The sequence below is a fragment of the Cygnus atratus genome, chromosome 11 (genome assembly GCF_013377495.2).
Source record: "Cygnus atratus isolate AKBS03 ecotype Queensland, Australia chromosome 11, CAtr_DNAZoo_HiC_assembly, whole genome shotgun sequence".
Lineage (NCBI taxonomy): Eukaryota > Metazoa > Chordata > Aves > Anseriformes > Anatidae > Cygnus > Cygnus atratus.
The window spans coordinates 1,998,338-2,575,053 of NC_066372.1; the positions used below are offsets into that span (position 1 = coordinate 1,998,338).

The 576,716-nt window shown below is 43.8% G+C and overlaps 8 protein-coding genes, 1 long non-coding RNA gene and 1 other non-coding gene across 29 annotated transcripts; 2 read left to right on the forward strand and 8 right to left on the reverse strand.

Annotated features, from left to right (window-relative positions):
• Positions 1-7,058: 7,058 nt before the first annotated feature.
• MAPK6 (mitogen-activated protein kinase 6) lies at positions 7,059-76,614 on the forward strand. Of its 5 annotated transcripts, none has more exons than XM_035554244.1 (7): positions 7,059-7,215; positions 7,660-7,764; positions 66,813-68,020; positions 68,792-68,936; positions 72,548-72,712; positions 73,426-73,627; positions 74,253-76,614. In XM_035554244.1, the coding sequence occupies exons 3-7, from the start codon at positions 67,466-67,468 to the stop codon at positions 75,349-75,351; spliced, it is 2,166 nt and encodes a 721-aa protein (XP_035410137.1). In that variant the 5' UTR covers positions 7,059-7,215; positions 7,660-7,764; positions 66,813-67,465; the 3' UTR covers positions 75,352-76,614. The 5 variants fall into 5 exon arrangements, with proteins under 5 accessions (XP_035410137.1, XP_035410135.1, XP_035410133.1 ...); XM_035554242.1 differs by having other exon boundaries at positions 7,139-7,215; positions 7,471-7,764; XM_035554240.2 differs by lacking the exons at positions 7,059-7,215; positions 7,660-7,764 and adding an exon at positions 61,559-61,717.
• Positions 76,615-97,619: 21,005 nt separating this feature from the next.
• On the reverse strand, positions 97,620-103,142 carry LOC118251718 (uncharacterized). Of its 2 annotated transcripts, none has more exons than XR_007708745.1 (3): positions 100,797-103,142; positions 99,760-99,982; positions 97,620-98,746 (listed from the first exon to the last, which is right to left on the reverse strand). It is a non-coding gene; the product is annotated as an uncharacterized LOC118251718 (transcript). The 2 variants fall into 2 exon arrangements; XR_004779923.2 differs by having other exon boundaries at positions 99,760-100,264; positions 100,797-102,079.
• Positions 103,143-108,597: 5,455 nt separating this feature from the next.
• On the reverse strand, positions 108,598-111,792 carry BCL2L10 (BCL2 like 10). Its single transcript, XM_035554247.2, has 2 exons — positions 111,323-111,792; positions 108,598-109,774 (listed from the first exon to the last, which is right to left on the reverse strand). The coding sequence occupies exons 1-2, from the start codon at positions 111,722-111,724 to the stop codon at positions 109,643-109,645; spliced, it is 534 nt and encodes a 177-aa protein (XP_035410140.1). The 5' UTR covers positions 111,725-111,792; the 3' UTR covers positions 108,598-109,642.
• A 2,416-nt stretch (positions 111,793-114,208) lies between these two features.
• GNB5 (G protein subunit beta 5) lies at positions 114,209-138,080 on the reverse strand. 2 transcript variants are annotated; one of them, XR_007708746.1, is made up of 12 exons: positions 137,775-138,080; positions 133,660-133,796; positions 130,304-130,345; positions 129,594-129,670; positions 127,998-128,130; positions 123,851-123,994; positions 120,619-120,710; positions 120,433-120,481; positions 117,763-117,859; positions 116,544-116,710; positions 115,682-116,199; positions 114,230-114,805 (listed from the first exon to the last, which is right to left on the reverse strand). XR_007708746.1 is itself a non-coding variant. In XM_035554250.2 (11 exons), the coding sequence occupies exons 1-11, from the start codon at positions 137,884-137,886 to the stop codon at positions 116,188-116,190; spliced, it is 1,062 nt and encodes a 353-aa protein (XP_035410143.1). In that variant the 5' UTR covers positions 137,887-138,080; the 3' UTR covers positions 114,209-116,187. The 2 variants fall into 2 exon arrangements, 1 of the variants encoding a protein (XP_035410143.1); XM_035554250.2 differs by having other exon boundaries at positions 114,209-116,199.
• LOC118251721 (uncharacterized) lies at positions 137,710-147,026 on the forward strand. Of its 4 annotated transcripts, XR_004779925.2 has the most exons (6): positions 137,722-137,854; positions 138,793-138,989; positions 139,885-140,093; positions 140,978-141,047; positions 145,651-145,725; positions 146,445-147,026. It is a non-coding gene; the product is annotated as an uncharacterized LOC118251721 (long non-coding RNA). The 4 variants fall into 4 exon arrangements; XR_004779927.2 differs by lacking the exon at positions 140,978-141,047 and having other exon boundaries at positions 137,710-137,854; positions 138,853-138,989; positions 146,445-147,023; XR_004779924.2 differs by lacking the exon at positions 140,978-141,047 and having other exon boundaries at positions 146,445-147,023.
• Positions 147,027-147,582: 556 nt separating this feature from the next.
• On the reverse strand, positions 147,583-180,820 carry MYO5C (myosin VC). The gene is given in 41 exon segments (XM_035554249.2): positions 147,583-147,791; positions 148,050-148,130; positions 148,642-148,816; positions 149,779-150,061; positions 150,484-150,634; positions 151,908-151,997; positions 153,162-153,316; positions 154,023-154,121; positions 154,842-154,929; positions 155,185-155,350; positions 155,569-155,620; positions 156,363-156,495; positions 157,621-157,801; positions 158,181-158,261; positions 158,358-158,421; positions 159,245-159,338; positions 159,928-160,108; positions 161,314-161,377; positions 161,989-162,082; positions 162,303-162,467; positions 163,097-163,243; positions 163,606-163,771; positions 164,987-165,198; positions 166,480-166,591; positions 166,688-166,774; positions 168,152-168,249; positions 168,599-168,733; positions 169,627-169,710; positions 170,351-170,476; positions 171,202-171,342; positions 171,577-171,658; positions 172,153-172,418; positions 173,011-173,117; positions 173,650-173,757; positions 174,316-174,397; positions 175,334-175,477; positions 175,978-176,134; positions 176,555-176,699; positions 176,947-177,112; positions 177,801-177,911; positions 180,690-180,820. Coding segments are annotated over 41 exon segments (5,253 nt in total). The 5' UTR covers positions 180,717-180,820; the 3' UTR covers positions 147,583-147,638.
• A 1,443-nt stretch (positions 180,821-182,263) lies between these two features.
• Positions 182,264-286,031, reverse strand: MYO5A (myosin VA). 8 transcript variants are annotated; one of them, XM_035553823.2, is made up of 41 exons: positions 285,819-286,031; positions 265,271-265,381; positions 263,622-263,793; positions 256,664-256,808; positions 240,335-240,491; positions 236,184-236,327; positions 234,884-234,965; positions 233,268-233,375; positions 232,646-232,752; positions 230,823-231,088; positions 230,109-230,190; positions 226,942-227,082; positions 226,077-226,202; positions 223,557-223,640; positions 219,988-220,149; positions 219,615-219,712; positions 218,854-218,940; positions 218,646-218,754; positions 217,267-217,478; positions 216,167-216,323; positions 212,322-212,561; positions 211,556-211,804; positions 210,337-210,430; positions 209,798-209,946; positions 208,936-209,049; positions 207,019-207,165; positions 206,176-206,229; positions 205,287-205,514; positions 202,613-202,713; positions 201,979-202,059; positions 199,855-200,053; positions 198,157-198,231; positions 196,063-196,156; positions 194,356-194,502; positions 193,820-193,974; positions 191,521-191,610; positions 190,642-190,792; positions 189,519-189,801; positions 188,522-188,696; positions 187,301-187,381; positions 182,264-185,650 (listed from the first exon to the last, which is right to left on the reverse strand). In XM_035553823.2, exons 1-41 carry the CDS (start codon positions 285,843-285,845, stop codon positions 185,498-185,500), a joined length of 5,637 nt encoding a protein of 1,878 aa, XP_035409716.1. In that variant the 5' UTR covers positions 285,846-286,031; the 3' UTR covers positions 182,264-185,497. The 8 variants fall into 8 exon arrangements, with proteins under 8 accessions (XP_035409716.1, XP_035409718.1, XP_035409720.1 ...); XM_035553825.2 differs by having other exon boundaries at positions 207,019-207,162; positions 285,819-285,969; XM_035553827.2 differs by lacking the exon at positions 198,157-198,231 and having other exon boundaries at positions 285,819-285,972.
• A 6,519-nt stretch (positions 286,032-292,550) lies between these two features.
• Positions 292,551-301,950, reverse strand: ARPP19 (cAMP regulated phosphoprotein 19). Its single transcript, XM_035553836.2, has 3 exons — positions 301,686-301,950; positions 296,817-296,939; positions 292,551-293,480 (listed from the first exon to the last, which is right to left on the reverse strand). The coding sequence occupies exons 1-3, from the start codon at positions 301,728-301,730 to the stop codon at positions 293,310-293,312; spliced, it is 339 nt and encodes a 112-aa protein (XP_035409729.1). The 5' UTR covers positions 301,731-301,950; the 3' UTR covers positions 292,551-293,309.
• A 3,025-nt stretch (positions 301,951-304,975) lies between these two features.
• On the reverse strand, positions 304,976-351,867 carry ATOSA (atos homolog A). 4 transcript variants are annotated; one of them, XM_035553903.2, is made up of 13 exons: positions 351,297-351,683; positions 331,638-331,730; positions 321,285-321,469; positions 320,294-320,496; positions 319,516-319,641; positions 317,464-319,315; positions 316,844-316,960; positions 315,757-315,836; positions 314,478-314,586; positions 313,473-313,631; positions 311,318-311,386; positions 310,236-310,435; positions 304,976-305,577 (listed from the first exon to the last, which is right to left on the reverse strand). In XM_035553903.2, exons 4-13 carry the CDS (start codon positions 320,461-320,463, stop codon positions 305,424-305,426), a joined length of 3,036 nt encoding a protein of 1,011 aa, XP_035409796.1. In that variant the 5' UTR covers positions 320,464-320,496; positions 321,285-321,469; positions 331,638-331,730; positions 351,297-351,683; the 3' UTR covers positions 304,976-305,423. The 4 variants fall into 4 exon arrangements, with proteins under 4 accessions (XP_035409796.1, XP_035409795.1, XP_035409794.1 ...); XM_035553902.2 differs by lacking the exons at positions 331,638-331,730; positions 351,297-351,683 and adding exons at positions 337,765-337,802; positions 338,213-338,616; XM_035553901.2 differs by lacking the exon at positions 331,638-331,730 and having other exon boundaries at positions 351,297-351,867.
• Positions 351,868-376,399: 24,532 nt separating this feature from the next.
• ONECUT1 (one cut homeobox 1) lies at positions 376,400-390,804 on the reverse strand. Its single transcript, XM_035554041.1, has 2 exons — positions 389,724-390,804; positions 376,400-376,692 (listed from the first exon to the last, which is right to left on the reverse strand). Exons 1-2 carry the CDS (start codon positions 390,802-390,804, stop codon positions 376,400-376,402), a joined length of 1,374 nt encoding a protein of 457 aa, XP_035409934.1.
• Between the last annotated feature and the right edge of the window lie 185,912 nt (positions 390,805-576,716).

Genomic DNA, 576,716 nt, shown 5'->3' on the forward strand with positions numbered 1-576,716 from the left:
CCAGAAGGTTATGTTCTTATCCTCAGTTGCAATTTACTTCCAAGATGTTACTTTGATCAGGATTTTATTTTTCTTTTTTAATAGCCAAACATCTTTCTCTCATGATAATGTACTATATCTGTACCGGGCAGAAAGGAATGATGTGAATTTGGGCAGTGCCAGGCATTTCATTGTCACAGCCGAGGGTCTTCATGGCATGAAAATAAGGTGAAATCTGGTATGTTCTCCACCATCAACTTCAGCAGAAAGTGCAGCACCTATCAAGAACTGTGAGTCCTGACATTCATTCTGCAAAAAGCAATGACACTAAAATGACATACCGAATAGGTTAGTCATTGGTAATTTAACTCAGCAATAGCAAGGGGAAACTAGCTTGAAAACGAGAAGGTCATGTTGAGTTGCTTCTCTAGTTTCCCAAGCTAAGATTCACTCTGTGTCCCTGAAAGACCTAGGTAAAGCTAAAATTAAGTCACTCAGATAAATATTTATAGTAGATATGTTCGAATATAATTCTCAAGGGGTCCACTTGCTCTCTCTGTGCTCTGAAATGTACTAAAGGGGAAATAATAGCACTATAAATACAGTCTTGTTTAGCTAGGTCATTACCTTAGAGCTGTTTATCATAGTTCTCTAGGAACTAGAGTTGCAACAATGAAAATACTATCAGGGAACTGAAAAACCCATACAGGGTGATCACTTTGGAAATGATACTTTGATACTTTGGTTGTGATACTTGAGTTACATAACGGTCCATCATTACAGCAGCAATCAGGTTTAAAGCCCTTGTATGTGCAAGTCATGACAGTAGCTAGTGCAGCATTCATACAGGCCGATCAGACTGTTTTGGTGCAGATTTCTTTGGACAAACCTTGGCAATAAGCTCTTTTTTTTGTTGTTGTTGTTTTGCTTGTATGTTTTCACTGTATTTATTTTTCCCTACATTGGAAAATAGAACAGTGCACAAGAATTTGAGGATTCAGACAAAAATAACATAATTTTGTTATTTTTCAACTCATGGAAATCCAAGACAATTTATTTACACATCTTCCAAAGTATTTAATATATTGGACACTGTACAAACAGACAAAAATGCCACTTTTTGTAGAAAATTATTTTATTTGGTTTTGCTCTTGCCCTTGTAGGAACAAAACTTAGTGACTTATGACTCTGTTTCCCCTGTAACTGGCTGTTCCAATTTCAATAATAAAGTACATGGAGTTTGCAAGAGTTGAAAATTGTTTATACAGAAAGTAAAAGGATCAAAGTCATAAATTTATGATCCCCAGTTTCTGTGGGAAAACTTGAAGGTTAATGTGCTGCTCCTTTGACCAAGCAGTTCTTGGGATGTGAAAGCCTTACCAGGAATTTTGAGTTTTGCATTTGGTGTGAACATTTCCCAAGGAAGTCAGGAATAGGGGATGCATCCTGCTCTGGGCTGTGCGAGCCTTTCTGTTTGCGTGTTGGGAAACTCTGTGTCCAAAGCAGTCAGGAGGGAGTTGTGCAAAAGGATTCTTGTATTATTTTCCGATAGCGAAGCCAGCATTCACGCAGGGACTCTTTATCCATCCTCTTCCCTGTCTGGTAATTTGAGCCCGTGTTATCTCATTAATGTCACTTACTCCATACTGGTTAGACCACAGCAACCTTGCCTGTTGAATTCTTCTTTTTAGGTAGCTCTGAAATTAAGTTTCTGTACCACAGCAGCCAGTGTCACAGTTTTGAATGAGCAAGCCTTGTTTGTCCTTCCCATGACACCAATACAGACAAAAACCTAGCCAGCTAGTCCATGCATAGTGTTTTACTCTGCAGACAGTACATGGAGTGTATTTAGGGTCGTGACTATATTTAGCATGTTTTTCTGAAACACCTGACAGCCAAAAGGTCCAGACTATGGGGCCTTTGGCTTCTGAGCATCAACAGCAAGTTGAAGCTGTGCCACTGAAATTTTCTTCTGTGTAATCGGTCTTTGGTCTGCGTAAACAGCAAGGAATTGCTTCTGTTTGGATTTGTCATTGTCCTGCTGCTGCTTTTCAGCTGTTACTTTTCTGTGACAACAGGAGCTCGGAATAACAAAAGCTTTCCTTTGCTGCAAACAGTGTAGTAACACTGATGTGGAAGACGCAAGTGGACAAAGTATGCTGTGAATGGTGTCCTGGCCTGTGATTCCTGGGGTCTTCAACCAGGTGTTGCAGCGTATCTGAATATGCATAAACTGGTGACTCGCAGCCACATGGAGAAGTACCCTGTAGCAGTGACAAATCTACTTGCTTTGACCCAGCAAAAGAGATCTTGCACTACGTTTTTTCTGAGTTTTTCTTCTTGTTTCTTTCCCAAGTGTCCAGTATCTTTTGTCTCTTGGGCTGTTACCTGGTTGCAATGGGTTGACTGGCCATAGTATGCAACTACAGACACCTACAGGATTTGTCCATGGCATGCTTACTGGCACAGGATCCAGGGCCTGACTCAACAAGGTGGTTGTTGTTGTTGTTGTTGTTGTCCTCAGAGTCTTGAGTGCTTCTTTCTATGTTCTTCATTCGAGGAACTAGCCAGGACAAGGAAGAGCAGAAAGTGTTTCAGTACAAAGAGCACTGAACTGTGTGAACACAAACCCAGCCTCTATGAGAAATGTGCTTAGAGTAACTTCACAGTCCCAGCACACACAAAGTCATTTCTCTATGGTAAAACATATTTGGCACAAGCATCATGCAGTTTCATCATTTGTCTTCACACCTGAGTTCCTACACTCTTTTTTTTTCCTTTCACCTTTGTTTCAGATCATTCTCTTGTGGTTACGTACTGCTGTGCTGAATGGGAGGCTGTGGTCACTGCCTCCCCAAACACCTGCTGAGCTCTGGAAATTTTATCACCGAACAGTCAGCGTCGTGTGGTGGGACTGGATTATACTCAAAGTTCTCTTAATTTCTCTATTTTTTCCAGGTGGATAGTTTGAAAATAACCTTGCTTAAACACACCTCCCACAGAAGTCTTTAAGAGTCTGGCAGATGCTAGAGATTAAATAAGTTGTTTCCTAATAGTTTCTATCAGCATCTGAAAAACAAGAACAAAAACAAACAAACAAAAAAAACACCAAGCCCAACAACAAAAAGCGCTACTGTTCTTCGCTGAGATTTCAGCTTTGTGCCTGAAGACTCCATTTATCTGATCATGTGCAATAAGACTGACTTTCATGCGATTTCCTTCTAATGTCAAGCCATAAAACAGCCTGGAGTCTGATACCAGCAGACCTTACCCAGCACTGTCTGCAGCAAATAGTGATTTCTTGCAAATAATTAAATCCCTGGGGAGCATCAATAGCTGGCTGCCTAACAGCGCATTTAGATAAGAAGGAGGAACTGTAGGTGATGCAGGAGAATTACTTTGAAGAATATGCTGTCTCTCTAAAGCATTTTCTACTGAGGGCAGATGTCTATCAAATCTGCCTCTCACCAATTAAATCTAGGGCTGAAGTTGCTGCTACTGTAGAGCTTCAAGAGGTCCAGCGGTCCAGCCCTTCGTGAGCACACCGGCTTGTTGCCCCAGTCTTCCTCTGGACTTGTGCAGGCCGAGGCTGTGATCAGGCACGTCCCAAAGTACCACAGACCTGGCATGCTCTTCGTGCTCCTGGCTGCCTTTGTTAACTGTGTGTGCAAGGGCACGAGCTGGCGTCAAAGCTTTCTTAGCAGGTGCAACCCGTTCCCGTTCCCATCCCCACGTGCTGAAAGCCCCCTGGCATGGTGCTTAACAATCTCTTCTGAGACACACACTCGTGCTTGGCCCTCACACGGGGAGCAGAAGCTTACTGCATGGACCTTGAGACCGCAGTAGGAGCTGGGGGTGCTTCTCCCTTCTTTCTGTACACCAACCTGTTCCGTCTCAGAGGAGCTAAACACTTGCAGCTTCTGCCACAGTTAATGGGAGCTGTGATAAGAGCTTAGCAATCATGGAAATCAAGACTTCAATTGTACTCCTGAGAAAGAAGGGAGATGTCTTATCCTGTTACAAACCTTTAAAAGCCTTGGTAGTGCAGTGGAAGTGGTATGTAATAGCAGGAATTCATTTGTTAATAAATTTTCCCTTGCTTGTCCCATCACTAATTCAGCACAATTCCAGTGCTGTAAGGTGGCCAGTGTTCAATGTTTCAGTTTTTGGGTCTTAAAAAGAGCTTCCTAGCTCATTTCAGTAAAGATGTGATAACAGATGTACCTGTTTATAAGCTTGACTTAGCAGCTTGTTTCCTTTTGGAGTATATGCGATACATAAAGAATAGCAGCCGAGATATTTTTAGGGCAGTGAGTTCAAAGAAAATATATAGGAAAGAGGGCTTGACTATATAAAACACCAATAAGCAACAGTTTTGCACTGGCAGGGAGAAGAAGAATGTTTTAATGGATTTCCCAGGTTACTGAGGAAATCCCAAACAACACCTTGCTGTTCCTTATATCTGGAAGGCAGAGGGCTCTGCTGTTCTTCAGCCTCACCTGGCTCCCGGTGGCAGGGCTGGTGCTGGCAGCCGCTGCAGTCTGCTGTGCCATGGCAGTGTCCAGAACCTGTCCCGCTGACCACGGCCCTGTCCAGTGCTCAGCACCTCTTCGTCAGCCTCAGGCTCTGATGCTGTCAAGAGCAAACAGCTGCACCAGGTAACCTCAGGCTCGCTGGGGCAGCAGGGGACATGTCCGCATCTTGGATGCTTCAGTTCTTGGCCCAGCATCCTAGTACAAATCTCTCTTCGGTGGCAGTTGACTGCACACAGCTGGGAATGGAGCTGAGGGAGATGCAGACCCAGGAATAGCGTTTTCTGTGGGAGGGACCAGAAGGATATTTAAAGAGTAATGCTGCTCTGCAGTGCTGCAGCCAGGTCTGCTAGAGCTCATCTATCAGAGCCCAGGTCAGGTTGCTCTCTCACAGCTTGCTGCTGCGCTTTCTGTTCTTGAATTTTCCTGTAATGTGCTTCTCCTGCCTATTTTTGGTTTCTTCATAGCCTCTGCCACAATACTACTGCAGCCTGACTGTTTGCCACAGGGGGTCTCCTCACCTAAACAGCGCTGCCTTTGGAGGCGTTATGGAAGTTGTCTGCGGTGCTTTATCTGCAGTGTGAACAACGGCTGGCCTTTCTGCTCTGTTTCTCGGTGCATGATTGACCAGAAGTGGCTTATAATTAAGCTGTAAGACAAGACAAGGCATGTGTTCCTGGATAACTGAAACGTGATTCAGGTGCTGGTGGCTGAGGCAAAAGGACAAAGGGACTCACTCCAGTGTAACCATTACCTGCCCTGATGCTCATTGCCAGAGCAGGCACTGTTATAATAATATAGGCAGTAGTATAATAATAATGCTCAGAGCTGAGTACTTTGCACGTTCCATCTTCAAAGCAAACATTAACTAACTCATTGGCATGACCTCCCACTGGGGGAGGCAAGATCAGGGAGAGAGTTTTAAAAGCAGACTGGGTCCTCAGGGGAGAATTAAGAGGTAAGATAGGTAATGTTTTATCACACCCCCGTTTTAGCACAGTGTAAGTGCCCAAAATGAAGCATGTGAGTTGGATAAATTCATTCCTTGCACATTACCAAGGCAGGGACGATAGGACCACCATTCCAGAAGGCCCAGCTGTCCCCTGGATGCCACGCTATTTCCCAGCTCTGCGATGCCGCTTTTATGGGCTGTTACTGCAGAGGTGTTTATATGCATCCAGGCGATGTTTTATGGTATGCATCTAGAAAAATCACAATATAAACATGCCTGTTCACAAAATGAGACTTCTACCTGGCAGTTTACGAGGATTTTGTAGCTTTTCTGACTTAGTAAATCTCACTACTTTCCTTAATGAGAAATACCTCAAGTCTCCTGAGGGTAGGACTAGTGTTCTTGGTAGAGAATATTCAGTTTTTTATGGTTAAGTCTTTTGGAAGAAAAGAGATGGTGCTGTACCTGAGTAACTCACTGCATCTCACCTGCTTTTTAGACTCTCCCGAAAATCAGAAGTTAAAAGTGTACTCAGAAATTTCAGAAGTGATGTTTCAGGGCTCTTTTTGTTAGCTTGTTCTAAGTCTTGCTCTTAGAAACTAGGGTGGGTTAGGAGGTTGGCTGTGTTTTCACTTGTTGGCCAGAGCTACGTGTGGAGGGATGTCTCCAAAAAGTCTCTCTATAGGGTAGTACCCTTATAGGGAGGAAATATGCCATTATCCTGATGCTAGGGAAGTTTTGCAGAAGTCACCTCTGGTTAGAGAAAAGGAAAGGTAGTGAGGAGAGGTGTACGAGGGAGCTGGTGTTGCGCAGCTCTCAGGGGGTTTTGGTGCTGCTAAGTTGCTGTTTCTGCACTATTATTACTGAGTATGTGTCGTTAAGCATCGAAGAGATGGCTCCTACAGACAAATCAAATTGAATTACATGAAGGCCCCTATCATGTCCGACACTTAGCTAGCCCTTTGTCCTAGGCTCTTTATGGAGGGGGATGGCAGCAGCCTCCCACGTCCCCTGTGGTCAGAACTGTGGTTAGAAGGAAATGCCAGGAAGATTTGTCCATGCTGTCATAGAAAGTCTGGAGCCTGTAATCCTGGAGTAGATCCAAAACCTCCTGTATTTTGTGCACAAGTCCATCCTCGGAAGGGCTTGCTGTTTCCTGATGCTCCTGGAAAAATGTCCCCTGCATGATATAACCAGAAGTCATTAACTTTCGCTAGGCTTTATCCAGACATCAATTTACTACCAGTACTCATGAGTGAGCACTGGGAACGGATGAGGTGGTTGATGTGCCAAATTCTTCCGCGGGGCTTTTCAAGCCAGAGTTGGAATGGCATTCCCTGCTTAGGCAACATTATTGAGGGAAGAGCGGGAAGACAGAATGCAGCAGTCTGGCTCGGCTTTCTTTCATTTGCATGTATTTTCTGGACAAATTTTCCTACTCTGACTCAACATTAGTAAATGTTGAGTTTTGTCTCCCAGTGTGTAATTGTTCTCTGCTGATAGAGGAGGAAGAAGGCTGTCGTCATATACAGTTGGTGAAATGGCCTCTGACATTTCTGTTAACTTGTTTAAACAAATAGTCTTGAAACCAGTTGAAGAGGGCAGTGCACAGAGGTTAACTCTGTGAGTGCTAGTAAGTAGTGTCTGGTGTTCTGCTTACTCAAGGAGGTGTAGATATACTTTCACAGAGCTTGAGCTCCAGGCAGCAGATGTTTTTTTTTAATTGTTTAGTAAGATGTAACTCTGTCACAGGTAAGTTAGTGTGGATGAATCGTCTGATAGTCTTGCTCTTTAGCTGAATGTAATGAAAATATTCTATTTGCCTATCCAGATTTTCCAGTATTTTTGTGAGTGTGGTATCACCTGTGAAATTGGTAAGGTTACCCCCCAATATTCTTTTCTGTTTAAGTGGGCTATGATACAGAGCTATTATGAGCAGACAAAAATTACCAAAGAAGCCTGTGGCAGTGTTCAATAGCGGTATGTTTGTGTCCTTTGTTACTGCAGGCATAGTCTGCTTATTCCCAACAAACTCATGGCATCCTCTGGTTAATCCCTTGGACTACATACATTTTAGTCTCATCTTAACGCGTCTCAGAGGGTGAAAGAAGTGTCATCTGCAAAAAAAGCAGCTGAAAATCTGGAGGGATTTTATGAATTGTTTTCTGCCATGTTTGTTTCACGGACCCATTTCAGCTTATCTGAGAGATCTGCTGCTGCTTCTCCAGGACCACATACAGATGGGATATGAAATGTGCTCCATTTGAAGTCCTCTGTTTTCCAGGCTCCCAGAACAATGTGGTGAGTTTCCAAATGACTGGCAAAAGATTTCAAAGTGAAATAATGCCTAGGCTTGTTCTGTGCCTGACATCCAACCCACCGGTTCTCACTCCTGGCATCTCAGACGTTTTGTGAAATTCAGAGGCCTGTACTGTACCCTGTGTGTAACAGGTTTGCCGAGGGCTTTTGGAAAGTCCCTGACAAAGACCTTCCTTGGTGTACTGAGATACAGCAGTCTTTTAAGGATTGAGGTTAGCTAAATTGTGATAAGCTGCCGGAAAAGATTTTGGGGTTCTGTTGAGCTCAGGGGAAAACACTTCAATCCACAAATCATACCTCGCTGAAGGAGTTTTTGTTCTGCCTAATTGGTCGAATGGCGGTTCATCTGTGTTTTCAGTTCTGTTCAGTGCTTAGGAAAAACACTGGCCTGTCTGAACCCCGGGAAAGGTTGTGGAGAGGCTGACAATAGGAAAGACCTCCTTCCTTGGCAGGTGGAGCCACCAGAATCCTGTTTGTGAACCTTGGATGACAGTGGCTATGTGGCATGCTCACGAGGTCTTGGATGGGCTGTAGTCAGCCTGTGGGCCTTACAGAGCTCTCGCTTGCATTTTTGCAAGCATTTAGTAATCCTCTGTGCCCACAGGATCAATTTACGTGAGGTGTTCAACAGTCAGTATGCTTTGCTCCTTTCGGAATCTGTCTCTTTGATTCCTTTCCAATGCCCATCTGCATAACTGGAGAATCTCTCCAAGAATCTCCTTGTTGTGTTACCATTATTTTTAGTGCTAAATTACACTTTCTTCTCTGCCAGTTTAGAAATCCTTCCCAGAATGCAGGCATCCTTGTTCTTGCATTTTTTTTTTCCTTCATGTAAACATGACCAGCAAGCTTTTTAGCTGACAAGCTTAACTTGTGTGGCTTCAGATGACCTTGACATCAGAAGGAATTTCTTGTATTGCTGATGGTCTTGCATGGAAATGCTTTACAAACTTAGTTATTCAGACATTTGAGATTGAAAGAAATCCTGATAGTGGAGCCTTCATAAACACGATTTGGATGAATTGACTTTTCTGTGGGACATTGCCGTGGTGGGAGCACAGAGCACACTGCATGCCTGGGCTGCTGTTTGTGATCCAGGCAAATGCAGCCAAGCAGCCACTAAGATGCCTCCCCCCATTGCTCACACACCGCTTTTAATCTAACAGGAATACACAGCTTGCTTAAAGCCAGGTTAGCAATTAGTGTTGATTAGAGAAGATTTCCCACAAGTGCAAGAACTGTGGATCCTCGCGCTGGCCCTATGGCCAGGAGCAGCTCCTTGCAGTGCTCAGCAAAGCATGCCTGCAGGGACCTCCTCATCCTGCCCAGCGGTGCACCTGAGATAGCCCTTCGATGAGCATGGGGCAGGAGCAGTGCTCGTGTGCCAGCCTCTGCCTGCAGCGTGTCGTGCAGACATGGAAGCTGATCGTGTTCAGCCACCTGAGCACACTTCTGAGGTCCAAACCTCAGCTGGTGTGAATAGGCTTCGGTTCCTCACACGTGGCTTTCTGTTCCTGGCGTGACCTCTGTGACAGGGAAGGGAGAGCCAGCCTCAGAAAGCTGGCTGACAGCTGACAATCCGCCCTGCGCACTGCTGGTGAATATCAACCTCTCTGAAGCAATGTGAGTCCCGTGGAGAATTAAATGCGGAAAAGCTGTCCATCAGGAGCTGGTAAGCCTGCTCCTCACAGGTTACACGAGGAGATGCGCTCCTGTCAAGGCAGTTCTCGTGCCTGCTGGGGACAGGAGTTGTGGCAGTGTGCAGGAGCTCAAAAAGCCCCGGCTGCAGCTGGGACAGCTGGTGTGGCAGTGTAGCTGCAGGCTCCCTCCCAGCCCTCACAACAGGAGCAAGGCAGCAGAGCTTCGGGGACAGAGCGCCCGCTTCTAATTGAGAGGAACATGGTGTTGTAAATCCCAGTTTTGTGTCTCTTCAGGTGAAACTGCTCTGTAGAAAATTATTTTTTCTGAGGCTTGACCTGCAAACAGCTTTGCAGCAGTGTAGCTGAAACTTTTAAACAAATAGAGCACAAAATCCTCTCTGGACACTTATCTACTGGGAAGTGGTGTCCTGCTTGGCTGGGGCTGGGAGGGGCTCAGGCATGGGTCATGGACAAATGCCTCCTTCCAGCTCCTGCCGCCCCAACAGAGCCACCTGCTTTTACAGAGGCCTCCTCAGAGTCAGCCCTGGGGGTGCCCAGCCTCCTCTGGTAGGAATGGATTGGTTCGGGACCTGCTGCTTGTATGCTTAAACACACAGCCTCTGTACAGCTGGACTTGTAAAGTCTCCAGCAATTGGTTTCCTGTAAATATTGCTAGTCTAACTAACAAAGACCAATGCTTTACAAGCGTTTCACAGCCCCCTAATAATACCACAGCTCGAAGGGCAACAGCTTAGAGGCCTGTTCTGTGACAACAGGTTTTGAAATTTGTGCTTTAATGTCTTGTTTCCGGTCACCGGAGTGAGGTTTCCCGCTTAGTGCTGTAGGAACAATCACGGCTTGTATTTGATCCGCGCTTCAAAGCGAGCATTGTGCTGCCACAATGTAAGGTCCTGTTTGTGCACAAGGGCCCGTTCAGGCCTGGCACCGGCGGGGACAATGCCGGCATTGACCTCCAGCCGGAGCGTGGTCACTGCTCGGCGCAAGCCACATCTGCAGCATGGGGGTGAGGCTCTCCGACAAAACTGTGGAGGGTGGGTGACCCAGAAGGGGTAGGTCTTTGGTGAATGAGCTCAAATGTCACCCTTAATCTCAGAAAAGTTAGCAATTAACATATGTGATCACTTCCTGATTTTTTCTGTTTTTTGTTGTTGTTTGTTCAAATTCAGTTTGGTGCATGTCTTTTTTTCGTTGTCCTTGGGACTCAGCACATGTTTGGAGCTGCGCTCTTGCCACAGGAGTGGTCACTGGTTTCAGCAGAGGGCCTTGTGGAAGAGACTTCATGACTCTGTGTCTTGGTTTCCCTTTCTGTAGAAAATTAGCAATGCCTCCCTCACTGTTGCGCTGAATCGGTTTTGTAGATCATGACGTGCTTCGAGGTGGCAGTTTGTAAGGGCAAGCTGTCATTGTGGGATGCAGTCACGTGAAGCTCTTAAGAAAGGGAAGAAAAGGGAAATTAGTTAATCTCTGATTTCTCCATTGTGAAGGATCTTTTTGGATAGTATGTCAAATCAAGAAGTTTGCACTGAGATTAGAGCAGTCTTTGGTCCCAGACATTACTAAAGCTCCTTCTTTTACAGTTACAGCCCCATCTGAAGCTCTGCAAAATGCAGCAAGCTACTTCCAACGTGTCCGAGCAGGCACAAGATGAAAAAAAGACGAGTATTCTTGTAAGTCAGCAAATGTCAAGTCTGGCAGTTAGTATGCAGGCATACCTCTGTGCTGGTTAGTGCAGGTAGGCTACTACTCTAGTTCATGTGGACAACGTGGTGTTCATCACAGGTGGCGAGAATTGGCCTGAGTAGCTACATTAATACATACACACTTCGCCCCTGGTAAAATCCCCTGTTGCTGCAGTAAATTTGTACTGTAACCCCAGCAGCTGTGCTTTATTGAGAGGTTTCTGCAGTGTAAGTGAGCTCTAGTGCATCATGTCCTGTAAAAAATTGCTGTTTTGAGATTGCTGCTCTCGTAGTTGTTGCCTTTGCATCCAGTTATGTTGGTGCTTGTGAATATTCTCTAGCCACCTGATTTGATCGCTCTGTTCTCTTCTGGTAGCTGTTTTTACTTTTTCTAATTTTAAGCGTTTTTAAGCAGATACCTAAAGTGAGTAGACATATTATTTGGAGGTAATTTTGAGAAGTAAGAGCACCAAATAAGGCAGTTTATGACTCTTGTCCTAGCCAGCCAAACGTTATTCTACTTAGTCTTCACAGCCATTGCTGGATCCAGCCCTGCACTCCCACCCGACTGCAGTTACTGTACAAACTCATTGTTCCCAGCTAATTGCTTGTGCCTGTAACAAAGTCGACTTTCTTTAAACTGCAACACAACGTGACACCTAGCATCACGTTGCCTTCTGCCTCATTCTTCTGTGGCATGTAGCAACCTGATACAGCTACGACCAAGATAAATGCACAAGGCTGCTAAGTCAGCGCAACTCCCCTGTGTTTTAACAGAGCATTGAACAGAAAAATGCTAATGTGATGTGATCTCGCCCCAACCTTCACTGTTTGGTTAACAAGACTGAGCTCAGTGCACCTGGTCTTCTTCCCTGCCTTCAGACAAGCTAAGCTGTATTGATCACTTTATAAAGAACTAGCACAGTGCCGTGTGGTAAGCTTTCTGTAGGGTTGGAAGCGCAGGAGAAAAAGCAGTCTAAATGGTTATCTCAGGAAGTCTTCGCCTTATTTTAAACTGGGCTGACCAAGTCCTTTTGCAGGCAGCTTGTTTTGGCTTTCTACCTTACTCCTTTAATTTGTCATTCCCAGGCTTTCTTGGTTTCTCCTCTGGTTCCCCATGGCAACAGCTGCTCAGTGGTGAGGCTGTCTTTGGACTTTCAAGTCTTAACATCTCCAAGTCATCCTTGAGCAACTTTTCCCTCTGGTTGCTTTCACTGCCCTCCTGGTCTCTTGCTTGACCGCAGCATGTCAGGATATAAATTAATGTCCCGTTGTCCGGCACTTTCCTTAGGCTCTGGCGATGGATATGCAATATGAAAGCAGCTGGAGGATTTAGAGAACCTCCCAGTGCAAGTCTTACCCCACCACAGCACTATGTCTCAACTCAGCAGTGCCCTGTCAGTGTTCAAGCCTGCTCTGGCATGTGCAGGTGAAATTAAAGCATTTTCATTGGAAGTCCTAGGTTGCTGTTTGTTGTTTTTTTTTGTGTGTGTGTGTTTTGTTTTGAAGGATTATAACACAGGATCATGACATGGTTGCAATATGATTTGTTCTTCTCCACAGCAGAATAACTGCTGCTGTAAGTCCCTGCAGGTTATTGTTTCCCTTGCAGGGAAAATAAATTGCAGGGAAAATAACTTGCAGATGGGCCCACAGTCTTTTGAGATCCATTTGCATCTCAGAGCTCATCAGTAGTTGGTATTTGTTCAAGTGAAAGAGGGAGTGCTTCTTCCTCGCTCAGGTCCCTTTTGTGTGTCTGTATGCAAATTTCTCATAAAAGAAATTCTGGGGAGTCCCGGGCATGTGACTCATGGTGACTCACAACAAATTTTTCATTTTGGTATTGTTTTCGTTTTAGGCTGGGGTTGTGGGGTTTTTCCTCTTTGTTTTTAAAAGCAGAAGTAAATTTGTCCTATTTTCTGTGAAATGACAGCGTGTGTAGTAGTGCAAGTTTCTTCTTTTCGTAAGAAACTTGTTCCAGCTTCTTTGTAATAAGGATGAACTTGGATGTACAGAAGAATATTTCATCAGCTGAAATGAAATTGATTGGACAAGGTTCACAATATTCTCATAGTAAATATGAGTAACAAATAACCTTAACCTTGTGAACGAATTTGAAAGAGCAAGAAGAAACCTGTGTGTCTGCAGTGCTCCTGGCCACCCCGCAAACAGTCCTGGCTTGTCAGGTCTGGGCAGCACTTTTCTTTCCAGCCTCTCCAACATCACCTGAGTCCATGGCTTCAGCTCCCAAATGTACTGAGTCTGGTTTTACTGAGGTTTTCAGTCAACCACATGCTACCTGCCCAGCTGGAAGTGTCTGATCTTAGGATGTGCTGAGCTGGGGTTTGGTGTTGCTGGTGCTCTCAAATACTGGGAGACTAATATTAGATTCCTCACTCTGTATTCTGGTATGTGCATATGCTACTACTAAGGATTTAATCTGTGTTGGATTCATTTTCAAGTGGTTCAAAATCTCCCATGAAAGTTGATTTGAAGACAAAAAAAAAAATAAAAAAGAAAAGAGTTCTTTAGAGGGACAAGTAACTTGTTAATTTAAAGTATTTAGCAAGGAACCAAGATAGGAGGGTGCTAATCCTGTTTGATGTCAGTTTGTTGTGTCATTTTATGTAAATTGAATTTCTGAAATCTCTATTTCCTCCTGTTAAGACGGGAACATTACTGCTGCTGTGGCTCAAGAGAAACATTGGCATTGTCCATTGTTGTGGTTTAACCCAGTCGGCAGCTAAACACCACACAGCCGTTCGCTCACCCTCCCCCCTCACTCTCTGGGATGGGGGAGAGAAATGGGAAAGTGAAGCCTGTGGGTTGAGATAAAGACAGTTTATTAAGACAGGAAAATAATAATAATAATGATAATAGTACTATTAATAATAATGTGTATGAAACAAGTGATGCACAATGCAATTGCTCACCACCCGTTGACCGATGCCCAGCCTATCCCCGAGCAGCCGGCCCCCCCCTCCACCCCGGCTAGCCACCCCTATATATTGTTTAGCATGACGTCAGATGGTATGGAATACCCCTTTGGCCACTTTGGGTCAGCTGTCCTGGGTCTGTCCCCTCCCAGCTCCTGCTGCACCCCTAGCCTGCCCGCTGGCAGGACAGAGCGAGAAGCTGAAAAGTCCTTGGCTTGGTGTAAGCACTGCTCTGCAACAATTAAAACATCAGCATGTTATCAGCGCTCTTCTCATCCTAATCCAAAATATAGCAGCCTACCAGCTACTAGGAGGGAAATTAACTCTATCCTAGCTGAAACCAGGACTGCCATTGAGAAGGTCATAGGAAAGTTTGTCCTGTATGACGCAGCAGTTGATCCCCTTACCTAACACACAACACCACACGAAAATCAGGGCAAGTCAGTGGAAAGGATTTGTTGGGTGTTGTTTATGCATGTATAGTGTATGCTTGAGGAAGAGAAAACCAGAAAAGTGGCAGAGAATGACCAAATCATTTAGGTTGGAAAAGACCTCTAAGATCATCTAGTCGAAGAGTTAACCTAGCACTGCCAAGTCTACCAAAACGAGCAGAAAAGTAATCACAGCTGTAGTAGAAGTTCAAAGGGTTATTCTGGAGTGACCATCCCACTAAAGCTATTTCTGACTAACTAGTCATATTGATGTATTCCAGGTTGAGTGTTTTTTGTTTTTGTTTAGCTTCATGTGTTAGCAAATATATTTTTCCTCTAGAACAGCAGTCTCTTTACCATTAATCCAAAATAATGATTTGACTTTTATAGTATATAAAATTGTGTTATTCCATAATTTGAATCAAATTTCCCAAAGAAAAAGACTGTCTTGGGTTAATTGGTAACTCCCAGAAAAAAAATGTTGGAGCAAAGAAGCTGGCTGTTTCTATCAAGTTCCTTTTACACCTAAGGAAACAGGATTTTATATGTTCCTTACAAATAAATTTAAAAAGGGAATAAAGATGTAATTCTTTCTCACACAAATGAAACTGTGTGGGTTCCAACACGTGTTCAGCTCCAGGCAGAAAAGTGCTGTCCATCTAAGAGACATTGGTACAGAGCTAAACAGGCACGGAGGTTGAAGCACACGTACTTCTAAGTGTGACGGAAAGTCCTGGGAGGTCTTTGCTTCTTAACCTGTCCCTGATCTTCACTGGGCAGTGACTAGCAGGGGCTCCTGAGCTGTGGGATGGTGGCGGGAGGAGCCTGGGCTGGGTGCAGGGCTGCTGGGTGACCTGGAGCCCTCGTGGGAGGCAGCAAGAGGACTTAGAGGCTGGTGGCTTTGCCTTTGGGCCACGCTGGGCCTCAGCCCACGCTGTCCTGCAGGAGTGTGGAATTCTTATCAGTTTCACTTGTGCCCCATTTTAGTAGGCACTGTACTTAAACCTATTGTGCTTGGGAGTAAGTGTGGATGGAAGGGTTATCAAACAGAGGGAGACAGACACTTAGAGACAGTCCAAGGAAGAGGATGGTGGATTTCCATGTTTGTTCCGGCATAGCATGGTCAGGACCTGGAGTGATGCTTATTAATCTGCTGCTTATTAATGTAATTTCTAAACTTACTCTGCTCTCAGTTAATGGATCCCATTGGATTGATGAGCCCGGATTCCATAGAATAAAATTGTACATGTATTAATTGTATGAAAGACAACAAGCATGAAATAGGACAGTTCCATAAATAAGTTAATTGGAATAAGTCATTTGTAGTAATGTTCATCTCTGCTCAAATGCAAAAGACTTCTAAGAATTAGTAAGATCATTTTCAATAATAGTTGACAAATGGTGGAGTCTTCAGTCCCCAGCTTGAGCTATCACAGATTTTATAGATAATTATTCATGGATATGGTCTGCCAGAACAAAAAATGTTCCTATTGCACTCTGTTTGTTCTGGAAGTTATAATAATTCCAGATTGGTTATGTTATGGCTGTTGACAGCTGCAGAGGATCCTTTTTCTCTCTGTCCCTACAGGGATGATCTTTAGACAGCATTGAAAATCATCTACTGACAATGCTAATCTGTGTAACCTGAAACAAAGGAGAACACAAATACAAAGCAGGCAGGATCTCCTGCTTCTTGCAGAAATGCATTGTGAGGTTTGAAAATACCCTGAATCTTTTCTCTCCACTAAAATAAATAGATAAATAAATAACGGATGGCCAAATAACTGATTCAGAAGTTGTGTTCTCTAACAGTGGAAGTCTATGCCTTGGTGCGAAAACTCAAATCCTGTCTAATTAGTTTGCTAGCTAGACCTGGTGGTGGCTTTTTTTTTTTATTCTGTTTATATGACATTTTTTAAATAGCCCTTGGGGAGCTGATCTACTTTGACTAGAGCTGTGTATTATCAACCAAACTGCCAACTCAACTTTGGTACTTGATCGTGGATGGTCAGGACTGAAGCTGGAATAAACTGTAGAGATTTTGTCTTCTCTCACTGCTGGTTCCCATGTGCTGAAGTGAATAACTCCTGTAAAGAGAATTATCTTGGGGCAAATACTACACTCAATAGCTACAGCTGGCATCATGTTCCCCTCAGCACAGCTTTGGCCACAGGACAAAGGGAGTTGCAGTGCATGATATCCTTGATCTGTGCAACACAAAGACTATGAATAATCTGAACTATGAATTCGTACCGCTTCCTCATTTGGAAGTGTGAGACATGAAATCAATTTGTAACTGCCTCTGCTGTGGAACTTATGTACGAAATGTGTCTCTTGCAGTGTGCTTCATGAGCCTTACCTGGTGAAGAGTAGGGGAGCTGAAAGACAAGAGATGCAGCAACTGATGGCAAGCGCTGCAGTTGGATAAAGCTCTCGTTTCTTGCTGCTGCTTCTTCTGGAGGCATGTAGACTAAAATAGGAAGGACTGTGACTTTTCTGTGGTTTGCACTGTAACTTTTCTATCTGATGCAAGAGGAGGCTATTTGAAGATGGGTATAAAAATGTTGGTGGGTGGGATCTGGGACAATGGCTAGCAGTGAAGGGGCTTCTTGTGCTTGGTGGGTGTGTGGGAGGACAGTGAAGTGGCATCAAATTTAAAGCTGCTTTTGATCCCTTATAATGATTTTTCATAATGTTAGACATTTAGTGGTTTTCTTTTTTTAAACTCTTTTTTTGGGCTTTGAAATATCATAGTGTTTTAGAGTCCAGCTGTGTAACTGGGTATATACAACAGTGATTTCTTCAGGAATTTCTTCAGATCTTTAGGGATGCCTCCTTGACAACATAATAATATATGAGAGTCCATCTTGGATGCAGACTGTGGTAATTAGCTTGTTTTGGTATAAAGTTGTTTTAAAAGTTCTTTGAAGCTATGCCAGCTGACAGGGCCCTTCAACTCCGCTAGGGCAATGCAAGATGTGGAGAACTGCAGGTTACTTTTATTGATGTTAGTCTTTAAAACTATGTATGGCAAATGTTGCAGGCAGCAGAAATCCAGCTGGATTCTGTGGGTTTAAAGACTTTATCAAGAAGTGCTGTGTAAACACTGCATTTTTGTCAAAATGTTCCAGATCAGTCCTCCTTCCAGACAGAAATATGGAGTGAATAAGCTAAGCAACAATGGTCTAAATAAAAGAAATGATAAAATTTACTTGTGTAGTCAATGTGATGTTGATTAAGTTTTACCTAAATCACAAATTGATAGGCTCTGTTTGTATTTTCTTTTGACTGTGCTACTGCTCCTGTGATGATCAAAAAAGCTGGATTATTTCCAAAAGCATACAGCTCTGAGAGGCTTGGAATGTTTACTTGAAGTTTATTTTTAAAGAATTCTAAAAGGGTGCTACTCAGAAGATACTTCACATAGGAAAAAATATACTTGGAAAAGGCAGTGAAGAGGCGATTGGGAGTCAAATATAGTAAAACAGTCCAGGAATAAGATTCTTGAATTATTGGATGCATTTGTCTGTGTGCATGCTTCGGAGAATCTTTCAGACAGGACTTCAAGATGTAAGTTCCTTTCTTGTAGCAATGCAAGTCTTCTCTAACACTTCGGATATATTTCCTTTATTCATTATTTCTAACATATGGCTTTCATTACTATGCGTGCTTTCTCCTTGTAAGTAACACTTCATATGCATTCAAGATTATATCTTTAAATGAAAATACAACATCCCATGTTTGTCCTTAAGGACAAGCGGCTATAGCACAACATATTATTTACCTCTCTGGGACTGAGGCAACAAAGCTGTAGGAGAGCTTTGATGTTCAGAACTGACTACAGTTGAATGAAAGTAGTTTTTAAAACTGCTTCTTTCTTGTCTTTTATTATGTTTATCTTTATTTACATTATGTTTCCGTAGAAGAGTCTGACTTTTATAGTTGGTTTTAATCTCCTCAAAATGTTGTAGAAGCACCTACCATCTCTTTCTCACATTAGTGACTTTAAAAGCTGTGTTACTTTTTAGCATCTCTATCAGCCACTAGCTGAGCTGGTATGTAGATCTTCACCCAAATGCCACTAAGATTACAATGAGAGATTGCTGTAGCTGTTCTTCATTACATTTGACAACTTCACGAACCCAGGGAGCCTACAACTTGTATGGGATCAGCTCGTGGAGGAAAAAAACCTGCCAAGGCAGACAGTGTTCTCACAGACAGACAAAAGTGTTCTGAAGGGTCTTAAGACAATGTGTGGTTTTTGGTTGAAAGTAAAAAGCTGTAATTGTCCAATTCCATCTGTATTTAGCAGTACTGTTGGATTTCTGAGTGCTGCTAAACTTTCTCACAACTTTCACACTTGTCATTCTTCCCAGTATCTCATGATGGCTTGCAGTCTTGGCCCGTTTCACTAATTTTGTCAAAACATTCCCACAAATGCAAAGAAAGCTATGAAATCATGTTATTCAATGTCTGCTGGGCATTTCTCAGTCAGACCCAATAACAGGAAACCACCCCAGCTCTAAAGGATGAGCTGTAGAAGGGTGGTGTTGTATAAAAAGAGGCTGAACCTAGCCAGAGCCCTGTGTCTGCCTCCCACCTTTGTTCTGGGGGAGTGCAAAGTGCCCAGTGGATGTCAAGGTGGATCACGCACATCCAAGCTGTTGAGATACTGGTTCCTCCCTACATCCCTTCTCTCCCCCTTCGGGAATGATACTTCAGTGCTCCACAAACAGCTTTACTGTAATTTGTCTAACGCGCACAGCCAGGAAGGGTGCCTGTTGCCTACGTGTTTCAGTAACTTGCAGGAACAGCAGCGTATAGCATTTGCTGGTCTCAGTGTTGCTGCTGCAGCTCCCTTAGTTGGATCCACATTCAGCATTACCAGAGGCGTCCTTTTATATGGAATATCATTGGCTAGGATGCAGCAATGAGGAGAAAGTGAGCTGTTTCTCTTGTGCTTGTTTATGGGAATACACTGTCAGTCCTTCCTGCCCACAGTGGTAGGGTGTGGAGTGGGGCCTGCCCGTGCCCCGCTGGTGAAGCAGTGCTGGCAGTGTACAGTCTTCTCTTGGCTTGAGACAATTTCAGAGCTAGTTATGGAGGGGAGTTTTAAGAGCACGTCAGCAGTGTCTGGTATTGATATAAATCTATTTTTCTTGTGGTTCTAGCAAGTTGGGAAGTTGGACGTTTTGGACATTTGTTTGGATTCCTGGATGTCTGGAAATGCAGGATATGCAAGTGCTTACCTGGGGTTCAGTGTTTCCTGGCAACTTTGGACTTCTTGTACCTTTCTTGTAGAGATAGGCTATGCATTGATGCTAAATCTGATGCATTTGGTATGTCAGGCATTGTGCACTGCTACGTCTGTACAAGTGTATTCTCAAAAGGCGAGGTACATCCTAAACACACTGGGACTTTGAGGTAAACTATGCCTCAAGGAGACACTAAGAGTGAGCCGCAGGTGCCTTACTGTCTGTGCCAAAGAGTATTGGATATAGGCAGGGTGAAAATGGAGGCTTTGACTAGTTCCATGGATAGTGCTCTTCTGCTGTGTACCTTGGTGTGTAGCCCAATCCTGGCTTTGTGCACCATCTCCAAGGGAATGATGAAACCTGCTGCTGAATTTCTTGTAATTTCAGAAAGAGTATTACAGAGTCCTCATCCCATTCTCCTGATCTTTCCTTGGTGTCCTGTACCAGCAGCCATCAGAAAAAAGGTTAGGCTAGTTTGACAGTCTGATTCAGTCTGACCTGCTATGGCTGTGAGTGCTGTTAAGATCCTCGGCTTTCTTCCTGTGCTGGCAGTCCTCACTCGTTGGCATTGCCACACCTGACAGCTTGAAGGATTTGACTTTTTTCTTTAATGTGAACCTCATGCTGCAGAAGCTAAGGGGTGCAAGTGGCCCCACAAAGTAAATGGGGCTCATGAGGACTTCTGGGAGCAGCGAGCAGCAAGAGCAAGAATTTGCCTTCATAGTAGCATAGCTCACCGGGGAGAGACGATGCTTATTTTTGGTATTCAGGTCTCAACGTCTGCTGCTGTAGGAGGTATTCTGAAATTACAGTTTGGTGCCTTTGGGCTTTAGGGAAAAAAATGTGATGTTTTTCAGTGCATTTCTCTTGATACCTTTTTGTTACGCTGCTGCTGCTGCCTCCCATCAGGTAAAAGGCATCTGTTTGGTGCTGGGCATGTGCTGCAGTTCCTGCTCTCCCTGCCGTGCTGCTTCGGTGCAGGCTGTTCCTGCCCTGCTCCGCCACCTGGGTTCTGAACAGAGCTCCAGAGCTGTTTGCTGGCTCTTCACCCATTTCACAGTGGAAAATTCTTCCATGAGCGTTAGTTACAGGAAGCGAATTAACATCTCCTTTAAATGGTCTGGCCTTGTGGGGAGGAAACAGGTCATTTTGTGAAGCACACTGTTTACTGGAAAGTGAATGGACTGTCTCCAAAATATATACTTAACCCAAAGGAAGAAAAATACCTGAGGTGTTTCAGTTTCTATGTCAATATTCAAATGTTATGTAGTTCATAGCTAGTAAAAATGTGCATTTTATCTGGGCTAAAAGTGTCCTACCCTGTACCAAGAAATTGGTAAAACCAAGTTTTAGATTTCTTTAAGTAAAAAAAAAAATAAAATCTGGGTGTGTATGGCTTGCCAAGTTTCATTTTACTGTAATGTTTTATAGCCTTGTTATAATCCCCTGTAAACAGTAGTTTATGCTTGGAGCATGAAACAAATGTAGTGTCTCCAAGTGATACTGATAAATTTTATACTTGTTTTACTCAGTGATTATAATGCAGCAGCTACTTAAAGGCTGGAGCATGATCTTGTTCTTACGCAGGGCTGGTTTCATGATGTCTTCATTTATAATTACAGTTTCTGCCAGCGTCTCTTTGGTTTATCAGTCTTTTTGGTCAGACCTCAGACTGAAGGGAAAGTGCCTCATTCCTTAAGAAAGGAACAGTGAGTAAGAGTGTTTACATGGATTCAGTGCAAGATTAGCACTGTTTTGGCTTTAGATTATCTAGATCAGACGGTGTCCTGTAACATGACACTTTCATTCAAATTCAAAACATCTTAATTTGGCAAAAACAAAATGCAGCCACACACAGTATTTAATGAGGAACTAAGGCCAATTTTTCCCATGGCATGGATTCTACACAATTGGTAGGGAAGGCAATGACGAGCAAACTTGCAGATGTGTGTGTCGTGTGGCTCTTGGCAGTTCTTTTAGGGAAGCTCTGCCTGGTCGTGGGTGCAGCAAGTAGTACAGAAAGGCTTAACATTCATTACATGGGTGCTTGTTGCTTCATACTGATTAAGTATCTTCTTTTGATGTGTGAAATAAAACAGAAAAAAAGCAGCAAAAACCTCTAGGTACAGAGTCCAAACACCATGAAAGCAAGCAGGAATATTTGGACTTCTCTAAAGGTTAGTAGCTGGTGCAACACCCTAGGGACATCCATCCAACGTTTCATGGTCACCATTTCACACTGTGTCAGAACACAGGATTCTGCATGTGTCTGTGCATCTGAATCAGCTCTGTACTCTCTGTCAGATTTGGCATAGTCAGTTATATGACTCTAACGTTTCCAACAAGTAGGTGTTTGCATAGCGGATACAAGCCTTCGTTTTCAATCCAAAAACATTGATCAGTCTGCTCCAGAGGTCAAATCCTCAAACAGTTTGGTAATTCTAGCATCACCATCTTCATGTGATTCCAGTGCAACCTGGTTAGCAGTTTCAGGTTAGGACTTTTACTTGAAAGTACAGCCAGGGCTATGGCAAACTCCTCTGAACTGTTTTGTTAAGCAAACTCTCATATCTCTAGACTTTGCTTGACAATTGCAAAATGGTTAGCCAGTTAATATTTATCCTATTGTTACTAAAACTCACAATTCAGTATGTCTTACTTCAGAGAGCAGTAGATATGTCAGTAGTAACTACGAGCTGTTTCTTGAGTTACAGTCTCTGAAGCTAAATTAAAAGCAACTGTGGCTTGAGCTAAATGGCCAAAAGGCATATTTTCAAAGGCAGACAATCACTTAAAGATGCAGCTAAATTCAGTTCCTATCACCTATCTATTTGCATGGGAATTTCACTCCTAATTCACTATGGAACTTAGTGAGTCCCAGGGGATGTCTACCCACCTTAAACAAGTAAATAATGTCTGGGGAAAGTCCTACTTGAAATCTCCCAGCTGATAACTGCTTCAGTCTAGTATCACCTGTGGATGATGTGCATAGTGGCGCAAACCAGTTCCTGTGTGGAGACTGCAACACTCTCCCCATGAACATGCAAACAGACAAACAAAATCCAAACAGTGGATTCCAGAGAAAAACAACTGTAGAGCTGTTCCACCAGCTGCAGGTTTTACTATGTTTAGAGATTTTTTTTGGTGCTCTGAGTTAAGATGCCTCAAAGGGCAAGATTTGTGTCAAGCTGTCTGCAAAAAAAGTGAAAGGAAGCCCAGGCCACAATGCAAAGAAGGGAAAGATGGTTTTAATTTGTCTGCCCTGGCTCTGGATCATAATGCAAGAGAAGACCCACAGCTGGTGTCTGCCTACTTTCAATTCACAGAATCACAGAATCATCTAGGTTGGAAGAGACCTCCAAGATCACTGACTCCAACCTCTGACCTAACACTAACAAGTCCTCCACTAAACCATATCACTAAGCTCTAATTTCTTGCAAGCTGTGCTGCCCCTTGTAACTCATAAAGCATCATGGCCATCTCCACGGTCTTCTGGACCATGCATGGTGCCTGTGTGCTGCTGGGACGTGCTGGCTGGGGCTGGTAAGGCATTCCTTCCTCCGCTTTTTTTGTTAGGTAGGTCTACATCATCCAGCATCGCTCTCCTGAAGTGCAGTAGCGTGCTCTTGAGGGGACTGCCAGGGGATGAAAAGCTCTGGATTGCCAGAGTGGCTTCAGTATAAAATCGTCTGGTATCCTTGTCACAAAGATTTCTAATTTCTTATTGCAAAAAAGGAGCAACTTTGGTCCGGTTTGGAGTAAGTTGCAGTGAGAAGCAAAACATCTCTGAATCCAGCAGATTAGGCTTTTTTCATCATACTGTCTCAAAACGTGTGTGACCTTGCTGTCAGTGGGAAGAAGGCTGGCCCTGGCATCCCAGGCGCAAAGTGACCCCATGCAGCTAAACATGGAGGAAAATACTTTTCCTCTTTGTGTTCCTCGTGCTTCACCAGCCATCTTCATCTCTACGTCTGTCAGCGTAATTGCTCAGAGCCTATCAAGCACTGCATTTGCCAGTAATGTAACCAAAGTCACAAATGGCCACCTCCTAAATGCTCCCAGCCTCTCGCTCCCCATCTTCCTGCTCAGACCTTCTTCAAGTCAGGAGGCACAAACGTACCTTTGCCCAGAAGCCCATTTGCAGTTCTCCCAGGTGTTTCCTCTGCTGCACACACCCCTCTCGGTGGTACCCCTGGGAGGGAGAAAGCTTTTCTCCAGTACCACTGCCCACCCACAATCTGCACCCCAGTTGGGAGAGGTGATGCAGCACGGTCGGCTGTGTGGTTCCTGCACTGAACAACTGGAAAAAATGACTCGCTTAATGGGATGCAGACTCATGAGCTGAATCAGCCTCAGCAGGGTTTTTGTTGTTTCAACTGTTTCTTGTATTGAAAGCTCTGCTCTGTGGCCATCTGCAAAGGCTGGCCGTGTACCAGCGGTGTGGAACCCGTGCTGGTGGTTGGTGCTAATGGGGAGCAAACCCTGCTGCCTCCTGCGAGGGGAGCTGGGGTTGGCTGAGCCTCGACCCTCGCTCCGGGGCAGCTGGGTGCAGTCTAGGGGAGATGTGCACCTCCGCTGCCCCTGCCAGCAAATGGTGTTTTTCTGTGGAGAAGAGAGAGACAGCAAGAGGGTGGCAGCTGTGTCAACCCACACTGTCTGCTTTGTCTGTTATGGCTTTGCCTATCGAATATGTGCAGGATCTGGTGCCTCAAGGTATCACTTCCAGCTACAGCCATCACTGCCCTTTATCTGGTGTGAGAACTGCACTGGGGCTGTGCTCTCCAGGGGCCTTCAGTAATGGGCAGCTTTTAAAGGGAGATGGGTTTTCAACATTCTCTTCCCCTACCATGAGGAAACAGCACAGAGAAATGGTGCTATAATCATGGAGCACCCCATGCACTTGCCTGCCCGAGTCCCCTGCTGCTTTTGCCTTGCCTTGATGTAGTGAAACTGGACGTTCACCCCACACAGGCTGCACGGGGACTTGGGGTACAGGGACAGCTGACACAGGTTAGCAGCAGAGCAGCTGGTAAGACCCGGACAAGGCAATCTCCTGCCTTGTTCGGCAGAGATGCAGCTACAGCTGAAATTCTGGGTTTTGCACGTTGTAGTTCGAGAAAGAGGTGGGCCATACTAGAGAAGAGCAGCAAAAGTAATAGTGGCACAGAAACGGGCAGAGTCAGCAGCAGGAGGGACCGACACAAGGCAGGAGCAGCTGGGAGCTGGGACTCTTGGCTTTCTGCTGCCGCTCCCACTGCTGCAGGAAATGCGCTCTGCAGGGTTTGCACACCGCGCTGATTTCCTTAACACCTGCGCAGTGGGAACAGCAGTTCCCTCCATGCATGAATGTCTTTATAGCGCTTGGGGGCCCCGTGGGAAAGAACACTTCAAATGTCAGGTATTAAAGCTGTAGAAGGAGGTCTGCAGCAGAAGAAATAATGGCTGGTTGCTTTTATCCCGGCAATCTGCTTGTTTCTGAAATACTCAAGTGAAATAGAGGTGGAAGGGAGCTCAGCCAAGCATTGCACTCAAACAGCAGCTTGTGTTTATGGTAGAAGACTGTAGATGGGGAGTGCGCACACATGAAGGGTGTGTGCGTGTGTGTGTGTGCCTGTGCACGCATGTGCCCGAGCTGATGGCACTCGGTGCACACACAGCAGATGCTCCCTGCATGTGCAGCCGCACAAGCCTTGTGGCTGAATCCTGAGAGCAAATGGAGAGCAGCCGGTGTTTTGTCTTGTGACTGTATCAGTGTGGCTGCTGGCATTTTTCAGCGTGTTTAAAGCGTGGCAGAGGGGTAGTAATGTATACAGGAACAATCTGGTTTTGCTGTCTGCAGGCTCCTGCCCTGAGCTCCTTGGGGCCAGGAGATTTTATTTTTTTCTCTTGTGCGGGTCTCACGGATGGTAGAAATAAGGCCCAAAGTGGTGAGATGGCTTGCCTTTAATCTCCCCAGGCCTCCTCAGCCACAGGCACAGGCAGTTTTATCAGCTTGAGACTGCGTCATGAGTCTCAAGGTGCTTGGTAGCTTTGCAAAGAGACAGCATTTCAGAGAAACTTCAGTATTTTTTAAAGGGAGATGGGGTAGGGGGGATTTTCCTAGCCCTTGCACTTGCAGAAGGAAGTTGAAAATGTGAAAGAATATAACAAAGCTGGAAGCCAAAGAAAAATTCCTTGTTGTTCTTTAAAACTGTGACCACCTCTGGGATGGGGTGGCTACTAGTAGAAAGAGGACCCCATACAGAGCATGGTAATCCCTTTCTCAGGCTGAGCACTGGTTTTGAGTTCTGAGCAGTGCAAAGTTTGGTACTGGTACCGCTGTCTTTCAAAAATCACCTAAATCAGAGCATTCCACTCCCAGGCATTGTGCTTGTCTAATGAATAGCAGGGAGATGGCTGCTGGAACAGGAGCCTTCCTTAGGCTTGTCTGGCAAACCAGTAAGGTGCATCAGTCCCCTGGTAGGCTGCCCCAGGGCAGGGAGACGTGCTGGGAGGAGAAGGATGGTGCTGGGACAGGTCAGGAAGCACAGAATGGCCCCTCTTTGTCCCATGGTAGTCCCCAGCAGTTCAAATGAGCAGGAGCACGCTTGCAGGAAGGTTCGGGGGTCTCAGTGCAGTTGCCATGAGGTGAGACACAGCTTGCTGACGCCTTTGCTCTCTCTGCCTTTCCCTGGGCACTTGGGGTTGGCTCCAGCTCCCACCAAAGTCCCTGAAAGGTGGCCTCAAGGCGGCTGCATTGAGTCCTTCCATTCTCTTCAGGAGAGGATGTGAACTCCTCAAGTCTGAGGGAACACTGGGGTTTACGCATTGTGCCAGTGCCTCCGTTTTGTACATTTGCAGCATTTTATAAATAGCAGAAAATATGGCAGTTTTCAGCATGTTTTTCTAAATCCCCAGTGACTCACCCTGCACCACAGCATCTTTTCCCATTAAGGCTGTCCATAATTTCTAGCCTTGCCCGTGACCTGGCTGGAGTCAGGCTTCTCTGAGTGCTGCAGGGCATCTTGGAAGGATGCTTCAGCACAGATCTGCTTCTGCTCAGATCTGATCTGTGGAGGAGCTGAGAGCTCTCTGTGCAGCTCACTCATTGAAATGCAAACCTCATCACAGTACAGCTTGTGTCTGCCAGCATCCCCTTTGACAAACTGATAATCCATGATAATAGAGAATTTTATCTCCATTCTTAAACATCACCAGGCATGATTATTAGTGTCTTCCTATTGCACAATAAACAACACGGAGCCCTCAGCTTTTCTGAAAGCAAGAGGCATGCAAGTTACATCTGCACTGTGGGTGAGCCGTGCATTTGCCGCTTCTGCAATTGGCCAACAAACCCCTCCAGATTTCTGAGGCCAGACTGTTGCTGCTGGCAGCTTATCTCTTTACTCAACGCTAGAGCAGACTCTTGGGGTGAAAAGCTGGGCCTGTTGAAATCAGTGACAAAGTCCTGCTCATTTCATTTGAGTTGGGATTTCATGTTTGATCTCTTCATTTCTGAGTGGGCAGGAGAGCCTTTTTATGGAGCACAGAACATGGAGACAGTCAGCTTCTGGTCACACAGAGGGCGTGCGAGTGGCTGGGTACCGCAGCGCTGCCCTGCCCTGAGCTGGGGCAGGCAGGAGCCGTAGGACTCAGCCTGTCCGTGCCCCTGCTTGAGCACAGAGCGTGCCAACCTGAACGCAGCACCCGGTTCTCACCGTCAGAACTCAAACACATCTCAACAACATATCCTGAAGAATTCTGGTTGGTGGGCAGGCCAGTAACTGTTTTTTATTTCAGTCTCTTGGTAACTTTCATGTGACCCCCACCATCTGATGAGGCAAAGAGTGCTGCTAGAATCAAATTCATAATTCTCTTTGCCAAGCATGAACTTTTCCAAATCAAGGCAGCTTTGATTTGTTCACTGGTATGTGGGTGGAATGCTGCTCTTGCATATTATAAAAATACAAGGGGCCATGTCACCTTCCCAATGGCTGCAGTGGGCTGTGATACAGCTGAGATCGTCCACAACAGTCTCTTAAAAATACAGTGGCTGTTGCACAGTCATATAAATGCTTATGGTCAATTTTGAATCAGGAAAAGCCCTAGAAGCAGCAGTTCAAAGAAGGTTTCTGACCAAATATAGAGAAAATAGCTGGTATGCTTGATCTAGTTTGGAGCAAAACCATATATAACCTTAAACACTGTTGTTCATCATGATGCAATAATGGCACGTGCGTTGCAAGGCATAGTGACAAGTACAGTCATGATTCCCAGGCAATATGCTGTACTGCCCACTGGCCTCTCCTGCTTCTGTGAACAGAGCAAACTCATAGGGCCAGCTGCTCCAGAGGGCAAAGACCCCGTGCCTCGCCTGTAACACTGCGGCAGAATTGGCTTTCCTTTCACAGTTCCTGAAACCTGCCCTGATTTGCTTTTACTGTCTAAAAAGCAGTTACACAATCCTTTATCTCATCTGCTATTTTCTGCTGAAGACCTCAACTGTACCCGTTTTTCATTTTTTGGGGGGAGGGAGGTGCGTTTTTTTTTGGTCTTTTTTTTTTTTTGGTGGTGGTGTTGGTGCTTTGTTTTTGTTTTTTTTTTTTTCCTCTTAAGAATCCCTTTATTTCCTAGACACTTTGATGTGCATGGCCCCTTGTTCTTAGGACAACACCTTGATCACAGAGCGCCTTGGAGATAAGTCTGGTTGTGTTGTTTCAAGTTATTTCCTCTTTCTCTTTTTATGGTAAACATTGGTAGAGCTCCACTGAAACACTGGCTGAACCTCTAGCCCAGTACGTGCTTTTGCTTTTGGAGAAATCCTAAAATGTCTTTTCCTGTGCTCCTGAAATGCCAACAGTAAAATCCCAAATAAGGTGGAGGTAACAGGAATTCAGCTGTGAGCGTGCTGGTAGCAATGTGGGGTTTTCTCGTTTTGCCCTGCCTGCCGCCCCAGTGCCTACATGCCTGTACTGAGCCTCGCTACAGCTGACGTGTGCTTGAGTCATTGCTCAGATCCGCTTCTGGCACAGCCTTTGTCAGCCTTAATCAAATAAAGAAAAAAGAGGAGTAGGGGACAGAGGCTGACTTCTCTGCAGCCAAGACATTACCAGTCTCTAGACGAGAGGCAGGCGTTTTGTGACAGCACCCTAACAGTTGTGGAGTGCGGGCAGGGGCTGTGCTCTGCTGTGGGGCTGGTGCTGCCAGGGGGGCTGCAGTGTGGGGAGGGGAAGGTGGGCTGGCTGTGTGTATGTGTGTGTGTGTGCGTGCATGCCAGCAGCCCAGGCTCTGCCAGTTACTGTTACCCTGCTCCGTTTGGCTTCCCCTCTGCTGTCACAAAGGTGACCCCTTCCTTCCTCTTTTGTACCAGGGTGGGTGTGCAAGGGGTCTGCTCCACACAGCCCATGGTGCATGCAGATGTCTGTATGCAGGTGCTTCCCCTTAGTTTCCCATTCCAGCATGGCTTTGGGGTTGAACTCCAGCTCTGGCAAGGGGTCTGTCACTGCTGCCCTTGTTTTGGTAAATCAAACAGCACAGCTTGAGCCTTCCATTTTCTTCCCCCGCCTGTTTCCCCTCCCTTCCTTTCTGCTGTCATATGGTGCTCGCAGGGCTCTGTTCACCCTGGTCAGACACTTGCTTCCCATTCAGTGTGTTCTCTTGTTTGCCTTCTGTTTTCACAGCAATAACAAAAAGCCAAGAATTGCCATCGCTCCCCCTCCTGCCCTCATCCCTTCTCCACACCCTGGGCACTGTGCAGATAAGGGGTAATATCCATAAGCCTCCCTGAAGAGCCTTGGTGAGGTGCTCCTGCCTGAACATCTGCTGGGAGCCGCGGGAGATGTGTGCCCTCCTCCTCCCCACCTGCCTGGCCACATGCTGGGTCACCGTGCCACATGGCAGCGGAGATGCATGGCTCAGGCCTCAAGTTCAAACCTTACTGTCACTTCTGCCTGAACGGCGCCAGCCCCGCTGCATGAGGGAGACGAGGCTGCAGTTGGTGTTGGGCAAGCAATGAAAGTACGGGCTGGGGAAGCAGGAAGAGGGAAATTACTCTTAAAATCACAGGCACAATTACAGCAATTGTTCTGGAGATCAGGCTGATGCGGTGTGGGGGCATCCATGAAGCAGAGAGGGGGCACGGCAGGCTTTGCTCCTACTGCCCGCTTCCCGTCTGGAGAGAAAGAGGTCTGGAGAGAGATGCTGTGGGCATGGGGCTTCTCCCCGAGCTGAGAGGTCACCACAAGGGAGCTACAGGGTTGCTGCCCTACAGAATGTGGCACCCCTGGTTTATGTTTCCTACTTCTTATTTTTCTATCATTAACATAAACGATGCCCCTGCAGTCATGCTGCAGTTTGGGCAGGTAGCAGGAGGGTTCCCAGCCAGGCCAGGCTTCTGGGCCCCCTGCTCTCTTTGTCATAGGCCTTGTCCATTCACCCCCATTTAGCTATGGCCAGGGGAGTTGAACTTGAGTTGGCAGAAATCCGGATGAGCTCAGCCAGTGAAACCTGTGGCTTTTTCTGCCTCCAACTGGGAATTTGCCCAGGCGTTGTCTTGGCAGTCAGGGGCAGGCTCCTGATACAGATAAGACTTTGGCTATGAATCAAAATGCAGGAAAGAGTGAATTATATGCAAAATGGTCGATAGCTCCTCCATAGTACAGCGTGTTCAGCAAGGGGGTTGGCAGGCTCTGCTCTCGTGTCCCCAGCCCCTGCTCCGGGCAGAAAGCAGGCTGGTTCCTGCTGGGCCAGTCAGGCAGGGGGGCCTCTGCTGCGCTCCTCAGGCCCAGGAACTCCTGCCCTTGACCCTGGCCTCTCAGGGTGCTGGGGTGCAGGGGAAACACGGGAGCAGCTGCAGACCTCCGTAGGCCACAAGCAATGAAAATAGAGGATCAGGCTGCTCAGGCTCTGCTCTGGGACCCAGGGCAGCAGCACACAAGCAGGCAGGCAGAAAGTGGCCCTCAGGTTGGGCCACGGCCTGGGCTGGAGCCCAGCGCTGTGCTCAGGGACCATGTCAGGGTTCTGGTGACACGAGGATAAAACCCGAGATCCTGCTGCACTGCCAGGCACAGGCAGAGAGAGACCTGGGAACAAGCTCAGCAGAAGGCCTCGTTTTGAGGCCATGGATTTTTTTCTTGGCAAAACAGATGCTGGAAGCTGTGATACACCAGCCCTCATCCCCTTGTGGCCCGATGCTGTTCACACAAACTCATCTGGACTGTGGCTGAAAACGAAGTGTTTTTTTGCTCTTAGCGGTGCTTACAAGGCCCTGGCGTCCATAGCAATATGTGTCTGCCAGGTGAGAAACCCAAGTAGCAAATTCCCCACGTTGGATCACAGGAAAATCTCGGGTTTCTTTTTTTGTGGGAATCATGGAGAAGTGCACTTGCTGCCCTTTCATCTTTCACAACAGCCTGTGCTGAACTGCTATCGTTCTGGAGGAGCAGGGCTGGACAGGACTCTCCAGAGATGGTTTCTGCTCTCCTGCTCAGCCAGAGGCATTGGTGTTGAGCAACCCTGGGTGCTCCCAGCCCCAGCACGCTGCCTGCACATGTGCTGGTGCCAAGCCGTGGCAGAGCCCTGCTGCCAGCCGCATCCTGGCCAGGCAATCCCTCTGAGTGGCAGCAGGGTGGAAATGTCAAACCCAGCCACTGCACCAGCACCAAAGCAACCAAATGCTTCATCTGGAGCTGGGGCTGATGCCAACATTTGCCAGAGTGGTGCTAGGCACAGCTTCAGCTGCAAGTGGGAGCTCCCTTTGCAGTGAAATATGTGCATTCATGCATGTCTGTGTGTGCACTTGCATGCCCAAGACATCAAATTGGATAATTTATATTTGGCTTACCACTTATTTTTATGCATTTAAACATTGCCAGCTGTGTTAATTATAACTGCATCACACTGAATGCTTCTGTTCTCTCTCTGACTTGTTATTTCTCCCAGTGGTTGTTCTGTCTACTTCATGAGTGACACAATGCAGTTTCTTTCACACAAGCAGTCTCAAGTAGGAAATTGTACCGTAGAATATACATTTTTTAGCATTTCTTAATTTGGACTGGCAGGATCCTGGGTTTGTTAAAGCAGAAAGAGAACTCATAGCTGGAATCGGCTAGCTACAGGGGCTGAGGTGAACGGAAGAGCAGGAAAGAAAAAGAAAAAAAAAGTATGTTATCATCTTTGGGAGATTTAAAAAACATATGCCTCCCCTCCAGTCCTCCAGACTATTGAGCTTTATCAGTTTTTACTGCAAACTACAAATGCTTTTTGTGTAATGACAGCTCTTTAATTAGAACTTGGAAGCAATAGCATCTGCTGATTATAGCATGGTCCAGCATGTTCATATTCCTCAGTTTTATTTCCAGCTCTGCAACTAAATTGCTGCATGCCTCAAGGCAAGTGACTTCACCTCTTAGTGTCATGACTTCCATGGATGGGATTAAAACCTCCGTTGGAGATCCCTGGACAGAATCTGCTATAATGGCACAGTCTTAGGTTACTTTTCCATGCTGTACATGTTTGGGAACCCATATATCAATGCAGCTGATGGGGGGTCTGGGATTTGTCTTGTCCATGTATACCCCTGTGAGATATTCCATATTTGAACAATGGAAATTTTATAGGCTTTAATTAACTGTCTGGGCAAGAAACAACAGCTTCACAGTAATGAGTCCTCACTTGCTTGGAATGCCATTTAATACACAATCTCTCCTCACCAGAGAGATATTAAGATCTGTCAATCCAGAGTGTATTGCTAGAGTGACAAAAATAGGGGAAAAGCCCTCTCAGTCTGAAAGCAGTGCTGAGTTCTGTTTGTAAAAGGATTTGTTTCCCCAGGGGTATATTATATACTAATGATTATGGAAAAAATGAAGCAGTGCAGTTCAGAAAAAGACATCGCAACTCATTCTGCTGTCTGCAATCTCTCCCCTCACCTCAGTTGTAATATGCAGGAAGATGACAGTGGTTGCTGTGATACCACTGCTTAAATCCTTCCTTTTGAGATTGCCAGTTTGAACACGAGGAGTAGAATATTTATCCTTACAGCCAAAGACAGCAGAGTTTTGTGCAGTCTCTGAAAAAGTCGCTGCAGTCCTTGTCATTAGGGATTTCAAATGAAGGCACAGAAAGATTTTTTTCTTTTTAAGTAGTTCCAGTCATTAGATCAAACTGGGGCAAAGTCAGAAGGTAAGTACCCAAGGAAAGGGAGGTCAGAGCAGTACTGAGAAATGGCAGAAAGGAGAGTAAATTAGTGTTATGTATGCTTATGGACAAGTGGTAGAGTAAATTGTAACAAGCAAGTTTTCATTTTCGTTCTCTTCTTGCTTTAAAAATGTTCCCCAAATCTGTGAGTACAGCACAGCAGAATGCCTGCAGATATTTTGCAATGCCGCAAAAGCTGACCTTAAAAGACACCAGAAATCTCATTGGGAGCTTTATCCGTTTGCAGTGGAAACATTAGGTCTTTAATAGTACGAATGTTTCAATAACTTTCTGGGATTTTTTCCACTTTGGCACAGCTGTTCCCTGACAGATTGCAAAAGAGAGGAATTCAGTAGTAACAGCTTGATCCGGCAGGATGCTAAAGCCTCTCTGTCCAGGGCCGCCTGCCCTCAGCCCCTACCGACACAGAGGATGCTGAGGGCGCTCGGTGTCTCGCAGGATTACTCAGCTTTTTGCAGTCTGGAGCCTTTCTTACCCACTTGGCCTTGCAAGTGACTCTTCTATTTCTGTTTCTGTGGAAATGAGCCAAAAACCGTGCCATTCTCTGAGGGGACTCATTAGCCTTTCTGTCTAGGAAAGGGCTTATTGTTGTCATGTGAATGCCAAAGAGCGATGATGCTCCTTGAAAATTTATGCCTGGATTTTTCCCTCATAGACAAGCATCTAGATGCTAGATTTAGTAACAGCAGCACCATAACTGAATTGTTTATCACGGTGTATTAAGGTTATGTAGAGGAAATGCCAAGGGAAACAGCTTCCCCCCATCTAAAATTAAGTGTATGCTCCAAATGGGTGGCAAATTTATTCTAACAGAGTTTAACCATTTGGGAAGGGGTGCTTTTTAAATCAATTAAACAGAAAGAAAAAAGTGGTATCTTTGCTGCAGCTGGCATGATCAGCACCAGTTAAACTCTGTGTTCAGACCTAAAATACCTACAGTTGCACAAACAGTCCCTGGGCTTTTCCCACTCAGTGCCAGTGGGGTCAGCGGCGAGGTTCTGGCCAGCTGCAGAGGGCCAGAGGGACAGCAGGCTGCTCTGGCCCTTACTGGTGCTCTCTGTCTTGTAGAGCAGTGTACTGCAGAATCCTCTCTTGTTCAAATAAAGGCAGAAAACATCTTCCCTCTTTTTACCCTTACCTTTCCTTCATTCCTTGGTGATTTCTCTCCTGCCGGCAATGACCAGATCCTTTTTAAAAGTAATACGGGCAAGTCCCCCAGACTGGGCTGCTGATTCATTGCCAGGTCAAAGTCAAAACAGCAGAGAAGCAAATCAAATGTGAGCTGGGCAGGACACTATTTAGTTAGTTTAGGGGCAAATCCTTGCTTTGGTAAACTGCTTGCTTTAATACAGCAGTGGTAGTTTGTGTAGAAGGATGTCCCTACTTCCCACCAAGCACCACCACGTCTGCCATACACTGGGAAGCGCTCAGCCCCATCTCACCTGCTGCTGAGAGTTTCATCTGAGCAGGGTGGTACTTTTCAGCCACAGGACTGGTAATTTTTTTAATTGTTCCCACTTGACTGCATGCAATCATCTGCCCTCCAAGGAGAAAATGGAAGGAAGGATGGTCACGAAGGTCATCTTAGAATTCCTCCTCTAGGTCTATTTCGAAAACTTCCTATTTGACCTGTGCTGAAATGCAGATGAGCATTTACCCAAACAGAGGCTGCTTTTTCTGCCCGTCGTCAACCTTTTGTCATTAATGAAAGAAATTAACATTGGGTTTCAGCTCATAGTATATACAAATAAATATATAACATAGCTGAATTACAGTCCGCTGTTGTATATGTGTATTTAAGCAGGCAATAATTATTATTATTCCCTTGAAGATTTTTAAAGCATAAAGCCATGTACCAGTAACTTCAAATATAAGCCTTACTTTGTTTTGTTTATTTTTAATTAATAGAAAGTTTGTCCATGATGAACTGCAAAGCCTGGCATTAAGCTGCTGTTCTGGCTGAATCAGAAAATACAGCCTACCTGCCACCTGCTCCGGAGCCGTGGGGTCAGAGCAGGCTCTGAGCTGCCACCATGCCCCTTACACCCCTTGGGAACTGCCGTCCTCATGGCTGGGGCTTCCTGCTGCCGAGCGGTGATTTCCTGCCTCTGTGAAGCAGAGCTGTTCTCCCCCTCCCCATACAAGTATGACCTCGTGTATTTATTTTGAAAGGCTGTATGCAAAAGTCTTCAGGGTTGCTCTGTATTGTAAGGAAAAATTAAAACCAAGTGAGCAGTTGCTTCTTTAAAAAAGAAAAAAGAAACAAAAGCAAAGCAAGTGATTTTGTGTTGTGTAGTGGGGTGCACTGGCTTCTGCATCTGCTGAGGATAATGGTTACAGAGTTTTACAGCATACCATGACTTATGGTTTCAATTTGTCCCTCAGGTCCCTAAGGCCAGGCCTGCATTAGCAGCTTGTGATAACAAGGAAATGCTGGTTAAAGGAAAGATTTCTTTTATGCCATTTCTGTATCATTAAAATCCCACTGCAGGCATATAATTAAATCAACACATTTTTCCCCATTTAGGTTATTTGACTTGCTGAACTGAGAGATGCTCTGCCAGGAAAAATACTCTTTGCTAGGAATGTTTGTCATTTCCACTGCATTGAGAAAACCTGGTTTTAGAGACAAAGCAGTTATGTCAAGGTTTTGTTTGTTTTGTTTTGTTTTAGCCTAGATTGTGTCTCCAGATCAGAGATTGGAAAGTATTTTGGAGAGCAGGTAGTTGCCAAACTGCCTGTCGCGGTCTGACTCTTGGGAACTAAAGTCCCATCGACTGCCAGTGTCATGCGTGACTGTGACCGCCTGTTCTCTGTCACCCAGGCAGCAGCCTCTGTCTTTCTGATGAAAAATGAATTCTGTTAGAGGCAGGTTATATATTCTTTCCTACAGAAAAACCAGCATCAAAACTGTGGGGAAGAAAGATATATTTCACTTACAGGTACTCTCTAAGTGAGTAGCATAACTGAGGTATAAAAGCAACTTTTTCAGTAGAGAAGGTAAGTGCTCTTTTGATTCTGGTTCAGCAAAATGTTTAAGCAAAACTTATCTCTGCTATAGATCTGACTGGTTAAAAAATAAAAGAGAGAACTGAAGTGTAGTAGCCAATTCTCCAGTGCTGATTTAAGGCTTTTCTTCCCTCTGTGGTTTTCTTCTGTCTGTGGTTTGTAGGAAAAAAAAAAAAAAGCCAGGAGAGCAGCTTCTGGCTGCTGTGGCAGCACTGAACTGTGGCCAAATGGTGCAAAGCACCCTTTTATCCAGGGAAGAGAGCAGCAGACCCAACACACAAGAGGGGAAAAGTTATTCCCAAATTTTCCAAGGCTTCCAATGGTGTTTGCCAAGCAAGGTTTAGAAACAGACCCTGCTGGCCACATTCAGGCTGCTGTGTTTTTGCAGCTGACGTGACCGGCCTGGGGACAGCATTGCAAGGGGCTGGGAGAGCTATTCCTGACTCCCCACATTGGGTCCAAGTGCCATTGTGTCCTACGTTTTTAGCATTGCTGAGCTTACAGCAGGTAAGGAGAACAGGCTGCTAAAAAGAGTAACACAATAGGTGCCCAGCTTGGATTACCGCATTTCCAGGAGGAGGCACAAAGTGGTGGCTGAGCACAGGCAGGCCACAAGGTGCTTGACCCAGAGCCCCCACCGAAGAGGGAGAAAGCAGGAGCCCATCAGGCACTGCATGGATGATGGAAACGTTGATGGTTCTTATTCCCACTGGGCAGCAAGCAGATGTGGTAATTTAGGCAAATAACCTTATTGTCACGTACGGGGATTTATGCCTACTGCTACCAGCAATTTTGACAGCTCAGAAATAGGCTGGGTTGTTAAGGCGATGGATGTTCAGGGATGCTGGGCTGTGCTAAGCAGGTTCTGCTGCTCTGAGAAGCAGGGTGAGACTTGTGACCTGCTCATTTTCTCCATGTTTCAGTTCTTCCTATGGAGCTGACAGGCTCTGGGTTGGGAGAGGCTCCGGGAGCCAGCTACTGTTTTCCTCCCCAGTCTGAACCTTGATTCTTTTCCCACAGAGATTTGAATTTTGAGCAAACCTGGGCTCAGGTAGTTATTTTGGGTGGAGATTCTGTAAAAGCCTGCGGTTTCAGCAGAGTTTTGCTTTGAGTATTGGGTGGAAGCCTACACTCCAAGCGAGGTTTGGGTGCTGCCAAGGAAGCTGCAAAGGCAGAAATGTTCACACAAACTTCTGAAAGTCAAAGTTTCAGATTTATTCAGCGCTAGAATACAGTCTTCTCAGTTCCCAAGGCATTAAGAGCATAATGCTGCCTCAGTGACAGCAGCAGCATGACCGGCCTACTTTGGAGGCAGCATGCTTCCTTCTGCTCCTCACCATTCTTCCATCCAAGCACTACTTCATGACAGTTTTACCTGAGGTGTTTCTGCATGAAAGGGTAGGAGCCTTGTTAGGATCCTGGTATTTCAGTCCCAGACTTCCCTCTGGAAGAAGTGGATGGCAAGCACGGACCTCTGCATTCCAGACCAGACAAACATGGGAACGGTGAGCCCTGTTCAGCAGGAATGATGGTTTAGCAGTAGCATGGCCTACTGCCATCCTGCTGCTTATCTGTAGAGCCCTGCAGACTTTGGGGTCCTTTCAGTTATACGTGTAAAATATAGTGGTTGAGCCTTAGGCACTTGACCTGCTTCTCTGTCTGTGGGCTTGTTGCTGGTTCCCGGCTAGTTACTGGTCCTGCTGTGTGGGTGATATCTGGTCTACTACGAAGCCTAGAGTTTGACAGGGCTGCATGCCGCTGAGCTCGATCTTTATTTAAATGCTAATCTGTCAGCGGGCCACAGATGTAGTTTTCTGTCCCTTCCCTCACTGGTCAGATGTCTTGGCTGCGTGCTGTGTTCCCAGAGGATTTTGATGTGTCCTGTGAAGGATGGGGATGTGGCTGTGCCCTTTATTTCATTACAAGTTCAATGTCTTTTGGAAGTGTCCATGCTGAGGTTCATGTGTAAGGAAAGAAGGGACCCAAATACACACGGTGGGCTCCTTTCCCCAAGGGGAGGCACAGCATCAGTCTCAATACTCAGTGCTCTGTTATAACTCTGTCCTGTAACGGGTTAAATGAAGAACCAAATATTAATACTACAAAACGGTGGGGGATGCTGCTGATATGAGATCCAAATTTGTGGCATTTTTTTAGTTGTCACTGTGAGTATCCTCCATCCCTAAAGCCTCCCCCCAAGTACACAAATGGAGCATCTAGAAGAAAAGAGCTCTGTAACTTCCCAAGATGAGGACAGAGACACTGCTCCGTTTGTCCTCATCCAGCATGCTCTCCATGCTGGAGCTGGAAGTCATTAGCTGGCATGTGTCCATCTAGTTTGGACTATGATCTAAGCTTATTATGGCAGTTTCCTCTGTAGATCTGTACAGTGCTGATTTCACTGCTGCACTGATGAAAGAATAGCTGTTTGGCAGCTTAAACACTACCTCTTTGCTTCCCATACACCCTTGTGATCCGCTCAGAAGATATGGGCTAGTGAGGCAGGACTGTAGGTACTTACAGTTCCCCACCTGTGCTGTGGGAAGGAAGCGTGTGCCTGTTTCAATGGGAAGTCATCTGGGATGCAGGAAACCTGCTCCGGAACAGGCAGTGCTGGAAGGCCCTGGAAGCATATATGAGTTATATGTAACTCAGAGCATTAGTAAGTATGTTTCTTGTCCCAAGGGACAAAATGAGGAAATGAGCCCCATTCATCTTTGCAATGAATGAGATTTTGTCTGAGCAAGTAGGGTAGGACTCAATATGTTGACTAACCTTTTGGCAAAAGCAGGGATTTAAATGAAAAAGTTTAATGCTATACCAACTCTGCTTGTAGTGAACTCAGTAGACTGAGACAATAGGTTTTAAAAGTAGAATATCAAAAGCAAATCTGCAACTAGGTGGTCCTGGACAGATTTAATTTAAGGATATCTAAACTGTTTATTCTTTTCCAGGGGTAAGGAGAGTCATGAATAAACCAATGTGTGTTTTGATTGACAGTTAATGGCTTCATTCAGCTCTGTCCCTTATCTCACCATGAGAAATCATTATTGAACAAAGCTCTATCCAGACTGGGTGTATAAATGTATTAAACCATTTCCATTTGAACCTGATATCCTGATCTGAAGTATTCTGTAAATATACAGGTACATTCCAGTAATGATAGCATCTGCCCCAAAAAGAAAGAAATACCACGTCATTTTGGCTATTTGTAATGATCACTAAGGGTAGCCACAGTTTCCCTGAGAATAGCTCCTGTTTCATTTTACTGCAAGAGCATTTATATAAAGGATTTTATGGCACTTTAAGCTGCCTGATCGTCATATACAGTACAATCTCTGTTGAATTCTTTCCCTTCCTTCTTTCTCTTTCCTCTATTCCCACTCCCTTTAACAGTTGTTCAAGAGCTTGAGCTCCTGGGAGAGGTTTTGCTGCCTTCACCAGTTTTTAACACTGTTCAAGATTTAACACTGTTCATTTACAGGGTCAAGACTAGACAGCTAAGGTGAGGATGTCACAGGAACATTTCCATGTTTGGGGTGGCGTATCTGTTGCTTTTAGACTCCGAATATAAATAAATGGTATAAATACTATCTCTTATGTGCAACCACTTATCTTCACAGAACATGTAGGACTGTTTAAAAATGGTTGCATCTGTGCTACGTGGTGACAGCTTCCTTCTAGCTGTAACCTTAAGGCTTAAATGTCTTCCTGTCCAAGTTGCTGAGATGATTTTTGCTGGGCCAAGGGAGGGCTGTGAGGGAGGCTGAGCAGGTAGAGCAGGTAGAGCGGGGAGACGGGTTTCACAAGCAATATCTAAGCCTGCTTTAGCATCTCTGTTGAAAGCATGAGAGCTGCCAGTGCTGAAGACCAAATAACAAGAGCCAGCCACAAGCTCTGGAAGCTCTGGGATACCAAAAGAGTATCCCGCCTGAGCTTCTCTCACAACTCCTTCGTGCTGAGCTGACAAAAGGCTGTGGACTTGCTGAGCGGTCTGCACCAGGCAGGCAGGGCAGTCCAGGCAGGAGGCAGTGTCAAGGCCTAGATGCCAAACTGACAGCATTATCAGCCATGGTGGTGGGAGATCCAGGCTGAGGCGTTTGGCCTGCCAGTAGCACCTCTCTCAGAGGCGCTATTTGGACACCAAAACTACAGAGGCCATGTGGCTTCTCCTTTGAATTTCTTCTGCTGAGTCTTGCAGACTGACAGTGGCCATTTCTCACTGAGCATGCAAATAGACGGCCCCAAACCTGAGTCTTGATTCTAGAAGCACGGGGCAGATTAGGGCCTTCTGTTACCTTGTGCCCAGCAGAGCTTGGCCAGGGCATGGGGTGTACTTTGTTCCCTGTATCCCTCAGGAGCTGCCCCGTGCTGCTGGGAGCCAAAGCACCCAAAAGAAACCAAGGCACAAAGGGGAGAAAGGGACCGGCCTGTGCCAGCCTGGCCAGCCCTGGTGACAGCTCAGGGCCTCCAGGGAGCTGTGGGCTCTGGGCTGTGAGAGCTTGTTCCTGTAAATTGACCTAATCTCTCCTTGACTGTTCTGGCTGTGCTGTGACTAATGTGTGCAGGTTGCAGTTAGAGGGCTGACGTCTGAGTAAGAGTGTTTTTTTGTTTGTTTGTTTGTTTTGGCTTTTTTTCTTTCTCCCAGTGAGGCACTGTCAAGTCTGGGCCAGCTACTAGGGATATAACAGCCTTTCTGCAGGAGGCCACACAGTCTACTTGCACTGACAGAGAAGGGGAGGTTTTTGTTTAGTTTTGTTTTTAATGAAAACCATTATCTTCTCTCTCTCTCTCTCTCTCTCTTTTCTGGGTTAGTGCTCTTTGTCAGGACATTAAACTGGTTTATTTTTTCCTTACCCATCCCTTTCCACAAAACACTCTTCTATAGTTGTCTCTTTTAACAACTTCTCTTGCTTGAGTGAAGCATCCTGATTACAAAAAAGCTCTGGGATGCTGGTTGAGGCTTGGCAAAGTCATGAAGCCCCCTGACATTGGCAACTGTTCAGGACAATCCCACCATGCATAAACCTCCTCCAGAGAAGAGGCAGGAAGGGAGATCTGGTGCTCAACTTGGTTTGTACCCCAAGAGCAGGGTCCTGAGTAAGGCTGCCCTTTCTGGTCTTGCTAACAAGGGTGAGCAGTGTGGTGTGGGCCTGTCAGCACAGCCCCGCTGCATATTATGACACGCGGAGGGAGAGAGAATTGCGGGTGTGGAGAACTGTGGGTGTAGAGAAACTATTCAGTGGAAGGGTGAGGTTGAAAGAAGAGGATAGGGAAGAGCCAGAGGCATAGGTGTTAATTAGGATACCGGTGAGGACACTGCTGTGAGGACGCTGCTGTGGCATCGTGTATGACCTTCTTCTGGGTGAACCCTCTCTGTTGGGGCTTTTGGAGTGAGGAAGGGTCTTCCAGAGCATCTCATCCTCTGACTCGCTCAGGAACTTACCACAAGGTCCTGCAGCTCCATGGAATGACAGCCCTGGTGTCACCAGTGTCACAGTTCCTGCACACCATCAATGGGTATGAGTTTGTGCCATGTATAGCCGCTAGCACAACCGAATGTGTAATGGCATTCAGGTATGTGCTGTCCATGTCACTCAATGACCTACCCAAAAAAGAGAATTCAGAATTAAAACTGGGCTGTGTTGTTTCCTCTCCTGTTTCTCATCCGTTCCTTGCCTATAGCAACAGAGGACATAAGTAATTCATGCTTCCAGAGTGGAAATGCTGACAGAAGACCTGGTAGAGTAAGTATCCTCAGATGAGGAAGACGTGGTCCTTATGTTATCTGTACCCTTTCTCTGTATATAAGGCCCGGTAGCAATGAGGAAAAAATGAAATTTGCATTTTCCCATCTGCTTCTTTAGATGTAGGTGCCACATAACTCAATATAGAACATCAAGGAGTTGTGCTGAAAAGGAGCTGGTCCGCAGCAAGGTCACTCATGGGTGAGGAAGCAGCAAAACACAGTCTGTGCCACCCTGGGCAAGGAAGGAGGTTAATGTTTCATGGTATCATCAGCTGAGCAGAGTAGCTCTGTCAGTGTTTCGCTTGGTAGAAATTATTTATTGACAAAGTGGAGTTCCAGACCATCCAAAGGAAAATTCCTTAGGAAACTGTTGGGATTTCTTCCAAGTTAAGAAGAGCTATTTGGATCATGAATTGAAAACTGACCCAGGGATGCACACTGCCATCAATCAGTTGTATTTAGGGAAGGAAAGATTAAAAAACTCTGAGGCAGAGCCAAGCACTTAAAAGGCAGAAGTCTTTGCATTGATTCCAGTGGTAAAAATGACAAGCCTTGTGATTATATGGACCGATTGCAGAGAAATGGTAAATATGAACAGGCCAAATACCAAGATCCTCGTTACAGAAAAGAGCCACTTGAGAGTACCTAAGGTCTGGCCTTTCATCAGGGAGATACAATTATTGAAGAAGCTCTCATTTCAGTCCTCAGTCATAGCTTTGTGCTCAGCATCCTCAGCAGCCTTTTTTTTTTTCTCATGTCAGCTTTCTTTTTGTTCCCGTGCCCAAAAAAAAAAAAAAAAAGACGAAACTACCTGCTCTATTTTTAATCCTATTTGTCTGTAGATAAGCTGCATGTTAGATGATTCATAGATCTTTATCACTTCGTAAAGTTTGGACTATAAAAAGCCTACCCCTCTTTTCTGACTGGTAAACAACTATGTAAGCCTTGCTGCTGTTAGTCAAAATCTAAGCACATACAGCACTTCTGAGATCATTTGTATGTTCCCTAATAATTAGGTTAATAATTAGGTTCCCATTGCAGACCCTGTGGCCTTTGCAGAACTAGTGCAGAATATGTCCCCTTGTGTGGCCTTCAGGAAGCATGACTGCCTGTTTTTGTCCAGAAAGACCAAGCCATGGAGCCCATCTGGTTAAGGAAAAGTTGGGCATGGGTGCACACTGCCAGTGGCTGGGCCCAGCAGTCTGCATCTGATGGTCATAATTTTAAAACCTAGTGCTGCTAATTAATATGGAATTTGCATATGATGAAGGTTGGTGCCAGCAGGGCTCTTCACACTGGTCCATCTGTTCTTAGGACAAGTGTGGTGGCCAGCCTTGCAGTGAGCTCTTCTATGTCTGTGAGTTGCTCAGTGGTTGTGGTAGGGCCCTGTTGTTTGGTTGTAAGAGGAATGAATGAGTGGTACGATGTCTCTTCAGTTAGGAGTTAGGCTACTTCTCTTGAAATGAAACTCACCAATGGAGCTAGTTGCCACTGACTGCTGTTTGAATTACCTTCTTTAGTTGGCGTGTCTTCTCCAAGGTGAGTGAAGTCTAGCCCAGATCCACAGGAGAGGAATTTCAGTGAAAAAGTGCATCAAGGGCATTTGAGAAATTAGTGCTAGCTTCTTTGGGCAGGATTTCCTTATTAACATACTGTTTTAAAAACAAAATAATTGTGTGAATTTGCCTTTTTTTTCTTTCTGTCTATGTAACTAAGAGCGTAGACTAGAATGGAGTGGAATTTTAGTAAACATTGGACAAAGCCTGAAAAAGCCTTGTCTTCAAAGGTACTTACTTGTCAACAGAAGCTGGAGCCTCTTTTGAACTAAAACTATGGAACTGGATTAAACTAGCAACTTCTTTGTGGCTGGAAGAACAGCAAATCCAAGCGTGGACTTCAGGGGCTCCTCAAACTTTGTACACAAATCTCGTTGCCACCTAGCCCAGCTGTAAGGTGGTGATTGCCATTAAAGACAGTGTACAAGCTGTTGCAATGTAGTATTTTATAGTACCTATTAAATCCATCAGCTGACCCAATCTGTACCTGAAAATTTTTATCTTCTATCACACATTCACCTCCAATTAACAATTCAGTGGTTGCAAAGAATGTTTAACCTTTGTCCACAATTTTTCTTCCAAATTAAAATCATACATTAGTCTTCTTTCCTTTTTAGCGTGTATTAATATGCTTTCTGCATTTACTTTTTTAAATGAAGGCTAAAAGGAAGGAGGAAATAGCAGTGAGACTGCTCTGGCTCGCTAACCTTTTCAGGCTACTGAATACCACTGGGAAAACTGGAAGCTGCTCTGTAGATTATTTTAGCAATTGTACACAAATACTTTTAAATCTGGACAACTGCTTGCACAAGGAAGGTTTTGGTTCTGAAATAGTATGTGTATGTATATAGTATAGAGGAGGTTGAGCAAGGAGCAAATCTGACTTATCTTAACTCATGTTTGGTACTACTAGCAGAAAGCAGCAAATATTTTGCATTCCAGTTTAATCTCAGTGTACCAGACCCAAACCCTTCACATAGAAAGAGAGGTTTGATGCTTCAGGGACTCTTCTGCTTCTGCCAGCATTTTTCCTCACCTCTTTTGTGGCCACTGACACAACTTAACATCCAAGCTGGTTGAAGACTGAGCCCTCCAATTGCTGAGAAACTAGTGAGGGTGCAACCGCGGGAGTGCAAATGGTCTTCAACCTCACGGTTACCAGATTGTACTGGTTAGGGCTGAAGCTAGAGGGTGACACAGAAGCTCAAGGAATTGGAGGATGACTTCTGCCTCTCAGTGTGATTGGGAACACGTGAGTCACAGCTGGGAGTACTAGTGGAGTAAGTGGCTAATTCTAGACTTGTGTATCTCTACCCTCCCTGCTCTGGAGCACCTATTCATGAGGCAGCAGTGCTGGTGGAGCTGGAAGGAGGGCTCTGCCAGGGAATAAGGCCAGTATGGCAGGTCTGTTCTCCCAGCACTCCCAAAATCTGAGGAGGAGGACCCAACATCTCCAGCGTTAGTGTAATTACTAATACACAGAAGAGGTTATCCTCCTGGGGACCCCTGTCATCTACTCTTGTGAGCAGTCTAGATCAATACTCCCTGTTTCTCGAATGTGCCTAGGGGTCTGATTCTGCTTTATGTACAAATCTTTGTGGCAATTTATGAAGACCAATTTTAAATGGTCACCCTACTGGGACACTGACAGCAGACCCAGAGAAGCTCTGAAGAGTGGTGTTTTCTGCAGTATGTTAAATCACAAATCCTGCTGCACAGGATGCAGCAAATAAAACCTCTCTACCGGTCAGCTAAAATTAATATCAATATTAACTCAGGAGGTTTGCAAAGTTGATCTTGCAGGATTAGGCTAATTAAATGAAGGGAGGAAATGTGTCTGCCTGAATAGGTGAAAATAGAAAATTTCTGATGAAGAATTTATCTTGGTGTGCTGGTAACTGATGTTACTGCATGAGTTTGGCATCTCTTAATAGTTCTACGTTGTGTACCTTGTATTTTCATGCTGAGCACTGAACTGAATGTTTCTCTGTGGGTTTGTTCTGTTACAAGCTATTTGTTATTTAGCATCACAGTCATTTCTGGAGTCCGCGTCTGTATTTCTGGTTAAATGGTTGCTTATTACCTTTATACATTTATATAGCCAACAATACAATGCTCAGCCAGGGGTGTCATAGTAACACACTTTCTTCTAACAAGGAGGAGTTATACTGAATTTAAAAAGAAACCCAACCCCTAGAAAACTAGCATGTGAGAGGTGGTGTTTATATTGAATTGCTGGATGAAATTGTGCAACCCTATACGCAACCAAGCATGGCCAGGTTGCCTCTCCTGCCAGAGATGCCACCCACATCTGTCTGGGTTATGCCTGCATCAGCTGTTTCCTCCAGCCCTGCACCCTGTGCTGAGCCTGCTGTTGCTGGGTGTTGCTCTCTGCCTCCTGCAGCTCCCCTAGGCTCCCTGCAGCTCTCAACACCCTCTCCTGCAGGCAGTTGCTCCTGCTCGGCCCCAGGTGCCACTGATTTCCTGAGCCTGCTTGTGCAAGAGACCCTGATGGACCGAGATCATGGCAAAAGCCTGGAGGTAAGTGAGTGTAGATTAAAGAGATGGTTTTTATCAACACGTCTGTAGATAAATGGCAAAGCACAGTAGCGATTCTGCAGTTCCCTGTGTCAGGCAAGGCTCCCATGGGCAGCTCTTTGCAGGAAGTGAAGAAGCTTTCTGGAAATACACTGAAATCCAAGAAGCAACACGTACGGACCTAGAGCACAGGTTCCCTGATCAATTTTTTCATTAGGCAATGATTTGTTCTGAGAGCAGAAACAGAATTTAGCTTTCAGAAGTAAAAGCAGTGTAATTTCTAGACTTACTCTAGGATGAGTTTGCCCACTTTTATTTAAGAGGTAATGAAAACAAACCTTCCCACTCTATAGCGCCTAATACTCTTTCTGTATTGGTGGCCTATTTTTCTTAAGGACAAGGAGGGACCATTGAGTCACTCATAATCTCATGCCCTCCTCCTCCTCTCATTTAAATATTAATATGATGAATTATTACTAGAGTAACAGCTGTGCACTACTCATATCACAGAAACATAACCTTCTCCTCCTCATCAGATCACGGCTATTCCTGACTAGCATTTTCTGGTCAACCTTCTCACTTGTTCTGTACTACTTTTTAAAAATCAGTTTGTTAGTTTTGGTGTGGTGTCACTAGGATAATTGTTTTGTTCTGTTCTTTCTGCTTAAATATTAATGATACTGAGGAAGTCAAAAGATAGCTTCAGTAATGGTAAGTTAAATGTCTGTGTGTATTCTCTTATGAGACTTGTTTGTTCAGAGAGAAAAGCATACAAAGGATTAAGAGCAAGTTAACTAACATTTAAAAACCTCTCTCTCTCTCTGAGAACTGCCAAAATAATATATTGTCTTTTATATAAATGAAAGCATTATATATTAGTCAGCTAATATCTCTAGATAATTAAGAGGAATAACTAACATTGTACTAAGAAGTACTAACACATTGCGTTCTCTGTAAAGTATTGTAAGAGTGACTGCTGATAAATTGTGAGACAAATCTGTAAAGAATGATGAAAATAAATATTCAGCATTAAACAAAGAAAAGAGGGGCTATGAAAGAAAGAGAAAACAGTATGAGTTAGCTCAGTAAGACTAGAAATACAGAGGTAAAGTATTCGCAGACAGATTTGAAAATGTTACTAAGTGTTAAGTTCTGTGGATAAAGGTCCTCCCCTGCTAAAGACCTTTTGACTGTTTCTTGTGTTTGTGCATGTGTGTACGTGTGGTTTAATAAACCCACACATTCTTTCTCTTTTAAAATGTCACTCCTTGCTGTGCTTTCATGGTGGCTGGTTTTGTTGGTTTCTGGACCGCTGCTCTGGAGAAATCAGTTTTCCCAGATTTTCCCATTTGCTTATACTTAGAACTGGATGAAATTTTTCCCAAATTTCCTTGAATTTTAATTCACTGCTCTTGTTACTTGGGAAGAAAAAATCTGAAATACTCTTACAAAGGTTTTAAAATGAAATGTCCATATTTTGATTTGAAAATTCTCATTTTAAAATGTTGATTAGCAACCAGTGTCCTCAAGTCAAACAAAATGCTTTCAATTTGAATAAATTATTGTTTTATTGATTTTCTTAAGTACCTCATGAATTTAATAGGGAACCTGAAAAAAGAATTGAGTGTGGCCCAACTTATAAACTGTGCCCTTCTTTTCCCACTCCTTAGGAAATTTGTAGAAACCCTGCTCCCCAGACAGCCTTAACAGTGACCAGAGGAAGGGAGGAGGGAGATTTTCTGCTGCCTGTGAACTTTTCCCATTCAAAATCAATGTCTAACCACATTTCTGGCTAGGGGAGGTGGTGAGAAGGAAGACTGAAAACAGAGGGCTGAAAAATGTCTTTCTACAATCACTGAGCTCTCTGATGTAACGTTAGAAGTTATGCTGTTACTTCTTGAATAACTTTTCCACCCCATGCTTTTTTTTCTGAACAAGTACTTCACTGGATACAAAGCACCCTAGCCTGACTGCTTGCAATTCCCGTTGTAGCCAGCAAGGGTAAGCTAATGGACTGGGACATGCTCATACCAGGCAGGATTTCACTGGCAGGTAGCTAAGTATGCTCTCTCTCTCTCTCTGTGTATATAGTTATACAGATACTTTTTCCTGTGTGCGTTCTGTTCCTCCTAAAGTTCATGGGAGTTGGAAATGATTTTTATTTTCTTTAACTTACAATTCACAGCATGGTGCTTTTTTTTTTCTTTTTTTTTTTTTTAATTCTTGTGATGTGAAGGTATTGCAAATTATTTGACAAATATGTTGCTTTAATAAGGAAAAAAAAACAAAACCTATATCTTATTAAACTTGGAGCGTATCTCTAGATAAGATCCCATTACAAAGAGTCCCTTCAGATGATTATCTGCCATGATTGCAAATGAACCTTGTAGCAATCTCGTAACAACCATGCTCATGGACGGAAGAGAAACCTGCTGTCAGAACTACAAATAATTTATGTAACACAATTTAAAGCTCTAACAAAATGTTCCCTTGTTAAGAGGATTGCTATACTTAATGTGTGAGATGGAAATACTTTCTGAAGGTCAGGAATGCATCGAAGATAGATTAGATCTCTGCAAAAGAAAAAAAATAGATTTTTAGCAGAAGTTTTTCCTCTGTCAGACATTCAACTTGGCATTCTCTGAAGCTTATATAAGCATAGCTTTGTTACTGCAAATGCTGTGTTTTCTCTGCAGAGGGAGAGGAGTGTCAGTGCTTCATCTCTGCACGTGGGAAAAGATAACTGAAGGTAGTCTGGGGGCAGCGACTGCTCTTTGCCACGACCAGCAGCATAAATAAAGATTTCTTTTAAAGAAGACACGGGTGGATTTGGGGACATATTTCCTAGGCTTCTGCCTGTGACAGCTCTCAGCGTTTTGCTGAAGGATCACAAGCAGCTTGTGTACCTCCTTCAGGTGAGATGCTGAAGCTGCAGTGGGTGCCCAGCTGCCAGCACCAGGTGAGCCCAGGCAAAGTCCTGCAGGGTGGCAGTGGTGTGGGATTGGGTGAGCTCACGGCTGTGCTGTGGCCCCAGCCTGTGCGAGCAGGAGCAGCAGGATGGAGCTGTCTCATTTCAGGATCTTTTGCTAACGCCCATAACTCGGTAAAGGTCCTAGGCCCAGGCCTGCCACTGAAGGACAGGGAGCTGGAACAGCCTCTGCTGGGCTCTGAGCTGTGCCTGTAATCCAGGCAAGGCATCAGGACACTGAGTTGTGCTCTTCAGCTCAGTGACCTGCTTGCTTATGCTCAGTCAGGAGTTAATGCTGTCTTCGTAAAACTGTCAAAGTGAGCCACAAAACCTGAATTTGACATGTTGGAAAACAGCTTTGTGAAATCTAGCTTTTCATAATAGGATTGAGGGGATGGGAGGGGAGTCTTGAAGTGCTTGTCATGTATGATAGCATGGAAATAAGAAGGAAGTACAGCCTTTGTAACCATTACAAAGGCAGGCTAATGTTTCCTGCCACTTCTCTTCCCATCCCCTGAGCTCCGTCACATCTGGTTTCAGTCTGTTCCTGCTGCCAGCCAAAAGCTGAGATTATGGAGAAGCTGACACTGGAGATTATTTCATAGAATCATGGAATAATTGTATTGAACAGAACATGATAGGACACATGGAATAGGGCCCTCCACAGCCGCAGTGGCGAACGCTCAATGCTCCTGTGCAGTCTTCCCTGTACCCCCAGCCACCTCTCACCAACACATGGAGAGCACACCAACAGTGCTCCTTCGGTCTCAGAAACTCTCTCCAACCCACCTTTTTTTAGCCCTAATGCGTCCCTGTGTAGGAAGGCCCTCGTACCACCACCTTTCTCAACATGGGTAGTGGCTTTCCAGCACCCGGGACACGTCAGGAAAAGGCCACCTGGAAGTGCAATGCAGCCTGTGTTGGGTGTCTGGGCAAGGTGGAGAAGAAGCTGTGTGTGCGTCTGTCCCTTTGCCCACAAAGAGAAGTGACGGGGAGCAGGTGCACGTGTGGGGAGCTGCTGTAGGGCAGCGGCATGACTAAGCAGAACATTGCACCTGCAGCCTCTTGCTGGTTCTGGTGAGGCTGGGGAGCTACCGTGTTAGGACTGCCTTGGTGCCCCCAGTGCTTGCTCTTTTTTGATAGACATGACTTTGCTGACTGCTAACTCTTTCTATGGAAAGGTTTTGTGCCAGGTATGTTTCCAAATTTGAACTTTGCTGGAAAATTTAGCTCAAATGCTTTGTCATTTTACAAGAACTGGTTTGGAGGAGAACACTGATTTTGTCTTACCTTTAAAGCAGGTGAACAAAAAGTCTTTAAAAGTCCCCTGCCTGTGCTACGACAGGAGCACACTCTTAAAATCTGGAATCAAAGATGCTTGTTTTATCTTTGTGGAAAATTGCCTGATGTCTTTGAACTGGATACCTTAGGTTTTGTAGACTGGATAGATGTGGTAGCAGATAAATTCCCCAAGCAGCCTGTCAGTACTGGGCGTGCTCCAGCCGAGCTAACTTCTGAACAGGAATTTTCTTGTGACTGCAATCCATGGACTGCTGCAGGCTGTGTTGGGTTTGGGCTCCTTAATTGAACATAAGCGGACCGTTCCTCCCATGCACAGCTTTTAATGGCTTCTGTTGGCTCAAGGTGAGAAGCTGGAGGCAGCTGCCTGGCTCACAAGCAGAAGAAAAAAGGACTGAATGGGTATGGAATTTTTACAGAATAGGCTGGGGAAAAAAACCTTGTAAAAATGAAATTTGAATTGGAAAGGAGAAAAGCAAATAGAACCTGGGAATTGACTGGGAGATGGGAGGAGACTGGGAGAAATTGGTTGAGTGGCTGAAAGGGAGTGAAGAGGCTGGCACGGAGGGTGTGCAAACTCAGCTTCTTGGGGATGTTCCAGTGGTGGGAAAATCCAACATTCTGGACAGAGTCTAGAATAATCTGCAAAAAGCTGAGAATTCAGAGCTTCTGGGATCTGCAAGTGGTAGAAGAAGTACCAATCACTTTGAAATGTTCTAGGAATCTCAAATTGTGCATCTGCTATTAAAGGCTACTGTGACCCTGATCTTTGTGACTCACTTCAGGGAAGCGGAAATGATAATATCCTGATAGCCGTGAAGATTGAAGAAACTAAATTAATGGGTATTTGCAGAGCCCTTAAATCCTGTAAAGTAAAAAATTCTTCTGTGGTTCTGTCCTCAGACCAGGACAATACGTGATGAATAAGACATAGGGCAGTACATGGATTTTATTTTTCTTGGTATCCAATTACTGCTAATCAGGTGAGCACTATCTGTCTTGTGCAACGAATGGAGCAGAGCACTGAGCACTTGCAAGAAGAAAAAGGAGTATCTGCTCGTGCAGTCAACCTGTGCCAGAGCAGATAGAGCTTTTTCTGATTACTGTGATTGTCAGGGTTGATATAGCTCCCTTGAAAGGTCAGAGAACTTTACTAGCTGACATTAAGGCCCATATTCCCATGTTCTCCTGCTATCTGAAACATTACAGCAATCAGGAAGATAATTTTTCTTGCTCCTCTGTGTAAAAAGGTTCAAAAGTTTCTGTTACTGCCCTGCTGTTTCATTTGATTTCAGCAGTTACTGCAGGTTCTTGGTTGAAATTTTCCAGCTTGACAATGGACTTGCCACTGATTTACCATTCCTCCTATCAATGATTACATCTGTGTTGTTTACTAACAAGTATCATTGGACCCAGGATGATAAACACTGGGTACATGGTAGTACTTTGATCGCAAATTGTACATATAGTCCTTGAATAATTTTTACTATGAGCAAATGAATTGCCTTAATTATTTAAATGGGGGTATTATCACAGACCATAATAATCTCATTTTTCTCAATTATTTAGATAGTCCATGCAGCTGTGGAAATACCAGCTTGGGTAATCTGTCACGAGAAAATAAATAGGCGACATCTTGAAACCTGTGCTGGGTTGAGGGGGAAAACAGCAAATGTGTATGTGTGCCAGAGGGGTTGAGATTCCTCAGTCCTCCTTGGGGTTGCTCTTGGAGCTGCATGGTTTGTGCAGCAGCAGTGAGACTCCTTGTCCAGCCCTGCCAGGATGGTTCAACTCCGATGGCAAGAGCTGAGACTTGTGTCCAACCTTGGCTTCTGGGATGACTTTTCCAGGAGTCTGTAGCTAGAGAGGCTGTCCGTCTTGGAGAAGTAAGCAACAAAGAAAAGCTTAGAAGTTTGTAGGCTGCAGTCTGTCCCTGTGGGCTGCTATTTCAAGGCACAGACTGCCAGGAAGAGTTTTCCCACTGTTGTCTGGTGGCTGAAGCCTAATTGTTCATTGCTTTGGGTGACCAAGTGGAATCCCCCACTGTGTAGCCTGACCTTGTCACAAATATTCTCCCACTACTGAGCACAAGTGAATGGACTTGCACACCTATCCTCCATGATAGTGGATGCAAGGGAACAGAAACTGGTCTTCCAGCTGGTTTGTGGCACCATGAGCTGCTGGGGACATCAGACATACAGACTATAATACAGCTCTTGCTGTCACCTAGTACAGTGTCACAGGGCACATATGTGATGACACCAAGGTCTGTTGAATTGCAGCAATCATGAGAACGAAGTATTGCAATTACAGCTGGTCCAAAGGTTGAAACTCTGCTTCTTTGAATCATCTCTCATGCTTTTGTTTTGGGAGTGTCTAGATTAAACAATAAGAAGAAATGTGAGATAATGGCTAGCAACTTTTCTGTTTACTAAAATAGGCTTATCAGTAATTGATTTTAACTAAGGATTAAATGCTTCTCCAGTGTTTGATAAAACGCAGAGAATGAGGGCAGAATATCTTTCCCTCGCCACTAAATACAGCTTTAGATGTACATGTTAAGTTTTGATTTTAACAGCCTTGGACCAAATGTAATTGAAATCTGTTTAGAGTTTTCAATGCTGGAGATAAGAGAATGCTGATACACTAGAAAGTGGAGGGTTTCTCTACCTTTTTTAATCTTTCTTAATTCCAGCTCACTTGCAAAGTCAATATTAATACTCAGATCATGAAAGGACCTGCAGGCATAATGATACAGCGAAATATTTACCTATACTAGATAACTTCCTCTATTCTGAGCTGGTTCTTGGTGACTTCTTAGCACTGGGTGTCCTGTGGAGGTATTTCTGAGAAGCAGTCTGTATTAGCTCTATACAAGAAAAGTGTGTCTTTGTGGAGCAGGCTCTTTAGCAGTTCAATGAATAGGCATGTGGACATGTTTTCTCAGAGGTCAAGAAACAAAAAAAGATATACATGTTTTCTTTTCCAAGCACAGAAAAGAACAAAGTCTGAGTTTAAAGTTACAGGTGTTCTTGTTTTGGTTTGCTTTGTTTTCATATGCTTGTGATCATTAAGGACAGTTGGATCTCCGGCACTGGCATTCGCACTGAGCTTTGCAAAGGCTGGCAGCCTTGGCCACCTTCTCTTTTACCCTCTCAATCTCTTTTTCTCTCGTGCACGCACACACAGTGTGTGAACACCCACTAACAAGTGGATTTGCTTTTACTTACTGGAATTTATACCCAGGCAGATGTATTCTGTTTCTGTTTGCACAGCCTTTAATGGAGAAGGTTTGGGATGGCCCAGTTTCGACACTGTTTGTCATACTTCTGATAGAGGTAATATTTCAGAAATAACAAAAAATCAGTCAAATTTAATGCCTCCAATGGAAAAAAAAATCAAGTTCTTCTTTAGAGTTGTATAAATTTAGAGCATTGGTAAAATCAGCTGCTCAGTACAAAAGCTTAAAAAATGCATCATGTATTCTTTACTCCTTTCATAGATAGGGAGAACAGATAGGTAACAAACAATGAGTAGAGACTCTCCACCTCTGAAAGCAGGAGGCCTCTGAGGTATGGCCACGAGAAGGGTCAAATACGTAATTCTTTGTTGAAGAAAAATACCTGCAAAAGTCTCAGGCTAGCATGCCTGATGCCGGGTCTGCAGGAGGAGCAGCGGCAGGTGGTTGTGATGATGCCTCTGGGCAGAGCTGTGTTATATACACACTCCTGCACTTGTAGTGCCTGGTGCAGAACGGAGACTGGTTCGTGGCCTCTTTGAGGCCAGCTCTGCTGGCCCTGCACGGTGCTCAGCTCCGGTGTGGGAACGTGGGGGTCTCAGACGTGGGAGGTGCGCTGTTTATCACTGCTGCTTGTAGTCTTCTGTGTACAGCACGCGGTTCAGTCATCGGTGGTGCGAAAGCGTGGCGAGGAGTGGGCTGTTTGCTGGTGCTAGGAAGAGGAGCGCCTTGGCAGGGAGGCGCTGGGGGGAAGGCTGCAGTTGCTGAGCTGCCGTTAAATCTGCTGAGAGCTCTGCCATGGACTTAAGAGAGCTGAGAGTTTGCCTCTATTCCAAATAAATGCTTTATTTGGGGATAAATCATTGGGCTTTACCTTCGTGGAGGCTGATAGGAGCAGAATGAGACAGGGAATTGCTTCTCTGTTCTGTGCTGCTATCGCAAAGAGGAACAGATAGTACTTGGGGTCAAATGAATAGATAAAGATTAACCTCCGAGCAGCTATTATTGGAGCCCATTTAAAGCAGTTTGAGTTGGAAGAGACTTTGCTGAAGCTGCTGGGAAATGCCGGGGTAAGAAGATGATCCCACTGTTTGGCACCAGTCAGAGTCTGGAGGATCTCCAGTGCGTGTGCTGGCACTAATAGCATGTAAGGAGGGGAAAGCTCCTCCTCGACAGTAAAAGACAAAGCAAGTTTAGACAATTCTGCTCAGTTTTTCCTCTTCAAAGGAAAAATTATTTTTCCTGTTTTTCATTGTAGTGTTGTTGTAAGCAAGTCTATTTTTTGCTTGAGCTGTAATGAGCCTAGAGATCTTGTGTTTCATAAGCCTGATACCCTCTGCTGTAAATGATGCTTCTGGGCATTATTATTTATTTTTTTTCTGTGTAGTAGTCAATGGTACAAGTCCCTCTTTCCTGAGCACTACAGACAGTTGCCCTCTGTGGAGTGGACTGAGATCTTGCATCATTTCCTGTCATCTGTCCAAAGCTATTTATAAAACGTCTGCTGATTCTGGCACACAGCAAAACCCAGTTTTCATGAGAAAGCAAATAGTTCAGAAATGTGTTCCTTCATAGCAAGTGTCTGAAAACTGGTGAGAAAATCTGAAATATCCTAGAAAATCATAATGAAAGTTAAGGTATAATGGGGCTGGAGAATGTGGGGAAATAAATAGTCCCATATAGTTATAGTGAAAACCTTTAGAAATAGATAATGCAATGTGTACTAAAAAAAGTTATGGAATATTAAGGTACAGAAGCTGGTTCCAGAGCTCTCTGTTATTAAAATAAAACCTTTGGGTTTTGATGTCTGAAGATGTAACAAAAGCAACTTAGGTCAGCTTTTGCAATGCTGAATATTTGCCATCTAATTTGACGGTAGATTTTCTATAACAAGTTCCCACACTTCTGATATCCACTGAAGGGAAAAAAAAAGACAAGAAGGTAATTAGCACTGCTGATGACACTTGGGTTTTCTCTCTCTCTGGCTTCAGGAGAGTGGCTGGGGTAGGAGTCTAACAGCGGCAGTAGGAGGCACTCAGAGGAGCAGCGTGCTTCCAAGTGGATATGCTGCTGCTGATAAGTGCTATTTTGGGAATGCTGAAAAAGAGTGTTGGCCACAGCCAACCCTGAGCAGCAGCACTCTCATCAGCTGCCCACCCGACTGCCTCGACCCTGCTGGCAGGCACAGTGCTTCTTGCCTGTTGATCTTTTCACCATCCAGTACGCTTTTACTTGTCAAACAGTTGCACCCATGAGCTTTGGGCATGGGCACTGCTGTGTGCAGGGCAAAGTGAATGGAAGGTGTCTCTGCCTGAGAGGTCATGAATTAGTTGCAAAGATACTATTTCTTCATGTGCCTCAAAATCCAGCTTGTTTTATCCCGTTTTCACTGAAGTACCACTATGACTCGGGTAGCCTAGGCTGGATTTGAGTCCACATCCCAGTCATGAAGGCCCCTGCAGGAGGTAAAGCTAAGCAGCAGTAGAGGTCTGAGACTCCTTCAGTACGATCAATTAGTACTGCTTTTCCAGTCCCCAGAGGTCTCCTGGCAGCACCAGGTCTCTTCTTGATTGCTGACAAAGATTTGCTCCTGGCTGTGCACCAGTCCATGTGCAGTTTATTGCAAAGCAATCTTTGGAAGTGTTTGAAATGTCTCAACTCACTCCCTGCACCTTCTTTCTCTCCTTATGAGCTTGCAGATAGCTTTTGTTGCTATTTGATATGTAAAAGTTGCGTAGCCTCAGGCTGAAAGAAGCATATCAACTGCTGCACATGTATTTGTATTGAGCTTTGCCCCTTGTAAATGTATTTCAAGAAGATTCTGGTGTTGGTGAAAATGTTAGCAAATGTTAGTGTGATTTTTTTTCTCTGTAAATGACGAGCACTGCAGCACCAGCTGTATTTACAATTGCACAGCAGAGGCTTTATCTCTGTAATGCAAGAGCAATTAAAATGCTGCAAAATGCTTCATGTAGGAAGGCTTACTGTTCTATAGGAATGAACAAGAATAGTTCTGCATGAACATATGTATAGTTAAATGCAGTATTTCTAGAATGAGATATAATTCTTCTACATAAATCCATCTTCAGACCTTTATAACTTCTGCTCAAGAGCTGGAGTATTTTCTAGTAGCTATCCAAAAATAAATGCATTTTGTTTTTGCAGAGATCACCCCACCCTGCTTCCAGGGCATCTCTCCACTCTGGAGTACCCAAGGTATTACAGATATTTAAATAACATCTGTACAGTAGTATGCTTCCTTACCATGACAGCAGCACTGCATCCGGTGCAATAACTAGCACAGAGAAGCCCTAGACAACTGCTTTGGTGCCACTTCTGCAAGCAGGCATGTTCTCTAAACTGCTTCTAAACTTGGGATGTTGGATGTGGGGCTCAGAGCAGTGCCTTAGTGCAGTCAGAAGAGGCAGAACTGAATGGGGGAGGACTGTCACACACAATTCCCTTGTACCTGAAATGCTGAAAAAAGACACCAACATTTGATGTTTCTTGTTTCCGCTTCATCCTATGCTTTGCCTTGTCGCAACAGTTCTGTTCTGCTTTCTGTAGAATATTTTTCAGCTGTAGATTCACCAGCTGACAGGATCTACAGCATCACTACAACACAACTCCTGTGTCCTGCGCTGGGAAGTTAGAAGAAATGCAGATCACTTGGAGCACCCAAGCATGAAAATGTTGGTACTAGTCATCCTTTAAAATGTCATTAAACCTAACACATGCTTTGGTTTCCTACGGCCTTCATTGCCTACCTTGGTAAATTTTTCTGTTTACTATTCTGTGCATACTGATAGCTACCTCTATGCAAGGTTAGATAACAAGGAATTTAAAAAAAATGCAGAGAAATCTGGGAGAGCTCTGGTGAATTTGCAAGTGAATTTCACACACTGAGGCTGCCACTTTCAGTGATGACCCAGCTACAAGGCAAATTTTCTAAGATTTCTTCATCTTCCAGTATTGCCAGGGCTTTGCCAACTTCTGCTTTAGGCAGCTGCTCTATCCATGTGCTAAATATTGGTGAAGACACAGAAAAAGTAGGCAACAGAATTGCCTGTCTTAATAAAAATGTGAGCTATTAAGAGGGGAGTCTGCATGCAGCTAAGCTGTACCGTAATGTCCTAGATTGCTGACGTCCTACCAACAGGGAAGAATGACTTGTTCTGTTTTAGTTTTCAATGACTTTTTTTTTTTCCTGCAGAATCACAGAATTTCCAAAGTATGTCACAGAACCCATTTATTTCCAACCTCAAAGTCAAACATTTTCTGTGAGTGACTTTCTTTCTCCACCTTCATTTGCCCTTTGTCCGTTGCTACCTTTGGTTTGGATTGGTCTCTTTGTTAATAGTCTGCTCTTTTCCATTTTTTCTATTGTTTCACACAGGGATGAAGATCTTAGGGTTTGCCTTTTTCCTTTCTTCTAAGTCCCCTAATGTTCTCATATCTTCTTTCCTGATCAAACTATAGATGGGTACAAAGCTTGCTCCAGCAAACTCAGTTCTACCAAGTGAGTACACGAGGTGATAGCATGCTGTCTGTGCAAGATAGTTTTGTCTATTGTCAAGCAGAGTTTAACTAAGAATTTTGACACAAAATTTTGGTAAAATATTTTAAGATGATGACTTTTGTGTGGTTAACTGCTAATAATGTTGGCATGAAGTTGACTTTAAAATCTATTGGGAAAGAATTAAAGTCCGCAAACCCAGAGTGTGTTCATTAGGAAAATGTGTTTGTGTAAAAAAAAAAACAAAAAACAAAAAACAAAACAAACAAACAAACAAAAAAAAACAAACACTGCATCCAGTATGGAAAGGTGCAGTCTGACCTATCCCAGGGAATGGAGGTGCCCAAGAAATGAAGCCACCTGAGCTGCTGGCTTGTCAGTGAAACCTGATGGTAACTGGACTTCTGTGCTGTATGCCAGCAGCATGAAACTAACCTGGCAGAGCAAGTGGTTTGTAAGGACTTTGCTTAGCACCTGCAGAGAACTACGCTACTTGGAGAAGGCAGCAGTTAAAGAAGACCCAAACAAACCATTACAAAAATCCTGGGAGCTGTGCCAGGAAAACCAAACCACATTTAGGGGCCTGGTCACCCTTGCAGAGTGCAGGTATGCAGGAATAGGCCAAGGAGGCAGCAGTAACCACGTTTCTCAAAGCCCTCCCCATTTTCTTTTGCTAAATTGGATTTTCTCTCCAATCCCATCCCCATGCCCATGCAAAATGCATCCTAGGCTATGGTAAGAAATGTGGTCAGCCCTTAAAACCATCTGCTGGCAGAGGCAGCTGTCCCTGCCTCCAGCAGGACGTATGGGTTGCAGTGCCAGCAGTTCCTCCAGTATCATGTGCTTTTGGACTCTCCCCATCTGTCCTGACAAATTTGGCTGCCTGGGAGCTGACCCCGCAGGACCTGCGGTGCATCAATCAGGTGTCACCAGAGACACCTTCATTGAGAGAGGAGTCTGCTCGGTGTGAGCTACAGGCTTAAGTTCAGCCTCTTCTGAAAATACCTGGGATCATCACAGAGTGCTGTATAGGCCCAGAAAACAGTGATTTCCCACAGCAAAGCTCTGTGAAGCAGTGAAACCGAGACAAAAGCTTGGAGCAGCCAAGTCACCTTGGGCAACCTTTTAAGTCTTGTCAAAATCTTTCTTCCCTTGCCAATTGTAATGGGTGTGGCTACTTAAAAAAATACTTCATTCCCTTTTATGCCACAAGTAATGATTCATACTTGGACTGAAATATTACACTGGAATTTGCTGTTTGATCTTTTTGAATTTGGGTCTAATAAATGACTCATTGTTTCAGTTCTAATTATTTTTTAATTGCTGGGCTTTATGGCCTTCTAAGACCAGTTCTTTTCTTACTCTGCATTTTACTGACAGTTAATATCTGCAAATGTTTTTGAATGGGATGGTATCATATATCATCTACGAGCTACACAACTGTGTTCATATGGAGAAATGGGGAAACAATTTGACACAGTAATTTACAACCTAATCAATAGGCTATAAGAAATCTGGGTATGGATTAGCAGTTTTGCTGGATTAGATAGCTATAAACTGCAATATGACACACAATTAAATTCTGAGCAACTCTTAAATCATGTGCATGATGATTCTGTAAGTAGTGAGGCTGAGAACAAGCACCATTCCTGTGCCAGTCCCTTGCAGCATGATTTTCCTCTAGACTGAAAGACCTCATTCACAAGCTCCTTGCACAGACTATGCTCTTCAAATGGCAGAGAATAATGTTGGGGGAAAAAAAGATCTTGGTTTATTAATTAGGATCCCAGAAAAACAGTGGTACATCTGGACTATGTGAGATTTATGAGTGAGCGTGTGTTACCTTTTTTTTCTTTTAGCTTTTTTTTTTTTTAGCTTTTTTTTTCTTACTGCAGTACCATAGGATCAGCTGAAATTTTTGTCTCTCATAAAGAAAATACGTTGTATGGGTGGAAGGATTCTTTAATTAAGTAAATAGCTCTGGCTTTTAGACATACAACCACTGCTGCTCCTGCCTTTTTTGAGTCCCAAATCTCTTCCTTTAATGCAAGTAAATTCTCCTTTGTGGCTTGGCTCTCATTGCTGTCCTAACATCACCTCTTCCAAATAAGCACTCTTGCAGTTTTTTTATAGACTGTATTTAAATACAGGCCTTCTGGAGCAGCCAGTGCTGCAATCTTCCAGCACTGTTCTGCTGGGTGGCCAGGAGCTGCAACTTCGTTTCTGACTTTTCTCCACTGTTGGCAGCATATTTGGGTGCCTATAAATTAGCAAATATTGCAATGTACAGTGACAGTTTGTCTGCTGACTCCTGTGTGTATGGTACTCGTACTGTACTGAATTATCAAATATCCCCTCTTCTCTTGCTCCCAGTAAGACTGGATGCAGCTGTTCAGGGAGCAAACGTCTTCATGCAGTTGAGCAGCAGTAGCAGTGCCAGCGGGGCTATGCTAGAGTTTTCCCTCCTGGTTTTCCCTGTGCAGATGAAGAGGGGTAACGCTGTAGGTTGAGGCCACAGCAAAGTGGTAGCAGGTTGTAGCTCATGTTGCTCCATGTTCCTGCTTGGTGGACAGCAAAGGTTGGGGCTGTCGATATTTTTTCTTTCTTTTCAACCCTTTCCCCCTACATTTCTGCCCTCATGCTCTTAAAAAAAATAATTCTGTAGAGCCCTTTATTTTAATTGGCTTGAAAGAGCCAGAGAGCAGGGCTGTGACCTGCGTTGGAGGGCCGAGGTGCCCGGGGACTGCCGTTGCAGACACATGCGTTGTCCTACAAGAGCTGTGACAAGAAGCTGCATTGCACCCACAGCAGACTTGCAGGCCTCTCGCAGCCTCATCTGTAGATCGCTATTTTCTTTTCAGGTTCAAATGCCTTGGGATTGTGCCCCAAGCCACCTCTTTGTCAGGCATCAGGCTATTGAAGTGCTAAGGAACTGGGTTTTTCTTTTCTTCCCTTTCTAACTTACTCCACAGAACAATGTCGATTCTGCCTGCATCCGTTACTGCTGGGAGACTTTTCTTACTGAGTTGGAGCAATATGGCAGCACATCTATTAAAATCAAAAACAAAAAGAAAACAAGTTCTGTGATTTGAAACTGAAAGGGTCAATTGGATGCTGCTGTCTGGATGGCAGCAGAGGGAGGCACAAAGCTCCAGTTCTGCTCCTCTTCCTCGCCCAGACTGCCACAGAACCTGTGCCTGCTGCTGCAGACGAGGGTTACCAGCAGAAAGCTGGCATCCCCGCTCCCTTCTCTGTGCCTGGGGTTTCTTTCGCTGTGCCTCGTTTCCACCACGGAGATGCTGAACCTACGAACCCGAGCCTTGCCCAGAGGTGCTTCCAGGGCTCGGGCCGAACACCTATCGCAAAAACCGAGGCGTGAGCCCAGGGCGGCTGCCGGCAGGGAGCAGAGCTCAACAGAAGGAGGGAGAGGCGACCGTAATCGACGCCCGGAGCATTAACGAAGCGTTGGTGGGACGCTCCTGATGTCTGCAGGCCTCCGGTGCGAGCGGAGCTGCAGCGTTCGGCTGGGGCACGCAGCACGGGGGACCGAGATCTTCTTCCCGAGGCGTTGGCCGAGCTCGGCGGGACCGAGACCTCCGCGCCGGGCTCGCCCCGCGGGCAGGGGGCAGGAAGCAGGAGGCCGGGCCCGGGCCTCGCCTCCCCCCGCGCCGGGACCTCTCGGGCCCGCCCCGCCGCCCGGCAACGGTCACGCCCCGCCCGGCGAGGCGGAGCCGGCGGCGGCCCGGCCCCTCCCTGCCCTCCGCGCCGGGTTACATGGCGGCGGCTGCGGCGGCGGCGGCGGCGACTGCGACGAGGCGGGCGGGCGCTGGGCGGGAGCCGGTGGCGGGGCCGCGGGGCCCGGCCGTGTGAGCAGCGCAGCCCCCGATGAGCCTGGGAAGGCCCGTGAGTGCGGCGGGGCGAGGCGAGGCGAGCGAGGGGGCGGCGGGGCAGGGCAGGGAGCGGGGCTCGGGCCGGGCCCCGCCGCACAAAGGCGCTTTGTTCCCTCCCGCCGGCCCCGCTGCGCTCCGCTCCCGGCCCCTCCGCAGTGCGGCGGCGGGCAGCGGGCGGGAGCTGCCCCCGGCTGGCGGCCGCCTCCCGGGGCTGGGCCGGGCTCGGCCGGGCTCGGCTCTGGGGCCGGGGGCAGCGGGCGGCGCCGCGCCCTGAAGGGCGTTTGAAGGTAGGGCCGCCGCGGCTCGGCACCGCTCGGCACCGCGCGGCCGGACGGGGCCTCCCGTGCCCGAGCGCGGCTGCTGGAGGGGGGCGGCTCGGGGGTCTGCCCCGGGCCCGGCCCGGCCCCGCCAGGCTCGTCCTGCGGCCGGCCGGCAGCCCGGGCACCTGGCGGAGCGCTGGGGACGGGTCGGAGGGGGGTGCTGCCGGGGGCCCTCAGGGCCGGCTTTGTGCTGCAAGTTAGTCGTGTCGGGGAGAAGGGACTGCGCTCGTCACGTCGTCGCGTGGCCGCTGCAAGTGTTGTCGTGAGCGCTGCTGCCAAGTTTTACATTTTTTATGTGTGTACGCCAAACATTGTGATAGCGTGGTGCGGTTAGAAAGCGGTTACAGGTCCCAGAAAGCACTGGCATGAAGCGAAGGTGGGCTCCAGGTGGGTAATAAGGATCGGAAAGCATGTGCTGTGCGTCCGGGATGGGAACTTTCATTCGGCCTTGCACTCAATCCTTGCTTTTAAGGTCACCGTCTCTGATTCACCCGTGACCGGTTAAAAACCGTCCGGTGGCACGGCACATGACAGCAGCTTGCCGAGGACCAGAGGGCCGCGCGGAGCTGGGGCTCAGTTTTCGGTATTCGTAACCAGCGGTGGTGGCTTCCATTGAACCGTCCTGAGGGAGGGCCGGACCGTTTCTGTTTATGTTGCAGGAGAAACTGAGCGGATTTTTTGTGCTTTTACAGATCCTTCGGAAGACTCATAAACTCATAGTAACATTTGTCAGCTGCCAGGATAGAGTTCCCTAAACAGCGTGGGGAGCAAGTAGGAGGCTGCAGCGAAGCGGCAGTGTCGTGGGTCGGGCAATGACTCACGCTGCCTACTGACTGCAACGTGGCTGGGCTGTAAAAAAAACTCCTGTGCCCCGTATTTTTATAGTCAAAGGGATAGCACTTAGCAGGTTGTATAATATGTCATTAGTCACTCTTAGTCTTTCTCTTGTGAGTAATGATTCGATCATTGTGTGGCCTGCATAATTGAATTAACTTGTATCTTTCCATCTTATTTGGATTTCGGAAAAAGTAAACGTTTCGTACTTGACTGTGTTTTAGTGTACATCCTGTTTCCTGAAAACTGTGATAAATCCACATGCAGAAGTTTAGCACGAATTCAGGCGGCTGCTTGCATAATACATGAAGCTAGTCATGTGTGTCGGTGTCTGCCAGCACTAGGTATAATTTCAAAGAGGACAGCCCTTCTGTGGGTCACTTCTGTTGCCCTCTGCCAGGAACTGATCCGTTTTAAAAGCATAGCTGTAAACCACTTAAGAAACTAATATCTTCTTGTTTCCCTCCTTAAACTTTGTGGGAGGAAGGAATAAAAGTACCATTAAAAAAAAAAGCGGTAGTTGTGGGAAGCTGACAGATAATCTAAGCAAAAACATCAGTGCCTGGGTGAATGGCCAATTCAGCACAAATCAGGGAGATTAAAAACCCATTTTTTATAATATAATCTATCATGTGTTTACAGGCCTTTAAAGCACGTTATGTAACTGAGGAAGGGTTTGTCAGGTTTTTTAATTTCTTGTTTATTTTCAGACAGGCAGTTGGACTGATAGCTATGACTGACGTTGAAGCTGAAAATGTATAAAGTTTATTTGTGTTGGTGTCATTCTTTGAAGTATGAGTGTGTTTGTTTTTTAAAAAAAAATCATTTTCCAAAGTTAAAAGGGACTATGAAATGCAAAGAAGAAAAGATTTTTACTTCGAGCTTATTTTGGCTTGAAAAAATACCTTGATCCATTCTAGTAAATTATCCTTTAAGTAATTATGGTTTTAATCTGAACAAAAGAAAGTTTAGGGTTAACTTTTTATTTTCCATCCCTCCTGTCCACTTCTGGTCCACAGAGCAATTTGTCTGAAGTGTCTGTTTGCTATTAACTCTGGATGGGGAAACAAGTCCGGCCACTTCACCAGCCCCAAATCAAGCAGGGCTGTGAGAGCTGCTGAAGGAAAGGTTTAGTCTGCAGGGTTTGAAGGGCTGTGGTAGGTGAGCTGCCTAACTTTCAGGTGAGAGGTATATCTTTAATGCTGTCTGTGCAAGATGAGATGATAGGAAGCGTAGTTAACGTGCTGGGTTAGTTCAGAAACGTATTTTTTTGGTTTAGACAAGGGTCTGCATGAACCTGTTGCACACTTGTTGTGTTTTCAGTCACAGTAAGTGAAAGATCGCTCCCAAATTACTGAATCTTAATTTCAGTTGTTCTAATAATGGGACATTTCCACTAGGACAATTTTGAATTGTCCTCACCCCTCTTGCCTGAGGTAGTGTATCTGTCTAGGACTCTCGTTTGGCACGCTTTTTGTGGCTTTGGGATTAAGCCACTTGCTCCTAGTTGCGTGGGAAGTTTGTAGCAGGGTAGGGTCAAACCGAAGGCTGCTATAGATTATGTTATCAGCAGTTATTTTTCCCAATCAGAATGATTTAGCTAAGAAATCATTACATTCCTTCTGAAAATGTCTTAACTTGTGGTTATCTAGTGGAAGGGCATAGTAGAAGGCGATGATTAAAAATGCATCGTTTCAGGGATTCGGAACAAGAAATCAGGACTCCCGCCTCAGGAAGTGGGACCTGACTCCATTTCCCTTGAGGGAGGCAGTAATGGCATCGCTGCTCTCCTGCTGCTCCTACTGCTGCTGCCATCGCTTCGTCACAGCGTTTGGGGGAACGGCTGAGCTGCGGTGAGGAGATGAGCAGATCTCGCTCCTTGCTGCTGATGAGTCAGTGGGACGTATTTGAGCCTGTTCCCGCGTTGTTTAGCGGAGCTAGCTGATGTAGAGGTTCCAGATGTGTCACACAACTGGTGCGAAGCGATGTAGCACTGCCACACATTGAAGACATCAGCAGTGTGAAACAATAGGCTTAATTAGGGGGGAGAATAAAACTGGTAGTAGATGGTCCTAAGGTTATAAAACACAACTTAGTGCAGGATGTTTGGACAGAGGCCTTGGACCTCCAGTTAGCACGAAATTTAAAGCATGTGTAAGTTTCAAAAAGGAATTTCTGTAACAATTTGGGGGGGAGGATTAAACAGAAAATGGTTTGGAGTGAAATAAACTAGTTTATAGGCAACAGCTCGATATGAGTGAGCCTGAAATTGGTGCATGTGAAGGAGAAAATGATTGTAGGTGTCTATGTAAAAAATAAAAATCAAGAGGCCAGACAGCAGAGGACAGCTTAACAGTTTGTGCAGAAGAACTGCATTTGGTGATTTTTATTTTTTTTAATACAATCCAGCAGAGGATGGCATGTTTCCTATGTTTCCTTTCCTTCCTCGCATGCTTTGTCACGCGGAGGTGCACGCCCGGGCACCGGGTGGCTGGGGCAGGAAGATGCAAGCCAGGTGGTGGCCTGGAGTGTCTGGGTGGTGGGCAGACCTGAGCCCTAGGAGTGGTGGTGGTTGGTGTGTTAAAGCAGTCTTAGTTGCTTCCCTGTGTGCCTTTTTTGTTATTATTTCTGCATGTGATTCTGATCAGTGAGTTAAGAGGACGTTATTTAGAAAATGTTAATAATTTATTGGTTGCTGTACTGCTAGGAGTGTGGCAGTGTGTAGCAACTTGTTTTGCTTGTTCCTGGCTGTTTCACTGAAATGTTAGCACAGTTTTCATCCATGTAATTAATGGGATAGCTTGGAGAACCTTTACGTTTATTCAGAGGGCTGGTTGAAGAGCTAAAATGTGTTAATTTAAGATTGAAGGTAGGACATCAAGTGATTCAGTGTCACTATAGTTCTTGTGGTCACATACAAGTGACTTGGACTGGAATTGGCCAAAACTTGCCATGCCGTGTAAGGTGCCCCTTTTGTTTCTTCTGCTTGTAGTGTCTTTGAGCTTTTGAAAGAAGTTATGAGGATATGCTGCAAAAATATAACATGGTCTCCTTGACCGCATTCTGCTGCTGCAGACAGGGAAACCTACTGAGAAAATTGCTGCTTTGGTTTTCATAAATAGTAATTGCATTCGTTAGGCTATTAAAAAAATTAATGATGTCTGAAAGTGCCCGTAGTACATCAGAGGATGAAACAGTTATAGAACATACTGGTTATTATGCGAAGTGTAGTCATTTATTTATTCTTCTGTAATCGAGATATTGTAACTGTGGAAATAATTGATAAATTAGTAACGTTCATCAAACGTGTAGGAAGTACCCCTGTGATTTCTGCAACAGTCAGTCTATAGAGGCAAAACTGTGCTTTGAGATATTAGTTAGCTATGACTTAAGCCTTATAAGTGGCACTGGATGCGTGCTATATATTCTTTAAGTTCAGCAAATCTTGGGAGTGCACAAACCTTACCCTTTTTTGTGAACGGCACCCCCTTATGTTTTATTACGCAAAATGGTTAAAAAAAAAAAAAAAAACATTTTTTTTTCTTTGAGTAAAAATTGAGTGGAAAGAATTATTTCAAAATTTGACTGAGGCGCAGGATATTGTTGTTGCTGTTGTTAGCTAACAGCTGCATTGGAGAATTCCAAGTTTTCTATGATATTCCCTTTATTAGAAGTCAACAGGATTTTTGATTTGTGAGCCTTGCATTCTCAATAGGTTATATGTAAAACTTTTACAGTATATATTTAGAAACAGCTGTCTGGTGGTTATTGTCAGTTTCCCTCCATGAGAAGTATGATAAGCATACATCATTTCTAGTAATTCAGCTTCTGCGGCAGTTTGTTATTTTGCAAATGGACACAAGTTGTGTATTTAAGGAGGAGAAATGAGAGAAGGAGGAGGAGTACGTCCTTCTGTATGTACTGGAATACTGATCTGTTTTGTCTTCTTTTCAGGTTGTCGCGGAGTAAGATGGATGGTAGCTTTGATTGTGATTGTGGTGAGCTGGAGCCACCTGATCATTAACAGAAGGCATCTTTTGTAAATCAAGAGCTGCCAGTTTCCTGTTTAACTAGACTGTAAACAAAGGAGAGGAAGAAGGAGGAAGAAGAAACATAGTGCTTACCAGCACCATAGAATGACGCTGCTCAGGACCAGTCCAACACTGAATGTATCTGCACTGTGAGGAGGAGGATGTTAATAGAAGCCTATTATGTGCATATTTATTCACATTTTTGTTAAATGTTAACCAGTTTAGCACAGTAGAGCTGAGTGCATAGTATGTCATTTCATTCCGTTTGAGTTTCTTGTGAGTGTTTTCTTTAATGTCTGCAGAAATGCTGCACCTTTCTTGAACTATGAATGCTGCAATCTTTCTATCTTATGCTCGGTTTGAGTTCTAGAGCTTACGGGCTCTAAATTCAAGGGGACACAACAGGCCTGGCTGGCTCATGATGAAAGAAGAGTGTCAAGAAACCATCTTGCAGTCAAAGCCACGTGCTTCTTCTCCCTTTCTGTAAGACCTTTCCTTCAGATACCAGTGGAAGTGTCTCCGCGTGTTTACAGAAGCTTAGTAGTTTGAGGAAAAAGAAACGTAAAGAAATATAAAATGGCAGAAAAATTTGAAAGTCTCATGAACATTCATGGTTTTGATCTGGGCTCTCGGTATATGGACTTAAAACCACTGGGCTGTGGTGGAAATGGCTTAGTTTTTTCTGCTGTCGACAATGACTGTGACAAAAGAGTGGCTGTCAAGAAAATTGTCCTTACAGATCCCCAGAGTGTTAAACATGCTCTACGTGAGATCAAAATTATTCGAAGACTTGACCATGATAACATTGTCAAAGTATTTGAAATTCTTGGTCCTAGTGGAAGCCAGTTAACAGATGACGTGGGCTCCCTTACAGAATTGAACTGTGTTTACATTGTCCAGGAATACATGGAGACAGATCTGGCTAATCTGCTAGAGCAAGGCCCTTTACTGGAAGATCATGCCAGACTTTTCATGTACCAGCTGCTACGTGGGCTCAAGTATATTCACTCTGCAAATGTTCTGCATAGAGATCTCAAACCAGCTAATCTTTTCATTAATACTGAAGACTTGGTGCTGAAGATTGGTGACTTTGGTCTTGCACGAATCATGGATCCTCATTATTCCCACAAGGTACGTGAAGAGTGGGAATATTTAAGTGATAAACTGACAACTGTACCTCCTTAAAATGGTATCTTTCTTCCTTCTTGCAGAATTAAATAAAATTGCCAGTCTTTGTCTAGGTACTTAGAGTAAAACATAGTCCATGGAAGGCTTCTTTAGCAGGTGGGATATCATTAGGGATCATACACGCAGTAGAAATGAAATGTTTGCAAATCAAATAAAACAGATCTCTGGATGACATCTTTTATCTCAGATAGGAACAATTTAGGATAACTGCAGCAGAAAAGAAAACTTTATTAGATGTATTCAGAAAAGCAGATTTCTTTTTAACAGTGAATACAGGACTTGAGGTTTTTAAGAGTAACATGAAGAGGCATAACTGTGGTAGCCTTAGATAAGCTTACAAATGGTGTACAAGTACACAAATTGTGTGGCTACTTCCTGGAATTTATTCAGAGATACTCTGTTCCTGGTTCAGATGCTGTTTCCTAAGAGAGTTCATTATTATCTCTGTGTTTATTTGGCAGCTGGGAATAAGAAAATTATCTGACTAATAAATAGTATCGTATTTGTCTGCTGCTGTTTATTCATAAAGACAGCACTGTTTTAAAGGGTAGGAAGTTTAGTAGGTAGTACGTGGTCTAGTGCTGACTCTGGGAGCATGAGACCAAAGTCTTGGAAGTATTGCATTGAAATATAAGGGGAGGAGGGGAAGGATCTAAAAACATACCTCTTAAAAATGTAAGTAAGCATTTTGTTCTGTTTGTTTATTTTTATTAGGGCCATCTTTCTGAAGGATTGGTTACTAAATGGTACAGATCACCCCGTCTTTTGCTTTCGCCTAACAACTACACTAAAGCCATTGACATGTGGGCTGCAGGTTGCATCTTTGCTGAAATGCTGACTGGGAAGACCCTCTTTGCAGGTGGGTACAATAAAAATGTGTGTGTATGTTTGTATTGTTAAAGGGAATGGTACTGCCTAATTCTGTTCCTAAAGAAAGATAGATTCTCGTGGCTAGTATCAGTTCTCACTGACTGTCAGGATACGCTGTATTATTAGGCAATTGTTGAAATAAACTACAAGTTGATGCATTTGTAAAACAGAAAATGTTTCAATATTTGTTACTCATACCAGTGTGTATTTAGATAAATACCAGAATTTGAGTACGCATTTATATGGTAAATTTGCCTGTAATTAAGCTAAATTTATTGAGTGCATAAGAAGTGTTCTAAATACATGTCGTAGTAAATTGCTAGACCAGGGAGTATTTGAGAGTTACGAGCAGTCCGAGTATCATATTCATAAAGATTTTTTGATGTAGTCAAATTAATCATGTCTTGCTTCTTTATATTTTAAATTATGAAAGAATAGGCCTTCCCCACCCCACCCCCCTTTTTTTTTTTTAGTCATCTACAGACTGTTTTGACCTGAGAAAAGTGCCAGCTTAAATATCAGATTTTCTTGTGTTTTAGTGGTATTAGCAGGACTTTAGGATTTTAAAATTCAGTGTGGCAAACCAGGGAAACATAATTTCCAAATTCTCATAAAGCAGGTATTTCTGTTAAAATGGTGGTATTTCTAGTAAAATAGGAAGCAATACTCTGGTCTCGTTGGGCGTGTATATGTTAGTGCTTTAGTGGGGATCAGAAGCATGTTTTTGAAGCAAATCTCTGGATAGCCATCCTGTACCACACTATTGCTTTAACTCAGTACACGAACTAGAGCCTTCTCAGACAAACTGAACCTGCCATTTGCACTGTCGGAGATCACACAACGTGCTCCACCTGCTGATGGGCATTCAGTCCACAGAGAGGATGAGCTAGTCTAGAGTAAACCCCTGTTTTGTGTGACCCCTGGGGGCTGTGCAGCAGCAGCTGTTTTATTACAGTTTGCTCTTGGATTTGCTCCTGTTGGCCCTAATTACTGAGGTAATATAGATAAAAACCATTAAGATCTGTGCTTGTAATTCAAAGTTCACATTTCTTTTAAATACATGTGGACTGAAACCGCACCTCTGCAGTAATTCTTCGCTTTATACATCAAGATAAAGAAATGAGAGCATTTTGTCATTAAGTACTCTTAATGGAATACTGTCACGCTGTAAAATAATAATTTTATAGAAATCATTGATTAATACGCAAAGAGGATTTTCTTAACTTGCAGTGAGTTGCTAACTCTTTGAGCTAATAACTCCTGGAGCAATGTCCTCTGCATTAACACTTGTCTTATCAGCCGAGCATTTAGATTCCATTGCATCAAGTGCTTCTGTTGGAAAAGAGTGAAACATGGGAGAAAGGCAGTGGGTTTCAGCATTTGGCATAGATGGATTGCAAATGCTACGTAATGACATGAGTAACACTTTCTGTTTTGTTTTTCCTCGAGTTATATCAGTATTTGCCAAAGCGTACAGCAATTTAGATTTTTTTTAACTTAATCTTAGCCAAAATCCTCAGTTTGTAGACCCATTTATGTACCCTAGCTGAATTATGTAGATACATAGGAAATATTTTTAGATCTGGATGTGTCCCTCTGATTAATTTAGCACTACCTTTTGTTTTCTGGTCTGAAGAAGAATGGATTTCTTAATGTCATACATTTGGAAAGCGAAAATGGTTGGAGATTTCAGTTAACCTGTCCTGAGACTCTGAATAAAATTATTTTGCAAATTTGTTTGGAGGGCTTGGTTTGGTCAATCTGTAACTTCCTTACTACGTCTGAGCCATCCCTTAAGAATCCTGCTTTCTGGAAAGCTGAAGGGAATGGGAAGAAAGAATGGAGATGAAAATCGCAGAATACCTGGGTGAGGGAGGGATGGAATATCAATGCAGAGGAATTCAGTAGCTATTTCAAATAACTCTGATTTTTTTTTTTCTTTTAAATAAATACTTTTAAATGTTAATTTCATTTATAGTGGACTGAAAAAATCTGATTAATTTTAGGATGAATAGGACATGAAATAATGATAGATTAGAATCCTATTTCGAACAAATTACAGACAGTGTAGCGTCTGATAGATTATATTAGTAATTTGCAATAGCCTGAAGCAGGCGGACAAAACAGCTTTTTCAATCCAGCAAATAAGTTAACATGAGGCAGTACTAATTCAGCTGGGGAATGTAGGTCTTCCTCATTTTCTCTTTAGTGACTTTGCCTCTGATTTTCTTTCTGTCATCTGACAGATACGTGGTAGGATTTCCAGTGCAGGCTGTCATGCAAACTGCTGAAGTGAACTGTTAGTGTGTAGATCTTGAGATGGTACAACCTGTTTCTGGCTCCATTTATTTGTGTTTGATGCCACATACAGTACTGCTGACTGCCTAGAGCTTCTTGCTAAAGGTGGGAAGCACTGGTGTGCAAACAGTCTTGCATAATTTCATCCACCGCTTGACTATCTGGGGTGCTGTGTGCCTCTTGGAGCTGAACAATAAATGGAAGTAGACAATGTATTTCTTGGTACTCCAGTTTGATTGACCACTGCTGCTGAAACAATGATGTCATTCATTACTCCCAAATTTGCCATCGTTATAGGCCCTTATAGTTCTTCAGCTTTATCTGAAGTTTTACTGGGTAAAAGTGTAGTGTAATTTAAATTATAATGCAGTACTATTTCTTTTTAGTAAGGTTACACTGCTTAAATAGCAAATAGTTTTTTGTCTTGCATGTGACAGTAATACAGGATTTCAGAGTAGAATATTGACACAAATGAGCGTGGTCTGTGAGATCTCCTGCTGAGCTAGACTGCAGCCCTTTTTATCAATAAGGGACCTATAATTCAAAGTTGGGTCAAATATTGAATGAATTAGGTGGATCACCTGAAAGGGGAGGGTTGCAGTGTATGGTATATAAGGAAAAAATAGGATATTGATAGGGCCACAAAGATGGTCTGAGGGCTGGAGCACCTCCAAGGAGACCTCATTGAGGCCTTTCAGTACTTAAAGGGGTCTTACAAAAAGAACGGAGGGGCTCTTTACTTGGGTAGATAATGATAGGGCAAGGGGGAGCGGTCTTAAACTAAAAGAGGATAGATTTAGATTAAACGTTAAGAAGAAATTTTTCACAGTAAGGGTGGTGAGGCACTGGCACAGGTTGCCCAGAGAAGCTGTGGGTGCCCCATCCCTGGAGGTGTTCAAGGCCCCGCAGGATGGGGTCTTGGCCAACCTGATCTAGTGGGTGTCATCCCTGTCCATGGCAGGGGGTTGGAGTTAGATGATCTTTAACGTCCCTTCCAACCCAAGCCATTCTGTGATGTGATTGATGAGGAGTACCTCATACTTGGTAAAAACATTCTTACAGAAACCTTGCGGTTACGTTGCTTTATCTGTGTGTAACAGTTCTGTAATTCTTCATGAACAGCATTTTTGAGAGCTTTTCATACTTACCACTCAAAGTTAGTACCACAGCTTTTCTTCTCTTGTAGAATCTTGTACAGAAAATATAGCTGCTCAGAGCGCAAAATTTTCCTGTGCCATTCATACACAGGGATGAAAATGTTTGAAGCTGAAATGACAGCTTGTATTTTCTCTTGATCTTTAGGTGCACATGAACTTGAACAGATGCAGTTGATTCTAGAATCAATTCCTGTTGTACATGAGGAGGACCGTCAGGAGCTTCTCAATGTAATTCCAGTTTACATTAGAAATGATATGACTGAGCCACACAAACCTTTAACTCAGTTGCTTCCAGGCATTAGTCCCGAAGGTAAGTTATTCTGAAAAAATATTTTCTATATTTCACAAATAATAAAATAGTGGTGAACAGCATAACAGTGTATGCCTATGACTGTTAAAAGCGAATTTAAATTAGAAGAATCCATACGTTCTCTGAAGATCTGAAGAAGAACTGTATTCTACTGTAATTTAAAAAAAAAATTATATATATATGATTGTGATAGCTATATGATCATCTTTGGAGTAGAATTACGCCTCCGTGCTGGACCTGTCTGCACTGAAAGACTGATTAAAATTGCTATATTTTGAGACACTGGCCTTCTAAATATAAGAGAACATTGGAATGGTGTCAGTTTAAAACAACTCTTTGAATTTTTTATTTTTTTTAAAGTCCCCAAAACAAACTGTTTTGAAACTTGGCTGCTGACAGCAGTGTTTCATGACACATGTTGGTGGATACTGTTTCAACTTGAAGCATTCTTTCTTGTAGTATTTTTTTTTCCTGTTTTAGGATAAATTATTGTAGATCCTAGATTTGATCTCTACTCTTCTGCATTTCCTATGGCTGCCAAATTTTTATTTTTTTGGGCCATTAAGTGTTAGTATGTGATATATCATGGGTGGCAAAATATACGTTTTAAGCAGGTGCACACTCCTAAAGCAAAGCATTGCGTTTTAATCTTTAATACTGGATGTCTGAAATGTTGTTTTTTCTCCTTTTAAATCATAACTTCTGTTGCACAGCACTGGACTTCCTGGAGCAAATTTTGACATTTAGTCCCATGGATCGATTGACAGCAGAAGAAGCTTTGTCCCATCCTTACATGAGCATTTATTCCTTTCCAACGGATGAGCCTATTTCAAGTCATCCTTTTCACATTGAAGATGAGGTAGATGATATTCTGCTGATGGATGAAAGTCACAGCCATATTTATAATTGGGAAAGGTAAATTTATTGCTTACTGTAGCATGTAATGTGACTTAACTGTTGTGTGTTTGAAGTCATGTTGCTTCTTGAGCATCCTTTCCTTTTCTACGTGTTTCTCAAGTTGACTTGAGAATCATTGGGTTTATGGCTCATAAGACTGATTAGGGTGTGCTGACACATTCCTGAGATGCACTTGGAAATCTAAAATCTAAAGCTTAATCTCTGTTACTACTTTTCTCTGCCCAAAATACTTGTCTTTAAAAAAAAAAAAAAAAATCAACATGAAGAGTGTTTTAAGTATGGATTGCTCTTTTTCAATGCTTAGTGCATATAGCAGTAAAGAGAATTACAGTAGTCGTATTTAAAGTCAGACTTTATGGAAGAGCTCTGTCAATGGGATGAGCTATTGTACGTAATTCTGGACTTACATCTTTAAGATATGCATATGAGGATTGCTTTATGCCACATTAAACTTAAAAAAATAAAAATAAAAATGGAAGAGGTACCTAATTTGAGGAAAAACTTAGGTTATTTTTATTGAATTACCATTATTCTGTAAGAGAATATCTGTAAGGACACTGTCTCTGTCTTGCGAGCTAGAAGACTGTTTTTAGTCGCTAATGCTTAGGAAATTGTTTTGCAGATACCATGAGAGTCAGTTTTCAGACCATGACTGGCCTATTCATAATAACTATGAAGCTGATGAAGTTCAGCGTGATCCAAGGGCTCTTTCTGATGTTACTGATGAGGAAGAAGTTCAAGTAGATCCTCGCAAATATTTGGATGGAGATCGTGAAAAGTATCTGGAGGATCCTGCTTTTGACACCCACTTCTCTACTGAACCTTGCTGGCAGTATTCAGATCACCATGAAAACAAATACTGTGATCTAGAATGTAGTCACACTTGTAATTACAAAATGAGGTCATCTTCATACCTAGATAATTTAGTTTGGCGAGACAGTGAAGTTAACCATTACTATGAGCCCAAGCTTATTATAGATCTTTCAAACTGGAAGGAACAGAGCAAAGAAAAGTCTGATAAGAAAGGCAAGTCTAAATGTGAAAAGAATGGATTGGTGAAAGCTCAGATAGCGCTTGAGGAAGCATCACAGCAACTTGTTGAAAAAGAAAGGGAGAAGAATCAAGGATTTGACTTTGATTCATTCATAGCAGAAACTATTCAGCTTAGTTTACAACACGAGTCTACTGATGTTGATAAATTAAATGACTTGAATAGCTCAGTATCTCAAATGGAGTTAAAAGGATTAATATCAAAGTCAGTAAGCAGAGAGAAGCAGGAGAAAGGAATGGCTAATTTGGCACAGTTAGAAGCTCTGTACCAAACTTCTTGGGACAGTCAGTTTGTAAGTAGTGGGGAGGAGTGCTTCCTCATAGACCAGTTTTGTTGTGAAGTAAGGAAAGATGAACACGTTGAGAAACAAAATACTTACACCAGTTATTTGGACAAATTTTTTAGTAAGAAAGAAGATGCTGAAATGCTAGAACCTGAGCCAGTAGAAGAGGGGAAGCCTGGGGAGAAGGAAAGAGAAGAGAGCTTTCTTAGTAACAGTGGAGAACTCCTCTTCAACAAACATCTTGAGGCGATAGGTATTCCTCAGTTTCATAGCCCTGTTGGTTCGCCACTGAAATCAATACAGGCCACGTTAACGCCTTCTGCTATGAAATCATCTCCCCAAATTCCCCACAAAACATACAGCAGCATTCTGAAACATCTAAATTAAAACACTCAGCAGACATTTCTTTTATATTCATGAGATGTGTTTGTCTTTTTTTATTACTAGTGTAAGTAATTTTTTTACTTGAATCAGATGGTGTAATTTTGGTATGGATTTCATTAGCTTTCTGTTTACCATTGTTTTTACAATCCAGAATTACTTTCTATACATAAGTTTTGTTTTTAAACTGGCATGTCGTTTGCACACAAAATTAAAGAATAGAGCAAAATAATGCAAAATGCAGGAGGTAACAAAAATGCACTAAACCAAGTAAAAAAAAAAAACATTCTCAGTAAAACAGTGTCCATGTTTTGCAGAAAAAGAATCTTGCCTTGAAATTTACACAGTGAGACTGTACATAATTGCATGAAAATATCTATTTTTCCCAAAACATTTTTTTCATTCATGCGTATTTTAGAGTTTTTCATACTGTACACATTTCTTAGACACATGATACCAGCAGCAACTGAAATGAATGCAGAATTTGGTACGCATGTGTTATCTACCTCAAGGTAACAGCAGTATGTGGCAAAACATTAACCACCCATAGTGCTTCTCATTATGCACTTCTATTTAGCCAGCATTATTGTAGTAGCTATTCTTATTGAAAATCATTCAATATTTATAAATGTTTTGGTATGCATTCTTTATAGTGAAGTGTTAATATGCAGCACTTTTATTTATTTTAGCAAATAAGTATATTTCTGTAATTATAGAAAGTCAACTTAATTTTTGAGTTACTTTTCAGATAAAAGTTTTTGTTTAGCACTATGGTTTTATTGCCTACATAGCTGGATATATATTAACATCGGCTTATTCTGAGGCTATCAATACATTTTTTTCTAGTTTTCATTTCAAGTAAAGCACTCACTGTGTATAGGAATTTGTAATTGGAGGTGCTTGATCTCTACAAAAGAAATTAGGAATTGCTTTATTATAAAATGCTCCTAGAAGTCTTAATTGTGTTCATTTAAAAAAAATTTTGTAATGTTAGTTGTGTGCATGGAAATAATTAAGGTACAACATTACTGTAGGTTAAAGTTCTATATGGTGAGACATTTTGTTTTTACTGTATGTTTTTACTGAATGATTCCTGCCCCCTTCCCGCTGCCCCTCAAAAGCAAGCATGAATAAAATTAGGTTAAATATAGCATGTAGCATCTCGGTCTTCTGAAAATTTGTTTTACCTTCTGATTTTTTGAAATACTGGATGTATCATTGGCTCCCCTGTTTAAAATGAAAGACAAATAAAAACATGGCCAGCAAAAATGACTGTTGTCCTTTGATGCTTTGATGTACAGTGAAAAACAAACAGCTTCCACTGTAAAAACAGCTAGCTGTGCTACAGAGGCAGGCCTGCTTGCCTCATACAAGGTACAAGGAGTTCAAGGAAGTCTGAGCTCGTATTCTATGTGAGAAGTGCTGCTGCTGGGGATGCAGAGCACAGCCTGGAGACTCTGCGAGTGTGCTTCTGTTCAGTGTGCACAGCCTGTACTTAAAATCCTGTGTAGTGGTATGTCTGTGAAAGTATGCATGTACCACAGTGCCAATAACCATATCTGTTCAAAAGACAATTGAATTCCAGACTATAAGTGAGCAGTAGTGTTTTACCAACTGCTCAGGCAGAATATTAAAGTGGAAAAACTGCTGCACAGGCATGCAAGCACCTTCATGTCACTGGCAAGCTAGAGTAAAGGTAATCCTACATGTCCCTCAGCCAAGAAACCCACTGGAGTGTTTTCATCTCAGGAGTGGGATGCGAGGGGATGTTCAGAAATGTGCAGACTGAGTCTGTGTTGCAGCATGCCTTAGAACAGCAGTATTACTTTCTTTTCCAGTTCCTCCCATCAGAGCCATTCCTGAGGTAGCTAATGAGCCATGCAATAAAGCTGTGTCTTCTGGCAAACTCCTATAACTTTTTCCGCAACAGTGCCTTAATTCTTCCATTTTTTTTCCATCTCTGCTTCTCTGGCAGGTAGTATGGCTACAACTGTTAAAACAGGGAGCATGGCAGAAAACAGTCACCTTGGGAGCTGGGGCGCAGTCTGCTTCAAGGGGCATGTTATGTGAGCGTTGGTGTAGTCACTTTGCTTTGTGTGCGTGGGGCTGGAGGGAGGAGGAAACACATCTGTTCTTTCTCCTAGGGGAGGGACTGCTTTGAATTGGTGTGGTAGTCAGCTTTTCTGAGATTGGATGAAAGGAGTGGGAGGAAAGTACTTAGAAACTGGAAATGAAATTCAGGCTAAAAACACATCCTGCGTAGAAGTGTATTTCAAAGAAAACAAACTCAACAGTACTTAAGAAGCTCATCATGGTGGAATGGAAGCATTTTACACAAGCAGCAGAGGGTCAGGTGTTGAGGCTAAGTCCAGTGTGGTACTTCACTGCCTCAAAGTTCTGGCTGTGCTGTGGGAGCAGCATGGGACAAATGGTGCTGGCCGCTGCGGGTGAAAGCCCTGCTCTAGGAGGGTGCGTGCCCTGGTGATTGGAGGGTACAGCCAGGCCATCGTGCTTATTAAGCAGAAGTAATCCCTCATGTGGGGAAGATTAAAGAAAGTGGAAGTGCTTTGCAAGGATCATGTAGAGTTAAATCTACTGCTAGAAAACAAGGATAATCCAAGCGTGGAGTTGGGTTCTTCATAGGCAAGCTGCAGGAGTCCTGTGGTGGGAGAAGAGTCACAAAGTGCAGGGCTTCGGGGAGCCTCCCCGTGGGTGGAAGATGGTTACTGTCCTGCACTCATCGGCTGTGCCCATCCCTGGAAGAAAAATAGGACAGTTACGTGCATAGTTCTTGGGCTGTGACCTAGCAACTGAATTGTCTTTAAAAACAAATTACGGAAAAGACTTAAATTATAAACCAGATAAAGGGATGACTGTTCAATGCCAAGGTGCTTGCCAAGTAAAATGGAACACCCTTATTTAACAAAAAAGCAAGTGAGAAATGAGGATGCTAGCCATCTTTTCAAAGTACCTTCTCTATGCAGTCTTTGATTAAAATCTAACTTCAGCTAGAAGAGATGTTGTTTACCATTATTTAAAGACCAGGGCAGAGCATATTAAATGTACTGTCATCACATGAGACCTAATAATTGGAAACCGGCACGACAATGCTGAACAGTTTGTTCTGATCAAGAGTTCTCAGTCACGGTCAGTTAACTCTCTCACAATTGTATTTAATTTTAATTAAATAAGATTTGCTATATATAATCTCATATGTTTATATAAGACAGCCCACGCTGCTGTTAGTGGTATGACTACAGCATGCATAGCACATCTTAGCTAGTCCTTGCAGTGAGCATAGCGGGGCTGGAGGCTACTCATCAGCTTCTTCAGACCAGCAGGGAGCTGGGGGCAGCCGGGCAGTCCGTAGTGCCACAGCTTCTCTGCCACTGGTCATCAAGGTAGCCAGCTGAAAATGAATTGGACATGCCTAAATAGGCAGCAATGAATCCACTCAGCACAGCTAAATTTGTATGCCTTGGTTTACTTTGTTTTCCTCTCACCTTGATGTTGTTTTTTTTCTTGTTTTCTGTGCTGTAGAAGTTCTTAGAACTGTGCCTGGTACATACATTTAAAGCCTTCCTAAATGCTCTCTTTGGCTTATTGCCTGGGGACATTAGTTTAAGGACATGTTTTTAATGCCTTTTTTTTTTTTTTTTTTTTTTTTTTTAATCCAGGTGGGTGGGAGCTTCCTGTTTGCAGGGAGTTTTTCTTCCATATGGGACTGCCACTGGTCTGGAGCTCCGTGTGTTCTGTCTGTCCCCTTCTAAACCCTGTAATAGTCAGAGCTGGCATCTTCTGCTAAATGTGGACTTGTCACCCCCAATTCTCTACAGGCGTACGTCCTACAAAGTGCTGAAAGAATTTTAGTTGGGTTCCCGAGAAAGCCAGTGACATGCTGTTGCACAGGTTATTTCTGGGTATTGGTACAGGGAAAAAAATGTCCCTGAAATAAATCTGCTCGCACAAATCTTCCCTTTATTTGCAAGTTGCTTTCTGCTGGTGAGATTTGGAAGTGCCTGTCAAGCTTTCACATAACTAAAACAATCAAACCTCCTTGTTCTTCAAAAGATGCAATCCTGAGCAACAGCCGGCCTGAACCAAGTCATTCCCTATCCCTTGAATTATTTCTGTGCTTACATAATCTTGTAAATTCTTTTTTGGTGTTCTGCCATTGTTTGCATCAGACTGGAGCTGAATGATCTGTGAAATAATGCTGTGGTGTATTTAGTAACAAGCAAACAATCAAGATCACCGCTGGTACCCTGCATTCTTACGCTTCCATTCAAGTGTCTCTATATTTATAATCGTTATCTGTTCACGCTGAGTGTTACTTGAGAACTCCTTAAACTATTGACTGGTGAAAAGTTCAGTGACTTCTTCTGACTGAGAATTAGCATTACTGATAACATAATTTGCATGCACCAAACAATGTGTGGAGGGAGCGCTACCCTGATAGTGCGTCTGCATGTGGTGATAACCGGGTATGGTGGTGTTCTGCAAATAGTTTTGTCAATAGTTGGCAGCAGTCGTTGCATAATGATTGTCTTTTCTCTGGAATTTGTCTATCACATCCTGACTGCAAAGCAGACCTTCTATAGTGAACTCTGATAATAAAATTCCCCTTGTAGTCTATGTGCTGTTCTACTGCAGCCAAAATTACTTTTAACCTTTATGTCACGCAGCCAGAATGTTATGTATGGTATGAAATAAGAAAGGATGCTGTTTGCAGTTGGGTGCTGGACAGGGAACTTATGACTTGTCCGGCTTCAGAGCCAAGCGATATGATTGCTTCTATGCCCCACTTGCTCTTCCCAACTCTGTTTCCCCTTTTGACAAAATGAAGGTACTTGCCTGTAAGGTGACTACGGTCAGGCCTTCGTGGCAATGTGGCTCAAGAACCTTTCAAGAGGCGTTTCTCATGCTGTTTCAGGTATGGCTGCTGCAACTTGGATCATGCTTTCCACTCAGCAGGCTGATGAAGGTGTCAGTCCCCAGCTCATTTGTACCCCCAGGACGCGCTGTGATGTGGTGGTGCTCCCTCTCTGTCGATTGCATCCTGGGCTCCAGCAGGGATGTTGGTGGCTTTAGTTGGTATCAGCTGGAGTCAAGGGCTATTGAACAAGAGTGTGGTTATATGGAGGAGACGTGGAGAAGGACTTCCTGTCTGCATTCTTGCATTTGAGTTAATCCACCCTTACTGTTAATATGCTCTGTTGATGTTTCTAGAGTATGGAGTCATTACTAAATTGGTGGTTGGGTTTTTTTGTTTGTTTGTTTGTTTTGTTTTTGTTTTTTACCAGTTTTGGGGTTTGTTTCCTAACTGGTAGAAGACTGACATGTTTTTCCTACTCTAAGATACACTTCCAAACTACTTGACCTTCAGCTACACCTTTGATTTTTTCCATATTTCTTATAACTTCAGATTTGCTTAGTATATTCTTCCAGCAATCATTTGTAGCTGGGTACAGTCCAAGACATGTGGGTGATCTCCTGCCTGCTTGGCTGAAGATCACTGGCCACTCTCAGAGGTGAGGCCTAATGAAATACAGGCTTTCCTCCATACGTGAATTTAGCCGTGTTCCTCCAGCCATACCCCAGGGCTCTGGTGCTGTGCAGTGGGGAGGACTTGTTGCCACACTGATCCCACCACGGCTGGTGCAAGGTGAGGATAAATCTGTTTGCTTTTCTCTGTCATATCAACTCGACATCATCTTTCCAAAAAGGTGTCTCTACACCACAAGTACTGCCAGTTTCAAGTTCCTGCTTGACAAGAGGGCTGATCATAAAACCCCTTCCAAACACACTTTTAGGTTGCGGCCAAGGAAAGTCATCAGCATCGGTGGTCCAGACCCAGACTCTGGCAATAAAGGACATTTTCTCTTTCCTTTTCTTGGGAATGCCATTCAGAGTGGATTAAAAGCTAAATCCTTGGTGTTACAAGCTGTATAAAGACAACATTTCCATTTCATGTTGTTCCCGATTTTTTTTCATTTTTAACCATTTAAAGCTGCAGACCTGTATAACTGAATGACAGAATTATTGTGGCTTCTGTGTTTGTTTGGATATAGATTTAAACAGCACAGCTCTTGAAATAGCTGCGTAATTAGCAAAGACATTTTTAAAGCCTATGATTAATAAAGCAGATGGGTTTGATTTTTATTTTGTATTATGGCTGCCTCTCAGATTTTTTTCTGCTAATACTACAGATTTTCTAAGCAAATATGGTGTTGACACTTACTGAGAGATTGTTACCTCTACACACAAAATTATATGGACACTTAACGCATGATATTGTGTTGATTTTTCACGCTTCGCCATTCAATCTTGTTTTATGCAGGCTGCACGCTTACAAACCTTGTTTTGCCCAGGCTGGAACTGCTCCTCTGTTGTGCAGCCTGTGCCTGCCGAGTGCCTCCTTCCCTCCCACCCCTCATCTGGGGGCTGTGGTCACAGCAGCAGAGCCCTGAGCTGCCCTGAGCTGCTCAGCCTCGCTCCACACTCAGCTGGGCGGGCTGAGGAGATAGCCAAGGGCCAAGGGGGTAGCCCTGTGCCAAGGAGGTAGCCCCAGGCTGAGGAGTTAGGCCATGGGACAGGCCTGAAGCCTCTGCTGGGCTGGGGCTGTGGAGGCCAGCAGCCCGCAGGCCGGGGCGCTGCCACCAGCCCAGCTCATCACTGGAGATGCTAGCGGGGAGCTTTCCAGCCTGCCTGCCAGAAATCACAGTGTGCATTGGCGTGGGCAGAAGGAAAAATACGGAAAGAAACAGGGAAGTTAAAATAACCGCGATGAAAACAGGATGTTGGAAAGCTGGGCACAGGGAGGCGAGTCAGCGCTGCCGGCCTGCCTGGGGAGCAGGGAGGCTTTCGAACCCATGCTGGTCTGGGGGAAGTGCTGCTCCTCAGACCTTTCCAGGCCCATGCCAGACCCCTGCGGCTCTGCTGGCAGCAGCTGGTGGGCCTGAAAACACGACTTACTGTGGCCATTTACGCAAATGTGCTCCCTCACCTTCTCTCTTTTTCATCAGATGACAGTCATAAACTATTGTTTACCACACACCAACCTGGCGTTGCATTTATTTAACTGATACGACCTCAAAGGCACGGCCCAGTAGCAAGATGACGCTCGGTTTCACGCTTGGGTGCCACCGGGGAGCTGTATTTCTTCTGAGCTGGTCTCGGGCTGCTTTCAGAGCTGTGATACACAGCTTCCTTTGAACGTAAGACAAAATAAAAACACAGCCACGTTTCTCTCTTGCTAACTGTCTCTGCCTTCAAATGGCTGCCAGCAGCGTGGATTTACTGCAGGGCTGTGGGGAAGCTCCTGCTGTTAGCAGCAGCTCGGCAGAGCCCTGGGCTGTGGTGGTGATGCTCCCGCAGCCCCACGCTGGCAGCCGGCTGAACCCCTGGCAGGCCCCTCGCCAGGGCAGGCCCCATGAGCGGCCCTCTGCTCTCTGTGGTAGCGCGTGGCGGCCTCACGAGAGGAAAGCAGGAGCTTTGTGTTGCTTGCAGCAGCAGGCCCGGTCTCCAGCACGCATAAACCATGCTCAGAAGCAACCGTGAGATCAGCCTTAACCCCATAGCTTAAGAGTTCATTGAGCCATTACAAAGTGCATACTAAAACCTCTGAGGCTACACCAAACTGGTTTGTTCTTGAAGGTAAAAGAAATGCTATTTTCCATGAGTCAAAGGTGTTATCCACTTATTTACCTCCCATGGTGTAATTTAATCTGTGAATTGCTAGTGCTGGTGCAGAGTCAGATGGGCACAGAACCGTGCTTTGGTGAGACCCACACGGTCGGATTAACCCCCTCGGCCATGGCTGACACGGAGCAGTTCCTCTGTAGCCACCGCCTCTCCTCCCAGAGCCCTGGTCCACTGGGTGGACCAGCACCTATGGTGGCCAGGTGCTCTGTAGCCTTCAGCAGAGGAATAAACTCAGCACTTTTCTGGCTCTGTCCAGCACCATGCAGGTCCTGCAGCGAATATGCTGTGGGCTTGGTTTCCCATTGAATGGCTGTTGCTTTTCTCATCAGCTTTTTGGATAGTTAAAGTCCTTAGGATGCCAGTGTCCCTAGTATTTCCCATAGGCTCAATTTCTCATCTTCTGTGCTCAAACCATGAGACAGATTTGCCCTCCACATCCATAAAGTTGTGCAAATACTGACAATTTTGTGTTTCATCTGTTCCAGACACATCACTTTTATGACAGGTGAGAAGCAATGGAAGGTGACGGACTGCCTACGATGGAATAACTAGCTGGAGCTGGAGGCCTCACTGCTGGGCACACAGGCAGTTGGATGCACACCTCACCTGCAGCTCCCACTGCAAGTCAGCCCCAGGGCATTATTTTTTCCCTCCAGATCACTTTTGCAGGATCCGATGTGAATTTTTGCTCCTTGCAGCCCACTTTCCAATTGCAGAGGCTCTCCTGGGTGCCTCCTCCACAACATCCGAGCCCACGGGCACCAGCAGCAGCAGATGGAGGAGCCCCTGCACTCATCGGCAGGGCAGAGACTGTCCAGTGGCAGCCCATAGACTGGTTCACATTAGTGCTAGTTTTAAATATTTCACTATAGAAATCTTTCCTGGCACCACACTAATCCAATTTACAGCGTCTGGCTCAAGCGAAGTATGACAAGAATTTGCTTAAGACATTTGATCTGGGGGGGGGGGGGGGGGGGGGGGGGGTCACACGTCCCGTGGGAGATGGTGCCACACAGCTGGGGAGCCATGGCCACTGCCTGCTGCTCGCAGGACGCAGGGCTCTGACACCTGGGAGGGAGACGGAAAGGAGACAGCACAAAATACAGGATGGTCCCTCCCCTGCTGGGTGATCCAGGGTCCCTGTGCCATTTACCCTTGCAGAACTCATGGCTTTGCCCAACAGAACAGTCTCAGGGATGGCCAGCTTCTGCAGCCACATGGGCGTAAAGCCAAAGCAGTGCAGCTGCCTGCTCTGCACTTATATGTGTATTTTATGACCACTGCCATCATCTTTCCTCTCTTCCCCACAAAGGGATGGCTTGGGGAATAGTTAATTCATTAGAAAATATTCTCATACCAACAGCAAGGTAAGTCGGCCCCTTCTTTCTGTATTGCTAAATGAAGGCTGCAGTCAGTGCCTTCTGAGCATGCTGCAGATCTGAGGACAGCACTGCTACCGCTGGGCAATGCCCATGACATTCCCAAAGGCAGCAGTGCCACATGCACCGGGACACTTGCCCAGCAGCACTGAACTGCCTTCTCAGCCGTACTGGCAAAACATCCAGAGAAAATCTCCAAATGAGAACAGTGCTGAGGGAGAGGGAAATTTCTATGCAGTGAAGTGTTCTGCTATTGTCAAGGTATTGTGGAGTGAGAGCAGAAAGGATTTCAAGACCAGCTGTAGACGGCACATTGAGGCTCTGATTACAAAATGTATCCTGAACACATCACGCGTTGAGCGCCCCCTCCCCCTGCCGAAACCTTAAGCCAAAGGATTTATCAGGCTCTTATGTAACATGCTTTTAGGGTTTCCAGTAGAAATAGGTGTTCTAAATATAAATGATTTGCAGATAAAATAGGCTTATATAAACCCCTTCTGCTTTATATAACCCTGCACTGGCGCCGCAGCCAATGCTTGCACCAGCTCAGAGCCCAGCAGCGCGAGCGGTGCTGGGAGCCCCCTGTGCTGGGCTGGTGCAGCTGCAGCCTCAGGCCCTCCGAGAGGAGGAATGAATAGAAATATGCAAGAAGAAGCTGGCTTGTGAAATGGCTCAGTTAATTAGTCCCTGAAGCTGCAGGGTGGCACTGAGGCTGACCGTCTGCTCTTGCAGGGTGGCCGTGGCAGCTGCTGAGAAGGGAGGAAACCTCCACAGATGGTGTCCTTCAGGTGCAAGTGTGTTCGTCCTCCAGGCAAAAACAGCTCGAGGGCACGTCGAAAGTTAGCACTCTCCTTCATGCCCACGCACGCAAAGGGATGTGTGTGCATATCTGTGGCATATATTTGTATCATATCGGAGCAAACCCTGCTGACTTCCTTCAGCTCTTGGTTTGTGGCATCGCCTCTGGCCACGGGCTGCTGCTGAGCAGCGGCTGTACCCCCTCACCGAGCCCCAGCCCCACCATGCCTGCCTCTCCAGCTCGGTGTCCCCTCCACCTCCCGGCACACTATTGAGCCCCTTATGCCACTCCTTTCCCTTCACGGCCAGCTTCTTCAGGAGATTTGTTGATAAAGCCTCTTTTCCTCTTGTCTGGCTCAGTAATGCACCAGAAGCCAAGACAGTGGCCATTAATAAGGCCAGCAACAATTAGCTTTGAAATATTGTCCTCTGAGCATACAACAGTGGTTGCTAAGTTACAACCTACACGTATGGGAAAGGGATGCAGTCAGCCCTTGCACAGGAGCCCCCAGTGCCTCGCACCAAACGTGTTCTGGGGAGGGGGACTGGTTGCTGAGTATTTTTAGCTACTGGCATGGGCGCAACACATGCATATAATTATGTATAAATATAGGGAGATATGCATAGATATACATACCTATCGTGTTTATACATACACATATATTTTCATATATACGAGAAACAAGAATGCATTTTTAAGCCATAGTGTATTTTTACAACAGAGCAATGTGATTTCTGTCTCTTTGCCATTAACATTTTCACTCAAATAACTTATTCAAATAACTTGCTTATTTATTCTCATCCCAAAGAAGCTCTTTTGACAACGTGGGAAGATGCTGTTTATTGGGAAGCGAGGACTGTCAGCAGCCTGTATTATTTCTGGTGGGACTGTCAGTTCTCCAAGCAACAGTACTTCATTTTTAATGCAGATCTGTTGGAAGACATTTGATCCATCCTGCTTTTGTCAGTCACGGAAGGCAAACTTGCCATAAAGAGATTGTATGTATGACCTTCGAAAGTGATTGCCGCCTGCTCCGGCTTGATCTGTGCTCCAAAGCCTGGTGTCAATAACAGCCTGTTTCTGTGGTGCACTGAAGGACAATGAGACGCAGTTTTGTCTGTGCTGCCCTGCCTTCTGCCAGGAGAGTCACCCTGCCGGTGTGCCAAGCCCTCCAGGCTGATGAGACTTGGGCACCTCCTGGATCCTGACCTGTAGCCATGCATCATTTGCTTCACCTTTGGAAATCATTTGTCATCTTTAGTGCAAGTCCTTCTGGACCCCAAAAGCTATCAAATAAAGCCATGCAACAGATTAAAACAAAGAAAAAAAAAAAAAAGGAAAAAAAAATCTACAAAGTGGTGCCAGTGTTTTATGGGGCTTATACAATAGAGCATGTATCGTACAGCTGCACCACTGCTCGCAAGGCCCCCTGCCGTGGCACAGTGGGGATGGGACTGGCACCAAGCACAGAGCTGCAGGGTGAAAGCAAAGAGGGCACAGACCAAACAGGATGGAATAGCCTGCTCCTAGGCACTTCAAAGCTGTTTTCAATGCAAGACTTCAACCTTGTAAAAATATCCCCCCAAATTAGGATTTTTGATAAATACTGATTTGCTGCCTCTGCCCGGGGAGGTGGCACAGCACGTTCGCTGCCTCCCGCCGCCCAGCTCCTCACGCAGCACAGCCCTGTGCTGTCAAGTGCCCAGACACAGCACATGTCAGCTCAGGTTTTACCTTACCCTTTGTCAATTTGTGTTCCTACGTTCTGTGTTTCACAACCAAAGGGCTTAGGGGCATTTCCCTCCTGGATGAACAGTTCTTCCTGATGCAATGCCGGGTCTGTTTGGAGCTGCTGGTACCTGGCACGCTGGGGCACTGGAGCAAAGAGCACAGCCCCAGTGACTCAGAAACAGACCTGGAGCCCTGCTAGCCTGCCTGTGGCCGCTGGGGTAGAGCCCACTGGCTTAAACTTGCCAGCCACATTCTAGTCCTCTGCAGCACAGCTTCGTGCATGTCCCGAGCTTAGCCAAAGAGGCTTAAGCACACCTTGCTCCTCTGCAGGAGGAGCACAGTGCTGGGGGGGGGGGTTGGGGTTGTCCTCTGCCAGGGGAGGGTCTGCCATCACCTCTGTGTGCCAGTGCCATCCTGGGGAATAGGGATGCATCTTGTGAGAATAATGGGACGGGAAACACATGCAAGTTACAAGTCCTACAACTGTAGTGGTACTAAACAATCCTATCACAACCAAGATGGATAGTTATAGGGGAAGAAACAGATGAAGTCCTGTGTACAATCATAGTGAAACCTTCTCTCCTCCCTAGTACGAGATAATTTGCCAAAAGCAAGTCAGGAGCAAAGGTGGTTTGCTCTTCATATAGTGAAGTCTCTGAAGCAAGGCACCAAATGACATTTTTACTGCTCATGTTTTCCCTGTCGAATCAAGTGCATCATGCAATATATGTAGTCACTTTACATCCCTGACTGTTTCACATCCCAGTGTGCAGTGGTACACCACTAGTCGCAGTTCCAGTGGTCTGCTCTCCCACAGAGTTCACCTTTCCAATTGCATACACATTTGCATTTGCTGTGCTGTGCTTGCAGCCAGCTAGGCAAACTGGTGATGGAAGTCTGCGTTTAATGTCTAAGACTGCAAGTGCAAAAGTCATTGTACTGGCAAAAGTACTGAGGTGAGTATTTTTGCCTGCACAAAATGAGCATCTGCCTGGGGGCCAGGCAGTGACTGGCTGCGAGAGGACAGTGGGCTTCTTTGGAGTGTACTACTGAATTCATGCTTGTAATAGGCTGACAGCAACATTTCTGAGACAGGAATTTCTGTGGAGAGCAAGGCAGCTGAAAACAAGATGATCCTTGTCAAAGGAGTGATCCTATCTGTTTTTGCAAGAACAATAACATACATTTTTCTGTTAGCATAACAGCATAAAGCACCAAGAGCAACAATTGGAAATTTGGCAAAATCTGGTTTTCAATGCTGAGAACATGCCAGCCCTCTGAGGCAATATGGTACAATTTCTGCAACTGAAAAACAGAAGACCAAGCTGTGCTATGCTCAGGTGCAGTGCCAGCATGGCAGCAAGCTGGCACTGTGTCCTTGTGCCTGCTGTCGGGCCGAGGGCCAGCAGCCTGACTGAGGAGCAAGGAGCTCAGGAGACAGGGCCTCAGCCCACAGGGATAGCCTCCTGCCCGCCATGTGGCACTGCCAGCAAACAGGAATGAAAATGGCAGGGAAAATCCCCAAGGAAAGAGCATTTTTCCAGCCAAGCCTGGCACAAACAAAAGGCTTGCAGGACTCCCTTTTCTCTCCAGCTAAGTCATGGTTCCCCACAGACTGCATAGCCATGCTGGGTATTTGGTGACAGCAACAGGCTGAAGCAAACCCCTAAACCTTACTCTCCCTCCTGAACTTTGGGAAGATTGTCCCGGAATTTGGTCGCAGATTTGTGCCTGACCTTTGTGTGTCTCAGCCATCACAAACACGCAGTTTAAATGCTTAAGTAATCTCTGATCTTTCAGGGTTAATGATCAGATGCAACTTTGAAGCCGATGAACTTGTGAACCAGGATGTGTTGGGAAAGGCAGAGGCACGCAACAATTAGCTGTTTCTCAGGAGGGTGTTAGCTGGTGGTCTCTCCACACTTGTATGGTGCTATGAAATCAGCAGCGGGCTGTGTTATATGGGTTTGCTGAGTTTTTTCAATTTGTTTCAGTTTGAAGGAGATCAGACTCAATTGTTTATTACAGTTTTTCTGCTCTTGACCCCTGCAGCTGCTCCCCAAAGCCGACTGGAGCCATGTGTGGGTATGCCCTGCCTGTGGGACTGCATCATTGAGGGGCAGCACTGCCATGCCCACCACTCCCTGCTCGGGTATGTGGCACCCTGCTCTTCCATTCTGCTCCGTGCCCCCTCTGTCTTCTCAAGCACAGCAAGTATTTCCCAAATGCCTTCAATTTTACAAGCCGTTAGGGTATTCTGTGGTATGAAAACATGAGCAGAGCAACTCTAATGGGATGCAAACTGGTTTTGTGTGAAAAGGCATTTCTAATGGAGATAGAACCCACCCGTTAAAGGTTGGATTACAACTGAATCTTTAAAATTTTCAAAAATTCTTTTTGAACTTCGTCACAGAGAACCCTGAACAGCGAGGGCAGTATCCTTAGGGTGGCGTTGAGCCCCCGTGACTGCTCGCCACATGGCACCGTGCGCATGGCAGGCAGAGCCCTTGCTCGGCCAGCGCTGCGGCGGTTTGGGAGGCTTCTTCCAGAAATAACAGCCCGTCCTTCAAAACTAAACCGAGCGCTCCCACCGGGGCCTCGGGCAGCCCGCACCTGCAGGCCGCCGGGCGCGGGACCGTGCCCGGAAAGCTACCGCCACGTCCCGGCCGCCTGCGGCGCTCCCTCAGAGGTGGGCTGGCGGGACGGCGGCGGGCGGGCAGCGGCAGGCGGCAGCGACGCCCGCTGGTGGGGCCTGGCAGCGACACCGGGCTGCTCGCCTGTGGACGCGTGGGGACGCGTGTGAGCCGCGGCTCCGTGCGGTGCGTGTCGCCTCTGGAGGCGAACCGGGCCCTGCCAGCCCGCACTGCAGCACCCATCAGGCAGGGCTCGGCCTCGTGCTTTCCCCGCTACAGTTTTTAGAGTGGCCGACATGCTCTTAGAGGGCAATTTAGGCTTCTTCAGCACGTCATGAAGCGCGCGGCTTTCTCTTCCACAACCAGTTTTGACCCTGTATCCGGGGTTTGCCTCTACCCCCCAGCCACCTTTGCCAGGCAGGACGCTGCTGGGTCTGTGCTGTGGCCAGGGAGAGGGAGCCGCAGCCACCCCAGGAGGCCGAGGGCCAGATCTCGGCCACCAGCATGGTATCCAGGCCCCGGGGCTGGCCCTGCCTGCAGCCAGGTCAGCGGGGTACGCTGCTGTCCCTGAGCTGGTGTAGCTGGCAGGCAGCGGTAGAAACAAGTGAGACAAAGCAGAAGGATCAGGCCCACGCCGAGGCTGGTGTCGTGCAGACACCTACCTGCAGGCCTGCGGCCACTGCACACACACCCTGAGAGGTCAGCGTCCATTCACCGGCCCTGATAACATATGAACTTCCAAGTGCAAAGCACAGCAGAGCACCAGGACTGGATGGACATCAGCAGCTGCGCTTCCTACAGCTGCAGCCTCCAGCACAGTCAGGGTTCTCTCCCTGTGTCTTGTGTCTGTGAAGTCTAAAGACTCCACTGTGAGTGGCTCATCGAGTTTAGAAACTGAGAAAGGGAAGACCCCACTACCCTGTTAAAATACTTACATCTCACAGTCAGCACTTAAAAACATTCAAATCGTCTTCATGATCTCAAACTTTCTTCGAGGAAGGGGTCAGGGAATTCTTTCTTCTTCACATGGGCTTTTAGCATTGACAAAGCACTTTCATGTCCTGATTTTCAGAGTCACTTGACCCTTGGTGCAAGAAGCACCATCTGATACTGCTGTATGACAGCACTCGATGTTGGGCATGCTGTGGCCTGGTGTGTCATGCGGCTGGCCCCTGACAAAAAGTCCTCATGTGTTTCCCATCTGCTGACTTCTCACCGCTGGGGGAAACCCGCTCCCCCTGAAAAGGACGGGCTTTCCCCAGGTGCAAAGTCATGCTGGTTCCCCATGGTAGCCACTGCCTGCCTTGCATAGCACTCAGCTCTGTAGTGTTTTGACTCACTTGTGGGTGCAGCACCTCATGCGAAACCCCGTCCCCCGCCTGCAGCTGCTGATGCTCACACAGTGCAAATGGTGCAATACCCGTGTTCGGTTCCCCCACGGCCAGCAGCACAGTGCTCCCCAAGGCTTTGCCGCAGCCTAAGTAGCCTCCTGTAGTCATTATTAAGCCCATTACACCAAACAGCAGCTTCACCCTGGGAAATGCCCAAAGCCTCACAGCTGGCTCCCCACTGCACCGCTGCTGCATGTACACCCACCTCCACCACACCACTGCTGTTGGGCCTGGCACAGGCACTGGCAGTGAGGACATAGTGGGTTCTCAGGGACACAGCATGGGGATGGGGCTGTAGGGAGGTTGGGATGGGTTCTGGCGGAACCTTTGATGTGAAGGAGCGTGGTGGCACACACAGCAGCTGCTCGAGAATAGATAAACACAGGGCCGCTGAAATGTTCAGGTTTATTGTAGTATATTTGCATAGGGAAAGGCCATGTCAGCCTTCGGCAAAAAGTCCTGTCATGGCCATCAGCTAACGAAGTGTGTGCGCCAGTTGCAATGGTTACAAAACACTTCTGCGGTCCAAGGCCAAGGACTCTGGAAAAAAAAATAAAAATCTGAAAGCAGCAAACTGAAGCATCTCTGAGCAATAACCATGTATCACACAGCAGTGCTCAGCAAACCGGACACGCTGGAGACACTGCATAGCTGTGCTGGTTTCACTCTGATCAGATGAGGACGAGGCTGGTTTTTTGCAATTTGTGATAACAGCATTTTGCAAGCATGATGAAAATGTGTGGTAAACCCCAGGCAAACTGTAGCAGCCTGTGCACACAAACCATGCAAAATCGCTTTTTAGCAGAGTCAGACAGATCTTTAACTCCGCTGTGGCTGCTGCAGTGCAACACAGACCCCACTGCAAGGTCTCCAGCTGGACATCACAAAGCTGCTGCTTGCCCTGTCCTATCCTTGCCTCGTGCTCCTGGTGTTTGTCTGCCAGGTTTACAGGCATTGTGGGGCCATCAGTCCTGTGGGATGATAGTGGGCTGGGGAAGGAACCCAAATCACACTGCCAAACCCTTCATAGCAGCAGAAAACCAATGCTCCAGATCCAAAACCCCACTGGTAGGACAAGAACCATCTATGTGCGCATTCAGTTCTTTTAACTCTCCCTTTGCAAGCACTGTGCTTGTTCCTAAAACACATGGCAGATCTAGAGGCAGGACGTCTGCGCTGCCACCAGGAGCCCGGGGCTCTAGCTGCGGAGGGGCTCAGCTGGGAGGAAGCAAATTTGTCAGTATTTTGAAAGAGTAGTCAGGAGGATGCGGGTAGTGAGAGGCGAGGAACCGTGACCTGAGGCTGGACACACTGACTGTGCAGCTCCCTCAAAAGCTCCCTTGGCTGGTGTCTTTCTGCCAGCTGAGGAAGCTTTGCAGAAAGCAGATCTTGTCACAGTGACTCACCAGGATGCCGATGTAGCACTCAGACACTCCAGCACGTTTCACTTGGCATTTAATTTTGACTGAGAACCAGAATAAGATAAAAAGTAACACAACACGCAATAACTGTGGCAATAACTGGCCTACTTGCAGGTCTGACAACTAATTCTAAGCTACAAACCAGCATCAAGCCAACACTTTGTAGCTGCCATGGGGCTGGACTCACAGTGAATGTCTGGCTGTTGCCATACAAAAATCCCAGCTAAAACTAAGGCCGGCTCCGGGCTGGGAGGAGGCACGGAGAAGCCCCAGGAGATGTGCTGTGCCAGGGACACAGACGGGCTCAGCAGGACATGCTCCTGCTCTGCTGTGGGGCCCTGGGGCTGGCAGGCACCAAGCATGGGAGTTGGTGGCAGGGAGAAATGTCCCCATGTGCTGCTCCGTTAAAGCCTCCCTCCTGAGTGGCATCGACCAACCCACACCAGAAACATCCTTTGGTGAGACAAGGGTAAAGCAAACTCGTCTAGGCAGCCTAAGGCATGGGCTGCTATAGCCTACTGCCCTCATGCAGCAGTTTTTTCTCTAGCTACAAGGTAAACCAACAGCTTTTTGAGTCCAAGTGCTGTTGACAGGTGGATGCCAAGCCCACCTGGAGGCTGCTCTCAAGGTTCAGAAATAAATGCTCTTGGACTTATTTTTGTGGTTGTTATCTCCTTGAGGAGTCGCTAGGACACGTTGGAGGCCTCAGATAAGATTAGGGCCAATTATGAAGGGAAGAAAGAGTTCACCTCACAGTATCTTTTTGGACAAACAGTCCAAGGCAAACAAGGTTTAGCAACCTCTCTGGGCTTGCACAGTTTAGGATCCCAATAACTCATCCTGATGCTGTAAAACTGACACGCAGGCAGGTCAGCTTTGTGGCCGGGCTGTGTCTTATCCGCCCTGACCACTTGCTTCTGCTGGCCAAACCCATCCAGGGGCCTTTTTTTTGCAGTGGGCCCAGGGATGAATGGAGGATGGCTCCATGGCTCCAGCTCTCCGCACAAGAAATATCTCCTGCCAGAGAGCTGCTATTCTGGGCATCCCTCCTGCTGCGCATTACGGCCATCACCGCTTGCTGGCCATGCACCTGGCGCCACTGAGGCGGTGCCAGGCTGGCAAGAAAAATGAGAGGAAGGTAAAATTCCTGTGCCCACACAAAAAGGTCTTTTTATAGTCCAGGGATGAGGTTTTGTACTCTGTCCCTATTTTCCACTCAGACAGTAAACAAGAAAACCAACCTGACCTGGCCCGAACAGCTAATTTGGGAGCACAGTGCAGCTGGGCCACTCTGCCGAGTGCACACACTAGCGGCCAGAGGGGAAGGTATGTGAGCACTGTGCTGAAGTTACCTGCATGGGGACGTGCCCACTTTGGGTTTGTGGAGCCCACCCTTGTGCCTTGACCTTCAGGTGGTGCTGAGGTGCTGTCTTCTGGTGTCTGTTGGCTGCTCAGCACACGGGGCTGGCTTCCAAGCTCTCTCAAGGGGTGCAGTCAGCTGGGGATACAGGGGCCATAGCTCCTGCAATTGTTCTGGCAGCAAAGCTTTGTCCCCTCAATGGCACTGCCCAAGATAAACCATGTCTTTGCTCTTAGTGAGGGGGGGGCATTGGAAATACTCCACAGCACCTGCAAGACAGGATAAAAGCAGAAGCAAGTGAGCAGGCAATGAGTGGAGGTGGCAGTGCGGTGATTTTGGGGGTGCCGCAGCGGGCACCAGGCTTGGGGCAGGCGTGGGCAGCAGTGGCCGGGATGCTGGGGAGCACCGCGGGGGCCTTGGTGGCAGCGTGATGCCTTTTGTCAGTCACATGGCTCAGGCGGCCGGGAGGAAGTGTTCTCAAGTGTCAAATGGGAAAGTTACATAACCGCTGTCCAGATCCTCCCAGCAGGGCCTAATTTCCCCCTCCAACATTAGGATGACTTCCCCATGTGCGGGTTGACAGCCGTGCCTGGGGCACACAGTGAGCCCTGTGGCTGGGGTCCCTACCGTTGGGGTGGGCTGGGGCAGCGCGTCTGGAGCAGCCCCCGGGGCCTGCCACCAGCGAGTCACGGATGCTCAGTGGGGTGGAAACACTTTCCAAAATCCATAGCCTGCGAGGCTAATTGCAGCAAGCAGCTTTGAAGCTGCTTTATTGAGAGCTCACATGCTGGTACCCAAAAGGCTGGACTCTGCAGAGCCTTGGGCCTTGCCCAGCCCACAGTAGCAGCAGCGAGGGATTCATCCTGCTGGGACTGCCACAACATCGCCTAAAATCAGGCCAGGGAGGCTTTGTGTTATGGCCTTCTCAAGGACTCTCTTCTTGGCCCACCCAAGCTATCAGGAAAGGAAAGAGGCTTTGTCAACATGACTGAAGTAAGGTTTCAGGTTGGCTTGGTTTTGATCTATTTCCAAAATGGACAGAGAAAGTAAATGACAAACCGAAATAGATGCCAGTTTGCAAGTGTACTGCATACAAATTTCTATTTGCCCAGTGCAAGGACATCCGTGAGAACCATGTCTGCAGGCCCCGAAGCAGCAGGAAGCAGCTCGGGTGCCCAGGCCCGCAGCTCGCACTCACAGGCACCTCACAAGGGGGCATGAATCACCAGCCTTCCCTCTAGGCCGTTAATCATGGCAGGATCAATAAAGGCCACATGCGTTTTTCATGTCTCAGCCATTAGCCTGACCTTGTGTGTATCTCTGTAGAGGGTAAAAAATAAAAGCATTGCAGATCAAAGCAATCAGCACTGAATTTACCCTAGCAATAGCACCCGATGGAGCTCGTTGATTTACAGCCGCTGAGATCACACAGAAGTTGTTTTGGCTGCTGAGAGCACTGTGAGGTTACAAAGCACTCATTGTCCCTGAGGAATTCAAGAAAGCGGGAGGTGGCCACTCTGAAAAGATATTCTTTAGCATTTGCTTACTTCCTTAAAAACATTGATGTCTTTCTCTTCCAGGAACGAGTGCATATGCCACTCTCAGAGGCAAATATATGAACCTTCTCCTGAGGCAAGCACACATGCCTGCATGCTGGGGGGCGGCACCCAGCGCTGCACCTCAGCATTGCCTCCTCCTGCAACACCTGCTCCCAGTGCATGAAGACAGTGCACAGTGAAGGCTGCTGGAGAACCAGCACTGCCAGCAGGAGCAGCCCCAGGCCCAGGAAGGCCCAAGGCCCTCGTCAGGGGCTGCCCAATAGCATGGCACAGCCAGTGCAGGCTGGAGACCCGAAGGCAGTGCTGCCGACCACTGGCTGTCACTATCAGGAGCCAGCTCTCTGGGTCAGCCTGCTCTGATTTTGCTTGGGATAGTCACGCCAGGAAACCGTAGGGCTGAGGAATGTCCCCGAGGAGCAGCCACAGGTCTGCTGGGGCCGCAGCCCTCAGGTGCTGCCAGACACGGGGAGCTGGAGTGGGCCTGCTGCTCTCCTGCCTGGGCCACTAGGGGTGCTCACCAGAGCGCCCTTCACCAGTGCCACTGTGGCACTTCTGTGTGCCACAGAAGTATTTGCTTGCTGGACAGAGCTCTTTATTAAGGGTTGTCTTATTTTTAATTTAAAATCATCTCTTGTTTACGCCACGCCAGCTTTGAGCCTTAAGATCATATCAGCTCCCAGCCATACACAAAGCCTCTTTCACCAACAGCCCTGGCAAAGCTGCTCGGCCCCCACTGGCAGGGTGCAGGCACCTCCTGCTGCAATACACAGCCCCGCCAGCCTCGCAGCCATCTCAGCCTGTCTGCCCACACCCCCCGGCCCTTCCCCACACAGGACAGACCCAGCAGATCTCTGGGCCGCCCCTGCCAGCAGCCTCGTTACACTGACCCCCAGAGCTGCCCCATGGCCGAGGGATGTCCCATCCCACCGCGGGGTGAAGCAGGAAGCCCCCCCAGCTCCTCTCTGGCTGTCATCGCACCACTCTTGACACCAGCGCACATTTTACTGGAAAACCTCCCCTCAGCACAGAAATAGCTGTGGCAGTGAGGCTGCGGTGAGGCTTGACAGAGAGGGCGCGTCACACCGCTTCCTCTGTGGCCACCGAGTTCTCCGAAGCAACCCACACTTGCAGCACGGCCACCTTGTCCCCCCGTGTCCCACCACCCTGCCTGGCACAGGGAGCACAGCACATTTGGGCAAGGACAGAGGTTTGGAGAGCGTGTCCATGACCTGCTGTGTTTTCCAGCCCTGGGTAGCTGCTCCCAGCACTGAACAGACAGACAGACTGCTGATCTCAGAATAACAAATGTAGGTGCAGGGCAGGGCTCTGCACGCATGCAAACCATGGGCAGCAACCTCCTCATTCAAATGCGGCAGTCAATGGCACACAGCTCCTGGCCGGGAGGACAAACACGGCCTGTCCTGTCACGTCCTGGCGGCTCTGCAGCAAGAAGCCAGCTCCAGCCTGAAGCCCCACACAGCCAGGGCTCAGCCACCTTTTCCCAACAGCCGCTGTGTCAGCACTGCAATGGGTCTGTGGGGATTTCTGGTGCTCCACAGCCATTGTCCCCCAGAAGTACAAATGCTCAAGATGCACTAGGAAAATTCCCCAGTGATGATGTGGGGGATTTTATTCAAGGGTGATTTGGGTTTAATTGTGCAGCTGGGCTTACTATAAACCTTTGGACTAGAGTATGTACCAAGTAACTCCACCTGTGTAGCTGATTGCATCAGGATATTGTTATAAAAAATGTTAGTTGGACATTTATAGTCAAACACACACATTTAATGTTGAACTGCAGCATGGGGCCAGCTGTGGGTGCCATAGAGCAGGATGAGCTCGCCCCTCCACCTGGTGCCATGTGGATGGTCCCAGGATGGGACGCCTTATATCTTGGGAACACGATACCAGTGACCTCTTCTTGCTTTCGGTAACCAGAGCCCAGCACAAGCAGCTACACATACAGTCAGACTGTTTGTAAGGCCCCAAGCAACTTAACATGACTGAGTCAGACTCCTCCATCCTTGTGTAGTTCCTTCTTACTCGCTGCATAAAGCAACAGAGTGCAGCTGCCCCATTGCCCTTTGCTTGTGGATGAGCTGCATCCATCTCCAAGCCCAGGAGCCAGCCCCTGGTCCCACCACCACCACGCTGCCCTGGGCACCAGACCCGTGCATGCTGCTTCTGGAGCCCACCATGCTGGAAACTGTCTCCTGCCCTGTCCAAGCAGCAAGCACAGTGCCTAGAGTGACACTAATCAAAACAGGCAAGGAAACTAAGTTGTTTTTTTTTCACACTGCTTTTTATTTTTTTCCTCTGCCTTTTAAAATTACAGATGAGAAAAATAAATATTGGAAGATTATCCTTTGTATCTCATGATCAGATCACAAGTTAGCATGTGACTACATGATGGAAAAACAAGTCTTTCCAGCAGATGTCAAATGTAGCTAGCAGGCTGCACTGACTGCTGTACCTTGATGTTTGCTGCCAAAGTCAATTCCTTGTGCATCTTTGAGGTAAAGAAACCTCATGATTCATCAGGATCTTATTCTAATTAAAGCAAACCGCTCAGATGACTTTCATTTTGGCTTTGCTTGTTTAGCAACTCTGAATGCAATATGTATGTAACAATAAATAGCAGCCCTCAGCCACTGTTTTGTAAACAGGCTCGAGCTCATGAATGGCAAGGGCAGGTTTTGGAGTCACCCTGTAAGTCATGTGCTCAGTGGATTGAGCAAAAAGCTTCCAGACGGCTTCGAGCAAAGGGACCAAGCAAACCAGAGCCCAGGTGCCACCGCTGCCAGCCAACATCCTGCAAGAAGGCTCACGATGTACGCTGCAGCGTGACTGAAAGCATGCAGGAGCACGGCTGGCACCACAGAGAGGAGCCACACCGCCATGGGGAGTGGGCAGGTGTCTCTCATAGAGAAAGGGGGGCCGATAACAAATGAGCTTCCTTCGTTCCCTCTTAAAGTCCTCCCTTGACACCAAGTCTCCCCCAGCCTGCAGGGACACTCCTGCCACTGTGCTCTCAGGAGAGCCACAGAGCTGTGCCTTTACGCTCGTGCTGAAGCTGAGCATTGCAAAGGCACAGCACGGAGCCAGAGAGAGGACGACAGTTTTAGGGGAAGATGTGAGCAGCCAAGGGAAGATGCCCCAGTTTTCCTCAGAGCTCCAAAACCTGCAGGAGATATGGGAAGGGGAGCAGCTGCCCCCTCCCAGCAGCTCCTCTCACCTTCCTTTGCCCATATCACTCAGTGCTTGGAACGGGAAACTCAGCAACTGTGCCCTGCTGTGCAGTGGGGCTTTGCCTGAGCCCGGTACGCTGTGATAAGCCGGTGACATTGCATCTCGCTCCAGCCGGCCTGCCGCAGCCTGCATCACATGATGGGTCAGCAGTTCATGGGAAGTCGCAGGCTGAAAGCTTGAAAAAAAAAAAAAAAAAACTTACTTCAGCCAGCTCCCTCCCCACAGGAAATAAAAGCTGGAGCTGAGCTCTAGCAATTTGGGTTTGACCAGACTTATCTTGTCTGAGGCCTGCAGTGGGTTTGCCTGACCGAGTTCCCAGCGCTGAAACCCTGCAGAGAAGGGACTCGGCCGAGGGCAGAATGACAGGGGAGGGAGAAAAATCTAATGTGTGCATCTGCCTGTGGTGGGGAGGAAAAGGGGGTCCTCGTGGAACAACCACCCTGCTGCAGGCTGGAGCAGCCCTGCTCTCCCCGTTCCTGGCTGGCGGCATGCAGGGCGAGCACGGTGCCCACCCTGGGCATCCTCTCCATGCGGGATGCAGGTGGGAGAGGCAGTGCAGCCTGTATTCCCATGCCACCGGGCTCAAGCCCATTGAGGCTGTCTGCCTGCATTTTGTGCATATTGCAGCATGGAGAGGGGTTTTTTTTCTCCTTTTGTCTAGGCATCACAGACAATTGTGCAGCTATTTTTAAAGCAGCTTTTCTTTTCCCTTACAGAGCAGCCTGAATGGCTTTCCCACCCGTGCACGGAAGCACGCTCAGCTTGGACGTCTTGTTTCATTGTGATGGGAAAGGTTATCAAGTACAAAACAAAAGTGAAATCATCCACTGACATTCCTGCGCCTAAAATAGCCGCACGCTCTCCAGTGCTGACGTTACTGGAAGGGGAGCGGAAGTCTCTGGACACAGGCTGTCCCACTCCAGGGCCAGCGTACTGACCTGGCGCCAGCTGACACCCAGGCTACCTCTGAGCTAATGTGAAATGAGGCATTCTTGCCACCAAAGATTAAAGGCCATACAGTGGGTAAGGTCTAAGGGCTGTCATAGCTTCCAAGCAGCAACACTCACAGGCAGCAGAGCCACCGCAGATAGAAACCCTAACCAGTGGACAGCTGAGCTGCCCCAGGTGAAACACAGCAGCAAGGCCTAGCTATCAGTTTGCTCGAGGCACCTCTGCCATTGGACCTACCTGTCTGGTGGCTTTCTCTTGCGTTCAGGCAGGCAGCAGCAACAAGCAGGGCAGGAGGCGCCCTGGCCTGGTGCTGCGGGCAGCATCGTCTCTGCGGGTTCATCTCTGTGAAGCAGCACTCTGCAGCGGCGCCATCACCATCAGCGAGGGAGAGGAGCGGAGGGGAGGACCTGTGGGGAAGCTCTGGCACCCAGCAGATGCTTCTCGCCATCCTGCTCACCGCCTGCAACCCAACACAGACCTGAGTGAGGCTGCAGGGCCAGCCCTGGGTGCTCTGCAGATGGAGAGGGCAGGGATGTGCAAGAGATGCATGCCACAGCTTTGGCGGGGACACGGGGACAGTGCCATTCAAAGGATGCTTCAGTGCTGGGCAGCCTTGGGATTCCCAGCCTGAGAGAGGCAGTTCATGCTCAGGGCAAGCGGGCTGAAGAGGTAAACTTCCTTCAGAGCTCAAAGACCTCATTTCTTAAATATCTTCCTATGAGAGGAGTGAGCAGCAGAAGTGCTGAAGCAGAAACCGAGGAATGTAAAAAACAGGGATAAATTACTTGCTCGAACACACAGTAAAACATTTACCAAAATTGTCCAAGGCCTTTTCAAAATAAGCAGAGTGCTCCACCGCCTGCCAAAACCCAGATTCCTTCCAGAGAAGATTTAAGACTCTTCTTCATTTGAATTTCAGTAATGAACTGATGATGCGAGTGCCTCCAGCTGCCAGCAGCTGTCTGGGCTGAGCCGCACCCTGGAGCCTCCCCGGGTGCGGAGCCGTCCCCGCACCCCGGCAGGGCTGCCGAGCGTCCCGCGGGCTGCTGCAGCGTGCGATGCACAAACAGACATGGCAGGAAATCAAAGGCAGCACTGTCTGTATGGATTCTGCTGGGGAAGGCCCAGCCTTCAGTGGCAGGCTCCAATGAGACTTTCCTGGCTTTGTTGAGTGCTATGGCTTTATCGCTGTTAAAACATGGTTTGTTTCTGTGACTTTTTCCCCCCTTCTTAAATGTCAACTTGAAAAGAAAAATTCGGGAAAGGTCACTTACCAGAGAGACTGGAACAACTCCAGCCACTTGGATAAACACAGTTAGGGGTCAGCTGCAATGAGAGGGGATTTAAAACAAGTTATTTACCTGGCTGAATAAGCGTTGTGTTTCTGAAGGAGGGTGAGACTTTAGGTACCTTGCACAAGGCAATTAATCTGCTTACCATCCCTCCATCTGCTACAGTGATCATTAACCCTTCAGAATACCCTGGGGGAGAAGACGCAGCACTCAGCATTCCGAATGCTGTGCTGTAAAGGGGCACAGACACCTGACGGAGACCCAGCCTTATGGCTGAGAGACTGCAGGCCACCCTGCACTGCTCACAGGCAGCTCTTTGCACCGCTTGCATTCAGCAAAAGGAATGTGCCAAAGACTCCCCCCCACTGAGGAGCTGCCCAGTACAAGTGATCCCAGGGGCAGACTGTGTGCTGTCCACCCACACACCTGGCAAACACCCTGCAAAGTAGCAAACAGCACCCGGAGCAGAGACCCCTTGCTCACCGCCACTGATCTCACAGCTGTAGGTTGGCACAGCCCATGCCCGCGTGAGGTGATGCATGTGCCAAACCAAGCCGAGGTACGTGGGGTAAGCAGACTTTCCACACCAAGGTCAGTGTCCGGTATGAAGGTGAGCTGTGCTGACCATCACTGTGCTTGCTCCTATGCAAAAGCTGGGCACTATGAATAACAGACTGGGCTGTGGGCAGAAAGAAACCTGACCGCCACCACTTCAGCAGGGATGCGACAGCTCCGTGTGCCTCAGCAGCCGGAAGGCCCTGCCCGGCCCAGCGCAGGCCCTGTGTGAGGGGGTGCTGGGCACGGCCCCGCGGAGCTGAGCAGCCCTCGGCTCTGCTCCCCCCAAGCCGCCTGGTGTCCACCCTGCCAGCCCTCTCTTGGCTGGTCCCCACACAAGGCACGGCCGCTGTGTTCACTCCTCAGTTGTTTTGCTAGGCCTCGCGCTACAAATGCGCTTGTGCAGCTCTTGGGCAGGAGCCGGGCCCCAGCTGCACACACACCACAGCTCCCTCAGTGCCACTGTGCCGCCCCACAGCTCTCCCCAGACTGATGGCAGGTCCCGTGAATAAAACAAGGTGCCTTCCTGGGCACGTGGAAAGGAGGGCCCTCGCACCCCTCTACATGCTTCCCAGACAGGGAAATGGCGTGAGGCAGCACGTTCCCAAACACTGCAGAGCATTCCCACCCGTTCCCCTCGAAAGAATTCATGTTTTTGTGGAATTAATAAAAAAAAAAAAAGCCCTCCGCATGCTTGCAGCAATATTTTGACTGTAAATAATCTAGGGAGCAAGGTCACATTCCCAGGCAGAAGCGCAGCAGGGGAAGGGTGGTGCGGGCGGTGTGGGAGGCCAGCAGCCCGTGCATACACCCAGTACAGGGCTCCAGAGAGCCTGGCTGGGGGACCAAGTGGGAAAAATAGAAAATTTGGGGCAGGGAGAACAAGCAGGGGTTGTGGAGGCAACATGTGAAATGATTGCACCTCTTCTTCACCAGCAGGCAGCTGTGTCCCCAGTGCTCACCCTCCTCCTGCCAAAGCCGTGCTCTGCTCTCAAGTGGCTTGCGGCTGCCACAGCTCCTCCGGGACAGGACGCGCCAGCCTCGGCCATCGCTGCTGCGCCAGCTCGGGGAGCACATGGCACAGGATGATAACGGGAGAGGGAGCGATGGGAAAGCACACACAGCGCTGGAACAAACTTAGAGCAGATGGCAGAACAAACAGCACCGGAATTTTTGTTTCACATAATCTTTTGCCCCATTTGCTCACACGCTTAACCTCTTCCTCCATAGAACGGACCTCCTCTTGGAAAAGGAGACCAGAAACACTGGAAGGCTTTCAGAGAGGCAGGTGTTTTTTTGCTCTGAGCGTCACCAAGGACAATACACAGATCCCAAAGGAGTTTGACTTTTTTTTCTTCCTTAAGACTCAGGCCAGTTTTGTGTTATTGCCCTTTTTAAAAAGATTTTACATGAAACCAACTTTTCTTTTTATTTTTAAAGGCCAGGGAAGTGTAATGCTGCTACAGTAGTCAGCTGCCTACATGAAGAGCAGTAAGAGTATGTCAAAGACACTGCGCTCCTTCACACCTCCAAACTACAGACGTGAGCATTTAGCCTTTACTTCCACTGAGCTGCTGCCACCCGTGGGAGAAGTGTCTATGCTGGGAATGCCAGCAGGATTATTGTGTATATATGTTCCTCAGGGCATGTAAGGGTTAGTAGGAGGGGAAAAATAAATAAATGAAGCCCTGCACATATTTTACAGACTTTTCAAATGCCGGAAAGCTAAGGGGTTTCTGTGGAGTCTTGGGACGGAAACCACTTACTGACTCGCTGACTCTGCAGGGCCAAGTTTCACCCACAGAAGGCAGTGACTATGCACAGCAATGCGCTCCCACATCAGAACACACCATACGGGGCCCACGGGTGCCACCTCATACTGGTCTGCACGAGGAGGCAGCTCTGTACAGCCTGGGGATCCCGCTGGGTGCAGCTGGACGCCTACGAGATCTCACTGTGCTTTGCTTGAAAATGCCACCAGCCAATTTTGGTATGAAATGCTCAAGCAATCGCATGACTTTCAAGCTCCAAGTATAATTAGGTTTAATACGTAAAACACTTGCCCATATCAAAGTGTCCACCACGCACATACCAGGGAACAAGCACTTGCCCTGCGTGTCAAACGCCAGCAGCTCTTGCCAGCCACTGCTCGTCACTACCATTTTATGAGGTTATTTTACATGAGACTGGTGGAGTTCCTTCTTACTCATGCAATATAGAAAGCCGTCTAACCCCCACCCATCTAGCACGGTTCCAGTACAACCACTCCTTCACGGTCTTGCTCCCAGCATGTGGGGCAGGGCTTGCTGCTCACATCCCCAACACCACAAGGGCACTGGGCATCTCATTAGAAGCTGAAGCACAGATTAGCTATCTGGAAAACAGCAGCAGCGACCCTTGTAAGCTGCTTTACCATCTAAGGTGGCAGTTTTAAACTGCAGGAGCAGGGACGCAGAAGGGTGAAGGTGACAACAGCTTACCAGCCAGGCTGCTTGGGACACACTGATTGCGGGCAGGGAGACATGGGGCAGGTGTGGCCACGCAGAGGTGGCAGCAGCGATCTGGCCAATGATGTATCCAGAACAAGCTTTTGCTGGCAGCTCCCAGCCAGCTTCTGGAGAAACAGGAGTCAACAGTACCTGCCCTGCATCACAGAGACACAGCTTTGTCTGTATTTTAGGAGTGTTCATAAAGCTTCATAATTAACACTTAGAAAATAATTAAAACAGTCGGGGATTCTTTTAAAGATGCTAACAGCTCCAAGTAAGAAACTGATCAGCTTGGCAGTTCAGTGCACTGAAGACAATGCTTTCCATCCAGCACTTTGAAGAAGCCAAGCACTTTTGCACTTTTAGCATGATGTATTGCAAATTAAAAGCACCAGCACGAGTTCACAACTTCGGTATCAGGCTGCAGTGCAGCAGCTCTGCAGACACCATGCCTGGTCCTCCCGGAGCAGCAATACAGCACTGTACTTCCATGGAGTTCAAGTGAACCAGGCCATCATTCCCCTGCTGACCCTGCTGGATACAAGCTGTATTTTAAAAAAGAGACAGTATCAAAAAGCTGTAAACAGGGCGTGGAGTTCCTGCTGTTACTCGCTATATGCTGATCTGTTCAGAAACAAACAAAAGAGCATGTTCAGTTAAACACAGGAACTCCCTAAAGTGAATTGTTGTCATAGGTCAGAACCATTAAACAGATTAAATCCAGAGGAGAGCAAAAACTTTCTGCAGCGTACACAGCGGCTCTCTGAAGACATGCTTTTCTAATTTCCTGTGTTGTGGTGCCTCTTCCTAGAGGAAATCATGGATTTTCATCTCCCTGATAGCATGATCCCTGGCTGAATTAAAGCTGCCATTTTAGTAGGTTTAATTCTAAACTACCAGCAATGTGCAATGCATGTCAGCTCTGACACAAAATGGGTGAATGTCCAGGAACTACAAGATTGCCAATTTGCTGGTATCAGTTACACGGTGATGTGCTAGAAACTTATCACAGGCTGTGTAGGAACAAATGACCTATTTGAAAATGAGACCTATTGACAAAGGAAGTCAGAGCCTGTCTTCCTCACCTAATTTGAATAAAGCAAATAGGCCAAGCCCAGGCAGAGAAAAATTTCAGTGAAACAACCTTGTGAGCTCAGCACAGAGCTGATTTTTCAGCTTCTCGTATTTGACTTCAGGTAAATCAGGATTTTTGTTTAAATCTGTTCTCACTTAAGAGCTTTAAAATAATTGTTAGAAGCCTGAGGTACCATTTTTAAGTTCTCTCAGTAGCAGCTGCATTTATGCAGGAACTGCACTATGACTCTTTTTAAACCCGAAAGCAAGTTGTTTCCCACTGTGCTTACTGTCCCCACGCTGCATCGCCTGCCTGCAAGGAATGCTGGGCTGGAGGCTTGTAAAGAGCGCTGCTGAAGAAACAGAAGTGAAACCCAGAAATTTGCTTTCATTATCCAAATTGAATGAGCATGAGAAGTGAAGAGAGATTATGTGAATAAATGCCACGTGCTCGACCTTTTTTCCTTCCACTGACTTTTTTTGCTGCCCTACAAGAAAGGAGTTTGCTTGCTACAGGGCCTGCCTGGGCTGGGAGAGCGCCCATGCAAGCAGAATTGTGCTGCGCCCTGCTGCAGCTTGTGTGGGCAGAGAAGGACACAGCACCAGCACTGACACCTTTAGCAAGACATGACAGACCAGATTTTTTGCATACCACAGCAAAGAAGCTTAAAAACTGACATATAACACCATTTTGGGACTCGCATTTTTTGAACTCCAACAAGTATCTCATTTTTTCTGAGTCAAAAGGAAAACACTAGCTATTTAAATGTTCTCGAGAAGCCCGATGGATAGATTTCTCTTTCTGTTAATGGGGAGGCAGCTGGGCTCCTTCAGCAGCACTACAGCTCTTGCCAATGTTTACAGTGAATGCCCCTTCACAAGGAAATTGTGCTGCGAGCAGGTGCAGCGCCAGCAGATAACGCCAACAGCTCCAGTAAGGCCATTGTGAATGCCAGCCTAAGTTGGGAATGCTGCCTGCTAAGCCTCTTGGTCCTGCAGAAGTTTCTGAATGTAGCAGAGCATGAAATGCTCAAAACCAATATCGGCCACCAGGCAATGACCACATAGCCCCAGGCCCAAAGACAGAGGCAAAGTGAAGGGATGGGATGCAAAGACCAGAGGCAAGAAGGGCTGGATGAGCACCCATGTGGGACTTCAGGGCTTGAGCTGGGCTCCCGACTTCCCAGGAGAGCAGCTCCGGGGCCCTTCCCTCTGCTCTCGCACGCTTTGCCAACCCGGGGAAGGGGACTGACGCTCCCACCACACCAGGCAGATGACCAGCCGAGCACAGCCCCTGCTTGTGTCCTGGTGCCCACCCAGCCCGGACGTCACATTCACCTGCCTCCCCTCCAGCACTCCGCAGCCACCCCCTGCTTGGTGCATCTGCAGGCCTGGCACAGCTGAGCCTCAACAGGACCACAGCGATTGCTGCGTGCTAATCGTTACATAGCACAAGGTCTGCTGGCAGCTGCCTGGAAAGTACACAAACACTGAAGGTCTGAAAGCTGCAGTTGGGATTACACACGGTGCTGGGTTTAACCACCACCTATTTTCCTTCTGTATTTAAAGACAGAAACAGTGGAGTCTTGCTTCCCTTTTCCAAGGCAAAAAAGAGGATGAGCAGCAGTTTTCAATTGAAATACAGTACTTCATTGAGACAAGCCATCAGACCGAAACTTTAAAAAAAAAAAAATAAAAAAAATGAGAAGGGTCAGGCAGACATTAGTTAGCCCGAATTGCCCTGAGCTCAATGCTGCTCCCACAAACAGGCCATGCTGTTCAATCCTCCACCCCAGTGCCCACAGCAGCAGAAAGCAGCTCCAGGACTGCAGGCTCTGGCTGCCAGGGGCCAGTCCCCTCCGCTCCCACAGCTCTCCCCATGCTGGCACAGGAGCGCTGCTCCAGCTGCCTGCACTGGGTCCTGCGATGCTGCCGTGGCCGGGAGGAGCTTGGGCTGCCAGCAGGCAGAAGCCCAGCTCAGGGCGCTGGGACCCCACGCAGCAGCACTATGCCCCCTGTCCCAGTCTGGCTTCTCAGCTCTCTGTGGGCTCTTCTAGCTCTTAGGAAACCCACCCCTTACATCCTTTGCCAAGGAAGAGCAACAAATGTTCTCTGAGCCGCACCTTTTACACCAGACTGATGTGACTTTATTCAAGGACACTTCCAGACTGTTTTCTTCTCTTTTCCAGAGAACACTGTAAAAGTGGAGCATAATATCCTCTCTGGCATCGCTTCTGTGTGGCCTGCCAGATCGGATTACATTGGAAATCAAGATACTGATATTTTCATCTTTGCTCTGCTTGATAATGGGGAGACACTGAGATCAGCAGCAGGACATTCCCTGCAATACTTGACCTCTGTTCAGAGCACTTCTTGCCCTGTTGCTCGCCTTGCTCTTCCGTGCATATCCCCCCAAGCACTCAGTGTTTTGGAAACTACCTTCATTTCCCAGCATTAGTCAGCTCACTCCCACTGTAGCCAGTTTCAAGCACTGCAACCCCCTCACTGCCAAAGAGGATCGGGGAAGACACCCGTGAGCATCGAGCTGCCTGTGTGTGACCTCAGAGAGGAACTGAGCACGCCGTGAGGTCTTAATCCTTTTGCTGAGGAGCCAAACCAGAGTTTAGAGAACTGGAAGTTAGAGAACAAGCAGACATTTGTTCAGAGTGAGCAGTGTGAGGGGGAGCACTGCGAGTTCCTTCCCGCCTCCATGGGACTTACCGTCTCTCAATGTTCCTTTTTGTTGTTCTCCCCTCACTTGTAACCGCTCAGCACAATGGGGCTCTATGTAACAGGGCTGCGGTGGCGGGCACAGGGCGGCTGCAGCAAGCAGCCCTCCTTCCCCCGGCCCTGGGACACCTCTGCCTGTCATGTCAGCCTGCGGGCAGAAGCAGGGTGCCTGCTGCAGGCTGCGGCCGTGCTGACTGGATGGCCAGGCAAGTTCTGCCAAGAGGAAGCCTGTCGCCCACCCAGCGCTCAGAAAGCAGCGCGCCCGCTAGGTGAGCCCAGAGGGCAGGCCTTCAGAAGGGCAGGGAGGCAAGCTGAACAAGCATCAGGCCCATCACAGCCACAGAAACAGGCAGCTTTGAGAACTGTCCTGCCAAAGGAGTGCAAGATGGATTTTAAGAAGAGTTAAACCCGACACCCTTCAAAAAAAAAAAAAAAGCTCACAGCTGCTCAGGTATTACTAATTTGAGAAAGGCTAAACTGAACCTGCTGTTGCTCAGTCAGCATCACATCAGGCAGAAGCTTCAGTTTCAGTAGGAAAAAAAAGTGCATATATGAAAGAGAAAGGCAGCAGCAACTCTCAGCTGAGAAGAAACAAGAGCTCTGTTACACTCTGCAAGTAGGAGCAGCTCCTGGATGAGCCTCCCTGCACCCTATGTTAGCAAACTTTGTAAAGGTTTGGCCTACAAAACCACAGGGTTATTTTGTTACAGTAATGAAGCTGCCGTTGGGACTAGATTTTCCTCCTAGGCAGCCTTACCCTAGTCTTGAGCTGCAAGACTCCTCTGCAACAGAGACTGGTATTCACGCTGCTCTAACACTGCCCAGCTCTTCTTGTTTCAAGTCCAAACACCAAGAAGGTGAATACAAACTGATGCATCCATGTGACACGTGCACATCCTGAGTACTGTCATCCATCCCACCAATTAAGAAGAAAGTTATTGTTCTTTAAAATAAAAATACTTAACATTTATTCACCATTTTAAGTCACCATAGTAAAATTGTACACGCTGTAAGTAACCCAGGAACGTTATTAAAAGCTACCAGAAACATAAGGCAATTTGTACAACCATTGAAAGAAATACACAGCATGTTGAAAATAGAGTGAAATATTACTCAAACAAGACAATGCTTGATACACATTAGAGTGAGAAGAACCAGCATTAAAAATGAAATTTTAAACAAAAATAAAGATGTCATGGCTACAAGTATTATACAGTGATAAATACTTCAAAAATATATTAAGATATATGGAAAATCTTGTTTTGTCAGGGAAATCCAGAGAAATTCCAGCCTCCACTGGATTTCACTATACCAATTAAGGTTTAATATTTAAATTCCTTTCAGTAAGAACGGGTACTGCAGCCATTACGGTCCTGTATCAATACGTATATTCTTGTAGTGTAATGAAATCAGCCTTATGTTATATTAAGCCATAATGCCTCTCACATCATGGGTACTAATTGCTCTAAATCAACCAATGAGTTGCCTTTCAGTAACAAGCGCCGGGCACCGCGTTTGAAGCCACAAACCATGTTATATCACAGTTGACATTAGCCCACGTTACAGTATTAATGGAAGACAAGTTCTGAGACTTGCCTCCATTTAAATAAGACGTCTTGAACAGAGGGTTTAGTTGCAAGTCCACCATAACTTTTTCCTAGCATAACATTGAGTACTCAGAAGTTACAGTACATGAACCGTGGTAATGTTTAGGTTAAACCTTCAAAAAGAAAGTCCAAGGGATGTTTGGAGGCAACAGGTTTTGAACACGAACAAATGGTCGTTTAGTACACATTTGTTTGTGATGTTACTGGGTATCAAGTGAAGCAGTCTATAGCCAAGGATTTGGTGCACCAGTTTTCCAAGACAGTTTAAAAATATAAACTTCTTCTTTGAGGGTCTGTTCTATAGAAAATAGAATGAGATCTGGTAAAATGTCAGTTTGAGAGTACTTTCCCACCGCAAGATCCGTCCATCAGCCTATCGCACCACCAAGAGAAAAGCTAATCCTGCTATTCCAAACCCTGCTGCTGCCATTATAGCATTGCTTATGGTACTGTTCTGGTCAGCTGGTTGAGAGCCATGCCTGCCGAAGAAGCGACAGAAGCCATCCTAGAAAAGCAAGAGAAAGGACATTGAGTTGGTTGGCTTAATAATCAGTTTTCTGTTTTTTTTTTTTTTTTTTTTTTTTTTTTTTTAAAAAAAAACACGTCTTTGAATACAGTTTGGTTCACAATCTGAGCACACTGCCTGTCAACTGCAGAAATTTCTATTTTAATCATGAAAGTCTAAGCCCTATTGTCTTCAGCATATGAAAACGCTTTGTGTGAGCTTTTGCAAAAAAAAAAAAAAAAAGAGAGCAATAGCTAGATGTGCTTGCATGCCTTGCTCAAAAGACAATTGCGAACTTCCTATCGAGATGTTCAGCATGTCACCATATTATTTTCACCCTTTTAAGCAAGTTTCTGATCACAGCTGCCAGTATTGTTCCCCCTAATTCAAGTTTCAGAAAGTATCTGAAACACAGGACATGGAAATTTCCACTTAAAGACAGGAGCCTGAAGCTTGTCCCATCTCGGTCAATGCATGACTCTGATTACATATTCTCTTGGAAGGGCCAAGTGGATGCTGCTCAGAGCTGACCTATGACAGAGCAAAGCTGGCAGCTGCTCTACCAGATCTTTATTTGTGATCATCAGAAGTGGCAGTAATACAACTCCAGATGGTCATGTTTGAACTCCGTTCAGCAGATGTCTATGTAAACAAGTTATACTCTCAATTTCTTCCGGAACTTTGTTCTTTACACTCTAATTTGTGCGAACAGGCAATGTGATTCTGCTAAATGACAGTTTGCATCACAACCAACCACCATATCGCTCCTAACGTTCAGATGGACGAGTGACCACTGGAAAACCAAGTTCATTTCGGTCTCTGGAAAAGTCAACGAGTCAATGGCTCATTCTCCCCCCTCCCTTTTATCTTTAGTGCTTATTTGTACTGGCATCAAATATTCCACTAGCACTGAAAGTAGGAAATCTAAAGTTCTCTGGGATAGCTGACAGCTTGCTTGAAAACGCAGGCGTAGCTGCTCAGATGCCTGAAGCACCATCCTTTCATAGATGTCTCAAGTGGTGGAAAAGCACTAGCTGCCGCGGCTTTACGTCGCAAGGCACGACGAGGCTACTGCCCACGCTTCCAGGAGACCCCAACCTCACCAGCTCTAGAACAAGCAGGGATGAGAGCCACGAGTCTTCATTCACAAGGATGTCCGGGGACACACACCGCTATTTGGCATTCATACTCGGAGACCTGCGCCAGCCTGTTCTCTAACGTCAGAGGCCGCAGCCCCGAGGAGGAGGCGCACCGTGCCCCCAGAGCTCAGCAGCACCACTCCGCTACCTGCGGCGGAGCTCAGAGGGGCCGCGCCGGCCGCCAGCAGCTCCAGAGCCCCCTGCGCACGCCGCCCACCTCAAGCCCCCAGCCCCGCGCCCACCGCCTCCCGCCGGGGTTACCCACAGCCCGCAGGCGGCCGTGCGGCCCCGGAGCCGAGCCCAGCGCTGCCCCCGGGGAGGCGACGGGCCCGAGCCCCCCCGGCCCCCCCGCGGCCGGGCACCCCCTCCGGCCGCAGCCCGCCCCGCCTCGCCGCCCGGCCCCGCTCACCCATCCGCCGTGCGCCCGCAGCCACTCGCCCCGCTCCTCGGCCAGGTAGGCGGCCAGCGCCTCGGCCAGGCGGCGCGGCCCGTCCCCGCAGCCGCGCTCGCCCAGCGCGGCCGCCAGCGTGCCGGCGAACACCACGAGCGCCAGCAGCCGGCCCCAGTTGAGGCCGCCGTCGGCCTCCAGCTGCGCCGCCACCCGCCGCAGCAGCGCCGCCGCCTCCCGCGGCTCGGCCCGGGCGAGCGGCGCGCAGGAGCGGAAGAAGGGCCGCTCGCAGCGCTCCAGCTCGGCCGCCGCCCGCCGCAGCGTGGCCGCCGTGGCGCTGGGCGGCAGCGCGGCGCCGCCGCCGCGGTGCTGGAAGTAGTCCTCCAGCAGCAGCGCCGTCTCCTCCTTCAGCGAGCCCGGCATGGCGGCGGCGGCCCCGGGCGGCTGCGGCCCCGCAGCAGCTGCCGCCGACTAAGAGGCGGGGCGGCCCCTCCGCCCCCGCCGCCGCCGCCGCCCGCACGGCCCGGCCCGGCCGCTCTGCCCCGCCCCGGCCCGCCCCGCCCCGGGGCACCGAGCCGCCGCGGGGCGCCCTGGCGGAGCGGCGGGAGCGTTTGCAGCCCGCGGAGGGCCGTCAGCTCCGCGCGTGGCCCCAGCCCCCGGTCTCTGCATCTAAGGAGCCGCGGGGTTCCGGGCGCTGTAGGATGAGTGCCTTTTGCACCCGCCGAGCAGACACGCCGATGGTTGAGTTTCGGCAGACGCGCGGGCAATGCTTAGGGTTTAGGATCTAATTTAGGCCTTCGTGGTGCAAAGGCTGGGCCCATCGCTGCTGCTGGCGTGAAGTAAAATGGCTGAGGACAGGACCAGCAGAGTGCTGGTGGCTGCGCAGCACCTGGGACCTGGGCTGCTACAGACCCCCTCCACATCCCCGCTGCACCCTTCAAGCTGTGAGTGCTGCTCACCGCTTAACAGATAATCCAAGCTCATAACTACGACCCCAAGATTTACAGCAGGGCCCGGAGCAGGTACTAACACAACCACGCTCACCTTGCTTTTGCCTCCTGGCTCTGTGCCAGCGTCCAGCTGAGGCAGGCCAGAGCACAGCGTGGCCAGCGCTGGGGAAAGGTGCTGCTGCAGCTGCCTGGGACTGGCTCGTGCCCTCGTCCTGCAGCAGCCTGGGTCACGCTCGTGTCACACAACAGGCTCCAGGTGCCCAACGCACCAGCACAGGATCGCTCACCTTCACCTATCTTGAATTACAGCTGTCTTGATTTTACACAAGTGATTATACAGCGATCCCTGATAAGCCATTAGCAAATCTAAAAATAGATAGTTGGAATCAATCCTGTTGCAATTTCTCAGATCATTATCAAGAATTGGCCTGCTCTCTTAGAGTCATTCCTAAGGCAAACTCGTAGTTTTACATCCCTATATTTGGCATTTTTGTTTTAACTGGAAAAATCTAGTCTGTGTCTATGTGCTGGAGCAGTAGCTGGAATGATCACGTAACTTTTCACCAGTGCCTTACACACATGCTTTTTAACTAGAGTTCTCCTTACAATTGTTAATCCCGGAGCCGGAATTTCCTATTGCATTCCTCACGGCAGGAGAGCAAGAGGGAGAGGTTGCTATTTCTCTAGCAATATCCTCTTCCACCCTTCCTGTTTGTACGACATTTTTGTTCAACAGGATGGAGCTGTCTGACAGTGACTGCCCAAACTGCAGCTTCCCTCGCACACCGTACTTTTCCCTTGGCTATGGCCAGCTGGCATAGCTTTTCAGGACTGCTTTGCCTTTACCTCCTGGCTCGGGCTGAGGTCATCGGAAAAGTAGGGCCGGTGCTGGGGTTCTGTGCTGTGACACTGCTACTTCACTTTTCCAAAGGAAAAGGCTTTTCCGAAGCCTCCCTGGCCGACCTTAGCAAGTCAGAGATACTTTGGATATTTTAGTGCCCTGTTCCTCTGTCTTCCGTTATCTGATGGGAAGTTCAGGCCTGTCCTGGTTCACAGCTTTCACTGTTACCACAAGAACAAAAAGGTGCTGAGTCCCTGCAGCCCTGCTTAGGAACCCACGGGTAGTGGTGCTGAAGTGATGCCCATGGGATTTCTCCCTGCAAGGACAGAAGTGCAAGATCCAGTGTCAGTCTCATCCTCACTGAAACTGGTGACAGTTTGGGCACTGATGTCACTTGGAGTAAGCTGGCTCAGCATTTTCCCCAGCCCCTCAGAGGAAAGGAAAGGAAATGAAACAATGTGCCTAAATTAAGGTGGTGCTTTTGTCAGTGTCTGAACTGAGCTCTTCCACCAACAGCCTTCGTGCTGACCACAAAACCTTCTTTAAAGAGGGGAGGACAGCTGATCCCAGCACAATTCTCCTCTACTGACAAGGCAGAAAGCTGAACTGCTGTATCTCAACATGAGCTGCAAACAGGATTTACCCAAACAGCAACAGCCTGGGGCCTCGACAGCATTTCAGTGCCCTGCGCTCGCTGGCGTCGCACTGTAATGCGAGGACAATCCCGTGCTCTCGCAAAACACATACTTTGCATTTTCCAGTACATTCCTGGGTATGGTCATTTCTGGAAAGAAAACATCACATGTTAGCTATGACCCTTCTGAGCAGGAAAACACAACCTGAATTCTGGCCTTCTGAATATAAAAGGAGCTCAGATGGAGGCTCAAGTATTTTCAAGGGCTATTCTCGCAGTTGTTGTGGCTTACCCTGGGTTTTACTAGAAGGTATTCCAAAAGCAATTGTCCGGTAGATCTGGATTTCACTCTAGATTTTTGCAGAACAAATGACCTAAGAAGCTGTATGCTGCAAAAAGTAAATGTCAAAAAACAGAAAACAACAGCTACCATTGCAAGTACCTGACTGATGGTAAAAATGACTATATATGTGTTCTCAGTACGTAAAATACAATTTATTGTATTTAGGCCATTCATAAGTATCAACACAATGTAGTATGTTTGGAACAAATATCTTACCAATAAATACTATCTAAACATTAATATTCATCTTTTGATCAAATGTGTACAGTGTGTTGACTCGATATTGCACAGTGAGCTATCTGTATATAACATTACAATTTCCATAGTGCATTCAGTTTGTTACAGGGATAGCTTGCCACAAATATTCCAAAGCATCAGAGCTTACTTTTCCAAGCAAAACCAACAGAAATTTCATTAGGGACTGAAGGCTGATACAAATGTCAGTGTTCTAATTTAACCAGTTATGGATTCATGGAACCTGATGTTTTTATGAACGAGGAGACCGTTTCTGGTACAATTATGTATATGTATATATATATTTAAAATCCTGTTTTAGAATAGAATGAGGATATTATCATCAAACTTACGTGAACAGCCAACTCCAGTGATTGCTTGTTTCATCTTGTTTCAATCTAAATATAAATCCTATCTTTGATCTTTTCGGAGATGCATCTTATCACTTGCATTTTGAAGGGCAGGCTGTGCAAACCCCCAGCATTACTCCAGCACTTCTCTCCTGTCAGTATAAACAAAGGTGACACGCTCTAGTCTCAATCGTTCTCAATGTAGGAATGCAGATATAATTTTCAAATGGTTCTATAATTAACTCTATCTCAGCTTTATCTGATTAAATCTTAATTCTACAGCATCAGCTCTGCATGGGGATAGTCCTGCCAGCAGCTTCCTGATGGGCCTGCACTCTGGTGAGCCCAGTATTAAATGCTCACAGGACTGTGTCTCTCAGCACGTCTTCACCAGCTTACTGTTTTTCATTCTCAAGTCCAGCTACTGCAAAACTGTCTCGCTTCAGTATGAGAGCTGTTAGAGTAAGGACTGTACAGTTTGGCTTGTAAGGTTTGGCCTGCATTTGCAAGGACTTATGCTGTTCTGATGTTGCAAAAGGATCTTTAAATGGAAATACACTGCCTTAAAGCACATTTAAGGCTATGTTACCCTGCAAAAGTGGTGTTAATGGCTCAAAATGCAAGCGAGAATCATGATCACAGAATGACTATGACTGACTTGGAAAAGATTTGACCATCAGTGTAACGGTGGTTAGAGCTTAGTGTGTAGTATCCCTCAGTGCTTAGCATGTAGCATCCTTTAAGTAAAAGAAAATTCACTCACCAAGTGATACAATTAAAAATTTCTAAGAAACTACTGGTTAAATATTACCTCATGATTATGTAAATCATGTTTATATTCCTCATATTTGCAGTTTATTGTATTGTATATATCTAGATTTTTTATATTCAGATAACAGAGATGAAATACTTATTTCTACCTAAAAAGACGGTAGGAAAAAACAGGGATTGAAAGGATTCTTTTTTTTGTACAAAAAATACATTTTTATGACAACAGCCAGCAACTTCACAGTAGGGCCTCTACTTACTACCAAGGTTCAGAGGTTCAGTCATCCATAAAGTATCCATGCCATCATAAAGTGTCAGAGTTGCTTTTCTTCCCACTTTTCAACACCAGAATTCAATGCACTACTATGGAATGCTTCCAAAGTCTTATGCTACACCCTGATAAAATCAGGAATCTTTTTTTTTTTTTTTCTTTAAAAAGGAATTCAAACCATGCAAATAAATACATAATGTGCACCGAAATACTCATTTCTATGATACAGATGACTTCAGAGAAAGGTCCCTTCATAATTAGCTAAACTAGTTCTAATAAAAGATAGTTTCAAAACAGAATTAAAACCATTTCATTTTACTACAAGTTGATGTTTGCTATATGTTCAAGCAGATTACGTGTTCTATCTAGCTGTGTTAATCTGTGGGTTCAGTGTCACTCTTCTGTAGTGTAGTGAATATCTGATTATTAGGGGGCCATTTTTATGGTGTTTTTGCAGTCCAGGTCTTCATTTGATTCTGCATACAGGATCTCACGTTAAGCCCAGATCTGCAGAAAGAAAATTGAACAATCATTTATTCAATTCGTTGACTGTTCCCTCAAATACTTTATTAAAATTTGGCAAGCAGTCAGATTAATGTCACAGAATATCAGCAGCAATGATATTATTTAACAAGCAAGTTCAAAATTCCCTCAACTTCAACAGTTCTTCTAGCCCTTTGTGGGGATTTTTTAATTTGAATTTTCTGTTCATGTTTTACACTGCAGGTTTTATATTCTCGTTAGTCCCTCTAGAGTCGATTTTCCTGTAATAACCCTTCCCCCCACCCTTCTTTTTTAAAAACAAACAAACAAACCAGCAAGCACCCAAGCCAGATGCTCCCAGTGCTTACTCGGAGAGTGTGGTCCCAGGACCCTGAGCAGAATGCTGTCCCGTCGGGAGACACCCGCAAGGTGCTGACACGATTTTCATGTCCAAACAGAATAGACACACGGGACCCTTTCAGCACATCCCAGACATTGATGGTGTAATCGTTATAACCTGCAAACAGCAGACGACCTACAAAGAGAATGAGATTTCAAAAAATAAACTCTTAAGTGGGTAACATGTCTTTACTCCAGCAAGGGTTTTCTGCAGGACACTGAATGCCCAGCGAGCAGCAAGCCAGCTTTCCCGTACTGACATACACAGCTGCCCTCTGCGTACAGTGAGCCCTGGCCACTGCTTCCGCCAGACTTGTGCTCCTGTTAGGCACACCTGCTTCACTGCTGAGTTGTCCTTACTAAATGCTGAACTATTTATAAAATGAGTTAGTCGAAAACATAGCTAAAGTTGAGCTAAGTTATATAGAATCTGCTCAGTCATTAGAGACGGGGGATCAGTCCAAACCACATCAGACTGAACAGCACTTCAGTGGCTTATCAAGGCTAATAATACTTTGCTTAAACTTTACTCAAGGAATTGAATACAAGTGGCTGAACAATTAGTAGACAATTTGGTAAGTAATTCATGGTCCCCAGTGGGACAAGCTGTGGTGCCTGTGACATGCACAGAGAGAGACATGTGCCTCTGCCCTGGGCGGAGGGCAGCTCGCCACCCGCTCGTCTCCACGCAGGCTGACTGGAGGAGCTCTGCGCCTGTGCTGAAGAAGGGGTGGGAGGCAGGAGAGGGAAGACTCAAGCTCACGTCTCTGCATCTGCATTGAGAAATGGTAATGGATCAGTCTTTGTGATCCTTAACGTACTTTTACTATCTATTGATCATTTATTATCCTTTTATAAACTATTTATGTAAGCACGCTTTATATCCGAGTTACACTTCATGTTTCCTTTGAAACGTTTTTAATCATTATTGTGAAGTTCTAGCCCAGCTGTAGTTAATAGCGAAATATTTGCATCTTCATTATAGCCAGAAAAATGCTTTTCATTGCTACAATGAAGCAATAGCCAGCTAGATAATTTAAAGAGTAATTCATTTATTTATTTATTTTACAGAGAATGATTTTGGTATTTAGTGCTGGTTTTGAAATGCTTTATCAAATTAAACTGACAAAATTTTACAGTCTGCCACAAATCCCAACACCACGATAACCTTTGAAATTCAGGTCTCACCACTGAGAGAGAAGTCCACACTGGATGCTCCAAAAATGATGCTCTCTTTGGAATAAATTGCTACTTCTCTGTCTGCACGAAGGTCATATAAACGACACTAGGATTAAAACAAAAACAACACGTGCCTCAGTAAAGCCTGGAGTCAATGGCTAGCTTTCATTGAAAAAATGAGAGTCGGAAGGACTGCAGCCTAGCAGGCATCACAGGAAATGGCTGCTTGGCTTCTTTCCTTTTGTTACTTTTGCCTGCTGTAACTGGGGCTCCTCTGGAGGTTAATGGGCAACACCACAAGGCAGTTTTGTATAAACTGAGCGAAGGACTTGCTTTTCCAAATCTTTTCTCTTAGCCTTCTTTCTGTCCTGCTATAAAGGGAGAAGTGGTGGGGTTCGGACCATGGATACCTACTGAAATTTCTCCCACTCTCAGCCTACTCTCTTGGTTCCCCACTGTGGTTTCCTACGTGTTAGGGTATCCTGCTGCTTACTGACTGGCTGTGCATGGGGGCACAGTTCCTAAGGACAACAGTTCAGCCATAACTGGAGCCTTGGAGACAGCTTCGGTAACACTGCCCACACAGCACGGTGCTCACGGCAGTCCCATGGCAGGGGGAACAGCCTAAATACTGCTCCTTGCTGTAAGACAGGACAGCAAGCAGCCTGGTCTGTGTGTCTGAAAAAAATGCATGAAAAAAACTTTAGTGAAATGCTACACTTTCCTACAGATCTTTGGTTTTCCTTTCTTATGGAAAATCCCCCATCACCTCAGCAATCTTGACTTCCTGTTTTTAGCTATTGCCAGCATACTTTGGCTTGATTAATGTGAAATAGTGCATAGACAGACCGGACTTCATTGCCATTCAGAATGGCAGCCTGTTAGCCCTGAAATCAAAATTTGAAACCAACTGAACTGAAAACCTTCCTTAATATGTTAAGCTTAAACAAACACTGGGCAGCTGGATTTGTTAATATTAATACTTTACTCATGGAAAACGGCTGATATGCAAGCCTGCACATAAAGGAGAGGCTGTTTCACTGGCAGGGCTGTGGGAAGCTGCAAGGTATGTGGAGCCCAGCTTTCCAGTGCTCCACACTGATGATTAATTCTATCAGACTGTCCCGATAGGGAGTCAGGGTCACCACAGGTGATAGCACTGCTGTGTGAGCATGCTTTTATGGCTTCCCTCCAGACAGTCAGAACTATGCGTTCCTCGAAATCCCTCAGTATACGCATCAGGTCAAAGTACCCAGTGGTGTACCAGTCCGAACACTGCAAACACCAGCCTCTTCACTTAAACAATGACATAGACAGAAACTGCCAAAACCTCTGCCAAAATTACAAAGGTGGAATTTCCCATTCTCCTACTCAGGTCAGGGGCATCAGGAGTAGCTAACAGAGAAAACAAAACAAAACAAAACAAAAACATCAAATGGGAGCCCACAGCCTGTGGTACTGGGCATAAAAAGAGAGCACTCTCATTGGAATTTAATGACGGACGATTTCTCCTTTTCACTCTCTCAGCATCTCAAATGCTCACAGTACTGCACCCAAATGTGCAGAGACTTACCACAGAGCTAGAGGTATACATTTATAATAGAAGCTTTTAAAACTATGCACACTCTTTCTGGAAGAGCCTTGGAGGGTCTCCACATCCACTGAAGAAAAAGAGAATGTTTCTATTGAGCTGAGACAGTTTGGGAGTAGTCTCAAAACACGCTCCTAGGGCACAGTACTTTAGAAAGGTTCATGGTCTTCACACAACTCAGTATGATGTTTGAATAAGCAGGAGAAGCAAGGTGCCAGGCGCCTCCTGAAGGTCTGCTCTTGAGTTACACTTACTGCCAGCTCAGCTCCTGCAGGGCTGTGATACAGGCAGAGAGCTTCGTCCCCCCTGGGGACCCACCAGCTGTAGTGAGACCCTGGCCATGCACATCAGTGGGGGCCTGAGGGCACCAGGAGGTAAGTGGCATCTTGCATGCAGTGTACTGAGCAACATTACCTGTCAATACATACAGTCAATATGTACTCTGCTAGCAGCTTGCTCATAGGTAAGATCCAGGAAGGGCTATTGTATCAGCGAGGATGACCTGGATGCGGTGACTCATTGCAGTGAAAAGCGACAGTGACTCAGGCTGTCAGGGAGAAGAACAGCCAGGGCCAACCTGGCGCTGAGCTCTCAGGATGCACAGAGCTGCTGAGGCCAGCTGGCTGCACCTGCCCAGAGCCGCACTAAGCCCTCGGCCGCTCCACTGCCTGGGATGTGCACGTCTGTGTTCAGGCTCTCTTCACGCCTTGCACTGCACCGCTCCTTCTGACAAGCTGCAGGGTTTATCTGGTTCCTCCCATACTGTGACCAACAACTATATGAAGCCAGATCTCTTCCAGTAAGACAACTAATTTTGTTCATGAAACTTCAAAACATAGAAAATAGAGTATTTGTACCTCATGTAGAAAACTTTGCAGAAGTGACGTACAAAGCATTACTAGATTTTTCCTATAGCACTATATCCAGTATTTAATATGTATTATAATAAAGCATTATTGTTTTTTCAATATTGGTGTCAAAGGCCCAGTTTAGCCACTTAGAGACTTCTGTGAATATTTTTCCTTTTAGGAAAATCTTACTTGGGAAGTAACAGAACTTCCCTAAATTATGTTGCTGAATTGACATACCGTAGCATCGTCTGAACCAGAGGCAAAAGCATCTCCACTTGGGTAATATCTGTGCATAAGTGGAAAAAAAAAAAAAAAAAAGACCAGAATACATTACATTATTATTTGGATGAGGCCAGGCTTCAAAAATAGAACCAGTGCACGGCTCAACATCGCAAATGTGTCCTCTCCCACAAACATACTGACCTGACACTGTTGATATCTGAATCATGGGTTTCAAATGACTGGATACACTGACCAGATCGCATATCCCAAACCATGGCTTTCTTGTCACATCCCTAACAAGACAAAAGAAATTTACTACGTAAGAGTAAACAACGGCATTCATCCCCTGTGTACCTGCTACACATTCACAGGGCTCTGAACATCACAGCTCCAATGGGAATCAACCAGCAAAGCAGCCCCAGAACCTGCCATACTGGTACACCAGAACCCGGTGCAGCTGCAGGTTGGAGGGCTAAGCCATGGAGGCTGACCATCAGCAGGTGCAGTGGTGCCACGGGGCACAGCAAGGGCACCTGGAGGGGGGACGTTGTGCTGACAGACCGGGGTGGTGCGCAGGCAGGCCCATGCTGCCCAGCACTCACAGCCCTGCTCTGCTCATGCTGCCCCTGTACCCGTGTCTGCAGTTCCCCCACGCCACGGAGCTCCATGACCGACTCATTCCCTTACCACTTTACATGCCTGATATAAAAAAATAACAACCAGCATTAAAAGTTTTATGCTAAATGCTTTTCATACACCAAAACTGAAATAAATGTCTCTTGCCCATCCTCCCATCCGAGTTAACTCCTGCCGTGGCTCAGCACCCACATGCTCAATGGCAGGACTGGAATGAGGAAAGCAGCATAATGGTGTTTCAGCTCACTGTCAAGCTCCAACCTGCCCAAGCTGTGCTTTGACGATTCAACTCTCAGGGCTTCCTGAGAGGTGCTCAGCACCTCGAACGCTTTGAGTGACGCACTCAGCCCATTTAGCCTGCAACGTCCTCAGTGCAGGGACCACCTCATGCCTGCAGGACCATGAGGCTGGTCCTGCTGTCAGCTGCAGTGTCTTGCTGCTGTCACAACAGTGGCAGCAGGAAAAAGAGCACGGACTTTTTTTAAGAGTGATGTGAGATTTTAATAAACATGACCCTACCTGGGGGAAGGCAGTAAGTAAGTAGGCTCAGCTCCAGGGAAGGCTCAGCCTCTCTGAGCAGGTCCCTGTTGCCACCATGCCGTGTGGGAAGCACAGAGGAGCCCAGGCAGCTGCTGCTCCTGCTGTGCTAGTGCATGCTGCTCATCAAACCATGCCACACATTATTTATTTTTAAGCAAATATAATTGCTAGTTAAATTAAACAGTCTCTTCATGATTCAAGTCTCTCTTTTTTTGAAACTGTCTCATGAAATGAAATCCCAGATTTTTACTAATGATGTCACTATTTAAAAGAAGCAATGTTCCTTAGTACCAACTTGTGGTTTCTGTGTAGGGGAAACCACACAGCAGAGAGAAAATTTTGGATTCAGCACATTTCCCCCTGAAGCCCAGCCACAGCCCAAGCCCAGCCCTTCACATTGCTTCCATGTGCACCATTCTTACTGACCTTTCTGGGTGTTTGGGGACAAGACCAATCTGACGAGCTGGTGCTTTGACTCCTAAGGTTTGAAGGAGAAACCAGAAACCACCTGTGGAGAGATGGCCCCCTGAGTGCTCTCCAACTCTCCCCAAGCAGCAGCGCTCCAAGGGTTCTGAGAACAACAGCCTGGGACTCAGCCCTGTGTTCAGCTAGATCTACAAGGCACGCTGTGATTTTTAAGTAGTTAAATGCAGTAGCTCCCAGTCTACATGCTGTTGCATTGGCACTGCTTATTTCAGCTCAAGATTACTGGATTGCATAGCTACAATACACAAGGAGTCTCTCCATGACACCGTAGCGTCAGGCTGCACTGCTTTGGCTGTACCTGCAGTGACTCAGTAGAAGACAGACCCTCACAGAAGTGGTGTTTTGCATTTGATGAGTTAACTGAGATGCTGTAAACACAGACATGCTCAAGCTGCTACACTAACACAAGTATGACATATTCTCTTAGCAGTACCATAGCTGCTTGCGATTCTTTGCCCTATAATAAGCTGAGCTGTTCCCAGGGAGAATCAATCTGTCCTTTCTGGGAAGTGAGCTCCGTGGCAGGAAAGCCCGGGAGGAGTAAACGCGCTCAGATGGAATTAGCTTTCAGTCACGCTTCAGAGCAGCTGTGCTAGCTAGCAGCAAGCAAACTGGGCCAACATGCTAGGCTTCGCTCCTGATGGGCCAGCCAACTTTGATAAAAAGAGCCATAACTGAGGAGGTCGAGGTTTATTGTGTAGGGATAGGACTGTGATTCCAAGCACAACAAGTGGAATCCCCTAATCAATGTGCCCCTCTGGCACAAGGGCCATTTCCACCAGCAAGCACAGGGCTTAGAAACCAGGTACCTTCAGCAAAGTTACTGGTAGCAACCTGCCTCCGATAAGAGTTCATCTCCCAGCTCCTAACAGATCTCACCTGCAAACTCGACTTCTGATGTGGGAAAGACCAGCACCACCTTGAACAGGAGCTGAGACCCTACCAGCTTATTTTTGGGCCTTGCCCGCCCTACTGTGTGACCATGGCTTGGCTGCCTGGGGACAGCCGTCCCACAGCAGCAGGACAAGATTTGGAAGATGTCCACAAAGTTTCAGATTCTGGTACTTTCCCAGAACCACTCCTGTGGCCCTGGTGAGGTTTGTGTGTTCTTCTGGGGCACGGTGGGGAGCAAGCAGCATTTGACTGACAGAGAAAAAAAAAGCCTCTGGCACCGCTGGAAAGCACGGGGGACTCAGCAACAGCTGAAGATGTGGCCACACCTCATCTCTTTGCACCAACTTGTTCAAGGGTCTAGCCAGTGCCCAAGCTACCCCCTGGTTTCTGGGGAGCGGTTGAGCAATGCAGTGGCATGTACGTTATTTACCGCCCTGCTCCGGTGCCATGGCACTCCCTGCCCAGCTCCACAGGGCTGGGCACGACGAAGGAGCCAAAGGCAGGAGGCTGTCTGCTGTGCCAGGCTCTCACCCACTGGGGCTCCCACCTCCGCCTGTGCTAGGAGCCCAGGCTCTAACCCCGAGCCCTTCCCTTCCCGGGAGAGGTGTTTTGATCTCGGGCTGGGTTGCTTTGGTGTGGGGTGGAATCTGCTAAGTAAGCAGAACTGCAGTCAAACTGGCGGGGTGGGTTTGACCCCACAGACAGAGGTTTAATTTGCTCCAGCTTGGGAAATGTGCTTGCAGTGAGAAGGTTGCACTGGGGCTCCCACTACATATTCCAACACTTCCTCAATAAGATGATCCTGAGCCTCCTGCTTTGCTGCTTTTTCCCTCCCATTTTCCTTAATTTTACATTATGATAGAAAGTTCCTGCTTACCCCTGAGACAAATGTATTTCCAGTTTCAGAAGGGGCCAGGTCCAGGCACAGGACGTCAGCTCCATGACCATGGAAACTCTGTAGAAGCTGCCCGCTCTCAACATCCCATAGAGCACAAGTGCCATCTCCACTTGCTGTCAAAATCTATGGGACATGGCAAGAAAAGTCACAACACAAAAATCAGCAGATGATCGCAAAGATGATTACAACGAAACTACTGTCATCCTGTACATACACCAAGGACAACTTTAATTTCATGAAATATTATACAATAAATCAAAGTCATAAAAGCAATGCCATTCTAAGCAGAGTTTGTGGTTTTTATTTTTTAAGCAAAGAAGTGAGAGTGGAGAGGAAAGGCATATTGACACAGCTATACCTACACAGTGTTCCAGTAATGCTCAGTTTGGTGCAGAAGGGTTTAAAAATGGATGCCACCAGGGATCTGCTGGCATTTCCAAATCCTCCAAATAGGAGGTAGAACTGGTATTCCTGTCTGCTCCTGTATTTCACCCTATCCATATTTAGGCTGCTGGAATTCAAACTGTGCGAAGAACTGTTGGAGTTAAGTATGCCTGTTTTAGTATACTTGTATACTTGTTTAACTCCTTAAGTTTTTTTTTTCTTTTTCTTTTTTTTTTATTTTTCCCCCTGCTTCAAATAGCCAGGTTAAGCCCAATGAGTTGGGTTTAAGACATGGATTTTTTGAAAGGGCAGTGAGCCTGTCTAGACAGTTTTTTGACAAGTTCATCACGTCTCACTTTTCCAAAACCATTTATGTGCAAAATGGCTTGAACATATACCGACCGAACATATCTCGTAGCTCCTCTCATCTGCTACAGCATTTGTAGAAAGCACATGTGATTGGTGCTTGCGATTGTGGCTAAATCCTGACGATGTTCAATTGTTCAAAATTTCCCCTTGGCACCCAAAGCTGTTATGCAATCACAAATTTTCTAGGTTGAATGGGTCCCTGTACACAGGCGTGGGAGAGACAAGGGTGACCACAGAACAACTCAAGATACTCTGATTCTGTAACCATACAAAGTCTTCGGCACAGATTATTCCCATGTTCAGTGGGGAAACGCAGGGGGATCCCAGTGGGTGGTTGGAAATTAAAAAGAAAATATTCTTCAAGAAGAAAATGATCACAAAATCATGAAACCATTCTCAGAGTTGCATAAAAGATGAACACTGATCATGTTTGACAGATGTTCCAAAAAACTCCTCCCAGAAACAGAGGTCTGCACAGCTGCAGAACAGCCCATTCTGAACCCTGCCACAGAACACATGAATATTCTGAGATGATAATAGCTGAAGAAGGTCCTGAATTTTCTTTCTGATCTGCTTTTGAGCCTGGATCAATGAATTTCTCTATTCTATTTGTACTGGGATAGAGGAGTGACGGTACTGCGGATGAGGAAATGAAGACTTTCAGCTCTGAGGATTTGCTCTTGTAATAGTATGGAAGAAAGACAAAGGGAACAGGAGCAGCTAAAGGTGTAAGGGAAAGGTCTGTTGACAGCCCAGGGCTCCAGCTAATGCTTAAAGCGAAATGTAATGGGCTCAAGTTCAGGGTATAGCTATAAAACAAACAAACAAACAAAACACAGAAGGGAATTAAAAATCTTTGCTTTTAGACTCTGACTTCCTCCATGAGGGGCTCTGGCAGCACTGGACAGGAATCCTCACCCAAAACGAAGAGGTGGTGCTTGCACATGGCACGGGCAGTGGGGACACGGCCCCAGCTCGCCATGAGCGCAGGCACTAGGGCTAGGAGCAGCCGTGAGGGCCTGCTCTCCCCTCTGCCACCTCCATGGGCCACATCCTGCTTCTCAGCTCTGCCACACCAGGAGTACGGCTGCCTGCCCCATGCACAACACTTGAGATCCCAAATAGCTGCTGCTATTAATACACATGGAGCATCGTCACGTGGGGAGCGTTATCGCACTGCAGAGCTGTGGATACCTAATTTAGGAAGCGAGGCTCCTCAGGCTCTCTGTGTAACTGAGGTGGGGGAGTCTCTCCCTGGCAAGACGTTGTGGGGCCACAGATAATTTCTGCAAGTCACCCAGCCTGGCAGCTCTGTGCTCGCCTTGGACTGGGATGGCAACATGGTGAGGAACACTGATGGGACCCCCCTCTTTCAGCACCTGTGCAGCCTGAGATTGGCTTTAATCAATAACCAAACAGCCCCAAATCTCCTCTCTCGCTGGATGCCCACAGACACACCAGGTCCTAAACTCCTTTTTTGCCATTCATTGGGAAAACTGAGCTCTAGTTCAAGAGGGCAGCCAAAGCAGAACAGGAGCACTCGTAGCACTAGCACGGGGTGCTGGGTGTCGTAGGGGCTCTGGGCTTGGGGAGGTTTCTGCCGTGCCCTAAAGCTGCTCCAGGACAGGTGATGCAGCAAGTCCCCAGGTGACAGCAGCCAGGAGAGCAGAGCTGCTCAGCGCACACTGGGCAGGGCTGGGAAAGCCCCTGCAGTGTGCCTGCTGCACAGTGCGCCCTCAGAGTTACAGAATAATTTTAATTCATATGCCATTATCTTAAAGGAGAAAAGAGAAGAAATCTGGGATTCTCTAGGTTGCCCTACATAACAGTGTTGTAACAGAAGCTTAGCCAACCCACTTGCTTGCATTTGTTTAAATAATAATACATAGTGCTATAAATGATCACTTAAAAACGTAAGCCTATCAATCACAAGAAAATTTCCTTTCAAAGTCTTCAGAAAAGTCTCTGAATATATAGTATAAGTATGAAGTATGAACATAAAGCATCTTAATCCACTGTGGTAGTATCTAACAACAGTAATATATTACGTTCAATAGCAATGTAGTTTGCTGTATTCAATACGGAGAAAAAAGGACCCAACTTTTCCTTCTATTTTTATTACAAAAAATACATAACTGTTTTTTCCTTTCATAGGATTTACATCATGATGCATGTAGGTATGGACAAGAAAACAGAATGTTGGTTTTGTATCTCAACAAAACCATTCCACTTAATTTAGGCTCTGCTCTAATTATGCAAGGCTCCTGCACAGTAAGGTCAGGGCTCAGCATGCCTGAGCCTGGGCAAGTCCATTGCTTGTTTCCATGGCAATAGACTTGAATTAGCACCTCAGAGTCATTAGAGAAACCACAGAATGGCAAATAACAACATACTTGGGGGCATCTCATGTCTTGAAATAGAAGCAATCAGAGCTGGTATTTGCTTCAGAAGAGCTCCAAATACCTGAAAGAAGGGAACGAGGTATTCCCTTTCCAGCAGCTCCGCTGACACAGAGTGCAATGAAAATGCTCCCTTCTGCCATTTATGTTGCTGCAGAGCTGCACTGAGCTAAACTTCAATTAAATTTGAAAAGCAGAGTGGACAAGGGGATTATCCTGGCTCCTTTCATCATCTTTCGTATTCCTAGAGAAATGGGTGAGATATTCACTACAGAGGAAGACTGGCCTGGCCTCAGATGATCTGCATTTTGTTCCTGGCTTTGCCATCAGCTCCCACTGTGACCTTAAGAAATCACTGGCCCTCTGTGCTCCAGCCCCAAAGCTGTGAGACAGGGTTAGCATCACTCCTTTCCCTTGAGAGAACACACTGTGGCTTGTATGGAAAAGGCTCACCCTTTGGGGCCATCCTCAAGTTCAAGTACGTCACTTGGTGTGAATAAAAATACTAAGAATTAAAGTAAAACTGGCTAGACATCCATTACAAAGCAGGTAAACAACACATACTTCACCAGCTGATGTAGCACACACCCAACCTAGTCCTACCCGAACTGTATTAAAAAAACCAAAACAAAACTATTTATATTAGTTGGAGCTCCTAAAAGCACAAGCCAGCACAGACCCAGTGAGCAGAGAACACCCAGGGTACCAGCAAGCTCCCTCTACAAAAGGGACAGGTCTTCGCGGGGCGCAAGCATGACAGCCTGGACACGGACTGTTACAGGCATTTCCTTGCAGAAGCTTTTGCAGCACATTCATTGCCCCAGCAAGAGTTTTCCAGCAGCCCCTGCATGAGGCAGGACCTGGCCCTGAGTGCTGAAATGCCCCTGGAGCAAGGAAGGTTGCTTGCATCAATACGAGTGCAGCCCATGTTAGGCTTTGCAGGACAGTGAGCAGCGGGGAGGGAATGCATTTACCTGCATGTCTGAGTTAGTGAAGCTGCAGGCAGACAGGTAGTTTGTGTGCATTGCAACCGATTTCTTCTTTGCAGCCATATTTTCATTTTTGTCAAATGTCAGAGGGTACACAGAACACTTGTTGTCCAGGCCACTAAAGGGTAATAATAGCAATAACAGAGAGAGAACTGGTTAAAACCGCAACAACAAAAGGCGAGTGGTGATAAGAAGGAAACCACCTGTCAGTGCTGCGCTGCCAAATTCTCACAAGTACCGGCTTCCCTGTATTGTGCTGTCCAGGATCTCCACACACAGGGAAGCCCCAGCTGCCTCACCAGGCTGGCTACGTTACAGCACTTGAACAGCTGAGGCTCAGTATTTTTTACCCTCATCTAGTTTATAAATGGCACTGAATGAAATCTCACGAAAGTATAAACTGGACGGTGACACAGTCACCTCAGGGTTATTTTTTTGAACAAAAACTGCCATTTTTCTGCTGACATCTGTCATTGTGAGTATTCATATTCAAAACACCATTATTTATGTACCTTAACTCCTATGGAAGATATAGCATAGCAAACGGCAGATGTGAAGACAGGTCTTTTAGAAGAGTTTGGAAAAAAGGCAACAGAAATACTGTCCTCTGTAGCTGGTGTGCCCTCCTGGACAGTTACACTAGTCAAGACGTGTCTCCCAGGCCAGATGTGCCCACCCTGACCCTTTTCTAAAGCTGTGGCAGATCGGCCATGCCCTGGTCCCAGATTCCTGGCACTCCGCCAGGTGCTGTTTTTGTGCCCTGTATTAAGTGCACAGCATTAATCAACAGTTCAACAGAAATACAAAACTAGGTAGTGCAATGCATATATGCACTCCCTGTCTCTCTTACAAGAGATTTCTTGCCATTTTTCGAGTTACTGAAAAAACATACAATTTCCAGACTCTTCCTCCGCACACATTTATGGAGTCTGTGTCTTCTTTCCACATTTGCGGACTCCACAGTAAAGTCTCCCTTTGTTTCTTTCTCTTGCCCCAAGCTTGTTTTGTCTGTCTGATCCACCCAGTCCATTTTTAAGAGATCTTTTGCCAACTTCTAATCTCTTTGTTTTCTCCCCTGCAAAAACTCATTTTTTTCAAACCTGAGCCCTCAGAAAAAAATTGGAGATGATTATCAAGGATGGGGTTACTTCCCTCCACTCCATCCTGGCAAGATCTACTCATGTGCTGGTAACCCTTAAAGACTAACCTTCTTCTCTACCTTTTAGAAAAAAGAGAGTAAAGTAAGCAGAGGGTTAAAAACTCTCTCCCTTAGAAGATATATCCAATACACACAACCAAACTGGAACAGAGAACACGCATGCATGCAGAATTCCTAACCCGTGATATAAATGCTGAAAGAGGATTATTTACCATGCTTATACAACAGATGTTGTTGCACTGAAGTCAGTGGTGATAAAATGTATGAGCCATAATGGGACTAGGATCAGAGGCACTGAATGTAATCCTCCCATCCACGATCAAGACATGCAAGCTTCTGACTGTCAGCATCCTTGAAGGCACCAGGAGACCACTGCAAACCAAGCCTCTCTGCATAAACAGCTGAGGAAACTGGGAACTTACCCACAAGCAATGGCACATCCAGATGGGGCGTATGCGCATGCCATCACCCAGGTACACGGCATCGTCACTGCGTGTTCCTGAAATACAGCATCTCTTTAAAACTCAGACACCGCCATTCCTCTAATCCAGCAGAGCAGCAGGTGGACAGCTACTCCATCCCTGACACTTCCCACCTTATTCATGAGCCCAGAGCATGTTTTATTGGGGTTACTTGGTGCTGTAAAAGGTCCCCAGTGTGGCACATGCAGGTGTACAAGCTCTTTTTTCTCAACTGTGTGCAGCAGGGTGAGAAAGGCAGCCTTGTCAGGGCTTGGAGAAGCAGCATGTGTGTTCACAGTGAACACCATATCCGAAGGATCCCCGACGCTCACACATGGCACCCATGGCACCTTGCACAGCTGTTACCCAGGGAGGACCTCCATTCTGCTGGCCTGGCTTTGCTCCCAGCACAGGGGCATCACATCACTGGATCGATATGCCCTGAAGACCACAATAAATACCAGTGCCCCGATGGGGACTTTGCTCAGAGACAGGTCAAGAGAGATGGTTTGTCCTGGGCTCCTTGCTTTGAGGTGCTGCTGGAGGTATGCAGGATATGCCATCATCCTCCTGCCTCCTGCTGCCTCCTGTAAGTCCTCCAGCCCGCCGGCTTATCCCACTGTTGTTTGCCCTACACACAGAAATCTGACCTTTGCTGAAGTTTCACCTACCTTGTTGGTAGTGAAGGAATCCCACACAATCACCTTCCCATCCTAAATGAAAGTGCACAGAGAGAGACAGCTGTTAGCTTACTTCCCAGACATAGAGAAAATTCTGCTGATCATTTCTATCCTGATTTGTTGTCTCATGCAATTTTTGTCTCCATTTTAACAACATTACAATGATTGCAGTGAAGCACCAAGGAGACACTTCTCCATAGTGCTAGTTATTTCTTCAAACAGAAGAACAGCATATTTCCTTCTAACTGAGTTGACTGAGGTTGGATTAAAAGACTGATTTTTTTTAAAAAAGGGCTTTCCCTAGTGTGTTTATGAGAACTTCTTTCACCTGCAGCACACACCACAAAAAGGACACTCTCAGGAAACCATTACTATTGAGCTTTCTATCTACATACTGCCATTTTAACCACTCTAAAAATGTCACATTAATTATTTACACTTTGATTCTCTTTGCTGGAATCACCATGAATGGTTAAAAAGCCCCTCACAGTAACTGAAGGTGGCCTGCAATGCAGATTGCCTATTTTTATCCCCCTAGTGAGACCCCTGACAGATTTCATGTAAGTCAGTGAACAGCTGTGAGATGCAGCAAGCTCACTCGCTGTTATACTGGGCTCATGATAAACCAGGGAATCTAGAAGGTAATCATATTATTACCTCCTACAGCTCATGAAACTGGTCTTGAGCAGGTTTTCAGACTGTTTCTCAAAATGCCCAAGTAAATGCAGTAGTTTTAGCAGGATGTTTGAGGTTTTCAAGGTTGCACCAATCATACAGACTGCAGAAGAAATTTTTGTGCAAAGAAATCTCTAGAAGAATCAACACTTCTTCCCTTCCCTTTTCCCAACTATTTTCTCTTAACGCTTAAACTGAAATCATTACTGAATATTGAATCTGTAAAGACCAAGGCAATAAAGTGTCCAATGGGTTCAGATGACTTCTATTTTCTTTTGTAGTAGGGAATACAGGGAAAACCTGTATATGACCACAGAAGAAATATTTTTGATATTAGCTATGACATGTGTAGCAATGCTCAGAAACTTGGATTTGTGCTCTCTGAACAAATATGTTGCCAATTAATTGCCTTAAGGGCATCTTGAAAACATTTCAGAATCACAGAATCGTCTAGGTTGGAAGAGACCTCCAAGATCACCCAGTCCAACCTCTTACCTAACACTAACAAGTCCTCCACTAAACCATATCACTAAGCTCAACATCTAAACGTCTCTTAAAGACCTCCAGGGATGGCGACTCAACCACTTCCCTGGGCAGCCCATTCCAATGCCTAACAACCCTTTCCGTAAAGAAGTTCTTCTTAATGTCCAACCTAAACCTCCCCTGACACAACTTTAGCCCATTCCCCCTCGTCCTGTCACCAGGCACGTGGGAGAATAGACCAACCCCCACCTCGCTACAGCCTCCTTTAAGGTACCTGTAGAGTGCGATAAGGTCGCCCCTGAGCCTCTTCTTCTCCAGGCTGAACAATCCCAGCTCCCTCAGCCGCTCCTCGTAAGACTTGTTCTCCAGACCCCTCACCAGCCTCGTCGCCCTTCTCTGGACTCTCTTGAGCACCTCGACGTCCTTCTTGTAGTGAGGGGCCCAAAACTGAACACAGTACTGGAGGTGTGGCCTCACCAGAGCCGAGTACAGGGGGACAATCACTTCCCTAGCCCTGCTGGCCACACTGCTTCTTATACAAGCCAGGATGCTGTTGGCCTTCTTGGCCACCTGAGCACACTGCTGGCTCATATTCAGCCGACTATCAACCAATACTCCCAGGTCCTTCTCTGCCAGGCAGCTTTCCAACCACTCATCTCCCAGCCTGTAGCTCTGCTTGGGGTTGTTGTGCCCCAGGTGCAGGTCCCAGCACTTGGCCTTGTTGAACTTCATACAGTTGACCTCAGCCCATCGGTCCAGCCTATCCAGATCCTCCTGCAGAGCCTTCCTACCCTCGAGCAGAGCAACACACGCACCTAACTTGGTGTCATCTGCAAACTTACTGAGGGTGCACTCGATCCCCTCATCCAGATCATTGATAAAGATATTAAAGAGGACTGGCCCCAGCATTGAGCCCTGGGGGACGCCACTAGTGAGCGGCCTCCAACTGGATTTGACTCCATTCACCACAACTCTTTGGGCCCAGCTACCCAGCCGGTTTTTAACCCAACGAAGCGTACGCCAGTCCAAGCCATGAGCAGCCAGTTTCTTGAGGAGAATGTTGTGGGAAACGGTGTCAAAAGCCTTACTGAAATCAAGGTAGACCACATCCACAGCCTTTCCCTCATCCACTAAGCGTGTCACTTTGTCATAGAAGGAGATCGGGTTCGTCAAGCAGGACCTGCCCTTCATAAACCCATGCTGACTGGGCCTGATCGCCTGGTTGCCCTGTAAGTGCTGCGTGATGACACTCAAGATAATCTGCTCCATGAGCTTCCCTGGCACTGATGCCAAACTAACAGGCCTATAGTTCCCCGGGTCTACCCTCCGACCTTTCTTGTAGATGGGTGTCACATTTGCTAGCCGCCAGTCGACTGGGACCTCCCCTGATAGTCAGGACTGCCGATAAATGATGGAAAGTGGCTTGGCCAGCTCCTCCGCCAGTTCCCTCAGTACCCTCAGGTGGATCCCATCCGGCCCCATTGACTTGCGCACATCCAAGTGCTGTAGCAGATCGCCAACCATTTCCTCGTGGATAGTGAGGGCCACATCCTGCTCCCCATCCCCTTCCACCAGCTCAGGGTACTGGGTATCCAGAGAACAACTGGTTTTGCCACTAAAGACTGAGGCAAAGAAGGCATTAAGCACCTCAGCCTTTTCCTCATCTCTTGTAACTAAGTTTCCCCCTGCATCCAGTAAAGGATGGAGATTCTCCTTAGTCCTCCTTTTTGTGTTGATGTATTTATAAAAACATTTTTTGTTATCTTTAACGGCAGTAGCCAGATTGAGCTCCAGATGAGCTGTGGCCCTTCTAATTTTGTCCCTGCGCAGCCTCGCAACATCCTTATAGTCCTCCTGAGTGGCCCGCCCTCTTTTCCAAAGATTATAAACCCTCTTTTTTCTCCTAAGCTCAAGCCACAACTCTCTGGTCAGCCAGGCCGGTCTTCTTCCGCGCCGGCTTGTCTTTGGGCACATGGGTACAGACCGCTCCTGAGCCATTAAGATTTCCTTCTTGAAGAGTGCCCAGCCTTCCTGGACTCCTCTGCTCTTCAGAACCACCTCCCAAGGAACTCTGCCAACCAATTTACACTATACAAAAGTGTCACCTGAAAAGAGTAGTATGCAGTACAGCCAGAAGATTTGTATTAGCACTCAACGGTATCTCTGAAAACATCTGCCCAACGGCATACCTGGGAAGAGCTCACAATTCTTCTTTTGTCTTTGCACCAGTCCATACAGAGAACTTTATTTCCATGGCCCTTCAGCGTCCTCCTGGTCTTCATCACAAACTGGCCCAGTGCCTCCACACGCTCTGCCACCTGGTGAACTGCAAACAGCTGATGGTTAGAGAACCTTGCACTGAAGCTCTGCCACAGAAAGCTTTTATGTTCGTGAGTAACGTCACTTGTAGGAATTAATCCAAGAAACATGAGTCTATGGTGCAGGCCAACAAAGTCTGCTTCAGGGTTGGCAGGTGGTAAAACCAAGGTGGGCGGTGTATGATAATATCCACCAGATAAAGATAGGTATGAATTCACTCAGGGCTTGAATTCCAGGGCTGTAGCAGCTGAAGCTCTTGCACATTATTACAGCTAAATATAACTGGAAAATCAATTACTCACCCCCTTCCTCCCTCTTATTGGGAAATCCTCAATCTGACTGAGGCTTGGAAGTGTGGACAGTCTCCAGCCTAACACATACCCTGAGGTACTCAGCAGAAGTGAAGATCGCTGCTGGGTCTTGGAGGAACAAATCATACAAAAGAAGGGGATAACCATCAAATCTCTGAAGTTTTCACAGTAAAACGCTTGTTCTGGACGTGAGACTCCCAGCTGCAGTCAGCCCTCAAGCACTGCAGCGTTGGTGCAGTGGGATACAGGTACCAGCCACTGGCACTGGAGGCTTCTCTGCGCTTCTGGTGGCCAAGGGAGCCCCGAGGGCCTGGCCACAACTCTGAATGAAACTCGGGAAACTCAACACTTGCTGTAAGTGTGCTAGCCGACTTCTCAACAGCATCTACAGACCTCAAAGACTCATTGGTGGATCAGCTTTTTCTTTTATGGGAGGGAGAAACAGAGAAGGCAGACAAGCAACTTTCCTGAGTAGCATCCTCAGGGGAAGAAGTCAGTTCTTCCATACCTCATTTAACAGCAGCACTTTCAGCTGACATTCTTAAAAACCCAACAGATTTGCATTTCCAATTGTGCAAATTCACTTTAATGTAAAAATCCAACCCACCACAGCTCATGCAACTAAGAGCTGTCTCACATAACCCTGATGCCTCATGCTGGGGTCATCTGCACAAGTCTGGGAGAAAGCATTATCTGTGAAAATCTATTTGCTCTGCTCCAAAGTTGTTCCTCCGGGGTGGGCTAAGTGGGCACGATGCATCTTGGCGCCCTGCAGAAGTTCTGACACACCTCACACGGAGCATTAGGGAGGGTGGGAGCTGCTTCAAGTCTCACAGCAGAGCAGGGGTCCTGGCACCAGAACTGAAAAATGATTCAGTCCTGAGAATAAGATCCAGCACTACCCTGTGTTGTTTGTTTGTCCATGCTGAAACCTAACGCGGTTGCTGTTTGCTAAGGGGGAAACGCCTAACTCACACCTTTTGAAATAAATGCAGAAGCTCACATGCTTTAATGAGCTGGCAGAAGAAATCCTAAGCTTTTTCAGTGCTGTGATAGAGGCTGAGCGTCATACTCCATGCGGCAGGTGACTGCTTGAGAGCAACACTGATGCTTTACCCTTGGTCACTTTTCTAGAGATGCTGCAAGAAAGTCTGTAGGCCTGGAAGGGCAGCGAGAGAGCAGACATCCTGAACTTTGAAATCATTCCCTGGCACAGGGTCAGGGGAGCAATTTCGGCCTAAGGCAGGGACTGATTTCTCGTGGTTTAGCTTTTCAAGGGCTGTCTTTCAAAACTACTAGCCCTGCAGGCTGTGCCGGAATAATGTTCTCACCTGAAATCTCTGCATGCCCAGTGTCACCCACCTAGGGGTCAAGTACTGTCCGCTGCTCCTGACAATCTGTCCATACCATCTCTAACGGGAGGCCAGAAACAAGTTTCTGAGAAAGTACCCCGTAAGCTCCCTGAGGAAAAGATGTGATTTTCCCCTGCTGATACCCACTCAAACCTGCTCAATGATCCAATCAGATGAGATGAAAACATAGAACGGGAGGTTATGATGGCAGCTGGAAAGACGCTTGTGTCCAGAACGTATCTGACAAAACAGATGTTTCACAGACAATAGGCAAAGTGTTTCCATTATGTCAACGCAGCTGAGTCTGTGGAATTGTCTGGTTTAGCTTTTAGATTCTCTGAGGATGCTTATCTCCAACCACAGCCATAATAACCCACCGCCCGCCTAGCAGGTTTTAGAGTCAGATAACTATTTTGAAGCATTCTCCAATATTGTTTCAAGGTAGTTGAAAGTTATGCACTCAGGCATATGCAGATCAGCTAAAGCCAGTAAGTAGCTCGAGTGGTTTTATGAAGGTCCAGATAAAACATACTGTTTTATAAAACTTATGATTTGGCCTGAACAGGAACAGTGGATTTGATGCAGAGACTATCAGGACTTTGATCTTTTCTGTGCTGTAGTCAGTTGGTCCTAATGGTATCTTCTGGCCTTAAAAATTTATGGATCACGTGAGCAGGACAAACTGTTTTATCTATACCTAAAGTTTTAAGTGATAGAATTGAATCCTTACAACTGTAATCCTGTGAATCAAATGGATGTTTGGTATTTCCTCTTTCTATCCACATTTTTGAGAGCTGCTGTTCAAAACCAGCTGAACAAATAAGGGCAATACTCGTTCAGCCCACTGCTTGTTTTGGGAACCATAGAAGGAAGGTCATGATCAGAGAAAAAAATATGAAAGATGCAATTTTAGATTAGAAAAAACAGAAGAGATACTTTATTCTGAAACTTGTAACCCTTGCAGAAATAGCTCTTGGGAATAATTTAAGCACAAAAAAACTCTGATATGGAGTTGATGATATAAAGTATCATGAGGGAGCAGTGTCCTGTGGGAGCATAAACCTTTTATCTTGGAAATCCTGCCATGGCTAAGCAAAAACTGCCTTCCTAAATGAGCTTACAGATTTTACAGATAACAAGAGAGATAAATATCCTATGACTAGTGATGTACCCATTTACATATCACTCCAATCATAAATAAAATTGGTTTCCTGTGCAAAAACAGATTTATGCACATGCTTAAAATATATGCTTATGGGGTCTGCCCCACCACTTCTGATACAGAAATTACACTGGATGAATTTGATGATTCACGGCAATGTTCCTGTAATGAGGCCATCTCCATCTGTCTAATGATTCCTGCTAGTAGGACAGACGTAATTTATGATTACCTAATTTAGATCAGAAAATGCTCTATTTACTCCAGAGGAAAAAAAAACTTTTAACTCTGCCATACCTGAAATTTAACAATGCCTGCCAGTCCCTCAGTCCTACAAAGCCACTAACACCTAAAGCACTGGATACAGACTCACGTTCCTTTCCTACACTTAGAGCATCACTTGGTGATCCTTGGGGGTCCCCTGCCAACTCAGGGTATTGTATGTATGTATGTATGTATGTAATCAGAATTTTAATAATCCATTAATATTTTTAATTAAATGAGCTATAAGACTTCAGTCATACACAATATAGTAATATAATACAGTAATTTAGATGTTTTTCTCAAAAAAAAAGAACCGCAATATATGTTATTTTACATAAAAATGTAACAAAACAAATAGCATCTCTGTACGTCAGAACAGACGTGTTTAGGAAACACCATGAAAAAGGTGAGCTTATTTTTCCCTGAGAGGTGGGAGGGGGGAGCGGCAGGGCTGCGACCTGCCCCTGCAACAGCCGTGGCCCTCCAGCCGCAGGGGCCAGGGAGCAGCTCGGAGCCCCGCCTCACGGCTCCTCAGGAGCAGGGGATGGCCGCAGGTTGTTCCCCTGGGGCATGGAGCGGGGGCGACGGAGCCCCCTTCCGAGCCCCTTTCACCTGGGGCGAAATCCCGGCCTCGGTGCATCAAGCACAGCTTCCGCCAGGCTGCGGTCAGGCTCGGTTCGTGCCTCCGAGGCGCGCAGCGGCACAACGCGAACCGGCCTCGGCTCGGCCGGGGGGATGGATGCCGCGGCCCCTTCCCCTCCCTCCCTCCCTCCCCGGGGCCCGGCGCGGAGGCCAGGCCGGGTCCCGCGGCGCCGGAGGCCCGGTGCAGGCCGGCCTGGCCCGGGGGCAGCGGCCCCCGCCGCCTCCTTCCCCCGCGGCCGCCCCCGGTCCCCGCTCACGCTCCACGTCGTGCAGCTTGGCCCGCTCCTCCTCCAGCTTGCCCTTCAGGCTCTCCGCCTCGGTTTTCAGCGACGCCAAGGTCTCGTTCTCGTGCAGCCCCTCGGTTGCCATCTTTGCGAGGGAAGCGGGGAGGGAGACGGGTGAGAGAGAGAGAGGGAGGGAGGGAGGAGTTCTTTTGCTCGCCGGGCTCTCGGGGATGCTGCCGAGGCTCCCGCTGCCTCAGCAACCCGGCTCCCGGCCCCTCCCCGGCCCTGCTGCGGACCGGCCGAGCCCAGCGCCCGCAGCCCCGGCGCGGCCCCGCCGGCCGCCGGGCGGGAGGCTGAGCCCGGCCTGGCCTCCTGCCCCCGCCGGCCTCCAGCAGTTGAGAGCGAGCTGTTGGGCATCCCCAGCCCTTGGCGCAGCCCCGGGGCTTCCTCGGCCCAGAAACACATGCCAAAAGGCTGTTTCTGCTAGGTGCCCAAACTTGTTTGGACCTGAAGTTTGCAGCCCCTGCGGAAGAAGGAGGAGAGAAAAAAAAAAAAACAACCAACAAAAAATAACCTAACCGGTCACCTCAGTGGCATTTTAAAATGCCAGACTGGGAAGACAGATCCTGTCAAGGCTTTGCAAAGCCCAGATCAGCTCCATCGTTCCCTTACAGCCCTAGGGGCAGGGGGGACTAGGAGACTTAGTCACAAGGTGCCAGCAGGATGGATGTCGCGATGTGAACCCGTCTCCTTATTATGCTTCAAATTCCTCATTTTTACCTTCCTCCCACCTTAAACCAACCCCCTGTTTACACTGCACACCGATACGCAAACTTGGGCCTTCCCAGCCACTGAAAAGGACCGATTTCCAAAACTCCAAAGGCAGCAAAGAACAGCTCCCTGTCTCAGCAGCTTCTGCTTGCAGGCAGAGAGGGAACGTGTGCAATGTGCACAGAGCGGCTCAGTTTCCAGAGAAAGAACAGCAGCAAACAACCTTGCAACTTTTTGTTCCCTGGGAGTTCCTTGAAAACGTCCTCTTCTTTCTTCACAGATTGTCCTTGATCCACACGGAATAACTTTGCTCACATTGACTCTCATTGTCTCCCTTTAGCCAGAAAATAGACAATCAAATGGCTATTGTTCAACCTGGAGATGTTCCAAGATTAGAAAGGGAGATAAGAAAATAAGTGTTTGCAGCTGTTGTTTAGACTCTGGGCACATCCTGGACACAGTACAGCCTCGGAGAAAGTAAGTCCTTTCCCACACGGGCTTAGCAGCAGTGTCACTGTCTGACCGGGACGCATGGGCAGACCTGTTGAGCTGTTCACTGTAAATCCGCAGGCTGAAGTCAGGCCTTGGTCTGGCTTTATGCTCAAGGTCTGTTTTACAGAAGCTGGGCCACTTCTCTCGAGAGTCAAATACAGTGAATGCATTTCCAGTCTTCCCCCTGTCCACAGAAGCTGGTGCAGCAACCCTACTAGTCTGATGGCCATGTAGGCAACTCTGGACTTACTTTGATCCAGTTACATTCAGTATCATAAAAGAAAAAGGAGGCAGTATAATCTGTGGAGTTCACATACTACTGGATATGCTTTCATTAGAAATAAAACTTAACCAGCAATCGCCTAAAAACCCTATGATAGTAAATGCCTTGTTAACACAATATTAGAATTTACTATGTTTAACCTGAAATGGCAGTTCAATCCACAGCAGCGGACAAAATATAGGTCCTCTTAGTTTGTGCTCTGATTTCAGATGAGTTTCAAAACACATCAGCACAGGCCAAAAGGCTGTGAAAACATCCTGTACAGGAGGTATGGTATGCGGAAAAGAGTAGTAAGTAACTGAACTCTGTAATGTTATGATCCATTAATTGTGCAGTAATGACTGGTACATGAAAGCGTTTGTTGCTGTTACTTTGTACTGATCACCGGCATTCCCTAGAAAGCCGATCACTTACAAACTGGCTACTATGTCCTCAGAGGCAGTGAGCTTTCATGTTGCCCAGAACAAGGACAGTTTGTTTTAAGACAGATTTTGACTCTGACTCTTCCCTATGGATCAAAGGCATGATGACCCTTGGCTTCAAATATTTTGAGGCTATTTTGAGGTAACCATTCTGAAAGTAGTCTGCCTTCTATAGAGCGTTACTCTGTGGAGCTGCTACAGAAGAATTCAATCACCAAGAATTGTGGCAAAAACAGTCGTTACCACAACTGCAAACCTACCTTCCATGTGTGGCAAATGCACCGCATTGTGGTGATGGGAATACATGCAAGAAAGCTGGTACTATTCCACGCTGGGGAACATGGAAGGTCTGACTGTGTCACACATTGTTGACTATCTCAAAAGGTAGGTATTTAAAAAAAAATATATATATATAATCATTCTTACTAACTCACCAACTTATCTTTCTTTAAATTGTAAACTAATGTACTAACACTTTTTTGGAGAAGACTAAAAAGCAAGCACATTGAATTTCTATTGATTAGCACCAATTCCAAAATGGACAAAACCCCACAGGAAAAAGATGTTTTAGCCCAAAAGGCAACTAAGGGAAGTAGGATGATCTCAACATTGTGAATCAGCAATTCCTGTTATCTCTCAACAGATACTGTTTGGAGGAAAATCAAAAAGACTGGTTATGAAAATGCATTTGTGCAGCTGAGTGCAATCTGCATCTGAAATTAAAAGATGCATGTGCAAATCAGGAAGTTGCAAAAGGCTCAGCTGATTGCACACCACATTATGCACAATCATACACAAACACCTGCACAAGAGCGGCTAGGACATATTGTGCATTTTGATTTAAACCAAAGCATCGCCACAGCTCTGAAAAATCAGTTACAAAAAGTAAAGGATACTACTTTCCTATCTATATGCATTCCATTACTACTGCAAAGAGCTCTCTGTGTTCCAGTTAGCTGTTTTTAATTCTCTTTTGCCAAATAAATATGAAGAAGCAAGCTGAAGTCAGATCAACCAGAAAGCCCAAGATCCTACTGCAGTGCTAATACAAAGCCTAACAGGCTGTTAGGTACTGAGGCAATTCTTTTTGAAGTCTCAGTCTGCTTCCACTTAGCAGCTGTTTCTTTTGGTAGGAGTCTAACTTCTATAGTGCAAATAATAAAGAGAAAGTTGCAGGAACTATAAGTAACAAACAGCCAGTTTCCTGAAACTTCAGTGTGCATTTAGCAAGTCATGCAAAAATTTACTAGATAAATTGCTATTTATAGGCTGCTGGCCAAGAAGGACCTGAACAAAGCAGCGGCTTCAAAAGTCAGGGGAAGCAAGTAAATAAGGAAGGTACCGTCTTTTGTCTTATATTCATTACATCTAAATTTCCTCCTAAACAATGTGACGTGATTATGATGTGTCAGTCAGTGAACTGTACACATTGCACCATCTATAATCACCAAATCAATTCTCTCATCTGTCTGTCTTATAATGTTTTCTAAACACAGTTAGTTAAACCTTTTGGTATTCCTGCAGAGATTATTTCATCTGACATTTAAATACAACAACCTACTGGACACTATTCAAGTTACGGTAGTGACCAGTTCTGGGGAAGAAGCAGTGAAGGAAGTCTTCTCCAAATGATATTACACAATGGTTCAGGAAGATGAAATAGAGTAACTCCAAGCTGGAGTATAATCAGGACAACGACATTCCTCAGTTTGCAAAAGCAGTTTTGGAGACCAGCTCCTCAGTGACCACATAGGTACCTTAGCTTTGTATCTCATCTAAAAAAATCCTGTGACTGCGCCAGGACAGTGCTTCCTGCTAGGAGAGTGGGTTGTCACCTCACCAGTAATTACTGAAGATCTCAATGCCTCCAACATCATTCCTTCTTCATGCAGGTATTATGACAGGCCCTGCTGATCTGGCTAGCACGTTTGCTCATCTCCCCCATTACCACCTTCTGTGGGGGTACACACACATGGTAACAGAAGAGCCTCTACTATTCTTTTCTCACTTTATCCTCATTGTAACTACCTCCAGCTCTGACAGATCCCCCACCGAAGTACTGCACATAGTGTATGAGAAAACCTGGTCTCAGTATGAAGTGTAGGCCATGAGGACAGCATTCCAGTTCTGTCTCAGTGAAGCTGAAACAGATCAGACGAACTGCAACTCCCCTCATCTCTGCTGAGTCAGTCCATCGCAATAGTTTTGTCTCTTTTGGAAGTTCTGTTAAAGGTAATGGGCAACACTCAATATTACAGGCTGAGCAGACTTGCATGCATATACCTCAGAGCAGAGTTTAGACAGGCACGTAACATTTGCTTAGCTAAGGAATGCAGTGCCCTAGGGCAAAAATCTCATGGCCACTTTCCAATCAAGAATCAAAAAACATATCCTTGAACCCGGGGGCCATGTCTGTTCCAGACTCAAGGAATAACATCAGGTGTCTGCAGAGGTGTTTATTTGGGTTAGAAGTAGCCGGCCTTCAGGCCTAGCAATGCTTATTTGCTGTCCCGAAAAAATCCAACAGAACAGACCATTAATATATCCAACTCCTATTCTTGCAGGCTTTTCACATTCCAGCTGATAAAATCAGTAACATACCATTTCCACACATAGTGAGCAGTAGCTGAGCTGTTCTGATTTGATGTAAACAGCCCTAAGGGGCTTCTCTTTGGAGCACTTGTCACATGGACCGAATACAACCGCTAAAAAGGTCTGGTCACACATCTTTGCAGTATGAGACAGCTGAAAGAGAGAAGAAAAAGAGTGTGTTCCAGTACAGTGCAAAGCTTCCTGCTACTGCTCTGGTAGCTAATGCAGCTTAGGCTGTATATAGACATCTACAGACTAGATAATCTCTCTCTGTGACTAATCTCTCAGGCTTCATGAACTGTCACTATATGCAAGACAGTTGTATGATCTGCAGATTGTATTTCTATGAAGAAAAATACAAGCAAAATATGTATTTTGTTATAATGTGCACTGATTGCACATCGATTAATGACAATGCAGATTTTTAATTTTCATTTAATGCCAGTAGACAGTAACTAGAAATGCATAGCAGCTGATCAGTGCAGATTTCTCACAAATATTTATTTTTTCACTCTATTATTAAATATTCAATATTATGTATTATTTTTAAAGCTGAAAGATGGCCTAGGATTCAGTCAGCAGTTTCAAAAACATTATGATCAATGTGCTGCTTGAGCAGAAAGTGATGCTTCAGCACACTGAAAGCTGTGTTATTATGAACCCCCTTTTTGTTCTCAAGCCAGGTTTCTTTAGGATCAAAGCACTATCAGCAATAGAGAATGAGAAACTCTTTGAGATTCAGAATAACAAACAACAATACCATCATAATGCCATTTTTCTCCTTACATTTTTCGTAGGGAAGATGTAGTATTTCCCATTCTCTCAATGTAAGCGTTTAACAGTATCTAGATGTTTAACAGGTTTTGACATAAACATAAATAATGAGCTTATGAGTTAGAAGAAGCTATTGTAAAGGAGATTTTATATGGAGCAAAATAAATTGAATGAACTATGCAGATTTCAGAATTTGGCCGGACATTATGTAAAAAACAAATCAAAGTTTATTCTATGCACCTCCATTTTGCTGCTTAGTCTTACATTTTTCCATGGACAACTTGAAAAATGAGATGATAAACCTGGAAATCTTGTCCTGCGAAGTCAATAGAAGTTTCTTCTGTTGTCTAAAGGAGTTGCATAACTTCATCCCAACATATGTGAGAAGAAATCTGCCCTAACATGAACTACAGCATTTTAATCATAAATTTGCATGGAGCTTTCAGCCAGCTATACGCAGTCAACGGGGTTTATAACCCATTTGCTGAAAACCAACAAATACGCCCTGACGTTTTTAATGCATTATTTTGCAAACAGTGAGCCCAAGACACCAAGCCACTATCCTTTCAATGAGCTTCCCTGTACTAGTCTATCTAATAGCTTTAAAGTGACTGTAACAGCAGGGATCAACTGTGCTAGATTCTTAAATCTCGATATTTAACAACTGAATAAATTCTTATTCAGAGATTCTTTGAATTCAAGATTCCCACTGAGGGCAATTCAGGTGACATAGATTTATGTACTTGATATGAAGTCTTAAGACATTACCCCAACAAGACTTTGGGAGGAAAACTTCCACTTCATAAGAAGTGTAAAATGAAAATATCACAGAAAAAAATGTCATCTTAGTTAAAATATCATTATTAGACCTAGAGACTTTAGACAATGATCTATTAGGCTTTGAATAAATACCTTGGGCGGAATTAATTTTAGATAAATTTTAGATAAAGCAAGAGAATTCACTGGAGTAACATACAGGGTGAATTATGCCTGATATCAGTGCTTTACTTTAGATGAGATTACGACACACAAATTTCACTGCAAGAGAAGCCAGCAAAACTTCCAAATAATTAAAAGTAGTATTATACATAAGATACTTTATATCTTTTTAAAATATGATACAAAACCATCACTGTTACAAAGACTTTAACCTTAAAAGATCTAAAAAGATTTCTTCCCATGCTGTAGCCTGAATTTTTGAACATTTTTAAAAAGATACAGTGGAAGTATAAAAATGGCAGCATGCTGAAACATTAACAAATATGCCACTTGTAGAGAAATTCTGCACAATGAATCTTGTTGGTAAATATGCAAAATTGCCTACCTTTTCAAACAACAATAACCCAGCGTTTCTCAAGACGAGTAAATAAGCCGTATGCAACTGCTAATGTAGAAAGGCAACCTCCCTATTATTAAGGCTACTTAAAGGGTATTTAAAGCTCAGCCTCTCTAGTTGCATCACCTCAGGTCAGTTCTGTACTGATGATTATGGTTTAGAGGCTTTATTTTAACTGCCCTCTTAGAATACAGAACAAACAATATACAGTGTTAGGCAAAATAGACCTTGCCTGCTCATTTCATATTGCAGCAATTTTTGGATAGTTTCCTAATGTTAAGCATACTACTGGGAAGGTGGCTGACTACTGCTTTTTCCACCTATCAAATTGACATTCTGACAAACGACAGTGACAATGTTAAATCTACTTCATATTCTTAAAGAAAATTCTAAGTCTAATACAAGTGGTGGCCATGCTTGTTCTTCCTTGGATATACTTTCATTGTTCACCCATTTTAAGACAGTAACTCGGAAATCAACAACATTAAAAATTTCTGCTTTACTGGATTCTTTAGCTGCAGGGATATTTATGAAATCACATCAGAAAAACTTTAAAAGTGCTGAAGTCACATCTGCTGTGACTCCACTGAAGTCACTGATATCATGCCATTAGATGTTTGCATTCAATAGTCAAGACAACATAAGGCAACGTGAGAAGAAAAAAATGGGAAATTAGATTTCAGTCCAACACAGGTTTGGGTAGAAGAAAACCATCCTAATTTTAATTTTTTATTTTTAACCCAAATATTATGGAAACACAGGAGGGAAAGGTATCACCTATGCTGTTGAGTCCAGCTGCCAGAAACTGCAGGAGTCACATGCCTAAACCCTCTCCATAAGCAGTTTCGGTGCTTTCCCACTGCAGTAAGGATCATCCAGTATTTTTCCAGTTGAATGCAATAGCTTTCTCCTTTACTATCATTCTAGGAAAGTTAACCTCAGTAATGCCTCTTTCAAGTATCTGCCCTTCATCACTAATACTGCTCCTTACATTTTGAAGAATTATAAAAACAGACAAAGTTTTGTATCTACGTATTGTTTAAAGGCATTAACGTCAACAAGCACACTAAGTTTCTGACAGCATACAGTAAATACTGATTATTTTAAACTTTATTTTAAAATATACTTTGTTCTTTGCATACACAGCGCTAACAGCATATTTCACACAAACCTCTCAAAATAATTTAGCACCAAATTGTCAGAACGATTTTCCTTTATCAAGAAATTTTTGTCATACAGACAATACATACCTTCCGATACTTCCGTGGGACGTAGATTTAAGAGCGGATTGGGATTTTACTCACACCGTACCAGGTAACAGACGTGCAGCTCCAGTAACTGTAAAAAAGGCTATACACAATTTATAGCAACTAAACTTGCTTGCTTTAAAATACTTATAGAAATTCACGTGGAGCCAGCAACAGCATAACCATTCTGATAGGAATATACACAATGTGTATATATAAATAATATATATTCATATGTATATTCAAATAATTCTTCACTGAAAACATAATTATTCCATCACTTGAAACACTACAGATTGATTTAAAAGCTAATTTTTATTTAACAGATAAGAATACTAATGTACCTATACATCTGTGACATTTTGTACAACTTTTATTGCTATTGAACAAAATACAAAAAAATTCCTTCATATATTTTTCATGCATCTCTGTGGATAGTACTATGAATATGTCACTGTTCACAGTAAATACCAAGGATGGGAAATAGCAAAAAACAGTCCTTCTTTATATTTACAGATTTTAAACACTATGTAATAATAATAATAATAATAATAAAATTGATTCTTCCTGTAATGTTTAAATTAACTAAAACAATTAGAAGTATTTCAAAGCTTTAGCATTCAATTTTCATAATTACATCTAATAACCTAGCTAGAAAACTAGCATAATTTACTGAGGAATTTCTAATGACTGTCAGGATTGTAGTAAGGTGAATGCTGGTTCTCCAGTTGTTCTGACAGGGTCTAGTATTAAATAAAGCTGTTATTCTTTGCATTCTGCCTACAGGAAGAAGGCTGAACAACGCAAAAAGAGGACTACTTCTAAGGATCCTGCAGTTTAAATGAAATATATTTATTTAATTTCAATGCCAGGAATTAAGCTTGGTTTATCAGTAAGACCAGATCACAATAGCTGCATTCACTCCTACTCAATGTCAGAATTGAGGGAGGGAAACAAGCAAAAAAGAATGGGAAAAAGATGTGTACATGTGTGCATACTCAGCATATGTTCTGAAAGACACTGCATTAGAGATGGACCCAAAACAGGAGATGAACTCTTTTCTTTCTTTTTTTTTTTTTTAAAAAAAACTTGTAATTTAAACCTAGATCACAATAGGAATTTTATGTCTGACTTTTCTACGCTAATGACTGATATGAAAATGCAGACGTGTCATTGCAGAGAACAAAACTAAAATCTGCCTTCAAAAAAAAAAAAAAAAAAAAAGCACCCAAATTCCCCCTAAAGAGCTAAAGAGCTGTCTGGTGTGCCTGAACAGTAATGTAAGCATTCGGCCTGAGTGAACCAAGCCAGCATGCCTACAAAAGACAATATATGTTTATTACAACAGCAATTCTCTTAGACTGGTTCAATGTAGCTATTTGTATTAATAAAATAAAATAAAATAAAATAAAAATTGTGGGAGGACCTTCTGTTCCATCCTTCTATAGTTTTCTTGTGAACTATTATGTGAGACTTATTTCATGGAATGAATAAAGGCCTAAAAAGCATAAAAGGCTGAAAGCTGCTGTAAAACAGATCCAGAATATCAAGACAATGAATAGAATTACCTTGGAAAAAAATCTCTTGTTACAGAAAGCAAAGGCAAGGAAAACTGTAAAGTAATAACATTTATCCCATGGTAGTTTTCCCCTATGACTCATGCTTTAGGGTTACTGACAAAGAACCAATGCAAAACTTGTCTCCTCATCAAGTGTGGTATAAGAAACTGCAGTCAGCTTTATGTCCAGCTGAAAACGTCATCATTGTAGGACTACAATGAAGAATGAAGTACAGTAAGAAAACAGAGAAAGAAACTGCAAGCTGAAATTATTCCTACTTTTTAAGTCTTGACTTTAGAACAAGGTTTTAACAGCTTAATTCACTGCAAGCTACCGTGCCATCCACCAGCTGGAGAAATGAACCATGAAAGTCTGCCTGTCTTTATTTAGTCTCTGAGAAAATACCAGCGCATTAGTTTTATTAAACCCTTGTGAGAAAGCCAAGTTTGAAGCTGCTGGGGACTTGTATCATTTCCAAGGCATGTGGAGAGGGAGTGAAAGGAAACGTCACTTGAAATAGATATTTGGTATCGAGCATCAACTGTGGAACGTCCTCACGATTGTTTAGCATAGCCTGAAATCATACCAGAAAGGGTAAGAAAATACTGTATTACAAATAAAACCCAAAACATTAACATTGTTTACTTCTCATTGCACATTTCCCTTTCAGGTAATATAAAGGAGACTTCTCTTGATCAACTCCAAATGTGTAGAAAATGAGCAACTTAGTCATAATTTGACGTAAGGGTCAAGTATAAATACGTAGCATCAAAACCAGTGTGTATGAAGTACTTCTAACTTTAATTTGAGAGGGAGTAGTTGTAGCACTTACCTGTACTTTACGAACAAATGATGGAGCCACTCTTTTCTCAAAATCATCTATTGGAGTGTATGAGTTGAGGATCTTAACTATCTGCTCAAATTACAAAAGACTATTTTAGTATGTCACAAGAAGCAAGCAGATGAAAAGAAGAATTAAATACCATCTTTATTGGTATTTAATTGAAGTTTCAGTAGGAATTTTACAACAGAGAGATAATTTTGACTGGTAACCTGATGATTTGTTACATAGATGATGACTGCTATGAATCATTTCCAAGGATGTCAGCAGGATCAAGAAGATGTAGAGAAAGCTAAACTGATTAAAGGAAACAACAAAAAGAGCCTCTGACAAAATAAAACAAAAATCCATTGTGGAATAAAAGATGAGATGGAACAAGGCAGACAGATATTCCTCACAGAAGCAGTTAAAATGCTAACAATCAGGAATATGGGGTTAAAAAATCCAATATAACAAGTGGTGACGTGGAATGATGAGGAATGCTACTTTTATCAAATGAAAGGTCAATAGCTCTTTGCAACAAATTATTTTAGATAGGCAAGATTCTGCAGTCAGTGCCAGAATAAAACAAATGGTTCATTACCTGCACAGTAGAAAGAGATGTGCAGTGTTCACATATTTCTTTGGCATCATCATCTGTGATCTTTTTGACCTGAAGGAGCCATGCTGCTTGAGCTAGAGGCTCTAAAGTTTCTTTGGCATTACTGCTTTGAAGATTCTTGTCTTTAAGCCATTCTTCCAAATAGCTGATATTACATCTGGGTTAAACCATGAACAAACAACAGAAACGTCAGGCTCCCTCTACCAATCAAGCTATATTAAAGACTTCTAAAATCTTTGTTTCTCTAATGCAATATTCATATTCATACAGTTTAAGTTAAAAAAAACACACAACAAAACATACCTGTAGATCATAAAAATCAGATAATTTTCTGATTTTTAATTTTATTTGCTTTAATTTATTTAATTTAATTTGCTGATTTTTAAGTTAAAAAAATAAAATATACAGGGGATTAATTTATTTTTTATTATTTCTTAAAGCTTGGACAATAGAAAGCAAATTATTAGTTTAGCCGTTTGTTACAGAAAAATACCAATACATACTGGCATTGGCAATTATATTATAGCACTATATATCTTTAAAATACTAATTTACAATGGAGCTTATACAGATTAGAACAATCTTTGCACATTACAGATCAGAGTTATAACTGAAGACCTAAAGCTTTCTTTTTTAACTTTTGAGAACCCTTAATGGCTCTGTCTCAGTGCTTTTCTCACTGCAGAGCATGAAAAAATCAAGTCTGCTTTTGTCTATTTGCCAGACAGGGGACACTGTACCTGTTTAGAATTAAAAATACTATTCATCATCATGAGCCCACAAGCATAGGAAGAATACTGAACATAGGACCACCTTTGAGCTTTAGACTGTCATTTTCTCTGTCTTTTCCTACATCAACATTTCCATGGATAGCATGATTTGTATTGTTTTAGGTTGAGAAAGCTTGGCTTTGCCTTTTAAGATCTATTTTTTTCAAAAAGAGTTTAAAAAACAAACAAACAAAACAAAACAAAAACAAACAAAATAAAAAACAATTGACTACTTCCAGCAGAATGGTCACATAATAATCTAATGACTTAATAATAAAGGACTAGGTTACATAAAAATGTTAAAAATTCATTCTCAATCAACTGCTTGCTGAAAGTTTACTGGCTTTACCTTATCTGCATTCCTTTTCTACAAGAGCACATGTCCTTGCGGAGGAAGAGACTATTGAGGGTGACAGCTCCAATCAGAAAGAAAAGCTGCTTCACCGCTTGCTTTAGAAGCTCAGAGTCCAAGCCATTCTGGCACATAGTACTATAAAAATAGCTGAGTTGTTGCAGGATAGAGGTCATTGTGTACGTATCTGTGTCATCTATACTAGAAGAACGTTTACGGAACCCTGTAGGTTTCAAGCCAGAAATTCCTTGGAGACTTTCATATTCCAGCATGCCTGGTACTGAAATACAATAAAAAACAACTGGTAAGACTAACACTCCTAAGGCTCCTTTCAGTTACATTAACTTAGTTCTTAAACTAAATATAACGTTAGGATATTTTAAAATTTAAATGATAGAAGAAAAATAAAATACTGACAAAGGACTCTGGAGCACAAAAATTTTGAAAAGCCTATTTGTTCTGCAGAAGGCTGGTCTGTTTCAAAGCATTATACCACACAAGGAAATTGTTCAGAGGAAAAAGTCTCTCCAAGCCCTGTGGGGATGTAACAGTGGAATTTATATGTGCAGAAGCACACATGCAGGTACACACGTATAAATGAAAGAAAGAAGAAGTCTGTCCCATCCCTTCCCTCCATGTATAATCTTTATTCATGTACTTCACAAGCTAGATTTAACTGTGTTTGGAGTTTTGCTGTCTTACCGATCATGGGTTGAATGTTGTTCTCCATTACAACAATGAACTGGTGATAGATACGAATGGCCAAATCACTAAGAATTTGTCTATATTCTGACAGATCAAAATGCTTCAAACAATTCTTATTCTGACGTGGGGTGTTAGACTTCATAAATTCCTACAATTAAGTTGTAGATATAATTATCAGAAATCACATAACATTATAAATTGGTATTATATTCCAATGTATGTATTAGAGTAATCCATTCTGTCTCTGGCCAAAATGGTCTCAGAATGAGTGAAAGCAACTGCTAACTGCAATGGATGCATCTAGCTCTGGGCTTCTTGCACTTATTGTTCCATTTAATGTTCATGCTTACTCTGTTCCAAAAGCATACTAAAGCCAAAGGAAAGGCATGCCTAGATTTCATTGGACTTTGCAGCAACTCCTAGATCACATACACAGAAATCAAACTATTTAATTAAAAAACAAAAACCAGTTGTTTAAATTCCTTTCGCAAAATGATTAAAAATGATAATTAACAATGTATGTTTTATTGCTGCAAAGGGATCTCATTTTTGGACTTTTCATCAGGAAAATTCTGTTTCAAGAAACGTAGGCTGAATCCTAACTTGTGTGAACTACAAACATAGATCAACACACTAAATTCTGGGTTCAGACCACACCCTACTGTTGGGATTAAACGACAAAAGATTGTTATTTATTAAATTTAAATGTTTTCAATTCTTCATTGCTCTTTAGATTTTATCGATATAGCCACAAGAGGGAGCACTGTTGTTTAGATAGTACACAGTTACTGTGGTTCCAAGGCTTTATGGCACCTATTGGCTTTAATCCTGATGTGCCTGTGCAATTTTGCTTCAGGCTATGTAAATTAATAAAACCTAGCAGTAAAATATAGTAAGAGTTTGCAATTTAAAACAATTTTGAATCACGGGATAAAATTTAGCTTAAACAAGCAAGTTAAATACAGGAAAAAAAAAGAGGTCTTTATTATATTGCTCCTTTCCAGAGAATTTCTTCAGTAATCTCATATTAGTAGCAGCAAGTGTTTGAAGTGGTCACAATTATAAAGCAACTAAACCCTTTCATATATATGCAGCTGGACATCTGAAGTCCAGCTCACATTAAACTCATGTATAGAGTTCCATTTACATAACAGTTTCCATGTTAGGAAATTAACTGACTTCAGCACTTTTATGTTTTTTTGGCTTCACTTGATCAGGTAATTCTACACTGTCTTATTATTTGTGTAAGATATATCACCACTGCAAAGCAATACAAATATTGCAATATTACAAATATCAAAATATCCTGAAGGAACAGTGATGACCTGGTGAATCTATTGATTATCTCTGTTTATTTTGCTTATTGAATTAAAGTCTGACAAAAGTAAAGTAATGAAATGATTTGATGAAATCACTCTTACCTCTTCCCCACTGTATTGCTTCAAACAGTTAAGAAAATAGTACGTATTGGAAAGCCAAAAGGACAACATTTCAAAATCTTCTGAATTTTCCTGAAAATGACAGAGCAATCTTATAATGGCATTGTCTTACTAAGTTAACTTAATTTCAAAGATGAAACTTAAGACTACTACAGAGTTGGCATAATAGCACGCATCTAAGGCAGAAGGAACATAATAGCATCTGTAACATGCTAACTGTACAAATCATTTTTTTTTTGGGTTAACATATATACAGAAAAAAAGACCCCTCTTTTATTTGTTAAAACATTGGTTAATTCTTATATGAGACACGCTAAATACATTAGTCTGAAGTAGTTTTACACATTTCTATGTGTAGTGAGATAGTGTACTGGAGGCCTTCCTGCAAAAGCGTGAACAATGCCTGTATATAGAAATGAAACTGAACTACATATAAACACAATTCTAACTACACATTTTCTTTTTGTTAGCCTAATATGCACAAGCATTTTCTTATGGATAAACTGCTGTATAATTTTTTGTGTGTGCGTGTGAACCAACCACAGGCATTCTTTACATAACAAATTCAACTGCATAAGCCATGGTCCATTCCTACCTGTGTTACAAAGCATGCCTGGTGTTTTACTACATTCTAAATCCACAATAAAGCATTCAAATAGCGGAATTTGTAACATAGATGAGACAACAGACGAATGATTCTTATTTATATCTTGGTTTTGTAAACTAGCTGGCAAAGTAACCTTAATCATTCAGGCACTAATGCTGAAGTACCAAATAACATGTCAAGAAAACATTACTCTAGTAGAACAGAAATACAAAACCTTCTGATTTTACAAATACAAAAAAAAAAAACTGATACCTGTCTACTGACAAATATACTAACCTTCATTTCTGTCCATCCAACTTTTACCTGTGCTGAAAGCACAGTTGCACTTAAAACCTAATTAACTACTCATTTTTAGATGTAAAATACTTAAAATGGTTTTGCCAACAAGTTTTTCAGATAAAGATGATCTCTGTCAGTACGTGTTACTGTGTTCAGCACAGTGGAACCTTACCTGGAGACTTTATATGCATACTACCACTAACAGGAAAAAAAGAGTGTCACTAATAATAGTTATTAATTATAGAAATACTAGCAAATGAAAGTGTCAGCATTTCTCGGGTATTGTGCATGCACCTCATAAACCTTACATAAAAATCAAAAAGTACAATACAGCCAAACAGAATTCCTACCTTAACAACTTGTTTGATGCCATCAATGGTTACATTTATGAAAGATTTCAGCATGTCAGCATCATTCAGATAATCTGCATACCTCACACACATGAATAGGATATGAGCTGGAAGGCCAGGTATCATATTAACTACAACTCCACGTGGCTTTAAATCTGCATAGAGGAGAGTGGTCAGGATTATTATATAAAAATAAAAAGATTTAAATTGTCATTCTGAAAAAGACAAGCTGAATTGCATGAAAACATTGTTGAGTTTACTATTAACTGCAAACTAATGCAAAAATCTGGTTTGTCAGTAAGACTGATATTGTGAAGTAACTCAGAAAAAGGGCAGAATTCCCCTACAAGAGAAATATGAAAGTAAAGTTCCCTTCAGTGAAAGGAATGATACAGAAAGGACAGATGAGATTAATACATCACATGTGGATATATGCCCAATGATTTACAAAACTTAGTAGATCACAGAATGGCTTGGGTTGGAAGGGACCTTAGAGATCAGAATGATGACCAGGAATAAAGTAAATTACTTCCTGTATGACTAGAAAGAAAGTAAACTCAAGTCCCTAGATTGCTCCTGAGATTTATAGCTTTATAAATGAACAGATACTAAGGAAGATGATAGAATAATTTAAGAGTCAGACAAATGATTGCAACACAGATAAAGCTCTTTGTATTTGAAATGACTGGCAGTAGAAAAAGAGCAACGTAGCATCCCCAAGTGGTTATAGTAGTAAGAGAGAGGGATAAAGCCATCTTTGAACATAAATGAAAACATCTTGTAGTTTTTGTTGTATTTTTCTACACTGACAATCACTGACTACTGATAAAATGTTACTTAAGTGAAGTGTTACTAAAATACCAAGGATCAGATTTTGAACAATCCTTTCTTCATCCTCTTTTTTGTACTCCATCATTCCAATGTACTCTTTGGACAAAGTTGGCACGTGAACTTCATTAACTGCCAAACATAAAGCACTGTTAACTGCAGATAAATGACTAAGTCATCATTCATATGTTAGAACAAACTACTGGAGAAAAGCAGTTTCTCTTTAATAGAGTACAGGCTCTGTTCACATTAATGTTTTTAGCTTACAGTTCCAAGCATTGAGTTAAATAACATTCATATTATTCATGTGAATAGTTTCACTGGATTCAGTGGAATCACTTACATGAATAAGGCAAATAAATAGCAGTGGCACATCTCTACTTTAGTTACTTCTGCATCCGTTTGAAGTGCATTCTACAGTGAAGAATTACTTGCTATGTAAGAATTTTGTACAAACTAACCTCATATCAGTAACCACCTGCCATCTGAAGACCTATGTGAGGAGATACTCATCTGATGCAAAACTAACATTCTGTTGTCTCAGAGACAGCTTGTGTGAGGATATGTATTAATTTTTGTTGACAGAACCTGATGCCTCTGAATTAAACTTTATCATATACTCTAGGTCTCATATGTGCCTATTATTTAGCTGGAAAAAAAAATACAGGAAGGGGCTTTTATAAAATTTCCGTTGATGGTTCCCTGGCACTTTTTCCTGAGGTTTTAAATTTCTAACTCCACCCCAAAGCCCTACTTTTTTTTTTTTCAGTTTTGTAAATCTACTTCCTCTACAACACACGCTGAACATCCAAAGCTACTACTACTACTAATAGTAATCACACAATATTTTACCTTTTTCAATAGTCTTGGTAAGAGTTTTGATCTGATCTTCCAATTTTTTTATTATTCTATCTTTCATGTCTAGTTTTTCTTCAAGATCCTGTAATAATCAAAGTCAGTGAGTTCAAAGAAATCACAATAAAGAAATGCTTTCTACTGCTACATGCTATTGCCACAATTAAAACCATTACAATGTATTTTTACTTGTATTCGGTGGAAGAAAAATGAAACTTTTCTACCTTTTTTCTCCCCAATGAACTGAGAAAGCATGCTGCCCATACCATACAATCATGATTTCTTTCTTTTTATCTTGCATTTCAGGTACAGTTTCTTAATGAGGATTTCATTTCCTCACCATGTTTTCCACAGTAAGTCGAGTCGTTTCTTGCTTTATCTTGCTTTTTACTTCATCATGGATTTCATCTTGCTTCAAACCGTTGCTCAGCCCTTCAATTTCTTGGGTTATGACATTCAATCTCTCTTTGGCTTTTATGTTTATTTCGTTCTGCGCCTCATTTGTTCTAGAAACAGACAGGAAACTTTGTCTTTTACTGTTCTTCTGTTAAAGCACAGTCATATCATACTTGCCCATTACCTATGAGCTGTATTCAAGGCTGCAAGGTGAATCTTATTTTGGAAGTGGTACTTCAATTTTAAGTGATTGTCAAGCCCAGCCTATAACACTTACATATCTTAAATTATTTAAAAAAAAAAAAAAAGGAAACATAAATCTATTTACCTCCTTAGTGTTCTGTCCCCTTCTGGCTCATGATGCAGCTGATTAGACATCTCTTTCATTTTTTTTCCAGCAATAATTAGCAACAAAACACCAAACACAAGAAAAACAAGATCACATTTACTTACTGTTCTGTACTAGTATTTAGTAAAATCTTTTCTTACACTCATAATTTTTTTTTTATAACAAAATTGAATATAATCACATAATGCAGAGAAACATTTGAGTATTCCACACAGAAGATTATATGTGATAGGGAATTTTGACATAATTAACTTCTTGCAGTTGACAGTCAAACAAACTGTAAATTTTTAAAAAATAAGTTGCCAAGGAAGACATTACACTTAGAGATACAGAACCCACAGCAACTTACGCTTTCCTAAATAGAGAAGTACTTTCAAACAAGCAAATTTAACATGAACATTTCTCTGTCTCCTACTCTGAATTTTTCAACACCCTCTGAATTTCACCTCATGGAGTACAACTTAACTTCCAAATCATCTTTACTTTCAGACTGTTTCCAAAGAGCATACTTTGCTTCATATATTCTTAGCCCTGCTGAGTACACTTGCATACATCCAAACCACAGAACTAAATGACATTAAAAAAGTTCAAAAATGAAAGTGCACATATTTGCATATATTTTTGTTTAATAACAGAGCTTCTATATAACAGAGCTATACACTTCTTTCATGGTGTTTTTTTTACATTTTACTGGCACTTAAGTAAGTAATCAGGCAATGAAGCAATACTGCTTCAGCTTTTACACATTCAAGTCTAGGAAATTCATTATGTACCTCTCAGCTATAAGACTGCTGACCACAATGGTATTTTACCTTTCAACTTTACAGTCTGTTCTTGGAGACGGTTTTCAAGATCTAATTTTTGATTTTCAAGTTCAGAAACTTGCTGTTTAAGGTCTGGAATCACCTTTTAGAGAAAAAGGACATTTGCGTATTTCAGCATGTTCATTTTGAAACATCTGTAATTGTACCTATGACATCAGAAGACCTTCAGCTGCAAATAGGTAAAGACTGGGAAGACACTGTGGGAGAGTACTTGCCTGACTTGCGTAACTTTTCTGGAGGCATCTGCTGCCAGCCACTCTTAAAAAATTAGGGAGCTAACTAAATATTTGCACTGACCCAATACTACTATTCTTATATTCTGTAGTTTAATGGAAATTACACAATTAACTTTCCTAGTTTGAATAACTTTGGAAAAAGATCAGTATGTTATCATTTTTAAGAAATAATGTTATAAGTTACTTTTTGTTGTGTTTTCAACTTTATGAAGTTTGTTTTGAAAATATTTCTAGAGCTATACTTCACTTAGCAGAAAAAGTGATACAGTATATATGGTCTTCTAGTATAATAGCACTTGATGTTAGATAGGTTTTTACACAGTACTAATAACCAGTTAAAATTCTGAAGTCCTGCCTGCAATGTATTAGCGACTTTATATGGTTAGCTGCCCCCTAGTGGAGAGTACCTCAAAACTGCATAAATCTAACCCCTCAGGCACCTGTTTTTTAATTGACAACCAAATCACAGAACTTTTCAAACTGAGAGACACAGACAGCTTTAAAGAGGCTTCAGATCAAAAGATGCTAGTTTCTACAATTTGACTACAGGGGGAGAAAAACATAACTAAATTCTAAATTTAAATGCCTCAAGTACAATAAAAATCTGAAGCTGGTTGTGGGTTGACCAAGTCAGAGTTTGTAAAACAGTATTTTGCCAATCTGCGATTAGAATTACCTAATCAGGTTTATGTAAAAAAAAAAAGGGGGGGGGGAGGGGTAGAAAAAAAGGCCTTTGTGAGACTGCCCCAACATGCTGTACACTTAGACAATAACTTTAGCTGCATTCTAACATGTTATCCTTGCATGCAGGGAAAAAGCCTGTATGGATGTGCAATCTTAGATGGCCACAACTGTTTGAACCTTGCGAATTCAAGGACATGACTTCACGATTTTGAGGGCTTTGTGACACAAACTCTTTTGGATTGAACTGCTAAGTAACAGTAAAATACTTTACTACACTTTGATCTTACCATGTTTTCTGAAGTTAGCCTGCTAACTTCGAGTCGAATACCATCATTTATGTCATTTTCCTCTCGAAATAATTTTTGTAGATGATTAATATCTTGGCTAAGATGTTCAACTTTGAAATTCAAACCTTCAATCTCCTTTTCATAGATTTCTTTCTGAGACTGGAAGTGACTTTCCAATACTCTATTTAAAAAAAAAAAAAAAAAGGAAAAATTGCTGATGTGGTAATGACCTCAATGCAATGGGTCAAGTTTCATACAAAGTGAAAAAAGCGTTCTACATGCAGATATGTCATTGCATCACCTGGGCATTAAAAGAGTTTGAAGGTATGTGCAACACCTCTAAGGAAACATTTCCCAGACTGAAAACATGCACACATTTCACCGACGTAGTAAACTAGTTAAAAGTGAGTTAAAGCTACTCAGTTAATCATATAACATAGTGTTTGTTAATTTATTAAACAGGTGTTCAGTATCACACTGCCAAATAAGTTACTCACTGATCTGCTTATCTTCTAGATCACAGCTTGGAGTTATGAAAAACATTGAAGAACTGGACTAACCTCGTAGCTTTTTTCAAGCCCTCATAAGCAAACCACAATTCTCCATCCTCATTTAAGTGTTCCAAATCCTCCGTAGACAGTCTAGAATACAAGGCAGTATTGTTAGTGTGCAGGTAAACAAAATGCATTCCTTATATATATATATATTTTTAAAAAGAGACCTCAGAACAAAATTACCTGCTTCTTACATCTTCAAAATCATAACTTTCCAGAAGCTGTTTTGTAACTTCTGACATCTTTTCTGGGAAAAAGAAAGTTTATCATATGAATAATTTCCTTCTCATATTTGCAATTAAGTTATCATTATAAAAATCAAACCAACCTCTTCCTGAATCTGTAAGGTTCTTTCCTGGTACTAAGTAAATATATCTTAATTACTACCAGAATATGATGAGGTATATAAGTGTACTAAGGTACACTACTAGCATTGGTTTTTGTTTCTTAAAACACATCAAACTTTCACTGTAAAGTTCCATCTTTCTGTTCTAAATCTAGATAACTGCTGCAGTTATACAGATTGTCTTCCTGTGCTAGCCTACTATGTTAAATGCTGCAGATACAGGTTTGCCCTGTAAGACATTCTTAGCATTGCACAAAGTGCACAACAGCAGTGATCTCATTAGTACCTTTTCTCAAAGAGACCCCAGTTCAGCAAGTTATTTAAAGTGTATGAGACAGTTATGAGACCTGAGCCTAACAACAGGCTGAATGAAGGCCAAATAAAGTATATTTGCATATTCTTGGGTCACTATGAGATACTTTAAAAATTCTAAGTAAAGTTTAAACTACTAGTATTGATTTTTAAACAAACAGAAGAAAAATTTGAAATCAGAGTTTCTTGGTACTCAATGATCACTTCGTAAAGCTCACATGGTTTTTGTTTTAACCCATGCAAGTAAAGCTGTGAATTGAATGAAAGCACTCTGGAATGAGAAAGAGATTTTTTTTTTTTTTAATTATTATTATTTTGTCAATACTAGCAAACAAAAAAAAAAATCAATTTAAACTGCCTTGGTTCACATCATGCTTGGGAAGTTCCCTGAATTATCTAATGTGTAGCTTACCCCTCATTTCCCGCTTCTGTGACTGGGCCTGCTTTTCAACATCCAATTTTTGTGTCTGCAGCAGTTCAATTTCCTTTTGCAACTCAGGTATTTTCTTAATCAGACACAAATTACAGAATGAGACAGAAAGTGAATGACAAGGGCTAAGTATCAGTTAAATCATAAAGATAATTATTAATATGAACAAGTTCATATGCTAGAAGCCTTAAAATGTGTTGTTTAAAGTGTCCGTTTCTTAGGCACCAGAGCAGAACAATAACATGATGCAGTCAAAAAGTATGTATTTTTGTCATGGAATTGACTCATAGGAAAAAAATGTGACTTCACACAAAAACTGTATTTTCACGGTCAGATTAGAAATTACATTTATGAAAAACAAACCTGAGAAACAAATCCCTTTTTGGGAAAAAGAAGAAAAAAAGATCCATACATTAAAATCTATATTCATGCACAATTAGTCATACTCTTGAAAACATGCACTTCTTTTTGTGAGCAATAACTTGTATTGAATACTACATGAAAACGATACAACATAGTTATTTATAAAATACATCTTATTAATTATTATTTGTTCAACAATGTTCTTGAGGACAAACAATGAAGATAATCTATAAAGAAGACATCTACATTGTCTACTTGCTTTATCCAGCAAAGACTCCAAAATTCATTGAGTCATACTTTACCTGTGCTTGTTTTGTAAGTTGCCCTACTTCTATTTTCAGGCCATCCTGAATGATAATTTCTTGCTGAACTTGTTGCTGTAGCCAAGATTTTTCTTCTTTGAGAACCTTAATTTCTCCCTTGAGCAATTCGATCTCCTTTTCATAATCTTGTTTCTGATTTTGGATTTTTTTTTCAAGTATCCTAAACAAGACAATGAAAGGATGTTTTTCTTTTCCTGCACTTAGAAGTGAAAGAGGGGACTGTGTTTTGCTTTTAATTTGAAGGGCATAATTCAGTCAAGAAAGCTTAAATGAACTATAATTGCTTGAAAATGCTACCCTACATCCTTAGAATGAACCTACAAAATGAATGATAATGTGATAAGAATGTCCCTGGATTTCCCTACATCCTATTCAGGTATTGGGACTGTATTCAAGACAGAACTGAACTTTTCCACTTAAAGGCTAATTCTCTAACTCTTTGCCTACTTGAGCAACTCTCTGCTACATTTACACAGGTACACTGAAGAAGGACATAGCAGCAGAAAGCCCCATGTCCTTCTCAGTAACACAACGGAAGAATCTTGGCATTTTTGCTGGCACCTGCTGGAATGGACTGGCTTCCAACATAATACTGTTAATGGGGAAAGCAGAAAAAACAGCAAAAAAGTTCTCTTATTATACTCTGAAGTCTTTTGTAACTGAAATCAGACTGAACTGAAGCAGAACACAGCTTCCAAGCCTCAGAAACAGATTCAGTGCACTCTTCAAATTTCAGAGGACAGCATTTCTTTGGTACCTATAGTTCTCTGTCATATATTGGTAAAGAGTTATTGTAAAACTCTTCCATAAAAACAGTAATAATTTTTTGATCTGAGAATGGCACGCTGTAAAGCAACAAACATACATTGCTAAAAATATTTTCAAACCTGAAAAGAGTATAGCAAAGGGGAAAAAAGTTTTTCCCCTATATTTTTAACCTAAAATATATACAACCCCTGCCTTTCCTTCACACTGAATCTTTCAGTTCTGTTGTTTAACAATTACTTCACAGGAAATCTGACTGGTATGGCCATCAGCTGCCTTTCTAAATCTATCTGAATACTGAGGATATCCAAAAACACCATCATTATCAAGGGCTCCTTTTAATTTTTGAAGATACATGAAGACAGGAAACTGCAAAAACAAGAAGTCTCAAGTCTGCAATATAATTTTCTGCATGTGACTGACCCACAATCATGTGCTCTTCTTCACCTAAGTACATAAAGAACTTCAGTACTAGCATTACTGTTCAAGAATACTAACAGATTCATAAGTGATGTGATTATATTTAAAGCAGGAAAAAGAAAGGCAGAGAAAGAGAAAAAATGGATGTTGTTTCAAAAAAATTGAATTCAGATTCCATACATTCTCTGACTTTCTTCTTTTTGTATATCATCGAAGAGTTGCTTCGTGAGGCCATCCATTTTCTCTGTCAAAAAATATTGCAGTATTTCAAAGACCTTCAGGCAATTAAGTACATTTATTAAAACAGTGTTATCACAATGAGAAGTTTTTTGTTTTAATAAGCAATCTTTAATATATTTTAAGCTGAAATTATCTAAAATGTCAAGAATTATCATAGTAAACTTGATATAATGCTACAGAATAATGCTACAGAATAAAACAGTTCTGAAGCACCAAAATTTTATTCCTCTAAAGTTTACTTAATTTCATGTGTTGCTTGAATCCTTCAAAGCTAAATTCTTAAAAACACTATATTAAAGGAATGAAGGACAAAGAGACACTTTGAAGGAATGCACATGCTATCTCCAAGATAGGAAATGCAGTAAGAGCAGAGCTTTTGCTACTCAAAGAACAAATGTAATTTAATTATTATACTAAAAGCATTTGCACTACGCATTCTAACGTAGCTTCAAAGAAGAGAAGATTAGAGCCAACTTTCAATTTTCTGTAAATTCAGCATTTTTATATATATATATACTTTTTTTTTTTTATTAGACCAAAAGTCATTTACATTTGCTGTAAAACTGACTTTACAACTTTCACCCGCTTCTTTAAACCTCCTGTTAATTATTGTACCTTTCATTTCCTCAGTTTTTTCTTGGAGCTTTATTTCTAAGGTCTCTTTTTGTTCTCGTAATTCTTTATTCTGATTTTCAAGTTTGAAGATTTTCTGTACACACAAAAAGTAAGCAAAAGATAGAATTAAGAAAGAAGAAGAAATAGGTCACAGAACGTCTTACATTTATAACAAGTACATAGGGACTTCATCCTTCCTCAACACCCCACAAAAATGGAACTTAGCAACACTCATAATCATGCATTTGATAAATCCAGCAATGAAAAATTTTTCAACTAAAATATAAGCACTAAAAAAAGTAAGGAAAATGTACCTGTTCACTGTCCTCTTTATATTTTTTCCCTTTCTCCTCATATGTTCTCTTTTGAGCAGTTAACTTTTCAAGCTCTAATTCAAGTTTCTGAATTGTATCCAAGTCATTCATATGAGTTGAAGCCAGATTGGTCAATCGTTCCAACAAGCCATGATTTTCTCTACTCTACGTTGAACAAGACAGGTTAAAATAAAACAAAAGAAATCACACTTGAAACTGTTTAATAGCATTGTCTCTTAGTATATTCCCCTAAAAAATTACTGCCAAAAATCAGCTCTGTACTTCAATAATCAAACTTCTTTTTGTGTAGAACTCTTCATGGCCCAAGAGAATTACTTTCAAGCAACTCGTTGGCAGTACAATCTATGCTTTGCCTCTCCTCAGCTATGGAGGAAGCGTCTGGCCTATTTCTGCTCATGATTCCAGGTCAATTCTGATTGTTTCAAACACAGATTGTTTCCACCAACTAGATTAAAGCTACTATCTTAAAGATAATTGGACTGGTTTGACTCAAAAATAAGCTGTGAAAGAAACATAATACAGGATTCCCCGAAGTTATTAAATATATTGATCCAGAGCAGTTATTAGATCATAATATTTAATCATAATTACAAGATTATAAGTAAAAATAACATATGACATGATATAAGGGATTATATCCCTTATAATATTCCCACTGTATTTCCATGTCTTGTAAAGAAAACTATGGATATCATAATTCACAGAAGTCTCTAGTCAACAAATAGATATGACAAATAGACAGTACAAATCATAAACTGACTGGTGTTCCTCACCTGTTCTTCTATCTTTTTCTGCAGTCGCTGAACTCTGTATGAAAGCTGGATATTTGATACAAACCGCCGAATATTCTGAAATCTGCGCCTGGCAAGCCATGCACGGGCATATTTCTGAAGGATCACAGCTTTGTGTTCTTCAAGCATCTTTAAAATAAAACATTAACATATGTCTGTAATTTTCTGTGGCTCAATCAGCATCAAGTAAAGTGTTCTGTGAATCTATATACATTTCTATGCTTCTGTCAGAGGTATCAAAACAATAAAATACTCAGACTGCACACACAGAAACCACTCTCAGTTCTTTAGAACTCTTAGTAGTTCAGAGATTATATCTAAGATACCGTGTATCGATACTTTTACAGAAAATGTGTAGAAAAAGAATACAAGATATGAGTACCAGACATGCAAAAGGTAAAGTAATAGGGATCACTGCCCTTGTCACCATCTTTCTTATAGAGCAGTAGCTGTTTCCAGCTACTGAAATAAGAATTTTTAATAGGCTGTACCTTCCGGTATTTTTTTCTTGCTAGAAATCCTCTTGTAAAAGCTTGAATTGTTACAGCAGCCACATGGATGAGCTGACAAAGTTTACGGACCAGGTAACCTCGGCAGTATTTCTGAATAATTATAGCTGCCCATGTTTGCTTCAGAGCTCTTGCAGTTATGGCTTGCCTTAATTCAAAAGACAATAAAGTTTACTTAGATCACATTAGATTTCTCATGCTCATTCGAGTCAGACAAATCACACAAAAATAGTTTGGTTGGCAGTGAATATCATGTAGAACTATTTACTTTCAGTGAAACACACAGATTTTAGTCTTACTTCCATGACAACAGTTGCAATGCAACTAGTTTATAATAACAAAAGCAAAGTTGTATCAACCAAGTACAAGATGGAGGTGCAATTGGGACCAAAACAATGAACGGTCCCCTAAAGGAGGTAGGTGTATTTACTGAGTATCATGTTCCATTTAGGTTGCTCCTGGAAGGAAAAGCTTACTATATGCGACCAGATCTCAACTCAAGTGCTGGAAGCCCATGGTCAATCCCAGCTCAGATTGCTGCTGGGTGCTAATTAAACCCTAAACTGAGGGAGAAGATTCCAAGAGCAACTTGAGAGTCTTGTATGTGAATTATTTTCTGGATTTCATGTGAGCTGATAGCTAGAAAGGCTGGGATGCCCTCCTTACAGGTCACATGCACAGAAAACACAACGTGCAGCTTACTAGAGCTCAGTAAACTCACATAGCACTGGCTTACTTCAGGGTGATAGTTTCTAGAAGAAGAAGATACTGAGAACAGGCATCCACCATCTAAAATACAGCTTTTTCTTCAATCAAAATGGAGCAGGGGGAGCAGCCCACAAACTTTCATGTCTTTTTTCACAAGCAATCTTCTGATGGTGTCTTTCTGAAAATTTCAAAGCCTAGATACAGCCATCTCCCTCCTCTATCTGCTTTTTGAATGACTTGTACTATTTCTTGGCTGCACAATGCCTCCTAATAATTTGTACAAACTAATTTGTAGATCCTTGGAAGCTGATTTTCCTTTCTGCTTCCTGATTTCTTCTCTGGCTCTAAAGCTAAGCAGTAACCCCAAGCCAGCTACTGGGTCACATATCACTAGTTAAAGACTAAGCTCCTCACAGGTAGACAAGCCTCTCAGGAATCTGGCAGACATTTGAAATCTGCTAAATTACCTTTCTTCTCATCAGCCAAACAATTTGAACTTTTTCAAGTTCGTAATTACAATAAAGAGGATAAAAATACAATCTGGATTATTCTTACATAAAAATTATACTTCCAACTTAGTGCTGGGTATGAGTTTGACCTTCTAGATCCCTTCAGGCATGCCCTAACAGCATGCTAATTTATCAGCCAAAAATACCGTACAGTCCGCTGTCCACGGAAATACTGCTGTATTGTAACAGCTGCTTGTTTTATGCGAAGGAATTTCTTCCGCTGCAGCCAGCCTCGAACACTCTTTTGGATCATGATGCATGCATGTCTCAGTTTATCTGATCGTAGCTTTTCTAAGTAAGCAACCTGTCCTGCTCTGAAGAAAATTTTTGTTCTCCCAAACTGATACTGGTTAGGATCCTGAAAAAGAAAACGATATATTAAATTTTTATTTTGTTATTGTAGACCAAACACTCTATTCCTTTTATAAATCGTCACTTTAACCAACCTATTCTGAAATGACATGATCTTGCCAAATAAGAATATCCCCTCTGCCTTCATTATATACAAGAGTATATGGCAGTGGGGAAAGTCAGAAAGCAGGAGAGAAACAGATTAAAAGGATCAGATTAAAAGGAGGGTCTGGACTTTTCATCAAGGTCTTGAAAGCAATGTCTTCATCCCTCTCAGAGGAATTCGGTTCCTTGGACTTACAGCTACCTTTGGGTGCATGTCTAGCCTTGAATCAGTGAGCTCTGAGAGCAAAAGCTCACGGAAGAAGCAGCTTTTATGCTCAGGCTCTCACTCTTGGACTCTGTTGGAGCTAGGCTGCAAGTACACTAGCGTTTGGTCTTGTACATCCCTGAGTTAGAACTCAGTTCTGACATACTGACTTGAATCACCGGCTTGACTTGGACCTGTCTCATCAATACAGACTTGTCTAAAAAACAGGACCTATGCAACTGTGCCTTGTCAGTGAAGCGATGGCCTCTGCCTATTCTTGGTGTTCCCCCAAACCCACAAATTATTGAACTGCAGCCACCTCTGAGATGGAAGGTAGTGAATAAATGCTAATATATATCTCTGTGTTGTAGAGTTATGACAGAAGAAAGGGAAAATATTCAAGGACATTCGAAACACAAAAAGCAGTCAGGTATTTCTAAAGCTGAGAGCAAGAGGACCCAGGGTTTTCAGTTCTTTCTTGGTGGGGAAAATAAAAAACACATTACAGTAAACTGAACGGTAAACACAACTTACTTAACCTGTTTACAAAGGCCTTGTCAAAGACCCTGTTGGGATAAAGTTTTGGTTTCAACACACAACATGCAAAATAGCACATTTTTAGAACAGTTCTTCAGTATGCTGTGTAACACCGTTGTGTGCATAAAATTCTAGTACTGGCAAACGTATACCATTTTACTATTTACTAACTTGCAGATATAGGTGGAGTATCTGTCATTTAACAAATGAAGATATTAAGCACAGAGAGATTACATCATCTGTCTATGGTCACACCATGACTCAGCATGACGATATGAGGTTATAGACTTGCAAGCCTATGTTCTACACACTAAATCAAGAAAGATAGTAATAACGTGTGTTATCATTCCTGTTTAAGTCTCTGTACTACACTTCGGAAAAGAGACCTTTAATTAACAATAGATGCTACAATACATAATGGAACAGTGCACACATACTGACCTGGATTAGCCGCTGCAAAACAATCTTGCAAATCTGCTTCTTATCATTTAAAGACAGTTCTTGCTGTGTCATAAGAATGCTGTAACGGCTGAAAAACTCAATGTAAGTCCACCTCGAAAATAAAAAGGTAGCAAAATACAATTCATTTTTTAAAAAAAGGTGTTTTTTTTTTTTTTTTTGACATACAGAGACCAACTGCTATTCCTACCTGGATGGATAGCTCTGTGCACTAATTCGAATAGTTTCCAAAACACCACATGCTCGCAGTTGCTGAGCCACCCTTTTTGAGTCAAACCTAAAAAAGCAAAGTTATGTTTTACTTTTTTGCTGAGCTTGACATAATAATGAAAACAATTCTACAGTTCTACTTGCTGGAATTCTATTTCTGCTCATAGGACACAGGGCTCCCTATTTTTTATATGGTGCCTTACTCCTTATCACATACAAAAAAAAAAAATATCTGGCTTTTCTTTTTGTTCCTCAAAAAGTTCCTATCAGCAAAAGGGAATGAATTGTGCTTAGGCAAAAAAAAAAAAATACACAGAAATAAATTCTCTCAGCAGTCTATTGCGAAGTAACTCTCTCTAGGTATTCTTTAGCACACCAAGAAATTTTACTTAAGAATATCTTGGTTTAAAATTTCTAACAAAAGGCACAGAAAGGCCCTTTCTGATTCTGGACCAGAGTTGTTAGGCCCACAAAGCACTAAGCTAGTGCCGATCCAGTACTAACAAAGAGATGCTTGTGGCTCACAGAAGACTGTGGCGTACTTTCATAAACTTACAGTATGTTCTTGTGGTCTAATTCAGACATGGTTTTACATTATCAAAGCTGTTCTCCCCCTCACTGCTATTGCACAAAACAATCAGGTCTCAGCACAGGGATAGTGAAACTATGACATTTGTTATGTTTTGCATGGAGAGATTTTGTCTGGCTCCAAGAAAATGAGCTAATACTAATAAAAATTTACTTAGAAACACACAGCAAAGTTTACCTCTTTCTCAGTTATGACAAAGGCGTATATTTCATTTGTCAGTATATTACCTTTCAGCTAAAAGCTCTATACCTGAAACTAAAGAGCTTCCACATGTCTGCCCACAAAACAAACCAATAGCTGCATCAAGGTCAACTCCTACTTATAGTTAGTGGTTATCAACTAGACACAGGAATTATGCAAACACAACTGTCTAGCATGCATGACCGTATTATAAGATTAAAATGAAACAAACCTTTGTTTGACTTTTCTGACTTCTAATTTTATAAATATTACTGTGGACAAAAGTGAAGCTCATAAAAAAATGGCAGTGGCTTTTATTCCCTAAATATGAATGGATACTAGTCCATACTACACAGAAATAAAAACAAGTATAAAAAATATCTATCAGTTTAAAAGGTAAGACAACTTTTCCCCCTAAATGTTATGACAAATACACAAACACTAATATCTAACTTGAAGATCTTCATCATAATAATTGTTAATATCTTATAAATTCTGTATTACTGAATTATTACTATTTTTGTGAGATTTTTTTTTATTTCAGTTATTTTGAAAATAAAAATATATTCTGTATGTGAAGTTGTTCAATAGCAACAATGCAGCTAATGTGAAACAGAAAAAAACTCAGTTAATTTTTAAGATAATACAACAACTCAACACCAATAACATACTTACTCAAAAGGCTGCTTCTCATCATTTGGCTTTATGCATCGTACATAATGAGGGGTGGTTGCGTTAAGTGTCTCCATAAGCAAAGACAAAGAACTCCGAAACTAGAAAATATCAGGCATAACAGTTTTGCCAGTAAAACATTTACAGCTAAGTAAAAGGTCAAATCTTATGGCTTTTAATTCTTTGTTAGGTTTTGTCCGGACACAGATTTTCTTAGGGTTTAGATATTAAAAACAAGAATCTTAACAGTCATATTGTTCCTAACGCTCTCCTATATATAAATTAAACTTACCTACTTATACCCAGACCTGGAGCACTGCACTGTTACTGGCTCTTGCTGAAAACCAGATACTCCCTTGTGAACAGTACAATACAATACCATATTCTCAGACTACCCAATACACTTTCCTGAAAGTATGAGCATCACAGAACTGTATGTTTACACAGTACCTTACTGCCAACAGTCATCCGGAGTTGCTTGTTAGGTGGCTTGAGAACAGGTCTTGCAGATTTGACGTTTATAGTTGAACTGAAAGGTGAAATGGACACTGGATTGTCTTGAAAAAAGTTTGCACACAGACGAAACTGAAAGTGTGATGAAAGAATCACAGGTAAATACTGTGGAACTGCAATAACATTTAAATAAAAATTACATTGACTATAGTGTAGAATGCAAAAGCCATCCGTCTTAATGCTTAGGCCAGGTATTGCAAGACTTTGAATTGATCTTTAAGCCACAAATAAACAACAATTGAAGAAACATTTGCAACAATCCTAAATCTATTATGAAGCGCTTAGACACTGCAAAGACAAAACTCAACAACTGTGAAGTAGGTCTGCAAATGCCACTTCAATATGATCAAACATGGACATAAATACAGATTTAAACATAAACCACTTAAGTTCTTCTTCTCATAATATTTAATTTAACTTAAGAATATGTTTTTTGTCAGATAAACTTAGCTTCTTAGCAATCCTACTGCCTGAAAGGGAATGGGCCTTCAAGCAGATGGGAAATGACAAGCCCATATAAGACATTTGATGCTTTCCCTGCCCTGGAATTCCTTTAATCTCTTCTGAAAAATAAACAAAAGCAGCTGTTATTGATAAGCCACCTATCAAAGCTACATATAAAGACTGTAGGGACAAAAAAAAAAAAAAAAAAAAGTCAAAAATGCTTCCAAAATGGAAGATATTTAAAAGAAACTAACATAAATTGCAAAGTAAATGTACATATATGAAGAAGTTGAATACCATGTTGAATATATTTAAATCTTGTATGTGATTTTGATGTTAAAAACACACACTTGAAGAATACGAATTAAAATTAGTATATAAACTGATTTATTCAACCTAAGGATAGGTATGTTTTTTTTAAGAATATCTTTTTATTGGAATAAATTTTTACGATCAGATTTGATTTAATTCCAATGCAATTAGGTACTCAGAAAATTAATCATTATCGATTGTTCACAAACCTTGCTCTCTTTCAAGATTTCCATCAATACTTCATATACTGTATCCCTGTTTTTTTCCAGAAATCCTTCACATTTATATTCTACCTGTGCAAAGGGATTAAATCATTAACTTCAGCCACAAACAAACAGTAAGCAAAACAGTTTTTATTCTCTAAACTGTGGTGGCCAACAGACCTTTATTAGTCCTGAATGTGACAGTTAAAAATATGCTTTCAGCAGCTACTCTATGGCAAGCATACGTACATACAGACTGCAAGCTTAGAAGCAGGACAAACTGTCAGAATGCACTATCAACTGCAATTTCCTTCTGACTTCATTAGGAATTACTTTCCTTCCCTTTTAATCATTACTTTATATGAAAAATATTTCTATTTTCAAATCAAAATACCAAAAAAGGAATACTGTATTTGAAATGTAAATAACTTTAACTAAGACTTGTTACAGACTGCAATCTTAACTATTTTATTTATATATTGCATTCTTTTTCTCCCTTTATATCTTTGTGATTTATTTTCATACTCTCAAAATCATGATTTTAAGCACTTATGTTTAAATGATGCTACAGGTAGTATTACCAATAAATAAATTATAAAACATACTGAAGGAGGATTATACAGACGTTTCAAAAAAGTGTGGTTAATATTTCCTTTATGAGATTGTTTCTTTTCTGATAGAGATACTTCTAGAAATAGGGTGAAATAAAACTGGCTTGTTTACAGCCTACCTTATCAGCAAAGTGTTGAATGATGAAAGATGTGTTTGACATCCTCGGCTTTTCAAAGAGTGCGTTTTTGTTGACAAAATTATTATATAGCTTTTGAAGCCAGTTTTCATCTGTTCCATGAGGCAACTGTAAAAATGAGAAGGGAGATTTCCTTAACAAAACTCTTGTGGACTCCACTGTTTTTTTAGAACAGCAAAACTGCTTACTATCAGTAAATGCTACCTAAATAATGTATCCTCAGTCAGTTAGGAGGCCTAATAGCAAGAAGGTTTTGTCTTTTCAGAATTGCCAGTGGAAAAAATCATAAGACTGAAGATGTAGGTGTGGTGCATTCAACAAGAATAGAAAGGAACAGAAAGGAAAGCGATATATATACATATTTGTATCAAAATTATTGACTTGGGGAATAACTGAATTCTAGAAACATCGACTGGAAGAGGACCTTGGAGACTGCGTAGAACAAATTCCTGCTCAAAGCAAGACTACCAGCACCACTACAACAGACTTTCAGATGAACCCAAATCCTGAAAGTATCCAAGGAAGGGGATCCCACTGCATCTCTGCTTAACCTGTTCTAGCAGTACACTGCCCATACAGTGAAGAAATCTAGTTGCTGAGTTAGCTTCTTGGTAAGAATTTAGCTCCTGGTTCTTAATTTATAAAACAGAAACAAACAAACAAGTGGCTTACAATTAAAATCACCAAATAGAGAGAAAATACTAATGTTTATTTCATAATGAAAATGCCTTTCCCACTTAAAAGGGAGAAAATAAAGATTTATACACAAGCTCAAATTGTAAAAATCTTTGTATTTTTATACGAGCTCATAAATACAAGAATTTTCAAATTACCAAGCACTCTTCATCCAAAAGTTCTAAAATACCCATTTTAGCTTCAATAAGGTCAATAACAGGCTGGTTGTCATAAAAGTCTATTAAAGTCCATGGGATATCTTCCTTCATATATTCTTCTTGTTCAAGTTTAAAGACATGCTAGATACATGAAAATTATGAAAACATATGGTTATAATTAAGGAAACAAATATAGGCAATATATGTATGGGCATGTGTGTGATCGCATACAGAACATGAAAATATTTATGTTTTGTAGTACAGTATTTGTCTGTCTTGTCAGAAGTTTTCATGTATATATACACATTTATGTATGTGTATATGTAATATAGAACTACACACAAAAAAAGAACTGTTAAATGAAAATGAACATACCAGGTTAAATTGCAGCTGTAGTTTTTCATTGGCATAATTGATGCAAAATTGTTCAAAACTGTTCACATCAAACGTTTCAAAGCTGAAACATCAAATAAGAAAAAATGATGCAATTGTATTGAAGAAAAAAAATCCCTTCACATTTAAATAGAAATCATAATATTCTTGTAAGACTTTGGACCTAATCTAATAATTCTAAGAAAATTAAATAGCCATAATAGTAACGATGCTGCTAAGACATTTCAAAATTTTCCTACAGGTTAATGTTACCAGACATGACAGAGCTAGAAAATCCAGAGTTAAACCTAAAGGTGTCATACCAAAAGTTAAATTTAACATCACTCACACATACACAAAACATATTTATAGTTGCAGAACACTCCTGCTACTCAGGATGCAAAAGAAATTACATGACTAAGAATTTTTAGTATAACAAAACCTTCCAGATTCATTAGCAACACAAATTAACAAGTGCCTCTTACCAACCTCACAGAAAAGGCACTAAGTTAATCAATAGCAGAGCATTGATCTTACTGAAGCTTAACTAATTCATTTTTTTTCTAGAGACATTCTTACCCGTAAATGTCCAAAACACCAATAAAAGTATGTTGTTTGCCAGTGAACTGCAAAGCTTGGTTAATTCTTTCCACAATAAAGTCAAATAAATGAGAATAGATCTTCTTTGCCAAAGCATCCCTTGCATTAACAGCTTGAGGTTTTGTCATTGGCTTTATTACAGTCTCTGAGGTAGTGATAATCTTCCGGTGGCACAACCACTGTGTCATTTTGTCAAAGTTTAAATCCAGAAGGTCACAGAATATATTGAGATGACTGTCTTCCGGCTTTAAAGATAAATAAATATTATTAGATTACATTTAATACCTTTAATGTTGTCTAGACAGTGAAATCCTAGCATAACTGGCATCAACCTGGGAGTTTTATTTTCTGTTCACTTAGTCTGGCAACATCTTAAGAGCTAAAGCAAGTAATAGTGGACAGAGCTCTGACATAGGAAAGAAAACCTTAGACTGGGTGAGATACATTGGATAAAGATGTTGAAAGAAAGTTACTTTAGTCTATGTTCAGATGTCCTTGATTTTTGACTTGTACTGGGACAAGTCTTTTTGACTTGTTGCTGGGACACATTCTGGGCAGCTTTGACAATGCTGTTCCCTTTATTCTGCAAACAGAATTCTTGCTTTTCTAACAGCTCTTGGGCAGAAACAGGATTCAGATAAACATTCACTTCGTATGCATACAAAGAGAGATAAATCTCTCAAGTTTAGTATACCAGATTTAATGCTGCTCTTGAGGCCCAAAATTTAGAAAAATATTGCTAAATGTCTTTTGGCAGAGAAAATAATAATAATCTCTTTGGCAGAGAAAATAATAATAAAAAAAAAATGCTGTTTTCTCAGTGAGCTACTTCCTTACATTGATGGATGATCTTTCATCTCCAACAGCTGTTATTTCCACATTGCCTAAGTGTAGGATCGCTGCCAGTGTTTTAAAAATATCCATTTGAAAATCTTCCTTCAGACCTAAAAAAACAATTCTTGATTATTTTAAAAATTCAAAAACAGAATTAATTAAAATAGTACAATGGTGCATTACTTGCTTTGTTGTGGAGCCAATAATTGTATAGCACCTTTGCAGACTACTGTGAAACCCCTTGATTCTGCCTACTTTCTGCCTGTCTGATGCAATGAGAGATTAGACAAACCCCTGTATTCCCACAACTGCCAGCTAGAGTCTCCTTTGGCTTTCACACAAGCCACATTAGGGATAAGGAAGCTTCTAATTCCACTTCCTTCACAACACATTAGCTTAAGGGCTAAGCAGACGCTCCAGCCCTTAGTGATTTTGATCATTTATAATGAACACTATTGGCTAACAGCCATTTGTTCTTGCCTAGCATTTTAAAATAGGCTGATGGTACAGTAGGCTTGCTATGAAGGAAACAATTTTGATAATTACTACTAACTTTTTGACATTTAAGAAACAATCCACCTTTCTCCATTTCAGAGAAAAACAAATTTTAAATGCATGTAGTAGATATTCCCAAGAAATTACCCAGTAAGGCAAATGTCTTCTGAGTCTCCACCATATTTGCTCTGTCATCAACTCCTTCAATAACTGTATTACCACCCATTCTTGTGTAGTTAAATTTTTCTGCACTTCCTAGAGATAAGAAGCAAAACTTGTAATGATGGAAAATTCAGGACTGGGAATAGCCAATTGTTAGACTTGTAACACTGTAAAATTTAAGATGCTATCACATGCAGTGAGCTGAAGGTACCCTTTTTCTGATGGAAATCCGTGTGCTTAACTCAATTTAGTTGGCACAAATCAGTATTGCTAGTGCCTAGCAATCTTAATAGGTGATCTAACAAACAAGAACAAAGGTAAGTAAACATATAACTAAGGCCTGGTTCTTCCAGGTGGCATTAAAGCTGCTCTGTGGATAAATGAATCAAGCATCCAAACTGTCATTATGGTATCTGCCACTACGGAATTAGAATAATATTTTCAAAGGCACTTTATCATGTAGTACTCAAATTACAACCAATTTGCTCAAGTTCAAGCAGGATTACTAGCTAAGTAACTTAAAAATGCAAGTCCTGTAATAAGTCTGTGAAATTTATGCTTTAAAGCACTTAACATCATAGCTTTTGAAAATTCATTCTTCAAAATACTGCATTGCAAAGGTGAAGAGTAGGTTATTTTCTTGAGACCTACCCAATTTAAGATGCTGAAATTCAGGTTGCATAGCAGATGCACACAACTGATAAAATATATGGTAATTTCTCTCATTCTCTGACTGTAAATGAAAGCAAGGAATACCATTACAGAACGAAAACCAACATAAAACAGAAAAACATTTGATATTCAGCTACTGTAAAGTGGTACTGATACTTGAAGGCTAAATTCCACTGCAACAGCATTTAGCAAAGGAATTGTCCATTATTAAAAAGTCACACTTTTGACTTCAGCAAGAGCTTTGAAAGTGATAAATACAGTATACTTCCTTTCCATTAACGATATGCTGAAGTGTTTTTTTTTTTTCCCCAAGGCTGTTACTATAATGATTTCTTCAACCTGAACAACCATCTACTAATAACAACTGTCAAATACTGAAAAGAGCAACTGTGTAGGAGTGCCAACTGAAACACTGAACTGTGGTAACTCAGAAAACTCTCTTTATATACCATTTTTCAGACAGCAGAAATATAGAACTATTTTTTTATAGTACTTAAAAAGTTACTACACTACTAAAACACTACTAAAACTTTGTAAAAAAAATAAAGCTTTGTAAAACTAAATACTTTCTTATTATAATGATCATATCTGGCACTGTAATGGGTCACGTGCAATAATCCCTGGCGTTGTAAGTTTTCAGCCAGTTTTTTTTACCCTACATATGCTTTTCCTTTCCAGATACAATTGGCATGTGACACTATTTGGACTGAAATTCACAGATTTCTCAAATACTTCTTGCACTTATCTTGGGGAATCATTCCTCAAATATGTTCTCCACTTAATATAAGGAAGAACCTGGAAAAAAATCAGTCCTGTGTTCTAAATGAGATTAGCTCCTCTGAAAAAAAAGGAAATCAAGTGCTTATTAGATGTACTACGCAGAATTTCACATAACTATCTTCTGTTTTCATATTTTCTATATGAAACTAGCAAAGTTAAAGGATAGCATATTAATGGCTACACTCGCTTTGACTCTTTTTAACTTTATTTTATGTACCTGAAAGACAACTCTAGATTTCTCAAGCAGGTATGTTCTCATGTTGGCTCCAATGATTCGGTAGCTCTGATCAAAACTGATTTCAGTGTATTTTCCAAATCGACTGCTATTGTCATTCCGTGTGGTTTTTGCATTGCCGACAGCCTACAAAAATGATAAACTTTCAGAATTTGTTTTACTAGCATCTTTCATAAGAATAAATTTCTCAAAATGTGACTCAACTTCAAGTTCCTAAATTCTTATTTGCTCAAGAATCAATTTCAGCATTCAACTGTGTTGAATGAAGAAGTAGAGAAATTACATTCTCCCACCATAGGGAACCTTAACCATTTTCTACTCTGATTAATAAAAGCAAACAACTTGTTCACTATTTTTCTCCTATCATCTAATTAACAGGATGTTAGATGTCAGATAAAACTTTTGCAAACTGGTACCTCCAAGAGGGCTGTTGGCAGGTGATGCAGAACCTTGGTGTTCCTGAAGCTGACCACCTTTTTCCATCGGGAACATTTAGAGGCTAAATTTCTAATTTAGATATCTAAGTCAGTCAGCTAAAATGCCCCCTAATGATTTCAAACAAAGACATTCAGCTGCTCTTGGAATTCTTTCCTTGACAGACTTGACAGATATTCTCTGAAATTTACCTCAGTTATTGGATTGGATGCCAATACTTTATCCTCCACATGTGCATTGCTGGTAGACTTACTCACAGTGGCAAAGTATCTCATAGTATATCTTGCAGACACAGTCTTTCCAGCTCCTGATTCTCCACTCACTATAATAGACTGATTCTTGTTATTTCTAAAACCAAGTAATTAGTTTAAATCAGACGTGTCTAAAATGCATGCATATATATCTAAAGATATATAAATAGATATAAGAATTATACATATGAAACAAATGTATGAAAACACAACCGTGGTGAATGCGTATCAGTTCCACCTTTCATCCATTCTCTTTCAACCCTCTTTGGTTGTAACATGACATCTCTAGGCTGATATCATTGCTACTCATGCAGCTAAAACAATGTTTTATCAAAAATGAAAATAGTTATGAGTTATATAAATTCCTCAGCTGGTTAAGTATTTACTCCTTCTCTAGTTACCCATACAAAAGTATTCATAATAGCCAAAGGTAAATACAGTTAATTCAAATTCCAATCAACACTGACTGCCACAAGACTTTAAGTGGTATTTATGGACGTTAAACAACATACTGAACCTTGCCATTTGCTTGTATGCTTCTTCTGCCACAGCAAATATATGAGGATCCATGTCCCCCATGTTTTGTCCACTATATGCATGGATAATAGCATCTCCATATATTGGCAACTGCTTATAGGGGTTTATTGCAACCAAAATTATTCCTATAACCAAGCATATAAAACAGAGATTAGTGCAATGAAAACTGGCAATGACAGTTAAACTGATTCAAGGTAGCAATGTTTTCTAAACTAGGTAAAATATCCTGATCAACAGACAAGTGAATATGCACACAAAAACTCCAATGAATTAGAAGACACTTGAGGGAAACATCACTCACATCATCCTGCAAACTAATCTGAGATTACTTTTTAAAGTTTTTTTTTAAACCTTGCATTTGACTTTGCTTACCACTATAGGTGTAGATAAGCTTAGACTCCACAAAACGAACTTTAAGATTGTGTAGAACAGCTGGTTCATGGAGATAACTAAGTGCAGTGAGATCATTTTCACCAACAAGTATGTCGGGATTTCGTAGAGGTGGCAAAGCAGCTGGATCAACAGGGTAATTAAGTTCCTGACAACAAAAATGACTTGAAATATCACAAAATAAACACATTATGTCTGTATAAATACAAATTGATCTATCTTTACACGAAGTTACAGGATTGATGGAGCACTGTCTGATTTTGTATTTAATCAATTCCATACATCTCACTGAACTTGAGTGACTAGAGCTCATGAAAATAAGATGGTGATCTTTTTTTCATTAAAAAGAAAGGTATATTATTTAATACTTTTCTTTACAGAATAGGAATGAAAAAATATGCAAATACTATTTTCAAAATATTACTTCAGTAAAGAACACTGATAACAAAATTAACAAATCTCAGATAAAGCAATAATTTTAGTGAAAAAAATGCAACAGCTACCTCTGTGAGAGATATACATGCCTTGCTCTTCTGATTTACTTCAATAATGAGTTTCACTGCTCAGTTCAAAAGTGATCTTTCTACATCAACATAAATCTCATAAACTAATGTGATACACACGGTAGAAGTGCATACATTTTGAGCTGTTACAGCTATTTACTGTACAGATTTCAAAATGTTAAAATTCTGGTCACTGCAGAATTATCATAATTCTGCAGAGTTATCATAAAGGAAAATATAGAAAATTCATTTAGACTTAGTGACGGCGAGTCCTATGTTTCTACATAAATGTATCTCAGCAAACCCCACGGTAATTAAGGCTTTTCTCCTTACAGTTCCATCTTCTAATTGCACATGGAGAAAACGGTCTCCAGCTTTGTAGTTTTTTGTGATTTCTGCAGACTGCCAAACTTCTTCATTATCAGGGATCCAAACCCTGTTGTACTACAACAGAAAAACAAGATAACAGTTGGCTTAGCTATTACCATAAAACAAGACTATAAAAAAGATAGTTTCAAAAAATCAAGTGCAACCTAAATGCTGAAGTGTATGCCAGGACTCTCTGGGATTATTCTTAGCTCTGACACTTTCATTGGGGTGTATTTTTGTGTTTTAGTGATTCTTTGAGGGAAAAAAAGAGAGAGACAACAGACAATCTCAGATACACTTGTTCTACTCCTGTTTAGCATAAAGTCTGCAGAACAGCACTTAGAGCAGTAACTGAACAATGGCCAGGCTGTTGCCAGGCTCTTCAAACCCTCTATAAATATAAAGAATAAGAATAAAACATGCTTACAGCACAGCCTTGACTCTTAGGAGAATTCAAATGAGCAAGCAAGTACCAGAGAAAGTATCTCATTCAGTAGAACTTAGACAATCACTTCCCTGAATTCAAATACAGGATACTGAATTTAGAAATTATTTTTGGCATAGGTACAAATATATACACAAGAAAGAGGCTACACAGTTACCTTTCTTCTAACAGGACCAAAATGTAACTTCCCAATAACATCCTCCCCTGTTCTAGGGTGAACTTCAAACACTACTGGCAGGTTGTTTTCTTTACAAGCGATCAGCTGCCTTAGCTGCAATCATTCCCAGTAAGGCCCTTTAGCTCTGTCTCAGGACGAAAACACCATTCTTGAAAGCACTTACTTCCAGTGGAAGCAGATAAATTTTAATTTCCTTATAAAATAATTACTTCTAGCCTTCTGCAGTGTGGTTATGTAAATGTAAATTATGTTGTACAAGCCATCCAGTTTTCCTATCTTGAAGTTAAAATGCTAAAATATTAGCAATATCTTTCAGTTCTCTGCCCAAGAACATATAGGGGATGTATAGTAGATGTCAAGGATAGTAGATGTCAAGGGGAAAAAAAAGTATGAAAATCACCAGTACATACTGTACTGAGTTTCTTGTGGGCCCTCTCTCCTCTCATTTGTGATTTAGTAACGTCAGAGGGCACAGAACCATTCAGTCCCTACTCTCACAAGCAACCATGTCATATAATCTTGTATCAGCATCTGCTTTGATAGCCATTTAATTCTCCTATCCTAGCTATACACATGGTCAGTTATACCAGCTTTGTGCTGTTTAAATAAGCCCATGACAGTTGCTGCAGCTTCTTACTTGAAAAAATTAACATTAGACAATGATTTCATGAGGTGTTAGTATGCCCCCAGATACCTCAGAGACTCTTAAACCTTTTCATTTTGTTGTTTCAGCTGTTACTTTTTGCAGAAATGACTTTTCCCTCTCTACTTTGGGTGAAGCCTTGGCAGCCCCAGCAGATCCTCAGAACAATGCGGCCTCCAGCCCAAGGACCCTCCTGAATGACTTCTGTGTCATTCCTGCACAACATTGATTTCCTGGCCTTTAAAAATACTTACATATCTGTTCACAGCTGTTAAATGGAATTCTTTATTTGCTGTTATTCTGTGAGTCAAGAATCTAACGACCAAATAACCTCAGAACATAGCACGTTCCCATGTGAGTGAGTGAACTACAGCAGGACATAGTCAAGAAAGGGACGGAAAAAGGCATGTGATTGAAACACTTATTCTTCAGAAAACGTCCCCGTGGTTCCAGGAGCCTCCATTGGCAAATGTACCCAGCCTACCACAGCTCGGTTTCTCCAAACCCTGCCTTACAAGTAAACACAAGGGACTGAGCTCATTTTCGTATCAAGTTACACCCACACTCTTTCCTCCCCGTCACCTGTGTAACTTTCCTCCCAATTTACAAAAATGCATGTTCTTCCAGCTGCTCAGCGCGGTTTTAGTACAACAAATGGACAAACAAAAACCACTGCAGCAAAAGGCCAAATCGAGTTTAGTATGGCATCTAGTTTTGTGACAGAAGAGACAGGTCTATAAGTCAGCAATATGCACATGGTTTTTGTTATTTAAGGCTCAGCAAACAGATTATACATCGCAATGCTGCGCTGACCACTGGAAAAGTGGGAAACATGCAAAAAAATACACCAGCTGCGTTCAGGAACAAGAATCTTTGTTTTAGTTCCCAAATCTGTCTAACACATTAAATACTTGCATAAAAACGAACACTCTGAAATTGAGTGACCAGGAAACTGCTGTTATACTTAAGAACTGCCCAAGACCAGGTCAGTGCATCTGAGCCCTACACCCACACAGCATTACAAGTCACAGAAAATAAGTGGTTTTCTAAAAGATATAGAAGAAGAAACACCATGTTTTCCCAAGGTGTCCTGGGGTTTTACAGTCTATCAGCTTTACTTCTCTATCGACACAGCCGGTTTGCAGCGCACGCCGGCCAGCCCCTCAGCCGGCGGGCAGGCACCGAGCCCTGGTCCCGCCCACGGCAACCGGCTGCGAGCCCCCGCTTTCCCTCGAAGCCGCGTTAAAGCCGAAATTGATTAATTCCCGTTTAAAAGCTGCTTATGTTATTTTTTTCTGTGTTGAATCACAACTTGATCTGCCTTCGTGGCGTACCCACACGAACATGACGCGTCAGGTCCCAAATCGTCGAACTTTCAGTCACACGGGGGAAATAACTTTTGATAGACACGCAGCTGTGAAACTCCGGGGAGCTTCGCAGTCGTGGCGTGGCCCGGCCCGGCCACCCTTTCCCCTTCCCCTTCCCCTTCCCCTTCCCCTTCCCCTGGCGGCGACAGTCCCCTCACATGGAGGCCTCGGCCCCCCGCGCAGCAGCCGTTGCCCCCCGTCATGGCGGCCGCGCACTCACCTGCGTGTAGAGCTCGGCCAGCGCCATGGGCGGCCCCGGTCCCGGCCCCGGCCCCGCCACCGGGCACAGACGCGCTGCGGCCGGTCCTGCCGGGGACAGGTGGCCGCAGCGCCACAGCCCGCCCCGGGCCGGATCCTGGCCCTGCCCCGGGCCGGGCGCGGTCCTGCCCCGGGGTGGAGAAGGCGGCTCCCCGCCGCCCGCAGCAGGACGTTTGCTTCAGGCGCTGCAAGCACCTGAGGTGCGCTCAGCACCTGAGGGCGCTCCCCGGAGCCGAGGAGGCCGGGGTAGCCCTCCCTGTGCCCCCTCCAGGACGGAGCGTCCGTGGTGTGGTCACTAACAGCTACTTGAGTTAGTGCTGAACAAGTTGGAGCGTTATTAAATACGTGTGTGGGTGTTGCAGGGGGGAAGCGTGGGGGAAGTTCACACGGCAGCTCTTTATTTGTGCAGGTATGTAAGTATAGTGGGGATGAGCAGTAGGCTCAACGATTACATACACGGGTGCAGGCCTTAAAGTGCTGCTAGGCAAAGCTAGCATCTTGGATACATCTTTAGGAATTAATAACAACAAATTGTCTAGAAGCGAGAAGGATCATGAGGGCAGCCATTCCTGACTAAGAAGAAAAGAATGGGAATACTAAGCACTTTGCTATAAAATACCATGAAGGAGTTTCTCTAACAAACTCAGAATATGATTAAAAAAAAAACACCCTCAGAAAACATTTCATAATCTTAGGGCACTAATAGGTACTACACTTAAATATTATTTATGAGAAAGAAGATTTGAATAAATATAGTACCTTGTTTTGGCAGCTAGAAATAGTTTCAGAGGTCCACCACTCCTCCCTTCCTGCCTGACACTGTAGAACTTTCATGGCACAATCAGATTGTAGTGAACTACAAATTTAATAATACTTGGTAAAATATTTGGTTAAAAATATCCTGTTATATCAAACAAAATATTTTCAAATATGCCCCAAAATTTATGACACACTGTCAATATGGGGATAGATGTTCATACATAGAGTCCTCAGATTTTAACTAGCTACCTTCACAGTCAATGTCAGCACAGAGCTTATAAATTCTAGCTGAGGTTAAGAACTTGTGATGTTTCTGGATTTCCATACAGGTGTTTTTGAATGCGGGGTCACCATTTGCAAAGAGATCCTAGATAGGGGCTAACACAGTGTAGTTCAATCAGTTATCTTGGGAAATGTACCCAAATCAATTCTTAATAAATACGCTCAAGTAGCCAAAGCAGGGAAAAGCGACAGAAATAATGAAGTGGGTCTTTAACAGCTCCTAGAGTTATTCCAGAAAAGAAGGAGAGGAAAGACTGTGTTTTTCAGCTACACAGAGCCTTGGCCGAGAAGATTGGCCCCTACATAAGGCTGCTACAATTCACCTAACAGTGGGTAACAGACAGAAAGCCTCCTCCAAGGGGAGGCTAAGGACAAAAGACAAGATAGTAAACTATTTAGTCCAAAGAAAGTCCAAAGCTCAGTCAAAAGTATGACAGCCAGATATCTAAGTATTCAAAACAAACAAACAAACAAACAAAACAGAAACAAAGAAAATCTTACAGCTGTGTTTTTATTTGGACATTTTCCAGTGATAGCTATTAGGCTACAGTTCTTATGATGCATACATTTACTAAGTACAACATCAGACACTACAACAGATCAGAGCTCAGGTCAATCTGACAATGTTTTGGTTTTCATCTATGTACTGTGGTGGTATTGAGTGAAAATCTATGTTTAAAGGCTTTTATTTACCAGATAAAGTATCAGCATCTTAAAAAAAATGTTTACTTATAGTACTCATACGGTATTTGAAATGTGTTCAGTTTAAATCACAAATTACACAGACCTTCAAATTGCAAATGCTGGTGTTTCCAAGTTGGGAACAAATGTTACCGGGTATCAATCTGCTTTGCAACATTAAAGTTGATCCTGCTTTTTTCCTGTGATAGGTAAAACAGATTAATTACATTTAACGGACTTAAGCACTTTCATGTTCCATCCCAGATTGAGAAGCAATGTTTTCCAAAATTTGAATAGAAGACTATGTCCTAAACGTCAGAATAAAATGGTCATTGGAATAAAAATACACCAAACTGAATGAGGTAATTGTGCAAAATCTCTAGAATAACTGTATATAATTCTAAGGGGTCTTTGACAAGTATTTTTCCAGCATCTGATAGAATCTATTATAGCAATAGATAATAAATTAAAATATAAAAGATATATCCACATTAAAAGAGCATAACCATGATTCAAAGGAAAAAAAAAGTTAAAATAATTCTGCATTATAATTCCATGGTTAAAGAGATATTAGTCCTAAGGTGAAAGATATATTATACACTGACACTAAAATTTTACTTCTGAAAAGTGCATGTAAAATACTGCCATGTAAAATATTAGATGAATTACCAATTACACATCTACTTCAACTTAAAAATATTTTCCTTTAAAACATGTCAAGCAGCATATACTTTTAACGTGATATAAAAGTAATACCAGTCAAACCACTGAGTTTAAGGATAATATCTATAAATTACTAAACACTACTTTTTTAAGGAAAAGAGATACAATAAGGCTTTTTACAGGTAAATGGACTTTAAAAATAAAGAAAAATACATTTAGGCATACATTTTAATACACTAATGCTTACATAGTGAACACACTTCCTGATCTACAGTATGAACATACTGTAATGCTATTTTTTTGTTTTTCAATAGGAGAAAAATTCTGTAGGTCAACATGTTCTCACTTATTTTCCTTCCTAACCATGTTCCTGAAAGTGAAGGCTTTCCCATTACATTCTCTCAAATACAGTACCCCTAAAAGTCTGAAAACTACTATACCCCACCATTCTTACATTATACCTTATTTGGAGCCACTCATAGTTTCAAAAATTAAGTAATATTAAAAAAAAAAAAAAAAGGTTTTGGTGTACCACGCACAGAAAGACAATCTAAATCATAAGTAAAGATCATTCAAAATATTTATGCAATGCAATATTAGGTTCTTGCAAGTGTCAGCATGGTCCATCAAATGTAATATGGGGCATACACATTTGAAAGTAAGACAACATGAGCATCTTAAAATGATACTTACAAAGTTTAGGTTGTCTTTATTATCAATTTTAGCAACCATATAAACAGTATCTCTACCTCTGAAGTAAAACACAACTGAAACATTTTTGTCTGCTTTACAGCAACATTTTTTTCTGTGAGTTTGCAAGCAAATAGATAAGTACCAAATAGTCTAATAGTGTACCTCTAGATTATTTCTCAGTATTTTTAAAGAAATTAATGTTAATGCTAAATTGCTAATTTTTATATTGTATAAAAAATATTGCACAATGTAACTGAGTAAAGCGTGTGACTTCTTTTTCCACATGTTATTTGAGCCATACATCACAAACTACATTTTAAAGATCAGAATTGGAACCTTAAGGAAGGCCCTTGCCCTTACGTTGCACATTGTGACACATGGATTCTATAAACCAGATGCAAGGCGTGTGAGACAGAAAAATCTTTCTGGTAAGATGTGTAATACCCAAAGTACCTCAGTTTCTCATTATGCGCTCTGGATCTCCAACCATTAAATCAGTATGCGTCATGGTTGAATGACAGCATCGTAGTCAAAACTTACTTAGCATTTTTGTAAGCCAATTTTTCTAAGAATATGAGTCTTGGGCTACTGCACAAATTTTCTGTTAAAGGTTTTCTTCTCAAATACATGTATGAAGGAATACTTTTTTATTTTTTAAACTTTTTTTTTTAAAGTGGCAACAATATACATTATACTGAAAATACACACATCCCTGGGGTCTACAAACAAAGAAAAACATTGGACAGACTACAAAATCTAAATAAATACAAAAATCACGACTGATTTCTTATAATTTGTTTCAAGATTTTGTATTCTTAGATAACTATTAAAAAAACAAAAACAACACAATAACTAAACATGTAATTTCCAGTGTGCTACTTGTGCTTAGTTACCATTTTCCTTTACAGGTGATATTTGATAACATTTGCAAAAATCCAGTTAGAATAACAGACTGCATTGGACTGTAAATAAGGTTGACAACAAAAAATGAAATACCTTATTTTTAGTGCCTAGTATGATACTGTCATACATTTAGAAGAGCACAATATGCAGCAGCAATTTAATATGCTTGGTAAACCACAGTACTAACAAATGAACACCTATGTTATAGCATATAGTAAGCTATACGACTTATCACTAGAATTTATGTCAAACTGACATAAATAAGGAAGTGGTTTAAGAAATCATTTTATATATTGCCAGTTTTTGCTTCTCCATTCCAGTTTTTACAAATTAAATGTAACAGGCTCCCAAGTAACTGTGTATGCTACTACAAAATGCCTTACTTCTGAGTTTTCCATGGTCAGGACTGTGACTGTCCCTATTGGTCCCTGCCTATGAGAAGGTTACATACGGAGTTTAATTTACACTATTTAAATATGTTACTAAAGATCTAAAAACGTCTCTAGACAGCTGAAGACACAATTTTTGTCCAAGACCGATTTCCATATTCTGGAAATCTATGAATCAGTAATGTCCTCATAAATGCAATGACTGAACACAAATGTACATCTTCCTATTAGCCTTCAATCTGTGGTGCTGCTGTGTAGTTTTCCAGCTACTTTTACTACAGATCTGGGCATATACAGACTGTTTGTTCAAAAATGTGTTTTCAGTAGCTCACTGTGTTTTAATGGGTAATGATATCAGGCAACCGATTCTCCATCTAACACTGACAGTACATCCTTGGGATCAGACACGTGATATGAAGCCCAACCCTAAGCTGGCTGGGATCTGGATGGTTTCTAACGCCAGAGAGGATGGATTAAATGGAAAAGTAACAGGAAAGATGTGTTTAGCATCCATGAGCAATTGAGGAGAGTCCTTCCTGTCTCGCAGACGCAGCTGCAAAGATAAGAAAGTGATTACATTAGCATTTAACCCCCTTCATTGACAATAATCATCTTGTGATAAGGTAGTCCTTCACCTGTGTTTACAGATACGTGAGTGCGGTAACTTGACCTGGAACGTTGCTAACAATTGTACCATTAAACTGCGGTTACTTTTGGTATTTTTAATTTTGCATATCTTCCCCTTATAATGTAATCTGAAAGTATTTAGAGTCCTTGCAACAGGAAGAAGTTAAGCACTATCTGGCAACCGGTAAGTAGAATTATAGTTTTATCTCAGTTCTACCTTCCCAGTCTCCCTTAGCCTGCTAACAATGTACCCAGATTTCAAACAAACCAGGAAGATCATCTTTGTTTCTTTTCTTTTGTTCTAATTGCTGATTTTCTTTGGAGTATTCAGAATATTTAATTTTTATTAAGATATATTAAATTAAAAGAGATAAATGAAGAACTTTGGAATGCTTATAGGCCTCAGTTTTCAAAGCAGTTGGAAACTCTCATGCAGACACAGGTCTGACAGAAGCAATTTAGAAATTTAGAAGCATTTAGAAAGCAAGAAAGAAGCATTCAGAAATGTTACCAATTGAGAAGTGGGCATCAAAACACGTTTAGAATCACTGAATATCCTGAGTTAGAAGGGACCCACAAGGATCACCGAGTCCAACTCCTGGCTCCACAAGGGACCACCCAAAAACCTGACCGTCTGCCTGAGAGCATTGTCCAAACGCTTCTTGAACTCTGGCAGGCTCAGTGCCATGACCACTGCCCTGGGGAGCCTGTCCCAGTGCCCGACCACCTTCTTGGTGAAGAACCTTTTCCTGACACCCAGCCTGACCCTCCCCTGTCCCAGCTCCATGCCGTTCCCTTGGGTCCTGTCACTGTCCCCAGAGAGCAGAGCTCAGCGCCTGCCCCTCTGCTCCTCTTGTGAGGAAGCTGCAGGCCGCCACGAGACCTCCCCTCAGTCTCCTCTGTTCTTGGCTCAACAAACCAAGGGACCTCAGCCACTCCTCATATATCTTCCCCTCTAGACCCTTCAAAATCTTCATAGCCCTCCTTCGGACACTCTCTAATAGTTGTATGTCCTTCTTATATTGTGGCACCCAAAACTGCACACACTACTCAAGGTGAGGCCTCACCAGCACAGAGCGGAACGGGACAATTCCTTCCCTTGACCGACTAGCAACGCTGTGCCTGATGCACCCCAGGGTACGGTTGGCCCTCCCCGCTGCCAGGGCACACTGCTGGCTCACGTTCAACTTGAATCCCCAATCCCCTTCTGCGTGGGCTGCTCTCCCAGCCTCTTGTCCCCTAGTCTGTTCATATAGCCAGGATTGCCCCCTCCCAGGGGCAGAATCTGGTGCAGTTTACATATAGAAAGACATATAACCACAAAAACCTCTCACCCTTCTGGAAAAGTCGTACATACTGAGAGAAACTAACATTTTCTTGCAAGTCTGGAGGCAGTAAATTGTGATTGCTTAAGATTTTCAGGCTGACATCACCTTTTCAGCATAGAAAAAATATGTCTAAAAAGCTTAATTTACTTCAGATTCCTCAGTGTGTTTCAGGATACGGCCTGTTTTGGCTCATTGAAGGGTTTATTACAGATAGCTACATGATTTTTAATGAAAAGATATAGCCATACCTGTATTGTACGGATAAATGATACCAAGACTCTCTCTTCAAATTCATTAACTGGAGTATACAAATTCAGTACTTTTACAATCTGTGAAGAACAACAATTCTTAGTTTCATTCTACTAATAAACCTGTGGGTTACAAATATATGGTTACTAGTATATATTTTTTTAATTATCTATTTTAAAAGGAAAATTCTTTTCAAGCTTTTTTTTTTTTCTTTATTGATTCACGCAGAATTTCATTATCTGCTTAATGCTATGTTATAAGCCTGCCTCCTTCAGAACATGTGTTCTCTGGAGGTGGAAACTCCAATTTTTACATTTGTGTGGAAAACACCCAACTATGGAAAAATCAGATTATAAATAGCTAATGGCGTTCCTACATACCCTGGAAACATGTTGCATTTCTCTCCCTAGTTTTTACTCTCTAATTATGACCTTCTGGAGCTTTCGCTCAAGAGAATCTTATGACTTCAGTGTTTTTCAAGAGTGAGCTATTTCTCTAAAAGCAAGACTATAGCCACTAGAAGAAAGAACTGCAAAAACAAGGACTTCAAATAATATGGATTAAACATCTAAAACTTTAAAAAATATATCTTTTTTTTACATTTTTCTACTTAAACAAAATTCTTTTTCAACAAAAATAAGACACCTGAAGTATGTGGAATTCTAAGTTCTTCCATTACAGAACTAAATTAGTGAATTAATAAATCAAAACAGCTGTATCAATGTAAAAGTGCTGACACCAGTGTGAAAGAAATGGAGAAATTTGTTCCTTCTCCTGACGGGAATGTTCATCCAAAGATGCTTGGATCCAGTTATATGCATGGAATGGATCCAGAGCTCATCAAACAGATAATTTCATCTTTTTGAAATTATCAAAAAGATAATTTCCTAGTATCTGCAAAGTTGCCTGGAGTACAGAGATGTCAGTGAAAAGTTTTCTGCAGACTAAGAGACTATCTGTAAGTACAACAAACTGCACGGTGCATTGAGTTTCTTCTCATTTAGTCAAAACTTATCTTGAACATCAGACCTCAAAAAAAGATCTGGTCCTTTTTTTTTTTTAACCCTTCCAATTTAATCTCTTTAGTTGTACTAACTCAAAACAAAGTCAGAGAAGTTTGATACATGTGTGACAGCAATGCAGGCAGCCCTAGCAAACACTGACAGAGCAGAGGAACTGCTCAAATGTGACAGCCAAAGAGACAATGAGAGTTTGGTTACCTGGGCAGTAGTCAATGCATTGCACATTGAACAAATGGCTTCTGCATCTTCATCTGTTTTCTTTTTTACTTGCAACAACTGTGCAGCCTGAATGAGGGGCTCCAGTGTTTCTTTAGCCCCGCTATTCATCAAATTTTTATCACGTAGCCATTCTTCAAGTTGACTCACGTTGTATCTGTACAAAGAGTTAAGAATACCAAGATATTAATGCTTAATTACTGCTAAATTGAAAGCATGTGCAATTTCTCTTTCATAGTGTTTGTTCTTTGTCTTCATATGCTTTTCCTTCACATCAGTGATTTCCCATGATCTTGTCTTCACACTATTTCCCTTTGATTAAGGCAGGAAATTTTGAGTTTCAAAACAGTTAGAAACTGTGGCCAAAGACTTTCACTTCCACCCTTCCCTGCTTTTGTTCCTATTAATCACAGAAATGTGACAAGTAAAGGCAAATGAAATTTTGGCAGAAATGTACAGTGATGCTTTTCGTGGTTCCCTGAGTGAGTGGAATGCCTTCGCTCAATTTCCTGGCACATGCCAGTAGAATGCATTGGGCAACTGATGCCAAATGTAGGAATAGTCTAAGATGGCTTTACAACAGGAAGCAGGAAATTACAGTATAGATGAACACAACAGGTATCCACTGAGCCACTAACATACAAAGAATGCAGCAGGCACAGTTGTCATTACTGCCTAAAAACTGAGAAAGCAAGTATCAACATTTCACCTTCAGTTCTGATTCCCACTGCACGACAAAATACTTTTGTTTTGCTTCTACCATGTTTCCTTGAAAGCTAGGTAGGGTTTAGCTCAGTCAAGCTCGTTTTAACCGAACCCCTCAAAATCAGTTTAACAGCATCCACAACTGTTTGCATGTGAAAGAAAAAAAATACTCATAGCATATCTGCTATTCTCTCAAAACGTATTCAGCAGTGTCAAGAACACATAAAGATTTTCAGCACTACATTCAAGAACAGTGTGACATAAGCTCTCCTACCTTATCTGCATTCCTTTGCTCCATGAGCACATGTCCTTGCGCAGAAGAAGATTATTAAGTGTTACAGCCCCGATGATGTAGAACATCTGCTTGACAACCTGTTTGATGAGCTCTGGATCCATTCCATGCTGACACATCACTGAATGGAAAGAATTCAGCTGCCGAATAATGGAGTCCAAAGTGTAGGTTCCTTCATCAGCAATGCTGGATGTTCTCTTCCGCAGCCCTGTTGGTTTCACCCCTGAGACACCTTGGATAGTCTCATGCTCCAGCATTCCTGAAACTGCATTTGATTGACAGCGTTAAGATAACAAATGCAAATTACTTACATGCAAGCATGCTATGCAAAACAGCAAAACTTAGTATTTACACAGAAAGAGCATGCTGGGCTTTCTGCCAACCACACTATCATGATTTCCAGCAATTTTCTTAGTGTCCTACTATGTTTTGCAAAATCTAAGCTTACAGGGTTTTACAAAGATTCCAGCATGTGTGTTTGAATGGAAGGTCTAACTGTAGCTCAACAAAATGCTTTTTTCCTCCACATGATCATATAAGCAGCAGTGTCAGCAAACCAAGTGATGTTCCATTCTTCTAAACGGTATGATCAGAAACCATAATGAAAATTTGTGAGAGAACTGTCTGACAGGAAAAATTAAATGTACTTCTAATAAATGCAAGCTTATATGAATGCAAGCTTCACCACTGCTAGCTCTTTCATTGCTAATAGTTGTCTATCATGACAGACAGCCATTTTTTCCTCTGTATTCATTTTGAGTTCTCATGTAATTTAAAGTCCAATTTTTCCAAAGGATATTTCCCAATACACAAATGTCAGACAGTCCTAGTAGTGGTTTCTTCTTGTAAATACATGATTTATGACAAGCATCAATAATGTAAATTGATTTATTCTGTTAGTGCCAGAAGAACCAGACACAGTTTAGTTTTTCCTCTAATCCAAGCTATTCAGCGTAGTCCTTGTCATCTATAAACAGAATACCACAAGAACTATTAATAAAACTGTACCATTTATGAAGAAATATCAGATACAGCGTATTACTACCATCACAATTGTCTTTTTGGTACTACTGTGTGCAGTTTAAAGAATTCAGCTTTGTCTTACCAATCATTGGTTGCAGAATGTTTTCCAACACTCGGACAAGTTGTTGATAGATCTGAATAGCCAAGTCACTCAGTACTTGTCTATATTCAGCTAAGTCAAAATTAGTGAGGCAGTGCTCATTCTGACGAGGTGTATTATGCTTCATAAACCCCTGAATTAATAATTTAACAGAAATAAATGCTTCAATAGAATAATAAAAAAATTACACAAAAACAGTACTTATACATGTTCATGCAACTGACAAATAACACTTTCAAAATAATAGTCGCAGCCCCTAAAAACTCTAATTTGGAAATTCTCATTGTACCTAATACTAGGATTTGATTTTCAGTTCTGACTTATGCAATGTCTGCTTCCTTGATGTGAAACTTTGAGTACCTGACAGAGGAACAAACTCTGCCAGCCTTCTGGCTGGTAAGACCCTTCCCTCGCACTCCAACATGGGCATTCTCACCTGGCCATTTATAGTCAAAATCCCATTTAGGTTTGAAGAAGGAATATGATACATCATAGCCGCCAAACTTAAAATGGCCTGCCATACCATGGTTAAAGAGATAAATATAGCCTTTTTATAGGAATTTTAGTGAATCATTACCAAACATCATAATAATAGCAAATAGATTCTTCTACTTAATCTGGGTTAGCACCTTCAAGAGTACAATGCCATCTAACCTGTAGCGCCCTAGCCTGCAATAAAGTGAAACTGGATCAAATTTTATCTCCTAGTGCTTTCCAATGACATCATCACCATCATTCCAGAAAGTGTAGCTGTTTTAAGAAGCTTTGAGTAAATTTTGAGATATTTCAGGATTTTGTCAAAGTGTAGTGCTCACAAGAGTACTGTAGATCAAAAGAAAAGAGAGTAGGAGCACTGCTTACCTCCTCTCCACTATATTGTTTCAAACAGTGCAAAAATCGGCAGGTGTTGGATAGCCAGAATGACACTGTTTCGAAGTCATCACCTCTTTTCTGAAGATAAAAACAAACACATTTCAGCAAAGACTGATAAGGGGAGTAAAATAATAAAATGTTAGACAAACACTTAAAATCCATTTTCTTGTAGCTACTCAGATTCTGATGTTTTGTAAAACTGTATTCCAGTGACATATCAGAAAAGCAAGTTTTTTGACAAAGTACTATTAAAACACCCTGTTTTTACAAAACCATTCTTAACTGCTCTGTGTAGAAATCACAGAGCAATGCAACTGTGTGCTGGACAAGCGAACGGTGAGGTGGATTGAGAGCTGTCTGAATGGCATGTCTCAGAGGGTTGCAATCAGTGGCAGAGTCTAGTTGGAGGCATGTAGCTAGTGGTGTCCCCCAGGGGTTAATACTGTGTCCAGTATTGTTTAACGTTTTCATCAATAATTTGGATGAAGGGATAGCGTTCCCCCTCAGCAAGTCTTGTGATGATACAAAACTGGGAGGAGTGGCTGACAACCCCATAGTGCTGTGCTGCCATTCAGAAGCATCTTGACAGGCCGGAAAGATGGACACAGAGGAACCCCTTGAAATTCAACAAGGGCAAATGCAGTGTCCTGCACCTGGGGAGGAATAACCCCATACATTGGTACAGGCTGGGGGCTGACCTGCTGGGAAGTAGCTCTGTGGAGAAGGACCTGGGGGTCCTGGTGGACAGCAAGCTGACCATGAGCCAGCCATGTGCACTTGTAGCCAAGAAGGCTGATGGTGTCCTGGGTTGCATTAGTAACAGCATTACCAGCACGGTGAGGGAGGTGATCAGGGCCTCTATTCAGCCCTGGTGAAAGCTCACTTGGAGCGTTGTGTCCACTTCTGGGCTCCCCAGTACAAGAGGGACATTTTGCTCCTGGAGCGAGTCCAGCAAAGGGCTACTAAAATGATTAAGAGACTAGGACATCTCTCATATGAGGAAAGGCTGAGGCTGAGGGAGCTGGGCCTGCTCAGCCTGGAGAAGAGAAGGCTCAGGGGGGATCTGATCTGAAGGTATACGTATCTGAAGGGAGGATGTCAAGGCAGTGGGGCCAGACTCTTCTCAGTGGTGCCCAGCAATAGGGCAAGAGGCAACAGACACAAACTGAAACACATGATGTTCTGTCTGAACATGAGGAAAAACTTCTTTACTGTGAAGGTGACTAAGCACTCTGAACAGGTTGTCCAGAGTTGCTCCAGCACTCTCCTTCCCTGGTGATAGTCAAAAGCTGTCTGCACAGGATCCTGGGTAATGTGCTCTAGGGGACCCTGCTTGACCAGGGAAGTTGGACTAGATGATCACCAGAGGTCCCTTCCAACCTCAACCATTCTGTGATTCTGTATTCCCAAAAAAACCTTTCTGCATCACAATGACTTGTGAGAAGAGCCCAACACAAAGGATAAGAATGACGCATGGCCAGCAGGAGGAGCTGAGAACAATTCAGTTTTGATCAATGTCACTTACATCATAACCATTTTGGGAGCCTGATATGGAAAACAGAACAAAACGACAAATCCTCATCACAGTTAAACATAGATACTTGTACAACCTGTCTGAGTAATAAAAATTTCAGACCTCTATAGCATGCACTTCATTCACTTATGTTTGTTCAGAAATTTCTATTGAATATCTAAGCTCCTGTTGGACTATTTACTGAACATTTTTTTCAAAACATGTAGCTTGTTTTTTTGAGCACATCTGTTTTATTTAAAAACTAAAAAGTCTCTACAGAGCATAAAGCATCTTTATCTCTTATTATTGCCTTCACCATACCCCATGGCCTACACTCTTCTAGCCAACTCATTGCAAAGACTTCAGGCAGTAGCATTATCATAAATAAAATCTGCAGATGAAGCAAATGAGGAAATCTGTGAACCAATACTGCAAATGAAGCATTTTAATGAAGTGTTCTGGAAAAGACTTACAAAGACTCACTATGCAAGTGATTGCATCCAAAGCTTTAAAGGCATAGCTTCAAGGGGGACGACTATTCAAAATAATAAAGTAGTCCTTTTTTCATTGATTCAAAGCATCTGTGGTATTACGTGGAAAAAATACTATCATGGCAATTTGTTGCTTGCTAACAAAAGTTTTTGTAACTTCAGTGGGAAGAGTTTACTGATCAGAAATCCAGAGCCAATTCACTGAAAGTCCCTTCCTCACTCCTCTAACATAAAATCAAAAGGAAATTCCCAATTAACATTCTCCTAAACCAAGCAGACTAACCTTCAACACTTTTTTGATGCCATTGATAGTGGAAGTCAACAAGGACCGCACTTTTTGGTCATCATTAAGGTAATCTGCATGGCGTACACACATGAACAAAATATATGCAGGTAGTCCTGGAATCAGGTTGACAGCTACCCCACGTGGTTTCAGCTCTTGGGAAAAACAAACACACATTATTTTGTCATCCATAAATTCACTGGAAACTGTTATACACTGTAATTGCAACTTCCCCAGTTAATTGTACATATATATCTATATATGGCCAGTGAAAAATTAACAACAAAACTAAGAAGAATATATGAGCCACTTTCTTGATAAAATATCAGAACAGAATGTAAATGCCTGCTAAAAAAATGTGGACACAATAACACACACTATGTTAATCAGGAAGGAAGATTAGGTTACAATAGACATTTAGAAATTTCAGATAGATTGAACACTGTTGAAACCAAAATATGCTGTGCATCTTATGTTCACTTTATTTTTCAGAGTATGTGTGAGCATGGGAGGCTTCAAATGGGAAAGATGCTTACCTAAAATAAGATTCTTGACCAGTTTTTGTTCATCTTCCTTCTTATATTCTAACATCCCCTGGAAGTCCTTTTCTTTCCGCGGAATGTTGACTGGACGAATAGGTTCGTCAATGATTTGTCCAGGTGATATGTTCTCCATCTGCCCCACTTCAGAAGGAAAATGAAAAGAAACAATATAATGTTTTCTAGTGAAACTAATGCATGTCAAAAGAAAGTTTAACATTTCTAATGAAGAATTGCATCATATAAAACTAATCCATGTTTTTCTTTGGTTCAGGGTAACACCTAGCAACAAAACTCCTATTAAACAAGAAGACCGATTCTTGATAAATGTGTATTTGGGTAGCATCCTTCCTTTAAAGAAGAGTGGAAGTGTATGAATGACATCCACTAATACACTGATGGCTGATACCCTGGATTTTATCATGTAAAAGCGTGATTTTATATTAGTTGATCAAAATCAGTTGATCCCAGATTAACACTGCAAGGGTCACTGTTAATTCTTCTGCAAAATGTCAGCATTTTTTAAGCCCGATCTTTGTTACCTATTGTGGTAGGTTTACCTCAACCAGCAACCAAGCATTCATACAACAATGCTACACACACTCCAGCAGGCTGGTAAAGAATATGAAGAGCAAAAGCGAGAAAATTCATGGATCAAGGTAAGGACTGTTAGGTGAAAGAAAAAACTGTGGTTTTGAAAAGCAGAACTTGATCTCATCCCATGAAAGCTACATCCTCTTCTCACAACCCTCCTAGCTGAATCTCTGCAAACTGTTGTGCATCCTGTAAATCTACTAAACGTATACACCTGTAAATTGGGATACAGAATGTAGAAATCCAAACTGGAGCTACCAGTAACCAAAGACTAATATACAGCTGTTTATTCAAGTTTAACTTGATATCACTGACTGCCCTGTTCTTTTCAAACAGTGGAGTGCGTAAGACTACAAAGTCACTAATTTTCATCTTAATACGCAACAGAACACTTAATTAGCCAGTGAGTTTGTTTCTGGAGAGTGATGACCATAAAAAGCTTCTGTAAGGTTAGGATCTGAGTTATTTGAAAACAAATTAATATTTTAACTTTTTAACATTATTAACCCCTTTTAACAATTACAATGATTTTACTTATGCAGAGACATAGTAAATTCTCAGTCTCAGCAGTCCTGAGATCCTACGGCAACTCTCTTTGAAGTTCATAAAAATAAAATTATCTTAGTGCATATCTCAGCATTCTCATATTCAAGTCTGGCCAGCTTCTGAAAAAGGAAACCTCAAGTGGAAAAAAGCAACCTCAGCATTCTTGGCTCCAGTGATAGAAAAATTCACAATCAAAGAAAAACTGTGTAAATTATTTCTATCTGGTTCATATTTAATATTGCTTTCATCTTGACAAAAACAGATACTGTCTTTGAGTACACAAATACACCAGGTAACACTCCTTTATGTTCAAATGGTTTCTGCCTTCAGAGAAGCATCAGCCTCCTCTTACTCATTGCTTTCAAATTATGACAAATCTTCTATAGCTTTATAAAGGAACACAGGGAGCTCTGAGTGGATCTCCTGTTTTTGTAATCAATTAACAGAGGCTAACGCTGCTAAAGACTTCATGTCTTCCTGCCCTCTAAGACAGATGGATATAATGACAACTGGATCACACACACACAAAAAAATCTTTTCCTTTCTCTCAAAATATAAAAGTACCTTCAAGTTCACCGATCTTCTTAGCAAATACTTTCAACTGTTTCTTTAACTTTCGAACAGTTTTGTCTTGCTTTTCAAGTTGCTCCATTAAATCCTGTAAATTAGAATGAGAGAAAGATTAAGATAGGAGAAAATGTCATAACGTGACAGAGACAAACCAGTGCTGTTAGAATTTACAAGGTGGTAGGAAAGCTGAACAGTGGTGCCATCCTCTGGATGAGGTTTGCAAGCCGGTACACTACAAGACAAATATCGCAAATATTATTAAGTTATCTGCAACACAACAAAGGCAAAGCTCTAAGGTTTATTCTGCAGACACTCAAAACTAGGTCAGTTCTTACGGAAGGAGACAAATGTCTGTGCTGCAAACACATCTCCCTAATGCTTCCTCCCTCCCTGCTCTTCCAAATGCCTCACTGAGATAATTTTCTGTATCATTAAATAGCTATCCTGTACTTCTGCGTCATTTATTCATACCTAGAGTACTGACTTGTTATTAAGACCTATCCATTTGATAACAATATGAAAGAGACATCTGCAGAAAAAAACATACCTTGCATTCAAAAGTACCAAAATCATCAAACAGCAAAATATACAACATTGCTTACAATGTTCTGCCATCTCCCTATTACTTATTGTCATCGCATTTCCTTAAACTGAAACTGGAGTCCTACAGGAAGCGTCTTTATATTCTGTACTTGAACAACACTGAGCACCTAAAAGTCCTATTGTTGCAATAAAGCAGTATTTTTCTTTCCAAGGAACACTCCCCAGCAATCCTTCTGTGAATGTTTATATGACCTATGCTAGCGCATTCACAAAATAATCTTGTAATTAAAAAAAAAAAAAAAATTAAAAAAAAAGTCTTTATAAAGGAAGCAAAACCTCAAGCTCAAAAAATCAGAAAGTCATTGCAGGATAAGGGTTTGAAAGTAGCTTTAAGAAAATGCTCTTTTGTAAGCACTTGCTTGCACCTTTAAGAAAATAAGAAACCATGAGCTCCTTGCATCAAAAGCATCATGACAGAAACTATGCTTTTTCTAAAAGTATTGAAAAATATTAATGCAACAGTGGCAACAACTTAGAATTAGGCACAAAACTGCTCTCTGTCATGTAGTAGAGTTTACAACCGAATATGATATACTAAGCAGTACAAGCAGAAAGATAATAGGCCTGTTGAAAGAAGATTCAAGGCCGTGCTTTGTATTCAATGCAGTGGTAAATTTTACAACAGAAATCCTGCTAGTAACACAAATATACTCAGATATAACAATTTCTAATTAAATTAAAAAATACACACAATTCTGACAGACTTTTGAAAATATGTGTGAAGGGATGTGATTCCTGAACAACAAATATGTGAGGAGAAATGCAGTTCTCTCCCTGGTTCCTCTAAACAAATTAAACATTTCACATCTCATTGAGATCTGGAATCTCATAAATGATACTCTTTCAAGTTTAGGTATTGTGCTCTCTCTACTCATTATCTTTAATTATTATGGAGATCAATTATTTTTATTTCCCCTTTTATCCTTACGATTTTTCATTTTTGAAAAATACTAATTATAATCTTCCTGATTAAACAGTTCAGCATTTTGATTCTGATAGATTTGTTTGCATCAGATGTCAGCACTGTAAGGAGATCCACGAAGAAATTCAAGCTAAGATTTGGCTATTCACGTTCGCAGGCAGCATTCACCTCTGTATGATCAGGCTCTATTTTGCTGAGCTGATTTTAAATGTATCAAAGTTTTAAAGTGAAGAGTGGACCTTAAAATTAAGCATCTTTTGCATCACATACTTCTTTTTCAGGGCATAAAGGCAGTATTAAATAGTGTTCAAAAAAGAAACTGCTTTGCTGACAATGCAAGACATATTAGTAACAACACTATGCATCAAAAAGATGCAGACAGATTACAGAGAGGACACTAAGACTAACAAAAAAAGCAGTGAGAGATGTAATTGGCATCGTGAAGCTCTCTGCAGGGAATCTCCTTTGAAAGGCAAGAAGGGAGGCAGCCTGCTTGTCAATTAGTGGGGTCCAGAAATAGCGAACGAGACAACAGAGAAACAGGATTCACGTGATCTACATACAATCATCCGTTTGTAAAGTGAAATCCGGTACGATTGATACTTCTTGGGATCATCTGCATACAACTCCTCATAAAACTGTAAAATAGGCAGAGGATTGTTTTTCTCCCTCCCTTTGAGACGCTAATACTTCAGTAAGCACTATATAAATAAATGAAATGAGATTTAAACATGATCAAGGATCTCTAATTTTTAGGTAGTTGAGTTCTTAGGTGTGGTGCTGACTCCAGCCTCTCTCAGATAGAAGTTAATGTAGATGAGTTGCAGAACAGTCAGATCTTTTAAAAATGGCCTGTAATAATACCATGAAAATCTGGAATGCAACCTTTGCCAGAAGCTGAAAAGGACGGTTTCTTCTGGTAATAAAGATGGGATTGCAGTGAATACTGCAATTCTAATATCACATCTGGAAAACCTGTAAATAAAAATAAAAACAAAAACAACCTCCTACTTTAGGGCTAGGAGAGGAAAAGAAGTATATTCCCAACTTGGAACCTTGCACTAGTCAAATATCCGAAGTGAAATACTAATGAATGAGTCTACATTTAACAAGTAAAATTACATTCACTGTATTTGAAAAGAAAGAGAACTCCCCTGAGATGTAATTACATGACTTTTATCTTGGGAACTCAGAATGTGATGAGTAGTTCTCTTGGTGGAAAAAAAGGTTAAAACTCATAATACATGACTAAGCAGTAGGAGGGAGCCGTCCAAGAGAGAAACAATCACCATTTACCTTTTCCAATGAGATACAATTTTACAATATACTTTCAACCAATTTTCCAAGATCTATTAGATGAATTATCTGTTGCTGTCCTCAAAACATCTGGTACTGAGACAACAGCCCTACAATTAAAACTTTTCTAACATATGTACGCAGGAAAGACTGCACTGTGGCTTGATTAGAGGAAGAAATGACACTCAGAGCTAGGAATTTTCTCCCTGAAGTAGTGTGGTTCATTCTACTACAAAGAAGAAACTATACAGAGAAATTCCAGGCTAATAAACAGCGATAAGCCAATGATATTTCAACATAGGTCTCTTTGGAAAATTTCCCCAGAAATGAACTAGCCTGTACATGATGAACATATGCCTTCACCTGGAAAGGAGTTTCACCTGACCTTTCTTTCACACGAAAATATTGTGCAGTCAACAAGGAACACCAATCAGCCAAGTGACTTCTAACCAAGTTTCTTTTTCTGGAACTATTTGTTTCTATAAAACATATTGAATAGCTGGAACTCATAACACAGTGCATAATCTGTGTAGCTTCAGGCAGGGATGGAAATGGGAAGAAAAGCTACACTGAAGAATTAAAAAAATACACCTGTGTTTTTCAACAAAATAAACTGATGTATTTCAGAATAAACACCACTGCTTGCCAATAATATTTTTTTTATGAGTTCCATGGATATCAATCATTCTATTTAGGGATGATTAAACTCATCAGCTGAAACCAGTACTGTTACGCTGGGATCCATGAGCTTTTTCCACACCACAAACTAACAAATTCCCCAAAATAATGAGTTCATCAGCAGTCATTAGTCTCTCTCTCCCATTAGCTTACCTAAAAAAAAAAACAAAACCTGCAGCTCAAGCAATTTTTTACGGAAGGCTGCCATCTGAAAACTGATGAGAATTTACAGGCACAGACAAGTCTGCGAGTCCCAATGCCTGCTCCAGCAGCATCACTGCCCTTACCAAGTTTTCGTTTGTCAGCCGGGTGATCTCATGCTGCAAGCTGGCTTCAATCCGGGCCTCTGGGGGCAGCTGAAGATTCTGCGCCAAGAGCTGCTGCTGGCGATTGTTTTCTTCTTTCAGACTTTGGATCTCTCCTCGCAGTGATTCCAGTTCGTTCTCGTGGCTCTTCTTCTGCGACTGAAGCTGAGACTCCAGCAGCCTAAGGAAGTTGAGCGACAATTGTAAGAACACACTCAGAAAGTCACATCCCAAATTCTCAGAGGGAGTCTAAAGCTTTAGCTGCTGCTCAGGAACAATTAGCCATGGCTTGCAAAGGAAAATGAAAAAGGCAGAGTACTCTTTAAACCCTTCAATATGCCTTCTAATTAAATTACGTTCGTATGATCAAAAAGTGGAGAGAAACTAATGGTGACAATGCTTTGCATTTCCTTTGTGATTGAACACATACTGCACGTATGGTACCACGGAGAATGTGTGGTAAGAAAAGCATTACTACATCTTCACAGACTGCCTCTGTTTTTAATGAGGTTAGAGAGGTTTTACCTCTAATCAAATCATAAACTGTGTAAGATGAAGACAGTGTATTCTCTTAAGCTAGGTCCCTGTGATATTAACAAAGGAAAATCTTTTTTCTGACAGAGTCCAGTCAGAAACCATTCGATTACAGTAAAATAATAGTATTTACTTTTACGCTAAAATAAACATTTTGAAGAGGGTTGTCATTTATACAGGCATGGTTAACGACAGAACCAAACTCAGGACTGAGATACAGGATCTCTACTTTACCCTTGCTACTGACTCACTCTTTCCCCTTGGGCAAATCACGTCTCAAATTCTTCTTATGTGAAATGAGAATAACACGTAAGAGCTTCCTTCAAAGCAGCACTGTGTGGATTTAGCTCCTGTTTGCAAGGCACTGTCCAAGTGCTCTGACTCATTATTTCATAAATATACACACACAGGAAGTGACACTACTACAGGCTTCTAGTGTTCAATTAGACAATCTTTCAGGGTTTAAATATGCATAAGGCAGGCACATTTATTAGTAACCAGACTGATCAAGCACGCGAGGGCAAGTAGTCATTTACTTGCATTGCTCTGCCATTTACTATAAAGCTTGTTGTCTCTACAGTGCCAGCACAAGAAAGAAGACATACAGAGTGATCACTCTCACGTCACACTCTGCAGAACGCTTGCTCTAAGTTAGACCTTCGCAGACTGACACAACAGTGTTAGGTTCAGAATTTGTAAGCACAAGGAAAGGAAAGACTTCAGTTAGTAGCATTCATTGCAAAATAGCTCCTTTTGTAGTTACTGCTACCAAATGTGTATATTTAAGAAAATTAGCACTGCAAATCTGTTGAATTAGGTGCCAGCACACAACTACGGACCACTCTGGAAGTCTGGGACACATTTAGGAACAGGGGGTCCAGCCACGCACACAGCTAGAACTGAACTCCCTAACCAGGTGAATCCCACCAGTGACCTGACCAGCATGTCGCCTTTGCAGCGGCTGCAGTGATTGTACTGAGGTCTGAACAGCACCAGGATGAACTAAAGATAACTTCTCTCTTTTTTGGCTTTCATGTGTGTTACATTTTGAATCTTGCAGAGAGAGATGTGGGAGAAGAACATTAAATTTACTGAACTTGAGTTGGAGTAAGGGGAGTAAGACACAAATATTTGGAAGGAAAGAGTATGCTGAAGCTCTTCCAACAGTAGCTTTACAATTATGGAAACAACTGCACTTCTTTAGGCTGACAAACTGTACAGGACATTAATTTTGATATCCAACATAAAGGCAGACAAATAATACACGGTTAAAAATCTCTTCCAGTTGTGGATCTTCTGGTATTTTACAGTCCATTTTTGTGCAATTATTCTTATGAATTACCTATTAGTTGTTGCCACCATCTTAACTTCTTAAGGAATGTAACTTGAAAAGTAGAAAAAGTTGGGGACTAAGTTTGAGAAAACTCTTAATTTGCACAATGTATGATGATTTTCTTCTAATGAATATATTTTTTTTCTAAGCATAAGAAATGCTGTAGCTAAAGCAAGGGGCACAGCTAGCTAGAAAAGAAGATGCAAATGAAGAAGAAACATTCTGAGAAGTCTGGTAACCTGTTGGCTTGTTTTAACCCTTCATAAACCAGCCAAAGTTCTCCGTCCTCATTCAGCATATGATAGTCCTGGGGAGATTGCCTTCCAAGAAAAGTGTTTAAAAAATACAAGAGAGATACATGATGGTGATGAAATGACATGTTAAGGACATTACACTCTAAATTACAGTTACTAGAAAAGAGAAAGAAACAATGTTCTAAAACAAATTAGTAAAATACTTCTCTTGTTTATAGGTATTTCTTCTAAATGACGAAATTCAGTTCTTGGTGTTAGCCAAACTGGTTACAGCATTTCATGCTGTTACAATATATGTATTATGACAGTCTGCTGTGACAACTACTGGACAAAAGGTAAAAAAACAGCATGGGGAATGGCACCCAGTTTGAACTACGTAGCCAATTAAATGCTAAGAAAATGCATATCCAGGAAGCTTGATTTTGCACGTCCCCATTGTTTCTTAAGCCTTTCAAGTACTGCATACAGCAGTTTTACTAAACGAATCAAACTATAAGCACAACTACAAGTGTTCTCTAAGAGTCTAGACTTAAGTGAATGCAGCTTACTGAACATGATATACTAAGTGTGTCAAAGCACATCCCCAAATGATTGTAAATTAAATAAAGAGAACTTGTACCTGTTTGTTTCCTTCAATCCAATATATGCCTGTGCTATTTCTCCTTTGTCTTTCATCTTCTGTACATCTTCCAAGAGGATAGTAGAATCCGTCATAGTATCCTGCAAGAAGAATGATGATGATTTCCAGGGTATATTTAACAATGTAATTTTTCTTTGAATCCACGTTTTTGTCACTTTACTCATGTGGAACCTTACTCCTTGAGTAGCACCATCATGTGTATTTGGGGAGCAGGAGTTTGGTCTATAATTTCAACACCCATTTGGTATATCTTTTAAAATGAATCAAGCAGCATGCTAAAATATCAGCCTATCTAGTAAGCAGTAAGTGTGTTAACCTCTTTTCATTTGTTTGTCATATAAAAGGAACAAACAAATTTCATGAAATCATGAATTTGCATTTAATTTCATATTATGAGGAACATCCACTAATACTGAAATTCAAGAAGCATAATTTCGCAACATGTTATTTTTGAATCTCATAACAAGGTCCTCACTTCACATATTTTCAGTGCTCTGACAAAGCAGGAAATAATTTTACAAGGGCTGGAGATTTTTTAAGTTAGATATCATCACAATACTATTTTTGTTTCAGTTTTGAATGTTAAATGCTATTTTCCTGTGTAAAATTTTGGAAAGTATTCACAATAACAACTTTGTGGACATAAGTTTTGGAGCGTAGGTCTCTATGCCTAGTACAATTCATGTTATCTAGTATGAAAACCACTAGAACATTTAATATCCTCAAAGAATTATTCCCAACATCATAATGAGATTTTTGTGATTTTTCTAAAATTATTTTATCACACATTAAAACCACTGCATCTCACCTGCCAATCTATCTAGCCTTAGCAAGCTGTGCTTATTTATTACTTTTGTGCTGATGGAAAGAAATGCTAATTACTCTTACATCCTCACGAATACCCTACATGCTGTAGTTGTAATACTTAACAGCCTTTATTTAAAGTCAGTTCAGTTCCTCATATTCCTAAATACTCTATGTACTAAATTTTCTAATCAAACATTCAGCAACTCCTGCCTAGTATCTTCAGATCACAACTTGAGTCCTGAATGTGTGTATCTCGCAAACACATTATTTGGATAAAAAGCACTGTAAAGTAAGGTAATTCTTCCTGTCACGGACTGTTTTGGTGAAATTTACAGATTTTGCAACAGAGATCTGACTCCTAAATCACAGTGCTGCACATACTCTTCAAACAAACTCAGCAAGATACATTGATTGAGCTGATCAGACAGCTTCATGAATCGTCCCTTTCATGTTCAGGTTAACAGAAATCAATGGTTCAATTGTTAAATCTGCTCATTTTGAAGTAACTTATTCCCTTGTGCAGAGGGGGAAGATGGGGACACGGGAAAGGGATAATGAGAAAGATTCTGCAATAATGGCAAAATAAAGTACAAGAACAACTCCAAATACATTTAGGTTACTTATGAGAAGCAGGGAAATGACAGTTCAAGTATTTGTGTTTTGTCTGTTTGTGGGTTTTATAGCATTTAATAGTTCTGGTTAATAACTGTAGAAATAAAACATGTACCTTATCCTCCTGGCAATCAAATTGGAAGGCAAGAAAGAAGAGAAACAAATCATTTAAAAATTCTGTCTGCTGCAATTGTCCAACCTAACAAACAGAAGGTATCTATCTGCAAACTGGCTTTTAGCCATCCCACTGGTCACCTTCAGATCTCCCTCATGCTCACAACTGCTGTAAAAACAACACTTGGGTCCCACCGTTGTTAAGAATAAATTATTGAAGGATTTACTATTCAAGGATTAATTTATAAGGTTCCCAATATTATAGAAAATTAGTTTTGCTTTCTTCATAATTAGGCATTTAAAACAAGATAAGTACATCTTCATGCATCACAGACTTTCAATTGATTTAGGACATATATAAACATATTTCTGCAGTAACAAAGGAAAGAGAGGACGTATCCGTTAATTCCTTGCTGCCATCATGAAACACCAGTTCATAACTCAGTTCAATAGAAATAACTAGTTAATAATCTACCTGATAACTTTTTAGGCTGAACAACTTATTTTCAAAGCTATTACTTTTCTAAGTATCACCTCATTATTTTTTAAAAGATACACATTTCAGGGGTTCTAATGTACTCTTCTCAATCACATTACACATATCAAGCATAATAATACTGAATTCATACACCTTCATAGGTTATCTTTACACAATTTTATTGTTATTTATGTATAATCATTTATGATCCTGCTTAGATTTAGCAAAAATTGTTCCTTGCACTTCCTGCTGAGCTATTAATTGAAAAGAATTCCTGCAAACTGAAGTAAATTTTCCAATCAAACTACGTAACTCATTAGAGATAGGATGCTGCTCCAAATGAGATTTCTGCATTGTTAAAAGAGTCTGAGGAGATCCTGGTCAGACCATCAGTATCTGCCAGCCTGGTATGATTTTTACATGACTGTTGGTAGATAACCCAAGGCTGGTTTATTAATAGTCTCTCCCAATTTGGACTGCTGCAATTTGAGCACTAATAATGGATCAATGGATTATACTTAGAAAGGCTTTGAAATGTAGATCATTTTTTCTACCTTTTCAAGCATGCTGTTATACTAAATCAAGCACGTCAGTTATGCAATGTAGCTTTACTACAGCATGCATTTGCTGACTACTATTTACCTTGGGTTGAATAGCCTCTTTCTGGCTGACCAGCTGAGACCTCAGGATGAGGACTTCTTCCTTGCGTACTTCAAGTTCTTCACTTACTGAAGTTAGCTGATCCAGGAGGACTCTATATGCTGGGGCACCAGGAGCAGTTACCTCTGGAGATCGCGTTTCTGTGAGGGCCTTCTGCAGCTCATTCAACTCATTCTTCAGTTTTTTGTTCTCAGATTCAAGTTCTTGACGCTGCAATAAACAGGGACAATCCCATCACCCAGTAGCATGGTAAAAACTCAGTAACTGCAACACACCAGTCAATCTCTCCCCTATCCCCAGCCTCCTGATGACTGTGAATAGCATGCCTGAGAGGATTTCACTGATAGGGCTACCTTTTGTCTGAAGTGCAAAATCAGAACTCATATACATGAATCATACAAATTTGAAGGAAAAACAATTACTATTTTTCCCCTATTCTTCCTTTAACAGCAACAACAAAGTAAAGCTCCCAACAAACAGTGGACAGCAGGCTAAGAAGATTCTGCATCATTCAGTGTTATTAGGAAATACTTTTATTTTTAGTGATATAAGGTATGCATAAATTTAAATAATGTGTTTGGAATCACATTTATCACTATTTTTGCGCAAATTAACTTGCAAGCTGAGCTAACTATTTCAAAGAGAAATACCCCTGTTTTAGGGTGATCTTTTTGTTCTGCAGCCCCAGCCACACATCCTATACCTCAAAAAGGGCAACCATACAATAAAACACTTGCTGAGAAATTTTCGTTCCAGTTTTTCCAGCTAATATGCTGAAACAGGGGTGCTGACACAATTTGCTATGCCAGCAAATAGAATTGCTGGCAATATTCTCACTAGAAAGTAACAGAAAACTCCTTTTTATATTTACCTTGAGTGACTCATACTCCAACTCCGCACCTCTTATTGGAGGCCTTTCCTCCTCCTGTGATATAAAATAGACAAGGGTGAGAAAACAAACACACAAACAATCCTTTCTGTTCATTAATGTAGTTGAGGAAGAAAAAGGAAAGGGAGCTGAAATTATTTTCCTACAAAACTGGAAAATACTCTTTCTGGTACTCCTGAGTACTTTCGGTTGAATACTGGCATTGTCTCACTTACTTATGGATTTATGACGCATAATTGGTTAATGTAAATAAAATCATGTACAAATCATGATACTGTCACTGGTAATAAAACAGAGCAGGATGAGTGCCAGGATGCTCAAGATATCCACTAGTTGGAGAGTAACAAGAAACAACCACCAAAATTGGTTTAATATTTTCACAAATAGTTAGAGGCCAAATCAGAGGAGAACTTCAAATAAAATCTTCTAAGCAAGCTTGTCTAACCCCAGTATTTTGGTTCTGCATCCTGATTGAAACACTTCTTACTCTGCCTGCAAGCACTTCTTTCTCTGCCTAAAATTAACAATTATTTATTCTCTCCAGTGTTTAAGAAGAGTGCTATAATGCTATTCCTTAATAAAACCAGACTTTTTTATTAAAAAAAAAAAGTCCCAAGTGCTTTTGTTTCCTGCTAACTTCCATCATAGGATCTCAGGGACCTTCAAAAAGTAAATCATCAGTCCCTAGCATAAAACTTGTGGAAAATAAAGCAAGTACTAGGGGAAGATACAGATTTAGTTAAAGCCAGTCAGCAGTTACACAGCTGATATTTCACAAGAAGGGATACTCTGGAGTCAGCATTTGATCAGCTAGAAGGAGTCCACCTTAGCTTTAGCACGAAGAGCCTGTTCTTCCTTTCTGTCCAGTTCATCCTGAAGGGATTGCTTTTCTTGCTCCAGCTCTGTAACCCGTTTCTGCAGCTTGAGGAACAGAGACATGTCCAATGGTGCCTTTTTCTCACTTGGTTCCTGCTTTAGAAAGAACAGAAGAAAGTCAAGAAGTATTCCACTTCCACAGCAAAAGGAAGCACTACTGTGAGTAAAGAAGGGAAACAGACTGGGGAAAAGAAAGGCACATAGAAATGTTACTTGATTTTGATAGTTCACTACTGGCATCTAAAATGTTTCATCAGCTGTCAGAACGCTATTTCAGAAGAACGATCTACTAGCATAAAACATATATAAGCCTAAAGCCTAGCTAAAGAAAGCACTAGAGACAACCTAGCAGACAGAAGGTCTACAATTAAGCATACCTTTTATTCTTACTTGTTTGGAGGGGGGAAGGAGAAAAAAAAGTCTGTGGTTAGACTCACTTGGAAAGCGAACGTTAAGCAGGCACTTTTCCTTTTTTTCCACATTTTAAATTATAACTCCAGTAAATTCTTCAGATACAGAGAACTCTCTCTGCGAGTATAGATTTAGATCCTTGATTAACCAGGGTAATTTAGTGGGATGTGACACAAAAAGGTTCTAGAAGATATATTTTATGCCTTTTTCCTTTTATTATGCTAATTAAAGGGCCTGTTCTGGGACTAGTACACTAGCTTTCTTGCTATTTTCTGGGCAAGGACCAGCATTTGTAATCTGAAGGCGCATCAGAAATTGTTCGTCAGCCATTTTGTACTTTATGTAGCAAGAAGATTAAAGCACTCTCTATGAAGTGCACCATAAAATTTTGAAGCCCAGAAAGGCAACTAGAAAATTAATAATAATGACTGTAGCAGTTAAGCAAGCACAGTCATTTCCACTTCATCTTCCTGTTGAGGGGAAGACTCATAAACTACACCAACAGCTCAGGAAAAAGAAAATGGACTTTGAGTTTCTAGCTTTATTGTTTTATAATGAGACAGTCTCTACTTTTTGATATGGTTTTGTGTCATTAATCTGTATTATTAATCTAGAATCATACTGGAGTTTGAAATTTTAAGGGGTTAAATGAATACAGATTTAATCTTCCCAGTGCTGCATTTATTTACATTCCTGTGTTACCTTTTTTTTTTTTATTATTTACATTCAAAAAAACAAAACTGGCTCTAGAACAACAATTAATTAAGTCTATTAGCCAAAGGAAAAGATTACGTTTGGCTCGTATGTGAGATCCAATCACATGAAGTTGCACTGCCTTTTTCCTGACTGTCCATAAAGATAGGAGCACCTTTCTGAAACAATTCTGCAAAGTGAAATAAGTGGGAAGGCAAACTCTGAAAGCCTCTGCTCAGAATAGTGTCAGCATGAATTTGTCATGGTATTTGCATCCCTGGTAGAAAATCACTTTCTGTGGAAGCTTTCAGAAACAGTAACAACAGCCTGTAAAACCAATTGTGGAGATAACTAACCTAGACAGAGGGCAAATGGAGTGAGTTGTGGGATTGTTCAGTTAAGAAAATCTCTAGTAGGCACAGGAAAAGTTTTGCACCTGCCAACTGCCAAGCATAGTAAGACCACAAACTTGACAGCTCATTGCTGTGTTAGCAGTCTCACTCCTGTGGGACTGAGAAGGGACAAAACAGGGAGTTATCTTGGAACATACTGAGAATGGCTTGGAGTTGCACAGCACTTATTCATGATTATTATCCATTAAAGAGACTCATATTTCTGAATATTTTAAAATAATCTGGGATTTGTATTACTGCATATGCCAACGGAAAGTACATTCTCCGAGTGAGCTCAGCCACTGATCAATGAAAAGCTGTGGTTTTTGTTTGTTTTGTTGTTGTTGTTTCTATTTTTTTTAAACATTACCTCCATCCTCAGTGGTAAGTCTTCTGCTTCTGTGATCTCAGAGCTAAAAGTATATTCAGATTCATTGCTACTGTGAGTTGAATCCGTTCTTTTGTGTCCAGGCTTGGGGATGCTCTGGAGTGCAAATGAAACAAATCAATACTGCTATATGCTTTTGCCTGTGACTGTTTCTTCATAACTTACAAGTTAGCTTGTAATATATTCAGTGTTATTCCAGAGTTATCACAATTTATGAGAAAAAGTTTTTGATTCTGGTCTCTTGTGCCACCTAAAGCCTATGAGACGTAGTTCACAATCAAATTTATGGAGACAGGTCAGATCCTATACTAGCAAGTATTCCTGCAGAAAGCAGAATCAAGCAGCAATACAGCACTTCTTGGGAAAGAAAGGCTCACTTTATAGGAAAGGTGCAAGCAGGGTAGAAAAGCACAGGCAGCAATTCTCTAAATTTCCAGACGCTGCAGTGAGGAATATTTTTTCCTCCTGACAAGTATCATATTTCTGGAACTACCTAAAATTTAATACTGGATGAATGTTGCACAAATAACCCTAACACATGTGAATAACTTCAGGGCAAAGTAAGGGCAGATGTCATGTGCATTACCATTAGCAAAGTCACAACAGAAAATTAGGCTTCTTCCACAAGACTGAAAACTAAAAAATAATCAACCAAAAATTTTAAATGTGTTTGCTTCAGCTGAGCTAAACTAATTGATCAATGTCTAAAAGAACAAATTCTGTTTTCAGATACAGGTAACAACCACACAGCTGAGAGCAGAATCAGTTACTAAATTATACCACTCAATTCTGACTACATACATTTGTGAACAGCTTTTGATTTCTCAGATATTTAGCCACTTACCGCCATTAAGTTCATTTCATCCTTGAGATCATCATACCGCTCCTCTAAGCGGCTGAACTCATTTAGCAGGTTCTGATACCGTAACCTTTCATCATTCAGATCTAGCTCCAGCTGTTTCGTTTCCTCCACTAGCTTCTTTTCCATTGCCTCTGCCACGGAGAACAGGAATCCAAAGTGAGAACTCCAGTTCTACCTACCATGCAGTGCATCCATCCTGTAGGTACAGGACACGTGTCTGCAGCAGAACACATGCTGAATGCATTCCACTGTGTGAAACTGGTTGGTGGTATTAGTGCTTCCGCAGGCACTGATCAAGCCAAATATACGAAGGACTAAAGAATTATTGCGGTAAGCACAGAATGGGTGCATATGAGTTCTTAAAACAAAGAAACGAAACCATTAAACTAATAAGGAGTATAAAGTATACTTTGTATACCTCATTAATAGTAATTTGGCAGATCAGCCAAATGCAGACAGTAGAGCACAGCTTTACAAAGTAACATGAAGTACAAAATCCAAGTAAAGAGAACAGCACCAACCTGTTATCTCTTTTGCCTGGTCGTGGATGCGGCGGTTCAGCTCCTCCTTTTCTGTTTTCAGTAATGTGTTCTGATCTTTCAGTTCTGATACCAGCTACAAAAATAATGAAATATTTGACTCAGAATGCAGTTAATCTTCCTTCAACAGCTCCAAAAGAAACTACAGACTTGTTGTAAGAGTTCAAATACTTAGACTTTTAGTGGTTCCTCAGAGAATGAAATCAGTGAGCTAAATCATGACATCATCATTTCCGAAATTACTTTCTTAAATATATCCCACTGCAGATTCTCTCCCATGTTCTGCATTTGCCCCATTTCTGATCAGATACCAAAACTGCCTTAAACACATCCACCGTGCCATAACATTTTCCAGTGAAGTCCCAAAGATGTAGTTTGTTTCTAAAATAAATATATTCCTAAAACAGGAACAAGTTTGGTAGTTCTGTTGTACATTCCATTGCATTTGGTAACAGCATAATCTAAAATCCCGCCTCCACCCAAAAGTTGTGCCACTTTAACTGTGCCCAGGTCTGCCAGGTACTTATTTGTTTCTGTTTATGGATATTACACATTCACTTCGCTTCATCAATTAATATTTTTCCTTATATTCGTCTAATCTTGAAACGCTTCACTGCAGGATCACATAACAATGAAATAGCTCTTCTGATATTTAAAATTTGTACCATATCAGCAAGTAACTGTGACAGGGAACAACTCGTTTGAAATATTCATGGTTAAAGCAAAGATAAGGGGCTAGTCAAAACCTGCTGAACTAGATTGTCTGCACAGAGTGCTTAGTAGGCTGATTATTTAAATTAGACAGGATATAAGTAGGTACCATTGAATACTGTGTAGGGGACAGATTTCTGACATCTATACAATTATGCTCTTCAGGCAGGCAAAATGATTTATTGGTATGAATATGCTGTCTTGGACTAATTGAGTGAGTTTGGGTATTTAATTTTGCAAATACTTTCAGTATAAAAATCTGAACAGACCGAATACATATGTTTACATACAATATATGTTTACTATATTCTTCTAGCATAGGTGCAGTTATTTAGGTATCAAGCCTATTTAGGGTTGTACTGGTATAGCATTCCATAAAAATACTGTAAAAGTAACAGTTACACAACTGAAGCAGTTAAGTCTGCGCAAAACCCGAGTGGACACCAGGCCTCTGTAAATCAGCTCATGTACCTGGGGACTGCATACTTGCCTGCTCAGTTTCATGTTTGTATTTGTCTGCCCATTCCTCAATGGTCTTCTTCTCAGACTGAGTCTGGTGCAGCTCCTTCCGGAGCTTAGCAATCTCCTCCTGAAGGCTGAGAACACGGTTGGTTGCATTCTTAGCCTCTTCCTCGCTCATCCGAAGCCTCTCCACATCACTCCGAAGTCTCTCTGTCTCCGTACTGTACGTAATCTCCAGGCTGTTCAGTTTCTCCAGCAGAGATTTGTACTCTTTGTTCTTTGCAAAACACAACAGAGACATAGCAGCAGTTCGAGAAGTTCTGGTTTAAGGGAGCTTTCTAGTTGCCTACAAAATATACCCAGACAGGGGAACAAAAGAGCAGTTTCCCCACTTCCAAAAAAGCTTCAGCCTGTTTTTGCAGGAGAATTGCTTAAAGGGGTGACAGAACAGTCCAGTCTCTAAGCCTACACATTAACATCCCGAACAAAAATCAAAGAGCTTGCATACACCAAACACGATCATCTCACCTTCCCCTTAAACTGAGCAACTAAAGTGCTTCATATGAAATACTGAAGTTAAAGGGAGCAGATGTTTTCTCTCATTGCTTCTGAGAGATACAAATGGATGCTCTACTGTTTCATTTCTAGCGTGGTTACCTTTCTCTTCTATCAGTGTTCTTCAGCAGAGAAGAGAACTGATGCCTCGCATTGAAAATTCAGTGTATTTTTCAATGCGTGTCCACAGTGCTACTGAAGAAAATACAAGACTTCCAAATGCTTTCCCTGAACTTTACCTGCTCATCAATTTTTCGCTGCAGCTGCATGATCTTGTTCTCCAAGCCAATGTGAAGCTTCTTGTAGCGTTCTACGGACCGAGCTTCTATCTTCAGTTTCTTTAGCTCCCTCTTCGCCATCATGCGCCGGTAACAGCATTGCAAGTAAACAATTGCCTTCAAGGTCCTATGGTAGTGCACACGAGCCAGCCAGCCTCTTACATGTTTCTGAATAATAATAGACTTGTGCTCTTGAAGCATCTACAGTTAAGGAAAAACACCACAAGGGGTATTAGGGTTAGAAACGACACCTGCTCAGTTAAATAGACTCCATAATGAGAGGTGTAAAGATGATGTATTTAGAGACACCTTAGTCTGAAAAGAGAAACTAATGATGAATAGTAAAAGAAATGAATATAGAATGATTTTTTTAAAAACAGAACAGTAAAAGAAGGTGGGAATAAAGAAGATAAAAGGCAATAAAATGAAAAAGAAATGAAATTTAAAACATGAGAAGAAAAAGAACTGGAGACATGTTGAAGAACCAGGCATTCCTTTGTGCTGAAGTCAGATCAAGGTAATTACAAAAATACATGGTACCTGTTGGCAAGATTACAAATAGAATCCGGATGACTATATTTTTTTTTTTTTTTTTGCTGCCTCTTTTAAACTTCCTGGAAGCATTGACATATGCAGCACAGAATTGATCAATATACAGTTTTAAAATCACTACGCTTGATATATAATGCAGCTATTACATACTATAACTCAGAGTATATTACAGCAGCTCCTAATAACAGCGATACAATAGACTAGCTGACTAAACTAAAAGTTCCAGTAAGCTTTTTGTTTGTTTGTTTGTTTGCTTTTCTGGCCTTTTCTTATATTTGCCAGCATGGAAAAATACTTTTTTCTCCACTTATTCTAATCAGAAATTTTATGCTGTTTTAATTCCAACTCATTTCATGGCAGAAATTTTAACCATAGTTTTGAGTTGTAAAAAAAAATAGTAACTATTTTTAAAAAATCACTTTCAATGAAAAAAAAATCAAGAATGTCAGTAACCATTATCAATGTGTCAGCCAGAGATTTCCCCTATGAAGATTCTATGTGTTTTTGGATCCTTCACCCATGGATTCAATCAGAGATCTACCAGGTCTGGAGCACCTGAATTCCAGCAGACCACAGCTAGGCTGGGAGAGCCTGCCCAAAACCACAAGGCTTCCAGGACTCTGAGAACTTTAGAGTTCACTTTAAAAAAAAAAAAAAAAGCTTCTGCAAATTGAACAGTTTATTCTGAAGAGCAAAACTACTTAAGATTTTGTATTACTTATTGGATTTGATAGTTACATACTTACATGGATTTACCATAAAGCTAATAAAACAAACTAGTAGTGCTATAAATTTTTATTTTCTTTCATACTGTTTAGCAAATGAACTGAAATGTGTTAGAAGAGTTACATTTTCAGATCAATTAATTTAAAAGGTGCACTAGCAAAACACAACATTTTTAGATATACTCCCTTCACATTCATTTTTAAAGAAAAAACAAAAGACTTGAAACATCAGCACTCGACTAAAAAGCACACCTAGGTAAGGAAGTATATCTCTTGAAAGTACAGCAAGGTTAAATGCCAAAGTCCTTCTGACTGCGTGTCACACAATTAGCATTCCTGCCTCCTCCTTACATGTTTCCTGAAATAGTCCTTCATGTTACCCGCGGATGCCTTAACAACTAAAATACAACTAGAGTTCAACAACATTTTCACCTCAAGCTTGAAAGCAACGAGTCACACTGAATACCTCCATTGTGCAGGGATGGTCTTCATCTGCCAGTGAATTCTCACACCCATGTAATCCAGTGATGAAACGGTACACTCCAACGTAAGGTGAGAGTATCAGAAAAGTTGCTTAATTTATCAGGTATTTTCCCGGAGAACTTTTACAAAAGCTGTGAAGGAACTAAATTCCTTCTTAAACTGACAAGCACATCACAAAGTCTCGGGCAGAAGCTTTCCCCGCAATGTGTGAAATAGATGATTCAACCATTTTAAATTCCTTGTGCTAGTCATGTGACCGCCAACCCCTGTCCTCTGTTATAAAAACAACAACAGATACCTTTCACAATCCTAACGAACAACACGTGTACCATATATTACTTACAGAGTCACAGCTCAGCCCAAGTGTGCAGTCACAGTACAATCTTTCAGTTTCACTCATCTGCAATCGGCATGAACCTCAGAACAGCCATGTTTATCTTTGCATGGCACACAGAGCTTGTGCTTCTGTCTCTGTGCATCCCTGTGTCTCAGCCTTAATGAAATTCCACCTTATGATGACAATATCTGCACAACACGTCAGACACACATCATGCACTTTCCATCCATGTTATGAACTTTGTGTTTTACTACGGTGAGTAATTCACTGCTCTAGGGGGACATTCCCTGACAGGCAAGTCCAACCACTTCTTAGCAATGATACCTCCAGAAATCCACCATCTCTATTAAAAGGAATAAAACAGATTTAAATAGCATTGTGCTACAGGACAGATGCGGTGTCTATCACTCACAAGAGTATCTTCAGGCATACTGAACCAGCTACCATTTTCCTAAGGATGGCCTTTAGTCCATATTTTGCTGCAACCTGTGTCTCACTGTCACATCTATCAGTGTCAGGTCACTGTTGAAAACATATCTGACTATCTAACAACATAAAATATAGTTTCTAATGCTGAAAATGCTAAAAATTCTAATAATAAATACTTGCACAAAAGACAGTTGAGTCAAGCACAGTGAACAGAACTTACTAGTCAAAAATTTTGATCACAAATTGCTTGTTTTCAAACATCCTGGTTAGTATATGAGAGGATGATATAATTTAGACATGTGCGCATGTGACTATGTAGGCAACTTGAACACAAATGAAAAATATACAAAACTTCAAATATAAGAAAAATGTGTGCAACATAAGCACTAGTTAGCCTTCAGTTTTACATTTTCACTATGTGGCTGCTTAGGAAAAAATAGAACTCTTGGGTAACTTTTCAGTGAAAAACAGGCTGGCATTTGAGCTTAGTTAAAACAATTCGCTCATAGATGGAAGTGTCAGAAATGCTGGCATTTTGTAATCAAAGCATTTGAATCATAATTCTGTTTCCAGCCCTGTAACTACTGAAGAGGAAATTCTAATTTCTCAAAAGAATTTTAATTTTTAATCAAGCACAGTCAGAAAAATGTCATCATTATCACTTGGACAGGGTCATAGCAATTTATCTCCAAAACAAAACCAACATCAATATATAAAAAACAAGAACATGCTAAAGTTTTAATTTCCTATTTTTGTGGGTATCTCCATGGTAATATTCATGTCCTTCAGTATTTTCTCTTAACCCTGACATAATTTCACAAATTCTCTGAAATTAGAGATGGGACAGGATACTACATCATGTATATATATTGATGTGAGCAATACTGATTTGGACTCACGGAGACATATCCACACTAGCTTATTTTCAATATTTATTTTAAGTGCCTCTATATTCTACGTAATGAATGAAAAAGTTTTCTGAAGAGTAAGTCTGTAAATCCCTGTAAGATACTCCACTGACTGCATGGGAAGCCTACGTATGCATATTAGATGACAATGTGAATACCTCTAAAATGACTAGTTCATTGATTGCAGTATCAGATCTTTCTAATTTTCAGGTGTTGTCTTTCCATCCACACTGTGATATTTCGTTTGAGCACTATGCATAACAGCACGCACACACATTTCAGACTCCCAAGTGAACACCACAGAGCAGCTTCATCCCGAAGGTATGTGGAAATAAAGTTAGAGTGAAGAGGTAAAACACTATGATTTCTTACCATTTGGTACTTGTTCCTGGCCATGTAACCTCTTAAGAGAGCCTGAAGAGCAATAGTAGCATCTCGCATGCATTGGTATCTTTTCCGGACCACATACATACGGTGGAACTTCTGAATAGTGATGGCAGCCCGTGTTCTCCGTAGGAACTTGGCATAGCTATACAAGAAAGATTATAGTAATACCTGTAATTATTTTCCAACATTTGAATACTATTTTTACATCGTTTAACTTCACCCTCTCTCTTAAGAGCTACGTATTCTACTTCACTTTCTTCCTAGTGCTGTCAGTAGTACTGCATATATACTTGCTCTTCTACCCTATGGCAGTATTACAGAATGACGAACAGAAATCTTGCAAGGTTTTCCAGGAAATGTTTTCACTTCTTCTAAAAATTGCGCTATTGAACTGACAAAATAAATTCGGCTTCATTTCTCACCACCTTTTCTTCAGCTTTAAAACTATTTCCACTTCCAGACTTCCTCTCCTAACCTCAACATATAGAAAATGGTTGCTCATACTCAGTCTTCTCAGCAAGAAAATTGCAAAGCATCTTGACATAAGCCTCTCTCCCAAAGTAAATTCTTACAGTCTCCATAACCACCTTGTCTTTGAATGATGCTACCTTCACTCCTACTCTTTTTTCTGGCTTATGAAGAGCCATTCCTCAGGTGTAAACCCAAACAAATGACTCTGGCTGATATATCTCCCTTCACAGCTGCACCCTGGATGACAAATAGCTTCTCCAGCAGGACAGACAGACCCAGTTACGAGTGCATGTGGAAACTGGGCAATAACAATTCAACCAGAAGTCCTGCTTTACCTCACCTGCAGACATATCTCCTAGAATTACTTTTACTCTGCTCCCACTAACAACATACTGTTGTAAGCACCATCTGTCCGGGGTGCTACCATCTTCTTATGAAGGTCAAAAACAGGCAGGACAGACACACTCATTATATTCAATTTCCTTAATTTCCCTGGAAAATCGTTTCCTCTCAGCCAGCATAGGAAGGAGAGAGCAAATGTATCACATTTAAATGTCCTACTTAAAGGGATCTGAATCAAGGCTAGTGTGGATTTTCCCAAGAGTGCTGCTTACCATCGTGCTTGATACCCTCTGACATATCTCTGAATGGTGATGGCAGCCTTCCTCATACGCACGTACTTCTTTCTCATCAGCCAGCCTCGGATTGTCTTTTGGATGCGGATACAGGCAGCTCTCAACTTATCTGCCCTTATTTTTTCCAGGTATGCTACTTGACCAGCCCGAAAAAATATTTTTGTCTTACCAAACTGGTACTTATCCTTGTCCTATTTTCAAAGGTAAAAAGATGATCAGTTACAGCATTAAATGTTAGTGGATTAAAAAAGGCATGAAGGCTAAATTAAAGTACAGTTAGTAAAGAGGTAAATTTAGCTGTGTAATACTTCAAGTAAATCTAGACTTGTATTGGCTAGTGGAGGAAAGGAGTTTCTCTGTGTGATTCTGTTAACAAATTAATACAATAAGGCCACAAGTAGGGCTTAAAGGAATAACATAAGGTATTTGCTTAAACAAGAACACCCAAGTCTAGATGATATGGAAGGCTGTAAGAGGTGAAAAAGGGGCCCAGAGGATGAAAACAATACTGCACATTTGTAATTTCTTGCTTAAATAGTAGATGGCCCCTCCCCGTGGTCCATCTTCAACCATATTACACAGTAGAAAGGAAATAGCTCAGGCTTCAAATATGTACTCATCATTTACTGCCACCAGAACTAAGCCAAAACAAAACATATCTATGCTGCTCACACACATCTGAAATTTCAGAACTAAAACAAAAAGAGAGTAACATTTTTTATCTTTGTATGGCTGTAGTACTCCTTGGAGAGAAACTTTAAGAGTATACAAAGGTATGATTTAAAAAAAAAAAAGATTAATTTTGTTGATTTATTGATGTCATGTTGAAATGAATGGCAAAGACCTTCAGTTTAGGATACGTTAAGATTTTGTGTGTGTGCGCACACAAACGGTAAGATTTTAGTTAAGAAAAGAGTTTAGAAAGCCAAACTCCAACCTGCCTGAAGAGTATTTATTTTTCTTCTTTCCATAAACTTCCTACTACTAGAGTTGCACTTCAGCAAGGAAAATTTTCTTGCTTCTATATCTTTGTAAACATTCTTTCTTTCTCTTATTAACCTGTATGTCTGAGTAAGTCTCGATTAACCACCTTCTATTTGAGAAATACTTAGAATTGTCTCTTTGGACACTGCCTTCCTCCACTGCTCATTGATCCTTAAGAAAGCCCATCAGTTTGGGTACAACTTGGCTGTGTTGATGTCATAGGACGTGCAATGTAGGGAAATATAGGGCTACGACAGAAGGAAGGAGGTAAAGCAAGGGGCTGTTGAGGTAATGACAAAGGCTGACAGCGCTGAGCAAGGAGACCTATCTTTATTCCTTCAAATTCCAAATGCTCTAAGCACTACGTCTAGTACCAGAATTAGCTTCTCCAGGACATTTTTACATGTCTGCTTTCGATCACCAAGGACATCTCTCTGCTTCATCAGAACACGGTAACGGCTGAAGAACTCCTGGTACGTCCACCTGTTCCATAAAACAGAGATAGTGTCAGTCCACACAATGAACAACTCTTTTAAGAAGAACAGCTATAGGTGAAAGCAATCTAAAAAGCAACAAACACACCTTGAGGGAAAGCCAGCTGCACTGATTCGGATGGTCTCCAGGACACCACAAGCTCTCAGCTGCTGCACTGCCCGCTTTTCATCAAATCTATGTAGGAATAAAAAGAGCCTGTGAGTGTGAGGTTAGTCTTGTCTTACATGGTCCCTTTGGATCTGTGGGATGTGATGATTGGATAGAAAGTCCAGGCAGTGCTTCCACAACTCAGCAATAACGGATGACATTCTGACTGGGGAATTCAGAATCGCTTGAGCCTGTCAGCTGCTCCAAGTGCTTATCTTGACCCATCCCACTTCTCACCAGTCTGCCTGATACCCATGGTCATGGAGGTCTTTGTGAGCCCAGATATTAAGCAGACATTTGAGAAAAGTTCTAAGCAAATTCATATATGAAAAAAAAAAAAAAAAACAGGTAAGGAATAACTGGAAATAAGGAAACAACGGAATCTGCAAAAGCAAATTCCATCAACTGTTACATACACTGTCAGTCATATTCAAAACAGCTAAAAATGAAATTGCAGGTATTTTTTCTCATATATTATCACACAACAAAAAATGCTCATAAAGTACTTCTCCCTCCATTCAACCCAAAACATCTCCTGCTGTAAGTACACATACTAATGCACAATGAGTACATAACAACAGAAATGAAACACACCACTTCGTTTCTGAGTGAGCAATGTTTAGCAGAGCCTCAATCCTGTGAGTCCTTGTGCAATTCCCTTCTTTCACAGGCCTATATAAACCATACATGAAACAGCTTACGTGAACGGAAACTTGAAGTCGTTAGGTTTAATACAGCGCACGTAGTGTGGAGTTGTAGCGTTCAGGGTTTCCATCAGCAGATGAAGAGAGTTTCGGAACTTTTTGAAAAAGAAGGGAGAAACATCAGGGAATAACCTCAGGAATCTCAGTCACATTTGAAATAATCTTAGGAAGCAGGTTGAGGGATACATGCTAACTTGTAATAATGTTTTTGGTAGTAAACACAACACCAACTTGTTTCTGTTATGGCAACAGGTTTTAGTTTCAGGTACCGTCTTCAGGTTAACTGTATTACAGTGAGACGTCTAAATGTTAGGCTTTATGGGAGTAAAATTCAGAAACATTACTTTTAAATCCGCATCTTCAAACTCACCTGATGCCCCACAGTTTTCTTATGTTCCTTGCTGGTTTGCCCTGGCCTGGCCTTGGCTGGTTTTACAGTAGTTCGAGACAACGGCACACGGCCTGAAGGGGTTGCTGACGTGGGACTGAGCACCTTCTCCTCATCCTGGAATAACTCTGGTAGCAGCTTAAACTGGTGTAAGAGCAGAAAAAATACAGAGGGTAAGAATCTAGCAAGTGATGGCACCCATTTGTGTTTAAGGTGGTTACAATCCAGGCTCAGTTTTTGTAAATACTGTTTTCTTCAACTTCACATAGCAATAACAGGGACAAAAAATGTAAAAGAGCATTCATTCAAGCTAGTAGTGTAGTGAGTGGGCCAGGATTTAACACTAAAAACTTTGTGGTTTTGATCAGTGAGTCTCCTTCTGACGATAAAATTCTGATTTGAGTATTTTTTCATAGAGCAGCAATAGTTTCCGTGTGAAAATGCTAGATACTGACAGCAGTTTCATAAGTACCAGCTGCAATTATATCTGGCTGCTTTGATGTAGGAAGGAAACAACAGGGTCTTTTCATATTCCAGTGGTGCATAAGATTCCTTTAAGTGACTGAGAAATATCTAGGACACTGAATAACCCAACAGGCAACAAAAAATGTTCCTCCTTTATCAATCTAAATTGAAATAACAACTTAAAAGAGGAACCATCAACTAAAAAAACCTATCAGCCAAATTCATATGACTGAAGAGCTACTCTCAGGCCAGTGGGAGCAGAAGAAAAACCTGACCAATCTTTCCAAATATCATTCAGAGCTTCTGGTTCCCTTTCTCTAATGACTATAAAATACACCAATACATAATAGCTGCTTTGAAGTAACTTGTAACTAAAAATAATACCTCCAGGTCTTTCTACCAAAAATTTTTATCTCTTCAGAAGGATTGTAAAAGAAAGAAAATCTGAACGTCTCTACCTGTCAATGAATAATCTTTAATCTAGCATCTGTGCATTTTCTCCCAAGAGATAGGAGCATTCAATTTTCAGTACTAGAAAGTGCTTGGGCTAAGTGCAACCTAAAAAATAAAAAAATTGTTTTTGCCTTATAAAACTTAGTGAGCATGAACGATATCCAATGAAACATGCTGGGCAACAAAATGGTATTGTGCTTTGTGATTGTGCCAGATGGACTAGCAGAAGGCATCAAATGTTTCTCAGTAGCATCTAGCACAGCACTTCAGCTTAATATAATGAGTATGAATGCTATGGAGATATCCTAAATCCCTGAACTAAAAGAGGAGTATCACAGCTCAGATTTATCTCACCTGAGTCTGCCAGGTCAGGAGCAGTCACCTTAGATTACCTCTGTGACAGGTGGAAGAATGACATCTCCAGGGGGTGATTTAGCCCATCTCCTTCCACTGACTCAACAAATAGTTTAGGATAACCAGGCCACCACCACCTCATTCAGCTGCCTACAGTCAGATGGAGTGAAGCTGTGTGTGCAGCTATCTGAGGTACACAGCCAAGTCCTTTCATTCCATACAGAAACTTATCTGAATGTAATATGCTTTGTCTGAAACTACTGATGCCCTAATACAACATGGGTGCAGGTGGGGAAAAGGTCCCCAGTGTCTGGTTTGGGGATGGATGAGCTTTTCTAAGCTATCAAGCACATAAGTCTCATTCCTTCCCTGTTTCTAATCCTGTGAAAGCCCACCTGTAAAAACGGGCAAGTACATTTCAAAGTTACCATTTTCATAGATGCTGCCTCAGTTATTGCATACAGAAGAAAGGCACAGCTGCCTTCTGCAGCAGAGGTCAACAGCAGAGCATGGCTGAGAAGATCCACACTGTGGGGGCATTTATATTCTGGTCTGGGTTGGGTTTTTCCTATCTTATCGCTTTTCTTTGTTTTGCAGAACACAAGGAGTGTTCAAAGAGAGAGAAAACACTGATCAAAGGGCAGACAATTCACACGGTAGAAAACAAGCAAGCATTTTTACCCTGTAATTTTTTTCAGATGACTTAACAGACATTCTGCTAACATAATCTTACATTGTCTTTCAATATACAGAACCACAACAGAATATCTTAACAACATGCCAGTAGCAAGCATAAAAGCTTAGGACTATTGTGCTACTTTCATGACACATGCATGGAAACTGAGCTAGTTCAAATAGGTACTGTGGGTGGATTTAAAGAGAAGGCCAAAATATATAACTAAACACTACAGTGCCTGCCAAGAGCAGTGTGTGTCATGCACTTTGGAGAGCAAAGAAGCATTCAAGCTGTATGCTCAAACCCCTAGAAGCAACAGCATGCATGGGCAGGATGACAGATGATGCATTCATTTCAGAATTACCTTCTGTTGAATGTGTACAGCAAACCCAGAGAACAGCAACAACAAAAAAGAATAAAAATCAGCAATATAACCCTACAGCAAATACTAATAAAGAGGGCCTGCTGAAAAATAAAAATGAAACGTTCTTCAAATCTTAAATGTTTGGGGGAAAACACTCATTTTGGTAAAATTTACCATTGGGAAAACTGTCTTGTTTATTAGCATTCAGACTGAACTGACTCAACATACCAAGTCTGCCCAAGCAGTTACGATGCTGTCATGGCAGCTGTCTCCACCCTGCCCCAGCAGCATTGCCCAGCGTGCTGTCCCTGCGTGGCCCAGCCTGCGCTCGGCAGGCAGCTGCACCCAGCAGCCTCCTGGGTGCTGCAGTGCCTCTCCAAGGCAAAGTGATTGACTTAAGACATTTCAGTGCTTCTCTCAGTGGAAAGCCTGCTGTAGTTTTTTTATACTACACATTTTAATCATTTAATTTCAATCTGCTCACAACATAAAAAAAGAACGCGTTGGATTTCCTGATAGTGTAATTTTAAATAGTCTGTCCTTGATACCAAGCTTCCCGGGCCATTACAGCTAGCAAATTCCCAAGGACCATCAGACTGCAACGTTAAGTTAATCGCCTTTACATTTCAGAAGAGCACAACCAGCATTTTTGACATAAAAAACACAGACAATACAATTGAAGGCTTGTTCTATAATATTTCTTCATGCAGTATATTTCTACCCATATGTTATTTATCGGTCATAGACACCAACAAGGCAAGGCTCAATAAATTCTGGTTCATGTCGTTAGGGTCTAGGGATTTCCCTCCCTTCTCATCTCACCTCTAGAACAGAACTTGTCTCTCCTGCAGGAATTTTCTGCTCAGTTGTCAAGCCGTAGACAAGCACTTTCTGTTTTCAGATTAAAAAAGGCTTAACTGCTAAGCCTTCCTATACTACTATAGTATGTTAGTGAAAAAAAAGGGGTTAATTTTGACCCACTGTAATCAGTGGATATATATAGACAAATCTTAGCTGGAGCAAAATTCAGCTACAGGACTTTCTAAATCCATATGGATAAACAAGTAAATGTGACACAAACTGGAAAAAATTTGAATTTTTTCAAAAAAATTTGAAACAAATCTTCAGCCGATCTGATATTAAGGGAGAAAAGTTTCCTGGATTTATGAGAAATTTCATATGACCCTTAACTCAAGGCATCATAACTGCAGAAGAAGAAAAAATAATCCTCACACTAACCTTACTTGATTTGAGGACCTTAATTTGTTCTTCATAAACTGTGTCTTTATTCTTCTCCAGAAAGCCTTCACATTGATATTCCACCTGAAAACAGTAATTTTACAAAAAAAGTATTAGTACTAGTAAGTATTAAAAGTATCAAATAAGAATATTTTTTGCATAGAATTTACCAGCTGTAACATCCACATTAAACCATAATTCTTGTGGATGTTGAAAATATCATCTCCCAAGTGCATCTTTGTTAAATACAGATTTTGCTCAGAGACAGTGCTTTCCAGTAAGTGTAAAACACTAACACGTATAGAGATTAATACTATTATTGCATTATACTATATGTATTTCATTGCAGAGAGATGTCTATGGTAAAGACAGCATGAATGAATGGTTACCATGCAGGTGAAGTATCAAAATCTGCGTCAAACATCTCCTTCACTGAAGTTATCAGGGCTGCAAAATTGTGTGAAATCCAGATGCAACTGAGAACAAAGTCTCTCAACTCATTAGCTGAGAGGCAGTAAGAAAATCTGCCTGCAACTTATTACGAAAATGCCTCATTTGTAATCAGAAAGGCTATTACCTCCAGAAGCAATAAAAAGTCTGTGTGGTGTGACAATACACAACAATCCTCTATCACAGGGGCCATAGATTCTGTATCGAAGAATGGTCAGAGCTTCAAACATAAACCTAGTATTTCACAGTCCTTATTCCAGGCTGAACAAAATAGAAAGCTATCATCAAAAGTCTACACCTTAGAATTTAATTAAATATGCTAACTCTCCTTAAAGGTCTCACTCTGATTTTGTATCAGCAGAAGTGCAGGGCTATAAAATACAAGAGCAGACCCTTATATCAATTTTGCTCTTTCCGAGCATAGATTGATACCCATCAGCAGACTCTCTTTCAGGAAAAGCCATTTAGCAGTGCTTACATAACTAAAATATTCAACAACCTGCAAAAAACTTTAAAAAAATCCCGATGGGGGAAACAAATTGGAGTTCTCCAAGGTCTGCCCACAAGTCGACGCCCACTCTGAATATTACTTCAGGTACCATTTATGTTCTTTGTGCAGGAAACAATGCCACGAGAGGGCAGCAGGATCTCTGCTTTCTCCCAGAAAAAGATGACAGATGACAACACGCCATTTCTTAACATGCCAGCTACAGTTTCATGTTTCCCTTTAGACATCTGTATGCATTCAGGTAAGCACATATTAATTAAATCCTTCTTGTTCTATCATGTAGCAAATAAAACAGAACTCAGAAATCTAAACAGTTACAGAGATCTTGTTACTTTCCTTAAGCTAACACGGAAAGCCACAAGAAGAGGACCTCTACTCTATGCATAAATTCAAGAACCTGGGTAAATCAAAAGGAGGCAAAAAAAGACCTCCAGTCCCCCAAGGCAGCACACCCAGACCTTCTGATAGGAATCCCAGAGATTGTCCAAGCCTGTGACCAAAGTTTTTTGACAAAGGTGACAAAATTCTGAGCCAGCTTCTTTGTTTAACAGGACAGTTATCTTAAACTGGATTTTCTGTTTTCATTTCAACTTGAGGAGCTGCTCAGCTGGGCTGTGCACTGCCAGAGCTGGACAGTGTGTGCATTCCACTGAGCAACCATTGTCCAGCTTGCTAGAAATAGCTGTTTGCTGGCCAGCGGAGGTTAAGGGTGGGAAGAGTACATACTGCTCGAGCGATAAGAAGCAGGGTGTGTTAGCCTCCCGCCTGTTTGCACATTAAGACGGCAGCAAAACTGGCATTATTTCATTGCTGCTCTTTAGCTCAAACTCTGGTGAGCTTTATGATTTTCTATTTTGTCTACTTTTGTAGTGTAACTGGATCTTATACAGTTATGTTGTGACTCACACTAAGCTGTTACATTTTGAAAAAAGGCTAGTTAGTGGTTACAGCATGTGATAGGAGTCAGGAGCTCTTGTTTGTGTTCCTGGCTCTGCACAGCTGTCAGCTCAACTTTCTTCTGATCCGGTGTACAAGCAGGCACACGTTTTGCAGGAAACCAAGTAGAAAATTAGGCTGCTGTCCACTAGTCACCCTCTCAGCTTGGTGTTTCTGCCTCGTGGCCAGGGGGAACGCTTCCTGCGCACTCCCCACCCCACTTCAACAAACCGAACAGCATTAGCCAAAACCTGCTCTTCAAACTACACCAGCTGAAGCGGCTCAACGGGAGAGGAAACAATCAGCTGAAGCCACCAGCAGATTTAAGGGTGTAGTAACAAACATACAGAGCTGATAACTTCTTGCCCCGGCACAACTAGATATGGAAACGTCTGTCAATCCACAGCTTCAGTTTATCATCTGACCTGCTGACAGGTTTTACCAGGCAGCAGGGCAGCCCAGCTGCTGGCCTGTACACATCCAGGGAGTTTCTGGGCACAAGCTCCCCCGAGCCAGGCACACTGCAGCTCAGCTCCCCGGGGCAGCCGCTCACCCTGGCCTCTCCCCACACACGCACACTCAGCAGCTTCAGTTCCGAAAAGAGGTACCAGCAGAAAACTCCTTACCTTGTCAGCAAAGTGCTTGATGATAAAAGCCTTATTTGATAAACGTGGTTTTTCAAAGAGGGCACATTTATTCAAATGAGTATTGTATAGTTTTTGGGCCCAAGTGTCATCCGAGCCTTTTGGCATCTGTGTAAGAGAACAAACACAAAGACATTTAAGATGTCTTGAAAATTTTTCAGTAGTAAAACAAACTAAGGAGATGTGGACAATATTTTGTGATTTGCTTTCAAATTCTATCTGCTTGGATTTCCAGTACTGCCATAAACAAGGCAGCCAGCAACTCGCCACATGCTTGCTTTTCAGATACTCTGGACTGGTGCAGCCCCTAATGCTGCTCTGCAACACATACAATGCTCAACACACTTTCAGTGTCACACATCTGAGGGTGAGGATCCCAGAGATATGTTATCTGACAGCAGTATTTTGGTGGGTCAGAACTCATCCACCACCACTAGAGGCTGTGATATGCAAAGACCCCAGGCTGAGCTTCCATTGAATAAAATAACACACACCTTGCCCAGTATGTGGCTTGTCACACCTTGAGATAAAAGACAAAAGGTGAAACACCAAGCAAGAGGTGACTTGCAGAAATTTAACAGGACCAAAGACTGCTATGCTACACTCAGGAAGGGGAAAGTAACAAAGGCTGATCAGAGACCCAGAAACAGTTGCAGGTACACTCAGAGGCAGGAGAGGGGGGAAAAAAAAGCAACATGACTAAAAATCATTTTTTATCCTCCTGTAATCGCCAGTTCCGTTTTTAAGCTCTCTAAATCATCTCAACTGCAGAATGTCAAAATACTGGCTATATGCAGATGATTTTTCCCTGTGAGGCTCTAGTTGATAAAAGCACTTGAAAACACACCTTGCACTCCTCATCTAACAGATCCAGAATTCCCATTTTTGCCTCTATGAGGTTGATGCAAGGCTGATTGTCATAGAAATCAATCAAGGTCCATGGTATTTGTTCCTTCATATATTCTTCTTGTTCCAACTTAAAGACATGCTACAGGGCAAAAAGAAAACAGTTTTCTGTGAAACAGAATGCAGAATAAATACATCAAACTCCCACTTGAATTCATCTTGTCACATTAATCCAGGCTGTCAAGTGATGCGCAAGTTAAACTGAATAAACCTTTTAACAAGCGTATGAAAGACAGATTAACCTTTTTTTTTCTGGGCCTAAAAGCCAACAGACTAAATTAAATCATTCATCCATACTCTCTGCAAATAAGGTCTATTTTTTCCTGTCTTTTTCCTATATTGCTCCACAATTACTATAAGCTCTTTTTTCTGAAAATAACAAAAAAACCAGAAGAGTACAGGAACAGCAAGTTATAAACCGAGATGTGCCATGCATTTATGATTCTGAAGTTATGAATACTGCTCTATTTCAAGTAAAATTTCACTATAAATACTTCTGTGTTTTCTTGTAAAAGAGCAGAGTTCCATTTTCTCTCAAATGACTGTTAGTTTTTTTTCCTGAGATGACGTATTATACTAAAATATACTCTTCAGCAAAAACCTCCCAAGAATGACTCTAAGAGTATTAGCACAAGAAATCATTTAAGCAAAATTTTGTGGAAAATGCATCTGGTACAAAGATCAATAAAAATGAAGTTGTATATTTTTTCAAAAACATTATCACAAAAAACCTGCATAGCTTTAATAAAATGTACATAGGAGATAAAGTTAAACTTCAGGGAAAAAAAGATGATAAAATATTAAACAAGGAAACTGTGGTCTTAATAGCACAAGCATGCTTTTTAAAAATGAAAAGACTGCTGACTCCAGTTATTTTAAACTAAATTTTATCTCCCATTTAAATTTTAATGTATACTAACTGCTCTGACAAGCAAAAATAAATTCAGAACACATCCTAATAATCACCGAACAACAGCACTAGTGACACTATTTAGGGGACCACCAGCAACACCTATAGTCTCAGAACCGGCATTAACTGCCCCCTTAATTCAGTGCAGAAGGCCATTAACACCCTCTGGCTCTCCAGCACACTCCAGTAAAACAGCAGAAAGCTATCCTGACAAAGCAGTTTATCCCTTTTATTTCATTAGCTTAACACAGTCCTTTCCAAAACAGCACTCCTTAACAGCGCCCATGGGAGCCTTTCCATGCTCATCCACTTAACAGCTGCATTACATGCAAGTTAATTCCTGACAGGAAAGTAAATGATAAAATTTTATTGGTGTATCATATCCAAACTATCTAAACCCTGAAAGGAAACAAACCCACTTCTTTACTGGAAAGGAATTAGCAATTTTGTGGTGAAAAATGTCTTCAGACCTAATTTTATTTATAGCATGATGACGATCCAGCTGTAGTGGGCGACCATTACAGCCAGGGCTGTCACACAGGGCCTTGGGAGCTGGGCTCCTTCAGCCCGTGGACAAGGAGGCCTAGAGGGCATCTTGGTGGTCTGTGACTACCTAATGGTCGGGTGTGGAGAAGAATATTTTCAGAGTGGCCCGGGGGAAAGATGAAGGGTGACATGGACAGGTTGGCACACAGTTTTGACTCAAAAAGCCTTTTTTAGGCTGGGGGTGGCCAGACACCAGAAGGGTGGCCAGGAGAGGCTGTGGAGATGTGTGAGACTCAGCCAGGCAGGGCCCTGAGCAAGCTGCTCTCAACAGGGGTTGGCCAACATGCCATCCTGGGGCTCCTTTCAGCCTACTTGCTTTGGGGCACCTATTAATGAAGAGTGCACACCGCCTCCATGATCCCACAAGTGTAGGGAAGCAGCGAATGAAGACTTGTCAAAGACCTGGCCAGCACAAAAGTACAAAGCTTTTACATCGGGTGGCTGAATACTGGGAGAGGTTCAAGGCATCACAAAATAAATGCACGCCGTAGATAGACAAGACGTCACAGCTTCATGTTTGTCTAAGTTGTGACATTTGTCAAAGCAACAACATATTTAATTATCATAATTTCCTGAAGCTGTGCTTTCTTAAACAGCAGCACAGAAGCTGCCACTTCCATATTTCTGCATCCTCCTGCCTTTTGCTGTTTGGTAGCTTAGAAGGGGATCAATACGAAAGCCCCTTCACCCCATCCTTTGTGAAATGTGTGGGAAGGAGATGGGAACAGCGATCCCATCCCAATAATAAGTAAAACCTTATTATTTTCACAGTGACTGATTTTTTGCTGTGGAGCTGGGAAAACTCTGAAATACCTTGTGCTTTAGCAGCTATGACATCTAGCTTATGGAGCTGAAACCATCTTCAGCACTATAAATACAGGAAGGCCATTCTGGAGCTGGAAAGCTAGCCTCAGTTCTAGCACACATTACTCCTGGCTGTATGTCCCCGCCGCTGGGAAAAACAATTGCTCAGGGTGATTCAGTTCTGCAAATATGCACCACCACTGAGGTACACTTGTATATATAGTTCAAAGCTATTCCAGTACTGCAGCACAGCCTAGCAACAGGCCTGGCATAAATAACTTGCCTCATCATTATGCAGGTAAGATATATAATTACAAACGTCACTGAGGCTGAGGAGAGAAAGAGAATCGTGATCTCTCTGAAGGAGGGAGAAGAGGCGCCTTTTGCCACACGTCAGCAATCAACTTAAGGATGCGGCTATAAACCCTCCAAAAATAATGCGAGTTGCACTAGCAGAGAAAGTGAGCATGGCAGACTTCCAACAGTGAAGTTCTGCTCTTTCCTATCAGTGCATAAACTCTTGTTGCAGGTTATAAAGACCCAGCTAACTCCAGCTTCATCCATACAGTGCTCTCGTTGACAGGCAATCTCAGGGTCTTAATTGCCAAGCACTGCCTCTGTCTTATAATTGTTATTGTGATCAGAATTTCAAATAGTCCCAGAGCAGCAGTTAGTCATAAAATCTATTTCCAGGAGATGGGCAATCTTTCCCCATCCCCCAAGCCCCACGGCCAGGACAGCTGGTTAATAGACTGAAGGAATTCATCTTAACCACTGGGGACCCAATTAGCTGCGTGGACTTTGGCGAGGGGAAAGAGAAGAGGAAATGCCAGTAATTTCCTACTTACCATATTGAACTGTTGCTGCAGTTTTTCATTGGCATAGTTGATACAGAACTGTTCAAAGCTGTTGATTTCAAACGTCTCAAATCTAAAATATGCAGATACTCAAAATTATTTATGCAGTGAAAAGACAGATAAAATGGCCCCATAACTTCAAATTCCCTCCCTCCAAGCAAATTAATTGCATTATTCCAGGCATAAACAACCACAACCATGCAATGAAGCAGATAGGGAAATGGCAAGTTGCAAAGCAATGGCAATTCAGAGATGCTCCCTCTTTTGGCAAGGATGATAAAACACAGGGAAGGGATTGACGTTCCCAGAGAGCGTTAGTTATCTTTGTACCCTCTGAAAGTGCTACACTGAACGAACCATGAGGTTACAATTAGCATGCGACTTCCAATATGCAATTCAATTTCTGTATTTAGATTATTTATCAAATTTCTATGCAATACATAAAGGTACTACAAATGCCAAAAATATGAAATCCCACTGTAAATGTCAAACTTAAAATCAAGACAAAGATCTTGGATAGCATGTCAAAACTAAACACCTACTTCCTTCATCTGGAATAAGCAGCTGCTAAGGGCTTGGTGTTTTTTTTTTTTTTTTTTTTTTGATTGGTTGTTTAATCCAAACAGTGCTGCATGATAAAGACAGAGACACTTTGCAATAAGAAAATGACATAAAAAGTGGTGTATGTCTGACAAAAAGACTCACCCATAAATGTCCAACACTCCAATGAAAGAATGCTGTTTTACAGTAGAATGAAGGGCTTTGTTCACATGATCTACAATCCAGTTAAAGAGATTAGCATAGATATGTTTGGCAAGTGCATCTCTGGCATTGATGGCATGGAGTTTAGAAATTGGCTTGATGTAGGTTTCAGTGGCAGTTGCAAGCTTCCTGTGGCAAAGCCAGTGGGCCATCTCTTCATACTCTACACCCATGAGGTCACAGAAGATGGTGAGGGGATCATGTTTGGGCTAATAAAAAAATAAATAAAATTGTTAGTTCTTGAAACAGTATTACTAATATTTCACATGCAATCATTTAATCCAAAGAACTGCCTGCCTGCAGTGATCTAACAATAAACAACAACAGCAGCTTCCTGACCTCATCTTCCTCCAGAATGTAAGAAGTTCCCTGCCCATTTATCACATTCCCATCACTGAAGTAAGTTACCAAATCAGTTTCCCCAAAGGCATTTCCTGATACTCGTGTTAATCAAAAAGCCCGACACAGGGAACCTGAAACCTCTGCAAAAATGAATCTCCTAACCTCACAAGGATGGACTTTGCATTTTGAGTTCTTATAACTGTTTCACTTTTGAGCGAAGAAACTAGTGAAATGCAAAGGACAGGACATCACCTATGTGCTGGGGACAGAAGGGACTACAACTCCTGAGTAGTGCTCTTGTCTAATTATATACACCCATGGCAGGGAGTGATGGGTAATGGGGCACCATCCAGTGGGATTCCTGCATTGGAGATGCCCATTACAATCCAGGCTACCTCATCACGTTCTGGGGCTCATCATCAGCTTCCTACCTGTGATCATTAAATGATGTTTTATTTGTAGTGAAAATCTTTTTAAGACACACCAAAGAGCTAGTCTATTGTGGTTTCACAGCAGCTATCCATTAGATCCCACAGACAATCTCAGACCAGGCACACTGATTAGCTGTGGTCCTATGAAGGACCTGTTGTCTCAGCTCCAGAAACTGCTACTGCAGATGCTTGAGAAACCAACTGCTAGCCAAGTGAGAATAAACCCTGCAACTGCTTGTACTGTTTGAAGGGAGAGAATGATGAAGGCTGTGTAGTACAGCAGTAGATATTCAAGGAAAGACAGAAGGAGAAACTGCTCACTTCTGAATCCAAGGAAAAGAAGAGTGACAAAAACAGAACAGAAGCCAGATCATTTTGCTTCTAATCTCAAAATAAGGAGTGCAGTAGGAAGCTTTGGTACTTACTAACAAAGAGTTTGCTTTCATATCAGACTGTGCACTCCTTGCTGCTGACCAACAAAGTTAAAAAAAAAAGACTTATAAAACCATGACACTCTTAAAAGAGTCACATCTGTATATCCTTGGCTCCTGTCATCTAGACACTGAAGAGACCTTTGGAAACCATTTGCTTTGCAATTATTTGGGCTAGTTTGGCATTTAACAAAAATCAGTCCATCCTGCAAACCATATACTATGGGCAGGAAATGTATTCATGTAGGAATATAAAGATCTAGACACCTGCCCAGGACTTCAAAGCTGTTTAGAAGACTTTTCTAGGACAGATCAGTTACAGTTCTGAAAAGAAATTAAGGCAGCCACAGTTTCAATACAAAGAATACTGTCTAAAAGCTCTAAATTGAGAGGAGTTGGATCCATCTGCAAAAGAAACTGAAAATGTTAATATATTAGAAACAAACACATATTGCTTGTTTTTATGTTATTACGTTTTTTCAGACGAAAATCCTTCTGCAAACAAGCAGAACGCACAGCTGCCAGGACAGAAACCATGGCCTTGAGCTCATCTACTACTCACAGGAATGGTGCAGCTGTCAGAATCCCGATATGCAAACTCCACATTGCCCAAGTGAAGGATGCCAGCGAGGATTCGAAAAATTCCCATCTGGTAGGAATCGCTAATCCCTGAAAAATGATGAATTAAATGTTTTGAGTGGATGAAGAAGTAAAGAACCATGAGTTACTGTTGAAAGAAATTATTAAGAAGAGAAAAACTGCCACCAGTGTGTGTTATTTTTGGGGAATTTGGTATTGAACATGTTCCTTGGCTTCATTTCTATTAAAAACATTCTATTACCACATGTGAAAAAGATCCAGTAATATGAACTATTTACTTTGCTGTTTCAAAGTGCTTTTTCAGAGACCTCCAACACTTCATGTGCTACTCCAAGGGAATCCAACATGTATTTATGTTCACATGTGTCTTACATTTATGTTCACGTGTCTCATTCCTACTCTAGATATGTGATTCCACTGCAGCTTAATATCCCCTAAATGCAATAAAAATATCTCAATACCAGAAGTTAGCAAGCTCTCCTGCTTTTTAAACACAAAGAAGTATGAAGAAAATACACACAAGTAATACAGAAAACACTTGCTAGCATATAACATTTGCGATATGATTACGTTTTACAAATTACCTAGCAAAGTGCAGGCCTGCCTGGTGTTTACCATTTCCTTAGCATCATCAACGCCATCAATCACAGGGCTTCCACCTTGCTTCGTATAGTGAAAGTAATCTGCATTCCCTGTAAGATAAAAAAATAAATAAAATCTTTTACACACACTGATGCAGAAATTCACAGCCCATCTGTAAAACTGTGTAATGGTTAAGTTGCTCTTAGCAGACTCTATGATTGGAAATATGTCAATATGTTTTCATTTTCTGGCTTGTAGCACCTACTTGTTCTGGAGAATAATTTTTTCAAGATTTCACAGTGCAAATAAGCATTCTTAAGCTACTTGTTACCTTACTTGTTACAATAGGCCCTCAATCATATTCTCTACCTTATCTCGGTTCATACTTCCACACCTGCAGAATAACCACATTGGAAGCAACCATTCTTCAAACCTGAGCCAACCACCCCACAGGTAGGTGCAAAGTTGACAGCAGCACTTTGGGGTTATGTTGCAGGTATTATTATGCTATTATTGTATGAGGATATTAAAAATAAATAAATCTATTTTGTCCTTGTTTTTTTCTCATTTCTCTTTCATAGTCTAGCCTAATCTTATAAATATCTGTGATCTGTCCTGGCTGAGAAATCTTGGTTGAAGAACTGACAGCTTCCTGCCACTCCGGGGACAGCACTGGGCTTCACTGGGAAAGCAGTTCTCTTTGGCGTTGTATACATTTCGAACAGTTTTGGTGGCCATGCTTTCAGCTGCAATAACAATCTCCTCTTCTGATCTACTAACGTTTCAGAAAAGCTGCAAGAGGAGTCTCCTACATGGCTTCTTTAGTTATAATTACATAAGTTACTCTCTTTCCCATGTTAGCAGATGTGAATCCTAAATGTGCCAGGATGGTTTAGAAAAGCAGAGAAACACTTGGAAACCAGAAAGACATTTCAGAAATCAGTACTAACGTACTGTACAGTTTTCCCACTAAGAAGCTAACTTTTAAAAATATACAAAAAGCATTGAAATTCATATTGAATTTTTAAAATGATAAGGGGATTGCCTGTCATCATAGCCCATTTCTTCTATAAAGTACCAGTTCCTTTTAAATGAGAAATCTGTCCTGTCTCTGCATTTACATCTGAAAAAAAGGAATTTTCCACTTATCAGATTTGTGATCACTGGATCAGCAGAGATGGTAAAATAATTGTTGGTAACAGCCCAAGTGGAGGTGTGCACATACAGAGTACTCTACAAGTTTTTCAGGTGCTTATACCAGAAATGATAAAATTTTCAAGTAGCTGGAGACATGGTAAGAAGGTTTTAAAGGACCAAGAGAAGAGAATTTCACCCTTGCAATTGGAAAACTACTATGGAATCTGGACTTAGTAAGTTTTAATGATTACAGTCGCAATGTATTAAAGTATGCTGAATAAGCAAATCCATTACTTTCTAACTAAAAAGAACCAAGTCTGAGATCTGCCATTTTAGTTATTCTCAATATCTTTCAAATGAGGGTTAAAAAGTTTAGAATTTAAAACCCAGCATTTCCTCTTTTGGCTCTAAGACTCAAAAAAGCTCAGACATACTGCTTAGTACATACAATTGCACAACACAACTAATGTGAATTTCATACCTAAGCGTAGAGTTTTAAATTCAGGTAATGCTGCAGAGGCACATAGTTGGTAAAAGATGTGGTAATTTCTCTCCTCTTCTGCCTTTAAAAGAAAAGGATTGATTATATTTCACCATTTAACAAGTGCCAGAAACATCCATGAGCAGAAAAAAAAATACTAGGTTTAATGCATTCTCTACCATTACATTAAGAGCACAGAAGTCACAAGGAAAAAGGAAGATAAATCAGTATCTATCATTTCTTTCTTTATTAATTTAATCCATTTTCCACAGTAAGAAGCATGCAGACATTTTTGTTTTAAAAAAAGTGCATGATTTCACTTTTCAGAATTGTAGATTACTTTTAAATATAGATCAGGATTCTATGGGTGAGTGCGATGATCATACTTAAAGGCTTTTCATTTTCCAAAAATAACTAATACCATTTGCTTCAGCATTTATAGTAAGCCAGTGAAGGGAATATCCTTCTTGCCAAGGCAAAGCTGGAATTTTAAAATGGAAGACAAACACAGCTCAGAAGGTTATGACTCATGACTAACGCCGTAATTCAACTTAAGGGCTCTAAACTTCATAATTCCAAAACAAAAACAAGAAAAAAGACTCTCCTTTAGCTAAGTCATGCACAGCAAGTTTCTCTTATTTTGGTATATACAACAGTACTCGTATAACACCCTTACACAGTACAAATTGTAATTATTTGCTTTATACCTTTAGGCAGACAGTCAAGGGTAAGTCAATTTTTACTAAGCTCTAGACTATAGAGTAAGCAAATATGGAGAGGAAGCATAGGAGACTAAAAGGTTGTAGATCTGCTCAAGTATTAAATACCAAAATGAAAAGAGTTAAAGAAAGATTAAGTTACATATTCTCTTAAGTCTCATTTGTGATTATTGTGATAGCAGTGGGTTTTACCAAGAGATTTAAAGTGAGCTAAGATGGCAGCTTTACAAACCACAACAGAAAGCTCTTGAGCATGAGTATTTCTGTTAGGTTTTGAAGCCTGATCCTATAACACTATGGCAAGCACAAACTCATATCTAGCTGTGCACTGAAGATATTTCTTGTTAAAATACACAGCCTTTTTAACACACATTTTTACAGCTATCAATAATTCATATACTGAAGAGTGACATGGTTTCCTTCTCTCCTCCTTCCCCACACGTGCTATAGTAAAAATACGACATTAGAACCACCTCTGACAAGAGACACCTAACATCAGCAAGCAACAGCTTTTTTTTCTTTTTTTTTTTTTTAAAACACAGTCACACAAATATAAAATGAGAAGATTGCATCAGTATTACCTGAAATACCACTCTTGACTTCTCCAGGAGGTAAGTTCTCATGTTAGCACCAATGATTCGATATCTCTTATCAAAACCAATTTCAATGTATTTCCCAAAGCGACTACTGTTGTCATTCCTTGTTGTTTTGGCATTTCCGATAGACTGAAAAAAGGGAATTTTGTAAAGGTTGAAGAACTATTAGAAATTATCATATCTATTTAATTATCTACATGGCTCACAAATACATAAACATTAATTTGTCCAGTTTTCAAAACAATCAAGAATGATCTCTGCCCGGTCATCAAAAATATGGTTATTTCATTGACATGAGATCTGGAGTTGATCTTCCTAGTAATGATTTCACTTCCACATACTCTCATTTTCCAGCTAAAAAATCATTTGTAGTCTTTTAAAAGGAATTAAAGAGTCTAACAGAAACCTCACATAGAACAAGTTTTCTTCTAAGAGTTTAATAAAACTGTATCTATTATTTCACACTGTATATATTCGCAATTGTATGTACAAAGATACATGTATAGTACTTGCAACCTGTGTAAATCTACCTATTGCAAAGCCATAATCCAGCAAAACTGCCCCTATACTCTTAACAGTTTTATTGCTATTATTCCAGAACCAACTATATTTCCAAACTCCCTCTGCAAAAATACTGTTATAAAATATTTACTGTGTTCCTAAATATAATCTAAAAGTTAGCATGTACAGACCCATGTTGTTTGCCTCAAACTAAATTCCTTCAATAGCAGATTGGCTATAGATTCCGAGACAGTCTTCAGTTCTGTCTTCAATGCGTGTGTAACTTATTTAGATTACTTCAAAATAGCTTTATTCATAATAAAAAATATTTAAGGTATGTCTTCAATAGTATGTGGTCCTGTGATATCCAGGGAAACGATAGCCACAGTTGCAAAGCAGTGTTGGTGCAGCTGTGACTTATGGCACCTCACCTGTGTTAGGATTCACACCACTATGGGTACCATACTGGAAATATCAGAACTTTGAGACATGCAAATCACAACATGCTGAAATTCAAAGGAAAGAAGCTTTTCTTCTAAATGGGATCATATTATAGTCATCATATGGCAATTCACCTTTCAAAAAGTCCGAAAGATATCTCTGTTTCAAAAGGAATAGCATTTGGTGTAACTCTTACACAGCACATTGTCTTTATTCATATGCCATTGTTTATGTGATCAAGTACCTAACCCTGAAATGCACCACAACTAAAAAAATGCAGAGCTGTATCTATGTCCCAGGTTTTTTATTCACGTAGACATCCATAGGAACTCTGTACTGAAACAAATTTGGGCAAAACCAAATGAGTACAAATAGCCATGCTGAGTATCAGTATTCCAAATCTGTAAGCAGAAGAGCAGTGAATCTGTAAACGCTAGCAGGGTACAGCATCAAAAGCTGGGATTAGACTTTCAGAAACCACATTACAGCAGCAGCAGCACACACGCCTGGCCAAGCAGATGTCCAAGTGGTTATCAGATGAACAGTTGCTATAAAGGTTGTAAGACCAAATTGCATCTTTGCAGTTCTAAGAAATAGTGAATTCACTCAAACTGAATGCATTCAAACTGTATTCTTGTGTTTTAAAATTATTGCTACCATGATGTATTTTTTGTTGTAGGTAGCAATGTAACGTTACAATATTTTCAGAAAACAATTATTACTTTGAAAGGACCTATTCCAAAGTCCCATGCCTGTATGTATGAACACAGTTAAGAAAGTCTTCGGCATTATAATGACTGCTGACCAAGGTACCCAGTAAGCTGTACACTTTGCATAGCTACACAGGGTAGCAAAGAAAGAGAGGAAGGAAGTTACATATAAAGATATGTTTTAAGACTTGACTATTTCTACATTTGCAATAGACAGACTGTATATAGTTATTAGCTACAAAACTAATTACTCAAAAAGTTGCTAGAAATGTACAATTTATAATAGTCACTTGATATTAGAGTATTTAGTAAGCAAACATGATGTGAAATTCTGACAGTAATGGTGATTGTGGTATAGAAATTAAAAAATTAAAATTGCCTTCTGCTCAACTCAGCAAATGTGAAGTTCAATGTTTCTAAATTTCATTACTTAGCTTCTTTCTGATTTGTGCTTCTGCTGATTTACCAGCTGAAGAGTTCAAAACATTAATTTTGCTACCCCAGTCTTTGTGTACAACTTCACATTTCACAACACTTATTTTAAAGGTTATTTAAAGCTCAAGTGTTAGAAGTTAAAAGGGTAACTTTCATCCAAATATAACTTCTAAAGTAATTCCAACTTTAGATCTTCACAGGTTCAAGAAATCATTATTCCTAGAAAATAAAATGAAAGTGCCAACAAACCTCAACATGGCCAAAGACAGTATAACACTAACGCTGGAGCAGTGAAAGGAGTACTCAGGGACTAGCTCACCCGTGCAACACTCCTAATTGCTCCCACGGGCCCAGGCTGCCACTGCTGGGGTAGGTGCAGCTCAAGACAAAGCTCAGCACTCCTGACTTCTTCCCATCACTTGGTTACTCAACAGCAGAGCCCACTGCCCATCATGAGACAGCTCATTTTATCCCACAAAACAGTTTCAAACCACCACACAGCACTACAAACCAGGCATGATTACCTTGTGACAGAACACACACAACTGTGATGGGGCAGCTATAGCCTGAGTATCATGAACTCCTCATGGCAGGAGGAAAAAAAGGAATAAAACACAGTTCATTTTTTAAAATATCTGAGGAAAAAAAAACAATGACAGCATCTTGCATTTCACATTTCACTGTGTGCATTCCATTTGCTCGTGTCTATCCATTAATAATTCATAGTATTGCATAGAGATGCTAAACATCTAACAAGACATCAATCATCCAAAGCATTTTCTTAGTTAATGTGCCTTCTTAGCTTGTGCATGTTCATAGACAGAGCTATTTCTCTTAAGAAATTCCCCCAAGACTGCTTATCTCTGGTGAATCATTTCCTTATACAAGGTTCCAGACAGAGACCAGAGGAGGGCCACAAAGATAACTAAGGGCCTGGAGCATCTCCTCTCTGAAACACGGCTGAGAAACCTGGGTCTGTTCAGCCTGGAAAAGAGAAGACAGAGTGATCTATCAATGTTTATAAATATCTGAAGTGTGGGAGAGAAATGGATGGGGCCAGGCTCTTTTCAGTGGTGTGCAGCGATTAGACAAGGGTCAGTGGCCAAAAACTGGAACACAGCAAGTTCCATACAAACATGCGTAAGAACTTCTTTACAGTGAGGGTCACGGAGCACTGGAACAGGCTGCCCAGAGAAGTTGTGGAGTGTCCTTCTCTGGAGATATTCAGGACCTGCCTGGACACTTTCCTGCTCAACCTACTGTAGGGAACCTGCTTTTAGCAGGGGGCTTGGACTTGATGGTCTCCAAAGGTCCCTTCTAATCCCTACGATTCTGTGGTTCCTTAACTTCAGCTACAACTTGGATCTACACATGTAGGCAAAGACACAAAAGACAGAAAATAATTCAGATCAGGTTTTCTGCTTGGCCATGACATCAGAATTACAGCATCTCCTGAGCTTCCTGTAGAACAGAGATTCTGAGCAGTAGGGAACTGTACATGTTATCCTGCAGTCTACTGACAGCGTCCGTGCTCCCAAGCCAATGGCTTTGGGACTTGACTACAGTTAGCACAACCTTTGTTGTACACAACTGAAACATTACGGTCTGAGCTAGTTAATTGCCAAATTACGTCTTCTGTCATTTTTCCCCTCTGAAACTGTGTACATCTCATATAAGTTTGCTTTCTCAATTTAACTTCCATGATGACATTTTACTAAAATTTAGTAATTACTTTATTCAACAACCACCAGTATTACAAAGCTGAAAAGATTTACAGCAGTATTCCTATAAAAGTACTTTGTTATGTGAAATACTTTAACAATACTGTAACATTACTCCATCTCTCACACCATTTCATAAATACTGCTCAAAATAATGATTACAGCACTTCCCAGTAAATGGATTAAAAATGAAATTTTAAAACATATTCAGTCTGGGTTTTTTTGATGCCTATAAAAGTAAGAATTGATCTCTTTACTGAATACTTATGTTAGCCCCCAAACAATTACTGCAACTGAAGGGTAGGAGTTAGTGCAGTAGCTCTCTTACCTCCATTATGGGGTTGGAAGCCAAGACTTTCTCCTCAACATTGGCTTCACTGGCAGATCCACTGACCGTGGCGAAGTACCTCATGGCATACTTGGCAGAGACTGTCTTCCCTGCCCCAGATTCTCCACTTACAATGATTGACTGATTTCGCTCATCTCTGAAACACAAAGACATACCGATTACCAGCTATTCTCTCAAGGACACTTACGTTTTATGTTCCCAGCTTGGCAACAATCATTCTACCATAAATGTTAGCAATACAGCAATAATGTAAAGCACGTGGCAGATACAAGGCTGTCAGTGATAAAGCTCCCTGAATGGCTAATTGGGCTGCTGGTGACCAGGATGCTCATTCAGGACAGAGGCTGCCCCTGCAGTTCAAGCAGCCATCATTTTGTTCTACAAAACCTGACTAAAACACCTGTTACCACCATAACACTATGTTCTTCTGCAGCTACTTCTATTCAGAGTGTCTGGTAAAGCACCTCACTAATCAGTGCTCATTAGTAAAGATCATTAATGCTATCTTACAGATAGAGAAACTAAGAGCAGAGTTAGCAACAGAAACCCTTCATCCTTCTGATCTAATCCCCAACTTTTCCCAGAATTGTTCTGAATCTGAAAAATTCAAGCAGAACCGTTCAGGGCACAAGTAGCAGCTCTGGAGCAGAGGATTCCTTTGTTGTAAAGATATTTCTTCTCATTATAAAAATAAATTTCTAAAAAGGGATCTTAATTTGCTAGGCAAGCAATTTTCTCTCACCCCAAAGAGGCCTCTACCCATAAACCCTGACTGTATGACTGAAAAATAGACTACAAAACAACAGTGACAGAAATTAGCATTTCTATAGCCTGGCTCTTTTTTAAAATAAAAAAAAATACATGACTTACACCATACTGTATATTTCCAAGATTTAAAAGAATATTTCAAAATCCTCCTGTGAGCTGGGTGAGTTTAACTCTGTCTTACATACTGGAAAATGGATAAAGAAAGAATAAAAATTTACCCCAAAGATTTAGAAAGCTGGGTGGGGATTTAACTAAAGAGTGTAGCCAAGCCCCAGACCAAGCTGCACTTACAGTACTGTAATGGTGGATAAAAGTTCAGGCATGCATATATGTTCAAACAGCATATATGAAGTCTGCACAGTCTCCAAATGCCTGCTGAGGCCACAAGTAAATGCTATGCAGGGGAAGTGAAGAAATATGCAGGAAAAATCTATCCGTGGTTTCTGTACCCTCAAGGCCCTCCAGGAGGTGTGGGGTTCTACTGCTGACATTTAAAAAAAAGGTGCTGATGAAAATAAGAAGCTAAATTACAGATCACATGGTTGCTCTCAAGCTGTTACATATCTTCAAAAGCATCCCCAAGCCTCCAGATAAGAGCACAACTCCAGCATCTACTTCATGCTGCACACGGATGTAGGCTAAAGGGAGCCCTGGTAACATCTCCTATCTGCGAGAGCCAAGGTGTGATTCATCTAACCAAAGGAATTCATTGGGTAAAGCAGGTTCTTCACATTTTGGTAAAAGGAAATGGCTGGATGCTGCTTTAAATTTAATATGAAAGTGTTAAGATCAAAGCAACCTAATTTTGTGTTCTCAACTTTCCTTTAACACACAGGATAGGTGCGAATGACTACAGCACAGTTCACACATTCGCATACAGCAAGCTGTCGGTCTCAGTGGGAAAAGTGGGAAAGTGTAACTACGCAGCTTGGTGCCAGGTTATGGACAGCCCAGGTTAGGTATGCCTAACTGCCAGGGATGCCAGCCCTGGGCATGGGGAAATTAAAACATGGGCCTGATAAGACATCTCCTTTACCAAGGGCATCAGTATGGCAGCTCACAGCAGAGACAAAGACTTCCATCTGGGAAAGGAAGAAGAAACACACTTGCTTCTTCCTCATTCCCTGCTCCCAGAGTTCATCCGGGGTGGATACACATGCCTGTGGCTCTGCATATCAGGGGCCAGAGTGAATTATGCTGGTGCTCATGTTCAAAAAGAGATGCAGAAGGACATGAGAGAAGTCCAACCAAAAGCGTGACATTTAGGCCTAAATGGGACAATTGACAACACACAGTCTTCCTCTCACACAGACAGTTCCTGCAATGAGTCAATAACAGAGAATAATTTCTTCACAGAACCAGCAGTTTTTCTTCCCCCGGTGCTCTTTGATGTATGAAAAAAATCCCTAAACCAATACCATTATAAAGTAGGAAACTTCTGGTCTGATTTCAGGAGCTGCCTAGCACAGGAAGTCAGCAATAACATAGGCTTTTCATTTCTAGATCACCAGCTCCATTTCATGTATTAAATATTGCTAAATATGTGAAGATTTGTTAAACTCAAGTCCTGCGAAATGGATCCTCTCTGATGATTAATGTTATTTTTAGCTTAGTTCCCAAAGTACAGAAGGCTTTCAAAAAACAAAGTAATGCAACCTCAGTAATACACTTTAACAAAACTGTCAGGAAAAAAAAAAAAAAAAAAACAACAAAAAAACCACCATACTGTGCTGCCAAGAAAGGGACAAAAAAATAAGTGTGCCTCATGGTAATTGTCACTTCCCTGAAGGATCAGCTCCAGTAGCTGAGAAATCCCACACGAGTTCCATCTACTGCTCCAGCTGCAAGGCACGAAGGTACACGTAGTGAGAGTGGCAGGATTCGATGATATATCAAGTTTATTACTGCTATTCAAGAAGCACTTTCCAAAATCATCAGGTGATTTACAGAAATATCTTCTGGAGCTGTTATGAAATAGGATCCTCATGTTTTGAATACTAATAGGAAACTGGTAAAAGCACATTAACATTTTAGACCTGAGCAAGTCCCCGAAATCCTCCCAGCCTTCTGTTTACAAAGATGCTTTACTACTCATATAGAGAAACAACGGCTTCATTTTAGAGAATGAACCCACACCCATGCCTCATCTTGCAGCCTTTCCAAAGCTATCAGTACTGAATTGCCAGTCACTGCCCCATCTCTCCTCATCCAACAGCTAATTCCAACAGAGACACTTTACCCAGTCTAGTGTGTATCAAAGCCTGCCTCAAAATTGCCTTGAGGCCCTCCCTTATTATTTCAATCCAAACAAGCACTGAAAAAGCAAAACCAAACAATGTGCATGACTTCCTTCCTTGCACAACTGGCATACTTTTTAATGAAGAAGGTGGAGAAATTAACAGAAACTGAGTGGAATTAGCACAAACCAAGACAGAGGGCAGACCATCCAGCACATATGTGTGAGCATGCAAAGCACACCCAGCTTTTGTCATCGGGTTGGGCATTCAGGAACAGCGGGAAAACACTCATCTCTTCAGAGCACTTCCATGTTTACAAAGATGATAATAAAAAACAAGGCTGAAATAATTCCTCCTGAAGAATACTGTTGCTAATTAGCCTGGAGTACCCTCTCCCCACACCATGAGATATGAAGGTCTCCTCTTCCCATGGCACTCCTGCATGTGCTCAAAATAAAGGATCCGTTCCTATATTCCAGTATAAGTACATATACACACACCTTTTGGAAATTTGCTTAGAGAAGATATGGCTGGCTCTGTGTGAGCTAGAAAAGCTGCTGTCCTCTATTCTGCAATGAATGTTTGTATTTGCAAAAGCTAAGGCAGTCATGAGAAACAAAGGCCTCTCACTGTCTGCAGCCCGAGCCTCTGGCATTGCCCTGCCAGCGCTCCATTCACTCTCAGACTCCCTTGTCCTCACGAGTACATCAGTCTATTGTTTGGATTTAACACACTGCAGTTGCCATCCTCTAGTACATTATTCTTTCTGCTTTTTGGCACAGAGAGAGGAAAACACAGCAAAACATCCAAGATCGCACCCAATGCCTAGAGAAGGTGCGAGGACAGCGTAACGCAGCACCCCACAGCAGGGTCAGCGGCTGCTGCCACAACCCCAGACAAGACTTGGCACATGAATGTCCGACCAGGCAGCAAGATACTCAAGTCTTCAGAGAAGGAAGGCTGGTCCTTCCTGGCAGCCATGGCACCTCTGCAGAGAGGTCTTCTACACCGCTGAACTTTAAGGAAACAGAACGCCACATAACTGGGAAAGAAAACACCAGCTAACAGAATTTGAATATATTGGCCAGTGCATAAAATGTGCAGAGAATATATTTTGGTTTAGTACAAACAACAGTTTAAAATACCTCTGCTTATGCCAAATGACATCTTCATAATCAGTCTGTATTAAAAAACAAAGAAACAAAAGACAGAAAACACAAAGAACGTTTGAATTCTTCCTTGCAGATAGAAATAACAACTTTGGAGATATTTTCAGTTAAATCACTAGTCCTCAACCTTTGACCTGACGTTCTGAGCACTTAACATGTCACCAGTCGGAAAAGAAGCACTATAATTAAAATTTTCAGCCAATAAAACAAGTAGGGCAACAGTGTTGTGTGTGACACCACTTAGCAGTCTGATGCCACACTCTATTATCTGTGCAATACGTCTCCATCTTCCTGCTTCTCAGTGTAGAGCACATAATTAGATGATTTTGAAATGAAGATTACTTCTGAATGGAGGGAACTTTTTAATTATGCTTTTACAACGAGAGCTGAAGAAAAGCAAACTGGGAGATGAGAAGCTGGAGTCCTCTTTCACAGAAGGTGGATAATGATCACATCCAATGATACAGAAATACATTACAGTGATATGATACTAAGCCAAACTAGCTTGAAAACAGACATTTAATCACAGCAGACCGAAACAGATCGACTGTGAACAGCCCACCATTCACAGAAATGTGAAACATTACGTTCAGGTATCAGTCAGGATCCCAGTCAGCTTTTGCCATTTCTGAACAGTGCACAAGGAAAAGGGAATGACAAAAACCAAAATAAAAATCAGGGTTTGCGATGATAGGCCTGGCCATTTCAGAAACAAAATGATGGGCTGAGATTGCTTTCAGCAGCAGAGGACTTTGTTCAGCAATCTTCCATATCCTTCTCTCAGGCCTACACTTCAAGCATTGTGGAATGATAACAGCTAGTTCTTGTCAAATAGTGACACCCTATGGAATAAATAACTGATAGTATAATAATAAATATAAACAATTATAAATATAAATAAATATAAATAAAATTTAATATAAATATTATAAATATAAACATAATTATAAATAATAATAACAACAACAACAAGAACAATAATAATAATAATAATAATATAGTGTTATCTATCACAAAAATGATGTCTAACTTAGAAAGGCAATATTCAGTCACTGTATCCAACCTATACACAGCTCTATTCTGTGGCAAGTAATGGTCATACAATGAGCAATAAATGTCACTAATTTTTCATCATCATCATAATTCCAGTAGAAGACAGAAACAGATTTGTGCATAGGCTGGTAAATTTTAAATATAATTTTGCTTTACCTACCAAATCCTGTTGACAAGGCAATATGTTCATGAGGAATTTTAATGTCAGAGTGCCAAAACAGAATAGATGTAGACTTCCTTACCTAACTACTGCAAGCTTGAGATTACAACCTACATTTCAGCAGGGCTTTTTTTGTGCTTTGGAAAACCATTGCAAATTCAATACTGAAGACAGCTTCTGCTCAAAGGAGATTCAGCACTGGAAAAAAAGAGTTCTACAAACTGACTTGAGATACCTTACATGCAGAAAAGGGTTTTGCAGAATACAAATGAAATGACAGTGCACAAGAAACCAGAAAGTGGCTTAGAAAAAAATAATCTCGTTTTCAAGACATGAAAAAAACTTTGTTGAGGATGAGCATACATCTTAACGCTTAATTTTAATAGCATTGACCACTATTAACTTTAAATTCTGTATTTCATAGAAATTGAAGAGAAATGCTTTCAAAAGGGCTCAGAGTGGAAGAAGCTCTACTCCCATGAGGTCACAGCTGCCAACCTTAGTGGAAGCAAGAGTAACACTGTACACATCAGAGGTGCCCAGTGACAAAGTGCTGCAAAAAGACCTACTGATCATTGCTAACTGTCATCAACTTTAACTATTTCAGCCGGCCAATGGAAAAACTGAGACAAGTAAGGAAAAAAAGTGTAAGAAAATAAACATTAACAGTTAATAACACTAAAGGCAGAGTTGCCAATTTTCAGTGTTTATTCCTTAAGATAGCTGTACCTTCCTGAACCTGGTTCCCTCAAAAACCAAACTAGCTTACTGCGTTACTGCCATTATTTCATAGCAAACTGTCCAAACATCAGGATAATCATGACATATAGATTGAAAAATCCCTACAGATAACTTTGTTTACCTTTTTCCCCTATACATCCCAAAAGAAAGTCCCTCTTTGAAGCAGGAACACTAAAACAGTTAAAAACCCATCAATACATATTTCAGAGGGGATTAAAGAAGCTCAGAGCTATTTAATTTAATCATCAAAGCACAACATTATTTTTGTGTTTTATTCCTTCCTATGACTGATGCATTAGATGTATCACTTGACCTTGTCTTTCAGACTCATGACTCTAAAGCAAATAATGTCAAATAGATGTATATAAGCACACACACCACAAAAACATCAGCCTGGGAAAACAAACAAAAAGAATACAGAATTATTGACATCAGCCTCAATACACGTATCAATCCATCCTTACCCAAACCACCTGCATCTCTGCCTGGCAAAAGTGTATCATTAACCGCTGATTTTAAAAGATTTTGATGTGGACTTCAAACACTTGCCTGTGATGCACTACTTCAAAGCTGAGCTGTCTTAATGCCACATAACATAGATGAGATTGGCAGAAGAGATCAGAGTGAGACGTCCTTCGTTTAAATGGAGAGACCAAATAGAGCTATTTGATGAGAAGAACATTAGTGCCTACTTTGCCTTTCATCCCAAATCATCTACATCTGTTAACATTGAGGACACTGCCAAGGTGCTGATGTTTTTACAGAAGCTTCTTGTCAGTGTGGCTTAAGGGAAAAATATGGCCTGAAGGTGGCCAGAGCTAAGAGGTTTAATTAAATCTACTACCATTTTTTGTGGGGTGGAGTTGCTATTGGTTTATTGTTTTAATTTAGAGTAACATGTTTAGGTAATGGCTAAGGGCGCCGTCCCCATGTCATATGACAGATTCATTTTTTATTTAAATAAAAACTGCACAAACTGCTGCTCAAGGCCTGATCCCACGATCCGTAAATACCAAATCTCCTCCTGCTTCAGTGCAAGACCAAGACCATGATAAATAGCTTATTTAATCCAACAGAGACAGTCTCATCAACCTGATCTCACTGTTGCTACTCTACTGCAATTCTACAGTAATGGAGTAGACTTGTAAGCCTGAAATTGCTTTATATTTTTCAAAACTGAACCCTGATCAAAGTATGTTAACGACTAACCTGACGCAAACTCCCAGGGAAGGAATCTGTGACTCAGGGAACATTTGGGACAGTTTCTGTTCTAAGCATACATATGTGATTACCTTTTACATCAATGTGAATCGTGCCCATCAATGACAGAAAAGGAACCTGAGTTTGTTTTCTGAGTGACACATCATCCTACAGCTGTATTACCGCAGCAGAAAAACTAACTCAAGAGAAGTTGAAAAATAATGACATCGATGAAAGGTCAGATAGGATTAATTCTGAAAGTCTGGCATGTTTGAAATCTTGTTGTACTTCCATCAACTGCAGCTACTCCAAGAGTCACAGGATTAAACACTAAGCACTAACACAAACTTAGCTTAAACTAAGTGAGACATTTTACCTTCTGAAGATTTTCAGACTGTGCAAGAATACATATACACATGTGCAGCTGGCAAGATTAAGTGTCTCCAGCAAGGCAAGCATAACACTGAACCAAGTAGGCACCCTATTTTTTGCAATCAATCTCTCAATATCCCAGCTGCATATTTGTGACAGCGTTGTGACCAAAATAACCCATAGTATCTGGAGCCAGAACATTCACACATCTTTGTATCTGAGAGCATGACTAAACAAATACATTTATTAAAAATGTTTCCTTCTGTGAGGCAGCTATAGCAAAAACAAGAGCACAGAAAAATTTACCAAATAATTTTCTCATTGATAAGATGAAATAAAACAAGTTTATACAATGCACTGAAAATAAAACCAGCATGGAAATATTGTAACTGCTTTATCAATGTTCCCAAATAACAAATAGAAGTGATGATGTTATGGGAATAGAGAAATGCATCTAATATGCCACCTGTTCCAAACAGCTTTTTTTCTTGGAGTAATTATCAACACAAAGGATTTCAAATTTCTTTCTTGTGAAATCCATCAGCTTTCATCAAGATAAAGTAAGAATTCTCTGCAGTATCGAATGCTTTGTGACCTTCACAGAAAGCAACTTGATTAACTTACTAAGAAATTTAGGAAGGAACTTCCCAGCCCCAGCAGGCTGAAGGGAGCGCAGTCTTCAAAGGACTGTGCATTTTCAAATACCAGAAACAGGATGAGTAGTAGAAGAATGGCTGGGAAAGAACAAAACATTGAGGTGCTATCAGAGGAACAGAAGGGTAAATCCATGGTATATGGATAATGATAAGATTTTGCACACCTCATCTGAAGACTCACTAAATAGGTCTCACTTCAATAAATTGAATTGGATGGAGCATTTTCTAAAACACCAGTGATTGCAAACTTAAAACCAAAACATTTCCCAGAACACTCTTCTTCAGCACAAAACATGGTTTTGGAGAGAGAAAAGGATTTTATATTCCTGTAATTCACACTACATTGTTGGACATGGCCAAAGTGCACGTGCAGGTGAAGGACACAGTATACACCCATGCATTTCTCTACAGGAAGTTCTGGACAGAAATGTGGTAACCTTAGTCACAGTGGCCTTTCAGCACAGAAATGCAAACAATAGCTCAGAACAAGCTATTGCATTTCACAGCTCAGTATGCTAACCGTGAATTAAAATAGCATTGCTCTGTGTCTGTAATACAGGGCACAAGGTCTAAAGCAATATGAAACGGGCCAGTTGTACAAATATACATGCAATGCCTGTATTTACTACATGCCTTTTTTTGAATCCAAACTTTTAGCAAATTTCCAAGGGGTTTTGCACTGTTTCAATTAAGAGTGAGTGATACTACAGTCAGATTTTAATGGAGTGCTATGTATTCAGATTGTATGCAATGTCCCAGACAGAGGGAGCTCCTCTACGCACACTTTGAGGCCCCTTCCAGCCTGCTCTTCTCCTGCAACTCCCAAGTACCTATTCACAGCTACAGTGTCTGCACCTCTGTCTGCACTACAAGAGCCTCTCATCCCTCTGACCTCTGCAGTCACGCAGAGCTCACCGCCCATGCTCTCACCAGCACCAGCTCTCTCTGTCCTGTGTCGGCTTGGGTGCCACGTTCACTGCTTGGTCCACCACAGCCCAGTTCTGCATGGTGCTTCTATTGGTACACCTATTTGCTTTTCTGAAGGACCAAGATTGCCTTTTACACTTGTCCCAAAATAAAAGGCAGCTGTAAAAACTTCCAGCTTGGGAAGGTTTAACATAGCATGGCATCATGCGGCAGCAAGCAAGGCCGTGCACGTGAAGCGGCACTTGCTCACCGTGAAGGACTTGGAAATTCAGCACTGTGCCTGTCAGGAGCCGTTACAGGAACTGGCCACTCTACAAGCCCAGGATTTGATTTTCAACCAGAAGTAATTTAACTGATCAATAAATAAATAAGAATTTATTCGGCAGTTTTCCAATGCTCTCAGATCAAGGCAGAACAGCAGCAGCTTCGGGGAGGTGCCAGGCCGGGGCCGCACGCCTGCCAGTTCTCACAGCGGCAGCATTTTTGCCCTTCATTAACCTTCTGAACAAGCTATTTTAATCACAAAAATCTTTGCAGCCCTAAATAAGTTCCATTATCCCCTGGTTTCTGGATTTGGCTCTCTGGCCTCCTTTATGGGAAAAGCACCCTGGTTTTGTACTTCCCAGCGCTGCTGACAGCCCATGTGGACGAAGGCCTCTCTCCGCTCCCTCTACTGGGCCTGCTGGGCCTGCCTGGGAGGTGTCCTCCTTCGGGAGAAGTCTCCCCTGCACCGTCAGCACCGATAAAAGCCAGCCTTGTGCTCTGCCTTCACCTGCACTGCTCCTCCTTCCTGCAGAGCCACATCATCGCCATGCTCCCACTGAGGGAGCCTACAAACCCGCCCATGTTGGCACATCCCACAAGGTGCGGCCTGACACGGGGAATTATTTCTTCCACTCTCAAAGGGCTGTTGCGTGGAGTAACAAGCCAACTTTTGTAAAAATAAAAATAAAAAAAATGTACAGAATGCTGTATCAGTGTTAAGGATTATTACTAGAGACTAAAGGGCTTTGAACCATTCTGTGTCAATGTGATGGGGGGGAATTAAAAGAGTTAGTTATTAGTGCTGTGCCCAGCAGGAAGTGTCACTTCTTGTGCAGAACAGCAGTTAGGTTTCTTGGTCTGTCCCACCTGCATACCTTGTACCACCAGTTTATTTTGACTATCTGGATCTCACATGCTCCAACCTGAAACATCCTGCTCTTTGCATAAACCATGCTCCAACAATTCAGACACGTTCAGCTGCACCTTGAGTCACAACAATTCCTACTGACTAATCAGTAAATTAATTCTTTGTAAAGAGTATTCATTTTAATAGGCATGAAATATTAGTCCAACAAACCATCTTCTTTAACCACATTCATAAATACATTTCTAGTTTAACTGCTCATTAAACATAACAGCATTTCTCACTGACATCCTGTTCAGCTGTTGGACAAAAGAGGATGTTCTGAGCACAGGAACTGGAGGCTGGAAGCTCCGTGTTGGGATCCAACTCTGGGGTGACAAGAGGCATGGCCACAGCACACCATCTCCACCTTAGTGGTTTTTTTCTGTGCAAGTGAAAAATGATATACTGGCATTAGACACAGACTAGTGAATGTAGAGTGCCTGGAAAACATGAAGTCTTCTCTAAAAGCAAACAATATCTGTTGCCTGGCACAGAGATACCGTAAGTCTGCAGGAAACGAAGGCATGAAAAACCTAGCATGTTAAATTTCGTATGTTGAAAACAAATAAGCTACAGGAGAATGTTGCTGTGAAACCCATTCAAGTGCAGCACTATCAATCACGTGCACTTTATTGTCAAGCTTGTGGGATCAAGCCATCAGACACTGGATTAGGATATTTCCAACTCTCTATGTCTGTTTCAACAAATGGAAAAAATGATAGTGATCTCCTCTGTAAAGGACTTCGAGATCTGCTCGTGGAAAGTGCCACACAAAAGTGAAATATTACCATTATATATAAGCTGATTCAGCTGCAAACTCAGCTACTACAAAACTCCACAAGTTCTGAAACATCTTATGGTCCTGTTCAACAACAGCTTGGTAAAAACATTCTGCACCACTCTCAAAAACAGCACATATACCTTTTCCAGTGAACAAATTGCACCACTTGCCATTTCAATAGTAGCAGGAAACACAGCTCTGTACTGTACAAACTCCAAAAGGTGAAAAGATAATGAATTGATGGTAACATCTCTCGACGCATACAAATGAAGAAAACTGAGGTCAGCACATGCTGCAAAATCATGACAGATTGCACACCAGAGGAGCACAAAGATGAGCCAGCACTATGGAAGTGATTTATCTGGGGATTAGTCAGAGGTCACTCTAGCAGTAGTTTACTAAAGCTCATTGCTTAGCTACCAGCAGGACACCTCACATGAACTCTAGCTTCCAGCTACAACCATGCTTAACCCTTCCGTTGCCTAAAAATAATCACTGTTCAGTCAAGTAGGTCCTTGATGTTATATCAGTTTGAATAGTCTACTTGCTGTCTTATACTTGGTATTATCACAAAATGTCAGACCCAAAGCATAAGGGTTACTTCCTTAATCCAATATCATCCGTTTTCACCAGAAATGACAATTTCCCTTTTCATTCTAATTTTAACAGCAAAGCCCCAAAATAATCATCTCTCTTCGAGGTATTTCATTTGAAAAGTTGTATGTCACAGTCATACGTCAAAGCAGGCTGCTGTACGCCTGCACAGTGCCCACCTACCATGGCAGGCTCTCGTTTTATATCTGCATACAGACCTGTGACACGTTGTTCATCATCCCTCTCCCAATTTCTGGTGGGTGTGAACAGAGGATCTATTTGTGAGACAATGGGAAACAAAGCAGCAGCTGACCAAAAGTGCATTTTTATAACAGGACATCAGCTTGGGATGGCTGGGATAACTGGAGATTGTCAGTCGAGGTGCTTTTAAAACACCTACTCACCAGCTCACCAAGCTTCCTTTTTAACAGAAAGTAATATAAATAAATCTTCATGTAGCTCAGAGCCATCAGACACATGCCATAAAACTGACAAAACGGATAGGCAGCCTACTTATTAAAGATAATTTAATGAAAAAGATACGTGCTAACATAATAAATCATTGAATAAATCATTATGCTTTGTCCAAATAGAAAAAAACAAACCTTCAGAAACTGACTCTTAAAACAGTATTGCTTTCCATCCTAGCACTCACCGAGTTTTATAGGGATCTCACCAGTATGTAATTCTGTTTGCAGATGTCACTCAACTTGCACTTTGCTTAACAACTTTACTAATTAATCAGAAAACAAAGACTAATTTCATTTATTAAATTGAAAAGCACTGACCTCTGCTCTGTCTGTCACCAACTACAATAGGAATGGAACAAAACAGACCAACAAAGTATTGATAAAACCTTTGATAACCTATTGATAACCCCTGGTGCCGCCCCACCACACTGCAGACTAACTGCCCAGACACTTTGCTCTGGTGGAAAAAGGAAAAGAAATATAAATCCAAACTGAAAGTAGTCCTAAAAAGTTGTGCACGTTTTACTGGGGTGCGGTAACAAAGATCAGTTATTTGATGATCATGTGTGGGTAAAGAAGAGCCATGCTGCTTTTTACTAATCTTCCATATTTTTGTACTGTACGTACTGAAGACACAACATAAATACTTAGTTTACTATGACTAGCTGTCATGGGTCATTCTGTCTGGCTAAAGAAGACTGCAGAAATCATTTAGTTACAACCAAACACAAGAGAAGAATTTCTCAGTCACAGTAAAGGAAGCAATAAGCTGGCAAGAACAAATTCTAAATCGTTGAATTATAAATAACAAGACGACTTAAGGACTAAATATTTATGTGTTGAAGCTTTATGGATAGGAGCATCATGACTAATTATTCCAGTCATCATTTAAACATGGAGTTAGGACAGATTAGAAGCAGCAGAAAAATAAATCTCAGCATATATATGCATAAATGCAGATTGCTGCCATAAATATAGCTACCATATGAACAGTTGATGCAATTGTTAAATCATTAATGAAAGTCACATACAATTGGATTTTCTTTTTTAGATGACCAACAGCAGAACTGTAAATATTCACATTTTTTTTCTTTTAACTTCATAATTCAGGAGTAAAAAGTGATTTATTTAGAGTGCAGAAATTATCACTGATATTAAAGGGTAGGAAGCAACTAATGAACTGGAAACAGCATTCAAAAACCTCATTCAACTAGCAAACACCCAGTAAGTCTAAATGACAGTAGAAATTCTTAAAAATAAACAATCAAACAAAAATAGAGAGAAACGAAGCATTAAGAAAATAAATAAGCAATGGAATTGTTAATTCAGTGTTGAGGAATAGAGAGAAAAGGAAATAAACATTAGGAAAGTAAATAAACAATGAAATAGTTACTTCAGTGTAGAGGAATGTTATGAATTTTCATTGCGTGCTCAGATTTCACTTTACACCTATGAAAGTACTTTCATTTATTCATAAGAGAATAACAACAACATCTATAACATGTTGTAGGCACACAAAGGAATTAATTCATTGATGTTAGAGGATTATTTAAGATCATTTCCATGCTTATGTAATTTCTCATCATTTGTTTCAAAAAGAAATTTCTACCACACCTTGTTTGTTATTATTTAGGATAGCAGAATTGCTGGAGGGTGCATCCAGAACTGAAGAGCAGGCAATTAACTCAAAAAGGAAAAGCCACAGAGGAAACTCTCGCCAAAATCTCAGCCCTCTGAGTCTACCTCTGATGTCAGAGAAGGAAATAGAAGACAGTGCAGATAATGCAGACAGAAATCTTCACTGTATAGGCTTCAGCTAATAAGTGAACAGAATACAGGAAATCCAGGAATTTGAAGTTTCCACATAGGTAAGAGGTAAGCCCACTCTAGACAGTGGTTAAAAGCAGCCAGTGGAGAGAGATCACCTTCCAACCAACTCTATTAACCTCTGCTGGTTAACACTAAGAAAAATTCCGGGAATTTGGATTACATCCCTCACTGACATACAATTGCAGGTGTGTACTGTGCCTCAGATGTACAATAGTCTAACATATTTTTACTTCACTGAGCTTTTAGAGTGACTTGACTAACAATAACCTGTAGAAAAACCAAGATCTAGATTGAAAGAGCCACAATGCAGATATAACTGTCATGACATACCAGCTTTGCCTTTGTTTTCCTATACCAGATTGTCTTTTTTTTTTTCTTAGGAGAAGGAAAGTAAGGAGAGTACCTCTGGCATAGAAACAGTGCAAGTGTACAGTATTCCTGAAACATTGCCTATTTTGCAATTACCCTAAGTCATGAAATGTTGCACTGTACTGTACCACTTTCTTTTCAAACTACCTATTATGTGGGTATCAAGTGAATCATGGTATTCACATACACAACTGACTTCACAACATATGGAACACGCTATTCATTCTAGCACTCATGGGAATTTTTAAGAGAACAGGTAGCTGATTGTGGAGATGAACATTTTATCGTTTTCAACCCATCTTTGCCTTGCATCCCCCTTCTGCAGTAGAGCTTGAGGGCCACTGCAATTAATTCAAAGCTCTTTCACTTTTTTACTTGATTAATTTGCTCATGAGTTTTATTGTCAACAAGGAAAACTGTACCAATAACTTGTAGCTGAACAGTGAGGATAGCAGTGACCATTTTGCTAACCTAAGACGACATAGTAGCCTGAAAGACTCTTATGATAGAAACTAACTATTTCAAAAAGCTTCTCAAATTGGCAGGTTCTTGGGGTGAGGGAGAAGAACAGTTTCTAACAACCACTTTCCTTAAGCTGCAAGTTCATTTTCATGCAATTTTTGAGGAAATGAGGACTTCCTGCACAGCTGTTACACTGTCCTTAGAGACACTGTTTTGGGGCACTCTCTGTGCAACCAGTCCTGCGCTCCCTCTTAATTCTAGTCAATAACAGTCGAAAGCAGATTACATAGCTGGGACTCTCCTGACATGACTAGGAGCCTATAATAGCATGTAGCATTCTGTGCTGGTTTCAGTTAGGACAGACTTAATTTTTCTCCTAGTAGCTGGCAGGGTGCTATGTTTTGGATTAGAATGAGAAGAGCGCTGATAACATGCTGATGTTTTAATTGTTGCAGAGCAGTGCTTACACCAAGCCAAGGACTTTTCAGCTTCTCGCTCTGTCCTGCCAGCGAGCAGGCTGGGGGTGCAGCAGGAGCTGGGAGGGGACAGACCCAGGACAGCTGACCCAAAGTGGCCAAAGGGGTATTCCATACCATCTGATGTCATGCTGAGCAATATATAGGGGTGGCTAGCCGGGGTGGGGGGGGCCGGCTGCTCGGGGATAGGCTGGGCATCGGTCAGCAGGTGGTGAGCAATTGCATTGTGCATCACTTGTTTCATACACATTATTATTAATAGTACTATTATCATTATTATTATTATTATTATTTTCCTGTCTTAATGAACTGTCTTTATCTCAACCCACAGGCTTCACTTTCCCATTTCTCTCCCCCATCCCAGAGAGTGAGGGGGGAGGGTGAGCGAACGGCTTTGTGGTGTTTAGCTGCCGGCCGGGTTAAACCACAACACATTCATAAGCTGGGTGATTTTTCTTTTTCTGTTATCAGTATCATACATAAATATGAAACAGTTAAGAATCTGGCACGTCTCCCTTTAAAAAAACACCAATGATTAAAAAGAATCTCCACAGTTTGCTAATCAAATTAAAACAACATAATCTTATAATGCACTGGACTAATTTTAGACCTAAATTCTGAAGAGATCTGTGGCTATTCCTGTTACCTGTCAGCAGCCAGGATCTCCAAGGCATTCATAATGTTTTACTGTTCACTAATTTGGGCAACTTACTCTCTTATGAAATATACTAAAACACTAAAAACTATGTACTAAAAATAGATCTTGCAAACTACTTAATGAGCCATAAATGAAAAGAAGTCCGTTCGCCAGAAATTTTAAATTGATTCATAGTTTTTTTGAAAGGAATAAAAAACTCATGTTGTCTACAAACCTGGCCATCTGCTTATATGCCTCTTCTGCCACTGCAAAGATGTGTGGATCCATATCCCCCATATTTTGGCCGCTGTACGCATTGATGATATCTTCGCCATAGATAGGCAGTTGTTCATACGGATTTATGGCCACTAAGACGATACCTACAAAGGAAATGAAACAAAGAAAGTTATTAATAGTTGATTCAAAACAAAATAAAACAAAAAGGGCTTTAGCACCAACTACTGTTCTAACTTTTCTAAAAATATTAACTATACAAGCATAAGGACTTGATTTATTATTGACTTCAATAGATATTTAGTCTGATCTTAGCTTTGTGTACAAAAAATAGAGTAAGTTTACTTATACCCATTCTTCAGGGAACACATCGGAAACAGCTTTGTACTTCATCTTGTTGCCTGCCTTTCCTAAAGCTAGCATGCATGAAACAACACAACCAGATTCAGTGTGCCCACTCCAAATATAGTCTGCTCAGCACAGTAAATTGATGAATGTGCACTGTATTTCCCTGTATTTTATTGTAAAAGTACCTGTGTTTGTGAATTATAGCTACTACACAGCCTTGATGACCAGAAATTGAATTACGTAAAGGATATTAACCCTTCAAGAGTTATGCTGTGCCCAGGACTAACACCTTCAGTTCTTGTTACAAGCAACAAAGTAGAGACATGGTGTCATCTAGATGCCAGGAGGTCTCTACCAGCTGGCAGAACAACCTCCTGCCTGGAGGAGGTCTGTACAGCGACCCTTCTGAAGGGGATCAAAAAAAACACACGCAGCCATATTAACACAGGGCCAATACACAGAGGCACACAGTCAACTCAGGAAATAAAGTAATTACACCTCTAGAAGGTACCATGAAGTCCTCACATTATATGTCTGAACATGTAACTACTTATACTTTCCATTTTCTATTTTTTCCATCACAGTTATGCACTTACCTGTCTTTTTTATACCACTCATTACTACATCATTTCTAAACTTGTGCCATCCTTTTGCTCTCCCCACAGAGACTACTTCCAATTCCATTCTCTTTCACAGGAAAACTCAGTCTTACGCCACGCATCTTTCCTATCCACAAAGTGCTTTGGTCCAATTTTCTTTCCTGTGAGAAATGAGGATTTCTCTGCCCACAGGGAAGCTTTGAACAAAGACTACCGATACCCTTCCCTTCTGCAGACTTTACAATCAGTAGGAAACACTTACTTGCTCCATGCAGAAGTGAAAACACTGATCACTGCCCCGTGAGACCTGGCCATTCAAGGCAAAACATGCTCTCTTGACATGGTAATTCATCCTCACCTTGAAGAGGTGAGGAGGGGAAAAAGAGAAACTCTAATTTTAACTGTGGCCATTTTAAAAATAGAATCTCCTCTCATATATGTATTACATGGTGCGTGTGGCTGTGTAATGCCTGTAGCAAGATGCTATAGACACTCCTTGGACAACCCACCCCTGAAGTACCCACCCTGAAAGCATTTCCATAGCATTCAACACATTTCTAAATTTACTCAGAGATTCACATGCACACGCGCACACACTTCCTCAGGGCAGATCCCAGCCCTGTGCTCTATGCAGTTTAGTGCTGTGATTTCTGTCTAAGAGATTTTCCATGCAAAAGCTGGGAGGAGGGAAGTGAAAGAACCTATGATCTGGCTCTGCTGCTGTGAGTATCACCCCATTTTTACATCCTGTCATGTATTTATAAATCAAGCACAAACTGTAGTAAAAGCATTAGACAATGACAGAAAATTTTTCAAGAAGAGATCTGAGAGACCTTGATCTATTTCCTCAAATATATGGCTAGTTAGACGTCTAGGCATGCCTATCTAACCGAGTCAGTGTTTTTCTATCAGCCATGACTTCACCCAGGTGACTCAGGAACTTCAGTAAAAGTCCCTGTAAAAAAGCATGCCAAGTTGTTAATGCTGTATTGACGAGCCCAAAACTAAAGGGGGGTGCAGGCATAAAGGAGCTCAGTACTGGCAGACTTGAGGAATATTCTCAGTGCAAGGAACACCTGCACTTTGAAACTGGGAAAAAGCAATTGAAAAGTTGTTTGTTTGTTTTTTTAAAGGACCTTGCAGAGCCCATCAGATAACCTGAAAATCAGCAGCTGGGGGGGACTTGGGAGTCAGCCAGTGGTGGCCGGGCTGGGGTGGGTGAACCAGTGGCTCCCCACGCCTGCCCGCCCTGCCCTCACTGGGGCACAGCTCCAAAGGGGCCCACGGGGCACGGAGCTGCTGTGTCCCTGTGTGCCAGGGACCCAGGCCAGCACAGGAGAGAAGCTGGCAGCCCAGGAGAGCAACCAAACCGGCTGTCCCAGCCTGGTCTACCACCGGCTGATGCTAATTTCCTTGAACTGCTCGCAGCACAAAGATGGCATCGCAGATGTGGAGGATCAGGATGGGTTGCAAGGCAAAGCCAGGCAGGAGCTCGGTCTGGGACATCAGAGCTTTCAGTGTCCTGCTGAGCACAGGGGACGCAGAGGTAGGAACCAGGACACCAGGTACAAGAGCAGCCTCCCGGCACGCTCTCCCAAGCGCTGCAAAGGACAAGGGAGCATGGCTGGACACAGCCAGGGCAGGGAAGAGGTGGCGGTGTCCCAGGGCCCCGGCGATGCTGCCAAGAGAATGCCAGGAAATTCGCTGCTATGAACAACACCAGGAAGCACCCTTGGATCCTGCAGGCCCTTTGCCAATACACAGGAATGCTTCCTCCCTTTCCTCTCCTCAGCGGCACTGCTGAGCACGCATCCTCAGGATTTCTCAGGCCTGTTTCGGCACTGAACACAAGCCACGTCACAATTCCTAATTTCGCCAACAATGTGCAACTGCTAGGCAAAATGACGAGGACTGAGGCGACTTATTTGCTCTGAGTGCAAGCCGCTGTGATGGCTTCGCAGCATGAGGGATTCAGGGCCACGCTCGGCGCTGAACACCCGGAGGGGCTTTTCTGCAGCAGCCCTCCCGTGGGAGCTGGGCATGCGCGCCTCACGCAGCTCATTAGCCAGGTCTCTGCTAATTCCCTGGCACTTGCTCTGACACTCATACCACCACTCGTTTCTCAGCACTTCTGCGCAGTACAGCTTGTTACCAAAGCACACATTGCGTGGTGGCAGTCAGGGAGAGTCCCTGTGGGAGCTGCCGTGCAGTGAGCGATGAGCATTAACCACCCTGGCCTGCTCCACCTCACTGCCCGGCTGCGAGCCGGGATGGACAGGCTCCTAAAGCCTCTCAGGCTTGCAAGTCTAATCCAAGAGACATTTAAAAACCTGTGCAAGACTTCAGACAATTCCCTCCTCCTGCTTTTGGCCACGTTGGCACAAACAACGCCTTGAATTCAAAACTGGCAGCCCCGTGACAAGTCTCCAGCGTATTAAAATCACTTCATTTCAGGAGTGGCTTGTAAGATCAACAAGCAACTGCCATCTGGAAATACCCAAAACAAGCGAGGCAGAAATTATGTGCTTTCTATGGAACTTTAAATCAGTCTATCTCACAAGACTATAATCCAGAATAATTTATATATAATTTCTTTTTATCTCTACTAAATCGCATGGCTGTTTTTATAACAAACATCATGGCCCTTCCCACATCGTGTGTGTTTTCATTCCTACAGTTACATTAAATTGAACTCTGGCTACTCTTCTTGCCATTCTTCTTACATATACCTCAATTAAGGGTAGCCAATTCTTTCATTTTCAATGTATTCACCCATCTGTGGGTAAACTGCATATTATTTTAAATAATTTATTAATTTAAAGTTTGCTGTCCTTTATAAAAGGCAGTATTTTTTACGTCTGAACTAATCAGCAGTTTTCACTGAGTTTTGACCATAGCCATAGCAGTTTTTCCATATAAACATTCAATTCTTCCTTTGTAACCTTTCAATTTCCTTCAGTAACTCTTCATTTCACGTTCTCAACAGTAAAACAAAACTGTAAATCACCTCTGGATTTCTGGTGACAGGTTGCCCTGTTAAGAAATCAGGAGTTCTTCAATTAAAAAGTCTGGGTTACCTCAAAGTGAAATTTTCCAGAATTAATACCATTTGACATAGTACACTACTGAAAGAATAGTTGAATTAATTTCTAGGGCTGTGGAAATTCATCCATCCCAGATCTAGTTCTGCTGGTTGAGAGCAATGTTACCATAATTCTCTTGGTAGATTAAAGCATTTTTTAATCTCCTTCAGGCTAAATCAACTGGGTTAGCTCAAACCATCTTCAGCGGGTATTTAAACTAACTTGGCTAACATCTGAATCAGATTAAGGAGGCACATACAGCTCCTTCTGCGGACAAAGCTCTAAGGCAATAATCTTTTGCAGAGGGGAAGCAGCACATATAGAAACTGATAGTGGTTTGCAAGGTGAGTGTCCGTGACCAAAGCAGCAGGTTTTTAGAGGCTAACTCACCAACTTCATTTTACTTAGCCTGTAATGTAACATACATATGCCTACCATCCAAGATAACAAATGCAGAGCACACTCTTTGGTTCAGTCAGTGTCCAACCTCAGTCACCTGCACCGTGGCCACCTGAAACTGCCACAGTGCCCAGTCCTCATGTTTCTAATTCACGCAGCATGCATTTCCCAGAAGTGTCGCTTTGTGCTGGGAAGCAAGAAGGCTGATCGAGCTCAGCAATCCCACATCACCAAACTCCACAAGCTGCTAAAGGCCTTCCAGCCATAGGAGGAACTGTAAAAAATCAGCCAAACCCACAACTAAAGTAGCACTAGGAAAAATATGAAAACAACAAGTTTTCCCAAACAGCAAAACAAAACCAGCTGACAACACACTTCTTTTGAAAACCTCTTAAATGATGTTAAACACAATCCATATTTAGAAGCAAACACAACACAAACTGGGCAGGCTGTCTCACGGTATGGGCATGGCACTTGCAGGCATGGAACCACTAAACTCATAAATTGGAAACTATTTACAAGCTCAGGAGATGAGACTGGTTACACAAAAGCCCTTTCACTGAATGCTCCCCCATCAGGAGCTTTACACTGGGGCACTAGGGACAGAAACATGGGCTGTGTCCAAGCTCAGGGATTAAATCACGCACCCTTAGCAGGGGCTGCCCAGAGGAGCTGTGGTGTTTCCACCATTGGAGGTGCTCAAGTACTCTTTGGTCGAAGCCCTGAGCAACCCCACCTGCTTTAAGTACGGAGCTTCACTTCCAGAGGTCCCGTCCAACCTCAGTCATTCTGTGCCTCTGGCCACGCGCTGACCGCGTGAGGGATGAGGTGTGGGTCCCACACCTTGGGAACGAAGGCTGGTTGCAAGCAGAGGGAGGCGAAGTCTGATTCAGGCCCCCATGGTCTGGACACTGCTGAGAGCAGGACTGGGAACAGATGTGCTCTGCTGAGCGCTCACAGATTAGGAATGGCCAGCAGGACATTAATGTCTGCACTGTGCTCATTGTGAGGAGCTGAACGTGCCGATTACCTTATCCCTCCATACCCATCAGCACTGGAGAGCTGTACCAGTGACGAGAACACGAAAAAACTGACACTTGGCACATTCCACCTGAAGACCAGGACAGGATAGGGCTTTCAGCTGCAAAATACAAGTTTCTACTTCAGATACCTGCAGCCAGGATTCACTGATATCTGCCGAGGGCCATCTTGCAACATGACCTCCACAGGCTGCTCTACAGTCTGCAGAGCGGCACAAAGTACAATGGAATTACAAATAGCAAGTCTAATGTATGATGGCATCAAGAAGGCTCAATATCCTCTGGCACGCCATAGCAAGAATGGGGACTGTCCTACAAAAGTCTGATTAGAAACAAAGTTAAACTGTGTATTTAAAAAGAAATCATGGGGCATGTTTTCTGCTGGCATAAACTGGGCTATGATGAATATACACATGGTAATTTGACTACATGTACTGGAAGAATGTGTCTTTGTTTTAATCAGACAATTACAAGAAGGAAATTTTCAGTATCTGGTTTCCAGAAGTCACATCATTATATTATGTTTTGTTTTACTCAGCTTAAATGTAAAAAAAAAAAAAAAACTGAAAAATATCTAATTACTTAAACTGTTCCTTATGCACTAGCACAATATCCAAAATAAAGATAAATTAAGAAATATTTGATAAAATAACAGATTTTATATATTGATAGGGTATATGAAAAGTTCAAAATGTGTTCTGACAAAACACTACGATTTAAAAGAAACACATGTGCACACAGAAATGAGCTCAGAAGCATGAAATCTAAATCTTAAGCTTGAAATACCTCAAAAAGTGCCCTTAAAACAGACAACTCAGCTGTAATTTTGTACCTATGATGAAGTAATCATTAAAGTAACTTCTCCCCGCTTTGGTTACCTGAAAATATCACAGGCAATTACAGCATCAAGTAACCTCTACTGTGAGTTAAACGGTATTTTTAAAACCAACATTGTTCATGATTCTGAACAGACAGGCATTGGCTCGTGCACTGTTACAAATTCACTTGCATAGTTCCACTGATTGGAAAACATCAAAAGGTAAATAAACTGGTATCTTCTGTACATAGAAACAGGTGCTCATTATGGATGGAGGCAATCAAAGGGAGGAAGCAATGAATCCATCAAACAGCCAGGCTAACCTCCTACATCTGCAGCGTGTGAAGCTCTCCTCCAGCCAATGCTGACCTAAGCATGCCTAAGGGGAACAATGATTAGCAAGTAATCCCATGGGCAAGCTAAGATTGCTGAATACACATTTTATAAACAGTGTCCATTGGGAAGCTAGAGGGACATAAAGCGAAGTCAATTTTCTCTGAGCCTTAATACTTTCAAGCTGACTTGATGCACTTAGTGACCACAAACACAGGGACTTTCAGAGGAATAGCCCAACATGCCCTACCATTAAGTTAAAAGCACATATATCAATAATCAAGTTTTCCTGTCTAGTGCATTCAGCGTGAAGATTATAGTATAAAATGACAGTACTTGCCACAATAGGTATAAATGAGTTTAGAGTCTATAAATCGAACTTTGAGGTTGTGTAAAACAGCAGGTTCATGGAGATAACTGAGTGCTGTGAGGTCATTTTCACCAACAAGTATGTCAGGGTTTCGCAAGGGCGGGAGTTCCTTGGTCTTCGGATCAAGGCAATATTCTAGGTCCTGAAAATCAAATGGAAACACGTGTTGAAAGAACTGGTGTTTAGGTTTCCTCATTCAATACCTCCAACTATTTTTTTCCCAGCAAAACATTCATAAGTTATAAAAGCACAAAACAAGATTTAAATTATCTGATGATTTGAGTTAGCAGGCTGTTATTGAAAAATGTCATTAAAATTTTTCCAAAAGGGTTTTCTGTATTCAACAGGCAACAATAAAGGTATATCATCTTCTCAAACTATTACTTAAAGAAATCCCTTGCTTTTTCTGCCATATCTTTTTATTAAATAAGCTGAAATATTATATCATAAATATAATTAGTTTTTCATATTATTTTACTCTTGAGTGGGACAGAGGAAATAAATTTCCATCAGTCTATAGCCAGCTTCATACACACTAATATGACACAAGAATGTTGACAGAGCACTATGAAAAACGTAACCTGAAAAAAAATGCAACCTACAATTTATGCAGATATAAATTAATCTCTAACATAGAGCTTTAATTGCATCTGTCTCTAGAGGCAACAACACCTTATTTACCTGACATTTTCTTGTCCCAACATAATGTGTCTTAACTAGCAAACACCCTCATTCTACTACATGCAGTGTGAAATGTGCAACGTCAAAGCATGGCCTGGAATATGGGGGGGAGCAAAATTACTTTTGTCAGATTGAATAGGTTTGCTCAGTTTGCCATATGAGATATGAGCAAGTCAAAGAATGAAAATTCATTCAAGTAAAATATTTTATTTATAAGCTATTCTATACATATAATCTGCTCATTTTACTTAATTGCTATGTAGACCTCTACCTGAAAGTAGGATCTAAGTTGCTCACTGGTAAGAAGAAAAGAAATTGAAAATAAATGCGTGACCTACTGCAGTAGATCTTTATTTTCTATGAGAAGACCTGAGGGATCACTTTCATTATATATTAATATTAAATAACCATTTAAACAGCATAAGAAAAAATTAACAGGCATTAACTGCAAGGATGTGATCATTTCGCAGAGATGTTGTCACTTCTGTACACAGTATACAGCATTATTTTGGCAATGCCTCACTCCATTCTAACATTATTAACCTTCTTGTGACTATGCTCAACTTAAAAGTCACGTTTTTTTCTCTGCAACACTGTTCTCCTTGCAGTCCACTGGAATATCAAACCAGAGTTACAGCTTTAACGGCATAAGTAGAAAAAGTGATGTAACTGAATGTAACAGGCAGCTGGATAAAACCAACATTTTAATCTTACTTATTTTTAAAAATCCGGCAAAATGGAATTACGTAATTATAATTTACAGGAACTATGGAAAAATAAGTTGTCACACAAAAAGTACTCCTCAAAGTCTGTGGACAAGAATAATTGCATATATATAAATACGGATATAGTTTAACAATATGGCTTCCTGTGTTAGATACATCAGTCTCTTGTCAAGAGCAAGAACGATCAGCTTATGATTTAACATACAGATCTACCTTGCCCTCTTCAAGTCGAAGCTGAAGAACTTTATCTCCAGGTTTATAATCTTTGAGAAGTTCTGCTGACTTCCAGACTTCCTCTGGATCAGGGATCCAAACCCTGGCATACTGCAATATTAAAAAAACAGCAAAAGATTAGTGACTTCTTTCTGCAACATAGTTAAATCATCATCAACATATATTACATACCAAAACCTTTTTTCCTTTTCTTTTTTAAATGCATGTTTAGCATTATGTTTAGCAGCCAAACCTATAAGCAAGACACGAGTTAATTAGCACATCTGAGGTGAACTAGTTTTCTATTGACACAGGGCTACACAAGCTTAATTTTATTGCCTATGCAGAACGGAAAAGGCATTTCTCTGGCACAAGAATGTTCCAAGATGCACATTCAATGCTGAAAATCTACAAACCAAACCATCTGTGTTTTGAGAGAGGTCAAAAACCTGGCTACTAAAAAAATCACTTAAGAGCAACTCTTCTGAGCCGATTCTAAATGCATTTGCAATATAACATCACGCAGCAACATTTATTATTATGAGAACACTTTGCCACATCTGAGTTAATTCATGCGAAGCTACTTCATATAGAGTATTAAAAACTCTTTCCCTTGTAGTTGCAAAGAGGACAAGTTTAAAATGGATTGTCTCCAGAATGCCAGAAGAAAAAACTGAAAGGATTTGGTTGAAAAGGCCTCCAAAATAATAGAGAAGAAAAGCCTAATTCCAGTTATGACCATTTTCACCCAAGCCAAAGGTACAGACTGGATCTCTGTCAGGCTCTCAAAGTGTAACACGTGTGCCAACCTTGTGCGATTGCCTGCCTGCCACTGGTACATCATGGGAATGTCACCAGGAAGAAGGGTGGCTCGTGTGGGGGGGTTCGGTTTGGTGTGAACTGAACTGAATGACCCCTAGAGACAGTTAGGTACAGAGGTACCGCCACTGAGTCGCTGCCCATTCCACTCTAACTGCACACACACACACAGACTAAAAACATTTCTCTTCCTTGAACCCACAGGAACGCCAGCGAGGGTAAACCCCCCAATTCTGACATCAACTGTTGCAGTACTTCCCAGTTCACTTCTGATAAAGTATGAAGAACCTCCCAAAGACTTTTAAATAAAGTCCTGAAAATGGTTCAAATGGTTCTGAGCATTAGACATTTGTCAACAGCATGAAAAGACTATTATTTACCATTTTAGAACAAAAGCAGGCCCATGGCAAGCATGAGCTAAGGCGATGGAAACCAGCTACACATCTCCACACAATTCAGCTGCTTTGTGGCAGATGCAGTCAAACTTCATTCATAAATGTAACCCAGAACAAACATGCACCTTGTTTTCAAAAACTGAGATTATTCATATTTTTAAAGGAGTGAAGGCAGTTATAATGGTTATGTCATGTTCAAGAACCAGTTAAAAGTGTATGGAAACCATATCATTACTTCTACAGTTGCACATAAATGCAAATAGGTACATAGGAAAAGAGTTCTTGCGTAACACTAGTAAAAGGCTACGGCATTTTTAATACATGAAAGCTTCTCATCTGATGCTCTTGTAATGCTTGGAGAGCACCGAGATCTCCCCACACCCATTACCTTTGCAAACAACAACGCTGCTTGGCTTTATAGGAGCAGTCCTGTTGCAAAACACTCTCGAGCATGAATCCAAAGAAAAAGGGCAGACAACCAGAGGCAGGGCAACAGCAGCTGATGCTTCCCTTCTCCGGCTGGGAAGCCAGCGCTGCAGAAGGAACGCGCCCCTCCTGAGAGCCCCAGCTGGGCTGCAGCTCCTGCTGCACGGACGTAAGACCCCGAAGCCAGGCCCAGGCCCTGGGGGTTTTCGGGGGGTATGCGCAGACACAGGACTCGCAGGGAGGCTGGAGCTGCGCTCCTCAGGTCCTGCTCAGCCTCGGCTGCTAGCTGGCAGCCTCAATTTGCGAGGTACGTGCTGAAACATCAGCTGGGACTTCTCTGTCCACTTTAGCCTCCAGGTAGAGAAAACAGAACCCCCCTGCCAGATGAGTAAAACCAAGTAGCTTTCTGACAAAGGCTTGCAGTTCTTCTTTTCCCTCCTGTGTCCAGATAAGTCAGTCACCTCATTTTAGAGGGGTCCTGAAGGAGAGCGGGCACAGAGATCTTGTCCAGATTGTGCCAGTGCAAAATAAAAAGAATTCCTATCGCGTGACTAGGTAACATGCAAACAGCAAAATCTGAGCATCCTTGGGGGCTGGATAGGACCTGCAACCAACCTCACCATCGCTGACCGTGAGGGCAGCCAGCAAGGGGCCAGGGCACAGCAAAAGGCACAGGCAGGCCTTCTGCTGGGCCCTGCACTCGCTCTGCAGAGATGGCTCCTGCCGCTGCCACCTGGAAGCAATGAGTATGAGAACCTTTCAAAAGAAAACCAAACCCATAATAAATGAAAATATAAAGTTATCAGAAGCTAAAGGTACCAGAGAAGTATGGCGCTTTGGTAACCCAATTCTCTCTACTGAGTGAAAGGAGAAAAACAATGAAATAAAGAATTGAAACTTTACTTTCATGTTTCCACTACAAAACGTCTTCTCTCCTTTCCACTTGTTTTTTTAAACACAGCATTCCCTAATACACAAAATGCCCTAAATACACATACATCCAAACTTATCCAAATGCACCTATTTGCAGAACCCTTCTTTTTTTGAAATTGAGAATCAAAAGCCTGCCAGAAGCTGGGCAAGTTTCTCTGTTTAACACAGAAGATGCTACTGTAGCAGAGACAGCTGAAGACAAAAGGCGTATGTATCACACTTCGCCCAGTTTTTATGACTTTTGTTTTTCCTCTGTTAAAGCAGCAGTTCCCCATCTTCAGTATTTGTGATGGGATGCTGCTTCCCTCTCATCACAGGAATTAACAGAAAGCAAAGGAAAGGTAATACAAAAGGGGAAAGCTTTTAAATGCTGTCTAGCCAGAAGGCCGGCAGGCTGGTTTCCTCTGGGCTGTACCAAGTTTACCGATGTTAAAAAGCCAGCAGCCTTGTAAGACGCAAATTTTGTTAACTTCAGGCAGCAAATGTCACACGGCAGTTTCTAATTATGTGATCTATGCCAGGATGAAATAGGCACCTTTAATTTATTCAGTTGAAACTGTGTATTTTCTACTGTCTGCAGAAGGGAAAAAAGAGAAAGCAGAAAACAGATCTCCATAGAAACTGGGTTACTAGAGACAGCTGAATCTTCCACATGACACAACCTCACAGATATTAAAGTCATCCTGAGAGCGCTAAGCTGTAGCTTTTCATCTGTAGCATCACTGCCTAGCCTTAAATCCCTGCCAAAGAAAGCACCTGGTAAAAAGAACAGGTGGGAGGAAAGAGAAAGATGTTCCTAATTATAAGCACTGAATCATTTCACAACACTCTCACCTCATTAATTTAGCAGAATGATTTGCAAAATCAGATTTTCATTCTATCTTCTTTTATATAATCAGTTGATGTTAAAAACCCGTTGCTTTACAGCCTTTGATGGGATCCAACTCTAAGCAGAAAACAAAGAACTACCACTGGTAGAAACAGGAACAAGGGGCTCTCTTGAGAAGTGCCTTACTCTTTGATGTCTAATATTCACCCTTTTTTACTAATACGTAAGATCAAGTTTATGACTGTGAAAATAAGACTAAAATATGATAAACTTCTAGAGACGCTGATTTACAAATCAGTCTTCTAAAAAGGAGAGGATTCTAGCCTAAAATAGCACTGAAATTTACAATAGAAACTACAGCAAGAATCAAGTGAGCTTTACTGAAATTGTGCCTGATGATGGCCACCAAATATATTACCCTCCGTAACATTTCAATACAAATTTCAAACCACCAGAACAGAACTGCTGATAGGGGTGATAACGGTACGACTGACTCAAGGAAAGACAGTGAACGAAACTTCAGGTAAATACTGCTACCATTCAGTCGGCAGCGGCCATCGACCAACAGCTGGGTGTTAATGCAGCTGTGCTTTCTCTGAACAAGCTTAGGAGGGGCTCAGAGTGAACACAAGGCGCACAGACAAGACAGCCTTGAATTCAGGATGAAAAGGAAATAACCAAATGCATATGAACAGGGTTATTTCAAAATTCAGTTTCTTGCCTAGACTCTGTTCCAGCCTCAGCAGAGTGACGTGAAACACCATCACCTCCGAAGTCGGGCCAAGTACAGAACTGCCGGGCTGCGCTCTGGGAAGGGCAACGCGAGCTGCGGAAAGGCAATGCTCAGTGACAGCGATATAGTTGCTCAGAAGAATTCACAGCAGAAAGAAAAGACAGAACAATGGTTTCATTTCTCACTGGCGGCTCAGAGAGCTTGCTGTATTATCAGAATTTCATATAATAAGAAAATATAATAGAAAATTTCAGTGTTCTCTCATACCTCATGATTTCATCTTGGATCACATGAAGAAATCAGCAGACTATAACAATTATCTATCAAATGAGACCATATGACTCACACAGCTTCTCTTCTGAAATATTAACCTCTTGAAGTACTAATTGACATTGCTGACAGAACGAAGTTAGACATGCGAGCGGCTCAGCATTCGCTTCAGCAATCAAATAGTTCTCCACTTCCATTGCATAATCACAATTATAGCAGGAGATACAGCTCTTCATCCAGCTTAACAGCTCTTTTGATATGGACTGAAAGAGTTCACAAACGATCCATATCCTAACAAAAACAAACTAACAAACAAACAAAAAACAGAAAAATTCAACTCAACAAAGCTGTCCCTAGGTTCTTGGCAAGACCTGCCCATACATGTGAGCTCATATGACTTGCACTTTAGCAAAGACAACCTAGTTATTCACTTACAGACAGCCTCAAAACCCACAGTCTTTCAGGTGTTAATCAAGAAAACCTTAGGACAGACACTGCTTCTCTCTCCTTCAAAAATGACCTTATTTTTGCGTAGCAATAAAGCAGTTCGTTAATGTCTGGATCAAAGACAGACCATCAATTCTGGCAGCACTAGCTGAAGCAGCTGACAGAACAGCAACAGCTGGCCAAAGTCAAAATTTGACCAAAATCATTCAGTGTGAACCTGTTACTGACTCTGAACATGGCCACCTGGAGAGAACAGTCTGCATTATTATGATTGAAAAAGGAAAACTGCTTGTTAGTGCGGCATAACTACAAGCCAGAGTACAAACCTGTGAAAAATTGTGCAAACTGGTTCAACTTATCTATGAAAAACGCTCACTTGTTAGAAAAGGATCTCCTCAACTGTGTGATTTCCTTGGATAGGATTGTTCTGAAAACATGATTTGATGCTATTGGAATAATATGCTTTCAGCTTATATTGTCTCTTAGTCTCTGCTCACAATGCCACCACCACTGATGGTAACTCAGAGCCTAGAAAAACTTAAAACAGGAAAGCTTTATCTTTTGTGCAGGCAGACGCACGTCCAGGTGAGCTTAACCACAAGCCTGAACTTGACCAGCCTGGATCCCATCCAGAGATCCTGATCGTAACACAAGAGGCGGCAGCAGGTCCCAGTTCTTCCAGTGCTGAAGCCAGTCCGATTTCTGTCAGTCCTCCCATGTGGAGACAGTCCCAAGGAAGCACTGCATTCCTCGAAACAAACATTGCTGCTGGTTGCAGTTTGAAAAGAAAGACAAGACTTTACTCTCCTTTTATAAAAACGGCAAGTAACCAGGAAGGATCAGAAAGCAGCCAAAGACATGGCTTCCACGACAAGCAGGCTGCAAAACCTCTGAGAAACTCAGCTAAATTCTTGTTATGACCTGAGGGAAAGAGCATAATTAACTTTGCAAAAAAAAATCAAAACAAAAATTATTGATTTTTGTAACAGTAGTTGCATTCTTTTGGAATGGAGTGTATTCTCTGGCTTGTTGCTCAGCAACAGCCATTTATATAGCTCCTGTACAGTTTAAGACCTGATATTTATAAAGAATTAATTTGAGAAGATATTATGATATATAGTGGGGTGAACATCTGTGACAATTTGTATTCATGCTTTATCAGACAAATGATTAATCTCACATAAATTGTTTTTCTAATAGGAAGATTAAAAGCCCAACGATATCGCATAACTCTCTGACTCACAGGACGAGAAATTTCAATCCTCATGTTCCCCAAACTTTTCAGCTATTATTAAGAACTGCTGTTCCTTAGACCTGCTGAACTCTGCAGGTACCTTGAATAATATCCAATCAATTTTCTTTTGCACCTAAAATGTACTTTGCATTTTGTGAAGGGTTGAAGAAAGAAAACTCGGCTGAACACTTCTGCCTGCAGCTTCTGCAGTTCCCTCCCTAGGCTTGCCAGGAAAACAAGCAGTCCTGCTGCTTCTTCGCTGCCTTAACGCTGGAAAACCAGCACCTCTCTCTCAAACCTCACTACCCTCACATTGTGCTTAGTTATGATAATAACAAATAAAGTTCTTAGACTTTATTAATTATATAGTTTATTGGACTTTGCTGCTATATCCTTACAAGACCCATAAATTAAATGAATCAGATGGTCAAGTCTCATTTGTACCTTATCGTGCAGCTTGTTTACAACATTTAGTATAAAAGAGCCTTTCATATAACCACGGACTGCTAAACTGGTAAATTCAGTTGTCCAGAAGAATCATTCAGACCAGCAGCTTCTTCTACAAACAGCAACGTAAAACATTTTAAGACCAATTTCAAGATGCAGAATTGTGAGAAAATGTGTCTTTGAACTGCAGTAGCCTGAAGCCTCCTTCCACAGAACGATTGTGCTGATATCTTGAAATACTCTTAGATAGAGCTTCCACTGAACTTCTTGGATCAGCAACATCTTCAGCAGTTACATAAGCAGAACCACGAAGGGGACAGAAAGGCAATGCACAGAGCCACGGGAGAACATGGGACCCGAGGAACCAGGAGGGCAGAGGGCAGGCCCGAGGGCCCGCAGACACCTCACCCAGCTCGACTCTTGATGTGGGTGCGGGCAGCGATATACAAACTTACCCTGAGACAGACAAGTAGGAAACGAGTCACGAACAACAACAAATAACGCCACCAAATGCTTCAGTCGTTTAACCAGGACTCAGAGTTAACTCAATGCTGTTACAGGACGAGCGCAGAGACAGACCTCAAGGGGCACCAAAATTCTGAAGTGCTGAGGGGAGCTCCTGTACTGCTACCTAAAAGTTCACACAGTTTCACACTGGAACACAGCTGACACAGACAAGGCCTGGGTACTGCCTTCTCCACTGAGAAGTAGAAGCTTGCCAAGGGAAGTCAGGGGTTCTCCCCACTAAGACCTGCAAATGAAGAGTAAGCTCATGAGAGCTGAGCAGCATGGCCATGAAACCAATAAATACAAGAGGTCTCCAGAGCAGGAAGTCGTACATTTATTTTTAACTATCACTGTCACTGCAGAGATGAATTTAAGAAAAAATAACCTAACCGTTGGAGCACATAAACCGTGCCCGGCAGCGTGGTGCACCTCTCTGCAGAGCTAACCAGCCAGGCAGGCTCTCCTCAGGTTGCTCCAGGTGAAACCTGACTGAAACGCGTACCCGTGACTGCACGTACAGGTGCAGTGCTTCTGCCCACACCTCCCTCTGCTCCTGATGACCACCGCCAGCCAGCAGCCTCGGCCACGCAGCGACTCTGATGGCGTTCAGGCGCAGCTGGGACCTGGAGGAGAGGAGACAACGGGCAGTGCCGGCCCCATGGCAGCACCGGGGCTGCTGCCAGCTGAGCCTGTGGCCACCGCCTCTGAGGGATGAGTGCTCGGGCAACCCACAGCCATCAACGGCCAGCTACAGCAATTAGTGCTAACGAAAGCCAGGTATCAGCCTATGCTGAGGTGCAACTGCTGCCGTAGCACGCTGCTAACCCCCTCTGAGTGGCCTAACAGCCTGGTGACACCAGGGGTGCCTGCACACAGCAGCACGGCCCAGCGCGGGCACAGCGAGCAGTACCACAGGAGCAGGGTGGTATTCAAAGGACGGCTGAGGTCTCAGGGCCTACCAGCATCCTACAAAGAACTGCTGTGGGACGAATTACAACTAGTTGTCTTTAGCCATTGGGAAAACATCCACTGACTTACACTGATGGGAAACTTCACTTTACTTTGAAGTGATTAAAAAAAAAAAAAAAAAAAAAAGCTAAATCCCAAACGCAGCGTATATATACATGCTGCTACAGGCAAATCTGGTCAGCAAACAGAAACATAAAAGTTTTTTTTTTTTTTCCCGTTTCTTTAAATACTAAAATTATTAGTAATCTTTCTACTGAAATTCAGAGAAAGTGATCGCCGTGGAAATCCACACACCGGGAGTGACATCAAAGCCAGAAAACCTAGCATTTTACTTTGCACTGTCAAACGTATCAAAGAACAGTTACATTTCTGGGTTAGACTTGATATGACCCTGAAAAATAGGATTTGAAGAGTTAACACCCACAGAATGAACTTCACATGAATTTTCTTTAAAAACATGACTTTCCACATTTTATGTTGACTGTACTTGACCTTCTCTTTAAAATGCCTTAGAAAGAGACAGATTTGGTTTGTAATTAGTCATTATCATACCACACAATATTTTATCTATCAAACTGTTGCCAATTCAAACAACGCTCTAAGGCGCTGCTTGCAGTTATCAGCCTTTGCCAGCTCCTGTTCCATTTCGCAGCTCCCCTTCCACACCTGGTTCTCCGACCCTCCATGAGAGCCATCTCCAGCCAGCTGCTGCTAACATCTGTTATTCTGTGAAGTATTCCGCATGCGATGCCAGTAGTGCACACAGCTGAAAACCACCACACATCTAAGGGAAGTCACATGCAATGCTGTTTCGGGACATTACGACTCTGACCACGTTTCCGACTGGGCTTAACTAAGGCTGTATCAGCAGCTACATGAAGATAAAACCCGTCTGAGTGCCCGGGGAGGCTGGCACAGCCACCAGCCTGGCAGGCATGCTGGAAGCCCGGTGCAGGCACAGCGTTCCTCACGCAGCCCGTAACACCCACAGCTGCCCCGCTCCTGCCTTCCTTACTGCTCTACAGCTCCCGCCTTGAACTCAGCACACTTCTCAAGAAATGTGTGCTGTCACATAAGCCAGGCCTAAAAGCAAACTAAGTCAATGTTTAAGAAAATGTTGCGTTTGAAATGGTTTTGATTCCTAGATCTGGCTCAGAAAAGTCGGCACCTACAGCTAGATCAAAACCATGAGTGCTTCAGTCATTACTTGAGACATAAAGAGAAAACAAACTTTTTAAATAAGCACAATAAAATCAGCAAAAACGTTGAGCAGAAGTGTGATGCCCATCCTAGACTAAGCAACAGAAAACTATCCTGAGTTCTGACACATGTAGAACTTAGCATTGGTTCTAATCCACATAAAGAGGTATACGGTATATTGCATTTCAACCCATATGTCAAAATGAAGGCCAAACAGAATTATATGCTAGTGATTTCAGAAAGAAGTTAATTACAAGTCTGCCTTAAAACACCTCCTCATTCGTCCAACCTGAAAAACATGTTACAACAGTTGTAGAATGGTGGCTACAAGAAACTAAGGGCAAATGAAAAACTACAGCCATCCCCTGAATATTAAGCTCATAAAATCTGTTGCATTGAAGGACTAATATTAGGAAAAGGATGCGTGATTTCATGTGCTTTCACTGAATGTTGTGGGTATATTACTAAAACACTCCAACTTAAAAAAAAAAAAAAGGCCAATACTTAAAGAATACACAGAAAAATCATTCACCACATCATGACTAAACTTATGGGTGCCTGAATGAGGCTTTTGTTTTAATACTAAGAGAATGTAAGTCATAATACAAACTTCATGGCATAATTAACTATTGCTGACATAAATACTACTTCCAGACCATGGAAGACCCTCATGTTTCTTACATATTTTTATATGTTGATGTCATGTGATATAACGTTGATTTCCTTTTCTCAACTTCTTAAATGGATTTAATATCTTAAAGAAGCGTTTTTAAATTATTTTCCCAAAAGCTTCCGGAAACCCCACCTACAGCAGGCAGGATAACCGAGTCATTTCTTGCAACACACAGAGCAACCCAAGTTTTGCTTCGGGGAAGAAGTGGCTCCCAGCGCTGGCTGCAGCTGGCTGTTCATCTTGGGTTCATATGCGCTGAAAGAAGAAGCGTTGTCTTTTGTCTCCGTGGCAGTGCTTCAGCAGAGAGCCATCTGCATCTCTGTGATGAGATTATTTGGTGTATCTAGCACTGCCTTAGACAGGAAGGAAAAATAAAGGCTTGCATTGATCAGGCAGATGCACTGAGCCATGCTGTGCTATGGCGCTGGAGTTTGACAGAAGTTATTGAGAAAAAGAGCAGCGGAGCCACAGCTGATCACCTAGTTGGCAGAGGTGACGTAAGGATGGATTTTCTGGTATCTGCATGAATTTTCTGGTATCTGTAAAACATCCGGAGTATGGACAATTGCTGACTTAACTGTGGAAACTTTAGAAGTTAATAAGTTAAAAATGGAAGGAAAGATGTTTGCTATAGACTTCGACAGCAGGTAGGGCTGTACTTTCCTGAGCATCCTTCTGGAAAGCTGGGATCAAGTCCAAACAGCCCTCCTTCTCTTTTTGCTTGAGAAGAATCACATTAAAAGTAAAATACCTGCTGGGCGTTATAAAAATCCAGAACTGCAAACCACCACACTGTTTGTCTGTAACTGGTAATTTTTCATTAAAACTATACAGAAGCACCGGGCTGAGATGCAATTGTATTAAAACAGAGCTTTTAGTGCCTTTGCCTGATTTATTCAGGGAAAGCCAGTTTTACTCAGCTAACCCAAAGCTTAACTCTGCCAATAAGGCCAAGCCTACGCCCTGCTGCAACACCGTAACAGCACCCTGACACCAGCGAGGCACTTCACCAAGCAGTATTCCGCCTCCCCCTTTTCTCATGGGAAGCTGACAGCACGTCCACACGCAAGGAAGCTACAAACGGTGCGAGCGACCCCACAAGCCTCAACGCAAAGCCCGCAGGTAGAGATGCATCCACCAGGTGCCTTCCGCGAGAGCTGGGGGAAGCTGCAGAAGCGAGGTTAGTGGCTGCAGCACCACCCTGAGCAGTGCTCGGGAGGGAACCACAGTGCCTGCCCCAGCCACCCCAACCAGAAGGACTCCAGCGAGCTGTGGCAGCCCCGCGGCACGGCTCTAACCTCCACCCGCACGAGGGACTGGGAATGCCCCCGTGTCAGCGAGGGCACCGAGACCAAAACCCTTCACCTTCACTGGAGTTTCTGCACCTTGTTTAGTCTTACAAGAACTATTCTTTCTGCTCCTCTTCTCTGCGAGTGCTGTGTCTTCGACTGCTTGCAAAAAGTTTATGTTGCCTCTGTATTTCCAACACACGATTACCAGAATGAAGAGACCCACCCTGACACCACCCGCTAACAACTGCAAATGCTTCTCCACATATAAGTTCTTCCAACAGAGACAATGTCCTAAACAATCAAACCATTGTCTGGAATATTTGAAAAAAGTCTTCCATATATGTAAGCCAATATTCTATTGAATTTAAACCTTTATTAATAAGCTATTATGTTAATAAGCTGTTATATGCTTGGCTCAACAGCCTTCACCTACCTTAAAACCAAGAAAACAACCAAACACGTTCTACTTACTTTAACATACATGCAGTCTAATCCATCTATTTCCATCCCAGATCTCTCGTACCACAGATTTTCAGCACTTTTCCAGGCAGTTTGTGTTTCCTTTCCAGGCAAAACAGGCTTAACCTCCATGGAAAAGATTTCCATCTTTCCTTTAGTGGTGTACACTAACTCATGAGGCAACTTGGGAATCTCTTGCTGGTTCCCTCAGCAAAACAACTGAAGTCATCTGCTTTAAAGATATGTATGAATAACCCACAGAGCCTGCAGAGAGCAACGTGTGACAAGCTGTGTTGGGGCCATGAATTCCCCCATTGTTAGATTGACTCATAATATTTTAGTTTCTTTCTCCAGCTCTACAAAGAGCAAGAGTGTCCTTCTATAAATCACTAAGTAACAGCAAAATTCTGTTGGCTTGGGATAATCAAACAGAAGAATTCAAAGACGCTGCTAATAACTGCAGCAAGACTTCATCATTTTTCATCCCCATTTACAAAAGAGACCATATGGGCATGCGAATCTCTCCAATAAGTATCTGTTCTTCTATATTTAGAACCAGGCTAGAAGCATGCAGTTTGCATCTAACCACGGAGCAACCTTACGAAACTTTACACGACACGGCACAAGTCGTACTTTCTGCTGTGTTAGCTACTGCACAGACACACTGGGAGCTCTGTGCATTTAATTTTAAAAACGGGACTCTCATCAAACGAAAGCAAAAGCAGCCCAGAAGAGTCTGCTTTCAACCATCTCCATTCTCTCCTAAGAACTAAGTCAATGCACCAAGCCAATTATCCTGCTAATTACCAGTGGCATCTGTTATTTGGTGTGAATTAGCCTGACAGCCTTACCTGCAGCTGGGTCAGAAGGCAAAAGCGAAGACGTGATAAGCAGCCTGAGAGAGAGGTGGCGGCTTCCACAACGCTCAGCCCATCGCCACAGCCTTCGCCGGCTGCTCCCCGGTGCCTGCAGCGGCTCCTCACGCCGCAGCCCTTCGGCCTGACAGCAGGCGAGGCGGGCAAGCCTCGGCAATAGGAACGGATGCCGTTTTCAACACGCTCAAGAAAAAAGGAGATGAAGCAATCGGACTGGACTTTGCAGCAGAAGTTAAAGGCACCTGTGAATGATCCTCATTGCTCGTCTGCCAGCTCAGTCGTGACACCGCTCCCACAGACCTTTCACCACGGGGTGACTTCTCACTGATGTATCTGCTTATTTGCTTTTGGATCTCCCTTTCCCATAGCACTAGAAGCAGCTTTACCCAGCCTGAGTACCTCTGTGGCACTGTTACTGAAAGGGAGCTGTGACAACACTTGCTGGTGTCCCAGACTAACGGGACAAAGAAATTAAACCCAGGCCACTAAGGAAAACAGATGGTGTAAAGATAGAAGATTTCTGCTTGTATAAGTAATCCACTTTCACTTTCTTCAGAGTTTGCATTAAAATTTGCAGATACTCCCATTAAAAGTTGGGTCAGTACATGCAATCCACAGGCATCTAGCAGGAGTGAAGTCCTTAAACTTATTGGTGTGCCCAAAGCTTCCTGCCTTTACTTTCCGGCTGCTTAATGCGCGCTCCAGCAAGAAAGGGCCTCCTCTGATGCCATCACACCAAGTACTTACCTCTTTTTCCTTTTCTAACCTTTTGGCCAGTGCCGATCTCTATTTTATAATTTATTTGCAAATAAAAGAGCCAAACATATAGAAATAAAACTAGTAAATACTGTGCTTAACTGACAGCAGGTTGCAAAGAAGTTGCATCGTTCCAGAAAAGGAGTGGGTTATAACCCGGATGGCCAGGAACAGTAAGACACCCAAATCATCAAGATGATCAGCTCGGTAACTCCGAAGGTTTTTGCATTTACGCAGCATTGGGTAGCTCAGGTTATGCATCCCGCACAGCACCGCACTTCGGGCTGCTGCCTGTAGCAAGGTGAGAAAGGGGGCTATGCTAAGGATGAGTGGACTCATACTCTCCCCAAGATGGTGGGGCACTGGGAAAGAAGCTCCTCCTGAAAACATACTCTTGCACATTAAATACTAAAATTAGGTTTAAGTAGACAGGTTCTAACTTACTGCAACCCTGCATACACAGACCTTAACACCAAGAACTTGACAAGGAAGTATCCCAAGGATATTTTTTCATTTGTTTTCCTGCACAAATTATTCTGGGCAGGTGTATGACAGCAAAAATATTTCTCTGCCGTAAGAGGAAATAGAAGGTCAAAGCCCCAGTCTTGCAGATTTACATGCTTGATTTCAAAGCATAAAATTAAGCAACAGGACTACTCACACTGGATGAAGATAAATCTTTGCAGGATCACAGTTAAGCATAGCCAAGCACTTCTGGGAACACGGGGAAATGATGCAGTCTGAAGCAAGGCTAGCACAGAGCTCGGCACTGGCACGGGCATGGAAGTGCTGGTCTCTGCCCACAGCCACCAAAACCCTGGCTATTGGCGTCGGCGATCGAGGCTGAAGCAACCCCATCACGCAGCTCTCCGTTCTGGGTGCAGCTCAGAAGTAAAGCAAAAAACGGCTGTACACAGAGTTCAGCGCAGCTTGAATTCTGTCTCCCGCATCCTTTAGGTGCATTCCTACTTGTTTAACAGTTTTTATACAAATTTAAACTAATCAAACTCCTAGAAGCATCATCCCCCAAGACACAAACAGTTGGACTGGAATGTAAAGGTTGGCCTAGCTGATCGTGGAGGTCTTTCCCAACCACGATTCTATGAAAAACACGCATCTGTTGTGGTGTGTCATGAGTCAGACTACGGTCTACGACTAAATCTTAAGCAAAAGGACAGTCTGACGGAAGAGGAGAAAGCGGAAGTCGAAGACGTGAAGAACATTTCCAAGAAACACAGGTTTACTCTGGCCCCAAAGTATTTGCTGCAACAAGAACTAGCTATTACTAAGGGGAAATATGAATTCCTTCCTTGCTACTTCAGCAGCAAGGAAGATGGGCAGGAGATGACAGCACTGCTCTGACTCGTTCGAGTAGCTCGTTACTGCTCTAACCAGTCGGCACCAGCAGCGCTGCCCCAGCGCTGCCTCCTGGCCCCAGTCCCACCTGTACCACCCCTTCTGTCAGAGCCCAGCGCGCTGCACGCAGCAGTGAACACGGCTCTGCTACAGCGAGCACCAGATAGCCCACAGATAACCTCTGCACTTCCAAGCACACAAATCAAAAATGCAAACAAGGAGTGCCCGGGCGCGTGCTCCTGTACACACGCAGGTGTCAACACTCAGGAATATAAGCCATCCTCCAATCAGTTCTTTTAAGATTCGTTTTGTGCATGTTTGGGGTGTTCAGGTAATGAAATTTGAATGGAAAGGAAGCCCTCGGCACGCACCACAGGGCTGGCTACCCTGCAGCCTGCTGTGGAGGCCGGCCAGAGGCATGGGCAGTGCCCCTGAGCTGCCCACGGACAGCAGGCTGCCTGCTCCGCGCGGCTCTGCCCTCCGGCAGCGACAGCACCTGGTTTTACTGTCACTTCTTGCTTTCCTTCTTAATCCCATTAAGAACAGACCATCCTAAAACAGATCTTGTGACACTGGAAGCTTCTGTGACATCCTCCACTTCAACCAGTTCCATGAGCAACTTTCAACAGCAAAATGCTTTCTTTAACTCTACAGAGATTAAACGATGAGTCTCATTCAAGTGAGAGACAAGTGACTTTGGTGCTGGAGCACGTGGAAGGGATCAGGCTACCGAAGGCCCCAGGAGGAGATCCTGCAACCCACCTGCTGGCCCTTCCACCTCCACCGGGAGCTCGGTGGCTCTCCCAAAGGTAAGGGTGGTGGCTGCACAGCTCCTCACACAGCAGGAGCTCGACAGCACTTTATCTGATCATTTATTTATCTAAAAAATAATAGTAATCCATTACCTCAGCCAGCTGGCACACGCTATAAAATCAATGCAGTAGAAACAGAAAATAACCAGTGGCAGGTCCATGCACAGACATTACTACTGTGCGAGGACTGCTGATAAATTTTCAGGGGACCCCACATAATCCACTAATATCATTAGAAGGTAAATGTTTTAACACGATACTTGGAGAATTAAGTAAATGACCAATTATTACAAATGGGAGCTTCGTAATTCCTACATGCAACAAAGAAAATTCACAGAGCTTTCAAGATCAGGTCTGTATCAAAAGACATATATATTATTTTGAGTTTAAGGTTGTATCTCCTCTCCCCCAAAACTATCTCCCAGTGATGCTCCACTTTCAGCGGTGCATTAGGCCCATGTAATGCACCCTCCCAAAAACCACCTGCGGACCGAGAGAAGCTTTCACTAGCAGCTTGAAGCCACCTGGCCATGGCCCTGTGCCGAGGGTGACACCCCGTGTCCCCGAGCACACTGAGGGACAGGGGACGTGGGACGCTCCGCTCCCCAACCGCTCTGCAGTGGAAATGGCTCAGGCTCTGACCCTCACTGGTTCTGCCTCCCAAGGCTCACGCTTCTTTTAACAAGAATGATAAATTGTTGATGTATCGCAGAAGTGTTGGTGAAAAACTAAGGGTTTTTTCAGTTCCCCTGTGGCTGGTGTCTGACCATTTTATTTTATTTTATTTCATTTCATTTTATTTTTTTACAAAAACATACCAAAACATCAAGCTCAGGCTAAAGCAAGCATCGTTAGACAGCTGGGTAATTACATCATCCAGCGCCTTCCACTTACGGGCAAGGGGAACGGAGCTGCTGCACACAGCTGTGACACTCAGTTTCCACCACTTTTACTCCAGCATCAGGGCAGGTCCCCAAAGCAGAAAGGCACCTGAAATATCCCCACTGCCACTGCATTAGTTTTCGAAGACCAGAGGCAGAGACACAGTAGCAAATACCCTATGACTGCCTACCATCATTTACAGACGCAATTGCTGCCCAGTACCTCTGATTTCTATGCCACGCTCACCGCTCTGCACTGCGCAGACGCCACCCGGGAGCAGGCCCCATCCTGCGCAGCCCAGCACGCGCCGTGAGCCCGTCTGGGAGTGAGCCCCGGCCCTGGAGGCACCCAGCAGCTCCCTGCGGGGACACCTGGTTGCCAGCTGAGCTTCAGAAAATGCCCGTCTCACACACACCGCTTCAAACAGCAATATAGAAGACCAGGGAATTAAGGCCGCTTTTTTTTTTTTTTCCTCCTGAAGAAAAGCTCAACAGCAAGAAGAGAAAGTTCGAAATGCTGCTGTGTTTCCTCTCTGTGCTCAGCATGGTTTTGCTACGCTGCCCTCCCCGTGCAGCGTTACACCCAGGAGAGGAGCACCCCGGTTAGAAGCTGCCTGCAGTCGAGTTCACTGCCAAGGAGCGAGCACGGCGCAAGGGAGCAAACACCAAACATTTCAACGCCCTGGCTTCAGGACTGAGGCAGCTGCCCTCAGACAGCGCCGGCAAAGCCACAGCAGGCTTCTTGCGATGCTGGGAACTGCACAAGTGGCTTTTTGTCCTGTGCAGTTCCCTCTGACACTTCCCTAAGTCAGTGTAATGCTATAAACTCCCAGCCTGAACCATTTCAAGGACAGAGCACCAGAACTGAAGGCTGGCCACTGAGTTCAGCTTGCCCAGGCCGCCGGCCTGCAGTGAGAACTGGTTAGGGCTTCCATTTGTGCTCAGAAGGGACATTTCTGCCCCCTTTAACCACAACCGGATCAGCTAGCTGCTCCAGCCTGCAAGATGCTGGAAAGGGAAGGAAGTATTGGTAACAGCAAGGATGAAATGAATAAATGAGTTGAAAAATAAATAAATATGCTGAACCCAGCCATACAAAACTGACCCCGACATTCCCCCTAAGAGGGCAAAGCAATGTGTTGTAGGAGAACACAGCATAAAGCAGGAACAGCTCAAACCAGGGGAGAAAAGGAAGAAAATGGAGAACAAAAATGACTTAATGATGCTGAGTCTCCATTCCAATCTGAAAAGTGGAGGCACGAACACAGTGTCTGATCTGTTTTAACTTCAGTGTGCAGGTAATGAGCACGTGCCAGGGGTGGTTTTGCACAAACCTGAATGCAAGACCATGAAGTCTGTCACTGCAGGTGGTGGTGTGGCCAGGGCAGAGGAGTCAGATGAGGCCCAGGGCTAGGCAAAGCATTCTCACTTGCTCTTCAGTGCCAAGGAAAGCAGACAAAAGCCAATGCATGGCCCAGACGGTCCCTACAGATTTTCATGGGTCAGCCCAAGTAGATATATATCTGCTGTTGGTCAACAGTTACGAAACGCTGATCACTTACATCCGAGTGCTGTTCAGTGGGGCTACGATTACTCATGAAGCACACCCCAATTCTACTCAGTTTGTATCCAAAGTCAAAGAACCAAAACTTTCAAAAATTACCTTACAGTAGGACTACTTATCTGCCATTGACAGCTTCTCAACAGGACAAGTGAAACATAGCTCAGGAGCACAAAACACATCTAATAACAGTGCCCGGGACACAACCCATGGAGCAGTTTTAAACTGCTGCGCCCCAAAATTGAAGCCTTCAAGCAGAATCCGTATTTGCTGCATCGCTGGGAGCAGGAACACAAAGCAGAGCACGGTTCAGTCCCATTATTCACAATTAGCTTGTGCCAATCCTTTAACTTCAATTCAAATTTCCAGATTAACTACAGGGATGCACAACAATGAGGCTGTCTGTACGGTCACCGAGTTTAAATATACACCTGCATGAATCAAAGGAACAGGATTTTCATAGGAGTGGCGTGACTTCTTTGAAAACGCATAGCCCTGGTTTCTAACAAAAAAAAATAATTTAGCATGAGAAAGTAAGGGTATACTATTTCAAGAAGGCACATGTGGTTGGGACAGTGGGTGCTACGTTTACACTGGCTTGCAAAGCCACCAAGCTTGAAGGCTTTAGAGCGGTTGTTGACATACCTGGACAGGCTGTAGCGTAGAGCAGAGAACCCCACTTCTGCCAACAACAACGTGAGGAAGGTGACTGACACACCTCTACCGACTGCTGCTGCAGGGAGCTCAGAGGAACACAGCCACCAGCACAACCCCGGCAAGCTGCTTGGTGGGCTCCCCATGGGTAGGTGAGCTTCCAGCTCCTGTGCTTCAAGACACACAGAGGCACACACAGTAACGACGTTCTGCAAATTAATACCCTGCTGCACATGCCAGCAAAATGCATGTGCCAGTAATGCCACGTGGTAAGTTCGATGTTAAAATGGAAGCTCTGGTACTTTAAGGAGCTGTCCTGAATGACAATCCTGGCTGCGCCTGCCAGCATAAAAAAGATGTGAAAGTCACGCTTTCTGTGCCTACGTATGGCTCAAAAGAGGACAAGAATAGCCTCTTGCGTGAGAGGAAAGCACAGAAGCAATCTTGCTGACCTTGGTCATCCAGCAAGTCCCCTCCTGGAGGATGACACCTGCAGTGGTTTTACTTGGTGTTTGCTCACTTAACCGCTGCACGCTACGACCATAAATCCATTACTTATGTTACTCCATCAAGGATGAGGTCTGTTGCCACTACACATGGAGGGGCTGAACTCGATTAAGCAGCACGAAGGCTTTTCCTGGGGAAAAAGCAGGCAGAGAGGGGAAGAATGCAAAGAGTCTCTGCTGAACCCTCGGCAGCTTTCCTGGCTGAGTGCCTGATTCAGAGGTGTGCCTTCCCTGCCCCTGGAAGCGGCCCAAGCTTCTCCCCAGGCCCCAAGACAACGGGACACCCATAGTTTTGGGACAGGAAGGATTTAACCATCTAGGAAGTGAATTCAAGGTCAGACGGTGTTTGAAATTAAAATCAAGTATTTCTGAATAACTCCTCATGAGAGATGTTAATTCTGTTGTAAGAACATCCACTGAGAGAGAAGCCAAGAACAACTTTCCAACGTAACTCCTGACATGGCTGAGCTCTGCTGAGAGCTTGGGAACAACTCCGCGGTGCCGCTGCTCTTCAGACCAGAACACTTTCACCCCCTTTTGCAAAGACAGCTGATTGAGATACGTGTCTATGAGCGGACACACGAGGTGCCTCATCTGCACCCATTTGTTTTGGGTTCTGTAGGGCACTCACCTCGCTTCCTTGCCCTGTCTCTCCTACACAAACACCATGCAGATACGCTCCAGCCTGCAGAAGGGACCGTCCCGTGTGATTTGCACGGATGCACAGTCTGTGCCGTGTGCCACGTCTGTGCGGGAGGACGCTACCAACACGGTGAACCATTCGTGCTGGACAAACAGGCAGCCTCCTTTATTCCTCTCCTCACACAAGGAGGTGGACTGGAGGTAACTAAGAAGAATTTCATGAGGTGGCTCACGGATCTCGATGGCTGCACGTGGAGTTTACAAGCTTTTTCAAAGAAGTGTTTGAGAATTTTGACGTTGTACGGCGGTGCTCAGGTCTGCTGCCCCTGTGATTCCTTCTGCCCTCAAAAACCTATGGCCTGCCATTCCTTTTCACACGTCCTGCACCGGATCCAGGCAGAGCGATAGAAGCACCACATCACCAAGGGACAAAACCATCGCTTTGACACCCACGGACCCGCCGCCGTCCAGCTGCACGGGGAGGAGCCGTGTGGGCCCGAACTGGCGAGGCTCCGACACCCCCAACGCAAAAATATCAGGAAAACCCCTCTGCTGAGGGCCCGCTGGGTTCACCCACCGCGGCATGGCGGCGGCCGCAGGGATGCTCAACCACCGCCACCCGCACGCAGGGAGCTGGCGGCGCGGGGCCGCCCGTGAGGCGAGGCGAGGCGAACGCACCCGCACCGCCCCCCCCGGCCCCGCTAACCCCGGGCGGACCCCGCGGGGGACCCACGCCGCCGCCCCCGCCCCGCCCCGCCGAGCGGGCAGCACCCGGCCGGGCAGCAGCGGCCCCGCAGCGGGCGGCCGCGCCCCGCCGGGCCCGTGTGGAGGCGAGGGCCCGGCCCCAGCCCCGCCGCCCCCCCCCGCCCTACCTTCGTGTACAGCTCGGAGGCCGCCATGGCGGCGGGCGCGCGGGCGGCGGCGGCGGGCGGCGGCGGCGGGCGGAGGATGCTCAGGAGGCGGCGGGGCGGCGGCGCGCCATGTTGCTACCTGCCGGGCTGCGGGGCCGCCGCTCTGTGCATTGTGGGAGCGCGGCGGGCGGGCGGGCGGCGCTGCCTCCCCCCGGCGGGCGGGCGGGCGGGGAGCCGGGGCCGCTGCCCGGGGAGCGACGCCCGCTGCCCTGCCCGGCCCGGCCCGGCCCGGCAGCCACCGCCCTTTCCCTCAGGGGCCGCCGGCGGGGGCGTGAGGGGAGCCCCCGGGGGGAAATGGGGCCGCCCCCGGCCCCGCGAGGGGGCTGCTGCCCTCAGCCGGCCCCCGCCTGTGAGGTGGCGGCGCAAGGCGGGGGGCTCGGTGAGGACCGGGCTCCAACCTCTGCGCGCAGCTCGCCGCGACGCTGTCCCGTCCTCAGAGAGACAGCCGCAGCACCCCGAAGTTCAGCTTCCGTGGCAAAAGGGAATAAAATAAAAAGCAGAAGCCGTGTTCTGGCTGGGGCTGGAGGGGAGCTCTTTGGCTTTATGAATCATTACTGGGTGTTTTCTACAGCTCACGTTATGGCAACAGTTGTTGGCGTGGCAGAAGTGAGCCTCTCTTGCGTGTACTCCGCTTCTTCACTTTGGGAACGCATCCCACCGGTTCCAAGTGGTGCAAAACACACAAAAAAATTTGAAACAGATACTTTTGCCACAATCTCCATGAAGATGCTTCGACTTTTTAACCGAGATCATCTCTGTGCAAAATTCAACCACCTAAATAACAGCTTTGTATTCAGTGGGCAGTACCTGGACTCCCCCAGAAACCTGCTGTGAGCATCAAAGAAAATAGACCGAAGAAAACAGACAGTACCAACAGAGAAAACGAGCCATGAAAGAGATGGGTGAGCTGCTCAAAATCACACATCAAGTTACTGATAGCCAGGAGTGAAAATAAAGCTCTCAACTCCCCCGATAAACGCTGCAATAAATGCTAAAATTTAGCTGTACATCACTGCTGCTATGTGAGAGGATTTAGAGAGTGTAGCAAGCACGAATAAAAAATATGTTTATTTTGCAGGGAGAGTTTAGAAACTATTTAATGAGAATTGAATCAAAACAGACAAACAAACAAAACCACCAACAAAAAAACTTCCTTCCCATATTCCACCAGTATGTCCAGGGCTATCAGCCATGATTACTGTTACTGTTGCAAGCCCAGGAGGCACACTTCCATCAACAGAACTGCTGTCAGTCCTTGGAGAAGCCAAGAACAGGTTCCTGCAAACTGATGTCCAGGTCAGGGGTGAGGTTTTTGCCTAAGAAGTTTGCACAGCTGCTTTTCATGTGCACCCTATGGCAAAACAGGGAGATCTATACTACAAAGCCACTCGTCATCTTTCACATGTGCACCCTATGGTAAAACAGAGAGCCATATAGTACAAAGCCAGTCGTGTCTCATGCGTACCCAAAGAACAAGTGGTTAGGAGCTCCAGTGTGACCATCCCCTTTTAACAGACTTGATCTAAGAACTGGATGCATGAACCACAAAAATATCAGAGTTTCGTTCTCTCTGTGTGCTGCTTCAAACGTGTTATTAAATACCTTTTCTTCAGGATGCTATCTTCTCTGTTCAAGAAACTCGTTTCAGGAGTTCACTTGGACTGTGGATTACTGTATCAACCATTTACAGCTGAAGCTCAGGAGCCAAGTGTAATTATAAGCACCAGCAAAAAATAGGTATCTGAGTCCAAAATATGCTATGATTTGACACAATTTGCATAAACCAGGATTTCAAATCTGTCCTTAAGAACAGGAATTGGGGGCACTGAAAGTTGTCAAGAAACCTGTTTGTAAGACTGACTACTTACTACTTTTAGAAGCATCTCCTGCATCATATATTTGCTGGAAAGATTTTAACTGTCCTATCCTATGAGGCTTTCCTACTCAGTTATTGTCACATTATGCCATGAGTGAGGAGTAGATTCTCTGTTGGCCGTACAAAGATGGGAAATCATTAGAAGCACAGAAATAATACATACTGGTAACAAAGAACGTGAGATGGTTTATGTGGCATAATGGACTGGTCTATCCACTCTTACAGAAAAGCATTTGTATATCCATTACAGACCATTGGTTTAACTCCAAGGGTCTTCACTAGAAAGATGGACAAAGGTAATAGAGGAATTCAAAGGCTAAAATCCTCCCACCCTTTCCTATATTTTCACACTTCAAGGATTAGTCCTGTAAATTCTGGCTGTAGAAAACAAACAGGATTAGCTTCAGACAGTGTTGACTGCAGTTATCACTTAAGAGCTCTGAAATGTAAAAGATGCATAGGACAAGATAAAATTATATACCAGGCTTGCATTCTTCCCATTACAACTGGGACTTGCTTCCATGGTTTTGGGCTTACAGAAAAGACAGATCTCAGTTGGCACATGAAGATACATGATGAAATTCCCATGCAGAAAGCTTGCCTTGATTCATTTATGCTTAATCCTACTAGGAGGATTCCTCTAGTCTCTGGAACATCATGAAGGTGTTTTCAACAGCACAAAACCCATCACCTGAGAACAGACCTTTTGTTCAGAAGAATCCACAGCTCCCATTCTGGCATTTAAGCTTTCCTGGAGTTGAACTATATGGCTGAAATTCCTAGAAAATGCCACAGATTAAAAAATCATAATCCTATTTCTTGAGGAAGAAATTTGTTGTTTTCTCCTCAAATCTAATAAGGAAACAATCATACCGCACTATCACTCCTCTAAATACAGAAGCACCAGCAGCAGTTGAATTGAGTCTCTACAGAGCCTATGTACCAGGAGTGTCCATGATGGCTATTCTGTAATATTGTCTATGGAATTTGACATTAACCAAGCATACCTCTTTTATTAAGAGCTACATAATTGTTCTCCAATAAAATGAAAAAAAAAGAAATCTGTTGTTAAATTTAGACAGTCAGAAGCAAAAAGTAAAACTCCTATTATAAACCAGTCAAATGTGTTTGAAATCAGTGGAGGCTTTGTCCGTATTTTTCACGTCAGTAAGCAAACAGACCTCTGCACCCACTAGAAATACTTATGAACATGTACCAAGCCACATCTTCATAGTAACAAAGATACACTGCCTGAGAAAGTCAGTGACAAATCACTCATCTTCCTCTAAAGCTTTTTCAAGCACATCAGTTGAGATCAATCCTACCTGCCTCTCTGCTAGTATTCCAGAATTATTTTCTAAGGAAATAACGGGAATAAATAGGGATAGAAATTTTCAGATTTCAAGTTACTCTGGATGTACAGATGCCAGAAACTGGGATGAAAAAGCCAGTCTGAAAGACCAGTGCAGACTTGAATCTGAAAAGGGTGGCTCACTTGTACTACAGTAGGAATAATCAAACCATACAGGCACCACCAAATCCACTTTAAGTTAAAAGACATTCATCCTGCTCGTGTGCTCCACATGGTCCCCCCTACTTCTTTCCAACCTCACAGAAAGCCCCTGAGCCATCAGACAAGTTACTGTAATCTCACCTCCATCCCGATTAATGTGGTCATGTTCTGTGAGCACAGCCACTACATGCACAGCTTCTCTTAACATAGTTTTGTGCAACTTACTTGCCCCAGCTTTAATTAGTAGATTTGGGTATAAGCCTGTATTTAAATGGTTTGTCTTTGGCCGAAGACTGATACCACTCCCCATTATTATTAGGATACTAATGCTTGTGTTAATGCTGCCTTTGCTCTGCTTCAGCATGGCACTTGGATGTTGCTACTTAACTTGGACACTTCTCAGCTTGTTGAAGATGAAGAGCATGGCAGGTGTTACTATGACCTTGGTTACCGAGCTAACTGCGTAAACACACCATGTGGATCTTGAAACTGCGCAGAGAGCGGCACCTAAGCCACAGTCGGAATACGAAATTATTTGGATTTTTTCCAGCATCTTGATTTCGTGGAAATTTCACCAAGTTCAGGTTAATGAAGTCAACAGCAATGCAAACCGCTATATGACAAGTCAATTCCCAGACATCCCCTTCACTCGGTGTAAGGGACCAAAACAGTCATCTGTTAAGGAGTTTTCAAACAATAAGCTTTAATTGCCTTATTAGAAAAATAAGCACTGAAATATATATAAACGTGATTACATTAAAGTAATTCTGTAGTCTAACATACTAGAAACCAAAGCCCAGTCATATTTTTAATGATACAGAGTAGCAAGATTTAGGTTTTAGAAATTTTCCATAGAGGATACGGAAGTATGCAGTATCATTAAGGAAACCACAGTAAAGACGAGACAAATCTCCACATTGCAATAAAAACTAAGTAGATCAATTTATTCTGTATACTATACAATGTGTAAGTTTGTAAAGAACAATTGACATTTTCATCACCTTAACATCTCGACTGGGTGTAAATATGTCCAACAAAATGTACTCCTGTGGCTTTTACACAAACACTGTCCTACTACATCAAGAACAATGAGAGGGAAGCCTTTGGTACTACAGATTTGGGGACATATCCGTGAAGTTGGAATTCATTCACTTTTAACTATTTTGAATAAAACGTTGGTGCTATCTGCTATCATAAGCCTACATGAATACTAGTCTAATAACTAAACACTGTCTATCTTTAAAGGCAAGATATGAAAGGGACTGCCAGTCTACAGTGTGGGCAGGTCTTCTTTGAAAAAGGTCCTTATCAAATGGTAAAACTTATATAATACATTATGTACATAAGTTTGGATAGCTGAGTTATCTTGCTGGAGTAAGCTTAAAGTTAGCATCAATTTGCAGTCACCTTTGTTCTACTGTTAAGTGATTATTGGACTTCCTAAATTTTAAACAGTGTATAGAATCAAAATTGCTGTGCCTGCTGCTGAGGTCTGTCAGACGTGAAGGCTCATAACCAGTCATTGACCTAGTTAGTATTACAGTACTTTAAGTATACACATGGATAATATATTGGTAGCTGAATCTGTAGTAACCTTAAGAACTGCAAGTCACTGAGTGAACATCAAAAAAGCTTGCATTATCTAACCAGCAGGACAAGCTGAGTTGCAGCTAAATGAGGGGAATGTTTAAATTTAAATGGCTTTTTTTTTTTTTTTTTTCAAATCTCAAGCATCAAAAAACTCACCATATGTGAGCTACAAAATAGTGGAACCAGACAATACAAAGCAAGTCACCTTCAACTGTTCAATATTTGTGGCCCAATCCTATCGTTTTTTCAAATTTCATTTACACATACAAAAATAAAAGGGATTTTCACATTAGACTGAACAACGATAGAAAGCAGTTTGCTTTAATATATCCAGCTTCCTTGTTATTCTCCCAGCCTAATTTCTTGCTTAAAAAAAACACAAATCGGTCTAATAATTTCTTCAAACTGTTCTGTGAAAAATCACAACTTGTTTATAGTATTAGTGGAGGATAAGGAATAAAAGGGCTCTCACAAGTTTGTCCGTAATTACTTGAAAAGGGCTATAAAGACTTGCAAAGAACCAGGTTATCTGAACCAAAGTTCTCTGGAATGACTTCTCTAAACTGAAGAATACATATTATAATAGACACTGATAGAGTTTCTGCCTATTCTAACCAAAGCAGGGCCAAGTTAAGATTATTCATCTCATCTTGATCATTTTATTGAGTTTTCCTTTAGAAAAGAGCATTGCAGAAAATATGGGCCAGTCTTTTTTTCAACTAGTAGATATTTATTCTGTAAGACCTTTCTGAATATATCAATACAAAGTGCTTCCTTCTAAAAACATGCATCTTCAAAAGTGGTTTCTCTTACAATGCCTGCATTGGTTCTTTGCTTTTTATAGTGCTTTAATAGAACCGTTTAAGAAAAAAGTACGCTGATATTTTTAAAGGGTTTCTTACACTCCTAAAGAACATCAAGGCCATGATTGCCTGTATTAAAATCAATTACATTATGGATCATACTGTATTTTAATATATCTGATTTCACTGAACAAATCATGCTCTTAAATTCATCAGGTTACCCATCTAGTATCAACTGTGTATTCTGGCAATCTAGTACTCACAACCTGCATCATACAGACGAACTGAAGTTTTTTTCTTATTTTCTGACGTGAAGAATTACCTATCTCTCAGTAGATCATTATACAAATACCAGTTCCAGTTCCTTTCATTTCCCAAAACCAATGAGGGGCTGCTGTATAACAGAAAAAAAGGAGTTAGTTTACTGCCATTTAAGGACTTCAAGAAAAAGAATTATACCCTTTCACTTCCAGAAGTCTAAAATAGTACAACGACAATTGCATATCAAACCTTAGCAAGCCTAGATTTGGAGTTTGCCACATGGGAAACTCTCTAGAACAGTACATTTAGCTATTTCCCATGTCATACCATTGAGCATTTCACCTTTAAAAGCTTAAAGAGCTGCTGAACAGAAAGGGCACCTGCCTTTAAATATAGGTACAAATTTCAGATTTATAACTGAATGCTGGACATTGTTGCGAAACAAAATATACAACTGCAAAAGCATAAGGCTGAGTCAAGTGTAAGTCTAGGGGTTTCACAAATTTCAGGTACACAATTTTCACTTTCAGTAGCAAGATTCTGGGCTCTTAGTTTCAGGCCAAGACTTTGAAAGATACAGAATCACTTGTGCTTTGATTGGCACATTATCTGCTTTTTAAAATGTAAAATTAACAGACATTTGCAAAAGGTTGTGCAAAACTATTGTATTTACAAAAATGGCACAAGAGTGAATTCAACAGTCTATGCACATGCACACTTCATTCACATCTTCAACAAAAGTGTGTTCTAAGCTACGGAACTGAAAAGGATACCAGCTTCAACAGGCAGTTGTCAATAAGCACTAGGTTCACAAGAGTTACACCAGAATGGGCAAATATTGCCCAAGTAAAAACTCTATTGTTAAAGCTGAAACAGGTTTAAGGCCGTTCAAGTTCAAGAGCAGAAACAAAATTCAATCAGAGCCCTGTCTTTGTTTTTATACATGCTTTACCATCTAGCAACTTGTGGTCTAAACCTCTATTTTAGACAACAAACCCAAACACAGAAAAAAAACCAACACAACTGGAGGTTATATTAAATACAAATATGCTGTAATTAAGGTGAAATAACAAAAGCAGAAACATTAAAAGTTGTAAAACTTGCGATGTCACTTGCTGGAACCAGTCCTACACTAGGAAATGGGCAATATGTACATTTTCAAGTAGATTACATTACTCTAACCAAACTTGTCCTTTTTTAATCAGTGCATTGTTCTCAACTAGTCCAAATACTACATGTTTTACTCTTAACAGTACTCCCTTACAATAGCAGCACATGCTATCGCTACCTGCAAAGCTGTCAGTCTCATGACTTAGTGTAAGAAAGAAAAAGGGGGATGTGAGGGTGAGAAATAACTATTAAGGAGAAATAACAGGAATGAGAATTATCATGCAGTTCAGCTGTTCTCGTCAGCCAGCCAGCTTGCTAGCAACAAGAGATGGTTTCCGCTGTGGGAGATCCTGTGGAGTAGGAATATGGTCACCAGTGACTTCTGTCTTGTCAGGAGCCGCAGTAGGCAGTTGTTTATTCTTCATCTTTGCCTTAGCCATGTTGTAGTCACCAGAATCAAAGTATTTTTGCTAGAAGACAAAATACACATAGATTTAAAAGCCTGAATTTCTCATTTTGCAAGGCAGCTTTATGTCAATTCAGATTAAAAAAAACATCTTACCAAGACTGTTAAGCACACATTTAAACTCTGAACATTAGTTACATATACAGTTAATGCTCTACAGATACCATGAAACTCACACCACACACAAACACTGTTTTAATACTGTTTTCTAAAGGGCCCTGCCTTCCCGCAAATGAAACCTTGGGGTTTGTAAATTACAGTGCAGTGATCAAGTTCTGCTAGACAGAATAACCAAGCAATATATGAAGTAAGGCTGGAGAACAGAGCCTGCCTTATCATACCAGAAGATCAAAGAAACATGAAACTGCATGTTAACAAGAAAATCTTTTTTCTGCATACATTAAAACAGTGAAACTATGATCCCTGAAGTTCCCAAACCAATTTAGTTAAGAATTCCCTTCACAAAGCTTTTTAGAAGGATTGCACAGTAGATTTGGCTTATCCCAGGCTCCAAGTTTCTCCTGAACAAAGGAATACGTTAATTCTGAATTTGCAAAAGAGCGTTCCTCAGCATTTCAGCAAATTTTTATTAGCACTACCTTTAACAGTCTTTGTTGTCGTATTTCTCAAAACATTAAGTTATCTATGGATGGTAAAACCAGATGACTTATAATTTATCTGTGTTACACTAAGATGAGGTATGGAATTTCATCCAAGGCCTGCATCAAGTCTTCAACTGCTCAATGACACCTTTTTGGGGGAACCGTTATATTTTGCTTACATCTTACTATGAGGTCTACCATTAATCTACTTATAACCCGTGATTTTGCAGATTGTCAAATGAGGCCAAAGCCTAGATTCAGGACAAAGATTAGCTCTAACAACTGTTGCTTACAATGCATTATCGCCTCTGGAAGAACACTCCCTAGTTAGCTTTATACAGGCTTATTCCTCAAAGGCAGTTGAACAAACGCCATTGCAACCTGCTATGCTTATGTACTTCCAGGCAGTATTATTACCATAGTCTTGGGTTTGTGGCAGCACTAACCAGCTGCAAAATGTTCAGTAGCAGCAGTTGTTAAACTGAAGTACAAGTCTTTACCTGGGGATGGGAAGTTTTTTTTGTTGTTGTTGTTGTTTTTAAATGCAAGGCCTCCTGAAGATGGCTTTAAACGTTCCCTGTTAGGGTTTACTAGAGCCTTAAAGTCACCTGTTTTAACCTAAACAATCAGAACACCTGAACTACATACTTGTATTGGTAAACCTTCTCACAATTCAGCCCTTTTGACAGTGGAATCCTTACTCACACCACAGTGTTCTTGCACTGTATTTGCAGACGAGGCTTTAGCTATAATGCAACCCGGTTTGGAAATAGGCTTTCATATTTTCCCCTTCAAGACCGAAGAAACCAAAAGAAACTTTTGAACAGGAACTAGATAATAATTGAGTAATTCTATCTTTAGATGTGTTAACTGCTGCTAACAGATATACATTTCTGTCTATATACCAGTTATATATACACTAGTTCTAAGTAGGATCTGTCTACAGGAGCACAGCATCCATTTTTACTACTATTCTGGAGGAAGTATGCTAATTAAAATTGATTGGGTGTGTGCACCCAATGTAGAACATTTCTGAACAGCAAATAGCAGTGAGCAGAGGGCAACCTACTTGCCAAATGGCAACTGCATCTCTGGAGAAAAAGCATCATCTTTCAGGAATTAGAGTATCAGTCCATTTCTCTCCATAGATTACTCCTGTGTTTACTTCTGATTTACTGTAGCTTTTCATAGGTGGCTTGTATTGGATCATCCTTTTCAAATTGATTCTATGCCTATCCACGTATCTTTCCATCCCAAAAGCTGTCTGAAAGCACACTCACTATTCTCACTCTATTTTAAAGTTCAGCAATCCAGCTAGCCTAAAGTACACCAGAAGTCCACATCAAATAAGATGCTTCCTCATTTAGGACACTGAGCACACTAAACAAAAATAACGAAAAATAAAACATGGAAAAAAGGTATTAACAACATCAGGAACTGAGGAGGGCAGATTAAGAATTGGAACCCCCAATTTTATGCCATCTTTCATCATACCAGCAGAATCCAAAATGCTGAGGCAACTAAAATGCCCACTGGCCTGCCTGTGCTCGTAGTGGAAAATATAGGCTATAACAAGCTTTGCATGAAGTGGTGCTATAATCAAGATTGAGATCTTGTAGAGACCATTGGTGTGTTTACAGTAATTCTTCTGTGGCCATTAATCCTTATGGAGTGGACACTGGTCTGTCTGCCTGAATTACCTATACAAAACACACTTACCTTGCCTCTTTGATGTCTACACAGACACTGAACACGCTCAAGTCTCGTTCAGGTTGCCTTTGACCACATAAAAGCTTAACTCCCAAAAGTCATCACTTAACCTTCCACATGTCCATTCCCAGCAGCCATTATCTATGCTGCATGCACACTAACTTACAAGGGAAAGCTTATCCAAAAAACCTGCCAAAAGTAACAATTCCCACGAGATGTTACCAGATAGCACAAAATTAGATCAGCACCGAACTCCAACAGCTGGCTTGCAAAGGATTTACACTTGGAATAATTGTGTGCACTCAAATGGCCTAGACAAGAGTAAACAACAGTGCGACAGCAAGGAAAACACCATCAAAAGTAATGACAGGCTAGGATTATTCCAAGAACAGAATTCTAACATGCCTGAAAAGCATCACATCACTTCATGAAATACTAAACTAACAAAAAACTGTTCAGTAACTAAGAAAGTAAGATACGCTGGTCAAATGTGGAACAGTATTTAAATACTAATTCACTCTCCATTCTTCTACAGTTGCTTTTTGACTAGGTGTATGTATTTGGAATTACACCAGCCTTCTCAAGCCACTGATGTCATGTGGTACCTGCAAACACTAAGCCTTCACACGCTAACAACATGAGTAATAGGAGTGGCCATACATCCTGGCAACGTAAGAATGGGTAAGATAAGATAAGCAGAAAACACGGATGAGATTCTGACCCTTCCTGTTTTTTTTTTTTTTTTAATCCAAGTCTATCACAGCTGCAGTGAGACAGCTTCTAAGTTTTTAAATTTCTTAAAATTTATTAGAATTGCAGCTGAGCCATTGGGGCATTGTAAGCAACTATCCTGCCAGTTTGGCATTTGTTCTGTGGAGATCAATTTCGCTTCCTCGGGCCTTTACAGATTTAAAGTTAAAACTGGCAGTGTTTTTTTCTCATGCAAAGGTCTGCGGAGTGGAAAAGAATCACAGATACAGGAATTTGGGAATTTCTTGTCCATACCCTACAGACAGTAAAGAACTCACTCCTTTTTGAAGCCTCTTCCTCAAGAAGTCTGAGCCTCCTGGCTTCTGGCCCAGATGAGGATATCTTGCTTTCAATTTTGCTTCTTCAGCTTTTTCTGGGCTGATCACCTTATCCTCCATTTCCTGAAACAAAATTATCAAGACTTTAAATGAAGTATTACAAGAAACTATTTATGTACAACACTTTTGCAAGGAATTCACCAACATGCAGATTTCTGCTCCAATCTGAACACATCAATTAATTCAATAAACATTCCCATATATTCTCTCTCAAATACTGACAGCAACTGTAGGAGTTCAGCCTCACATCTTAGGTACTTTTCCTGGACACGAATTTGAACTTAATCAACCCATTTTGCTTTCACAGAAAATTAGCCTATATTAAAAGCACACCGTTACTCATTTTTGACCAAAAATATCCCCAAAACAACCAAAAAAACCCCACACTTTTCTGGTGAAAACAAGGGTTCTGTCAGGAACAAATGTTGAAGCTGAGCATGGGACTTTTCAGTTAGTCCTGCTTCATCGTGTAGTTGCATGGGTTAGCACTTGTGCTCTCACAAAATCTAGTTTTTATGACTCTGATGCAACTGTAATGCATTGATATTCATTGTGAAATAGTGTTAAAGTATTTCAGTCTCAAAACCATGCCTGCTACCATATTAACAAACATTATTTGACTTCTCTATACTGGCCTTCTATTAGAGGCCAACATTATGATTAGCTAGTTAACTGAACGCAGCGTATTTGCGCAGAATAAAATGCACGTTTGTGAGAATACCGTAAAAATATGCACGCTCAAAGTAATGATCTGAAAATATTCATTTGGCAAAAACTAGTTTGTACATCCAGTCTTTCAGCACTGACCTTTACTTTATAGGTACCTGCCCTGGTTCGTGCAGCAATTTGATGCATGAGGTACATTTCTTTGTACTCACTCATTTCTAAAATACCTTCCATTCAAAATCCTTGTTTCACTGCCTTCCAGTGTTTGGCCAAGATCATTTTTTGCATGCAAACCATGGCTAGTTCAGGGAGAACTCATACTGATTTATGCTGACTGCTGTGGTTCTTGAACAGTAATTATCATCTGAAGTCACAGAAAGACTTTCAGTCAGGAAAGAAGAATTGCCATTGAAACCAAGAGAGCCTCACGTTCATCTGTGACTAAGGTTTCGTATTCACTTCGAGCTGCTTAGGCAGCCCCTTCACACTCTTCTTCCATCTGCACCGCCAACCTTTGTGTTGCATCAGTTCGCATGAGTGCATGTATTCCATGTCAATGGGTTACAGAAATTAATTCAATGCAAAAATAACATTCTTTTCTTGCTGGGCTTTATTTCATCGGGGTCAGTTTCCCCTGTCTGGATCACCAAGCAGCCGCACCAACAGGTCCAGTAACACAGCAGCAGGGAGGACAAGGGATCAAGGGCAGCTGAGAGCTACTTCAGGCAGAAGTGCTGAGGAGCTGAGCCCCTGCGCTAGCCTGCCCCCATTCACAAGGCCTCTGACATCTCTTACAAAAGCTCCAAGTTCTATAATGATCGGCATCCTTCTGGCAAGAAACCTTGGAAGCAAAGTTTATAACGACAGACTTAAAATACAACATTTCTAGTTGCTCCACTACTCCAAGACCTCTGGAAGACAGCTGCTCCCAACGCAGTGGGAATCTCCATTAACAGCCCCGCCAAGGGCGGACAGAAATTGAGGGCAGTTTAAGAGAAACTCCTGTGGGGACTAGATAGAAGCAATGCTGTTTATTTTTAGTTAGATGAAAACATAGCCAGGCAATGCAACACAAAATACAGATAAATACAAAACATAAAACACACACACAAAAAGCAAAACTTCCCTGGCAGCACAGAACACAGAACCAGCGCTATACAATTCCTCGCCATATAATAATCCTACTAGCCAAGACCACAGTCTCCATGTGAATAGAACAAACAGTCTTCAGCCGCTGTTCTTCCTGGTGTGTTTTATTATCATGCCAACACTGTCTCTGGATCTTCTCAAAAGCCATTCTTTCGGCATCTAATGCTGAATCACTGGGGACTCACTGTTGAGCCAACAGACAAGGCATCTGAGGGGGCATGTTTTGCCAATACTAACCAAAAGGAAGTATTTTTTAAGAACAGAGGGCCAACAATAAAGAGCTTACATAAATATGTATTCATGGTGCTTCAAAGGAAACACTTGTGCAAACTCACAGGGTTGACAAATCATCGCACAGCAGGCGATCAAAACACAAAACTGTGTTGTGCCTCAGTGCAGAGAAAAAGGATTCAGGTGACGGTCACCTACTCTTGATGGCCAAGAACAGCTAAGACCAAAAAAACCACCTTTGTAACATGAAATAAAGAATAGCTTCAAATGAAGACTTGGGCTGTCAAACAAAACCAGCTGACGACAGGTTCAAAAATACTTAAGAGAACAGTTCTTCATGTAACACAGCTAAGCTACAGAACTCCTTGCCAAAGAATACAGGGGATGCCAAGAATTTAGATGGATTCAGAAAGCCATCGGATGCGTTCATTTACAGCTCAGAAGGCTTTTGTACCATGGATTGAGGAGACCTGGGAAAGTTTTCCAGGGAAGATCATCAAGTGCTTATTCTGACCTTGTATTCTCCTGTGCACCAGAGAGCAGGGAGCACTCTCGGGGACGTGTCACTGAGACACGAAGGCTTTAACCCAAACCTGCAAGGCCATTCATACATTAGCAGTTGTCTTCCCTTCAGGTATTATAGAAGCAGCAACCAGATGACTGACAACTGATGAAGGAAAAAAAAAATAAATCAAGATATACCACGCACTTCTTCCTGGTGACAACCACTCAAGTTGTAATTTTAGTTCCCTACAGGAATTTTTGCACAGCTAATGAAGTCTGCTTACTTCATTAAAAGGATTTACCAGCATAGCCAGTAGTTACCTAACACATTTAAAGATAGCATTTGGTTTTAATTTTTATGGGGCTACTAAAAGCATGAGGTTCTCTATCTGTTGGACAACTCAACTGCATGGCTAAAAAGAAGCCTTCTCGAGCTGTGTTATGAAGAGCTTATCCTGTTTTAAGGAAAGACATCAGACAAAAACGTGAAATAGAAAATAGGAAAAACATGACGACAGCACGACTCCACAGGCAATTGATGTGGCAAAAGCCAGTCCCAAAACAAGACATAGCACTAAGAGCTTCCTGAAAAACACAGACTTCTACAGCAAAAGCAGCATCCATCAACCAAGCACATGCTTTACATCATCCAAAGGTTTCTTTGTTGCTGGACTTCCTCCTGCCACTACCCTGAGTTTTCACATGAAGAACAGGAAACACTGGACTAGTGGAAAGTTCTCAGTTTATATCATTTTCTTGTTTAACACCCTTCTCATTGAGCACATGCACAAGCTTCTCACGCTGTGCTAAGAAGTTCATAACAGACGTCTCGTCATGGAGCTGCTGCCTCAAAGTTCCCTTTGGGGCTTCATCTTTTTTAAGCTTACCAACGAATAAGTACTGCAAAACGTGTTGGTCGAACAAGTACTTCAGAGCTAACTGTTAACTGAAACGATCTTTAATTTTGTTTATCCAGACAAATATTTTTAAAGAAGTTTAACATTGCAATGCTGTAGTACAAATCTGTAGCTCTATTATCACAGGATATAAGACCAAACAAAACAAAGTTTTATTTTATCTACTTTCACTTGTCTTGAATGCCTGACTACGTTAAGATTAAATTAGAAGATCAGCAGGCCCCCCGGATCTCAAAGAGCCAGCGGTTTTCCAGCACAGCGTTTCAAGACTTCAGACCGAAACTTAGTTGGCCGAACCAGCCCCGCTCACTTGACTTCACGAGAGCACACTGGAAGGCATCACAATAAACCTGCTGCCACATGCTTTGCCGTGCTCTTATTACCGAGCTATTCTAGGCGTGCCGCATAGGCCAGGGATTTATTTTTATGTGCTTTGAACAGGAACAGTGTTTTCTCAGTGGTCTACCTAACACGAATGTAAAGCCAAACTGTGTAACGTCCACGTTTAAGGGCAAATTACACAACAGGAGCTGGTTCCGATTACCGCACCTATTGCCATGCTATCATTTTACCCTAACTCCCAAACCTTCCCACTTGCATGACTAATTCCCATTACGAACGGTAAATTATTAAACAAAAACTTTGGACAGCCGGGGCGGGTCATGCTTTTCCTTTTAGAGCCCTCCGAAGCGGAGGCCCTGCGTTTCATAACTTCTCCCCGTCAGCAACAGCCGTGGGGATCGCAGCGACCCACAGCCATGACGAGACTAAAACACGAGCGCTTGCCAGGCCGCAGCCAGCGGAGCTGCGAGGAGCACGGAGCCGCCTGCGACGCCAGCCCCTGCAGCACAGGCGTTATCGCCTCGGGGGGGGGGACACCGGAGGGCCCCCGCGCAGTAACCCGGCCACCGAGCCCTCCCAAAAGCCCTGGCCGGAGCAGGCTGCAGCGCAGCCATTGTTCCGGGCGGCCCTGCCGCCCCGCGGCTCACGCCGCACGGAGAGGTCCGGGGGCTCAGCGCAACCACACCGCGCCCCCGCCTCACCGCGGCCCCCTCCGGGCAGGCCGCCCCGGGACCGGGCCCGCGGGCGCGTCGCGGGGCCGAGGCGGCGGCCGGCCCCCCCCGGCCCTCCGCGCCCCCTCCGCCAGGCAGCGCCCGGCACCCCCCGGCCCGCCGCAGGCCCGGAGCCCGGCCCTGCTCCGCGGGGGCTGCGGGCGGGGCGGGCCCGGCGGACGCTGCCCAGACCGGGGCACAGCCGGGAGACCCCCGCGGGCCCTCCCCGCTCCTGCCCCTCCTCGGCGGGGCCGCGCGGCGGCTGCGGGCCTCCTTAACCCCCCACCCACCTTCTGCTCCTCGGCCGAGGCGGGCTCGGGGCTCTCGGCAGACATGGCGCCGCGGCAGCGGGACGGCGGGCACCGGGCGGGCTCCGGGGGCCGGGGGGGGGGCGCGACCACCGCCGCTCCTCCGCGCAGCGCAGGGCAGCTCCGCCGCCTTCCGCACAAGATGGCGGCGGCTGGCAGGACGGCGCGCCGCCGGGAACACACTTCCTCCGCGCCCGACCGCGCACGCCGAGCGCTGCGGGCTTCCGGCGCTAGCCGCGCCCCCGCCGCTGACGTCGAGGCCCGAGGCCCCCCCCCGGTGCCTCCCTGAGGGAAGGGACCAGGCGGCGGGGGGCTGCGAAGCGGAACCGCCAGGCAGTGAGGGCTGACGGCGCTGTAAACCCCGGGAGTTTCGGAAATTGATCCGAGAGAAAGCACGGTTCAGCAGTTGTTAGCAGTTCCTTGAACGCAGCGCTTCCTTGAGTTAATTTTCTTTAAGGGAACGAGCGTAAGCTGCTCAGTGCAGAGCAAGGACGCGAAGTACCTCGGGAACCTCAGTAACAGCGCGCGTTCTGCAACGGCCTCAGATACAGGAAGGCAGCACACAGAAACTGGGTCGTTCGTTTTAAGGTTGTGCGTCCAAAGCTGATTGTGAAGGGGCGCGGAACCATCCCTGAGCGACACACGGAGAGGCCGCAGGGCTTTACGTGTCTTAGGCATGAACTGGTGTGATCAGGACAGCATAACAAACTAGCGCGGGAGGATTACCTCAAACCAGAATAAGATCAGGATACTCGCATCAGATTTTTTCTTACCTGGTAAATATTTTCAACTTGGGTAAAAAAATATCCTGGAGGGGTTAGAGAACTGCCTGAGCCAGTCCCCAGTTAGTGGTCATCGAATAGGAGCTTGCACAAAGCAGGTGGGATTCCAGGAGGCTGACAGCTTGGGTGGTGGTCTGAATTTAAATGGGAGCAAGGGACAGGCAGAATGCAAGCAATACAATGAGGCTGCCTAACATTATACCGGATAACAAGCTGAATACAAGTTGACATCAACTGCTACAGGAAAAAAAAGGATGTATGAAGAGGAGTTTCATCCACGAGACTTATCTTCAATACTAATTGGCGTAGAGAAGCCCTGCCTGGGATCATGTGTACACCTTGAGACAGATTCAGTCCAAAGGAAGAAAGCAAGGAGCCAGAAGGATGAGAAGTACAGAAATAAAAATCTGTAAGGCAAGGCTGTCTGAACAGTTTGGGGTTGTTTTAGAAATAGGAAATAAAACTGAGAAGGGACGTGATGTATGGGAACCAAATTGTTTTCTTTTGTGAAAAGGACGGGTAGTAACCTGACTCCATCAGCACAATTTAGTTGGTTTAGTTTTATAAAAAGCTTTCTCATGGTAAGTAGTTTAGCACTAGAAAGGATTATCTGCAGCCTCCATTACCAGAGACCCTCAAACCACTCGGAAACATTTATACAAAATAATTCTGTAAGGTTGGGCCTATTGAGGAGTAAAGACGAGAAGCAAATAGCTTCTTAAAAATTAGTCTAGTCCCACTTCTTAACAAATGCATAGAAAGTCATGTGGAAGTCTGTTCATATTTTGGAAACATTCATCCACGTGTGTCCCTTATGGAACAAGTAACCCAGATCAAACTGTGAAGGGGAAATTACTTAAAAGTTGTACATGGATAAAAATGAAAATGACCTTAGGTTAATGGCATCCATATAGGGACCAAGTATAGTTTGACTATGTAAGTCAATACAGATCCATTTCCTGGACATGACTTGTAGTGACCACATACCCAAAATCCACACTTTTTTTTTTTGCTGTTCAAGACAGATAAATATATTACTCCAAAGAGAGAATAAGATGGCTTGAAGTCACTTAAAGATACAGACATACAAACATTGCATACTGTCAGTGCAAAAACGTAAGGTTAATTTACTGAGGGTGATTTATGACTTTTCATTAAGTGTCATTTCATCAAGTATGCAAGCAGATGTGCACCGTGACACAAACAAGTACTTTATGGGTACATGCTGTTTGCTTGTGACTGAGTACAGAGAAACTAGGGCACATTTTCATTATCCTAGTCTAGATCCTAGTTATGTACGCAGTACAACTGCGGTTGTATTTGACTCTTCTGTTACCAAAAGAAACCTTTTCAGGTTTACAAGACACACAACTAGAAACCACAATCAATCTCCTGTGTGGTTTTTCCCAAGTCTCTGTTATACAAAAGCTAACCTTTAAAAACCCAGTGTAACAGAGGGAAAAATACTGAAGTTGGAAATGGATTCAATAATATTTGGGCTTTGCCCTTCTGTAGCAACAGCCACTTGAATATACAAGATAGTTGGATAAGTATCATCTGGAAAGTCTGGTCTCCCTTATTTTCCCTGGCAGGCTTCCTGGAGATTTCACGATGCAGTGACTTCTCATCTCAGCTAAGGGCAGTGTTGAATACACAACAGGCACACTCATTCTTTCTCCATTCTTCATCAGATATTGGTTTTATACTCCCAAATGTGAAGGTCACCCTTCATAGCACTGACACTATGAAAACAGTGATGTAAAGAAAAACATGAACCAAGATAAGACAGCAGAGAAACCCAGATCTTCAGCAAGCATCATAAAGCTTCATTTTCATTATTAAATATATACCTCAAATATAATCAAATGCTTCTAGCTTTATTTCTCTCAGTTACACAGTTTAACACGTAGCATAAACTGTTTATCTGACTGATTTGTTTTAGGAATACATGTATTGGAAAGCATTTATATTCCCAACGTAGCATCTCGAGTAAAACTTCATATAGCCACCTAGTGGCCTAAATGGAATTGATCTATTAAAAATATTTAGGATTACATGAAGATCCTCCTTATCTAAAAATAAAACAAAGTACATGTTCCATAGCTTTTGCATATATTTAAGATATAAATGCTAATTCGTTTGCACAGTACATCCTTTAGCACAATCGGAAATCAGATATGGGGGGGTGGGAATTATGTGAAACTAACAAAAAGCAATATTAAAGTGGCCCTTTAGGAAAGAAAGAAATGAAGGGAGCCAAATATGAATTGAATCAATGATCTGAATGCATGAGTAAGTAAACAAACATTCTGCGCTATGGTCGCAAGTGGCATTAAATCTGTATGTGAGGGGAAAAAAGAAAAAAGGGTACCATTAAAGAAAGAAAAGAAAAAAGCCGAATGCTTGCATAGTATGAAATGTTACGGAAATTCAACTCTTGTCCCCATTTTCAATAACTTAAATGAATATCACTTAAAAACATCACACAGATTAAAGACATCTGTATATATTTCAGATTTCAATATTAATGCCAAAAATACATAGTATGATTTTACATAGGATTTATGCTACATTAGAACACTAAAGACAAACATCACTTGAGTATTAAATGAAACATTAAATATTAAATAACTGAAAAATAAAATAAAAAGTGTAAACACTAAACTAACTTGGGAATTTGCTATTGCAACACATCCAATGAAGTGGTTTTAAACAGTACAAAAAGATTAGATTTAAGTACATTTCCAGTCTACTTGGAATACACAAAGCTCATTCCAGAGACCTTTTACAAAACTGGTCCAGGATCACATAAGAACCTTCTCTCTTGAGCGCTATTTTCATTCCTTTACAGATTTAATTTTATACTGTCAGCTTTACCGATCTTCCCTTGTAAGGAGTAATCAACAGTATGATGAATACTTTAGTTTGCCATTGTTTGCTAACATCTTGGTGAAAACTGAGGATTTGTTGGAGATTCAGTGTAAGATTTGAGTTCGTATGCAGCGCCGCTATCAACTTCCATGGACTTCCGAGAGAATAGGAGCCTTACATCTCTGTGGAGGTAGATCTTTCCAGATTTAGAACTCTGGAACCTGAAAAGATATGAATATCTGCATTATATAAAACAGAAAAAAGAATAACCTTTAAATACTATTGAATTAAATGCATTCCTTTCAGAAATTAAGGCCAGAAAACAAATTGACCACAAAATTAAAGAAAAAAAGAGTAACGTTTTCTATCTACTTCATTTTCTCTGGCATTTGAAGGTTCTGTTCCTAACCACAAATACAGAATATAGCTTTGAAAGTGGCATGGGATCTTTGAAGTTCATGCTGCATTTACGTACCGTCAGAGATTAAAGTTCTCAGCCATCTAGAAAGCTGAGAAGTGCTCTTAAGTGGGCACTCCTGAAAATGCCCAAAGGGTGCCCTAAGCACACACAAAAGGGAAGGTTCCAATATCACAAGAGATATATATACATATCAAATACATATTTCAATCATACAGATCTCATTGCTCTCTGAAATGTAAAGCAAGAAGTTTACCAACGCTTTATACAACATGCCAAGTTTAACTCTAACCTAAGAAGCAGCAGGTACAGGGATCTCTGCAAGCAAGCTGATAAAGAGGGTTTTTGCAAGAAATACGGAGCCGTTTCAAAGAGAGTTGAGTTCACTGGCCCAATCACCAAAGAAAACAGTGGCCAATTTCTGGGCTCATTTACTTCTTATGCTGTAGCTAAACAGCCTTCAAACCTGCCAAAAATGTGCCAGTTCCACTTTCGCTGAGATTTAACAGCTATAGATAGAGAGACGCGATTTGCATTTCAGAGAACTGTATTCTGAGTCTGCATCTGGCAGAACTTAATTCCCTTTCCTCACCCAGGAAGGGCAGGAGATCCCAAGTACTCTCTCTTATGGCCAATGAACATCATTATCAATATGTCATGGTAGGGGAGAAAAGCTACTGCTACTGTGTTAGAAATAAGAGCTATTGCTACTGTAAGAACAAAATGATACCACTATACATGCCGAGAGCACATTGCTCACATCAAAGTACACACTGTATTATTATGGGTACTACAATTTGGACAGATTTTTAATAAGCATTTACTCATTGAATGCACCGAAGCAAAAGTAGTCTCTGTAATACACACAGACATAATCAGATTGAAATTCTGGGAGGCACAAGAAAGACAACGTAAGATCCAGCAGGCTTGAGCTGTCTCGGGGCAGGCAGGCTGTAGAATTGGATTCTGTGCCACATCTTCGTTCAGAGCAGTGGAGCGAATAGCCCATAGCCATCCCACAGCTAGAGAGAGGAAATTCTCTGTCAAGGGCATGAAATTTTAGGGGGGGGGGGGGCATCTAGCAGAATGCTCCTGCTGACCCACGAAGAGCTCCTATCCATCACTGATTTGCATGGTGTTGTCAATGGGGAAGCCCTTCACCTGGCAGCCAAAGTAGTTTCTATCTTAGGGGGAAGACTCTGAAGGAAGGCATGTGAAGAAAGAGTAAAAGAGGCGAATAACTTTTTTTTAGGTATTCAGTTTGTTAAGACAGCATGCAGCTCATAACACGTTTTTAAATAAAAATGGTATTGAAACACCTTTTGAAGCTGAAGTATGATTGATTACATTAGTCACAGTATAGCTAGATCTAGTTATCAAAGCACCATCATAAAGTTGACCTGAATTATCCCCATTATACACATGGATCTATCAGATTTTTTTTAATTATTTTTATTTTAACTTCAAGCTCTTTATTTTCTAGCAGTGAGAATCCTGCAAGATTTCCTTTGCCCAGTAAATAATCCTTCCCTGTAATCTGGCTCATCTGAGCGTGCCATTTCACAAAGACTGGAAGAGAATGAGTGGGAGACAATAACAGTTTGCGGATTCTTCTAGATTCTGCTTCTACTGCCTTTTTTTTTTAAAGGAATATTTATCATAGTAACTGGGATTTGTAACTTTGTTTTTCATATGTGCAAATACATTGGAATAATCAGGAGACAATTACATACACTCTTGTGGGTGTTGGTGGAGCGGCCAGCGCAGGACTGGCTCCAGAGCTGTGGCAGTTCCAGTAGTTTTGTGTAAGAAAACCAAGAAAAACATAAGAGATGTGTTTCCTAGGACAGATGGTGTCCTAGGAACAGCACCAATAGATAAATAGAGGAAGACTTAAAAACACAGTAATAGATGAGCTAGAAAGTCTGGCAGAGGAAAGAAACTTTAAGTGATGAACATTACTGGAGAAATGACAAATACAAGCACAAAAGCCTTTATGTATATTATGGGCCATCATGAAGAATAAATTCATGAAGAACAAAGTAAACCCAAGAAACAGGCTACAGCAGGGTAACCATAAAAACATATATACTAAGACCTTTCCTTCTGCAAGAAGAAAAGACAATACAACAAAAATCATTAAAATCTAAGTAAATCCATAAATAAAAATCACTAGGACAACAACACAGATTTCTAGATCCGGAAAAATGCTTAGAGATCAGAAAGATCAAAAAGCAGCTAGCAAATTAGTGACAGATACCTTCAGCTTCCACCGGTAAACGCATCATATGCCACATCACAAAAATATTGCAAAAAAAGTGTCACCACCCTGAGGAAGCACTACTGAGCAACTAGTTTGAAGCATCCCCTCCACCTCACCTTCAGGAACATCTGGCTAATGAAGAACTGACCACTGTTAGCCATGAAGCAACAGCAATTATGTTCCATAGAATTAAAAGAGGCAACATGTCAGTAACTAGGACTGTTGACCAGCTGTAAAAACTTTGAAAATGCTGAGCTGTGTGCATGTTAACTGCTTAATTGCCTTTGCAGGGGTGCCAGAACACAACCCAGGAACCAACTGATTGTCGTCACCGTTACAGTGCAGGGCAGAAGTAACGTGTGAGCAGAGCTGGTCTCCCGGCTCCTACATTAACGCAGATTTAATTACAACACAAAAAACTTTGCTTGACACGCAACAACACAAAATGTATTTCCAAAACATCTTCAAGAGATTTCTTAAACTGCGGATGCAACTCTCAATTTCTGTGCAGTGAAGAAATCTGTGCTGGCCAAGCAAGCTACATTTTATGTCAGTGCCGTACCTGTACAAATACAGATTAACGGCACACCGAACAATCCCTCAAACATACAAAATTAAAAGCTACACACATACACGCTATATCTGACACTTGAAAGAGTGCTTTAGAAAAACTGGCTGCCAATGTTAAGTTCCAGACCTATGCAAGCATTTTTGCTGAATTACCACTTGAAAAAAAAAAAAAAAACTTTCATAATGCGAGTGCTGACAACTATAATTAAGGCCTCACAAGCAGATGCCACCACAATGCAGCTTACAGTTTGTGACTTCCTTTTGTTGTTGTTTAAGCAAAAATTTCAATGTGAAAACAAGCATCTTAGGCTTACAACAACTGCAACTAAAACTGAAAAGCTGTTTTAAGCCAACCTGAGTAACAAAAATGAAAAACACTTATTGTTTTATATAGCAAGTTTTCAGTAAAATGGGTTTCAGGGAACTTTGCTGCTTTTAAAAATGAAAGATTTTAAAAACAACATTACAAGTGAGTAGAGCCTTTTATCTGGGCTACACGCTCTTTTTCACAATTTACCATAGAAGAAAAATTTTTATAAGGTGGTTAAGTCAGACTAAGCAAGTTAAGTTAGTGTGACCTGAAAGGACAAATTTCAAACCAGACTAAAATTCAGGGTGAAAACAGTTCAGCATCCTCATCGTGACACTATGTTCCCACTCCAGTAAGCCAGCACACATTTTTTGACTGTCAACTTTCATTTAATGAAAAGTGTTGGTCTGGAATCAGTCAAAGACAAAGCTGAAGCTGTGTTTTGAAAGTCTGCTGGGTAGAAGTCAATGCCTCTAAATAGGGGAAATAAGCATCAGAAGTAATTCCATAACAAGTTAGAGATTTGACTTTGTTTAGTTTGCTAGCTCTAAAATGTCAGCAGTCATCAGGTTTTGAAGTGCTGCAATGAAATCACTGGGACTGCATGAATGTGGTTCGTTTAGTACAATAACGCTGGCAAAAGTTTGCAAACTGCCAAAGGACAAAGTACAGCCAGCATTTCTCCTTCGCTTCAAATTGCAGTCTTCAGAACATCCAAAGAACAGTAGCACAGCATCTGGTTTCAGGCAGTGCTTTGTAAATCATTCAAAGAAGATTGTGTGAATATTTTATAAAGTGAAAGGCACGTCAGTGGTACCGCATCACGAAACATATTTACATTTTACCAGTAAACACTGCACTTCATTTTTAGTAGTAATTCCAAATGCTTTTCATGTTAGAACCTGCTCTGCTGAACAGGCACATGTGCACACGGGCCACTTTCTCTACACTGATCCTTTTTTGGATTCTATTGTGTAACAGGCACACTCACTATTTCTTTTAACCTCAAAAAGATACACTGATCCAGCCAGAATAAATCTCTGTTCATAGGAAAACAAGTAATTACAAGGCCATACAAATGTTAAAAAGAGCTTTATTTTAACTTTGTTCCTCCCAAGCAGGATCCAATTTATTTACTAGCTTTTCTTCTTTTACCATCTACCTTGAATACCAAATTAAGAGCATTCTTTTTTTTTTTTTTAAAACATAAACCTGTAAAAAGAAAGGCAGGCTAGCAAAGGAATCAAGAGAGAAATAAATTTTGGCAGATATTTGGATTTATTTTTACATTTTTTATTTTTAACTCCAAGAAGCTTACCTCAGATGTATGAGGTAGCGAAGTAGCCTTTCTTCAGTCTGTTGACTATTTTCTTTATGGACAGTCCGCTTGATTTCTCGTCTCACAGGAACAGAGAAAGTTCTTTGCCGTAGGAATGTTTGATGATTAGCTGGCATCTCTCTCAAGTCATAGATCACCACGAACATTTTCACCACAGTTTTGTTAGGGTTAAATAAGGTCTGAAAAAAAAAAAAATGGTTCAATACAACTCTTTAGAGATGAAAAATGGAAAAAAAATATTACCTGCCAAAATACTCACCATCCTCTATGCATTTTGTTCTTGTGCCATACGGGAATGTTTGTGGGAAAAATGTGCAGCTTTTCAGTTCACTTTAACACTTAAGCTACTAGAAATTTTTTTTTTTAATATAATAGTAATCATTACCTGATCTGAAACACTAGCAGGACTACTATTACTTTGCTAATCTACGTTCCCCATTTTTGTTTTATTTTTCTAGTCAGACTTTTGTCTGCACTATTTTGGAGATACACTATGCTTGCAGGAAGCATATGTGCAGGCTCCACTTTTAAGCCTGAAATTAGCAATGTGTCACCTTGGACTGGATTCTTAAAAGAGACAGACTAAGACTAAGAGTCTAAGACACAGACTAAGACTAAGACACTGGCTCTAAGCAGTAGCTGTGATATACTTTCTGATTTTATTACAAAAAGCACGTGGCTTTTAAAATCTTACAGAATTTATGTAAGACAGTATGGAACAACCTGGACAGTATGGAGACAACCTGGAAGTTGCTTTTCAAAGGATTTTAAAATTTGGATTCGCGAATTACTTCATTACTTCTTCAGCGAAGGGATGTCAACAAATATCCCAAACTTTCAGTAACTGATTTGGAACCTCTTCACAGCATGGATGGGCTCAAGTGTTTGGAATCACAAATTACACCGATGTATACTTTGAATAATTAAAATACTACAAGTTTCTATAGAAATTCAGTTTTTTTTCCCCACTGTTACCTTTGTGTTCATCACTAATAAATAACATCTGCATGAATGTCTTGGTATCAGTGATTTTAAAGCACCCATATCTGCTGTGTACGTACCACTTGTATCGTTCCTGAAGGCGGTACCCGATAACCCCTTTTACCAAGGGACTCCAGAGTAATTACACCCTGGAAAGAAAAGGCAAATATAGTTAACAGGGTGTGGTAGAAACAAATCAAAATGTTCTATTTGTGTAATTCTACTTATACACTGCTGATTGTTTTTAAGAGTAAATCTAAAGAATAAAGACAACACTTAAGATGCAGTTAAAAACAGTAGGGATCTTACAAAGCCTTTGGCAGATCGTTAAAAGCTGTGCAATAAGGAGCACATTCTCCTCTTGAAACAACTTCCAAGTTTCCACATCTTCAGACTAGCAGTCAGGGAGCTATGGAGAATAGAGCTTGCTTTTTAAAATGGCTTTTAAGCTAAAATGAAAGACTTGCCTTTCCATTTTTATATGGCCTACAACTGCACCAATAATACTTCCATCCTCAAAGAACTAATTTCTGCTTTTCAAAAGGCAGCAGATGCACTTAATCTTCTACTCTAATCCTAAACTCTAGCAACAATATGATCTGCTTTTGTACCAACTGGGATCTACAGAGCATCTGAGCGTCCCACTTAGCATCCACGGAGGAATTCACTCTGCTCTGACACCGTTGAGGTCACCCTTAAGGCATTGCGCCAGAGCATGCGCTCAATTAAACTGGGGTGCACAACTGGTGTACTGTACTGAAACAGTTGTACAAAAAAACAAGACAAAAAAGCAAAACCCAGAGCAATGAAACTAGCTATACAAACAGAAACAATGTTTCTGATGATGGAGGCACTATATAAATGTTGTATTAATCCTGTGAGACTCAGGCATAATAGCATGTTTACAACATGTGGAAAAGCCTAAAACAAAGAAACCCTGGTAGGGAAATAAGCAATGTCACTTTAACCATTTGAGGAACATCAGAATCCTTTCGCCTCCTGGAAATTTACATGAAATAATCTAGAAAGATAAAGCAAAAAACCTGATACTTCTCCATGGTCAAAGGAAGATATATTCACGTTTGCAAGCCTAACTTGCAAACCCATTTGATTTCATTTTCTGAATCCACTTTAAAACAGAAGGTCAGAAATGTGGTAAGTGCCAAGTTGAAACATTGAAATTTTCAGGTGTTCAACAGTTTACTTACATGTTTAAACAGACTACCATGTATTAGATCTGTCACCTAGGTAACACTGAAGTTACTTAACAGGCATTCGGAACAAAATTAGCTGTCTGATTCAATGCTAGCATCCAACAGACCTTTGCCTTTTACACGGTAACAGTTTTTAGGCAACCAAAAACTGTTGTCACGGTAGAAGTGCAGAACAGAATTACTACATGGATATCAAGAACAAAACTACTGTGCCAGTGTGAACACCAGCAAACCAAGCAGCTTATGAGAGTGACATGTCACACTAGCTGCATCAACATTGCCTCAAAAAGAAAAGGCTAAACAACTTAGACAAGGAGTCTAAAGTCTCCATCCACAACCGAACCTTGGCCTATACCTAAGCCACTTGCTGGCAAAGCAGTTAGTTGCCCTGGACAGCAGCTTATTTGGACAACAAAACGTACCCTATAACCAAAATGTATCCTGTAGTCCACCTATTGCCTCACTGCCTATTTTAAGTAAGTTGGATAAAAAGAGGTAGTGGAGGCTGATCACTCCGTTGTGGAGACAGACAAACACATTCAATATCCCATGATCAGAGCAACTGGATGGTGGGGTACAGCAATGGGAGAAAAAGCGCTAGCTGGGGAAAGGGAGAAGGGAAAGGAAGAGAACTTGATCACAAGCAGCTGGAAATATCCCAGATCCCTCCAAAGCCTCACTCCCTGAACTCTTTACTCACCTATCTCCACCTATCAGAATGTAATGCCTCTGCAATCTGTAGCCAGCTGTCTGTCAAAACTGCAGGGTTTTGCTGTGCCAAAGGATGAGGGGAAAAAAAATCCTCACCAAGTTCTACTACCCCAGATGTACCTGCTCAGCTGAGAAACTGCATTGCTCTGGGTAGTTTATGTATGATAATAAGCTAATTACAAAACATCTCAAACACGTTTGATTATTGTATTAAAGTATAAGTTAGACAAGTTCACCTGACAAGCTCATGTGAGCTTTGTTCCAGCCTAATGGTTTTAAACAGACAAAATACATTTGACCATACACTTACCATGTAAGGAGAGGGTGCGTTATCATCCGAAACGCTGTAGAATGACACTTCCACTGGCAAAGTCATGTGAGTGGGACAAAAGACTCCGCTTGCTCCCACTTCTGCTGTAAAGCCCTCAACGATGCCTAGCGGGTCTAAGCGAAAATTCAAGACAGACTCCTGAAAAACAAAACACACATAGCTTAGGTTGGGAATGATTCAAAATATAGCAAGACTATGCACGCAGCAAATGAAGACAAGTTTTTCTAAGAACTTGGGTCTTAGTTCTTTCATAAGGTGACCTACCAAAAAATCATGGCAAAAAGGCAAAAATTAGGATGAACAGAGGAACATTCAGCAAGATGACAGTGGTCTAAAAGAAAGCATCAGGAAAATCTTATCTTAGTCCTCCTGAAAACTGTGCAAGAGCCCACAGAGAGTTTTACTGCAGCAGGATCTATGCGTGACTTTCCTTGACATGCACTATATGTGAAAAAACAATAAACTAATCTGGAACTTTACTCAACATATTCACTCTGCATTTCACAAAATACTGTGCAATGCATAAATGCTTTAGTCATTGACATTTGATATGCAACATGAAGTCAAAAGCTGGAGGCTACACTTTAAATACATTGTTTACTACACTGATGTCACGTAGCTTTAGTGACATACTGAGTAAATTTTAAGAATGAAAGTATGAATCCATTTTTCTAGGTGTATATATACTACAACACAAACAATAACCAGTTGTTAAATCTCTTAAGCCAACAGAAAGCCTCCTAACTTAACCATTGTGAGAATTAAAACTTAGAAAATTAGAGATTGAGTTGCTTGTATCTGAGAGAGATGTCTGCAGAGCAAAATACATGCCTTTATAGATGAAAATTAAAACAAATGTCATTCAATTTAATTATGAACTTTTACATTGTAGTCAGGCTGGAATTATCCACAGCAATGCACTCTTAAAAAGCAGTACAGAAGAGTAATAAAAATACCACAAGGCTTCTAGAGAATATGCATTACCTCAAAGTTTCCCAGAAGGCTAAGACTTGTTACTGGTGGAGCACTAGAACTTAAAAACGGTTTCCCATGGTTCTCTGGATCACTGTCTCTGTTTATACATTGTTGTGGGCTATCAAAAAAAAAAAAAGAATAAACATATGGATAAAGACATTTGCTTTTGTCTTCTGGGTATAACCAGCTCTAAAAAGAATCACTTATTGTATTACAAAATATTGTCCTAAAGCAGTAACAGCCTGTTAATACCTTTGCAAAACATTTTCTAGGTAACTGAAAAATACTTTCACAAGTTTTATATTAAAAGAGATACAGACAACACAGCTTTACATTGTTCATTAACTCCACTAGTAGGAACTGAACAAAATAACAGAAAACTCTCTCCCACATGTAGTTGTTTCATATCCTGAAGTTTCCAAACTACCATATTAAAGCTGTTTAAGTTATAACATATAAATGGTCATGATTGGTCCCTTGCAAAAGGTTCTCTGAACAAACTAAGGCAAAATGTTTAACCCGATCAACTCTATTCACGTAAAAATAACACTGTTTTGAAAAAATGGTTTTTCACAGAATGCAGAAACTTTTCTGCTTGAATATTCAAGTGTATCTTACATCATACTGGGGTTTTGTTCCTTAGCTGTGCTGATTTGGGGACCAAAGGAGAAATCTGGCTACAAGCCATAGGCCGGGGGGACCCAGCTTCCACTCTGCCCTGCCACGGAGAAGCCAGAGCCACAGCAAGCCACAGCCATGAAGCAGGCGTTTAAACAAAAGAAGATTTCAACAGGCATCTTAAAAAGACCATGGAGACCATCTACCAAAGTCCAGCCTGGTGCCACATGAGCACGTCTCATGCCACAGACAACATAAAGCAAACATAGTCCCCTCTAGTCAGCCAGTGAGACAGCTCTGCAATGACTCCATGTTGCAGAGAAACAAAATAGCCAAATCTAGACTTTTTTTTTTTTTAAGAAACTTACATTTTTATAACAATCGAAAGTAAAATTGGAGATTATCTACTTCTGATACACAGTCATTTTACTTTAACATATGAAAATTTGGAATCATGAAAAAATCCATCAACTGATGCAACACACTAAGGGTTGAAATCTACTGTCTGCATAATTGCAATGAAACTTTTAGAAAGTTATTTCAAAATAAGGATTCTTACGTTACACCCACACCTTGTATTTGCTAATGTGCTTTGCTGTTGCATACAGATATATGTGTGTGTTCCATTTCTAAAAAAAAAGGCTCAAAGTTTCTGGTAAATAAAATGTACCTTCTTGCAGACAAACATTTCAACTGCAGCAGTGATGAATCCAGATCAAAGCACCCAGACTGTGTTTTTCTTTGAGGAACCTCAGAAGGGAAAGAATATGTTAATTTGAAAACTGTACCTCCAGTAAAAAAAGTTTTGGCAAGTAAGCACAAGTTTGCCAGGAATTTTCATGACATTACAAAATCAAAAACAAAGCAGAAGAGCATCATTCTAAACTTAGTGAAGAAAATACCAAAATTAAAGACTGTAAATTCTGATAAGCAGAACTACTTAAAAAATGAAATAATCAGATCAACGTAAACAGTCAGGAGCTTCCAAGAAAGTATGTGAGGTAAGCCCCCAAATCACTGTCCAGCTCATTCAACAGGCTGAACATCTCTTTGCAGCAGTGCACAGCATCAAAAATAAACAAATATTTATGATTTCCAGTGATTTCCATCAGAGTTCTCTGAAAATATCACATCCTTTATATGCAAAGGATGAAACACATTGTATGTTGATTACAAAAGATCACTGCTTCAGTAGCTTTAATTCATACTGCCTTTTTCTTAGAAGTCCCAAACAACATTCCAAGAACTGTAACAATGCCTTTCTGCATTATCACAGCTGTCTTGTGTCACTTAGTCATGCAATGACACCTCTGGATGCTGAGAAATACACCGTACAGACTGTTCACAGAAACAAAAGCTTTAGAATAATAGGCCACCAGGTATTAATAACTCATACAAAAACTCTTAAATGACGAAGTGTTAGCTTACACTTAAAACACTAAGCTTCAAAATACTTTTTGTACTCTAAAATATCACCAAAGAACTGTTTGCCATAGAATTTTTGATGTAACCTTTTGTCAGTCTTGAGAATGCCTCAAGAACTCTTTAATATATTCTTTTCCAGGATTATTCTTCAACTTCACTCAAGTATTAACTCTCAGGTTTCCACCTGCAAAACTAATCACTCTGACACAAAGTAAACAGAAATTTCACCTAGGCATCTTGCTTCTGTAATGCAGATATTAATATAATAAAATACCCCCTTTCTCATTTACAAGTTAAGTCATAATTAAGTCGTAACTTCAACAATAACTTACAGGACTTGAAAGTAGAGGCAATCCAGTTCTGGGATGAAAAGCCTTGGTTGAAGTTCCATCCAAGGATCGAAAGTTGTGTTTCCGCCATATATTTGTGTGTTTTAGAGATGGTGCTTTCTGCCAGCAAAACAGATTTATTCAAGATATTAACGGGCTATTTCAACGGCCTATCAAGTTATCATTCACTAGCTTTAACGGAGAAGACTTCTGCAGCCAGTGAATCTGCATCACACTGGTGTACTATGAAACAGATTAAAAGTTCTCTTTGACTCAATCTACAATCACTACAGACTTTCAAATGACCACATACCACATTCAGACACTGGTACGTTTATACAGGATGTCTAACTGCCTACAGAACCTGTCATTTCTAATGCTATCACAATGAGCAGAACAAGACAATGCTGTTCTTGATGTTAAATTTATAATTAAGGATGGGTGAGGGAAGCACCATTAGGCCGAACATCACTTCAGACCTTGAAGCAGACAACAGCCCCATGCTGCTTCACGTAAGTCAGACATAAACCCTTCCTCCTACCACCCTTAGCAGATACGGGATGCAGTCACAAGCCACATGACAGCCAGTGGCTAAAGAAATTGCTCTTTGTATCTCTGTTTACCTGCACATCTGGGTTCTTCAGCCGCTCACACCTGAGTGAGCTGTCTTCCACAGATTTCTTCTGAGAAGTGCTTTGGAAATCAAGGCCTACTGGGTCTTCATTCTCATCATGTGCAGTTTTTGTTTTATCTTGTTTGTTTTTATTTTTGAAACTGTCATGGTCTTTATTTAAATAATTTTCAATACTAATAAGCTGAGTATTTTGCTCATAAATATTTGTTTTTTTTGAGTCTTTATCTAAACACTTGAGCTCATTCTTGTGCAAAGAGTCAGATGCCTGCATCGCAGACGCTTTTTTTGTACCTTCAAGTATTCTGCATTTATCTAGCTGTAAATTGTTAAAACTGTCCGTGTTGCTGTTCTCACTAACAACTGTTCTTTCTTTAAGTTTATTTGTGCAAATCTGTTCATCAATGCTGCTAAAATTTGAACACTGTTTAATTCTATTGGTTATCTGGTCTTTCTGCACATAACCAGAATGTATCATTTCCAATTTATCTGGCAATTCAGATTTATTTTCTTTAACACATGATGATGATGTGTGCATGTTAGTAAATGAATGAGAAGTCTTATTTGAAGTCTGATGAAATGCATTTCGGACAGCTTCATTGGGTTTTGCTAAAACCAATTTTCTTCTTGCTTGGAGTTTCAGAGAAGCCTTCGATTCACCATCAAACCTAGAAGGACTGCTAGGAGTATCAGGTGTTTTCGTCCTTGATTTACTGCTGTCTTCTAGCAAAGAAAAATTGGATTTAGCAAAAGAAACAGAAGGTGGTTCCTTGCCTTTCTTCAGCAAATTTTCGTCTTCATATGTACTTCGGAAAATTTTTGAAGTAACTGGGCTAGTTTCATGTACTTTGAATGGACATCCTGTAACATGAGAAGTCGCTGGATCGCAATGAATCAAGTGCTGGGCAATCCTTGCTATAACCTCCTGCCGCTCCTGAAGCAGAGAATCGATGAGAGGGTTTCCCTCTCCTGCAGAGGGACGGCCACAGTGGTTCACTGGAGCACGGGGATCGAGCCGTGGGATCTCTGGTATTGCTCTGGTTTTGCCTTCACCACCATCTTCTTGTATTGCATTATCTAAGTTGGCAACAGAAGCAGGGGAGGTTTCCTTGCCTTTCTTAAGCAAGTTTTCATCTTCATAAGTACTCCGAAAAGCTTTTGGTGTAGCTGAGCCAGTTTCATGTAGGTTGAAGGGATGTCCAGCAACAACTGGTGAAGTAGCTGGATCACAGTGAATCAAGTGCTGAGCAATTCTTGCGATGACTTCTTGTCGCTCTTGAAGTAAAGAGCCTATTAAAGGGTTGATTTCTCCTGTGGACTGATGAGAGCAATGACCATTTGTAACACGGGAATCAATTAAAGAAAAGGTTTTAAAAGTTCTGACAGCCGTTTCATGAGATTGTGTCTTATTGTCTGCTGTAGCATTATAGCACTGAACTTTAGATTGTGATGCCCCACAGTCAGATCCAAGGCCAGTAGTTGGATAAATCTTTAAATTTCTGATAGACGTAGTAAATTCGGGTGTCTTTTTTACATTAAGTAGGCCTTCAGGTGTCATTGTCCACGCTTGTTTCCCATAGACACGCTGTGAACTGGAGGTACTGCACTGCTCTGCTGCACTGGATTCACTGCGTTGATGTAACTTACGATCTTGCATTTGCTTTTCATAAAAGCTAAGGTTAGTGTGAATACTACAAGTCAGAACTGGGTAGTTCGATTGTCTGGGCAAGGACTGGACACTGACTCTCAAGGCCACATTGTGAGAAACATTAGGAACAGGAAAGACGTGCTCAGTTGGTGTCTGGGAAAACGTCCACTGCAAGTCCACATCTGCAGCACTCACCCTGAAACAGTACAGAAGAGCATTTATAAAAACATACCACCATACTTTGCAAAGTACACGAACTATACACAACCACCAGAGGGCTGGGCCAATGATGCGGCATCCTCTGAAAGCAAAGAGGAGGACAGATGGGAATTGTTTTAAGATGAGTTGCAACAACTGACAGACAGCAAATAAAAACAATTTGCTCCTCAAACATACCTGTACAGAATGTTACGGGGAACAGCACCATGTGAAACACTCAGCCATGCACTCAGTTGCGAGAAGAAAACAAAAGAGCGAACAGCCAGTAAAAGTGTCTTCTCTTCAATGAATCGATCTCCACTTCTAAAATGCATTAAAAGAAGTGCAGAGATGTTAAGAATATACAGAGAGAACTACGAGAATTAGAACATAGAATACTATTAAAACTAAGCTTTCACAACAATATCTCTTGCTGTCCTCTTTCCTTTCTCCATTTATACTTTTAGCTGTTGGGTAGAAGGTCAAGTGTTTTTAAATATGTTGTAGGAAATTACAGTCTTAAAAATATACTTTATTTTTATGTTATATATATTATGCATGTGTATTGTTAAAGTATTTTGCATTAAATACTGGAATACAAATTTATTTACAGATTTTCATTCTGAAAATAAAACATGTCTGAGTCAAGGAAAAAAATGAAATTCCAAACATTTTGAAGACTACACAGCCTGATTTGTTCTTACCTGTATAAAGTTTTATACAACTTAACAGACCACATATAAAAATGATCATTTTCAGCTAGGAACACTATATACTCTGCATTGCACAATGCAGAAATTATGGATACAGCAAGAGTAAGATTAAAAGATTAAAAGATTTCACTACTTGAGTGACTTGCTCAGATCCTAAAGTCCTAAAAGTAAAGGGCCAATTCCAAAACAGTAGCCAGCTACTTTAAGGAGATTTACAGGACAAGATTCTTGCAATTATCAACTAATGCTAATATCCAACTTACTGTCGAGGAACTGGTTCCAAAATCCACCTTTCTAACAACAATGCATCTTGTTTGATTGCAGGATCGTTTAAATCGTTCGCCTCGGTGTTAGGCCCTTCATCGCTATAGCAACAGTCTGGAAGCAACATCACTTCTACCATGATCGGAATATTGTTTTTCCACAGCAGCATAACCTCAGATCTGGTTCGCCTGGCTTGACGACACTGAGGGAATAAATGCAAGCCATGAAAATAGTAGCCACGTTTAAAACTATTTTTAAGATGAATTCCAAAGAACTGGAAGAAGGTAAGGATCAAGTCCTGAAGACTACGTTTCATCAAATCAGAGGTAAGATCTCAGGAGTATTAAATGAAAAAGTAACAAATCATTTATGGTTGCTGTTCGAGCAACTATATAAAAAGAGCTCTCATCAATTTTCTCCAACTACCATACACTGCACTACTCTCTCCACACGTCACCTTCAGCAGTATCTTAAGAAACATTGTGGTTTTGAGCAGGCTAACTTCTGCATGAATAACAGTGTAAAATCACACAACACTTTTTATTTGAGAGATGGGATGCTCCAGCCTTAACCCAAAAGAGACTGGCTAGATTTGATGGTGTTCCTGCTTTTTGGACCACTAACTTTTCCATACCACCTGGAAGATCAAAAAGTTAGGCAAGTCAGCCTACATTTTCTCAAAATAAGAACAAGTATGCTAAGTATAGCACTTGCTATTTGCATAACAAAGACTGAAATAGGTACTGCATTCAGGTAGTCTGCAGAATTTCATGTTCAAGGATAAAAGGCTTAATGATCTTTCATTTTAAGGACAGATCTGATCTATTATTAGTATAATACTAAATTACAGACTTGTTTAAATGCAGAACTGTCACAAAGTAATTGTTATTCGTGCTTAGCTGTGAATCTACCAGGACTTCTCATCTGATTTTGATCACGGTAGCAAGAACAAAGTCCACAATACTTGAGATGAAATGGGTACTATCATACCTGAGCCACTCTGTCGCTGCATTCATGCTTAGTTGTTGGGGGCTGACTTGATTGTGCTGGAGGACAGTGGAAGCCCTCTGTTCTGCCCTTTATCGAATATTCAGGTGTTCGACCTTCAGTGATCAGCAAGGCCAAGGAGACCAGGAACTCCTCAGCTTCATACTCGAAGTATTCATCTAAGGTATCTGTCATTTCAAAGAGATAAACAATAACATCACCTATTGCATAACAAGTGTTCAACTGTTTGCTGCCCCTGCAGTTTGTTCCAATTTATACCTAAAACAAGAGGTATGGAAAATGGGCGTTTGTATCAGACAGACTGCCCTCCCCTTAATGCCTAAATGATCATACCACCAAAACAAACCAACAGCCTCAACCCATAACTTGCCACTGCAAGCAGATAAAATTACAAATACTCTAAAGAAAGCTACATGTGGTAACTGGCCAAGTCACCAGACTTCACCAGTGCCAAGAAACAAGAGTTTGTGTTGTGATCCACAGCTGAATTACAGCTTTTCTGAAAGAAAAAGGCTTCCTGAGTTCTAATGGAGCCTGATGGCAGTATGACTTGGCATCATTAATATCATACGACAGATATAAAGGGAAGATGATACATCACATAGTACATTAAAAAAATGAATAGCAAAAAAAATAGTAAGTGTTCCTTCTGTTAGGAAAAGTGGGACACAATGTTCTTTAATATTTTTATTGAGCGCTCCTCCAGCTGAGAGCTGGAGGTTATTTAAGAGAAGGCCATTTATAGTTACCATTAACAGCTTTCAAACATAGAAAAGGTTCACGAGGAACATACAGAATATTCATTGTTTTGTACAATGCTCAGTCTAAACTTGTGCAAAGAATTAAAACTCAACAAGTCTCTGTAAACAAAGCAGCAGCTGGCATTGCTCTTCACGAGTTACACTGGCACACAATTCCTGCAGAGCACAATGCAACTGTCCCCTATTTCACGGCGTTTTGTAGAGCACCCTTCTCCCCCCCCCCATCTTAAGGGTGTCACACAGCCTTCAAACAGACTCGAGTACAACCAGGGCATGCCATCCCCCCTCTGCTTGGAAACGCTCAAGGATCAAAATGATTTAGTTACTGAAGAGGTTACAGAAAGATCTCTTCAGAGGAAGCTAAAATGCATTGACTTCAAAGTCTATTTTAAGAGTAGCAAAATAAAGCAGGTGGAGGCAAGACTGGCAGCGGTTCTTTATTTTTATGCTTATGGGGAAGAAAGGCACGTGACATCTTCACAATTTTAGCATGTGCCCTGTGTCATCCACCAACACAAAACTGCCAAGACGGACAAGCCAAGTCCCTCTTTTCTCCACTTCTATTCCTGTTTTGATTACCATGGATAAATACCTTTCCTCTTGGAGAAAACCGGACTCAAGTTTTTTGTTGCCTTCATTCCCTAACACCAGGGTATTTAGCAAGCATAGCAAGACAGACTTGAGAAATCCATATAAGGGACGTATTAAACAAAAACTCCAATTAAATGCCTAATTACCTGCATATGCAAATTGCAAAGTATGTAAAACTAGCTTTTGCATGTACATAATTGCCTAGTCCAGGCTTGTATTCCCCAGACCCCAGGGCTTGCAGACTATTTTGAGGGATCTGCACAAGGTATGTAGGAGAAGCCAGCCCACTGCCAGGGAGCCAAGGTCATTATACAAGCCCCCATTCCTACAGACTTCCCCCCCCACCCCTTTTTTCCGTGCAGCCACTGCCACCATTTGCAGCCAGCCTGCGGCTCCAGCCATGGGGGTAAGGAGGGAGGCAGGCAACTGCCCAGCCCCGGCTGTGTCCCCGTCCCAGAAGGGAGTGTGGGGTCTGGACGAGCTGGGTGCTGCCAGCACCAGTCACCCGGCCACCAAGAGCAGCCAGAGGACAGATGAATTCCCCCGGAGGACCCCGAGCGGCACATGCACCATACATGAAATCATCTGGCATGAGTTACAGTGGTCATTCATCTGACGGAGGGCAGAAAATTACTAATAAAGGGAGCATGAAAGATTAAAGGAACAGTAAATAACAGAGGGGACAAGCCTCGTGTGTAGTGATATGAGTCACCTACAAAATTAGGCACCTGCAACGTTTTTTTTTTTTTTTTTCCCCCCAGTCAAAAGCCTGGTCAACAACAGGTAAGTCATACTTACAGAACAAGGAAATGGGATTCGGAAAAACTCTGAAAAGCATTTAGCTATTATCTGGCTGCTAATACAAGCATCATGCTCATCTCTGCATGTCCAAAGATCACAATAACTTTAAGAAAGTCACACTAGGACAGATCACTATTGAAGTGCTTCTACTCTGATGTAGAAGTTTCAAAAACCTAGAAAGTGCTGAGCAGGAGAGATGAAAACAAGGATGGCTTCACGTTTAGCAGATGAAACAGAAAGGGGAAGAAAATATTCATCCTTAAGAAAATATGAGAGAAACTGTATAGTTAAAGTATGCTAAAAACACTACAGTTTTAAAAAAAAGTTAAAGAGCTTGATCAAGATGCATGTGTTTATACAGGCAGATCCTACCTCAAACAAATAGCTTCTTAAGGAACAGGAGTGTGCACAGTAAGATGTGATACCTGATAATTTACTCTAGAAAACTTTAAATAGCAACTAATAATAAAATAGATATGCCCTATAATTAACATTAACAGCTTATCACGTGGTGCAGTAGACCTATTAATTGGCCCTGTCTTTCAGAAAGGATCTGAATTTGACCAAAAGTTTTTGGACCTGACACAAATTAATGGATAAAATCTATGGCCTGAGTGCTTCTTCACAGCTGGTTAGATTCAGGCAAAAAGCCCACCTTCCTTATGCATTAAAACCACCTGATACCGAAGTTCATACTGTATACTTCAAACATACAGTTTCTTCACAGACATATCATACTGACATAAGCCAGAGACTGCTTGAACATGTCCAAATGCAAGATCCACCTAGCGAATAAACAAGGTAAATATATAGCGCAGAGTACCTCAGACAGACATTACTCAAGGCTCAGAATACATGGATGGTGTTACTTTATATAAACAGATAAGGCAGAGGTTCAAGTTCAATGCACAAACACTGCCTGTGCCCCTGGGTCAGCGCTGCTATTTCACAAGTTGCCAGTTCCTTGCCTGAAGCATGGAAGAGGAGACCAGCTAGCTAGACAGACACATCTGCACTGGCTGCATTACACAAATAGGATGTTCCGAAATGGAAACTGCATCCCCTTAAAGGATGACAAGCACCAAGTGCTGAGCTAGGAAATGCGGCTGTTTTCATAACAGCATTATGAGGGCAGGGCCAACGCTTAAAAATTATGTCAACAGTACAACAATCAAGGCATTCAATCTTTTTTTTAAGCACAAATAACAATGGATATGGAGAAATGCATTTTCCTACAAATTTCATGTGGCATATTAACTTTTTTTCAGCTCCACTAGATTTCTATATTATTTAACAACTAGTAGCTTTAGTAAAGGAAAAAAACAATGAATACTGAGAAGCTGGTAATTGTTCCTACACAACAGGCACAGATGATGCAAGTTGATGTAATTGAGGACAAGGGTGGAAAGACATTTACAGAAACAGCAAACTCAGTGTTTAGTTATAAAAAAAAAAGTCTTGGTGCATGTGTGCAGTGACAGTTTGCTTTTGTCTATGATTCAGCCCTATTTAGGGCATCATATACTGTGCACAGAATAACCTCAATCCTATAATCTGTCTACAGACATGATTTTTATTCTGCTTCATCTCTACCAACAGGACATGCAAGTGTATAATAGAAAATCTGCATCCCAGCAACGTACGGTTCTTATTTCCCTTAAAATAGCTAAAACTCCAGTTAGTTGACACAAATACATGGGAATTAAAGCAATAGACACTACTGCCCTTTAATCACAAATTGAAACTTAAGTGCACTGACCAGCTAGTCAAAAAAGGGAGCAACAGATGTCACACTACTGTAGGAGTGAAAACGAGAAAAATATAAATTTAGACTGAAGCTACTACAAATAGAACAAAATATACAATACTGAAGAATTTAAACCTTGAGGTACATCATTTTTGTCTTCCTTTGTCTCCTCTAAAACAAGAAGTGTTTTTCTACATCTTCTGGACAAACAGGAAAGCCTGTTTAACAGGAGATTTCATGAAGGGTCTTCAGATCCTTGCCCGCCCCCAACCACAAATCACTGGAGCACCGCAGGAAAGAACAAGAACTCAAAACCAAAGAAAGTTAAAACTGGCTCGTGTTCTAAAATCTCTTGAAATTACACATGGGGTACAAGCGAGCCACAGACTCACTTAGCTGTAAGCAAGCACTTTCCCCACACTTCAGCTCAGCCAGTTGCGCCCAGCTGATTCCTTTCACAGCTAGGTCACGACTGCGGGGACCAACTCCCTTCCCTTTCCTACTACAGTATTTTCTGTTGCAATTACAGAACGTGTTTTCACGTGTAGTAGAAGAGCATTTAATCTATTTTCTAGGCTCAGACAGGAAGCAAAGACATTCGGTATCATGCAGCCCATTGTGCTCCCAGGGCCACCCCAAAGTCAGGCTGCGAGCTGGGATCCTTTCCTGCAGGGGTGGTAGCAGTGGGATCAGCTCTGGGCAGGGCCTGCATCCCCTCACCCTGTGCTGTCCTCTGGGGAGCTGCCTGCGGACGGCCAGGTGGTGCTGCAACAGCTCTCACCCCATGCTTATCTTCTTGTCTGAGCACCTTTCGGACTGCACTGGACACCACAACCACCTACCGACCTTGCTGGGCCCCTCTCAGGACTTCACATACTGAGCATTTTGAGCCCTTCTTGAAGGCAAGGCCGGCCTGTTCACTTGCAGCCCTGATCCCCACTGATTTGGAGGGCTACTTTTAAGGGAGTACATGAAACACAGCTAATAATTACCTTTAAAATATGCTCTAAGACTGTCCCTGGAAAGTCTTCAGGCACCCATAACAGACTTTGAAGGCCACCAGCATAAAGCACTCAGATCCCCATCTCACTCGGTAGGAAGCTGAAGCCCAGCAAGCAGACGCCACGAAGCAGGAACCGCACAGTACGGGCTGCTCAGAGCAGCTGGATGCCAGCCCTGATGTTCGCCCACTCCCAGCTGCCCGGCCAGCACTGGGCACTCACCTCCACCCAACGCTGCCCCCACGCACCCCTCCGAACCCAGACTGTGCTGCATTTCATTTATTTTCAAGTACGTTTGGTACGACCCCAGTGTCAATTTTTATTTTTTTTTATTTTTTTTTTTTTTACTTCCCCTCTCCTCCTAGCAAAGGCACTGCGAGGCATTAAAAAAGCTACAGCTAAGGCTCTCTGGTCCTTCCGCCAAAACAGCTAACTCCAAATAGGTTTTATTATCTCACTTTTCCAAAAGTGGGTTAAAGGTAGTTCTGGGTTTTAAGAGTAAGGCAGGAATTCAAGAAACTACTGTAAAGGAAATGAAACACAAAGTAAACATTTGACTAACAGCTTCTCTTCTGGAATTAGAAACACCTAAGGATGCTTCAGTTAACTAACTCCATGTTGTACTCCACTTCAAAGAAAGCTGCCCTTGAACCTCCGAAATCCATGATTTTCTGGATGTTGTGTCCATACGCTACAAGCCCATAATTATATCTGAAGTCACACAGCTCACAAGCCTTACAATATTAAGGTTTTAAGTATAATTTTAGATATCAAGAGTCGAAATCATAAGCTGGCCTACTCCTTTCAAGAAACAAGCCATTAGCTAGGTTTACTTAAATTTAAGCAAATGCGATGACCTGGTGACGCACCTTATTTTAGGGATGTTCCTCTATAGATTTTTTTTTTTTCCTGCATTGAATCCTGTCTTAGTTCCTCATCGATCTTTGAGCCTGGAAAGCGTGACAGCCATTAAGAAAATTCTAGTATAGAAGTGCAATGCCTCATCTTACTTCTGCTGCCTTCTTTTGTTTTCCAGCGTATTGAGTTGAACCACTACCCAATTATCAAACAGTTCAGGTGGAGGCAGGAAACGGTAGCACAGGAGTTTTAAATTAGGATTGATGTAGACCCTGCTCTTGTTCAAAGAAAATAGACTAGAAGCTAAACAAGTGCTGGATCTACTTAGTTCTACACAGAGGAATTGGAAAAAATCATCTGCTTTGGTGTTCTTACAACAGGTTATAATCAGAAAACATAACCACACAAAATCTTGCAAGTAAGGGGTGATTTTTAAAAAGCAAGACATGGCTACGTGGCAGCTGATGAAGCTCCTCCAGAGCCACACAAATCCATCAGTACCGTCGGTACTGCCAGCTCCCCCCAGCCTGCAGCGCTCCCTGCACCTCCGTGTCACCGCATCCCTACTGCACGCATCTCACAGCACTCAAAACTACTCTCAAGTCATTTTTTGCAGCAAGTGAAGTTATCAGAAAGACAGTGGGCTTAAAACTGGGCTGGACAAAAAGTACAATTCACAAAACGACTTCTACCAAAACCTATTCAGGGTCAAACAGTTTAATGAGTACCGACATAAAAGCCAAGGGAAGAAAAGCAGTTGCATTCACTTAAAGCTCATTTTCTCTGCAATAATCTCAGAAACTAGTGCTCTGAGAGCACAAAATGCAGACTGGTAAACTGATCTGGGTGTTCCCATCTTGCTTCCTGCGCTTTGGCTGACATCCTATTTTGCCATCACTGTACAGCTTACTGAGTCAGTTCTCTTCTTCCAACTGTAACTTGCTATTTTTACCTAGCAACATCAGTTTAACCTGCTTCTTTTGACTTTTTGGCAATCAACCAACCTCTAGGTCCTACATCTGTATTTTGATCAGAGAAACTAACTTTATTTTCACTTAATTGGGGAAAGAAAAAGAACAAATGATGTAAGCTCAACTGTTTCTTCCTTCAGAAGGAAATCACAAATGGTGAAGCAGACTAACCATTATGATTTCGTGGCCTGCATTTAATAGAAGAAAAGCAATACCTGAAGACTGGCAGCAAGTTTCAGACTCTTTTCAAATCCCAGTTCATTGAACTGGGAGAGATCACATATTATAAAATACAGCTGTTCCACCAAATCCTAACAAAGGCAGGAGAGCCCTGGAGTATCAGCATAAAGCTGTAAGAGCTCTAATGCTGACGTTTTAAAGGATGTTTTAGATTTTAAATTCAAGCAGGGTGGAGAAACAACACATAACACTTTTTGCTGATCGTTAGACTTAGCAGTCTACAGAACGGGTTACAAAAGATGCTACTTGTACTAACATGCTATAACCAGACAGGTAGTGAAAGCAAAGAGGACTTCTGCCTCAGTTAATGCTCTTAATTAAACACAATTTGTGTTTTCCTTTATACTAAGACTTCCTAGATTGCCATTTGGCTTTTTTTTGTTTGTTTGTTTTCCATCTGCTCTCTTCTAGCTCTACTTTTTCCCTTGGTTAGCTGATCGCTGCCTACGTTAGGTATTAGAACAAACTGCGTGACTTGATAAACCTACCACTGAGACAGACCCTTAAAAAAACTGACAAAGCAATAGGATTTCTAGTTCAGCAGCTCTGAACTGTTTTTCAGATATCTTTGTTAGTTCATAAAAGGTAAATGATTAGAAAACATCTCTTTCAGCAGAGGTACATGTCACTAAAAGTATAGAATAAATGCTCAGTAGACTGTACAGCTGTAATTGGGAAGGAAGGAAGGTTTTCTATACAGCCTTCACTCAACATCAACACTGATTTACCATGCTCATAAATATGCAGATACAAATTTTGCAAGATTATATGGAAAAGAAATTACTGAAGTGATCCTGTTTTAAGCTCACACCCTACTTCACAGAAGGGAGCAAGGGACCTGTGGAGAGGAGACCTAGGCGAGCTTCAGTCTCCGCCAGCACAGCATGCAACCTCGGCCAGCCAAGGTGGTTTGGGAGGGGAAGGAGCCAGGGAGGGAGGCAGTACATCACCCTAGAACAGAAAACACAGCCTCCTTAAGCTTACAGAATGTGAACATTTTTTCCTAAGGTGTTTCCCAGAAAATGATTAAGTTTTTTAACATTAAAGTACAGATTTTCCTACATCAGATTTCTAAATATACATTCAAGCTTTTTTCAAACTTCCTTCACCACTCACTTCTGATGAAGGCAACCTCCTTGGAGGGACGAGGCCTCATCCTTCGCCAAGGCTTCCCTAGCCAAACGGACTCTGGAGATGAGGACGATGATGGCTGATGAGGAGCTTCGCTGCCAGAACTCACCAATTCAAGAACCAACTGAGCAGCAGCAGCGATACAGCCGAGGGCACACAGACCGAAGGCTTTCACTGACCTGCTCAACTTTCTGCTAGCTGTAAATACCATTCTGCAGTGGCTCCATATCCGTAGCTTTCTTTTCAATGGAAGCCCAACATGAATTTACAATGAAAAAGCATGCGTACTTGGCCAGGCCTCACCTCTTTCTGAAAGCATAACATCCATATGACAGTTGCAGCAGTTGAGTACCAGGAGGTCTAATTCCATTTGAAAGCCAAGACTCCCCTCCCATTAAACAGGTTGACAGCAGTTCTGCATTAAATTCTGGCTGTGACTGCATTTTTATAATACATAAATAAAAATGGATGCCAGAAATTTTATCTGAGGCCTTAAACACAATACAGTTCAGGACTGCACACATAAGTTCTCTTTAATTTGTTTAACAATCAAGCTTGACTAAGACTCAACTATTTGCAGACCTGCAATATTTTATACAGCGATCGATCTAAAGATGTAAAACAGCAATTTGTGATAATAAATCACTCTTATGTTACTTGGAAAAAAAACACTGGACTGTTGTTTGAAGAAAACCTACGGTAGGTATTTCAGTACTTATGATAGCTGCCAGAGCAGCTCGCTACTTAAACCACTACATGTTTGTATCTTGTGCTGCCCAGATTTCTGCTAAAATGTTGTTCTGCAGTTTACTGCTCCATATCTTTACAATATGCAAAAGTATCTTTGAGAACAGCATTCATAGTCATGTAGACAGGCCAGAAATGCCTTTTTTTTTTTAAAAAAAAAAAAAGCTTCCTCACTAACACTAAAAATCATCTTTGAGATATTTCAGGCTTTAGCTCATCACCTTAGGTAATTACAGTTCTTAGAAACTTTGACAACATAATTTCAAGTGCTCTTGTGCTTATTTTACTGTTAATTCTAATAACATTTCTTTTCTGAGGAGGAATTTAAAGCGCCTTCAGCTCTCAAGATTTTGAGCGAATGATTCAGAAGAATCATTAAGGGGCTGAACAAACCTGAAGCGGGAGCACATAAAGCTCCTGATGGTGAATGCCATCTATGCAGTGTGCAAGTGTGTCTCATTGTCTCAAACACCTGGTATTATACAAGAGAAAAATGCCACAGACACCCAAGCTGGTATTTTTCTTCCTTATGGTCACTGCAAGAAAAGAACCATTACAAAACACGACATTTGCTTCAGACTGTTGCCAGGCCTCTTAAAAATAAACCAGAGCAAATTCATGAAGTTCAACATGAAAGCAAAACACGCAACACTGACTCATTTTTGGGTGGACTCGACAGGGATGCCACAGCTGTGAGAAGCAGGGAAATCCCTCTGAAAGAAGAGCCATGTGACTTACAGGATCACACGTTATGGAAAACCTTAACTAAGCTCTCGGCCTTCACAGCAATCCTGTTGTCAGAGCAGGGGACGTTTTGCAAGTTCCGAAGTGCTTGGCCTTGGAAATGGTGTCACACTCCGAAAACTTTCACCGATCACTAGCCACTCACCTGCACAAACTGTACGGTGCCAACAAGCCCAACTGGGGGGCGGTTACAGCCATTTTCCTCAGACCAAAGTCTACTGACTTTGAACTCCCAGGGGAGCAGCAATACATAAACCAGACACCCTTGCTACGTCCTCCTTGCTTTTCCTCTCTTGAAACATTCCTTTTTTTCAATGGGCAGAAAGATACAAGAATGCAGTTTCCAAGACTACTCAGGAACTGCTTGCACGTTGAAAATCTCCTTAAATTTAAGCACCAGTATCTATTTCTAATAGATATTGTAATTTCTCAGTTTTACTGTGGTGTGCCTTAAAAAAACCAAGCCAGTAAGCCAGAGAAGGATGTGGGACGAGGGAAGGGCAGTTATTCTGGGAAAAACCACTTATGACCTAGTCCACTTTTTTGGTAAAAAGTAGTCTACTCTATTACAAGGCTATTAAAAAACTGACTGGGGCCTCCCACGTGCACGATTAGTATGTCACTTCTTCAGGGGAAGGAATTCTTGTCCTCACCTGGATCTATCACTTCTCCTAAACTTCTGGTATTATTACTAGCACCATGAATTTGATAAGAGTGCAAAAGAGGTGCTACCAGCAACTCACCAACGCCTCAGGAAGCTGTGCAGCAGCACCTTCTCTCAGGGGCCCCAACAGGAGACTTCAAATATTCTGTCGTCTGACAGGAACCTATAAAAACTACAACGCAGCGTCATGGATGAAAGAAGCACTGAAAACACCCACACTTGTGCTTGGTTCAGCTGATATCCCTGTCTCGGTTAATCCATCCAGAATATCTAGATATTAATTTGCCTTATTTTTTAAAATTCTAGGGGAAATGACAGTCTGTGCAGCTTTCCACAAGGCTTAAAAGATCTCGTGCCAGGAATTAAAAACTGTCGACTGCTCGGGCAGTAATGTACTTTTATTCCAGTCCAAACCATCACAATAGTCATTGCACATGCCTAGCCTTATTCCATCTGTGCAAGTACCGAATAGCTTGATGGATACAGGTTTTGTCCCTCTCTCAGGCAGTCTGAAGAATCACCAGGAGCCTGGCTGTGTGACAGCTATCTTGTTACAGTTCAGATTTACTTCAGGATTTAAGAACACAACCCCCCTAATGAAACTGTGGAGCACTCAGATGTTGTTAGGCTTCCTGTGCACAAACACACACGCCTTGGAAAGTACCTTTTTAAAAACCGGACCCACTTGAGCACTGCAATTTAAGAAACACTTGTTTGCTTAAAAACTGCAAGCATCTGCTTTCCCTCTGCCCTTCATTCAGCCAGCCCGCAGTGCAGCTTGGAAGGCTCCCATAAACATCCCTGCCACCCGGCACCTCGTGGAGCAAAACAAGCTCCTGACAGCCCTAGACACGAGACACTCGCCTGAGGCGCTAAAATTAACACTACTAGAGCACGAACAACAGCGGTGTATTCACAACAGAGCTGTTCAAAACACTTCCCCCTCCTGGAGGGGGGCAGCGTGTTGAGGCTGACCATGGCTGCCGGTGCAGCGTGGGCCTGGCGACAGCGGCCCCGCGGGCTCTGACCTCGAGTCACCCATCAGCCCTGGCCTCCGCGCCGAGTTTATTGCTTGCACGTGTGTTTTGTAACAGCCTGTACCGCGTATTCTTAGAACATACTTTCCAGAGAACCTCAGGGACAGGGCTCACCCTTCCACTCAGCACCACTCCCAACACCCCAGCAGCAAGCAGGATCCCCCGGCTCCTCCAGACAACGCAGCGCTTGGGACACCGGCCGGGGGTCCGACACCGACCAGGGGTCCGAGCTCTGCACTCGCACGCTCTAAAATCAAGTGACCTGTGAGTCAAGACGCAGAGCAGGGAGTTACAAGGAAAACAAAACACTACGCTAAAAATAGCGTGAACAAGAATCAAAGCTTTTATCCAGCCCAGGCTTGAGGTCCTCCACGGGCTCTTTTGTATTTCGTGCAAAAACAACAGACATAAGCAATGAGACGAACAAATAAAACCAAGCTTAGCTCCTCCTCCATAACTTACAAATACGTGTAACCAAAAGTACCCAACAGGGGGAAAAAATGTGAGTTTGAAACCAACAGAAAATTTACAAGGTAAATATACAACACAACAAAAGTCAAAATGACTTTTTTTTTTAAAGGAGAAAATGCTCTAAAGCCATCTGCAGCTCAGAAACATCAGAAAGTCTCTATCCACTACACATTGGCTACTAGCAGTTCAGGCATCAAAGATTTGCCCACTTGTCAAGTTCGATAGCCACAAGTTACTACGAATGCTAGAGCTGAGCATCAGACCAAAAAAGCCCCCCCAAACATCACAAAATCGAAGTACCTGGCAGCCATGTTCATTTTGCCAATCCTCTACATCACCAAAGAGGATTATGCAGAGATCTGCTGATACAAATCCATAAGGAAAATAAGTTTCATTATTTTGAAGCATCCACACCACATAATTTTGTTGTATTATCTCTTCTTTTAAAGAGTAGATGAAAAGTGAAGTATAGAAGATTATAATAAAAACATTTTAAGTTTTAGGAATATATGACTATTAGGAATATATGACTACATTGACTATTGCTTTTAACAGCGGGTTTTTGCAGTCATTTATCTTCAAGAACTGATATAAAACATAGTTGAGATTCTCAGCATCGAACATTTTATTCTCATCAACTGAACTAGTGGCTAATCTCAAAAGGACCAGAACATGGCATAGGGATCCAGGCATAAAGCAACTCGCCCTCTTCACCCCCAGAAGGAACGTGAAATTGAGTTCACTAGACTCTTCTTGCTGAGCTGACCATCCTGTGTGCGACCCTAGCAAATAGCATTTAGAGAGTAAAGCATGGGATCGCACTAGACACGTGCTTTCTCGTCTTTTGGATGGTCTCTGCACCCCTTCACATGCGTCTGGGAGCTCCTGCAATGCCAGGCACAGGTCACTGCCCCAAACAGCCCCTTCCCCGATGTGCAAAAAGGGACCCCTGGCACCCTCTGGGTCCTGGCTGGGGAGTCACACTGCACCCACATCCCCAGGGCGTGCACTTTGACAGCTATGCCCCAGGTTTTCCTCAGAGATGAGTTTTTTCTAGTACAGGCTGGGATGAAGCTATAAGCACTCCCTGTCAGTGCTGAGCTCGGGCTGGGCACAGCCAATGCCACCGCCCGGCAGCACCTCATTTGCCTGCTCTGGGCAGCACCCATTGCACCCACATTTCTCACAGAATCCATCACTGAAAACAAGCGTGCAAAACACATAGAAGCATCCAGCCTTATGAAGAAGGTATGTATGGCTGGTGCCTAGCAGGAAAACATTTTTCTGTTGTATTTTTTGACTCTCAATACATCTTTTTGCATTCCTCTGCTGAATTTTTTTTTCCATAACAAAAGACTTTTTTTTTTTTTTTTTTTTTAACTTTTGCACCATCTTCCATGGCTTGCCATCATTCCTGTTGTCTCTCACTATTGCAGTTAACGTTTGCTTCCAACTAGCTTCCAACATTAATTTCCTTCACAGATGCATTGGAGTTTCAAGACCATTAATTACTTGGACTTCACAAGTTACCCTACAATTGGGAAGCACGCACGTGGTGCAAAACAATGCCAAAACCCCAGTTTATCAGTATTATCCCTTTTTTCCCTACAACCCCCCCTGTTGGAAACCCTTGATTCTGTGTGATAGTTGCATAAGGTCCGAGGTGAGGACAGTCTTTTTTTCCACGTTTGTACAATACATAGCAAAATACAGCCCTGGGACCTGAACGTGCCTCTTAATTTGTATCCCAGATAACAAATACTAACCACCAGGTAAGAATTCCAGGAATTTGCTTCCCTTCTCTTTGGAAGTAATGTTATGGCTGAGGAGGCTGAAGAAGTCCCTGGTCCATTCAGGTAATCAAACACAGCAACATGATAATGCTCTCTGCAAATGCAGTTTGAGAACATACAGGGGAGGTACTTGTCTATAAAGGACTGTCTTCACTCTATGGAGAAGAAGCCGCTAGCACAATATAAGATCTGCAGCCAAAAACATACCTCACAAAAACAGCAACAGCTGAAGAAACTACTTATTTTTGAGAGCGCTGATAAAAACAGGCTTACAACAGGTTGTTTATGCTTTATAAGAAGTGACTCACATGCAGGAATACTCACAGATTTTGTCTGTGACTTTCCCCAGAGAACAAACTAAAACCTGCTTCAGAAGCACTTTTCTCCAGTAGTTTCAGTGCTGTGAAGTTTAGTCTACACAAATGCTCTTTCGGGAACCCTGCTCTAAAAAGAGATCTTGCACATTCTAGTTCTAATTTAACTTGGTAGTAGGAACAGGAACTGTAGAATGACTTTGCTATAGCACATAGGAAAGTTAACACTTGTTGTCCTTCTAGCATCCTGCTCAAAACAGCCAGAGGCCAGCACCTTTGCAAAAAGAGCACAGACAGAGGAAACCTGCAGCAGTATTTCTGCAGAATACTCTGTCTTTAACAATGCACAGCCGCTGTGGAAGTTTTTTGTATCACCAAAGGGGCACAGAAGGTCCTACCTTGTCCAGTGGTCAGAGCTTCAAACCCACCACCACCACCACCCCATCCCCGCCTAGGCCACAAATGAAAAGCCACATCCATCCCATAAGCTACAGCTTCTACCTTGCTCCTCTGCACCACACCCACACCAAAGCCAGAGTCCCCTACCTCCTCCTCCTCCCTTTTCCCCTTGCAATGCCCTTCTTATAGCAATAGGTCATTTTCATATGAAGTTAAATGAGAAGGATTCAGATGAATCTGCTCAGATTATCACCTTCTGCATTTAAACTAATACTTTCACCGCCAGGCATTTTAAAGTATGCTGTACATTAGACATGTTTCAGAACAGTCTTATAGGAACCAAAATACACAAGGTCTCTAGGAATTCATATCCACATTCTCTTAGTTTATGTTTTCTCCTCCAGCTGGTCTGCTTTGCCATTTAAAATTTATTTTAAAGTCATAAAACCAACAAGTCATCTTCAGTTCCATAAACTTTGCTAAAAATGGAAAAATGTGTTAGTTACCATGGGAACAGTGAGGAGTCGCTAGGTCAGGATGCAGAGAACTTCTCTTGTTCTGCCTGATCATTTGCATCAGAAGTTCAGCCATCTGTTATTAACTATTTAACAACAGCTGCACTTGTTATCTCTGGTGCCTGCTATTTAAGTTTGCAGAACCTATTGCCCCACCTTCAGCCCTTTTGTAAACTCCTAATTAACGTGAGTTTAATTCATCCGAGGGTTCAGTTTTCTTCCAGGTAGGATGATCACTATTACTGGCCTTAGCTTGCTAGTCAATATTCTCCTTTCTCAGTAAGGGAAAGGCATACACTTGTGCAGACACCCTCCTGGAAGTAGCAGCTTTATTGGTAGAGATGTCAACCTGGAAAGAATTCTATCGGAGGGTAGATGTGGCTGTATCCCTCCCGTTTCAGCACGCCCCACTACATTACATTCCCCAGTTCCACAGCATCCCTCGATCTTCTATACCTCATCTCCTCCACACTGCAGAAGAAACTAGCTTTGTAATTTTACGTCAGAATACGAACAGCCTAGACTCAGCTATGTGTTACTACAAAAGAAATACTGCCTTGTATCCTCTAATGAAATCTGGAATATATTCATCTACCAGCTGCATACGCTAAGAAAGCAAAAACTTAGCTCTCATATTTGCAAGCTTTAAGTCTGTAGTTGAAATCTTTTCCCTTGACCTCACTATCTTCATTCAAATCCGTGTGACCTAAAATGAAGTACTGACTCCTGAATCTAGTCCTAGGGCAGCTGGCCAGACTTGTTGCTCTTCACTCACTGTGCACTCAAAAGAAAACTGGAGGCTACAAACTGACAAAAAGGGAACAACATACAACTGTTTTTCTTTTACTGTTCCTAAAACTACTTAACAGGAAAAAAAAAAAAGAAATCAGTACTGCTAGGAACACATACCAGACCTTCAGCAGGAAGTCCTTGTTTCAGTCATTTAACGAGAAAGTACTGCGCCACATATACCAAAGCGTTCTGTTTACAGGTACAAGGTACAGCCAGCAAAGCTCAGACCCCCAAACTTAAAGTGAAGGAAAAAAAGTCTTAAAGTACTTACGTGGGAACAGAGAGAGAGAGCATTGCAAAGTATCAGAAGGCTAAATCACACATCCAAATAACAAGACAATATTTTCCAGTCTAGTCTTTCGCTCAGATGGTGGGCACACCAACAACCTGATACCTGCACTAGCAATCTCAGTGAAGCAAGAACTGGTGCAAAGACAGCAGGGGCTAAGATGCCTTCTCAGATTCTACTGAGGTGAGAGATTTGGTAGATGAACATACAGGTGCAAAGGACAGATCTAATACAATGGCAATGGCTTAGAGCACCATGTGATAGTGTATCACAAGAAAACAAGATTTCATTACTTCTGGTGCCAAAGAAGAAGATGCAAATAAACAGGCTAGACCATCTTAAAAGGTTTCTCTTTGGCCATGTTCAGGAAAAGTATCCGTTAAGAGATTACTCAACTTCCCAAGTGAAGGCTTTGTGCATTACACCCAGGGCAGCTTTCTGACCATCAAACCCCGTCTAACTCCACAGATTTGGTTCAACTCCAAGAAGCTATCCAAACACTGATGGCACATCTAAGCCCAAGATAAATACAGCCACACTGAGGAGGAACTGTTAAGCACATTTTCTGTCTACATGTGAGCATGTGAGGCACTTACTAATGCTGTTGGGCTGCCTTTTTTTTTTCCCAGAATACCTGAAAAACAAGAAAGTGAGAAACAAACCAAAAAGTGCAAATGCACTGTTAATAACAAAGTTTTAAAAGAATATTCACAAGGAGAAGAGATAGAAACACTCAAGAATTCAAGAATTTTATTTTAATGGACAACACATGAAACAGTAGATATGTAGTATGTGGGTTAAGCAGGAGCTGATACTCTTGGAACTTTATTACAACCATCACGTCAGATAGAAATCACACCTACAAGCTGGAAATTTTTGCAGCACTGCTGCTAGAACAGAACTAACTATCCAGTTACATTAAAAAAAAACAGAAAAAAGCATAGGTCTTGTTAGGAAGTATCCTCAGGTGAGGAAATGTAGATTATGAATCCCATTATTTTATCCAAAATAAAGACAAAACAAAAACCCCATGTAAAATCTGACCTGTAGAACTGTAGTTTCTTTCTGCATTCATCTTCTCTTTAAGCTTTCTTACTTCATCTCTCAAAACTCTTTGATGTTACAACCTGTTCATCGCCATCTAAGCGGTGGGTAATTTATCTTGTGGAACTCTGTCAGAACATGTTTGACCACCCAAAATCCTCCTCCTAGCTAGTGAGGCTATGTTCAGCTTCAGGAGGTTTCTTTCAGTATTTGCAGTCCAGATTATTTAGAGCATGGAGTGGAGGAAAAGAAGTAAGGCTAGCAGACCAAAGGCAGAGAGTGTACTTCTTCATCAGAATCGCAAGGATCTCAGAAAGAACAGAGATGAAATTGATGATGAAGTAGCATGAAGCTCCTCAGGTAATTTTTCCAATGCTATTAACCTTCACCTACAAGGCCTGCCCTTAAGTGGTTAAACAGTAACCTGCAAAAGTAAAAAAGTTACAAAAGAGACAATACATACTTCTCATTGAAAAAGGTCTGGGAGAATGGCCAGGCCCACAAAATTGTTTTAAACTTTATTTAGAGGGATACATGAGAACATTACAACTCTCAAGCTGTGCAAGAGACTGCTCATTTTAAAATGGACATCAGAGCCTAATACTGAATTTTGAACATGTAAAAAGAGATTGTTTTGATAGTTTTAGAATAGAGCTGTCTCTCACAGCACAATTTGGCTAGTAACAAGTAAGCCACGTCGTTAGGCCTTAACAGTTTTCCCATAGCCAAAATTTAAAGGCTTAACAGAATCTCATAAGTTTGTCTCCTCCTCTCCTAATACGAGGTCATTTGCTGCACAGGTGTAAGGTAGCAGATGTTAAATTAACAGATTTAAAGCTTAATATATGCAATAATAATGACGTTTTGCTGTCCTCTCAAAAGTTCTTTACTACTCCTTCAAGCAGATGGAAAGAAGTATTCCCATGCAAGCCACGGGGGCACACTGTGGGGTCCCCCCTCGCCCCACAGCAAGAGGGGACCACCTCAAGTCGGAGGGGAGGCTGACCTACAGGAGAGCTCTGGTACCTCTGAGGAACAGAAGCCAGCCCTACATGCGGACCCAGTCTGAACAACATTTGCATTCGTAGAGGATGTGTTTGCAACAAAAAGGAATAGGTAATGCTTAGTTCAGCGCTGAATTCAGTGTGTTATTTAATCAGCTTTATACACAGCACAGAGGCGAGCTATCAGTGAGCAGCTAACTAAAAATATACGGTTTTGGCCGCCCCCAAAGCTGACATTTTTGCATCAGCTTCATTTGCCCCAAGACAAACGAGAGGCGGCAGAGGACCGGTAACACTTCTGCGCGGTGTTCCCAGCAGAAAACAAAACTCGCCAAGTTTCCTCCTGCGGGAGGAGGAGGAAGGAAGCCCGACCTCCACAGACGACGCCGGTAAGGCTGGGGGGCTGCGGGGCAGAGGCGCGGGGCTGCCCGCGGCCAGACGAGGCGAGCTCGGCCCGGCGGCGCACGAAGGGCTGCGGGCAGCCCCGGCGCCGCGCTGCCCGGCTCCCAGCGCCCCGGCCCGGCCCCCCCGCAGCCCGACCGGCCGGCACCGAGCCCACGGGGCCAGCCGCTAGGCTGCCCCTTCCCCTGCCGGCCGCGGGGGGAGGCTGCAAAGAAGGAGACGGCTCGCAGCGCCGCGGCCCCCCGCCGCCCCCGCACCCACCTGCGCCGCGCAGCCCTTTGTCCCCGCCGCACACCATCCCGGCAGCGCCCGTGCCCGGCGGCCGCCGCGGGGGCGCGCAGCGGGGCGCGCGGCCGGCAGGCAGAGTAGGGGCGCGCATAGCAACAGCGGCCCGCGCCCATTGGCCCCGCCGCCGCCTGCCCCCGCCCCCGGGCACGGCGGGAGGGGCGGGGCGGGGGCGGGGCGGGGCCGGGACGCGGCCGGGGCGGGCGCGGGGACGGCGCTGGGGGCAGCCCGACGGGAGGGCGCCCCCGGCCCCGAGGCGCTGCCTCCCGCCTCGCCCCGGGGAGCCGAGCGGAGGAGCCCGGATCCGGGCCCCACAGCCACCTCGGCCTCAGCGGGGCGATCCAGAGCGGGGAGAAAGGGCTGCTCGCTTCGCGCCGAGGTCCCCCACTGCGCTGCCCCCGCGGGACTCAGGCAGGCACTCGGTCCCGCGGAGGCCGGGTGCGCGGCCGCCTCTGAGCAGTTGGGCTACTTGAAGACCGCAGATACAGATAACGCCTTACAGAAGGCTATATGCAAAACATCCAGCTTCGTTAGTCGTGACATTCAAGCTTCCTGTATATTTTATCTGTTTGCTTTCCAAGTATTTTTATTTCATGGAACATTTACTTCTGCAAAAACGCAGTAGTTTACGCAGTTGCCTAAAAAAGCAGCCTCGAGTTTCCTCACTCAAGCACCCCCCTGGCCTTTCCGAAAAGCACTCGGCCCCTTTCTGTGAAGCTGTTACCCACGAGGTACAGGAGGAACAGGACGGCTAAGAGGAGCGTTTATCGCACCGGTAAACCGAGCACGAGTTTGGCTAGCAGGAGGCAGGAGCCACAACCCTGAGTCGGTTCCCAGGTGGGACAGGCAGAGGCAGCACCACCGAGGGTCCTTTCCGCACCTGGTGCTCTGCAGGTGCAATAAAAGCAGGACAGCACATTGGCACAACAGCTTTTAAGTTTGCTGTCCTAAGCCAGCTGTTGACTGGCAGAGCTGAGCTCTGCACACATTGGTGGAAGAACACCCCAGAAATGACTGCATCTAGCCTAATAAAACACTGATAGTGTGACTGAATGTAAGAGAACACCGCAATACACACAGATATGCACAGGACTTTATCCTAAGCTGCGCATTACACCATCAGAAAGCGCCTGCACTTAGAATTCTAATAATACCCCTGCAGCTTTAATACCGTGCAAAGTGACTAGTAATAAGCAAGACAAAGGGACTGTATGTTAACACCCCTTCTGCCACAAACAGGACAGCACCTATGAAACTGAAAACGATGGGGCCTTGACAAGAATTTGATTCCAACACAGGCTTCAGGAATAAGCAGCCCTACACATTTCCCAAAGCAGAAAACCCCAGCCAAGTGCGGTTCATCTCTGCATCAACTCAACTACGTATCAATTAAGAGGCACTTACCAGCAGACATAATTGGCACTAGCCCTACGTTAGGAAAGACACCGATCCTCAACCTTCAGAGGGCCGTGCCAAAACACAGGATGTCCATTAACAAGGCATTTGAGAAAAACAGCCCAGCTGGGCCTCCAGCCCCGCCGTCCTCAGGAAGAGCGACGTGAACACATGACCCCGAGCAGCCGAGCACAAGTGACTTCAGGGCACCTTGTGTTTACTCAGCCCAGTTGCAGAGACAGCACAAGCTAAAAACAAAAGCACACTTCTAACAACATGTCCTTTGTTTTAAACAATCGTTTGGGATTAAATTATTCATCTGCAGAACACAAAAAAGTATCTTTTAAAGCAAGAGCCAGAGAGGAGGCAGCCTGCAGGAGCCCTGAGGCCCCCGGGACCTTCCCCAGTGCAGCATGAGGCACAGCAGGCGCCACCTCACACACCCCACGCCGACCTCCCCTCCACTGCTCCACACTGCCAGCAGCTGGTAAAAGCCACCACAAGTTTCTGCTTCGTTCATGTAATTCTGGAAGTGCACAGCTTTTTCAGTTTGCTTTATTAGCAGCTGGGTGATAGCCCCCTCTTTACAGCCACATGCAACCCTTGGGTAAGGCCTCTCAGCCAGCTCTTCTGCCTTCCTCTTCTCCCTCTGCCACTCTCCAGTTCACCACCATCATCACTCCCCAGCTTTTTCATCCAGTGTCTGTCCACAGTTCCTCTCCTTGAGGGAAACAGCGAAATTCACTGGCATAAAGCTGTTGTTGAGGAGGTAACATTAAGCAGAGGGCCCCATTTCTCCTCCTTCCCCCCCAAGATGTTCTATTTCTCACAACAAAGCAGAGGTCAGTTCTGGATGCTTGCCACACATGCTAAGGGGCTGACAAGATGCTCCATCCACAATTTTAATTTATGTATGTTCTCCCTTTTTCTGATGTTTAAAGTCAAATTTCGTGGGTGAGAAAGGTTACATATTGTCTACAGAGCATCTAGAGAAGCTGAAAGAATATGCTAACAGTTTCACCATAATTTTAAAAGGAAAAAGTATCAATGCATAGCATAAAGCTGCTCAAAATTTCATACTGGAAGCTTAACTGAGGATGAATAGAGCTAGTTTATAAAAAACACACCCAAAACAGAAATCTGAAGGCCATTATATATTCTGGGATGGGATGAAAGAACGTAAGATGCGTTTCAAGCATCACCACTTAACCTTTTCTAATTGATCCAGAATATTTTCTCACAGAAACTCTTGTAAAATCAGTGTGACTATGTGTAGGAAAGGACCAAAGGCAGTACAAAAATAGCCAATTTTAATGAACTTCACTCCATGTAAGATGAGGCAGGTGTGTATTCTAGCAGTTTTACTCTGAATGCATTCAACTTTTTTCCCTTCACATTCCTCAGCCTTCCAGCCCCTCACACGAAAACGGACCTACCCTTCGCATGCTCTTTTAAAAATGGATCTCCACTGGAGAACTTTTCTAGTATTATCAACTATTCCTCCTGTTTCCGCTTCATAAACTGGCTACTTGTTTTCACTCATTCACTTTTTATCAGCATGAACATGACTAAAACGGGTCTTCCATACCTTCCTTGCATTAGTGTGGTGTGAGCAGCTACCGGCCTGAACACCTGACAAGGAGTACTGCTAGTAGTGTAGTTTTGGTAACTGTCAGTATCCAGCCCTTTTCCCCACTCCTAGTTCTCCAGATACTTTGTTTCTCACAGCCTCTTCATGGCAAACAAAGTGTCTCTGCCCATTTGAATGGCCTACCATTCACAAGGACGAAGCTGAGTTTCCCCCTCAAAGCAAAACAAAGCCATGCTTCATTAAAAGGCATCTGAAGTGGGAAGCTTGGCATAGAAAATTCTTATAAAGAGTCTTTAAAGAGTCTTTAAAAAAATTTACAGAAAAGATTTACTTTTGAGCAGTATAAGAGTCGATACTGATCCCTTTGACCTAACCATGCACTCCCAGTTCATGCTGGTCCTGACAACTTTGCCCTAGTCAGTTCCTACCAGTAGGAAACTCTCCCTCTACTCCACATCGCTGGAATATTTATTAAAGCTCTTCTCTTCCTGATCCATCAGTTCTCTCTTTCCCCCAAGTCAAGCTACTTGATAAGAATTAAAAGCCGAACTAAAAGCTGTGATTAACAAGGGCAAACAGGAGGCATCAACCCAACGTATCAAAAAATCACTATGCTAATGCAGAAGTTATGTCCTCAGTGACTAGTCACCACAAACATTTACTCAAGTGTTTTTCTTAACCACCCTCTGCCCCTCCAAATCTGCAGAAAAAGCTTTCTACCAAACTTGCTGGCCTGCTTGAAAGTGCAAATTTTAATCATGGTTGCACTTGGGCTAGTGCCATGGCAGGGAACCAAGAGCAATACCTGGTTGGGGAGAAGGGCTTCCATACTCTGAAGAAGAGCATGCTGACCATGGCAGCTCTTCTTGCACCTCTCCTCCTCTTTCCCCTGACCCTCAGAAGAAGTCCCCACACTGGCACACCACACCACCACCTCCCCCGGTGGTACTGACCATGCTGTGGGTATAAGCTAACACTCACCATCTTCAATTCTTCATTGAAGTCCTTTCTCCCCTTCCCTCCCCTTGCTGTACCTGATGACAAGATGGTACTTGCACAGCACCCTGAGAAAGGAGCTTAATTTATTGCAGCATAGGGAACTGTGAAACATGCCCTAGAAATCTTGAAGACTCATCAGTGGGCAAAAGGAATCCCTGCATGCACAGCACCTGTAATAGGTTAAACTAGTACAAGCAGTCACCTGTGTCTCACTAAGGAATTTCACAATCTACAATGGACCTACTTACCCACCTGATTCCCAGAAATCCCAATGGAAAAAGTCACCAACTTCACAGGATGCACAACGTAAAACTGAGGACATGGCACACATGCAACCAGAGAGGCCTTATTTCGGAAAGTTCTCTCTACTTCAGAATACATTTTTATTATACCTCCGAAAGAAATCTGTGACTGTGCACTTACAGTTATATCCATCCCACCCTGCAAGGAACAAAGTCATACTTAATAGGTTTGGGAAGTCTTTTAGAGAAATGCATCAATCACAAAGAGGCGACTGGGTACTACCTGCTTGGATAGAGAGAGTGGATGTCCTAGCAAAACAAAAAATGGTCAAGTCAAAATAAACTGTGGGAAGCTGAAGAACTCCCCTTATTGATCTTTAAAGAAAGAAAGATGTCCAGAAGACTTCTCAGTATGACTACTTTGTTCACTTCTATTTATAATAATGATTCTTGCATTCAGAAGAGACACGGAAGTTTCATTTTTAGTGCATGTATGTGGAGTGCTACATTCTTCGTGCGCTCATTTGCCTCCACTGATTCTGACACAGCTCTACCCTCCCTGCAAGTTATCCCTGACAATGTACTATCCCATTACATCTTTTGAGTCAACAAAACCTAGTAATCCCATTCCAGATACCAACTTTAAACAGTTTTGGTCCAAAAGCTGACATTAAAAGGTAAAGTAGCAATCATCAGTGAAAAGAACTAGTTCTTCTTTGTTACGTGGAGTGACATCTGAATACAAGTGAGCTAAGTAAAAACACTTTGATTTGGTCACAGTAACACTGCAACGTTAAAAAAACAGCTTGAGAATTATCAAGGCTACTGTACAACTTAATTATATGCTTATGAACAGCCTTTAAAAACAATTAAAAATTGCTCTTCTGATCTTGGCACAGAGTTACACTTGCAGATCAACTGTACGCAGCCTAGGCTGTGCACTTACAGCCATATCCATCCCACCCTGAAAAGGACGAGCAGAAAAAGGACTATGGAATGAACACAAAGTCTTCCAAAGTCCAACTGTATTTGCATTCACCTAGGCATATAGACATGCTGAATTGCCTATTAATACATGAAGCTTTGTGCTCAGTGGTACAAAGGTGACCGTGCAATTGTACACACACTCCTAATGCATTTTAAACTTAAGAACAAGCTTCTGCCTAAACATTAAATACAAATGACCTGCAAAGACTGAACAATTAACTGCCACCTTCAAAGACAATGAAGTGAAACACCTTTAAAATCTAAAAACCAGTTTGTAAGTATCACATCAGGATGGAGAATTTATTAAAGCTGTCGTTAACAGATAAACTACAAGACCTTATTGACTAAAAGAACAGCTGGTAATTGTTGGACTGGTATCTTAAACTTGTTGCTGACAGAACAAACCCTATGGCTATTCCACCACCATTTAACAGTTGCTATTAGAAGTTTGTCAAAATAACAAAAAAAACGTTCTGTAAAGAGTGAAGTAGAGCAAGTTCTTTCAACAGATGTTATATAGCTGGTTTGTTCCCTTCAGTTAATGTTTTCACATAAGATTTCTAATTTTAATAAGCAGAATTTCATTTGGCAACACACTCACATCTCTCATGAGAATTTGTATTTATAAATGTTAGCTTATTTTTAAAAACATTTAGAAGCTGGCAGACCTCGGATCCAATAATAGTTTCAACACTGCCCTTCACAACTAAAATCCCATCTAATATGTTTCAGCCCAAGCATCTCATCTGGCAAGCCAAAGTTTCGCACTGCAGCGAGTGAAGAATACAGTCAGAAAGGTCAGTTATATAGCCCAAACCTTGGCATAGCCACAAGACCCAAAATACCCCTGTAAATGCTTCTCAGTGTCAGTTTCATCAGCAGGAGCCCCTCCGAAAGTGGCTAGTAGGGACAAAACCAGCCAACCACCACCACCAAAATAGCTTTTTACTAGTATGGTTTGTTTTCCCTGAGGGTCAGACAAAGAACAACGACTACTGAACACCGATAACAGCTCTCTTCCAACACAAGAGCTGGTCCTACAACGAGGACTTGCCTCACTATTGATATCTAGGCACACACTGCACAACAGGGAGAAAAACCTTAACATAAACAGGTATTTTAAATCAAATCTTAAGGTTTTCTGATTCTGCAAATGAGTACCACTAGATTTATTTTTGGAAGAAAAAAGATGAGCACCTAAAAGCTAAGAATTCCCCTATTTTTTTTTAAGCGGAAATTTAATAGAAGAGCATATATTCCTATTTCCTGGGGGCAAGGACAGAGTAATATTGAAAATAATCTAGACTCTACCCTCAACTAAAAGGGGAAAAAAAAAAAGGCTTACATTCCTGTTCACTCATCCTCTATCACTGTGCCTGCACATTATGTGCTATCAGGACAAATCTGCTCCCCCCAAAGATTAGGTGTAGATGGCTTCATGCCGTACAAAGGGAATCTGAGTGTAATATCCTGACCACCTGCCAGCATGGTTTATTTGTTTTATCCTAAATAGTTTTAGTCTCTTTTAAAGAATAAGCTGTTTTTATTTGAAAGTAATCTACATAGGAAAAGCAGGCACATACCCACCCTTTCCTGCCCTTGGCTGCTAGCCCCCTCTCTTCACGCACCTTTTTGTGTTCGAGAGGTGCTGGAGCACAGCAGGGTATTTTTGCCAGAAATGCTTCCTCCTAGGCCAGGAAGCGGCGTCACCTCCAGCTCATTATCACACAACCTGCACTTACCTGTGGCAGCCAAGCCAGAAACATTGCTGAAACACTTTTGGGGTGACAGCTTGGCTGAGCAGGAAGTACCTCATCTCCAGTTTATTACTTTGTTTACTGTCTGCATCCTTCTACCACCAAAAAAAGTTAAGTGCTTTGTGATGTTTCCCTGAGAAGATATTATTATAAAATTAAAGTGTCTGTATCGCAGTGCAATACGGAACACTAAAATACCACTCATCCCTTTTCAAGAGGTATTTTCACTTCTGGATCCACATAGTCCACAACACATCTTTGCAAACAAGTTTTTCACAAATTTTTCCATGGAAGAGTTAATACAGGCTATAAAACTAAGTTTTTTGTTTTTTCTTTTAAAACGAGGACCTTACCTGACCTCCTAACTTAAAGTAACTCCACAACCCCTCGCTCGCTTCCTTCAAGAACACACGCCCACCCCATTCTTCCTCATAAGAATTTGAAGAAGAGCATTCAAATCAACTTTTCAGCTTCATCAGTTTCCCCTCCAGCTTTCCTTGCAGATACGCCCAGAACTCCTTCAGGTGTTTCCAAAATGAGGCAGCAACCAGCATGCTGCTTAACCGAAGAGTTAGCTCTTTCCGTGCACCCAACGAGGTGCAAGAAAGTCTCTTAACCCAGTTACTGCAAACAGACCCAGAGGCATATATCTGAGTTTGACTTGCAAAGAAGGAAGGAGAGGAGAAGAGGCAATCTTCAGACTTGTTCCTCTCTTGTAGGCAGAAAGCCATTTCCTTAAATTAGGATAGTCTCAAGGAGGGAACTGATGCTTCAGAATGTAAAACAACCGCTTTTTGCTTGATTTGTAAGTGAGAACGGAATAGTCTCTACACAGACAAAACGTATCAGAGGAAGAAATAAAGCAAGGTAATAAAAAGTAAGAAAAGACTAGAATAAGGTGATAAAAACTAGCCATAATGAATTCAAAGACAAACAAGCCTGTCTTCCTCCTTTAACTGATCATTCATGCAGGGCTGGGGGCGGTGGGGGGAAGGAAGGAGCAGCAACTCGGAGCCATTTAGACCATAGTAAGACTTTTGATGTCGTGTAACATTCCCACAGTAAAAATATCACTACACTGTCGATTCATCTAAACCACAAGATTTTTTCCAGTTGTGCACCAAGTGTACTCCAAGGGTACAAAACAAGCCATCCGAGTTTGGCAGTATGCTATCGCCCTGACATTGTGCAATGTTTTCATTAACTCCGATGGTGAAACAGTGTGTTTATACAGTTTATGAACAAAGCTCAACGGGAAGAGTCTGTGAGCACTCTGCTGTGAATTCTAGTTCTGTCTTCCAAACTCAATAAGCTGGTGAAGCGATCTGAAGTCATTAGAGTCAAGTTCAATAGAAGCAACAGCGAAGCTTTGTACTTGAGAAAGGAAACAGAGCTCCAAACACGCGACACGAAGCAGCTGACCAGGCAGCTGTACGGCACAACTAAATTGTGATGGTATCACGAATCAAAGCGAGGTAAGCTGACACGTTCTTACTGCAGAAAGACAAAACCCAAAATGGAACCTTACTCCAAAAGCACTGGAAGAAAGAGAAAGTTCCTTCTTTTCACTGGCACTGGTGAAGCCTCAGCTCAAGCAACGCGACTGCCGTATTTTAAGATGCTTCGACACTTCCCTTTAGGAATGCCACCATAGGAAAGGCAGAGCCAAGCAGCCAGCAGTAGCTTGCTTACTGCATCGCCCAGACCCAGAATAGAGGGATTTACATGGACGTGCCCAGAGCAGCCACTGCCCCTGCACACCGACACCCCACCTGACGGATGGTCACGGGACATGCCCTGCACGTGCATGGCGAAGGAAGAAATCAGCTTTGAAGGCGCAAGTAAGAACACGACCACATCTCTTCCTGACTCACGAAACTGCTCCACGGGTTTGCCTTACAACACCCCACTTCCTCCACACTGCTCTCAAATATTGCACGTTTTTATCTGTAATTTTCAAACTTTCCTTATTATAAAGAGAGGTAGTAAGTTTACCTTTGGGCCAGATTTCTTTGCTTAACAAAAATTTCCCTTTTTCCTTATTTTTTCCCTCACACCTCTCACCTCCTTAAGCTGAAATATTCTACAACATTTCTGCCCCGTTAGAGATGCGGTTGCAAAATTAGGTTTCCCCTTCCCTCCCCTGTACCACCCATTCTCTGCTGGTGACAACCAGAATCTTACTGGTATAGTAAGGCTAAACAATAGCATCTCCCAACACATCTGGGCATTACAATCTTAAGTATAGTTTTAAGTGTAATTCTAATTACAAGAGCCATGCACCTCGGCTGCAAGCGAATTCTGATATAATTGTGCAAATGGAAAAAAAAAATCAATTTCAAGTCTTTTCAGGTCTGTTTCTGTTCCCCATGCTCTGTGGATCTGCAGTCCTCTCGGGGCTTGAAGGCCTGCAGGAAAGCAAAGACTGGCGAGCTGAGTGGTCTGCCTCCCCTCTGCCCTCCGCTATTAATTCCCCGCGACTGGAAGCAGGTGACTGCACACTTGACTGCTTGTATCCTGGGGTGCAGCTGCTATGCAGAAAGCAGCACACGTAAACATTTGCATGATTCGTGCCTTTGCGGGCCGCATGTGGCATTTAGGCAGCACTTTCACAACCCCCTTTGTGCATGGTATTACTCTATTATATTAGCACACAGTTAAGCTGGAGGCATTTACTAAAAGGGCTGGAGATACTTGCCAATGTTTGCCAGGATCAATGATTTACTTTCACATTTTTGTTAGTTATCTTAAAAGAATTAAGACATTACTTCTGATACATTTCACACTCTTTGCCATAGAGGTTTTATAATGGATAGGACTCTCAATTAATTAACCACTAGCTTCTGGGGGAGGGGGAGCAAAAACTAGCAACTTGCTTTCTTAATAATTTTGGTTCCCTCCACATGAGATTAGTTTAAAGAGGCATCTGATCACTTATACAGCAGCTAGAGATGTTTTCATTGTTCTAATATTTTCTGCCTAAAGATCAACGAATAGAATAGACAAAGGTCATACGGAGGTTTTAGATTGCTACAGCAGAATATTTTAAAGCTGCAAGTATTGACTTGGTTTTTATCTGATGTTGAAGTTTTCCTCCATCTTGACAATAGGTAGTTTTCAAACTTCAGTTTCTAATATTAAAACCTAAAGAGATTCTAAAAACAACCTGCTTTGATGCAGTCAATCGTGAAGTTTTAAGCAATTAAGAAACAGGAACAGCAAAGAAGAAAGCCCATTTCAACCCCCCAGTATTTAAATCACATTAATTTATGCATACATTTACAAATTAACCCTGTACTACGTACATGCTATTGTCACAGCACATAATTGTTACAGCATATACATCCATAAAATCCACCTAAGAGCGGTCAATTGTGCAGTGTGTCTGTTAGCAAACGTGTCATTAACAAACCTAATTAAGATGGGTATGTCATGTAAGTGTTAGCGTTTAACAGATGGCTATCTAAGCTATATTAAAGTGTTTCTCAAAACACCAGAGTGATTATAACACAAAATTAATGTGTTTTTAAAACTGAAAGCAACCAGGTAAACAATAGAATCATCAAAACTTTAAGAAACCCAAATATCTAAGCAAGGATTTATTTTAATTAATGCTCACAATTACACAATATGCCCAAATAATAAGATTTGCCTTTTTTAAATAATCTTGCTTTAACTAACAGGAATCAATAATCACTGCTCATGTGGTTCAAAATAGAAGTCATGACATATTTCCAACTCTAGGGGCATCAGCAGCTGTTGCTACACTGCAAAAGAGCTGAAGTATTATAAACATATACGTAGACAAGCGACTTTATTTTTCTGCAAAAGCAGATGTCAGTAAGCAAGACAATAACAGCAACCAAATGACCATGAAAAAAAGAGTATTTTAGCACGCTTTTTCTGATGCATCTCCTTCATAACCGGAACAAAAACCATTGTTGGATTGAAAAACAAACACACCAGATATAAGATGTAAATTATTTTCAGGGTGTTTTGCAGCGACACTGACGTTTTTGTCCAGGTGCTGACACTGCCTATAGATGCCCGATTTGCCTTTGACCGACTCTTGCTCCAGCACTACAGTTCTGTGCTACCTGGCTGGCTATAATTGACATACAAACTGCACCACTGCCAGAGAGAAAGGGGTTTGCTACGGTGTTTTGTCTCGTTTTCATCCAATGAAGGCAGGGTAAAAAACGAAGGACGAGCAGGACAGTGCTGTTAATTATCTTCAGAACCTACCTTCGCAGTACCACGCTCCCATCAGCATTTCCCGAGTTGAACCCGAGCGGCTGTGTTCTCTCCCATCCCCCCGGACGACACGGGAGGGGATGAGGAAATTGAGCAATAACACAAGAACAGCACGGCGCGCTACTTCACGGATAAACGCACGAAATTAAATCTCAGTAACTCGTTTACCTCTTTCGGGCTTCATCTTCTCTGCTTCTCCAGAGCTCGGAGACGAGCTTGAACGATTTGCTCGCTGTCCTGGCGAAGACCCGCTGACTGCCTCGAGCCAGCGATATTTTGGGGATAAAAACACCCAAACGCGGCCGGGCGCGCCGCCGGGGCTGCCGAGACGGCACGGCTAGCAGCCGGGCCCCCCGGCTCGCATCGCTGCGGGCAGAGCCGAGCCGAACCGAGCCCGCCTCCCCGCGCCTCGCCAGGGTGTCCTCCCGTGACACGGCGGCGGGGCGGCTCTATTTATAACCTGCCGGGGCCGAGCCCCACGACAACAAGCCCCGGCTCACCCCCGGCCGGCCGCGCCTCTGAGTCACGGCGCCGCGGGCGCTGCCGGCCGGGCGCTGCCCCCCTCCGGCCGCTCCGAGGCCCCGGCCCCGCTCCCGGCCCCTCAGCGGCCGGCGGCTGGCGGCGGGGCGCTGCGCGGCGCCTCCATCCCCGGCCCCGCCGCCGCCACCCGCCCCCGCCTGCGCCTCAGCCGCGGCCCCGGCCCTGCCTCCGCCTCCTCGCCGCCGCCGCCTGCCTGACTGACGGGCGGGCGGGCGGACCGCCGGGCTACCGCCCTCCTCCTCCTCCTCCTCCTCCTCCGCCTCCTCCTCCCCGCCGCCGCCGCGGCGCGGGGCACGCACATCCCGGCACGCGCATCCCGCCCGCCGGGCCCCGCCGGGCCCCGCCAGGCCCCGCAGCCCGCAGGGGGAGCGCAGGGGCGGCGCCGCCCTCCCGCGGGGCCCCGCCGAGCCCCGGGCCGGGCCGGGCCGAGCCCGCCGCCCGCCTCACGTGCATTGCGGCAGCCAATCCGCTGCCCTCACTTCCGCCCGCCGCCGCCGAGCTCGGTTGCCGTGGCAACGCGGTGCCGGCCGCGGCCTGCCCGTGGGCGCGCTGCCCGCCCCGGGTGGCGGCAGGCCTGGCGGCCGGGGCGGCCCCGCACTCACCGGCCCCGCGGACGCTCCCTTCCGCCGCTGCCGCCGGCCGTTGCCCGGTGTCCCTCCAGGAGCCGTGTGGCTGCGCCCCGGCTCTGTGTATTTCCACACAGGAGCGTGCCCGCCGCTGCAGGCACACGTGTCTATATATACACGTACATACACGTACACACACAGAGGTGCGAAGTGCCCCACCCGCTGGGCCCCGGGCCGCCCTGCCCGCCCCCAGCTCGCTCAGCCCTGCCAGAGGAGCTGTGAAGGAGGGGAGGCCTTGGTCGCGTCCTCCGCCCTGGCACCATTAACTGCCACACTCTGTAGCTGGTTCACGCTCACTTCACACCGATAACCATGCTGGGTAGGAAGACAATGAAGCCAGCCGTGCTGCGGTTACACAACTGCGTTAATCCACCAGAAATTCAAGTTTCCCCATAAGGGATGGGCAGGCTCCATCCTTCGTTTCGAGGCCTGTGGGACTGCACGGCAAAGCACGTCAGGAACCTGCTCTGCTGACAGCAAACCTCCCCGTGGCCATCAGTACTTTCCGCTCCCCGAGCCAGCTCCGGCAGAACCCGCGGGCAAATGCTGATTGCTAATGCTAGGACAGGCACTTGAGAACACCATCCATTCAGGTGTGCCAGGATCCCTGTATATGCTTAGGATAAGCACAGCCACCTTCCTCTCACAGACAGATGATCAGCCACTGACACTGCAAAGCATGTACGAATTCATTACAACTCTATTCTACGCTATTTGCCTTACATAAACCATGCCTATTTCCCTCCCTCATTTATCAGATGTACAGCTTTATACTGGGCAGGTGCTTCAGGGAATAAACTGTCCAGTAAACACCTCTCTGTTCAGCCATACCCCTGAATACGTAGGCCAGCAGGAGTATCACATGCAGTGCTTTGATATTACACTCACAAGTACATGAGTGTCACTTCTGTCTCTGTGTGACTCCTGCATACGTGTTTGGCAATTACAGACCTCAGAGCTCTCTGGCGGATGCAATATAATTGCAAATGTGGCAATCCAGAATTATAAAAAGAGGAATTTGACTGAGCAACAACTAGTGTGTGTGTGTATGTATGCATATGTGAAGATGAGCATGACTACACAGAGCATGATTCAGTCTCCTGTCAGATCCTCCCACTGGTGACAGTCATCCAAATGAAAAGTCACATCCTTTACGCCACTAATTGTTGCTGTAAAATATTGCAAATTAGCTTGTAGCTTGTTCTAATATTGGTTTTACAATCAAAAATGAATCTGTCTTTCTACTGATTAAATGCAACTGTAACTATTTAACTGTTATGCGTCACATAGTTTTTAATTTTTAATCATTTTTAAAGTCTTAATCTCTATTTGGCATTTTTTTTAACAACTGACCAACTTCCGAGAAAATATTTTCTCAAAGCACTTTTCCCCCAATGTTTTCTTAACTAATTTGCCAAATAGTAAGTGCAGTTTCCAGTTTCTTCATAATTCAGGCCAATGGGAAATATAGGTACCAGCCTGAAAACTGTTTATCATAGGAAAAGGAGACCATTCTAAGGGATATGACAAGAGTAAGCCAGGTTTGATGTGCAGGGTCCTGGTGTACATGGCTGTGTATGAGAATTCAGGGTCAGCTTCTCCTGTTGACTCAGACCATTTCTGGACCCAGCGTGCAAGGGGTATGTTTGGTCCTGCTTTACTTCAGAGAAGAAAGGAATGTTTCCCTTTTAATCACACAGACATATATCTAGAATAATGATAACTAAATAAAGAGAGAAAATTAAGACTGATCAGAAAGATCTAATTTTGTAATATTTCATGGATAATACTAAAAGCAAATTAAGGATGAACACACCAAAGATATGGATTCAGTTTGGATACAGTGACTAAAAATGGCCTTGAACTCATAACTTTCCTCCCAGTCAGCGACCAAATGATGAGCACTGCATGAATATGCAGAGAAAATATGGCATAAGGGGATTCAGCCATGAGAATTCGCTTACGCATACTTGAAAATTATTTAAGAACAATGACAGCACTGAAACTGGTTTCTGACCTGAGAAACCAAACATGAAGTTAAAGCATCTGAAAAACCTATGGCTGCATTACATGTCACACAAAAGCAGGATTAGGTTAGAAATACTAACAGATCTTTAACTGCCAAGCCTAAATCAACACATACTTCTGTGAGCACATGCACGAACAAAACTTGGTTTCTTATCAGTTTACATCTCACAGCTGATTAGCTTTGGTGTCTACACAGGTGAGAGCTTATGCTGCAGTGCCTGTGCGGACACAGCGGCTCTCACATATCTATAGTCTCTGGTGCTGAAAAGTGTGAGTTTCCGTGGGAGCCTCATTCTCTGTAGAAACATTAACAAGGCCATCAGATTTTTTAAAAACACTACTAAGGGCAGCGTGACACAACGTTGCCACCTATATCTTGTTCCCAGAAACGTAAGAATAAGCCTCGTTTGTTACAGGAAGTTTTGTTGTTGTTTGTTTGTTTTTTAACTTAAAAATAAAAAGTTTCTTCAAGATAAATGTATGTCTGTGCTTTCTTTCAGAACTTCAGCACTCTACACTTTTGGTAACTGTCCCTGCAACCAGGAACAAAGTGTATTTTTGGTTTTAGCCCAAGTGTCTTTTTGGCATTAATTGTCACAGAACTGATGTCTGATGCAGCAGATCAAGATTCCTGCAATTCCTGCAGATAATTACTGCCGGCTAAGTGGCATAGCACAACTGCTTTTGACATGCTTGCCTCTGTGGTAAAAAAAATCACCACACTTGGGAGAATATTAGAGCCAAAGGATGAAGTTAGACAATCTGAAATAGACTAGGGGATACAGTCTGCAGTGAAACAAACTTGAAATGTGCTAAAAAAAATTACGAAGAATCAACTGTAATTTAATTGTTAAAAGTAGTAACCGCTTTGGAAAAAGCATTAAAATAGAAATGAGTTATGTGCTTGTAGGAATGTATTAATCTGCAGGAACAGAAGAGCCAACTGCTACTGAATTATAAACCCATGTAATTAAAGTGCCATATGTTCTAAATGTTTAGTTTTAGGGTTTATAGTCATTTTGGGGTTAGTTTTTAATTAATCAGTATATACAGATAAGTGAGTCTAGTTGAATGGAAGAGAATTCTTCCTCATATTTCTTTCTCAAGATGCCTATAACCACAGTAACAAGCTTGAACAAAATGTCTTCCCTGTGTCTGCCATCCTTCGTGTTACAGCCATTGACTTCAGCCTCCTTCTGAGCGTACATTTTAGCCTCGTTCACCTTTATTTAACAGCTAGATTTAAGTATTTTAGTAGCATCAACCTAAACAGATCAAAAAATGCATTAAAATTGCCTAAAATGCATTTCTCATCCTCAGAGTTTCCAGGCAGCACGGCCTGTGATGTCAAAGAGATACTGCAGGGGCAGTAAGGCAGCGCACCCAGAGCTCATCCATGGGATCCTTTCACCCTTACCCGAGAGGCAGGAAGATCTTGTTGGTGGGAGCCACGGAGGTGGTTCTGTTCTGTGCTTATCACAAGTTATTCTTTGCCTGTGCACAAGTTCCTCCACTACTGTTCTCACCAGCATAATTTTGAGCAGCCCTTAGGCCTCTCCCAGTTACATTTTGGCTCATCTCAGGATCAAAGAGAGGAAAATAAATTCCTCTAATCTCTTCATTTCGAATCCCCAAACAGACTGTCGTATCAAAGTCTGGCAAGATGGACTATATTCATATAATACAGAGCACTACGTGATGAGACTCTGTGTACTGGGTACATACTGACACAGTTACAGAAAGGGATAGGAAATGAAAACCTTCAACCCAGGATGTTCAGCATTGGCCTGCAATATTTGGGCATTTAAATAAGAACAACCTGATTTTAAAAGGAAAATTAATCTTCAGATCCCATTGACTTTGGCAGAATCCATAGCATTTTTAAAAACCTGCTCACCTCTACTGAAATTCCTAATTATGGAAATAGGCACCTAATTTTAGATATGTTTTGAAAACGTTAGCCGATGGGCTTGATTTTCTGCTCTCCCTGGTATAAATGCTTCAAGCGAGTCCATGGAGTTAGTTTCACAGGAAGCGTGCCCCGTGACTGGAAAATCAGGCTCTATGGCAGGGTAGGAACAAGAGAATTTTTGTTGTCTTTCTTCGAAACACAGATCACGGGCCTGGTGCTAAATATTTTGAAGAAAGTAAACAAGAAAATGTAAATCAGTAGGTGCTCTGCTGTTAGACCCTGGCATTTGCTAACATACAGAGATTTATATTTTCACATAGTTCCTACCAAAAACCTCCACTGCTTAATTTCACTACCGTTAGGCCCTTTTAAAGCAAAAATATACAGCTATTATCATGTTCTTAGCTCTTAAATTAACTTCTTGAAATGATTTACATGACTTCTGATATTTTTTCGCCCGTGCTCTTAAATTCCTTTATTTTCCCAGCCGGACTTTCTCACTGGAGACACAGCCAAGGCTAAGTTAGGAGGGAACTATGAGAACAATGGAGCAATAACTGCACTCCTCTCAAAAGGAAAGCTTATACTCCTTGCCAGAAATCATTTCCTGGACTCCACACTTTGCTGCTAGACCTTGCTCACATACAGCAGATTCCTTTAGTTGGAAGCAATCCCTGTCCTGTGCTGCTCCTCCAGTTCCTTGATCCCATGGGATGCCCTGTGCCTTCTCTGCTTTTCCAGCAGCAGTGGCAGGTGCTCAGCCCTGCTGGGGATGGGATCTCTTCTTCTGCCACTGTTGCAGGGAGCACAGTCCAACAGTTTGGTCTTTTTTGCCAGCTGAAGCCTGCTTTTCCATAATCCCCTTTGGAAACAGTGACTTGTATAATCTCTTCTCTGTTTGGAGCACCTCCTAAAATGATGTTTCACAAACCTCATATGCTTCTTTAGTAACTGCGCCGTGATGCATAATTAGATACAAGCTCAGAACGAATGCAGCTGTCTCTCTGAAGGGGTGACTGATGGGAACGGAAACACACAAGTAGGAAGATAAAGGCATGTAAAGGTCCTGCTTTACAAAAAGGCTAAGTTCTATGTAAATGTCAATGCAGGCAGACAGCTCCTCAGAAAGAGTGCAGCAGTTAACCTTCACTGCATCAGCACTTCACGAATCATGCAGTAATACACTGAAAAGTAAACTATATACTTGTGAATAGATCATTAATTTCTGAAAGAGAGGGAAATTCTGTTTTACATAAAAGATCTTTTCTTTGGCTGTAATATTCATTCTAGACTGGAAACAGTATTTTTCTTTAATATTTTTTCAAGGGGATTGTGCAAGTTCACTGATGAATGCTAACGTTACACAATGTTTACCCAGGACTAAACTTGATGGAAACATGAATCAGAAAATTTATAGGTTTCCATAGTAAAACTGAAGTTTCTGTAGCAGCAGCAAGCCCCAACATTCCCCAAACAGAAGCTAGAGAAATATATTTGCCAAGAGAAACAGCAAAATGTTGTCAACAGCAGAAGTTTGGGTGAAAGCAGAAGCACAAGAACTGTTTCCAGCCTAAGTCATCTCTCACCACTCAGCACTGACAGTTTACTCTTGAGCAGGCACATCCAGAGGCTATGCCTCTGCTGCTTGTTTCAGTGACCCGGCAGGAATCCAAGCACCCTATTTATATTATTTCTATTAATTTCAGTGGAAAGTGGGTGAATAACACTTGGAAGGAAGCGTTTGGAGTTTTGCAATGCTGTATTTTCTATTGCTAATGGCTTGATCCATCTTGCAATAATTTCCAGTGCACTCCTGCACAAGTAATTGCACTGAGTTAATTGTTGGTGTAGCTCCATCGGGTAGGAGTTCACGAAGTTCAGCCTCTGATGCCTCCGCCAGCCCTGTTTACTTTCCCTCTCACAGTGCAGCAGCTGGCAGGGCTGCTCCCCGCTCGTGGCTTACCACCCTGCCGCAGGAGCTGGCACTTCCCAGCCCGCTTCTCCGGCTCAGGCAGCTCTCCTCTCCACCAGGACTCATGTTCACACCCTTTGCCCTCGCATGACTCTGCTGCTGCAGGCGGCTCATCTGGAGCTTGTACCAGAACAACCTTTTGGCAAGTTTCTCTGCACAGCTCTCTGATGACTTGCCATCTCGTTCACCATCTGCCAGGCAGGCTCGTGGACGCGTCCAGGCTCAGGCAGTGCTCATCCTCCCCAGCAGGATGATGGCTTGCTGCTGGACGCATCCTCCATCAAATCGGTACCCATTTCACAGGAAAGCCTGACGGGCACAGGTGGAGCAGAGCCAGCATCCCTTTAAAATACCACCTAAAGGTGGTACACCTCACCATGCCAATAGAGCTGCTCCACCTGTGAGAGAACTGACACAGTGAGCACATTCACAACATAAGAATTACTTCAGCTACACTGGTGAGGATATTGAAATTACAGATGACTTCCTATGTGCATTGTAAATGAAAAGCATAAGTCCTTTACATAGTGAAGCAATTACCTTGCTGGAACAACAAGTCCAGCCTACGGTTCCACCCAGGCTAAATTAATACCACAGCTCCTATTAGGCTTACGAGAGAGTAGGACAGGAAAGTAGCACACTGTTAAATGCAGAGCAATATTTAATGTACCACACGTGTGGTTTACAAGAGAAGCTGCATATTATTTACCAAAGTAGACAGTGAGTTGGGGTTTATTAGGTAAATGCCAGAGCTATTGCAAAACTGCCATGGCCTGGTTCTAGAAGTTGTAGGTGTGTAGTTATTAGCTAGAGTCCTTCTAATATATTCATGGCCATTCACTGACGTATACTGTGTTAATAGTAAAGACTGAATAGAAATGGCATCAAACAGAAAGGGTTGCACATAGAGTCATCAGGACTTGTTTTTCAGTATAAACGTATGAAAATTACCCACAATTAGGTTTCACTGGTTCCCAGTTTGGGGATTTTTTTTTCCTTTTTTAGATTCCCCCAAATTCCACTCATTACCTGCTTTCCTGTAGCTGTATAGCCCGTGGTGATGAGCACAGTGGTTTACCTTGCTCCTTGGCAGGGTTGCTTGTGTCAGTTCCCAGCTGCATTCTCTCAGTGTCCCAGACCTCCTGTGATAAAGAGCAAGCCTACATCACCCCAAGGGTAATGTTTGTAAACTTAACTTATTTTGGTTTACAGTAATCTTTTCAGGAGTCTAACAGTCTCTGGAAATTGAGAGTATAATAGCAACTACAGAAAAAAGGGGGGGGGCACGAAAAACTGGACACTGAAAGGCTTGATTCTACTTTGTGGGGTAAAAAATACATCTGTGGCTGGCAAATGTCATCAGTGCTGAAATCCATGGCCCACATACAAAGGTCAACTCCCCTTAATACAGAGGGAGCTAGGATTTCAGCTTGGGCTATATTGTGTAGTGCTTTCTTTGCTCCTTTTACACTAGTTAAACTGTAATTGTAATCCTTAGTTGATTTATTCTCATGTTGCATAACATTATTTGAAGTGGAAGGAAAATTGACATTCATGCAAGGATCTCAAAGGCAATAAAGTACAGCATGTATACTGAAAAAAAACTAGCATTAAGTTCTTAAATTGCTTACCTTTGGATGTCAATTAAAACTTGAAAATAAAAGGGATCATGGTATGTGTTTATAGTGAAGTCAATGTTTATTTAATTCGGCTATTTATTTTTTTTAAAACTAGCAGGACAGTTAAAACATTGTTGCACTATCTTTGCTTATATTGCTTTTGGCTCCTTCTGAATTTCTTGGTTAACTTATTTTCCCTTTAAGTTGCTTAACTGAGTTTCTTTCTTTGCACGAAACATAAGCAGCTTTGCTGCCTCACCAGCACAGAGCCTGATTGTTCTCCTGCTGACATCAGTGCAAGTCAGCAGTGACCCCACCACACTCTGTAGAATCACATCGATGTACAGGTGACGTCAGAGATACAGCAATCAAAGCCCTTGTTTCAAAGTTGATTGTTTTTGCTTAAAAGAGAAAAGATAAGTACAGAACACATTTGTTTTCCTTCTTAACTGAAATGTCAAATAAGTGCTGCAGTTCTGGCATCTGCTCCATGTGGGATTTGCACACAGGGATCACGTTGCAGAAAACAGGGCCCTAGTCACAAACATGCTAAGGGTCCATGGCCTTGATCTGAGGATCTATAAGAAAGGGGGAGGGCTTCGCCCCTGTTTGTTTGCTGTCATTGAGACTTTTTTCCACTGCACAGAGCCAATAGCAAGCCACCGTGGGCTGTCAGCAATAAAGCCCATGCAACAAACACGTGCTGCATTTAAAGCCCTTCCTCAGCTGCTTCACCGAGTCGATCGCCCTGCTTACCTAGTGCTTTCAGCTTTTCACTCGGCCAATGAAACACGTCACCTCAAGACTCGCAGTCTTTTTTCTTTCCCTTTAAACAAAGAGGTACATTGCTTGTGAGAGGGACGGAGGGGGAGCTGGGGAGAGGATAGAGGCACTGGGGCTGTCCTAGGAGGCTGCTGTATGCTGCAGCATCGTTGGGACTGCCCCAGCTCAGGGCAGTGCCTTCCAGACACCCCAGCACAGCCTTGACTTGCGAAGGCACAAGTGGTGCAGAGTCCCTTTTCTCCCCGGCTCTGGTCTAGCGCTGAATCTTAATCCCCAGGTTGCTATCAGACTTCTGGGTTTACCCCTCTCACGTTTATGAGGCAGGACACAGGGCCCTCGTTGCAGAGCCCTGCCCCAGCACCAGGCACCCAGCACCCCGTGGGGCCACCCCCTTGACCACTCGCCTCGCACCCAGCGGCTGCTGGCATCTCTCTTCCCCTCTGCAGCTTTCCAGCCGTGGCGCTTGTTTGCACTGCAGCACTTCCCGCTCCGATAACAGCCGCCTCCATCTACGCGAGAGGTGCCCCCAAGCTGTACCTGGCAGCAGCTCCGAGCACTCGGACAACATGGGCTCCCCGGCACTTGCAGGGCTTTAGCGGGGATTAGTTGGCGCTGCTTACGCAAACTGGAGCCGCCCGACCTTGTGGGCACACCTGCCTTTCATCCCCAGCATTAAAGGAAAGATTTACAGGTGGCATCTGAACTGAAACATGGACTTTTTTCGCATCATTACTCAAGAAGCAGAAGTACCACAGGTGTCAATCAATGCCTTATACACGCATTAACCAGCCAAGCCCTAACCCAAAATTTGTTCACAAAACATCTGAGCTGCTGCAGTGTGTGGAGAAACTGCAGCCTGTGCTAAACAGAAAGCCCAGAGGCTCCCTCGCGCTTCTCTGAGGTGGGGAATATATGTTTTCAGTAGTGTAGTTACAAGGGGAAAAACAGGCAAAGGGGAGGTGAATGAAATGAGGGGAAAACAGCCGGCGCTGTGGGCGAAGATGGACAGCTGGATGCGGGCAGGAGAGCAGAGCGCTCACCTCTGGCCCGGCCGTGGCGGAGCTCGCTGCCCTGGTGCCACGCTCACCAGGTGGCCAGGGCACCCCACCAGCCCCCACCTCGAGGACGACGTAGGTTCGTGGTCCCAGCTGGTGACTCTGCATTTCTTCCCCCCTTCCATGTGAGATAACAGCACTCACCTTTGCAGAGCAGTAGCATGGATGTCCCAGGCCACGTGCTGTCTCCGCTGCCATAAATCCAGGCTTAGATTAACTAGAGAACAAAAGGGTGGGGGGAACAGAAAGTGAATGCCCACCTAGCACAGGAAGAAGCTACACCGACAGAAGCATAATGAGGCAGTGGAAGCCACTTTGGCCGGTAGCTGCCCCGACCCGTGGCCACACGGGCGGTGGGCATGCTCCAGCCCCCCAGGACAGCCCCAGGAGGACAGGCGACCCCAGCTCCCTACGCGGGTTCCTTCCCCGAGACCTTCGAGGAGCTGAAGCCCAGAGGGGAGGGCTGCCACTGTGCAACACTGGCTGCTTTATGGAGGGGAGACGAGCAGTGTTTACCTGCTGGGAGAGTTTGGGTTTCAGTATTTATTTTTTCATGGAACGATCTCTGTGGAGCAACGAGGCTCCATTGTGTGCCACTTGCAGCAGGCATCAGAGACAAAATATTGTGCCCTGGAAAGGCAGGACAAACACGTACACAAACAGAAAAGGGAGGTGGCTGACGTCCATACTTTAAAAAAAAACAAAACTCATTGATGACTTGCTATCATTATCTTGTCAGCTATTCAGGAAATTTAAAACTCATTTTCATCACCATAAATCGCAAATGAAATACACATCAAGCATTAGAAGTGCCAAGTGAGTAGCTATGACTCTGATGCTTACACTGTGGTATTTTAAGCATCATTTGTCACTGAAAAAAGGCAAAACATAAGAAAAATTATTGAGCTCAGTCAGAACGTCGTATGTAGAAATACAGGCAGGGAGGAAAGGATGTAAGGACTTGCTGTAACTGTTGGTGAAAGGCTGCATATTTTCAGTCATTCGTGTTTTTTCCTATGACATGCTTGCATGATTTCCCATCTAGTGGGATAGTTTGAAGAAACACCTTTTCACTCACCTTTGGCTAAGGAGTAGGCAGTGAAGTATACTTATATTTCAGTGCATGAAAAGAGAGCATTAAAAGTATTTAGAGTATCGGTGTCAGCTGCACTGCTGCTAGTGACTGTGTGTTGCATCAAATACTCTCCTGCAGAGTATTTTCAACATGTATAAATGCAGAATCAGAATTAGAGGCTTGTTCTCAACTATAATTTGGATTTTCCAAAAATAAACACTATCCTAACCTCACCATCGCTGGCTTCAGTCGCAGGCCTCTTTTTTGGCAGCAGCTCCATCGACTTCACTCGCCTCTGGCTGCCTCTGAGGTCGATTTCAAATTCTTTTCAATCCAATCAAAAAAAAAAGAAATAGGAGGACAGTGTTAAAGCACGGTTTTCTAACTTATAAAACATCAGTAAAACTGAAAAATGAATAGCAAAGGCCATAAAGTAAAGTGAGGAATACAGAAAATACATTGTCTGAGAAACAGCCCTTTTCATGTTGCTGCTCCCAAGCCACGTGTGTGTACATTTTTGCACTAAAAACCCTTGAAAACACTGACTTCTCCATCTTTTCAGATTTCAATTTGTCATCGGGTGTTAGCAGATTATTTAGAGCACAAGCCTTCTAAACAGTCCCTTTGTTTTATATACATTAATTGCTCCTGCTGTCAGCCAGAGGGAGATGTATCACCAGCAGGATAATATATAAAGCTAAGTGCTGTTTTGCCAGGGAGAGCAGAAAAATATTCGGTGATTTTTATAGCACCTTCTCCCTAAGGCCCACAATGCACTTTACAAGTAAGATTGAATTAAGCTTGTCAGCACTCTGTATGGGAGGTAAATATTTCTTTCCCTGTGTTGGAGAAGGGAAACTGAGGCATTAATATTAAGTCCTGAGCAAAACATTTAGCTGCATGCTTTCAAGCCCTTGAAACTTCTCACACAATTTAATTAAGCACATACCCAAGCGTCTTGCTGGAATAGTGCCTGAGAAGGATGCTACACCACGCTGCCATATATCCTACAGCTGGAAAAACACCCCAGGTTCCCTATCACTCACTCTCTAGTGACAAGGACTTCTGTTTTAATCCACTGCTGACCCCAGAAGTGCAGCTGGAGGTCGGGTGGTTTGCTGCTGAGCATGCTGCTTCGGTGGAGCAGGTGGAGGTGAAGCTGCTTCGTGCTGAGCCAGCCCCAGGCCTGGTGGCAGGGCTGGGAGCAGCGGGCGGGCAGCAGCAGTGTGCCTACTCCCAGCCCCATGGCATTTCCAGGCTGGAGCTGCTAGGACACCCACAACAAGCCTCCGGCTGCGACCCCCCTGCTCTCTTTCCTAGGGGTCTAATTGCTATTTGCAGGCAGCCTGGTGGGATCGAGGAGGTGCTGCAGATTGCAGCTGTGTATTTATTCACAGGAACCAGGACCGGCACTGTTTTTTTGTTGTTATGCCAGGCTGTGAACTGCAGACATGGAGATGGGTGCACCCGTGTGGGAAGGAGCTAGCTGCTGACCTATTTGGATTGATTTGAGCCAACAGCATTTCTCTTGCAAGATGTGGCTCCCAAATGAATGCTGAGCTTGAGGAAGGGCACCTCCTGCCAAAAGGATGGCAGCAGAGGAGCACAGACGTGAGCACACTTGCCTGGCCTGAGGGATCACATCCCTAGGTGACGGCTGTGGGTCCCCTCCAGCACCTCAGGCACTGCCATTCGCTTCCTTGTGAGACAGCACTGACACCCAGACGCTGCGGTCTTGCTTCTGTCTCCTGCTGCACATGACTTCCTGCAATTCAGTGTTTGCCAAGTGAGGTGCAATGTAAAAACTACATGAAATATAAGAAAGGAACAATCTAAAGCACTTCTAAGGTCAAGTGACTTGAAAAAAACAGGGCTGTATAATGCTTCAGGGATTTTAAATCTGTTTTTAATGCATATGCTCATACTGATGACCCTGCGCAGCAAGCCTGAGATTGAAACAACCCTTTTAAATTAATATATAATGCATTATTATTAACACCGCACATACCCTAATTAAAGGGATAATAGGGAACATATCATCTGTTGGTTGCCGTGAGTGACACGCAGCTGGGAGCTAATTGCCTGGCCTCCCACAGGAGCAGATGGAGCCGAAGCAGCCGCAGGCACCCAGCCGATGCGAAGCCTGACACAAAGCCCCCTGCTCAGCAGCCACCTGCCCCGCGGGCAGGAACCTGGGGGCTTGGGAAAGTATCGCCAGTCCCAGGCCAGCAAGACCCTCAAAACTCAAGGCACTGACTTTTCATAGAAGAATAAATGCAGCCAGTAAATTTGGTGTGTCTGATGTGCCTCGTGGTTCTGGCAGCTTAGGGGTTGCCATCGCATCATTGCTATGGTTGTCACAGCCAGGAGCATACTGCCTCCCTCCCTTCCCAAGCGAAGGTTACAGCTCTCAGTTGTGCACTTCTAGCGCTCAGGGCTGTAGGACCAGGCTTGTTTTGTGAGGCTTCTGATGAAGCAGGGGACAGGCATTCACGTCAACCTGAAGGCAGGTGTTCCTGCAAGCATCCCACAAGGATCCACGGAGCGGGGCAGCTCTGGGAATGGACCAGGGAGTGGGCTCAGTCCTGCATGTTGTAGGATCACTCTTCAGCCAGGCTTACACTTTATATTCTTTAAAAATACCTATAAATAGAATATATACTCAGATACAATATATACTCAGAGATGTAAACACATTGCAAAAGGTTCCATGTCTGAATTGGAGGAGCTTGGACCCTTTCCTGAGCCCCGGCAGGCCTGGGGCTGTGGTTACAGCCTGTTCCTTGAGACCCTCTGCTGATGCCAGCAGGGACACTGCCCACAGTCCCCTGGCCCCGCAGAGCCACCCCTGCAGCCCGGTGCCCCCCCAGGAGCAGCAGGGCATCGGGAGTGGCGTCCATCAGACAGCCCCAAGGGGAACCCAGGGCATTGCCACTTTTCAGCATGGCACTGCGTGCATCATTTGGGGGAAGCGCAGTGGCCCCATGCAGGGCATCGCCCCAGCAGCACCAGGGACCAGCAGGACCAGCCGTGTCCCCACCACAGGTCTGCCGATCTCCGGAGGAAGCAGCTGGCATTTTCCAACATGAATCCCAACTCATTTGCTATTTCCAGCGACTGCTAAGAATATGACAATTTTTCTCTTATTCCTGTGAATTCAACAGCCAGTCTTACACTGCCATAAACAGCACAGAAATTTCTAACCCAGGATTTAGGTTAGAGACGGGAAACCTCTGCTATCCTTTCCTGCGTAAAGGAGCTTTTTGAAATGAAAGGCAATTTGGATGCGGCTTTCAAGCCCCATACTGCAGCCCTGGGTCTGTTGTTATGAGAAGCATCACAAACGTCACTGAAGTTTGCTTAGAGGGGAATTACTGAAACAGCTTGTTTTAATAACACATTTATAAGGAGCCAGGTCAGAGTGCAGGCAACGATAACCTAAGCGTGGCCAGGAGGCACCGCAGACGATTGAGGACAGACAGGGGAGTGCGGGCTGCTGGCACAGCAGGAGGTTTGCCTTCAGCCGAGGCTTGTCCTTGCTCAGCTGGTTTGAGCCCTTCACTTCACATGGTGTTATGAGCATTACTGAACCTGAAGGAATACTGGTACCAGCAGCTTGGTCTGGCTGCTCTCACATTTCTGCAAACAATTTAGCATTTTGCCAATGCAGTAAATCAGGAAACCTTGGTTTTCTGTATGTCCCTCTGAACTAGTCCTCACCTGACAGCAATGCTTACTCTCGACCCTTAGACCTTTGCAAACCAGTGATTTGCTTGTAGCAGCTGCCAGTACACCTTTGGATATTTTAATTACTTTCTTTGGTAGTAAAATTGTTTGATGAGTGATTGGGAAAGAATAAAGCAACCATATCCACATCTATACTAAAATAGCAAACTCCCTTACAATCTCTGAAGCACTAGCTGCTTGGAGACAGTGTAAGGTTTTTGGAGCCCGAGCAGCAACGTGTGCTCATTCCTACATGGAATTCCCATAATTCCTCAATCAATTACCTGGAAAAAGCTGCCATTTTAATCAAAACCCTAAGGGTAGACAAAATCATGAGAAAACACAGGCTTTATTGCAACGGATATTGACTGTAACTCATTAAGATGTTAAGGTATTGACATCCCATTTGATGAGAAAAATGTCTGGTAGCGAGTGTACATAACTGTTAGGGAGAGTGCCGGCATCAACACAGCATAATGAGTAACTAATGATGTCTGAGGCCTAACTGGGCGATTAAAGCAGCGTCCTTTGATCTGTGTCACTGACTTGATTTAATGCCGTACCAAGATTGAATCTCTGCGCACCACTGGGGAGATTCAAGTAATTTGAGTAATTTGCTGGTTTGTCCCTGCATCACCTGGGTGTCTGCAGTGAACGCAGTGCTCCCGTGACTGTTTCTCCCCCCACAGCTCCTGCCACCAGCCCTCACCGAGCAATGCCAAGAGCGAGTTTTAGAAGTGTCCTCTGTTAAGAGGAGCTGATAGGAAGATGCTTCAGTGCCTTTTACCCAAGCCTGCCGTGCATGGTAGGCAGTAGTCACACTATGCAGAACCACAGGATTTGGGGCTTCTGGCATGCGCTGAGCTTTCTGTTCAACCCCTGTGTTTGCCTGGGGTGGGAAAAGCTTCAGTGCCTGTTCTCCAGGAGAACAATAAGAATGCCAGAGGCTGAGCCTGCCTGTGCCACCACAGTGGTCATGTATTGGGCTGCAGTGGCATGAGAGCAGTGACACCCCCATGTACCCACTTGCGTCCCACTTCTGCTGCCAGACACCCCAAACCTTGCAGGGTGCTGGCCTGTTAACCCTTCCAGGCAGCCTGGGGCCTGCTGGGCACTACTCACCTGAGCCAGCCTGGGCTGATGGCTGTGGGCAGTGGCCCCAGCAACACGGTGCCACCTGGGGCCCCGAGCCTGGGCCGTGCTTCCTGCCTTGTCTGCGACAAGGCCAGAACAATGGAAAGGCTGCTTGCAGTCCGGGTGACCAAACACCAGCACAGCCAGAGCACAACTGCCCCTTCATGCCTGATGGCCACATCCCTGTCCTTGCTGTGGAGGTGGGCCCAAACCCACAGGCAGCACCTCCCTCCACCCCACTTCAGGCTCTCAGCACCAATGGTTTAGTTCATGACACCGACAGCAGCACTACCTCATTGCACACAGTGTGCCTGAGACACCACTGCCACCCTGCTCAACCAAACACAACCCCCTGAAGTGCTCAGAGCTGCCCCTAAACAAGCCCGTGCTCTCCCCAGAACATACCCAACCCCACTCACCAGGCACAGGCCCCAGCTGAGGGGAGCTGGGTGGGCCGGGGCAGCCTTTATTGGCCTGGGGCAATCTGAGGCAAGGGGCCGCAGCTGCTGGGAGCTGGGTCACGGACACCCCAGGGCCCCCTCAGTGCATGGGGTCAGAGCAGCGAATGACCAAAACGACTCCTGCGAGAAGGGAATGTGGGGCGAGGCCTTGCCCCCAAGGCGTGCTGGGGCTGCTGCACATGAGCCTGGGAGGCCCAGGCCTGGCCGATGTGGTGCTGCCGAGAGCAAGTCCCTCGGGATGGCTTCTGGTGGGGAGGGCGCCTCTGATTTGGGAACGGGACCCTCCCATCTCCCCTTCACGTTTGCGCTTGCCCTGGATGGGGACTGCCGGTGCTGTGAGGCCCGACCAGAGGTGTCCCATGCCCCTCTCAGCATCGTGGTACAGCGAAAGCGCACGGCAGGGCCCAGCCTGCAGGTGGTTCCAGAGGGAAAGTACTGTCAGCAGCGTGCAGACCATCCATCCCCATAAAGGCAGCTGATGCCATGATTTATGGGATGAAAATGAAGTTTTAATCCTCCTCTCAGCGCTGCAACCCTGTTTTCCACAAAAAGCTGTTAAATTTTGTAGCACTTTGCACTTCAGTAGGGGCTGGGGAGAAGGGGGCTCAATGCACTGCTGGATCCCTTGCGGCAGGGCTGCCTCCCAATGGGCAATCTCTGCGATCAGATCCCCGGGAAAAGACCCTGTGGGATTACAGGGAGCGGAGGCATTAACAACAGTGACAGGAAAGGAATACAATATCCCTTCGAACAATTAAATATTGATCTTGCGGGCCCGAGGCGGACTCCATCACATGAAAGGAAACACCTCTGTGAATTAGTCTGGTGACATCCATACCCTAAGACAGTATAAAGGAAACCGAGATTACATGCTTTGCTTATCTTCTTCATGTTTTTTTTCCCTCAATTAGAGAAACGCAGGGGACGGGTGCTCGGGGGGCTGTATGCAGCCCAAGGGGCCGCTTGTCCCAGCCGTGGGTGCCCCCACCTGTGACACCGCGAGCACCCCTGTGCTCGGGCACTGCCCAGTGCTGGCACAAGGAGACACAAAAGGAGGCAAGAGATGGCTAAATTTAAAGTGCTGGAAAATCCAACCTTTTATTTACTACATTTTTGTGACTACATAAACGCTGAAACATTTTAACACTGAAAAGCATGATGACATCATCACTTGCTTTTTTCTTTTTTTTCTTTTTCCTTTTTTTTTTTTTTTTTTTTTTTTTTGCTTAGCAAACACAGCAGATGATATTGCACGGCATAAAGTGAGAACAGTAGCAAAGCTTAAAAAAAGTAACTTAAGGAAACCGTAACGCAGTACAGGAGATACTCAGAAACAAAGCAGGATAATGCCTAGCGCATCACACTTGTTGCTACACACAAAAATACAGAAGAAGAAGCGCTTGACTAGGAGAGAGATTGAGGAAATACCAGCAACCAACCGCAACGAGGTACAACAAGCGGTCTGAAATGCAGATGCAGCGCCTGAACTATAACTGCTTCCTAACGGGCGAGCTGCAGATGACAGCGGAGGGGTCTTTTATCAAAATCTTGTTTCCCCAACCCCCCCCCCGCTTTCCCTCCCGGGGCTGTGCAGGACCCTCCGTCCCTCGCCCCCCGTTGATTGTCTCGGGCGCCCCCTGCGCGGCGGCAGCTGGCGCGGGTGGGCAGCGGCCGCGGGGGGGCACGGAGCTGCGCGGGAGGGGGCGGGGCCTAGCGGAGGGGGCGGGGCCTACGGATGGGCGAGGCACTGCGGGCGGGGCCAATGGATGGGTGCGGCACAGTGGGCGGGGGCTGTGGGTGGGTGTGGCACTGCGGGCGGGGCCATCGGGAGGGGCGGGGCCGGGCGGGGCAGGGGGCGATGAGGCCGAGCCCCCCAGCGAGCGGAGGACGAGGGGTCGCAGCGCCTGGTGTCGCTCAGTGCTGCCGCTCGGGCCATTCGTGACACGGAAATGGTTCCACAGCGGGCGTGCGGCACGCGTGGAACGCACCGTGAGAAATCAACCACGAGGACGGAAAAAGGGAGCGTTCCCTTTGCTACACACAGCTCTGCCCAGTGCTAACAGCCAGCGCGGGACTTGTGGGTAATGCTTGGCCTCCCCCTTCCGCGGGAAACGCAACTCATTGCACGGCACTGGTTTATGTAGTAAAAGCAGACATTTAGCCAATGCTTACCGACAGACCATTTAATGATCCTGCATTTCAGAGCATCTTTATTGCCCCATTTCAATACTTGAAGTATAAAAATGCATCTAGACAGTGTAACTTCTGACCGAAAGCTCAAACCCTGCCCTTGTCCTTCCCTCCCTCAACCCCTCCGACATCCCCCAAACAAAAACAACAAACACCTGGAGCTTAACTACTGTGCATGGAAAGGAAATATTTACATCCATCACAAACCATGTCAGTACACCACATTCAGTTGAAACAGAATCTATTATTTACGCAAAATAAAACACAGGTGAGTGGCATCCTATTTTCTGTGCCATGATGCCACCGTCAGCTTTGCAGAATTATCATTGTCAGTAATCTTTTTCTTTTCAACTCAAAACTGCTTTTCCCCTCTGGAGCTGACCAGGGGGCGCGGTGGCAGTCCCCACGCGGGACGGTGACATTTCTGCCCATCCACCTGCCACCGCGCACCATGGCTCCGCCGTGGTCCCTGAGCCTGGGCACGTCCTGGGGAGGCTGGTGGCGCTGCATGGACCCCAACCCATTCCCCCGTCCCCCCATCTCACAGGGCCTGGCACCCGCGGGTGGCAGGGTGGCAGCCTGTGGGCACTGCCAGCTGGGTTGCCACTGTCCCCTGCCACCCCAGGCTGTCCCCCAGGGAGGTAAAGCCCACCGGGGGCCGGCCGTGGCCTTCCCATGAGTGGCGCCACCAGCCTCCGGCCAGCCGCCCTACCAGGGCGCCCGCCCGCTACTCGCACTCCCCGTGCGAATGGCAAAGGAAAACAGAACTCAGCAAAGTCTCTCACAAATGCCAGTGCTTTGAAACATTAAACAACTTGGAAATTCTTTGGATGCGCGAGTCTTACCCGCAAAGGAACCTTTTCTAGAAAAAGACAAATAAATTAAAGGAAAAACGCACTAATAATGCCTTTCTGCTTTCTAATGACAAAAGCACGACCTTGAAACACTCATTTTGGCATGTACAAGTCTGGGGGAAGGGAGGCCCGGGGGATAACCTGGCAGTGTTTGGAACACGCGTCGAAGTGCATGCCAAGACAAGTCTGAAGATACACCCTGCAGTCAAGAGAAGCACTCTTCTTCAGTTTATCTCAGCATCAAGAATGAAAAGATTGTAACATAAAGCTTTGGCCATTTTTGAATCTACTATATACAATTCGTTTTTAAACTACATAGTCATAAATTAAAGCAGTGATTAAATAAGCGTATACAAAATGTAATTAAATTAAAAATCACAGCACATTATAGAGAAAAAATAGGGACCATTTATCACAGCAGAGAATATTTTTTTTTTTACCCTGTGAAAAGAACATTGACTAGCAAACACAAAGCATCCAAACCGAAACAATAGAAATCAAAGCCATTTTTCCCTTTCTTGAATTCATTGCAAACAGCGATCTTTACCCACTTTGAAACATTCCCAGGAATAGGATCTTCCTTGAGTATAACAGAGAAGTTCTGCCAAAAAAGAAGGAAAGAAGAAACCCAAACCCAACCACAGCAATAAAAAAGGAACATACAAACAAAACAACCCCTACAAAATAAATAAGAATTATAAAGCTTTTTTTAAGTAACCTTAACAATTATCAAACTAGTAAGTTCTGCCTTATCACATAGACTCTCTATACAACATAACCCTAACGATTTATTACTATGAGGTATTTGGAGGAATTGGTAAAAGTAATGCACGGCCTGTCTGGGCTGAGGGACTCACGCTGCTTGCAGGGGAAGGAGGAAGGAACCTTTGGTTTGTCAGCAAGAAAGTGGAAAAAAACATTTTCCTTTGGTATCAAAGAAAGTTTCATTGCATGGTTGCACGGCAAAAAGCACCACGGTGAAGAATTATTCCTTTTTTCATTAGTGGCCTTTCTAACAGGCTGAGGTATTCAAAGAGTATAAGGTGAGAGATAAAGAGGTCAACAGCGGTTTAACACTTTGGTTCAAGCAAGGCACTCGTCCTAGGAGTTTACAAAGTTTGCAACATGTTTGCCTAGAGCTTTATTATTATTATCCTTATCATCGTCAGTAGTAGCAGTTGTAGTAAGAGAAGTAAGAATTCATCAGGTTACCATCATTACTATTAAGGAGAAGACAAGTCTACACACTGAGTGGAGGCAAGGACAGGGTGGGAGGGACGGGGAGGTGAGGAGGAGGAGTTCCCTTTACAGACCGAGGCCGTGCATGAAAAATCTTTGGTATTCTTTGGTATCATCAATGTGATTAAAATCACCAATGGAAATTGAGTGAGGTAGCGTCTTTGGTTCACACTATAAATAGTAGATCTTTACACACTTTTTTTTTTCTTTTTTTTTTTTTTTTTAAACACGTGGAAGTAGCTATTCCTTACCTTTTGCTTCTTTGTCTTTAGCAAATAGTTACCAAATGTATTGTAAAGCTAACCACACCACAATAATAAACCAGAAGGCTAAGCAAAGTCTCAAAATTAGCCTCTGGACCTTTGAATGCACCCAAACGCAGCTGGATAGAAAAGGGTAAGTGCTTTCTCTTTGTTTGCTAAATGCATAGTTTTCATCCTTATGTACAAAGGAGGAGGAAGAGGAGGAGGACAGGAGGAAGAGTAGTAGAAAGAAGGACTGTTCCTCAGGGCGCGAGCGTGGCGTGGCAGCTCGGGCGAGGGCCGTCCCAGGGCTGCGGGAGGCCAGCGGTGCTGCTGGGCCCAGCAGCGGCACCCCGGCAGCGCCACCACCACTGCTGGCTTGCTCCGGACCCGGGACAAGGCCTGCCACTGCCGGCTGCCTCGCTCTTGGTCGCCTGGCTTTACCTGAGTAAGGAGAGGAGGACGAGGCCTCTGGGAAGCCACGAGGGGCCGAACCGAGCAGCACTGCCTGCTGGGAGCCTTTCGTTTTCCCTGGAAAGCTAATGGTGCCGTTTAGGATGGGGATGGATGTGGAGGTTTCACCGCTCAGCCGGCCTCCCCGGGGGCCATTATGGTCAGCGCGGGCTGCCCCCCGCGAGCCAAACGTGCCCGCGGGGCCACCCACAACTGAAGCCCGGCCTCCCGATGCTCCCAGGCGGTTTCGGGTTCTGCTCCTCTCCTAACTGTTCCTCGCAGATTTTGAGGTCCTTTGGTTTTGGAATCTGAAACTATTTTCCACTTTGTCAGGAATAAAGTCCCGATCTCACCCAAGTGACCGGGCAGACTAAAGCTAACGCGATGGAGGCAGGACTTTCTGCGTGGCATCGAGCGCAGCGCCAGAGAAGGCGGGCAGCCAGGAAGCGACAGCAGCGGGCCCGGGCTGCTCGGCACACTCTGCCCGGGCTCCAGGGCATGGGGCCGGGCAGCGCGCCCGGGGCACGGCAGGAGCCTTCCTGTAGTTGCTTGCTTCATGGTTTGAACTCAATTAAAGAAAAGTGTGTTCTCGGTCTATTTAGAGTATGAGGCGCATATTGCTTAGGGGAAGAGTGGTTTTGTTCTTGATGGCTTAGGAAAAAAACAAAATGTTTAGAGATACTTAAACGGACATGTAAAAACAAAACAAAACACTAGCACTTAAAATCTACAACTTGTGCATCAGTTTTGGCGTGTGTGGATATATGTGTGTGCATGTATACACATATGCACCCACAGAAAAATGTGTGTGCGTGTGTGTATACACAGATCTACTCAGGGGCTTGTGTGGGTGGGTGGGTGTGTATCAGAGATCCTGAAATTGCATATTGGGTGCAAATTTAATGCTGGTATGAAAGTTCTCTTTGGTTTCAGCAAGTAGTCTCTAAAGACAATACAATGGAAATACTAAAAAATGCGTCAATGTACTTTGAATTTCCCTGCATTTTTAAATTCTCAAGTTTTAAATAAATAAGGCTTTCTTTTCTAAACTATAGGTACGTTACAAAGCAGTGTTTTGCTGGAAAAAACTTAAACATTAGTTACCACTGTCCTTTACCAATCTCACACTAATGAAACTGCATTCATAAGATACTTTATAGGTGAGCTTATTTGTCAATTATGCCTTGGTGGGAAAGGAACACTAAAAAGAAAGCTCGCTAAAATTTAAGGTAAGCTAGGGGCAGTAAAACGTCACAGATTACATTTGAATAGATATTTGCTTTGCCATTCTTAAACTGGGTTTAACATAGAAAAATGGGGAGAAATATCTGTTGCCCGAAACCTTGGTTTTATTTGACTTTATTTTAATAAGAGATATTTCAGTTAAATTCTAAATACTTACTGGAAATTAACTGTATACCCTGAAACTTGACTAGACCCTGTCATCTTGGGAAATCAATGGTGCTACAAAGGTGCTCAACTTTGGTGTTGCTAATATTTGAGCGGGCTTCATCACCAAAACCTGCATTGTTGATATTGTCTGGATTCTAGTTTACCTTGATTTTTTTTTCTCTCTCTCTCTTTTTTTTTTTTTTTAAAAAAAGGGTGTAAGTAAGATTACCTATTTCTAATCCGTTGGGCCTAACCTGCATATTTGGTTACTTTGGAATTCTAACTAATAGAATTACTACAGCAATTTGGAACACCGGTTAGAAATCTAACAGGCACATGTACGGTTTTTAAAGTCTATTTTCCCCTTACACTAAAATTTAATATGCAGATGTTGCATGCTTTACTTTTTAGTTTTATCGGAGTAGGGATGGGATGGTTTATCTTCTAAGGTTCTGTTAGCAACAGAGCAGTTAAAGATTTTCAACTACAAATTTTAAACTATTTCATGCATTATCCTGATTAACAGATGAGCAAGAAAGAATGCACAGAACAAAAGCTCAGCCTGCTGCCCACAGATATGAAGCCATGGAACAACAGGCTGTGCCTTGGTGTCATGGGGACTTTGCTACTGACTTCAGAGGAACCATAATTTGGCTTTCCAAAAGCACTCCCAGAGCTCCTCTTGGAGCTGTTTCCACCAACATTACCTGCTGTCGTACTGCTGTTTTCAATGGGAAAAGACCCCGAGCCTTCAAAGCTATCTCTATTCCTTCGCCTAGGAAAGTCAATAGGTTAAAAAAAAAGAAAAAACAAACAAACAGAAAAAAAGCAGCAGCTCACTAACATCAATGGGCATTGATCAGGCCTGGGGCCCTGTGGTTTTAGGTTTCCTCAGATTTTCTCTTTTGTGTGTTATCTCTTTTCGGCTGGGGCGGTGTGTGGGGCAGCACAGGCTGCCTGCTGCCACTGGCACCAGTGATGGATGCGGCCCCTGGCCACCAGCCCCCCGCCTGCCGCTGGCCCCACCGCTGCTGGCATTCTTTCTTGCTGATCATGAAAAGAAACGATAGTGTGGTATTACTAATGGCAAATAACAGTCTTGATTACAAGTTTTTATGTGTTATACAGTTAGATTAGTTTATACCTATAACTCTACATAGTATTTTGTGTAAAAATAGCTTTGGAATATTAAAATCATTGCAATAAAATACCTGCAATATAATTATTAAATGTGTTCTTTGGTAGCTAGTCGATTTTTTATGGATGGAATAGTTTTCCTTTTTTAAATCTGAACATTCCTTAACAAACAAAGAGAATGCACTGGTTTAGGTACCATTCAAAATTTCTTTGCCTAGTTTGAACTTGTTTCCGGGCATCTTGCCGGGGAAGCTCAAACACTGAAACAGCAAAAATCACACTACCGTTCAAATGAATTCAGACGACTCCACGCCTTGCCGGTCGCGCTGCGGCACAACCCTCTCTGCAGACCAGCCCTGACTCAGTCCCTAACCACCGGCATGTACACAGTACGGATACACTGCACACCTTCATGGCAATCGCTGTGGAAATGAAGAGCCATATCTGAAAAGATGTCCCTTCAATGACAAGAAATCACTATGCTCCAAACCACTAAACAGCCAAGGACGGTGAAGATGATCATGGACGAAGGTGTGAGACCAGTGGTCTGTTTCTCTTCTCTTTGTGTTCCACTTTGTTCGCTCCATTTCGCTGTCTTCTTTTGTTTTATTTTTTGCAAGTCGTCATCCTACTAAAGCGTGTGTCTTAGAACAAAGTCATAATGCAGGTGAAATAAGTCTTTGGTTTCTTTGGACTTATAAATAACATTTTTTTTCAAATAGTTCTAAGTATAAACCTGCTATCTTGAGGTCCTGGTCTGTCTTTATTTATTTATTTATTTATTTATTTATTTTTAAAGCTTTTCCACCGAGGTTTAGTTCGTGGTTATTCCTTCATGCTTTGGTACAAGTGCTTGATGAAGAAGATGAGTTGCCTGAATTGGAGCTGCCCTCGTCTTGCCACTTATCCAGACTCCTCCTCCGTGCATTCATGAAAAAGTTGCTGACGGTGCTCAGCTCCAACCCAAGCTGCTGGGAAATGGTGATTTGTAATTCTTTGGATGGACGCTTATTTTCCTTGAATATTGCATGTAGAGTTCGACGCTGGACATCCGTGAAGACCAACCGAGGCTTTTTGGGGGTATTCCCTCTGTCCTTCCCGTGCTCTTGTTCTTTCCTCTTGCATGCTGCAAGAAAAGGGAGCACTGGTTAGAGAGGTCTGGCAAAGGTGTAAGTTACAACTACAAAAAGAAAAGGAACATTAACTTCAGCTTTCACATTTGGAAAAGATGTGTGACACGAGATAACACAGATACAAGTTACATGCATATTGCATGGATCCACCAACAGGTACTCACATGAATCCAGGCTGCTGTAAGGTTTGTAAATGAAAAAAACAATTTGACATGGCCTTTCAGCCACCTGCCTCTGCAATGGCTACTCTCACCCCTTGCAATGCCCATTTCACATATTTCATAGGCTTCTTGGGGTTAGAAGAACCAGCATGGGGGCCTGTTGCATTCGGCTGAGGTCAGTAGGGTGCCTTCGATGCGCTACTTGGGAGAGGGTGCAGGGGGTGCAGAGCGCATTTCTTGTGGGGTGGGTGTAGAGGGTGCTGTGGGACGGGCAGGGAGCTGGCATGGAACAGGCTCAGACTTGTCCCTGTGGTTTTGTCACCAGCTCCCTTGCATGGGGACGGCCTGGCCCTGCTGGGCAGGACCCGCATCTGCGTGTCAGGGCAGCCCCTAGGTTTACTGCCTTGCTTTAATATGTGAACTAAATGCAAGTTTAAAATTTTAAATTTTAATACATTATAAGCTGTCAAAAATGTAAGGAATTTATGTTAGAAAATGCTTTTATCATTGTCTGTTCAAACTCAGAACATGCTGTTACCGAGAGGCTAAATTTTGAAAATACCCATTAGTGCTGGGAGTTTAACTACGTAATAGCCCTACGAGGCTGAGTGGAAATTCACTGCACTCTTAAATCAACCTTTCCCACATTTTTGTCTTCATTATTTGTTGTCAATACATTTCTATATTTGTTTCTTTTTGGCTGAGAAAAAACAAACTGAGAAAATGGGACCCTGTTACAGTCTTACAGGCCCAGATGGTTACGTATTTTGAACAAAACAAACCATGTTTTGCCACACAGAACAAGGGTGTAGTAAATCTTCCCTATGGAATTTCACTTCCTTTCCTCTCTCTCCCACCCGCTCCCCCCCTGAGCACTGTTCTACCCCACATCACTGAGGGGCAGCGGTAACCTAAAATCTGCCTTGCAGATCACCTGCTCGGCAGAATCCGTGGGGTTGGAAGCACGGCTCCAAGTCCCCCGACAGCCTTTGACCGCCTGCCAGCTCATATTGTTAGCATTTAGCTAGGATAAAAGGTTTCCTTGGGAGGACAGATTGGTCTGTCTCACTTTCAAAAGAGTCTGAAGTTGTCCGTTTCCTCTTTTTTCCCTCCAACAATGTTCTTTAATGCTGATTTAGAGAGGTATTTCTGAAGAGAATATGGATGTTCTGTCTCTGTGTGTCTAGTCCTGATTTCCATGGAGATCAGTGCTGGTCATATCAAGTATTACGTGCAGCATCTCCACCTATCCCATGGATGTTGGAACAAAGACAGCAAATTACTTTACAGAGGTCCTTCCAACATCTTTCATTGCTACTGAGAGACAGCGTTGGCATGAGGGTTTCATTGCCTGAGGAAAGTATAAGAATAGTCACCCACCACTTGTACTTCCAGGAGCAGCAAGCGCACAGGGGCGGCAGCAAGGCCGCGGAGCCACGAGGCAGCGCCGGGGGCCGGGCAGTGCTGGGCGAGGCAGTGCTCGCCGCCCAGCCTTCCTGCCCTCTCCACGCAGAAGCTTTTGAAGCGCTCCCTAACGATGAGCATCCCAGCTGCACGCCCCTTCATGAGCAATGACACATTGATCACATGGACTGAGGTGCCAGACTCGTATCTTCTATAGTTATTTTTATCTGGAAACCTTTGAAGAGTGCTTTGAAGATACATCCTGACCTCTGAAATGTGGTATCACTTCTGGGCTGAAAAACAGGTTTCTTCACACAAGCGACCCCTCGTGAAGATAAGCTGGTGAACACACTGCGGGGATCAGGTCCTGCTGAAATAATTCTGCATCCTGATTAAAGTGAATGTTGATAACTCACAGGTTAAAAACACTATTGCAAGAATAGCCCATTAGTTACCAACCGATATTAGAAATGAGAAAACGAGGAGTGCAGGAGATATCAACAGTCTCAACTTTTCATACTCCTAAAAATTTGAGGCTCAGAAATTCCTGTAAGAGCAGCTGCAGGGCTCAGCTTCAGCAACTCTGCCCGTGCTAACAGGGACAAACCAAACCCATGCCACGTTTTCTGTGCCTAACAACTCGTATCTTCACACTGCTTTACACCTCACTTTTTCAAAGACTGCACGAACTCTGGCTTTCACCTAGATAGACTGTCCAGAGGGGAGATCAACATTTTCCACACGATCCTAACTACACCAACAGCACGATCCACATCAGCATTGTGTGCTGCCCCAGCAGGAACCCGCACCTCACAGATCACAGGCACAGCGGTAAGTACAAGGCTGGTTCAATTAGCTGTGTAAACCTCGGGGGCTTCAATCACAAATGAGTACAAGCGTTCTCTGAAATCACAGAGAATTAAAAAAACAGCCATGTGTTGTGAAACTAACTTGCTTATCATTATGTCTACCAGAGCTTGTGCTCATCTCCTGAAATTTAATGTTCCTGAATAATTATTTAGCTGGAGAACTTCCCAAGAGTTAGCAGATACTTGGTTCCTGAACTTCAGTTGTATCAGAGACCTCAGTTACTGGTAGCAACAGCACAGGGGTAAGAAAAAAAGTCCTCATTGCTGGGGAGAAAAAACAAAATCTATCAATTCTATGATAGAAATAAGCCAAGTTTAGTATTTTGAAATTTCCTGGAGATTTTTACTCATCTCCAGTTTGTCCAGCACCTCACTGTGCAGGTGACTGGTGATACCAGATACGTCCAGGTGATGGAGCATGCACTGAGTGGGTAAAACCCTGACTCCACTTTCCTACTGGTTGTCTGCCAGCTGATGAAGAGGAGAGGGGGACAAGGCTCAACAGCACCTGTGGCAGCATCTGCTGAACCCCTCTGGCTGCCAGCACAATGCCCACAGACACGTAATGTCTTCTTCAGACACGTAACGCACCATACTGGGTCACACTGGCACCACAACTTAATCTCAGCTGAGCCCACCAGAGGGTGAGCTCTAGCGTTCCCCAGTGGCTCCCTGGAGATGCTGACAGGCAGCCACCCCTTCCACCCCTTCCTCCTTCAGCACGGTGGCCATTTGTTTTTTTAACAAACTGCCACACAGGATTGTTGGTTTCCTATGGCTCCAGTTTAGCCCAAAGCCTATAATATAGGAGGTGCTTGTCCTTACATCTAAGCTGGAGATCGTCAGCTGTGAACCAAGGACTAACCACTCCTTGGCTCAGGGGTGAGGACCGGCTCTGTGGCAGCTGGGGACCTTGTGTGTGACACGGTGACTGCCGCAGCAGGCCGGTGCCTCCCGAGCACGGCGCGGCCCCATGCAGGCGGAGCAAGGCCGCGCTTCGGCAGCAGCGCCTAGCACCTGGCTGCAGCCTGGCCCTGGGCCCTGCTCAGCACCGCCTGCAGACCCTTCCTTGTCCCGGGCAGCCGGCAACACCTGCCAAATCTGCAATGCAAAGCTTGTTCCCGTTCCAGCTCCGCTCCTGCTAACGTTCCCGAGCAGCAGACTAAGGGCAAGGCTTCCTGATAGGCCTAATTGTTCAAAGAGCTCTTGCAAAAGTGCTGCCAGGCCTCCTGCCGTGAGCAGGAAGGGTGGATACCACCTTTCATCTTCTGCCTTGTCCAGACCCGGGAATATTAATAGCACTTAAAAATAAATAATGGTGATAATGAAAAACCGTAATAGGGTTTCCTGACGATCGTTTTCCCTGCATTGGAGCCAATCAATTTTAATAATAAATCATAGCTTTGAGCCTGCCAGAGAACAAATGTACACCGCGGGATGAAACGCTCCAACGTGAGCATCTGTCCAGGCAGGCACAGAGGATGGGCAGACACCGGAGCCATCCCCCTTGGTGTCCCGGCCTGCAGCCAGGAAAATGGCGGCGCCGGCAGCGCCCAGCCTCTGGCCAGGCCCTCCTCTGAGGCAGGCAAGGGTGGTCGCTGAGGCCAGTGGCTTCACAGACACCAAGTGCACCCTGTTTTGGAAAAACACCAGAGCCTGTCTTTGAAACCACACACCGAGATAAGGATTTTATGTAGCGGAAGATAATAAAAGTAAATTACACTGATGTCCTTCACAGGCACTTGCCCTCTCACACAACACAGAAGCCAAATTCAGGAAGAAGTGCTCCCGGCAGCACGCACGTCTCCACAGCACGGCACGGCTGCACTCTGGTGGCCCCACACAGCCACCCTGCCCTCTGCCCTGTGCTGCCCCAGCTGAGCGCTGTGCCTTGCCAAAGAGACTTAAGAAAGGCTAGTTAAAAAATATCAAAGCAGAGTATAGGGAAAAAGTCACTTTGAGTCTGGCAACACATGTGCAGATATGACAATGTAATATTATCAGTGCCAGAAGGAGCCTTGTAAATCCACTGCTGAACTCTGGCCTCTCCCAGTCACTTCCATCTTCCTCTGCCTGGAGCAACAGATATTTTTGACACTCGCAATTCTCCTGATACAGTCCATCAATCTATTTTTGTCTCCCTTTGTTCCTTCTGAGTTGCCCGAGGGATCTGGCTGAATTAACTTGCCATTGCTGGCGAGGCCTGTACATCTCCTTATGGCCCAGCTGGTGGTGGACAGCGCAGGACCTGCAGTCTTACCACCGCTGTGGCACTGTTTATCAGCACTTTCCTCCAGCACGTGGCTGGCCCGACTGCCTATAACACGATAGGACCCATCCTGTGCTTGCAGGGGAGGGGACAATCACATCCCCTATGAAAATGCCCTAATTACATCCTTAGGCTGGGAGAGAGATGAGGGTACTTTGCCTGCCTGTGATGTGAACCGCTCTGTTCTGTCCTTCTGGAAGTCCAGACCACAGTAAGTGCAGGTGTTAACCCTGACACCTGATCTAGTCTTTCATCCCTATGGGGTAGATTTCTTTTTAAAATGCCCCTTTCAGGATGAAATAATGCTCATGAACTTTCGAAGATCACATACCACTGAGATGGGGAAGAGCAGCCACTTGGACAAAGCCCAGCAAAACTTCACTATTTATGATCATTGTATTTGCTTCAGACAGGTGGGAAAACAAAACAAAACAAAACAAACAAAACAAAACAAAAACAAACAAAAACCAATCAACCAACCAAACAAAAACAAAACAGCATTATGCTTCTCTCACAGACTCCAGTGCAAGGTTCCCAGGAAGTAACAGGGGAGTTCACAAGCTAACAGCTTCACAGCTGTGAGCTGAGAGCAGTCACCCTTCCCCAAGTGGGAAAACCCCAAGAAGGGATGCAGCCTGGCTCTAACAGGTGCCAGCAAAAGCTTTGCCTTCTGCGTATGACAGGAGGGACGAGGACGCACTTATTAGATCTACTTGAGAGAGCTCTCAAAGCTTTTGTGAGCTTTTTCCCCCTCCTCTTGCAAAGGCAAATCATTTAGCTATCCCAAGTTCATGCCTACAGGGCAGGTCTTGGAGACATAAAAAACCCTTTCAGAATTTCCTCCTTCAATGCATTTTCTAATTTTTGTTGTGTCAGGTCTATGGAGCCTGGGACCTGCCTGAGCTGTAGTCTGAATTGGGCCCACTGAGACCCTGGAAATCTCTTTCTAAAGCATTTATTTCTTGTTTTGAAATGTCACAAAACACCCAATAACATTTTCAGAGAGTGAAAAGTCTTCACCAATACAAGCTAGAGAGTATCCCGAGGGATATTCCTCTGAAGGAGACTCTACCTTTGGGTGGAGAAGGCAGCAGGATTTCCATAGGAGACTGAAAGGACTCCTGTGTAAGGACTTTGGACATCAGAGATAGTCCTAATCACACTGGCTACAGGAGCTCAGTGGAAGCAAGTAGCCAAAAGTTTATGGTAAATTCACAGTGATGATAATACATAATAAAGTGTGATAAGCTCCATCCTTATCATGAGAAAAACACCTCCGGAGCGTGCAGAGAGACACACGAATGATGGATCTTTCTTAATCATCAAAAACTTTGTATTTCGGGGAACATGAGAACAAGATTAGGGGCCTGTAAGACACGTTACCTGACCTCTGACTTCCCCACATGAACACAAAGCAGGCAAATCTGTTTGGTCTGTATGGACAGCTCCAGCTCCGTGGTCCCCCCACATGTCCCGTCCTGCTCCTCCCTGTCCTGGACCTTCGATGGGCCCTGGCAGACAGGATCCCTCGGGCACAGTGCTGTGTGCGCAGCTCACAGCCACGTGCTCCAGTGGCAGCAGTCAGCACAGATGGACCCCCAAAAGCTTCCAGCCATGGCAGGACAAGGCCTGCCCCACGTCTTGATGAAAGCCCACATGGGTGACCCTGGCTCCCTGAAATTCTCCCCTTTCATCTGAAGAGAACATGGACTATACCAAAGTGTCTGAACACACACTGAGTGTCCTCGTATCCCTCCTGGCACCACTCAGCATTTTGTCTCTCTGGGAATATACATTCACACTTATTCAGAGTGCAGATGTCTCCATCTTCTCAGAGGTCATTGGATGTGGATCTTAATTCTCTGCCGTCACAGCCAGGCAGCACTCCCCTTTTGTTGTTTCACAACGCAAGAGGATTTGAATCCATTTCTATATGGGAAGCTCAAAGAAGGACAGCAGTTTGCCAACATAAAGACCCCAGCTGAGACGATGACTGGCAAACATCTCACTGCTGTGCGCTGTATTAGAATGGGTGACCTTAATTTGATGCTGCTGGAATAACAAAGGGAATCTAAGTCATGCTGACTCAATGCGTTGGGAAGCTGGGGTTTCCACAAACTTAAGGTGCTGACGGGTCTGTAACTGCTCGCACGAGCTGACATCGCCACTGCAGGACCTGTTGCTAAGTGGATCAATCAGGGCAAAGCACCCGATCGTCCTGCGATATCATTTAAAGCAAACGTTACATTTCTTTCACCGGGTCCTTAGTTAACCATATTACCGTGACAAATATTTCTTTGTCTAGCATAAGTAGTTAGGATTTAATCACTTTAACGGCATCTTAATTACCCCAAATGAATTGAAAGGACATTTAATAGCAAAGATTAAATTGCCTTAATGAACGATTTCTGTGACTGCATCAATATTTTAATCACGTTAGCGCTTCCCGACGCGCCCACGAGCGGTGGCGGCGGCCGGCCCCTGGGTGGCGACCTCTCCTCGCCGCTGCCGCTCCGCTCCGCACCTCCCCGTACCGCTCCGCACCTCCCCGTACCGCTCAGTACCTCCCCGTACCGCTCCGCACCGCTCCGCACCTCACCGCTCCGCACCGCACCGGCAGCTCCGCACCGCACCGGCAGCTCCGCACCGCTCCGCCCCCGTTAACGGGTTTTTTTACAGGGGAGTCGCACCGGGCCCGCCGCCCACGGGCAGCTTCGCATCCGCTCGCTCCCGCCGAGTGCGGTGCCGCCGCTGTCCTGCCGCCCCGGGGTTCTGCTGCTGCGGCCGGTCCAGCCCCGTCCCGGAGCGGTGGAGGCGGCGGCATCCTGCAAAACCCTTCCCCGGAACGTCAAGGGCCAGCAGGTGCGCTCAGCCACCCGGACGGCTGCTCGGGCTCGTGTCCCAAGGTCCGGCCCCGCTTCCCCTCCGCTGATTTTGAAGCCCTTGGTCACTTCCGACGACATTCAGAGAGCCAGAAATTAGGGAGAAAAACGCCGGGGAAGTCACAACCGAGTTCCTACACACGGGGGCACCAGGGCAGCCGGATGCAGGCAGTGCTCCCGAGCTCTGAAAACATCCAGAAACAGACCGGCCTCCCCGCAGCTTCTCCGCCGGCCTCGCTCGGGAACTGGCCCCGTGTTCTCCGGTTTACCGCCTGGGGCTGTTGCAAGCAGCAGCACTCCGGGGGCGCACAGCCCCTGCAGCCCGCCACGCAGCTGGCACCTGCCCCGCTCCGACTGCCACTGGGGCTGCGCCGGAGGTGTGACCAGGGAGCCTTCCTGCCGCCCTGAAACGGGAAAACCCCAAATACCGTTGATCTAATATTGCTTCTATGAGTCGTGCTCTTGGCATCACGAAACTGACTTCTTCATACGCGAAAGGCTCGGGTAAGGCGCTTTTTGGAAGAATTTCAGCAAGAACCGGTCTCTTCCCCATCAGTATACGATTCATCCAGACGGATTGATGGTCGAAATGAAAATCAACATTTACGGATTTGATCGTGCAGGAGTGCAGTAGTCATGGAAGTAGCCGACGGGATGCCGCGCTATGTCCTCCCTCGACACTCAGGAAAAACTGCGCCGGTGCCTGCACTCATCTGATGAAAGCCACGAGCACTTCAGCAACAGCTCCTGCGCCTCAGTCCCTTAGGTCTGCCTCGCAGCGAACCTGGCCCTTGCGCGGAGGGTGCGGGGATCCTCCTGCTACACCGGGGACGGGCGAACGCTGCCCGAGACAAAGCCCGAGCTGCCTTCAGGAACGCACCGCCGCTGCCTTCCCAGCCCGTGCATTTCCAGCCAATTTCGCACCTCTCCAGCAGTTCCCGGCTGTGTAAAGGGGCGCTTGGCAGATGCCGGCTCCCAGCTGCGGTGCCCCGCGGCTCCTCGGCCCTGCTCACGGAGCGTCCTGGCCCGCCTGGTGGGGCCCGGGGCAGCGGGGAAGCGGCTTCGGTTTCCTCTGCCGAGCATTCCCGGCCGGGGCGCCCGCTGCCCGGGGACCGAAGGCTCCGCTTCCCAGGCACTCGGGGAGCGCACCGGGCCGGGGACCGAGTCCTGCGGGGGCCGCCGCTCCGCACACAGCCCGAGCGCCCGGGGCCGTTAAGTATCACCGACGGGGCCTCTCCCCCGCTGCAGGCGGCACGGAAACCCCCCCGGCCGTGCCGTGCCGCGCCGCGCCGTGCCGACGGTAACTGTCCGCAGTGCTGAAGCCGCCGCGGGCCGCGCCGCCCGGGCAAGCCGCGATCGGGGCCGGAGCCCAGCGCTGCCCCGGGAGCCCACACCGAGGCGCCCCGGCCCCCTGCGTGTCCCACGGCCGTGTCCCGGCCTGGGGGAGCCGCCGCTGCCCGGTGCGGGGGCCCGCTCCGGCGGCGGTCAGTAGATGGCGCAGAGCCCCCGGGAACGGGAGGCGGCGGGAGCCCTGTGGCACCGGGCGGCGCGGGCAGACGGGGCGGGAGCGGTTCGGAGGCCGCTTTGTCCAACTGGCAGCGAGGGTGGCAGCGGGGCACGGGGCCCGCCGGGGTCCCCTCGCCACACGGCGGGGAATTCCAGCAAAGAGCCCGGGGGTCCCGGGACCGGAGGAACGCGGCTCCCCGCCGCCCGGTCTCGCTCCTCCACCCCCCGCTGGGCAAACATTAACGAAGGGCAAACGCTGTGCTGGGCGAGCGGCCCGCAAGCAATCCCGCAGCAAGGCCGCTCTCCGCCCCTCGGCCCCGGCACCTCTCTCCGGGCCCAGCACCCGCGGGCCTGCCGCTGCCACGGCCTCTGTCCCGGGATCCGAGCCCCGGGGTCCGGGCGGCGAAGCCCCCAGTCGCTGCCCTCCGCCCCCCCGGTGCAAAGGCACAGCCCCGCCGGTGGCCGTCGGACGGGCTCTAACGAGGCACTGGCGGCCGGCCCGCTGCTGCTGCTGAGGCCGGGCGGCAAGGGGGCAAGAGGGGCGAGCGGCGCTCCTTAGATTTCATATTTAACGTGGGCAACGCTCCGATTGCCGTATCGCTTTCCTTACAGTTAATTTGGTGAGGATTTCTCGCCGACTTCCCAGCCTTCGCTTTAGCCGAGATTTAATTTGGGAGGGAGGAAGGAAAAGGGGAGGGGGGAAGAGACCCGAGCACGGCAGCCGGCAGCCAGGCCGCAGGAGCACAGCGAGCAGCCGGGCCGAAGGGAGCCGAGCCGAGCCGGGCCGGGCCGAGCAGCCCCCCCCCGAGCCCCGTCGCCCGCTCCCCGCTCCCACCGGCCCGTGCCGGGCTCGGGAAGCCCCCGTCGCAGCAGGAAGGGCCGGCGGAGGCGGCTCCTGGGGCTCCCGCTCCCTCTTTTTGTCGCCTGCTGGAGCAGCGAGGCCGGGGCGGCTCTCGGAGCCCCCTGCCCCGGTCCCCTCGCTCAGCACCGGGCGCTTCCCGATGCCCTCGGGCAGCGCCTTTCCAACGTCTCCCGGTTCGGCGCAGCTGGTTTTTTCCCGCACTAGAGGAGTCCGATTTGGCCTTCTTTATCCCCCTCTTGTCACCTCCTCGCCTAGAAAATAACCCGAAAGAAACCCACTCCTGAATCCCAGCAGGCTGCGGAAGGGCCGTGCGTTTTCTTTGAATTGCGTTTATTTTTCGGGATCCCTTCGCTGCCCTTCCAAATGTCAGCAGAGGCGGGGGGAGGGCAGGAAGAATAACTAAGAGAGAAACGGGCAAATGGATAAATATTCAGCGATAAAGGGGGAGCGAGGGGGGACAGACAAAGGAAAAGAGAACAGAGAGGGGAAAGGAGATGGGATGAATAAGATGGAGGCTGGAAGAGGTCAGCTTTGCAATTAGCAGTTCTGCTTACATTTCAAGAGACAGCCCGGGAAGTGTCAAGACCTCAATCCCTCTCCCATATAACTACCAATTTTTCCTCTGTTTGTCGGAGCTTCTGTAATCTGGGAGGTAGGAAGCCCCCAGGGATGGCTGCAAGGGGCCAGTACTCGAGATAAAGCACCGGGCAAGAGCGCGGGGCCTAAAACCACCGGGCTGCGCCCCCCTGGCCGCCTCCCGGCCGCTGCCTGCGGGCGATGGGAAGGGGAAGCGGCGAGGGCTGCGGGGCTGCGCCAGGCATTTATCTGCCTGCTGACGCTCCGAGCGCCCGGGAGCCAGTTATAATTTGGACGTGAAATTTAATTTGCGTCGGCTGGAGTAATTTACGGTATTTCGAGTTGCTGTTCACGCATCGATACCAATCGGGGCGGATTTTTACCACGCAGCGGGATCACCGCGCGTTTCCAGCCCGCCCGGACCACAACGGATGCTCCTTGCGGGTGCTGCGGGCCGGGCAGCGCGGAGCGGCGCGCCTTGCGCGGGGCGGGGCGGGGGCGCGCTGCGGGGCCCGCCCCCATTGGCTGCGACGCGGCGCTATGCAAATGAGCACGTGCTGCGGGGGCCGCGCGAGGCCGCGCTGCGGGGCAGCCCCGGGGCCGCGCTGGGGGACCCCCGAGCACGGGCGGCCCTCCCCGGCCCCCCCCGCCCGGCCCCGGGCTGCCGGCCCGCTTTAGCCCTGGGGAGGCCGCTTGTCTGAAGCGCCAGCTGTCGGGTTGCAGCGCAAAGGGGAGGCAGAATAGCAGGACTTTGTCTCCCTAGATGTATTGCCCGCATCCGTGTATGGCAGGGTGGCGGGAGGAAGGGGGCGGTCTGGGGGCGCAGTGGGACCCTCCGGACCCCGCAGCGGCCGCCTCCGTCCCAGCGCTCAGCACCCCTCCGGCGGGGCTGGCAGCGCTCCCCGGCCGGCAGCGCCAGGCAGGGGATGCCAGCAGGCTCCGAAGCGGGGGGTTGTTCCCAGTATCGATCTATGCAAATGAGGGGAGATTCAGGTCGACCGAATTGTCGTAAAAATACACGCCAAATCGAAGAAAGTTCGCCTTAGCAATCGTTAAGGGGATATCGGAAACAAAAACCCCGTCCTCCTCTCTTGGATAGCACCAGCGAGACGCGGGTTTTACCCCTGGCGGGGGCTGGTGCTAAGAAAGGAAGGCGGAACGGGCATTTTCTGCGAGCTCAGACCTTTGAAACTGACTCCGCAGGAGTGGAAGCCAAAGAGAGCAACGTCCTCCACCAGCCAGCACCGGCAAGGGAGAAGTGAGAGATCCCCGCCGCGTCCCCTTCCCGGCACCGCTCAGCCGCAGCCAGGCTGCGGGCACGGCCGGGGCCCAGCCGGGTCCCAGCCGACCACGAAGCGGTTCCCAATTCCCCCAGTTCCCACCGTCGTGCCAGCCGGAGGCGCAGGGACGTTTGTGCGTTTGAAAGAAGAAAGATATTTGGCCCTTCCCTTATTTTTGTCTGTGAAACGGCTCAGTGACCCCGGCTCCAAGTCGGATTGACTGTCTCGCGTTCTCCAGGGACAAATTAATGGAGACCTATCACTTAATTAACAAACCCTCACTCACGGCATATTAAACTCGGGCTCTGCACGGGGAGCACGCGCTGGCGGGCCTGGGGAGGAGACGGGAGGAGAACGGGTACAAAACAGGGCGGAAACACATTTTGCTCCTTCGGGTCTCCGAGCAGACAATGCCGCCGCCGTGCCCCCGGAGCACACCGACCCCGCAATCGCTGGGGTGTTTCGAGGTCCTGGAGCAAGGCGGGCACACCAGCCGGATCGCTCCTCTCGGGCAGGGGCATCCGCAGGAAAGCCGAGCTCCAGGGGCTAGCGCTAATTGCGACCAGTTCCAAACAAATAAAAATCTAACGACCCTGGCCAACAGCGTTTCTCGCCGCGTCTCTCTAGCCGCCGCTCCCACACCAGGCTCGCTCCGTTTGCGGGGACATCGCCGCCCCCGGGGCACCGACCCCAGGCGCGGACCGCAGCCGGCCCCGGCCCCGGCCCCGCCGCACCGCCCGCGGCTCCGGGGCTCGCTCCCCTCCGGGCGGCGCGGCGCGGGGCTCCCCGCGACCCCCGGCATTTGTCCGTGCCCCGGCCCGGGCCCCCGCTCCCGGCTCGGTCGCCAAACCAAACATTTCCTCCTCGACCTGACGGCCTCAGCTGGCGTGCGCGCAAACCCGGTGCTGGGAACGGGACCAGGAGGTAACGGCGAGCCTCCGGGCAGGCGGGCTGCGGGCCGCCCCGCCGCGCCGCCCGGGCTCGCACACCCCGGCTTTCGGGGCCGCTTCCCCGCGGCCGAGCCCGCCGCACCTGCCGGGGAGGGACGCGATGGGGCGGGCGCCCGGCCCCGGAGAACGGCGGACACCGAGCCCCCCGCCGCCCCTCCGGGAGCCCGGGCAAGCGCCCCGTGCCGGGGCCGGCTTTGTGCGCAGGGCGGCGGGGCGGCCCGGGCCGCTGCTCAGCGCCGGCCCCCCCGGGCCGCAGCGGGCTCACCTGCCAGCCGCAGAGCAGACATCCGCTGAAATTCCGGCTCCTGGAGCCACTTCCACATCCTGCGGAAGGTCTCCCGGCCGGATTTGAGCTTGCTCCAGGGCTTGGGGTTCCTCAGCAGGTCCGAGAGGGTCCCTTGAGAGCGGCACAGCACCCGCTGGGCGAAGATAGCCTGGGGGATGCTGTACCGCTTGAGCTCGGTGGTGATCCTCTGAGCTACTTCTTTGGTATTGATTTCTTCCATTTGCCCTGAATTACTTCCACTGTTGACCTGCGAACCGGTTACAGAAGGGTTTTGCTCCCTGGCAGAGCCCAGGATCTGCCCGTGGCTCTGGGCGTTCAGGTGGGCATGGGGGTGGTGCGGGATCCCGTTGATAGGCACCATGCCGGCGGAGGTGGGGGTGAGGTGTTGGTCGCCGTGCCTGGCTAACATGGCGGGGTGGTGGGCTTCGAAGCCGTTCGGGGTGAGCATTTTCTCGGCGGGCATGGCGGCGCCGGGGTGAGCGTAGTGGGGCAGCCCTTGCTGGGAGTTGTGGATGCCACCCAGGCCCGACCCGGACAGCGGAGAGAGGCTCTGCCCCATGCCGGCGACATCCTTGTGGTAGGGGGTGTAGAGGTTGTTCACGGACGCCAGACCCCTCTCGTCCCGCATGAGCGTGAAGCTGCCGCTCACGTTGCCCGGGATCCGCTGGTGGGGGTGGTGGTGGTGGTGGTGGTGGTGGTGGTGGTGGGGGAACTTGTCCGACACCGTCGAGATGGGAGGCAGCGGCTGCAGCGGGGTCAGCGTGGTGTAGGTGCTGCTCATGCTCATGCCGGGGGGGGTCTCGCAGGCCATGGTCATGGTGGGGTGCAGGGGCCCGCTCAGCCCGTGCTCGGGCGGCCGGTGGTGGTGGTGGTAGTCGCCGCCGTCGAGGATGGCCGCCATGCCCATGGGGCGCGGGTGGGCCGCCAGCTGCCCGCCGCGGTGGGCCACGGCGCCGCGGTGGTGGGGGCTGCCGCTCAGCAGCTCGGCGGCGGCGGGCACCGGCTCGTGGCTCACCCCGTGCAGGTCGCCGATGTTCTCCATCGCCAGCTGCGCGTTCATCGCCGGGCGTGCGGCCGGCCGGGCGGCACGGCCATCTGCGGCGCGCGGCCCGGGGCTCCTGGCGGCGGCCGCGGGACGGCGGCGGCGGGGGCGGCCGCGGGAGGGGCTCGGTGCTGCTGCCGCTGCTGGTTGGCCGCCTGCAATTAATTTTTTTGGTGATTTATTGGATTCTTTTTTTTTAATTTATTTTTTTGGATGACGGCGTCGGGTCGCTCCTAGGGCCCCCGCTCTCTCAGGACGGGCTCCGCAGCCGCGGCGGGTGTGCGCCCGCGTCCCTCGCCGCCCCTGCCCATGGCTCCCGGCGCGCTCCCCGCCCGCGCACCGCGCACCGCCACCGCTCCTGCTGCAGCCGCGGCGCCCCGACCGCACCGGCCCGGCGCATGCGCGCGGCGCCCCCCCACGCCCCCGGCCCCGCCCCGGGGCCGGCCCCGCCCCCCGTGACGTCACCACCCCTATTAAGGAGGCGAGCCTCGCGCGCGGCGCCCAGAGCCGCGGCCCCGCCGCCCCCGGCACGGAGCGCGATCGCGCCCCGCCCTTCCCCCCAGTGCCCGCCCCGCCGGGGGCTGCCAGGACCGCCCCCCCCCCCCCCGTGCCCGACCCCCGGGCCCCCCCCGCTCCCCTGCGGGGAAAGTTCCCCTTATCCCGGCACCGGGAAGGCCCGCGGGAGGGCGGTTTTCGGCCGCAGGCAGCGCCCCCGCCGTGCGCCCCGAGCCCCCCGCGCCGTGCCCGGCCCCGCAGGGCCGGCACATGCCCTGCCACCGGCCGCGCCGCGGGTCCGCCCCGTGCCGTTCCGTCCTTTTCGTTACGTTTTTCCCCCAAAAGGAAGACCAGCAGGAGGAGGGGAGGGGGCGCGCAGAGCCTCCCCGCCGCCCCCCCCCGCTAGCCGAGGCGCCTTTATCCGGGAAGCGCGGGCAGCTGTGCCTATTGTCCGCCCATTGACAACACCGAGCCCAGCCGGGCAGCGGGAGGCCGGGGCCGGGCCGAGCCGTGCCACTGCGGAGCGCAGCCGGGGGTCCCCGGGCCGGCGGAGCACCGAGGCGGCCGGGCGGTGCCCCCGGGGCGGCCACAGCAGCGCCCGGCTGTGCGGGGGGATCCGGGCGCAGGGGCCGGGACCGGCCGCCGAGCGCCCTTCGCCCCCTGCCCGGGAGCGGGGAGCGGGGTCGGGACCGGGCACGGCCCGGGAGGGCCCCGTGTCCCGGTGCCCCCCCAGGATGGGCACCCGCGGGGTATCCCCGTGGGCCTGGGCTAACGACGGCCCTCGGCGGGCTCGCAGGAAACTTTTCTGTGCCTGGTGCGCTGCGTGCGCGGCCCGCGGAGAGGACAGGACCGGGGCTTTTCCCCTAAAAATTCAGAGTTCCCACAGCCCGTGCATTTATTTCCCGGCACTAAACCCGCACACCTCTGTCCGCCTTTGTGCTGGGGTTGGGGCCGCCGAACCACCTCCCCGAGAGCCACCCGTTACTCACCGCCGTTCGTTCTCCCCGGCTGCCCGAGGCTCCTCCACGTTTTATTTTACGCTAAAAAATACCTCCGGGTCCCGCGCTTCTCCTGCCTCTCCGATCACTCCCCCATCCCTAAACCCCTCTCCACCTCCCTGAATTTAGGCAATATTAACGTTAACAACATCGCAATTTCTGACAGCGAGGGATACATAAGGAAAGGTGTAGCGGCGGCTGAAGCAAAAATAGCCCTGAAACGCAATTAATGGTCTTAGGAAACGTTTTGGGGTAAAATAAAACTATCCAGAGCATTTCACCACCGAGACGAACGGCTGCGGCTGCTTTCCAGGCCAACGCGAGGTGATGTTACGGGTCTAATCGAAACGTCGTCAGCATCTTCATTGCCAACATCTGCATACGGGTTACCGTGTAATTAAAAATATTTCATCCCCACGCGTTTAACGGTTAGTTGCAAAAGCGAACATGATAGCGAATATGAGTCACTCTCTCGAGTTTGTAGGGAAGAGCAGCATCCATTTTTCCCCAGGAAAAGTTCACCCCCCACCACCCGGCCTCAATTTCGGGGGTCCCTGGCCACGCCGCCCCCCGCCCAGGGGTGCGACTGCGGATCTCTGGCGAGTCCCGGCCACCGCCCCGCAGCCCTGCCCGCATCTTCCCTTCCCTAAAGGGCTTTTCCCCGTTACTCTTAGGGGCAAGCCTCGCAGCAAAATGCCCCGGCGTGAAAAAGCCGCCGGTGCCGGCGCACAGGAGCGGGGGTCCCGGGGTGCTGCGGCCCCCCGACGGCGCCCGGGCCCGGTTGGATCGCCGGGAGCCCCGGGACGCCGCCAAGGGCCCGGGGCAGCCCCGCCAGGCCCCGCAGTGCCCCGGCTCTCGCCGCCGCTGGGGCCGCGGGGCCGTCGGGGCGGCCCGGCCGTGGGCTCCCCTCGGAGCGGAGCCTCCCGCCCCGGCGGCGCAGGGGGGAGCGCCGGGAGGGCTCATTTCGGTGCTTTAATCAATTCCTGCTCGTGCAGCCAGGTACCATATATTTAACAGAGTGGTCGTTACCGCCCTTAAGTCTTTATTTGATCAGCAGATAACGCAGAGCGGACTTAAAACGCAACTTTGCTTGTTTGAATTGCGGTGCGCGTGTGTGTGTGCGCGCTTTTTAAAGCCGAGCTGATGGGACACGGGGACGGCCCCGAGCTCCCGGCCGGCACCGGCACACGCGGCGCGGCCCCGATGGGGCGGCCTGGCCCGGGGCACCGGGGAGCGCCCGGCGGGACGGACACACCCCGGGCGGACCGGGCATGGGGCTCTTCTTCTTCTTTCTCCCCTCCCTTCCCATTTCCTTCCTTCCCTCCCTCCTTCCCTAATTTCGGGGTGCGTGCCGCCGCTGTCGGCCCCGGCCCGGCCCCGCGCCCCTCTCCCTCCCTGTCCCCGCTCCCCCAGCGCGGTGACAGCTTGCGGCGGCCGCGGCTGCCAGGTCCCCTCGCACGGGGAGCGTGTCAAAGGTGACGCTCGGAGGCTCCCAAAGCCAACAGCTGCCGGGGGGATTAACTTTTCCAGACTTTCCCCTGTTGAGCTTCTTGGAAACTTGCTTGGTGACAAAAACATATACATCTGTCACGGGCCAGGCAGAGAAAAGAGGGCTTTAAAGGCTGGGGCAAGCGGGGGAGGGCCGGGCATTCAGGGCAAGCTGCGGAGGGCGGGGAGAGGCGTGGGGCTCGCTGCGGGTGCCCGCCCGGGGGAGCGCAGGGCCCGGGCGGGGGTCCCGGCCCACCCCCCCGCCCCAGCAGCCCCGGCCCCCGGCTCTCGCACGGAGCCGTGCGCCCGGCCCCGACGGGGCGAGCAGGGCCGGGCTCCGTGCCCCGTTCCGGCCACCTCCGGCCCCCTCGCCCGGCCAGGGCGGCCGCTGGGTCCCGGGGGAGCCGCGGGCAGCCCGGGCAACGGGGCTGGGCTCGTCCCGGCCCCGCCAGGCAGCCCCCGCTGTCCGCCCGAGGGCGCCGGGCAGAGCCCGCTCCCCACCGCCCGGGCTCCCGGCTTCGGGGGCTGGAGGGCTCGGGGGTTCCCTCCGGGGCCGGGGGGCGCGCAGGGGGACGAGGGGCGAGCCCCGAAGGCTGCGGGCGCTGCCCCGGCCGGGCCGCCCCGAGCCGCCTCTGCAGCCGCGCTCTGCCGACCCCCCGGCGCGAACCGCAGCGCTTGGTAATGAAGGAACTTAGGGAAGCTTGCAAAACACCGTAAATAATTTAGCATTGTATTTCAGGAAAAAAAAATAGCTTTCTTAAATCATCTCCTCAATATAACTTGCAGACTTACAGTATGGCCCTGGTAAGTCTAAATTTTTAAAGTAGCAATATTCAAAGAGACAGAGATGTCTGTATTAATTATTTATCCGCTGGTGCCTTCCTTCGTTTCTAACTTATTATTAATTAGGCGCCTCTAGTCTTTCGCAGAGAGCTCCACAGAGCCAGTTGCAGCTTTAAATATGAATTAAAAGCAAATCCAAGCTACTGTAATGCGAAAATTATTCCGTGTCTTCTATGGCAGAGATGAATAGCCGCGCAGATCAATACTGTGAAGCTATGCTCCAAACGACAGGGTTATTGATAGCCTATATTAATGATGTTAATGATGGAAAAAGGAAAACAAGAACCCGACCAACTTATAAACTTTTTATCTGCTGAAACCCCGCAATCAAGCGGACAGGAGCATGAATTAAGGGGGTTGGAGATAATAAGGACGTTATTTATGAAACCGGATAAATGACTTCTGGTAGTTTGATGCGCCTGAGCCCTGCGCTCCCGGCTCCTCGCGGGCAGGCTGGGACCGGCCGGCACTGCCCCCGCCACAGCCACCGGCACCGGGGCGGCCCGGCGGGCGCGGGGGGGCCCGGGGGTGGCTCCTGCCCCGGGCCAGGGCGGGGGCGCTGCGGGTACCACCCGGTGCGGTGTGCCCCGGGCACCCAGCTCGGGCCAGCCCGGCCCCGACGGGGCCCTGCGGCCGCTTCCCGGTGCTTCCAAGGGTACCGGCGGGTACCGGCGAGTGGTGGCTGGGGGGGAGCGCAGCCCCCCGCCCGCTCCTGCCGCCCCGGGGCGCACAGGGCCTGGAGGGGAGGGGGCCCGGGGCCAGCCCGCTCCGCGGCAGACCCGAGCCGGGCCATACGGGGCCGAGCCGGGCCGTGCCGTGCCGAGTCGTCCCTCCCCAGGCGTGCGGGGGGCGTTGTGCCCGCCGTCGGGGCCCCGGCCCTGCCCCGCGGCCGGGCTGGCGGCGCAGAGGAGCAGCTCCTGCTGCCCCAGCCGCTCTCCCCGGCGTTTTACCCCGGCACAAAACGCAGCTCAGCGCCCTGCTAGGGGCTGCCGCGGCGCCGGGTGCTTGTGTATATTCAAATACACAGCCCTGCTCGGGCTGCGAAACAATGGAGATCAATAGCGTTTTACTGAGCGCTATTAATCTGGGTTATTATTTAGGGAAAGACGCTCTTCCTCCCGCCGGCTGCTCGGAAGCGATGCTCTCGCTCTCTCCCCCCCAGCGCCCGAAGCAGCAGCCCCGGCCCGCGGCGCTCGGGGCTCCCGCAGCGGCGGGCGCGGTGCAGGCGCTCCCCTGCGGTGCGGGGGGCTGTGGGAGCGGCCCCGCGCCCGCTTCGTGCCCAGCAGGCGTCCTGCCGGGCGCTGCCATCCAGTGCCTGTCCCAGCGCATGTGGCACAACTCTTTGTCTAGACGCAGTCTCTGATGTGCAGAGCCTGGCTCGTAGATAACATCATTTCGCGATTTAAAAAGCTTCTGTCTATAAGCGATATTTTTGGGAAATATGTTTGTAATTATTATTTTTAAAAACACTTTCCTCCAGGAGAAAGTCGCGCTTGTTTCCAAAAACAATTCACAGCAGATAGTGTAGATATCACTTAATTCCTACAGAAATCAATGTGAAAATTAGATTTATTGGCTACTTACATTGTTAAAAATGACAAAGTGCTGCCTTTTATTTTCATAAAAACACAGAAGACCGAAAATCATTTAATAAAGAATCCACCTAGTTTAATTTCACTGTAGGTCTCTTGCATCGAAACCAATTCTTCCAACCTCTCCCTCATCAACTCGCCTTCTCTTCTAGTATTAACGACAAAAATACCATTCCCAAAGAGAGCTAAAAGAGTAGCTTTGTTTGATGGCGGAAAAACCTCTCACGCCGTTAGCCAAAAGGTGCCACACAAATAAAACAGGACCCGCTGTTCCGCACCGTACGGAGCTCCCAGTTCTGCAGCGACCTTGTTAACTCGAGAGGTTCGTTAATTTTTTTTTGTCTTTCTTTTTTTATTTCATTTTTTAAAAAAATTATTTATTTTTTTAAAGCAAAATGCTTTTGTTGTTATTATCCAGGACTTACTTAGTGATAAAAGGAAACCAGGGAGAGAAGGGGGAGAGGGAGGGAGGAAGCCTGGTTTCTCAACGCGCTCGAAGCCAGCGGGCGCCAGGCTTGCGGCGGCCGAGGCGGTGTCCGGCAGCTTCGCCTCCCGCTACTTGTTGGGTTTCGCAGCGAGGGAACGAAAGCTCCGGGCCGGGGGCAGCGAGAGCCCGAGGGGGCGGCCCGAGGGGGCGGCCGGGGTCCCACCGCGGCCGCCGCGCCCCCCCCGGCCCCGGGGCAGGCTCCGCTCCCGCGGCCCCGGGCCCGCCGTGTGCGCCCCGTCGGGCCGCGCCGGGCCCCGCGCTGGGGGGGTGCCTGCCCCCGGCCCTCCTCCCCGGGTTCGCTCCTCGAATTTCGGCCGGGAAAGGGCCTCGGCGACGGGAGCCGGGGCGGGGCCGGGGCCGGCCGTGCGCTGCCCCTGCTCCGCGCTCCCTGCGCCGCCGGCATTTGGGCTTCGCGCCCCGCCCGGGGAGAGCGTCGATAAAATTCTCCGTATCAAATGAGCAATCATTTGTTGTGGTTACATGTTGGGTAATGAAAGATGTTAGCAGGATCAATAAAAATGAAAACACTTTTACTTACATCTTGAATTACTGTTTTAAGGGGTGACCTGTGGTGGCGATGCAACAAACCAGAGAAAGATCTACAACCATCAAATGTCTTCGAATGAAACCAAAATGAGAGCGTGGCACCCCGGCAGCACCCGCACCCCCCCGAAAGCTCCGGCACCCACGTGAGGGCCGAGGGCCGAGGGGCGAGGGGCAAGGGCTAGGCTGCGCCCCCGGAGCGCTGCCCCCGCGCCGCGTTATTGCTGTTTGCAAAGCAAAACTCGCTCGTCTTCGGGGGTGTCTAAAGGTCAGATAACAGGTCGTAGCCCAAGGCAAATGGGAATTTTAGAGAGACGGAGAGCCAGCCAGGTCCCTAGCATCCTGAAAGCTTTTCCTTAGCTGTCGCTAAATAATAAAATATCTGCGTGGCCCCTCCATTTATTTCCGCGCCCAGCAGCCGTGCCGCCGCTCTCTGCAGCGCTCGGAGCTGCGGGGGGAGCAGCCAGCGACTGCCCCCGATCCGCGATATCCGCCTTGCCGCTGCTTATCCGAAGTAAAATAAAAGCGTGCCCCTTATTAGCGGAAAATTCTCCGCATCGATTTCGGAGGCGTTCGCGGGGAATTTCGCCAGGAACAGCCCCCAACATGGACGCTGGGCGAGCTCCGGCACGGAGCAGGGTCCCCCCCGCTCCGGGCTTGCTCGGAGCGGCGGGGACGGGGAGCGGAGGGGCGGCCGGGCCGGCTCCGCGGAGAGCCGCCGGGGCTCCGGCAGCGCGGAGGCGCCGGCCGAGGCCGCCCCCCGCCCCCCGGCCCCGGTGTCGGCGCATCCCGCTCCGCGGGCGCGGGGAGGCCGCGGGCCCCGCTCCCCCCGCGGGGCCGCCCCCGCCGCTGCGCGCCCCGCCCGGCCCGGCCGCGCAGCCCCTCCGCCCGCTCCGTGCCCCGCCGGGCACGCTTACCCCCGCCGGCTCCGCACGCCGCTGGGACGGGCATCCGATGCGCGCTCGCCTCCTAGATTTGGCCCCCTAGGAGGAGAGAGAAAAAATATAAAAAAAATAGAAATACATTCAAAAAAAAAATAAAAATCTATCTGCATAATTTCAAATGAGAACGAAAAGAGGAAAAAGAAGAAGAAAAAAATGCAACCGCCGCGGCTGCCACGCCAGTCCCGTTAAAAAATAAAGCACCAAACCCTCACAAGGTGTAGGAGAGATCTTTTATTGGACCAACTTAAACGCAAGAATTTACAGCCAGAATTACACGTTCTTCATCAGCCCAACATGCACCAGAGGCAGAGGCACAGGCAGCAATTTGTGTATTTCCTGGGTCTGCAGGAGCTGGGATGGTTTTGGTGGAGGAAGGGGGTGGGAGAGAGGACAGACCCTCTTTCCCCCAAAGAGCCTCAGTTTGCAGCTTAGGTAAAAATAAAAATGGAAAAAAAAAAAACATCACCAAAAAACACAACCAAAAATCTCTCCAGCGCAGGGATCCAGTCCAGGATCAATTCTCTCCCTTACATCCCCAGTCATAAACAAACAGCTTCCAGCTAAATCTTTTAAAGGTTAAAAGGAACAAAAATAGAAATAATAATCAAGGGCTTTTTTCTTCTCCTTCAGCTTGTTGGACAGCGCATTTTGGTCAGTCTAGCCTTGCATTTAGGGATGCTACTTGCATTTGAATAGCTGCCTGGCTGGTTATGGATCGGGAGGCTATGAGAGGAATCAGTATGCAAATTGTTTCAGTTACAATCGAAGGGTTCGATCTGGAGAAGGTGCCTGAGCGGAAGTCGTTGTCAGCCAGTGGTGCATTAGGCTGCCATTGCCTCCTCCGTGTGGGCCTGCTCTCCCTTCCCCTCGCCCTTTTTTATGCTTGTGTACAGGCTTCTCCGGCGGTAATTAAAACATACACACAAATCAGGGGCTGCTGCATATCACGTTGGTGCCTTTTGCAGGCTGTGGGCTCGGGCAAAGGGGGAGTGAATATATCGCCATGCTGCCGGGGTTATTATTATGCAGCAAGGGTGAGGCGATCAGCGAAATAAAACATTTATAAATGGTTTCGTGCTTACAGTAGGAGAGGTGGGCCGGGAGGGCTGCCCGGGCGCTGATCACACAGTGCAGGCTGCAAATCGATAACCCTTTCCTTGTAATCCCAGTAATTGTGGGAATCACGGCTCTCTGTTAAAGGGACAGCGGGCTGCAGCGGGGGCTGCGCTCACACAGCCCCAGCCCCCCAAGGGCCCTCCCTGGCCGCTCCTGGCTTTGTCTGCAGGGAAGCTGGCAGGGTGGCAGGCAGGGAGGCCGGGGCAGGATCTGGTTCCTTCCCCCCCCCCCCCCCCCAAGCCATTCCCACTGCCCCCTTTGCGGCCACACCAGTCACACCGGTCCCTCCTGTCACCTGTGGTGTCCCTGACCCTGGACACAACATCCTCCTGCCCTCCGTGCCCCCCCATGTCACCCCTGCAGCTTGAGCTGCTGCCCCAGGGGGAAGGGAGCAGGAAGGGGCCAGGCACAGTGCTGCCTCCCCTGCCCAGGCTGCCCCATGGGGCCCAGCAGCTCGCCAGGCCCCACAGAGCAGCCAGCTCCTTGCCTTCCCCGTCCCTGGCCCTGCCAGGAGGAGCGGGAGGCCTTGCGGCCCCATGTCGCTTGATTTCAGCGATGCTTTGTTGTGTGGCAGGGAGATGGGAAGGGCCGGCAGGGTGCTGGGCTTGGGCTGCCCCAGGTCCTGCCTGGCCCTGGGGTGCACCCGAGCACCCTGTGCCCACCCAGTCCCCTCAGCGGGCGGCTGCGGCCCTGGTGTGAGGCGGCCCTGTGGGTGTGTGGGCAGCGGCGGCGGGGACGTGGGGCCCAGCTCCTGCCCTCTCCTGCCGCTGACCATCTGTCATTCAATTAGGGCCGGGAGGCAGCTGAGGGGCTGGGGGAGCGGGGCTGGGGGTCAGCGACCCCGCGCACAACGGCCTGCTGCCTCGCAGACGGGAAGAAGTTCAAATGTTAAATGCTCTCCGGCCCCGGCTCATCCAGGGCACTCGCCTTTGGAGGCAGCCGAGGGGTGAAGGGCATCAGTCATTAGCACTTAGATTTCAGCTCCGAGGCTGACCCTGCCTTCTGTTGGGAGATTTCGGCCTGAAAAGCCTTAACCCTTCCTGGGCAGTCCGCACCCACCCTGGCACCCCTGGCCTGGCCAGGCTGCACCCCACAGCTTCCCCCAAGGCCTGGGGCTTCCCCCGGGGCAGGACAGGGGTCCCTGCAGCTCTGCCCCCCGCCGGCCTCGGCCCCGGCCCTGCTGGAGTGGGCAACAAGTCCCCTGGCCTCAGCAGCCACCCTGCCCACCCCTGCTGCACCTCCTGTGGGGCGCTGTGCCACCCCTCCCCTTCCTACTGACAGAGCAGAACAAATTGATGAATTGAGCTTTCACTATGCTAATTCGGACATTATAAATATTTAACTATCAGCCCTAGCAGCCAGCCAGAGAGAGCTCCTCTCTGCTTTACGTGCCACTTGACCTAAAGTAAATGTTTACCCCAGAAGTGGCTGGGGCAATCTGAGCTTCCCTTTCCTGTCCCATTCTTCCTCAGGGAGCCTGGTGGGTCCAAAAGAGGGGGCTTACCACGTCAGACTAATTTCTGAGAGCCTCCCTGAAGGCCTCCTCATTTTCACTGTGCTAAGAGGCTGGACAGAGGCAGAGATATGACGTGCACCAGGCTCTGCTTCCAAGAGGGTCCCTGGCCGCATCAGCCACCACCAGGCCCACTCAGCTGCCTGGAGCGGTTCTCACCTGTGTTCAGAAAGGGAAAGGTTCCTGGCTTGGGCTCAAGGCAACGAGGAAGGAGTTTTCAAGGGGAACTGGTTCCTACCGCCCTTCTGACCTCAGAGGTGCAGGGCAAGGCCTCAGGAGGATGGTGGTCAGGCCGGAGAGCTGTTTCCCCCTGTGCTAATGTCAGCAGCCCGGCCCTGCCCCTGCAGCAGGCCTGCCTCGAGTGAGCCCACAGTGTTTACCACTAAACCAGGGCTGCACCTAGCAAGAGGACCCCACGGCCTTCATTTTGAGGACAGATTACACTCCTCTCATCACATCAGCGTTTGGTACGTTTGGTACACGTTCTTGGTTGATTTACTTGTTGTTCTCTGCTGAAAGGGAGCAGTTTTCTCCTTCAGCCTGGTGGCACATCACAAGTGTTTGCTGGTGATTGCAGAGCTTTACTGTTTCTGAAGGGTTTGAGCAGCTGTTTGATTCCCTTGGCTGTAACAGTTTTACAAGCTATTCAGCTTAGAAGGCTGTAGAAGCAAAAGAAAACCTTACTCACAGTGGTGCAGGGGTTTGGGGCTTCAAACAGCTCAGTAGGGGATCAGCCTGGGCGTTGTAAAGTGTTTATATGGCAGCTGTGCCACTCACCCCAAGCAGCAGGCCTTGGGAAGCTGCCTTTCTGTTTACGAGCTCTGTTAATTGGTTAATGAGAAGCTTATGGTATCTATTATTTATTCTGCCCCTGCCTCTCACCTGCTAGCAAAAAGCACTGCCCTGCCCTGAGGAGGAGGCCGGCAGCCTGGTGCCTGGCTTGATGGGCAGTGCGGCCGCTGCCCTGGCACACCGTGCTGCCTGTGGGAGGGGGCTCCTGGCGTGGAGACAGCGTGGAGTTAACTGTGGGGTGCCACCACCTGAGCACATCTGTGGGCTTGATGTTGATCTCTATGTTAAAATGCACAGAAGCACAGGAAATAATTCCCTGGATGCTGCTGCAAATTGCAGGGTTCAGCTGCTCACCCAGCCCCCTGTTTTTTAAATGTGTGGGACTGGGGTGGTATTTTTGTGCTCTCTCTCTCTCTGCTTTGTGTGGGATGAGGTTGCAGCAGGCTGGCAAGGTGACGGGGAAAGGGAGGATCCAGCAAAAGGGAGAGGAAAAGGGTGGAAAGGAGTGGTGCAGCAGTAGTTACTTTGCTATAGGGTTAGATATTAGATTATCAGCAAAAGTTAATCCCAGTCACATGATAGATCTTACATTTGCTGTCATAAAATCTATCATTATTCAATAGGCATGGAAATCAAATTCTTCTGTGGACTATGAAGCAGGAATCTTTTAAAAATGTTTACCATGACAGACAACATATTGATCCTTAGTTTTGAGGCCTCACAGACAATTCAGAGACGTTCATGATCACAAGCTGGCTTCGCTGTGTTCATTGTCCAAAATCAAACCCCACCAATTGGCTGCACGCACAGCTCTCCAAGCAGGTAGCTTTTATTTTCTTTACTTTAAAGACTACTGTTTTGTTATAGACAAATAACAAGGAAATTATATGGCATCGACCTGCCTGCAGTGACCCTGCTGTTTGCAGTAGTGCTCACACAGATGCACGGTGAGGAGAAACGCCGCTGCCTTCTGCCACAGAAGAAAAGTCGCCTTCTGTGGATGCGGCTGAGCTGGGATTTGCCACTGCAAATGGCCTCATTTATTCTGGCAGCGTGAAGGGGCTGATCTCATGTCAACGGGAGTCAATGCAAATTGCTTCACTGGTACTGGGGACACTGGGCTGGGAGGTCCAGGTTGCTGCAGTATTTCTTACCCAGCTCTTCTAATTGCATGAGAAAACTGACAGCTTTGTTTCTCACATTATTTTGTACTTTGCAAAGGCCACAAATTCCACAGTTTTTCTCTTCCACAATTGTCCATTCCTATCTCTGTCTCCCCCTTTCTGCCATGGTATTGGGAGCTGCAGAAGGAAGTTGAAAGGAAAGGCCAAAAATGCTGATGCAGGGCGTGGGGGAGCTCTGGCAGGTTACGGCACCGTTCCAGCACCTGGGCTCCTCCAGTGTGTGATGAAGGGGAGCCCATCCTTCCTCTGTGCCATGGCGAGGTACTTCAAGTCAGGAGAAAGAGCTCTTCTGGGTAAGGACTATCAACTGCAGGTGCTGTGTAAATGGCACCAGCTTTCCTGCCGGAGATGCTCAGTCATTTCACATAGATTGCAATATCACATTTATAGGCTTGTTTTTCCCAGTCCCCTTCTGTGGATGCTCTGGGGCAGTCCAGGAGGTGCCGCAGCCCCACGGTGCCCAGCCGATGGCACTGCTGCCCTCACCCTGGTGCTGGGAGGAGCAGAGGGGTGTGGGCACCCTCCAGCTTTAGAATTAGCAAGGTCTGTAATCTGTGCATATTTTAAAGTGTGGGGATCCCATAAATCCTTCCACATCTGGGATCGCTTGTAATGGCTGGTGTCAGGAGTTTACGGAGGAGCTCGCCTAAGATGTAGTGCCCAGAATTGATAGCAGCTGCAATTCCAGGCAGGGGGATAGGCTGAATCCTGATTTGATTCTCAGGTGTTTTCAATTGTATTGCCAGCAAAAAAAAATATTTTTGTTAAGTGATTCTTCTAGTCTGCTTGTGCCTTTTGAAGTTGCTTTTATTTCTTTGAGCTCAGATTCCTTGAGATCCTACCGCTGCTCCGTCCCCAAGCCCGCATGTATCTAATAAACCTGACAGCTTCCCAGCAGATGTCTCCATTTTCTCCATTTTCTCCTTTATTGAGGGGATGGACTTCACTGGAGAGTGCATCTTAGTGTGCAGGGCTAACACAGGCTTTTCAGAGAGCTGCCGGAGGCCCAACTCATCTGCTTTGGCCGTGGAGGAGCAAGTGGACATTGCCCAGCAAGGCAGGGATTGAAATGCCCATCAGCTCAGCTTCTCTTTATTTTCCCTTTTCCCACTTGCCCTTGTACAGTGCATCTGACAACATTGGCTCTCACCTGCCTGCAAGCATACGGGCTGTCCTGGGCGGCACCGTTGGGGATTTCAGCCATCCCAGCTCACTGCGAGGACTGCCCATCCCCCTTAACATCACTGCCTGTTTCTGTCTGTGCTGGGCGCTGCAGGAGCACCAAGGAAATGGAGGCTGGAGGAAAGGGCTCTGCAGTGCCGTGTGCCTTTGGCCCAGCTCACAGCACGCTGGCTGGCATTGCTGGTTGGACACAGCCCTGTCCACAAGAAATGTCCTCTGGGCTGTGCTGAACCACAGGCCAGTCCTGGCCGGGCTCCCTTGGCTGCCCAGATTGCTCTGAAGTGCCCACATCTGACTTCCTTGTGAGTGGAAGAAGGGAACATGGAGGTGATGGGCAGCATCTGTAATAGGAAATTGCTGTCTGCAGATGTGTGTGAAGGAAAGCCTGTGTCAGACAATGGTATCAAGGGATAAATTCCACAAGTGAGTGAATCCATCTGAGTGTAAGACACAGGTTGTGCATTTTCCCCAAGAAGGAGCTGAACAGCTCCAAGGACATCAATCCACTTTATGAATGACATGGTTTCCTTAGTGTTGCCCATGCTTACTCAGTAGGAGAGAAGACAACAGACAAACAAACAGATATTTGACCCATCTCAGACCAGGTTTTGAATCTTTACTCCCTTTGCACTTACGCGGAGCTAGACTGGGAGTTTTGCTTGAGTACAGAACAGCAGAGAGCTTGACTGTGTTCTTCAGAAGGAGCAATGTGAGAGCGCCTAAGCTGCAACAACATCTGGGCCATGCAGCCTTCTCTCCTGACTTGCTCTGCAGGTGGATGGGGTACAGCGAGAGATGCTGAAGCTCTTTAAGAGTACAGTGGAAAGCAACTTGTTGCCACCTCCAAGCACAGAAATTTCTCCTGTCTTTGCTCTGAACAAATGGAAATCTGACTGCTCCTTCTAATCTTCCCCCATACACCTGGTGTTGCAGGGACCAGTGACAACCTGGCCCTGATAAAGACTTCAAGACTGGACCTATTATCTATACCCCAGAAACACACTGATCATGTGGGAATGGTTAAAGGTAAGAGAGTATATAACAGGTCATCTGTCTTTCAGCTACAGTCAGCTCCGAGGTGGGAGCGGATCGGCACAGCTGGGTGCAGCTATCACACGGAGCCTGCGAGTGCCGGTCAGCGAGCTGCAGCGGGCACACTGCGCAGCCTGGGCCGTCCCCTTTCATGTTGCTTGTCCACGGGGGGCTTGTCCACCAGCTTTGGAGAGCCCAGCCAAAGCACTGAAGCTGCTTTCTGAGTGATTGAGGCCCAAGATCAGGGTTGGCTGTCTGTCCCGTAGGGCGATGTGGGCTTTTCTTGACCCACTCTGTGCTGAGCACGGTGCGAGGCTCTTGGGCATGCCAGGCAATGCAAACCTCCCTGCCATCCTGCCCAGGGCTGTGGGGAGCATCACATAAGGGAGGCAGCTGGATGCCGGAGAGGTACGAGCCTTCATCTGCACGCTGCTCTCTGGGTATTTGCTCGTACACAGCATCGCTGTGGGCAGGGTGTAACCCCTGGCCTCCGGTTCAGATGGTTGCATGAAAACAATTAATCTTTCGGAGAGCAGTGAATGGAAACATTAGTGCCTCGACCCCTAACACAGGTGAGCATCCGTTCCTGATGCAAAGGCTTGCAGGCACCGGGAGCTTTTGCTGACTGCTGGCTTTCAGAGGCTTGTGGGTGTGTAAGGAAAGGCAGAGGGGTCTGGACAGATGGATATAGGAGGAAGCAGCGAAGCATCACGTTTGTTCTGGGCAAGCACCGGGGCAGGAGCCCCGAGATGAGCTGGGGAGCCCTTCTGGGCATGTGCTGGCCGAGGGAGCAGCCCTCACTTGCCAGAGGCAGCCCGACACAGCAGTGTGCTCCTGGCTGACAACCTGGGGGCATCTAACAAGTACCCAGCGTCACCTACTGCACCTCCCAGGGGGAACCAGCCATCTGCGGTTCTGCTGGCTGTGTTGGACAGGAAGGGATAGTTCATTAGCAATTTATACGTTTGGTTTGCCTCCTAAAATGGATCCTTCCAGTGGTAGGGATGTGTCATTTCCCTGCTGAGATGCTCCTGCTTTCACTGTAGTGACTCCCAAGCAATCACGCTCAGCCTGAGCTGGAGTTACCGGCACTTGTAAACGCTGTAAATAAGCCGCAGGAGCAGGATCACACAAGCATTTTGTCAGGTTCTGCCCTGTCAGTCTTATTTCATGGATTCAGACAGAATATTAACGTGTTTGCATATGTAAATGTGTTAAAGCAAGCATCAGCTGAGGGAATACATTAAACTCAGTGGTCCTTCCGAGTTGATTTAATCTGACAGCACCTCCATTAAAAAAATAAAAAGCATCAGTTTTCCCTTTGTGACTTGATGTACAGTAATTAGCTTGTTAGAGCAGGAAACACCTCCTTTCATAATTGATTTTGCACCCCTTTTACTTGGATATCTCTGACAAGCTGTTTCTAGTTCCCCAAGGACGCCATCAGTACTTCCCATGTGTTTGGAATTTCATGAATGTGAATAATGAATATGATTTATCCCTCCCACACTCCCATGCACGGGTAATATATGTAGCCAATTTGTGAACTGGACCTTGCATCAGAAGGATCGGTGTCAAAGTACTAACAATGTAGTGACCAGCCGTGTGCAGGAATTAGGATACAGCTAAGCGGTGATTTTCTGGGCATTAGCGGCAAGGAAACAGGTTGCACCATGTGTTTGTCCACCAGGGAGGAAAAAAATGGAGGAAGGTTTTCTGAATGGTCCTGTGTATCTAAGTTAGCATGCCAAATTGGTTGCTTATTACAGCTGGCACAGTGCCTTAGTGGGCTAATGTGTTAATAATGTGTAATGTTTCTCTTAGGCAATGGCACCACTCTTCATTAGTGCTTCTCGAGCCCTGTCACTGTTGCTTAGCTCCACATTTTGTTTCTGATGTTTGAGTGAGGGTATTTGAAATCAGGATTTCAGATCTGCTAATACATGTCACACACTCTTTAAAAATGGATTTTAAAAGGGCCTTGATAATTTTATGGCTACTAATAACATTTGTAGCTATGTGAGCTAAGCTAATGATAAGAGTAATCAAATTTCATGTTTCACGGCATAAAATGAGCAACTGTAGGGGTCAGGGAGGTATTCACTGCCTGCCCTCCTCCCCTGGGAGCCACCGTCTTTTCCAGTTGCTTCAGTAGATTAGCAGTGTTTGGGATGTGAAGCAGCACAGCGCTGCAGGAAAGTTCAGGGTCTTACACCACACAGACCAAGGAGGATCCTGGTTTCAGCTGGCAGTGGAGTGTAGCTTCTGAGCGACGCATTTGTTTCACCCTGAGTAACCCCCCAACCTTGGCGCTGGGTACACGGGACTGATTTGACCCATTTTTGTGGCTGTTCGGATATACAAGCCCCATATTTCTGAGCAGCCCTAGCATGGCCCCATAACTTCCACTTGAATTTTCCTATCGGTGGGTTTCAGTTTTCCATCAGTGAGCCGTGCCCACTTCGGGTGGGGGGCCAGAGCCAGGAGGCCGGGGCTGGGCAAGGTGACAGCAGCTTGAACTGAGGGCTGTTTCTGATCAGGACTTTCAGGCCTGTGTTTTGCCATGTAGTGCCTAGAGCGTTTTCTAGCACCCATATTTTCAGTGTGATGTGTTTTCTAAAGCCTTTTAGTGCATTGTACCAGTGATGTACTGATGAGTCTAAAAGGATTCACTTAATGCAATGCTTAATAAACTAGAAAAGAGATGCATTGAGTAAAAACAAAAAGCAGAGCCAGTCACAAAACTCAGTATTTTTTAAGGAGGGAAATAGCTGTTCTTTGTTTAAAAAGACTGTTTTCCAGAAAATACCTTATTTTTCTACTAAATACAGATTTTCATTTAAATGTGTAAATAATTAGGAAAGTTTCTTATTTTCCAACCGCATTTAACCTAACATCTTTTGATTCCCAAAGTGTACTTTTCAGGAGGTTGCTATCATCTTACAAAAACACACAAAAAAGTTAAAAAGCATCAAAAATGTTTTCGTCTTCATACACATTTTTGCAGAAATCCTGCTCTTGGTGGGCCAAGCCACATTTTGCCTCTGGGAGGTGTTCCCAGGCACAGGCTGGCAGCAGGGAAGGTGGGGAGGCCATGCCCAGCAGAGCTGCAGAGCTGGGGACAGATGCTGCGCCCAAAACCAGCCCTCTGGGCTCTGCGGGGCTGCCGGCAGCAGCCTGCTGGTATTAGCCAGGAGCGTGCAAAAGCACAAACGAGGGAGAGAGTGTTTATGGAGAGAGCCTTGGAGATAATCGAATTAAAGCCAGAGATCAGAAGTGTGCTGTAGAAAACATTTTTGCTTAGCATAATTTGATGATTAGAGCTGAGCGCAAGGTAACACGAGACCATAAGAAAGAGCCAGACGTAACACAGAAAATGAAGTCCTGGTTAATTCAGGCTTCCCAAGCACTGCTGCTAGAGCCGAGCTGGGGATCCCTCCCTCCAGCCCGTGGTGGGGGCCAGGCTGAGCCCCCCCAGGGGAACTGCCCCAGTGCCAGCAGGCACTGCCTGCTCCCGTCCCACCATGGGCACGTGGCCCTTTTGAGCGAGAAACGTGGGGTTAAAATTCTGTGATTCTGGGTAGAAATGAGGCTATAGAAACTCTCCCAGCACTGCTTCCCTTCCCCTCCCTGCTTTGGCATGGGGGTTTCTTGGAGGGAGACCCGTGCTGCTTGCGGGCTGAGGAGAAGCTGTGCCCGTCCGAGAACGTGGGGATCATGGTGGGAAAGGCTGAGCTAAAGACCCCTTAATTGCGGCCTTCAGCGCGGTAAGTGTAACACCACATCACTCTGTTTAGGGGATTTTGTGTATCTCTACCATCAAGGCTACATTTGTCTGTAGGATTAATCACTTTTTGATCCAGAGGGTTTAAGACAGACAGCTTACTAGGAATGTGCTGCCTGCCTCTCCCAGGCTGGCAATTAGCTTTGTTTCTTCGTATTGTCTTGTTTATTATGCTCTTCTCGGTCTATTTTTTTTTTCTGACCAGCATGTAAATACACTAATTCATTTTCAATCCATTTTTAACTGTGCTTTTAGGAGACTTTTTAACAGAGGATTTTTAGTAAAAGCTTTACGGTGAATACAGAAAATGAAAACCTCTCACTGCTAGGCAGAGAACAGGTCTGTAGATGATACTGTGAAAAAAATCCTTGGAGAAACTCAAAGACATCATTTTGCTCTATTTTAGTGCTTTTTCTGTAGATGTGCTGAGGTTCTCCTGTTTGCCAGAAGGTCATCAAGACCCTGAATGATACCCATTGCCAATTAACTAGAATGCAAATAAGCTTCTGTGGGACACTAGGTTGTGCATCCCATGAAGGAGAAATCCATCCCAGCAGCTGTATGAGTATACGTGCACCCTTCAGAGATTAAGGACTGATCTCTCAGCGGGCTGTTTTCTCCTGCATTTCATTGTCTGGGTGGCACAGAAAGCTCATGCCTCTGTGCCCCATCATGTAGCCTTTTCTGCCATAATCCCAGGCTAGGTAGCACAGAAGATGGATGATGTCTTTAGCCCTTCTCCTGTGTGCAGTTTGGATGTAGGGAAAAGGCAGGAAACAGTCCTTGAGGCCTACACCAAAACTGTCTACTGAGGATGCGGCTGGGAGGTATCCATATGCCATTCTGGCTTGGAGTCGCACACGTATGGGACCTGGGAGCTACTGGCAAGAAACATGATGCTTGGCAGAGCCCCTCCGGACCTGGCAGCTTGCTCTGTGTCTGGAACCAACCCAAAGGCACTTGGATGCCACCCAAGGGCTCGGGGTTTTCCTGTTTCCAGACGTGGTTCTGTCATGAGTCTTCTGGGTGACCTTGGTCAAGCAAGTTCTCTGCTCCGTAGCCATTTCTTGCTCAGTAATTGTGGTAATGATTCTGGACCACATTGCTACAGGGTTTTGCTGCATCCTGAGGACAAGCACAGTCTCAGGGCTGGATACTGCTGTGCAGAACAGCAGCTGGCTGCTGTAGCTACAGTGTACTGAGTCAAAGCTTATAGAAATACGTGGGAGCTTTGCATTGACTACAGTCAGTTTGGGATCAGATGCTAAAAGCTATATATATATTTTTTTTTCCACCATCACACATCCCCAGTGTGGACTTACTAGCACGGTCTGAGCTGGATGCAGCACAAGCCACTTTTTCCTACCACAGGCAGTCTGTCTTCCTTCTTGGCTCTTCTTTTAATAAATGTAACCTTTTCTCCTATGGCTTAGGCATCGTGTTGAACCACACCGACAAATGTTCTCAGGTTTTTAAAATATTTGGTATTAAAGAGATCAGGCCAGATGTGTTCTGCTGCCTTCATCACTCTAGGTTGTGTACTCTATGTTGAAATGATTATTGTCATCACCCAGTGAAAGGCAGCTGATGAAAGACTCTCTCCCTCTGATGAGCTATCCGTCTGCCCATGCCTGGTGCAGAGTGCACAGGTTTTGTTTTTGAGTGATGTATTGCTGTGTCAAAGTGGCTTATGTGCTGCTTAAACCTGCACTGGTGAATGATAGAGAGTATGTATTAAACAATCTTATTGCAACTGGAGCTGTATTTTCTCACCCCCAGCTTCGGGAGCACCACAGCCGCCCCCGGCGTGGGCCCAGCAGAAGGCTGCGCTCCTGCCGAGGGCTCGCCGGGCTTTGTCACGAGCCCCTGTATCCGTGAGCAGCTGCTGCCAGCTTCGCTGTGCTTGAGCAAGCTGCTGCTTGTGAGTGAAAAGCTGAGGTGATTTGAAAGTAAAATCACTCTCGGAAATCACACATGAAAGAGTGGCTCGGGTCTGTGTCTGACTGATTGTGACGGTATTGATATTCGGACTTACTCCTCCCCGTTTCAGCTGCAGCACATACAGGAGGCCCAGCGATGCCCCCTGCCTCCACAGCCCACGTTAAAGAACCTGAGTTCTTCCTCTGCGGGCTGGAGAGGTGGTATGGACATGGTCTTTGCCTTGCAGATGTCTTGCTGATCCTTGCAGGTGTGATCTCAGACTTCTGCCATTTCACATCCTCTTACCTGAGTTCATGCGAAGGAGACATCTGGAGATCCCGTTTTGTCGTTGCCATGAGAAACAGTGGCTACATCTTCTGAAGTTCATATTAACCTGTGCATATTTCAATGCTGGGTCTTGTTCAGGCACAAGCTTCATTTAACCTCAGTAACACCCTAGACCTTGGTCTCTTCCTCCTCCTGGTCTGGATGCTCTCAGTTACCTGTGACTCTCCTCAGAGCCAGGCTGAGCTGGGCTGTCTGCAACTCCTGCTGAAACGGCTGCTTTTGCAGGGTACTTGGTAATACACAAACGAGGAGCGCTTTCCAAAAACGTTTCTGAAAGCCCTGCCAGGTATTTTTATCGTGTGCCAATCAAACAGCCTCCCCCGGTGAGTGTGAGCCGGGCAGGGGCTCCTGGAGCAGGCGCCGGGGTATAGCAGCGTTCACCTTCGTGTGCTAATGCTGCATGTTTCGAGAGAGCTGCAACTTGGTACCAACCATCCTAAGTCTTTCTGGAAGACATGATTGTTTTTTTATGCCCACCCTGCTTTGCTGATGAAGGAAACTGCTTTATGTAGTCAATTTTGAAATATTTTGGATTTGGATATGTGTCCCCTAAAACCTTTTCTGTTTTCAAGTAGTGTAGATTATTTGTTCTTCAGTATTCCCACTTCACCTCCCTTTTACTCTGCTTTGTTCCTCATTTTTTCAACCATTTGCAAGGCTCAGCAAAAATAGATAAGAAATAAGAAATAAATAAGAGGAAGGGGAGAGTATAATAAAGAAGAAGGGATAGAGAAAGGGGAGACTGCAATGTTTACGTTCTGGATCTATTGCCAGTCCCCAAACCATCTTCAAAGCATTCATCTGATGAGCAAAAATGATTGGAATGGAAAATTCAGTTCTTCAAGACTTCACTTCCACAATCCTTCAGTATATTTGCTAAATTGCAGCAAGGCTGAGCAGAGCCCCTAACACAAACAGGACCTTTCCAAACAGCTGCGATTATTAACAAAAACAACAACAACAAAAAAACCAGACACAGACATTTTCCGTGTAGTGACACAATCAAATACTTAACCAAAAATAATGTAATGAAAAGTCTAGGTCACAAAATGGAGTGCTGCAGCCTGGAAAAATAGTTTTCCAACCTTCTGGATTTCCTCTGTTAGAGGACTACTGTGCAGTGAGCAAACCCCATTTCTTACAACAAAGAAATTTAGCAATCTGTGAGGCTATGTCACCTTGCTGGCAGAAACACTGAGCGGCAATAGTGCTGAAAGTCAACACTAATAGCTGACACCAAATTAAACTGCCAGAGTTTGTGTGATGTAGTTCTGTCACCCCTTGACACATTTGATGTGAATTCAGAGGCTTCTGCTGTAAACTCATCAGCAGAGCTCATGACGCATCATCTTTACATATCTGTCCATCCACATTTGTCAGCAACAGGCGCGCCTCAGCTGACTCCAGCAATGGGGATACAGATTGCTTTACCTTCACCTATAGTAAATTGAGTGTTTTAACACTTGTGATACCCTCCGCTCCGGCTTTTAACTGACAAAGTCTTGTTAGCTGCACTCCAGCCCTTCCGTGTCCATGCTGAATGTGGTGATTGATGAGGGCTGATTATGGCAGGAGGGTGGCCCATCCCTTCTTAACCTGTGGCTCAAATCATCTCCTGTTTGCCCATGCAGAAGAGCAGCAGGCACACTTCTGAGTGTCTTCATGAAGTGCCTGATTGAAAGGCCATAGACAATTAGGCTGAGCTGAAACGGACACTTGCAGGATGGCTCTGCCTCTCCGTTCCCCCGCAGTGCCTGGAGAAGCAGGCACCAGCCCTTAATTTCCATGTTATCTCTGGACTTACCGAAGGAACGAGCACAGGCCCCCTTGGACGGCAGTAGGTCCCCACCGCGGTGGTGGAGCCTGGGAGCTCGTGCGATGCTCTGGATGCAGCAGGACAGGCTGCCCGGGTCTGTGCCCTGCTCGTCTACCCTGTGGATCAGAAAGGAAAAGGGTCTGCGGTTTCTGTTTGTCTCCATGGTATTTAATACAGTTGCTAGCTTCAACAGCATCTCATTTGCCACATATTGCCCTAGAATATTTAATATCTCGACTCATTTTCTCCTAGTGATTAGCTTTGCTATCTATCTGTGCAATTTGCCATGGAAAGAAAGCTGTATTTAGACACACAGGAAGAACAAACACAGCAAGAACCAGAAATCAGATTTTTTTTCTTTCATGGGTTTGAGTCCTATAAGTCTATTTTAACATATGGTTTAAAACACTAGCCTCATAAGGTAGATCAGATGACATTTATTCGAGTGTGAGCTGTAACAGAATGGGAATAGAAACACAATGTCCTACAAGGAAAGCCACTTTGCTTTCACCTGCATCCCCAAATCTTCTTCTTATATACCTTTGGCAAAAAAACATTGCATAGCGTCCTGTGTTCAAATGACCCTTTTCATTACTAGAATTATCTCTGGAAAATGATAATAGAAGATTTCCACCTTTGGAAGAAGACCGAATCTTGTGCCGGGTCAGAAGGTGGGAGAGCAGGTCAGACTGAGCCCTTCAACATCTTTTTCCTATAAAGAGTTTGTGTGTGTCAGTAATAAAACTTTCTGACAGAAAGCAGGAAAAAAATATTTGCTGATTTTTTTTACATTTGCTCTTAAAAATTCTAATCTGGAAAACTTTGCAAAAGGGTGGGAAAAAGGCACCTAGAAGCTTTAAAAATATTTCCCAGCAACATCAGTTACCACTCTGCCATGTGAAGGGAGCTTTGTGCCCCCAGGAGCAGCACATGAGATTTAATTTCGTGGTGTTCTAAGCATCATACAGGGGTCCTCTGGAAATGCCTTTCCTGGCTATAATTCATTCTAAGGCCTGCAAGAACCGAGTGTAACATTAAAATACAACTTGGAGCGGCTCCGTAACGGGTGCGCTGGGGGGAGCGAGGTGGCTGGAGAGAGCCCGCGTGGCCGAACCAACGAGCGGGGCCACGCGGCCGCACTGCCCGCAGCCTCCCGCCCGCCGCAGCTGCAGGCACCGAGCCTCGCGCCGTGCTCAGAGGGAGGGCAATGGAAACGCTGACAGCTCCGGATAATTATGACACTTCGAGGCATCGCTGTAATTACTGCGCAGAGGCTTCTGGCATGAAAACAATATTAGGGTACATCTTGTGCCTGGCTTGTTTTATCTGCCTGTGTGGCAAAGCCCCTGAGGACAGGCAGCCAGAGCTTCTCCCTGCGCTTTTTGAAGCACTGGTGGCTCTCCCAGCACTTTATGGTTACTTACTCGCAACAGTGGCAATTGGGATAAATCAGTGCTTATTTCCCAAATTCCTGCTGATAGACTGACTGCACAGTGCAGACGCCTAGTGCAGAGATGCTCGATGGACTACAGCTTTTTCTGCAGCGTCCTGAGGGGGAGAAACATGAAGCCTGCACCTACACAAACTATTTATAAAAGCATCTGACTTTGGCTTTTGTGTCATGTCAGCACTGGAGCCGGGGCTGCTTGTCCTTTCTTGCACTCTCTTGGTGGGCAGCAGGGACAGACAATTCCTGATCTGCAAAGGGGATTGTCCCACCCTCCTGTATTTGGCAGTTTCCCGAGTAACGAGCAACATGTCTTATGAGCACATTTAATGGCACTCTCGGTCAGGTAAAGTTTAAAATTAGATGAGTTAAAATGGACCGTGAGATGCAAAGCAGCCATCTCTGTTATTATCTGGACTGCGGCCAGTACACCGCAGCATTTCTGCAACTGCTCTGCTAGTCTGAAGAATAATTACCTGGAGATAATGCTACATGACAGGCAAAAATAGAGCAGTGAGGCGATGGTCCCCTGCCTCCCCTTCAACATTGCCTCCAAAAGCTGAGGCCACCGATGCTGTGACGAGTACGACCCACACGGAGCAGGCAGCGGCTGCTCTGGGAAGCGATGGGGCCGAGGGAGGTATTGTCTAGGTATGCTAAAACTCTCTGCATGATAGCTGTATCCTGCGTTTTCTCCTCCTTGGACTCGGTCTCCCAGCAGCACCGCACTAGCCCAGCAGCACACCACACCGCTGCGGCAGCTGGCCCCGAGGTACTGAATTTCGGCCACTGGGCTGTTTGCGTGATGGATGGAGGGCTTCCCAGCCCTGACAGAGAAATATTTAAACAAAGTTATTTAAATAAGTTCTCTGGATAATTAGATATCGTAGCACCCTCTTCTGGCTTTCTGCATTCTCTGGGCTGCGGCCGGCTCTCCCCGAGAGCCCTTTCTGCCCGCAGGGGCGTGCAGAGGAGCCCCTATTTCCCCCACTGCATCCCTCACAATGAACCTTTCTGTGCAACCTTTTTCTGAGCAAAGTCCCTTTTCTTATTCTTTAGTAGGTGATGATGGAAAGAAAAAAAAATCCCAGCTTCACACATTTTAGGTGGTTCCGACCACAGCTCTCCAGAGGGGGTTACCCAAAGCCGGGGAAGCGGAGCCCGGGACGTGGGGCGGGCAGCAGGGGCACCGCACCGCTCGGGGCACGGCGGCCCTGCAAGCAGTGGTGCGCGGGGGTCCCTGCACCGGCCCTGGCACTGTGGCCAAGGCAGCCAGGGGCTTCTTGCCGGTTTTGGGGTGCTGCTCCTCCTCTGATGCCCTCACCGTGAACCCTGAAACGGGCAGTCGTAACTCACAGCACGGGTGAGCAAAATTCCCCCTAAGAGCTAATTAACTGCGAGGATTAATATTGCTGTTTTAGGATCCACAAAAGTCATCATACCGTTATAAAATAAACTCTTGAAGAATAATTCACTTTTAAAATAATACATTGCTTTCCTTTTATCCAGTAGGTTAAAGTACTTTGTTCCTTGGTACCAGCTTTAAATTTTTCATGTCAGGGTGAAAAGCAATTTTTTAATTATAATTTTAATGCATCTGACCATATTTCGTAGTGATACATTTTGAACCCAACTTGTAAAGGTGTCAGAAGAAAATATGACTATTCCATAGAAATACCTGAGCCATAAGAACACAGTTGAAATAACTTAGTGCTTTTAAAAGTGCCAATTATTTATTTTAAGTGTGATATTACATCTGTCATTAGCACTGCATGAAATATTAGACGTGTTATTAGGAAGGGTCCAAACTCAACTGTTTCAAAGCTGACAGAATCTGCACGAAGACAAGAAACTAGGCCACAGCTCCTCCAAAGCAAAACCCGGCCTTAAATCCATTTTAACTCGTTTCCCTGGCTTTCTCCTGAAGGTGACAAGGGCACACTGCTGCCCGCAGTCCTGTGTGCTTTGTGTGATTCCCCTCGGGGCACGGGGCAGGTCGGATGCTGTGACGGGCAGGGGATTATCTTTGCTTGCGGGCTCAGCAGATGGAGAGTGGGACCCATCACCCCTAGCAGGAAGCCACCTCTGCTGCCAGGCTCAGGCCGCTGGGCTTTAAAAGGGCCTTAAACCACAGCGTGCTCATAGGGAGTGACAGGAGCACCACAGCTCTGACAGCAACAGGAGACAGCAGCGAGCACGTTGAGAAGGTGCTTGTGCAGCACCCAAGAAAAATGTATCCCTACCGGCTCTGAAGCTGTGAATGAAAACGCTGCAGTCAGATGGGAAAAGTTGGGCATTTTGGAGAGCGAACGAGGAGAGGACCAGGGTGGTCTGTATATGTAATACACCCAGTAAGACTGTTCAGGGTAGAGCTCTTCCCACCTGCCTCCCTCACAAGGCTTGGCACAGACCTATGTTGGCATTTCTGCCTCAAATCGTCCCGTCCACCCATATACCGCTTGGTGTACCTCCTTGTCGGCTGTGGGAGCCCCGAAAGGCAACGCTGGAGGAGCACAGCAGAGCAGGAGGCTGCTGTGTGAATAAAAGCAGCAGCTGCCCCCAGAAGCACGGTGAATTTTTCCCTTTCAGACAAACATCTCTTTCCCCATTTATGATGGACCAAAGGTTGAAGATAGCTGCTCCACCACTTCCACGGCTCCCCTGAAATGTTATGCTCTGGAATTGCTGTCAGGTTTAATGTTCTCATTTTATGTAATGAAATAGCAATTGTTCCAGCTCTGCAGCTGAATGAATTCACACTGCAAAAGATAGAAAATTTTAGGTAAGTTTCAGAAACTGCTCAGAGCTTCAGCCAGTGGTGTTACATTGGATTAAAAGCAGTGATAAGCAGTATTTTCTTGGAAAACTCTGAGCAGGAGACATACCTGGAGAATTCCTCCTGAACCTAATATCAATGCATTTGAGAGGGGAAACCATCAGAATATTTACCCTTTTGTACAGCTTCATCGACCTTTTCTTACAGCCTCTTGTTAGCTTTTCCCTTTGCAGGTTTTTGGTATAGATCCTTGGTTATAAGTCTACAGTTCTCTGACACGTTATTGCTTTGTAGGAAGGAAGGTCTTTTTGTTTTACACTTTTTAAATACAAAACCTCAAAATGATTGCCTCTTCAGTAGTATTTTTACATAAGTGGGGTCCAGCCGACAAAAATCCCCTTGACTCTGATGGTTACAAAAACCATGGGTGAACTTTAAGGGGAAAACATTATTAAGCCTTCAAGGTGATAGTCGGCTTTTCACAGTACCTTCAAATCTGGTAGAGATGGTGGATAACCTAAATGCCAAGCACATGTCCCTTACAGTAATGGGTCACAGCCTGGGGCTGCCTGGAGGCCCCTCTGAAACACCAAAGGAGGATTTCCAGCTCTTACAAAGCCAAATGAGAGCTGCTGAGCTGTTTTCAATTTTTTTTTTCTTTTTTTTTTTTTTTCCAAGGTTCATTTTATAATTGCCATGAAACGATCCCAGAGGAGCTCTACTCTTCACCCCACCGGGGGAAACAGCACCCCAAGCTCTAGCTACATTTGCAGAGCTTGACATTGTTCTTTATACCCCTCCTGGCAAGTGGAAATGGAGCCGTCTAAAGGCACAAGGTGTAGTTGTGATGCTGAAGCAGAGGCAGTGAGCAGCAAACATAGAGCCCCAAGTTATCTCTGGTCTCTCTGCATTTACTCGCGTGTCTGCAGCAGTGCCAGGGGTCAGAGGTTCAGCGCCGCGGCACCAAGCCCGCTGCAGAGCTGTGCCTAAGCCCGTCCCTGGGGTGCCAAAGTGGCTTATGCTGCGATAGGAAGAGAGGAAGAAAAATGTCTCCGTGACTAGTAAGCCTAAAATCTGTATTATTGTCAAAGAAACAATAGCGGCATCAGCTGCTGCTGCTGCCCAGGAGCGGAGCAGCATCATTAGCAGCGCAGGGCAGGGGTACCTGCGGGGGGGCAGCGCTGCCCCAGCTCCGTGCTCCCTCCTCCATCTCCTCTCCTCTTCTCTCCTCCACAGCCCTTGGAGGCAGCGGCATGGGAGAACCCGGCTGCTGGGGAACACTCTTCCTTCTCCAAAGGGCACCATGAACACAGTCATCGCTGGTCATGCTGGAAAACATGTCAGGCTGTGACACTCGCCTCGCTCTTATGTAGCTGGCAAATTGCCTCACGTTGTTCAGAAGACTGTTAATGGCCATATTTCCAAGTGGCCCCGTGCTGCTGATTGCTGCTGCCATGCTTCAAACATGTTTGAAATTTCCTTATCTGAATTATGACTCGCAACAGCTGTATTTAAAATCCTATACTTCACCTTCACTTTCCACAATCAATATTGTTAACAGGGATAAAGCTATGGAGGGATAATAGAAAATATTTACTCATTTCTCTCTGTGCAGTCTTTCCCAGCCCTCCCTTACCGCATCCTGGATCCCATTCACCCTCTGCCGAGGGATGGATGCACCTCCCTGCTGGAGGTGGGCCTGGAGGGCAGCAGTGGCGGGAGGTGCTGGCAATGATGCTCTGAAAGCAGCTGGGAGAAGTTGTCCCAGGGAACCAGGTTTTTCCCATTGTGTGCTGCCCTTGGGGGCTCTCGTGCTCCCTTGCACCCATGGGAGGGCTTCCCAAAAACACCACCGACCATTCCGTGCTGCTGGAGACCCAGCGGGGGCAGGTGCCACCTCCTCAGCCGTGTGCCAGGGCACTGCTTTGCCCACTGCACAGACTTATCGGGTGTACGCTGGTGCAGCTCCATCAGGTCAGCAGAGTGAGGGCATTATATAGTAGCTACAGCCTTCGCTTGTTATTTTTTATAATTGAATATACAGCTCTTCCAATTTCAGGTAACGGACACCTCCATTTCCACATTGGCAACGGGTTGATTTATTCCAATAAATATTGACCTGCTGTGACGAAGCATTCTTATTATCAGGATGTATCGGTATAGCACAGATATATCGACAGGTTTTCAGCTCCACTTGTAGAAACATTTTAGAGTGACATATTTTGAACTTTCACTGACATGCCTCTGAAAATATTTGCACTGGCGAGGAAGCCATGAGCTCACCCTGTTATCTCTGACATGGCGAGGGCTGGGAGGATGACCAGAGATTCACTGGAGTTTTGGGCCATTATCAGTTGTTTTGCAGGTACAAGCCCAAACACGGGTCAGGAGTCTGTTTGCAGTGGGGACCCACTTTCAAAATTTGCCCTATAAATCATTGTTCGTTCGTTCCTTTGATAATTAATGAGTTACTGAAGCGTAAAATTCTGTGCTTCCTACAGAAAGGTTGTTTCATTTGCTGTACAGAAATTGCAATATTTGTATTTTGCTTCTTCTGCGGCTGGGTGGTGGCGTTGGGTGTCTGTGCCTCCTGCCCACGAGCGCTTTGCTCCACCAGGTCTGAAACTTCTTCCCCACCTTAGCTGTGGGACCAGCTCCATGAAGTTGCAGTGTGAAAGCACTCTGGGATGAGGAGCAGAGTGGTACGGAGAGTAGAGCATGGAACCTAAGTTGCTTTAAGCTTTTTTTTTTTTTTTTTTCCCTGAAAATAAATACATTCTTCATTCTTTCTCTCAAAGAGAGCAGCTAAGCTCCTGGCCCCTTGCTGAGCTGGGACACTTTCACAGGGGTCACCAGCCCAGGCACGGCATCGGCCAGAACCTCGGGCACTGCATTTGCCTCTATGCAAGTCTACTAAATACTAGGGGAGGAAGAGCCTAGTTTTAAAGTGCTGTAATGTCGCTCATTGGCGAGAAGCAATTCCCTAATCCCAGAAGAAGCAGTATCATCGAGCTGTCAGCAGCCGGCGGGCGGGATGGATGGTGCCTCCGGCTGTCAGGCAGCGCTGTGAACCTCGCACCGGGCTTCGCTCCGTGACAGCACATTGGCGTGCAAGATCCCCAAACTTTTCCAAACTTGTTTGGTTTATCTTGATTAATAAGCTCAAGTATTCGTAAAGCTGAGGCCTGCCATTAAGGAGGCGATAAGCCATAATTTGTAATAAAAGAGCTACCTTTTCCAATTGTCTTCAGCTGAAGCGGAGAGTCCCTGTAATGATTTATTGCCTTACTGCCAGGCTCTTGATAAGTGGACACCAAATGGCTCCTCATTACTCAAAAGCTCCTCTGATTTCTTGAACCAAAGTCCTTTCCAAGCTCCACTTAGTCCACTTTCCTTCCGAAGAAAATGAATCAAGGACCTTCTCTCAGTAGCCTATAAACTATTTTAGCATAAAAAATATCATAAATGAGAAAGGGGAAAATCTTGTTTGCTAAAGGGCTGCTGGATGAACTGCCTCTTGCCCTTTTGATAGCATCTTTGAAATGGAAATGGCCAGCTGCCTGACCTTCTGTTCAATGACCCTTTTTGTACAAAGTCAAATTGCAGTAGCTTCACAGCAGCAATTCACCTATGGACATAAACTAGATTTCAGGGGGGTATGGAAGAGGAGGCTTCTATTTGCAGCTTCTTTAGAATATTTTTCCTTGGTAATATTTCCTATCCACACATCAGGAATCAAGTTTATAAAATAAATTACTGTTCATAAAAGGAATTTAGAATTTTACTTCAGTAGCTTACATCTCTGTACTTTTTTTTACATTATGGATGTAACAAGCCTTCCTTAAAAATCATTAATCAAAAAGATTTAGTATGTGAACAGCGCTACATGCAATTTTGAAAAAAAATCTATAATCAGTTATTGGATTGTGGCATTAATTATTTAACTCATTTTATTAGAACTCAAGGAAAAAATATAATTCTAAGCAGGATGAAAGATCAGCAAAAAGAAAAGGCGAGAAGAAAGATCATGTTTCTAAAGAAGAAATATCATGTTCCTAAATACACTGAGACTTAGGTATCCAAATCTAGAAATCAGCTGCTCACGTGAGATGTCCAAGTACTGCAAAAACCTATCTCCCCATCCAATTTATGCCCTTGCAGCTTAGTTTATCCTGTGACACGATTGCTTTTTAAGAGCCGTCATTCTTTGTTAAATATATTTGCCAAATCCAAGCCCAGCATTCCAGCTGGGGGAAATCACTCATGCTCAATTATACCAGCTGAAAGTCTGTCTGAGGAGGATTCCCAAATATTTGTGGAAATACGGGGCTGGAGGGTGCCTGTTGGCAGGACCCAGGACCAGTGTGGGCCACGGCAGGGTTTCCCCCGCTGACAGCCCCATCCTTTGCCTTGCGACTCATCCTTTATCTTCCAGCTCCACCTCTGTCTCTCTGCCAACTGCCAGACAGCATCCAGCCAAGGAGAAACAGAGGGGGGATGTGTTTTTTAAGCGGTGCACTTAGCAGTATTTCAACTTTGTCTAAAATTGTGACTGGATCATGTGAGCGTAAGGCATCACTCAGAGCAGTCAAAAATACGAGACTTGTAAGGTAAGCTAGTACATTTTCTGATTAAAGAGTTGCCCTGATTGTTGCTTTACAGCTAACAGCTGGTATGTTAAGGCTAAAATCTGAGCGTCAATTAATTCTGTATCAGATCAGCTGAGAAAGACAACTGTGCGCAAGCATATGGTCATTGCAGGAGTAAGGCTGCTGAAAGCAGAGGGTGCTTGATGGTTTCAGCCTGTCGCTCTTCACTTATGATATTGTAAATGAGGCTAAAACAGTTTAATTTGTGTAACTGGCAGTCAGAAGGAAGGTTTAATTGAGGGAGAGGGAGGGCTGGCAGCACTGGCAGGTTCTCCCGCGGTTGCTTGATGCACAGCAGCTTGTGCCCGGTGGCAAGCTGCCCAGTCTTGTAGCACACACAAAAACAGTTCATAATTACACCATAATTCAATCTGAAGTCTTGTTTCCAATAAATCCCTCATGAAATCAGTGTTTGGCCCGGCGGCTGCCGCCAGCCCTGCCACCCTGGGACGCATCGGGGAGACCTTGCGGCCTGGGCCAGAGCACGGCGGTGGCCGGCGGGCGCAGCGCCCTGCCCCTGTGCCCCGTCCTCCTGCTTGCTGCGCGTGGGTGGCCACGGCGGTCCTGCGTGGGACACAGCGATGGCTCGGAAAGTGGTGGGTTATGCTGCAGTTTTAAAGGAGAAGGAAAACAATGAGCAAAATGAGTAGATGGAGCAAGGACCGCATGACACCCAGAAGTTTCATGACACGTTTTGAGCCCCCGGGTTCAAAGGAGCATCTGTGCATATGCTTAAGTTTTGGCCAGGTGATTCTGTCCCTTCCCACACAACATCGCTCTCAGAAACTTCATGTGGAACATCAGGGGGAAACTCTATCAAATCCAACAAAATGAATTTTAGTATAATGTTTTGTAGAAGATGTCAAAGTTCTGGTCCAAAAAGAGGCTTAGGTGAAATTCAGGTTCCTGATTGCAAAAACAACCCTCAGAATTACCACCTTGCTGCATTCTAATTTCAGGGGTGCTTAAACTTCATTTTCCACATTGAAGTCCCGAGGGGCTGGAGCTCCTCACTGCCAGAGGCTCCTGCAACACAAACGGGCTCAGAGAGTTGGTACCTCTGGGGTCCCAGAAAGGGATGTTCCTGTGTCTGCTGAACTTTGCTTGCACTCTTTTGTCTCTACTTCTCTTTCACACAGCTGGGGTAAGAGCTGCTGCCTTTTTCTTATTTATTTTTTTTTTTTTTTTGTGAGAAACCCCACGGTTAAGACAGAGGGAAACCTAGGTTTCTCCTTTTCTGCCTGAAAGGCTTGTGTACGGGGCTGCTGTGGGCACTGAACTGTGCTCTTCCAGGGGAAAAGCTCATGGGGAGGCCAGGGAGAAATTGTTCTTCACCCCTCCTGTTGAGAAATGCAATTTGGAGGGTCCCTGGAGGCAGAGAGAGCAGTCGTGAGCCCGGCCATCTCGCTGAGAGAGGAGGGCACTCACCTAGGAGGCAGGCTGGGCCTTGCTGGCCATGCGCTTCATCCACAGGCTGATGTAATTAAAAAAGACACAAGCAAGACATCGTCTTATGTTACTGCTTGTTTAAAAGCATCTGAAATACTACCGACAGAGAAGAAAGTGTCTTTTCAAGTCCCGTATGTGAAGGACTCTAAAATGGCCAAGAAGTATTTCACAGATGTTTAGAGGAAAATGAAAATCCCTCTTCGAGCTGAGAACAAGGATGAAATATTTAGACCAAAGGTTAGTGTCCTCCCATATATATAAACCTCCCAGGTCACCGGCTGTTGAGATAAAAATGTCTCCTCCACCGTGGAGCCCCATGAAGCTACAGCACTGCTGTGCTTGCAGGAGGACCAGGAAAGGGAGCAGACGTGCTCCTGAAGGGAGACCAAACACACAGGGAGCTGGGCCTGAAGAGCGGTGTGGGACACGCATCTGTAGAAACTGTTCTAGAGAAGAAGTGTGATGAGTTTTCTCTTTCCGGAGCTTGCATGTCCCCATCACCACAAACATGCCCAGCATCCCGCAGCGCCCAGCTGCGGTCGGAGCCGCCCGCAGCCCTGGGGGCCAGCTGCCGGCCAGCTCGGGGAGCACCACCGTGACGGCTGCAGAGTGAAGGGCCGGTGCTCTCCTTTTTGGCTACAGCGTCCCAGAAAATGCTGGGCTAAAATTGCCATAGCAGTGCCTTGTTTGAATAGAAATGGCAGTGCTTTCTCATCGGGGAGGGTTTTATCGTCTCCCTTTTTACCAGTGGCAGCGTGAGAGTGACAATCATTTAATGCAAGGCTCATGAATCAGCACCAACACCACAGATGCCAGGGACCTTTCGCAGAGCCTCGTACCTGGAGGAAGTTACCTAATTCCTAAAGGTCTGCAGAAATTCAGCGCTCACTGTTGTTCCTGCTCAGGAGTGGTGCAGGATTAGGGCCCCGAGACAGACACTGCCGCAGCCAGCAGCACTGTGCTGATATACCCCTGAACATCATCTGCTGGCTCTGGTTAAAATCCAGAGCTCCCAGGTTAAGGAACAAACCCGGGTGTACTCAAACTGAATATGTTTATCTACGAAAAAGGAGTAATTATGTAATCCCAGATTAATTCAATTATTTCACGTAAAATAACAGCCTGAATCCTGCGGTGCAGCTTAACCAAACTAATGAGCACAACAGCGAGGATGAGCAGAGTGCTGGCTAGGGAGAAGGAAAAAGTGGCTCAGAAAGCAGTGTGAGAACATGCAAATAAAACACCTGCCAGGTTTTACGCCTTGCCCCTATAGCCACTGCCTGGGCTCAGAGGGATTCTGAACTGCACGATTGCTTATCATCCTTATTTTCAGCCAGACAGTTGACTGTTTATTTTTAATGACAGAAATATTTTGCAGACCATAGTATGCGGATTGAGGATGTTGCTCCTACATTTTCCTGCTTGTTGCTATTATTCCTGGGTTGTGAATATTTTAAAGCACATGCCAACTCTTTGCCTCTGAAAATCAATGGAAGTTTGGCCGTTGACTTTAACAGAGCTGGATCAGATCTGAAGGTCTGTGCCCCCCACCCCCTTTTTAAATAAGTGGGCATTTTGTAGGATAATGGTCCTGGAGCGTATTGATTGGCCTCAGATAGGCTGTGCATTGCCCTTGCTGGAAAACGTAAAACCTGTAACGGGCTGAGCACAATGGGGATGTGACTGACACACGCTGAGGGCGTTTTGGGGCTGAGGGCTGTGTGCTGCTTAGGGTCACAAAGCAGGAGGCGTCACGGGGACGCCCGGCTGCCCCGGCACCATCGTGCCACGCAGGGCACCTGCGGCCGCACACCTGCAAGCTGCTCTGCGGGGACGGAGAGCTCGCAGCGATGGCTCCATGCCAGCCTGTGAGGATGGCACACGAGGCTGCCTGTTCCCTGCTCATGCTGGGGCGACAGCACGTAACACAGGGTGCTGCGGGTGCAGCAAAACGGCGACATGGAAAAACACCAGCACCGCTTTGTCCTACCGCCTTCTTTATGCATCGGTAGCACTGAATATTACTATTGCTAGGGTAAGCGTGGAGAGGCCTGTGGGGCTATGCAGAGGGTGTGTGAGCCCAAAAGAAGTGCTGATGAAGTTGTCAGCCATATGCCAGCCCCATCACCTCCTCAAATCAGCCTCTGCCTCGCCCAGTGGCTGGCTGTCCGTATTTGTGGCTCGGAGCAGAGCACATTCAGATCAGAACCAGTGTCCTGGAAAAAAACCTTTTGGATATAACAAGTGATGATGTGAGCCCACGTCAGCGGTAGACTCTTATTGACCGGCAGGGGTTTTGGATCAGGCCCTCCCCCGTGGTCATTTCCAGAGGCAATTACCCTGATAGCTCCTGCCCTGCCTTCTGTCACGTCGTGCGATTGCTCTGGGGCTGGCCGGGCTGCTGCGCTCTCCTGGAAGCCATTTCCCTTCAGTGAACTTTGATTGCGAGGAATAGGTTATTGTCCTGGCTTTGAAAAGGAGACGGTGCATAAGTCCTTGCCGGATTGTGGTGCCAGCTCTCTTCATGGCCAAAACCAACACAAACCACAGCTGTGTCCCCGTGACCGCATGTGACTGCAATGTCACCTACACATACATGCCTATTCATCTGAATATGGGAATACGCTGTGCAAGGCTATCTGCTGAAAAAGATCACGTTGTCCGCTGACTTAAATCTCTACGCGCAGGAAATAAAATCCTAGTTTTGTAAAAATCAGAGGAACTTTACTGTTTTTTTAACCTGGCTTCACCCCACTTAAAATAATGTTTTAGGTACAGTATTAATGAAAAGCTACTGTCATAAAAGCGGGAATGTGGGTGTCAGCCAGTGCAATAAAGGTAATGTAAAAATCATAGAAAGTTGATGTGTGGCATGTACTAACCCTATTACACAGGCTGCGCACGCACATGCATGATATTCAGGACACCCTCTTATCAGGTTTAATTATATTAGTGCCCGCTGCTCATCTATATCCTGTATAAAAGCAGCAAGGCAATCATTAGAAATAAGCGTTGCAAGGCAAAGCAGAGAATGGAGCTCAGCAGCAGTTTCTCTCTTGCGGTTTGATTTGACATGCCTGCATAAGCACATATAGGAGAATTCTTATTTGTTTTATTTCAGGTAACAAACAAACAAAAAGCCAAGCCCAGGCTAATTTGATCATAAAGGAAGAAGCTGAACTACTTATGGCTACAAAGACAGAGCAGATTGTATTAAAGGACTGTGAATCTAGCCCTCTTTGTTGTGTTCGCAGGGATTTTCAGGGTGATTTAGTGTGGATTGATTTGCAGTTTATTCTGCAGCCATTGTTTGTAATGTGCTTTGCAAGCTCATGTACTCTGAACCTTAATTGTTCTAAATTAAACTATGGGGACCAGACAGAACACATTTCAATCAGAATTACAAAATATTGCACCAAATTCCTTTGGGATACATAATCTCTCACTATGCCTGCAGTGCTTGTATATGTGAAGGACGAGTGAAAAAGCATATTTAGGAAGACATTTTACTATAATTTAATTTACCCTTTTCCATTGGTAAAGCAAACAAGGACGGGGATGTTGGCAGAAACAAGCGAGCGAAGTGGTTTGAAGCTGCCTCACGGCGGTATTTTTCTCGCCCTGCTTAAGTAACATAATTCTCTGTCCGGGGCACGCCAGGTAGGAAAGCGCTGCCCGCAGTCAGAGCCTGAGCACTGATTGGGATCGCAGTGGCTGTGGCACCATATAGAAAGTAATAAAAGCTTACTTGGGCTAGCATGGGAGAAAGGAGCAATGTAACTTACATTATGTGAGCAATTCTGGGAGAACGAAGCTCAGATATCAGTAGGGCTGGAGTCCTTTTAAGGCAATATGCCTTTAGTGAAAGAGCACTGTAATATTTACTTGAAAAATACCTTTGTGTATTCTTGATAGGTCTGACCCGGCTCCTGGAAAGCTGGCAGCCACAGAAAATTCCCTTTTTATTTAATTTTATTTTTTTGTTAAAGATACTTGCTTTCCCAGCTGAAGTTCCTCTGAAGAACAATGGTGAGGCTTTTCTGATAAAGAAGTTGTATGTGAAGATATCATTTGGGAGGAAAATACTTGGTGAGGATGAGAAAGAGCATGATAATGCCAGAAGGATGGTAAAAGTAGGGCAGGATTTTGGGGAAGAGCAGGTGATGCCAACATAAAACCCATGGCCTCGGGGAAACGAGGGCTTACAACAGTGCTGCCACACAGAATCAAACATCTGACTTGCAAAAAACTCTTCTGCTTTTGGCACCAAAGCCCCAGTAGAAGTTTTGTTTTTGATTCAGCACTAGACTGGGTCAAAATTATAAAATATCATTTTGTTTTTTTTGAGATTACCAGTGGAAAATCCTTTCTCTTTCCCTATCCCAGCAGGACAGGGTGTGGCTGCTCCAGAGCCTCATGTGCACCTCAGCATCCTGTTCCTGGAACAGGATCATCACAACGTTAGGCTGTTTTCTGCATTGTGATGTGGGTGGTTTGTCTTGGGACCTCCCAGCATCAGGAAAGCTTAGCAGCCGTGGGGCAGAAGCAGCATGAGGAAGGGACAGTCTGCCCTCCAAGGAGACCTCTGGAGCATCCCCGGGCGGGCAGCAGTGGAGAGAGGGGCCTCCCTGCCTGCTGGGGCAGGTGGTATAAGTGCTCCTGAGATGGCACCTCAACAATGGTGAACTATGGGCAAAGGGAAGGAGATGTGATGAAGGACAGAGGCTGTTCACTCAGCCAGTCCTTGGGCACCACGATTTGGGATAGGAATTTAAGTTGTCTACCTAGCTCCCAAGTATCCGTGCCTCTTCCTGTCACTTCCAGTCTAGAGAAATACAGATCAACTGAACAGCAGCTCGACAAGCTCTGGAAAGTCACAAGTGATTTGTCAGAGCTTTTTTGCTAGGAGATCACTATGAGTGAGAGCATATTTAGGCACCGTATGTGTCCCTATTTATCGACTGCACCTGTGCTTCCATGCCGAGCCTGAAACAAACCCGCTCATACTCAATTTAGCATAGCAGTCTGAATTAGTTAATTTTAGTCAGTCGGTGATTGTTATTGCTAAGATCCACCACTGTTCTGCATTGCACAGGCATTAAAATTAGTGTGAAGATTGACAGCCTTTTTCTGGAAAGAATAAAAGTATCTGCACATTCATGATGAATATAAACAGAAAGGTCAAGTCTCAAAACCCGGCAGTCACCTATATAGTCTCCAAACAGTAGACTGTCTCATAAGGTCACAACTCATTTAAGCCCAGTGCTTCCTATGAATGCTCTGGCAGATGTACATAAGTGAATGGCTTATTTATCATCAAAGACTGATATAACTTTATTGAAAACACTAAGTTTTTACTCTTGTGTTTTAATTTGGACTGCCAAATTAAATTCAGTAGTATTAGAAGAATAGGTTCAAATGTTCAGACTGAGATAATAGTGACTGAATATACTGTTGTTAGTGCCTGCAATTTTCTGACTGCCTCTTTACATCTTTGGGTCTCAATCTCTTCAGTGCTTACACATCTAAAATCTCCTGCTAGAGGTAGAGGCTTTTATTCTGAAAATATAAGCCAATTGACAATAGGTTTGCTATAGCTGGTTATCTTTTATAGTGTCCTCATTCATAGTCCTTGGACCACAGGTAAAAAAAACAACTATGTAGCCTTCATTCCCACAGTACCTGAATACCACAGTCACCATGGATTTATTTTTATTGCAGTGATGTGAATTAGAAGAACACTAATTTTCTCAATCCACCTAACTCAAGAGTAGAGACATTGAGGGCAAGATTTTAAAGGCAAACAAACAGAAATCAAAGATGAGCTATCCACATCCATCCTTATGAGTCAACCTGATATAAAAATAATTCAGCAACTCTTGTTCATACTATCTATGGGCAGGCCAGGATCCTCAACCCATTTATCTTTTCCACCAATGTTTCAATCTACTGAATCCTTATTCACAGCACTTGTAATCATTTGTTCAGCATTGAGATTTGGCTGCTCAACTTTTCACAGTGCAAGTAAAGACAGACGTTAAGATGTGAATCATCGGGGCAAACATGAGGTGAGAGTAGCCAGTAATGGCACTAATAAGGTTAGCACATCCAGACATTTTAGTTTGGGTGTTTAAAAGAGCTAACTTCAAAAATAAAATTCTATTTTAATCTTTGCTTACTACCAAAGGTACCTGGTGTATCTACCTAATTGTCTTCATGGAATCTCTATTGTAACAGTGCCTTCTGCCTTCAGAAAGACCTGCTATGTGCCCTGCTGTTAACCAAACGAGACGCTGATTTGGTGACTTGAAAGAAAGGTTTTCAAGTGGGTGTGGAACAGTTTGTCTCAAACATGAAAAAATGTAGTGTTATACTGCTCGCAGCCTTGGCACAAAGGAAAAAGGCTTGGTAGGCACAGACCCAGATTTGCCCATGGTAAATGCTGCTGAAAACCCATTTCAAAAGGACATGCCTTCTGTTCGAAGTGCCAATCCTACCCACACTACAAGATGCATAGGACAATACAGGAGTAAATAAAATATATGCTGATTACAGAGCAGCTCTCATTTCTTTCCTCTAGTATTGCTGTTAGGAAAGAAAGAGAAAAATATTTTTGGGAGAACAACTCAGCAGCTACAATTTCTGAGTAAAGCTTATTATTTGTACAGCAAAAATCAAAACAACCTATTATTTGTCACTGCGGAGAGAAGAAGAAATATGATTCCTGTCTCCTGGCTCTGTAATGTCCTCTTCTTCAGCTGTGCATTTTGTCCAGTTGTGTCTTATCACGTTAGCAAGAGGACGGTTTCTGCTTCTTACTTTTTTTCCCTTCCTCTCTTTCTTTCTTTCTTTCTTTCTTTCTTTCTCATTTTTTTTAATACCTCACTGCTCTTGACCTGACTTCTTGCTCATGTAACATCTCAGTTTTTAAATGGTCATTCACTATCACCATTTCTTTTGGGAAACACGTTTCTAAGCTTAAGCATACAAGATTATAGCAGATTTCTTAGCTTACTGTGTAGTGTGTTTCCCATGTGATAGCTTCTCCTCAGGAAAGCTATTCTTTCATGCAGCCATAGCACCAGCATTGATCAGTGGAAAAGTTCAAGGCAGCAACTCATCAAGCACAGCTTCAATACTAGATTCCAGACAAGGTCTGCAATAAATAAGACCAGTAACAAAGCATCATATTTCCTCCTTACACAGAAAACCAACAGTGACACAGTTCTAAATTTCAGAATATAAGGACAATTTCTTCTCTGCATTGGAGCAAGATGAAAGCTGGAGGTATATTCCCTTTTAATATAAACTACCTTTAAGTAATCATGAATTTTTAGGATGCTGGTCTTTGAAGTGTGCTAGCATATCATTTTAAATGCACAGGTTCTTACTGTATGAGATTTTGCAGTGCCTTCACTGAACAGCACTTTGCTGTCTGAACACTGTGATATTATTGAATATGAATGTTTTGAATATATTATTCTGACCCCAGTGTTAGTTACTGTTTTTTATAAAATATAATAATGGTTCAAAGATTTCAGTGTTAGCTAACAAAAAAAGAACAGCCTAGTGCTGTACGCAGATAGGAAAAAAATTCCAAATAGCAGTGCGATAAAAAAATATACACCCTATGAGGCCCTCACAGATTATTGCTATTGATTTCTTTCCTGGAGACGTGGAAATGTTACCAGATGGGGTGTTAGGCAGTAAGTGTGTGGGTGCAAACGCAGTTTATTGCTTGCTGTCTAGAAATCACTGAAAACCTTCACAATTCTGTTTGGCTGTGTCACATAAAAAGGTAAATTTTTTGCCCTACACCAGTCCTTACAAAAAGCTACATGACATGCTATAGCAATGAGCATACAGTAAATTTGCCTCTACAGAAAAAAAGATCAACAAGAGAATTAAACACGCATAGACACATGCACACGCTTCCAGGGACCATAAAATGCCTTGTATGTATTTGAGTATTTGCCCGCGTCTTGGTCGTATCCTTGCACTATGTTGATTTAAATTCATCTGAAAGACTAAATTGATTTATTTCATGGTTTTTCTCTTTTGCTTCTGCCTGGAACATTGGGCTCTGTCCTGTATTTTATGCTTATGGAAGCGCTAATAAGATTTGCTGTAGGTTTCTAAAAGTCAGGTACTGGAGCTGGAGTGTAATGCACAACTGTGCCTGACCCCCTCGGGGATGCACCCATTAAAAAAAAAAGGCTGACCTTCTGTCACTTTCTTCCTCCTCCCTTTTAATGATTCCTTCTATATCCTTTTGAGAAGATCTTTACAGCCCTTTGACCCCTGTTAGAACAGGAAGACTTAAACAGCTAAAAGTACCCTCAATATCAGCAGTTGCCAACAGGAGCTCAAGAGGCTTTTTAGGAAATGCCAAAAGACAATAACCTACATTTTCAATGCATTTAGAGACAGGTCCACATTCAATATTGTATAATTTCCCTTTCGTTTGCTTTAGCGCAGTGTGCTCACGCCAAGCCGAGGCCCGACAGTACAAACAATCCCCCAGCAGCAAGGCTGCTGCTTCGGCAGCAAACCCGCGTGTAATGACAAAGCAGCAAACCTGTATTCATTCTGCACGTTACAGTACCTCTTGTTTAGCTTTCAGAAAACCAGAACGGTGTGTCTTGGGAGGCTCGGGCAGCTCTGGCAATGCCCGCCTCTGCCATCCGGCACAAACCCATGCCCTGCTCCTTCCCAGAGCTGGTAAGACCCCCACATGCAGCACTGCTGCCTGCGGCAAGAAGTGGCGCTGCTGAACCGGGTCCTGCCAAGCTGAACCCAGCCCTTGCCTGTGCTCTGGGAATATTTCTCAGATAGCGGGGAACAAACCAGCAAACCGTAGCAGAGCAGAGGAGTGCTCACAGCTGGCTAGCAGCTTGTTCCTGGGCTCAGACGAGCATCAGCATCTGGTAGGAGGAAGCCTACAAGGGGCAGCTAGAACAATGCCGGGACGAAACCAAGGGGTGAAAGTGCCTTTGCAAACAACTGCCAAAAGAGGCTTGATCAGAGAGTGCAAAGATGTCTTCGTGGCTTTCTGCAGTATTTTAGATGCTTCTCTCTTTCAAGGAAGAGCAGCCTCTGGCTCAGGCCCACCCTGCTCAGATCAAGACAAGCAGGAGGACCCATGTGAGCCGGGCAGCTCATTAAATGGCAAGTACTGAGCTGGGGCTGCGGTGTCGGAAAGCAGCTAAGTGCTGCTGGAGTAAAAATCACCTGGGAAGTTACATGGGCTATTGCAGTGGAATCCTGCAAGCTCATGGACACCTCACTACACGTGCTGTCAATTAAAATATCATCAAAACACCAATTAAGCAGTGTGATATAGCCATTACCTTCAAAATATAAGGGAACAATGTTTTGATACAGCAAATAATTTAACAGAAATCCAAGCTCCCTGCATTTCTGTTTGTCTAATCTTTGGGACACTGACCATGAGAGAGGAGCCAGAGCTGTGCCATCGACCCGATCCATCTCGCTAAGCTTGCAAAACGTTCCCTGATATAACCAAGCCTTTAGGCTGTCAACAGATCCAGGAAAGAAAATAAAACTTGAATTAGTCTGAGGAGATTAAGTGAACAACAAGGATGTGTAATAAAAAGGTATTTCAGGAAGGACAATTAAACACAGACACTTAGGCTGCTTTTGGTACCTCCCAAGACTCTGGTTAATGTTCATGGCTCGCAGCACATATTAACTTGCATAGATCAAGCAGTTTTCCACTACTGTGTGCCTACATACTGCAGCGAGTGTTCAGCCTCCTTTGCTGCTGAGAACGAAGATACTCTTTTGAACACACAAACAACTGCCTGTGGTCTATTCAAGTAATTACAATATGGAGGCTGAACTGCCATGGATGACCTTCTCAGGTCATTCGTAGACCAGGAGGCTTGGAAAATTAATGAAACTAGTCTGCATGGTAGAGATTTCAAAGATGGTAACAAGGAGATCCCCATATGAGTGATGTTGAAGCGCTACAAAATGTATGGCCATGAATATAATTGGGCAATATCCCACAAAGTGTGATCCTCCAAACGGTGAGATACTTTACATACAATTCACTTTAAAGAAAAGACAGCCTGCTGATTACATGTTTGCATGACCTCTTAGACAATGCAACAAACAGGCAAACAACAGCAACAACAAAAAACAGTTGGTGTCATGCTGACGAAGGACGAAATTTAGTCTAATATTTCCCATAAGAAAAAAAAACAACCACATGAATTCAGAACATGCACATGGCAGAGCATCACTTCCTTACGACTTTTTCAGACTCTACTGATGGCCACACCATAAAAGCAGGTAGAGAAGGTATTTTTTTTACTTTAGAAACTTCAGCAAGTGAGATCAGTATTTCCCACCTTTTCCACCTGGCCAAGGGCAGCCATTTTGTGATTTCCAGTTAAAAACGTAGAAGCCTCAAGAAAAGGAAAAAAAAAAGGTAAATTTTTCCTGCAAGCTTACTGCTGCAGATGAAAAATGAATCGCAGCACAGGTCTGATGAGGCTCGTAGGCCAAAACAAAGCACAGCCGAGAGTCTCCAGCGCTTGCTTTGTCCTCTCCGAGGCGCCGCGTCCCTTGGGGACCAATTGTGCAGCTCAGAGAGTCCTTCTGCCCGGTGGCCTGTCATGGAGTACGTTGGACTATAACTCACAGCTGCTACTTCAGAAACATTTATTTTTGTTTAGTTCCTTTAATTTTTTGTATGCACAAGTGCATGCACACACACACACACAAAAGCCTGGCTCTGCTTTTTCAAGAGGCCTAGAGTGCCCGGGCATTTAATTGTTTTTCATGCATTAGCTTCAGAGGGCTTTAGGAGTAGCAGAGTATTTATTTATGGATTAGATTGACAGAGTGCTCCCTACAAGTGCTCTGGATTCAGCTCTATTGAACTTGGTGCACTTACACTCAGGTCCTGATCCTGCCGAGCAAGGGGAACCTGCCCGCTGATGTTCTCGGCCCAGACGTCAAAGCTAAGAATATGTCTCAAGTGCTTGGCGACTGGAGCTCCAACCTCTAAATACCATATGAAAATATATGTCCCGTGATTCTCACCAGCTCCTGAAGCTGTAAATTGTTTAAGTTTATCATGAAATATTAAATAAGTAAAGCCAACACTAGAGTCAGGAATGCATCTGACACTCGTGTCAGGCCTTCCAGCCAGGCCTTCCTGGGGTACACACTTATATAAGCACTTAGAGATTATTAGTATTCAGGAATATTATAAGGCATTTTTTTCTATAAAAAGGCAAAAATGTTCTCATGATTTGCATCAGTACTTAACTAACAAAGCCACCAAACCTTAGATTTCTGTTAACTACATAAATTTTGTATATTAGATAGAATAGGCTTCACACTAGCAAAAAAACAAGCAAACAAAAAGAACCCAAACCAAACTAAACTAAAATAAATAAAAAAAACAAACCCATGAAAAACAGTAGAAGCAGTTAGTACCCTGTAATAGCAGTTGCTTAATGAAATCCATCCTGCAAAGGAGTGATTTTAGAATTCTGCAATAGCCAATGAAAATTACATGCAAACATTATGGTCATTTGTTATCATTATAAATTGTGATAATGTCATGGCTGACTTACAAAGATGATGACCTGAAAGGCCATGACATTATGACATTACATTTTATCAATAATGAAAAATTGCTTCTTTTGCATGATTGTACCAGAGGTGAGCCACGACCCTGGAAGGCTGTTGGCTTCTGCAGCCTGGTCTCAGTGTCAGAGAGGAAAACAGACCGATAAAGAAGTATTTGGGGAAAACAAACAAACCAACTATAGCGAGACTAGAGACAGGAGAATAAATTTACCTCGCAGCATTTCATTTGAATTTCTGAAGGCCTGGATGATATATGTCTTGAAGACAGCACAGGGGAGATTCACCCAATGCAAGGAGCTTACAATAGGCTCCTTCTCGTACATGAATGGCACAGTGAATGCCTTTGGGACCAATGAAGCCCTTAATAGACAAGTTTAACGTTTTCAATGGCATTAACTGACAGTTCTGATTTGGTTGTTCTCCAGTCCAGCCTCTCTTCCCATTGCCTAGAGTTCCCCTCTGCCTCGCACCTCAGATGCTCAGCCTGGAGCCGGATCTCGGTGATGCACAGCAGCCCGAGCTCTGCCAGGGAGAGGGCTGCCAGTTTTGTGGAGGAAGTCATTTTAAAGAAAAATGGCCCAACTATTACCACTGGTACAAGGGCTGCAGCTCTCCAGCTGCTCCAACAGCCAGACACCTGGAGCCCTGCAGGCCATGCACGTGCCAGACCCACGTATTTCTCCCAATGACACACAAAAAGCTGGGCTCTCGGTGCCCGGAGCCTTGGCGGGTATTTATGTGTATAAGGAGGTGCAAAAAGTCACACCTCTGTCCTCATTGTGCCAGGGTGTGGGAGGGCTGGGCCCCGGGGCGACTGCAGGGGTCACGGTGACCTCCACGTACCTCCTGGCGCATGGGGAGTCTGACACCATGAGAGAAGCACTGCGCGAAGTCACCTTTGTGTGAACAGGGGCTGCAACCTGAGGTCGGACCCAGCCAACCTCAGCCTGTTTTTTTCAGAGCTTGAATATTGTTTAAAAACAAACAAACTTGGATGTAACATGGTACCTTCTCTGTTCTCAGCTGCATCTCTTCTCTCAGATGGCAATAAAGAGGCAAATGTTGCACTTATATACACCAAGGGCTGAAATTCCTAAAATAAAGACTAGAAGAAATCTAAAATTCTTACATTTTAAGTGTAAAGTTCATTTTATTTTGTCTTTTATGCAGGTATTTCATGGCAGGAACATAGATGACCTATTTATTTGATGTCAGTTTCTCCCAGTAACAGCTTTTGTACACATTCTCTTGATGCCACCATTTCAAGCAATCTGTGTCAAAATTAAGAGCAGTAGCACCTTATACCTGAAAAATAGCACAGAAGCTCTACCTTCATTTGAGCAAAAGGACAGCGTTGGCAGCAGTGCAAGACAGCTGCTTTTCAGCAGACGGTGCAGGAGCAGGGAGAGAAAGGCTTGACCAGTTTTCACCTAAGAGGTTCACATTTTGTGTGCATCTGGGCTTCTGCTGGTGGTATGAAATCCCAGGGCATCTGCCAAGACGCATTGCTTAATGTTCTCTGCTTTTCAAAGGTTCAGTAAGCAAAAGGGGTTATCCTGAGCAAGCTGCTATGACCGTGACAGGAGCAAAACACCTCTGTGTATAAATTTGAAACCTTTAACCTCCTAACTGTCAAATTTCAATATTTCTGGTCACAGTGTTAAATGCACCCTAGCATTTTTATTGAAAGAGTTTTCAGTGTATCTGGATGGAAAAATCAAAGTTTGCTTTTATATTTACACACTGTTAGTAAGTTGTTAAAAGAAGAATAAAACAAGGTGACTGCCAGCTATATTTTGTATTAACGTAAGCTTTACAGCTTCAGCATAATAAAATAGGACCCCTGTTTTCCCTGAAACTTGTGATGTGTGCTCTAACTGACTTAGTGTTGTTGCTGCTTTAATGCACACTACCTCGTACTAATGACAAACAGACTGCACTGAGTTGAGGCTGGGGTTCAAACTCAACAGGAAGGGATACAGGAAAAGATGGGATGGGATAAAATGTCACCTCTAAAGAAACAAAACAAACCACCTTTACGTTAAAATCCAGTTTCCAAGTCCTTCAGCTGTCAGTGCTTATCTTACCTATTTATTTTTAGTTCATATTTTTTGTTTCTGCAGATACAAAGGGAGCAACTGCCAGTGATAGACACAACAATTTTACATTACCCTACATAGAGATGCCATTATATTTTGGTATGTTTTCCTGCTCTGTCCAGTCTTGTGCCTGAATCTTCTACCTTTCCATCATAAAGACCTCTGTGACAGCAGATGGGTAAAAGAAATAACGGCCTCAGAAAGCCATTTTCCTTTCAAACAGTAAGCAAACAGCACCAGAGATGTGCGTGACAGTGACGGAGGCACCCAACGCGGAGCCGTCCCACCCAGAACCACATTGCCCCTGTTCCCTTCAGCACGGACTCAGCCAGCAGCTCCAGCAGGGAGCTAGGAGGATGACGTTTATGAAGCCTCTGCAAGGCAAAGCCCTCTGAAACGTGGCCGGCAGCAGCTGCAGCTGCCGGGGCATGTGGAGGGCCGGATGCTGCCTGCATGGCACCGTGCAGCCACCCACTGCCACACAGCCCCTGCAAGGCTGCTGGGCTAGCGTGCCTCGGCTGAGTATGGGTCAGGATTGGACATTTATCCTTAAGCCCTGCTGCCGAGAAAAAAAATTACTTTGGGGAAATGAGAGGATTACAACCCAGCTTCTGATCTGTCACGGCGCTGTTTTACGCTGGGGTGACTGCAAACTTGAGCTAAGTTCCTCTGCTTTGTGCCGAGGAGATGCAATCGGACCACAGTGCTAAGCCCCTGCCCCTTCTGCGGGGGTGCCCCTGCCTCTGGCTCCCAAGGACAGCCGCGGCTCTGCTGGCAGCACAACGGCAGCACCGGCGTCTCTTGGGAGCTGCGAGCAGAGGCCTGTTGCTGACCAGCACTGCTTTTTTGGAGACTACAGCAGCAGGACAGGGTGCCTCTGGAGGAGACACTCCCTCGGGATGCTTTGCAGGCGGGTGCAAAAGTTCCTATCACATTTGGGAACTTGCTTAGGAGATACCTGGATTGATCTGAAATCCATCACTAATTGTGATTGGTTTATTCTGGCGAGAAGCAGGAACTGGAGCCTGCAGAAAGCCTTCAGCTTTAGCATTGTTTTCTAAATGCATTGTGACAGTGGAAAATAAACTTCATACCTGGCTGTCCAGTGCATAGTGATTTAGCCACAAGTTATAATGCAATTCAGGCATTTCAGTCCCGAAAGAGCCTTCACCACAAAACGTGCCCCCCGCCCACATGCCGCGCTGCCAGCAGGTACCAACATACGCAGGGAAGTGTGAGCCAAGGCGAGGGATGGCTGGAGGTGGGAGGCTTCGCATCTGCCCTGCACTTTGCCATGATGCATCCCGTGATGCACGGGGTGACTTTGGGAAGGTTGCTGAGCTCTGTGCACCTTCTGCTTGCTGTTCATCTGGTGCTGAGGAGGGCTTCGGAGAGCACCAGGAGATCAGAGGAGAGGCTCTGCTGCTTCACGGCTCCCAGCTCTGCACTCTGCCAGGGACACGACTCTTGCTGTTGCAGCTCTTGTTTTCAAAACATGCAATAATCTCAGTTTGGTCAAATAACAATCAAATGTTATAATTTTAACTGTGAAATCAATAGTCATGAAAATGGCCCTGGCTCATTATAGCTCTCTTGGGGAGTTTTCAAATAGATAAGGGTAACGGCAGAACACTGAAACTAGAGTGGATCAAGTACTAATTGTAAAAAAGATGCAGGGCAATTTTTGCAACTAAATGTAGGAATATTGCTCAGTTATGACTGTGAAGTTACATTCCCTGTTTGCAAGTGTTTCGTCAGATTCTTGTGTATTTCTCAAACTTTAATTTCAAAGCATCCTCAGTTTCAGCCCACACAATTGTTTGCTCAGTGTTCATCTGCTATGTTGTGGCTAAAATCTTCATTGCACAGCGGGAGGCAAGGAACAATACCATGTGCGCGTTGTGTAACCAGCACAACAACAGTGTAAGCCAAAACCCTATATCCACCAGGCATTGGGTCAAAACCATAAACAATACAAAACAGTTGGTGCAAACAACCCAGCGACAAGCTGGAGCTGAAATTTATATGAAACATTATAGCAATGCTTTGGAATAACCATTCCCATTCTGCATATTTACAAAGACCCTGGTCAGCTCACGGTTTCCGTATCAAAAAAAGGACTACGTTTCTTGTGTGTGTTATACTGTCAGGGCCATCTGAACTTTGGAGGAGGAAGAGTGCCTGCCTTTGCAGCACACCCATGATTGCTGAGAGTTCCTTCAGCATCCCCTTAAATTGCTGGTGTTTGGCTCATTTGTGCCGCTTCTATTCAGTTGTTGTCTGTGTGATTCAATTTACCATTTAGAGCCATTACAGTGTGTCATGAACTTTCTTAATCTGAAATGTGAGAATCTTCTCTTAAATACAGGGCTGCTGAGAGGGAGGTGTTGTGGGGGCAGGTCCCGCAGGACCCAGCAAGGGGAGGGAGCTGGAGAGACCTGACGGCTCTCCCGGCACCAATTCCTCCTCCTCCTCCTCCTCTTCCTCCTCCCACCCTCCCCTGCCTTCCCTTCCCACTGCCCCACTTGGTGCCTGTCCCCTCCCCTCCGCGGATGGAGCCCTGCGGCATGGAAGCAGGGACCTACAGGACGCAGGGTGGTTCCCGTACAAGCAGGAGGGAAAGGCGTGTTTATCGCCAGCTACAGCCTTCTGACTGGGAGCTGAAACGTGCAAAAATTAAGATTATTGTTTCACTCCTTCCGTGATCTGCTCTGTAGCAATATTAGCAATAACCAAGAAGAGGAACGTATCTGCAGAGGAAATTTCCGCGCTTGATTAATGCCGTTTGTCAGCTCGGCTGGGCAGAGCACACAGTGTGGCAGGGAGTCTCGCAGCACAATCCTTCAGGCGAGGCTGACGGGGCTGTAAACAAGCTATGAAAGTTTAATGACATTCAAATATCTGAATGACTCCTCAAACGCCGTAGTGGTTAGGAATTGTCCTGTACAGCTTTTGTAAAGAATTCACAGGGTTAATGACTAAAGAATGGAGTTCTGGTAATCAATATAGTCCTCTGGCTCTATTGATTGGAATCGCCTGCTTATTTTGCAGCTAAGATTTTTTAGCCCATTCAGAACAAAGACACCCTAGGGGACCGTTAAGTAAATAGGCATTTAAGATTTTTTCGTTGCTAAGAAAGTAGTTAATTATTATTAGTGCTTAAAAGTCTCAATTTAGACAGAACATCTCAATGAACATCATAATTTCGCTAGTTTTCTGTATGTTTTATGCAAATGGATGTCTACTGGTGGCTGTTCGGAACCGTGTGGCCATTTATTGGGCTGGTCAAAGTGCTGAGGGATGCTTCAGCCCTCAAGGGCTGAAGGCATTGAAGATCTTTGTGGGGACCTTTACACCTAGAAGGATCAGGCCCCCAGATAGGTTCACTATGTGCAGGGTGATGACTGCTAAACAACAAAAATATGGCAAGGAATCCTCATTGATCTTCTGCTGAAAGTTGACATTCAAAGAGGCTGAGGAAGATGAGCTCCTCAGAAGAGAGCTGGGCTTTACACGTATGATGTTCTTCCCCAAAGAAAGCACATCACAAAACAAATGACTTTCTATTCTGCCAAACACAGGCTCCACTGTTTTCACAGGCCAGATCTACAAGGAAGCATCAAATGATCTACTGCGGACGCCAGTACAGAGCACTCCAGGACGGAGCACCTGTCTGTCTTAGGTTTAGCAGATTTCAGAGGACGCGGTGATACCAAAAGTCAAGCCCGCAGTTACACATCTGTAACTTGGCCAGTTCACAGCCTTCAGTTTGAGCTTGGTCAAACCACACTGAGGTGCCTCTGCAGAAGCCAGCTGCAAGTTCAGGAGCACACTTGGTGCTCAGACCCACCAAAGCTGGCCCGTCCTGCAAGACCTCCACTGTCTTCACAGCAGAGCTGGAATCATCAACTGATATCCTTCTACTGCCACAGAACTTTTTTCCCCCCATTTTACTTTTTATTATTTTTATTCTAAGCCAAAAGCTACTCCTTGCTGAGCAGAGGAAGGTGTACAGATGGCATTCCCCCCACCCCAAACTGCTGAGTATGACAGAGCTGCTTTATATTTTGATACCGCTCTGGTTTCCTTTCCCCTTCACTTGCTCAACCATTTTTGCTTATTACACTTAAAACTGTGAATCCAGTGAATCAGAGAGAAGGCACCCACTGGGGACTGCAAGCAGAGCTGATCTTTTTCATCCACCTTAAAAATTAATTACCAAAGCTGCTTGCTAGAATGGGCATTTGATAAAAGCACAGAGATCATGCACCCATCAACAAGCACTTACTCACCAGCTGAGACATTAACAAAACACATTTCATATTTGATCCAATTAACATTTTTTTTCCTTGACAATGACTTACACATTTAGGCTATTATCCATGATTTGTTAATATGTAGGAGCATTCCCTGACACTAACCCTGTTTGTAGATTCTCCTCGCTTTTGCCTTCCTGGGAGTACTGTACCCTGTACAGAGCCGTGCCTTCTGCACACTTGGTACAACTGGCTGGGTTTTAGCCATAAGTGGTGCTGCAAATCCAGAAAGTGACAGATAGAAGCACCAAGGCAGCTTTCTTTTTGAAGGTCTCAACGTACCTAAATTGCAGTTAATGTCCCTTGCTCTGGTTACTGCCAAGGTCTGCCCTTTCTCTGCAGCAGGAATACCAGCAAGCAAAAGATCTGACTTAATCGGCCAGAAAAAGATTTTCCTAAAAGGAAATGGTTATAGCTGCTGATATCCACATCTGGGGCAAGAATCCCTGAAAATCCCTGCAGGCCCAGCATAGAGGACCAGCAGGCAGACCTACACATTCCAGGTTTTGAACTGCTTTGCAGCTGGTTTCAGGTCATCCTGCGGCACCTCCTTTGCTATAGTTTACATATAACTATACATATTACATGTAACTATACAACAGGTTTAGTAAAACACTGAAGTTGACTCCAAAAGGTTTTAAGTTTGTTTTAGATTTTTTTATTATTATTAATCAGAAGAAAAATAATCTGATTTGTGACACAGTGTAAATACCTCTTGCACATTGCTGGGAATGTGATCTGAAGGCATAGCTGCAAACAGCACATATTTATACTGGATATGTAGGCATTAAGAAGGGGGAAAAGGAAGGTCCAAAGCTTGGGAATTAATGCGGTGTTGCCCAACAGCTACATTCAAATACATTTACTTTTTCAATCTGTAGTTTTAACTTTGTTGAATCTGTTATTTTCATTCATAATACACCACTTTTTCCATCCTCTGGGTTCATTTTTGCTGTCATTTTTTGCTAGCATCTCACTGAGACCCGTGGGGCCTCTCTGAAGTGTGGAGCCCGAGGACGTTTGGCACTCCAGGTAAGGAGATGCTTACCCTGGGACCTGTAGAAGTTGGGGCTTTGCCTTCACAGGGCCACAGGGGAACTGTTAGGCAGAGGACACAAGCACCTGCTGCTCAGTCTTTCTGCATGACTTATGTAGTTTTTTCAGGGAAGAAAGTATAGATGCCCTTGATGCTGATTTCTAGTGGCCACATATGCCAGGGCGTTAAGTCACGATTCATGATAACACAGAGGGGAAAAGCAACAACAACAACCCTCCCACCCCCAAAAAACGCCCACACCTAACAATGGAGAGCTGGAGCCCTGTGCCGGCGCAGCAAGCTGTGCAGACTGGGGCTGCCTCTGGTCCCTAATAGCCTGTGGTGTCAGGAATCTGCCAGATACACTGACCCCTGCTCCTGCATGCCAGGAAAATCACGGATAGTTTTTATTTTGCATTGAAAACAGTGTTTAGCTTCTGAGGATCAAAGGTCTCCTCCAGGCCCTGCCATGATTCACCACGCGGCTGCCCTCTGTCCCCGACCCCGAGCGTCTCCTTTTCCTTCTGCGCGACGGGGACCACGACACTTGCCCGTCTAGAAAAGCCCTTCAATAACCCCAGCCAAAGCAGAACCACTTGGTTTTGAGGGGCAGGTGTTATAAAGCGATGATTATTTTCGCTAGAAATATCTCCCTCTAGCAGATATGCAAAATGTTTCTCTCTGGTTTGGTTATTTACAGTGGTTTATATGAATTATAGAGCAGTTGTCTTATACTTTGGTTTTCAGAGTAATGCGACATAGTTACTAGAAATCCACCTAAGCAATTACTTTTCTGATCTATTGCCAGATTCCTTTCATATCAGCAGTAGCAGCTTGAAAAACCTAACAAATAACATTTTACATAGGCTTGTAGTCTATATTCAATTTTATCTGATTATTTTTAGCACAGTGATTTGAGAATCCAAATTACAGCTAAGAAAATGGAAAATTCATTTTCCAACAATGCCTTAAGCTTCACTAGCATTTTAGAGTAGAACATTTCTGTGATGGCCTTTGATTCAATCCAGGCTGAACGAAAGACATTTCATCACCACAGAATGCATTTCTTTATTTGCCTTGGATCTATGATTCTGTCAGTATTGAGAGAAAAGAAAAATCAATGCTGCACTATAAACCTCAGGCAGCCCCTGGCCAACGTGGTCAGCATGGTGTGAGCAAAGGAAATGGCAGGGGAAAAAAATTGACCGCTCAGCAATAGTGTGGCACAGTAACGGACAAAGCTCTGGGCTAATAACAGCTTGCAATTACACATGGAAAGCCAAAGCTTGTAGGGCATTCAGTACGAAGGGGATGTAATACAATTTATTGAACCACCGGTTAGAGTTCTGCAGCTCCTCAATAAAAAAAAGAGCTGTGGACCTGTACTGCTTAAAAGACAGACTTATATGGTGCCAGCAGGGGAAGGAGACTTGAAGAAAGCAGAAAGCCCTTCCTTTTTATGTCTTGGACAGTGAGCAAGTGGGGGAACGCAGCCTATTTGTGCTTTCTAAAAATACAGCGGGCAGGCTTAAAGGCACAGCCAGCGCTCAGCCGCTGCCGAGCCCGCGTGCGGGATGCATCCTGCGTGGCAGCCCGCAGGTGGGGCCAGGCACGGGCTGTGCTGCGGGCAGGGCTTCACCCACCCTGCCAGCACCCCGCATAAATGCACAGTTACGGGAGACTCCTGGAAAATTTCGGTACATACATCCCTTGGCATTGGTTTTGGGCATCTGACATACTGCTGCTGGAAGAGCAGTAGCTTGCTCAAAGACATGACGTAGAAGTAGGACCCAGCTTTCCAAACCCAGTTGGTAGAACACAGAGGGAATTTTAATTTTAATACCCAGCCTTCAGACCCTGCACCTCCTATGGACCCCAACACTTGCAGTACTGTGGAGGCCTGTAACTGCCTGACCCCCTTTGCACATATTGCTAAGAATCATTGTTTCTTAACTCTTTGGCAGACATTGAATTACCAAGTACTACAATCGTGGTAAAGCATGCATTGGAAACAACCAAAATAACAGTCACCATAAATCTAATCATTTTGTGATCTCAATTAAAGACATCAAACTCATCTCACAAGGCAATAGGAATACGAGACTCCTCAACCTTACTAACAGCCAGATTTTCCTCTATGGACAGCAGAGGAACCAGACAACCCATATAACTGCTGTGCTTCACCCTAGGTGAGCGTGTGGCCCAGGGATATTTCTATCTGTAGCTTCATTTCTAGACTCCTAGCCCCAATATTTTACCCCTCCCTATCATGCACATCAGCTGCCTCCTCCCTTGGTGCAGTTTATGGCTCTGACATCACGCTGTGGGGTCGCTCCCCGGGGTTTCCCTGGCACAGGAGGCAGGTTGCACATCACCTTCGGTAGCTCAGGGTGGGTGAGGACAAAATGCCAGAATCACCCCACGAGAGGTTGTGGAGTGTCTTCTGTGACAATTATGATCCCCAGTAACCCTAGTCTCTGTACTATAAAAACCTCACACCAAACGCTGCAGCCACTTAGCAAACCCCTCAGCCCTTATCATAATTAAGTCCTTCTACATGACACGGCGCAAGAGATAACGGGCGGGCCTGAGATGCAAGGAAGCCACGGGAGCGAGGCAGTGCTCGGGGTGCTGCTGGCAGCCCTGGCACGGGGCAGCCCTCGCCGCTCACTTCTCTTTTTCAGCCAGGGAGATGGGGGAGGAGGATGCAAGCGCTGCCCATTCCCAATGTCACCTGCAGAGAGCCATTAGCCCGCTCAGCCCTCTATTCCTACACGCTGAATCAAATTAATCTAACAAAAACAGATGACCTGTGAGCTCAGCCTGCCTTACAGCAAAGTCAAACGGGCAGTGGCGCCGAGCGAGGCAGAGAGCAGTGTGCTGGCCCCGCAGCACCTCGCGCTGGCCTCCGCCGCTCTCCTGCCTTCGCTGGCTGTGTCCCTGCACCTCGGCCACCTCTGTGCCTGCGGCTGGGCTGACCCCGTCCCGGCCACCTCAGTGAGCTGCCCCTCCATCCATCCATCGCCCATGTCCACGCGCGCAGCTGCCGACCCAGAGGTGTTGGCCATGCCGCAGCTGCTGTTCTTCTCACATGAATCTATAGGAATCAATGGACATTTCATTAGAGTAATCAAGTGTGGATGCATCCTGCATTTATATCCTGTGCTCCGCCCCCCCAGCTGCTTTCACAGGCTAATTGGTCCTACAGCAAAGGCTACGTGGGTATTTTTCCCTACAGATGAGTGTCAAGAGCAGTTTTTTCCTGCTGGTTGAAACACCTATCGATGCAGGGGTAGCGTAACAGCCTTCACTCACCGGGCCGCGCTGCCGATGCTAACACATTGTGTGCTCTCCGTTCCCACGCATCTGACTCCCTTCTTTACACCTTTAACCCATACGACCGCCTCTGTTATGTTATCCTTGATAAATAAGTTAACCCATTGCATTTTCTTTTTCAAAACAGATTGCAAGAGTAACACTGCTCTCTCAGTTCACAAACCATTGAGGGAATTTCCCTCACATTCCTGTTTCACCGGTATTCATATATTACCTTGCAATCTTCAGCCCAATCTCTTCACCTTGTGTGGTGTGATATCTTCCTATTCCTTCCAATATTGTGTTGTTCGTGTGCATATGGGTGTGCAATGACCTCTCGTGAAAGGCACTGGAAACAGCACTGCTTTCAGAACCCTGCCTTGCCTGGGAGGGGACATTGCCTCTGCCAAAGGCAGCTGGGGCCAGAATGGGCTAGAGGAAGGCCAGAGGGCTGCTGCCCCCAGTCAAGGTATCTGGCAGGAGGCTGCTAACAGAGCTCTGTCCTGGGGCTCAGGGGAATGGGGCTCCGTTCAGATCATCCTTTGGTGAGGAGGAGACACTGTGATGACACTTGTCTGAACAAAAAGCTTGAAAGTTTTCATAAGATCATACACTTTCCAGTTGAAAATTGTTTTAAAAGCTTTCACAGAAAGGTGAGCATCTAATAACTCATCTTAAAAACGTACAAAAGCTACTGAGACACCATTGTGGAGGCCTTGGGAACCTTCACAGAGAAAGAGCAGAGCTCCGGAGGCAGCAGGACCAGGGGTTTCAGCCATCTCCTGCACTTAAAACAAACAGGCAACTAAGCTTTTCACCTCTGGTTACAATTTTTGACCATTAGAAAGAGTAGCTGTATTCAAAGTCAGTGACTTGCGATAAAACTGATAGTTCTGGTATGTTATTACCCATCTTTCAAGTCATGTCAGACCTGAAAAAAGCACATTTTCTAGGCAGAAAGGCATCCAAGCAAGAGAAATTCAAGTGAAAATATATCTTTTGTCCTGTTTTTTAGAACCGCTAGCATCAGTTACATGGATCTACCCCAGGTGAAAGCACGGTCCCGCTGGCTGGTGATGTAACTGTGCATTATTTGTGAAACTCCCGGATATATTGCAGGGATGTGGGATTCCTTCCACCTTCCCGACTTTTCCACGAGGTGTTCATTTTTCAATTTTGTTTAATGAATACCGTATATGTTATATATTTTTTTATATAGATATATTTAAACTAAGGCCTGCTTTTTGCTTATGGCCAAATTCATGAAACTGCAATGAAGAAAAATGAACCTGCTGAGGGGGACTGACCCCGAATGCTCAAGAACAGGTCTTTCAAGACTAATGAGAGAGTTTGCATTTGCTTTTGCTGCCAGATCTCTTTCCTGAGGGCACACTGCATAATGCAAGAAGAGCTCTGTGAAAAGTTTGGTGTAGAGGATGAAAATAGGACCACTCGGCTGGTTTTACAAAGAGATGAGGTTCGCTCCCCCTTCCCCCTCCACACGTTTTTCACTGTAAGCGAAAATGAAACTTGTGCTTTTCAGAGGAAATGGCTGCTAAAGGTTAAAGGGTAAATCTTCCTTGCTGCAAGCATACATTTTTGAAAGCTGAATCTTAACCATGTGGCTAGCAGCTCTCTCATTGAAATAACTGTAGAGAGCTTGGAGAGAAAAGTGGGGAAATAGAGGGCAAGAGCATCAAAAGAACATCCCAAAATTGATTCATCTGCTTCTTTTTTTTTTCCTTTTCCTTTTTCTCCTTCATCTGAGCTCTGACCACCTCCTTTTCCCTATTACACATTCTACTTTAGAAGCAAGATCATTATTCAGAGATGGAGGGCATGGAGCCGTGCCAAGGAAGGGCAGCCGCTGTGCAGAAGAGTGAGAACATCACTCCGGGGCTGCTGCGTGGCCACCCGTGAGGGCAGGTAAATCTGGGGTGAGAGGCAAACAAAGCGCTGACTCCTTGCCCTGCCATGCCAAGCACTGATGGAGGTACCCACAGAAATATAGGGTCACAGCTCACAGCCCTCTGGTGAAGAGCAGAGGGAGGCAGGGGGTTGCTGCCCATTCCAGCCTGTCTCTGCCGCTGCTCCTGCGGCAGAAAAACCCATCGCTGGGCTCTTGGGCTTTTCCTTGTTGGGGAAGTCACAATGAAACAACATCTGAATGGTCCTGAGAGTAGTTTCTCTGACAGTTAGCTATATTTTGTTTCATGTGATGCTCCTCAGAAGTCTTTGACCCCACGTAAACACGTATTTGAGTGGAATTGAGACTACTCCTGGATAACACAGTCTGTTATGTTAAATACCAAACAGGATGAGCAGGAGTCCAATCAAAACCCCACATATTTCTGACTGCATATTTTTTGTAGTCAAGATTGAGCGCATTAACAGAACAGAAATTGAGAGCACTACAGCACAGATGTATATCCATAAAATTACAACCGTTTAGTTTTATATGAAGACAGTTGTTATCAGATAGCAACTCCAACTTTGAGAAGATGCTGTGCTTTCTTCTTGTCCCCTCTCTGACACATGTCCCTCTCAACTAAACCTTGAATAAACACCTGGGGAAGTGGCGGTGGGGTTTGGTGCATTTAGCTAAGAAAAAACAAAGATGAGTCTCAGTAAAGCACTTTCCCAAGGGCTGCAGGGCGGGATGGGCATCAGGCTGGTGGGGAAATGGCTGCGGCCCCAGGGCAGGGCAAGTCCTACTGGCAGAAGGCTGCAGGTCCCACGAGTCTCCTCTGGAGAGGGGCCCAGCCTGGGCCAGGGGCTGTCTGTGGCTGCACCCACTCCTTGGGGCCAGAGTTGGCCTCCCTGAACAGCCTCCATGCCTTGAAATGGGGTTGCTCCTTGCCAGGAGAGGCTGTTTTCAGCTCCGTTCAAGGATGTTGAGACAGCCCAAGTTTAAGAAGTTCCCGGTGCTTGCTCTGTAAAGCTGGCCTTTGGGTACGTTTTGTTTCTGAGTTATACCCGTAAGCTCACATCAGGAAAAAAGAGAAACCAGAGAGTTCTTCCAGGTTCAGACACCCTGTTAGCCGAGTCATTCACTGCTCTGTGGGACCATTTCAGCTTTCACTGACACTGCTGCAACCTGAATGCCCCAGCCTCAGGGGTTTGATTTACCAGCCACTGACAGGTGGGAACCAACCTCCAACCCCCCACTTTGGCATTCCTCCACCCTGCTAGGGACCTAGGTGCACATCCGCTCTTTCTTAAGACTGCAACATATGCTTTTCATTCTCTGTGTGAATGCACACTGAACTTTACTCCTCAGCTGTGGCAGATGCAATTTCAAGGATTACAGGAAAACAGCCTGCCCAGATTTAACTTTGTACCCTATAGGATGCAAAGAAAGGAAAAAAAAAAAGCCTATTTCATCTGGCTGTAGGCATATCAAGAACATCAAGTCTAACTCATCTTTTGAAGCCAAGGAATTTCTGATAAAGCTGGAAATATGGCTACATTTGTCAAGTATCAAACATGCTTTACTATGTTTTATTTAATGTAGGCATTCCCCACATAGACCATCTTTATGTAACCTCCTGAATTTTTTGGATAAGTTTCTTGGGTAAGTTGAGCTACCTGAAGGAGACCAAGATCAACATAAAACTGTTGGATGCACATAACCTAAAGGGTCCTAAATATCACTTTTTTTCTTTCTTGTTTTTCTTTTTTTTTTTTTTGAAGGATGACTGTGCTGTGGGGTCATTTCTGACGCTACAGATTCCCTTCCTTCCTACAAAGATGCAATGAACACTAATTGCTTGCATTCAGTCTGCTGCATAAAAATTACCTATGGGGAAAAAAAAGCCTTTTTCCACCTAAAAGTGACCAAAACACCACTCAAAAGATGAAGACATAGAAACATGGTACTTTCATATTGCCCTGCCAGTGACGCCAAAGAGGAGGAGGAAGCTGAGAAGTTTTGAACACGGTGGTAATTCAGCCAGTCCCTGGGGCTCCTGGGTGCAAGTGGGAGGTGAGCAGCAGGGAATGAAATGCCAGGGTCTTTCTGAACTCTCATTTTGGTAGGAAGGCTGAAAGGCAGCTAGCCAGCCTGTGCCCTGACTCTGCCGATGGAAACCTGAAACTGCTGGCATCAGTCACTGCTGTGATTGGAACCTGCATGTTTCGCCTGAGATTTCCCACCATGATAAATTTCTGCTTTTTTTTTTCTCTTTTTTTTCTCTTTTTTTTTTTTTTTTCCCCACTGCATATTTCACTTTCTTTCGACTCCTTCTGTAAATAGAGCTATTAAGGAGTCAGTCCTAACCAACATGCAGCCAGCAAGTGGGCCGAGGGCTTCCCTGAGACTTCTTACTTTACCTATTTCTGAGTGCTTACACCCAATCTTTTTTTTTTTTCAATTTGTAGTTTTTTTCTGTGCCAGTAAAATTGGAAGGCCCATCTTACGGCTGCCCTGACTCAGCTTCTCCCTTTCTAAACAGAGCTTCGCTGACTGGTGTGCTCTGTGCTCACAGGAATGTGTTTTCCCAGAGCCACCAACAAAAGCATATCTTAGCACACATACGCTGCCAAGAAAAGAGGGAAGCTGCTAACAAAGCTTTCATACATGGTATTAGAAAATATACATTTTTTTTAGGTTTAAAAGTTTTATTTTGTTTTCATAGTATAAGAAAAACAAAATCCACAGTAAGAGCCCTACTGAATTCTCTTGAAATCCTTCTTTTTCCTTCATCTGCAAAGGCAGAAGAAAAGGCAGTCCAGGAAAAAGGCATTCTAAGGAAAACAGTTATGTCCAAAGCCCAGGGTTGTACATTATTCATAACGTGTAAAAAGCCTGTACTCTTGGTTACCACTAGAATCTGTCTGCTTCGAGATGAGGACTAGACAGTAGCATCATCTACGGCTGTATAAACGAACCGACGGTCTTTCCTGTGTTTTAATGGCTGCAGCTGACGTACAGCTGAACGGATCATAAATGTCTTCATTCTCTGCCCTGTGAATCACTAGTCCAGAGGAATAAAGCAGAACACCACTATGTGGTAGTCATAGAAACTCCAGTTATCAATGTAAAGGCTGGAAAGTAAGGATAAAAGTTTTTTGAGTTACATGTCACTCTTCACTTCAGGAAGATCTACTGCAAATCATAGTTTTTCCAAAGCAAGGGCATAAAGCCCTGTGTTCCTCCTGTAGACCTTTGTGTGCTGCTTGTAAGAGGAAAACATAACGCTGGGCGAAAGAGACAATCTGTCCAGAACCTGCGTGCGGAGCAATGGGGCTGGGCTGAAGGCAGGCGATGGCAGCAGATAAGGCTGCCTCCTGGAGAGCTCCTGGGCTGGGCAGGGGAAGGGATTACATTAATCCTGGTCCCACTTACAGACCCCGCTGGCCTTCAAAAGGTATTCTTGAGCTGAAGAGATGAAAATATTCCCAGCATTGGATCTGTTAAGAGGCTCTTCATAAAATGTCACGGAGCTAGTTTAGAGAAAATGGATCTACTTCCTTTCATCTGCTGCGAGGGTTTTGGCTGCTGTTGGGTTTGTGAGTTTGCTAATGGCAAGGAGAAAGGCTCTAAAGTGGCACAAGTGGGAAACAAAACGTGCTGATGCCGCTGCGCTTGTGGCCCCCAGACCCATGCTAAGGTTTCATTTCCGTGATGGAAGTCTTTTGCAAAGACCAGCCAGTGAAAATGGACACAAAGAGCAGGACACTCCACCAGCTGCTTTCCTCTGTATCATGTACATCTTGAGCGATAAAACAGAAAAGGTTACCATTTCGAGCCCAACCCTGCAGGGCAGCTTTCTTGCTTCCCCCTTTGTCAAGGCTTTTATGCGCGCCAGAATGTCCCCTTGGTCAAACCTTGTTTTGGCATTTCTAACCACAGCTCCTTTAAAAAAACAACCAAACAAAAAAGAAAGCACAAAGGTTGGCCAGTGGCTTTGTTTCAAGTGGTCAGATTTCAAGGCGGATCAAAACCAGAACAATCTTCAGAGTGTGCTGTGCTTATTGCTTTACAAAGTGTTGCTGGCAATAGCCATTTTCATATGCGGCAATAAAAGCGGAGGTGTGAGGAGCATTCGGCCATGATTTGCAGGCGGCTGCTCGGCCTGGTGCCGCGGGTGCTGGCAGGAGGGGTCCTGCGGCAGCCCCCGGTTGGGGCCGGGGTGAGCAGAGCCCTGCCGGGCAGCCCCAGCCCCGGCTGTGCGCCCTGCTGCCACCTCTGGTTACAGAGCTCCCTGGACTTTCCTCCTCGGCTGAAGAGGCTGATGGCCTCACAGATCGGCTCTGGGTTTTAGGTTTGAGCAAATCAATCAACTATAAGGATAACTACAAAAACAGCAACAAAAGAAATGGTTTCCGAAAGTTGCCTCCAAATCCATGTAGTTCTAAAAGAAAAGTCTGCAACAGAAAGGGCACCAGGAGCAAGAACAGGGAAGTTCCCCCTGCCCTACACAGGTCTGTGCCAGCCCTGAAATGCTCTGCCCCTGGGTTGTTGTTTTGTCACACACTGACATGTATCTATTTTAAATAAAACGAAGAGAAAGACTTGCAAAGATTCACTTTTAGGCTGTTTCAGCTGCCGAAAAGAGCTCCCAAATAACTCATAACAGAGCTTAGAAAAACCAGTCCAGTTTCGGTTTGTCTGATGCTTGTCCTGGCCGCAGAGGAAGGGGATGGCCCAAGCAGCTCCTGGGTGAGAACTATAACCAGCAATATGCAGGTGGGTTTCCAGTTACTTTTTGCCATCAGTCTTTCAGATTAGTTACACTGAATTGCCATGGGACAAACCCTGTCCCACAGAGGGCCTGGGAAAGGAGGCAGCAAAACACGGGACGCGGGTGTGACATGAACAGCTCCAGCACAGCCATCAATAAACAAGTGTTTATTACTAATGACAGTGATTCCTAGTTCTTATGCAACACAAAATGGAGAGCCCTGTACAAGCACTAACCAATCAATGATCTAATTAATGATTCAAGATCCCAAATCACAGCGGGTTGAGGCAGGCGATTTGCCAGAGCCGTGCTGCCGCAGGGCCTGGGCAGGACATGGGCATGGAGACGCAGTGAGCGGCACAGCCCGACCTCCTGCCGGCGTGCACCGCGCATACGAGCGGCTGCCTGGTGCCCCGGGAACACGCGGGTGACAAGTTTACACACCCACCAGGCGCTGAGCAGCATTGCTGTGGGTTTGCAATGCGTAAAAGCAGTAGGGGCTAAAAACCACAAACAAAGCGACTCTTATCTTAATGATGCTAAACACACGTAAGAGACTTTTGCTTAATGAGATAAACTCTCATTTACCTGGCAAGCTACTTCGCAATACGTGGAGATTGTTGCTTTGCCAGCCAACATTGCAGGCTCGGCTCCCGCAAGCGAAGCCGTCGGAGAGGCGATCAGGTGCCCAGCCCTGCAAGGGAAGGCAGCACACTGCGGGGAGCTGCACGAACAGTCCCTGAGGTAGGCTGGCTCTGCACGGCTCCTCCCTGCCAGCCCTGCTGCCCAGTGCCATGTCCCATGGGGAATGGGACTGAACCTGCTGCGCCCGCTGCAGACCCCGCAGCAGCCTTCCAAGGGCTCTGGCCCATCTCTGGCCTGATGAGCGACGCTTTGCCTAGTTGCACTTGGGTTCAGCTGTTTAGTTAGGCTTCACTTTAGCTGCTGTGGGAAGGGCTGGGAAATGCAGGGCTGTAAAGCAGCTGCAGGTGAACTTGGCTCTCTATTTCTAAGGCCAAGCCATGGGCAGGAGGAGGTCAGTGCAGCATGGCGTGAGTGCCGCTGCACTCCGGCTCATGCATGGCTCCACGTCCCATGTGGGCACCCTGTGAAGCCTTCCAGCAGCATGTGCTGGGCTGGTACAAGACGGAATCCCAAGTAGTTTGTCCAGACCTCAGCATAATGGAAGGGCCATCAGCTTTGCATGGATGATTGACACAGAGAGACCCAAATCCAAGACATGCAAGAGCAAAGATTAATATTATTTTTTTAAAAATTATCATCAGGAAGGCCGCTATGATGGATAAGCTAACGACAGGCACCTTGACAGGTTCTTCTTAAGGCTTCTTACTGCAATACTATTTTAAAGTATGTTTTCATTTATTTTGAGATGGGTAAGTTTGGTTTGCTTGGAAGTGCTTCAGGTTTATGAAGGGTTTGCTCTGCAATTCCACAGGCCTTTGATGGTCTAGCTGATTTTTTTTTTTTTTTTTTTAATGTGGAAGTCAAAGTGAAGTTGCATATGTCAAAGAATATTTTAAGTTCTCAAGTCTGAGGTCCAAATTCATTACTGGTGCAACTGCCATAGAGGTAGCCAGTAAACTGACCCAGATTCTGGACTTTAGACAAATTTTATCTCCCCTGAGGATTATGTAGAGTTTACTTATCAAGGGGAGAACCCAATCACCTTTCTCTGCCTGTTGTCTCAGAAGTGGACTTTGCAGCCCCATTCAGCAGTGGAGAACTTGTCTGGGAAACATCTCAGCAGGACGTATAATAAAAGGGACTCCCTAGATGTGAGTGCGGGGAGGCAATCATGCTGCCTTGCTTCTTTGTGTAGAGCCATAGTGAACAGGCTGAGTGCCACAGAGATTTGTAGATAACCAAAGCCTGAAACTGTATGGTTTGTATTTTACAGATGCAAGTTCCTGCCTTTCATTGATCTTCATTCACTAAATCTGGACATTCGGCTACTGGAAAAAGCTGAGTAGCTTTTAACTCCAACTTTCATCTCTCTCCACGAGCCTATAAACTGCATTCTTTTGTTTTAGAGTAGTGATGCAACTGAAGGGGAACAGCTATTTGAAACTTCCCAAATATTTGGATTTAAACATGCCAAATATTCTAAATATAAACTCGGGTTTGAATTTGCATCTTGGTCTCCCCTTTACATTTTGTAGGGAATTAATTGATCCACGTAAATTGCTTCTACCTCATACAGAGAATGGTAGCATGTAGGGCCTCAATATTTTATATGAACAATTCCTGTTTTTAATGTTTTATTCATGTTAGCCCGAGACATTGTGTGTTACTGGCTAATTGCTTAGCTGCAGTTGCTCTTGTGCTGAGCAGACAAAAAAAATGAAAAAAAGAGGTGAGCTATGGGGTGGCTATCGTCCAAAACGCAGACTGGATTTCAAGGCTGGACCCTCTGACTTTCGTTTCCTGTCCCAGAATTTAACCCGGCGGCGTGGCTGTTTAGTGCCACTCACCCGTGGGATGAAGCCTGTGCTCCAGCTGTCGGCTCCCCGCACACATCTGTGGGATTTAGCCAGGACTATCCGATGGCGTGCTGGGTCCCAAACAGGACCGATATTATTCTTTCCAAACAGGAGGAAGGAGAAAGAGTATCTTCATTTAACTGCTAAGGAAAAACATGCCTCACAGGTTTGAGAGATTTAAGCCCTCTTTCAAGTGCGCTGCATACAGACACTTGCACGGACAGGAGATGAAAACCGCTCGTCTCACCTGTGTTTCTTTGAAAGGACCCAAGTCTATCTGCAAAGGCATTTCTCTTATTCTCAGCAATTTTGTGCACATTGCTCTGCTTTTGGCTTAACAACTTTCCTGTTTAAATCACTGCAAAACATCAGCTAAGCAAAATTGCATTTTGCAGATCCACAACTGAAGTGTTAACATATTGTGGTTACAGAAAGCATAAAAGGACAGACTGGAGGAAGGGAAATAATTTTCATTAAGGGATTAATTAGACAAAAGAAGGCAATAAAAGAGACTCCAAAAGGCTTGCTCTTTAGAGATTTCCATAATTGTACTCTTTACAAATGAGTTTAATCACCAAAAGGAAGAACCAACAGGCAGATGAGGAAGTGGTCAATAAGAAACAGTAACTGACCGCTGCATTACTGGGGTATCTCACACGCATCAGCCTGATATCCGGACTGCTGAAGTAGTGCAACAATGAATCCTGAGCTGTGTTTGCGGCACTGCAGCGAGTTTCTGATGTCTTGTTCTATTCTGGGCAAAAAACTGTTCCGCTTTATTTTTTCCCTGTCATCTAGGAGCTGCTATCATATACATATAGGGCATATATTTTGGAGGTCAAATAAATCAATAAAAATTGAAACAAACCAGAGATATGGTAAATGAACGGCCTAATGTTATTGACAGAGTCAGAACAATCATTTTCATATTTTTTTCTTCTGTGCTTGATCCTCAAAAGCTTGAGTGGAATAAACAATAGAAAAAAAGAAAATGAATATGTAAAGTATCTCAGTCCCTTCCCACGTGTAATAAAATGAAAACAAATGTTCTCACTTCTACAAACTCTACCACATCAAATTAATAATGGAAAACATCACATCAAAGCACTCTTTGTGCTCAATAGCCTGTGGCACATTTGGACTCATCAATAGATGTTCAACAATATTACAACTTGTTTAAATCTTGGTAAAGTAGTGTTATGTACTATTGTTATTGACTTTCTTTTTCTAATTATCACCCAAAGGTGACAGATGATACAGCACTAATGATCAGACTGTTTAAGAGCTGAATCAGCTCAGAATCCCAACTCATTAAACCTCAGCAGGACTAAAAGATTCCTTGCACTTTAAGGCTAAAAGCTTCACCTTGCTGGCAGCATTTTGGTTGGTTATACAGGACACACCACAGGGAGATTTAAGGTATTTTTCACTGAGGGTGTCCTTCTGGAGCTTTTAAGAATTCTAGTGCACCTAAGTGTCTAAATACTTAAAAGTACGTAATATGCGTATAGCGTGCCTGATAGAAGTATTTGCAGAACCTGTTTCGTTACGCTGAACCTTTCCTTGCATCTGATTTGTTTAAGCTAACAGTAAAACTGTATTTTTCCTGTTATTATTGTTTGATTTTAATAGAAGCTGAAGTCAATGGGAGTTGCAGATCCATAGCACTTCTCTGAACCCATCTCTCTGCCTGCTTGGGGCAGGGACCACAACGGTGTCTCTGTGCTGTGCTCCAATTCACCTTAACCTCAGATCAAATTCACTATCTTTGATGAAACTAGCCGGTTTCGCACCAAAATGTGGCACCCTTACATCTCTTTTAGGAATATCCTAGTGTAGTTCAGTTTTCTTTCTGTTCCTTCATCGGATATGGGTTGGGAATGAAATTCCTGATGCTGTCCTTAATATGAGAAGTGATTGCCAAAATCTCCACCCGAGTGTGTGGGGCAGCAGGCAGCTCTCCAGGAGCACTGCCGCCGAGCAGTGTGGCGCGGCAGGCTGAATTACTGCGCTCCTGCTGCCTCTGCTCTCTCCTCTGGCTGCAGGGCAGGAAGATGCCATCCCCAAAGACCAGGCGCACTGAAAAAATCTCTCCCCAGTGGCCTCCTCCTGTGGGCACATTTTCTAGAAGCATTCTGTTATTTCTCAGCCCTTAACTTCCTTGCTCAGAAATTCTCATTAACCTTTTACCTTCATTATAGCTTTAGTGACCTCAGGTATTTGCTTTAGAGCCTCCACAAACATCCCTTCCTGCTGCCAGGTTTGCATTTTGCCATGGTGATGTTGGAGCTGATCACGGGATAAGAGATTTGGGAACCTGCAGCTGGACATGGTGCCTGCAGGAGGTCCCCACTCAGAGGTACCGGGGAACCCCCACATCCATTCACTCCTCACCAACTCCCTTACAAACCTCCCATTTCATAAATGCGGAAACAAAACCCAAACAGACAAGAGAGGAAAAGAAAAAATAAAAAAGGAGTATGGTAAAAACCTCTAGCATGCAGGCTGCAAGGCGTAACGGATGTTTACAGGCTGTGTTGGAAACTCGCAGTGCAACAACAGCAGCACAGCAATGCAGCGCAGGGAGGGTGGGCGAGCGGCTGTTGGGACGCCGCCTGCCTGCGCAGCAGGGCAAGGGCTGAGAAAATAGCAGGCAGGGGAGTCCTTTGGAAAGCAAGCTAGGGTTGTTCCTTCAGGATATGGAAACTTGGATGGCACAGGCTCCATCTGTGCAGCACAGACGCATCTCAAGCATTCAAGAGCCAGCAGCATGCCATTCTATGGTTGTGGGCTGTGCAGTAAATTAGGAATCCCGTGGGATATAGGATTTTTAGTCAGAGACTGAGAAAGGCATAGTCGAGGAGCCTCCAAGGGATTCAGTTATACTTAGATCCCACTTGGACTGCCTTTCTAGGCTCAGCAAAGCCAGAGCAAGATGTACCCGTGTATGAGGACAAGCTGCAGAACTGAGCCGTGCTCGCAGCACAGGCTGTGCCACTCCATGTGAACCCAACGCGATGCCCGTCTCCGTGGGTGCTCCAGCTCCCTTCCAGAAGCCAGGCTCTTTCAGGACTCCTGGATATTTTTAAAGCCCACCGAGTATGATAGCTTCTTTAGTCCCTTGCTTTTCTCCTACTCTGCATGGTATTAGCTCTGTTTGCTTTACTCCTGGACTAAAAGCTGCAGGACTCACAAAGTCAGACCCTGCTAGCCCAGCTTTGGGCCGTGCTGGCCCCCCACACGAGCGAGCTGCTGGCCCCAGAGCCCAACTTTGCAGTGCCGCTGGCACCCCACCCCAGCCACTCTGCCAAAAGGAAATCCCAAACCAGCTGCAGGAAATCCCCGTGCCCTGGCTGCAGCCACCCCCCCAGGTAACCACTGGCAGCGAAATCATCCCCCCACGAGGAATGAGGCAGCAAGAAATGACCAACCCTGAAGGATGCGTGGTGGCTGGCTTCTCCTGGTGTCCCTCTTTGGGACCCTGGAAGGAATTTTGATGCACGCCCCCACTACCAGCTTAACTTCCTCACATCCTGATCACCTCAGACAAGGAGCATCATAACCAAGTCATTGTCACAAAACAAGTACCTGTTCACAGTTCAAGAGTGAGTCAGGCATAGGAACATTATCAGAAAACCATAAACAAGAATTGGTAAAAAAAAAAAAAAAAGAAAAAAAAAAGAGATGACATAAGAGTAACAAAGCCTCTTCGTTTCCCGCAAATGCCATCGTGACTCTTGCTCAACAATTATGTGTGAGCTGGAGGTTTCAGGATGCTTGTGAGATGCTTTCTCTCTCTCCCAGGCTTTTATAGCCCGTTTGGGACCTTTGTAGACTCACGCTCATTAATTCCCTCATAAAAGGCTTGGGTATCAGGTGCCTCCATGACCAGCATTCAGGCCATTTAAGCAATTAGACAGGAACACCACAGATCACTCTTAATTCTCTATAAAGAAAAGTTTGAATATAAACCTGTAACTCCGGCAGCCTCGTCTAATCCTGAAGGCACATCACAGTCACTGCACCCTACCACATTTCCCACCAGGTCTTTGGCAAGGTATTGCAAACCTGGACTCCTGCAGGAGTGCGATACCAAGCGTTGGCACGGGGCAGCACCACCTGTCTGTTTGTGAGGAAAACTTTAGTCTCTACACTGGTTTAGAAACTGATTTGCAGTACAGACTTCTTACATGAGAGTACTCTTATGCTTTTATTTTTTTCAGGGTTTTAGATTGATTTAAATTAACTTGGTAAGAAATCAGAGCAAAACTAGCAAGGAAATCATACCAGAAACCAAACTAAGAGATGCACAAGTTACAGTCACAACAGAAACACATTTCTCTTAGGAAGAGTCTAATAATTGACGAGTCTCCGCTCTGCAAAAACTTATTGAGATGGCTAACAGCAAGCTTTGAATCACAGGTAGGGGTTAAGTTGCACTGCAAGATGGGCACACAGCAAGCCGCACCTTTTGTGGCTGTGGTCCGTGGGACGAGCTCCAACCTCCCTGACCAGGAAGGGTAACGCTGCCTCTGGCCTGGGGATGCTTGTCCACAGCAAACGAAATCCACACCTGGACAAACTGCTGGGTATTTGACAATCACCTGAGCTGGAAGCATTGGCCTCTATACCTTGCTCTGCACACCCAGACTTTTCAGGTTAGCGTGCGGTCCCTCACGCAGGACTCCAACACTACATCTTTCAGGAAGCCCTGTTACCGCCATGCACAGAGCCACAGGAGTTAACTTCTGAAATCAGGAACAGTCGCTCTGATCTCTACATCTGGTATCTCCCATTTAAGCCTCGTATTAAAATTCAGAGTAGTAGTTATCCAATTTGCCAGGTCAGATTCCTTAAGAAGAAAGTAAATGAGACTATTAGGTATTATTACAAGGGCAGGACTAGCAACTGAAAACCTGCCTGTAAATGGCTATCTAATAATTTATGACAGGTTTGATAGTTTCCTGGCAACCAGACAGACGGATTAATAAGTCCATAGTCCTCCTCTGATATTCTGTTTCCTCCTATCGCCAGCTTTTGGACCTTGCAACGTTCATTTTCACTTTGGTGTAGCTCAGGGCAGCGCAGTCAGCACAGGGCTGCTGCTGGGCAGCAGTCACAGCGCAGGAAGGCTTTTCCCCAAGCCCATGTTGGGGCAGCGCAGCAGCCAAGTGCTGAGCGAGTCCTTTCCTCTGATGTGCACACAGAGCAAAAAAAAAACACAAAATAACTTTGGAAGGATCTTCCCCTATTAGCTGCTTTTGTACTGTGAGCTCCCCCACCTACTGTAGATGTGTCTCAAGTCCGCAAATGCTGCCTTGTTCCTTTTTTCTCTGCTTTTTGCGATTACCCACATGCTAAAACAGTGACAGCCTCACCACGCTGCAGACACCGTGCAGCTCAGTGAATGATGTAAATCCCAAATTACACAGGATTATGTTTTGGGAAATTGCTTTTCCTTTTTTGCCCCCTCACTGAGTTTGAGAAAATGATTGAGGCTGAACCTCTTATGCATTTTGGATGGGTTTGACTCTAGGTCCAAGTGATACATCTGGCTTCAATTTTGATAAGGGCAGAATTAAAACCCAGTCTGCATCCTCTGAGTCCCTGCTGTGCAGGCCCCAAAGGATGTGCGCTTGGACCCCACTAGCAAGTGACCAGGGCTATTTACTTTGGAGCCACAAAACAGAAGGGCTGAACATCCCCTTTTGAATATTTACATTCAATGGAAATGTTACCTACTTCTCTGTGAATCCTTCAAAGCAGCTTCCCAACAATTCCCCCATTTCTCCTCTTCTCTGTATCTCACCCTGAAGACTCCAGCTGCAAGCGCCGTCCCTCTTTGCAGCCTGTCAATACGAGCAATTAATTGCCTGGCCGAGCTGCTTCGAATGACCCCTGCAGTCCCACCCACAGGAGCTGGCTCCAGGATAGCAGCGCCAAGTACTTTCATGGGAATCCATGGCAGAGCAATAGTTTTACCCAGAGGTCATAATATTTTGGCTAAAATTGTGAATCAGTTTTCAGCCGTGTGCTATGAGCCTCAGGCTACTTTTTAAATTCTCCCCCAAAGCTCCCTGTTTTTTACATGAAGAGGCCATATGTCATAATAAACATCAGGCTCAGGAATGGCTCACACTCTAAATGTCAGGCTACAAAGCTACCTTTAAAGATTAAATCACTGCCCTCTTCAAAAGGGAGGTTGAAGGGAGGGATGGAGAAATCCCAAATACAGAGAACCTTACAAATAAAGTGAAGTTTACTACTAACAAAACATATCTTGCAAAAACACACTTGGTGCTTTTCTGGTGGAGCTGCCCTCGATAAAATGTGGGTGTCATTCGAAAAGGACATCATTTCCAATGAATTCTGAAAGTGTCACACCGAGTATTGATCGATCAAGTCTTGCCGTCAGCGTGACCAGGGCCAGCAAAGAGCTCTCCCTGTGATCCAATTTTCAGAGCTCGCAGACACCTCCAGTCCCAGGCAAATGGCGTCAGCAAATGGCAGAGGGAGGGAGGCGGAGGGGAGGCCAGTGGGGGGGAAGCGGAGTCCATGCCGCGCTCTGCTTGTCTGAGCATCGCGTGCTACGAGCCACAAGCCTGGCACCTTTCTGGCTTCTGTGTCACCAGCAATGTCGGGCAGTTCATAAGTCAAAAGTAGGTCCTTATCAGCAAGAGACAGCCCGATAAGATCACCTTTTTATGATTTCATCGGTGTTTGGCCGGTTCCTGCTCCTGTCCGCAAACATGTACGTGCGGCACGCAGTTGGGCAAGGGCACATGAGCCACGATGCCACCGCTTTTCAAGCACAGAGTGAGCAATGTGAGTAGTGGGACTGGCCCGTGCCTCCCGTGGTCTGCGGGCACTCCCCAGGCAGGTCACAGAGCCAGCCTTGGGCTGTGGTGCAAAGCCCTGGAGCTGCTGTTTGCAGGGGCTCAGGTACTAAAACCATTAATCTTGTAGGAGAAGCCGGAGAGGGAAATTATCGACACCCATTATGAAGCTGAGTAATCTCAACAGGAAGCCGTTGTCTCAGCCTGAGTGACTCCGGCTGGATTTTGAAGGCGATGGTGAGGTGTGCACCGGGGATGCCCCCGCTGCTGTGCACTTAGAGACAAGGCCTGCTTTGCCCATGGTAAGCAGGGAGAAACAGCACACGGGGACCTAGCGCGGCAAGCTAGGACTGGACTTACAGGCACTGAGCGCCAGTAAAACAAGAGGAAAAGGAAAATCATCAAAACCAAAAGGAGAGCAGCCAGGTAGGAGAAACGGTGACTTTCGCATGAGCCTAGTGGGGAGGTGCAGCAGGTGAGGAAAGAGAGATTGAGGGAGGTGAGAGAAATGCAACCGCGTGCCTGGTGTGCTGCACATAGCTGCGTGCCGACCCAGCTTTGCCCCATGTATGAAATATTTACTCCTGCTGCAACGTCTCCTGTTTGTACAAAGCGACACGATCTCTTTCATTGTTTTTGCTAGCAACCTACCTACTTTCCTGCTACATCATTATTTAGACATTGAAATTAAACTAGCAACTGTACAGTAAAGAACTGTTTCCTCAGTAGTAACCGATAGTGAAAAGTTTTTTTTAAGCAGAGCAGAAGCATTTGAAAGAAATTGAGTTTTACTGGAAATATTTAAAAAAGAACCCTCCAAACTTAACAATAATTTTAAATATCCTTTCCCATCCTGTTTTCACTTTCCTTCAATATTTCCTAAAGTTTGGGGAGAAAAACCAATTTCCTGATGTGATTTTTAGATGAAGGGTTAGTGAAAGGGGTCTGGTTATCTCCAATGTAACTTAAAAGTAACGATGATTTTCTAAGAAAAATAAAGATAGCAGGCTCTCATCAAATCAAGACAAAAGGTGCCTACAGTACTGCGGGATTTACAGCTATTTTTTAATGAACAGAAAAATTAAGGCCCTGACCTTCTAATGAGATCTCGCAGGCAGACTCCAGCAGCGGCACAGAACTGTTTACTCCCAGCAGTGCTCTACCTCGCAGGCTCTGTTTGAGACCACAGCCTAAACCTGCAAATGTCCCTGTAAACCTGAGCAGTGCTCACGTCTGGGTGTGCACAGCACAGAAAAAACAAGACTCTGCCAATATCTGAATCATTTTAATGATCTGTTCTTTTTGTTGTTTTCCTATCAATGAAATGTTTTGCTTTAAAAAACACCTACAGGACTGAAATTCTTGCAAGTCATCCAGAAAATACAGTCTACAGTTTTGAGCATGAATTCACTGGGCATAATTACCAAGAAGGCCAGCAGAAGCAGTGAAGAAGCACAGCGCAGCCGGGGTACACCGCGTTTGCACGGAGAGCTCAGCACCACTGCACGCCGCAAACAAATCAATCACAGTCAACATCTATTTCCAAGTGATTTGAAAACAGAACAAAAGTAACTAATTTAATGAATTTTTCATTATAAGTCCTCTACTCTGCCACAGATGAACTAAAAAGTCAACAGAACAATTATGCAGTGCTTGAGAGAGAGAAAATCCTCCTTACCTGAGGAACAGCTGCCACCAGCAGCTCTGCACCGGGGTAAGCCCGCGTCCTCGGGCTGAAAACCCTCGGTTGGGCTCTGCTTACTTGCTGCTGCCCGTGCAGGTGCGTGTGTCAGCTACTGGTTGCACCTGAACTTCAGGGTGCCTGCCATTGCCTCTAGAAGAGCCTCCATTCCATTGTTCACAGCTTTATTATGAAGTTTAACCACCTAGGTTTAAATTTCTCTTTCTGGGTTTTGGTTCTCCTAGCTGGCTACAGCTGAGTCTTTTTTTTTTTTTTTTTTTTCCAGAAAGTTTTGGTAGAAATTGGCACATCTGAAAACAAAAACAAAAATAAAAACAAACAAAAAAAACTAAACAAAACAAATTGATATGAGGTCCTAGCAATATTCACTTAAACTGTGTCTTTGTCCACTTCTCCAAATAAATTTCGTTTTCTTGAATAAAACCTTCTCTGTTTCTCAATATACTGGTTTTCATGGGATGGGAGCAGAAGCAGCCCATGTAAAATGAGAACAGCACGGAGAAACCAGGTTGGTTTTGTGTGGAGCTTTCTTAAGTCTTATAAGCTCAGTCCCACTCCGTGTTCCTCCTCAGTGGGAGCCTCATTTTGACACTGGAAGGGGTGCAGCCTTTCCTTGCCACTTCAGGAGTTTAACAAGATTTTCATCGGAGTACTCAGCCTCAGCTGAGCCCTGAGAAGCAGCCGTTGCCCATCCACATGGCTCATGTTCTGTGGGGAGGCACGTGCATGCCATAGCAGGGGGTAGTGCTAGAGCCTGGTACCAAACCTGGTACTTTCTTGCCCAAATTCCACTTAAAAGTGAGAGTCTGTGGGCCTAACAGAGGGAATGAAAGAAGAAACCTTATAAATTTGATTTTACATTTCTTGGGTTAGACCCCTAACACCAAAGCCTACTGCCTCAATGTATGTATGTGGCTGTCAATACCTCAGTGTGTGAACTTCTGCTACCCAATGCGAGTAAATAAATCAGGACTCTTTCAACCTTTTACGGTTTATCTGTGTATGCTACATGAAGCTGAACACTCTCTTGGAAAGCCTGCTTATAGATGACAGGCAGCGATCTTGAACAGTGATAATTTTGGGCAGAAATCCCCGCAGCTGCACTGATGAAGGTACTGCCAGCACGCAGCCTCCCCACGCAGTGGCACAGCTGTAAGCAGAGTGGTGCAGAGGCAGCAGTGATGCCGGACACGTGCAGGAAGGCAGGTGCTGCAGAGTCCTGCTTGGCTGGTGCAGGGAGCAGGGCCCAAGCCTACCGCTTCTGAGGACAACAAGAGAGAGTGTCTCGGTTACCAGAGGTTAAGAGCCTGTCTTTCCTCAAAGAAGAGGATAAGCAGCAATTCACGGAGACTGAAATAAATGCAAGTCCTGGAGGGGAGGCTGTGGAAGTGGGGGAGCCTGAAGCCAGACTGCTTGTCTGTCTCCGCAGGAGCCGTGCCGCAGTGAAGATCATCTCTGTATTTGAAAAAGAGCGATTGAAGAGCAGCCACCCTCCGGACCTGAATGGGCACATGGAGGCACGCAGCGAGCCTGCTGCAAGTACAGCTGTTCTACCCCTTGCAAATATTTTCCCTTTAAAGGAAAAGAAGTTGTGCCAGCTTTCCCTAAGCATTTTTGGCACTGCTTTATGTCCTCAAGGAGAGGATGAAGGTAAGATACTCTGAATAGGAATTGTTGCCTACATTATTATTAAATCCTTCATAAAAGAGGAAAAAATCTGACTGTGGGGTAGAAAACCCCTGCCCGTCTTCAATCAATCCTCACCACCACCAGGCATCTAGTCAATTTTTATTCAGTCTTCTGTAACCTCGACTTCAATGAAGTGGCACAGCAGGGCCTATGCCGGCAGCTGCTGGCCCCGGCTCCAGCCCTGGTCCCGGCGAGGAGCAGAGCCAGAAGCGCGGGGAGGACCGCGCACAAGTACTTCAACCCGTGCCCCGGCCCTTAATCATAAACTTGAGGTTCAAAGCCTTGCTGGGCTGCTGGCCGCTGATCCCATCTCAAGGTGATAGTCACCTCTAGCCTTTCTGCAAACTGCAAACCTACTGTCCATCCATCTTAAAGCAGCTTGACACTGGCTTCTCTACCCATTTTACAGCCAGCGAACATTTCCTATTGATTTATTGATTTCTGTCTGCCTGTGGAAGGAGCTCAGAACAGACTCTATGTGCTCTTGCAGCCTCCTGCATAGATTTTTTTCTCCCTTTTTCCCTTTTTATCCAAGCTGTGTTAGCAGTCTGTAGTGAAACAAGAATTAGACCATGCGGGAGCCCAATTTGCTAGTGGTGAATGTGCCAGGGTTTTCTTCCTCTCCCTGCCCAGCACGCACACCTCCACTCCCCCCGTCTGGCTCCCAGCTCCCTTTCTCCAGAGAAGCAGGAAGATCCCTGCCCATCCGATGGGCTGGTGCTAGCTAAAAAACCCTGCTTGCCTTCAGATCTTTTCCTTATTATTAGCAGGTGTTTGATGTGCACGTGAACACCGCTTGTAGCTGTGAGTCCTTGATTTCCATGGGATGAGAGAGATTTCTTCTTTCCTGAATCAATCAAGGAAATGACTGCACATGCATCTGCGTGAGTGCAAACTTGCGCATGTTTTAATAGACACGCGTTTTATGAACGTCAGAGCCCCATGGGGGAGTGGGGAGCTCACGAGATGTGAATCAGGGCAAGGATATAAACTGCTTTCCACCTTCTAGTTGCCAGTCCAAATGCAGCCCAGGTCAGCGGTGATTGAAAGTTGTTACCGACTGGTGGTTGTTCAGAGCCTTACATGAAATTAGCGTGGTTGCAAGACAGCTCCCAGCGGACAGATGTCCACACTGCAAAAAAGCAATCTGGCTTATCATTCTCCACAGAGAGGCAGGCACCGGCTGGAGAGAGGCTGCTCTTTCTCCCCAGCCTCTGAGGTGGTGCCTCCCAGCTCTGGCTCAGCCATGATGATGGGCAGCCTTTGCTGCTGGCGGCCGTGCTCCTCCTCAGCTGGGGATCGATGCCGAATCAGACCTGATTCCTCACGCCGGCTCCAGGGACAGCCCCAGCATGTGGAGAGGCTGATGCTTTGCCCTGGCCATCCCCACGGTCCATCGGTGGGGAAGTTTGAGTTCACCTCTCACTGCTCTTCGCCCTCCTCCTACCTGGTCTGCCAGAGCAGCAGCGACACTCGGGCAGAGAGCAAACACCATGAGAAAGGATGTTAGCAGGGAAGGGCTGCCCTCCATAAAGTGATCGCACTTTTTCACATGTAAGACTGACAGAGGTTTCACAGTAGGCAAATTGTGAAAAACCCCAGTAAGTTCTTTGACACCTGCTTCCAGCCTCCCCTCAGAGTGCAGGCACTTGAAGGGGAGAGCCCAAACCAACCTGCAGCCCACAGGCTGCAGGGGCCAACCCAGGTGCAGGAGCTGAACGCTCCCCAGGCCTGCTCCGACCAGAGTTATATCCTCCTCATCCCTCTTTTCCAGCACTCCTTTGGCTCAGCTTGGATTCACAGGAATTTTTGCTCCCTTATCTCCCTAGAGACCAGTCTGCTGGCACCAAAACGCCTTCTGTGGGTCTGGCCTGCTCCTCTGCCAGTGCCCGTGGGATGAGCGGGTCAGCTGCGCTCTGCCCTCACACCTCACCCAGCACCCTTCACAGCCTGAGCAGCTCAGTTAGCATCCCTTACCATTTGATTTCTAGACAAGAATTCACTGTGCCACAGAAATTGCTACACTGTTCTCCCACGACATGAACTGGTGTGGAGTGTCATGGGCTTGCTTCAGGGAGCCGGTGAGGTGTCTGCGCCGGAGCTGTGCCTGCCTTGCCTTGAAGAGGGTGTCCCCTGGGCGGGCAGCGGGCATCTCCTCCAGAACAGCTCCACTACGCCTGGTATGGGACCTTGGGGGCACGAGAGCTGGAAAATGTGTGTGCCTTTAAAAAGTATTCCCCTCATCTGTGTTGCCCACGTTAATTTGTTGAAAATACAACACTGATGAGATAAGGAGGACTCTGAAATGTAGATTTTCAAGCCTGATTCAGGAGAGCGTGCAAAGGGAGGGCTCCAGGAGTGGTTAGTGGCTGTGTGACCGGCAGATGTCAGGGGCTGGAGCCTGCTCTTGTTTGGGCTAATATATTTCCAGTGGTGTCAATGAAATGATGCAGATTTACACCAGCAGACAACCTTGTCTGAAGTCCACTTGCTACCCCACACACAGGAAAAATGTTTGCAGGGTAACTAGCGCTGTTCTTGTAGGAAATTGCATATGTTCGTTTTTATGTTGGGCCTATCCATATGTAACTACACGCATTTCAATGGGTTACTTCTGATTTACACTGCAGGCATCGTGCATTTCCCTAGACAAACATTAACTATTTATTGATCTGCCTGGTACCCCTGTGAGGAAGGCTATTATCCCCATCATATAGACAAACAGGGATTACATTTTGGAGAGTGTTTGGATCTGGTGCACACATTTGGACCTCTTTTGCCATCAATTACATGTCTTACACCTCTTATTTCCCTCCTCCCTCCCACCATATGTGTGCAGGAGAATGGAGAGGAAAACCAGCACAAATCATAAGCCAGGTCTGAAGGCAGGGTAAGCCTCTCCTAGGCTTATTTCACTTGATTTCTCCTTTCTTAAGAAAAAGTCTCTCAGACCTCTTACGTTTGCACACAGCTATTTCCAAGCCCTGCTGGCTTTCTGCTGCTGTTTCAAGCAGTGCACAGGGATGGGGGGATCTTTCCGGGAGCTGAGATTTGGGATGCACCTGCAGCACTGGGAGCAGCCCCACGCGGCCAGCTCGGGGCAGCAGGGCCAGCAGGGTGGGCGGCTGTCAGCATCCGCTTGGTGGGGAAGGGGAATGGGACAGCTCGATCCAAAGCACAATGAGCACAACACCAAATCTCCCTGGGACTTCAGTGTGCTTTGTATCAGGTCCCTAGTACCGTAACTCACTGGTACAAGGTGAAGAGATCACTCTCAGCGGCAGAGTTCTCATTTCTGGATATGCTCTAAGACGTCTGGGTCTCGCACACTGCCTGTGTACCCCCCCCGCTGCCAACCAAAGGCCCCAGCACAGTGACTGTTCCCCAGACCAACCGAGAGCTCCAGCCGAGCCCCTGCCCGGGAGCCTGCCTGCTTTCCTTGTGAGCCTCACCAGGGCTTGGCTTCCTCAGTTTGTCGCTGGAAATCAGTGCTTCATGGACCCTTGCCTGCCACGCAGGGGATTTCCCATTGACAGTTTCCTCCTCTTTTTAAGGAAGGAAGCTGACAGAGCTGGATTTGTGTCAGCTACTGTGAGCATCAGACAGCAAGCCCTAATCCAGCACTGGAACAAGAGGTGCAACAAAGACAGCACCAGCCCTCTGCACTGGTCCAGGTGCTCCAGTACTGGAGTACAGGTTGGCGTGTCAAATAAATACAGTTGGCTCATGATTTATTGGTTATACCCCTTCTGAAGAGAGGTCCTCTGCTGAGATGAGATTCATAGCGCATCCCATCACTTAAACGAGCCCTGAAGCATATCCTTCATCACATTTCCACCATGGTTGCTTTCAGGAGCCACCAACTTTTTTGGGTTTCCTGTGTGTGTGACCCAGGCCTCAGCATAAGCCAACACACCCCACTGGTATGGCGTCAGAGTTCATCAAAAAGCAGAGCTTATGACCCACAGAAAACTCGGGTGTTTCAGTGCTGAGATTCTTGTCACATTCAGTGGGGCTGTCTCAGGGCTCAGGCTCTCAGAGCTGAGCTGTTTGGCGACAAGCCCTACTAAGTTGTTCGGCTTGCCTTGTGCTTCCCCACCGCAGGCTGGAAGACACACGGCAAACTTGTAGGAAAGCACTAAAAATAAATGTTGCAATCTACAGTATCAGCATACATTAGGAATGAAACTATTTACTGGATAGGCAGAATTTCACCATCGTCACTTTGAAAATACAGATGCATTGGGATAAACTCCAGTCGCAAGGGATGTCAGTCAGATCCTTTCATGAATAAAGCGATCTGCTATATAGATGTCTTGTCAAATGACTCCAGCTCGTTTACTGAGTCACTCTATTTTACCCATCTTGCTTTGAGAAGACATTAGCTTGATTTGGTTTTGTTGCCAATGATATATCTTCTCTTGCTTTTAGTTTTGCTGATCTTTCTCCTATCACTCTTGTTCTGTCACCTGCAGTGCCTCTCTTTACCACTCGGTTACTCTCCCTGCAACCTATTTCATCCTATTAGGTGGACAGCTACCAGCGGTGATGTGGCCCAGACAGATTTTCTTGTTCCTGATAATAAATGGGATGTTCAGATGCGTAACTCTGACCTTGTGTATAATTTTCAAAGATAAGTTTTGGGGAAACAAATGGGTTAGTCATTATAGAAATATTGTAAGGCTCGACAGAAAATAACATGGCAGAAAATTATGACAGAAATAGCAGAAAGCCACTGTGAGGCTCTACAGTATCTAAATTATCTTTCTATATCCTAGGATTGATAGTTTTACAATTATTCTCTAAGTTTCAAAACTTCACCTCCCTGGGGCCTCCCACTGCTATTTTCCTGCAAGAACTCCATGCAGGCCCACAGCTCTTTTCATAATTTTTAAACAGCTTTCCAAATGTTTACTCTATTTCTTATGTTATTTCCTACTAAAAATAAATACTTTGTGCTAAGAAATTTCTCAGTATTTCCCAATCTCATCCCGCTGTAGGTAGCAATAGTCAGGAGGGGCCCAAAGGAATAGCATGATCTGCTCCAGAAAATACAGCACAGACCTGCAGGTGTCTGCAGGAGGTCGTGGGGAGCAGGTGACAGAGGACACAGGTACTGATGGCCATGGGGGAGGCAGGTGAAGACCTCTCATCTCATGCTGCCTCTGCTGACAAGTGCACAGAGAAGTGCACAGTCTGCCTGGCGTGATGCTGGCCCCTTGTTGCTGTGTTAGGGAAACAACCAGCTGCATGGCCAAGGTTTGGCTCATGCCCCAACTTGGTAGTGGGGAAAAAAGCACAGTGCTCAGAGAAGGAAATACTGAGCAGTGCGCCCCAAAGCAAAATATGTCAGATGTGTACCAACATTGCCAGCTGGCAGAAATCAAACGCCAAAAGAACAAGCACGTGTATTCAGGAAGCTCGTCTCTGTCCTGCCCTACACAGCCAATGGTGCTGACTGCAATGGTACGCAGCTGTCCAGTTCTGCTGGTCTGTGATCGACTGGTGACACATAAGGGTATCTGAGAGCCCCCTGCCTGCCTTGGGCACAAGCACGTGGCATGGTGTTGGTTTGGGGTGAGAGACACCAGCACACTTCCCTGGCATGACAGAGGGACTTGTCAGCCTCGACAACTTCAGCACGGCAAGGCAAGCGATGGGAGACTGCTCACTAGAGCCCCATTGGGAAGATGACTTTCCCAGGCTCTACCTGAAGGGATGAAAGCTCATTATATGTCTAACGGCAGAAGGTGTCTCTCCTGGCTTTCTCCCAGGGGGCAAGATGACCCCAGGATACTGCAGGCAGCTCTGCACGGAGAAGTTGCCAGTGGTCTGTTAGAAACGATTGTGAGCAAGGAACAGCACCTTTTCTGCGGATGCCAAGGGCAGCAGCGACGGGTGTGACAGGTGCTGGGAAGAGGCAACCCTTCAGAGAGGGGGCAGAGCCTTTCTGGCATTTCCACTGCCACTTCTCTCCTTTTGCACTATGTTCTGGCTGTCCTTGAAAAAGTTACGCAGGGACATGTAACCAATAGAGCATCCTTGGGAGGTGAGGGAAGATCGTGTTACGCTGGAAGGTATTAACAGTTGCATCAATCACAAGCCTGGTCAAAGCAAATAGATGTCCTGCTCACCCCTTATTCAGGCTGAATGGAAGATGCAATTAAATGGCTCTCATATAGTGATAGCAGGAACAGCAAAAGCCATTACCCAAAGCCTTGGCAGAAGAGTGTGGGCTGGAGCACCATAGTCCCTAGCAGAAGACAGACAGGCCGAGAGGTGCCTTGGGACCTGCTCAGACGGCAGCAGAGAAAGTGGTGGGGAGCAGGGGAGATCGGGAGCATCCAGGTGGGAGCAGCCACACTGCTCCCTGCATCCCTGGGCTGCCCTGTGAATGCCAACCTGCCCGATTGCCTCTGCCTGGATCGGGGAAACAGTTAGACCAGAGAAATAACTACTTTATGTAACCAGTTCCACTTTTAAGGAGGGAAAAAGCTCAGGAGGATATTGGATAATTTACTGGGGCCAAAATGGCCCCTTTAAGGTCATTCAACTAGGGGAAAAATATTACCTAATGTGCCAGAAGGGTGGGATTCATCGCATGTAGATAGCTCAGCGTACATGTCTGCACCCAAATTAATGGCTTAAATTCTCCTGAAGTCACTAGAGAGAAATAGGCAGTTTTAGGGAAAGCTTCATCTTTTCCTAAAGAAGGTGTCTAAAATAGGTCAGATGAATTGGGCTTGGAACTGCCTGCTTCTCTCTATTGACTTTCACAAGAGTCTAGACAACGAGCTGAGACAGAGATATCTGCACTATATATGTCTAAAGCTAGGTAAGATGAATCCCATCCAATAAGTCTCTGTGCCTCTACCTGCAGGCAAGGAAGGGAATGTGAATAGTGATGGATGAGAGAAGCATTGAATTTCCTGCAAACATTCATCCACTCCTCCTGTGAACTGGCTTTGGCTGCATGCTCATGTATTTGTGCTTTCCATTAACGCTGTATGACAGTACAAATGCTAGTGGAAGGCAAGTTTCATGCTTGCACACAGAAAACTTGTGGGAAGAAGACTGTCAATTTTGTCTTGCAGGCTTTTTGCACCAAAACTGATGGCCATATTTACATTCAGCCAGGCTATCTAGGCGAACTGCTATGAACTTCTGACCTCTTTAGGCACAATGAAAGATAACAAAGATGAAGGCTGTATATTTTCTTTGACAGAATTATGAAGGCCAGGACATAAGTCATTTAAGCAGAAAGGACTGAGCAGGCCACAGGGTGCAGTGGTTGCTGCAGGGAGAAGAGCGTTCAAAGTCGCTCTGTCAGAGAGCTGGTGGGTGCTGACGGCAGAAACATAGGTGTAATCTGCATAGGAAGAGGAGCAGGATATTTTCTTGTTGGAGCTGGTGTGTGAGCCAGGGCCAAGCCACGCTCCTAATTCTTCCTGTCATTTCTGAAAGATTCATTTCCCGATGCCTCTGCTGGAGAAATGGGCTCCGTATCCCAGGTCTCACCTTGTCCATGAATGTATCAGGAGCCGTCCCAGGGGTCAAATCCTTCTCCTGCTCACAACCCAGGCAAGCCCATCATCTCTGAGGGTCTCAAGGAAGCATTAATGAGAAAAAAATATGGCCGCCACCACATCACCCTGCTTTTATTTTTATGGGTGACAAAAGTGTTCTTTTCACTATGTTTTAGGTATGATTTCCACAAAGCGGAAAAATGTTCAGCTATTTCTCAGCTGCTAGCAACATTTCAAACCCTACCATCAACTGTCTGTACATAATAGATTTTCTTTAAATAACTCTTGGCAAATGCTTGACATCTGTTTTCTCTAATTAATTCTAGCAGTCATCATACTTCACTGCATATGTTGAAAGCTTTCAAGGATGATAAGAGCTACCTACAGCATTTCAATCATGGGAGTTTGTATTGTAAACACTACTACAGGAGTGCTTCTGGATAGTTCGCTCTGAGAAGTCGATGAGAGGTGTTCAGACCACTGGAAAAAAAGATGAAACACCTGCCAAATGTGAAAATAATGATCAAATAAATTTGGGAGACCTATTTCAGAATGCTAGCTTTTGATTTTATTGCAATTATATGCTGGATTAAAATGAGGAAACAGTTAGGAATAAAGAGCCTGGGCCTGTACTCTGTACTGCAGAAACATGAACCAAAGGAAGTTCTGCTCTAATCTAAGTTTGAAGCAAAAGTAGTTACAGGTGTAAGAACATAAGGAAATGAGAAGGCAGTAATATTATCATCCCCACGTATGCCTATGCCCCGTGTCACACACCACACTACAGCAGTCATACTCAGAAGAGCACCCAGAAAAGCAGGCGTCAAAGGGTGCACCCCCCTGCTGCCCCTTGCTTCCAGGGGATTTGGTTGCCCACAGAATCACAGAATCGTCTAGGTTGGAAGGGACCTCCAAGATCACCTAGTCCAACCTCTGACCGAACACTAACAAGTCCTCCACTAAACCATATCACTCAGATCTACATCTAAATGTCTTTTAAAGACCTCCAGGGATGGTGACTCAACCACTTCCCTGGGCAGCCCATTCCAATGCCTAACAACCCTTTCAGTAAAGAAGTTCTTCCTAATATCCAACCTAAACCTCCCCTGGCGCAACTTTAGCCCATTCCCCCTCGTCCTGTCACCAGGCACGTGGGAGAATAGACCAACCCCCACCTCGCTACAGCCTCCTTTAAGGTACCTGTAGAGTGCAATAAGGTCGCCCCTGAGCCTCCTCTTCTCCAGGCTGAACAATTCCAGCTCCCTCAGCCGCTCCTCGTAAGACTTGTTCTCCAGACCCCTCACCAGCTTCGTTGCCCTTCTCTGGTGCTCTCCCCTTGTTTCCACCCGTTTGTCATTGCACTCAGGTGCAGGTACATCCTATTTGAAGCAGCGTGAGGAAAAGGCACAAGTTGTTAGCATTTGCTGTTTCTTTTCTTTGCAAAACACTTATACTGCCCACTTTCCTTTTAATATGTTCCAAAGTGTCTTCTCAATGCTAAACGTCCAGTAATGGAAACAAAACCCAGGAAAGATAACATGTTTCAAGGATACACAGTAAATCAGACAATTTAATGAATTCATAACCTTTCATTTTATTTCCTTCCTGTGTGATAATTTTAGCCAGTGTCAATGGGATTTGGAGGAAGGGGGAATGAATAGTGATCCTACCTCAACCAATAAAACAAAATCCTAATTTTCTGTCTTTTATCTTTTCCCATTCTTTTGTGCGCCTCTTTGGCCTTGTCAAAACATATCGTTCAGTTAGAGACTAAAAATATTTTCCCATCGATTGGGGTTATTGATTTTTTTTAATCTGTACTTTGGCTTAGAGAGCTCGGGTGAAGGGTGAAAGTTCACCGGCTTAGTCCGCTGTTTTATCTGGACAGCAGAAGAATGTATTGGCAGCAGATTTGATTTACCTTGTTGGTCAGCTGTAGTCACTCCAAGCACTGCAGACAAGCAGCAAGCATATTTTGCTGTCTATTTTATTGTACACTGAACTTCTTGAAGGTCCAACCTCTCTATTGATTTATCTCTCAATTTCCAGTGGTCTGTGTTTCCATTCTTATTAACATAAATGTATCAGAAATCAGATTCCCTCTCAAAGATATATTGATCATTTATGAGCTTTGAAAAAAGTGTGACATGTGATGCTGTATGTTTCAATCATTCACCGAGTCCACGAGACTCATATATGCTGATTAATTAACAAATGGAGAGAAAAGTGCAATAGAACAGTATATCTCACCGTGCTGTTATCAATTAAGACCTAAATATTTCTGGTGTTAATATTTAACGTTTTTTTTCATACCAAATAGATTGTTGTGAATGAATGTTTGTCTAGCTCTTCAAGATTCATGGCAGAATCGCTGATTATTTTTGATCAATTTTAAAATAAACAATGATAGAAAGATAATTTTCATGATTTAATTGCTAAATATAAATTGTACCATATAGCTCAAAATGCTTATCTTTTTCTGTTGTGCCTTTAGGATGCACTGAAACATGCTAAGCCCTTTTGGCTGTATAAACATTTTATGATAACTGTTACGTAGGTAGCTGGTATAAAAATACATATGGGGGAAAGTTCTTGTCCTAGAAAATGATTTTTGGAAGACGTCATTAGCAAAGCTCTCGTACCTAGCCGAGGTACATACCTAGCCTAAGCTGGGCACAGCAAGTGCTGCTGTTTCGAATCCTGGGGAAGCCCTGCTAGCAGGGCCAGCGAGTGAACAAGGGGGTGGGAAGGGAAGATGTGGTGGAACCACTCTCCTTTGGAGAAAAGGTTTTCTTGTGCTTGTGGAAAATATGACTGATTAAAATTATTAAACTATAGCTTCCAGGCAAGGCTGGCATGCTGAAACTGCAAACAGTAAGCTAGGACACTTAGCAGGCTCCCAAAACACTACCTGATAAATGAGTGCGGTGAATGACTGCATGGATTTGAAGATAACTCAGATGATTTCGAGATTTCTTATACAAATTCAAATTCACTAAGTATGTAAAATATACATAATGTAATTCTAAAAAAAGTTACTGCAATGCCAATCTCCTCATTGGATTTAGCACATCTTCCAGACAATTTTTCTTCTAGGAAGAAACAAACCTTTGGCCACCAGACCCTTGGTACAGGACTGACTTGACTGTGACTGCCTGGAGCTCTTTTTAAAGTCCTGACTGCCCTTTCTTAAGCCACCCATGTTATTGCTCCCCATAAGTCTGTGTCTGGAGCTTCTCCTGCAGGCACAATTCTCAAAGAACTTGTGGATGCTGTCACTGAGCGGCTACGGACATCCTTTTCTGTGGATACCGAGTCAGGGGGCCATTCCCCATTTCAAGCGCTCTCTGTCACAGACACGAAGTCAGAAGTCCTAATCCTTTAGGGGCCAAGTGCTCTCTCTTTTGCTCTCTCTTTAATATCAGCCTCCCTCTTTCAGCTTGCCAGGCGCTTTTAGCCTGCCTGCCAGGTGAGGGCCAGGGACGCTTCCCCTTGCTGCAGGGAAGCATGTGTGCGAGCCATGGGCTAATGCACATCGGAGTTTGCTTTGTTACAGTTCTTGTCTGGGCGGGACAGAGGGGAGGGGTATTTTCCTCTACCCAGCCATTACCTTCTCAGAGGCAGTGAAGCAAAAGGAGCATTCCAGGAAGGGTTTGGATGGAGAGAGCAGGGTGACCTTGCAGATGACAAGTAAATGCTCATGCAGTGAGCAATGTCAGTTCCCCATCCTCTTTGTGGCTGGAAACATCCTGGAGGGCTCTTTCAGACAAATGCATTTCCCATCGCAAACCAGCTTCCTGCATTCTGGATGGTTTCTGGCTCTGGCAGCAAATGCTCCAAATTTGTGGTGTCAGTTTTATTTTAGGTTTCACTTTTGCCAACAGTGCTGTGTTCTTGAACTCCACTTTGCTCCACGGGCCAAACAAATACGCAGACTGCCTTTTCCCTCTCTCTGTCCCCCCTTGGGCTCAGGAGAACAGGGGACACTTGAATGTTGTCCTGCCCCGTTCCCTGTGGTCTTGTCTACATGACAGAGCTCACAGCAGCCAGAACCACAGCCCAGGGTTGCTTCCCTGCCCCTCATTATCATCACTTGCTGTGTGTTTGCTTTCACGCTGGTTGTTTTCTGGTGATTTTTCTACTTACATGCAAAGGGAGCAGCTGGAAAAGGCTTTTTTTTTTTTTCTTTCTTTTTTTTTCTTTCTCCTGTGAGTGGGGGAATCATCAATATTGCACAATCTATCTCCATTTTCAGTAAGTCTTTACCAGATAGCCATACTGGGATCCCCAGGTGACATGTAATAAAGCCCCTCTCCTTGATAGAAACATGCCCATTAACAAATTTTACGTTTTCCTTTCTTCCGTTGCTCACCACAGAAGCAATTTCAGTAAGTAAGAGCCTAACTAAGTCTGCAGGACTGGAATACGTGCTGCCAAAGGGAACACTCTCAAGACCAAGGCAATGAGTTGCTGGCCATTTTCTGGCCCTGAAAATTCATTTTAAAAATCCAGGTAACTCGACACAACAGACTCTATTCCGTTTAGCAGTTGTGGCCGTGGTCCTGCACGGTGCCCCGAAATTTGAATCCCTTTGTTACCTAGAGCAGATAAGATACAGCAATGATTGTTCAAACATACTGTATCAGAGACCTTTGCACAGGGCACTGCTACCGCAAAACCAATCAGTACCTGCAGGGGCTATTTGCTTTGCCTAGGCAACGGCAGGAGCTGGACAGGACCGCTCACACCCTGCCAGACAATGCGCCTGCCCGGTATCTCGGAAGATAGTGTATTCCATTATTGTACTATATGATCCTAAATACTGTCATAAACTGCTAATACACTAATGTGTTCATAGTCTATTGATTGACACCGGGAATACTGTTCTGGGTTAGCCCAGCTCATTTGTAATACTGCATATAAGCAGAATTTGTTGGAGCTCACGGCATGTAGGGAAGGGGATTCCACACATACTTTGCCTGATCATTGGAGCATTGATGTTACAGTTTCTTTTATAGTGTAATAAAAATCATTTTATTTATAAATCTCCTTGCTCTCTTCAAGCATTTGGGACACCATACAAAATTCCCAAAATAATTTAAAATGCATTAAAATTATATTAAAGGACACAGTCTGAAAGTTTTAATAAAAAACTAATCAGGGGTATGGGGGTGAGAGATGCTATTCATATGGGGTCAGTAACGATCAAACCGAAAACCCAGTTAGAAGGCTTTGTATGCTTTTTGGACAAGGAGACAGGGACTGAGGGAGAGCTGGGGAGGGAGAGGCATATTGTGCAGGGGCAGACGAAGGCTGTGCTTGAGCAGGACCCAGGGGTCCGCACTGTGGCACGGAAGCACTCGGCATGCTCTGGGCAGGACTCTGAGAGCCCCACTGCTCCTCTTCATGGCCAGGCTGGCGCAAGGGCACGGGGCTGGGGCTCGCCAGGACCCACTGCTGCTGGCTTTTGCCCTGGTTGGTGTCTTGTTGGCAGTCAAGGTCAGGCTGGGACGCAGGGCAGGACACAAGCAGCAGTGCCCTGTCACCTATCTGGATTACCTCTGAGAAAGAGTTTGGGTTCAGGCTCAGACCTCCGGGTTAGACCAGGCACTGTCCCCGGGGAGCGGGGCGGGGTGCAGCGGGGAGCCTGTGAGCAAACCACCTGAATAACCTGCAGATAGCAGAGAGAGTGCCCCAAACAGACACAAACCACAGCGACTGAGGCCTGCGGCCATGAGAGCACATGCTGCTCTGTGCTGGAGGCAGCCCAGCAAACCCATCAGGGTACGACCTGCCGAAGCCGTGCATGTTGCACAGCTTTTGAAACCTCTGCCTTTCTAAGCATGGCTGCTATGCCGAGTTGGTAATAAACTAAACACTGTTCCTCCAGAGACATTAGGTAATGGAAGCCAAAACCTGTTTTTTTTTTTTTCTTTTGCTTGTAGCTGCTTGCAGAGCCACCAACACCAGCCGCATTCTTGCTCGCTGCCAGCCTTCACCCAGGGCTTCTCTGTGCCCCCGAAAGCATCAGCCACGTATATCCACCACATGCTCACGTACAAAGGCTCCAGGAAAGCAGCTCCCTTTCCACACAGAAAAGCATGAGCAAGTGAATGTGAGCAGTGTTCATGGCTCACAGCATCAGCACTTGCTCTCAGACATTACGGGTACATATTGTAAATTTTGAGGTTGTGGATATAATTTACACCCCCGATAAAATATACCATAGAAGTAGCTGGTTACAGGAGAGCTGAAAATGTCTTTCTGGATGGTATGTGATAAGTAATTAGATACTGCTGGGTTTACCTTTTTCTTAGCGGCTTGGATAGGCTGTAGTCAGGAGCATCAGAAGACAGTTAAAGAGACAAGTCTTTTTCTGGGAGGATGGGCATGTGCAGCAAGGCCCTGCGGAGTGGCATGCTGTCAGTCAAAATTTGCTAGCAATGTCACTGAAGGTCAGAGTCCCAATATCTCTGCAATCAAAGCTGACAATGACACATTCACTAGAGAGATGTAGGAAGACACTTTTCCACTCACTGTCCTGGAGCGATAAATGAACTATTAAAAGTTTTCTTTTAAATATACTGCACATATTATAACAACGTAAATTTGGATTTTCTTCAGTGGAACAAGACAGGAATGATAAAATGGAAAGTGAAGAAGTAGTATTGCACTTGTTGCCAGTGGTTTCTAAAGTTTCACAGCTGTGGAATCACACCAGGGGAAAACAAGAATGTCCAGGAATGCAGAAGAGAAGGTAAGGCAGTGGGGCGAACGTGTGCAGGTCAGGAAGCAAAACAAAGAAAATAACATAATCTTTGACATAATCTGCTGATGCAAGATTAGACCTTATTTCCTTTCTTCAGTTCACTATGTTTGCATTTATGCTAATGTTTTAATTTGGAGCACAGTTCACCTTTGAAGCTAATTTCCCAGTTGTTCCCACTTACTAAGTTTTGGCTTCCCTCATTCAGCAGATAGAGCTAAGCCAAGTCGTGTGCTGGAGAAGTACCATCACCAGAAGCTGATTTCAGCTCTAGTCACTGATGGCTGTTGAGGACATGGGAGCAGACTGGAGTCAGTCTGGCACAAATACCCTAAAATGCAAGGAGAGAGAGCACCAACACCTCAGCACCAGCTACGGATCTGTTCCTGTGTCAGTGCCTGACTTGGACGTAGGTGCAGACCACACATACGTTAGCTTCCATGAGGCTAGGTACACAAGTCACTACCAGGACACAAATCTGGAGGCAGGAGCCAGGGCCAAACCACAGTAGTCCTACACATAGCATGATGAGGAGCTTGCCCAAATGTGCATGTTACTGAGAAGGAAGAGGTGCTCAGAGCAATCGTGCTACATAGTGCAAGAAACCGCTGAACGTTAACAACATTTAAGCATTATCAACAGCATAGAGAGACGATCCCATTCCCAATTCCCAGACAACCCAGTTCCAAAAGGGAATTTTTTACATGAGATATCTTTTGAAGAGCTGGATGTAATCAATTAACTTAGGATCAAACAGCTGCTTAGCACTGGATTACTGACGCTACTTTTGACATTGCACATAAAGATCATGCAAATACTAACATGATGAATTTTATGCAGCAAGTGCTACTTACGTGACTCCCAGAACACTGGGATTGACCCAGGAGAGGATCCTTTATGCCTGGAGGATCAGGCATAAAGTGACTGTCATTCAGTTCCACGTGTTGAGCTTGGAAACAATTACCTGTGAGTGTACCTGAACTGTTTGCACTACTGAGACACAAAATAGTAGCCATGACCTCTCACAACACCCACTTCAAAGCAGCAGTCTTTCTTCTTTTCCTTTGGAACTTCACTCTGATTTTCCACCGAGGCCGGCCAAGCCCTCACCTAGGTCCCAATAAGATTTTTGCTTTGGTGTCTCATCTCATCTCAGCTGCTACAAACGGCTGTGGGCACATGGCCAAGGAGCCCGTCCTCTCGCTGTGCTTGGTGGACCCTTAGAGCCAGCTTTCATGACGAACAAAGTCAGCCACAAACGATTTCTTGTTCCCAAGACACAGAGCAATCTTCCCATATGTGCACACTACATGAGGGTGACAGGGCCAAAAGTTATACAGGGAAACCAGGAAAAGAATGAACAAAAGCAGAGATTGACTTCAGTCAGAAAGAGGGTCAGTAAAAATGAGAGGAGAATGGGGAGAAGAGAAACAAACAAAAAAAAATGATGAGAGAGAGAAGGGAAGACTGAGTAAGTACCTTGGAGGGACTGATATACCAAAGCAGATTGTAGGGCAAAGTTACTAGACAGGGTTCCGAGTACTGGGATAGAGTACTGGGTGTACTCTATCCAAGTTCCTTTACCAATCCTATACCTATGCAGCTGTATGAGTATAGGCTGGACATGTTTTTTCTACATTCAGTTTGTGACTGTGTAGATATAAAAGAGCATAAACAACACAGCTGACTATAGCTGGAGATGTCCAACCAGACATCCTAAGTGAAAACCCAAAACGTTTGCCTCTGAGAAAATACTTCTTGAAAAAACACAATTTCCCCTCAAAACCCAGTCCATTGTTATTGCAATGGTGGCACTCAGCATCCAGCACCCGGGTTCAAAAGTTGCTGGCCAGAAATGCCATGTTTATTTTTCATCAAGGCAAAAGAGGAGTGCTGCTGAATATGCAGCTGCTTTGAAAGCATGGGAACTATCTCAATTGTTTTCATACAAATGAACTCTTGATAAGGGAGAGAGAAGCATTCACCAAGGAAGGAAGAAAAGAGATCAAATATCTTGCAATGATAAATTTTGCACACCCATTGTGGGAGCCTGGCACCCAAATAGAAGTTTAGAAGAGTTAAAATGGTAATATAAATCACCTGACCATTTATTATGAAGTGATTATATGTGTATATTTATATATTGGAAGATGTCACATAATATAACTCCATTGATTAAAATGGAATTAATATAGGGCATCTTGCCATATTTTGCAATATGTCAAAGGATAATTTGAATATAACTTCTGTCCCCACTATAGGGCACCTATATATATAGGGTACTGCCTACCTCAGAAACAGTAGTTGGCTTAAGCTGTTGTGGGTTTCATTATCAGCAGCAGTTAATTTTGGAAGAAAAATTACATTTTAAAAAAAGACAAGTAACTGATAAACAGAGAGCACTACCCTAAAAAGTATTTTGATTTTACTTTTAATTTTCATAAGGTTGATAGTATTTCAATCTGGATTTTAGTTTTGCAGCCAAGGTCAAATTTTAGGAAGTTGTGCTGCTTAGGAGACACTGAATAATGCATGCAACTTCTTTTGTTTCAAGCAAAAAATGTGTCTTCCTTCCACTAACAGAGTGGCTAGAGGTTGCAAGTACCTTCTCTTTGCAGCACTGCTAACATTCAGAAAGGAGTGCACCAACAAATAATGAGCTGGGTTGAAAGACTGTGAAGTTCTTAAAATGAATTCCTTTGGGGAATCTTCTTATGTGCTTTTTTTGGTTTTGTTTCTAACCCCCTAGGATTCAAGTCCTCCAGTTCTCCATGTTCAGTAAACAGGAAGGGACAGAGAATAGGAAAAAGAAGGGTGCATCAAATATTAAAACCCTAAAATACCAAAAAAGAATTGCACCAATTATGCTATGTGGGTAAAACTCTGTGACAGCACTGCTTGATCTGTGACAACAGAAAGAAACACGGGAAAAGTAACTTCTCATCACCAGCAAAGAGCTTCATTAGAATAAGGAAAACAGTATGATCCTCTCAGCTGCACTACCTCTCTCCCCAATTCACTAGGAAATTCTGCTAGAGGTAGCCTCTGAAGGGAGGCGGTTAAGCACTGTGTGCTTCCCCAGCTGCTAAGTATTCAGGAGCCACTTCTGGAATCCCAGCAGTGTGCGCACTCTTATTTCCAATGTTGCCAGCACTGCTTTTATAAATACCGTTTTCCTTGCTGCCCTTAAATATTCTGCCAGGTTGCTGGAAGAGACAAATTCTGCTCTGAGATGAGCACAGCAGTTTCTGCTTAGGGAAACAGGAGCCGCACTCACGTGCATCTGATGGCTCAGTTTGGCTTTCAGCCCAGGAGGGAATTTTTCCTTAGATGATTTCAGAAATCAGTTCCACTGTTTGAATATGATTTTACTTACAGCAAAGAGACCAACCCCCCCTAAACCTAGAAACATGATTAGGATGCTATGTAACCACTGTAACAGTCAGAACAGCTTCCTTTTATTTATAAAATGAATGCTTGTATTGCTGTGTAGGATTTGCAGTGAGGTAATACCTAAGGAGCAGCACCTCACTGTGTCTGGCGCTGCACAAATGCATATTTCAAAAGGGGAGCTTCACCCAAAGAATTTGCGGCTGCAGCAGGTGACTTGTGCACTTTTTGCTATGTGACCTAAGCCACTAAGGCCTGGCCTATACACAAAGGCATGGAGAGCGTTGCTTGATATTGATTTAATTAAACTGGAGCCACTTTTGCATGGGAGTATTCACACACTGCTTTAATTTGTGTTGATGAATTTACAGGCATGAACAAAATTTGCATAATCAGTCTTAGGCTGATGTAAACGAGTACAAGCCCCAGTTAGCTAAATGGATATAAATTAACCCTGAAGCCCTTTCTGGGCAGAAGGAAGCCTTGGAAACACTATACATCTGCAGATAAAAGCATCCAGCCAGAACAATTCCATTTATTATTGAAGGATTAACAACATAAGATTAAAAAGATGCAAAACCAATTCAAAAGTTTTCCAAGGCTACTGCGTGCTGAAAATTATCTGTTTAACAAGTCGCATTTTCAAATGCAGATCCTGCAGCTGCCGGTCAGCTTGGGCTGGCCCTGCGGCAGGAGTCCCCGGGGGCTGGCAAAGGCCATGCTCTGCTCCCTGTGGCCCCCACAACACCTCCGGGCACCGAACCGGAGCCGTGCCAGTGGTCTTGCTGCCCCCAGGACATGGCGCTGCAGAGGGAAGGCCATCCTCCCACCTGGTGGCCACTGCATCATTCATCTTGGCAGTAACAGGGCAACGCCGTTCCGATCAGGTGTGTGCACAAATGTTCGAACTTTACATTTGGTACAGCCATATAGCCATACAGGTTTTATACTAATTAAAAGTCAGAATCCCATCATAATAACATCACCAGCCAGACCCAAAGGGACAGTATAAAGTAACAGCAGGACAAAAATTGAGAGCGGGACTATTACAATATTTAGATTGTAGGGAAAGATGTAAATTGCAAATAATGAAGGAGAAGCATTGCAGAGATCTATAATCTCTGTATGAAGATCAACAACAGGCTTTTGAAATGCCAAAAAATTACACCCACGGCAAGGCAATGTCACAGTGGGAGTGGAAAGATAGTGACAAATAGTTTGTCAGAAAGGTAAGAAGCATTTGATTCTGTCTCCAGCTGAGGCATTGGATAGTCTTTTTATTATCGTAGTTTGCAAGGCACTGATGGAGCTGGGCAACTGCTAAAAAATTTAGATCTACAAGAGTTGTTCAAATTAAAAAAGAGAAGTGTGCTTTGGCTGTACCATACATTTTATCTTGTGCAGTTGTCCTCGGAATTGCAGAAGGGTATTTTGTTTCTGTGTTTATGGAAAATAAAAAACCTTTTAAAAGTCATCTGAATGCATAGTTGGAACTTCAAGATGAAAGTATTCGTACACTCATCTTGAAAATTTTTCCCCCTTTCTGCTGGATATTTTCAGATATTTTATCAGAGAAGATCAAGAAGAATATTCTATAGCAGAGCGGAGCGAGCAGGCGCCGTTAACAGCTTAGGAAACAATGAATACTCACTGCTTAGTCAAAGAGGAAAGAGCAACTTGTAGACTAAAATAACTGGTGCAGTTGTCAAAACAAGATTGACAAATAGAAAAAGAGAAAGTAAAGGTACCCCATCATTTGCTATGAAAATTTTGGGCCCTCTACTTAATTAAAAAAGCCAAATAAAACCAAACACTTCCATATTGATTGAGTCTAAAGAACAAAATGAACAGCTTCAGAGCTGAGGTAATATGTTTTGTTACCTGCACAATACTGCATTTTTGCTCTGAACATAAATGTTTTGGATTGAGAATCTTTGAAACCACAGAAAAAAAAAAAACAAAAACAAAGAACAAAACCCACCACAGATTCTCTCAAGCATGCAGTATATCAACATAGAGTAAGGGCTGTTTGCACAGACTTTCCAGGGCCTCAGTTTTCACAAGGCACAAAACTCCTGCTGATGGCACCGACCTTGGCTCAGCTGGTGCCCCAGCACCCACCAGCAGCCTGGTGCCAGCGCTGCCACCAATGCGTGCAAACGATTCAGCGATCAAGGTGTACAAGAAACTGGATCCAGACACTATTTATTTCACACATGCCATCAAACTATCACAGGAGCAATCAACGTCTATACTTTGCTAATCCAGGTTAGCTATGACCCATGAAGTTCTGCTTCTTAATGCTGATCCTGAAACCTTTTGGTTCTCTTCAAGGATACTTTAAAAACGTATCCAATACCTTGGAAAACATTGCTGGCCAGGCACTCAGACTGAAGACAATAAGTTTATTTTACAATCGAACTTGATTTTGCTGAATATTCTGAGCTCTTTCTTCCAGCTGAGAGAGTTCGCGATCTCTGTTCCCCAACTGTTGACATTTACCTGCCCTTTCTTTCACACCCAGCTCTCTTTCTGTCATTCACAACTCTGATTCCAGAGTGACCTATTACCATTTGTCTTTTATTCCTGCACACTTTAGGAATGACATTTTTTATGTTGATATATGGATTTCTCTACCTTTTACATTCCTCTAAACCCTTAGGCAGCCTTCCCTACTCTTCACATGGAGTAGCAGCTCCTCAGTGCAGATACCTCAGCCTCCCCATGCAGCCTCCTCGACGATGGGCAGGCACCCCTCTGCCAGACCCATGGCCAGCCCTGACAAAGGACAATGTTGATCAGATGCTGATCTGGCAGCGGGACGAGGTCAGGACTCACTTTTCTGCCTGTGGGCTGGGGACTGGCTTGGCCCCGCAGAGCTGTATGGGTATGCAGCAGTGCTAGCAGCTGGGGCCACCACTCTTGCTACAGGTGTCCTAAGGAAAGAAGCCCTGCCTGCTCTGCCCTCTCAGAAAGGAGAAAGGGGACTTGGGACAGCCTGGCCCCCTCTTCGGGCAGCCCCGACTCCACAGAAACATCTAAGGTGGTTTAAAGAAGGCTGCTGAACATGGGTGGCCATGTCACCATCCAGAGCTGCAGACCGTGGGGACGCTGGTGGACAAGGGAAGAGTCCTTTCACTTAAGTACAGATTTCAATCTAGGGCTGGGGCAAACGGAGGGTGGGAATGCATTAGGTAAGGTTACAAATTTGTTTGACTCAGGTAATCAATAACTAAGCAAAGAAGGCTATCCATGGAGAAAACATATTTATTCACTTGCAAAGGAATTGGGAGACACTTCCAATCCTTTCTATACAAATGTCTTTGGAGCTTACTGTCTGGTCTAAATAATGTTCTTTGTATTAAATTATACACTGATAATCTCAGCATAGTAACCTATGGCAGCCTTCTCTGTGCTTAGTTAAAATGGAGCAGATAGTCCAAATAAATGAGCTAAACAGCACAGAGCACACTTCTGCACCTGCTCTCAGGTAGCATTTTCTGCACAGCTTGTTAGCTGTCTAGCAGTGCAAAATGTGGGTATTCTCCATTCCCATTACAGGTTTAATTGAGAGCTTATGACGCAGCACTACACAGGGAACATTTTCAACAGCCTTTCCCCATGGCTGCATGGGGTATATTTTTTGTCCTCACAAGATCTATTTCTTTGTACTTTTTTTTTTTGTACTTTTGATACACAGCTCTCCAAGGCTTAATATCTTCATGTCCCTTTTACAGAACAGGAAAATCAGTCAAAGACTAAGTAATCTGCCTAAGATCACAGAGGAAGGCTGTGGCAGCATCACACCGAGACCTGAGGTCTCCAGAATCCTATTAGTACACTCTAACCCCCAAACCATCCTGCCTTTCTTAAAAGCTTTACTATTACATCTAAGCATATAGAGACTCAGATGGAAACAAAACCAGAAGGCATAAACAAACTCAGCTTCTCAGTGACTGCTGATACTCTGAAACAATAGAAGAGCAAATATATCAAGTCAGATCACTCTGATCCAAATTTAGGAAGAAAACTCTAGTGTAATCCAATTACATCTATTTTACAATTACTAGTTCATTAATCAGTGTACTAAAATATTCCTGAAAACATGTGAGTGCTCATTAATGTATGGTGGTGCGTATTTCTCTTTTGTGAGTTACTTTGAATGTGGTCTGTGTCCATGATCTTATATGCAAAATCTGCTGCAAATAAGAATAACCCTCTCTTAAAGATATTCACTCTTTCCCAGGCTGTGGAAAGTCTGTCCATCACCAAAGACCTGATAAAAGGGCAAAAGCAAAGGTCACCGACACTACGACTTACATTGTCTTGCAGCAGAAATGGTTGTGGAAACACGTGAAGTTATTCTCTACCTTGTCATTACTGTCATGGGCAGACATTGCAAAAACTAACCACACTGTGCGGAAGGACTGTGGCAACGAAAAAGCAGAGCTCCTGCACGTTGGGAACTTGCCTATTCATTTTATGGATAGATTAAAAAAAAAAAAACAAACATATGTGAGCTGTTTAGCAATGTTGCAGGCACCTTATTTGAACTCTCCACCTTCCTGATTCACGGGCTCAGGCCATTTTTTTCTGTCAGTCAGTCAGTTCAGCAGAGGCAGTTCAGTAAAATGACTTTATCTCACCTGCAATCCCCACTATCGGTGGAGCCAGGAGGATGCAGAGGATTTCAGTGTGGGCGGCAGCGGGAAGTTAAGTAAAGAATAGGATGGAATAAAAAGGCATAATAAAAAGATAAAAGAGCCTTTGGGGAAGCTCACAACACATTTGCTTGAGTACCTCTGGAAAATTTCCTGCCACTTCCAAGTGCCCAGAATAGTAGTTAAAGTCCGAAGTCCAACCAAGGCATTTCACAGTGTAATCAAGTAGTGACCTTAGAATATATTTAGTTAAGAGACTGTTTGCTTTATATACGCCTGCTATGCTATCTTATTTATCATGCCCAGAAGGCTCTGCATGACTTACTACCTACCTATCATCATAATTCATCCTCCGTTGAGGTGACTATCATGAAAAAAAGAAAGATTCCCTGAACAAAGCAGCTTGTCACCACCAGTTACCTGGTCTGGGTGACACTTGCAGGAGCAGGGGCTGTTACATGGGCTGTGAGCCGAGCACTGCAGTCCCGTTATTCTGCACACTAAAGGAGAAAGCATGACTCGTGCTTTATATGTTTCATGTTTGAGGCTGATCTTACATTTAGGGAAATTAAGAAAATTGAAGCTTGAGCTTCTTTAGATCATAAAATGAATTGTATTGTGTTTCAGGGAATAATCTTTTTGTGTGACTAATATGTGTGCATTTGACTGTTCTTTGGAACTGAAAACAGGGCACGGAGATGTTATTGTACTAAGTGCAGTAAGAGCTGCAGAGTAAGTAGCTAAATACCCTGAGGAAAGCAAACACACAGCTAATTACACAGAGCAACTGCTCTACTATGAGGATTTACTGGGGCAAACAGTTAAAACCAGGAGTATATGACAGTGAGCGGCTTGATCAGCTTCAAATGCATCTAATCCTGTAACATTTACCTAAAAGAGCAATTCTGTCTCATGAACAGTGCCTCATCAACTTAACTGGGAACACAGAGGGAAATTAGAAATGCTGGGTTGAATAAGGGTTTGTTTGTGGGAGTAGTGTGGTGCCTGTGAAAAGACCAAAGCACTGGGTAAATAGTCTCAGTCTTTTTTTCTATGTGGTAGTTTACCATCCTGCATTTGTTTCAAGGTTTACCAGCGGTTTGAATTAAATCCATCCAAACGAAGACTTGATATTCAAGGCTGCCCCTCGGCAAAGTGGGGTTTTGCATTCATTAATATTGCCTTGGGATGAAGGAAGGAACAGAAGAGCCCTGATTGACCTTGGACATTTATAAAGGTAATCTAATTTGTGCTCGTTTGCTACTTTTTCATTAAAGCCACTCCTGGAATGTTTCTTATCATGAGTTGTGTTTCCCTTGAGAAAAGTTTTAACAAATAGACCAAGCCCAGCACAGAGCTGGCCCAGCAACTGCACTCTTTAACACGATGTGGAAATGCATATTTAAAGACATCTGCAATCTGACCTGCAAAATTAGGAAGTGCTGTAAAAGCCACTGTTGTAGTTTACAGCTTGCTGAAGGTGAAGTCAAAAGTAGGAAAGCCTATGGACAAACAAGTCAACCCGTAGCCAGTGCATGGCTCATTGCATTCACATGCAACTGACTATGGCCAACGAGGACTGAATGAACCTGCTCTGCTTGCAGAGGTGAGCTGCCCTTTTTGCAGCTGGTACGTATTAACAGCCGCTGTCACATCATGTGCACACAGAGCCAACAGCGGTAAATCTGGTCCTTAGCATGAAGATTTCTCACAGCCATACGGTTCAAGACATAATTCCAGAAAGCCCCTCTCCAAGAAACAGCTGAGGCTAACGACGAAAAGAAATGGTGCAGTTCTCAGAAACATTACCAGTACTGGGCAGGAACTTTCTTTGTTTCCCTGACTTGAAAAAAGTATATTTGTTATACCACAGATTAACTACATCCATTTAGGGAAGAGATGGTCTTGAATCATTGTTTCATCTTAGGAACCACAGGTGATGTTGTACACAGTCTGTTTACAACCTCAGGGGTTAGTGAAAATGAAACCAAACTAAGAAAATGCAGACCATTGACCAGAATGAGACCTGCCAACATTTCCTTCTTTAATCTCTTAACCAAACAATACGACACATGACAGTGCAACGGTGAGGATGAGGTTTCACAGCCTGTTGAGAATGCCGATTTTGGGTCAAAAATAACAAAAAAGAGAATATTTTGCTTATCTGATTTACATATCGCATGTCAAATAAGCCATGCAAGGTACCATGCTTCAAAACGGACTTATTTTTTAAGAAATGTAGATTAATAATCCTCCTTGCTTAAAAAATGAGCTTCAATATTTGTGCGAATCGTAGAGTGAAAAAAATCAATGTGCTATCGACTGCTGGGGATGATCACATTCATTTTGCCCTTTGTGGTTGGTGAAATCCATGCTGCAATTACAGAGACAGGCTGGCAGCAAAGAGCCTCAGTTGGGCTTTCAGCTCCACATTAATCCAAAACTCACCATTTTAATGCAGATATAGATTGCCACGAGTCAATAGCTGACTACTTGAATTGTGAAGTAGCAGTTCCATGCTATATTGGCAGTGCTGGCTGTTACAGTATCTTCAAGTATTTTGAGATTTCAAAGCGTTACTCCATGAAAGTGAAGAGCGTAACTGACACCACATTTGAAAAGGACTGTAGTGTTAATGCTATTACCATAAACATGGGAGTCTAGAATAAACATAGAATACTTTGAATTCCTGAAGTAGATCAGAAGTAGACTTTTCATGGGATAAAATACGTATGTACCTTAGCTCATGTTTTAATGCCCTAATGCGTTATCTCATAAAGTGTCCCCGTGCTGAATTTTTATAATATAGCTCCCATTTCTCTCATTTCCACTGTTTCAGGCACAGATGACTTCACCAAAGTCAGAGGAATTGCTCTGCATTTATAATCTGGCAAGTGAGGTCAGAATTTGGCTTTGAGCAGTAATTTCCTTTTCAGCAATCAGTTTGTAAGGAAGAACTGAATTCTGCCACTAAATTTGTGTGAAGAATTGGAGGATCTACTGAACGGTCAGCATCTCTCCTATAGCACATTAGATGCAGGGTGCCCTCAGAACTCTATTTTATGTACAATAGCTATATCCTTGCATACCTTTATGATATTCTTTCTAACACCACTAACTGGCATCCTCATGAAATGGTGAAACGTGTGCTAACAGATCACGGAGGCAGAATGTTACAGCTGTCACTGATAGTGCATGAAGCAAGCTCCACTCAAAACCTGCTGAGCCTCACGGCAATGCTCCCACTGCCTGCGCTGAGCTCTGTACGTGTGAAGGCAGGCAGCTTCACCGCACGGGCAAGCCCCAAACCTGTGCTCAGGAGGAGCTGGATGCAGCCGCCTGGCTGCTGGTGTGCCAGGGTTAGTGCTCGGCAGTGTGGAGGCTGTGCCATGCCGTGCCGTGCTGTGCTGGGATGTCAGGCTCTGCCTCGTGTGTGCTGCAGTGTGTCTGCACATCCAGGAGCCACCGGGCAATTTGACTGTGGCTATCTTTCCTGTTAATTTCAGAACTGATCAAATATTGACATGCTTTCCAGCCGCCATGTGACGGTGGGTTTCAGGGATGCACCCTTTCAGGTCTGACGGCGATGGCCTTTACCTCCTCCATGCACGTGCCCATTTTGTGTGCTAGAGGCAGGGACGAGAAAGGAGCCTGCTGGGGTGGAGCAGCAAGCTCAGCTGTGCCAGAAGTGCACAGTCACTTTTGTCACTGCAGCAACCCACAAACTCAGGGAGATCTGTCAGCGCATGTAATGCTACCAACAAAAAATAATAAAACAGGTAACATATAGTGAGTAGGCCGAGATATTTTGCTGCAGGATCAGATGTCTACAATCAAAAGAAGCCATTTTCCTTTGTTCATGTCTTGAATATAGACTTATTTGATGTTGGTAAGCCTTCATGTGGTTTTAGACTCCTAATGATGAGTCCTGTGCAGACTGTGCACCTATAAGGCTTTGTAGAGGATTTATAAAAGAAAGAGGATTCACCATGGTGTTACATATTGGTATTCTGTGTAGCTTTCCTTAGAATGCTTAATACACCTTAACAGTCTACCTTAAAAACATCATGAGATTGGAGCAAAGATCTTAACTTTGCCTGCAGAAAAAAATAATGGTTCTTGCTGCTGACCTGAAGCTGATGGGTTCTTGTGTCTGAAAGTCTCATTAAGTTCAAAATCTGATATAGTGTGGAAATGAAGACTTAAGTATCTGTTATAAACAGAGCCCCATTATGGTTGGAAAAAAACATCTACAGGTTTGCAGGTTTTTGGTTGCTTACAAAAATAGAAGTGAGGTTTGAAATGTTTTGCATATGATTTCCTGAGCCAAATGCAAGGTTACCTAAATGATTACAGTTTATCTCAATTATATAGATAAGGTAACAGACATTTTATTAGTAGCAAGAATCAGTGGAGCTGTGACTTGGGTCTCTCTGAACTTAGTGGGAGAGGAGGACGCTCATTTACATGAACATGCTAAGGGGCTTCCACAGGAAGGCTTTCATTAGCTGAGACTGTGCGGGGTCCTGTCCTGGTGAAGCTGCTGTGATTTAACACGCCAGGTAGAGAGAGCTCACAGCCACAACCATTCGACACCTATTAGCATATTAATAAGTAAATGGAAAAAGTACCTCAAAACAACACAAAGAGTTTTTCACCTTGACCTTGCTACCTGAATAGTTTTCATTAATTATTAGGAACTGGCCTTATAATGAAGTGCATAATGATAGCCGTTATGCTGAGACCATACATTTAGACCCTGTTTTTACAGCCTGCAAAAAAAAACTGGAGACAAAGCCTGTCCCAAGAAACTCCAAATCTTAACAGAAAGCGCAGACAAAAAGAAGAGGGTGCTGAGTGCACAACTGAACAACATCCCAGCACCCACAGGCGGTCACCCCCCAGGTCTCAGGGAAGCCGTGAGGCCAGCTGCGAGGGCACACCCAGACCAGGGGGCACAGCGTGCTGTGGGGAGGGAGCTGCACCCGGGTCACCACTCACGGAGTGGCAAAGCAGCAGTGGAGAGGGCGACCTGTACAGGGCAGAGAATACCCACACTGAGTGAGCGCAGGGTTAGCCTGCTCCGGCCCCTTGGGCCTCTGGCTGGCTCCTCTCTGTGTGTTTTGTTGCTTTCCCAGGACTGTTTTGCAGATGTTGCTTTGGTTTTCCCCACACAGCCGGGCGCTCTCCCTGCTGTGGAGGCGCAGACACTGCTGGCTTGGCTCTGGCCTGTTCCCCAGCCTGCCCAGAAAGCCCCAGCAGGGCAGCCACACAGCTTCCACGGTGAGCTCTCCCCTCCTTTCCCCCTGGTTGCATTGCTTCAGCTGGGATGCTCTCAGACCTTCCAGCTTCAGGCCGATTCTAAGACACTGAAACTTTCTACTCCAAGAAAGTTAATTTCGAGTGGTTCAGGAGAAGTAAGAGTGCCTTTAACAACCTCCACCTGGAATAAGAAAACGTAATAAATTCTTCATGTTTACTGCGTTTACACAAGGCCCCAGACTATGGATTACCTTTTTATTACTCCTTGTTGTAAGTTTTTTTTTCCCCTCTATTATTAGTTTTTTTAACAAAACAGTGGCAAGAGGAGAAAATTGTTATCTTCCCTGTGGACATTTACAGGCTTTTGAATGAAAGTTTGGTTACAGATGTGTACTCTATGGAAGCATGAAATAGTTTTCCCTTACAGAGCTGGTCTGCCCCATATCTCCACAGAAAAACTTTCTGAATAATCCAGCAATACCTATCTGACAGCATTAGATAAATGGCAGATGGTATTGAAATATCTGCTTCACTGCTGAAAAAAAAAAAAAAAAAAACAAGGAAAAATGGACACACAAACACATATTCCTACAGAGGCGGCCCTGTGTGCACTTTTTCATAGACAAAAAACCCAGGCAGTGGCTTTTTATTCACTCCTTTTAGCTGCAAAAATCTATTCTCTTTCCAGCAGCGAGTGGAATTTTCCAGTGCTGCTTAATGTTGAAATAATGAACTTTGGCAAATCTAAATCAACTTAGAGCAAACTACAAATATGAGAACCGGTAGCTTAGAGGGCAGTGTGTGTCATTTCATCATTGGAGCTGAGCCATCTTTAGACCACTGAGCACAGCGGAATAAATCCTGCTGTACCCAAGGGTCATAATCCAGTTCCTCTCCTGCTTGCCCCACTTGGTAGCACCGTTTGGCGTCCTGCACCTTCCCGTGTTGCTGCTACAATGCTGAAGGTATTGGTCTTCTCTGGGGGAAAGATACAATATTTTCTAAAACAAATACAACTAATTAACATGTGTACTGTCTGCATTTCAAGAAAACATGGATTTAAGGAAAGGTCCAGCACAGACTGATCATAAAAGAGGATGATTTTCCTCTCTGTTTGGTGTGCCCTTGAGATCGTTACGAAGAACACGCAGAAGGACGCAGCACGGCACGGGCCCACGGAGCCGCCCAGCTCTTCTCAGGGAGAAGGCAACTGACAGGCAGCCAGCCGAGCATTTCAAAGATGGAAATAAAATCAGTCAGGGAAAAGCAGAGTGAAGGGAGGGAAACTACAGCAATCCTTTATCACTGTTTTAAAAAGCAAACGAATAGGGAGCTTAGTTCATGCAGTCTGCACATTGCTGCACAAGCAAGAGGAGGTACAAGAGGAGGTACAAGAGGGCATCATGCTGTGGACTGGCAAATCAGTTCTTTGTGCCACATCAGGCATTTTGGAAGCTGAGAAATTAGGCTTTAAACTTCCTACCAATATTTCTCATTCCAATGGATATTTCCATCTAAGTATATGGATCAGCAAAATTTACCAACCAAATGAACAATAAAAAAAATCTTAAATGCATTAAAAGCAATTGCCTGAGGTTTTAAATAGAGTGAACTTGTAACAGGTGCCAAAATCTATCACTCAACTGAAAAAAAAAAAACAAAAAAACTCCAGAAATTCATTGGCGTACTTTCTGGTTTGTATCAGAAGAGGTGACACCTTGCTCTGCAGTACCTTACTCCCCAGGAGTATCGGTGGATCTTCTTGGGGAACGCAGTGACAGCGACAGCAGGAGTAGAGGGAACAGACACCTGTATGGACCCTTCTCTTGCTATGTTTGATTGTCCTTTAACTTCAGTGATCCAGCCCTGTTATTCAGCAAATGTCACAACATGTCCAGGCTGAGTTCTAGCACCCAAACTATGGGGCCATGTTTTTAGGCTCAATGGCACATGATGATCATGAAGATGGAAGACAGTGGATGTGGTTAGCAGCTGGAAGGGCTGCAGAAAGGATTCCTGCATGGAGGTGAACTTGCAAAGTAACAAATTCAATTAATACATCCTTTTAATTTAAACTTGAGTCTGGCCGATGCAAAAGACTGGATGGTACAAAGAGCACAGCATCAATCTCAAAGGTTAATCCTCATCTAATTAATGCATATATTGAAATCTAGGTGCTTTTTACTATTTTGTCTAAAACTAATATTTCCAGAGTCGATTGACCCACATTTTTATCAGTACCCATCACCAAGTTCTTCAAAGACATCACCACAGCATTAGAATACACCCCATGCACTGACTGCCCATTAAATTCCTATGTCAAATGTGACATTTTATTATTCACTTAAAAGCACTTAGTGGCCCCAGCCCTGTACACCTGACAGAATCGCTGTCCCCGTTTGCCCTCAGCCCCTCACCATGCTCAGGACTGGCAGCTGGCTGGAGGCCATCTCCAGTTGGAGGGGAAGAGCATACAGTAACAAATTCTTGTGTTTATGCCCGCTCATAAGTCTTTGACTAAGCAATTTAAAACTGTGGGTATTTACCGCTGTTTGTTATTTAGGCATAGTGAAATGGGTCTAGGTAGCATGGTCTGGCTCTAGAGCTGAATTTCTCTGGAGCCTGGAAGATGTAGATTCAAGGTCTGATTTCAAGTCACCCACAAACCAGTAGTCACAAACAAAGCAGAAGGCTCAGGGACACAAATTTATGCCCTGTTCTTTGCTCCCAGGCAACAGGATACAAGGTAGAGATTACTTGAATTCCCTCCCAGCATGAAGCCTTGTGCATGGACATAGCTATTGCTCTCGGCCATCTCCTGCATCCTGACCTCTGAAGGAGTGGAAATGAAGGGGCTGCTGGTCACCGGCCCAGACAGCAGAAGCTGTTTCAGCACTCACCTGTGCTCCTACAGAACACAGAAACGTCACAAAACCTGGTCCCGAACTTGCAGAGCTCCTCCTTTTGCTGGCAAACCCGGCCCTACCATGCAACAGGCGCAGTGCAAGGCACTGCCAAACCAAGTCATTCCCAGGTCTGCATAAGCAATGGAAATTAAAATGGGAAAGGAATCTGTTGTCTGTATAAACTGTCCAAGCACAGAGCAGCTAAATTTTGAAAACCAAGCATCATGTTTAACAAAACACTGCTCTTCCAACAAAGTAAAAGCCAATTCTAATTTTAAATAAATTGCAGCCCTCAAATGATTGCACTTTCAATGTTATGTCTTAACACTTCAGAAATAAAAGGTAGAAGCTTTTTTACTTATCAGTCCACAAACAACCTCATCATCTGTAGAGGATTGTTAAGTGGGAAAACTTCTTTCTCCAGTATTAGGAAGATCCACACTTTACAATACAATCACACTTTACAATACAATTATTACAAATCTTAAAAGAAGCCCTGGCTAAAAAAAATTCCAGCATCACAATACTCCTGGTTCAATTGCTACTGAGCCTCCTAATGTGATGATAAGTAGCTCAATTAGGTAAAGTTTTTTGCTTCTTAAATAAGGTGTGATGGAAGTGCAGAGATAAATAACAATATTTCTAACTGAGAATATAAAATGAGTTAAATACATCTGCACTGGAACTCAACATGAAATAGTTGTCCCACCTTATGGACATTTTCAATATGTCGGATACTATTTGCATTCTAAATGTGAATGAAAAGACAAACATTTTTTGAACCAAAAACTTCAGAAAAAATTCAGTTAATGTCAGAGTATTTTGCTTTGTTATGTTCAAAACTCTGTCGTTTTACTTTTACACTTTGACTCATCTTTGGTATATATTACATTTCCAAACAAAATGTAATGAAACTGAGCTTTTGGGAAATTTTGCAAAATTCTGTACAAAGTGCAACTTTTCAAAGCATTTTATATGTTAAAGGTAGCCTGTTGCAGCAAATTATTTCACACTTGCCAAATCCACACATTTTGGAAAAAATAGATTTCGTCAAGTTATTTTCTCTCAACTCTCTCTGATATCAATATGTCAAGTCTGTGAAACATCAGACTGTGTGAAGCTATTACAAATACTGCATGTGTAAATAAGTATCTCCATCTAAATTACTTCATACTTTTTCACACAACAAATATAAATGCAACAATAGATCAATCTGACTGTAAATATCTAAATATGTTCTTTAAAAGCCAAAGGAATGTCAGACACGATTTATTTTCAGCCATTGCAAACTGAGACATTAAGTGGCAATTCTACTTCCATTAGCTAAATCTGGCAAATATGCAACTGTTTAAAGGCATTGTCAATAGCCATTGCACAATTAAGTATTTGTACTGATGCCTTATTAAATTACCCTTTTCAAGTAGGCATAATAAACTAGGAGTTCACTGTACAGATTTTCATGGTGAACGTCCAGATCACTGGAAAATTTATTTAAAGAGAATGCAGTCCACTGAGTAATGAAGTAAATGTCAAATGGTTTTGGGCAAATAAACCTGAGTTGCCTTAAAACTTTTTTGGCAAATAGAGCTAAAGAAGACATTGATAATAAAAAGCCTTCAGCGTAAGGGTTTTGATTTCCTGAGTTCCCAAATAGACTTTCAAATGCAATGCATCTCCAGCAGCAAAACCTACTTGGTGTGGCATGGAGATCAATACCATGGGCAGTTCCAAAATGGCACGACAGAGCTTGCACCTCTGTTGGCTTAGCCATAGCTGATGCTATGGGGACCTCGAAAGAGCCCCAGGAGCTGCGGGAAGAGGTGGCTGTCAGGAGCACACGCCCTGCTGCCAGTTATCCAGCTCAGGGTACCATGTGAGAAGGAAGTAAAGTAAAATTGTTTTGCTCCAGGGAATTACTACTTCCCAGTGGCAAGGTACGTCTTTGAAGTTCAATGTCTCTTAGGATGGGCTGTCCTTGTGGTCTCAAGGTTGCTTTCCTCAGCGCTCCCCTCCCCTGACCAGCTGCAGAGCTGTAGGAAAGGCAATCCCCATCCGTGGTGCAGGGCAAAGACATGAGAAGCCTCAGCACAGAGCAAACATCGCACACCAGGAGGCTGCCGGTGAGCCCCTCGTGCTGGTTGTCAGGCTGATGGCCGATGCAACCATGTCTGGACTCCATGGGTACGTCACTCTGTCCCTCAGTTGCCTACATGGCACATCAGCACCTCAGCTGTGCTTTTTTTCTCCCAAGGATTTTGTCCTGCTTGCTCTTCCACATGAGGAGCAGTGGTTTTACCCACGTGCTAAATTTTTGAAGACTCTTGCAATATTTCTTTTTTAGCATTGTCTGCTGCCACAAGGTATGGAGATTTACCACCAGAGCCTTATCCTCGTGCCAATTTGCCACTGCTGAAACGAAAGAGCGTTGGCCACAGAATGACAAGATATTTCCCGTTGGTAAATTGGAATTTTGTCTTTCCAGACAGGTGCTGGGCTGGGCTGCCAGTTTCTTTATACGCAGCGCAAATGAGCCAGGCATGCATCCTCCCAGGCTGCGGCTGTGTGCTGGGCTGCAAGTGACCTCAAAGGAAGACAGGCATAGACATTTGCTAGCAGATTTTGGGTTGTTGCAACACAAAAGATTCATCTTAAATGCAACATCAAACCACTTCCAACATCCATCATTTCCTCTGATATATCATATAATTTTTAAATATTTTCTCACTGAACATACAAAGAGTTTCTTCTCTAAACGGCTTTATTCTGTTGTTAGCCTCAGCCTGACGCTTTTAAGAATGGCAAAGTTGCCACATCCAAACTGTTATACACAGGGTTGTGAATTTATTCTTTTAAATTATGGCTTAGTATATTTAGTCAGGTTGTTTTATATCAAGCATTTATTTAAGTGGTTTTCATTGTATTGACATTTTATAATGCCCTCCTAATATTCTTATTATTGATTTTAATACTGCAATGGTATTATTCATGGTGACACCTATTGGAAAGCAAGCTTCAATTATATCAATAGATGCTATTATTATAACATTGATAACATTAATATTTGATAGTGGCATAAAATGTGATGCATTGGCAATTAACTCATTAATGTAGATATCATTAACCAAAAATGTCAGAGTTGTTTTAATGATTTTTCCGTTCCCCTCTTTTAACAAATTCTCTAATCACTGGCTCGCTTTTGTATTTTTGGAGGCATATTCACCACGGAAGTTGTTCTGACAGCTAAATAACGTCGTCCCCTCTAAACAAGAACAGGCGGGCTTTCACGGCTCGGAGGATGCGCTGGGTCCTGAACCAGCAGCATTAGCAGGAGAGCCAGGAGGTGCACCTGCAGCACGCGATAGTCCAAAATAACAGATTTACCAAAACAGAGCCTTTTTGCTTGTTGCTTAGCAACCAGAATTGATCCAGCAAAAAGTCACCTGACTCGGGGATTGCTGGTGGCAATATTACTCCATCATTTTTCTTTTTCCCAGTAAACTGATGAAGGTTCTATCAGAAGCAGCTATTAATTGTTTCTTTCTTTTCTCTCCAGCCCCTTAATTATATGGTGGAAGCAGTCCTGTCACTGCCACCGATAGGAAGAAAACGTTGTAAAGCTTAAAAAATTAACAGACTTATTCAAATCTGGCTCGATCTAAAAGAGCAAATATTGCAAGCCACAGCTCACTGTCATCGCTGCCATCCCAAAATAAGAAATGCAGCGAGCTGCTCATATAGCAACAGAATAACCATTTTTACCACACCTGCGCTGATGGACAATTTGCAGTAATCTTTTAAAAACCACAGACTAAGAATACTTGTTGTTTTGATGACTCAGTTGGAATTCACCACCACATTTGTCTTGCTTTCATCATTTCTAAACATTAGCATTTTCATCTGTTGACCGAAAGCACTTCTGGTCCTCTATAACATATATATAAACCACTTTTGATCTTTTAAAATCCTCCTGTCAACCTGGAATCACACAGCCTCGTACATTACCTTGTTCTTGTCCTTAATGGTGACCCGCAGTGAACTCTGCACTCCCTACTTTCAGATGTTCAACATCCTTCCTTTGTTAAAAGCTGCTGATCAAAAAGGAACATTGTGCTCTCTGTGTTTCCCTGTATAGCCCCTCACAATCATTTACAGGAATTACACTAAAACACAGGGTATGGACAGTGCAATCTCATTTAACCACATACCATTTTTTGTTCTGCTTTCTATAAGACTTAATTCCTTAAGTAAATATGAAAAGAAAATGCATCTTTGCACTCATCCACTTGGCCCATCATGGGCAGTCAAATACAATATTACAACCAGGAGTGGCAAAAATTAATCCGCAAACACCTAAACTGCCTTTTTTTCCTTTGAAATGAACGCTGTGTATAAGCTCAGATGACATTTGTCCTTTTAAGAAGTGAAGAAATGTTACCTAAATGGAGCATATATCCAGTTTCACTTTTCCTCTGAATCATATTCAGATCTGGTAGATGGGATTTGATGCTGTTTCCCATAATGCCCCCATGGCTTTTTCTGTAAAAGCTTAACAAGGACACAGCATCAGAGAGTCTTTAGTGGCTAATACCCGACCCCTTTCTCTCACATTAGAGCTCCAAGTGACCATTTTCATGGCAAAAGGTCACCACCATCCCCATCCCCATGGAACCAATGTGCATCAACCTTCTAACCTTTGCCACTGAGAGATGATAGCTATTTGGGCTGCAATCCCTTCATTACAGATGGTCCATATTTTATATTTAGTGTGGAAGGTCAAATTTAGGAAAGCAATTTCTCTTAAAGCTAAGAGTTCCAATAATCCAAGATCTTCTATTGGCTTATGGGTGAGTGGACAGTAATGGGCTTATGGGCAGCTCCAGATTTTTTCTCTTCACTGGGGAGGGAATTTTGTCAATCTAAATTTTTAGGATTGGGTGGCCACCATTGTTTATTATTCAATGACCTCTTATTAGATTGTATCTGAGCACACTGCAGCAGGCAGAGAGTATTCTTATAAGCAGGCTCGCAGGCTGGATCAATATCTCAAGGCATTTACAATCTTGAAACAGATTAAACAATGCCATTTTTTTATTCTGTTTTAAAGATTATATGCGATCATACAGTTTTGCTAGTGACAAAAGCATTCATCCATTATCATTATTAATCACAATGGCTAATCAACTGTTCAAGCACTTTGCGTTTTAATACTAAGAACACCTTTGGTGGAAATAACCTAGCACTTCGCGGCAGATCTCAACAGGTCTGAGCAAATCCTGAAACCAACGATAAAATACAGAAGATCAAACTCCAAAATGTTAGTTAAAATATATCTGCTCTAACTGCATTGAAAGGGGAACATTATGATTCCATTTTTGTTTCCATTTTGTATCCATTTTTTTAAACCAACCCAATTATGATAGCCCGACTACTGCAAATATTTATGCACATGCTTAAATACGCAAACCAAGTCCTGAGCCAGCAAAACCTTTAAGAGCTTTTCTATGCCCACTTCCACTCAGGACAGCATCCAAGCATGTGCTTTGCTTTCTGGTAAATGACAGATCCACATGTTGCTTTTGGTGTTTAAAGCAATAGCTTATAATCCATGACACTGCTGAATATTCTAGCTCTTGATGGCCACTGCAGTCTGCCTCACCTGGCTAACATCTTTCTTAGCCTTGCAAAACTATTTCAAGACACAAAAGCAGTTTTGAAGCTGTCTGGGAATAAGGAATTTAAATATTATTTTCTGTTGTCTGTATGATCATGTTCTGTATTAGCCACAAATATTCACAGCAACACTAGTGAAAGCTGAATTTGTCCATGGCAGCACTGAGCAAAGCTCCCTGTTAAAAAACAAAGCCTGCTACAGTCAGGGAACAGAAGCAAGACCAGGTCTCCATGCCACTAAGAGCAAAGAGCCACTCCTCCTTGTGGCTTCTGGCTGCTGTGCAAAGCATCATTAGCTTAAATCTGTACCCTTTACACAGTTTACAGCAGTACTTTTCAAGTTTCCAGCTTTCTCCTTTAATAACAGATCCATAGATTAGAAAAGGAGACCCTTAGGCTAAAAACTCAAGTTATCTGACAGACACTGCAAAAAATGAATGCTATTCATGGTGAAAACCCTAGACCCGAGACAGGATCACACCTGATTTATGGAACTAAATTTCAAATGTTTATGTGCACCTATGTTTGTCCTCACTGCTTGCCGAAACCTTTCAAACAGGATTTCAAACACGCGTACCTATTCTGCTGGAGAGCTGGCCATGGCCACACGCTGACCAGGCACTGGGCTGGAGCCCACAGCCCTCCCCTGGTGCAGGGAGCCAGCCAGCCCTGCGCTCACCTCGCGCCACAAGGGGACCCAACACCCTGCAGCTTGGTGAGCACACAGGGCTTGTGAGAAGGAAGGGCAAACGCGTACATGCATTTGAGTGTCCAAAGACACTGTTAATGCTAGCAAGGTTTTAAAATAGCACCCAGCCTCTGCTGCCAAGCACCTGAGCATTGGGAAGAGTCTGCAAACTTACTAGACCCTCCATGTATCACAGAGGGGGCAAATGAAAAGCACATGCTATACGCCTTCTTCAGACCATCTTGATCTGTTAACCGAAAAGCTGCAAGGAGCCTGTGCCACATGTTTGCCTTGACAGGGCCTGGAAACACCTCCAGCTTCAACCCGGACATTTGGAGCACATGAGGTGGGAACTGGTGGTGATAATGGTGGTGGTAATTCTGGAAATAACACCAGGCCAATCTGACCCTTCATATAATCCCGCTCTGATCAATGGGGTTATCAGGATATTTTGAAAGGCAAACCTGGCCACCTTTGCACTACAATTTTATAGTGGTGCAAAGAGAGTCAGCTTCTTTGGTCTTTTTTAAAACATCCTCCATCATCCTTTTACCCAGGTAAAGATGTGCCTGCACAAAGCAGCCCTTCTGTACATGGAAGTCAAACTCACTGCGAGGCTCTGAAGGAAATGAAGGGACGAGAACTGCCTTGCTGTCGTCAATGCTTCTCTGATGCCGTTTTTCCTCCTTTTTTAGGCTCAAATATTGCAGCTTTGATAATATTTGTGTACGACACTTCTGTTATTCAAAGCAAATGTAACACAGCAAATTCCTGTAGATTTTGCCTTCAGTGTTCTGTTACCCAGAAACTAAAATGCTGTTCCTCACCCAAATGCAACCTATGGCCAGTGCCCTTAGCTATGCCTGCATCAAACTTAATAAATGCATTACGTAGGTTTTAGGGCTCCGACTCATACTTCTGTTGCCAGCAGCTGGGTACGTTACTCGTCGGGGGTACCGTGGGGCCCTGGATGCAGGCACTGCAGGGACACATCGCACGCTTACCCAGCCCTGGCTGTGCAGTGCAGACACAGCCTGGGCTGCACACTGAGCTCCAGGCTGTCTGCTGGCACAGGAGGGGTCTTTCCATTTTTTTTCCACTATTATGTGTTATTTGCACAAAATACTCAAGTGATGTGGAATACTTTATTCTCTTTGAACATAATCGCAGAACTAAAATTTACTTCTATGCACTTCGTGGGACGGAGCTGGTCGCGGTGTTTGAACCCACGCAGGACCTAACGCAGCAGCGTCCCAGCTCCTGACGGGTTTCTCGTCAGTTCTGATACAGTACGGCAATTTCTTGTTTTTTGTCTGTTATTCTTATTGTCAATGAACATTCTCTGTAAAAGCTGTACTGTGAAACTAAAACCATCTGCCCTGCACTTACAGACACATTCCTGTTTTGGAGCCTGCACTGTAATCTATCATAGGTTGTAGCAGTTAATATTAAAATGCTGCCCTGTGAAGGTACGATGGGTGTGGACAGAACCAATTTGTTTATACAATTGTGTTTTGCCACAGAGTAAATTAAGTTACGGGGTATTCATCAAAATTGAATTACCACAGTACGAGCTAACAATTTTCCAAAGACACTGTGACATGAGCACAAAGCAGCCCATGTCAGCCACGGGGAATCGCTGACGTTTTGCGGGCTGCAGCTGAATTACTTACCAAAACGATTAGACAAAGGCAATCCTCAGAAAGCTGGAAGTTGCCAACCAGTGGAAAACGGTGACAAGTCTACAAGAGTGTTACTTCCTACTTAGAGGAGCGAGGAGAAAGGAGAGAGATGTGCCGTGGGTGGGACACCAGTGGAAGCAGGCAAAGGAGACATATCAGGGCGAGGAGGGTCAGTGTCCTAGGGGGGCAGGCAGGACTTCTGTCCTGAAACATTTCTGGAAAATCAGACTCTTGGTTGACTGTTTACTGATCATTTTTATTTTCAGAACTTCTATAATGAAGTGGAGAAAGACACATCACATTTCTTTGCATGAAACACAGAGGGAAGTGATGAAATGATTGTGTTTGAGCAAAGGAAATTTAGGAAGGGCATATGGCAAGTGGAAGTCATAAGATTTTTTAGCCCTTTACTCATTTTTTTTTTTTCATTTACATCTTTACTCAAAGAAGATGATTCTGGAAACTAAATAAAAGCATGTGCAGGGAGAAATCACCTTCTAATTTAACATTTTCCTAGAATAAAATGTTTTGTTAGTTATCCTCAATTGAAAGAAAAATGCATCATAGAAAAACCTGCTTCATTGGAATTGTAGGTAACTAAAAAAGGAGTTCCAGGTGTAAAAGAATTTAAAGAGCACTGAAAAGTTGCTTTTGGAAAAAACAAACCAACAAACAAAAGTTGAGGGCCTAGTATCTCTCCCCCTTAACCTATTTCTTTTAATAATAATTCTATGACACCTCACACTATTCTAAGAAAACAGAAAATGAAAAAATTTGCAAAAGGAGAGATGTTTCCCTGTGCTTTCAAAGCAATAGGAGATTCTCAAATATTTGTCAGAAATCTTTCTCTTAAACAATTACAAGATGTTGTTTTATAATTCAGTCTCTAATAAAAGCCACATTTCTGGCTGCAAAGGTACCTTGGTCGAAAGTATTGTAGCCAGCTCTCCTTGGGCAGCTGGGTCTGCGCAGTCACTGGGCTTGGGGCAGAGCAAAGATTGCACTGCCCATTGCCCCACGCTCCTGCAGCACACAAGCTGGACCCTGTGCGGATTAAACCCGAGCGTGCCAAGTGGTGCCCAGATGTCAGCCCCCAGCACGGACCCCGGGCAGCCCCTCCCTCAGCCGGGCTGCCTTGGGGTGACAGCAACCTCGCAGTCACACAGATGTCCCCGCTCACTGCGAACTATGTTGGGCTTTTGTAAGGCTCTTCATTACAACAAAGCAGTTATGTTTTTTTTTTCGTTTCAGTGGGCTGAGCAGGATTGCTTCTTCACTCTGATGGAGATGGGCTTATACTGCACAGTAAATTTTACTGGGTGCCATGCAGGTGCCTCAAGAGATGTTGACTGTGCATATTTACATAAATCTAAAAATAAATAAATATACTCACAAACCTCCTCAATCTAAATATGCCAAAGACAACTAAAAGATCTTGAATCAAATATTAATGTTAGAGATTTCTCCAGCGATTTTGTAAAGCTTCCAGCTACCCTTATTACACAGTGTATAATGCACTGTCTTATTTTAGTCCTGAGCTATCAGCAGTACTATCTTTTTGATGGCCTTGAACTGGCTTAATAAAACTGGTCCTCCTCTGAGTGTCCAGGCACGAGCACTTAAGATGGAGACATGCTAGCGCCTGCCTGCTGTGGCCATCGTGGCCAGGAGCTGCCAGTCATGAAAGGCCTGTTCCTTTGGCACGGGTAAGTGTCCCGGTCACTTGCCTCATCCTGCGATGTAGGTGAGAGGGCTGTGAATGCTTTCCGCTGTATCAGAGATTTGTCCTCAACTGACATTGGCACACACCATATCTATCTGTATTTTCACTCACAAGTTTTTTTTTCTTTCTTTCTTTTTGCCTTCTGCAGTTTCCCCACTATTAAACGTACGATGTAGTTGCCTCTTTGCTGCATGGTGTCCTTTCTGCTGCATTGCTGTAAAGCTCCGTGCCTCATGGAAAGGTCTCAGAGTTGTGTTTTCTAAATAAAAGAGGCTGTGATATTACACTTAGTGGCAGCAACCGCAAGAGAAAACGAATCTGTTTAGAAAGAATCCCATGCAATTCCCTTGCAAATATGAGATTTGCAACATCACTATGGGAACAAAACCAAGTCACTGGGCTTTCTAAATTTAATGAGGTTCAAATGTCCAAGGGCACCATCTTTCAGGGGGAAAAGCAATGTCAGAGCGTGCAGAGAAAGGATAGTGTTTCCTTAAGCAAACGAAAGAAAATATCTTGAAAGAGGTTCACCCCTTGAAGTGAATCAGGTGAAAGTTAGTAGTAAAGAGTGAAAGGCAGGCCACTGGGAACGTTCAGAGGGGATTAGATTCTTCCACAGATCGTGACTTTTAAGTTCAATCACTGCAATATTATTTACGACAGTTATAGGCCTATATGGCAGTATATCAAGCAGGAGAGTGATTCATCAATTCCAATGCTGCTTCTTCCAGAGATGGAGCTGCAATGCAGCACATCACAGGCCACAACGTCATGTTGGAAGCAAGAAATCAGATTCTAACAGAGAATGATGTAAAAGCTATTCAACCAGCTTAAAAAATCCCATTGCTTCCAGTGAGCTTTGGAGATGGGCTAGAAAGGAGGCTATTGACAACAGCTGAATTTGCCAGAACTTCCTTTTGCTGAAGATGGCATCTCTGGTGTATTACTAAGACTGAAGGAACAACAACTTACACCTTGGAGCTGTTCAGAGCTCCCCCCACAGCTCAGCCCCTGGGGGCAGCAGAGTTTTCTCATCACCCTGTGGCCAGGGCAGGCTGAAGCTAAAGCCTCCTCCAAACTGACTTCAATTCATATCGAGTGTTTGCAGCTATGCCAGCTGCTTCAGTGGTAGTATACAGACACAAATCTAGACCACTGCCCCTCATACAATAGCCAGGCAATATTGCTTCCTTCAGCAAACATCCAAACTTCCTTCTGTGCTTGCCTATGCCCTTCCCACCTGTGACAAGATAGAAGTGGAGCTCTTTGCAAGCTCCTCATGTATGCAGATGGAATTTACCATAAAGCTCTAGCCTGGGTTGAGTCTTAGAATCACTCAATGCATCACCCACACACCACTCAGGATTTCTGAAGTGCAAGACACTGCTGGAAATCACATGGTGTCCTCTGAGAAAGATACACCGATATGGCTCTGCTTCAAATACAGAACATTTAAATAAATATTTATAAATATTTAAATAAATATTTATATATTTATAAATAAATATTTGCTAAGGTAAGTTCATACCTTCAATCGTATAGTAAAAGTGAATGCGCAGTCACCACTGTCCTTATGCTCTACCATTTCTTCTCTAGATAGCTAAGCTTCTGTTTTCTCTGTTTGGTGCATAATGCACAGCACTGCAAAGCAAATATGTGAATGTTGCACCTTGCTTGAATACCTCTATCTTCTGCTAGATAGCAGCAGATGATCAGGTGTCTACAGACAATTTGTCAGCAAAGAAGATGTGGTGATGTGTTTACAGGTTCTATCGGAACGCCTGTTGTTCACACAATCATATTTGCTCCAGAACAGAGGTGCCATAGCAGTACCTGGGGCAACCCCCCAGGAACCTCAGCCCAGTTGCTCCCCGTGTTCCCAGCAGTCAGTGAAGTGCACAACACTGGGCCCAGAGAACAGAACAAGTTCTCCTGAGCTTGCAGAGCCGTTTCTACCCTCATTGACAGCTCTGTACCAAATGCTTAAGCGTGAATTGATAATGCGTCTTCCCTAAACTGGTCATTTGCTCCCACACACAAAAAAGAAATGTGTAATAGTGACATCTGGTGATGCCAATTTTGCTTATACACACACTCCTCTTTTCCAAATATATTGAGTTTCACTGAAAACTCCCAACCTATGCTGATCAATGGTAGAACTATAAAACTGAACATTCAAGCATAAAAAATTTAGATTGAGGTCTTATTCTTTGCTTTTGCCCCTTTTTTTGACACTGCTAACCCTCATCAAACGGTTAACTCACTGCTGTCATGTTCAAAGAGATCCATCAGATACTGCATGGTCCACCTGGAAAAGGAATTTGTATCTAGATGCTAATATAAAATGAAAAGTGAATTGTGCTGCCACCAATTACTGCCTGCTTCTGTGGTACACATTACCAGAGCTAAGAACCTCATATTCCTTGCAATGAGTTCCACAAACTCAATGGTAGAAGACACAAAGATATTCTGGTTTAAAAAACCAGAGCACCCAAGCCTCCAAATTTCTGGTAAAGTTTCTCTGCCAAAGGAGTCTCAGAATGACCTTGTTTTTGTATTAAGATGAAAAAAAGCTAGATGTGTCAGGAGGATACCAATAATAACCAATCCTATTAGACATTGATCCTCACCTTCCCAAAGTATTTGCTGGGAAGCGCAGGGATTATCATCAGATACGGCGATGTTCTGGTTCTGTAAGTTATCATTTGTGTCCATTATTCAATTAGCTCACCACTGTGGTGGAAATCACTACTTCTTTGGTAACTACACTATGAGTCAACTAGGGCACGGACTGTGTAAAGTCCTATTGGAAAATCCTGTAAAAATTAGGTGGTACAAAATAAACACATCTTTCTGACTCAAAGGGGAGCACTGTGGAAGGGGAACTAGTTTATAATTTTTATTTATATATGTTCATGAAAGAATGTGGGGAAAAAAAATACCATTTTTTTTTAAGCGGGGCAGCGCTGGCGGGCACTCAGGGCACTGCTCAGGTGGGCAAAGCTGTGCTCTCAGAGCATGGCGGATGTCGTAAAGATGGGCTTCTAGTTGAAGAGCAATGGAGAAGTCACCCCGAATGCTTATTGCAAAGAAGAGCTGAGACAGGGTCATTAATAACAATTAATCATTAATTAAACCCGGCACGATACACTGGAAACAGCACGCCAATGAGTCCGTTCTCTGGGCAATCTCCTTTAACTGGCTCACACAGAGGTAGTGCTTCCAGTTTGAAAGACATGTCACATAGTATGATCCCAAGCCACTCAGTGAAGTTGTGGAAGCAACAATCTTTTGGTTGATTGAATTTTCACTTAATTTAATTTCATTGGAAATCACAGATGGTGTCATCCAGTAGCTAGAGGCTAAAAAGGGGCACTTTACAAACTGAATGAAAAACTTATTATGTTATAATAAGCAGCCAAAGCAAATGGAGGTGAAAACTTTAGTGCAAACATGCTTACTCTACATTCAGTGATATTAAAATGGAATTTATTTTTATTTTAAACTTTACTTATGCTCATGGTAAAGCAAATAACTATAATATGATGCAAAACCTGGTTTCTGATAAAAGAGACTGGAAATAGATATAAGGAGCATAATAATGCTAAAATGTGGATAGGTTAGAATGGCTTGAATGTAAAAAGTTTACTTAAATCACCTTTTTTTTTTTTTTTTTTTTACCAGTCGTTCCTCATCTCTTAGTGAAGCACTCCCCGAGTCCAAATGGCCAGCTCAAAAGGCACTGACAAGTGTCCCCCGGCACATGCACGGTAGAGGACATTTTGTCAGCCTGGAGTCTGGGTGTTGTGTAACTCTTCTGCCTTTCCAGTATCAGCTGACCATCCGTTATCAAAATGACATAGTAATTACTCAAGGACACTGTGTGCTAATCACTGTGCATATTAGCTGGGATACAGCATGTCTGTCAGGGAAAATTTGAAGGGACAAACTGATGCTTACTTTTTCCTCTGTGTAAATTGGAAAGTGAACATCTACCGTTATTGGAAATGGAGAAAATCTTTTCTTGTGATTGAAAAGAACATTGTTGCCCCTCCTCTGATTTTCTACATCATCATTTTTGGAGAAAGGAATCATAAATTTTAAGATAATCCCTGCTCAGAGATGTGTTATTTATTCACCATGTTAACAGCCATTTCCTGTAATCAGTATAAACTGATCAATCCATAATGAGAATGGAGCCAGCAGCTTCCTGGCCAGGGATGAGTCTGTGTCTCTTCTGATCTGCAGACATAACATATTGGAAGAGAAGACCACTGAATTCCCACATGCTCAGCAGTGAGAACACAGCAGCTTTCCCCTCTGCAGGTAGGTTGCTAAAAATAAGACATAAGAAGACAATAGTTCTCAGGTCACATGTATTATTACTGATGGAAGAAAAGAGAAAGTTTTCTAATACATGCTTGAATAATTTATTAAATAATTCTGACACTAAAAAAGTGTTTTTCAGTCTCCACTGTAATGTACCTGCTACCACTAACGGATAATGCTCAAAAGCGGATCCACAAATGTATTAAGAGCAATGATTTTTGACCTTTCATAGAAAAATGCTCTTATTAGTGCTGTAAATACCTCTGCTGAACACGTGGATGGGGGTAAAGTACTGAGCAAATGAGATTTAGTGAAAAAAAAATGGGATCAAATGGTGCTTTGTTCCCACGGAAGAGTAAGCCAGTAAATAAAGCAACAAAAAATCCTGCCCCTTGCTTCCAGGAGGCTCCATGGGCTGCCCTCTTGCAGTGGTACACTAGCTGGGGGGCACAGAAATCATGCTCTTTTAATGACTGATGCATGATTCAAAGTAGGCCAAGAAGCGGCTGAAATATGTGCTGAAAAGAAAATACTTCCCTAGCAATATGTTGAAAGCTGGTATTGTTGTATCTTTAATGCAGATTTAGGTTTGCTGGAAGCACAGCAAATGAAGACCTCTGGTCCACTCATCAGCATCTCTGGTTTTGTTTATGAAACAATCCCAGATTTCTCTCTGCCTTCTTTTCTGGAGTCACTATGTGGGCTCTGAAATATAAGGGGCTGAGAGAGTTCCTACAGTCATAATGTTTCTTATTTAAAAGTATTAATTACACACCTACAGGAAGTCTTCCCCACCACCCCAGGAAATGCACAGGGTTTTTACATTGCTGTTGCTTAGATGCTGAGATTTTACTCTTTACAAGTTGTTTCTTGTCTGTTGCCAAGAGACATCGTGGTGCAAAATGTAAAGCATTTCCATCCAAACAGTGATGGAGCAGCCACCTTCAAACAAATAAGATGTAAATTTTAATTGATTCCTTTAAAATGCTAAGGGCTTGATCCTGCAAGAAGTTTTGCAGGTGTTTGTATTTAATATTCTGACTTGTTCTGCTGCAGTCAATAGTCTTTGTGGATAACTGGCATGAAGTGTGTATGTATTTGCCAGAGCAAACTTTTAGGAAGGCAAACAGTAGTGGTAAGTGAATAAAGTTCAATAGTACCAGCTTCTTTTTCACTCAGAATTTAAAATAAAAAAGAAAACTAAATGCCTACAATACCATGCTGATGCAGAGTTAATACAACTGCATAATCAATTACCAGATACGAGAATGCAAAGCTGTGAGAATCACGGTTACTGTGGCTGCAGTGGGCGATTTGACCATGAAGCAGTACAGTGAATATGCAGCTTTGCTTCTCACATGTGCCCTGTAAAAATGGGAAAATAGACAAACTAGATGAATTAAGTTTTGCATTAAAACCTCTACGTTTGTATTAGGTGTTTCTTTTTGTGATACCAGTACAGCCACAACATTGTAACAACATAGCTAATCATGAGTTTTGCACAATACAATAATTGTTTCATCTGTGCTAATTCCAAGTTTCATCTAATTCAATGAATACAGAGAGACTTATCTACTCCTTAATGCTAAAGCAGAACTCCTCGATGCTGCTGGACACATTGCTTACCGCAATGTCCACTAAAATCATGCCAGAAATTATGTTACTGAATTTTTACTGACAAAAATTCACAGTAGCATGCTAGACATAGTGCTTACAGCCTGGAACCATTGGGTGGGTGTCAGGGAATCTGGGAAGGACCGGGTTGTTTCAGGTCTCTGCACAAATGCTGCCGAGGAGCAAACGCTGCATTACACGGCTGCCCCGTCAGCTTGCCGTCACCTCTATTTCTATGCACAGATGTGCACTGAGTTTCTAGGTTGAAAAGTGCCATGAGAATGAGAAGAATTATTAATATTGAAATTGTGAGCCAAATAACTTATATCCTGATTTTTCATCAGTATCTTGCAAAATGCCCCCAGCAGCAAATGTTAGAAGTCATGACGTTAAATGTTTTTAGAGTACACTCTCTTTCTAACAAATAAGACTGTCTCAAAAGTCACTGACAAAAACTCCAGCATACCCGAAAGGGGCAGGATGTGCCTGTTAGTTTTGAGAATATGTGCTTCATTTCAGCTGTGCTACCCTTGATGAAATCTCCTCTGATAAATCACAGAGGCCAGACGCGTTTCACTTGTTTGCCAATGAATTTGAAAGAGGACTTACAGCAGTTGGGAGTGTAAACACAATTTGATTTTAAAAGCATTCAGGAATCATTTTAGAGTTCCCCTGAGGTTTCTGTGTTAACCCAAATGGATTTTGCTTTTTGTCAGAAATCAGCTGCTTCTAGAAAAGCTTTGAGGGGGAGACAGGTAATGTGGCACCTAGTCCTATGTGAGCATTTGTGCACAGATCTACATTATAACCCCACTGTAAACGTTAAATGTGCTTTTAAGATAACGAAAAACATACTCATAGTAGTTTTTTGAGTCTCAATCACATCTACATTACACGTCTACTTTAGTTCACTATAAATATCCTCCACCTTTAGACCGACAGCCTTGGTCTAACTCTGCACACCTGCGGCAGGCACCTGCTCCGAGGCTCTGACCCGCACTTTGGGTCCTGCCGTGTCAGTGCTTTCTGACGTTGCTGCGGGAAGAGGCCAGGGGTTAATTCTTTTCCTGATAAGATGTAGCTGTTGGATCCTCGAGACTAGGTTAGGCTAAAGTTAGAAGCATGCAGGAAGGTTTAAAAAAAAAAAAAAGCTGCCTTCCCACCTCTATCCAGTCCACCTCCTCATCCCACTGGGGTGGTCTGGGCTCTCTGCAATAAGCCTGTTGTGACAAATGGTGGCACCTCCCTGCTTCCCACCTCCCCGTCCATATTCAGCAGCATTCAAAACATGACAGGAAACCTACATAGAAACTATTTGCCACTGATTAGCAGTGCACACATTTTTCATAAGGGGTTTTCCTTTTCCTTTTCTTTCTTTCCTTTTTTTTTTTTTTGCTAATCATGTTTGGAGACATTTCCCCACAGAGAACCACTATTTCCTAGTAATGAATAAGCTCAGCACTTGTGAGTTCAAGCTGGCAAATTGCCACTAAACATTCATTATCTCTGAACTGCTGCATGAAGAGTCCAATGACACAGCTCAAGCAAGAAAAGAGGAAAACAGAAAATCAGGAAAGGTACCAAGTTTTGAACTTCTGAAAGAAAGAGAAGCCTTTGAAGGACCTTTAATTTACAAAAATGAGGTGAGGGTTTTTTTTGGCTCTTGCTGGCTTTTAGGACCAAGTCCTCGATCTATTCAGGCTGGTCCTACAAACTGGGATGCTGCCATTGCCTTCAACAAAGCTGTAGCAGAGCTCTCCCATGAAGTCGGTGAAGGACACGCCTGCTGGCGACCCCTCTGCTCTGACATGTCCAGCCGAGCGCCAAGGGACAAAGGCTGCAGCCTGGCGGTGCAGAGAGCCGCTGGCTCCCCTAGGACCAAGCACTCCTGAGAGGAGGGGTCCTTGCGATGGCCAGAAGCATCAGCAAAGCCCCTGCATGATTAGTAAAAAAAAAAAGAAATTGTCTTTCTCACCCAAGTGCAAAAGCTGATCTCGATGGAGGTCTCTCACATTGTTGCTCTCTACAAATTTCCAATTGCTTATGCCAAATCTTGGTCTAAATACAGGTGTAAGGCAGCACTTACCTTCTGCAATTTTTTATTAAATCCACACTTCAAAGGGATTCCAGTTGTGGCCTGTCCCTAAGGAAAAGATAATCTAACACAGCCCTTTACCATAATCCACAAAGAAGAATGTGTGGGAATAATGTGTTCACAAACTACTGACACCAGGATCAGATTTTGCTCTGCGTTTGGGCAGCACCTGTCAGCAGAGTGTCCTGACCCAGGATTTAGGCCTCCAGATAATGCGGATGAGCCCAGGCTGGCTTCCTGCAGCATCACAGCAGCTTTTCAGAAGATAAAGAAAATAGGAAAAGGTTCTTTTCAGAAACTAACTGCTGGAGGATTGTTTTTGAGTAGCTAGTGATGAGCAGCCCAGATATCAGCTGACAAATATTTACTGCAGAACTTCCACGAGTTAAAAGCTCATTTCTCTTAAGTAGCTGGACATGGTATGTCTTCTGATTTTTTCTCATATGCTCTCTCTTCACCCCCATATAAGATATCCTGGGAATTTTACCAGCCTTAACCTCTTGTTTCCCCACGGCTCTACCCCAGATAGGTGTTGACCTTTGCTAAGTGTTTGAGCTGCCTTTAATGAGGAAGGATGTGTGTTGTATATAGATCTTCCCAAAAATCCATGGAAAAAGGCAGTTGCCCACTAACGAAGGGCCCAGTTCAGCTTCTCTTGCTCATGATAAGCAACATCCCCTCTTTCAGATGGTCCTGCTGCTCCCCTCCTCCTATCTGAGTAAGTAAATATGACAGAACATGGATGAAGCACCAGGCAGGGCAGGGCTCTCTGCGGATGGTCTCTGCAAGGGAAAGGGACCGCAGGGCTCTCCAGCAGACCTTGTTTACTGGGTAGCTGATTTTCCTGATATTTTCCTACAGCCGTCTTTGCTGTACAGTGACATATGAGGCAGACACTTGACCTATGCCTGCTATTTAATTAAATGCACTTCTCCACCTTTCTTCTTTGCGTCTGTGTCATGAACCGTGTAAGGATAGACAAAATACAGTGTTGTTAATAGGCAAAACTTATGAAGCTTAAATGGAAGATTTGGCTGGTTATCTTTAATTAAATGGGCATTAATACCATGCAACATCCTAACTCCGAATGTGAAGGCATTAAAATAATTAACTGGTCTAATCTAGGTTTAAGAGGCTTGAAAAATATCTTGAAAATAGGTGCCAGCATGATAGTATATCCTTGTGAAGGTGACCTTAATGCTGCACATGGAAGAAACATGCAAGCATCCAGTCCTTTTGGTACGTTTAGCACATGAATATGTACCGTCCCTTCGGTCCTACACTGCGCATTGCATCACACCTCCAGGAGAGCTTTGATGCAAAGGCAGGTAATACGACAGCTAGTGCTAAGTGAGGATTTGTGCATTTCCACAAGCCCTAGGCTGATCCGATGGTTTGCATGTGTTAGGTGCATGTCTGATAAACATCTGTTGGTGAGATAAAATTATTTCTTCTTAGACCACAAAACTAAGGCAGACTGAAGAAAGCTGCTCAGGTCTTTCCCCACAGCTTTGGATACCAGTCTTGGAGAAACGGTATTATTACACTGAAATGTGCTTTCCACTAGAGACCTTTATATTGCTATTACTAGACCACAGTATTTGCACCCACTGAGCATATGCATTTTAGACTTTTGGGAAAAAAAAAAAAAGGATCCTTTGTTTATCGACCTAAAGAGAATAACAAGAAGAACAAGCATGGCCAGTTGATTTTACCCACCCTCCCCGAAGGTCATCAGCGAACACTAAGATCTAGTAAATTTTCTTTAAAAGGAAGCTTAAATTCTGAGTAAATTAAACTGTGTCCATGCAAATCACGCTGCTGTTAAACAACAAATCCTAAATTATAGTACATAAAATCAGTCATTAATGCCTGGAAGCTCTGATCGCAGTATTAACTCTGGGATGGAAAAAATCCAAACCACTATAGCTAAAATAGACAGGAAAGGAAAGTGCACCTCTAAACCCTGTTGCAATCTCAGCTGCCCAGTACAGTGGCAATCTGCAGGATTTTTGTCTTTATTTATCAGACTGCATAATCTAATTATCTCTCATTAGTCCAAAGCTGATTATTTCATTTATCTTTGTATATGTGACAACAAAAGGCTCTCTTTAATTAAGCAGATCAGCAATTAGCTGTTGTTTTATAGGCAGTTTTAAACATCCCTGTACAAATAGCATGCAGCATGATTGTAATCAGATGCTCAGGGAAGAATTGTAGATGAGGACATTTTGATTTACATCCCCATTTAGTTTAAAGCTGCGCTGGCAAGTCTAAGTCCAAAAGCAAATGCTTATGAGATATGGCCAAGTTGCCGAGCAGGCTCGGTGGAACAAAGCCTAACTGAGATCTGTCAGCGAAATTTAGGAGATCTGCAGAAGAGACTGTTGTGGGCTGACACAGATGAATATGGGAACTCAGTTTCCATCAGACAGGATTGTTCACATTCAAACTCCACAGTGAAACAGCAACAGGCATGTTTGACTGTGCAGAGCTCTGTTCAGCTAGAGCAATCAGGAGTGTCTGTGCTTAACTGAGAGAATCACTTCCCGTTTGTGATGATGTTGTTGACAGCAGTGGATGATGCAAGAAACACGAGAGCAACTTGATTTAGTCCATGAAGTATCCAAAAATTCAGAGCAGCAAAAAGGTTGGAGTTCAGGTATCCTTCCAAAAATATTTGGGTGAATTCCACCACCAGCGATTCCCTCATCTCCTCTGAAAAAGGCCTCTCCCAGTGGGGGTCCAGTTCTCATTGTTCCTGGAAGAAGAGGAGCATGTAGTCACTGCCTTCCAGTCCTGCACTATGGATATCACAGCTGAGCCAAAATGTCAGAGCAAGTTTTTGTTTAACCATCACAAAATTCTGCATTAATTTTATCAGCAAACAATTTCTTGCATCTGGCAAATATGTATGTATCAGTACGGCTCGGGGTCTGGAGAGAAAAAAAATGCAGAAAAGAAAGAAAAGCAGGATTTTCTTTCCTTACAGTAATTTGTGAACATCATGAAGCTTTAATTTTAAGACATAAGTGCTGCATTAAGCACAAAGAAATTAAATAGGATGTCTCTGGTAGTATAGAGAGAAAGAACAATGGATTGGAATGCAAATCTCCACACAAACTCATATTTGTAAGCATGGGTATTGTCCATTACTTGAGAGTAGCTCAATTTAAATAATCAATTTGCAAGAGAAAACTGCTGGTGCATTTAATATACTGAACTTCCCCCACTGGACTGTGCTTGTGACCTACTCTGCTTAAAATATGGAGAAATTAGATTAAACAAACTAGAACAAAACAGATGCTCCTTTCTTTACTTCATTTTCCAATTTTTTGTTTCTCAAAAATCACCTGGAAAATTATGCTTATTTATGTTGATACAATTTTCAAAATACATATTTCTTTTGCTTTGCCTAAAGACAATTATTTTTTATGTTTTTCGCCCTTACCTTTGGATGGAGACATTATATATATATTTTTTTTTAACAGGAATAACTGTGATATTCCAGCTAAATGTGTGGGTTGCTCTCAAACCTATGAGGAGGTATTGGAAACTGTGGAAGAAACAGGAAGGTCTTTCAGTGCCCTTTGGCCCTCTTTCTGCTAATAGAAAAGAGATTTCTCTGCACAGGACTCCTTTGCAAAGTATAATAAGCTTGGAGCAATGCAGTGTTATGAAGCTATTTACCTGCTAGTAATTGGCAATTAAGCCCAGTATAAAAGGCTAATGGCAATTCTCTTCTGCTTGCAGTGTAAGAGGTACAAATCTTGCTTGAACAAACTGAAGACATCTGTGAAACTCCCTGAAGTGAGTCATGAAAAGGACATAACCTCTCAACCACTTGCCATGAATTTTAAGGGCAGAGTCCCTAAAAACCATAGATGAAATCATGAATCTAGGGCATCTTACAGTACAGAGGGAAATCACGTTGATTTGTATGGATGAGATAGTAGCGGTCTTCATCTAAGTGTGGGGAAACAGGTAAGCTAGGCCCAGGCTCCTGGAGTCCTGATGCAACCCCACCATTGACTACAAACGTCACTGGGAGACTTGGATGACCCTCTCTGAACAAGGTTTTTATTTAGAAGAAACAAACCACATCCAGTAGCACTGCTCTCAACACTGATAGTAGGGACAGAAAAGGCTAACAAAAGACTGACAAAAAAAGCGCTAGAAGTGATTACTGAGTGGCTGTTGAACACACAGCCTAGTGAATAAGAAAAGGCCTTCTGCAGGATGTTTTTTCCTTCATATTCTGACCAAAACACATCTGTAGAAACAGTGGTTGAATCCCACCTATTCTTTCTCTTATCAAATGTGGTCTTAAAATGAGAATAATGCTCCTCCACTGGGTATATTATGGGAAGTCCCATGGGTGATTCAGGATTACACTATTTAGTAGGTACACTGAGAAGCAGGAAAATAAGAACAGAAAGAGAATATCCTAGATGGATGATAGCATATTCTCTGAGAGAGACCAGTGGAGCATCAGGCAGCCTGGACAGTCTGCAGCTGCAAACTTCCCAAAGTGGTGATGTGTAGGACAGAGCTGCATTTCCATGTCACCTCACAGGCACATCTGTGGTCACAGCTTCATTAAACGCCAGAAATGACAGTCCTGTCTCAGTGTTTGTGACCTAAGGACACTGCTGCTAGACACCTCCTAGAAAGAGCAAAAGAGATGTGACCCCAGCTCTTGGCCCCTTCACAAAAAGATGCCAGAGAATACTGTAATGAAGTACTGTTAACCCCCTTAAACAGTATTTTCCTCTTTGTACTATTAAATATTGGTCAATATTGAGGCAAAAAAATCCCTGACTGCACTATGAAGTCAATATGAATTTGAACTTATCAACCACAAGAACAGCTTTAAATTATGGCAGAAGAGAGAGTAGATTGAGCCAAGGGTTGTAACAGCTGAAAACCATCTATGCAACAAGAACAACAAGGGTAGCATCTTCTCCTATCCCAAAAACTAGAATAAAAATAAAAGTTCTGAATGATGTCGGGTCTCACTGGACATCTTGGGATGGAAGCCAGGGGTCTATAATACCTATCGCACAGCCTTTTGCTCCACTGGCTTTTGCTTCCGAGCCAAGGAAGTAGAAGCAAAACCTGGAGTCAAACCAGTGGTGTGGGGCTGCTGGGGGAGCCGCTGCCTTGCTGCTCCCTCAGCTGACCCAGGAGCCAGAGCTTGGTCCATACTTGGCTACCCCATGAACCCACGGCTCCTGCACCTGGCTGGAGAAGACAGCAAGCTACATTTAAAACAGCTTTCAGTGCTGGATACCCCATCAGAAGTGAGCTTCATCTGAAGGGAAACAGTATAGCTGTGAATTCCTCAAGGTAAATTATTTTGATGCCAAGAACGGCACCACCAGCTAACTAAGTCTTCTGAAGCCTGTCTGCCCTTCATTTTCAACTTCTGACCATTCGCTGGCTTTTACACTTCTGAGGTACTTCTGTCTCATAAAATGCAAATGAGGAGCCTTTCTGAGGCACGTAATGTCACCTTATGTTACTCTAGTCCACTGGACCATAACCCAAACTTTCACTACAACACAGGTTTGCCACTGCTGGCTACAGCCACGTGTTTCTTATGCTTCATTTACATTTTGTAATTCTCACAGGCTCTGAGTAATAAGCAAACAAACTGGCCAACAGCTCTAGGACAACTCAAATTTTTTTTTTTCTTAAAAAAAACAAAATGTTAAGTACATTGGCTTATTTCTGATAAATATATATTGCGGCATATAGTTTTTAGGACCTGAAAAACCTCTTGCAACATACAAGAACAGTTTGAAGGTTAGGACTTTACATTTGTACTTTTGCAATAACACAGGCAACTCTTCTGCTTCCCCTTTTGCAGATGAAGAAGCTGAGCAGGTCATTTTACAACCTTGTCTTTATGCTACAGTAAGAGACTAGCAGAATGGGAAAAGAAGCCACATTTCTTTCTCTGCATTCCTTTCTTCCCTCCCTCCTAAAACACTCTGGTCCCAGTTTTATCGTTAAAAAAAAATAAATAATGGAAACCACACATATATGCGACCGACACATTTTGGCCTTTTCTCTGAATCCATTCAGACACACCCACCTGGATGGGAGGCGCGGAGCAGGAGTATGGCTTGATCCTGGATGAAGCTAGCAGAGAGCTTTGGGGGATTTAATGGCCATTCGGTGGTCACCAGCAGGCCTAGGCAGGTACAGATGCTGGGAACTCTGGTCAGAGATTGGCTTCTGCCCTTATCAGTTGGCCTAAATTTATCTTGGCAACTTTTAAGAGCTCTACTTCAATGGAAAACACCTATTTCATCCAACACTGCCTCCATGTTTTATCCTGGATTTCACATTAGTTTTGTTTGTAATATAAGTGTATTTGAAAAGCAGCTACTTTCAGCACAGGGCTATTTTTAGGTGGCGCGTGGGACTTCAAAAGATAGAAATCACACAGTCTCCTATTTTTTCTTCTGTTGCTCATGCCCTCCTTACTCCAAAATTACAAACATCCATGTGCAAAAAACTCAAACCTCTTACAGACCTACTTCTTCAGAGAAAAACCTGCCAGCTTGGCACTGTAGGAAAAGTCCACTGTGAAGAGGAAAGAAGAAAAACTGTTGCCCTCAGCCAGGGGCTGAGGCTTTGTCCTTAAAAGGTGGGTTTCATTTGTCAGTTTTCTGGGACAAGCCCCACAAGTGTGCAATGAACAGCTTTTTGCACTGTTGTTCAACATTTCCTAAGGCTTTCCTAACTTTGTTTTTCATGCAGTTAATTACTCTATGTTATATCTGATTTTTCTCATGGCTGATTATTCAAAAGGTAGATAAGGGAAAACAAGAAAGTGCAATGCACTGTAGAAATCTACTTCTCTGGTAAGCAAAGGTGAATCTTTAAACTTTTGTATTTCTTTTCCACAAAATAAAGATAATTTACTTTTCTGGAAGTAAGATGAGCTCAGTGTTGCAACTGACACTCACTGTATTGATTTCTAGCTCCCATATCTGTAAGCTGAGCAACATGTGTCCTGGCCTGTGATAGCTCCTGCTGCCAAAAAACACAAACCAAAACAGCTGCCCTTCCAGTTAATAATTATTCTTATTATCAAACAGCAGACCTAGAGGAAAATGGCTGGATAATAATAATGTGGCCCCAACTGAGCCTAAACATTGTTTTGTTGCTGTAAAGACAGCATTAACTGTTAACTGTAAAAAGAGCAATGATTTCCATGCTTCAAGTGTCTTATAGGTATAGTAGATTTTTATTTTATTTTTTTTTTACATTACAGAGGCTTCTGACAACATTACAACGAAGACAGAAAAACATACGCAGAGAATGAGAGACATGTCAGAGCAGAAAAGCCCCTGAAACGAGACCTATTAGCTAAACAGCAAAGACGGAAAAAGCTGTACGCATCCTCAAAACTATTAAAACCAAACTTTTTTCATTACTGCTACTTATATATTTAAACTAGAACTTTGTAGAGCACTATGGTTACAGGTTCCACTTGCAAGGGACTGAGCTTCTGAGTCACAGACCTGGGTTTTCCATTGAACTCAAAAACCCAGAGGAGGTGAGCAACAAAAAGCTCCTGAACAGACCTAGACATTTTACCCATGCTTTACACTACACAAATTCTCAAAAATGCTTTTCATCGAAGATGCTGAAGAAGAACTAGTACCTATCTCCTTTCTGGCTACTGTTTTCCAAACACACAGGCCTATTAACCAAATCAGCAATGCTTCTTTTGCATATTTTTCAGTGTCCTGCAGTGACTGTTTCAAGGGAAGACAAACATTCAAAGGTTTCCTATCACCACTGCCTATGTCTAGCTTGCTCACTTGGCTTGAATTCACTGCTGCCCCAAAACTTTTTTTTTTTTCCCTAAGGAGAAAGGATAGAAATAAGTGCTTTTGAGAGGGATGGGACTTGACAGTGTGTTATTATGATGACCCTCAAGTACCTGAATGCATTGGCCAGGTATGGCGCAGATTAGTTGTGGTGCTTGCAGCTCCATGTGGCAAGCTTGGACCTAGAAAAGCCACCCTTTCCTGCGGCAAGCTGGTAATTAAAGCTCCACTCCTTCAACCTTTCTGTCTCTTAAAAGCAAAGGAAACAAAGAGCAGGGAGTGGCTGCGTGGTACAAACTCGCACTAACCGAGTTACAGTGAGCCCCTACAAACTCATGCAAATGGTGTCTTGCAGGTTTCATATAAAATAACACAACACAGACAGGAGGGCTGCTCTCAGGGTAGAAAACAGGAACTCCTTTGTATTTATCATTAGTCAGAATACAGAAAAATGTCCTCTCCCCCAAACACTGAAAATGTATGACATTTTCAATATAAAAATCAGCTTAGGTCTTAGGAGACAACACTAGAGCATCTTAAATAGAGATGTACCTTTTATTAGAAAATACGTGGTTTATTGAATTAAAATAATGTTAAATTAAATTCCTCTGTTCTGAAAACCATGTGCTATGTTTAGTTGCAATTTGAGCTTGAGAGTTCTAAACCTAAAACTTGGAGATTTCATTATGGGAAGTGCTGTACAGCAGTACTGAAAAATTCAACCATCTTAATTGTATGAGCTATTATCTTAACCTGCACAGCATTTTGTATACTCTATCTGTTCCAGTATCGTATCTCCCAGAAGACAGGGGCAAGTACATAGGGCTGGATGTATTCACTTGAACGCTGTATTTTTCGACCATGTGTTTCTTTAGAAATGGTATGTTTTGTATTATTGTGGAGCACATCCTGCATAGCAACACCGTAGATTATTGATTCCACTGAATTGTGCAAGACAAATTCTAAACCGTGGTTTTTTTGCATTGATCCTTAAATCTTATCTTTAAAATAAAACTCAATGATGTTTTGAATACACTGATCCTAATAATTTTAGTGCTTGTGATGTTCCATTCCTGCACCGATGACTAACAGCTCCTAAAGAAATAAATAAAAATCCTCCTGAAACACAATTGTGTCCAAGCTATTTGAAAGCTACAGAAAACAATTACAGTAAAATTTTGTGTTCTCAATCAGGCTCCATAAAAAACACTCTAGCACGAAGAGATGCTGGATTATTTATCGTGGGAAGTTACTGAATGCTTAACTATGCAGATGAAATTCTGCTCATTCTTTTATACAAGGCAGCAAAATAAATAACTTAACAGCTCACAGTTCCCAAGGTAGACTTGTTAATCGGTCCAATATTGTTCTAATTCTCCTCGTAGCTAACTGAATTGGAGCATGTAACTGGATAAAATGTGTCTTTAGATACCATGTACTTATTCCGATTACTATTTGGTTGATTGATGACTTTCTGATTTTTTGAAACAATGCCAGCACAGTGGCCTCTTGGTAGCTGAACACATGACTGCTGTTTGTTGTGCTTTGGGGGGACTGCAGTGCGAGGTCTGGCTCAGTCATTTTTAAAATCAATACTTGCTCTCTGAGCACGGGATAATTTAGAGAACATAATTCAGAATTCCACCTTTCAGCATGTATCCTCCATCAAAGGGGGATTTTTGTCCAGAGTCAGCACAAAGGCTACATGACCCAAGAATGCACAGATAAGGTTAAAAAGAAAGGAAAAGTATATATTTTTTTCCAACCGAAGCATCACTAGCCACATGTGTAGATAAATGTGTCTTATGTATGTGCACATAGAACATATGGATGCCTCCATGAATACCAGCTGGAAAGAGATGCTTTGAATAAACTCCAGTTTTTGCTTAGTCTCATGCATTTTTTTAATTATTATTATTTTTTAAATGTTTTGATAATTTGTGTAAAATCTCAGAGGTTTTGAAGCAAGGTCCTACTTCACTGCAGAGTGAAGTGTCTGCAAAGGACTAGCTAAAAATGGGACCCAAAAAGCCTTTGATGAGCTGTCTTTCAGCCTTCCTAACACTGGAGTTCTGAAATAGCTGAAGAATTTCCTCACGGGTATTAGTCATATTCTGCTCAGCACAGGTATTAGTCGTACTCTGCCTTCAGCAGCAGAGATTTGAACCAAATTTGCCACATTAAATCAGTGCAGTTCTGCCAGTGCAAATGGAGAATAACTGAGATCCTAATCAGATCCACTGCTGTTTGAGTGTTGACTGAACTCCAGTGTTAGGCTATTTATTCCTTTTGGATTTATTTTCATGTTTAAACATTGTGGTCCTATATTATGCTTCCAATTCATCTTCCATATCTCTTCCATTAACGAAAAAAATATTTCCCTAGCTTCTTCAAACCTTAATGGCCTTCTAGACCCTCTCACTGCCATTAAATTATGAAGTCCTCTTTGCACTTTCTCTTCCTGCGTTCTCCAAGCTGCTCCTGAGTGACACACCCCAGAGCTCCCTGTCTCCCTTGCAGCACCCCAGACACACTACTGGACCTCCTTCCTGCCTGGTTTCCCTCACTCCTCCCAGATCTAAACCTCTCACTCCTCTTATGTTTTGACACAAGCTGTTGAAGTCAACAGAACCTTGTTTGTATTTAAAATGTCCCTTATTTGCTGTTAAAACGTGCATGTATTTTAACAACTTCTCAGTATAAAACTGCTCAGGCACAGTCCTTCTGCCCAGAACCTCCCAGCCTAGAGGACTGGGAGCCCCTCCACAAGCTGCCATTTTCATTCCAGTTCTGCTTCTACCCCCTTCAAAAGGAGAAACTTCCAGGTGTATGTGAACAGAGCTTACAGCTTCTCTATGTTGTCAGAGGATCCTGAGAAAGGAAAGATGGACATGCCCCAAAAGCACAAAGCCATCTAACAGTTAGACATTTTCTCATGATAGTAGCATGAAAAGTGGTATGTGAAGTTTCTGGGGGACTGGGGAAAAAAAAAAAGAGTGTAAAACAAGGAAAAGGCTGACTCTTTACTTAAAGGCTACTTGCTGTTTTCAAACATCTCATCCTCATCCAGATTTCTTACATGTAAAGTATTTGTCTTAATTCGTTACAAAACTCAAATGAGTTCCACATGAAAAGCCATAGATGGCAGCAAATTATCTTTAGCAAGCTGAGTTTTGCCATCATTCTCATTTTCATATAGTTCTTTTAACACAAATAGAATTAAATAGGAAACAAAATAGTGGGGAAGAGTTAGAACAACAGCTTAGGCATTTCAACTGACTAAAGACTACGAAAACACATAATTTCTCTTACTTCCCTACTTATGCTCAGTCAGTTAATGAGTGCTCAGCCCCTTTTTACAGTGTGGACCAAAAGAAAAACCCACTCAGGATACAAAAGCTTCAAACCCTGCATCCATTCTAAATATTTGTGAGGATTATTGGTGCTATTTCCTTCTACGTAGTTTACTGAACATCTGTATCACCAGCTGCAGCACTGGAGCTGTGCAAACAGTTTCCCCTTTTAACTTTTTTCCACAGCTCTCTGAAAACAGCATCCTTTGGGATAAAGTTTCTAGAGCCTATAAACAATTTTTGTGAAATAATTATTAAATATGAGATTTACACCTCATTCCTTTTTTAAATTAGGGGATGAACTACATTTCTTGTTACTCTTTTCCATGGAAGAACATGATATGAACACCCAGGTATTTTATAAAAATGTGCATGTTCTGAATCATTAAACTCAAGACGTTGTATTCTAGGGTAGACATCAGCCCAGGTTTGGCTGATATTTTCTGCAGCAAGATAGATGTTTGATCTGCAGATTTCTACCCAGCCAAACCTCAAAGTAAAACAATGAAAGAGAAGAACAGAAGCAGGTGCCTGGCTACACCCAGAGAAAAGGGTTTGAAACACTGGGTTCTGTGCCATTGAGGCATCTTTTTGCTTCACACTGTGCATCCTGGGTGCCCTTGGTATCACTTCTCAGGTGAAGTTTGCTCTCCTTCACCACAGAAGAAATGGTGAGTGACATATACAAATGATCCCCTGGAATACATGGATATTAAAGGCGAGCTGATGGATTTTGCTGCACTTCACTTGACTTAGCGAAACACAATAGGAACAAGAAAGCCTTCCACTTCTTTCCTTTTTTAAAAATTTGTCTATGGCATGATATGATACAAAAGCTATATTTGCATTACAGCAGCCTGAAAAAGTTACCAAATGCTTTCCTTTGTTCATTAGGTAAGTTGATAAAGCTAACAAATCACAAGGAGGGAAAGCAGAGGACCTGGAAGAAACCCAAGTTCTCAGCTTTGCACCAGAGGCCCCCTGGACAATTCTGGCACAGGAGGGAAGGGAAGCACATGGATGTGCCCGCCTGGACTGGAAGGAAAACAGTAGGGCACACTGGAAATCTATGATACTTTATGCTTCCTGGTATTTTGCAGAAATGGGGAAAAAAAATGCATGTAGGTATATACTACAGCCGATATAGCATTTTTTCTCCGAGTGAAAATTAAAAAGAGAACACAGAACAATTACGTCAGAAGTGAACTGCTAGGACAAAAATCACTTGCCATCCCTATATCTGTAGGTTTTACCCTTATATGCACCCTGACATGAAAGATTCTATAAACAGTGTCTGATTACAGTGTTATTTTATAGTATGTGATTTCAGATGTATGAAAGGGACACTGACTTTTTTTCCCTTTACCTGCCTTGTATTTTCTGCTCTTGTCCTTGATTTTCAGGTACAAATTAAGATACCTTCACATCCAACTTCTCAGTAAATGAAAAAATACTCAGACATGCACCTGCAATACAATTTTCTGTCCTCAAGCTATAAGGATAAATTATATGACTGAAAGGTGGGGACATTACAGGTTTATGACAAGAGTTTTTTTAGAATATACATGATTATGCACATATTCTGAGTTAGAGATTATCTCATTTGTGAGAAAATAACACCTCTGGCATCGCTGAATATAAAACAAAGGTTCTGTCATGGTGGCTTCACCAAAAGGCACATTTAGGAAATGCAATATCTTTAATAGAGGGTTGTTGAAAATTCTGAAACAGTTAATTCTAAGATATTTTTTTAAATCACAATTATGATGTCAATATCATAATTTTATAAGCCATATAAAACTATTCGTTGTGCTATCTATGTTGGCAATGCTCTAAATAGGAGAAAAAAGACTGTAAACTGGCATTTCTTCATACTCTTTGACATTCTTTATTTTCTCCACCGTAACCCATTGCATTTACTTTCTGTGGCATGGGCAGCTGGGCTGCTCATTCAGCTTATTCAACAAGACTCAACCAAATGTTTATTTATCCTTATTTTCTGAGCCTGGAACCAGACTTTCCTTTGCCACACTGTCCTTGTCTCCTCTCCCTTTGAATCTTTCACTTTGCAGATTAATCTCCCCAAATTTTGGATGTCTGAGTGCCAACTTCAGGACCTCAGCAGATCCAAATACCAGCTATGGTTTTTCTTTCCTCTTTGCAAGGTCAGAGAAATAGTCATTCTCATGAAACTGTTTCTATTCTACACAACCATACAACAACAACAAGGTCTTGCAGTTGCCCAGTGGCCTACAGCACACAAAGGAAGTAGCAGTAATGCAGCCGGCTTTCTGCAACCTTTCAGGTACAGCAAAATCCCAGTTAAGCATAAAACACTACACCAAAATTTACTTTTGGTATGGGCCTTTAATTAGAGACGTTTGGGCAGAATTAACACCCCTAGTGTGCTGAGGGCAGGATTCTGCAGAGCACTCAATGAGTGCTTCTGACATTGAAGCTAGGTACAAGTCATTACTGTCTCTGCTGTAAGAATAGAAATAGGTAGCTTATGTCTTAAGGAAGAGAAGAGCAGACTGCTAATGTGTAAATGGATATTATTCCAAGAGTGCCTTTGGACTTGCTGTGCTCCAGATTTTGGGTCTGGAACAGAGAGAGCCCTCAGGAGAGTATTGGTATCTGCACATCCATGAAATTGGAGAATCCAGTCCTAGCTTTTAAAAGAGCCAGTGATAACATGGTCCTGACATCCTTGAATTTATTTTCAAAGTCAAGAAGTAGAAGGGGATTCACATTTTGTGTGTGTGATCTTCCTTTAAGACAGGGTTAAACTGAACCAACCTCTGGACCAAAACACTTCTGAGCTTTGATTCTTTTGTTTTTGAGCCTTGTGCCTTTGGATGTCCATTAAGAGTAGGTTCACAATCTAAATACGCATGAGTTATTAATGAGAGGAATGCAGATGTTACAGAAAGCAATGTTTTCAGTTCTTCCTAATCAGATGAAATATTGTTGAACAACATTTGTTTCCCTGCCAGATTTCCTGGCACAATTAATTCCTTCACAGAAATAAAATCTGGAGGAATTTTAATTGTTTTATAAAAAGTCAGGTCCCCTTTAAAGAACTGATTTCCATAGCTCTATTTCATTAGAATTGTTTTCCTTTAAGTAATTTCATAATTCTGCGTTAATGAGTGAGTGAAGATTGTTTCTGACTAAATAGCATGTGATGCCTAAACCACCAATTGCTTCCCTGGACCTCCTATCTCTCAAACCACCTGCTAATCACAACAATTGCTGATTTGAGACCTTTTAGCCATTTCTGGTGTTGGTGACAATGCCACATAGCGTGCAGTGACCATTTGGCCAGTCTCTACCCACCTCAGCGACTGTGGCTGCTGCTGCCCATTTTGGGCTCTATTGTTCTTCCGCCTCTGCTGACCACGAGCAATTCCTCCTTGCCTGATCCCGGGGGAATCTCTGCCTTCACAATGGGGGCAGGGCCATTTGCTTTGTGTGCAAGATAATCTTTTATAGAATTGTTCTCACACACACTCAAGCACACACTAGCCTGCTTGTGCTCCCTTTCTGCTTCTGAAAGGCTGACAAACAGCAGTGGGAAGGTTTAAAAAGTGGATAGGAAATGTTAACTGTCCCTGGCTAGTCATTCCTTTATTGATGTGCACTTAAAAATACATATAGATACAGCTAAATATAGAAATACATGGTTTACATAATCATTGCTGTTTTCACACTCCTACTAAGAGTAGATCTGGCAGTGCTTTGCATAACCTTGCAGATAAAATCTGATAACAGATAAACAAAGAGTCCACTAGATTTGGATTTCATAAATACCCATGTGTAAAAACCATATCAAGATGGAACAAGCGTTTCCCACAGTATTTCAAAAGAGAATGGAAAACCTAAGGTGATCTGTTAAGAGAAGCAGAACTGACAGCCCCTGTGCTCAGCATGGTATCTTCCTGCCTTATGGATGCTCCTCTTCCCCAGCCAGCTCTGAATAGAAAATAAAATTTACTCGATTTCTCTGTCTGAGCTGCTGAAATATGACTTTGTACTGGGCTTTACCTTTAAGTCCTCCACTCTGAAGGATTTAAAGCTGGTCATTATATTACAAAGCAGGTTGCACTAGAAAAATAAAATAAAGGTAGACTGTACTGACCAACTGCTTTAAACAGGGTAGAAAATCCGTAAATATTATAGCAACCCGCACCACAATGAAAAAAGGCGTAGAAGTATCCCCATTGCTTATGACAGGGGCGACAATTTGAGGTATTTCCTCCAGCTTTTATCCTGGCTTTTCTGATTTATTTCCAACCCTTTGCCTGAGCAGACTATCGAAGCATCCACAAAAGCTGCATCCAGCAGACATTTCCTCTTGAAAATACTCCCACTCGGCCCTGCTAAAGGGGCAGAGGAAGATGCGGCCAGCCCCTGCCGCGGTCATTGTGCAGTGTCCTGCCGGCCGCGCTCTGCCCGCGTACGTGGCTCCCTCTAGGCTTGGCTGCCTCGCACGGCAGGAGGAAACGCTGCTGGATCCGTAACCTGACCCTACATCTGCCCGTGGCCAAAATCACAAAGCAGCAGCAAACCCCCAGGAATATCCTGTCCAGCTAAAGGAAACCCATTGACGCAGCTGCTGCACAAGGATCGCAAAGTCAGGTGAAAAGCACAGACTCACCCCTGTGAGCAACAGGGATGTCACGAACGCTTTGGAATATCTTCTGGCACAAGTGCTAGAAATAGGGGAGTGTGGAAAACCAAATCTAACGATTCTGTCTGTCGCCTGGGACCCAGGCTGCTTGCCCCGGTAGGCACAGGATCCGTGCTTTGTGGCGGGGGCTGTAGTCACTTGGTGCTTTGTTGTGCTGCTGCCTTTCATTACTCTGTGCTCTAGCCAGGTGGCGAGGGCCACGCTCTGAAAAGCTCCCTGGGGCCCATGTTGTCTAATAAGTATGGATGTTGCCCGGGGCCGTTGGCTAGGCCCCTGCATCTAAGGCCCAACAAACTCAGCATTATAATGATTGGCAGATTTGGGGTTGAAGCGTGGCTTCTGACATGACATTGTAATTCATTCCACAGAGCTCTTTAACGTGTAAATTACCTGAGATATGAGGGACTATTCTACTTTTAACCCTTGTATGCTGTGTTTAATTTCATTTTCCAGCCATGTCAGTGGGCCTCTCTGGCGAGGTCGTACAGGTGCAGGACGAATGCGGCGGAGGCCCTAGGTGGCATGTTTCGTTATGTATTTTCGCTGTACGACACACTGCAGTCAAGAACTTCAACCATTTCAGTCAAGCTCAACAAAATGTTACAGATGTCACATGAATGTCATACCTCCAACCTGGTATTTAATCGCTTGGTTCGAAAGTAGCAGTCGTGCAGTGGTTTCTGTAGTGTAACAAGGTGCAAGCACCTCAGTCACAAAACAATCCTTTTCAGCACAGCATCTATTGACTCATGCACCTTTGTATTGCTTCCTCTACTGATCTCAGCTCTGATAAGGAGCTGTAGGCACTGCTATGTACATAAACATAATGATGTACACACACTGGCACAGGGCATGCTACCCCTTGGTGGCTGCCACAACTTTCACTAGGAACCAGCAGTAAGGCAAAATTAAGACTAGCAAAAAAAAGCTCTCAGCTGGTTTAGAGAAAGTGATGGATATGATTAATTTGATGCTAGGAAAGGAGGCTAGATATTTCATACATATACTTGAGTTTTATTGGAGCCTGATATATTTTATATCAATTATCAGCATGCAAACCCTCCAACCTTTGTCATGGCTAAATTTCAAAACTTGTATGAAATAGCAAAGACCTGGTTTTGAAAATGTGCTCTAAAATACTGTTTGCAATTATGATGTCAGAAAACATCGTGTGTACAGCTTCAGCCATGTAGCCTTATTTTGCCTAACACGCAGACGCGAGCAGAAGGGGTTGGGGTACGTGCACCTCTTCCCGGCTGAGAGCTCCTGGGTGCTGGCGCCGCTGACCTGAGGAGCTGCTTTCACTGCAGCAAGGGAAGCTGTGGCAACCAAATCAGCTTCAGGGTAGACCAGCTACCCTGTTTATAGTTGCCTTAGATCCTGCTCAGCTACAGAATAGTGGGAAAGTCCTGTGTTTTCAGTAATTACTACAAAGCAGCTGATATTTACAACTTGTAGCTGCAGATAGGTTTTCAAGACACCCATTATCAGCCAGCCTGGCAACCATTTAATTCAATACTGAGAGCTTTGAAAAATATTTCAAGAGCATCGACTGTCCTTGAATTTCTCTGAAATCACAGGACCTGGAAGGATTTATCATCCTGAAGGAGGTGGCTAGCAAACAGAAGGGTGTGACTCACATGCCAAAGAAAAGTAACTGGGCCCTGTTTCAGGCACTTCTAGAAAGCTGCATCACTGCAAACATTTTTGGCCACCTTCACAATGGTGTAAGATTGCTGCCAACATACACAAATGCCTTTATCTCATGCTTCAGCAAGAAGTTTTTGGCCCAGATGTTACTGAGTTAGCTTTATTTTTAACCCTCTCCCCGAGTCACAAATGCTCTCATCCCCAGGTTCCCTGCCACTAAACCCAGACTCACTTTCGCCTCTTCTCAGTCCTTGTGAAAGATGAACATCTATAACAGACACCAAAATGAATGCAAACTGTATGCAGGCTTCGCTAGAAAACTTTACACAGACCTCGCTTGAAAACACCCTGCACAGAGTGAAACACCTCCCCCTTCCCCTCAAGCAGGGAACGCCTCGGCTCTGTAGGGAGCTGAGGCTTTGCCACTGCCTCTATTCATCACAAGATGCTGCGCGCAGCAGTCCTCTGTGAGCTCCAAGAAGAGCAGTGCTCTTCAAGATCCCATTTTAATTTGGGGACAGTGCAAATCCTACAAGTTCCAAGTATCCCATGCATTGCACTGTAATCTGTCAATACAGGATTAAAAAAAAAGTAAGAGAAGATTTGATCTGAAAAGGAGATATAATTGGTATGTTCCTAAGACCAACAGACTCTTGGTTTTGTCAATATGAAATGCTGGACCAAATTAATTTATTTTTTTTATTTGCATTACACCTAAACTAATTGCACCAGCAATTCATTTGGCCATGGATTAAAAACAACACACAGGATCTCCTATCACCATGCCTTGCTCCATAACAGGGTAAACTATCCATAATCGTACTCAGGTAAGTACAGAAGACATCCCATCCCTCATTTCCATTTTTTAGCGAAAACCAGCTTTAAGGCTGTTTTTAAGATGCTGAGGCAGTTGCTATAGAAGCCTATTTTCCCTTTGTGACAAGTCCAGCCTTGCAAGATGCTGAGCTCCCTCAGCTTTGGCTAACCAGCTGCTCAGCGTTCACAGGAAGGATTCCCAGCACAAGCCTGTCAGGAGTCTGTGGGGGGATTTTTCCTCTGCCCACACCCCAAATCCCACAACACTGCATTTTCATCAGTTTTCTTGCATAGAAAACGCATTATTTTTTAGCTACCTCAAGTTTTCATTTTAACAAGGCACACTCTATATTGCAGTGAGGCTAGGAAGGCCACTGGAGCTGCGATGGCTCAATACTTGGTGGTACAAAGTGGAGGGAGTTAATCAGTGCTGAGCCAATATTTCAATATAATGTTTGCAGGCTTGGTGCTAGTGAGGCGCTATTTTTAGCCTCTCTGCCAGCTGCTCTCATTGTAGTTCCTGTGGCTATTTCTGACAGAGGGGGAATGCTCTCTCCGGTCTGGTTCTTATTCTAACATTTTCCCGCTCCATGCTGAAACCACCTACAGAATAATTGTGTTTCTGTTCCTTCTGCTGTAGCACACAGCGATGCTGTGCTTCAGGAACAGCCAACATACCTTTCTTACACACGTAACTGCTGCCTAGGGTGATTGCACCCTGTGCATTGTCCGTGGGACCCGTGTGGGTGGGCAGACCACCACGTTTCTGTGCTCCACCAGCCCTGCTGGCCCGTGAGGTTACTGCAGTGAGACCCAAGCAGACTCCCACCTGGTCCCCTCTGCCTACTTGGGTTATAAACTCCTCGGGAGAGCAGCTCGTCTCCTCGTGCACCCAGTCTGCTGCTACACACAGTGCCAGCGCTTGGGAAAGAACAAGATATTCTTTCCTGCTCCTTGCCTTTGCGGAGTGCCCCAGCCTTACGGGACGTGGCCGTTCTGCGTGGGGTTGGAGGGCTTTGGTTTCTCCAGATGCAGGCCTGAGCCCTCAAAGGTGAACACACAGCTGATGCTCGAGTTATATTAGAAAGCTGAAACTGCCCATGCTCGTGTGGTTATTAGGACACTGAATGTAAAGTCCTATAGAATTTTCAAGGTAAAATTTCAAGTCTGCTGTCTTAGGCACTGTTTTAGTAGAGTGTACTGCATTAAGCAGAATAGGTTTCAGATTTAAGCATACCCTAGCTCCATTACAATCTTGCTACCAAATGGTTTTAAAAGCAAAATCCAAAGGACCCTGTGTTTAACTCAGACCATCTCCCCTAACAGAGAAACCCATCTGACTGTGAAGTGTCGCTATCTTTCTCCTGCTGTCTCGCTGTCTCCGTCTCCATTTCATGCCACAATACAGGCATACTACAACAGAGGATGCCATACATCCTCTGCCTCCTTCCCTTTTAGTGCTAGGGCCACTTCTTTTATCTGAGGGATCAGCCACCTAAGGCTCCTTTCCAGCACAGGAGTATGTGTGCTTTTCCCTTCCTACTTTGAAGGACACCAGTGAGTGCTGTGCTCACAGGTACACAGAGCTCAAAGATACCTATTTGAGGAAAAAATGTTCTGTAAATCTGTCAGCCACGTACAAAAGGAAAGCATTTAATTGCAGTTTAACTGCAGAGGCATTTCATGTGTTTTAACTGCTACAATAAAGAGGAAAACTTTCATTATCAGGTTCTGGGATTCAGCTGTGCATCTTTCCTTAACACTAATAGGAGACTCTGTGCTGTTTCTGCCCACCTAACACTGAAAAATTACTCAATAAAAGTTACTTGTCTGGTACAATTACACCCTCATCTTTCAATTAGCATTCTCCCTAGTAGTTAGGGTGGGCTTTAGGAGCCCTGTAAGAGATATTTCTTGGCTGAACAAAGTCATCTTCTTACCAAGTAGATTGGTTAGTGTCAGCCTGCTACCCCTTGCAATGAGCACAGGATCCTGAAAGCATTTCATCCTCATTACTGAATCACAGGGCTGCTGGTGAAGTGTGAATGTGAATGCTTTGGTCTTCTGGGAAAGCGGAGCTTAATATTGAATAAACAATTATCTGGGGAGAGGCAGGAGTCTAAAAGAAGCTTCTGGGGCAGAAAAGGGCTAAAGCCCTAAAATATTTTTATTGGTATAATTTTTCTTTTAAAAGGGAGTGAGCCACTTAAGTGTCTCCTTTGATTTGTATTGGGCTGACTGAATTATTGTTAGAAGGAAATGCCTGTAACGCAATCCAAAGTATATATCATGTAGAAAAAAAATATTAGGGTCCTCAAAAGGGATAATGAGCACAGAGCAAGGTTCGCATATGCGAATCCCTTTTTGACACACTGTTGAATTGTTTATTAAAATAGCACCACAATTCTTTTTACATTACATCTTTTACTCCCATTTTCAAAAAATTCAGGCTGAGGGAAACATTTCTTTGACCAGAAACAAAATCTTTCTTTCCCTGGCATTCAGAACAAAAAGGCCTTGGAGAAAAAGAAGCCAGGTGGGCGGGTGACATGGCGAGCAGAGGCAGCTCCCCGCGTTAAGGTGGCACCACAGAACTGCCCCGGAAAGCCACCAACCTGTTCTTACAGGGTCTTTTCAAGTGAGGTCCCTGTGATCTCACCTTTCAAAACATTTTTGTCTTGTATAAATAAGCATACATTAAGCCATACAGAGGAATTTCTGTCCCCTAACCCAAGTAAGGGTCCTACTTATCTGGCTCCAAAATTATTCTCACTTATCCTGTGGCCAGATGAATGCTCAGTTATTTTTGCGAAGCAGTGACTGACATTACCGTCAAAGTTTTGAAACACGAGGGAGCACTTCCATCCTTTACGATCTGTTTATTATTGAGAGAAAGCATTTAGAAGCCGAAGAAGATAGTATAAACCTCGATTTACAACGTAGTTAGGAACACTGCTATAAAACTTTTCATCAATTCAAGTTTTTTTTTTTTTTTTCCCCTCCCCATTGTTAATTACCAGATAACGAAGGAGACTATGGCATGGGAATGTATTTTTTTCAGTATACCCTGATGTAAGGAAGAACTTTAAAATGTCCTTGCTAAAAGATTTCCCAATTTTACAAAGAAATATCTCTAACATCAGATTAAACTCAAGCTGTCATTTTACCACTTATTGTGCTTCTCTAGAAGGTCACAAAAAAGAGGCTCTGAGATCTGGCCCTGCTCTGAATGAGAATTGCTTTCCCCAACATCAGATAAGCCGTTCGATGCAGGAAGAGAGCAGTGCTGGATCAGCCCAACAGAGGGCAATGGGATACATTAACTCGGAGCTGCTCCATAGCCCCTGGAAGATGGCAAAGCTGGTCACAGCCTGCTCACTTAGAGCCGCCACTATTTGCCACAGCCCCAGCTACATGCGGTACTGCCTAACCCGAGGCAAGAAGGAAGGGACAAAAAGCAGGACTGAGCAAGAGAAGTGCAATCAGAATGCTTCACGGGGTACTCACATAGTTGAACGTTGGCTCCTGTGTTTTTGAAAGGTTTTTACATTTTTTTCATTCATTGCCTGCATTTGTTTTTAGATCTGCAAACTGAGTCTTAAGAAAGGCTAATCTGGCAGGCACACCTGACACACGGGGTCAGATGCTGTGGCAGGAACATCAGGGCTGCTTAGCCGGGTAATCAGCAGGTTACATGCTTTGCACAGGGGCCTCCTGGTCACCTCTGTCTTGGGAACATGGCCAGCCTGCGCAGGATAAGATGACCTCTGTTATACTCAGCGTATTTTAATAGCTGGATGGGCTGTAATAAGTATGTACATGCAGAAGAAATGCATTTTGGATGCTCTTCATTTTACCTTTTGTCTGAGATATCTGGGAGCAGGAGGACCAAAATAAGATTAAAATAGGATATTCTGAAAAGAAGTCACATCAAGATGGAACCAAGAATTTGGGAATTATCAGCAAAGGCCTATTCTTTAGAGTTCAACCTGCCAGCTCATCTCCCAGGCATGCTCAGACAAGATTTCTATAAGCAAAAATACTTCCCAATATTTATCTGAACAGAGCATCCAGATACTACAAGAGATTCAGAGACACATCACTAATACATTGTGGCCTTTTCTCTGAATAAGAGTATTAACGGACTGGATTATTTTACAAATTACCTGGCGTTCTTACATACTGAAATACAATGGCAGGAAAGCTCTAGACTCAAAATACATACATTGAAATCTATTGTTAGTATGTGATGCTTTGTTCTATCGGTAGTAGGTAAATTTCAGAGAAGTCTAGGTTTTCTTTTGTTGTATGTTTCTCTCAAAATCAGTATCTGGGAACATGTGAATTAACAAGCATCTGTACAGTGGGAGGATGACCACACAGCGATTTCAAAATCATGTTCTCATTACTGCTAAAAATATAGTTTGTTATTCCAAGAAGGGATGTAACGCCTCTGTAATTAGGGACTGCTCTGGCCTCAGGGGAATCCTAATAAAGCAAATTTCATACATTGATGTGCTTCCCATTGCTTCATTTCTTTGTTCTATCACCCTGTTGTTAATAACACCCTGCAGCAAAAAATGTTCATGAAGCCAAGAGCTGTCCAGATAAGAGAAAAGGTCATGATCCCCCTAGTGCGCGTTCATCAGTGAATGGACACCAATCTGAAAATAAGAGGATGCCTGTCAATATGGAATGGAAGGCAGCAGCATAACATCAAATTAAAGCCAACGAATGCTCATACAGTTGTACTGGGCTCCAACCTTAACCAAAAATCAATAGTCAACAAAGTATTACAATATGAAGTGACTGAATCACTGGGGAAGGAGGTAGCAGAGGGAGGAAGTGCATGAAAGCTTTTCAACCATTATTATACTTATATTCACATATACACACAGATGATGGAGAAGATGATGCTCTGTTGCCTCTAAATTTTAGCATGAAACAGAGCCTTAGCTACCAGGTGTGGGAAATACACCATGCCTGGGTTACTAATGGGGGATGCAGCAGGTACACCCCTACTCATATTCATATGCAAGGTCCTGAAACCAATAAAATGTATTATGTAAAGCCTTCATGTCTGATCACAGCCCCAAATACTAAGGGTGACTTCTGGCCATAATTCATGTATATTTTATGGCAATTCCTTTGAATAATCACAGTAGCAGTAAAAATTTCATGGAACAAGCAATGCCTGATGGCAATATAGGAAACAGGGATTTTTGCCAACAATTTTCATTTCATACAATGAAAATATCTGTTTGCCTTTGATGCTTTTTTGTAGGGCATGTTCGTTGGGAAAAACACCACGTGACTACTTTATATGACATGACCCAGATCCCAAAGAGTTTGTCTTAAAAACATCTACATTTATCGGTAAATTTGTGAACAACAATAAAGCTGTAAATTTCCATCGCCAAGACTAACATTCAGCTAAGCATTTCATTTTAGGCCACTGACAGCTTATTCCAAAACCTCTTGCAAGCATTAGGAAACTCCCAACAGCATCAGTGAAATTTGGTTCAGGTACTGGAGACCTGGGGGATTGCTGTTCAGTTACTCCACGTCAAGCTGCAAATACTGATTACATTAAAAAGTCTTTATTTTCCCTGATCATTTCAAAAAAGAATTCAAAATGACAAAATGACTAAAAAAATTAAAAGCACACAGCCAATATACTGCAGGTTTTTCTGATAACTGTTTCCCCTCTGAGCAAATGAGAAGGCAGAGAAAGAACCAAAGAATTTCATATTTATACGTTATTTTGTGGTTAAACAAAAATAATTTAAGCAGTGAGATGTTTTGGCACTCTTCATTTTGCCCCACTGAATGAACAAGATTAATTTTGCTGCCTGAAGGCTGCCCTGCCTATAAATGAGCCTGATGTTAGAAAATGACCTTAATTTTTATCCATCAGTTTTGCACCCACAGTAAGTACAGGAGCACTTTATAGCCCTTAGACATCTGATGACCAGATTAAACATGCAAATCAGATAGTTGGACACCTAAGCCTGATTAAATTAATCAGCCATTACTTCAATCTATAAACCTGCACAAATATTTTAAAGTTAAAATTATTTCTAAAGATAAAGTACATCAACAAACTCAGAGGCCACTTCTGGGCTTTTCTAAAATTCCCCAAACACATGTCTAGAGCTTATCAGAGAAGCAAGCCTGCATTTTAGCCTTCCATACTGTCAAGTTTCCTCTGGGCTTTTCAGGATGAACTACTGAAGAAAACCCAAAGAAGGAATTAATTAGGATAGGTCCAGTTGTTCTGGGCACTGTACAAACCATGCAATGATCACCTGGATCAGATTATGAATTAAAGAGAATAACCTACACAAATAAATGATAGGAAAAAGGGAGACTGCAAGGGAGACATCCCCCAAAGGTTAGATGGGGTACAAAGTAAATCAGACTCACTAGATTCTGTTATAGTTGTTTCTTTCTTTCCTCCCCTTGAAAAATTATTTGTATTAGGTATTTTTGTAAGGCAAACAAAACTCCACATTTACCCTTCTACTTAAATGCAAGATAGAAGGAAGAACAAAAAGAGAAGTTGGTCTTTTTTTCCACAACAGTAAGTGTACCTACGCTTGGGCATGAACTTTGTTATCTGACCTCCACATTTGCTCGGTGCATTACACGAGAACTATGTTGTAGCCTTTTCCTATTACCCAAGCAATAAATTTATAGGACAATTATAGTCTGCAAGCTACGATACAGTGTCAGTTCCAGTAACTCAGGGACTCTCATCAACCAATTTTTTGTTTAGTTTGTTTCTTCCAGGAACCTTGTGTTCCTTCTCATTTTCAGGGCAAACTCCACCTGGAGCATATGGTGTTTCAACAGCTGCATCATAAGCAAATCTTTAGGTTTATTACCTTGTTAATTAGGGTCATTGCCCACTAATAATTTAGCCAATAATAGGATATTTTTTAATCAGCCAGTCATTGCATTTATTATTTCCTTTGGCTGAAACTGTAATAAACACTATGAAATACCTTAATTTATGATACTTCTGCCTGTCATAAAAGCATTTAACTTGGCCCTAAATTTTCTTTAATGGTAGCCTTCATTTCTATTATTTCAGATCTTTTAAGACTTTATAACATGTGCTCTGGTAGGTGGACTTCACTGCCATTTAGTGCATTAGCCTTGCTAGCCAAAGCCGTTCCTGAATAAACGTATTTCCTTCTCTTGCTAACGAGGACAATGGCAGAAGAAATATCCTGTTACTAGATGGGATTACTACAGTCTGTTTCATTGTATCAGGGCAGGCTAAACATTGCCTGTGGAGGATTCTGTCCCACCACACAGGGCTTTCTGACATCCTACAAGACGCTCGTCCAGAAACAAGAGCAGGTTTACAACCGTGGGACCTATTCCCTGGTCTGGCCCTGCTCCCGGGGTCCATTCACCCTGGGATGGTGCTGGTGGAGGAGACTACAGCGTCTGTGGTGCTCACCATGGGGCCTGTGAGCCTCAAGGGCCTCATCGAGCATCTTGCCTCAGCAACGCTTCCCTGACAAAATAGATAAGCCCAATGCTAACATTTTTACTGTTTTAATTCTGCTGTTAAAGGAAGGGTTTGTGTAAACCTCTTAAAGATGACCAGGGAAAGGGGAGAAGAAGAGGGAGCTGGTGTTATAGTGCCACGTTAAAGGAAAGCTGCTGTACAGGAAAGCCTGCCTGAATTTAAGAAGAGATTGGACTGTGCACTTAGTCACATGGTCTAAACTTTTGGGCAGACCTGTGCGGTGCCAGGAGTTGGACTTGATGATCCTTATGAGCCCCTTCCAACTTGGGATATTCTATGATTCTATACATGCTCAGAAGCAAGAGAAGGAGAATGCACTTTTCAAAAGCAGCAACTCTCTAAAAACAGGCACAGGTTGGAGAAATAAATTCCAGGACTAACTGTAGGTTTCCTTGAGTATAATGAAGCTGTGATGTATGCAGGATATAATGCCAGCAGTTCATCCTGAGAAGCAGAGAGGAGCAGAAAACCAGAGTAATGTCCTTTTTGTGAGGGAGGAGTATTAACCATGAAGATGTTTTTCCACACCAGCAGGACTGAATGCATTAGGATTAGGACCAGAGATGAGCAAAGCAAATCCTGAGAGGTAAGGAGCTTGTCAGCACAATATTGATGTCACAAGTCATGCTGATGCCCAGGTAGTAATAGCGCTACTTTTTGTAGATGTTATTTGTATTAAAGTAGCTGAGATTAGGATCTCTTTGTGTTAAGCCTTTAAGCAAGGGAAAGTCTAACCCCCAAAGAGAATGAAGTCATCAATAATAAGACAAGCAAAAGCTGGGAACAAGGCACTGTTATTATTCCCATTTTATAGCCAGAGAACTGAGACACTGAGATTAAATGACTTGTCACACAAAAAATCTTTGGCAGAGTTGCGACACAGAGCCACTTCTCCCGGCTCTGCAGCTTCTGCCTCAACCACAAGATCAGCCCTCCTCTCTATTACATATAAATGGCAATAGTAGGTAAATAACACACTACCCCTCACCTAAAAATCTCAGACCACTTAACAAATACTAATAGAGCCTAATGATGACTTTGGAAGAACAGTAAGTATCCTCTTAAGTGTTCTCTTGATCTAAACAGGCAGGCTCTGCCTTCCCTTGTTCCAATAATGCACATCATATCAAGGATGCCAAATTGCCATCCTGGCATTGAAAGTAGCATCCTAATTCACACTCAGGATGTAGAAAAGGAAAAAAAAAAAGTGACATACAAATGAAGGTCTGTAAAATTGTTAAGTACTCTGTCACTTTTACTGGATTAGTAAAAGTCACTGCTTGTGGAGTGCGGCCACAATACATATATCTCGGCTCAGATCCCTGCCAGCAGCAGAGGAATACTGCAAAAGATTGCCCAAAACAGCAGCCACAGCAGGAAAAGGGTGACAAAGCACAGGGAGCATCAGAGCTGTGGGTCTTGTAACCCTTGATGCCATAAGGCAGTGCCCCCAGAAATGGGGATGGCTGCAGGGCTGGATGCTGTGAGGGGCTGAAACCTCAACCATCTAAGGCAGGTGCTGTGATGAAAAACCTCAAGCAGGTTTTCTTCTGTGGGCTAGGGTAGGCTTCTTGTTATAGCTAAAATTACACCTTAATTTCTGGCTTTATTTGTCCGAGCAACGTGGGGTTAATATCCTGTCTGAGGAAAAGCGATATTGCCTTTATTAGCACAGTCTCTTAATGTAGAGTTACATCTGTGGCAACGACTAACGCTACAGGGCGGTATTGCAAGCCCTCCTAATTTAATGCATCACAGCATTTATTTTACACAATACCTCTCAGTTTGCCATAAGAATCAACACGCTGCGTATTAGAGGCAAAGATCTAGGTGCAATTCCCATGGCTTTGTTTCTTCAAGATGGTAAATTCAACAAGACGGAGAGGACAACACTGCAGGTGTTAAGCCTGTTGTTACTCAGCAGGCTCTGGAGGAGCAGAGCACAGCAAAGCATGAGGACAGGTCCAACAGGAGCTCAGCTCCAGACCGATCACGCATTGGTTCAATGAGCTACAGCACCAAGGCTTTCCACAGGCTGATATTCCTCAAGCCTGTGAAATCAGAGCTGCAGAAATATCATCGTGCAGCAGCTGGGTTGTTGAGTACCCTGAGGGTGATGGCAACGCAGCGCAGTATGCAGGGAATGCTTCAAACAGCTGTGAACTAACAGCCCTTCTGCATGCAGGATCAGGAAACGCACATACAGATGGTTCATGTACAGCATGCCACAACAGCTGGTGATGCTGATCACAATAAAGCAGCTTAAATAAAACTTAGAGATGGGCTAGACAGCACTATAATTCTACTACACACTCTGCAACTCTGAGAACAAATTTGATTGGCATAATGTTCAAAAAAAGCATCTGAGTATTCCCCAACTGAACATATTTATTTTTCTGTCCAGAAGAGAAAAATGAAACATTTGTTTTCTGATTCAATGTAGAAATAATGATCTGCCACCTTGATGGGGGATATGTTGAATGAACAGAAAAGATTTAGTGAAATTTGATATTATAATAAATTTAAGAGCTCTTAAAATACTATTTGCTTGACAGTGAAGCACACATTGCCACAATCACCCAAACTATATGTTATAGGAAGAATGATCACCCACCACCTCCAAATACATTACTCAGACCTAGACTGTCACCATCTGTGCGTTGTGAAGACAGCAAGAACTCATTCGGCAATTAGCATCAGTGGAAAGCGCTGCACCACGTAAGCAGTGCTCTACATAACAACAACATAGCTCGATAACAAGCTTAGCATGTTTAAGCATAATTGGTTGGAGAAATCAATCCTCTTCTCCGGTGTAATTGCTGTGCGTGCAATGAGAAATAGGACTGAAGCCGAGGGAGCTCTGCTATGTGCCTCCTTCTGCTACAGGCTCACATTTTGGTGCAAGTACTCAGGAATGTGCTCAGAAATCAAGCATGGATGGCAAGGAAGAATGTTTCTTCACCTATTTCTGGGCAGACCATAAACAGTAATTGCAGCGAGAGGTGATTTCTCCCATCATGCCCTGTGCTCTATTGAGCTCACTCAAGATGTAATTGGAAAACAAATACAGCAACACCATCATCAGGACAGACACGAGTGCTTGTCTTGGAAGTGAGTCGTTGTATAATGTGATAGGTCTTATTTCCACTGACACTCTTTATTCTTATCTAACAAAATACTCTGCCACAGTCTTTGCAACCCTAGAGTAACAATTAAGTCTCATACATATGTATTGGTGTCCTGTGTAGATTCAAAAGGGATATTCTAATAACTATTAAATGTTAAGAACTGGCCTGTCTGGAAAGTGGAATCTAATTCATCACCAAATTGTCTGGTTAATGCAACATCCTCCTCCCCTCACACACGTAAGAAAATTGTAAATAGGAGCTAATGAAAGTGCATCCTAGTAAACAAATGTTTTTGCTAGAAATAGAGGATGGCACTGCACAATTACACTTATTTTTAACCTTTCTGCATCAATAAATTTACTATGAAGTCCATAACCTGTACAAAGAAAAGAAAGAAAAAGCAATTACCGGTGAGAAATGCCACACTTGTTAAAAATACCAGCCAAAACATAAGAAGCTAAATTTGATGAGATTGCACATTTGATGACTCATTTGTTCGATGGTTTTAGCTTTAACAGAGCCATGGTAGAACCTGAAAGGATAATTTCAAAATAAATGTACAGCTATTAGCTTCTGGACACCACAAAAGTTGTACCAGAATAGAGTTGCAAAGTCAAACAAACTAAAGATATTTTGAGAGACACGGTGACGTTGCCAGCGACTGCAGACAAGAAGCTTTTTATCTGCTTGGGATAGAGTAAGATTTAGTCTTGAAAGCATTTCTTGGCTCTCTCAAAAATACTTTTTCTTTCCTTTTCTTTTTTTTAAAAAAATAAAAATCTGCAAGCCTGTAAACACAACGTGTAACATAGTGCTGGCACAGGAATCCACTGTAATTTAGCATTATTCACAGCCACCTACCTGATATGACAGTGCCATTATATCACACCCACTAGCTAACGAGGGACCACAGGGATGTTTCATGTAGATGAGTTTAAAACTGCACAGTAATTTTAAATGAATTGAAATACTGATACCACTAAAAATGTACTTCTCTTACCAATGTTCATGCCACAAAGGCTCCACTCCATCACCCCTCTGCTGATAAATAGAAATCTTAATATTTCCTACAGGAAGTACAAACACACAGGACTTGTCAAGTAGTATTTAGCCCCGTTTACACTACCACAATTATTTGGTTACCTTCTCCTGTCTGCTTCCTGTCTGCTAAGTGTGATGCTTTTTTTTCTGCCTAATATCCTGTGAAGGTGCCAATTACCCTGCTGCTTACCAGCTGAAAACTATGCTTTGTGCAGAGGGAGCATCAATTATTTGTGAGCAGAGAGCAAAGCCTGTTTGAATCATAATGATAGGATGCTGGGGCTTCCAGCAAATAGAACGTATCAAAAGGTAACATAAATCTAATAAAGTGTAGGTCATAAGGGATCATCTCAGAAGTCCATACTTCAATCTTTAATTGTTAAAATTATGTTAGTTTTCCAAAAGGCAGCCCATGAGTGTGTAAGAGCTTACTGTAGCTTAGTAATGGGGAAAAAAAACAACAACCACTCACAGCTGAAAATATTTTCTTCAAGCGATACTGTCTTTAAATGCATCATTTCTTCCACTCAGCTCATTTGAATCATTAGGCTTTCTACATTTGTGCTGTTGTTCATGCCTTGGTTCTGTACTGATAACCATTTTGCAACAAACACTCCTTGGTCTCAGACAGATATAAGCATGCTGCAAACCTGTAATCCTCTGCAGATTGCAGAGAGAGGCTGTAAAATGATTTTGTGGGGACACCGTTCTCTTTATTTGGTACCAACATTGCCTTACAGCCTCCCCTCAGCCCCCCCTTCAATTTCAGGCAAGCTTTTGTACATGGGGGGTTATGGGACAGAAAGATTAGGTTATTCCTTGAACTACCTCTGTAAGGTCAGCTCTTTATATGCTTTTGAAACCCAATTTGAAGGGCTTGCCCTACTTTTTCCTCAAGGATTGTGATTCACAAGGGTTACTACCAGAGGCCATTATCTTATCATAACACCTGCTCCAAGTAGTGGGACTGCCGGGTAGCTCCTGCAAACCAGCTTCTTTTATATTGCAAAACTGCTTACCTGCTGACAGACACAGCCTCATTCAAATGACGTACAAGTGTGTCCCAACCATTTGTAGGATTATCGTGCTCCTCTTTCCTGAGACTGGTATCCCCCAGTCCCAACTTGGGTCAGAAATCACGTGATGGTGCTTCTGTGAAAGGCCTGACTACTCAGAGCTGCAATACGTAAGGAATAAATAGCCCCCTCCTTTCTACACCCATGGCAGCATGGGACTCTTGTTTTGGGTTATTACCCTGTTACTAGGAAAGCAGCAATGCTGCTTCTTAGGATAATGTTGAAACAGTGCAGAATATTACTTTTAGGCCACTGAGCCCTAGGCAAAAAGCTACCATTCTTGCTTCCTAAGGAGTGCACAGAATATTGCATTGTGAGAGCAAAACAATGGTGTCACAGTCTGAAAGGACTCATCTAAAACACTACAGTATTAACAAAATGCATATGCACACAGATGTAAAGATCAGCCCCCAGTGAGGGCCACCTCTGGCAGTAGCTGTCATACGATGGTCGGAGGTGTGGGAGATGCTCGAAAAACCCCAGGTAGCAGACGTGACACAAAGAATGATGGAGAGAGAGAGAAACAGAACGAGGCAGCTGAGGTGCAGTGCCTTTTCCTGCCTCATCTCTCCACATCTCAGAGCAGCCTACGATGTTCTGTGATCAATTATTATATCTACAGGCCTGCTTAGGGATCTGAAGAAATTCAATATTTTCAGCTGCAGTTTTCTGCTCTGCACTTGCAGGCGTCTAGCTTCCAGAAAACACACCACTCACACCAGTTTGCACCCCCCTGCCCCTCTCAGCTCAGAGCACGAGGGCACTCTTTGTGCTAAGGGAAAATACTAGTGCTGACACCCACCCGGTCATCGCCAGTGCTCTTCAAGAGAAGCGATGGAGCAGTCCCTTCCCCGTGTGACTCATTTTGGTGGGCACCTACCGTCTTCCATTCCGAGTGCTTATGGGGGGTCAGTGTCACAACGAGGTGTTCTACCCCAACATTTGCCCAATAGTCAGTTGTTCCTCGCTCCGGCACAGCACTTGGCATCCAGCCGTCACTGCCAGTGACGTGCCTTCCTCTCTACTTCTCTGCCTTGCCTTTTGACAAATTTACCAGGATGTGGGATTGCCTCCTGCTAAAATCCTGAAGCCACAGCTTGTAACTTGAGGAAATGGCCCCTGAAGTTAAAATGTGGCCTGCCCTACCAGCCTATGCAGGAGAGTAAAGTGTGCTGCTCTGGCTCTTGTACTGGCTTCCCCCCCCATATAATGTTTGTGTGGCCCCAGAGAACCTGAGCTCTCTCATTTTGGGAGGGATTGGTGGGGCTCATGCCAACGAGCATGGGCTGTTGTTTCCTAGAAATGAGCTTCTTTAGAGCCACAGATTATTTCTGCTGCCCAGCAGATAAAAGATGAGGAGTTTCTCTGCATTTCTGTCACTGTCGTCTCTCCAACATGCCATGAGGACTGCTCAGTTTCTTGCAGCCCCTTCTCCCAGGCAGGCTGCAAACCAATAACCTGTATCACAAGGCAACCTGGTCATAAGGCAAGCTACTGAAGCCAAGGTTTCTAAGGCTGCGCTACCCAAAGTGATATTCAAGCTATTTCTGAACAGTACACAAATACCCAGTGGACGGTTGACTGCTTTCTCCTGGCATTTATGCAGCTTGGCCCAGGCCCAGCACTAGCAGTTATTGTTGCCACAAGTAGGGATAGCCAAGCAAGCTAGTTAATATAAATAATAAAGATACAAACTACTATCAACAGTGAAAAACCACAATCTTATCAGAGAAACAATTCTTTTAACTTACACAGCCTTATTCGATTCACAGTTTCTGGGAAAGGACAGAAGATTAGGCAGACCTCGCTGTGACCATCAAAGTCAGCAAATCTGAAGGAAAGGGGGACTTCTAAGACGCAGGGCATCACAGCTATTAAACAGGAGCAGTTGTATAGACAAACAGTTGGGCAGCCTGGCAGAGTTCAAAATGCCACCTGACCAATACTAAAAATAATAATCTTGTAAACAGAGTGTCAAAATTTGGGCAGCGCATGGAGCGCATGGTCTGTTGCACCCCAATTGTCCCTTTGGTCCGACATTCTCGCTAACACCACATCTAGCTCTGCCATTAACTAGAAAGTAGGGATGTAAAACTGTCCTGCCTAGGGCCAAAGAAGTAGAAGACCCAAATACAAACAGCACTGCAATCTGCACATCTCAACTAAAATGCATGTAGATTACAACAGCTTTAAAGGGGTTAGTCTTTGGGAAGCATGGCTTGATTTGTTCACTCCAATTTGACATTTCAGTAATCCATTTGGAGAAGGCAAGTTCCCTTTACACATGGGTATCACAATGGGCTGCACCATCAGCACTCCTGCTGTGATGATGAGGCTCCTAAGGCTGCATCTAGGCTGCTCTAGGGACCCTAGCATTTGAGGATAAACTTGGTGCTCTTGGCTGCTGGTTGGTACAATCTGCCGTCCCAGACTGACACCAAATGTTTATCAGGTTTAAAATATTCTGAGTCTTCTGCTAATTCTAAGGCACAGTGATGAGAAGTTTCATGCAATTTTGCTCTATCTGAAAGTTCATCTAAAGATAAAGAATATATGAGGGAAGAAGGACTAACCATTTTCTAGCTGTGCCCCAGAGTTAAACCTTTCTGGCTACCTGCAAAGAAGATGATAAATCCCTCTCACCAGGCTTACACCTTCAATTCTGTTGACATGCCTTTAGGCAGCCCTGTGGCCCTGGAAAGCACACGGAGACAATTCTTTTTCACTTCCAACACCATTAAGAATAAACAAAACCTTTGTCACGTCTACTGGATGAGACAGGAAGGCGAATGTAAACACTTGGCTGCATTTCACTGTTCCATAATAATTTTTGCAGAATACCACTGGTTGGAAACAAAGTCACCAGGAGAGAAGGGTTGCTTTGCTGTTCATCTGACCTCTCTCAAGATTTCTGCTCTTAGTGATGATTTCTGATCACACTGCCTCTCCTCTGCCTCAGTGCTCCAGACTTTTAAAGAGCCCTAGCTACCCAGACATTTATTATGGTTTCGTTTGGAAAAAGGTGTCTACGTAAAACAGAAGATCCAAAAGAAAACATATAAAATGGAACATAGTGTATTTCCTCTTTTCTCCCCCCCATCTACATGTGACAGCAGTTACCATAAAGCTGCAGCGTCTGGCTTGGATGTAAATCTAGACCAGGGATTGTATTTGTACAGGGCATCACACAATCACTACATCTATGCAAGCAAACAGAGGGCCAGAGGCTGTCCTCTGGGCTTTAAACAGGATGGTACAGAACACCTTTCGTCCATGCAGCCATGCTCTCCCTTGATGCCTCCCCCATAGCAGGTGAACCCTGGCTTTGCTTGTTTGGAGGAGCACAAGTTGGTCCAGGCCAAAACATTTCCAGGGACTGCACCATAAATTCAGCAGTAGGTAATTGCAGGCCAGCGCCAGAGCCTCAGGTTTGCCCCTGGTTAGATTACTAGCATAGACATACTAGCGAGAAAGCCCAAGCTGTGTTCTGCCTTTTTACACACTAGTGCACCAAAAGTAGGCATGAGTTATAGTAGCACCTTATTCTTTTTAAGCAGGTCTCACTGGGAAGACCAAAGAAATCTTTGTTCTGTCTTTACAGAAGACAACCATTTTTTAGGCACCCCAAAAATACAAAAATGGGACAAGAAAAATCTTTGGAGTCTGAGATGCTGGTGACCCAGTGCCCTTTGCTTTGTTAACTAAACTTGTATTTTGCTTTGGCTGACTGGCCCCTCTGACTCTGCTCAGGAAGCACCCTGCTGTCCAGCACTTGTTAGGACTATTTCCTCTCTTGTGAGTTGGCAATTTATTAGGACAGATTTATGGAGAAATATTTAATAAGGTATGGATACTTCAAAATATAATTTGTAACTGTGTCACTTCCAAGTGCCAATCTTTAATATACAGATCCATCATGCTAACATCCACATATTAAGTACTAAATGTTTTAACCAGCCTGAAAGTGCTAACATTTGTTTGGGAACTCGAAAGGCGATCAAGAGAACGTGTCCAGGTTAGGAAAGTCATTTTCCTGACATGCTGTTCTTTCTTATGGATTCTGGTGACCCTAAGCTAGTCACTATTTATAGTAAGAGCAGTGTATTTGGCTAACCATTGAAAATAGAAACTTTAAACTTTATAGAGTTTGCAGACAGTCCCTGGAGTATTACACGCCACTAAGGATGAATGCCAAAGAGGAATTTTTTTATCTCTCCTTTTTCCCTTCTTCCACTCTGAAACAATCATCAATTACCCTTATCCACTAGCACCATCTCATCTAAGTTCATTTTCAAGATGAAGTTTCCTCGTTGGATGGTGGCTGTCCAATCCTCTTTCTGTCCATCATGGACTGCTTTAGCGCTGTCCCCAGCTTGACAGCCTGAGAGCGAATCAATAATAATTATCAGACTGCAACCACAGCAAGCTGTGTAATTCTGTGATGGGATAGCACTGAACAAACAGCCCCACATCTACTGCACAGCTTTAAATATGTGGTCCGGGGCTGTCCATTTAACTACTCTGATCATGTGGTTAGTAGTTAGCTGTTGGCCTTTTTTTTCCATCTCAGACATAAAATGCCTAAAAATTGCATGCTACTCTAACACAACCATGCCATCTCCTGCATTTTGCTATGTAAAAACTATTTGCCAGCAGATGTTAAGTAAGCCCATGAAACAAAACAATACATAACTGACGAGGAGAAAAAGGTTATGTTTTGAGGCTGTTTTTTTCCCCTATGAACCCTGAGTGTGATAAAGAAAAAAAAAAAACACAGCTAATCTATCACATGCAAACAGGTGTGAGAACATGCACTGCACATTAAAAGTGATGTGAATTTTACATACTGGGTGACTGACAAGGTCTGTGGGTTTTCCCAGGTAGTGACAATGTTGCTGACTCAGAGGGGATACTAGAATCATCTTAATCTCATTGGATGTACATGCACATCATAGGGGTTTTCCAATTGCCTTGGCAATGAAGCAGCTGGACTAATGGAAAAACAAACAGACTCATATTTTGCTGGGGAGAACATCCTGGGGAACTACAACATGAGGAAACGCATCGCGCATTGTGCCGTATGCTCTGTCAAACAAGAAATGGGTGTGTATTCGGGAACACTGCTACTGAAATGATTCCCAAGTCAGTTTTGATTCTTAAGAGCAGAATTAGTGTTCTGGAAATACCAGAAAGTATGAAATTCAGGTGTAGGAAAAATGTGAAAAAGGTACTGGTCTACAATAAGAAGTTTTCACAAGATCCAGAGATGAACAGAAGTATAAAGTAATACAGGTTAAGGAAGAACAACTTTTATATAGTCATCATGTGGAGAAGGGATCAGTAGGCTTTTAGAATGGAGCCAAGCAATGGAAGACAGAAGAATTAAAAGAAACAGAAAAACCAAACACTATAAGGAGTGCCACCTTTCAACCAACTCTAAGATGTGAAATTAAGATTTCTTAGGAGGTAACAAGAGTACTTTCCTGACAGAGCAGGCAATTCTAAAAATAAACAAACATATGGGATAAACACTATACCATACCATTACTAAAACGGAGTGAGAGATTCTTGATCCAATACAATTATCATGGTGTTTAGAGGACTAGTCACTGAAAGAATAGCAAGCTCATTTTATATTGCATTTCTTCAGGTCCAATTTGGTTGAATTCCTGCTGTTTTGTACAGTGTCAACAACAAACCAAGCCAAGGCATCATGACAAGACAGACCAGTATGAGGATGCCTGGAATGGGCAAGTGCCAAGACCAATCTATATTATTGACCCCACAAGTGTTTACATGTAGCTGAATAGAAGTGGATATCTACTAAAACATTAGGGGCAGGAAACAAGATATTGTCTAAAATATATACACTTATGAAAGATATTGGATGTTAGATAAAGAGACTTCCTCACAGGAGAAGAAATTCAATAAACCTTAGCCACCAGCTTGGCTTCTCCAGAAAGAGAAGAACGTGTTGAATGTGATTAGGCTGTGGAGAGTAGCTGCCAGTGGAGAGACTTGGAAGTTGCCTAATGCAAACCAACAACTGTGAGAAAAAGAGGACTTCACAGAGAAACTTTAGAAGCAACTTAGCTTCTAAACATAGCAACATAGCAGTGGAATCCTTATCAACAAGACAAGGCAAGGTAGTTGGTCTCAGCAGATGACAGGTGCTAATAGATCTTTTCTCTACAGACAGGATTAAAAAGTATGATTTGACTCGTTATTCTCATCAGTATTTTCTTGGTCCAGGGCCTATTAAAATGTAGGATAAAGCTGCCACTACCTTCCTTCTTACAAAACCAGGAACACAGTGACAAAGTAGAAACATTTTACTAATGGATTGAGAAAAATTACATTGAGTAAAAACATGCCAGTGAGAAACATAAATCCGTACTTTAAGTATTTCTGGTAATTATTATGAATTCATCAAATAGATTAGGAAGAGCTCCAGCACATGGGGAACAATAAATAGCTTAACAAAAATAAAACAGAATTCAAACAGTAGTTCAAATCCCCTCTGGCTGGATTTCCGGCTTTATGCCTTGCTGAAACTCTCTGTTTCTATGATCAAGTGAGAAGCTAGCAGAATTATTGCCTGGTTAGCAATCAGAATAAAAATAAAGGCTGAGAAAAAACTTCGTTTTTCACAAGGTCCTAAGGACAGTGAAAAAATGGCCTAGTCAGTCATAGAGCTGAAGGTCAGGGTATGGTCTTGAGCGTTATCTACCATTGCTAGATATTGGAAATCCTTATAAAGAGTCAGAAAGGTGTAGCATATTATGTGAGAGGTTTAACAGCAGTAAAGCTATTATTGCAGGAGCAATTTCTGAAAGCCTAACAGAAAATCTCACTCTTTAGTTCCAAACACAAAACAAGCTTATCATGCTTACTGTTGAATTCCCACTGGAAGCTCCCCAAATTCTACCTTCTCGTGTGTATGTGCTTTTTTTTAAGTGATTTTTTTTTTTTCAGAGAACTGCTTACTGCATTTAAACATACACTGCTCTTTACTTTCTACTGGCAAGGAAAAAATTAAATGAAACAAGCCAGAGGCAGGATATTAATGCAGAGTGCATTAAAAGAAAAAAAAAAGATGGCATGAACAGGGTAGTGACTGATTTATAAAATCAGTCACATACTTTTGGCTCGATGTCATGTTATAAAAAGAAAAATAACCCTGTTTACATGAACAGGATGATTAATCACTCTTTTCCTGCTACTTAAAATAGGCATTTTCTATTTTCTTTTTTTCTTTCATATTATTTGTGGGCAGTAACATAGTTTTATAATATAAACCTAATAATGGTGGTCTGATTATAGAGAATCTAATGTCCTTCTGTAGTTAAAAGATCTGTCAGCAGCAATACTGAGATAAACTTTCAGGCATTTCTAAGTAGTCATAAAAATTCAATATCGGATGAAACTTGACTTTTATGAAGTTTTATCAAAGAAGAAAATATTACAAGCAGGGGGTCATAACATCTGTAGATCACATTGTATAGTACTAGATTTCCAGGCAAGCATTTGGAGCTGGATTGTTCTTTGGTGATTTTTCCTTTTTACATGTGTGGAAACAAATTGGCAAGACTGCGAGTAATTTAAAATGTGACTGCTTAGGATGCAGCTGTTAATTTTAAATTTGCAAAAGTTTATTACCAGTGTAAAAGAAGATTCTTTTTATACTTTACCAACTCTGGGAATTGCAGAAGAACACCCATTACTGAAGTTTCAAACAAACTTTTTAAGCAATTTTACATTTTGACAGTCAGTAAGTCTGTACAAACTGTCATAGCTAACACACCTTTACCTCCAAGCACATCTGTTTCCTGGGGTACATGCTAAAGAAGGAAAATTAGAGAAGGAAATACAGAAAAGTACTGTGAAGAATAATGGCACTGGCAATTGTAGCAATTGAATCATGTGTTGTCAATGCAAAAAGAGTCCTACGTCAGAATTTTAGAGGTCCTGCCATACTGTTGCCATAATTATCAGCTGATAAAGGACATTTTTCACCAGTCTGAAAATGTGTACCTGCACCACTGCAGAGATGCCCAAGGCTGTGAATATGCAGTATAGCTCTTTTGCATATTTTTTTTTCCAAAAACCACAAAGGATTATATTCTTGAAGAGGAGAAACGCAAAAACTAAAATCACAGAGTTTTGAAAGGAAACATGTCCAAGGAAAACTATCAAGAACTCAAAATTTGGTACTGTGGTCTCTTCTTCTTGGGTTTGCTTTCTGCTCCCATATCACAAAACTAATATTAAAAATGCTTGTTTCTCACTGTATAACCTTTGCACCCTCTGCGTTGCTAAATGCCAGCCTTATCTTCATCTCTGAGCATTATTTCACAATAGCTTTTGTTCTAGACCTACCCTCTTTGAATTTCTCCAGGAGTGACTCTTACAAGGAAAAGAAATCCATCCACTAGTCCGTACTAGTTTGATGGACTTTCAAACACATAAAAGGAAGCTAGCTCCTGAGGGTTTTGTGGATATTCAGGATGAGGACAAATTTCATGAAATCCATTTCTACAAACAGGAAGTGCTGAAGGTCCCTCTACAGTTGGTTCAGATGAGAGAGATGCAAAGATTTAGCATTAGCAGCAAAAAAAGACATAGAAAGTGGACTGCAGGAAATCATGCAGAGACATGAAGGGAGTCTGAGAAGTTAGCCTTTCCTTTATTTTCCTGAAGGACTCTTGGGTGAGAACCTTGCAGAGTGCAGGGGAGATCAAGGCTTCAAACTGCTGCTAAAGTAGAGCCAGCATATTACCCTAGCTATAACAGTAGACATCCCTGTTTTCTAAATCACAAATCAGTAAGCAGTAAGGGTTTGGCAGAAAGATGAAGCTCCCCAACAATTACTGTACCGTTGAAAACTGGAGACCAATAGGGTGAGAAAGTCTGGGATAAGTGCAGGGAAATATGAGCTTTGTCATGGACCGCAGTGCTGTTTGCATTACTAATGCTCTAGTGCAATATACAAAGGAAGCTCATCAGTGAAAAGTGTACTGAGGAACAGCTACATCATCCTGTTTTTATGTATGCAGTATGAAAATACACCTAGAGAGAAATTACTTGAAACTAATTCAAACTCTTTCCTTGCATTTTTTAACATTTCTTCACTTTTTAGGTTGGAAATGAAGTGAATCATCACATACACTTGTACAGCACTGGTCATTCTAGACGCAATATTATAAAACCATTTTAAAACTATTTTACACAATTTGGGAGAAGATGCTGCCAGAAATCATCTTAGTTTATTTATTTTTTTTTATTTTTTTATTTTTTAATTTCAAAGATGAAATAAAATTCAACAAAATAATCAAGTGACATGATTTCATAATGAAAAGTATTATTCACATAAAATGTGATCTTCATAGAAATGCTTAGCATAGAAATGCTGTGAACTGCTGTCAATCAACAACCACTATGTAGATGTATTTGAACTCCTTAATGGGGATTAATTGTCAAATATTTTGCGAGAAGTCTTAGCCCTGTTCCAGAATCACAGAATCATGCACAATTCATTCAGGTGGTAGGACAAAAAAAATTTCCTAGTCACGAAGAACACAAAAACTTAATTAAATTGTTGTCAGTGGTGAATGCACTCCTTTCAAATCAAAGGTCATTGACTGCCAGCCTATACTTGCATATTTAAAATTAGAGTATATTAAATTAATTTATCAAAATAAGCACATAAGCATGCAAATAAACTCAAAGTTAGCTAATTAAAAGTCCATTGATTAAACATATAGAAAATGTTACCATAACAAAGAAGAAACATCTCTACTTATAGAAAATCTGTAAGTTGACATTTAGAGGAGATGTGAGCTTCTGTTGGTAGGGTGCTTATACCTTTTATTTGCAGGCATTGCCTTTGAAAGCTAGCTTTATGCTATAGCCATAATAATAATAATAATAAAAACAAACAAACCATAAAACAAAACAAAAAAACAAACACAAAAACATTATGAACCTCATCACTCAGACTCTTCTTCAATTTCCTTTTGTTTTAAACCTCAAAAGCATACAATTGGTCTCCCTAGTCTTACCTTCATGCTGCTTATAGTGTCAAATTATTAAAAGATGAAAACTATTTTCCTTTTTTATTAGAAATATTATTCACTTATACTCTTGCTTGGACTTATCTTCATGTAATACATATAATAAAGTGTTATGACAAAAAAGGGGTGATGGGGGGGTGATGATACAAAGCTGAGAAAGTCAAAGAAAATGATAAATGTAACTAAACAAAAACCATTTTCTTTTAGATACTGCAGATTCCTGGCAGTCTCAGCTTAGACAGCAGAGATGCAGCTGATGAAACAAGAATACGTTCCACCTGAGATAAGATGAGGACCTAAACTCTAACAGGTTCATTTTGACAGCACTAACGAGGACTTCTGTGGTCAGCATGAAGCACTTGATAGAGAGGTTTCAGAAAGTTTTCTTTGCTGTCTAAAGCAAATCTGAAAATCTAATGATCCTTATTTACTTCCACGGAAATTTGGAGTCATCGCATACAAGCTCTGTATTTATCAGTCCACAAATTATTAAGATAGGAAGTCTATCCTAATCTGGAAATTAGAAGTCAGTTATCATCATGGGACTTTACTAAATATCTGTGTTACTTATACAATGTTTTTCTTTCCCTATTTCCAGTAATCACCTACTGCTGGTATAACCTTAGGGGCAAGAGCAGCTGTGTCATGTTGTGTGATCAAGCCTCATCTTGAAGGTTTGGTACATGCTCCATATGTCCTCCTGAAAAGAATCATTGCAAGGGCAAGTGCCTGAGGTGCAGCTTTGGTTGTATTGTCATAGATTCCACTTACAAAAAGTCTTTACGTGGATACAGCTTTGCAGCTGGCATCGAACCAAGTTGTGTGCGAATAATCTTCTCATGATATCAGTACAGAAGTGCTCATGGCAATAATTTCATTAATGTTATTTAGGGCTTAATAAAACTGCAAATCATCCTTTCTAAATTCAGGGAAATATCCTTGATTTAGCCTAAATTAAAGTTTCCTACCAAAAGGCAAGTCACAACATTTTATTCAGACTGATAAAAAGCAGCAGATACTTAGAACTTTCATGTTGAAGCAGCAGCACAAAAGCTGATGCAAGCACTGCTGTCTCTTTCAAAACCTGGTATTTTTTGTATTGTTTCACTTGTTGACTTGTCTGAATTATTTTATATACCCAAACCAACTGACAAAAAGAAAAAGCAGAGAAGAAGCCAGATGAAATTGTTTAGATAGAAAGAATTCCATCTAAGTGTAATTCCCCTGATGGCATTAATTTGGTAAAAGCCCTGGTACATGACCCAATCCTAACCTTATATTGAGCAAAGATAGCAAAAAAAAAAAAAAAAAAAAAAAAAAAAAAGTCAATTCCAAGCTGCAATTGCACTTGTTTGCCACCAACAAAGGCACCTTATATCACATGTGCAAAGTAGCTAATAAGTGCCTGATTGAAGTTTTGACTTCTATTAGTCTACCCAAGGCCAGAGCAATTTTCTGGGTTTGAATGTCCAGGGTTTAGTTGGATTCCCCTGAGGATGAACAGGAAATACCACCAGACACAAGATGCTCTGTGCCTGAACTGCATCTTCTGCATTCAGTGCCATTGCACTGCTCCAGCTGCTCTAGTCTAGCTACTAATAATGTTTCTGTATGTCAGCCCTGGCTTCCAATAAAGACAAGGACATTATTCTTAAATGACATATTAAAGTCAAGATAATCAAGACACTGTATTCAGTCCTGGTGTATTTTTATGAGGATATCTGATAGTACCAGCGCTCCAGATTACATCACAATCTTTTGATCAGGTGCCACAGCAATAATTGAAGCAGTGTCATTTGCAAACAGGCAGATGAGGACTGAGTAACAATCAACATCTGCGATGCTACTTTTAAAGTAACTGGGAATCAGTAAAATTATATCCAGAGCAACACAGTCAGTGACCATTCTAGAAACCTTTTGCTGACCAGTGAACGCACAAACCACAGATCTGATTCAAAGTCTGTAAAAAGCACTGACTTCTATGGGATTTGAATCAGGCTCTCCAGGTCTGCTGTGCTAACTATCAACTATACTGGAAAGTAGACTCTCCACTCATTTTCAGCCAACCTTCTCTCTCCTTATACCTTGCAGGGTTTATGCTGTATTACAGGTTATTACTTGTTTTTATTAAATCCATTTTGAAGCCCAGGGGCTAAATCCTAAAGACCTCATCCAGCCCTTTCCTCTTCCTTCTCCCAGACAAACAACTCCACTGCCTGCAATGGGAGCTTGAAATCAGTGCAGGTGGAAATGATCCAATCGGCTTAAATTTAACACCAGCTTTTTGTTAACTGGTTTATCATGCAGTCCCTTTATTCACTGGATGAACATACTTTATAGTAGTGCTACCCTGTATGAACATTAACAAGGACGGAAAGGATTATATACAGAACTTTTTAACTTGTTCTGTAAATTTGATCATGAAGTGTTTCCACCAGAGGAGATTTTATTGAAGCTATTACTTATCTGGTGATTCAGTCAGTGCAAAGCTATAAGATGTGCAAAGTTTACAAGGTGCTAAACAAAACCCAAAACAACCAGATTAACTGGGATAGGTTTCAGGGTATTATTATATGTGATAACACCATCCGCAAAGTACAAGTCCTGAGTGTTCAGAGTGGAAGACAATGTTTTATATTTAGAGGGTCAGATAAAATAAGATTTTGCCCTTCCTTCGTAGGATCAAAATTAAACAGGAATTGTTTATTAAAGGTTGAAATCCTGGATTAAACAGTAAATCTCCTAAAACCTACTGATAATCATCATTATTATTAGGCCAGTAACACATACACTCTTATGCTAAGACCAGGACTCCAGCTGCAGGACATGGAGAAGCTGTTTCTGTCCCAGGCAGGTGCTGTTGGAACAATTTTCCATATCTATAAGAAATTATTTGCATTGAATTCCTTGTTTATCTATAGGACTTCAAACCCATCTCCTCTTTATCAACCATGGTCTTTACTCTTCACCAATAGCTCCCTGCATCTAACTGAAATGAAATAATATGAAATATCAGAGGTCATGAGGTACCTGAGGACTTATTTTATAAAGAGCAGTATCTGTACACAAAGAGTAGAACAGTTCTGCATTTACTCACCACTGAGGATGGTGCAAAGCAATTTTGGAACTTGTCCCACAGCACAGCGAATCTGTGTCAGTGCTAAGGACTGCATGGCTGCTCCAGGCTTTTTTGTCATACGGAGACAGTTCTTGGGTGGCAACTAAGGAAAGTGAGGACTCGTGGCTGTATTTTCTATGTAACCTCTTCCATGTATTGCACAGGAGGTTATGTTGGTGGTCCCTGGTGGACTCAGAGCTACTGTACGCTACCACGGGCAGTATGAGAGACTACTATTCTTTAGTGATTATTCCCTTTCCAAACAGCAGGCTAATGGCACTGAAAGAGGCAGACTTCCATTGGAGAAATCCTTTCCTCTTATACTGAACAGTGACCACTAACAAGGGACAAAATTAGGATAAGGAAATTGAAACAAATCTGCTTTGGCTGAAATAACAGCAGGAATATTCACAAAAAAAACCCAAACACCTATCTGGAACAAAAATACACCAACCATTTCCACATTTCAGAATGGAAGATTTTAGATATCCTTGTGCATAAGCAAAGCTGTTCCTGTTGTCTAATAAATTAGCTCCTGGGTATAGGAGAGCTAATGAAGGGCTCTGTGTGTTAAATGGAGAAGGTATGAGGAAGGTAACGGCATAACACTCCCCCCCATACCTGCTACAGTTGCATCCAAGCTGTAAAAATATTTTTGAGGATGGACATACGTTGACTTGCTATTGCCTACATGTTTTTGATGAATGCCAACACCTTGAGGGAAAAATGTGAATATTTTAATAGACAAAACCTAAAGCAACTACACTGGACTGAAAAGAAGTTCATCACTTGCATGTCTATCAAGGTGTTGAAAAGCTTTTTTCAAAAGCAATGATAAGCTAAACCATGAATAAAATTGGTTAAAATTGGACCTCGTCAATCAGCTGACAGAATAGAAACATGCCAGTTAATTTCCAGAAGCCTTTAGGCATGTATTTCTTACTTGATTTCTAATCAAAATTATATACAGAACAGGAAAAATTGCAATCACTGGTCTGTTGTAATACAAAACAAGTCCAAAAAGCTATAGATAGTTGGAGCTGCACATTTATAAACTAATATACCTATGTGCTGCTGAGACTAATACACTTTATTTGATTTCTGGCTGCAAAAAAACAATGATCTATGTTAACCTAGATATCTGATTTTCAGCAAGGATACCTAAGTACTATTTAACATTGACAGTTATAGATAGCACAGTATTTAACTGGAGTCTTCTTTGACCTCAATTACCACATTAAAATATTGTTAACAAATTTAGAGTCAAATTGGCATTTATACAAGATCAGGTTCACTCTGAGTAATTTACATATTGTCACTAGGACTGCCAACTGCTTACATCTTCATATAGTCTGGGGGAAAGCAGCCAATGCTGATATTAACAAGACAGATGCAATGACATAAAATGTTATACCCATGACAAATTGGAATTTTCCCTTTGACTTTGTGGCTCATAGGCAAAATTCTGATGCATTTTTTCTACATGCTGTCTACATTCTTCATACTGCAATTTAAAGAGTTTATATATACACATAGAGGAAAATTTCCATTTTTGACTCAGGTGAGCTGCCTTTCCAAAGTTTAAAGTGGTATATGCAAATGCTGTACACCTGATGATCTTGTCAAAAGTGATTTTTTTATGTAGTTCAGCACTAATATTTCATCAACATCGGTATTACAGATAAAAAATTAACCTGCTTTTTCATGTTTTTGTGTGCTTGTGTTTACTGACACACTAGAGGTGAAAGTGTGCATGTTTACTCATATGATATATACAAAAATAAAACACACATACATATGTATGTTTACCTTGTGATTACCTTATGATTAACAGCATTTCCAATATTTTAGAACTGATGACTGTCTCCTATTTCAACCTATTTTGTGCCCTTTAAATTTTAGTCATAGGGGGATAAGTTGTACAACATTAGCAATCTAACTTTGATCAATCTTCAGAGTCCCCTGAGGATGAGTCACGAAACCTCTGGTCAGTTTACAGTCGATCCTTAGTCAGACAAAACACCTAATGATTTCAGTAATGATTTTATAAGGACTCTGGGATTTTCCCTACTGTTATTAAGCAATGCAGAAGAGGGATCATGGAGTACTTACAGTTTCTCCTCAATCTAAAAGGGTATTTAATGCATAGAGTAGATCTCATAAGAAATGTTTTCTTAGAGGCAGATTCTGCAGTGGAGATATCCAAGGCATGTAATCCCTTTAGCAGAAGCATCAATTTATCTCAGCAGGCTGTAAAAACCATAATAGCAAACCTAACTACAGAAGCAGAGATCAGTTTCTGTCTGATCTTCAACCATAAGTGCTTTCTGAGACTTGCAGACACTGATAGCATGTGCAATTCTTTGGTTGCCCCTAAGGAATTATTTAACTTAGTTTCATGGCAAATGTTTGGAATTTCATGCAACTATATGACTAGTACACTTGAACTGCTTATTTTATTGGTTGCATAGTTGCAATACTTTCATTCTAGCTTGCCCAACTCTGCAGACCTACAGTTCTTTCATCTTGCCCATGTCTTTTACTTTAAAGAGAGAAAAAAAAGTTTTAGGGTAAACTAAAGGGAGAAATTTTGTATAGAAATTCATATAGGTTCACAACGAACTTAATCTGCCTGAAGACATTTTCTAGATGAATCAGTCAGGAACTGTCTTTTTGAAGAAGAGTATCACAGAATTCCCTAAAGAACTTTCTATGTGCAAAAAATAACAACCCTTCTAGTCCTAAATTTGTACCAAAAGACAAAATAAGGCAGATTTCCACTCCAAATGAGGTTCTGACCCCAAAACAGCCTTTATAAACCTTGATAGGATCTTTGGTTTTAGAACCAAAGCTGCGTAGGAGTTTTGCAAGAAAACACATGTTGGCTGGATCCAAAATATTTGCACACAGGTCAAAATAACTGTCTCAAATAAGGAAGACTTCCCTTAAATAAGGAAAATTAATACATTTTGAAATGACAGTTATTCCTATACAAGATATTTAACATTAACAAGCTTACACATAGGACAGATTGCATGAGTAAAAATGGAAAATTTTGCAGACTTCAATTGCAAAAAGGGAAGAAAGTTTCCTCCTCTATTTTCATAGCATATTCTGTTCACAAGAAGTCAGAATCCTCCTACAACCACATCTCAAACGGCTCTGTTCAAATTTGTGCTAGGAAAAAAATAGCAAAATGTATATCCATGGACATTAGATGTAGTCTGCTTCTGAAATCCACTGAAGTGACCTTAAGATCAGGTTCCCCTGGACTACTAGTGCATTGCTAAGCCTATTACCAAACTCACTGGCGGGACAGCAAACAGGACATAGCAGAAAAATTAATTCCTATGAGCTGAAGGAACTCAGTACTACTGACTCAGTAACTACTGCATGTTGCAAGGATGTGCTGCTTTAAATTAGTCATTGGATGGATCCCCAACAGAAAGTAGGAGCCCTCCCTGGCATTTTCAATGGCTGCCACCTTCTCCGGTGAGCAGAGGAGTGCCAGATTCACAAGCTGCAGGTTCTCTCCCTACAGCCTCATGATTTCAGTTCTGTGCAAGTGGGCTACTTCTAGTTTGCAGTAACACTTAAGAGTAAATGCAGTTTACAGCATGGCTTGGCAGAGGATTAGTATTCTTCTGCTTTATTCGGGCCCCTCTGCTTCACCTATGCATTTTTCTCAGGTTCGTGATCTTTCTATCTCTCGGGACAGCAAGTGTCCTTATACGCATCTTGAGTTTTTCAGTGGAATTTAAGACACCTGCTGAAAACCTCATAATATATTGTGTAAGTGCCAAGTCACTACAACAACGGCTACTGTAGCATTACAGTGAGATTTATTGCTTGTCATTTTAAACATAAATGTGTGCCTCCAAACAGCCTCTGAGGAACCAGCCAGATCTTAACACAGTTACAGAACCATCCTATACACCTCAGTCAACCCTCCTGCAGATCATCGGCTCTTTCTATAAAATGCCAGTAACCTAATAACAGTACATTAGACAGTTTGTGAACCTTGTCTCACTTTCTTTAAATATATCCTGCAAAAGGAAAAACGTCCTAAAACATGCCCTATAACTTGACCATTTCAAGCCAGGGCTAGATGTCATTGCAGAGCCCAAGAGCCCACACAGAGAAAGCTATTGCAGCAAACTCGGCTGAAAGGAAGACAGCTAATTTTTCTTACCTTTCTATTTAAAAGACTTCTGTGTGCATCTTAGAGAAGCTTTTCAATTTTATTATAAAACCTCATTACTTCTTTTTATTGCAGACTTAGTGGAGCCTTCTGGTAGAAATTAATCATATGATTAACTGTGAGATGGTCTTTTAATACTGTATAGGACATACGTTGTTAAATATCCTTCTTGACCCTTTATTTGCAAGTTGGGTATTTCTCATAGGACAGAAAATAAGAGACAAATCAATGCAATAAGATATTTCATCCAGGGCTTCCTGCCCTACCCTAAACTCACATTATTTAAAATCCTATTATTCAAGGAGGTATGGGATCAAATTCACAACTTCACAAATTCACAAACCATTAAAGTCAGAAGAATTCTGCCCACTTATTCTAACAGGGATCTGACTGACTTCAGACATTTAATTCCTGATTCTCTCAACACATACCTTAAACAGGAGAAGTCTGGCTGTACAATGGTGATAAAGAAACCCCACATTAAAGGCACTATCCAAGACAAGATGCACAACCTTTAAAGGCAATAAGCCTTCATATGGTTGGAGATGGAGGTTATTAAGAGTGGAGATATTCAGAAGACAGACAAAAAGGGGAAAAAACCATAAGCTCCATTTCCCCAAAGACTTGAGGAGCCATTTCATGGAGATGGAAATTCTGTGTGTGCACCTGAAAGCAGCCTCTTTCATTTGGTTTGCTCTTTAAGTACTGGAGCTGCAGTTGTCCTTTTTGCAGGAAATCAGATCTGCAAATTTAAAATGGAACAAATATTTGCATCTGCTTGAGCTTTTTCTATGCAGCCACCACTTATTTCTATCTGTACCTCCTGGAGGAACCTCCCTAAATGAGCAGATCCCTACCGCACAGGGCAGCAGCTCTCCTGGGACTGACCCACTTTCAGTTCTGACCACTGTGACAAAAGTCAGAACATTTGTCAGCCCATTAAGTGACAGCAAACACCAGTCAAAACATCAGCAACATCTGAGGGCTTTTGCATAGCTTAAAGTCAGAGCAGGCGAGCTGAGCTGTGGATGCTCTTTGGGAAAGGTGTGGCCTCTGTATCGTGTTCACACTGCATGTTCATGCAGCCCTACTGCTGCAGCACTGTTCTACGCTCGAGGCAAGCACACCTCTCACCTGTGCACCCGGGGCATATGGTGCTGCAATGTGCTTTGAGCTGGAATAATCTTCTCACCCAAGGTGAAGCCGTCTCCACTAAACACACAGCCTCTGAAGTTACTTTTTGCCATTTCAGAGGTTGTGCAAGAGTCTGCTTGTTTCATCTGCAGGCTTAATGGCCAAAGCAGCCCTCTAAGTGCAAGAAATACAAGAGCTGAGAGATACTGAATAGTTTCCAGGCTTTTCTGGTGGGTCAGTACACAGACTTTTAGATTTTTAGTGCTTAGGGTTTTAGGCTTTCAGTCTTAGATATTTTTAAATAGAGATACTTAACAAAAGACATATATAGCTCGCAATTGTAACTTTAGTTTATGCTGCAATCAAACATTTTTAACAAATAATTATATCCAGCATTATGCTATAGTATTTCAGATTTTTTATTTGTTTTAATTTTATTTTAAAGCTTAACCCAATTAATGTATTTGTAGAATAATCACACCAATCAAAGGCATGGCAAGTGCCTAAGAGGGCAGACTGACACAAATGCCTAAGCAGACACCTATCTACCATGGATTTTCCCTGACTGCATCTTAAAATCCCTACTCTCTCTTGTAAACCTACCCTGGAGAGTCGAGCTCATGAACAGTTAGCACTGGTTTTGCCTGAGAAAAGTATTTATAAAATTCCTTAATCTTTTAAGTCAGATATCTTTGCTGTCGAGATGATGTTGTAATAGACTATTATGTACAAAGATATTCAGGAGTTTCAAAACAACATATGGAAAAGTCAGCAACATTAGTTCTTTATTTTACAACCAAGTAGAATACAAACTGCTGAATTAAAATGCTGCCTGCTAAGCTTCTACTGTTTTTACATTTTCATAGGACTGCAGGCTCAGGCAATGCTGAAATGCAGAATTCGCGGTGGGCTGGGTACTGCAGTGAGAGCTGAGACACCCCCAGAGGGGCTCAGCACCTGGCAGGAACAACTACAGCATTCACCATGTAGATAATAGGAAAAAAGAAAAGAAAAGAAAAGAAAAGAAAAGAAAAGAAAAGAAAAGAAAAGAAAAGAAAAGAAAAGAAAAGAAAAGAAAAGAAAAGAAAAGAAAAGAAAAGAAAAGAAAAGAGAAAAGAAAAGAAAAGAGAAAAGAAAAGAAAAGAAAAGAAAAGAAAAGAAAAGAAAAGAAAAGAAAAGAAAAGTCAAGTCTCAGGAGTGGGATTCTTTTCTCACCCCAAGTATAAATCAGGAATAGCTCCACTGAAATCATGAGAGGTCGATCAAAAAGAGAGGAAAATCAGACTTTAATGTATTTAAATATTACCCAATATGTGCTACATTTACCAAAACCTGGCTACCATTACTCTTTCCCCTGGAGATTGTATCCAAACTTGCCTCTTACCCTAATGTGTACTATATAGAGATGCAAAAGCTGATGCAAGTGAATATGCATAGTTCTGGCAATCTCCTCTAGTTTATTTTGATACATTGCAAAACAGTCTGATTCAGTATTATCCACTTCAGTATAAACTCATCTTTTCAGCTATTCCTGCAGAGAATGGAGTGTGTGCCCTCTACTGCAGAGTTCCTCAAATCCATCTATCATTTTATTGACCTGCTGGGAAAAGCGTCCTGTTTTCTAGCTTGGATTGGGGTTCTTTAGGACCACAGAACAGAGACGTTTCCAAAGGCTTTTAAAAAGCCTTTAAAAATAAATATAAATATATATATACATATATATATAATATAAAAAAAAAAATGTCCTTGCAGGAATCATGCAGAAAATAGACTTGGTTAAACATTGTTGAATTGGAGTTCAGCAATGATGATACACTTACTGTAAATTAGAAGAAATACACAGACAGAATGGTACTTGTGGAGAGCCCCACATAGGAGCTGAGCAGCGTACAATTTCCAAATCCTTTACTCTAGAGCAGCTGAGCCTGGTTTGTCACTAGCACAATGCATCATGTGAAGAGTTGCCCCACTGTCTCCACCTGGTTTGTTCATGGCCACAGATTGCTTGAGCTTGCATTCGTTCCAGCTCTTTTCTGGCTGCTCCCTTTCTCCACCCCCAGAGTAGCTCAGACCTGCCTAGGAGATGTTCTGTATTCGTGTCTATAGAAGTGGTTTTGCTTTAACCAGCAGTCCTTGCATTTTAAATAAAGACTTTTTACACCTTTTGTTTCATCTCCTTCCACTGCCATTCTCAGTACCTTTGTGCCCTTCTCCAGAGATTTCTCATTTCTGAGAGAAAGAAGATAGCACATGGCAGGGTGGGGAAGTACATCTCCATCCAGCCCTTCCCTGTACAGCAAGGAAACCCAAGCTATCTTTTTACTGACAGGGTGAGAAACCACAGTTCTGGGTTATGTCCCTATTGCTGTCTTTGCTATGTGTGTAGCTGAAAGAAAGGTACAATTTAGAACTTAGAAATCAATGGTAATTGGTCTTTGTACAAATTCGCTGTAAGTGAAAGACTCAATTTCAAGTGATATCATACTGATTGGAAATCAATTCTTACCAGCAAAAAATGTTTTTAGGCATCTCAAACTCATTCTTAAAGACCTGGACCACAACCATGTTACAGGACAATAACATTTGTCTCCATAGTCAAAGATTCAGACCTTAAAACTTCAGAAAAGTCAACAGTGAAACATTGATGCAAATGTCCAATCATTGGATGCTCATTTAGCATCTGACCTGTTGTAGATTTGTGAAAACAGAACAATAAAAAATCAAATGGAATTACGTCAAAATCTTTCCCGCTGTAGATAACATACAGCTATGACAATAAATGTGCTCTGCAAGCTCACTCTGTGGGGAGGAAGGGAGGGTGGGCAGCAGCAACATCACATGCACATCTTTCAAGATAAATGTGTAGCTGGCTGATGCACATGCCTATTCTCCCTTGCTGCATCAAATGTTACCGTAGCCAAAGAATTGGAGAGCTGAACAGGCAGCCCATCACTGCAGACTCCACCCTCCTTTCCATTTATCTGGAGTATAAGAAGTAACCAAATGAATTGGTTTGCAGTCTCAGATGCATTATTTTTCTTCACAGCAAAAGTCAAATAATGCCATATTTTCTAACTATCTATTTGGGATGCTGCTTCAAGCTCGTTTTCCAGTCTCTATGATCTCCTCTAACACTTGGTTTGACTCCACCTTCCCCGAAGCTATAGAAAAAGCACTCTCATATTTACAAAGCACATCGTATTTCCCCTGCACCTGCTGACTCTCATTCACTGCTGGAGGTCAGTTCCTGCCTCTCCATCTCATCCCATCATTTTCTCTGTCATTTTTTCAAAGAGTACTTACATCCTCTCCTATTTTTGTCCCTCTCAGTTGGGTTGGACTTTCCAGGAACCCCTGGAAAGCGACAGAGATTTCATTGGCCTCACCTAAATCTTACTTTAAAAGTCCTGTTCCCTGTGATGCTAGCCAAGCCCTTGATAACATGGGCTTGGCCCCGTGCTGAGCCACTGCCTGGTGCAAGGTACCTTGCAGCCCCATCTTCTTCCGCCTGCTCCCTGGCTGGGCACAGCACTGAGCACTGGCTCCATGAACCCCAGTCATGGGCCTTACGATAACAGAGGTCTTAAATTAGCCTCAGACATGCCGTTGATTTGGTGGTGCTACACAATGGTGTAGCTAGTGTGCAACCAGGACATATATCTCTCTCCAGATGACTTCAGTATTTTTTGCCCATACCAATATTCTTCAATACTTCAAATCTTTCTTCTCAACTTACAAGAATACAGGTTAGGTCAATCTTCCTTTATAAGTCATACCTTCAAAACACTAAATCATACATTTGTTTGCCTTCCACTGCACTTTTACAAGCTCAGTCAGCAATGTCCTTCCTATAATACATTACATAATTGCAGATAATCCAAATGGAGTCTGACTGGTGCTTTTCAAAGTGGCAGAGTAACATCAGTAGTAGTAAACACATTCACTTGCATTTGTACTTCTGCCAATGTTTTCAGTTCAAGACCATATCTGAATCTGGTTTCCTAGAGCAAGATAGGAATTGATGCATCTGCAGATGCAAAGGCATATGGCCTAGCAATAATTGACACAGTTCCTTCCAAACATGCTCCTCTGAAGGTGACAAAACCCCTTCCAGAATAATTTACACCTAATCCGCTACGAACAAGTTTAACACACTGTATACACCTCCCTCTATGTTTTAGGTGTTGTATGAAGCATCAATATTAAATTAGTAACATTCATACCCAGTTAATCAAGTGAGTCCTGAGCCAAAACCTCAGAGACTCTAAGGGCTTCCATCCTCTTTGATTTCTTATTCTTTGGATGAGATGCATGGTACAATCTCTTTAGTAAAAATCCCTTGGAGAACTTCGCAACAACCCTTCAGTACAATAGTCTGGCTCAAATCCATCTCCTACAGTTATATTTAACTATCAGTAGCCTCACCTTCACATTCTTACCCTACCTCCCTGAAATGTAGTCTAATGTGTGATGCCTAGGAACTGCTGCATTGTACCTTGGAGGGGGCATCATTTAAACACTGAGGATATTGATTCCAACTTAAACTTTGTTTATTGGTTTTATGGCGCTTTGGGACAAAAGATACTACATAGAGTCACTGCTAGTGATCCCCACCTCTCCACCAAGATTATATCCATAGATAGGTTACTGTTTGGATCCATCAGAGATTATTTAATCCCCATAATTCCCAAACTTGATACAAACAGGGGTTCTTCACAGCTTGTGTGTGTTTACCTCTTGAGATGTTATGATGCCTGGCTGCTTACAAGTTGGCTAGACACTTCCTTCTAAGGCATAAATTTCCAAGGAATATGAGAGCTCAGACTGGAGGCCTAGCTAACATTTAAGTGCCACCACTTTTATAGGAAACCCTTTCCACTGTGACAGCTCTGCCACACTGGTGTCACATCCCTCTTTACACTTCATCATGCCTGTTCACACTTTGGTGCATTGACAAATCAATTAAAGCATTTTCTTGGCTTCTCCTCTCCCCTTTTTCATCACTAAAGTTTGCTCATGGCAAGGCAAACTTTCACATCTAGGTTTTCAAACTTTTAATGAAAGGTTATTGGAATACTTGTTCCACAGGTAAGTCAACTAGTATAGTAGGACAACAGTGGGATATTTATCTGTCTCTGTTTTGTTTTCTTGCAAAATTTACAAAACTGTGTCTATGACTCATCTCCTAGAACAGGACGACTAAAAAGGATCTACTTTCCTTTATATCAATATAGGACTTCTAATATCTACTACTAGTGAAGGTGTTATATTCAGATTGTGTGCTAAAAATACTGCATGCTCGGGGGTCTGGACAAAATTTGTACACCTTAATGAATATACATCACACAGAACCTAAATTGTGCTCTTAGCAGAAGTTCCTCGAATTTCAGGAGTGATATATGCTCATGAATCCCACTGCAACCAGTGAGAACTACAGGTACTTGACAGCTTGGAAAACAGTCTCTACTTAGATGTATGAACATGGATTAGAAACTACATTTAGGTATCCATGCTTAAAAATATTTATATTATTGATGCTAACACATACACATCACTGTAATCCATGGGCAGACTTTTTCAATATCAAGTCTACAGAACATCTGATTTTCAGAAATATCAAAACATATTAGCATATCTCCTTGAAAACTAGTCTTAAAAAGTCACATTCTTAAGATTTTCAAGGCTGATTAAACAGAGCAACCCCAGAGAGGCCTCCTCCTATCTAAAGTCGAAGGGGGAAAGGGATAAAACCAGGCATGCGGTGATGAGCTAAGGGATGGTGTGCTAGAATCAGAGGGACTGTGTCCTAGTGAGGCCCTTTGGTCGGATACACAAGGTGCTGCATGTAGGGAGGCGCATTTGAAGTGCTTCTACACAAACGCACGCAGTATGAGGAATAAAATGGATGAGCTAGAAGTCTTGGCCCAGTCCCACAGCTACGACATCATCGGCATAAGTGAAACCTGGTGGGATAAGTCCTGTGGCTGGTGGGTTGCAATAGATGGTTACAGGCTCTTCAGGAGGGACAGGCAGGGTAGGCGAGGTGGCGGGGTGGCGATGTATGTGAAGCAGGGGCTGGACTGCGTGGAACTTCAAGTTGGGGATGGCAAAGTTGAGAGCCTCTGGGTAAGGATTAAGGGACGAACAAATAAAGGGGATGTCCTTGTGGGAGTCTATTACAGACCACCTGGCCAGGATGACAACACCGATGAATTATTCTTTGCAGAACTAAAAGATGCCTCAAGATCAACTCTCCTTGTCCTTATGGGGGATTTCAACTTGCCAGATGTCAACTGGGATCACCACACAGCTGACACGAGCAAGTCCAGGAGGTTCATAAAGCACCTAGATGATAACTTCTTGGTGCAGGTGCTAAGGGAGCCAACTAGGAAAGGCACCCTCCTTGATCTGTTGCTGGAGAACAGAGAGGGTCTTGTGGGAGACGTGGCAATTGGCGGCCATCTCGGTCACAGTGACCATGAAGTGGTTGAGTTTAGAATTTATGGTGACAGAAGGAAAACTGCCACCAAAACGTCAGCCCTGGATATGAGGAAAGCAGACTTCAGGCTGCTCAGGGAACTAGTCAGCAAGGTCCCCTGGGAAGCTGCTTTTGAAGGCATAGGCGTCCATCAGTGCTGGTCAGTCTTTAAGCACTGCCTCCTAAAAGCACAAGATCAGGCGATTCCAAAATATCAGAGGTCAGGCAGGTGGGGCAGAAGGCCGGCCTGGCTGACCAGGGATCTTCTACTGGAGCTTAGGCGAAAAAAGAAAGTGTATGGCTGCTGGAAGGAGGGTCAGGCGACGTGGAAGGAATACAGGGATGCTGTTCGTGTTTGTAGGGAGAAAATTCATGTGGCCAAAGCCTAACTGGAGTTGAAGCTGGCCATGTCTGTGGGAGACAACAAAAAAGGTTTTTTTAGATATGTTAACAGAAAAAGGAGAACCAAAGAAAGCACAGGTCTGCTACTTGATGGGGAAGGTCTCCTCACAGACAATGACATAGGCAAAGCAGAGACGTTTAATGCCCTCTTCGCCTCTGTCTTCAATGCTGATGATGGGCTTCGGGACCCTGGGTGCCCTGAGCTGGAGGACCATGATGGTGGGAATGACAAACTCCCTACTGACCCTGAACGTGTGTGGGATTTGCTGCTCCACCTGGATCCATACAAGTCCATGAGTCCGGATGGGATCCATCCTAGGGTGCTTAAAGAGCTGGCTGATGTCATTGCGGGACCTCTCTCAATAATTTTTCAACAATCTTGGGAATCTGATGAGGTCCCAGTAGACTGGAAGCTGGCAAACGTTGTGCCAATTTTCAAGAAGGGCAAGAAAGAAGACCCTAGCAATTACAGGCCTGTCAGTCTCACGTCAGTGCATGCTAAAATTATGGAGAAGATGATCCTTGAAGTTGTTGAAGCGCACCTGGGGGACAATGCAGTCATTGGTCCCAGCCAACATGGGTTCATGAGGATAGGTCCTGCCTAACAAATTTGATTTCCTCTTATGATAAGATCACCCATCTAGTTGATCAAGGGAAACCAGCTGATGTGATCTTTTTGGACTTCAGCAAAGCTTTTGACACGGTTTCCCATAGGATCCTACTGGACAAAATGTCCAGCATACAGCTAAACAAAAACATCATACAATGGGTGAGCAATTGGCTGACGGGCAGGGCTCAAAGGGTTGTGGTAAATGGGGCCACATCTGGCTGGTGGATGGTCACTAGTGGGGTCCCTCAAGGCTCCATTTTAGGGCCAGTCCTAGGACTAGAAGGTGTTTTGAGCAAACTTGCCGACGACACCAAACTTGGAGGAGTTGTAGACTCAGATGAGGGTGGAAAGGCCTTGCAGAGAGATCTGGACAGATTGGAGAGCTGGGCGATCACCAGCCACATGAAGTTGAACAAAAGCAAGTGCCGGGTCCTGCACCTGGGACGGGGCAACCCTGGCTATACGTACAGACTGGGTGATGAGATGCTGGAGAGCAGCCCCGCAGAGAGGGATCTGGGGGTTGTGGTTGACAGCAAGTTGAACATGAGCCAGCAGTGTGCCCTGGCAGCCAGGAGGGCCAACCGTATCCTGGGATGCATCAAGCACGGCATTGCTAGTCGGTCGAGGGAAGTGATTGTCCCGCTCTACTCTGTGCTGGTGCGGCCTCACCTCGAGTATTGCGTGCAGTTCTGGGCACCACAGTACAAGAAGGACATTAAACTGTTGGAGAGTGTCCAGAGGAGGGTGACGAAGATGGTGAAGGGCCTAGAGGGGAAGACGTATGAGGAGCAGCTGAGGGCACTGGGCCTGTTCAGCCTGGAGAAGAGGAGGCTGAGGGGGGACCTCATCACAGTCTACAACTTCCTCGCGAGGGGGAGTGGAGAGGCAGGTGACCTATTCTCGGTTATCACCAGTGATAGGACCTGCGGGAATGGTATTAAGCTGAGGCAGGAGAGGTTTAGGCTGGACATCAGGAAGAGGTTCTTCACCAAGAGGGTGGTCGCACACTGGAACATGCTCCCCAGTGAAGTAGTCACTGCACCAAGCCTGTCTGAATTTAAGAAGCGATTGGACTGTGCACTTAGTCACATGGTCTAAACTTTTGGGCAGACCTGTGCAGTGCCAGGAGTTGAACTTGATGATCCTTATGGATCCCTTCCAACACGGGATATTCTATGATTCTATGATTCTACTTGAATGTTTGCCCACTTTTCAGATTCTGATATGGAACTTCCCCAAAGGGAATTGAATTAGCTTCATATCTGCTGCTCCTGCCCTCCCGCTCTCATTGCAGAATGATCTCTTGAAACTGACAGAAAGAGGAAGAGAAGTCTACTCTTGCCTACTACACACACACACATGCCTTTACACATATACACACACCAGAAAATACAGTAGGAAAAGAGATATATTTCCATAACCATGATAATCAAAGAAAATTCATGTACACCCATGTCTAGGAACATGGAGACCCACCCAAAGAGATTTAAGCCTGACCCAAAGATCTGCCAGTGTCACTCAAAGCTAAAATAGCAAATTGTACCTCTTGAACATAACAGTACTTTATTTAATATGCAAAGTAATCCACTTTAATAACTACTTGACTGCAAAATGATTTACTACATATAAAAGTAAAATAAGTCATGTCCTTAGTAGACAGCTGCATTGCCCTTTAAATAAAAAGATTTTCATTGGTCACTGGTAGGCTGAATAGCACCATGATCCACAATTTGAAAAGCATAAGCTATACTCCCCACAACGTGAAGAAAATGCCCTTCATGAAGATCGTGTTTAATCCTACCATTTCCCTCTTGGCCAAATTATCCTTACCATCCACTGTTAGTTTTCTATATAGCACTTGCATGACTGGCTACAACCTACAACTTGAGGTTCAGATTTTGAGATACAGATTTTATCCGAAACAGAAACAAAACCACATTAACTATTAAAATGTTTCTTAACCTGTTGCAACTGCAACAAAATGACATTGAGCCTTTTCCACAGCATTTTTTTCAAGAAGGTAAAGAAATTTGTATTAAAGCTTCCATAACCCTTAATTCACTGAATTAGGGATTCCGTAATTAGAGAAGAAAGCAGCTCCTGGAAAAGTGGCATGTGAGTATTTACCTTCTATTTAAAGACCTTGGATTAAACGATACTGGAACAGATAACACAACAAAATTAGTTTTTGCTGCGATGGTGAGGTTAAGGTTTCTGCTGTTGCTAGGATATACTGCCCTATCACAGCCAATCTTGATGGCAAAAATTGGTGCCTTAATTTCCCAGCGGTCCATGCTACTTCTGACTTAGGCCTCATTCTGGTTAATCATGCTGTCATTCTCACTACAGATTGCCTTTTGACATCTTCATCTGCAAGAAGATTCTACAGTCAAGCCTGTGGCGAGTCAATTCAGTGTTTCACTGGTGGTTAGGACTGAACTCGTGGTCAAGTTTCTTGTAAAGAGAAGAGCTTCACTAAAGGATGAAGGATACAGTAATTGAAGAGTTATTTTGCTTGGCAGAGGCAGGTGTGACCATGTCTGAGCAAAATGTAATTGGAGCAGCGATCACATTTGACTCCCGGTACTGCAGTGTCAGGAGCCATTTACACCATTACCAGAGAGCTGGAAGGTGGAGGCTTCCTCTGCTTGTGCTGGTTTAAATAACAGGACAGAAGAGAGCTGCTTTAGATTTACATTTGTGAGCTGAAACATGCATTACACTTGATATTGACTGGTCCCAGCTGATAGATTCTCATGAAGACGACTGTTTAGACAGCTTTTTTTTTTTTTTTTCCTAAGAAGTATTCTCTCTGATTTTGTTGATTTCTATTGTACTGGTCATGATATCCCCTCCAGGTTGGTATAATGGATCATCCATATTAATTTCCTTACAAAGTTGCTATTTATGGCTGCTATCAAATGCTGCTTAAAAAGGCTTCCTGAGGATGATTGACAGGTGTCTGACTACAGGTTTTGCCTGAATAGTAACATAAAAACCTGAGATACCTACTTTTCAGCTTGCTACAAGTCACTTTGTTTGAATCTGTCTGGAAAATAAAACTGTTATGTTATATAAGAAGTTAATTCCATTAGAAAATTAAAATACTGTACTTTATGTGCAACAATATCCAAAAACCACACTTTTTTCCCCCAAACATGTTGCTGTTCCTTCCACTGCTGTATATCAGCATAAGCTTAATGTATCCTCCGCCTTCATTAAAACTCTATTTCCAGTAAAAAATACGTGCAAGTGTCATAGAAGTTACACCAGTAGAAAGACGCAACAAAAAACCTGTGCTCTTTTACTATAGGTACAACTGAACAGGAAGCCTTTTAATATTTTGAATAATTTATTGATGCTTTTGAAAAGCAGATGCACTCTCATTAACACTGCCTCTCTGATAACTTCTGCCCTTACTACCTAGATTTCTTCTGGTGCCAGATGTCTACTGCAATTTTCCACAATTACAAAAGCAGACCACTTGCTACTGTAAACTGCAAAGCAGTACGGCCAGCCTTGCAGAAGATTTCCCAGCAATTACTATTATTGTATTAGAAAAGAGCAGAAAGATTATCTGATGCTCTTAGCACCTTCCTTGACACCCAACAGATATTGCAGCTGTGAAGATACTAAGTGAACCAGCCGAAAAAAATTCTGATTTCCAGTAAAATCCAGTGAGCTAGACTCTGCTACTCTTGCTTATAGTGGCTAGTTCTATTATGGGCACCTACACTTAAATCAATTATATTTATTACAGAAAGTAAATAATACTGATCCTAGATCCTAACAAGAGTGAGGTTTTTTAGAAAACTGGATAGCAAAAGACATATCTGGCTAACACAGTAGTTAACTGGAAGGAAGTGTAGTTTGGGGGCACTAGAACAGGGAAACAAACAAGGAATTGATTGCAAGTATGGACAATGAAGTAACTGACGTGGTTCAGAACCTAAACCCAGAAGAAAACCAAGACTTGATATAAAGATTCTGCTTTGCAAATACACAAAACAGCAAACAAAGTACACATATTTATAACGAAGCATAGAGACATGCTTGATCATAGGAATCCAGGAAGGGTTTCCAGTTAATATCATTAAAATCCCTCTGCTAATTCATACTGCCTCACCAGTACAGATGCCAATACTCTTTACAAGGATAAAAACAGTATTATCCTTCATATAAAATAATTACACACACACCATATATGCAGCAGTGACATACATGTACTAAATTCGGAAACCAAGTGATAAATTGCATTTCTCCAGCACCTCTGACCGCCTCACCTGCACTCTGCCCACTAATCCATCTTTGCCAGGACTACCTCTAACCTTCCAAACCTATCAGCTGCTTGCAAACAACCATCATTATTTCTTTTTTCAGACAATAACCTGCTAAAAAAAAAAAAAAAGTTTTCTTCCTTCCCACAAATGAGGAATTTGCCCCCAAAATATACTGGTTTGAGGTTCAGGGCATTCCTAGAGCACTGACAAGTTTAAAATCTAATATCTCAGAACACTTGAAAATTAGAAATGAGTACTTTATGTAAATAGGGGAGAGCTATAAACACACACCCTTAATTGCTCACTATAGGCTTTACCACGTTACCACATGTCCAAGTTTTCATTTTAGTCCTGGTAGGTCATAAGATATCAGCCTTCCAGATTGCAGCGTTGCAAGGCACTGCAAGGCTTTCAGCTCACACTTGCATATTCTGAAGTTAATTATTCAAGTTCAGTGCTTTGAAAGGCCCATAAAACTAATTTCACAGCACTGGGGAACTTGGTACAAAGGAAGCAAAGAAAAGGGTATGCACACATGATCCTTAAGAATTGCAAAGTACATCTACTGCCGTGTATTTGTATGCTTTACCAGTCTGAGTTTATTTGCCATGAATCAGCTCCAGGTGTAGGCAGATTAAGTCTATGTGGTCTGTTACACAGATTTATTTTTTTTTCCATGGCATAGAAAAAATAGCAGGAGGTACTGCCAACATTTCCAGCAGCTGGGTGCACATGTAGAGAACTACTGAAATCAAGGTCTCAAGTTCTGCCTCAAAAGAATGAAGGCATTTCCCACAGAGTATTTGAGCTGAGCAGCCTATCCACTGTACACAGAGATAACAGTCAGCCAAAAAAACAATGAAACCACCACCTCCCTTCTACCTCTGTGTAGTGGGCTGGGATGGAAGGGTATAAGACAATGTAAAGTAAAGTGCCTTTTTTTATTCTAAAGTTCTCATGCACATTCCTTATGAAAACCTCATCTGTCGCATTTCTCTGAGCTACTAATGGCAAGCTATAGCATGATCCAGCAAATTGCAAGACCTTGGGAAGAAGCAGACCATTCCACTTAGTTCGTACCAGCAGGCTACTTGTCCTCCTTCCTTATTGCCCTATCGATTGCCGTCTTTCATTTACAAACAGAGCAGCACTTGGGAAGGAAGACAAATGGCCAAGAGTCTGCCCTGACCCCTCTCCTCCTCCTAACATACAAGGAAACCAGAGCCCATGGAACATGATTTTGGGTCAGTGCCAAGCACACCTGCTAATGAAAAGCAACAGCAGTAAACCTTCACCCTAACTGGGGAAGAAAATGACATTTGCATGTGCTATCCCTGCTGATGCAGCTTGCTTTGGAAATACTTGACATACTTGTGCTGCCTCTTCACCATTTCTTAGAAAACTCATAAAGTCCTAATATACTCACGGATATCATTAAAAAGAACAATCTATCCTCTTTTGCAAGAGTTAACTATCTAAACGATCTCCTTTGAATAGGTGTGTAATACTGAAATGGTAACCGCAAAAACATAGGGACTCTTGTTTGAGAGTTTCCCTAAAACCTTAATGTTTTCCACCTCCTCTGTGTTGATTTGTGAAAAGTAGTAAAGAAAATGAACTACTCTTCCTTCTGCTTTATGCTTTAAAACTGCTATGATGACACTTCCAAATAATTAGATAATCATTAACTCATTTGCAATTTATCAGTATCAACAAGAATCAGAATGTACTAACACATCATTAGTTTAACACCATCACAGGTTTCTAAAGAATTTTAGAAGATTAGAAGACTAAAGATGAGGACAGATGAATAAACTAAAACTGAGTATTGCAAAGAAACACTTTTTCCATTAAGAAAAAGTTTCACCATGACTGAAGTACATCACTTAACTTGCTATTCATATGCAGATTGTTCCTGGCTTTGAGCATCATCTGTCTCACTATCGGTGTTGTGATATAAGGTATG

What these genes read in the sequence shown, in the direction of transcription:
- MAPK6 (XM_035554244.1), top strand. Translation starts at nt 67,466, where the DNA reads ATGGCAGAAAAATTTGAAAGTCTCATGAACATTCATGGTTTTGATCTG. An exon ending in ATCCTCATTATTCCCACAAG is followed by an intron (nt 68,021 to 68,791) that starts GTACGTGAAGAG and finishes TATTTTTATTAG; the next exon opens with GGCCATCTTTCTGAAGGATT. An exon ending in TCCAGGCATTAGTCCCGAAG is followed by an intron (nt 72,713 to 73,425) that starts GTAAGTTATTCT and finishes TCTGTTGCACAG; the next exon opens with CACTGGACTTCCTGGAGCAA.
- BCL2L10 (XM_035554247.2), bottom strand. Translation starts at nt 111,724, where the DNA reads ATGCCGGGCTCGCTGAAGGAGGAGACGGCGCTGCTGCTGGAGGACTAC. An exon ending in TGCGGGCGCACGGCGGATGG is followed by an intron (nt 109,775 to 111,322) that starts GTGAGCGGGGCC and finishes TTGCTTTTCTAG; the next exon opens with GATGGCTTCTGTCGCTTCTT.
- GNB5 (XM_035554250.2), bottom strand. Translation starts at nt 137,886, where the DNA reads ATGGCAACCGAGGGGCTGCACGAGAACGAGACCTTGGCGTCGCTGAAA. An exon ending in CAAGCTGCACGACGTGGAGC is followed by an intron (nt 133,797 to 137,774) that starts GTGAGCGGGGAC and finishes AGCTGTTTGCAG; the next exon opens with TTCACCAGGTGGCAGAGCGT. An exon ending in TCAGATATCAACAGTGTCAG is followed by an intron (nt 120,482 to 120,618) that starts GTCAGTATGTTT and finishes ACTTATGCACAG; the next exon opens with ATATTACCCAAGTGGAGATG.
- MYO5A (XM_035553823.2), bottom strand. Translation starts at nt 285,845, where the DNA reads ATGGCGGCCTCCGAGCTGTACACGAAG. An exon ending in CTTCCAACCCCATAATGGAG is followed by an intron (nt 236,328 to 240,334) that starts GTAAGAGAGCTA and finishes CCCTTTTTTCAG; the next exon opens with TCTATCGGAAATGCCAAAAC. An exon ending in GCATCAAAAAAGTGTTGAAG is followed by an intron (nt 191,611 to 193,819) that starts GTTAGTCTGCTT and finishes TTTTATCTTCAG; the next exon opens with AAAAGAGGTGATGACTTCGA.
- ARPP19 (XM_035553836.2), bottom strand. Translation starts at nt 301,730, where the DNA reads ATGTCTGCCGAGAGCCCCGAGCCCGCCTCGGCCGAGGAGCAGAAG. An exon ending in CCTCGGCCGAGGAGCAGAAG is followed by an intron (nt 296,940 to 301,685) that starts GTGGGTGGGGGG and finishes ATTTTGTTTCAG; the next exon opens with GAAATGGAGGATAAGGTGAT. An exon ending in GGAAGAGGCTTCAAAAAGGA is followed by an intron (nt 293,481 to 296,816) that starts GTGAGTTCTTTA and finishes TTTGTCTTCTAG; the next exon opens with CAAAAATACTTTGATTCTGG.
- ATOSA (XM_035553900.2), bottom strand. Translation starts at nt 339,916, where the DNA reads ATGGTGTGCGGCGGGGACAAAGGGCTGCGCGGCGCAG. An exon ending in TTGGAACCAGTTCCTCGACA is followed by an intron (nt 319,642 to 320,293) that starts GTAAGTTGGATA and finishes AATGCATTTTAG; the next exon opens with AAGTGGAGATCGATTCATTG. An exon ending in CCCCGTAACATTCTGTACAG is followed by an intron (nt 319,316 to 319,515) that starts GTATGTTTGAGG and finishes GTACTGTTTCAG; the next exon opens with GGTGAGTGCTGCAGATGTGG.
- ONECUT1 (XM_035554041.1), bottom strand. Translation starts at nt 390,804, where the DNA reads ATGAACGCGCAGCTGGCGATGGAGAACATCGGCGACCTGCACGGGGTG. An exon ending in GTCTGCTCTGCGGCTGGCAG is followed by an intron (nt 376,693 to 389,723) that starts GTGAGCCCGCTG and finishes CTTTTCTTGCAG; the next exon opens with CATGCAAGAGGAAAGAACAA.